This window comes from Acinonyx jubatus, chromosome D1 (assembly GCF_027475565.1).
Source record: "Acinonyx jubatus isolate Ajub_Pintada_27869175 chromosome D1, VMU_Ajub_asm_v1.0, whole genome shotgun sequence".
NCBI classification, from domain to species: domain Eukaryota; kingdom Metazoa; phylum Chordata; class Mammalia; order Carnivora; family Felidae; genus Acinonyx; species Acinonyx jubatus.
This window is the reverse complement of record NC_069390.1, coordinates 7,750,752-8,297,319: the sequence shown is the minus strand read 5'-3', so window position 1 is coordinate 8,297,319 and position 546,568 is coordinate 7,750,752. Positions and strand designations below refer to the sequence as shown.

The 546,568-nt window shown below is 57.1% G+C and overlaps 25 protein-coding genes across 72 annotated transcripts; 19 read left to right on the top strand and 6 right to left on the bottom strand.

Moving 5' to 3' along the window:
• Positions 1-11,094: 11,094 nt before the first annotated feature.
• MARK2 (microtubule affinity regulating kinase 2) lies at positions 11,095-69,293 on the top strand. Of its 8 annotated transcripts, none has more exons than XM_027045643.2 (19): positions 11,095-11,720; positions 52,694-52,873; positions 53,098-53,151; positions 55,952-56,000; positions 56,323-56,388; positions 56,477-56,547; positions 56,759-56,815; positions 57,543-57,779; positions 58,776-58,895; positions 59,003-59,102; positions 59,180-59,292; positions 60,278-60,410; positions 60,688-60,866; positions 61,076-61,173; positions 62,186-62,347; positions 63,002-63,259; positions 64,301-64,327; positions 66,360-66,404; positions 67,060-69,293. In XM_027045643.2, exons 1-19 carry the CDS (start codon positions 11,667-11,669, stop codon positions 67,418-67,420), a joined length of 2,364 nt encoding a protein of 787 aa, XP_026901444.1. In that variant the 5' UTR covers positions 11,095-11,666; the 3' UTR covers positions 67,421-69,293. The 8 variants fall into 8 exon arrangements, with proteins under 8 accessions (XP_026901444.1, XP_053058990.1, XP_026901447.1 ...); XM_053203015.1 differs by lacking the exon at positions 11,095-11,720 and adding an exon at positions 41,337-42,327; XM_027045646.2 differs by lacking the exon at positions 11,095-11,720 and adding an exon at positions 46,012-47,668.
• On the bottom strand, positions 68,831-74,603 carry RCOR2 (REST corepressor 2). Of its 2 annotated transcripts, XM_027045651.2 has the most exons (12): positions 74,034-74,581; positions 73,227-73,283; positions 72,848-72,928; positions 72,569-72,621; positions 72,318-72,479; positions 72,084-72,208; positions 71,923-71,992; positions 71,606-71,821; positions 71,174-71,251; positions 70,970-71,027; positions 70,587-70,816; positions 68,831-70,476 (listed from the first exon to the last, which is right to left on the bottom strand). In XM_027045651.2, exons 1-12 carry the CDS (start codon positions 74,158-74,160, stop codon positions 70,162-70,164), a joined length of 1,572 nt encoding a protein of 523 aa, XP_026901452.1. In that variant the 5' UTR covers positions 74,161-74,581; the 3' UTR covers positions 68,831-70,161. The 2 variants fall into 2 exon arrangements, with proteins under 2 accessions (XP_026901452.1, XP_026901453.1); XM_027045652.2 differs by lacking the exon at positions 70,587-70,816 and having other exon boundaries at positions 74,034-74,603.
• An 18,072-nt stretch (positions 74,604-92,675) lies between these two features.
• NAA40 (N-alpha-acetyltransferase 40, NatD catalytic subunit) lies at positions 92,676-108,321 on the top strand. Its single transcript, XM_027045092.2, has 8 exons — positions 92,676-92,907; positions 99,981-100,076; positions 101,065-101,117; positions 104,294-104,389; positions 104,463-104,621; positions 104,794-104,877; positions 105,344-105,421; positions 105,702-108,321. Exons 1-8 carry the CDS (start codon positions 92,902-92,904, stop codon positions 105,841-105,843), a joined length of 714 nt encoding a protein of 237 aa, XP_026900893.1. The 5' UTR covers positions 92,676-92,901; the 3' UTR covers positions 105,844-108,321.
• Positions 108,322-117,095: 8,774 nt separating this feature from the next.
• On the top strand, positions 117,096-118,932 carry LOC106981758 (cytochrome c oxidase subunit 8A, mitochondrial). The gene is made up of 2 exons (XM_015079912.3): positions 117,096-117,284; positions 118,603-118,932. Exons 1-2 carry the CDS (start codon positions 117,171-117,173, stop codon positions 118,696-118,698), a joined length of 210 nt encoding a protein of 69 aa, XP_014935398.1. The 5' UTR covers positions 117,096-117,170; the 3' UTR covers positions 118,699-118,932.
• Positions 118,933-124,480: 5,548 nt separating this feature from the next.
• Positions 124,481-132,620, top strand: OTUB1 (OTU deubiquitinase, ubiquitin aldehyde binding 1). Its single transcript, XM_027045305.2, has 7 exons — positions 124,481-124,607; positions 126,305-126,366; positions 126,638-126,736; positions 130,614-130,732; positions 130,973-131,057; positions 131,177-131,371; positions 131,498-132,620. Exons 1-7 carry the CDS (start codon positions 124,550-124,552, stop codon positions 131,693-131,695), a joined length of 816 nt encoding a protein of 271 aa, XP_026901106.1. The 5' UTR covers positions 124,481-124,549; the 3' UTR covers positions 131,696-132,620.
• A 117-nt stretch (positions 132,621-132,737) lies between these two features.
• MACROD1 (mono-ADP ribosylhydrolase 1) lies at positions 132,738-273,119 on the bottom strand. The gene is given in 12 exon segments (XM_027045304.2): positions 132,738-132,883; positions 133,170-133,251; positions 133,569-133,642; positions 133,867-133,897; positions 134,027-134,148; positions 134,586-134,702; positions 146,991-147,020; positions 260,766-260,882; positions 261,537-261,638; positions 272,679-272,769; positions 272,772-272,852; positions 272,854-273,119. Coding segments are annotated over 12 exon segments (1,014 nt in total). The 5' UTR covers positions 272,983-273,119; the 3' UTR covers positions 132,738-132,845.
• FLRT1 (fibronectin leucine rich transmembrane protein 1) lies at positions 229,634-234,986 on the top strand. Its single transcript, XM_027045300.2, has one exon. It carries the CDS (start codon positions 229,636-229,638, stop codon positions 231,658-231,660), a length of 2,025 nt encoding a protein of 674 aa, XP_026901101.1. The 5' UTR covers positions 229,634-229,635; the 3' UTR covers positions 231,661-234,986.
• Positions 273,120-288,760: 15,641 nt separating the features above from the next.
• Positions 288,761-302,091, top strand: STIP1 (stress induced phosphoprotein 1). The gene is made up of 14 exons (XM_027045672.2): positions 288,761-288,914; positions 292,075-292,284; positions 292,762-292,903; positions 293,871-294,012; positions 294,974-295,142; positions 296,306-296,432; positions 296,525-296,627; positions 296,891-297,011; positions 297,672-297,768; positions 298,131-298,255; positions 300,465-300,501; positions 300,707-300,810; positions 301,022-301,194; positions 301,603-302,091. Exons 1-14 carry the CDS (start codon positions 288,906-288,908, stop codon positions 301,673-301,675), a joined length of 1,632 nt encoding a protein of 543 aa, XP_026901473.1. The 5' UTR covers positions 288,761-288,905; the 3' UTR covers positions 301,676-302,091.
• A 2,880-nt stretch (positions 302,092-304,971) lies between these two features.
• Positions 304,972-323,456, top strand: FERMT3 (FERM domain containing kindlin 3). Its single transcript, XM_027045671.2, has 14 exons — positions 304,972-305,307; positions 308,143-308,376; positions 308,606-308,725; positions 308,812-308,980; positions 309,204-309,306; positions 320,168-320,275; positions 320,437-320,571; positions 320,658-320,707; positions 320,800-320,924; positions 321,118-321,224; positions 321,351-321,584; positions 321,942-322,066; positions 322,597-322,738; positions 322,900-323,456. Exons 1-14 carry the CDS (start codon positions 305,148-305,150, stop codon positions 323,077-323,079), a joined length of 1,992 nt encoding a protein of 663 aa, XP_026901472.1. The 5' UTR covers positions 304,972-305,147; the 3' UTR covers positions 323,080-323,456.
• TRPT1 (tRNA phosphotransferase 1) lies at positions 323,416-326,452 on the bottom strand. Of its 4 annotated transcripts, none has more exons than XM_015079855.3 (8): positions 326,207-326,280; positions 325,755-325,838; positions 325,420-325,501; positions 324,386-324,555; positions 324,120-324,294; positions 323,835-323,891; positions 323,649-323,759; positions 323,416-323,534 (listed from the first exon to the last, which is right to left on the bottom strand). In XM_015079855.3, exons 2-8 carry the CDS (start codon positions 325,827-325,829, stop codon positions 323,443-323,445), a joined length of 762 nt encoding a protein of 253 aa, XP_014935341.2. In that variant the 5' UTR covers positions 325,830-325,838; positions 326,207-326,280; the 3' UTR covers positions 323,416-323,442. The 4 variants fall into 4 exon arrangements, with proteins under 4 accessions (XP_014935341.2, XP_014935340.2, XP_053058989.1 ...); XM_015079854.3 differs by having other exon boundaries at positions 325,755-325,841; positions 326,207-326,276; XM_053203014.1 differs by lacking the exon at positions 325,755-325,838 and having other exon boundaries at positions 326,207-326,452.
• NUDT22 (nudix hydrolase 22) lies at positions 326,221-328,918 on the top strand. Of its 15 annotated transcripts, none has more exons than XM_027045676.2 (6): positions 326,221-326,339; positions 326,681-327,178; positions 327,557-327,635; positions 328,124-328,221; positions 328,358-328,451; positions 328,767-328,918. In XM_027045676.2, the coding sequence occupies exons 2-6, from the start codon at positions 326,784-326,786 to the stop codon at positions 328,875-328,877; spliced, it is 777 nt and encodes a 258-aa protein (XP_026901477.1). In that variant the 5' UTR covers positions 326,221-326,339; positions 326,681-326,783; the 3' UTR covers positions 328,878-328,918. The 15 variants fall into 15 exon arrangements, with proteins under 15 accessions (XP_026901477.1, XP_014935334.1, XP_053058985.1 ...); XM_015079848.3 differs by having other exon boundaries at positions 327,537-327,635; XM_053203010.1 differs by having other exon boundaries at positions 326,305-326,406.
• Positions 328,919-329,411: 493 nt separating this feature from the next.
• DNAJC4 (DnaJ heat shock protein family (Hsp40) member C4) lies at positions 329,412-332,909 on the top strand. Of its 2 annotated transcripts, none has more exons than XM_027045677.2 (6): positions 329,412-329,854; positions 330,750-330,843; positions 331,338-331,519; positions 331,618-331,725; positions 332,503-332,589; positions 332,683-332,909. In XM_027045677.2, exons 1-6 carry the CDS (start codon positions 329,730-329,732, stop codon positions 332,816-332,818), a joined length of 732 nt encoding a protein of 243 aa, XP_026901478.1. In that variant the 5' UTR covers positions 329,412-329,729; the 3' UTR covers positions 332,819-332,909. The 2 variants fall into 2 exon arrangements, with proteins under 2 accessions (XP_026901478.1, XP_014935338.1); XM_015079852.3 differs by having other exon boundaries at positions 329,417-329,854; positions 331,618-331,779.
• A 334-nt stretch (positions 332,910-333,243) lies between these two features.
• On the top strand, positions 333,244-336,624 carry VEGFB (vascular endothelial growth factor B). Of its 4 annotated transcripts, none has more exons than XM_027052974.2 (8): positions 333,244-333,520; positions 333,855-333,944; positions 334,103-334,145; positions 334,450-334,646; positions 334,826-334,899; positions 335,096-335,131; positions 335,479-335,613; positions 336,188-336,624. In XM_027052974.2, exons 1-8 carry the CDS (start codon positions 333,461-333,463, stop codon positions 336,207-336,209), a joined length of 657 nt encoding a protein of 218 aa, XP_026908775.1. In that variant the 5' UTR covers positions 333,244-333,460; the 3' UTR covers positions 336,210-336,624. The 4 variants fall into 4 exon arrangements, with proteins under 4 accessions (XP_026908775.1, XP_026908774.1, XP_026908777.1 ...); XM_027052973.2 differs by having other exon boundaries at positions 333,246-333,520; positions 335,378-335,613; XM_027052976.2 differs by lacking the exon at positions 333,855-333,944 and having other exon boundaries at positions 333,251-333,520.
• Positions 336,625-338,418: 1,794 nt separating this feature from the next.
• On the top strand, positions 338,419-341,328 carry FKBP2 (FKBP prolyl isomerase 2). Of its 6 annotated transcripts, none has more exons than XM_053203003.1 (7): positions 338,419-338,576; positions 339,824-339,992; positions 340,322-340,434; positions 340,553-340,599; positions 340,953-340,988; positions 341,079-341,187; positions 341,280-341,328. In XM_053203003.1, the coding sequence occupies exons 1-6, from the start codon at positions 338,515-338,517 to the stop codon at positions 341,138-341,140; spliced, it is 489 nt and encodes a 162-aa protein (XP_053058978.1). In that variant the 5' UTR covers positions 338,419-338,514; the 3' UTR covers positions 341,141-341,187; positions 341,280-341,328. The 6 variants fall into 6 exon arrangements, with proteins under 6 accessions (XP_053058978.1, XP_053058981.1, XP_053058979.1 ...); XM_053203006.1 differs by lacking the exon at positions 338,419-338,576 and adding an exon at positions 338,839-338,979; XM_053203004.1 differs by lacking the exon at positions 338,419-338,576 and adding an exon at positions 338,984-339,106.
• A 401-nt stretch (positions 341,329-341,729) lies between these two features.
• On the bottom strand, positions 341,730-344,343 carry PPP1R14B (protein phosphatase 1 regulatory inhibitor subunit 14B). The gene is given in 6 exon segments (XM_027045295.2): positions 341,730-342,065; positions 342,161-342,193; positions 342,513-342,596; positions 343,702-343,983; positions 343,985-344,088; positions 344,091-344,343. Coding segments are annotated over 6 exon segments (609 nt in total). The 5' UTR covers positions 344,128-344,343; the 3' UTR covers positions 341,730-341,996.
• A 4,943-nt stretch (positions 344,344-349,286) lies between these two features.
• PLCB3 (phospholipase C beta 3) lies at positions 349,287-366,279 on the top strand. 5 transcript variants are annotated; one of them, XM_053202999.1, is made up of 32 exons: positions 349,288-349,535; positions 352,034-352,111; positions 352,376-352,444; positions 352,526-352,666; positions 352,902-352,981; positions 353,063-353,116; positions 353,206-353,281; positions 353,385-353,485; positions 354,004-354,170; positions 354,256-354,402; positions 355,327-355,567; positions 355,754-355,838; positions 355,917-356,103; positions 356,907-357,112; positions 358,030-358,126; positions 358,218-358,302; positions 358,575-358,699; positions 358,965-359,119; positions 359,200-359,361; positions 360,001-360,100; positions 360,189-360,293; positions 360,515-360,606; positions 361,867-362,011; positions 362,102-362,137; positions 362,234-362,426; positions 362,730-362,937; positions 363,034-363,110; positions 363,229-363,318; positions 363,402-363,459; positions 363,833-363,919; positions 364,008-364,227; positions 365,297-366,279. In XM_053202999.1, exons 1-31 carry the CDS (start codon positions 349,437-349,439, stop codon positions 364,209-364,211), a joined length of 3,750 nt encoding a protein of 1,249 aa, XP_053058974.1. In that variant the 5' UTR covers positions 349,288-349,436; the 3' UTR covers positions 364,212-364,227; positions 365,297-366,279. The 5 variants fall into 5 exon arrangements, 4 of the variants coding, with proteins under 4 accessions (XP_053058974.1, XP_026901249.1, XP_053058975.1 ...); XM_027045448.2 differs by lacking the exon at positions 365,297-366,279 and having other exon boundaries at positions 364,008-364,624; XM_027045449.2 differs by lacking the exon at positions 365,297-366,279 and having other exon boundaries at positions 349,289-349,535; positions 362,796-362,937; positions 364,008-364,624.
• A 478-nt stretch (positions 366,280-366,757) lies between these two features.
• BAD (BCL2 associated agonist of cell death) lies at positions 366,758-376,416 on the bottom strand. The gene is made up of 4 exons (XM_027045452.2): positions 376,321-376,416; positions 375,853-376,047; positions 367,806-367,999; positions 366,758-367,255 (listed from the first exon to the last, which is right to left on the bottom strand). Exons 2-4 carry the CDS (start codon positions 376,037-376,039, stop codon positions 367,130-367,132), a joined length of 507 nt encoding a protein of 168 aa, XP_026901253.1. The 5' UTR covers positions 376,040-376,047; positions 376,321-376,416; the 3' UTR covers positions 366,758-367,129.
• Positions 376,417-376,965: 549 nt separating this feature from the next.
• GPR137 (G protein-coupled receptor 137) lies at positions 376,966-381,275 on the top strand. 2 transcript variants are annotated; one of them, XM_027045450.2, is made up of 8 exons: positions 376,966-377,104; positions 378,272-378,643; positions 378,734-378,783; positions 379,510-379,735; positions 379,855-380,004; positions 380,130-380,258; positions 380,365-380,483; positions 380,806-381,275. In XM_027045450.2, exons 2-8 carry the CDS (start codon positions 378,287-378,289, stop codon positions 380,963-380,965), a joined length of 1,191 nt encoding a protein of 396 aa, XP_026901251.1. In that variant the 5' UTR covers positions 376,966-377,104; positions 378,272-378,286; the 3' UTR covers positions 380,966-381,275. The 2 variants fall into 2 exon arrangements, with proteins under 2 accessions (XP_026901251.1, XP_026901252.1); XM_027045451.2 differs by lacking the exon at positions 376,966-377,104 and having other exon boundaries at positions 377,606-378,643; positions 380,392-380,483.
• A 125-nt stretch (positions 381,276-381,400) lies between these two features.
• KCNK4 (potassium two pore domain channel subfamily K member 4) lies at positions 381,401-390,562 on the top strand. 3 transcript variants are annotated; one of them, XM_027045446.2, is made up of 7 exons: positions 381,401-382,888; positions 384,388-384,653; positions 387,537-387,660; positions 387,809-387,969; positions 388,168-388,354; positions 388,897-389,036; positions 389,700-390,562. In XM_027045446.2, exons 2-7 carry the CDS (start codon positions 384,465-384,467, stop codon positions 390,102-390,104), a joined length of 1,206 nt encoding a protein of 401 aa, XP_026901247.1. In that variant the 5' UTR covers positions 381,401-382,888; positions 384,388-384,464; the 3' UTR covers positions 390,105-390,562. The 3 variants fall into 3 exon arrangements, with proteins under 3 accessions (XP_026901247.1, XP_026901246.1, XP_026901245.1); XM_027045445.2 differs by lacking the exon at positions 381,401-382,888 and adding an exon at positions 383,025-383,134; XM_027045444.2 differs by lacking the exon at positions 381,401-382,888 and having other exon boundaries at positions 383,221-384,653.
• Positions 390,563-390,698: 136 nt separating this feature from the next.
• Positions 390,699-393,735, top strand: CATSPERZ (catsper channel auxiliary subunit zeta). Its single transcript, XM_015079880.3, has 5 exons — positions 390,699-390,875; positions 391,124-391,466; positions 392,372-392,451; positions 392,666-392,732; positions 393,486-393,735. Exons 1-5 carry the CDS (start codon positions 390,855-390,857, stop codon positions 393,593-393,595), a joined length of 621 nt encoding a protein of 206 aa, XP_014935366.2. The 5' UTR covers positions 390,699-390,854; the 3' UTR covers positions 393,596-393,735.
• Positions 393,736-394,434: 699 nt separating this feature from the next.
• Positions 394,435-402,589, top strand: ESRRA (estrogen related receptor alpha). 2 transcript variants are annotated; one of them, XM_027045440.2, is made up of 7 exons: positions 394,435-394,653; positions 396,160-396,496; positions 399,761-399,877; positions 400,022-400,150; positions 400,564-400,731; positions 400,831-401,100; positions 401,536-402,589. In XM_027045440.2, the coding sequence occupies exons 2-7, from the start codon at positions 396,172-396,174 to the stop codon at positions 401,793-401,795; spliced, it is 1,269 nt and encodes a 422-aa protein (XP_026901241.1). In that variant the 5' UTR covers positions 394,435-394,653; positions 396,160-396,171; the 3' UTR covers positions 401,796-402,589. The 2 variants fall into 2 exon arrangements, with proteins under 2 accessions (XP_026901241.1, XP_026901242.1); XM_027045441.2 differs by lacking the exon at positions 394,435-394,653 and adding an exon at positions 395,414-395,665.
• TRMT112 (tRNA methyltransferase activator subunit 11-2) lies at positions 402,537-403,720 on the bottom strand. The gene is made up of 4 exons (XM_015079881.3): positions 403,269-403,720; positions 403,084-403,185; positions 402,867-402,956; positions 402,537-402,783 (listed from the first exon to the last, which is right to left on the bottom strand). The coding sequence occupies exons 1-4, from the start codon at positions 403,344-403,346 to the stop codon at positions 402,676-402,678; spliced, it is 378 nt and encodes a 125-aa protein (XP_014935367.1). The 5' UTR covers positions 403,347-403,720; the 3' UTR covers positions 402,537-402,675.
• A 277-nt stretch (positions 403,721-403,997) lies between these two features.
• Positions 403,998-407,466, top strand: PRDX5 (peroxiredoxin 5). Its single transcript, XM_027045447.2, has 6 exons — positions 403,998-404,246; positions 405,736-405,870; positions 406,618-406,749; positions 406,833-406,871; positions 407,040-407,101; positions 407,211-407,466. Exons 1-6 carry the CDS (start codon positions 404,061-404,063, stop codon positions 407,314-407,316), a joined length of 660 nt encoding a protein of 219 aa, XP_026901248.1. The 5' UTR covers positions 403,998-404,060; the 3' UTR covers positions 407,317-407,466.
• A 1,257-nt stretch (positions 407,467-408,723) lies between these two features.
• CCDC88B (coiled-coil domain containing 88B) lies at positions 408,724-434,127 on the top strand. 4 transcript variants are annotated; one of them, XM_053202998.1, is made up of 30 exons: positions 408,724-408,888; positions 417,813-417,937; positions 418,058-418,141; positions 419,201-419,299; positions 419,640-419,782; positions 419,929-420,040; positions 420,121-420,190; positions 420,267-420,325; positions 420,423-420,506; positions 420,605-420,748; positions 420,955-421,100; positions 421,231-421,312; positions 421,465-421,623; positions 422,088-422,234; positions 422,419-422,527; positions 422,728-422,864; positions 422,947-424,077; positions 427,190-427,317; positions 427,396-427,513; positions 428,215-428,310; positions 428,400-428,540; positions 429,154-429,410; positions 429,755-429,898; positions 430,091-430,277; positions 430,436-430,581; positions 430,844-430,942; positions 431,098-431,122; positions 431,842-432,054; positions 432,199-432,267; positions 433,662-434,127. In XM_053202998.1, the coding sequence occupies exons 4-30, from the start codon at positions 419,240-419,242 to the stop codon at positions 434,079-434,081; spliced, it is 4,626 nt and encodes a 1,541-aa protein (XP_053058973.1). In that variant the 5' UTR covers positions 408,724-408,888; positions 417,813-417,937; positions 418,058-418,141; positions 419,201-419,239; the 3' UTR covers positions 434,082-434,127. The 4 variants fall into 4 exon arrangements, 3 of the variants coding, with proteins under 3 accessions (XP_053058973.1, XP_026901236.2, XP_026901239.2); XM_027045435.2 differs by lacking the exon at positions 408,724-408,888 and adding an exon at positions 431,515-431,628 and having other exon boundaries at positions 417,429-417,937; positions 431,098-431,264; positions 433,662-433,869; XM_027045438.2 differs by lacking the exon at positions 408,724-408,888 and having other exon boundaries at positions 417,429-417,937; positions 431,098-431,264; positions 433,662-433,869.
• Positions 434,128-435,743: 1,616 nt separating this feature from the next.
• Positions 435,744-446,816, top strand: RPS6KA4 (ribosomal protein S6 kinase A4). Of its 3 annotated transcripts, none has more exons than XM_027045210.2 (17): positions 435,751-435,895; positions 436,014-436,085; positions 436,809-437,027; positions 437,133-437,248; positions 437,782-437,889; positions 438,117-438,197; positions 438,277-438,380; positions 438,473-438,623; positions 441,325-441,489; positions 443,203-443,331; positions 443,515-443,648; positions 443,745-443,838; positions 444,305-444,478; positions 444,560-444,754; positions 445,110-445,269; positions 445,474-445,637; positions 445,907-446,816. In XM_027045210.2, exons 1-17 carry the CDS (start codon positions 435,841-435,843, stop codon positions 446,099-446,101), a joined length of 2,316 nt encoding a protein of 771 aa, XP_026901011.1. In that variant the 5' UTR covers positions 435,751-435,840; the 3' UTR covers positions 446,102-446,816. The 3 variants fall into 3 exon arrangements, with proteins under 3 accessions (XP_026901012.1, XP_026901011.1, XP_026901013.1); XM_027045212.2 differs by having other exon boundaries at positions 435,780-435,895; positions 436,014-436,039; XM_027045211.2 differs by lacking the exon at positions 436,014-436,085 and having other exon boundaries at positions 435,744-435,895.
• The last annotated feature ends 99,752 nt before the right edge of the window (positions 446,817-546,568 follow it).

The following is a 546,568-nucleotide window of genomic DNA, read 5'->3' as shown; positions in this document are numbered from 1 at the left end:
GACATAACCTGACCTTTCTAAAGTGAAATGGTTGTGCCTGCAGGGGAGAGAGATGCCTCCCCTCCCCTGCCCCATGATGCTCCAAACTGCCCTCTCGTTGACTTAATTAAACTCCCTCCTCTGCCTGGTTTCCCCATTCCCTGGACAAGAGATGGTCCATTTGGGGCTTCTTCACCAGATTCCTTATCCTCCTAAACCAGCATCACAGGCCAAATCCATGTGGGGTGTTTTTCTCCCCTTGGGTGACATGGGCTCTGAAAAGGAGCTTGGGGAGCTCTGTCTCAGACCCCAAACCCCACTGTCACATTTGGAATCCAGAGGCAAATGGAGGAACGGGACAGTCTATCCTCTGTACAGAGACTACTTTTCTGCTCCTGATAAATACTGTGCATTGGGGGAGAGGTAGGGCATAGATAGGACTCTAGAGGCCTTGTTCCCCTATAACACTGACCCAGCCAGCTTTTGAGACCAGCCAGGAAGGACCTGGGTATATGCTGTGTGCTCCTCCGAGCTGGTGTCACCCCACACGTGGACCAGGTGTGAGCGATCTCACAGCGTGGTTGCTTCCTGAGATGCGGTCCTTTTCTTTGACAAGTTTGGGAGAGGAATGCCCGGTTGGGAGGGATTAGAAGGCACAGATGTGGCATGGCACGTTGTAGAAAAAAGGCAGCGGGCAGAGGTTCAGAACATCTTGTGTCCCAGGTTGCTTCCCCGATGCATGAGGTCAGGTGGGCCACAGAATCCCCCGCTGCATCTCCACCACTGTTTCTGCAAATCGGTAAAACTTCCGTCGGACTTCACAGCGGGTAACGGTAGTGTTGAAAATCGGGCTTTGAAACACCAATGTGAATTATTGCAGGTGATTTCCCACCCTTCCAATCTCGTGACTGTGTTTACATTTATGCCAATGTGCTTTTAAGTCCACGTGGCTGTGTTGCTGGGTGTTTACAACTGAAAAAAACGTATAAAAGCTCGCTGTAAACTCCTGAAGTTAAATGCACCTTTGCTGCTATTGATGTGATCGATGGCCGGCCCAGTAGACTGTGAGCTCCTTCCGGGCAGGGACTAGGTTGCATTGACTTTGTTTTCCCAAGACCCTGCTTAGGGGCCTCGCACATAGTAGGTGCTCAATAAATGTTTGTCAAGTGCCCTCTTGGTGTGTCTTCCTACGCGACATTTTCCCACTGCAAGCTGATCCTGGAGTATGGCTCCCTGCACACGGTTGCGGCCATGGTGACTGTGGGTGGCATGGTTGTCTTGTGACTTTACCCCCACATCTTGGTCGGCAGGGGTCTGCCCGGCCTTGGCCGGGACCCTAGAGACTGTATGAGTGTCTGTGGCTGGGAGCTCCCTGTGGGCACCCTGTGGTCTTCCTGGGAGAGGTGGAGGGCAGAGCCGAGGACATGAAGTTTCTGAACATCAGTGACCCAGTGCTTGGGGTGTGTCCCCCCCCACCCCCACCCCACCCCAGACCAGAACTGCCATCCCAGGGCTGCTGCAGATGTTTGCCCAGGACACCAAGGAACCCTCCCACGCTGTCAGCAGCCCGGGGCTGGTGGCGGCAACTTTTTCCAGGCATGATGCCAAGGCCCAATCACGACATCGAGTGAAGGAGTGGGGATATACCTGTGCCTCTAGGCCCCCTTGCTCTCTGAAACCGGCCACCTCCTGCTGCTCCCCCTGACCTTCGTGGAGTCCACGTAGGGGAGATCTTTCTGGATACCAGTAATAACCATAGAGTCAAAGCTGGTCCCGGACAAAGGAAGAAGCGGCCCCTTCCCTCTTCGGAGGGACACGGACGTGTGTAAGGGCGTGTTTGGGAAGAGAAGACACCGGCTGGGCCCCCGTGTGGCTCCCCGGCTGCATCGCTGGTCGCTTCCAGCCTCCGCAGCTCCCGCGGCCCAACCTCCTGTTCCCGTGTAAGATGTGCTCCTCACCCCCCCCCCCAGCCCTCCCCCGCACGCCTGGGTAGCTGTGTGGCTCAAGTGAGACTGTAAAGTCTTTCCACCACCCCCGAGGTGTAGAAGGATGGGGAGCTGGAGAGGGAGAGCATCTCTGATGGGACCTCAGTCTCTCTGTGCCGCCCCACCGGGGCTGTTGGGCCGCCAGAGGAAGCAGTGCCGGACTTCTAGTCTCCCCAACAGCACTGTCAATGCCTCAGGTCTCAGACCCCACATCCGGGTGACCTGAGGGAGCAGGAGCAGCAAAGAGGCAGGAGGTTGAGGGTGACAGTCCTGCCGGCCTCAGATTCCACAAAGGTGAATGAAGCCCCCCCCCCCCCAGGGGCAGGTCCCACGCTAGGAACTGCCGAGTGCACCCAGGACACGTGCCTCGTCTCCATCGTGGGTCACCCCACGTTGTGCCCGTTACGCAGGTGAGGGACAGGCACGGCGAGATGAACGAGGTGACCAGCCTGCCATTCCAGAGCTGGTGAAGGAACAGAGCCAGGCTGAGCCTGGAGCTGACCCCAGCGCTCTTGTCTCCCGTGCTGTGGCCAGTTTCTGCTTCGGGAGGGACTGATGCATCTTCCCTTGAGGGCTGGGGACCCGGGGTAGGTTCAGGGTGTGAGGCAGGGGTGGGTCAGGTGGGAGCGGGGAAGGTCATTCACAACGGAAAGCGCTCAGCGCCTCCTTCGTTCCAGCACTTAGATGGTGGTGCCCAGTGCCCTCTCCATGGCAGTTTCCAGAGTCCCCCCCCCCCCCACCGGCCCTGACACCTGCTGGGATCCTACCCCATACCTGGCAGTGGCGACTGAAGGGACTCACAGCAGATGCAGGAGGGTGCTATCCTGTCCCAGGTGACAAGGTCTGGGAACCAAGCTGAGCGCTTTGAAGGTGGAGGGAGTCCTGCTTCTCACCTGTTCCTTTTTCAGAAAATGCCTCCTGGCCCCCCGGGTGGGCCCTGCCTGCTGCCCCCACCCCCCCATCCCCCCACCCCCGGCTTCATGGCTTCACTCGGCCACCTCTGATGCTGAATCAGGCCGGGCTTGGTATTTGGTGGCTACAGAAGCAGTGACTGGTACAACAATGTCCACGTGAGCTTGGGCCGCTCTAGGGGGCAGCGCATGGGGGGCGGGGGGGGGGGCGGCGCGCAGAACCTGCCCTTTCCCCTCCCACTCCTCCCTGACCTGGAGCAAGTCCTCCTGGGCCACCATAGCACCCACAGCTTCCTGGGTGAGCAGTTTGCCTCTGAGACGTTCACCCACAGCCTTCTGAAGTCACAGCTGGGGACAAGACAGCGGCACACTCTCCGTACGTCTGGCCAGGATGAGTGCCTGGAAGAACAACAGGGCATGATAGAGGAGCGCTATTTTTTCTTGTTTGTCTTACTTCTTTTTCGGTGGTAGACGTTTTCAAACACGCCCAAGAAAAGACGAAATGGAGTAGTGAACCCTGAGGTATCTACGACCCCGCTTCAACATATATATCGCCCAGTTTGGGTTTATCTTTGTCTCCCCACATCTCCCTCCCTTCCGGTTTATTTTCTTTTATTTGAAGGATTTATTTATTTTGGGGAGCGCAAGCAGGAGAGGGGCAGAGAGAAAGAGAGAGGGACTGAGGATCTGAAGCGGGCTTTGCCCTGACAGCAGAAATCCCAATGCGGGGCTTGAACTCACACACCGTGAGATCATGACCTGAGCCAAAATCAGACATTCAATCAACTGAGCCACCCACGGGCCCCTCCTGGTTTATTTTAAAGCCAATCCCAGACATGGTGTCATTTCATCTGTAAATAGGTTTGTTCGTATCTCTACGAGACGGTCTTCAGTGAAATACATCAATATCACACTTCAAAAATTACTAATCCCTTAGGGCACCTGGCTGGCTCAGTCGATAGAACATGCGACTCTTGATCTAGGGTCATGAGTTTAAGTCCCACCATTGGGCATGGAGCCTACTTAAAAAAATTTAATAATCCTTTAATGGCATCTAATATCCAGTCAGTGTTCATGTTCCCCAATTGGTCCATGAATGTCTTTTTGTTTTCAATTTTCTTTTTTAATTTTTTTTTTCAACGTTTATTTATTTTTGGGACAGAGAGAGACAGAGCATGAACGGGGGAGGGGCAGAGAGAGAGGGAGACACAGAATCGGAAACAGGCTCCAGGCTCGGAGCCATCAGCCCAGAGCCTGACGTGGGGCTCGAACTCACGGACTGTGAGATCGTGATCTGGCTGAAGTCGGACGCTTAACCAACTGCGCCACCCAGGCGCCCCTGTTTTCAATTTTCTAATTGTGGGCAAAATACATATGCCATAAAATTTGCCCTTTTACACATGTTTAAGTGTAGTAGTTAGCACATTCACATTGTTGTGCAACCAATCTCTAGAACTCTTCCGTGAGTCTCTTTTTCACTTTTTTTTTTTTTTTTTTTTTTTTTTTGAGAGAGAAGAGTCAGGGAGAGGGGCAGAGGGAGAGAGAAAGAGAGAATCCCAAGTAAGGTCCACACTCAGCACAGAGCCAGGGCTCAGTCCCATGACCTTGGGATCAGGACCTAAGCGGAAATCAAGAGTCGGATGCTCAACTGACTGGGCCACCCAGGGGCCCCCTCCATGAGTCTCTTTTTTATTTATTTATTTATTTTTTATTTTTTAATGTTTACTTACTTTTGAGAGAGGGAGAGAGAGAGAGCACAAGCAGAGGAGGGGCAGAGAGAGAGGGAGATCAGAATCTGAAGCAGGGTCCAGGCTCTGAGCTGTCAGCACAGAGCCCGATGCGGGGCTTGAACTCACAAACCGCGAGATCATGACCTGAGCCGAAGTCAGACGCTCAACCGACTGGGCCACCCAGGCACCCCTCCATGAGTCTCTTTTTACAGCTGGTTTGTTTGAATCAGGAGCTAAATAAGGTCCACACATTGCATTTCAGCAACCTTTCTCTCCTTTTTTTTTTTTTCTTCTTTTCTCGTTTCTTTTCTTTTTTCTTGTTTAAGAACCTGGTGGCTTGTTCTATAAACGGAATTTCCTCCATTGTGGATTTGGCGGATGGCACCCCTGTGACGCCAGTTGGCATGTTCGCCCATGAAGGGATGCAATTTTGAGGTGGGAGGGCGCTGCAGAGGGCTTCCTCGGGAGGAGACATTTAAGTAGAGAGAGAGTCCTGCAGCTAAATGGGGAAAGGCAGTTCCGGGCCGAGGGGACAAGACGAGCCAAAACTCTGTGGCTCCCATTGCCCAGGGACTCACAGCCAGCCTGCTATAGCCCAGGCACTGCACGAGGCACCAGGGACACTACCAGGAACCACACTGTGTCCCTGCTCTCCCTGGGGTTAGTGCTGATCTTCCCAGGGAGGGAGGCAGGGGAGGAAAGCGGGAATTTTGTCTACAGACATTCTGCCTGTCGGCTCTAGGTGTGGCTGTACAGCTGGGAGGTATGCGGGGACATCCCCTTGGCACACTGGTGACTCCTGGCCCGGCCTGGCCCCTACCTCCTCCAGGAAGCCAGGGAGAGCCCAGGACACCAGCTGGTACCAACCCCCTCTGCCAACTCTAAGTTGGATGTTGGCCCACCCGACATCCTCGTGAGATGGGAACTCCTTGGGGACCGGTCTCCTTCATGCCACCACAGGCTTCGCTTCTTTCCGCCAGTCCTTCCTTGTAGCCCTTACTTCCCCTTGGGATCAGACTCGGCATCACCTCCTCTAAGACGCCTTCCTTGCTACTCCGTCCAGTTCCCATGCTCCCACAAGCCCCAGATCATCCACTCAAGGTATCTCCCTCTGAATCCCATGAAAAACTGCCCACTTCTGCTTCCTCCTGGGTTGCTCACAGGGCCTCTGCCAATGCGGCCGCCTGGCACCGCATCCAGGATGCCCAGCCTTTTCAGTGTCAGTGGCCACAGAACCCTGCCTGTGGACAGTGACGCAGTTATGGGAGCGTTGGTTGGTCCAAAAGGCGACTCTCCTCCCAGAACAGACTCTAAAGGTGGCTTCTCTGCCTGATGCCCCTTCCCCGCCCATCCCTGCCCCCCCCACCCCCGACAGGGTGGTCATCCTGCTGCACCATGAGGACATGTGAGCAAAGCTGGAAGGGACACTGTCCCCTCCATCCCAAGCATGGTGGTACCTGACCATGACTGAAGAAGGGTGGGAGGGATATCGTTGCTGGGCTTGGGTTTGGAGACCATCTTAGACCTCGAGCTGCTATAACAGAATACCATCAACTTGTGGCTTATAAACAGCAAATCTATTACTGTTCTGGAAGCTGTAAGTCCAAGATCAAGGTCCTGGCAGATTCAGAGCCTGCTTCCTGGTTCAGAGAAGGCAGGCTTCTCTCTATGTCCTCACGTGATGGAAGGGACTGGGGAGCTCTGTGGGGTCCCTTTTATGAAGGCGTTAATCCCATTACACATGCAGGGCCCTCCTGACCTAATCACCTCCCAAGGCCATCACCATCACCTTGGGGGTTAGGATTGCAACATACGAATCCTGGGGGGACACAGACATTCAGACGATACCATTACAGACGACTCCGTAGAGAGCGGCAAGTCCGGCTTCCCCTCATTGTACAGACAGGGAGCCTGAGACCCGAGGGTGGGGGGGAGGGAATTACCTAATGGCTCATGTGATCCATTAGTGACAGAGCTGTTGCCAGAATGGGCTCTCTTACTTCCGGTCCAGTGTTGTTCTCCAGGGAAGCGGAGAGGTTATAGCAGAGAGAATTAAAAGGAGGCTAGCGTATGCCTTCTCGTAAGAGCAGCCTACGCAAAGCGCTGGCCATCCACCAGGCTCTGTCTAAGCATGTTTCGTATATTAACTCATATCCTCACCAATCAACCTTATGAAGCAGGTGCTTTTATTATCCCCATTTAAAAGATGGGAAAATTAAGGTAGAGGGAAGTTTAAGAGGCTTGCCTGAGACCACACAGCTCCCTAGGAGCACCCTGGCAACAAGGCGTGTGTGTTGACTCACTACCCTATTTGCCTCTCATGGGCTAAGATGACTGAGGTCGACTCCCCTAGCAAGGGACTGAGCCCCTCTACACTTTGATTTCCTTATCAGTAAGCCGGGGAAACAACAGTGCCTTCTGCTCATTGTGACTCTGGCAATGTCTAAACAGTACCCAGCTCTCAGTGCGTGTTAGCAAAACCAAGAAAGGGGAACAAGAACGGTGGGTTGGGCAGCGACACGGATAACAAACGTTCTAGACCATCAGTGCTAAGGTGCCAATTTTTCACGCTCCAACATCTCGGAGATATCCTAAGTTCAATATGATGTCTGGCAATGGAGATAAAGCGCACGATGGAAATTCAGAGGCATCAAGAAACACAGGACAAAACGCGGCAAGACGGGAGGGTCTGTGGCCAGTCAGGGGGCATACGTGGGGCTTGCTTCGCCCCAGACATCCGACTCTTGATCAGAGAGCAATTCTGGACCCTGCCTCCCACCCTGGAGAGGGGCCTGCACTGAATGATGAGCATGCTCTCTGGCTGCACGGCTTGGAAGGAGAAAGATGAAGAGTTGCATTGTTTTAGAGGTGAGAGAATAAGGATGTCTTCCATTTGAGCAACTTACCTCCCCTTGACTTCTTTCCTCTGTGCCCACCCACGGGGGGAGAGTTACCATAACTCCTTTGTGCCTGCCAGGGCTGGGAATCCCACGATCCTTGCCTTCTCTCATTCTAGGGGGTATCGTGACTGACCTGGAGTGCTGGTCCATTTGGTTGGTTTCTACCTGCTCTGAGGCCTGTGGTAGATGTCTTTTTTATGTGTGCTTTGTCTTGTTCAGGGTAGAAAGCTTGGAATTACCTATTTTATTTTTATTTTATTTTAGAGAGAGAGCACACAAGCAGGGGAGGTGCAGAGAGAGAGGGGGACAAAGGATCCCAAGCGCGCTCCGCACTGACAGCAGAAAGCCCAACATGGAGCTCGAACTCACAAACCACAAGATCACGACCTGAGCCGACGTCAATGACCGAGTCACCCAGGTGCCCCTGGAATTACCCTTAACTCTTCTCTCACACGCCCCCTAAGCCAATCCACTGAGAAATCCTGTCGGCCCTACCTTCCCGGTATCTCCCAAATCCAGCCACCTGTTGCTACTTCCACTGCTGCTGCCCCGCTCGAAGCCACTGAGCCACTGAGAGGCTCAAGCCTCTCCCTTGAATTCTCCTAAAAGTCTCCTTCCTGGTCTCCAGGCTTCTGTTCCTGCCCTGCCCCTTTACCTGATTCTCAACTCAGTAGCGGGTCCACTCGTGTCACAGCTCCCCATCCCGTTCCGAGGAAAAGCCAAAGCAGTGGTCCCACCCTGCCTGGTTCCCCATCACCTTTCAGCCTTCTCCTTCTGCTCCCTCTCCCTCTGTTCCGGTCCCATTGGCCTTCTTGTTCTCCTGCCTCAGGGCCTTTGCACTGGCCAGAAAGCTCCACCCCCAGATAGCCACAGAGCTGACTCCCTCACCTCCTTTAAGTCTTTGCTCAACGGTCACCTTCTCAGTGAGGCCTACACTGACCACTTTAGCACTGCAACTCCTATTCCACCCACTCACTCCTGTAATCCGGATCACCCTTAGCTGACGGCTTTTATTTCCATGGCACTTAAGACCTACTGTGATGTTTGGTGTCTGTATTCGCCAACACTTTTCCCACCACCACGACTGGCTGCAGAACTTGCGGGGCCCAATGCAAAATGGCAATGCAAGTCCCCCTTGGCAAACATGTCAAGAGGGTGACAGCAGAGCATTAAATCAAGTTCGAAGCCATTCTAAGAGTAGGGCCTTTTGTGACTGCCTAGGTCACAGGCCCAGGAAGCCAGCTCTGCCTATCACGCAAGGGAGCTGGCGAGAGCCCTCAACCAGGGCAGCAGTGTATTTGGAGCTGGGCTGTAGGCAGATTATTCTGGCACATCTGGTGGGATAGGTTGGAGGGAGTCTAGGCAGGGAGACCAGTTAGGCAGCCTTGTGAGGAAGAGGAGGGGACAGGTTGGGTGGAGGTAGGGGGCTAAGGGGCGGAAGGCAGGGGGTGAGAGCCAGAGTGAGAAGCAGGGAGGAGGTAGAGTTTGCTTAGACAAGAGCATGACAGGAAAGACCCCCTGCGAGCTCACCTTCCTTTGCTCCTCCAACTCCTTCCTTCCCCCCACCCCCAGCCTCCGAACGCTCCGGGGCACAGAAATCAGCCTTGTGTCTCCCTTTGGCCACCAGAGGGCAGACCATTCTCGCGGATTTTCGGGATGAGTTTGGGGTGGGGGCAGTGGACTGTCCTCTGTCCTCACCTTTCCCCCTCATCTCCTTCTGTGTTCCTTCATCAACTTCTTCCTCGATGGCTGGGTGCCTGACTGGAGCTGGAGCGGGCCACGGGGAGGTGTCCTGGAGTACTGTAGGTGGCACCTGTTGCCATTTAAGAAGTCCGTCCATCCCATCCTCCCATTGCGTCTGTCCAGCTGTCTATTTCTCTGGGTGACCTGGCCATGGGCTCCGCTCAAGATGGGGTAGATGGGAAGTGGGAGTCATCAAGTGTCAGAGGTCCATCCAGCACTTTTTCCCACAATTCCTGGGACCTCTCTGCTCCTGTACCTTTGGGGACTTGCCGCTTGAGCCTGGTCTCTGGCTCCGGAGGAGATTCTGGCTTCTGCCCACCTTAAGGGGCTGTTGAGCCCTGGGATGGAGGTGCGGCAAGTTCCAACACGTCCAGGGGACAGCTTGGAGCCGCGGGGGACAGCTTGGAGCCAGAGAAATCAAACTAGCCTACAGCCTCTACCTGGTGAGACAGTCTAGGAGGAAGTGAAGAGTGGACTCAGTTTGCCAAGCGGGCTTCCTGTTGGAGTTGAAGGCTCTTAAAAGACGAGAGAGACCTCACTTTATTGATGAAACTCAAGTCCAGGAAAGAAGGGACCTTCTCCAGGTGCCCATTCTTTGTGCCATCCTGACGAATCCTCGTTGTCAGGATTTCTCTTTTCTGTGAGTTTTATTGTCTTTGAAGGGATAAATGAAAAATGAATTAAGATGAAAATGTCTCTTGGGGCTGCTGGGCGGCTCAGTCAGTTAAGCATCCGACTTCAGCTCAGGTCATGATCTCGCGGTCCGTGAGTTGGAGCCCCGAGTCTGGCTCTGTGCTGACAGCTCAGAGCCTGGAGCCTGCTTCCGATTCTGTGTCTCCCAATCTCTCTCTGCCCCTCCCCTGCTCACGCACGCTCTCTCTCTCAAAAATAAATAAACATTAAAAAAAAAAGGGGGGGGGGGGAGAATGCCTCTCCTGCCTTGCTTTACAGGGGTATTTTAAAAGGTAACTGGCGTGACTCAGTATCACCATAGTGCAATGTCATTTTGTGCTATTTTGAACAATTAAAAAAAAAGGTAAGTGGAATTCAAAGATGTTATTTAGAATGTCATCACTGAAACAAAGGCATAAATTCTCTTAATATAAGGACGTCGAGGAGCCCAAACTCAGAGATGTTATGTAATCTTTCCAAGATCACATAGCATTTTCATTCCACAGAGCTGCGGCTGGAACACAGGGCTGGAGGGGGAACCCCTGTGGCCTCCCACAGCTGGGAGACAAGGAGGCCGACCGGGTGCCTGCCCCGGACCTTAAGAAACAGTGCGGATTAGATGTGGGGGTGTATGGATAAACAGAATCCAAGACAGACGATGGCAGGTGAAGAATGTTAAGTAGACAGGTAAAAGACGCTACCTTTGACAGGTGACACACATGTTGATAGGTTGGATGATAAAAACGAGATGGATTTTACGAGCGGACTGATGAGCGGACACGCAAACGGGGAAGTTGTTTTAGAACCAAAGGATGCCAATCGTTGGGACGGCTAACAGCCTTATTTTCTATTTGGTCAAACAATAAACATGCACAGGTGATCCACGCTCCCCGTTCAGGTTTGAAAATACCCGGAAACTGACGGAAAGAAACGAACAGTCCGACAGGGTACCACCCCAGGAACGACTCGGGGCTCGCCGGGTCTCGGGTGTTGCCGGAAATGGCCGACGACCGCGGTCGGCTGCGGGGCGGGACGGGGGCGTGGCCGGTTCACTGCACGCGGAGCGGCTTCGGGTGTTTCCGGAAACCGCAGCGAGCTTGCTTGAAGTGGGCGGGGAAAGGCCTATGGGCGTGGCTGGAGTTCCCCGAGTGGCTTCGTAGATTTCCGTAAACAGAGCCGAAGCTTCGTCTTCGGAATCGAGGCGGCGCGCGCGTCCCCAGGAGTAATCTTCTTCGGGTGTTTCCGGAATTCACCCGTAGTCCGAGGCCAGGAGGAGGAGGCGCGCCCCCCGCCCGTACCTCGCCGCTTCGGATGTTTCCGGCTGCTGCCGGCGGAAAGAGCCGAGGGCCGGCGGTGGTGGCGGCCATGTTGGGAGCAGCAGGTCCGGCGGCGGCTGCCTGTGTGCCGGGCGCGGAGCAGTGCCGCTGAGGGCAGGGGAGGAGCGAGGCAGGCGGCCGGCTGCGGCGGCAGAGAGTAGGCGGAGCGGCGCGGCCCGGCCGAAAGGCGGCACAGCCCAGCCGGGGGTCGGGGGGGTGCGGTCCGGAGCCGCTCGGAGCCGGCGCGGCCTAGCCCGAGCGGCGCATCCCCGGGCTGGCGTGAGCGGCTGCCCGGCCTCCCCGCACCCCCGGCCGGGGCCCATGCGGCGGGTGCCCCTGCTGTGAGAAGCCCCGCCCGGCCGGGCTCCGCGCCTTCCCTTCCCTCCCTTCCTCCAAGCTTCTCGGTTCCCTCCCCTGAGATACCGGCGCCATGTCCAGCGCCCGGACCCCCCTACCCACGCTGAACGAGAGGGACACGGAGCAGGTAAGGAGCCCCGAGGGCTCCCCGAATTCTCTGGCTGGGCCCCTGCACCTTGCAGAGCCTCCTCCCTCCTCTGCTCTCCTCGTGCCCCTGCTGCCACCCTGCAAGCCTCGGCTGCCCTGTCATCTGGCTCTCGGCCTCGCACATCCCCCTCTCAGTCCCGTCCTGGGACCCACCTCGTCCCGACTCCAAGCTGCACACTTGCTGACCCCCGTCTCCCCTCACCGCCCTCCTGCGCTCTTCCGTATTATCTCCCTAGCTTCCCCTCCTCTTCCCTTTTTCTCTCAGGGGCCTTTTCTGGTCTTCCTCCACCCACGCTTAAAGCCGCCACCCTCCTGCTCCTCGAACAGCACCCCGCGATTTGCCCCAGATCGTTGTCCCCCTCTTCCTCCCATCTCTCCAGCCTCGCTTCTGCTCCTCCCGCACCGGTTCTCCCAGTCCCTGGTTATCACCCTCAGGGTCCTTGCCCCGCAGTGTGTTCTCGATCCCTCTCCTCTTCCAGTTCCCCCGCTTCCCCCCCACCCCTTGCTTTTTTTCCCCCCTCTTCCTTCTCCAAATTGTGCTCTCCCTCATGCTTGCAACCCACCAGCTCCACCCTCATCACCTTTCCAAATGGTTCGCCTACTCTTTGCTCATCACTTTCCCTTCTTTTCTCCAGGAGCTCCCTGGTGCCTCGCGCTGGCATTTGTTGCTTCCGTGTTTCCCAGACTGCTGTCATGCGCATAGTTTTCCCACAGGTTGTCTTTGGGGTTCCAGTCTGAAGGGTTCCCTTCAGAGTCTGGATCCCTCGCGTTCTGCCCACCCCCACCCCCCAGGGGTTTGGCTGAAGTCTCTCCGCCTCCTGTTTCTCCCTGACTGCTTTACCAGCCTGCTCCCTGGACTTGTCCTTTGGAGGGAGAACATTCCTCCAGCCCCACTTTATGGGGACAACCTGTTGCTGAGTCCTCTCCCCGGCCACGCTGCATTACCATCCTTGCCCTTCTGTCTTTTCACACCGCAACACGAGCCATGATGCCTTCCTGTGTCTTCACTCCTGGCTCTGTCACTTTTCATAGTTTCTTCCTCCTTGTTTGGTACCTTCCGGTTTCTCTGCCCTCACCCGGTCTTCCTCACTCTACCTGCCTCCGTGAGGCTTGCCTTCATCTCCTCATTAGTCTCTTGCCTTCTTCACATCGTATCTGTTTGCCCCACCGAGGCCCCTGTCCTTTCCCTCCCGATGGGCTAGTCTTTGTAACTCGCCGTCCGGGCATTCAGCATGCTAGTTTCTTGAGCTATACGCCACCTCCTCCCCCCTCCTCGTCCTGGCAATCACTGCTATCATCTGTCACCCAAGCTTTAGCGTTTTCTGTGTCACCCTACCTGTGAGCTGAGAGGCGTCCGCTTTCCACCCCTCCCCTTTCTGTCACCATGTCCGGCTTCCCTTGCTGACTGCTGGCTGCTGTGTGGAGAGTCCCCTGCCTGGCACACCCTCGTTGGCGGAGAAGTTTACTAGGCCAGGAAAACTCGAGTTGAAAAAGGAGCTCTTCTCCCCTGGGGCTGCAGCACTTTTTTTTTTTTTTGCATCCTTTTCCCTTATTACACCCTTTATGTTTTCCTGTCGCGCCCTTCTTTCGCCGCAGCCCAATAGAACCGTCGTTATGTTCTCTCGCGTGTTCACATCCTTCCCTGAAAAATCTTCCCTCGTTTCATTGTCCTACGTTTTTCTCTTGTGTCACCTCCCCCCACCCCCCACCTTGCTCTCTGTCACCTGGGCAGTCAGGAGCTCCATGAGCAACTGTGGCCCCGAGTTTTTCTCTGTGCTGGTTGACCCTTTCGTTACTGACGGATTGATTGCTTCTGGGGGTGAAATGGGTTGAGGGGGAGGGATGGTGAATTTCTGTTTCATCACTGGGTTTTGCAACTGGCTCTGCATGGGACTGAGGTCTTTGGAAACCAGAGCATGGTCTGTATCTCAGGGTCTTGCCCTCACTTGCCGGCTGTTTTCTCTCCTTGCCGGGAACCTCTTTTTCTAGGCTCTCTTGAGGTTCCCCATTCCATTCCTTTTCCTGTCGCACCCTCTGTGTTAGCAGGTAAACCCTGCTCACCAGAGAACTTTCCCAGACTGTTGATTATGAGCTGCTAGGAGGAGGCCAAGTGACTGACTGGCACCCTCAGGCATGTGGGGAGTGGTTGTAGAGTGCCTACTCTCTCCGCGAGGCTGTGGGGGGCATTGTGTTCAGCAAAGTAGAGTAACAGACTGCCTCAATGTGGTTTCTTTGTGCTGTTTACCAAATGTAAATGTATTCCCGCCGTGGTCTCTTTTCTTCTTGTGATGTGTGCATTGATTTCCTCTCTTCCCTACATGCCTCGAATACTGCTGAGCGCATAGTAGGAAGTCGGTGCACACCCGCTGATTCGGTGAGAGCTGATCGGGTGAGCCGGTCGGGAACGGAAGCTGCCCCTTCGCTAACTTCGTCTAGAGCCACGGCTGCATACTTTGTCGTCCTGTTCCAAATTATGAATTACTCATCCTGTTTGCACTCTTTGTGGACTTAGGCTCCCCTGAGCCACTTCATCGCTCCTGCTGCCCGTCCTCAAGGTAGCCAGTCATACTATTTGCTCGATATTAAGTCTCGTCCCGGTGACAGCGCAGCCTTTGAAAAAGCTTGGATATACCAGCTACCGGCAGATGCCCGTATTTTTCAAACCAAGAGAAAAGACACGTAGCAGCCCCTCGCGTCACGAGGCCAGGGATGCCAGAAGCATTGGCCTCCTTTAGAATAGCTCGTTGCCACCAGGTAAGAGCAAGGACGCTCTCAGTCCTGTCGCTGTTGTAGTTGAAGTAGTCACAGAAGTTCAGTCGTTGCGGTAAATCGTAACGTTATGAAATAAAAAGCAAGGGGTTTGGTTGGGCTGATCCCCTCCCCGCAAAGATTCTCTATCACTGTATTTAGGTTTAAATTATTTAAGCTGGTTTCCCCAGGAAATGGGTAAACTCTACTGGTTGTCTTCAAGCTCCAATCTCTTTTTTAGCTCTTCCTCTCCCCCTTTCTTTAAAACATGTGGCTGATGAGAAGCTGTTTCCAGGAGCTCTTTGATCACATCTGAATTAAACACGCATAACACACACACACACACACACACACACACACACACACACACAGAAGATGTTGAAGCATAAAAATAAACCTTGTACTGCAGGAAGATTGCCTGTTTGCTGTCGATTCTGCTCCTAGCACTGGAAGTGGGAGCTAAAAGAAAGTCAAGCCCCCCTCTTTAAGATGATTTTTGTGACACCTGGTTTCGAATGTGCTTTTTTCCCAGCTCTAGATGCTTCTTTCTTTTGCAGGAGGGTTGTGACCTGGGGCTGGTAGTTTTGGGGATTCTCAGTCTGTGAGCTGAGCTTTCTGTCCGGTTCTCCGAATGGCTCTGCTGGCCTGGAGGCTTGGCTGTGGTGACAGCAATCAGCATGTAGGATGCCTGTCCTCCAGCCAGCGGCGGCGGCAACAATAGGCTAGGCAGGTGCGGAGAGGGGTCCAACTTCCCAGAGTTCACCTGCCGCTACCACGTGGAACACCTGGGAGGGGGCTGCGTGACTTCAGAGCCGCCCCACCTCTGGGCCTCAGGAACCACGAGCGAGAGGGCTTCCGGGGCTTCCGAGGGAAAAGAGGAGGCTTTCGGAGGCTTTCACTACCGGCCTCGCTTCTGCTGCAGTGCGCAAGGGAGGGGGGTTGCTCTCGTTCTTCTCGGGTGCGAGTAGCATTGTTTATTCTCTTGGGTGGTTCTAGGAAGAGGAGTGTGGAAGTCTGGATGAAGTGAGCAAAGCTGACTTACGGAGTCCTGTAAAGAACAGCCGAGCCGCTCCAGACACATCTCCCTTGGATGCCAGGGTTGAGTCTGGCTGAACGTTGCCAACGCTGAATAATTTGGTTTTAGTGTCTCCTCTGGTAGAGAGCTCGGGTGGCTCTCATTTCACTCCATGCCTGTGAGCCGGGCGGTGCTGTGCTCTGCGTACGGACTCTGACTTCTGCCCTTTGACTCTGGCCAAGGGCTCCTTTAGTGGTGCTGCCTTCTGGTCAGGGATGTGGGTGGACGTCAGAGCATACATTCTCGCTTCCTGCGTGGCCCTAGAAATTAAGAGTGAGGCCTCGTTAGAGCGAGGGCTCTGGGAGTCTAGAGATCACAGAGTCGCTCGCCATACCGTGATCTTTGAACCCAGTGAAGGTAACCATTTAGTAAATTGTGATAATTTCTCTCTAATGTGTGGGCTTTGGGAAGTAGCTAAACAGATGGATTCAAGACAGTCGTTGAAACTTGGTCTGCTTTAGATCAAAATCAAGTCCACACAGGGATGACTGCATCTTTCAGATGGTGACCAAAGACTGGGCCTGAGATTTCTTTTCATGGTCAGTGTCTTAACTGATGCCTGTGAGGTAGGAAAAAATTGAGAATTTGTTTGTCTGAGAGGTTTGCATCGTTAGGTCTCATGGGAGTCAAAAAACTTCTCAGACCAGACCGTCTCCCCTTTGGACAGAACAGCCCAGCTCTCGGTGGGCATTTGACCAGGACTAACCCGTGCCTTCATGAACTCTTTCCCATTGCGCACTTAGCCACCTGGCTGGCACTTCTCTCCTCCCAGGAGCTTCCGTGACTTTCCTACATATGTATTATGTCGACGGGAATGAATATTTTATGCCGAGAGTGCAGCCAAGCCTCAGACTCTGTGGCCCATTATCGACGAGTGGGGTGGGGGCTGGGCGCCACCTTTGGCCCCATGATAGCTCTGCTAAATGGGCTCCCCCCCACCACAGCAGCACTTTGAAGCCCATTAATGGATTGGGATGAAGTAACCTCCGCAGATGGGAAGGACGAGGAGGGTGGTTGTCCTTCCTTCCCCGAGACTGCCTGGTGAGGCTTTCCTGCAGTCACCGGGGCCAGCCCCAGCTCCATCTGCTTAGTTAAGCTGTGGACTGTGGCTGCTAGGCTTTTGCTATGAGAGGAGGTAGAGAAAGGGCTTGATTCTCTTGTAGCCTCCGGTGCTGCCGGGTTTGCACTTTCCTATCAAAGCAGAAACCGAGAAGGATGTGGAAAGGGTGGGTGGAGTTTAACCTAGGCCTTCCTCCTTCAGCGGAAGTTCAGCGGTGACAAACCACATAGGTGGCTGAGTTTCCTCCTGTTGATGGGAGACTCCAGCATTCGTACCTTTTTGCACTTACAGCTTGGATTCTCCAGGCTTCCTCGCAGCCTTCATCAAACGAGAGTGAGTCACTGCAGTGTTATCTCTGCCTTTTCCCCTTCTGTCTCAGCAAAGGGAAGAGGGAGCCTTTACAAACTTTGTGGGGGAGGAAAACACCCGTTTCCCGCTTCTGGCATGGGAAGAGGCCATCTATCCCGACGTTAACTCTGAAATCTCTCACAATCGGAGCAGAATGCCACCACCCCGCTACAGCCCTCTTGGTGTAGGCATTGAATGTCATTGCTGTCTTTTAGGCTGTGATGGCCTGATTCTGAAACACCACGAGAGGATCTGGTGTCTTGGTGTCCAGTCGTCTTTCGGAGAAGGAGGCAATCCAGTTCCTTCTCTTGCCCCCTTGACCTGCTCCTCCTTGAGGGTGTAGAAGTAGATCCCTTCATCTGTATGTCTGCCCTTTGCTAGAGGGTTTGAAGTTTCTCAGTCCCTGTGCCCTCTCCCTACTTGCATTTATCCCTACGTTTTCATTAGAAAATGGCAAAAAGGGCAAAAACCAATGTGTGTCCTTTTGCTCATCACATAGTGAACCTTCCACTTCTAAAGCCATGTAGGCGAGGGCGAGTCGGACACTGATATTGATGGCTAGGTGAATCCTGAGGGACAACAGATAGGAGGGTGGAAGAAGGGGGGCGGGGAGAGAGGAGAAAGGGAGGGGTGTGTTCAGTGACTGGCTCCCAGCCACCTTTTTCTTTTTAACATGAGGAAGGCGGAGCAGACCAGAGGCTTCTCTGTAGAACCAGTCAAGCTGGTTTTGAGCAGCCTCGGCCTATTTTCCCCTGTGTTCTTTGGGAAGTTGGCCATACAAAGGTCTGCCTCCTCTGGGGCTCTGCTCATTGAGGTGTGAGTCTGGATGAGGTCTGTAAACACCCCCATTCTCCCTCATTACTGAACCGGCCTCTGAGCACGAGTGGGCTTTCTTTACACCCAGTGCTGTTCAAGGCAACTTTGTCCTCCGCACCTGTCACTGGAAACTCTAAGATACAACTCCTTTCCTTGGACCCCCTTTGCAAGTCACAGCTTGGCCAAAGGCCCTCCAGCCTGGCCAGGGAAAAGCGATTGGGTTTGTGGTTTATGGATCGGGAACTGACTCCTGGCTCTTGTGATCTGGCTGCTAAATCCACTGAGGCCCCAGTCCTTTTGGCTTGATGCAGTGGGACTGTCTGTCCAGGCCTGCTGGGGAAGAAAAAAGGAGAGAGAATAGTTTTTGGTCTTTGGCAGCTCAGGAGGTTAACAGTTTAAGTGTGTTCCTGATCAGGTACCCGTAGGAAAGGTGGGAGTCATCAGTCACCACGTGCTGGCACTTCCTGAACAGCAGCAGGAAGCCTTTCTCAGGGGAAAGACATAGGATTCTGAGGCTCCTCTGACCATCAGAGCTACTAATACAGCAGGATTGTTTTCCCAGTCCCCCAGTAAACGGAAAACTCCCATGTCCGAAAGTTTGGTGATTAATGAGTGAAACCACCTGCAAACATAGTTCCAGCCCTTGTCCTTGCCCTTGCCCTTGGGGGGCAGGTTGCTTCTGTCACTGCTACAATGATCTACTCATTGCTTCTCTTGAGCACCATTTCACTGAGGGTTTTGGTTACTGATACTCTGTGTAAAGGGGGGCTCCTTTTCCTGCACCTTCTTTAGACCCAAGGATCTGCTGGCCCTCCCTTACCCCCTATCACTCCCCCCCACCCTCCCACCCCCGCCAGATGGCCATCATCCGAGTGTCTTTGCATGTGGTGTTGGATGTGCTTGTGACTTGTTGCTTCGTTTGGGCCCACACGTGTTTGAATGACTGGTTCTGTAGTCACAGGAAGTGGGGCCCCATAGGCCTGCTTGGTCTAGCAATAGCATTCTAATTGAGTTGAGCTTATGGCGGAGTGGAAAGGAGATCCCAGCACTTGGGGACTTCTAATAAGTGGTATGTTCTGGTTAGAGCAGGCTCTGCAGCTTGATTCCCCTGTGCTGGAATCTTGGTCAGCCTCTACTGTGACCCTGGGCTTACCTAATTGTTCCAGGCCTGTTAGCTCACCTGTAAAAAAAAGGAGTAATGATAGTCCCTATCTTGTAGGTATAGTTGTTGTGACCATCAGAGAAGTTAACGATTATAAAACACTTTAAAACAACACCTGGCAGGACGTAACAATCCTCATGATCACCGTTCTTAGTTGAGCGACTTGGTGGGTTTTCGCTGAACACCATACAACTCCAGGTCACTATGCGTTGGAAATTCTCTGTAATTGATTGAAAGAATCTTGGTTTCTTTTAGTCGTTAGGGTCCCTCAGATGCTTTTTCCAGCATTAAAAAAAATTTGTGGTTGTTTATTTTACTTTATTTGTTGAAGCTAGCCAGCTATCTGAATAGAATGCTTTTGGAAAGGTTTATGTGCTATTGAGATCATTTTAAAAAATGGGGGTGCGTTTATTTACAAGATATCAATATCAGGTGATTTTATTGATTAACAAAACGAAACAACCCAAAACACTACCTTCTACCTGCCCATACTCCTGTGTCGTGAATGGTAATGGTGGTGGTGGTCGTGTGTGTGCGGCCTCATCGAGGGAGGATCCAGACCCAAAGTCAGCAGACCATGGGTTTTTTTCTGAGTGCTGGGATCCAGCCGATCGCATGGGATTTTTTTCCATGTTCCTTTCTTCAGGTGCAGTATTTACCCTTTGGCAACAGGAGAAAGAAAGCTCCCTGTTTCTCTTAAAGACCACATGGGAACTTAGCAGCTCATGATTTTAGGTTCCTTTTTCACTAGCAAAGAGGCCTTCAGGGGCAAGCCCTCGTTATCTCTGTTGGCTTCTCTGCAGTGAGAAGAAAGCCTCCCCTTTGTGAGGCCTGGAAGGGTCACAGCCATTTCTCGGCTGCCCCTGTGAGTTTGTGGACTTTGAATCTTGGGCTGAGATTTTGGTCTCGGTTGGTTCCTTGTTTATCTTTGTCTCTCTTGCGGCTCCTAGAGCCTGAGCGCCTGGTCAGAACAGCAAGTAACTTGCTTAGTTTTTTCACACTGCAACTGCAGCCCAGGAGAAAGGTAACAGTGTCGCCTCAGCTCATCAGGGAATGTTTCTTTGACTGTGTTTTCCTCTTTCTTTTGACCTCTCTGCTGACTTATCTCACTTCCTTTTTTTTTTTTTTTTTTTCTGTTTGGTTTCTTTGAACTCTGTTCCTTCATTACCGCTGTCCATCTCGGGTTTTCATCTCTGTCCCCCTCTGCCTTACCTGTTTCTATGCCTCTTTTGTGGCATGGCTCAGGAGAGGAGTTCTGATAGTCTGAGATCTCCTTCGTGTATAGAATCCCAGTACCACCCAGTCCTTTCTCCTGTTCCTCTGATTTCTGTAAAGTTAGGGATTTGCAGCTTTAGCACACGTTTTCTTTTTATGTCTCTGGAGCCACCTTCCTTAGTAAAGCCAGGCCTGGCGATCTGACAGCTTATTAGGGTCGGCATCCTAGTTTCCCTGGTGATAGGGTCGGAGCCAGTTCTGGGCCGTTTCCTCTGGCCTATCCGGAGTGCTGTAACGCTGGATCCTGTCTTGGGAGGGATCTGAGGTGGCACTTGTGAATTTTGGCAGTGCGATATTGAATGTGGTCCCCAAAGTGTGGTTTGAGGACCCTGGGGCTCCCTGAGGTCCATTCAGTGGTACACGAAATCAAAGTGAGTTTCATCAGAACATGAACGCAGTATCTGCTTTTTACCATTCTGGCTCTGTCCGTATACAGTGGAGTTTTCCAGAGGCTGAATGATGTGTGCTGACATCATCACTCTTGGCTAATGAAATGTGTGCTTTTGTATTCTTGTGTTTTCTAGAATTTTTAAGGTAGTCCTTTAAGGTATAAATAGAGATGTTTTCAGTGATGTGCTCAGTTTGTTTTCGGTACTTCTCCGGGACTCTTACTATCTTCCTTCAGTTGTGCCTGCTCTAAGCCCTGTAAACCTCGTTATTGCCCTGGAAATCATTAGTTTGCTATCCCACCATTTTCCTGGCATCTTTGAGGAAACACAATAAGAAGTAAGTGCAGCTTGTAAAACGTACTCGTAAAAACTTTCGGGAAAGCTTCTAATTTTAAAAATTGTACTTACAACTTACTTTAGCACTTTATTCTAACATAGAGGAAAATTTATCATATTTCTCTTATATTCAAGGATGGATTGTTGACTTTAAAAAGGGAGATTAGAAGACTTGCAACCTCTGTTTACTGAAATGGACATATCAACAAGTGAATGGGAGGAGTCTGAAGAGTCTAGGCAAAACCGTAAATAAGAAATTAGAAGCGATGACACTGTAACGAGAGCTATCTTCTCCTCAGCTTTATAGATGTTAATAACGCACTTTATGACGTCTTACGCAACCGAACACAGTTCAGGTAGTGCTGTAGTGCCAGTTCAGGTGCGCCATCATGTCAAGACCGATCATTCAAAGTTGAAAGAAAAAGGAATCGAGAACTTTTGGTGTATACACCATGAGCTCTTTAAAAGCCAAAATTTGCTCCAGCTTTCAACCTAGAAGTGAAAAAAAAAGTCACTGACTCTTACAGGACAAGTTCGGACGTTCTTTGGCTGGAAAAGCCCACCCAGTAGCCGAGAGACTAAGAAGGTCTTGAACGGCAGACGTTGCCGAACGCCCGCTGGGTGGAGAGTCCGTGAAATGCAGGGCAGTGCCGCTTTGTGTGTACCACGACTCGTCGAATCAAAGGTTTAGGTACGAATGTGAAGACTGAGTTCACATCTTGTTTACAGAATTGTACTTTTGCCTTACAAACGAGATTTACAGACGTGGCTCAACTTGTGTCAGCACCAACTACGCTTCAGAGAATTTTCCTTTACGTGAACGCTCAGCAGTGAACGCGAGTAGCGATAAATATGCAACGGGTTGAATAACTCTCTTGACTTTCATGGTTCATCCTGGAAGAACTTCGTTTCCGTTTGCACTGTTGCACAGAAGTAATGGCAGAGAAAATCGCTGGCGGCGTAACGTAAATCGAGGCAGTGGCACCGAACTCTGCTAGCGATCGTAGTCGTGAACTTCTCTCCTGCTAGACACTTGTGGTTTAAGGAGGGGAGGGGCATTTTCACTTGAGTGTGTCCTAAAAATTATTAATTTTTATTAAGTCTCAACCCTCTAATAAAAGTCTCTTTAACATTTTGAGTGATGAAACGCCAAGTATCTATGGGGCACTGGTGCCGTATCCCATCGTATAGTGACGGTCTTGAGAAAACGTACTAGTGTGTTGGAGCTGAGCCAGTTGCATGGGTCATCATCTTAACTTGAAAGATCAACTACAGTTATTCACACTTGAGTATTTAGTGGACATTTTCTTGCAAGTGAGCGAAGTGAGTCTGTCACCGTTGCCAGGGATAAAAGTCAAGCTTTCAAGCAAAAATGAGAATTTTCAAAAACTTGGATTTGTCGAAGACGTTTTTGACGAGATCAGTCGTAAAATTAGTGGAATGTGATCTTTTGATATTGTATGAAATGTCAATATTTGGAAATTCTGTATAATTCAATGAAGGCATATTTCCCAGATTGCCAGTAGGTAAAAGAGCCATTCAAAGTGCAAGATGACCGGTGTATTTTAACATAAAAAATACACAAGCAGATTCATTGATAGGAGCGCCTAGGGGGCTCAGTCGGTTGGGTGTCTGACTCTTGATTTCGGCTCAGGTCATGATCTCACGGTTTGTGAGATTGAGCCCCATGTTGGGCTCTGCGCTGAGAGCGTGGAGCCTGCTTGGGATTTTCTCTCTCCCTCTCTCTCTCTCTCTCTCTCTCTCTGCCCCTCCCCCCGGCCCCAGAATAAATAAGTAAACTTAAAAAGAAAAGATTCATTGATAAAATTGCAGATTGCAACTAGCTTTTAAAAACTACTACTTTTGAGTTTGGGTCTGGTGTCAAAGAAGAAAATTCTGAAAAGCTATTACACTCCATTTTCCAGCCACAGGTCTATATGAAGTGAGATTTTTCTTCATATCTTACAACTGGAGCAGCAGATTGAAACACATCGGATGCGGAAGCAGATATAAGAAGTTGGTGCTCTTTCATTAAGCTAGACATTAAAGAGATGTACAACAGTGTAAAACAGTGCAGCTTTTGCCGTGAATTTAATTTTGTTTTTGAAAGCACAGGTTTTGGTGTTTGTTTGTTTGTTTTTTTTTTTGGTAAAAAAAATAGGTTGTTTGTATAAACATGTAATGGGTTTATTGTTTTGAATGAATTAATAAAAATATTTTTTAAATCACCATTTTAGTTTCTGATAAGGTAGCTGTCGATAACTATAACCCACGTAAACCAAAGATTTGTGCGGTCCTCAGTAATTTTTTTTAAGAGCGTAAAGAGTTCTTGAGACCAAAAAGTGAGAAAATTTTTGTTTGTAGACAAAACTTGAGTCGATTGACCGTCTTGGGTTGGGTACTTGCAGTGACTTCATAGGGATCCTTGTTTACCATTCAGGCTGCCATACGTCCCTGTCTGGGCCTCAGAGACTTTGACCCAAGCTACCTTATTTCCTTCTAATGCGTATAGCATTGGCCCCATGGGGGTTTGTTGTTGTTTTATCAGTGGTTCCTTTTATTCCCTTTCTGCCTTTTTCCTTAATTTTTTTTCTTTCTCTCATTTTTCTTTCTCTTTATTCCTCTCTTTTAAGCCCCCCCCCCCCTTTTTGTCATTTTTTTTCTTTAGTTTTTTAGCATGGGGGTTTTTGGGGTTTTGCCTGGCATTGTGTTTTGATTGGATTATGAGATCAGTTCATGGGGCAGACTTCCTTTGGTATGTGTGAAATTGTGGTTTGGCAAACAGTTTTTTCATTAAAAATAAGTAACTCATGTTTACATGTAATGGGTTTATTATGTTCTTTTATTTTTTATTTTTAAATTTTTTTTAATGTTTATTTTCGGGAGACAGAGAAAGATAGAGCATGAGCAGGGGAGGGTCAGAGAGAGAGAGAGGGAGACACAGATTGTGAAGCAGGCCCCAGGCTCCCAGCTATCAGCACAGAGCCTAATGTGGGACTCCAACTCACAAGCAGTGAGTTCTGACCTGAGCTGAAGTTAGACGCTTAAGCCACGGAGCCACACAGGTGCCCCTATTATGTTCTTTTAAGTGAATGGCTACATCTTTAAATCTTTTCTCTTATTTTCTTTTCTCTATTATCTTTTCTCTATTTCTCTTATTAGTACAGTAAATATTAATAATCTACATAAACAAATGCTTTTTGGGGACTCAATTATTTTTAATAGTTGCAGGGAGTTTCTGAAACCAAAAAAGCAGAAGAATCCTAGTTGTAGACAAAACTTGGATGAATTCTCCCTGGCTTTGGTTGGCCAGTTTATTGGTAATTTCATAAAAAACCATTTTGCAGTTCCCAGCCCCTGCCTAGTCCTGGCTGTGCCTCAAAAAGGCACTTGCTGCCTTGGTTTTCTGTTGTTCTAGCTGAGGAAGGGGATTTTCAGCTACCTGAGGAACTGTGACCAAAGTTGGCTCCTTTTCTCTTCAAAAACAGAGCATTGACCTTGTAAGTTTTTTTAAACAGTTACCTTTTTTAAATTTTGAGATAATTTTAAATGAAAAGTTGCACAGCTAACCCAAAGAGTGCTTTGGACGTTCTTCACTCAGCTTCCCCTTGCGTTAACATCTTCTATAACCACAGAACACGTATCAGAACTAAGAATTAACCTCAGTATAATACTATCAACCACAGCACAGAACTTGCTCAGATTTCATCAGTTTTTCCACTGATGTGCTTTTTCTTTTCCAGGACCCAGTACGGGCTTTAATTGTCATGTCCCGTAGTCTCCTCAAATCTGTGACCATTTCGGGGCACCTGGGTGGCTCAGTCGGTTAAGCGTCCGACTTTGGCTCAGGTCATGATCTCACGGCTCGTGAGTTCGAGCCCCACGTCAGGCTCTGTGCTAGCAGCCCAGAGCCTGGAGCCTGCTTCATGTTCTATGTCTCCCTCTCTCTCTCTCTGCCCCTCCCCCGCTCATGCTGTCTCTCTCTGTCTCTCAAAATAAACATTAAACAAAAATTTTTTTTTTTTTTTTTTTTAAATCTGTGACCATTTCCTTAATCTTCCCAGGTCTTTTATGACGTTGACAGTTTTGAAGAGTACTGGTTAGTTTATAGAATGTTCCCTAATTATGGTAACCTAAAATTTTCTCATGGCCTGGTGCTTTAACTCCCATGTTTTCATTGTGGTAAAATACACGCATCAGATTTAGCGTTTTAATCTTCTCTTTTTAATTTTTCATTTAAGTTTATTTTTAATTTTTTTTTAATGTTTGTCTCTGAGACAGAGACACAGCATGAGTGGGGGAGGGGCAGAGAGAGAGGGAGACACAGAATCCGAAGCAGGCCCCAGGCCCCGAGCTGTCAGCACTGAGCCTGATGCGGGGCTCGAACTCACAAACCGTGAGATCATGACCTGAGCCGAAGTTGGTCGCTCAACCTCGCTCAACCGACTGAGCCACCCAGGCGCCCCAAGTTTATATTTATTTTTGAGACAGAGAGAGGGGGACAGAGGATCCGAAGTGGGCTCTGCTGACAGCAGATAACCCAATGCGGGGCTCGAACTAAAAAAAATCACAGGAACATGACCTGAGCCGAAGTCAGATGCTTAACCGACTGAGCCACCCAGGCGCCCACCCCCCATTTTTATCTTCTAAGTCGGGTGGCATTAAGTACATTCACAATGTCATGTAACCATCTACTATTTCTAGAAATTTTTCATCATCCCAAACAAATTCTGTATCAATTAAATAGTAACTCTCCATCTCCCGCTCCCCCAGTCTCTTGTAACCTTTATTTTACTTTCTGTCTCTATGGATTTGACTACTCTAGGTACCTCATGTAAGTTGAATCATACAGTATTTGTTTTTTGTGTGTCTGGCTCATTATACTTAATGTTTTCAAGGCTCATCCGTGTTGTAGCTTTAATTCCATTTTAAAAGTTCACTTGGGTTTTCCTATGATGGTATGTATTGAGTTGATATGTTAGAAAATATAGTTATTAAGATTATGTTGTAATTGGCTTAGTGATATTATTTTAAATGAATTAATAGACAATGTAGCATTTTCTAAGTTTTAGTTAGAATACAGTGCGTAGACCCACATAAAGAAAAGCAATTTGAGGTCCTTAGTAGTTCAGAGTATAAAGGGTTTCCAGACAGAAGTGTGAGAATATCTTTTGTAGACCGGCATTGGGCTTGATCATCCCTGTTCTTGATTGGTTGGCTACTTGCTATGACCTCATACTGAGCCTTTGTTTTGCAATTCCCAGGGTCCTGGCTGGGCTGCAGGAAGGTACTTGCTGCCTTGGTTTGCAGTCATTCTAGCTGAGGAAGCTGGTTCTCAGTGACCTGAGGGACTTTGACCAAAGTTGGCTTTTTTCCTCCTTCCAATATAGAACATTGGCCTTTGTTTCCCCATTAAAAAGATCATTTGGCTTACTTGGATTTCATTATGACGGTTTTTTTTTTTAAGCTTATGCATTGGCTATTGGTCAGTTCCAAATTTGAAAACTGCAAAGCTTGCTTAGCCTCTATCCTTGAAGAACCTTGGTGCCTGGAATAGCTGAAGGCTGGGAGGCTCCAGTCACCCACTGTGGCCAGAACACCCAACATTCTGTTCCCTGGGTGGCTGCAGAGCCTACACACTTTGTTCCTGTTTCTTCTGTGCTTAACTCCTTGTTGGCCCTGTTTCTTAAACATGCTGCCAAATCTGACACTTAACAGAGATACGCTTAATTCCACCCCCCCCCGCCCCCCCCAGATTTGGTGTGTAACAGTGTGAACTTTGCTTGATGAGTCTTTAAGGGACAGGTCAAATAGCAGTGGATACATAGTTTCTAAGGTACCCTATGGGGGTGCCTGGATGGCTCAGATGCTTAATGGGCTGCCTCTTGATTTCGGCCCAGGGATTGTGGGATCAAGTCCCATGTCAGGCTCCACACTGTCAGTGCAGAGTCTGGGATTCTCTCTCCCTCCCTCTCTGCGCCTCCCCCCCACACCCTTTCCGCACCCCCCCCCCCCCAACTGGCACATGTGCACACACTATCTCAAAATAAATAAGTATTTTTTGCAGGGTGCCTGGGTGGCTCAGTCGGTTAGCGTCAGATGTTGGCTTAGGTCATGATCTTGCAGTTCGTGGGTTTGAGCCCCACCTCGGGCTCTGTGCTGACAGCTCAGCCTGGAGGCTGCTTCAGATTCTGTGTCTCCCTCTCTCTTTCTCTACCCCTCCCCCACCCCTATCCCCACATTGGGTCTCTCAAAAATAAACGTTAAAAAAAAATTTTTTTTTTTTAATTTTAAAGTATCTTACGATTCTCAGCCTTGTTCTTTTGCTTGCACTCACCCTCCAATGTCCATGGAACCTCTGACTTTGGAAGGCTTCCCTTGGGACCGCTAGTGGTAGACCTTTGGGCCTCCTCTCGTAGTTACTTGTACCAGCTTTAAGCAAATCTTTTTAAATTCATCTCATTTGTTCAGAATCACTTCTCATCGGGTCATTAAAAAACACTGTTTAATCAGGTGCTTAATTTATATCAATTTGAATCTACAGATAGACTTGCGGGATTATAGCTCCATTCCCCATCACTCAGCAGTCCCATAATCCTCTGCTTTTTACACAAAGCTTATTTCTTTTCAGATTCACATGTGGCTTTCATTCCAATTCCAGAATTGAACTTGATGTGCTTTTCTCTCTCTCTTTGGCCGCTGGTCTGTATAGAAGATAGACTTTTGCTTTCAAAGGAGATTTGTTCACTCTATTAGCTAAGGCAGCGACTCAGTAACGGTGCCTCTTGGACGGCCCTCTAGTACATTAGTCTTCCAAGTGGTTGGGGAACTCTCAAAGGGAATGGACTGAGTACTTGAAGGGTCGACCACCCCTGCCCGTTGTCACTCACGGGGCACGGTCTGCTCTGAGGCTGGCGTCGTTAGCTGTGGACATAATAATAACCTGTACGTATTGAACACTTACTTTGTCCCAGACGCTTGTTTAGCTGTTTTACATTGATTAACTCATTTAGTCTCTGTGAGATGGTGGGTCTTAGTGAGGAAATAGAGGAAATAGAGGTGAGGAAATAGAGGCCCAGAAATGTTGAATAGCTTGTTGGGTTTTGTTACAAACCCAAGTGGTCCAGAGGGCATCAGTGTCAGAGCAAGACTTTCTTAACTGTGGCAAATCCTTTGGTTCTGTTTTCAGCTGTGTCCGGGCAGTAGGAGACATAGATACCTTAGGATTCGCTCCTAGTCAGCATGGGGCCGGCTCAAGAGTTAGTTGTTTCTTCCTGCCCTTCGTGGCCCTAGGGGTACAGACACAGCTGGCCAGGCTCACCTCCCCTGGCGTACAAGAGCTATGGGAATCTTTTTTAAAAACTTTATTATTTAACCCTCGCTTCTGATTGCCCTCTTTATCTCTTCTCATCTTCCGGAATTTCAAGAACCGTTTTTAGAAAAGCCAGAATTCTGAGACCTAAAATGAGTAACTAACAAGTAAGTACTGAGCTCGTAGCATGGGACGGCTTTGATCCCTAGATTTGACTGCCCTACTCTGTAGCACCCGTGAAATGCTGGGATCCTAGAATGCTCTTTGTATGCGCTCCCACACCCCTGCTCCCCCCAGAAAGAAAAAAGCTGTTGTGCATGGGTATTAACTGTGTACGTTTTATCACGAAAATAATGTTCTCCCTTTACAACCGTCTATGTGCCACTTACACAGAGGCCCGGAGCCACTTGCTTTTAGCCTTGACTGCCAAGGGCACTGAGCACCGTAGCTGGTAGTACCAGGCCGCTGTGTGCATTTGGGACGTGCCAGTGCAATCCTGGGAGCTGAGCTCTGGCAGTCCTGCTGTGCCTCTTTATCCCACTGCTTATTTTATATGCCACTACTTCCTGTTTGCTTTTGTTCAGTCTTCATCTGGCTCCCTCCTCTCTCCTGAGGCTGGTGCCCCCAGCTCTGCTTCTGGATCTCCGGGACCTCTGCTGTTTCTTAGAGCGACTGCTCTGTGCCCCTCTGTGGAATTTAGTTCACTTGAGTTTATGCGTTTATGGTTTGATTCACTTGCTTGTCTCCCCCGGACAGCGGTGCCTTTTCTTTTAACGGTAGTGCCCGTCAGACGTTTTGAGGTTTCTTAGCAAAGTGCTGAAATTTTAAGGCTATTTTAAGATGCCAGCGTGGGGTGAGTAAAGTGGCCGCCGCTGTCCTTACCCACTTGTGCCCCTCTTGCCGCCCTAGCAGAGAAAGAGAGGGAGTCCAACCAGGAGTGTATTTGTGTTCAGACCTCATTCGCTTCTCCAACACCACGGTTGCGTGCCATTTCTAAATTACTTTCTTTCTGTTACGGGGTAAAACCAAGGTCCACGTAAATGACTTCAAGAAGCAAAGCCTGTCAGCTTTCTTATGAGTGGTCTCCCCCTCCCCACATCCCATCTCCAGCACATTTTTATCTCTCAGCAGAGGTAGCTGCTGTTCACACACAGGTAGGTATTCTTTAGAGAGTGCATGGCAGTGTTTTCTTGCTAATAGAAAGGCTGTCGTAATGGGTTAGGTCCATAGGGGCTCGGCCTTTCTATACTTGTATTCCCAGGAAGAAAAATCTCTACCTTAATTACCACATCACACTGGCAGAGAGGTGTGGCTGCTAATTGATTAGATGACAGTCCTTTGCGTTGATGCGGAACCGTTAGGGTGGTTGGGTTTCGTTTTGTTTTTAAATAAACAAATAGATTTGAGCTAGGTAAGTTTATTTCGGAGAGATGAAGTCCTGAGGAGGGATTTCCCTTTATGAATCTCGCGTGTTTAGTGCCGTTTCTATGTCCCTATTTTCTAACCTGGTAGTAAGCGCTAAGTTGGCTTTTCTTGCCATTTTGGGGCACGTGGGGAATATGTCTTTTCCTCCCCTGTGTCTCCGGCGTGCTCCCTTTCTGCTGGGTACAACAAGATTCCTTTATTTGGTTTGCTTGTCCTTCCCTGCTGTCTTGGAATGGTTGAACTCTATTCTGAAATATATTTTTAAGATAGCGTCTAAAAGCAAACACCCTGCCTTCCTTGAAACCACAGAAACTGCTTGTGAAACAGCCGACAGGGCCAACTGCCAAGTCTGCACTGTTAACCCACCCTGATGACAAATGTCAGACACTGAGGGCTCACCGTAGTCATGACTGGTGTGAGGGTTTGCTCAGTAATAAATGTGTAGGTGCTGAGCTCCCGGTTTCACATCCAGAATGCCCACATAATAATATTCTTCATGGTGAGCCATTCCGGGAGAGTCTTGTGTAGCTAATCTGCTGTCTACTATACAGGAAATGTTTAAAAAAAATTTTTTTTTAATGTTTTTTATTTATTTTGGGGACAGAGAGCATGAGCAGGGGAGGGGCAGAGAGAGAGGGAGGCACAGAATCTGAAGCAGGCTCCGGGCTCCAAGCTGTCAGCCCAGAGCCCCACACGGGTCTCCAACTCATGGACTGAGATCATGACCTGAGCCGAAGTCGGACGCTTAACCGACTGAGCCACCCAGGTGCCCTTTTTTAAAAAAAAAAATTTCTTTTAATGTTCATACAGGAAAGGTTTTAAACAAACCAATTCCCATTCCTCCTCACCTACTTTTTTTTTTTTTTTTTTTAAATTTCAGGAAGTGATTTTCTTTTGAGGTGATTTGGACCAAGCTTCTTACCATCTTTTCCCATTTTTAAGTTAGAACTGGCTTTAGAATTGTTTTTCCCCTCAGTGGAGGAGAACTTGGGCCTTAATCTTTATCCCCAGGCCCTGAAATGACTGACTTCTGTTTTTTGTTTATTTGTCGGTTTGTTTGTTTGATGGCATAGAGTTTTCTCTGTCTAGGGAATTTTCTTTCTTTTCTTTTTTCCTTTTAATTTTTATTTAAATTTTAATTAGTTGACATACAATGCAGTATTGGCTTCAGGAGTAGAATTCAGTGATTCATCACTTAGGAAATTTTATTTCTTTACAAGTACTTTCAGGAATGAGTATTTGTTCCTCCCTATTATCTTCCTAAAGAGCTCTGAAACCTCTGGGAGCCTGACAGGCGAGAATACAATTTGAAAACTGGCATCCAGACACCTGGGTGGCTCAGTTGGTTAAGTATCTGACTTCTGATTTTGGTTCAGGTCATGATCTCATGGTTCATGGGATCGAGCCCCATGTCAGGCTCTATGCTGACAGTGCAGAGCCTGCTGGAGATCCTCCCTCTCTCCCTCTCTCTCCCTCTCCCCCCCCCCCCCGCCCCATCCTCTGCTCACTTGCTCTCTATCTCTCAAAATCAATACATAAACATTAAAAAGAAAACAGTATCAGCGTGCATTGAGCTATAGCACTGATTGAGTGGGAGGGGAGATCAGGCTTGACAACCAACAATTGAGAAATAAAAGGAAAAATATTTAAAGTGCTCCCTGTTCACAGCACTGTCATGGGGGTTCTAGATGCAGAGTTTGAGGAATCCTTTCCAGGTCTTCCCCAAGAGCACCCTCTTTTGTCCTTTTGTTAGGGGTTTATTCTGACTTCATTTCCATGACCTGAGTCCTGAGCAGCTTTTTTGACTTTATGTTTAAGTTCTCTTCCCACATCACCTTTGCTTGTCTGTTAGGCCTGCCCCTAGTTTCCAGATGGGGAGGAGACCAGGGAGGCTAAATGGTTTATTTTTCAGTGAGTCTCGCTGGGTTGGCTTCCTCTTAATGCCAGCATCGCATGACTCCCCACAGTTGGCTCAATGGGGGTGCATCCCCATTCGCTGAAGCCCCAGGGTTTAGATAGATCCTGGCAGAACTCGTGAGCCTCGCTAGAAGTGAGACCTGGGATCTTCAGATCTCTCCACCCGTGGTTCTTCTGAAGGAAAAAAACAAAAACAAAAGTCACAGACTTCTAGTAAATTGGAGGGATTAGGTGGACTGTTAACTTTAGTTCTTGGGTTTGGTCCCACCTTGGACTGTGATTTGTGTTTTTTATCTCTCCTACTAGATAATCAGCTCTTTTGAAGTCTGAGCTGTTTTTATCCTTTTCTGTGTACCCTCTTCCCCCAGAGTCTTGGAGTGCTTCGTGCAAGGTCATCTCTCAATTGTGAAATAAAAAGTCAGAAAAATTATAAAATGGGCATTATTTACTTACAGCTACCCTTGGGAGCGTGTGTCCGTACTGATTTGTAAATCCGACCTCTCTCTGTCTGGTTTTTGGACACAGAAGTCACAAGTCTTCATTTGTGTCTTTGTAGGTGTAATAATGACTACAGAGAACAGCTTTTTCAGGACGAGGGGATGAGGAGAAAATTAACTCTGTTACTGGGTTGTGTTAAGAACCCAGAGAGGAAAGTGCATGGGGAGAACCTGCTGCTGAGGAAACCCTGTCTGGCTTCCTGAAGCAGGGACCAGAGCCAGGAAGCAGGCCCTCCTGGCTTTGGGGGAGCTCCGTTCTTGCCTCTGACACACAGCATCTCTGGCTACATAGGGGCTTCTGGTTCAGTTGGCCTCATCCTCCCCTCTTTTGGATGGTTGAACAGAGAGAGGTACACTGAGTGTTGGGGATCTTGTCCAGAGTTGGACAGGTCATGCGGTCCGTATCAGAAGGCTGGAGTTATTTATAGTGGGAGAAAAGCGCAGGAGCGTGGCACAGGAAGAACTCATTTCACACCACCTCAGCGCCCGGTGATGATGAGAACCCAGATTTGTCTTTGAGCGTCTCAGGGCAGATCAGTTGCTTTTCTGAATTGACCAAGAGCTATGATATCCGGGCAGTGTTTTCCAGGACCGATGTGGGCAGGGCAAGGATGAGATGGTGGAAGACCGTTTTCTCCTCTCTTCTTGATTCCCTGGTCTTTGTGACTCAGTGTGAGATCTCCACCTGACTTCTGAATCTTCTGTCTTGGAGCCCCTACCCAAGGCCCTAGCCCAGGGTGGTGGCATCTGGACCTGCTCGACCGGTCTGCTTGGCCCCCCTCCCCCTCCCCTTACTCTGAGCTGGGAGGCTGAAACCGCTGCCTGGGGGCTTTGCCAAGCCAGTTTCTCCTCATGGGGCGCCTGCCCTGGCAGTCAGGTGGGGAGCTCCCACCCAGGAGCTCCCAGAGGAATCAGGCTACTGGGGGATCGGGCTGCAGGGTGGGGGAGGGGGGTGCCACACACCTACCAGCATTGTGTCTCCTCGGCACTGCTCACACCCAGTGTGCAGGGCCCCGGGGCCTGCTGGAAATAGACTCTGTGTCATGGTGCCTTTCCCTGTGCCTTGTAGCCACGCTCCTGGTAGGCAAAGAGGCTGGGAGGGTTGAGGAGCTTGTAAATTGTGGGTAAATGAAGTCTAGGGGGAGGGAGAGGGTCCTTCCCTAGGGCACACTATGTTTCTAAGTCTGGGGGAGTCACCTGGGTTAACTTGAATTTGTTTTCAGCCCTAGGCAGGAGACATTCTCCAGTGTGTGAGCCTGGTGTCCAAGGCATATTAGATGGGGTTGACTTACGGAGCCAGACTGAGGTAGCTTGAGCCGATATAAGCCAAGGTCAGGATGTGGTCTTCGGGACGTGTGGACCATGCCCACTTCCTGCTGCAGTCTCAGGGATGGGGCTGGAAGGCCTACGAGCACAGAGGCACCGAAAGCCCTCAGGCCTCCACAGGGCAGACCCTCCCTTTTATAAGTGGGGGGAACACAAATCCCGAGAGGGTGAATGACTCACTCAGGGTAATATCATTTGTTTGCGGGGGGCCGTGTCTAGGGTCACCCTCCCGGGGACCTTGGCAGTATACCCGCGTCGCTTCTGCTTCAGAGGCATTCCTGTGGAAGGCCTGTGTAGGGGCTAACCTGCAGACCTCCTGGCGGAAGGGAGGCCGGGAAAGGACAAGTGGAAGGGCAGCAGGCCCCAGCTCCACACACCGGAGATGAGTTCTGAAATCCTGCCAGAGACTTTGGCCACAGAGGTGCCAGAAGGCCGCAGGGAACGGATTTAAAGCAACGGGCACCAGCATTATAGTCCTGACCCGGGTTGGAGCCCAGGTGTGCTAAGAGCTATCAGGTCGGGAGACTCCGGAAAAAGCAGGAGGACCCTGACCCTGACTTTTCCTCGTGAATCAGGAAGGCATTTACGGAGAGCCTGTTAGGTGCCGGGTATGCCTAGGCACCGAGGACACAGAAATGACCCCAGTCCTGGAATTTCCCCCTCAGGCCGCTCTCTCAGCCTTGCGTAACTGAACAAGGCAGCCACCAAGAGTTGTGAAGTAGGCCCTTCCCCAAGCAGTGAAGTCCTTGCACCAAGAGGCTTGAAGTTCTGTGACAACGACCTTGTGAAGTCAGAGGGATGGAGCAGGGATGGAGTGATGTGTGAGCCGAGGCTGACCAGGAAGAAGAATGGGAGTGGATGATGGATGGAAAGTGTCCCAGGCGGTGGGAGGCTGTAGCAAAGGCCTGGAGGTCTGAGAGAACATTCTACATTTGAAGACAGTTGGCTGGAGCCCAGAGTGAGACTCTAGGAAGGGACGAGGGCCAGGCTGGAGCTGCAGGTAAGGAAAGGGAGCCAGCCAGCTCATTATGCAGCCGAAGGAAAAGTCCAGAAACCGTGTGGGTCTAGTCTGAAAATCAGTTGTATGTATATACATACGTATACATACGTAGACATTTTACACACACGTATACACACATACGTGTGCACACAGATATATAATTATTAGTCATGTGTGTATAAGGGGTACTTTGAAATTGAAGCCGTCACTTCCTGTTGCCAGTGCTGGGTGCCCTGCTGAGATTACTGCTGGCTCCCCCCACCCCATGTTGTAGAGGGAGAGACTGGACTGGTGTTTTTATGTGCTGGTGCGGGTGGAGAGGAGGCTGAGGCTGTAGTCCTGGTGGGATGACTCTGGCTTTGACTTCAGAGCAGCCTGGCCAAGGACACTTGGAGCTTCTTCAGGCCCTGGGGTCAGGACCGATTTCCCTTTTCTTTGGGGGGAATGACTCACGGGCCATCGCTGCCACCCGAGGTTCTGCAGGCTTTCCTGAGGCTGTCTACGTCAGCCAGTGGGCCAGTGTTGAGAAAGAGGAAGTACCTGGTGGCCGTGCCTCCTGCCTCATATTTCTGTCGCTAAACAGCACCTCTCCGTGGCAGCCTTGTGCTCCGCCCCGGCGAAGGAGGAGCTCTTCCCTCCCTGTGGGAGGGGCTGTCATCTGTGGCTTCTGCTCTACCCTTGGTCACAGATTAGCTTGTACTACACAGCCAGAGAGAGTCCACTCCCTTTCTGCCTGTCATCAAGTGCTCGAGTGGGAGACCTTAACTTACAAAGTTGTAGAAATGGCCATGCTCCAGACTGCAGGGTTCAAGGCACAGCCGGGGAAGCGTGTGAAAATTGACCTAAGGTTAGAGCTTGGTGGGCTGTCCGCCTCAAAGGTGTAATGGGACAGCGTTTTGCTTCTGACCACATATGGACACTGCCCTGCAGACAGCTGGGCTGTCCCCTCTCCTGCCAGGGAGTGAGTTTTGTTCCAGTGCCAACCTGGCTTTTACTGTTTCCCTTCCTGTCTTTCCCCAGGGACCATGAACCTGCCCACCCCCTGTTATGTTCTAGTTCTGATGGGAGTACCATTCAAAGTTCTTGGCAGGAGACCAATTCACTTCTACCCGTGTTGGTTTCCCCTCCTTTTCCCAGTGTGTTTGATGTGCACGTTCCCCAAAGTTCCTTCTGCAGCTGGTTGGCTCTGTAGTACCCAGAGATTGGAGCCTGCCCACGGGGGCAACTCCGCTGCTTCCCTCCCTGGTTTTAGGGGCGGGGCTTGAAAATAGAGGATCGTACTCTCCCTCCTCTCCCTCCTCTTCCTCCTCTTCCCCCTCCTCCCCCTCCCCTGTCCCACCCCCAACACTGCCAACCAAACTGGAGTGACCGCCTCAGAGGCTCCAAGCAGCCTCCAAGCGGGACTGAGCCCGGCTCATCGCCCCACATGAAGGCAGCTATCTGGAGAAAGATTAATGCACGTGTGAGTATGTGAACTCCGGAGCACATTACCATCTCCGGCCGGCTCTCTGTGGCAGGTGTGGACTCACTCTGGGGTTAGGGAGACCAGGACTCCTTAAGAGGAGATGGTGACCCAGCCAGGGGTGTGTCTACCCAAGGCCCACCCCCTTATCTAACACATGGGGAAATGGAAAGCACTTCTGAACACCCCAGCTCTCCAGAAGAGCTTGATGGATGGTTCGGGGAGGATATTCTTGGAATCCCTTGCAGCACAATATCCCTCTTTTCCCTGAGCCAGGTTTCTTAGTTCCTAAGCTGGACAACTACCTTCAGTTTTCGTAGGAGGGGTGTATCTTCCCTGACCTCGGCACGATTGTGAGCGGAAGGTTAGGAACGGTAGCTGCTCTCCCAAATGGAAACATCTTCTTGCTGCTAAGGCTCAAGTGCCTGAGGCAGAGACCAGACCAGAGTAGCCCAGGCTTGCTGAGAGGGGAGGATTGGTTATTTAGGGGCTGTGACAAATGGCTTTGGAGAGGAGCAAGGGAGAATCTCCTTTCGCAGAGCTGCTCTGCAGCATAGCTGTCCAGAGTTTAGACTGCCTGGAGCCACAGGCTCAGGTGCTGACGGCTCTCCCCTCCTCCTTTCTGTGTCTTGCGGCCAGTGCTATCATTGTCAAGTTGACCCTCTGATTACGGAGGATGATCCCAATATGGTCCCCCGGCTCCCTGCTGCCTGAGCCCTTCTGCCCTGGAGCTGTACCTAATTTGTCCTCAGATTCTGACTTTGAGTGGGGCAAGAAATGGAAGAAATGGTCATAGGAAGTTGTGTTTGGGTGGTTTGACTTCTGATTGGGCTTTAGGCATCTGAAAACTGAGTGCTTTTTTAATCCAGATTTCCCTACGAAAACCTCTCTCTGTGCACAAACCCTATACCTCAGACAATTCTTGGCGGGCCAGAAAGGCTTTGCTTGGACATGAATTTAGTATGGGGGTCTTCCCGGGGTCCCGTGTTGTCCATCCCTCTAGTCTCTCCCACTGCCCCCCCCCCCCAATAACATTAACCTTTCATGTAAAGAACGTTGGAAAAATTGAGTACTGTCTCAAGGTCACTGGATCATAAGTGGCATTTGGCATAGTTAGCTGGTTTGGCGTTTGGTGAGAGATTTCTGCTTTATATTTGAGTGAACGATTTCTTGGCGGGAGGCCTCTATGCTGTGTTGCCAGTGCTCGCTTGCCCTGTGTACAGGGTTTGCCCCCTTCCCTCCCCTGACGGGTCGTTTTAATCCTCTTGCCTATAAACAAGTGCAGTTTTCAGAACGTGTGTGGGGCCAGCTCACATGACCTTGGTTATCTCCTCATGGGGTAACCAGCATCAGCTTTAGATACCATGGTCACTTGACGTGGCAGAGCAGAGCTGTCAGTAAAGAGGTGGAGACGCCAGGAGGACGCCTGGGTTGGCCGGGGAAGGTATGGTGGTCCCCCCCACCCCTGCACCCCCGCCCTTACTCAGTTTTGCTTTCTGCGGTTTCAGTAGCCCCTGGTCACCCTCGGTCCAGAAGCAGATGATCTTCTGACCTATCGTTGGAAGGTCAGTAGTAGCCTAACCCTGTGTCACAATGTCTACATCCTTCACCTCATTTCGTCTCACCACGTAGGCATTGTATCATCTCACATCCTGACAAGAAGGGGGAATACAGTACTGGAAGGTATTTTGAGAGAGCACATTCACATGAGTTCTATTACAGTATACTGTTTAAATTGTTTCTTTTTATTATTAGTTATTGTTGTCAGCCTCTTACTGTGCTTAGTTTATAAATCAGACTTACCATAGGTGTGCATGTATAGGAAAATTCACAGTATATGGTTGACCCTTCAACAGCGTAGGTGTTAAGGGTACTGACCCCCACAGAGTCAAATCTGTATGTCATTTTTTGACTCTCCCAGAACTTAACTACCTGCAGCCTACTGTTGACCTTACGGATCATATGAACAGTTGATTAACCCATATTTTGTATGTTTTATATGTAATATAGTGTATTCTTTTTTTTTTAAACGTTTATTTATTTATTTTTTTTTTTTTTGAGAAGAGAGAGACAGAGCATGAGCGGGGGAGGAGAGAGAAAGAGGGAGACACAGAATCTGAAATAGGCTCCAGGCTCTGAGCTGTCAGCACAAAGCCCGACACGGGGCTCAAACTCAGCGACAGCGAGATCGTGACCTGAGCCGAAGTCGGACGCTTAACCGACTGAGCCACCCAGGCGCCCCAAGTGTATTCTTAACAATAAACTGGAGAAAAGAAAATGTCACTAAGAAAGTCATAAGAAAAGGGCACCTGGATGTCTCAGTCAGTTAAGCGTCCAGCTCTTGATTTCGGTTCAGGTCATGATCTTGTGGGTTCGTGAGTTTGGAGTTCCTTGCAGCGAGGAGCCTGCTTGGGAGTCTCTCTCTTCCTCTTCCTCTCCCTCTGTCCCTCCCCCTCCCCCAACGTGTGCACCTGCGTGCTCTGGTGCGCACCTGCGTGCTTTCATGGACACACACTGTGTCTCTCTCAAGATAAATAAGTCAAAAGAAGAAAAAATACATAGTACTGTACTGTGTCGGAAAAAAATCCGTGTATAAATGGACCCGCGCAGTTCAAGGCTCAGCTGTATGTAGGGTTTGGTACTGTCTGTGGCTCCAGGCATCTACTGGGGGTCCTGGAGTATATCCCCCATGGATGAGCAGAGACTGCTGTCAGTGGGGGTGGGGGTGTGATTCCTTAGTGGGGAGCAGTAGGAAGAGTCCACTCCCGTGGGGTAAGAGTGAGAAGCAGTTTCGTTCCTTCTTGCTTTTACTGTTCCTGAATTCCTACTTCTGGTGTCTCATTTATCTTTCTCCTGTATCTCAAATCCTGGCTGCGGGGGGCCCCCGGACACGCAGCTGTTTCAGGAAGCTGCCCCTGAGACAGATGCAGGCTCCTTCATGGATACAGAACCCGGCACCGAAAATCCCATCTTCCCAAACAGTGATTTTGTTGTGTTGTGCGAAGGACAGCTGGTGGTGGGAGCCTGGCCGCCACAGAAGGCCGCCGAGCCTCTGAGCCAGAGGCGCCCAGGAGCCGGGGTGCAGCTGCATTTTCACCGCGGCCGCCCCCCACCCCCCACCCGCCCCATGCAGGTCTCCCTCGCCTCACTACTGAAGAGGCAGCACTCAGTGCATAGCAGGGACTGTGGCCACACTGTGTGTGAGTTGTGTCTGTTTCTTAAATATCTGTCCCATTTCTCCTTGTGACTGTTGACTTGCAGAGGTTCATGTATCTGGAAAATTTTGGGAACATTGCTGACATCGTATACCTCGGGAATCGCGGGATATACTCTGGATCTTCCTAGGGTGGGATCTGTGTGTTGAATGTGCTTCTTACCAGGGGAGAGCAGAGTGGCCTTTTATGGAAGGGATAAAACAGTTGAGCTGCTGGAGCCTTCGCTGGCTCTGCCAGAAAAACCCAAGTCCAGGCCGTGCCAACAGATGACCAGAATGTGGTCTTCATCTCAAGAGCTCTCCCGGGCCAGTTTGGAAAGATCTATCTCTTTTTGGAGATAGAGAGCATTTTTGATGAACATTGGGTAAAGAAGTTAAAGCCAAAACTCCTATCTTTTTCTGGTAACCTACAGAGTAAGTTGAGAAAGCATGTGGAATTATAGTGATAATAGCTAGCATGTCGTGAGCATGTATTACATGCCAGGCATTGTTCTAAGTATTTTGGATGGGGTTTGATATTTCGACAATTCTGACCTCATACCTTTTGTTTTCTCTTGGTAGGAACCCCCTTATGCCTTTGGGGTCTTTGTCTGTGGTGGGTGCATGGACTAGATAGAACAACAGAATGAGCAGCAGTGGCCTCTTGCTGCCCGGCTAGCTTCGTCTGATCGGAGGTATCCTGGGTGGCATTTCCCTCCCAATCTTCAGATCTTTGTTTAGGCCAGCGTGCCTGTTGGCAATAGGGCCGCCCTTCGGGATTTGTTGGGGAGGGTCTGTTTGCCTTGGTAGGCACCCTTTCTTCCCTGCCCTCTCTAGGTGAATTCGGAGGTGAAGAGCTAAAGACTTGACTGCCTGCCTCCTTCAGAATAACCAGCATTCTCTTGTCTGCAGTCTGTGCCCGGCAGTGGCCCCTTTCTTCTCCAGCACCACCTGTTAATCGGGGGTGGTTCTAGTTCCCGAGGGCTTCCACCGGCACTGAGCTAATCCGTACCAAAGAGCCCTCCTCCCAGGTTCGTGTCAGAGCTCAGAAAGCTCAGACTCTTTCCTCGGACTTTGAAAAGATGAATTAAAGTGTAAAAAAGCGCTTTTTAAGGAGGCACTTGTAATGGATAATGGCTGTCATTTCATTTACTATATATACACTCTGCTCCCTAGGTCAGCCCCACCAACTAGGATGCCCTGAGTAGAGCTGCCATTGCCGCCAGAGGAGGAGCAGTGTTTGGCTTTAGGGGACACCTGGGCCTAAAGTTACAAGCTGACATGTACACAAGCGTCCCTGACAAACTTTCCAGCCTTCTCCACCTAACTTTATATATATACATATATGTTTTATTTTGGGGAGAGTGCGAGCAGTGGAGGGGCAGAGAGAGGGGGACAGAGGATCCAGAGCGGGCTCTGCGCTGACAGGCTGACAGCAGCGAGCCCGATGTGGGGCTTGAACCCATGCACCTCGAGATCATGACCGGAGCCCACGTCGGACGCTCAACCGACCGAGCCACCCAGGTGCCCAGTCCACCTCACTTCTGACAAATGAGTCCTCTTCCAAACATCTGGCCAGCTAGCCAAGGCACCTGCCCAGGTCATGGCCACTTAGTAATAGGGTCCAGCAGTCCCAGGGTTGAGGCCATAGTGGCAGCAGTGGGCCCAGTGACTTTTACAGGAAGTACATCCCCAGCTTCAGGTGCCAAACAAAGAGACTGTTCTAAAGAACACTGGCCCCTGATGTGTCAAGGGACGGTCCCAGGTTCCCTTTTCTTCTCTCTCCAACTGGAACTGGAGGTTCTCCTACCTGGCCTTTCGTAGTTATCCCTTCTCTCCTAGAAGGCAGTACCCACTCAAAATTCCTTTTGAAACTCCAGCCTCTTTTCTCACCTCTGCCTGGGTTCATTTCGCATTCCCTCCCTCCTACGCAAACATGCCGGATGCTTTGAAGCCCCCTCCGCCAGCTCAGGTCCTCTTGTTTTAGGCCCTCACCCAGGGTTTGAAGGTTACCAAGCCTTGGTTTCTGCCGCCCGTGCTGCTTGTGGGGAGCAAAGATACGTTCCTGGGTCCCGAGGTAGAACTGAGTTAATTTTCCTGTTCCGGACTATGGTTCGCATCTTACGTACGGATAACCCACTACTTCAGACACAATGGTGGGCCCTCACAAGCCGGCCTGAGACAGCCACCATTTGTTCCTTCTCCGAACGAACGGAACTTTTGGTAAGTTGGAGATCCCTTGGCTAACGTGCTGCAGCAGGTTTGTTTGCATGTGCCTTGTGGAAGCGCTCTCAGTTTGTAGTGCTGTCGCACCGTCTATTAGAAAAAGTAAGTTGTCCTTCTGGATATCAAGGGACAAAGACAAAAACACAGACGCCACTTCCCACCCAGAAAGGTGGTCTGAGAGCCACACTCGCTCCCGTGATTGCTCTAAGGGACAAGTGAGTCCAAATTCTTAATTTTAGCTGATCGGACTCATTGTCAAGAGGCGCCAGAAACAGCTCGGCGGCCCTCACCCGCTTGCGTTCCTGACGATCTGCTGGAGGAGGAAGATGACGCCTTGGCCTGTGAGCGGGCGCAGCCCGGCGGGGGTTTGGTTTGCTCGTGCAGAGAGCGGCCGGTTGGATTTTTGATGGTCCTGTAAGTGGAACAGCCACACGGCAGCCCGGCCAGGTGGGAACGGTTTCGAGGCGGTGACAGCCTTAGGTGCTTTCTCTTACTTCTTCTCCTGCGTGAGCTCTGACCCCTGGCTGTGGTGACTTCTGGGGCAGCAAGCGTCAGCCCGGTGTTTTTTCTGATACTTCCTCCTCCTCCTCCTCCTCCTCCTCCAACACCCTCTTTGAAACCGGAGGAGTAGGAAGGCAGTCTTTTTTCCACTTCCAGGGGAAGCTGCAGTGGAAGGAGGCACATGTCTTATTCAGCACCTTCCAGTGTGGAGCTGGAACTGGACAGGACCCAGAAGGCCTGTTTCCCAGCCTGGGGCTGGGTCTGCTCCTCAGCAAAAAAAAAAAAAAAAAAAAAAGTTATAAGAAAACCATGTTGGAAACGGCAGAGACAAGGGGTTAAATCTGCACCCAGGTAGATAGGCTGTTGCATAAACGCTGAGAGAGGTTTTTTTCTTGTTGTTGTTGTTTTTTTTGTTTTGTTTTGTTTTTCTTTTTTAAGATCTCGTGCTTCTTTTTTACTTTGTGTTGGCAAAAACCCCAGGAGAAGATGGGAGATTCTGGGAGGAGATGATTATGCCGGGTGAGTCAACTGAGCTCCCCAGCTGCCGTTTTTAGTTCCTTTGCTTTTCTGTAACAGGAGGCAGCTTGGGGAGTGGGGGGGGGGGGGGCAGGGGGGAATGCCGATTTGTGCAGCAGGACAGGAGGCAGGTGTGTATGGGTGAATCGTTTTGGCATTCTGGGGTTGACAGGGCCCTGCAGTCATGACGTTGGTCCAAGGAGGAAATATTAAAGCAGAGCTGTCTGAGTGTGGCACACAGTAAGTGTCCCCTACGAGTCACGGTCACCTCCCCAAATTGGTAGCTCTTCGAATGGCTCGAGCTGCATCGCACCGCCCCAGCAAGACACAGTGGTTTTGATGGCCAAGCGGGCCCAGTGGTTGTTGGGCATCAGGAAGTTTGGAGCGGAGGGCTCCCCCTGTGTGGTGAACAGAAGGCTCGGGCTGGTTTGAGGGGGTCGGGGATGGGAGCATGCGGGCGTCGGCTGTCCCATCCCTGGCTGTGCCCGTATTCCGAGTCTGCCTCCAGTTCACCCTGGTGACCACCTTTACCTCCAGCTTTGGGGGAGGAAGGAGCACCGAGGGCCTCGTCACCGCCTGTTAATGGAAAGAACGCTCCATAGATGTCCTCCATTCTTGGGAGAGGGGGTCTTGTGGCTCCCTGCCCGCTTGGGTGTTGTCTGCAGAGGACACAGATGGGAGTTACTGGTGTGGGTCCCAGAGACCGTCATGAAGATGCCCCCACACATCTCCTCCTTTATTCATTCATACGCACGCATTCATTCAGTACCTATCGAATACTCCTGCTCTGTGCTAGAGGCATTGTTGTGGGCCGTGAACACACCAGGGCCCTCCCTTCAGAGCGTTGTCTGGTGGGAAGGCCAGACGGTAGCCAGCAACTTCAAAGGGCAGCAGCTGCCTTGAAAGAGGAGAAAAGGGTCTTTGGCAAGAGGTTCTGATCTTCCTTCTGCCTTTGTCTTGGCTTCCAAGAGGGTGGCTGTAAGGATCAAACACTGGCACTGTTTTTATTCCTCAACTATTTCAACGTGGGCCAGCTGGGCACAGGCACCCTTAGGCACCGAGGGCGTACGAAAGCGAGCGAGACGCCGTCTCTGACCTCTCAGAGCTCCGGGAGGTTCAGGCGTGGAGACGCACGGTCACAAGAGATGAATGGGTACCGACAGGGCGCTGTGAGAGCCAGAGAAGGGAGAGATCACTCTCTGCTGAGAAGGTGTTGGGCTGATTCTTTGAACAAAAGGATTTGGGCTAACCTAGGGATGAGAGCGTGTACTGCCCTGGATCCCTTCAAAAGAAGACGTTACATGATAGCTGGAGCCTTGCCCTTGGTGTGCATGCGCCTGGATGGCGCTTACACACCACGGTTCGAACCCTTCCCAGCCGGCAGCCAGAGCGGTGGGGCTGGGGTCCCACCGCGGACCTGTGACTCCAGAGTGACTCCCCTTCCCACCATGCTGCGTCCAGCCGGACAGCGTGCCACACAGAAACAGAAACTACTAGGCAAAGGACAGGAAGGAAGAGGGAGGCCCGGACACCTCAGCCGCACTGGTTGGTCTCCATCAATCCTCTGTAAAGTGAGCCAAACCCTTCTGCGGCAGGCTGTCTCCTGCCTCCCCCAGAGCCCTGGGCTGCTGGCAGGCTGACTTTCCTGTGATATGGAGGAACTTGTTGGTCTCCATGGTTACGGGAACCCACTGGTACGGGCGGCGCCGAGTGGAGTGTGAGGCTGGCAATGAGAGCTTCCCCCAGCCCTTGGCACCATGTGGTACTGGTATGTCGGCTGTTTCTTGGACCTTTTCTGGGAGGAAGGAGTTAAGGAACCCATGAGGAAGGGAAGAGCAGGCACACCTTCCTCGTCTTCTGGGCTCCTTAGAGGCCGGAGGCGTGGCTGCCTTCTCATTCACCCGCTCCCCTTGGCAAGAGTGGTTTTATGTTAGGAAAGAGGGTCCTTTTGCCCGACAACCCAGCTGTGGTAGAAATTGGACTTTTCCTTATTCCAGAAGCAATACCAGCTTTACTGCGGTGGTGTTTGTGGTCAAGTCTGTAGCGATGACAGATGACAGCTCTTCTCAGGGCTCAGAGGACTCCTTGAGAGGGGAAGCAGGTTCCTCCCCGAAAGTAAAATGAGATTGTAGGAAACGTTGTCAAGACCTCGCTGCACAATGGGTGCTGTGGTCCACACTGGCGTGGGTTTCTTCATTTTGTCTTCATGCCGATCTTGTGAAGTGGGTGCAGCTGGTGTCCACATGTCCCAAACGAGGAAGCTGAGATCTAGAGAAGTCAAGGAATCTTGGTCGTGCTCGGTGAACTAGTAAGGAGCAAAGGCAGGGCTCCCACCCCAGACCCGCCTGGAGCTCTGCCGTGCTCTCCCGCCTCCTTTGCTAAGTAAGCAGAGATACTGTGGTGAATCTGCTAGACAGTTCCCTCCTCTAAACTCCTAGAAGGCAGGAACCAGCTCTCTCCGAACTTTGCAACTGGCCCTGGCTCCAGAGGTAGGCACTCAACAGAGGCTTGCTGAGTCAGCAGTGGTAACTGGGGACTGAGATCGAGCCCAAGACCCCAGTGAGCAAATTCTCAGGGATGAGGTACTGGACGCTTGCAAAGCTCTGGTTGCTCAGTAGAATCCACCTGTTTGGGGAAGAGCCCAGCATTTCAAGTGGCTGCAAAGGCAGGAGATTTGAGGCACGCTCATGGCATTGTGGCTCTCGTGTGTGAAGGGGAGCGAGCTGGAGGTGCTGGGTCGGTGCTGACCTCTTCGCGGGCACATGCTGCTGACCTCTGCCGTGGCTGCTTTGAGGCCTCCAGGCCGCTCCCCTCCTGGCCCAGGCCGCAGTGCTGGTCTCCCTGCCTTGGGGTGAGACTTGCAGCTCAAAGAGCTAAAGGGCAGTGAACCACCTTGCTTTTGACTTTGTGCTTCTGCCGTAGGCTCCCGCAGGTCTCCTTTATGGGGGAGGCACCTGCCGTGGCCGGAAAGAGGGAGCAACCTTTTGACACGGCACCACCTCCCTTCCACACCAGGGCATTAAGGGAACATGGGGGGGTCCCCCTGGGGGAGTAATTTGGGGGTGAGGAGGACGCATCCCACCTCTCTACGGGTCAGTGCTTACCGAAGCCTTATACGATGCCTCCTACCCACAATGCTCCTCTGGTTTATTGACTCTTGGCAGTTGAGGGTGACAGTTGCTCAGGACTAAAGGATGCAAGGAAGGCTCCTGGATGCAGTGAGGGAGGAAGGGTGAAAGAACTAGCGATTCACCACGTCCACGTGACTTGCCAGCTCAGTCATACCCATTTCTCCCCAGCCTCTGTGTTAGCTCGGTACTTCCTCAGTTTACAGAACCCCTTACTGCTTCCCACAAACAGGATTGAGGAAACAGTCCTTCTGTCACATTACAAAACCCTAGGGACTAGATAAATGAAGCCATTTGATCCTGTCTGATCCTCTGAGTGGTCGCAGGCAAGCCCGAGCCGAGGGTCCAGAGGGGTGAGAGCAGGGCGTGCTACGGGCCCCCCTGGGGACACCCTCACAATAGCCCTGTGGCAATGGCCTGAGCCAGACACTGGCTTTCCTGCTGCCCTAGGCATCTCTCCCCTCCTCCTAGCATGGAGAGGCAGAGCCAGGGACTTACCTTCTTTGGGGGGAAATAAGACAGATCAGGCATCAAGAAAGGTTGATGAGAAGCCAACAAAGGGGACCGTGAGGAACAGGCAAGTGGTGGCGTGGACACGGAAGCCCTGGGCTCCAGTCCCGCTCTGTGCTGGGAGGCCGTGGGACCTTGGGCAAGTCTCACACCTTCTGTGCTTCAGTTTCTCACATGTAACGTGAGGATGCTACCTATAAGGGTGGGGAGCGTAGGAAATACGTGGCAGCAGAAGGTAGTGTCAGAAACATCAAATCTGTTGGCCAGGGCTCATGTGTTAGGTGAACACTGAGTAGTGTGGTCTCCCTGGGATCTGTGCTCAGGTGCTGGGCGGGGCGGGGGGGATGCACAGAGGAGCCTTCGTTTGCCCTTCCATAGAGGGGTTTATGGCCTACCAGCATGAGATCTCTCAAGAGTTTCTTAGTGGGAAAGATCCTAACCGGAGAAATGGAAGGAATTCGAAGTAGATCTGGGAGCCAGAAGAAAGGTGTGCCCAGGACTCAGAACTCAGACAAGGGGGGTCTCCAGGAGCCCCATGTTAAGCAGGTGCCCAGACAGCAGGGCTTTGCAGGGGGAAGGCATGAGCTCCGGCATCCCTGCTGCCCCCAGCCCTCCAAGTTCTTAAAACAGTATCGTTGGGGTGGGAGGGGGGCGGTGATGGAGACTACCAGGAGGTTAGGCAGGAGCCTAGGGATGGACTCCCAGAAGCAGGGCTGGAAGGGACTCAGAGGGACATTTGGTTGGTTCTCCATCTTTTGGGCAAGTTGTAGGATTAAATGCCTCATTCTGTATCAGTGACGAAGGTTTTTAGTCTAGAACCCATCGACCTCTAAAGGGGCTTCTTCACGGGGTCCCAGAACTCCCTGAAATGATGTCCAGAATATTTTATGTCTAAGTGGATTATGCGTTTTCTAAGTTAAACACTGCTTTTTGTGAAGCAGGAGGTCCATCTGCCACTGTTGGATGGCTGGTTTCTGCTTAACCCCCGCCTTGTTCTCCGCGGGTAGTTTGCCGGTCCAGCAGCAAGGCTGCTGCTCTCTGGGTCGGCACGCCTGATGCACGCACACGCCTCCCAGCCAATTGGAGCCCCTACCCAGGTCCCACCTGCTGCGGGTGAGAGAAGGACTTTTATGACCGCCCTGGCTGGAGTGAGGCTCCTCACCCTCTCCCAGCTGTTACCCGGCAAAGCACCTTGGGGAGGGTGGGGCAGCCCGCTTCCGGGGAGGGGGAGGGGAAGGGAGAAGGAAGTTGATCTAAACCCGCCTCTTTCTCTCTCTCTGTCTGCCTTCCTTCCCCTTCCCTTCCTGCCCCTTTCCTCCCACCTTGCTCCCGGTGTAGTGTCCCGGGACGGCGTGCATTTTCTGGCCACCAGGCCCTGGCCTGCGGGAAGCTGTGGGGCTTTTCGTCCCTGTTGCTCTCCTTGCCAAGCCCGGTCTCCCTCTGCTACTGGTGGTTTCGGTTGCGACACAGTCCAGGTTCCCAGGCAGGAGCTGCTCAGGCCTGGCTGCTTCACTGTTTTTCACTGAGGAGGTGGTGGAAGGTGTCGCCTGCTTCGGCTGAGTAAGGGTGGCTGGCAGAGCCGGCAGCCCCCGCCCTGGGCCTGGCTCTTCCCGGCCTCTGTACTTTGCCCTCGCTGCCTGACAGGTTCTGCTGTGGGCTCCGCTGAATGGAAGCTGCCGGTAGTCCTTGTCCCTTTCTCCAGCCGGGTATGTTTTCCCCTTCTCTGCTGTAGGATTGCCCCCATCCTCCCTCCTCCCTCCCACCCAAACACAGGATCTTTAAAGAATTGCTAAGTGGAGCCAGGCGCTAGCACAGGTAGTAAAATTCATGGAAAGAGGCACTGGCTGGGAAGGGAAGAGGGGGCAAATACCAGAAGAGTCTCCACGGGTTGAGTCAGCAGGCGCCCCCCAGGGTGAGAGGAGAACCAGGGAGGGTGCACCCGTGGGAGACTGGGATCTGGGGCGGCCGGCCGCCCGGGGCCAGTGCCCAGGGGACCCTTTTCTTCCTCCCATGGGGCCCAGGCATACTGTGCCTCTGGCCAGGGAGTGCCTGCTTGTCACCCTTCCGAGTCCTGGGGAAGTCTCAGGACACTTGAGGCCAGGCCTGAATGCCCAGCCCCACAGCATGAGCCATTCTCGGGGAGCACTGTTGGTAGGAACCCCCAGCATTAGGGAAGGGGCCCTGCCTACCTGAGTCAGCGCTGGGCCTCCGGGGTGGAGGCTGTCTTCCGGGCGAACCTGGCAACACGCCTAAGGCTGAGTTTGGAGATCCCAGGTTGAAGGGCCCACTGGATAGAAGGCCCTTTCTCTTCTCCCTGGGTTCTACATTCCACCATCTGTTGAGCCCCCGAAGCGGTTCAAGTCCTGCTTCTGAGTCAAGAGTGCTTGAGTAACCTGTGTGGTCTGCCCTTGGTCCCAGATACTGTCTCACAGGGCAACCCCCTGTTCTTTCCAAAAGCTGCCTGAGAGCCATGCTGTCAACTTGCAACAGACATGCTCAGATTTTTAGGGTCTGCCTGTGGTACGCTGTGGGCCAGAGCTTTGGGGATGTCTGGTGTTCCTACCTTACTGTGAGCAAGGAGGACAGAGGTGGAGGGAAGAGTGTGGATTTAGCGAAACCCTGGGGGCTATGGGGGGGCCTGGAAGGGCAGCCAGTCCCCAGCCCCCCACACAGTGGTGAGATCTGGGTCTGCGCTGAGTGGGCCTAGTCAGGACCGTGGAAGAGACAGACGGTCTCCATGCCCTTACCTCCACTTTAGCCTTCAGGGCGGCCACCTCACATGGGGCCTCGGTCCAAGAAACGTTTTCAACTGGAGACTTTCTCTTTTCTCCACTCCCTTTCTCCTTTCTTCACTTCCTCCCCTGGGCTCTCCTCACCCTGGCCCCCTCCCCCCCCCCATCCCTGCTGTGTCTCAGAGAAGAGGCGAAAGGGAGGGACGGCTATGCTCTTTTGAGTCCTGAGAGTTGGGTGATTCGGTCCTGAAAGGCGAGTGGGTGAATTTGGGAGCAGGGGATCAAAGAGCACAGCCCCTGTTCTCTGCTTCTCTGGGTCCTGGACAAGCAGAACCTTCCCTCTGTCCCGGATGCCCGGCTTGGAACCAGCCCTTCACGGCTGTCCTGTCTAGTTGCCTCCCGTGAAGGCTGGAGGTGCTGGTGCAGGCTAGGAGGGCTCCACTAAGAGGTGAAAGTCTTGTTGACAAAGACAATAGTATTTGGGAACTAAAAATAATTGCGATACGGGTCGCTCTTCATGCTGTACTGGATAAAGCATTTTATGTGTGTTCTCTCACTTCAAGTGAAGTTGGGAATATTTTATCACCACTTTACAGATGAGAAAACTAATACCAGTAAGTAGGGGAGCCAGGACTTGAACCTAGTTCTGCTGGGCAGAGCTCCTCGGCCCCCGCTAGACCATCTCCTGACCCAGATGTGTGGAATCACCGTGCACTGGTCATCTTTTGGATGGTTTCCTTCACCCTTTTTACTCTCATCTCCCTCTTAAGGGTGGTGTTGATAATAATAAAGTTAGCATGTGTTGAGTAATTGGCAGATTTAGGATTTGTCTCTGGCATTTGCACTCGTAACCACACCTCTCGACCCCTGAAAGGAGGGAGGTGGATGGCAGGGCCCCTCTTGTGTTTAGTTGACGTTTTGAGGCCCAGTGCGCAGCTGAGCCTGGCGGGGAAAGCCATCCTGTTGTACCGCAGTGACCAGCCCCTGGAGCCAGGGACACCAAGAGGGATGGGCAGAGCAGAAGTCAAGAAGGACAGTGGGATTCCCAGATTTGGCTTCAGAGGGGCAGAGGGCCCAAACCTTCAAGTGTACGCTAAATTCCTGTTACAAATTTTGAGGACTTTGAGTCTGCCAAGTCCTCGGATCCTCAGAAAAGAGGGGAGGGACAAAGTCAGGAGGTGAATTGGTGGTTGCCGAGGACACTTTCCCACCCATCTTCCTCTTGTGAGAGCTAGGGCAGAGGGAAGGTCTCCCCTGTCACGCCCTCTGAGGCAGGCCAGGTCGAGAGCAGACAGTCTAGCAGCACTTGCTGGGAGGATGGGACTGAGAAGAGGTAGGCCATGGAGGCCAGACCTTCAGGACCCTGATGGACGGGGCTCAGGGTACCCTTTGGTAGACTGAGCCAAAGGCAAGTACCAGCAGGGCCGAGGAATGTCCTTGTCTCCAAGGGATGTGAATCCTACAGTTGCTTTGGCAGGGTAAAAAACAGATGTTTGAAAACCTATTGGTCTTAGGGGCGCCCGGGTGGCTCAGTCGGTTGAGTGTCCCGAGTTTGACTCAGGTCATGATCTCATGGCTTGTGAGTTCGAGTCCCATATCGGGCTCTCTGCTGTCAGCGCAGAGCCTGCTCGGGATCCTCTGTCCCTCACCCTCTCTCTCTTTCTGCCCCTCCCCTGCTTGCACTCTCTCTCAAAAAAATAAACATTAACAAAAAAAGAAGAAAGAAAGAAAAAGAAAATCTGTTCTAGCAAACACTGAGGACCAACCAGGTTTAAGTGAGCAACCGGGTGTCTGAAGCACAGAGGCCAAGAGAGTTGGGTGGGCTGGAGTGGGCAGACAGCAAAGGCTTTGAGGACCTGACTGGTGAGGACTTGCAGGAGAGAGAACACTCCCTAAAGGGCAAAAGAGGTTAAAAGGGACTCTGCTGAGATGTCAGGAACCTTTCCCTTCAAAAGCTGCCATAGGCACGGGGTCTTTTTTCTCCTCGAAGGCCTAAATCCATGAGCTTTCAGGATCCGAGTCAGACAGTTTACCCCAAATCAGCCAGCAGCTACCATGCAAAGAGAAAAAAAAGGCCTTCCTTGATGGCAAGGAAGAAGGGGGAACCGTCAGTAGCAGGGTATTTGCTTTGTGTTATTGTTTTTCTGCCTTGAAAGCATCTGGTTAGGGAAGCAAGCTTCTTCGAGAAACCCTGGACAGTTCTTTGGGTGGTAGCAAGTCATTTCTTTCCTCTGTGGTTTTGAAGGGCTTCATTACAGCCCCAGGGGGCCATGAAAGGAAGAACTTTGACTCACACGCTTCTGGTCACCCCGCTCTCCTCCACGCTGTCTCCACACAGACTTGTCAAGGTAGCTCTGGATGGTTCTAGGACGAGGCTCTGGCCGCATTTTGCCCCAGTATGTGGGAGTGAGGGCATCTGGTGGTCTTTGAGAGTAAAAGTGGGGCTCCAAACAAGATCACACCAGACTCCCAGCACTTGTATTCACCCGTTCCCATGCCATACAGTCCACCCATTTATTTTATTTTTTACTTTTACTTTTATTTGAGAGTGTGCACAAGGAGAGGGGCAGAGGGGGCGAGAGCGAAAACCTTAAGCGGACTCCATGCTCAGCACAGAGCCCAACGTGGGGCCGATCCCACCACCCAGGGATCGTGACCTGAGCCGAAACCAAGAGTCGGACACTCGACCAACTGAGCCAGCCAGGCGCCCCACAATTTATCCATTGAAGGTGTACAAGTAACTGGCTTTGAGTAAATTCACAGAGCTGTGTATCCGTCACCACAACCAACATTTCATTAGGAGATTTTCGTTCTCACAGAAAGAAACCTCGTACCCCTTAGTTGTCCCCCCTAAATCTCCACCCTCCTCAGCCCTAGACTGATCTTTCTGTCTCTCTGGATTTGCCTGTTCTCAACGTCTCAAATAGATGGGCTCATACAATACGTGGTCCTTTGTGACCAGCTTTATTCACGTAGTGGAAGGTTTTCAGGGTCTGTCCGTGTTGTAGCGCGTGTCACTGCTTCATTTCTTCTGATTGCCAACGAATATTCCACCACGTGGATATCCTGCAGTGTGTCCGTCCGTTTGCCAACTGACAGACGTTTGTGTTGTTTCCCCTTTTTGGCTGTTGTGAATGTGGGCTGTTCCCAGCAGGCACTGGTGTATGAGTTTTTGTGTGGACGTCTGTTTCCACTTCTGTGATGTGCTGCACCTGGCAGTGGCACTGCCGGGTCACACGGTGACTCCGGGTTTAGCCCTCTGAGGAACACACAAGTCTTCGTGGACACGTGTGCGTTCGTCTGGGTTGCACCCTTTTTGTGTCACGTATGCGGAGCTGTTCAGTGCCGTTGCTGTCATCTCTGCGTCCTCACACCGTTGGCCCGAGCTGCGGGTCGTCCCGGGAGGGCAGACGGTTGCCTTGCTCAGACCCTGTCATTCAGCGTGTTCGTTGCGCAGGTGTTTGAGTGAGCATCTCCCAGAATTCAGATCGTGTAGGGGCTGGGATGTATCAGTGAGTAAATGACGTACGCCCGCCTTCATGCGCTCCCGTCTCAACGGGATGGACGGCAAATCGGTGTAAAGTGACAAATGCTAAAGGTGAAGGTGAAGGGCGGCATGGCGCTGAGTGCGGGGAAGGAATTCTGATGTTCTGCTGCGCAGCCTCACGGCATGAAGAGGCAGCTGGGCGAGCAGTAGGAGGCGCTCTCCCGCAGGACGTGGAGGGCTGGTGGGTTGTTAAGGGCCGACTGCACCGCCCTGCGGTGCAGGGCCCGGGCTCCCACGCCCACGGGATGTTGGCACTGAAGACCGGCGCTCCTTATCTCCTCCTCCTCCCCCCACGGCCTTCTGACTCTGCCTGCCTGCCAGCCCCCTGCCGTCCGCCCCTCCCCACCCACCTCCGCCCCAGCCTCTTAGGCTTTTTGCGGAGAGCTAAGGGCAACGATAAGGGGAACTGAGAAGTCAGCGTCCTGAAAGGTGTGTGTGTTTCCACCCCACAGCCCACCTTGGGACACCTTGACCCCAAGCCCAGCAGTAAGTCCAACATGCTGCGGGGCCGCAACTCAGCCGCCTCTGCTGACGAGCAGCCCCATATCGGCAACTACCGGCTCCTTAAGACCATCGGCAAGGGCAACTTCGCCAAGGTGAAGCTGGCCCGGCACATCCTGACCGGGAAGGAGGTGAGCTCTGGGGACGGGCCGTGGGACGTGGCCGCACCCCCCAACTGTTGGCACCCAGGAGGTAGCAGTGGGACTGCTGCCACAGCCACCTCTTATTTGTCAGCTGGAAATGAAATCTGGACAGATAGATGTGTTGACGGGGATGGGGTTAGAGGAGGAGGGAGAGTCGAGTCCTGGGTCTCCTGTTCAGAGAGGGAAACTTGGGCTTTTTGTCTCATGTGCAGGTAGCTGTGAAGATCATTGACAAGACTCAACTGAACTCCTCCAGCCTCCAGAAAGTAAGCATATAACATCTTCTGTTCGTTTCTAAACCTCTCATCAGGGGTCAGTGATCCCATGTGGGCCTCCCCTTGAATCCCCATTTTTAAAATCTCTTCGTCTTTTCACTGTCCCCAGTGCTCTGTGGCTCTGCTACCTGTGGGGCTCTGATGGGATCCACTGCATTGACTCCCCCTGGGTAGGCTTCCTGGCCACGGGCACTGGCTCTTTAGAAGTCTTTCTGCCCTTCCCTGCCATTTGGCCTGTCTGACCTACTTCCTGCATCGTGTCATCTGCTGGCCTGTGGCCCTATGCAAAAACACAACGTTCCTAGCCATTTCTAGAAACATGCGTTTGGTGATTCCAAGATCTAGAACGATCCAGGGGAGTGGCTCTAGAAGCACAGGGATAAGAGGGGGCAGGGAGCCTGCCACCAGATTCTGTGCCAGCAGCCTTTTAGGGGATGAGTATAGAAGGTTGGGTTTTTAGAAGCTCGACTCCAGTTTCAAGCCCCTGACAGTTTGTGCAGATAAAGGACAGGTAGTCCCAGTTTGCCTTCTCACTCCTAGGCTTCTCTTGGCTAAAAGTCACAGAGTCATCCACATGTAGTGTTCGCTAGATGAGGTTGAACTTTTTCTTCCCTCCTTTATTTACGGTGGGAAACTGAGGTCAGTCTTAGCTGATCAGGGGAGTCCTCCAGGTGGGAACACATACCCCCCCGGTCGGGAAACTATGAAGAGCTGGTAGGAACGCGAAAAGGAGGCTTTGATTTGCAGAATGAGACAGCTGGCCAGTGATGGGTTGACGTAGAGCTGGACACTCTCTGCTCTCTCCTCCCATGCTGGGCTCCAGCAGTTGGGGGAAAGAGGAAGTCTCCCGTCTGGCTCCCCAAAAGCCTCCCCTGTTCAGGTCAGTCAGATTTCCTTGTGCCCCCATACTCCAGCTGACCCTGGCTCAGATTTTCTGATCTTGCTTCACCTGGTTCTCTCACGAGGTAAGCTGAAATTTTCTTTTCAGGAGCACCCTGTTATTTAAGAGAGGGCATAACCTCATGCCAACAGTCAACTACAGTGAGATTGAGAAGCTTAGGACTAGGGCTTGGGGGCTGGTATTGAGAGAGGCATTCACAGAATTACGGTGTGGAGGTTGAGGTGCCTTGACACGCTGGCAGTCAAAAGCAAAGTGTTTCCTGGTTGATGCTCACTCAAGCCCCGGGATCCCCTCAAGGTTCTTTGGTTTAGAGGAAACATTGCTGTCATCACCAGGGCTTTCCTGCTTGGGGCTTTCCCGAAGAAAGGGAAAGAGGGCTACTCTTGACATGTTGGCTCAGAGCCTACAGAGTAGGAGCCAGCTTGGTGTGGGCCATTTGGTCTTTGGTGCGGTCCAGCCTGTCATATGATAACTGCCAGAGTCAGCCTGGCCATCTTATTTCCTACCTCTCTTTCCTCCTTGCCTCTTCCTGACTGGCTGGAAGGCACCAATCCCGGACAAACGTAGCCAATTTAAAAGCCTTTTAACACACTCTGTTACCAAGGCCAGTCTGATTCTGGCCGAATCACTCTGTTTAAGTCTGATCCCAGCAGTGATCCGTAGGAAGGACAACACTGAAGAATCTAGCCCCCTCAGGGTTCTCAGCTGAGCTCAGAAAACTCCATGTTCTCCCAGAGAGTGTCCCTTCCAGGCCAAGTGGGTGCCCTCAGGGGAAGAACCCGGGCAGGTGCCTCCAGCCCCATTTCAGTGTTGCTTACCACCCCTGAGGTGGCGTCCAGGACTTTTTGCCTCTCATCCAAGACAACTGCTGGACCAGGGAAGAAAGCAAGAGAAACCTGGGCTCTAACATGAAAAGGGAGCCAAGTTCAGAATCAGATTCCTGAAGATTGGAAAGCCCGTCTCTTCCTTTTCAGCTCACAAAAGCTCTCGGACCTCCTTAAAGGGAAAACAAAAAACAAAAAAACCGTGTTCACTTTATTCCATGAACTGTATCCTGAATTATCTCCAGAGGTCCTGGAGAGACCTCTCCTCCCCTTCCCACCCCCCACCCCCCCAAAAAACAACAAAATGCAAACAACTACTTCTGCTCTTTGTGCAAACGGTGAGGCCTGGAAGTTACCAAGATCCCACCTCCAGTTCTCTGGCCCCCGCAGAGGGGATGGAGTTCGTTTCTGTCATCTTTCTTTATGGAAATACATGCTTTGGAGTCCCTGATTTTGTTTCACAAAGAGAGCGTGAGTGTGTGGAGGTGGGCTTGATTAAAATTGGCATCAGCTATATATAGGAGCGGCTTCTTCTGTCACCACCCCAGAGGCCCAGGAGAGAAGGGCCTGCCCACCAGTGCAGAGCCCTCTGACTTCTGTAAACCAGAAGATGGTGGGGACCCCCCTGCCAGCCCCCACCCCTTCACACAGACCAAGCTGGAGGCTGTTTTGTCACTGAACTTTAGCAGCAGCCCTGGTTCTGAATATTCATGTACACGGGCTCACGCTCCCTCCTTCAGAGGCACCCAGCCAAACCCGTCTGCTCTTTGGGGGTTGGATTTGGGGAGACTGCAACAGAGGACACTTGGCCGCTTTAGCCAGATGCTGAACCCCAGGGTGCAAGTCGCTAGAGCCCAGCTTTCCTCCTGCCGACGCTTCTGCTCTCGTTCCCCTTCACCTACTTCTCAGCCATCAGGGACAGGCATGGGGGACCTGGACGGCTGCCCCATTTCTTTCCTCTGCCTGTTTTCTCTCTTGGGAAAAGAATTCAAACAGTGGCTCCGTTTGGAGGGGACCTGAGGGGAGCAAGTGAAGCAAGCGTGACCCCTGGTATTTTATTTTCCAGCTATTCCGTGAAGTAAGAATAATGAAGGTTTTGAATCATCCCAACATAGGTGAGAACCAGATGCCGTTCCTTCCTTCCTTCCTCCTCCACAGCACGGCTCCACTTCCCAGCCTGTGTCCCTCCCCGAGGCAGTGCTTTCTGGAGTCGGGAGTCTTTGAGGATGCCTCTGGGGATGCCCAGCTCAAGATCCAGCCCTGCCCCTGGCACCCTGGGCTCTTCTTAGCAGTGTGGCTGCCACGAGAGGAGCTTGCCCTTGTGGCAGGGGCGGGGTGGGGGGACCTTTCATCCCCGGGATGCCCCTGTTCACGTTAGGGCTCAGCGTGTGGCCCCTCCTACTTCTCTGACTCACGGCTTGGCCCTTTCTGTTGCAGTTAAGTTATTTGAAGTGATCGAGACTGAAAAAACTCTCTACCTTGTCATGGAGTACGCTAGCGGAGGTAGGTGTGGAACCACCTCTTCCCACGGGCCCCCGTGTTCCCCGGCCCCGGTAAGCTCCGACCTAGACCCCACCCCTGTGTCTTGCAGGAGAGGTGTTTGATTACCTGGTGGCTCATGGCAGGATGAAAGAAAAAGAGGCTCGAGCCAAATTCCGCCAGGTGGGTGTGGCTCCCTGTGCGGAGTGTGGGCCCCACCTCTGCCCCTTTGGGATTTGGCATACGAGGAGGAGCTGCCTGTCTCTAAGTGGGCTGTGGAGGGTCCTTCGGGCTTTGCTTATCTATGTGGCAGCTTGGAACTAGGTCACCGGATCGCAGGTCCGCCATCCCGCCCTCGGGTGCCCCTCGCCTAACCCTTCTTCCTTCCTTCCAGATAGTGTCTGCTGTGCAGTACTGTCACCAGAAGTTTATTGTTCATAGAGACTTAAAGGTAAGACGTGCCCTCGTCCCCTGTCCCTGAGTCAGGTTTGGGTTGTTCACCCCCTGTCAACGGTGACCTAACCATCAGGCCCTGAGAGTTCAGGGAAACTCTAGCCTTTAATTTTTTGGAGATGACGAGGAAGCCCTTGGGGCTGCTTCCGCTGTAGGCCTTACGACCGGACTTAGAGGTCAGTCGGCCAGCGAACGGAGGGTCTCTGCCATCTCCTCGCTGGGCACGTCACCTTCCAGTGCTGCCGGGCGCGTCAGGAGAGCCGCGGGCTGTGCCGGCCCTTCCGGCCGCCGACCGAGGGAGGGACGTTGAGTGTCCCGCAGCTGCCCCACAGCTGCTTTGCAGGCGCACACCCACTCCGCTCTCTCCCTGAGACAGTAGAGTGTGGACTACCTCGCAGGCGCCTGGCCCCCCAGTCCTAGCAGACGTGACCGCGATTAACCTGAGCCCGACGTGGCGGAAGCCCGGCACAGCTCGCAGCGTCTCCGAGCCCGCCGACCCCCGTGCGCTCCCGTGGCCGCCCGTGTGAGGGGTGGCCCGCGCTGCCCTCCTCCGGGCCAGCCTCTTCACGCGGACTGAAGGCCTGCCCTGGAGTTGGTGGAGAATGTTCTGAGACAGGGGACGACTTCCTGTTTGTGCTCCCGTCCCCCACAGCCCCTTCCTGTTCGATGCCTTCCCGTGGTCCGCTCGGTCCGAACATTTTCCATCTTCCCGTCTTCCCTCCCAGGCGGAAAACCTGCTCTTGGATGCTGATATGAACATCAAGATTGCAGACTTCGGCTTCAGCAACGAATTCACCTTTGGGAACAAGCTGGATACCTTCTGCGGCAGTCCCCCGTATGCTGCCCCAGAGCTCTTCCAGGGCAAAAAGTATGACGGACCCGAGGTGGATGTGTGGAGCCTGGGAGTTATCCTGTATACACTGGTCAGCGGGTCCCTGCCTTTTGATGGACAGAACCTCAAGGTGGAGTGAAGCACAGGCTTAGGTCTTAAATTAAATAAATAAAAAATAAATAAATTATAAAAAATTAAATAAGAAAAAATAGATACAAAGATTTAATTTTTAAGTAATCTCTACACTGAACGTGGGGCTCAAACTCAACCCCGAGATCAAGTCACGTGCTCCACCAACTGAGCCAGCCCCGTGCCCCAGGCTTAGGTCATTTTTATTGCTTCTCCTTTCCATTCTCAGCCCCTTTGGTCTTACCCCTGACCTCTGACCTTTGCCACCTCTACCCTTTTCCCAAGCCAGAGCTTCAGAGGAGGGCTGGGTAAAGGTACGGCAGGAGACACTGGGCCTTCTGCACACAGTGGAATGGCCTCAGTTCCTTCCTCTAGGGATGGGATAGATTATAGATTGTGTGTCCATTCACCCTTCCAAGGCACTTGGATGGCAGGCCTCAGGCTGGTCAAGCTAACGGGCACGGCGTATTTGACCTCAGTGCCTCTCTGGTGAGGTGCCTTGTCTCCTACCGTGTTTCATGCGTATCTGCCTGGTCAAGTCTTAAGCTCTCAGAAGCCTGGATATTAAGTTTCTTCCCTTGGTCTTGGGGTGATTTAAATTTCCCTCCTGCTGGGGCACCTGGCCAGCTCCGTCGGTAGACCAGGGGTACTCTTGATCTCAGGGTCGTGAGTTTAGGCCCCAGGTTGGACATAGAGCTTACTTAAAAATAATAATAATAATGATAAATTTCTCGGGGTGCTTTTGTGGCTCAGTCGGTTAAGCTCTCCACTTTGGCTGAGACCATGATCTCGCAGTTGGTGGGTTGGAGCCCCACGTCGGGCTCTGTGCTGGCAGCTCAGAGCCTGGAGCCTGCTTCGGATTCTGTGTCTCCATCTCTCTTTGCCCCTCCCCTGCTTGTGTTCTGTCTGTTTATCTCTATCTCTCTCTGTCTCTCAAAAATAAATAAACATTAAAAAAACTAAAAAATAGTAATAATAAAATTCTCTCCTACTATAGGAGCTACGGGAGCGGGTACTGAGGGGAAAATACCGCATTCCGTTCTACATGTCCACGGACTGTGAAAACCTGCTTAAGAAATTTCTCATTCTCAATCCCAGCAAGAGAGGCACTTTAGAGGTGAGCAGCCAGGAGCCCAGCTGACTGGAAAGTTCTGGGTTCCTTGGGACACCTCCAAGCTGAGTCTCCTTCCTCCTTGCCCTTAACACTTCCCTTTGCTCCCCCAGCAAATCATGAAAGATCGATGGATGAATGTGGGTCACGAAGATGACGAATTAAAGCCTTATGTGGAGCCACTCCCTGACTACAAGGACCCCCGGCGGACAGGTGAGGATCTGCTGAGCCGTGAGGTTGAACTCCCTAGGACTCAGGACCAGCCTTAACTGTATGTCCCCCCTGTGCAGAATTGATGGTGTCCATGGGTTACACACGGGAAGAGATCCAGGACTCACTGGTGGGCCAGAGGTACAACGAGGTGATGGCCACCTATCTGCTCCTGGGCTACAAGAGCTCTGAGGTGTGTGCCCCCTGCTCTATTCCCTGCTGGCCAGCTTTGCTGTCACTGGCAACCCCGTGCTTCTAGCACCCGTTGAGGGCAGAAGCTCCTCTCTGAGTAGGTGTGCTCTCTGCTGACGAATTTTAAGCCTCAGTTCTGGTGGGTAAAGCTCTCTGGCCTTTGCTTTCACTGGTCTCTGTCAGTGAATGAATAGGAAGGCTGGTGGGGTCTGGGCCTGGGTTGGGTTTCCAGGCGGGTGAGTAGGTCTGGCTCAGTCTGTGTTGGTTAGGCCGGGTTTAGGTCGGTCTGGCTGGATCAGTTCTTTGTCTGTTGAGAAATCTTTGTGTCTGTTTCCATTTGTTTGTGTCCCTCTGCATCTGGAAGTGTCTGTCTCCAGGTGTTTGGGTGTGTGGGTCTCTGTGCCTTTCTTATACGGGTCTTGAGTCTTTGTGTCGCTGGTGTCTGGCTGTCTGTATCTGTGCACATGTATGTCCGTCCTCCCGTCTGTTCATCTGGAGGCTTCGTGTTTGTTCTTGCGCCCGTCTGGGTAACCGTGTCTGTGTGTGAGTCCCTGGGTGTGTGTGGGAGAGTGGTCTTGCACACCATCTGCGTGTCCCCACATGCACTCCTGGCCTCCCCGCCCTGCTCTTCTCCTGGAAGTGTAGGACTCCCTCTCTCGGTTCTCACCTTTGCCTGGTCAGGAACAATCTAGCTGGGAGCAGGAGGGTGTGGTTTCGGAGTCTGAATGTGTGTTCTTATGGGCACGTGTATCCCTCTCCAGGGGTGGGGGTCTTCCGTGTGCTGGGGGCCGGGAGTCTTTGGCTCTGTTTGTCAGGAGCTGTGTCCGGGCCTGTGTGTCTCCAGGAGTGTTTAGATGCACCTGGCTCCTGCAGGAGTATGTCCCATGGGAGTCCGGGGAGGATTTGTGTCGGGCAAGGTGGTGTGTAAGTGGGTCCACCTGTGCGCATCTCCACATGATTTCTACCTCCTTTTTCTCTGCTTGCAGCTGGAGGGTGACACCATCACCTTGAAGCCCCGGCCTTCAGCTGATCTGACCAATAGCAATGCCCCTTCCCCCTCCCACAAGGTACAGCGTAGCGTCTCGGCCAACCCCAAGCAGCGGCGCTTCAGTGACCAGGGTGAGTGCTTTGGGGAGTTGCAGGTGGCGGACTCACCCCCTCCTGAAAGGACACAGGTTCCGGGGGCTTGGGATGACACTGCTGAGTTTCAGTCCCACTTCAGCCACGTCTTAGTAGCATGGCCTTGGGCAAGTCACTTAACTTCGCTCAACTTCAAATGGGGTTTGCCAGCTTGCTGGCAGGCCTGCAGGAGAGCACCGTGTGTGTGTGTGTGTGTGTGTGTGTGTGTGGCACTTAGTTGGCCCCTCGCCCTTATCCATTCCCTCTGACCCAGCAGCTGGTCCTGCCATTCCCACGTCCAATTCCTACTCTAAGAAGACTCAGAGTAATAACGCAGAAAATAAGCGGCCTGAGGACGACCGGGAGTCAGGGCGGAAGGCCAGCAGCACAGCCAAAGTGCCCGCCAGCCCCTTGCCCGGCCTGGAGAGGAAGAAGACCACCCCCACCCCTTCCACGGTGAGCGTCCCTCCTGCAGTGGGGCCCACCCTCTCCAAGCAGCTCCCTCCAGCTGCCTCCCTGACCTTGCCTCCGGGGCCATGTTTGCTTGCTGTACGAAGCCTACCCCCAAGAGTTTGAAAAGCAGAATCCTTTCTTTGCCCGAAGCCAGTCCTGTGAACAGAACACTTGGGTGTCTGTGATACACCTCTGCCCTTTATTTCCCACAGAACAGCGTCCTCTCCACCAGCACAAACCGAAGCAGGAATTCCCCCCTTTTGGAGAGGGCCAGCCTTGGCCAGGCCTCCATCCAGAATGGCAAAGACAGGTGAGTGGACCCAGGCCCTGCCTACCATGCTCCCCCACAGCCATCTCACGGCGGTGACGTCTGTCAGCAACCCCCCCCCCCCCCCCCGCTCCCTGGAGTTCCGTCCTGGCTCTGTCCAGTCCAGCTTGTCCACGCACCAGCCCTCCTCCCTGCCACTCTCCACCCCCCACCCCAAGTCTCCCATCCCCTGTGCTCCTGTGACTGCTCCTTGCAGCAGGCACACCGAGTGAGACTCCGTGGTCATCTTGGCTGCATTCTCGCCTGATTTGGTGGGGTTTTTTCTTTCCTTTTTTTTTTTTTTTAAAGTTAGTTAGTTTGTTTATTTATTTATTTAATTTAAGCAGTGTTGGCACCCAGCGTGGGGCTCGAACTCATGGCCCTGAGATCCAGAGGTGCACGCTCTTGCGACTGAGCCAGCCAGGCACCCCCACCTTCGGGCTTCTTGACTGCAGCCAGGGCACAGCAACGGCGCTCCTCTAGGCCCCAGTGCCTGAGGCTTTGGTTCGGTGGCCCCAGCTCAGGGCAGAACCGAGAGATGTCCCACCTGAGGGGCATACGTGTTGAGGGTGACCTCGGCTGTGCCCGTGAGAACAGAGGTCCCCTAGCCTTGACTGTCAGCATCTCTTGGTGTGTTGCGTTCTTGGCTCCTCCTCTTCCGAGCTTAATGAAAATTCCCCAACACCCTGCTCTTTCTGTCGACAAAACATCCTTGTTCTTAGAGTTCCTAGGGGACCAGTGCAACCCAGAGGCAGTTCCATCCCGTCGGCTTTTCTGCACTTTTGGTTTCCTCCCCCCGGGTTTTGGCCTCGTTTTCCTCATCCCCGGTGCTCCGCTTCCCAGCCCCGCCTTCCTGGTCTCTGACTCGAGTCCCATGGCTGCTCCCCAGACCTGACCTGCATCCTGCCGAGGCTCCCCGGCTCTGGCCCTTCCTGCCCTGCCCTTGCTTCCTAACCTGAGCCTCCTGCCCCCACCCACCCCTAACCCAGGCCTCTTCGCTGCTTTTGTCTCCTAGCCTAACCATGCCAGGGTCCCGGGCCTCCACGGCTTCTGCTTCCGCCGCAGTCTCTGCGGCCCGGCCCCGCCAGCACCAGAAATCCATGTCGGCCTCCGTGCACCCCAACAAGGCCACTGGGCTGCCCCCCACGGACAGTAACTGTGAGGTGCCGCGGCCCAGGCAAGTGTGCTGGGGCACCTGGCGCACCTGGTGCTCTCAGCCTGCCCCCCCTCCCCGCCCCACCCCTCCCAACAAGTTCTCCCCGCTCCCCGGGGGTCCTGCTCTGTTCTTGGCATCTTAGCCACAAGCAATGGCTCTGTCCCCTGCAGTCAGGAAGTAGAGGGAACAAAAAAATAGCTTAATGCCCCTCTTTTCCTCCAGTTCTCCCTCTCAGAACAGATATGCAAGAAGCCGTCCCGAGGCTCCAGAAGGAAGCCTTTTTGTTCTGAGCCTTCCTGGACTTCCTTAGGACCCCAGGGACAGTCAGCATCAAAGGGATTCAATCCTTGAGGGTTGGTCGACATTGTCCCCTTGAGGCTCCAGTGTGCCTAGCTCCCAAGGAGCCTCTTCTGTCTGGCCTGTTCTGCTCTCCACACACGTATCCTCCCTTGCCTCCCTCCCTCCCCCAAACCATCTCCTCCCACCTCCACCCAGATGTCCTCCTTTCTGGTGTCCTCAGTGGTCACACCCCTTCCTTCTGTGTCCTCCGTGATGGTTGCCTCTGCCCCAGCGTCCCCCTCCCCTGTTCCCACCCCAGGATGCCACAAGTGCTCGGTGGTGATGACGTTCTTGTGCCCTGATGCATTTCCCCCACCCCCACCTCTCTTCCCACAGCACGGCCCCCCAGCGTGTCCCTGTCGCCTCCCCCTCCGCCCACAACATCAGCAGCAGTGGTGGAGCCCCAGACCGAACTAATTTCCCCCGGGGCGTGTCCAGTCGAAGCACCTTCCACGCTGGGCAGCTCCGGCAGGTGCGGGACCAGCAGAATTTGCCCTACGGTGTGACCCCAGCGTCTCCCTCTGGCAACAGCCAGGGCCGGCGGGGGGCCTCGGGGAGCATCTTTAGCAAATTCACTTCCAAGTTTGTACGCAGGTGAGTCGGGGGCTTAGAGTGGCAGAGAGAATGAGGCCAGGTCTTCCTACCTGCCTGGGAGTGGGGGTGGGGACTCGGCACTAGGCTTGTGTCCTGGGGTTAGAAGAGGCCTTAGAAAGCCTAAGAAGTTGGGTCTTTGTCAGCACCTCATGATCCCAGACCCGTCCATCCTTCTCAGGCTCTCCCCAACTCCTGTACACACCCCTCGTTCTCTGGCCCCAAGAGCAGATGGCCAATGCCGCCTCCTCTCTAGGAGAGTGTGAACTCAGATGCTAAAATAAAAGCCCCCCTCTTCTCTCCTGGGTTCCCATGGAAACTTATATTTGGTGACGCAGCTGCAAAGTCATGAGGCCTGAGCCAGGCTGGGCAGGCAAGGAGAGTGTTTCCGGGTCCTTCGTCTCGCCCCCTCTGACCTCCTTTCCCCCCACTCAGCTGGTTAAGTTTGCACCCTCTGCCCCAGCCTCGTCTTTCTGCCCCAGGCTCACCAGGAAGAAGGCCAGAAGCGAAGTAGCTGGTGGGGGCCTGGTGGCCTCCTCCCTCGCAGCCCAGTGTGCTGAGGCTTTCCTGAGCAGCAAGCGCGGAGGCGGTGGGGGGAGAGGGGGGCGGGTAGTTCTTCCCATGAGGTCTCTCACCTGGTCCCCAGGTCCCCAGCTGCCCCAGAGAGACAGCTGCAATCCTGCCCGGCAGGACGGACGCTATCTGTCTCCATCCCTCCGTTTGCCCTCCCGCCTCAGGGTAGCTCCAGAAGCAGCAGCGGGCTCGGGGAGAGCAGGCTTGCTGCCCTTCCTGGTGCACTTCAGTCAGCTCAGCTGGAGCAGCCAGAAACCGTGCCCCTTTCCAGCCCTGGAATGCAGGGCGGCGGGGCGGGACGGGGGCAGGTCCCGGTGTCTAGGACTCTCGTCTCGCTGAGCGGCTCTTCCACAAATGGGGTGACCGTTGAACCTGTAAAGCCCACTCCCCACCTGCTTATCCACATACTGTCTTGTTGGTTTTTTTTTTTATTTCTTTTTTTATTTTGTCTTTTTTTGTTTGTTTTTTTAGAAATCTGTCTTTCAGGTTTGCCAGAAGGTAGGCGTTCAGCCCGCTGTGTGTGTGTGTGTGTGTGTGTGTGTGTGTGTGTGTGTGTGTGTGTCTGCGTCCCGTGTCCTGCCTCCGTCATTAACTCCCCTTTTCTGGCTCTTGCTCCCTCTTCCGTCTGCTAACCACGTCTGTGTGGCCCTGTCTCTGCCATCTTAAAGGGATGAAGACCGCCTCTGACTGGGTGGCCGCTCGGGACAGATGGCTTTGCAAATGAGGAGCCTGTCCACAGGCGAGGGGGATCTTCTCAGGGAATTCTCCCTTTAAGATTGTCTCCTCACCCCCACCCCAGGTTTGGGTTTTGGTCGCAAGCATTGGGTTCCTTTCCTGGCCCTTCCCCTTGTCTGTGCATGCGCTGTGAAGAAGCTCCACGACGGTTGCAAGTGCATCTGGGATGGTACCTCATTCTGGGTCTCCTGGTCTTTCGCCTTCTCTGGTCCCCTGAACTTCAGAGCTGTGTGACCTCTTGCCCCTGTCCTGTGGATAGCAGGACTTCGGAAGTACTACAGGGACGCCGGGGTCCTAAGGCTCCAGCGTGATGCTTCCAGGCCCAAGGAGCCTTTGCCTCATGAGTGGGCACGGCACCCCCTTCTGGCAGCTCCTGTTAGAACTAGCCCCCCACCCCACCACCACCCAGCACACCTCCTGCCTCCAGCAGGACGTATCTGGACGAATCAGGCCACCTCTCTTCTGGGCTGTGTTCTCCGGATGAGGACAATGGCTTCCAGAGAGCCGGGGGCCGGGATGTTCGGGGGCAGGAGCCACCTACCCCATAGTCCTGGCAAAACAGTGGGAGATTCTGGCCCCGTCCTCATCCTCTCTGGAGGCCTGGGTGGGCCAGATACCCAACTAGAGACCCAAGGGCCGGGTTGGGAGCACTGGTTCCCCAAGGCTGTCGGCCCAGGCCCCGTGCCGGGGCTAGGACACCGGCAGGCACGTTGGTGACCCAACTGACTAATGCCAAGACGGGGTCTTTAGGCTTTCCCCTTTCCACCCACTGCTCCCCACCCAGCTCTTCACTGCATGGCTAGCTGTTGACTCACAGGCCCTGGTGACAGGGCGCCTCCACCCACAGGGCAGGAACCAGGTGGGGCTGGGGAGAGCAGCAGGCTCCTTCCCCTGCACAGCCCGGGCTCCCCGCTCGCAGTGCGCTGGTGTGCATTCGTGTGTCTGTTGTGTCTTCGTGTTCCTTTTCCGTGTGCCGCTGCCGCTCTCTCTCATCCTCCTCACATCCCTGCCCGCCTCTGCAGTCCCCAGTATCCCGGCTCCAGGCACCCATGTTCCCGCCAGGAGCTGGAGAAGCCGCTCAGCGGGGCCAGACCTCTTCCCCACCCACCCTCCCGAGGTGCTGGCCCTGCCCTGCCCTCTCTCCTCCGTTCTGTACAAGCAGATGGCCTGGCAGCCTGGCAGGCAGGGGAGTCATAAAAGAATGGGGGAGGCGGGCTTGTCCACGGCCTGCCTCGGGCCCTTCTCCCCCTCCCCTTCCCCAGGCACCCATCCCCAGGCAGTTCCAGCTCTTGGCCCTTTGAGCCTCCCGGGAGAGGCTTCTGTCTACCCTCCCTCCCGCCCTCCCCCCAGCCCAGCCCCTTCCCATGGAGAGGACCAGGGCTCTGGGGCCTGGGTATGCTGATGTGGAAGACCCGTTCACAGCGTGAGGCCCTGGCTGTGGGCTGGTGGGGGAGCTGCCTCGTGCTGTGGCTTGTGCTCCATGCGTGTGCCTGCACATCCACACCCCCCTCCCTCCCTGGAGCAGAGGCTCCTTCTCCCCAGCACAGAGCTCTGGGAGCGTGGGGGGGGACAGGCCCCATGTGCCGGGCTCCCTGCCGGAAAGGGACAGGCGAGCCGCCAGCGTGAGGTGCTGCAGAGCCGTGTTGGCCTGCCAGGTGACGGGCGAGTGGCCTTTGGGCTCGGGTCCCGCTCACCCACCAGTGGCGCCTCACCAGACCCACCCTCGCCTGGGTCTGCGGCGGCGGAAGGAGCGAGAGGTCCCAGCACTAAACTCTCCCTCGCTCTGTTTTTTGAGGAACCTGAATGAACCTGAAAGCAAAGACCGAGTGGAGACGCTCAGGTGAGAGGGCCGGAGCCAGCACCGGCCCTGCCCGGGCCACCGGGCTTGCCACGAGCCTCCTGCTCCTGTCTTCCTTCTGCCACCTGGCTCTTCCTCCAGTGGTTCTGCCCGGTCCCCACCCTCTTGGGACCTCCCTTTCCTCACAGAATCCCCACACCCCAGCTGATGTATTCTGGAAGCAGGAGCCCTAGGCTGGGCGGCTGGGGCTACAGATTTCCTCCCCACCGCCCAGCTCACCTTTCTGGCCAGCCGCTACTCTCTGTCCACAGTCTGCGAACCGCTCAGGGCTGTTGAGCACGTGCTCCCCTTTTTTCCCCTGACCCTCCCCTCTTCCCAGAAAAGCATGGAGCTGGCGCCCTCCCGTCCCCTGCCAGGGCCTGGCTTCTCCTCACCTTCTCCGCCCTCCCTGAGAGAGAGAGATGCAGGTGGCAAAACCGCCCACCCCTCTCACCCTCCCTCTGCTTCCCCCCCCCCCCAGGTCTGCTGCTCCCTCTTCCAGCATTGTCATTGTCGCCTCCGGGCCACCCTCCCGCTCTCCTGTCTGGTCTCCGGGCCCATCTGCCAGGGTGGCTCTCCCGTGGGTGGGGTGCCTCGGCCCGGGCCTGACACCGCCCCCCCCCCCCCCCCCCCCCCCCCGCCTCTGCCCTCTCCGCAGACCTCACGTGGTGGGCGGCGGAGGCACTGACAAAGAAAAGGAGGAGTTTCGGGAGGCCAAGCCGCGCTCCCTACGCTTCACGTGGAGTATGAAGACCACGAGCTCCATGGAGCCCAATGAGATGATGCGGGAGATCCGCAAGGTGCTGGACGCAAACAGCTGCCAGAGCGAGCTGCACGAGAAGTACATGCTGCTGTGCATGCACGGCACGCCGGGCCACGAGAACTTCGTGCAGTGGGAGATGGAGGTGTGCAAACTGCCGCGGCTGTCTCTCAACGGCGTGCGATTTAAGCGGATATCGGGCACCTCCATGGCCTTCAAAAACATTGCCTCCAAAATAGCCAACGAGCTCAAGCTTTAACAGGCTGCCGGGAGTGGGGGGCGACGGAGGCGGGCCAGCTGGACGTAGCTGCTGGGGCCGGGCTCCGACCCACCTGGGCGAGACTGCAGAGATGGATTGGTCTGTCTCCCCCTGCTGGCGCTTCTCTCCTCCCGCCCTCCTTGGTTTTTTTTTTCTTCTTCCATGTTTGGGGGGGGACGGGAGACGGTTCTTGCCCCCCAACATTTGCCCCTGCCCAGAAAGTCCCCCCCTTCCCCCCTCTCCCCCACAGGAGGTCAAGGAAGGGGGGGGAGGGGTGGGGGGGCGGGGCTCTCCCTCGGTACTGCGGTTGCACAGAGTATTTCGCCTAAACCAAGAAATTTTTTATTACCAAAAAGAAAAAGGAAAAAAAAAAAATCCCAGCGGCCACCTTTCCTCCCCGCCCCATCGGGACAGTTGAGACTGGATCTGTGGGGTTTCCCGGGAGGGTGGCTCAGGGCTGGAACACTCTCAGGCAAGAGTGGTGGAGCTCCCCGTCAGGCCCTCCGCCAGGCCCACTTTGGGCTTCTCCCCTCTCCTTCCCTCCTTCCCCTCCAAGCAAACCACCAGAGGTGGCCTTCCCCTGACCTCGGGCCCCAGGGCTGGAGGCCCGGATGGCCGGGCCGGGGACCGGGGGGCTGGGGGCGGGGCGCTGCGCAGCCCTGAAGTTGGGGGGTGGGGGGCGGCGGCAGCTCCGGGCTGGCAGGCGCGGCCCGGGGCCCCGGCCCCCTCCACACTGTATCCTCTGCCCCTCCTTCCCCAGAGCCGGGCATTTCCTTCCACAAGCTGCTGTGGGGACTTTTGTTCCCCTCCTCAAAAGTCTGTGCCATCTTCTCCCACCCCTCCTGGGTAGAAGGCGGGGCTGACCCCGGGCCGGGAGAGGGGAGGGGACTGCAGGGCAGATGGGCTCCTCGGCCCCCAGGGGGCCGCCTGGGCTGCTAGTCTCCGGAACAGGGATGCTGGGCACTCTCCATCAGGGGAGAGCCTTTGTCTGAAAGCACAGCCCCTCGCCGTTCCTCTCCCCTGCCCCTTCATTGGCATTAATCTGGGCACCAGCTAGTTCCATAGCAGGGACTCCCCCCTCACCACTCATCTCGGCCTTGCCTTTTCTTCCTGACACTGTCGCCCCTCCTCTCAGGAGACACTGCCCAGGGCCTCCACGGGCCCGCTGGCAGGAGGCTGGATAGGGCAGCAGGGCCGGGAGCATCTGCCCTCCAGGGGGTGGGGGGACAGACAGGCCTAGTGACTCCCAGCTTGCTAACCTCCTCGGCCAGTGTGGGAGTGGCTGGTCATGGGCGCTTGGCTGGTGGCGGCCGCCGCATCCCTTAATTTATTTCTCTGCTGTTTCTGTTCCTGAGAAGTTGGGGGAGGGGGTCCTGCCGAGGCTGCCCCCACCCTCACCTGAGTTGTACATTTTTTTTTTGTGATGGGTTTTATTTTTTATTTTATTATTTTATTTTTTTCTTTTTTTGATTTATGATGACTCCACCCCTACTCATCACCCCCCTGTTCCCAGCCCAGGCTCCGCGGCAAGGCGAGCCCTTGGGTCCCAGGAAGGGGCCTAGCCAACCTCAGCCCTCCTGCTCCAGGCCCTGACTGCAGGCTCTGTGGGCTCGGGCTCAGGCTCCGACCAAGGGCTCCCCCTCTCTCCCTTCTTCCCTCTCTTCCTCCCTCCCCATCCCTCCTGCCCAGTGGAACAGCCCGGGTGCTCTTCTGAGGGGCCTGGAGGGCATGGCTTGGCTCCCAGAGAGGGTGGTGGCCCGTGGGGGGGGCCTCCCAGGCAAGGTGGCCCCTCCCCACCCGCCCCCCCCCCCCCACCCGCACTTAGTTTCTCCTCTGGATCAAACACGTAATAAAGAGAATGTTTGGAATCTGAGCTGCCTCCTTCTGTTTCTTCTCCCAACCGGGCAGGGACCCAGTCCCCATGGGCAAGATGTGGCCCAGCCCGCCAGCCTTGCAGGACAGAATGGATTCCTGTCTGAGGCCTGGGGGAGGCCAGTGCTGGGTGGCTGCTCCCTCCCACCCTCGGGGCACAGACAGGAAGCAAAGCCCAGGGACCTCAAGGGCAAAAGAGAGAGCACTCAGTGAACTTGGAAGATTTTATTTATTTTTTAAAAACATTGAAAAATAAACCCATGTCTGCATATGTCCCCGGCCCTCCTTTCTCTAGGCTTTTGGGCAGTGGGTATAGCGGGCACCTTCAGAGCTCCATGGCACTTCCCAGCAGGCTCCGGAAGACAGGAGAGCTGCCCATCCAGTTCGGCCACACTGAGGCCCCAAGGAACCTCTGCCCGCCTCCCCCCTACAGCCCCCTCCCCACCTCACCCTGACTTATTGCTAAAAGAAAGGAAAGAGGAAGAACAGCCCCTACACTGTCCACTCCCCCATCCCCCAAGCTAAGGTCACTACCCCCTCTACACGAAGGCCAAGGCCCAAAGGCCAAGCCCCAGCAGACTAGGAGGCAGCCATTCCAGCCCCAGCCAGGAAGAGAAAAGTACCCTCAGGCCAGTTCAGAAGGCCCCTGAGTCCCCGCCCCCGGGCTCGGGTGGGGGGGGGGGTGGAGCCTCAGCTGCCAGAAACAAGTGCAGAACCCAGAGGTCCAGACTGTGCCCACTGGCAGCTCTGGGTCTTCGAAAGACCTGGCCAAGAGCTCTAGTCCCTTCTGTCCTCAGTGAAGCCAGAGGTGTCCAAGGACGGCCAGCCACGGGGTTCTGGAGCCTCTGGCGGGTGGAGGGCCGCAGGGCTCAGAGTGACGGTGCTGGAGGCTCCAGCGGGGCTCCCATCAGGGTGGGTGGGGGCTGAGGGCCGGGGCGGGCGCTGTGGCGGGAGGCAGCCAGAGCCGGGCGGATGAGAGGTGGTGGGGGCTGGTTGGGGGCCAGCCGGGGCTGGAGGAAACGGCCCTGCTGGAGCGGGGGTGGCTGGCGGAGCAGAGTGGGAGCCGTAGGCAGAGGTGGCCTCAGCAGCGGGGGCGGCTGGGACAGCGAGGTGGGAGGCGGAGGAGGGGGCGGCACGGGGGGTAGCGATCGGGGCACGGATGTCGACACAGACGTGATCTGCACCTGTGAGGGGAGAGAAGGGAAACAGACTCGAGCGTGCCCTCGTCCCCGTCCAAAGACGGAGCCGGCTCCTCTCCTCTCTTCCCGGAAGGGCTTCTTCCGCCCGCTCTCACCTCGTCGTCTTCCTCTAGGGCTGGGGCTGGCAAGGGGGCCCCTCTCCTCGACTCCTCCATGGGGACTGGGGCTCCGGGCGCCCCGTCCTGCTCGGCCTCCCACTCCTGCAGCACCTCCTCCAGATTGAAGCGGCGCCGGTAGCTCACGAAGAACGTCTTCACCTGGGTCAGAGTCTTGTTCCCGATCACCTCGGCTATAGCCCCGAAGTCTTTGCCGTACCTACGGATGGCTGCGAGGGTCAAAAGGGCAGCAGAGTGTGAGCGCCCCTTAGAACGAGCTCCTTCCCTGACCCTTCCCCGCTGCCCCGGCTCCTCCTCGGAGGCTGGGGAGAGATTCCCGGCACTCTCCGCGCCCCCCCCCCCCCCCCCCCGGTCTAACCCACCTTGCACGGCCAAGAGCTGCTCATCCGTGGTCCAGCGGGAGTTGAACTTGGTGTTGGCCTGGAGAGCAGGAAATATATCCTCTAGACTGGACATTATGGCAACAGAGGCCCTGCCCTCCGAGGCGATCTTCCCTTTCTGCTCCGCAAGGTGGGGGAGGTGGGGGGTGCAAGCCCCTCCCTCACCCACACCCGAAGCCACCTTACCTCAGGGGGGCGCAGTGGATCGATGCCACCCTCCAGCGCCTGGCGGAGGCCGCTATTGGTCTGCTTCATGCTTTGCACCTGAAAAGGTCAAGAGGCGACACCTCAAACTCTCCTGCCAGAAAGGCCACCGGTACCAACCCTCACCATGGCTCTGCGTCCCAACACAGCTCGTGGCCGCCCCCCCCCTTCCAGCTGGCTCCTCCCTCACAACAGCTCAGTAGGGGAGGCGCCCGGGTTCTCCCCAGCTCGCAGACCAGTTTCTATAAAAGATCCAGAAGAGAACGCCGCCGTGACTCAGACGTCTAAGAGGTGGGGCAGAGGCAGGCTCGGCGCGTGCACACCACACACCTTCCGCCTCAGCCATCCCCGCAACGTACTTCCCTGCTGCCCGCGGCCCGGTCCGCGGGGCCCCTTCTTTCCTCAGGCCCTCACCTGGCGCTTGAGGGAGATGAGCTGCGAGTCAAGGCCTCGAAGCGTGAGGTTGGCAAGGTCTGGGCTTCCTGACACAGCGGTGAGGCCCTCGGGGCTCAGGTACATGCCCTTGGGTGGGCGACGCCGGGTTCGCAGCGGGTGGTGGCGGTACTGAGACCCCTGGGCCTCCTTCTTCCCAGGGCCTGGGCGGGTATTCAGGGGCCGAGAGGGCAGAGGCTGCCAGGGAAAGGAGAGGGGTGGGTGGTGAGGAGCCCAAGGACGAGGCGGGCACATGGGCAGGGCCAGACCAGCTCGGGGGGGGGGGGGGGGGGCCTCACCTCTCTCTTGGGGTCTCCAGCATCTGGCTCCCCCTCACTCACGGCTCCTCGTCCCTCTTCAAGCTCATCACTGTTGACACAGGGACCAAGGAGGGAGTGAGGCAGAGGCCAGGGCCCCCAGAGCTCAGCTTGCCCCGCCCCTGGGCCCCCAGGGCCCCCACCTGTCTTCTTTGTCTTTTCGGCCCCCCAGCCGCCGAGCCTGTCTGTCCATCACGCTGGTCCGGCTGCGGGTCTTCTTCCACGAATAGTAATACTTTACCAGACTAGGGATCAGCTTGTCAGGCAGCTGGAAGGGCAATGCCAGGGGCTGGGACCCACCCAGGACCCTGGGCCCCGGGCGGGCTCGTCAGAACGGAGGGGCTAAGGAACGCTGGCAAGGGGGAATGGGCTTTTACCATCTGCTGGATCCGCTGGAAGCATTTGCCATGGAAGCCAAAGGCCTGTTCAAACAGCACCTTGTCCTCCACAGTCCACTCGTCAGGGAACGGGGTGAAGTTGGCCAGGTCGGCCAGTGACTTCTCTACATCGTGCTTATGCCACAAGAGCATGCCCAGCGCCTGGCCCGGGAGAGGGAACGACTCGGGCTCAGCTGCGCCTGGCACCGTCCCGTCCCCACCGCCCAAATCCCTGTGGGGCCGAGGCTCACCTGCTCAATGTTGTAGCCGTGCTTCTCCTTGGCCATCGCAATGTACTTGTCAACTGCGGGGGTGGGAGGGGCCCGGTATTGGAGAAAGGGTTACACCTCCTGACCCGAGCCCGCCCAGATGGGGCTAGGCCCCGGAGCCTGAGCCCCAGGGCAGGGGCTGAACCCACCCACACACCTCAGCCTCCAGCCCACTTGGGAGAAGAGCCGGCCACCAAATGGCATGAACCCAAGCCCCCGGCTCCCAGGGATGCAAACGAACCAGGATCCTGCCCCACTCACGTTTGGCATCTGACACGCAGTGGTTGGGCGACCACACCAGCATCCCCTTCAGTTCCTTGTTGCTGTAGCGTGCAGGGCTCTCTGAAAGACGGGCGCAAGAAGGATCGGCCTGGTGGCACTGGCCCGGACCCACGGCCAGAGGGTGGCAGAGGAATGGGGCCTGTGAGGTGAGGCCCAGAAGGGAAGGAGGGGCAGAGACCCAGACAGGAAGGCAGAGCAGGAAAACCAAGCATGCCATGGGCCACCCACCCCCGCCCGCCCGCCCGCCGGCCGGCCTGTCCTTCCAGCGGGCACCAGCCAAGGGCTCCCCCAGGTGAGGCTCAGGGCCAAGCCATGGGCCCTCCGCTCCCCTCCCTTTGCAGCCTGTCCTGCCACTCACCAGGCTTGCACTCCGGAATTACGGCCTGGTAATTGGTTCCAACGCGGATCATGCTGTCTGCGGAGCCAGGGGAGACAGTCAGGACTCCAGGGAGGGAGGACAGGAGGATGTGGCAGGGGTGGTGGCTGCCCTGGGGTTCTCCTTCCTGACCATTCAGGGCCCCCACCTTCCAGAAGGCTCACTTTTCCCTGATCTTCCCCCTCAGTTGCCCTCAGCCACAGAAGAAACTGGAAGACGGAGAGACCCTGCCTAGTCATAACCCATGGGAGGAGGGGGGGGGGCGGGGGCGGCAGAGATGGGGGGGGGGGTGCCAGGGCAAGGGGCCAGTTTAGAGCCCAGGCCAAGCAGAGCCCTTTGTTCTGGCTGGGGGGGTGGGAGGGGGGGAGGCGGGTGCTGCCCCTAGACCTGGACCATAGCCCCGCAGGGAATCCAAAGCTCCTCCCCACCCCATGAGCCTCACAGCTCGGTGTGGAAGTGTCTTTCCAGCCCCTGCCCCGGCCAGACCTCAGTCCCCTACAAGGTAGCAAGGTATGAGCAGCCCAAACTGTGGAGAGGAGGGCCGCCCGAGTCCTTCAGAGACTGAGGGCAGGGCGGGGGTGGGCAGGACCGCCTCCTTGGCAGCTAGGGGCCCAGCCTCCGGATTCCCAGTGCCCGCAGCCCCCAGGCTGGGGGAAGAAGCAAGACAGAGGCTCCAGTCCTGGAAGGCAGGAGCCATCAGTCTAAAACGCCCGTGGTCAGCAACACTCCCCCCGCCCCACTCGCGTCCCCGGTGCCGGTGCACCTTTAACCCTAGGCCGCCGGGCTCACCGTGCGAGTGCTCCTCCTCGCTGCTGTCATCCTCCGAGTGCGGCTGCCCGCCGTTGGGCGCCGTCTTGGCCCGGCTGCGGGACAGGATCCCGGAGCCCGCGCTCGGCTTCTCCATCACGGAGGGCATTACCCCGCCCAGCTGCCCCCGGGGGGCGCGGGAGCCTTCGGAGAGCCGCGGTGGTTGCCGCGCTCGCCTCGAGTGCCGTGCCCGGCCCGGCCTGGAGAGGTCGCCACTGAGGCTACGAGAGGCAGGAGGTCAGCGTGGCTAGGGTCCGGCGGGGCGGGAGCCCTGCGGACAGCTCAGCGCTCGCCGCGACCCCCACGGGCGAGGGCGTCAGAAAAGTTTGTGCAGAAGTGGGGTACGCGGGGGATGAGCGCAAGGTCCGGTGCGGCTGGGGCGCGCTCGCTCTGTACGCTCCACGGGATTGGGGCTCCCTCGGAGAAGTCGGGGCGCCCGGCTTCTGGGGCGCCTCCGAGCCCCACCGCCCTCCCGCCCACGCAGTTGAGCGGGCGGGCGCTGCGGCGCAAGTGGCGCCCCCCGCGGGCTGCACGCCTCCCGGCTGCACCGGGATGCCCCAGTCCCCAGGCGGGGACCCCCGTCCCGACCAGACCCCTGCCCGCGACGGCAGGCGGCGGGGCCCCGGCGGTGGTGGCGGCGGCGGCGGCGGCGGCGGCGGCGGCGGGACGGCGCGCACGGCGCGCCGCGCTGGGCAGAGTTGCCGGGAGGCGGGCGGAGCGCAGCCGCGGGCGCCGCCTCGCACCCTCCCCGGCGCGCTCGCTCTCCCCGCCGCGCTCGGGCTGCTGCTCGCTCGCCCGCTCTCCGCCGCCGCTCGCTCCTCGCGCACACAATGAAGCTGCTGGCAGGGAAGTAGTGCCGGCTGCGGCCTCAGCACCCCTCCCCCAGCCGATGCCTCCGCCAGCTGAACATCTGGCCCTGGGGTGGGAGGGAGGGCCCGGGGGGCGGGGCCTGGGGGCCGGGGCTAGACCTCCAGGGGGTGGGGTCAGGACCGGGGTGGAGAGCGCTTCCCTCTGCGGGCCCCCGGGGCTCCCTGACTTGCCCCTGGGGGGGAGACCCCGCTGCCCCCCAGGAGTAGCCGGGGGTCAGCTCCACCCACGCGCACACCGGCCCCGCACACCAGTGGGCTCGGGTTACTGCCGCCTGCCCCGGGGGCCCTGAGGCCGCCTGCCCGCCCGCCCGGGTGGAGCCCAGCTTTTCCTTCCATTTCCCTTCCTGCCAAGGAACTCCCCGCCCCCCCCTTCCGCAAGGGGGACCCCCCTCCCTCTTGCGCCCTTGGGGGCCAGAGCGGATGGGAGGCCGGACAGGCGAGGAACGAATTCCTCCTAGAGCTACTGGGCCAAAGCCTGGCTTCTGGTGCATCTGTGGGTCCCCAGGGGTCACCTCGATCCCCTTTTAAGTGCTGCAGTATGCACCCCAAAACAGTGGCATGAGGGGCTGAGGGCTGGGGAGTGGGAGGTGTTGGGGAAGGTCTGGACTGCAGGGAATGGGAGGAGCTGGGTCTCCTCCCCACTGGGTTCACTGTCACCCCAGCTGGGAGCAGCATCCCCCTCCCCCAGGACAAGCGCGGGCAGAGTGACAGACCGGGAAGCGGGTAGAGCGGCACAGACGGAGATGGGGGAGGGGGTGGGCAGAGACTTTCAAAGCCAGACCCAGCCACCCTGCCAGGCACACAAAGAGCCAGCGCACACACCGGCGGCGGCTCTGAGCCTGCGAGCTGCGCCCGTGCCCGTCCCTGCCGCCCAGGGCACGTGCTGCAGCGCACACAGGCCGAAGCCCCCGCCCGCCGCCCCTCCCATCCGGAGCCCCAGATTCCTAGACACACCTCCACCCGGGCACACCCCGCTGTGCCCAGACTGAGCCGAGCCTGCGCTAGCACCCTCCTCTCCCTTCCCTTCCTCGGCCACTCTGTAATCAGATTCCTAAATTTAGAAGCAACCCAGGGCCCAGCCAGGGATCCCCGCCCCCACCCGCTGCCTGCGGCCAGGCGGCTGGGGTCCTGCGGTCGGGCCACGACCCGGCTGGGGCCGCCCGGTCCTGGGGGCTCCTGTGGGCGGCCGGGCCAAGTCAGGCACGACCCCGCCCGGCTGCGGCGCTGTCGGGCCACATGGGGCCACCCAGCCCGCGGCCACGTTGCCCGCCACACCTCGGGCCAGACCTACGGAGCCTTTTTCCTCCTCTTAAATCATGGATTGGGCACCGAGCCCCAGGGTGGGGAGGTCTGCACAAAGGAGAATAGAATGAATGGACCAAGGGCAGGTCTGACCTAAGGGGGTCTGCTACAAGATGAAAAGAGGCTCCCAGCCTGACCCTCCTGAGTGGCAAGGTGCCACCTCCCGGTGCCCAGCACCTCCAATCCCTGTGCCTGTGCACAGCCCTCTCTTATGATGGAGCCTTCCATCTTGCCCACACCCGGCCGGCAACTGGGCAGGGCCTCAGTTAGGCCCCCTTTGCCCCCACCTTTGCCTTCTTTCTGTACTAATACCTACGGTCGAGGGACCAGACCCTCACCCCCAGGCCTCAGCATCCTGCTTATTTTGGTCCCTTTCTTCTAGGGCTGCCCCAGGTACCCCCAGCCACTGGGGTCCCTCCTTCTCAGGCACCCCTCCCCTCCCCCCTCCCGTAAGAATCTCTTTCTGCTCTCACTTCTCTCTAGAGCTTGGAGCTCGGGGCCAGAGAAGGATTCTGCTCTGGAGGTAGGGGCAAGGAGGGGAGGTTTATTCCTTGGAGTTGGGGGCAGGGGGGCAGTCTCTAGGCCCTGGTGCGATGAAGCGTCGGTCTGGGATGTGGGCCATGACAAGGGAGGAGTATCCGAGGAGTTTGGGGGCAACTGTGGGGGCCACAGTATCCAGAGAGGAAGCATATTCCTAGTGAGCAACCCCCTCCCCAAGGGGCAATGGTGCAGGGTTAGGAGGGGGAGGGGCAAGGCCCCACCCTCCCACCTGCTGCCGCTGCCCCCTCCCCAGCTGGCCCCCTCTTTTGTGCAAAGCCACACAAAGGACAAGGGGCCCCGGCCGGCCTGGCCATCTGCTCCCAGCAGCCTGAAGGCTCTTAAAGAGACAGCACCCCCTCCCTGCCGCCCGGGGGCTGTGGGGCGGGGTGGAGCCACGGCTCCACAGGACCTGATCTCAGTGGAACCCCAAATCCCACCCACTTTTTCCCCGGCTCCCCCAGCCTCCAGGTCAGGAATCATCCTCCCCCCCCACCCCATTCTAGGCCAGGGCGCAGAGGTGCCACGTGGCCAGGAACATGGGGGTGTGGGAGGGGAGAGACACAGAGAGGCAGCCCGGGGACCAGCCCCTCCTCTCCTCCAGCCTTAGGCGGCGGAGGGACCGGCCACGCTCGGTAGCACAGCACTGGAACTGGGGTCCCTCACCTCCCTGAGGCCACCTCTGAGCTTTGTGAGAACCGCTGGTCTCTGGGAATCACCTCCCCGCCATTTTCACTGATGAGCTCCCACTCACCCTTCCTCAGGGAGGATGACAGAACCTTCGTTTTGAGGGCTGCAGGCCAGGGCACAGCCCAGTGCCTTGCAGCAACCCCGGGATGGGGACACATTTATATCCTGCATTTCCCAGTTGAGGAAACTGAGGCTTTGCTCAGCGTCGCCCTCCCTCCCTCCCACCAACACCACCACCACCGCCACCGCCACCACCACCACCGGCCTCCAAAAACCCATGAGCCCTGCCTGAAGCCTGCCTAAGCCTCTCCTAGGCCAGAGAGGACTCCTCACCCCTGAGATCCTTGGGGAAGCCAGACTGAATCCCAGCTTGGTGCTTTTGCCACACTGCTAAGGGCCACAAGTTTACATGATTTGTGTGATTGTTTATTTCCTGTCTCCCTGCTGGGCTGTAGGCAGGGATTGTGTCCGCTGTATTCACTGTGTTCTCAGTACCTGGCATCCAGTAGGCACTCAATATTTGCTGAATGAAGAAACGCCAGGAGCCCCCCCCCCCAAAGTTTCCTCTTCCCTGGCTTCCTCTGCCCTCTGCGTGTTGGGCATCTTGCCTCCTCCCACCTCAAGGTGAGGCAGAAGGGACAAAGGTTGAACAGGGATGCTGGGAGAGAAAAGGAGGGTGACCTTGAGAGAGCCACCGGGCCTCCCCTCCCATCTCCCTCCTCCCAAAGGCGGGGGCAGCTCCAGCCAATCCTGAACCCGCAGCCCTGCCAGACAGACTGGGACTGTCCCGAGCTCTGGCCCTGCGAGGCTGGCCGCTGTGGTGTGGTGCCTGGGACCCTGGCCAGGCCCTCAGTGGCCACAGCCAAGGGGCTAAGCTCGGGGAAGGAGGAAGGCAGGCGGGAGGGGCCCCCTGGTGGGGGAGGGAGGTTGGCAGAATCAAAGCCGAAACCTGGCTGAACAGTTGGGGGAGCTCGGGGGAGGCGCTTCCCCGGACTGGAGGCCTGGGGGCAGATAAAGCTGGAGAAATGGAAAAGATGGCCTACAGCATAGAAGGAGGGTGGGGAGCTCCCTCAGGGCCCCCACGCTTCAATCCTGCCCCGACAGGAATTCGATTCCTCCTCGGCTCCCTAAGCCCCCCTGGGACTCATTGGAAGGCTGTGTGGCCCCAGGTGCTGCCCTCCCCCTCTCTGGGCCCAGTTAGTAATCCCCTGCACTGGTCCGCACTCCCACCCAGGGTTGTGAAGAAGCTGAGAGAAGGTGACAGAGGTGACAATCTGGTGCTTGTCACTGCCTCAGCGCAGTGGCCGCGTGAGGAGGGAGGTATAGGGAGTGAGGCAGGCGCATCTGTGAGTGGTGCTGGGGGAGGGCAGAGCAGAACCGGGCAGGAGGTCAGCAAGGAGACCCCAGGCTTCCTGACACCCACGCCGAGGAAATCTGACTCCCTGAGCAAAGCAGGAACTGGGGAGGAAGAATCGGCAAGACCTTAGTTCAGAGAGACACGAGAAGGCGACAGGAGCTCCCTGGATCCTTGAGGGGGCAGCTTCCAGACCCTGCAGCCAGCTCTGTTTCTCCGGAAGCCAGGAAGGGGGCCTCCCCTGGCCCTCACCTGGGCGACAGCCGGCGCCCTCTGGCGGTGACAGCATGGACCAAGGGGTCCCACCTCAGCCTGGCCATCAATGTCCTCCCAGGGAGGCTGAGCCTAGCACCCAGAGGAGCCCATGGTGGGGGGGGGGGGGGGGGAGGGGGGCGGGGTAAGTGTATGGGATCAAGATCCGCCCCCCCCCGGGCCATTTGGAGTTACTGAGCTTTAGATCCGATCCCCAGCAAGCCTCCTTGGCCCAGAGCCACCCAGAACCTCCCAGAACAAAGTCAGGTGGAACAGAAACCCCTAGAGAAATGGCAGAGGAGACCAGAATAGCAGGGAAAGTGCTGAAGCAATATGCAGGCTACGGGGAGCTCAGGGGAGCTCAGATCGGGAGTGAGTGCTGGCTCCACGGTTCTCGCTTGCTGTGTGGCCTGAGGGGAGATACTTGGCCTCTTTGAGCCTCCATCCATCTCGCAAAGAGGACAATAATGCTGACCTCTGATTATTAGGAGGATCCGACATCATCTCGTGGACTGTAATTAGAGCCTCCATCAATGCCAGTTTCCCTCTAAAGCTAGTTTCCCTCTCGAGGACCCCCCAGCAGGGCTGGAAACCCCCTCTCTGCTCTGAGGTAGCCCATGCTCCGTGGACCACCTGAAGGCCATTGCCCCCCAGGGCTCCTGGGTCTGACCTTGGAGCTCAAAGCTCTTCCTCTGTGGCGTGTGACCCCGGACATCCCCCTTCAGACTTACCCAGCAACCACTCCAGATTCCTGCCTTGAGTTGAGTCTGATCTCTAATTCATCACACACACACAGCTGGATACCGATTCTTTTTTTTTTTTTAAGAGTAAGAAAACTTTTTTAAGGTTTATTTATTTTGAGAGACGACACACACGCACAAGTGGGGGAGGAGCGGAGAGAGAGGGAAACAGAGAATCCCAGGCAGGCTCTTCATTTTCAGTGCAGAGCCTGATGTAGGGGTCGAACTCACGAACCACAAGATCATGACCCGAGCCGAAGTCAGGTGCTTAATTGACTGAGCCACCCAGGCGCCCCAAGGTTTTTTTTATTTTTAAGTAATGTCTACATCCAACGTGGGGCTTGAACCTACAACCCTGAGATCAAGAGTCATATGATCTACCGACTGAGCCAGCCAGGCACCCCTGATCCTTTTTTTTTTTTTTTAAGTAATCTCTACACCCAGTGTGGGACTGGATGCCACGACTCCAAGGTCAAGAGTCGCATGCTCTTCCCACTGAGCCAGCCAGGTGTCCCTCTGGATACAGAATCTTAAATACTGCTTGGATCATGGCCCACTCCTGCTCAATAACCTTCCATGGTTCCCAGTTGCCTTCCAGGCAAAGTTGGAACTTCTCTCCCAGCCCAGGACTCGAGGGCCTTCTCGCCTGTTTCTGATCCAGCCAAGCAGGTCTGCTCACCATCTGCTGAGCCGTACCTCGTGCCCCAGGTGCCCCAACCACCCTGCAAACACTGGCCCAGCCCGCCTATTTGCATGCCCCATGCCCAGCCCCTCCCTTGAGACAGCTGGCTCCTGTAAGCAACTCTGCCCTGACAGGGCACATCCACGGCTCCTGGCCTAGCCGCCCAGCACCTTCCTGCCCCCTCACGCTCATCCCTCACCACCCCACCTGCTGCAAGGCTCTTAGCACCTGACCTTGCCTCCCACTTCCAGAAGAATTGAGGCCATCTGGGAGGAACCCCGGCCAAGGCCCGCCCTCACGCCCAGAGATGCAGTTGCTTGCCTCTCCCTTCCGATTGTACCTGCACCTTCCCTCCTCAAGGCCAGCTCACTCCCAGGCTCCCACATCTCCCCCTCCACTAATGCACACGCACACACTCCTGAGTCCTTGGTCCTCATGTACCTCTCCTCCCTCATCACCATCTTATCCCTCAGAACATCAGCCTGCTTAAGTCCCTCATTCCTAACCCGCCCACACACACCCAGACACCAACACACACACACACACACACACACACACACACACACACACACACACACATTCACCTTCAGCTACCATTTCAGCTAAGCTACTGCTGCCTTTTCTCTCTCTCTCTCTCTCTTTTAAAGCTGGGCGTCTTAAAAGAGTTGTTCACACCCTTTCTCCTTGTCTTCACCTCCCACTCACTCCCCAACCCACCGCAGTGCTGTTTCACCCTCTGCCATTCTGGCACAGACTGTTCTTGCCAAGGTCACCAGCGGCTTTTATCTCGAAACCCGAAGGACCTTTGGCAGGCCTGGTCTCCGGCCACCTCTGCACAGGACTGGGCAGAGAGGGCACATCCTCCTCCTGGACGAGAGCTCCCCACAGACTCCCCTCCTGCTTGCCTCCTGCTGATGCTTCAGGCCCAGGCCACATCCTTAACTCCTGGGCTATGGACTCTCCAACCTCCATCTACCCCCGTCCCAGGCTCTGGACCCCCATATCCAACCCACCAACTGGCTTCTGGACATCTGCCTTCAGATATCTTCTAGGTACCTCACGTTCAGCCCGCCCAAAACAGATCTCAGCCTCTTGACCGCACATTTGCATTGCCTGCCCTGTTCCCGCTTGCCCTTCCCACACGGGGACCCGGAGAACAGGGGAGTTGCCCTAACTCCTCTCTGCTTCACTCCCAGATCCATTAGCCTCCAGTTTCTGTCCCTCATGGCCCTTCGTCATGGCCACGCCGGCCTCCCCATCACTGAACCAGCCTCCAAACTGGCCTCCCAGCCTCCTCTCCTGCTCCCCTGTATGCTTCATGCATCAGCCCAGGTGATCTTTCTCAAATCCAGTCCGATCAACTCAGTCCTCTGCTTCCCGTTACCCTTGGCTTAAGTTCAAGCTCCTGAGCATGACGTTTCTGCTTCAAAATCTGGCCTCCTGACACCCATGCCCCTTTTGCCTTTCTTTTTTAAGGGTCCACGTGGTGCTGTGGGGTCGATCCCCAATGTCAGCCTTTCCCAAGACCCTGAATACCATGGCTGATTGAGAAAGGGGACTAGCAGAGCAATCAGCACGTTAGAAATATGGGACGAAGGCCAAGAAGCTGAGCCAGGAGTGTTGGCCGTTGGCCGCCTCTTTGATCCCCAAGGAAAGCCAACACTGTGGAGGGCACCACAAAGAGATGGGGAAAAAAGCTCGTTTCTCAGTGACGTCCTTTTTTTTTTTTTTCAAAACACTTTTTTGAAGTTTATTCATTTATACAGCTCCAGTGAGGGATGGGCAGAGAGAGAGAGAGAGAGAGAGAGAGAGAGAGAGAGAGAGAATCCCAAGCAGGCTCTGCACTCGAGAAACTGTGAGATCACGAGCTGAGCCGAAACCAAGAGTCGGACGCTTAACCGACTGAGCCACCCAGGCACCCCTCTCAGTGACACCTTTGAGCCGCTGGACCGACTCAGCTGAAGCCACTGAACCTCTGAAGTTTTTGTCATATGAGCCAAGACATTCCCTTGGTTGTTCGAGCCTGGTTGATTTCAGTTTTCTGTCACTTGCAGCCACAGCCTCGGAAACCATACATCTCTCCACACAACCCCACTTGAACCCGAGCTTTCCTCACGTTCTCCTCAACAACCCGCGATTCCTTTGGAGTCTTTATATGTGTGATTCCTCGTACCTGGATTGCTGCTCCTTTTCTTGGTGGACCAATTCTCATTTGAGCCAAGCGACGCTCAGCTATCACCTGGGCCAAGACACCTGCCCCCTCCCCATCTCACTCCACAGGTACCTACGCCGCCAGATCCTGGGAAATCGCTTCTGCCAAATCTCCCCTGATTTTACTCTTCTGTAGGGAGCTCCTTGTAGGCAAAGACTTAACAAACCGATAGGAAGGGCCAAGGTCTTTTTTTAAGTTTGTTTATTTATTTATTTACTTATTTATTTTGAGGAAGAGAGAGGGAAAGCCAGAGGGGAATAGGGACAGAGAGAGAGAGAGAGAGAGAGAGAGAGAATCCCAAGCAAGCTCTGTGCTATCAGCACAGAGCCCGATGTGGGGCTCGAACTCCTGAGTCGTGAGATCATGACTTGAGCTGAAATGAGGAGTCCCACGCTTAACCTCCTGAGCACCCCCAGGTGGCCCAGGAAGAGCCGACTTCTTATGATAACATAGCAGCCAACTTATTTGAGTGCCCGTTATTTGTTTCCAGCTGCGTCCCCAGATCCTAGATCAATACAAACACCTAGTAGATGCTTGATAACTATTGTTATCGGGTTCAAGTGGGGTTGTGTGGAGAGATGTATGGTTTCCGAGGCTGTGGTTGCAAGTGACAGAAAACTGAAATCAACCAGGCTTGAATATGTTAGCAAATGAATAAACAAATGAATGCTCGCGGGTACCAGCCCACAGTGTGCAAAATGCCTCACCTAACACCCCCCCACACACCCCAGTAACCCTATGAGGCACGTATCCTAACGATCTTCATTTCACGGGTGAGGACCTGAGGCTTCGCGAGATGACCAGCTTGAAAGTGGCAGAGCTGGGACCGACCTCAAGCCGGCTGATGCCAGAGGCCTGTTTTCACTTCCCTGTGTCCACATCCTTTCAGTGAAGGTGCCTTTGCCTGCTCCCCCTGATAAGGAGGAATAATAGCCTTTTGATGGTGGTGTGGAGGTCAGTGGTCACCACTGCCAGGGCTCAGGGGTCGCCACAACCCCGGGTGCCTCTCATCTCTCAGCTCTGTCTCTTGCATGCATCAGAAGGGCTCCCCCCCCCCATGGGGGTGTCCGGGTGGCCAGGCTAGTCAAGCATCCGGCTCTTGATTTCAGCCCAGGTCGTGATCTCATAGTTCATGGGATCGAGCCCCCGCTCAGGCTCTGAGCTGACAGCATGAAACCTGCTTGGAATTCTCTCTCTCTCTCTCTCTCTCTCTCTCTCTCTCTCTCTGCCCCTCCCCTGCTCTCTAAATAAATAAATAAATGAACTTAAAAAAAATAATAAAAGGTTTCCCCTCATGATCACTAAGTGGCTACACTTACTCCGAGCATCCCATCCTTGGAGGACAATTTCCAGAGTGGGGAGGGGAGGGTCACAGAGCCAGGGTTTTCTCCTTGGCATCTTTCTTTATCAGGGAGAAAAATGTTTTCCAGGGATTCCTGAGCAGGCCCGTGCTCCTTAAACCAATCCTTGGGGAAAAGATTCCCATACTTGGATCAGAGCCATCATGGTTGTGCCCCAACACACCTGACATGACATCCAGGGGTCTCCACCCATCAACTGAACAGAGGTGGGGCTCTGTTAGCAAGGAAGAAGGAGGCATGGCTTTTGAATGGAGAGGAACTCTCCACCCCCCACCCCTCCTGATACAGCACCCTCTCTATTACAGCCTTTAGAAATACTCATTGCCTGGGGCGCCTGGGTGGCTCCGTCAGTTGAGTGTCCCAGTTCAGCTCAGGTCATGATCTCAGGGTTCGTGAGTTCGAGCCCCACATCGGGCTCTCTGCTGTCAGCAGAGAGCTCAGTTCGGATCCTCTGTCCCCTTCTCTCTCTTTCTGCCCCTACCCCCTCTCTCGGCCCATCCCCTGACCTCTCTCTGTCTCTGTCTCTCTCTCTCTCTCTCTCTCTCAAAAATGGATAAACATTAAAAAAGAAAAGAAATACTCATTGGCTGAACTCCAAACAAAAGAAAGAAGAACGGGTAGGAGGTGGGGGGAGTCTCCTTCTTGGCAGACATGGACTTTGGACCTGAAGTCATGGCCCCCAGGTGCCCACCTTTCAAGATGAGACCACCAAAGAAGGCTGCAGCTCCTGATGGAAAGCAGGCTCACGGGGCCCAATGTCTGCAGGGACCGATAACCTGGAACAGCCAGACAAGTGGTGGATCATGAACTGTTTGTTGTAGGTTAGATGTATGGAGCCATTCATTCAACAAGTGTTTATTGGCCATTGTCTCCTCCTCCACGAAGTCTGTATAGATGGGCAGACTGCGTGGAGATTGCCGATGAGGGGATTCTGAGTCTGCACTTTGCTTCGGCAGAAAGGATGCCAAGAGGGATTAGTAATGTCTGCCGTGAGCACAAAATGGGTGCGGGGGAGGCAAAGAGAAGGAAAGAGGCCAGGAAACAGAGTGAATTATGGGCAGAAAGACCTTGAGCCCAAAGACAGGGTCAGGTGTTAGAGGCTGAATTGTGCCTTCCCCCCAAATTCCTGTGTTCGGGTCCTAACCCCTAGTACCTCAGAATGCAACCTCATTTGGAGATAGGGTCTTTACAGACACAATAAAATTAAAGTGAGGTCATTAGGGTCCAACAGGACTCCTCCAACAGGACTGATGTCCTTATAAGCAGGGGAGGAGCGCCTGGGTGGCTCAGTCAGTTAAGTGTCCGACTTCGGCTCAGGTCATGATCTCATGGCTTGTGAGTTCGAGCCCTTCGTTGGGCTCTGTGCTGACAGCTCAGAACCCGGAGCCTGCTTCGGGTTCTGTGTCCTTTTCTCGCTCTGCCCCTCCCTCGCTCATGGTCTGTCTCTCTCTCTGTCTCTCAAGAATAAATAAAACGTTAAAACATTTTTATTAAAAAAAAAACAGGAGAAGGGGAAATTTGGACACAGAAAGTCATATAAGGAGCATGCCATGTGATCATGAAGAACCCCAAAGCTTCTGTGAGTCAGAATCTCAGGAATGATTTCATTAAGCGATTCGGCCTTGGGATCTCCCATGGGGTTGCCATCAAGATGTTGGCTGGGGCTTCAGTCATCTTAAGTCTTGACCCGTGTGGGACAATCGTCTTCCAAAGTGGCTCACTCACTTGGTTAGCAAGTTGTGGCCTGCTGTTGGCGAAAGCCCTCAATTCCTCACCGTATGGACTTCTTCATGGTGCTGCTTGTGCGTCCGGGAAGCATGGCAGCTGGCTTCCTCCCCAAGAGAGCGATTCCAGAGACTCAGGCAAAAGCTTGGTCTCCAGTTTCATAAGCTAGTCTTGGGAATCACACGCCGTCACAGTATTTTATTGTCACATAAGTCAGCCCTAGTGGATGCGGGAGGGGACAACATAAGGGCATGAATGCAAGGAGGTAAGGGCTCCGGGGGCCATTTTGCTGGCTGGCTGCCACAGGTTGGACAAAAGCTCTGGTACTGTAGAAGGTTCTAGGAGCAAGACTCATGAAGAGTCTGATAGATGGGGCTTGGGAAAGATGGAGCCTATGGAGCGTATGGGTTTCCCAGGACTGTTCGAACAACATATCTCAAACTGGATGGCTTAAAACGATAGCAATTATGGGGTGCCTGGGTGCCTCAGTGAGTTAAACATCTCCCTTTGGCTCAGGTCACGATCTCATGGTCTGTGAGATCGAGCCCCACGTTGGGCTCTTGTACTGACAGCACGGAGCCTACTTGGGATTGATTCTCTCTCTCCCTCCCTCTCTCTCTCTCTCGCTCTCTCTCTCTCTCTCTCTCTGCCCCACCCTCGCTTGCTCTCACTCTGTCTCAAAATAAATAAACTTTTTTTAAGTTTATTTTTTTATTTTTTTAAGTTTATTTATTTATTTATTTTGAGGGGGTGGGGGAAGAAAGTACAGGTCATGGAAGGGCAGAGAGAGAGAGGGAGAGACAGAAAATCCAAAGCAGTCTCCACGTTGTCAGTGCAGAGCCCCACGCAGGGCTCGAACCCACGAACCGTGAGACAATGACCTGAGCTGAGGTCAGATGCTTAACCAACTGAGCCCCCCAGGCGCCCCGAATAAATAAACATTTTTTTTTTTTTAGTTTGGAAAGGGGAGCCTGGGGGTCTCAGTTGGTTGAGCAGCGTTCAGCTCAGGTCATGATCTCATGGTTCGTGGGTTTGAGCCCCATGTCGGGCTTTGCCCTGAAAGCAAGGAGCCTGCTTTGGATTCTCCGTCTCCCTTTTTTCTCTGCTCCTCCCCCACTCACGCTCATGCTCTCTCTCTCAAAAATAAATACACGTTAAAATTTTTGTGAATATTAAAAAAAATATAGCCATTTTCTCACAGTTCTGGAGGCCAGAAGTCCCAAAACAAGGCGTTGGTGGGGTTGATTCCTTTTAGAGGCTCTGAGAGACAATCCTTTCCATGATGGCTCCCGGACATCTGTCTTCCTATGGCCACCTTCCGTGTGTGTGTGTGTGTGTGTGTGTGTGTGTGTGTGTGTGTGTGTCTCAAACCTCTCTCCCCTTTCTCATATAAGGACACCAGTCATTGAATTTAGAGCCAACCCTAAATCCAGGAGGACCTTCTTCTGAGGCCCCTAACCTAATTACATCTGTAAAGACCCTATTTCCAAATAAGTTCACAGGCACAGGTACCAGGGGTTGGACTTAAAGCGTCACTTTTTGGGGACACCGTTCAAGAAGCGTCTCTGTGGAGGGAGGGAATGGTCGATGCCATGATCTACTGTCTCCACCTGCTTTGACTCAGCTGTCACCTCTAGAGAGCTTGCTACCTTTCCTTTGTGCCCCATAGCACCTTAGTCCATCACCATCACTGCCACCATTATTCCTTCAGCTAACATTTGCCGTCAGGCACTGAGCTGGGCCCCAGGGCTACAGCAGCGAGAGATGCCAAATTTAGTGTGCAAAAATATGGGGCAGGGTGTGGGAGGCCACGGGGCTTGAACTCGTGACTCTGAGATCAACACCTGAGCCGAGATCCAGAGTCAGACGCCTAATTTTTTTTTTTTTTTTGATGTTTATTTTTGAGAGAGACAGAGTGCGAGCGGGGGAGGGGTAGAGAGCGAGCCGGAGACACAGAATCTGAAGCAGGTTTCAGGCTCTGAGCTGTCAGCACAGAGTCCGATGTGGGGCTCGAACCCACAAACCGTGAGGTCATGACCTGAGCCCAAGTCAGATGCTGAGCCGACTGAGCCACCCAGGTGCCCCAAGAGTCAGATAGCTTAAGGACTGTTCAACCATGCCCAGTGTGGAGCCTACTTTGAATAGATAGATAGATAGATAGATAGATAGATAGATAGATAAGTGGCACCCGAGGTAATCTGAATTGCAGATAAAGAGTGAGTTTAAGTTTGGCCCATGTATTGTATTTGGTAACCCTGACATCCCAGCCTCCATCAGGGAGAGAAGGCTCCGAAGACCTAAGCTGGGACCCCAGGGGTAAAGACAAGAGAGGGTTTCTGGTGAAGGAAACAGCAGGGCCAAAGTCTTGGCGTGGAGAGGGGGCCCTGGCCAGGTGGGAAGGGGCCAAACATGCAGCCCCTAACCCCTGATGGAGGCTGGGACCTCAGAGTGCTCAACTGGCCCGACCAGATGTGCACTTTAGAAAAAGGGGAATGTGTGTGGCATTGAAATGCCAGAGAAAGAAGAGTGTTTCAAGGAGGAAGGAGTGAATAGCAGGCCAGATGTTGCAGGGAGGTCCAGAAAGACAGGGACTGAGACCCGTCCAATGGGAAGCTGCTGGAAGCATCGGGCAGAGGCTTCCGCGGGTTGCTAGGAATAGAAGCCACCTGCAGGGTGAGCGGCGTGAGAGTCAGGAAGGTCGAGATAAGGTGGGCCACTTTTTCCGAAAGTTTTTTTGCGGAGGGAGAGAGGCCTGAAAGCAGGAGAGAGCAGGGTTGAGGAAGGCGGGGGAGGGAGGGAGGAGTGAAGGGAGGGACCCTGAGGGGATGAGGCCCAGCCCGGGGGGAGGTCTGGCCCTGGAGGAGGCTCAGCTCCTCAGGGGACCGGAAGGGAGAAGGTGGGGGCGCTTTCAGATGCCTTTTGGGACATCCCAGGGCTGTCCTCTGCCAGGTGACGGGGCGGGGGGGGGGGGGGGGGGCAATGTCTAAAGCCTGCCTCTCCCCAGCCGTGCAGTGACACGCGTGCCACTGGGGAGGTGTCTCCCCAGCCCGTGCCCCCCCACCCCCAGTACAGAAAATAACACAGAGCACAGGCCATCTCCAGGCCTCCACAAAGCAAATGAATGAATGACTAGTTGAGAGCAGTTGAGGGCTGTAGGGCAAGAGGAGAGCAAAGCAGGGTGAGGCAGTGGCTGGAGCCGGAGGAAGAAGGGTCCAGAAAGTGGGTGGGAGGGGTGCAGGGCCTGAGAGAGAGGGGCAGAGTGTCTCCATCCAGAGGGGTGTGAGAGGAGAGCAGAGCAAGATGCCCGGGGCGTGTGTGTGTGTGTGTGTGTGTGTGTGTGTGTGGCTCATGAGGCAGTGTAGACAGCCTGGTCGAAAGAGGCAGAGGCTTGTCGGGGAGGGGAGGAAAGGAGCGGTGGGTGGGGTGGGGAGGGGTGGGGAGATGAACTTTTGCACCTTGGGAGGGAATTCCTTGGTCGCCCTGGGCCATGCCAGGTGCCTTCCTTATTCCTATCTCCTTTAATCTCATTTAATTCTCCCAACCTGCCTTGGAGAACATCAAGCCGGTGAGAAAACGGTCGCTGCGGGTAGTCTCACTGTAGGAATAAGGAAACCGAGCTTCTGGGTCTCGAGGCACCTTGCCTAAAGTCTCAAAGCTCCCAGGTAGCAGAGAAGGAGTTTAAGCCCAGGCTGGTCTGACTCCAAAGCAGACTCTGTTCCACCACCACTCGAGGCCAAGGAAGCCCTGAGCAGAGAAGAGTCCACAATCGGGTGGAAGGATACTGATGTAGGGCAGGAACAGGGCATTGGACCTTCTCAGGCCTCTCACGGGGCCCAGATGATGTCACCTCCCCAAGGGACTGCTGGGCTCACCTCCCGGGCTTTGTCAGATATCCCGCAAATTCCAGCAGCCTGGGGGAAGGTGGACCCAAGAGTGAGGAGTGTCACAAGAGCTAGCGCATAAGGTAATCGTGGAGGCAGATATCTGGTCCCTCAAACAGCTGACCTTGAAATTCAAAGTGGGTAAGGAAACAAGAAAAGCCAAAACAGGGTGGGGACTGCTCAGGGGTGGGGGGTGGGGGTGGCGTTGAGCCTGATTCCCACCTTGCCCCTCCTCCCTCTGTAAACACACTTGCCCACTCCTTCATGCTTCCCTGGCTCTGCAAATACTGTTCCCGCCCCTGGAATCTCCTTGCCTCCTCCTCCTTCAAGGGCAAGTTCACAGGGCCCCTCTTCCCACCCTGGCCACTCTCCTCCCACCCTTAGCTCCCTCTTCTGGTCCCCAGAGTACTTGCAAGCAAATTTTCTTTTTTTGCTTTTTTTCTTTTATTTTCTTTTCTAACTTTATTTATTTTTGGTACTCTCTACACCCATTGTGGGGCTCAAACTCATGACCCCGAGATCAAGAGTTGCAGGCTCGGGGCACCTGGGTGGCTCAGTCGATTAAGCGTCCGGCTCTTGATTTCTGCTCAGGTCGCGATCTCCCGGTTCATAAGTTCGAGCCCCGCATCCGGCTCTGCACTGACAGTACGGAGCCTACTTGGGATTGTCTCTCTCTGCCCTCCCCCACTTGTCCCCCCCACCCCCGCCCTCAAAATAAATAAGCATCGGGGGAAAAAAAAGAGTCGCAGTCTCCACCTCCTGCGCCAGTCAGGCGCCCCCCCTTCTGACCGAGGAATAGGATTCAGGTTGAAGATTCATTCATTCCAGTCTACCTACATTCCTCTCACCGTCTCCTCAGGCTGGAAATACCATCACGCTGGCTGCGCTCCAATTTGTGTCTCCTGCCTGGACCTCCCCCCTGCTCCGAGTTCCAGACTCTGATCACCCCACATTTCTATGTGAATGTCTAAGAGACATCTCAAACCTGACATGGTCAAAACAGAATTCCTGATCTTCCCCAGCCCCACCCTCGTCGTGTTCCCTCCAAAGCTGCCCGGGTCTCTGTTGAAGCCGCTGCACTTTCCCAGGAGCTCAAGCTCAAAAACACACCAGACAGACCCTGACTACTACTCCCATCCCCACTGCTGTCCAGCTGGTACAAGCATCATTGCTCTTGCCTTTGATTGGAGCAATGGCCTCTGCATGGATCCTCCCGTGACCTTGCCCCTACACTGTCTTCTCAACCCAGTGGCCAAGAGCACATAAGACACTCCATGGCTCCTCCATGCAGACTCTCCTGTGATGTCCCAGCTCGCTCTATCCCAAAGTCCTTTAAAACCTACAGGCCCTAGGGAACCTGGCTGGCTCAGTCGGTAGAGCATGTAACTCTTGATCTCAGGGTCATGAGTTCAAGCCCCATGTTGGGCGTAAAGCTTACTTAACAACGAGTACAAACCCTGAATGATCCTCTCTCTACTTGTTTTTTAAAACAATTTTCTTTAACATTTATTTATTTTTGACACACAGAGAGAGACAGAGCATGAGCAGGGGAGGGGCAGAGAGAGAGGGAGACACAGAATCCAAAGCAGGCTCCAGGCTCTGAGCCCGATGCGGGGCTCGAACCCACGAACAGCGAGATCATGACCTGAGCCAAAGTCGGACACTCATGCTTCCTTACTTCCTTCGGATCTTGACACAAATGTTACCACATGCTTACCTTCCTTGAGTATCCTAGCTAAAACTCCAAATCCTGACCCTCCTTATCCCCCTTCCCTGCTTTATTTTCCTCCATAGAATCGATATCATCTACCTTATTATATATTTTTACCAGTTTATTTGGTTTATTATCTGCCTCCTTTTAGAACACAAGTGCTGGGGGCGTCTGGGTGGCTCAGTTGGTTAAACGTCCAACTTCAGCTCCAGTCATGATCTCGAAGTCTGGCCCTGTGCTGACAACTTGGAGCCTGGAGCCTGCTGTGGATTCTGTGTCTCCTTCTCTCTCTCTCTCTGCCCCTCGCCCGCTCACACTCTGTCTCTCTTTCAAAAAAATAAATAAGCATTAAAAATTTTTTTTTTTTTTTTTAGAATACAAGTTCTGTGAGGGCAGGCCTTTTCTGTTACGGCTGTTTGCTTTGCTGTCGGGAACAGTGCCGAGCCCATGGTAGGCCCTCAATAGATACTGTTGAGCACTTGTTTTGGGGTCATCACTGCACTGAGCACTGGAAGATGGGATAATGAGCAAAACCTGACCAAGTCTATGAAACTTAAGTCTCGGTCAGCGGTCGTCTAATTTTCGCGAGTATGACCCTACCTGCGGAGCTCGTGGAAGATTGACTCCACCCCTGGAGTTCTGGGGTAGGACACCCGGTAGGACCCAGGGGGTGTATACAGTGCATTCAGCTTCCCAAGTGATTCTGATGCAAGGGGTCACGCTGGTCTGCTGGGACGGACTGAAAGTCCTATCGTTCAGGACACCTGAGGTCTCATTTCCACAGCACCATCCATTAAACAGTGTTGCTTGCCTGTCTCCCCTCTAAACAGTGACGTTTTGGACTGCTCGTCTCTGTGTCCCCTGGGTTCAGCACCGCGTAGGTGGCAGTGAATGCTTATTGAGAGAGCGAATGAATGAGGAACGAACAGTTAGACGGATGAATGAATAACGGGACTCCGGTTAGAAAAGGAACTTCAAGAGTTCAAGATCTAGAAGGAATGTTTCCAAAGAGTTTCCCTGTGCCCGAAGGTTGCAGGAGGAGCTGGTGTTTCCGAGGTCATGACGCGTTTGCTCCTCTGCGAAGGTGCCCCGGGCCGGGCCGGACCGGAGCGGCCGCGGGGAGGCCGAGCGCTGGGGCAGCGCTGCCACCCACCCTGCGGCCTGGCAGCGCTCTGCTCAGGGCCAGGCGCGGCCGTTGCCATAGCTACAGACACAGCCTGGAGAAGGGGGGGGCGGGCCCGCGCTTACGTCATTCCTAGCGCGACGCTGCTCCGCGCCTCCCGCCTCTTTCGGGAGCGAGACCCTCCACCCGCCTCCCAGGCTCTCCACCTGCGCGCTTCCCCAGCTCGCGCCCTCCCCGTCTCTGCGCCGGCGCGGTGCCCGCCAGGGCGCGCAGGGGAGCCCGCGAGGCGCATGCGCGGTGCGGGGCCCGCCGCCGCTCTGGTGTCGTCGCCGCCGCCGTCGCTGCCGTTGCCGCCTCCCTGCCGGCAAGTGTGGGAAGGAGGAGCTGAGGGCCGCCGCCGCCGTTGCCGCCATGGGGGTGAGTGAGGCAGGGAGAAGAGACGCGAGGGCCGGGAGCCCTCCCCGCTCCCCTCGCCCCCTGCGCCCCCATTGTTCCTTGAACCCCCCCTCACGTGACCCCGACACCCTCCGGCCTCACGTGACCCCCCAACCCCCACATGACCCGGCTCCCCCATTCTAAGTGTCCCCCAACGCGGCGCAGCCCGGGGATCCCTTGGGGAGCCCCCTTCTCCGGGCTCCACCCCCTTGGGTGTTCCCCCCCCCTCGCTCCCCGCCCCCCGCCCCTCGCGTCGCGCCCGCCCCGCCTTCTCGGCTGACCTGTTACCTTCCTGGCCTCTCCCCGACCTCTGCGCGGTCCCTGGGGTACCCCCAGCTCCCAGGCGTCACCCATCACCTGGCTGTCACCGGCTTCGCGGCTCCCCACATCCCAGGCCGACCCTGGCGTGGAGGGAACTGAGGCCCGGAGAAGAGGCACCCAGCCAAGGTCACACAGGCAGGGAGCAGGGGCCAGACCCAGACTCGGGCCTCCCCAGCCCTCCGCCACTGGCTGCGCTTCCTGCTACCCGGATTCTCGGGGAAGCCGGTGCCCCTCCACTCTTTCCAAACCTGTCCACCGGCTTCCTCCTGCTCCTAAAACGTCCCCTTCCCTTCCAACAGAGGCCTGTTCTCGAGGCCTCCTGGAGGCAACGGAGTGGTTCTAATTATTTCTTGGCTCGTTAGTAGGCTAAGTACTACAGGTGGCTTTGCACGGGCCGGCTGTGCGGGTGAGCAGGGGACCGATGGCGGGGCCACTGATGGCTCCAGCCGCAGATGGATAGTGACCACCTGTTCTTCCTGAGGCAGCCTGGAGGTGCGCCCTTCCCTGGCAGAGAGGGTTGGGCAGAAGTTACTCAGATATTTCTGTGAGTTCACATTCCTAAGTTCCACTTAGAGTAGCGTCAGTCATCCCCCTGTAGCTGGCCCTGCCTGGTACCCTGTGTACTAGGTTTCACCTGGAATTTTCCCCACCTGTAGCAAGCCCGGCCTTTGAGCCAGATATCCCTCAGTTCTCTCATCACTGGCCAGCAACACGATACTGTGCCAGTGATGTGGCCTTCCTGAATTGGAATTTTCTCATCTCTGTAATGAGGATGATGATACCATATCCCCCCCCCCCCCATGAGAGGATTAAATGAGATAGTGGATGTCCATAGCCACATGGGTGCCTCTCAATTCGTGGCTGTTATTTTTGCTTGTATTCTCACCTTTTACTTTAGTTGTCTAAAATAGATCTGTGCTATTTTTAATGCATTGGGTTTGTCCCTCCTGTTGTTAACCTAGATTTTTCTCGTTTAAGTAGTTATTGACCGAACATACCAACTTGTTAGACAAAAATAGTTGTCTAACCCCTGTCAAAGCACTTTATGTAATCCATGTCAAAAAAATACATTCATCTTGTTTCAGCAAGGAATTTTGGGTACTGCGTACTTCCCATATAGAAAATCAAGCCTAGAAACCTTAGGCATATTTAACCTAGATTTTGCTGAAAGGTGCCAGACCCCAGCTCTTGCTGAAATGAGGTAAAATCGGGGTGTCTGGGTGGCTCAGTCAGTTAAGTGCCCGACTTCGGCTCACGTCGTGATCTCACGGTTTGTGGGTTCGAGCCCCGCGTGGGGCTCCGCACTGACACTGTAGAGCTTGCTTAGGATTCTCTTTCCCTCATGCTTTCTCTCTCTCAAAAATAAATTAAAAGAAAAAGAAAGAAATGAGGTAAAATCTGTGCCCCTGGTATCCACTCTGTACGTGTCTACCCAGCATCAGCCACGACAGACTGAGCAGAAAACGAAAGGCATAGCATGCCATTCTGGCCAACACTTCCTTATTGGTTGCGTTGAAAGCAGGACTCAGAGATACTGCGACCCTTGCTTCCTGTAGGGCCTCCCCACATTATTACTCTTACTTCACAGATGTGTTTCTCAGAACAGCCCCTACCTAGTCTCTTCTGGCCTAAAGCTCACTGCAGAAGAGAAACTTGAATCTTCCTCCCTGAAACAGAGCTGGAACCCTCTCTCTCATTATGCTCATTCCTCATGGGTGGGGACTGTGGACTCCCCACGTCGGTGTCAGGAAGGCCAGTGTTTGTAGCGGTCACCCTCTGTTGGAGGGTCCTGCTGCGTTTGACAGCCTGACCTCAGGCTAAGAGTGGCGTCAGACCGAGCACCCTTCTCTGCTTCAAAGGTCTTTTCACCCTTGATGCCACAAATGTGTGGTCTTTTAGGAATTAGAATTTAGAGCTCTGGCTCCCTTTGCCAAAAAAACAGGGTTTTTTTTCCAGACACTGGATACTTTGAGGGGTGAAGGTATTGGCACCGTGAAGCTAAGGTGCTAAATCTCTTTTCTGAGATGTGCCTCCTGCCCCCATCTGTGTGCTTTTTGTTTTTTAATTTCTCTGTGTGACTCCTGGCAGCCCTAGAACTGCCTGTGGAGACACTGCTTTGATAGGCATAGCAGGGGAGGGGGGCTCTTGGGGGGGTGCTCAGTCAGTTAAGCATCTAACTTTGGCTCAGGTCATGGTCTCAAGGTTCGTGAGTTCGAGCCCCCCTTCGGAATTCTCTCTCTGCCCCTCGTGGGATCATCTCTCTCTTTCTCTCTGCCCTTCATTCACTCACACGCTCTTTCTCTCTCTCTCAAAAAAAAAAAAAAAAAAAAATATATATGTATATATAGCAAGGGGAGGAGTTTCACAGCTTCGTGTGAAAACACTTATGTAATATGTAACACTTGATAACAAGTGCTGTATAAATGTAGTTGATGTTGTGGAAGAAGCTCCCACTTTAGGGTTCAGACCTGGATTTGAATCTTGGATGATTCATTCGGCAGGTATGGACTTAGTACCTACTGGTTGCTGAGCACTGGGTATACATTGACTAATTTTACCAATGTGACCTCTGTCTCTGCCTCTACCTCATGGAGTGCACAGTCTGGTGTGAGTGGGGGGAGGGGGTGGTAGGGAGACCCCTTTGAGAAGTCTTTTCACTGTCTCTGTGACCCTGAAAATGATCTCACCCCTCTGTGCCTCAGTTTTCTCATCACAGAAATGGGCACACATAACTTGGGGAGTTATTATAAAGACCAAAATAAATCATCTTTATTTTTTTCTAATGTTCTGTTTACTTATTTATTAAAAAACATTTTTTTAACGTTTATTTATTATTGAGAGACAGAGCATGAGCATGGGAGGGACAGAGAGAGAGGAGGAGACACAGAATCCGAAGCAGGTCCCAGGCTCTGAGCTGTCAGCACAGAGCCCGACGCGGGGCTCGAACTCCCAAACCGCGAGATCATGACCTGAGCCGACGTCTGACGCTTAACTGACTGAGCCACACAGGCGTCCCTGTTCTGTTTATTTTTGAGAGAGAGAGAGAGAGAGGGAGCGTGCGAGCAGAGGAGGGCAGAGAGAGAGGAAGACAGAGGATCTCAAGCAGGCTTTGTGCCGACAGCAGAGAGCTCAATGTGGGGCTCAAACCCACAAGCGGTGAGTGAGATCATGACCTGAGCTGAAGTCGGATGCTTAACGGACTCAGCCACCCACCCGCCCCGTTAAATCATCTTAAAGCGTCAGCAGTGTGTGGCACTAGCGGATCCTTGTAAACAGAAGTCCTTATCTTTGGCATCTGGTACATTGTATCATTTTGTCCTAGCAGCAGTCCTGTGAGCTATAGGCATTGTTAGCCCCATTTTACTGATGAGGAAATCGAGATTCAGAGAAACTAAGTAACTGGCCCAAAGTCACACAGCTACTCAGAGGAAGAGCTGAGTATCAAATCCAAGTCTCTTGGCTCAAAATCCCACACTCTTTTTATTATATAAAGCTCCCCTGGGAAAGACACTTAACCACAATGAGCTTTACTGTTCACTGTGCCGATTTCCCATTTTAATTAGGAGAATTTTCCGGTGTCCCTGCAGGAAAGCCTTACCTCCACAAGGCAGGGCAAAGCTAATTGGAACAGTAGGAGACCACTTTTCCTAGTGCGTGCTAGGTTTGAGGGAGAGCCCCTGCCTGTCCCGGCTGCAGCAGCCTGACGCATACCCCGTGTGCAGGGACTGAAGCACTTAAGGGTCTCTTTCATTATCTGCCGTCTCGGGCCACAGCAGCCCCAAGCCTCACTCTGAGGGTTGCCTGGCTTGCCTGTTCCCTTGCATGAATGAGCCCATAAATCTCCCGGAGGCCTGGGGTTGGCCCTCCTGCTGCTTGTGCTTAGGAATTACTTACTTCATGTGCTTAGAAATGAGATGCTGTGGCGGGAACCCACGTTTCAGTGCTTTCTGGGTCCCAGGAGTCACCTGCACCTTTGATCTCTCGGCTCTGTATTGTGTTAAGGGAGAACTAGCATGCAGAGTGGAGGAGGGGAGCTCGTCTCCGCTGTAACGGCGTGCTGACTTCTGACCTGTCCTTCCAGCTCTTCTGTGAGGCCAGCATTCATGTCCCCACTTTTCTGGGGATGGGCTTGCTTTCATAGGGCATGCAAGGGTGGCGGGAGGAGCACTGGCCTGGCCTGGCCTGGCCGATGCCAAAGCGCATGTTCTTTTCTTGGAGACCTGCTGTCTCGGGTTTGCCTGTTCCTCACCCCTACCTCAGTGTAGAGGTAGGGCCTGGGGCAGCACCGTGTGGGCACGGTGGCAGCGGGGCAGCCATTTCCAAGCCAGACGGGATGAGAAATGAATTGCTGAGTGGCTACCTTAAGGGCACCTGAGGTCTCGCCTCTGTCTTGGCAGGACTGAGACGGTCTTTTGACATTGATGTTGGCCTTCCCGTTGGGAGACAGCCTGGCTGGTGGAACAAACCCTGGATCTGGGGCTCAAACCCTGGGGTTGAATCCTCTGCCACTTGCTCTTGGGGGAGCCCTACATGAGTCACACCATCCCCTTGAGCCTCAGTTTCCTCTTGTGTGAATGGACAGGATGGCTTTTGCCCTGAGGAGCAAAGCAGTTATTTGTGAAAGTACTTTGCGAGCTGAGCTGAGTGTATCCCTCAATGTTGTTTTGAAATTCAAATTCCTAGAGGAAAAGGTGGATGCTCTAAAACCTGCGTGTAGTAGAGAGGGGCTGGTCCTGTCCCCAGTCAGTCCTAGCATGATGAGGACAGTCTGCTTGCTTCTGTTTGTTCCTTTATTTATTTGTTTATTTTTAACTTAAAAAAAAAAGTTTATTTGTTTTGGGGGGGGGGGGGAGACAGCGCAAGTCGGGGAGGGGCAGAGAGAGAGGGACCGAGAGAGAATCCCGAGCAGGCTCTGAGCTGTCAGCGCCGAGTGATGCGAGGCTCAAACCCACAAAGCTGAGAGATCATGACCTGAGCCAGACACTTAACTGAGCCACCCAGGCGCCCCTGTTTGTTCCTTCCTTTAGGGAGGTGGGAAATGGGGTCTAGCCTTGCTTCCAGCCCAGTACTCAGTGTGGGGATAGTAAATAGCTGACGTTGGGCGAGTTTACACCTAGAAGAGCAGTTCCTGTGAGTTCCTTGTATCCGAGCTCTTGCCTTCTGGTCCCTCAAAATAAGAGTTAAGCAGTGTTGGGGAGCCTGATGGCTCAGTCCGTTTAGCCTCTGACCGGCTCAGGTCATGATCTCGCAGTTCGTGGGTTTGAGCCCCGCGTCAGGCTCTGTGCTGACAGGTCAGAGCCTGGAGCCTGGTTTAGATTCTGTGTCTCCCTCTCTTTCTGCCCCTCCCCGGCTTGTGCTCTGTCTCTGTCTCTCAAAAATAAATAAAATAAATAAATGCTAAAAAAAAAAAAAAAAGAAAAAAAAGAGTTAAGCAGTGTCATTCCTTAGAGAGCCGAGGGTAGAATTTATCCTGAAACTTGTCCAGCAGCTGGTTTTTTCAGCTCACCCTTTGCTGGGGCCAGTCGGTGTCAGGGCTAAGGTGCAGCTGGAGGTAGTAAAACCTCTCTCTGGGGAGCTCAGGGCACTGAGAGGTGGGGTCCGAAGAGGCAGTGCGTTGGTGCAAAAGCAGAGCCGTCCTGCCCGTGCCTTTGGGTGCCTTCTGGTGCCTTCAGGAGTTGGGCCGGGCGGGTGGGCAGCTTGGGATGCCTACGCTGCTCTGGGCTTCCCGGGGAGTGAGAGCAAGGGGCCTCGTTCACTGAGAACAGGCCAGACTCATCCTCACCGGCTTACACCTCCAAGGACGCCTTCTGAGCCTCATTGGTCGGATGAGGAAAGGAAAGGCAGAGGAGGGCTGGGTCTTTTCCGAATACCACTCCGAAGAGACCTTGGATAAAGCCTGTCAGACTCCAGATGGGCTCTTTTTCCTGTGTCATTAGCTTTTTACGAGAGGGTGAGAGGGTCCATTGAGGCCTGAGAGAGCCCCGCGTGAGCCTTAAAATAGGATTTGCTCTGCACGCAGTTACGAGTGGTTTGCCACTCGCGCCTCTGTGCAAGGACAGTCTCTCTTTGCTCCTCCCCTGCTGCCTGGGTGCCCTGCGGCCTGGCCTTGCTGACGTGTGTCAGCGTGGCCTCTGTCCCCAAGTGAGCCCTTCGCTCTGCCCTTGTCGAGACTAGGTGCGCAATGTGCGCGGCGCTTCTGGGGAACAGAGCGCCCTGGCCCCAGGTTAAGAAAGGGGACCTGGCTCCCAAAGGGGCTCCCCCAGACCGAATCTTTGCCTTCTGGAGCTGGAAGACACTGAAAAGGCTTTGAATAAACTTCTCCTTAGGAACAGCTTTCAGCGGCTACCTCAGATGCCTCCCTGAAGCCTGCCCTGAATGTGTCTAAAATTAGTGGTTGCCTCCTTAGGAGGGAAAGGATGAGTGCATATTTATTAGGCACCTGCTGGGGCCCAGGCTCCGCCCCGCAGCCATTGTCCTGTGCTCTCACTGGGTCCTCACAGCCACCCATCAGTCCCGAGGGTCAGCAGTCTTTCTGACAGGGAAGCCGAGAAGTCTAGTGATGCTCCCGAGCTCTGGTGACTAGAAAACGCTTGGGTCTTTCCCACCCCGCCAAGTGTGCAGCAGGCGGGACTGGAAACTCCTGCCGCTGAGGCCCGGCCTCGGTTGCTCAGAGGCAGAGTGCAGCTTTGGTTGGCCACAGCCCTTCCAGCCAACTTTGCTTTTCCCTGTTGCAGAGGAAGTCAAGCAAAGCAAAGGAGAAGAAGCAGAAGCGGTTGGAGGAACGAGCAGCTATGGATGCCGTCTGTGCCAAAGTGGACGCCGCCAACAGGGTGACTCCCCTCCTTCCCAAGTCCCTTCCTCCTAGAACTTCAACTTGGTTTTTAATTTGACTTCTTTTGGCGCCACCCTGTGGCAGAATTTTGTTACTCTCCAGCCCACACCTCCGCGGCCTCCTTGCTGCGGAGGCAAAGGAGCCAAATGAGCCAAGCCGCAGCCCGCAGGGCCCGAGATTGGCGAGGGCGTGTGGGCAAATGTGGACTCAAATGGGAGTGGCTGCTTCTCTCTGTGGGTCTCCTTCCGTACCAGTGGAAGAAGGGTCCGGAGACGTTTTTGTTAGGATTTTGCGTTTTGGTGAGGAAACCCCCCTGGTAAAATGTGATACGGTTTTCTCATTCGTTCCTTCAAACATTAATTGACCGACTGTGAGGTGCCAAAGGCTGTGCCGGCACCAGGGGCCGGGGGCAGCAGCCTGGTTCCAGGGGCCAGAGGCAAGGAAGGAGTAGCTGTGGAGCTAACCCTAACCCTAACCCCAGGGGTCCCAGGAGCAGGCTTGGCTTTCAAACAACCGAAGACATTGCGGTCATCCTTCCTGCCCCCATTTCGTATCCCATTTTTGCCCTCATTTTAGCCCACCCACTAAACAGTCCACATATATAAGGAGGTGGTTCAGGGACATGGTTGTTCCAGTTTGCGTTTTGACCAGGTGAGGCTGGTTGGGGGCTTCTTCGAAGTATGTAGGTGGATCAGGGGGCCTCTCTCTTTTGGCTCAGGTGACCTAGAGGCCAGTATTAGTGTTAGGCGAGTAGAGTCTCTTCTTAGCTTGTGACATGAGGCTGACTTCAGTCTCGGGCCTTCTTACTAGAACCCTCCCTACCTGTGATTCCAGAGCTGAGGCAGGTGAAGGGTCTGTATGAGGGCTGCTCCTGGGCCGGAGCTAAGCCTCCCAGTGTGGGGCTGCACACCGTCACACCTCGGGGCAGAGCCTGCGACTGGGCCACACCTGCGTTTGTGCTACACCTCTTTTCTTTCTCTCCACAGCTTGGAGACCCTTTAGAGGCTTTCCCAGTGTTCAAGAAATATGATCGAAATGGGTAAGTTTTTCACTCTTCAGCTGTTGTCTCCTTGAGGGTCTGAAGGGATTCACCTTCCCAGAGTATGTTTCCTCAGACCCGAATTTTCTCATTTGTTATGAAAAAGAAGAAGCTATGGCTCATGTCTTGTGGGGATAGAATCCCCTGGTCAGGGTGACAGAGGAGTCCCTAATGAACAAAGATTGCATAATCTTAGACTGAGGTTTCTTTAGGATTTGAAATTGTCTCTGGGTGAAGAATCATAGAGCTGAAGAATCATAGAGCTGAAACAAACTTGAAAAATCTAGGCTGACTTCCTCCTTTTATGCAGGGGGAAACCGAGGCTCAGAGAAGCTGGATAAGATTTCTGAGCTACAGAGTTTCTCTCTGGCAGCTGAGGGGGCTTTTCATTCCCAATCTAAAGCTCTTTCCTGGAGTGTATGGTGTAATTGTTAAAAGCCACTTACTAGGGGCACCTGGGTGGCTCAGTTGGTTAAGCGTGACTCTTGATTTTGGCTCAGGTCACAATCTCACGGTTCATGATATTGAGCCCCTCATTGGGCTCTGCACTGACAGCGGGGAGCTTCTTTGGCATTCTCTTTGTCCCTGTCTGTCTGCCCCTCCCTCGCTGGTGCATGCTCTCAAAAAGTTAAAAAAAATTTTCAGGGCGCACCTGGGTGGTTCAGTGGGTTAAGCGTTCAACTTCAGCTCAGGTCGTGATCTCACGGTTCACCAATTTGAGCCCTGTGTCGGGCTCTGTGCTGACAGCTCAGAGCCTGGAGCCTGCTTCACATTCTGTGTCTCCCTCTCTCTCTGCGCCTTTCCTGCTCACACTTGGTCTGTCTCTCTCTCTCAAAAATAAATAAAAATTTAAAAATTTTTTTAATTTTTTAATTGTGTGTATATATATATATGTATATATATGTTTATTTGTTTTTGAGAGAGAGCAAGGAGAGGAAGGGCTGAGAGAGGAGACACAGAATCCGAAGCAGGCTCCAGGCTCTGACCTGTCCACGCAGAGCCTGACGCGGGAAAAAAAAAAATTTTTTTTCAAAGCCACTTACTGGCTCTGTGACCCTGAACAAGTGACTTAACCTCTCTATGCCATTTTCTAATCAGAAATGGGTCTAATAATAGTACCTTCCTCATGGATTCGTCACAAGTATTAGATGTAAAGTGCCAGTGCCTAGAGCTTACCAAAAGCTAGATCAGTGTTGACTGTTACTCCTACTGTTATTGTTGCTAATCCAATTTATTGCTGTGGGATCTGGATTAAAGCCCCCTTCCCCTTTCTGTCCTTTTGGTTTATAAAACAGGAAGCATAATCTGTCTTACCAGAGATGCTGTTGGCTTAGGGAAAAACAGGGGTTATGATTTTAGAGAATCATAGCTATGGGTTTGAATCAAAACTGTAACTCTTAAGAACTATATTCAGACAAACCACACAACTTAAGCCTCATTTTTTTTTTAATCTGTTAAATGGAGTGATAATGCTGAACTTGCAAGGTTTTTGTTTGTTTGTTTTTTGTTTTAGTTTATTTATTATTTGTTTCGAGAGAGAGAATGAGAGCATGAGCGCATGAGCAGGGGAGGGACAGAGAGGGAGGGAGACGGAGAATCCTAAACAGGCTCCACGCTGTCAGCGCAGAGCCAGACTGGGGGCTCGAAGTGATGAACCGTGAGATCATGACCTGAGCCGAAATCAAGAGTCAGATGCTTAACCGACCAAACCACCCAGGCGCCCCTTGCAAGGTTGTTTTAAGGAGGCGAGAGAATTATATCCAGTTCTGTAAGTAGCAGCTGGTATGAGTATTTTAGTCAACAAGAAAGACAAATGCACGTAGGAAAATTAGGAAGCAAACGCCTTGGTAGGTGACGCTGTATCTGCTTTTCATAGTTATGTCTGAATTTGATAGTGTCACATTCATTTGTTCTTCCTGTCTGTGATCAGATGCGCTACAGTTCCTCCAGTAGCCTTGTCATTCAATATCCAGGAAGTCCTTTGACATAGTTTAGGGATACCTTACTGTGATATCTTCTAGTGTTCCATATTCAGCATTCCTGCTGACTTTCAGAAATATGGAACAGCTCTGAAGCAGGCACTGCCAGCTGACTCTGGGCTCCTTTGGTGCCTAGAATTTTGTGTGATCTGTGTGGCTGTGATCTTGCCTGAATGTACTTCAAGAATTCAGATTAATGGAGGATTCATATCTGCAGACTGGCCTTAGGAAAATCTACAGCTAAAACAGATGCAGTGCTGTGTTTGGGCATTTCTGACTACTACACGGTCAGTACTCAAGGAAAGGAAGACTCTTCAGGGCCAAAAAGTTCTGAATTTATAAGGCTGAGCACATGTGCAGGTCATATGGCGTGCCAGGCAGCAGAGGTGACAGTCGATTCCAACGGGGACATCCTCTGAGGGGTCGTGTCAAAGGCCGCTGGAAGATGCTGATATGGGAACTCTGCAAGGACTCAGCATCACTGACTTCAGTCTTGTCATAATCCGGCACTACCTAGAGACTGGGATTTCATACTTTGGCCAAAGAGTTTAACTGTAATTTATTAAAGTTTTATTTAGAAGCACGTAGATTAAGACACCTTAACATCTACAGCATATTTGTTAGTTTAAGAAAACAGCATGGAGTTGGACCCCATTCCACCCCATTTGATCAACCAAGAGCATCTGCTGTGTCCTCAAAGGAAATGGCAGGCAGTACTCCTCACGGGGGTTATGGGCCATGGACTTCTCAAAGGGTCTGAGGTGACCCAGCCACTTTCAAGGCCCCAAGGGAGCCCAGAGATTAAATGCCTAAGGGCAGGAACTAAAGGAGTCAAGACTCTAGTGTTTATAACAAAATACAGAAGAGCTGGATTTCAAGCTTTGCTTGAGAAAGCAAAGAGGTAGCAGAGAGGGGCAGAAGTTTACAAGGTGCTGAGTCTGATAAGGGCCTCACGTGGGGGCAGGAAATGGGACTGTGGTCAGGGTGGTGGGCCGGCGATGACAGTTGTTAATCTCGGCCCGCAAGGCTTCATCCTTCACAGGCATCTTCTGTAGTCACAGTCCGGAAGGCAGGGCACAGGCTTGGCTTTTCTCTGTAGATTAACAGACCAGGCCTGCTTCACTGGCAGGCTCTCAGGGCGGCAGGTAGCGCTCGGGCCTGTAGCCGGCTCCACGCGCCTCCGTTTCCACTTTGCAGGTTAAACGTCTCCATTGAGTGTAAGCGAGTGTCCGGACTGGAACCAGCCACCGTGGCCTGGGCCTTCGACCTGACCAAAACCAACATGCAGACCATGTAAGCACACCCCGACGGGTCTTGCTCCTCCCCTGCTGGGGTTTCCCGCCCTGACTGCCCCCACGTTTCCCAGGTACGAGCAAAGCGAGTGGGGCTGGAAGGACCGAGAGAAACGGGAGGAAATGACAGACGACCGAGCCTGGTACCTCATTGCTTGGGAAAGCAGTTCCGTCCCTGTGGCCTTTTCTCACTTCCGGTTTGACGTGGAGTGCGGAGATGAAGTCCTGTACTGGTAGGAGCCCCAGCTTGGGGTGGGCGTGGGGAGGAGATGCTGACACTGCTCCAGGCGTCCAGCCGGGTGGCAGAGTCCACTGTCCCCGTCAGGGTCTGCAGACTGCCAGGGCCCCAGGCTCCTCCGACGGGCCCTGCCTCCCCGTGCTCACGTCGCTGCTTTCTTCGTCCAGCTATGAAGTGCAGTTGGAAAGCAAGGTGCGGCGGAAAGGCCTGGGGAAGTTCCTCATACAGATCCTGCAGCTCATGGCCAATAGGTAAGGGCCACCCTGCGTGTCGCTCCGTTGCAAGGATCTGCCTCTGAGCCATCCGCAGTTCTTTGAGCCTCCGTGGAGGACAGGGCCCATAGGAACGTTTTGGAAGAAAGGCGTGTAGATAGAACCCTCTCAGTAAGAGTCCCTGCCCTGCTGGGACTCCAGATTTTGTACATGCGTTTCGATGCAGCGTTGCCTCGGAGAGCCTGTTGTGCCCCAGTCGTGGGGGTGCAGAGAGGAAGTGGAGAAGGAGCCGGTCAGGTGGGGGCCTGGCGGCCGTGCGGTCCCGTCAGCCCCGTAACAGAGGGAGCACTGAGCGCCGTGGGTGCCCGGCGCGGAGGTAGAGTCAGGGCGCAGAGCAGCGCTCCTCACGAGCAAATGGGAGACAGCAGGCAGAGGCATGAAAGAGGAGGCGTGATTTCACGTCTGTTTCTCTATCTGGAAGGTGTTCTCTCTGCTTTCTTCTCAGCACACAGATGAAGAAAGTTATGTTAACTGTATTTAAACACAATCATGGCGCCTACCAGTTCTTCCGAGAAGCACTGCAGTAAGGAGCTGGGCCCCGGTGTGGGACTCTCTGGGCAGTAGGAGGTGCCTGCCCCAGGGTCCTGGCCCTCGCCCTCGCGCTCATTCATCCTGAAGCCTGAGCTCCCAGTCCAGTGGTCTATGGGAGTGGCCTGGGGATCAGTGAGATGTGTGGCAATGCCCTCTGGCTGCGCCCTCACTCCTAGGGGTGTCACAAGTGCGGCTGGTGGAAAAGTTCTCAGGCCGGGGAGGAAGGCAGTCAGCTGCCTGCAGTCCAACCTTTCTTCTTGCCTGCCTTGCAGATTTGAAATCGATGACTCTTCCCCCAGCATGTCTGGGTGCTGTGGAGAGGACTGCTCCTATGAGATCCTGAGCCGGAGGACCAAGTTTGGGGACAGCCAGCACCCCCACGCGGGCGGGCACTGTGGTGGCTGCTGCCACTGAGCTCCCAAGCTAGAATGCTCTCTCCAAGGCCTGTCTTCTCCCCGGGCTCACGCTGCCGGCCAGGTGCCCTCAGAGCTGTGGCCTCCTCAGCCCTGCGCGTGCCGGGCTGCAGCCTGAGAGCACAGAACCCTGGGGAGGAGTGGTCCAAGCTGCCCCTCCTCCTCTCTCCTGGAAGAGCAGAGTGCCCAGAAGGAGCAGAGAGGAGAGGGTGCTGAGGGAGGAGCTGGCGGAGGCCGGGCACGAGGCGTATCTTCTCATGGGGGCTGCCTTCTCGCTTGGCCCTTGTGCCCTTGAGCATGAGGTTCCCCACCTTCTCTGCAGATGGATTCCTGACAAGCCCCCTCCCTCCCCCCTGCCACACACACACTTGGACAGATGAGGTGTTTATACCCACCTTTATAAAAGTCCTGGAGCCCCGGGTCAGGGTCTGGCTGGTCCTCAATGAAGAATGGATTCCGTATGAGATCGGGACGTAGAGATAGGCTTCAGAGAGACTCACATTTCATAGATGAATGCTCTGGTGGAGACCGTGGGAAGGCCTTTTGTGCCACGACGCTGGGAAGCAAGGGGCTCTTTCTAGCTGTGCTTTTATGGGCTCACGGCGGCCGGGGAGGCATTCCAGGCGACTGGCCCGTCGGAAGGAAGGCCCCATCCCTCTCTCTGAGGACCAGGAACAAGGTGTGGATGGGGGCGGGGTGGGGGGGCCAGAAGACAGTTGCGTCTCTGGGCTTTTGGACTTAGTGACTCGAGCTCTTCGTTCACAGAAACAAGCCGGAGGTCCTGCCGGTGCCTCTCCATCGCCCTCCACCACTTGTTCTCCCTCAGCTCACCCCCTCGCCCTGTTCTTACTCTCCCAGGGGAGAATAACGTTAGGGAGCCCCTCCCCTTCCCCCAGAAGGATCCCTCGTTCCTGGCGTATTCAGTACTGTCTCCTCTCAGATCTTGGTGCTGATTGCTCTCTGAAGGTGGGGCCCCCCTCCCGCTTCAGAGAGCCCCCAGCCAGCAGCAGGCCCCGCTGCCTGCGCTCCCCAGCCTTGCCCCTTGCTGCCTCAGTGAGGCCCTGGCGCCACTGCCCTGGCTGGCGGCTTCGGCTGCAGCAGGAATGCCTCTCGGTGGCCCAAACCGCTGCTCCTCTCTCTGTCCAGTGTCCGCCTTCGGCAGCGGGCTGGAGCAGGGGGAGAAGGCCTTCCTCCTCTCCCGCGGGATAGAAAGGCTGTGGGTCAGAGCTTCTACTTGCCCTGATCTCCGGGCCTTGTTCCCCTCCCAGGGAAGGTAATGACCAAATTCTTATCCAGGAAAAAGCCCCTGCCGCCTCCCCTTGGACATCCTTGAGCTCTGCTTTAGGGAGTGTCTTAAAGGTTCTAGCCTTTGTGAAGTTGCTCTTCGGAGGTCTGTTCTGACCTCAGCGTCTGCCCCTACCCCACCCTCTGCCCTGACTCAGGTGGTCTATGCTGGCGGGTCTCCCTGGAGCTGTTCTTGCCTCTCCCCTACTTTCCTGCTCGTGCAGGGGCCTGTCGCACGGCCTCCTTCACCCACCCGGCCCTCCTGAGTGCTCCGTGTTGCTCTTGACCCCGCCAGCAGCCGACGTGGCACTCCGTTGGAGAGGGCCTTGCAGCTTTACACTGGAACAAGCCCCCCTCTGCCCCCGCCTTCTGGCTTGGGGAGGGTGGGTGGATTTTACATGGGCGGGGGTGGGGGGGAGAAATTTGAATTGAATTGCTGGGAGGGCATTGGTGGGCTCCCTCCAAGAATCATGGAATGACAGAAGCATGTTTAGGAATTTTTTTCCTCTGATCCTTATCTCTCGACACAGAATGGATAGATATTTATTGTCTTAGATCATGGATTTCTGATACCTCCCATTCAAGGGGATCAAAAAGAACCCCACTGTAAATCCTTCATGAGGTGAGTTCGGTGTATGTCGTCTCTTTCCATTCATCGGACACCTGTCACCGAGCCCACTGGCAGATGGGGTGCCTGGTGCCGCACCCTGGTCCTCCTGCCTCTGCCGGTCACTTCCTGCAGGGCTGCTGGGGGTGGGGGTGGGGGTCAGGGCTGGGGTGGGAGAGGCACTGCTTAAGGCCAGTAGGCCACTCTCTGTTGTTGGTGTTGAGCCCATTCAGTTCTCACTTCCCCGGGTCTTGGTTTTGAGAAACAGGGCAGGCCTTTTGTTCCCGGCTTTTTTGTGTGTTTGTTTGGGGCATGTTAAAATATTTTTTAAGACTTTTTTTTTTTTTTTTTTTTTAGTTGTATCCACCCTATTTCAGATTCTTTTTGTTGATGTCAAAAATGTGTATATGACATGCCTATGGTTCTTTTTAACCCTTTCTGGTTTTGTTTTTTAGAGGAAACTGAAGATAAACTCCTTCTTGATATATATTTTTTTCTTTAGCAACTTATCACTGGAATCAAAGGGAAAAGTGATCTCTTTTTGCATTGGTTGTATTTGTATGTCACAAATAAAAGACACTTTGTTCAGCTGCTGGGATGGTGTCCTAATGCTGGGGTGCCATGGGCAGCGTGGTCTCGGGGGACACCCCTGACCTTCACAGTGTCCCACTGTTGGCCCAAACCCTGGCAGGCATGTAGCGTGAGGCTGCACACCCCTTCCTGTGAAGGAGACCTCGGCCTGAGAAAACCTCGGTGTCTGGGGCAATAGCCAGGGGTGGGAACTGAGACCAAATCCGCCTGTTCGTGCCACTTCCCACTGGCACCGGGTTAGAGGTAAGAGGTCTTTCAAGGGATGCCTGCTTTGTATCTGGGACCGAGTCCCGAGCCAGGCGCGTTGTGACATCTGACACCTGACATCTTTGGCTAAATGTAAATTATAGTGCCCTGGTGCCGTGAGTGGGAGTTGAATAGATTGTCTTTTCTTATTTTTTATTTGTTTTTTAACGTTTATTTCGTTTTAGAGCATGCGAGAGAGCACGTGCGCGAATGTGCGGGGGAGGGGCAGAGAGAGGGAGAGCGAGAATCCCAAGCAGGCTCTGCACTGTTAGCGCGGGGCTCTACTCGAGGTTCGAGCTCAGGAACCGTGAGATCGTGACCTGAGCCGAAATAAGAGTGAGATCATGAACTGAGCCGCTCAGGCACCCCGAGCGTGTGTTTTCTCTCTTTTACTTTATCGGGTTATTCAGAATATTCTTTGTCTCTTAAAAAGATGCTAAACCCCTCTTCCCTTCACTGATAAAAGACAAAGGCACAAAGGAAGGGTAACTCATGTCAGGCCTGACGGGACAGGAGAGTTGACAGGCGTGTGACAGATGGAGCTACTCAGTTTCTCTCCCAGGTGGGACTCAGTCCCTGGCCCAGGGTGAGCTGGGAAGAGAAGTAGGAGGTGGGCCAGGAGCTGGTGTTCAGAAGCACTTCCGTGGACACTGGAGGGGCCAGCCTTGTGCTCCTGGCTGGGAATCCTATGTGCTGGAAGGTGGCAGGAGGCCAGGAGGGGCCCCAGGCCACATGGAGTCGCCTGTGCGCTGGCAGGGCAGTGACCTGGGGAAGGCAGGGCAGGCAGGTCATAGTGTTCGGTGACTGTCACTATGTTGTGGCCTCAGCCCTGTGGGCGGGGCACCCCTGGGGGATGGTTTGTGCCCTGGTTGTATCAGGGAGGCACAAAGAAAGGCGTCACAATCCTTGGGAAAAGGAGAGCGTTTCACTGCGCTAATTGTACCACGGATTTCTCCTGTGACAAAATTCTGCCCCCTAAGCTCTTTGTTCCTTGCAGGCTGTTTTAATTTCAGGCAGGAATTCCTTGGGATGACTGTCCCCTCACCACAGGGCAAATGGCCAGAGTTGGAAGGGTGTGGGGCTCTTTCTTGGTCACCGCTGACTGGGGTCTGCGCCCACCTCCTCTCCCACCTTCCTGAGTGGCCTGGGCCCCTGTTTGGTCCCCCAGCGGCTGCGTCATACAGCTGTCCCCAGCCCTCCCTCCAGCTGTAACTGAAGCTTCTTCCCTCAAATGGCACTTGCTGAAGTGCTGCAGGTGAGCAGAAGAGCAGAGGCCTGCAGAGCTCTTCCGTTTCAGGTGGAGCCTGAGCTCGTTTGAAAAGGACTAGGTTTTGCCAGTGCAGGCAGCTTGGTCACCAGGTGATTTCTGCTGGCAGGCCTTGAAGGTGGTCAGTTCAACAACCTTGGTCTTCATGGTGCTGGGGACCAGGGCAGTGCTTTTCTGCATCCAGGCTGCAGGGCCCAGGTACATGGTCAGGCCTGGGCAGGAGTTGGTCTCAAGGCCGTGTCTTCCCTCTCAGGGCTTGACCTAGAGAAGCAAGAGCTGGCCTGGCCTGTCGCCAACCTGTTGTAGGGGCAGTCTCCTGAGGGCTACCTCTGTCCCACGCAGGGGAGCTGTTGGGAAAAATGGGGACTGGAATTGAGAAGGCCAAGATGGAGGACCGGCCGCCCTGCGGGGACAGAGGTTTACCTACAAAGGAGGCCTGCAAGAGGGTGTTGGGACGGCAGAAGCGCCTGTCGCCTGCAGTGACGACTTGGCAGGTTTTAGCTCTTCTCCAGGGAGGAGGAGGTGGCCATAGCCATCTCCTACCTGCCTCAGCTTTTCCTTGATGTCCTGTGCGATCTCCCACTGGACTGGATGAGGAGGAGAGGGTGATGGGTTCAAGGAGAGGCGGTCTCCTTGAACCTGCGGCCCGCTCAGCCCCCTCTGACCTGGGCCCCCTGCCTCCTGTCGCCTGTCCAGGGATGGAGAGTGGCCTCTGCGAGCCCTCCCGCCGCGCACACGTGCACTCACAGATTTACGTTTCCTGGAGGCTGCGCGTGCGTCAGTGGACAAGGTGACTGTGAACCTGTACCCTGGGTTTGGGAGTCCCTTCCGTGGGATCTTAATTATAGTAAGGTGAACGTTTGCCGTGGGCCAACAGAGGAAGCCCCTGCTGGGGCCGGGGGTCAGACCACACTGCACCGTGCTTAGTGTAGACCAAGGTTAGAGGGATGAGGCCCTGAAGGAGAGCAACCAGGCTGAGAAGAGCCTGGAGCTTCTGAAGGAGTGGGGCTGTTTATCTTGGAGAAAAGGTTGGGGCAGGGACACAGCCATGAGCCAAGGTGAGTCAGCAAAACTGGAGGTGGCTGTGGTGGCCCTGGGGGACTGGCTCCAGCTGTGCTGCATGACCGGCTGTTAGCTCCGGGGCCCTGTAATGGAAGAAGGTCTGGCATCCCAGGCCCTGCACCGCTGTGTGGTCCTGCCCTCGTACAGGAGGACATTGTTGCAAGGAGTAGGGCTGGGGGGTGGCCTCATCCACCCCTCCTCCCCTTCCACCGGTTGTGACAAAGTAGCCGTGCTACTCATGCAATGAGGATCTTCATGAACTAGCAAGGTCCCAGCCGGCCAGGTCCGCACGCTGGATGGTGAGGGACAGTATAGCTTTCATAGATGGGCACATCGTGAGTGCCGCCACACCCGGAGTCCAGGATGATGCCTGGGGAGTGGACTGGGCAGGGGCGGGGGGAGAGCGGTGAGGAGGTGGCCTTCACTCCCAGGGCAGCCTGTGTCCTGAATGTTGGATACAGGGAGTGAGAAGGGATAAGAAAAGTGGCTGGAGGGCTGTGGGGGCCCAGGGATGGGCTTGTCCAGTGCAGGCCTGGCTGAAAGATGGGGTATCGAGAACAATGAGAAAGGACGGGGGACTCACTTGTCCTGGGCTACAGGATGGAGAAGAGGTCAGGGGTCTGGTGTCTGAGAGGGGAACTCAGGGTATAGAGTTGAGGGTCCAGAAGGCAGAGGGGTCTGGATGCAGGGTCACAGCAGGATAGGGGTGAGGCTGGGAGCACTGGTGCAGCCAGAGTCAGAGCAGCAGCACAGGCTTGGATGGTCACATACATGACCTGGGTCATTTTTTCCCTCTCGGCCTTGGGGTTGACTGGGGCCTCCATGAGCAGCATGGGATGCTCCTTTTGGTCCACGCTAACCATGATGCCCTGGGGAGGCGGACGGGGAGGGCTTGCGTGTGCTTGGGGGGTGGTCCAGCCTGGCGGCCCCACCCCTCGGCCCATCTCAGTGTACCCATCTATATCATGGGCCCAGGAGCAGTGGCACCCGGGCTTGCAGACCGGAGTGCTCAGTTCTGTTGGGGGTCTTGGTGGGCTGTCAGCTGTGGGGTGTGGGTGGACCCTGCCACAGCAGCGTCCCTGGACTTCACCAAGCCTGAGCGGCTGTAGCACACAGCGCATGAGTGAGGTGATCTTATCTTCGCACATGGCCACTGGCTGTGGGCCGCGGGCCGGAAGGGGTTAACCACTGCTTGGCTCCTGGGAGGTGGCTGAAACTTTCCAACCAGCTGCCAGACCCCTGGGGTGCTGGGCAGGACAGCTGCATTCCACTGGGGAGAGCAGCACCCCCTTGTCGCTCTACCTCCCCACCCACCCCTGCCAAGCTGTGCAGGGGTGGGGGTGGGGGGGGGGCTCTTGAACGTCTGGCGCCTGCTGACAGCTGTGCCCCAGGAAGAACAGATGCCCCTCTGGGACTCTGCCCACACGCGCCCTGGTGACTGCTCTGCCTGGACCAGGGCCAGCTCAGGTTTCCTAATCAGCTTTTTTCTTCTGGTGAGGCCGGCCCCTCCTGCCTCTTTCTCCTACTGGACTTTGTGTGAAAGCCCCCATTTTGCAGATGGGGAAGCAAAACCAGGGAGGCGAAGGTAGGGAAAGAGCCATTCTTTTTTTTTTTTTTTTAATTTTTTTTTCATGTTTATTTATTTTTGAGAGAGAGACAGAATGCGAGTGGGTTAGGGGCAGAGAGAGAGGGAGACACAGAATCCGAAGCAGGCTCCAGGTTCCGAGCTGTCAGCACAAAGCCTGATGCGGGGCTCGAACTCACGGGCCGCGAGATCATGACCTGAGCCGAAGTTGGATGCTCAACCGACTGAGCCGCCCAGGCGCCCCAAGGGAAAGAGCCATTCTTTAACCCAGCGAGTCAGTTTTGGATTCTTGAACCCTCCTCCTCTGGACACTGGACCCTTCCCAAGACTGCTAGGGCCTCTGCTGCTACCCCCACCCCAGGGACACAGTACATACAGGCCTGTAGAGAGAGTACAGCTGCCTTCAGTGAGAACCCTGGGGTGGGCTCCTTCCCCCTCTAGCCTTCCCCTCTGCCAGCCCTTGGGTTCAGTGCCCAGCACCCAGTCAACATCCCAGCAGGAGAGTCTAGGCCAGGTGGGGAGAATGGAGACCTCTAGCTCAGGTACTTACCAGCCCTGTGTTAGATGCTTGGGGAGGTGGTGAACCTCCAGAAGGTGTGTGTGTTGGGGGAGGGGGTAAATCTGAGGGATTTACACCTCCTGGCACTACAGTGCCAAGGTTCAGCCCCTTCCCTAGGCCTCACAAGCTGCAAATTTGGACAGAGCAGCGTTAGGCTGGCACCTTTAATAGAGTGCCAGGCCTGGGGTGGGGGATAACCAGGGTTTCTCTAGCCCATGTATGGCCAGTGGGGCTGGGAGGCCAGCTCTGAGATGGGACACCTGGTATCTTCCCAGCCCCTATATGACCCTCAGGCCCTTGGGGACCTGGAGGTAGTAGTAGGGACCAGCTCCTCTATCCATCCCCGAGGCTTCCCTTGAGGGAAGGGGAAGTAGGGGGTGAACAGCTTGGGCCGTAGGATCAGAGCTGAGACCCAGGCTGGGACCTCTAGGCCTCACCCCCCATATAGAGAGAGACTGCCAACAATCTGACTGCCTATGTGTGTGTCTTTCCAGACTTTTATCTACGCATATCTATTTCTCTAGATACTTCTTTGTTTTACAAAACCAAGATCATATCATGCATGTGTCTTCCTTGCTTTTTTCTTATCTGTTTTGAACTATTTTAACTGAAGTGTAGCAGACCTACAGAAATTTACATAAGTTGTGAATGTACAGCCACTCATGATGGAATGATCACAGAGCAAACACATTTTTGTAACCAGCAACCTCCCCCCCCCCCCCCAAGAGCCCCAGCACACCTCTTACTAATCTGTCCCCAGGATTCTCACTACCTGACGTCTGCTCCCAGGGGGCTTGGCCCTGCCTGCTGTTGCCCTTTGTCTGTACTCCTCTATGCCTGGCCTCTTCTACTCGACATTGTTTGTGGGAGCCATCCATACTGTGGCTGTAGTTTGTTTACTATACAGTGTTTTGTTGGATAAATGCACCACAGGAGTTTGCTGCTCTGGTTGAAGGACAGTCCCTGGCTTGGGGGCAGGATCCCTGGGGGGCCGGGGCAAAAGCAGAGATGTCGGTATTAACGAGGCATTAATCCGAAAGGCAGACCGACCTAGGTGCAAATGCTGCCCTGGGGTTTGTAGACTCAGTTGCAGTACTTAAGCTCCGCCTGCCTCTTTCCTCCTTCCTCTCTCTCTGAGAGAAGCCATCTCACCAGGGTTATGAGGAAAGCCCTGGAACAGAACACAGATGGACCTGCTCCGCCAACCTTCACTCCTTTTCCTCCAGCCAGTGGTGAAGGAGATGAATAACCCAGGGAACCACAGAAACGCTGGTCCTAAAATCTCTCTGGGCCTCTTGCCTGGCTGAGCTCTAATCTGGGCATTATTATTTTGTTCATAGGACAAAGGCCTGACAAAGCCAGTAGGGTAGCACGGAGGTCCCTGCCCCTTCTCCCAGTGGCAGACAGCCACTAGTGTCTAATGCCCCTAGGCTGTGACTCTTGGGATGGGAGTGGGAGGGGAAGTTTAGAAGCCTCTGTCCTGGGCTGTTTGCCAAGGCCAGGGCAGGGTGAGGGAAAAGGGCGGGGTAGCTGGGGGGGGGGGGGGGCAGGGGGGTAGTCCCACATGACCAGCCAAGAGGGTCCTTGGCTTCACACAGGATAGAAATCAAACATAAGCCAGGGGTGCCTGGGTGGCTCAGCGGTTTAAGTGTCTGACTTCGGCCTAGGTCATGAACTCGCTGGTCCCAGGTTTGAATCCCGCGTCGGGCTCTGTGCTGACAGCTCAGAGCCTAGAGCCTGCTTTAGATTCTGTATCTCCCTCCCTCTCTCTTTTCGTCCCTCACTCACACTCTCTTTCTCTCAAAAATAAACATTTAAAAAACAAAAAAAAATCAAACACAAGCCAGAAAAACTGCGATCAGTTTACTGAATAGTGTAAGTGACAGGTAGAGACTAGCAGACGGAGTGTCTGGAAAACTTGGAAAGGAAAGGAGACTGAGTCTCGGTGTTGATGGGATTAGGGATTTATATTGGAAAGGGGTCTAGGGTGCGTGTTCCTTCGGGAATCCAGGGGAGGGTCTGATGAAAGGCTAGTGTCAGATGAACAATAGATGCTGTTCCATAAATTATTGAAGATAAGAGTATTGATGCCAGTGTCACCCAAGGTTTGTTTGAAGCTAATGTCCTGGAACATGTTTGGGATCTGGCTCCTAAGTGTTATCAGGTGTTTGGGACCTAGGACAAAACTCAGAGGATGATTAAGTTGCTTGTCCCTTCAAGTGGGAACATTGCTTCTTTGGCTTATTCAGAAATGGGGTCTAGCAGAAAAACAGCCGAGACAGAGTCATTTATATATCTATCTATAATATACATATATTATATGTGTATAATATATATAAATTCATATTCTATTATATATATTTTATTTATATATATTCTGTGTGTGTGTGTGTGTGTGTGTGTGTGTATAGTAAACTCTACACCCAACGTGGGGCTTGAACTCACAACCATGAAATCAAGAGTCGCTTGCTCCACTGACCGAGCCAGCCAGGAGCCCCCGACGGAGCCATTCTAAAATTGAGTCCCTTGCAAAAAATACAAAAATAAAATAAAATGGAGTTCCTTCAGCTTCCCTACCTCATCTTGCCATCTCACCCTACCCCACCCCCACACTCTGCCACAGTCTTTGATGCTCCTGGCCACGATGACGTCCAAACTGGAACTTCTGGAAACTCCCTCTGTGGTAGCTTGTGTGACAGTTAAAAATGTGGGTTTTGGAGCAGATAGACCTGCCCTGGAATCCTGGCTAGGCAGCCTGGTAGCTGCATTACCTTGAACAGATCCGCTCTCTAGGCTTATTTCCTCATTTGTAAAAAAAAAAAAAAAAAGACTTTGAAATAATAGCAAATCCCTCATGCCATCGTTGTGAAGATGGAATGAGATTGTTGGAGTTAAGGCCTGGCTCTGTGGCTGGCCCCTCACCCCACTTTCGCTTGAATACTGTTCAGTCTCCTGCAGTTCCTAAACGTTTTCTGAGTGATGTGTGCCAGGTTCTTTGGAGACAGTAGTGAACCAGACACATGCTCTGCCCTCAGGTGGCCCCCAATCTAGGGATGGAGACTGACCCTGCGGGTAGTGCTAAACAGGGGCTGCTGGTCACAAAGGTGGCACAGGCTTCCTGATGCAGTGCTACCTTGTCACTTCCTGTCACATCATAGCACTTTTGATAGCTTCTCATTTATGTGCTTGTTTATTGTCCGTTTCTCCCCTCTGGAATGTCAGTTCTGTGATAAAGGAGTCCTTGTCCACCTTGTCTGGAACAGTAGGGGCCAGTGACTATTTGTGGAATAAAGTAAACTGTGTCAGCAAGTGGAGGTCTGGAGGTCGGAGTTGGTGTGAAAAAGGAAGGCTAGGTGAGAGTTGAAAAGTGTTCTAAGTAGAACATAAGATACAAAGAAGCAAAAGGCTTGGGAGTGGGGAGGATCAGAAAGCAAGAAGAAAGGTGTGAAGTAGAGATGAGGCTGGAGTTTGATATCCAGGAATTAGGATTTTGTCTAGTAAGCAGTCGGGAGCCACTGAAAGCTTTTTAAGTGGGTTACACGGATTGGTTAGATTTATGTTTAAAAAAGAAGGGAAGAAGGGAGGGAGCCAGGAAGGAAAGAAGAAAGGAAGGGAGGATGAAAGACCAGCTGCCACTGCATGGAGACTGAAATTGGAGAGGGCAATAGTAATGAGTCGAGTTCAATTACAAGGTTAGTGTCAGGCGTTCCGGCCAGAAACAATGGAAGCCTGGCGGAGAAGGATTCTGAATAGAGAGATTTTTTTTTTTTAAAGAGTATGAATGAAGGGAGGAGTCAAGAATGCCGCCTCGTTTCTGTCTTATATGATTGGGTGGCTTTAGGTGTCACTCAAGAAGATAGGCCGCACTGGAGGTGGGGCATAACTGAAAGGAACGCCCCTCCGTGCCCCGCCCATTGGCAGTAGGATGGCGTCGATTGGCTCTTTCGAGGAGCGCGCCAAAAACTGACGGGGGCACATGGGAGGTGTGTCCCTGCGTCATTACCGGGAAGCTTCCGGGACGCCCTTTCCCGGCCTCCCCAGAGCCGGAACTTCCGGCCGCCGCCGCCATTTTGACTTCCCGACCTTGGGCTACTGTTGGCCACTGTCTGCAGTCATTCCTTGCGGTCATGTCTGTACTGACCCCGCTGCTGCTGAGGGGCCTGACAGGCCTAACCCGGCGGCTCCCGGTGCAGCGTGCTCAGATCTATTCCAAGCCTCCGCAGGAGCAGCTCGGGACCATGGTGAGGAGTGGGCCGGGAAAGGCACGGGAGGTGCAGCGAGCCAGGCTGGGGGTCCCGCGGCGAGTTCGGGGATGGCCGGTCTGGCGTGCTGCCCCTCGGCGGCCCTGAGCGTGCCCTGCACCTCGCGGCCCGCAGCCTAGCAGGGAGCAGCAGTGGTTTGGGGGTGTCTGGAGGGCGCAAATGAGAGGGACAGTACCCGGGCGACAGTTGGGGCTCATTCAACACCAAATCTCGCTCGATTCAGCATATTTCTGTCGCTTACGTGCGGTGCAGCCTCGAGCCCTTAGTCCTCTCTGAGCCTGTTTACTCATCGGCTCATGGGGGTTGCGTAACGACTGTCAGCGGCGATAATGGTTGTTACCACTGTTAATGATTAGGGAAGGTGGGTCTTTGTAATTTCCAGAAATGTGGGAGTTTAACCCTTAACGACTCTCACCTGTTTGGCGCTTTAATGCATTTGCCTCAGCGGCAGAACTCCGCCTCGAATGCGAGTCTTCAGAATCCAGGCTATTGGGCCCCAGTTAGGAGCAGAGCCTGAAGGGCAGCTGCGATTGAGGAAATAATAATGATAATAGTTGCAGCTGGCATCTGCCGAGTGCCCACTGCCTGCCAGACACTGCCCAGACTGCTGCGCTGGTCCCGGTGACCCTGAGAAGAAATGACCATCATCTCGGTTTCGTGGTGGAGGGAACTGAAATTTAGGAGCACCGTATCCACTTGTCAACAGTCAAACCTTCAGTGGCAAAGAAGGAATTTGAGCTCAAGTCTGACTCCCAAGTTGTGCTGTGATCTTTACTGCAGTAGGGAATGTGGAGGTCTTTATCCCTAGCCTTAGAGGTTGAATAGCAGTCCTGGAAAGGAGAAGGGAAGAGAGATGTTGTTAAGATTTTATTTTTAAGTAAGCTCTACACCCAGAGTGGGGTCCCAACTCGCAGTCCTGAGATCAAGGGCCGCATGATCTGACTGAGCCAGCCTGGCACCCTGAGGAGAGGGGTTTTTAAAGGCAAAGAAGGAGAGGTGCATTTTTAGGGTTATCAGCCTGTGCATGGTTCCTGGATCCCAATAGATCAAACAGGTTTAACTCTTTGTTCCTGTCCCTTTGCTTCATCATCTCGTGGTGGATTTCTCTATGGATCCTAACACAGGCTGGCCCCACTCCCATATCTGACCCTTCACCTCAAGGTCTAGAGTGGGCCTTGGATCTGCTATGCCCCTCCTCTGAAGCCTGAATCCTGACTCCTTGAAAGGGGCTTTCTGCTGCCTGGTAAGCCTAGGGGAATTCTTACTCTGCGGGTTCCTTCTTTCTTGTGGTCTGTAGGAAGTCGCCATCGGGCTCACCTCCTGCTTCGTGTGTTTCCTCCTGCCGTCGGGCTGGGTCCTGTCACATCTGGAGAGCTACAAGAAGCGGGAGTGAAGGGGGCTGGCCTGTCCCTCACCCTGTGACCTGACCACCCCTGGCCTCTCCCGATCAGGTCTGCTGCATTCCTGGCCAGCCTTCCCTGGATCATGTCCTTCAATTACAGCGACCTCTTCTGCAATCATGATCTCTCGATGTCTACGCGGTGACGCCCTGGGACCACATATGTTAGCGTATAAGGCCCTGCTCGGTAGGGCCCTCCTTGTAACAATAAAGTGTATTTAAACCTTGCTTCAGAAACGCATCGTGTCTTCGGCCCGGGCTCCTGCCTCTGTACTTGAGCTGAGGATGGTGTTGGGCGGGGGTGTGGCGAAGACGGCCTGGCCAGCCGCATGTCCCTGCTGGCTGACTGTCCTGTGGTGGGTTATGCATGCCCTGCTGTTCTTGCCGCCTGGAGGTGGAGGGAGCTTCCCCTGCGTACTTTCCTGTGTTTCAGCGTTTTCTGGCTTCCTGGGAAAACAAGTCCTGTCGTCCTTGGGCAACCTTTCCTTTCTCCTCCCGTCTGGCTCCCCGGTCGTGCCAAGCTCGGGGCTGCGCTGTGCATGGGTGTCCGTGTTCTGGCTTTCTCGCTGGGTCCAGCCCTGCAGCCGGAAGCCCTCACTGTGGGTGCAGCCTTCCCCTCGCTCCTCGGCTGTGGGCTCCCACTGTTTCTCAGGAGCTTCTTGGTTCTTCCCAGTCGGAAGGTGGGCGCTTTATCTCTTTCATGTCAGCCCCAGGGCCCCTTTTAGTCTTCTATCCGGAAATGCCTATGGACTGGCCGCCTTCCTCGTGCTGCCTGCCTTCCTCGTGCTGCCTGCCTGTTTCCCTGTCTCCTGCCTTTCTTGGCCTGGAGAATTTGCTGCTCCTCCAATCCCAGGGCCCTTCCTCAGGGATGCTTCCTGCGGGGGCGGGGGAGGGGTGCTGGGGGGGGGGGGTACCTCCGCAGGTGGGATGATGCATTAAAGTGCTCCACACTGGATAACGTGGTAGGTCCATTTCCTGCCCGTGACTCCTTCCCTGAGGGGTACGGACTTGGTTGTCTGCCTCCTGCGAGGCTTTCCTGCCACACAAACCAGCCTTTATGTCTGGGCCTCAAGGGACGGGGCCGAGAGTGCCGGGAGGTTGTGCAGATTGGGCTGTTGGCCAGGGGAGGGGGAGAGCCCATGTAGGATCCGAAGGGCCAGGCTGGGTCGGCTGAGCAAGGGGCACCCACCAGTCACCTGCTGGTACCTCGAGAGCCCTTGTCTCTGGCAGGGAGGGACCTCTTGGCTGCATCCTCCTGCAACAACAGGGTCGCTCCTGTCTTGCGCCTCACTCTGAGAGGCTTTGCTGTTCACACTTCCCGAGCAGAGGGCTCTGAGCTACTTGGCTCTTGGTTGGCTCAGGTTTCCGGTGGGCACAGATCAGGCCTTGGAGCTGCCGTGAAGCAAGAACATGACCCCAGAAGAGAATGGTCTGGAGTTTCTAAGATGACAGCACTGCCCTGACAAGAGTTTTTATTGGGTGTCCCCCATTTTTGGGCCCCTGGAGCCTAGAGGGCCACAGTGGTCCCCTTGTCCCAGAAGGACAACTCCAGCCCAAAGCTGTGCATCTCCAGCCACTGCTCAAGTTGATGGGAAACCAGTGGTTATGGGCAAGTCCTTTAGGGCCCCCGAGTCTGAGAAGGCCCTTAGCAAGCCCATCAGCAACTCTGGCTCTTGCTCTCCCCCAGCTTGCTCGGTCCCACGGCATACGTGGGGGTGGACAAGAGAGTGGAGGGTGCAATCATGCTTGAACCCCATCCTCCCCTTGGTCCCCAGTGCGGCCACTAGGTCTGAAATCTGGTCACCATTCAGTGTCCCTCTCCCATTCTTAACCAGACTGGGGCTCTGGGTCCATTCCCTCCAGAGACACAAGGCTTCTTGTACTTCCACATAGTACTTTATGAGTCCCTGCTGTGGGTCCTGTTGGATCCGGAGTCTGGAGGAGTAGGTGTGTTTGGCTCCGGGAGTGCACCCTGGGTCGGGAGAGGCTGCAGTCCCGGTAGATGCTATAATGTCAAGAAAAGTACTGAGAGTCAGGAGGCCTGGGTTTGAGACCTGGCTTGGTCATTTATTACCTGACCTTGGTCAAGTCAGTTAGCCTCTCAGTCTCAGTTTTCATGATTGTAAAATGACGGTGACATGGAAGGCAGGAAAACGTCCCCTCAAAGAGGTCCATGCCCTGGACCTTTGCAGGTGTGATGAAAGTGAAGCATGTTGAGATGGGAGATTCCCCGCTGTGATCACAGGTGTCCTTAGGGTGGACAGGAAAAGCAGGTGATGAGTATCTCAGAGATGCCACCTGAGAAGGACTTCCCCCACTGTTGCTGGCTTTGAAGATAGTGGGTCATGAATTAAGGAATGCCATGACCTCTGGAGGCTGAGGACAGCCCCCGGTTTATAGCCAGCAAGAACACGAGGACCTTAATCCTACAGCTGCAAGGAGTCGAATCACCAACAACCGGCATGAATCGCAGCAGATTCTCAGAGCTTCCAGAAGGGAACACAGCCTGCAGATACCTTGCTTTTAGTCTGGTGAAACCCATACCAGACTTCTGACTCTAGAACTGTCAAACTCTACATTTGCGTTGTTTTAAGCCACTAGATTGGTGATTTGTTACGGCAGCAACAAGGAGACTAATGCATTGTCCTCCCTGTGTCATGAGGCTCACATGGGAGGGGCTGGCTCCAGCGGATCGGATCCTCAACAGACAGAAGTGAATTGGGATGTGAACCATTTACAAGAGGACAGTGCCCAAATGAGGAGGGTGGGGATTGTGGGTCTGGCGTGTGTGTGTGGGGGGCTCTCCGTTGGCCATCACCACCCGCTCTAATTGCTTTCTGCTCTAGGTGGCCTGGACCCTGCAGGCAAGTATCAACTGAGCTAGCAGCTTCCAACGTGTAACCCCTGCTCGGCTTCACCAGTCTGCCCTCTGCACCATCAAAGCCTCTCTAGACCATGATCGTGGAGTGGACTGTCTGTGGACCATCATGGGTTCCTGTGGCAACAGCTCTAGAGGTCCTCTTGGGGCCGGCACGCCCCAGCTCCTCCCATCTGGGCAGATGCCGGACTCCCAAGCCCGCCTTGGGAGGGATTACTGACCCCTCATCTGTGGTCCACCTTGAAGCCTTTCTCCTGGCCATGGCCTCCCTGGGGGACTGTGGCTGTCCTAGGACCTGTGCTGGGTCATTGTACGTGGCCTCCCCCACCACCCCCAGAGGTGAGAGTGGGTTGTGGGCTTGGGAGCCATGGGGCCCCCTACAGCCTCCATGCTGTTCCGTAAACTCTCCCTCTGGGGCTGAGCTTTCAGTCTGGGTCCTGGTATGGAGTCTCTTCTCCCTCCACCTGACAGATTCCTTCACACATGGACGTGGGGTGTGCCAGCAGGACTAGGAGGAGGCGTCTGCCCTGTCAGTACAATGGAAAATAAAGTCCTCTGCCGTTTGTCACCTTTGTGACTGTATTTAACAGCAGTCCGAACCCAAGTGCGAACATGACGTGTCTCGATCCAAGACCCGGCAGTCAGGGCCAGCAGCACTGGACCATTTCCGGATTTGGTAAATTGGGAGATGGAGATAAACGCCTGGAGCTATGCTGGTGACTTCCTGGCAAACATGTAATTGGACTTCAGATGCTTAGGATAGAGAATCAGAGCCCATTTTAAAATGGTAAGAGTAATAGAAGAGACGGAGTGAGGGTAAGACAACAGTTATTAACTGCCAAATAAATCAGCATGGAGAAGACTGGGCAAAAGTTGACCATCCTGGGCTAGGTTAAGAGCCAAAGCCTCCCATCTAGCTGTTTCCTTCCAATTTTTTTTTTTTTTTAAAGATTTTATTTTTAAGTAATCTCTACACAAAACGTGGGGCTCAAACCCACAACCCCAGGATCAAGAGTCTCACATTCCACCGACTGAGCCACCCAGGCGCCCCTGTACATCGGTTTTTCAAGCCCACATCCCCCAGGAGGGAGGTATTTACTTGGTGTTAGCAGCCTGGCTGTGGTCCAGCACAGGCTCACCACTGGGATTCCTTCTCACTCTTCAGAGAGTGAGAGGAGAGGAGAGGATTTACCAAATCCGGTGTTCCCTGTCCTGACCATTAGTCCGGAACCCAGCTCCCCGTGTCCCTTTATGCCCCATCGACTCCCTGGTCAAAATAAGAGGGCACAGAGTTGAAGTTGTCTTATGGCAGTTTTCAAGATTTTGAAAAGCCAAATAGAAATCATGTCATCAACGGTCTTAGCTCTCCATTTAAGAATACTGCTTCTAACTGAAGATCTGACTGCCAGTGAAGAGATTTCAATGTTAACACTGAGAAAAGGAATGAACATTTTGGCAAGCGTGGGTCCAAACAGGGTGGACCCTTTGCTTTCCTGAGCTTAGAAGCAACGCCAAGGCTCAATGATCCAATAAATAATTTGCAGTGTTGCTGGAATACAAATTTGGCATTTGCAGTGATGTGGTGACAAGGCCACCGTGGGCTGTGTGGTGAGCCCAGGCACCAAGGGCACCTACCCCAGGACAGGAGGTAGCTCATGAAATGAAGAAGGCCCTCGATAGTGAAACGTTGGCAAACTGAGCCACACGCTGTAACTTCTCTCAACAACAGCATCTTTAACATCCAAAGCCTTGCCGCTTAATTTTTTTTTTTAAGTAATTCTCTATCCCCAAACGGGGTGCAAACTCACCACCCCAAAATCAAGAGTCATGTGCTCTACTGATGGAACCAGCCTGGCACCCCAGCCTTGCCACCTTTTAAGCTTTTTATTTTTGGATAATTCACAGGCAATTTTAATAGGCTACACAGATCCCATGTACCTTTTACATTGATAAATCTTGCAAAATGATAGTACAGCATAAACCAGGGGTTCACCGTCAAGATATAGGACATTTCAGGGGTGCCTGGCTGGCTCAGTCCGTGGAGCAAACGACTCTTTAATCTCGGGGTTGTGAATTTCAGCCCCACGTTGTAGAGAGATTACTTACAAATAAAATCTTAAGGGGTGCCTCCTGGGTGGTTCAGTTGGTTAAGCATCTGGCCCTCTGTTTCCGCTCAGGTCATGATCTCACGGTTGGTGGGATCAAGTCCCGCAACAGACTCTGGGCTGACAGCAGAGCCTGCTTGGGATTCTCTCTCTTCCTCTCTGTCCCTCCCCTGCTTGCGTGAGCTCTCTCTCAAAATAAATAAACTTAAAAAAAAAAAAAAAGAACACCTCCATTTCCACAAGGATCTCACATCCAATTCCCTCCGCTCCCCCTCCCTCAGCCCGTGGCAACTACTAATCTGTTTTCCATTTTTATCAACTTAAAAAAAAAAAAAAAAAGACTGCTTTTCTCATAACCAGAAAGGCACAGAGTCTAAAGTTAGGTCCCAAGACTTTGGCCTTGACCCAAAGGGACATGTACTCCCTGCCGGAACGGGACACCAAAGTCAGAAGCGAGGCTCAGTGGAACCGAACGGTGATGTGCTGGGGCTCGGATGTTAGCACGATTGCGTCTCCTCGGCCAGGTTCTCCTCACTGCAATCGCTGCCAAGAATTCTGGAGTGATTTTAACTTCATCTTCCCACTTATCTCAGTAACACAATCCGCTCTTCAAACTCCAGTGAAAAGAAATCCGAATTGGCTCCGGGAAGCCTCTTACCACCGGAACTTTGGGAATAGGGAAGATGGTGGGGGGGTGGGCGGGGCGGCCGCCACACCTGACAGCGAGCCTCACAGGTGACTCCGCCGGAGGGGATCCCGTCGCTAGGGGCGTTGCCAAGGAGGGGCCACGAGGAGGGGCTCTCTTCCGGGAGGAGGGCAACTGCTAACCCGGAAGCGGTCGACAGTGCGGCGCTGTTTAAAGATGGCGGCGGAGGAACCTCAGCAGCAGAAGCAGGAGCCGCTGGGCAGCGACTCCGAAGGTACTGAGCAAGGGAAGGCCGTCCGGCCCGGGCTAGCACGGGCGATGCCAGGTCGCCGGTTCCCGCAGAGGCTGGGGGCGGGGCCGCCGGAGGCCGGGGGCGAAACGCACGGACTGCCCCTTCTTCCGCCGCCGCCACCTCCCCTCCCCCTCACAATGGAAGGAGCCGCCGCCGCGACCCCCGGACAGCCGGGCGAGCTGGCAGGCGAGCGAGCGAGCGGGGCGGGCCCGGGCCCGCGGCTCTTTCCCATCGCGCGCACCCGGGGCGGGGCCTGGGCCGTCCCGCCCCGCCCCCAGCCCCTCCACGCCGGCCGCGGGGCTCCCGGGTCCCCATCCCTCCTGTCCCAGACCCTGCAATCAGGCCGGGGCCTAGGCCGGAGCCTGTCCCCCGCCGCCCCCGCCGCCTTTTCCAGAGCAGTCTGCGCCCGGGAGGGCGTCGAGTTACGCCGGGCCGCGGAGCACAAAGGACTGGGCGGGCCGCTCGGGATGCTGCGGGCGGTCAGGGGTTGTGAGCGGCCGCGGTGTGTGCCCCTGAGGCCTGCAGCCTTCGTTTCTGGTAGAGCCCCCTCTTCTGGCCTTGCCCCCCCTTTCCGCCTGCCTAGGCATTGTTTTCCTACACCTCTGGAGTTGGACCTTTCAAAACCAGTGCCACCCTCTTTCCACCCATGGTTAGGCCCTGGGGACTGAGTGGGTCACTTGGGGGTGGGTGGGACAGCCCTGTCCCGATGTAGGGGATTAGTCCGGGCCCAGCTGAGGATCAGGGATGCTCTGGCTCAAAAGGATTGGCCTGAAAAGTCATTCAGCACACACACCTCCTTCTAACCAGACACTTGAGAGACTGAATGCTGGGGGACGCAGGCCCCCAGAAGAGACTTGTTCAGGATCACATAAGTTAAGAAACAGCCAGGACCAGAATTCAGGTCTCCTGGCTCCTGGCCAGTGGCTGAAGAGGGTGGGGTCCACAAGTGGATCTGCCAATTCACTGGTGAACACTTAACAGTTTGCCTCCAAGGTCCCACCTCCTTCTCTTAACATTTCAATAGAGGGGAGAAAGGTAGTGGTATTAGCCCCCTTTTATAGTTGAGGAAAGGCCTCTACAGGAAGGTAGCCGAGGAGAGGTATGATGATCAAGAGCTCAGACTTCAGAATTAGACATACCTGGGTTTGAGCCCAGGTCTTCGCTAGTTGTGACCTTGGGCAGATCATTTCACCTGTCTGCATTATTATTATTATTATTTTTTTTATCTGTAAAACGGGCATTAAGAATACCCAGCACAGCAGAAGGAGGAAGGGTGTGACTGAGTAAAATGCAGGCTTATGGGAAGCTCTCATCCAGCCCAGAACCCTGCCTCCTCATCTCACTTCCCCCAAGAGACCCTGCCTGGCCCCAGAGCATTCTCAGGCGGCTGGGAATCGACGTTAGAAGGGGGGGGGGGGAAGGGAGTGTCAGAGCTGGATGAACACACCTTGGAGCGGAGCACACCTCAGCCCCCTCCTTTTTAAAGATGAGAACAGTAGGGGCTGGGAGGGGAAAGGACTTTGCCAAGATCACACGGTTGGTAGAGCAGGGTGTAAGTGAGATGCACACTTCCAGATTCCATGCCTGCTCTCCCTGGGCTGCTCTTGTCATTGGCCCAGCTGCCTGGAGTGGAGATAGCTGGGGCCCACTGTAATCCTTGGCTTTCTTCCTTCTTCCAGGTGTTAACTGTCTTGCTTATGATGAAGCCATCATGGCTCAGCAGGACCGAATTCAGCAAGAGGTGAGGGGCTGTGGCCAGTGGCCCTGTTGTGGGGAAGCATAGGCTGGGCCTGAGGCCTGTTGTTTATCTCTGCTTTGGAAGCCTCCTCCTCTCCAAGCTGTGCTGGGTACTGGATGTCTTTACTGGGGGGTGAGGGGGGCCGTGGCAGGGGCGAGAGGACACTGTGCCACCGGGTAATTGCTCCAGCACCCCTCATTTAGGTGTTCTGGCTGTTAGGTGTGGGTCACTCCATCCACCTGCCAGAGCATGATGGATTTCCTCCCCCCTGCAGATTGCAGTGCAGAACCCTCTGGTCTCGGAGCGTCTGGAGCTTTCGGTCTTGTACAAGGAGTATGCTGAGGATGACAACATCTATCAACAGAAGATCAAGGTGGGAGCCTGGCTGAGGGGGCAGGAAAAGCCCTGGGGGCCTGCTTCAAACCTGCTCCTTGCCGGCCTGGCCTCAGAGAGGGTAGCGTGTTGGGGGAGGGCAGCTGTCTGGCTGCTGGTTCTCGAGTGTGCAGACTCTGGAATCATAAGACCTTGATTCATATCCTGACTCTGCCATACAGCAGCTGTATCCTCGGCAGGTCCTTTAGCGTCTCTGAGCTGTGGGGTCCTTTTCTGTGAAGTCAGAACGGTTGTGAGATTGGGGAGATGATGCCTGTGGGGGCTGGTGCAGACTGAGTAGGGGCTGAGGTCTCCTGCAGCTCCCTGTGGGGCTGAGGGGCGGGGTTAGCTGGGAGAGGCCGGGTTATGGCAGGGGTGGGTCCTGCAGCCCCTGGGCCCTTTGTGGAGAGGTAGGTGGCGGCAGTGGGGGAAGAGACCTATGGGCCCGAGCTAGACCCAGCCGCATCACTTACAACCCGAGGTAAGACCCTTAACCGCTTGCTCTCTCTGTGAGTCAGGACAGTGGGTATGTGTAAACGAGTGTCCGGTAGGCAGAGCCTGAGGGCTTAGTAAAGCCTTCCTTGCCTCCCATGATCAGAGATGCTTGGAACCTTCCACCTGAAAGGAGGGGCCTTGGGTTATCCATATCAGTGGCCAGGGTAGGTGGTAAACCCCGGACATAACAGTTCTGCATCAGCCCACGGCAGGCAGCGGAAGCCCCTGGGGCAAATAGGAGTGTCCATGCCTGTCACTCCGTTGTTTCTGGATCTGTTTTTCCAAAACAAGCTGGAAATAATGCTTTTGATGTAAATCTCCTGACTTCTAAGAGTAGGCAGCCAATTCAAATTTAAAATGTGTGGGCCAAACAGCACCGCTGCAGGCCAGATCCAGCCGTGTGTGGCCTGTGGTCTACTCGGACTCCTTGCTCAGAGTGTTTGTGATGTACCTATGAGGACTCTGGAGGGATGAAGGCACTGGTTTTGGGGCCTGACAGACCTGGGTTCAAGTTCTGGCTTCGTTTCTGGCTGTGTGGTCTTGGGCAACGCACGGAATTTCTTGGAGCCTCTGTTATTGTTCCTATTGAGTCATTCAGCAAACATTCGAGTGTCCGCTGCGTGCTGTCTTTGCAGGATCTCTGCCTTAGTGCCCCTGTGCTGTGTGTGAGCCCGCCTCCACCCAGGGAGGATCCTAAGCCTAGACAGCAGAGCCCCAGCAGACTTGGGTGACTTGGCTGCTTTTTGGATTGGGCCCCCATGGGGATTTAGGATAGTGGACATTGGCCCTCAGTGGAGGGCCTGGCACAGGGCAGGTGCTCAGAATGATTCTAGCAGCTTTTCCAATAGCTGCCATGATTTGGCCTCTGTGTGCATCGTGTGCTGTGATTTACCGTCTCTGAGCGCATGCTGTGGGCCCGGCACTGTTTTAGGTACCGGCGGTAGAGTAATGACTGCGCCCCACAAGTTCCTGCGTTCGTGAAGCTTACGTGTCCTTGTGGGAAGACACAGTAAGGCAGAGGTAACTCGGGTGTATGCGTCAGAGGCCATCAGTGCTCTGGAGAAAGGTAAAGCAGGAAGAGGAGAAGAGGGAGTCGGAGGGCAGGTGGTGCAGGCCTTGCTGAGAAGGGGGTGTTGGAGTGACAGACTGGAAGCGGCCGGGGGAACAGCCTTTGGGCTCCTGGGCGGAGTGGGGCAGGCTGGGGCAGGGGGCAGTGTGGCTGGAGCAGAGCTGGGGAGCAGGTGGGGGCTGGGAGACCGGGGCGTGTGGCCAGGGAGAGGAGGAGTACTAGCAGGTTTCTCTGGTTACTCCGGCTCCGGCTGCTGGAGCCGGAGACCTGGGAGGAGGCTCTTGCAATAAAGGCGCCAGGAGGAGGGGAGTGCCTGAGGGAAGCAGTGAGAAGCCCAGGAGACTCAGCAGATTGAGGAGCAAACCTTTGGATCTGCGTTGGATTGGACTGGGGGGAGCGGTGTGGTCAGTGGTCAGGACGCGCCCTCGGGCTGAACGAGGAGACGAGGCGGTTTGATTTTGGAGTCAAATGGGAGTTGAGGACAGAGACGGGGCAAGTGAAGAGTTCCATTTGGGGCACCTGACTGGCTCAGTGGGTAAAGCACTTGACTCTTGATCTGGAGGTTGTAAGTTCAAGCCCCACACTGGGTGTAGAGATTACTTAAAAACAAACATTTTAAAACCAGTCAGTCACTCCCAAGACCAGTAGTGGCAAGAGACCGTGAGTATAGTTCACGAGCGGAAGTGGTCCCCGGGCCCGAGTGGGGTTGTGCCATTCCCGTGGCAGGCACCGTGTACAGGTGTGTGGTGTGCCCCTCTTGTGGCACGTGGTGTCTTGAGGAAGGGTGCCGTGTGGTCTGGTGGCGGCCCTGACCTTCACAGGGTGAGGGGAGGAGGAGGACACGGCGAGGCTGGGGCATACGAGCCGAGTGAAGTGTGGAGGAGGGGGCCCGGAGGTGGTGTCGCGGGGTGGAGGGTGTCCCACGGTGGGTGACGTCCCCCCCCCCCCCCCCTTGTGGTGAATGCTGCTGAGGGGCCAGTCTGGGGAGGAGTGGGCTTGGCCCTCGGACTTAGGAAAGGCATGTGTGACCTTGACTAAAGGCTGCTTGGGTAGAGTTAGTAGCAGAAAAGTGGACACGGTGAGCGCAGACAACTTCCGGAGCAGCTTCGCTCTAAAGGAGAACGGAGAGGTTGGGTGGGAGCCGGGAAGGAGTTCATGTGAAGCAGAGGAGTTTTGTTCTTTAAGCAAGAATTAGCCTTGTGGTGTTTGTATGCCACTGAGTCTGACCAGGAGGGAGAGGAAAACTGATGGATGCAGGAGGAGGGGGAGGCTTCCTGGAATGCTGGCCTTGAGCCCGAGGGCTCTGATGTGGCCCAGAGGGGCGGCCTCGTAGCAGCCCCAGACCCTCCGGGGAATCAGGAGAGAAGGCCGTGGGCGGGTGTGTTGGTTGGTGCTAAGGGCTTCTGGGTGAACGTCCTCAGAAAGGAAGCAAGGTCATTGGAAAGGTGGGCAGGGGGCAGTGGGTGGAGGAGAACGGAGAAGGCCTGAACTAGGCCGGGGCCTGCTTGCTGGCAGTGCCGATGGACCACCCATGTGGGGAGGTTTGGCAGACAGGAAATCCCACCACGTTTGGGGAGGAAACCGGAGATGGAACAGGGCAGGGTAGCGTTTAGAAGGAGACCAGGCCTTGGGGCGCCCGGGTGGCTCAGTCGGTTAAGCATCCATCTTCGGTTCAGGTCGTGGTCTCACGGTTCATGAGTTCGAGCCCCACGTGGGGCTCTGCTGACAGCTCAGAGCCTGGAGCCTGCTTCAGATTCTGTGTCTCCCTTTCTCTCTGCCCCTCCCCGACTCACACTCTGTCTCTTTCTCTCTCAAAAATAAACATTAAAAAAAGGGAGACGAGGGCCACTGGTTCCCGCGGGACTGCTTGGTGTGGAGCCCAGCGCTGCACCCCCGTCCTAATTTGTTGGCCCTGGACTCTTGGCGTGGCTTGAAAGACTATCCTCTGAAAAGCCGTGTTGGACGAGGACTGATTGATATGCCCGTTTTTCTGCACAAACAGCCCTGCGAGCCCAGCAGTGTGGCATACCTGGTGGCTGGGGACAACTTTGGTGACCCGTGCAGCCAGTGTGCCCATAAGGGCACAGTTTCCCGAGGCCTTGGGGGTTCCAGTCAGCGGGTCTCTAGGTGACTGGCAAAGCTGGGTCAGCAGCCAAGGATGGCCGGTGGTTCCTTGGAGCTTAGTCGTCCCCGCTGTGGGGCGACCTTTGTTGGGGGCGGCCGGGGGCGGGGGGGCGGTTCTCTGGTCCACTCTGGTTCTGGCCTGATGTTGATGGGCATGGGGTGGCGGGGGGTGGCGGCTGCCTCTTTCCAGGACCTCCACAAAAAGTACTCGTACATCCGCAAGACCAGGCCCGATGGAAACTGCTTCTATCGAGCTTTTGGATTCTCCCACTTGGAGGCGCTGCTGGATGACAGCAAGGAGTTGCAACGGTAAGGATGCTGGCCACTCGGGCGCCGCAGGAGGTGGGCGATGGCTCCAGGAAGGGCCCCCGGGGCTCCCTCCCGCTCTCAGTGACTGGGAGGTGCCCAGACAGTGGCTGGGCTCTTGCTTTGGTCTTCTGAGCTGGTGGTGGGGGTGGGGGGCAGCGCTGGCCGGTTCCCCCAGTTCTGCGCCGGCCTCTCTGCTGGCCGAGGAGCCCACGCTGGCCTCCCTTTCCCTCCCACCCATAGGTTTAAGGCCGTGTCTGCCAAGAGCAAAGAGGACCTGGTGTCCCAGGGCTTCACCGAGTTCACAATTGAGGATTTCCACAACACGGTGAGCCCAGCTGCCCCCGTCGCCCTCTCGGCCGGGGTGGAGGTCGGGTGGCCTGGCCGTGGCGGGGTTGACCCATCTCCTCCTCCTTCATTGTGCCCTCTGTGCCCTGTGGGTGGCAGTTCATGGACCTGATCGAGCAGGTGGAGAAGCAGACCTCCGTAGCCGACCTGCTGGCCTCCTTCAATGACCAGAGTACCTCGGACTACCTGGTGGTGTACCTGCGGCTGCTCACGTCAGGCTACCTGCAGCGCGAGAGCAAGTTCTTTGAGCACTTCATCGAGGGTGGGCGGACCGTCAAGGAGTTCTGTCAGCAGGTGCCGTCCCTCCCCTTTCTCTCTTATCTCAGGGTGGGGGCACCAGGGCCGGGGGTGGGCGTGTATGCAAGGGCCACGTGCCGAGCGGCGCTGAGAGCCGGGCCCGGCCCCCTCCCTGTGCCGCAGGAGGTGGAGCCCATGTGCAAAGAGAGTGACCACATTCACATCATCGCGCTGGCCCAGGCCCTCAGCGTCTCCATCCAGGTGGAATACATGGACCGCGGCGAGGGCGGCACCACCAACCCGCACATCTTTCCCGAGGGCTCCGAGCCCAAGGTCTACCTTCTCTATCGGCCTGGACACTACGACATCCTCTACAAATAGGGCTGGCCCTGGCCTGCCACTGCCCTGCCTGCCCTCCCCTCTGCCAGGCGCTAGACATGTACAGAGGTTTTTTGTGGTTGTAAATGGTCATACTTCACTCCCCTCCTCCCCCCGTCACACGACCTTCCACATTTTATTAAAGGGGATGCTGGTGGTGAGTCACGTGTGTGCGTGTCCCTGCTCTGCTGCTGCCCGCCTGGCTGCTATGTGTCTGGCTGCCCCCTCCTCCCCCCCGCCAGGTGGGTTCTTCTCGACCTTCCACCTGTCCGTGTCCAAGCCTCCCCACCAGGAGCAGTTTTGAGGGGGCTAGGCCTCTGGGGGACCCCTCCTGGTTACTGGGGTTCCGCTTCCTTCCCTTCCGGCACCCACCCCCCTTCCCTCCTTAGCTGGCCCGGGGGCTTCCATGAGAATCTTGGAAGTTCCCTGGGGACTTGCCCAGGGACCGAGGATCACCCAGGCTTCGAGCTGCTCCCTCGTAGGCCCTGACCTGACTGCACCTCTCTGTGCCGGTCAGGGCCCCAGACCTGAGCTGCCTGCCCTCCCGTCAGGGGTCTGCATGGTCCAGTCCTGGGTGGAGAGGGCTGACGTGATGGGGCCTGGCTCAGGGCAGGTGGAGGAGCTGGGGCACTCCAGTGTACCCCCAGGTGGTGCCAACCTGGTGGGGGAAGGGTAGCCTTCAAGTCTGCGTGTGGTCCACGGTCCCGAGGTCTAGGCAGGGCTTGCCAGGCCGCCGTTCCTCCCCCGCCCCTCCCCCTGCCTGTGCCTGCTTTGCACCCCCTCTGCTTGGGCCACGGTGTCTCTGCATTGCCTTCCTTTCTGCCTTCACCTCTCTTCTTCCCTCACCCCAGCACACATGGGGTCTTGGCCCCCAGGCTGTGAGCTCCTTGGGGGCAGGCCCTCAATAAATGTGAAATGCTGCTGCCCACCTCTGCGGTCCGGCCCGTGCCTCCACCCTCCCGCCCTCGCCAGCCCTGTTAAGCCAGAAGCACTTGTCCACACCTCTGGGCTGTCTCCTTCCCCAGCCAGCACTCAGACAGTAGGAGCTGTGACAAGGGTGGTCTTTATTAGGAGGCTCCTCAGGCGCCGGGGGCTGAGGGGAAGAATGGGGGGGGGGGGCGTCCTGGGCCTAGCTGCAGGCTTCGGAGACCTCTTAGAGCTGGGAGCGAGGTCCGGTAGGCCCAGGCGAGTCTGTGGGCAGAGCAGAGTCGTTAGAGGGAGTGTAGGCTGTGGACCTCCCCTTGTGACTTTCCTGCGTGGGGGTGAGCAGGGGCAGGGATTGGGGGGGCGGCGAGCCCTGGTGTTAGTGGGCAGGTTAGTGGGCAGCACACGGCAGGGCAGACCCTGCTTACCAGTCCTGGGCAGGGTGGGCGGCAGGTGCCGTCAGGCTGGAAGGCAGAGGACAGTGAGAGCCTGCTCTGAGGGGGAGGGGCAGGGGCAGGGGTGAGGGTTGACCCAGGTGCCAAGGGGTACGTACCCACAGGGAAGTAGTGGGGAAGCCGTTGCATGTAGATGCTTTCGTCCTTCTCCAGGAACACACAGATGATCAGCCGGTCCACCTGTGCCGGGACCTGCTCAGCCCAGGGTAGGGGTGGCCGGCACCCACACCCCGGCTCCCCTGTGTTATCACTGCCCCCACCTCTACAGGTTTTCACCTGCTTTTTTCTTGGGGGGGGGGGCGGGGCACCGACCCTGAGTTTGGAGCTCAGGTTGCACCCTTCAGGGAAGGGGTTCATGGTGTGCACTCCACCGCCCTTGCTGGATGGGCAGGAGAGCAAAGTGGTCTCGAGGGAAGGGGCGGGGACGCAGAGAGGGCTGGTGCGGCCCTGCCACCCCCCCCCCCCATCTTGTCCCTTCGACTGGGCCCAGGACTCACCTTGTCCTTGTGTTGCTCCAGCCACTCGCGCAGCGCGGCCAACACTACCTCCGCCGCCGCCTCACTGGGGTAGCCTGGGGACCCGGCGGGGCGGGAGTGAGTCTGGGCTCTGGCCCGCCCCCTCCACGCCCCGGGACCCGCCCAACTCCACCTACCCGGTTCCGCTCCGCCCCTTTCACGCCCTCCCAGGCCCCTCCTCGCGTCTGGGCCCACCCACTTCCAGGTCCCGCTCCGCCCCCTTCTAGACCAAGCATCCCCCACCCCCCCACCCCCCCCCCGCCCGTCGCGCTCCACTCACCAAACACGCCGGTGGAGATGCAGGGGAATGCCTGGGGCGGGGGGAGAGGGGGAGGTGAGGGAATTGGGGACAGTGTCACTCTCCAACCACCGCCTCCGAGGGGTCTTCTTCCTACCGGTCTAGGCCGCCCCCTCCCCCTCCCTGCCCCCGCCCCTCTCACCGCGGAGCGGAGCCGATGCTCCAGCAGCAGGTCGAGGCTGCTCAGGTAGCAGCTGCGGAGCTCGGCAGCCTGGCTGGCGCTGGGCTCTCCGTGGGCGATGGGTCCCACCGTGTGGATGACATCTGCGGGAGGCGACGGGGTCAGACTGGCCGGGGTCTCCAAGCGGCCATCGGCTTTCTCCCCCTGCCCGCCCTGGAGAGGACAGGAAACAGGCCCTCTCCCCAAGTTCTGAGAGTCCCCAGGGGAGGACCCTGCCCACGTGGGTGCAGAAGTGTGCCCTCAAATGCGCTCGACAGAGACAGGCAGGCCCGCGCTGGGCCCCCTTCGCACAGCTGCATGGGCCCGTCTGAGCCGCGGGGCGGAGTGGGCTAGCGAAGTCACTGCCTCCTCAGCTCCTCTCACCCCCTCCCGCCACCTGCTTCCTGGTGCGTGCGAGGAGGGGCCGGGTCCCGGCACTTAAGGTTAGGAAGCGACCCCTGAGGAGGCCTCCAGCAATTGTGTGGGGGCTGCTCCCTTAAGCCCCCAATTACACGAGGTGCCCTGTGGGGTCGGGACTCACACTTGGCCGGCAGCCGATAGCCGCCGGTGATCTTGGCCTTGCCGGTCTCACAGTTCTGCAGGGTCCGGCACTCGTCGGTGAGGAGGGGTCCAGCGGCCCGGTGAATGCAGCCGTCCACTGCAGGGCAGAGGGGAGTGAGCCGTGGGGCGCCCCGCGTCACGCCTGAGCCCGTTTTACCGAAGAGAAAGCGGAGGCCCACGCACAGAATACTCCCAACCCCCTCGGCTGGGCCAGGACCCCGCCGCCTCCGGCTGCTCGCTAACGCCCGCCGCCCCTACTTGCTCCGAGGCGCGGAGGCGGGTCGCAGCGGGTCCCGGCGGGAAGCGGCGCGGGGCGGCCGGCAGGGGGCGCGCCCGGCCCGCCCTGCAGGTTCCCGGCCGTGCGGCAGGGGCGCGGGCGGGGCCGGGGCCTCCCCCGGCCGGAGTGGCTGGGGAAGGCGGGGTCCGCGGCGGCGGGAACCGCCACCCTAGCCCGGCCAAAGGGAAGGTCGCCCGGCTTTGGCCCGGAGGCGCCGCGAGCCCCGCGACCGGTGGCCGCCTCCGCCCGAGGAGCCCACGAGCGCCGACTGGCACCGCGCACCGGATCCCCAGGCGAGGCCCCTCCCGGCCGCGACAAACTCTGGGACCCCCTTTACAGATGATGAAACCGGGGTCACCTAGTTAACAAGTGGCAGCTGCGGTGGGGGCCTCGAGCCTGGGTCTTCCAACCCCCTCCTCGCCCTCCTTGCGGGGAGGTGGACGGCGGATCCGGGTGCGCGCCCCTGCTCGTTAGCGAGCCGCCTCGTTAGCGCATCCGGCTTAATTGCGGCGGGCCCGGGCTTGTTTATCTGAGCGCGGCTCTGGGACCTCGGGCAGCGACCCTGGGGACGCGGGCCCAGATAAACAACTCGGGCACCGCGGGAGGAGCGTCTCCTCCGCCCCTTCGGCCGGACCTCACCCCGGTGCCACAGCCTCAGTGGCCTCAGTGGCCCCGGTGGGAAAGGCGGGGCTCGGCTCTCGTCCCCTGGGCCAGCGGGGCACACCGGCAAGTCTTTTCCCCTGAGCGGCCACTGCCTCATCTGGACGATAGCGACGGTGACCCCTCTTCAGGGGAGGGGTTTGCATCCTGGCCAGGAGAACGTGACCCACCTCTGGCAGCTCCCTAGCTCGCAGGGCACCCCAGGCCTGTGCCAGGAGCTCCTTGGCACCGGCTGCCGGGGCTCACAAGGCCCAGCAGCAGGAAAGAGGCCTCATTTCTCCATTTTGCAGATGCGCACACCGAGGCCCTTCCTCCCTCATCCCATCCACCCCACCCCCAAAGTCTTGGCAGAGGTCCAGGGACACCAGCTGGACCACCCCCCTCTTTCTTCTCTTTTGTGCCCTGTGGGGCCCAATTAAACCTAATTTTGTGACTTCACTTAGAGCTGGCACCAGGCGATTTCCCAGAGCACCGGGGGGGGGGGGGGGGGAGGAATGGGGCAGAGGAGTCGGGAGCCCTGGGAGGACCTCTCCCGCAAGGAGGGGTAAGGGCAACGGTGGCCCAGGGGAGGGCGGAGCGGGGGACCCAAGGCGGGGCCCCTGAGTTCCCTGTCCAGGCGGCGCTCAGAGGCCGCGCAGCCTGGAGGGTCACACCGCGTCCGCGTGCAGTGTGTCCGTTCTGAGTGAGATGCCAGCTGACCACCCAGCAGCGTGTACGAGAGCAGGGGCTGTGGAGCTGGGCGGCCCAGGCTTCCAGGCCCAGCTCTGTCAGTCACAGATATGTGTGGCCTGGAGCCTATCACTTAGCTTCTCTGGACCCCAACTGCCCCATCTGTAAAATGGGCTCCACCTCCTAGGGCTCTTGGAAGGATTAAGCGAGTTAATTTCTGCAAGGTGCTGAAGCCAGGGCCTGGCATGGGTGAAGGTGGATGGGTGTTGGCTGTCGTTAGGACAGTGGCATAGTATGAGAACGTGCTCCCTGTGGGGACACAGGGGAGGCGGCTGTCCAGGCAGGTGTCAGGGTGTTCGGGGCCTACGGGGGTAAGCACGGGAATGGGTCTGGGCCGGCTCTCCTGGGGGCCTCCCGCCCTGCCCTAATGGTGCCACTTGGCTCCTGGCTGCCTGCCGTCCTCCCTGCAGGCGACCTTGGCCTGCTGCGGAGGCTGTGCCCAAGTGCAGAAACACAGTAAGATCTGTGTTTCAGGGACTTAATGTTTCCTGCAGAGGTGGACAGGCCTGCAGTCAGGCCTATGGGGCTGACCTGGGGGCATGAGGGGGAGGGGGCACTCGGGGCTGGCAGAAGCCTCGGGCTGGGCCAGGTGACTGCCATGCAAGTGCCTAGGGGATCAGTTTCCCCAGGGCAGAGATGAGGGGCAGGTCCTGGGCCTCATCCCTGCCCCATCCTCTCCCCAACAAGCCAGAGCACCGACGGGGACCCTCCCACCTGCCCCCTCCCCGTCTACACACCACAGTTGTGCCAGAGGGGACCCTCAGCCTGCGGTCCTCACCCACAGGCCCAGGGGGTCACGCCTTCCCTGCCCCCCCATGTGAACCGCAGCCACCCCCCTTCCCCGCCCCCAGGCTCTGCTTCCTCGGCCCTGTCCTGGCTCTTAGTTGGGCTAAGCTGAACCCTGGAGGCTGCAGGAGGCGGCTTCCTGGGGTCTCATCAGAGGGAGGTGTCCCTCCTCCCGCCCTCCACCTGAGCCTGGGGCTGCCTGGCGGGAGGGTGGTGACCCCAATTCATACCAGTGGACCCTCGATCCCCTCTCTGGGACCTTTGGCCACATGCAAACAAATCTCAAGCCTCCAACTCAACCCCTGTTCCAAGTCAGCAGAGGACCTGGGGTCTCTTCTGGGAGGACTGACCCATGGTGGGGCGGGCAGGTGCTTCCTTCCAGGTCTCTCTGCCAGGTCCGGAACCAAGCCTTCCCCACAAGACTGTCCTAAGGGCTGCTCTGCCTTCTCCCTCAGTCCCTGTGCCCCGCCCGCCCCCCCACCCCCTCTGGCTCCTGAGTTGCAGCCTCTTCTGGAACACCTGCTGGGACCTGAGCCTGAGCAGGGCACACACACCCCTCCTTGCTGGTCCTTACAGCCACCCTAGGAGGTCCCACTATCTTTCCTCCCTTATAGAAGGAGAAATTGAGGCACAGAGAGGATGAGACTTGCCCAGGGTCACACAGCTGGACTGCTCTGCTTCCTCTAGGACCATAAAAGCCTTGTCTCTCTCTCTCTCTCTCTTCCCTTCCAAGCCTTCCCTCTCACCCTGGCTGGCCCCCTCCCCTTCCCTCCTCATCCAAACTCCAAACTCGAGGTCCGGACTCCCCTCTTCACTGCAGCAGGGCTCCTGTTCCCCCCCCCCCAAAAGAGGGACTTCGGGGACCATGGTTGCTGAGTGACCTGGGGTCCCTCATCTCGCGTGACTGTTCAGCCACCCCCATGCAGCTGACCACCGGCTACCTCTGTCTGGCAAGGCTGCCCTGGAGACCCTCCCTGCCATCCACCTGCCTCTCTGACCTCTTCCGTCTCCTGCCTGGGCTCCTCAGATGCTGCCGTCACCTGGGGGCCCTGTCTGTCCTCCATCTGCCGCAGCCCTGTCCTTCCACTCCGTCCCAGGCTGTTCCCCCAGGTAAGCCCGGCTGGCCCTGCCCTCCTGCCCCCAGCGTGGCCTCCACATGGGCACGGGGTGGGGGCCGGGGGCCTCAGCTCGCACCCAGCCCCTTCCCCGGAGGTCGGGGGTCAGGAGGGCGAGGGTGGAGGGCAGGGGCTGGAGCCAGCAGAGGCGGGCGGCAGGCAGGCTCCTGTGGGGGCCATTTGCCAAGGCGCTTAGGATCTGTTGGCGGCTATTTGGGGTGCTGTAATATTCATGAAGGGAAGATTAGATATTTAAATTTATTCAGCAATAAATGCGTCTCAGTGGGGGAGCATTCCTCATGCTAAACAAACAAGCAAGCAGGGACTAATTAATTATTTACAGGAACATGAGGATGCCCCGGGGCCTGGGGGACAGGGGGGCGGCTGTGTCCCTGCCAGAGGGCAAGAGACCCTGACAGGCCAGGGCTGGCTCCCCTCCCCCACCCCCCTGCCCCTCCGCTGCCCCGTGGCCCTGGCCTCCTGGGTGCCCCCTCCTGGGATTTCTTGTCCCAGAAATCCTGCCTACAAGCCTGCTGGTGGCTTTGGGCAAATCACTTCACCTGTCCGTGCCGTGCCTCAGTTTCCTCATCTCTACAAGGTCCGTAACAGCACCTCCCTCCCCACTTGGCATGAGCCTTCGTTCAGTGAGGGACTGCATCAAGGTGCCCTGCACTTTATCACTCTGTCACCTGTGTCACCTGTTTCGGATGGGGAGACCGAGGCCCGCCCCCCGCCTCTGTAGGCGGAAGGCTACTCTGCCTGTCAGGGCCTGAGGGGCCTGAGGGACTGACACGCTGCAGGGTGGAGGTGGCACCCAGAAAGCCCCGGGCAGGGCGGGCTGGGACTGCAGGTGTGGGCTGAGGCCGGAGGGGGCCAGGGGAGGGCAGGAAGGCACCTGGCTTGGGCCCTGGGGACCACTCCCCACCCGGACATCTGACCCGGCAGGTCCCAGGGCCTGAGGAGAAGCCACCAGTCCAGCGACCCCGGTGCTACATGCAGCTGCCTCCCAGGTCCCAGCCGCCTGCACAGAGATACCGAATGCCAGGGCTGGTGGGGGCGCCTGAGGAAACTGAGTCCCTGAGAGGGCACCAGCTGGGGCATGGGCAGATGTCCAAGCTGCCGGTTCGCCTGCAAGCCCTGAACCCCGTGGAGGACGAGCTCGGCCGTAAAGCCTGGAAGAAGGACCCACCCCGGGGCCTTGAGCCGCCCGCTCCCTCTGTCCATGCTACACTCATCACCTCTGGTCTCCGGCCTCGTCCCAGGCCCTGCGGAGCCGCCCCGCAGAGCCTGAGAAGCCACAACCCCACGTGGTGCCCCCTTGCCGCCGGAACCACCTTCGGCTTCCGCCCACACCCTCCCCGTTGCTCACTCAATCGACAAACCCAGGGCAGCCACGAGCTCTGTGACCGGTTTGGGCTGGGCCCGTGGGGGGAGGAGGCAGACCCCACCCTCGCGGTGCCAAGGCGGGTGGGCACCCCAGGGAGAAGAGGGATGGACAGCAGCTCCGGTCTGTGACGTGAAATTCATTACGGGGTGAGATCAACTCCTTAAATGGGGATTTGAAAACATTAGGCCCTCATTATGTACACAGCGGCAGCGCCTCATTCATCATGCAAAAATGACTCCCGTTATTGAAAATCCCCATGGCAGCTGCTGGCAGGGGCTGGGCGACATCTTGCCCGCTGGGGGTGGGGTGCGGGCCCCACAGGCCTGCTGGGCCTCCGCTAGCATCCCTGCGGGGGGCCTGAGTCCCCTTGTCCCTCCTACCAGGGAGGGCCTGCGCCGGGGCGGGGAGCACGGTTCGCTCCGGGGACTCGGTGACTCAGTTTCCTCATCTGGAGATATTAATGGCACGCCCCATAGCGCTGTGGTGAGGGTCTCGGGATCCCTCAGAGAGAGGCTCTACGCGAGGCCTGGCATCCGCGGCCGTGGGAGCTCAGTGTAGCTGGCTGACGTCCACACCACCACCACCATCAGCCCATCACCGTCCCCATCTGGTGATGGCCGGGAGGCCTGGGGCCGTTTCTTGGGGAGGACTCGTCACTCCCTTGCTCATAAAACCTCCATGGCTCCCATGAGTCCATGAAATAAAATGCCCCACCCCAAGCACGGCTGGGGTTCCCTCTAGCCTCCACCTTAGACGACTGGCCTCTGGTCTCTCCCACCCACCAACTGGGGGAAGGGCCCTGCGGTGGGGTGGGGGGAAAGGCTCTGTGCAGGGAGGGGACTCCCCCCCGGGGGGGGGGGGCTCTGCATCACCATGAGCCTGGAAATGGGAGGAAATGAAGCTGGATAAGAGGGGAAGGAGATGGGCACAGGCGGGCCCTGTTCCGCCTTGGGAAGGCGCCTCTGAGGACGTGGCCTCTGAGCAGAGCCCCAGCGATAGAAAGCCTGGCTTTGGGAAGCTGGGGGAGGAGGGCGCCGGCAGAGTCCAGGACTGGGGTCGGGGCTGGGGAGGTTTGGGGGGGAAGAGAGGGCTGCATGTGCAGGATTGGTGGAAGAAGCTAGAACTGATTCCATCCCAGCAGGAAATCGGAGCAGGGACAGGGGGTCTGGGACGGGCTCTGGCTGTGCGTGGGGCGCGGGAGGGCCCTTGGCTGTTCCCCATCCAACGCTCCCGCCCTGTCTGCTCAGCTCAGGTCAGGGCCTCACCCGCACCACAGCCTGCGCCACTCCAGCCTGGTACACGGTGGGACCCCAGACAAGTCTGGGCACAGGGTGCTCGGCCCTTGGGGCCCTGCTTCCTCTGAGGCCGGCCCGGTCCAGGGAGGGCCACGGAGGCCACGCCGTCTGCCCCCTGTGCCCGCCGTGCCTCGGCTGTGGCTCTGGGCAGCTACCGGGCGGAAGTCGAGGCCCCGATGCTCCGCTCCGGGGCCTTGCTAATCCCCCAGGCCAGCTGGGCTCTGAGCAAAGGGGAGCCCGCGAGAGCGGGGAGAGAACGAGGAGGAGAAGGAGGGAGCAAGAGAGGACCAGAAATGGAGAGCAGGGGCATGGAAGAGAGACATGGATGGGGAGTGGGCAAGAGACCCTGTGCGGCTGGGAGAGACAGAGCAGGCAGAGCAAACGAGCAACTGAGGACAGAGACAGAGATTCAGAGGCAAAGAGACAGAAGCCAGAGACAGAGACAGAGGCAGAGACATAGGGAGAGCCAGAGACAGAGTCACAGAGAGGGAGAGGCAGGGACAGAGAGACAGAAGACAGAGAGAGACAGAGACAGAGATTCAGAGACAAAGAGACAGAAGACAGACACACAGAGAGGGAGAGACAGAGGCAGAGACAGAGAGACACAGAGATAAAGAGGAACAGAGATAGAGGCAGAGAGGGAGCGATAGAGACAAACACAGAGAGGCAGAGACAGAGAGGGACAGAGTCAGAGACAAAGGCAGAGACACAGAGGCAGAGGCAGAGACTCAGATGCAGAGACAGAGACAAAGACAGAGAGGGAGAGATAGAGAAAGAGGCGGAGATAGAGAGAGGCGGAGGCAGAGAGAGACGAAGGCAGAGATAGAGACAGAGAAGGAGAGACAGAGACAGAAACAGAGGCAGAACTAGAGAGAGGCAGAGGCAGAGATAGAGGCGGAGAGAGACAGAGATAGAAGGAGGGAAAGTGAGAGACGGAGACAGGGAGAGAGAAGGAGAGAGGAAAGAGGGTCCCACACCCCTCACCAGGGCTGCGGATGTGTGTGGAGAGGAGAAGGCAGGCCCCGGGTGCTGGGTTCAGCTCAAGCCCAGGGGCCACGGCGGTGGGCCAGGGCAGGGGTGCGAACGTGCACGCACGGGGAGAAGGGGCCCCGGGGCACAGCCGGTCCACAAGCGAGCACCTCGCTTTGGCCAGGAGCTGGACAGACAGACACCCTGCACGTGTCCCTCAGGAGGGTGGTCTGATCGGGAGGCAGCTGGTGCTTAAACAACCACACGAATGGGAGTCTGATGGCCAGGGGTGACAACGCCGGCCCACGAGGGGGGCAGCGTCTGCCGGGTCCCAGCAGCCAGGACAGCGCCAGAAGGCGGCAAGCCCTCAGTATGTGGAGCAGTAGGGGGCGGTGGCCAGGGGGCCTGCCCTGACATCGGGGTAACTAGGCGGGGAAGGTGGTGGTGAGGGGGCGGAGGAGCCCGTAGGCACAGGAGCAGCAGGTGCAAAGGCCCTGTGCCTGGAGAGGGCTGTGGCAGAAGCTGCGCCACCCTGGCTTCCTCGGGCAGGGGTCGTCTGGGCCCCGGGGGTGTGGGAGACACACACGCTGAGCCGTGGGGAGCAGGGGCTGCGCAGGGCCCAGCAGGCAGGAGGGCAGGACGGCCGCACCCCCAGGGGTAGGAGCTGGCTCCTGCGGTCCGGAGTGTGTGGCTGGGCCGCTGACCTCCAGGAGGGAGGGAGTGTCCTTGGCAGTGAGCGCGTGTGGAGGGGACAGGGCGTGTGGAGGGGACAGGGCGGGAGTCCTGCCTGACCCCAGCCCGCCCCGCCCCGCAGGCCGGCCCTTTGGGGAGCTGGCCAGGCCGGAGCAGAGATGGCGGCCGCGTGAGCAGAGGAGGCCCTGAATTAATCTGTCACTAAAGCTTGGCCATGGCAGGCGCAGTCATGATTTAGATGAATAATTGAAACGCTCCGATACATTTATTATCCCTTTAGTGCAAAAGTGGCAGAGAAAGACGAGGGGTAATTGAAAAAGAACGCACAAATCTCCGCGAGAAAGCCGGCTCCTTATCGCCGAGTAAACATTTCAGTCCTAATAAACAGGAGAGACGCGCGTCAGGGCCCTGTCGATTCCCCTCCTGATTTAGGGCCCGCCTCCCTTCTTACCATACAATAGGAGAGTGTTCAGGTTTGAAAAAAATTTTTATCGAGCCAGTAAAAGTCTCTCCAGGAGGGAGGCGGGCCAGCGGGAGTGGGCCTGGCGGGTCTCCGGGTCTCTGGGTCTGGCTGGGAGGCCGGGAGGCTGTCACAGCCCGTCCAGTCTTTCCCCACTTCAGACCCGGGGCCCTCCACCTGCTGGGCCTCTCTATCCCTCTCTGCCTGTCCAACTCCTACTCATCCTTCAGGGCTTGAGTCAGAGGCCTCCTCTGCCAGGAAGCCTTCTACCAAACTGGGTCTCTCTGAGGGCGGGGCTGAGGCCCGAGTCCCAAGTCCCCACCGCCACCCACACTCAGAGCCCTGGGAAGGAATGGGTGTGTGTGTGTGGAGGGGGGGGGGGAGTTAGGGGGCTTCCCCAAGACTCACTGTGTTGCCAGAACGAGCCACCTTGGCCTCGGGGCCTGGTGGGGACCCAGCCCCACAATGAACCAGGCCCAAGAGTCCTGGACTCTTTGGGTTAAGTCCTTTTGGCCCCAGGAGCCCCTGGGGCTCTTGCTGAGGGTGGAGGTGTTCACAGACTCCCTTCCCTGCTCCTGAGGGGCTGCGGTCCCCTCCCACCCATAAGCACCCCACATGCGAAAACTGGGCTCACTATACCAAAGCCCTGCCGGCCAAGCCCGGGCCCCCTTTGGAGGGCCTCCTTCTGAGCCAGAGCTGCCCCAGACCGCCCTCCCCCCAACTTATCAGGTGCCTCCCCCCCCCGCCCAGTGCAGGGCTGTTGGACCTGTGTGGCAGCTCAGGGCAGGGCCTGGCATACAGAGGGTGCAACTACCCGCCCCCTAAACTGGCTTAGAAACCCCTAGAACACCGTCCCTGAGGAGAGTGCACTCTAGTGGGGAGACAAGCAATAAGAACAAACATGAAATACACGGACGTTAAAAGGGATCAGTGCTAAGGAAAAAGCCACAGAGCAAGGTGAGAGGGTCAGCACAGTGGGCTGGGGCCTCGGCACAATTTAAACACAGTGGCCAAGGCAGGCCTACCGTGACTGATGCCTGCATGGATGGATGGGGGGCAGGTGGATTGGCAGGTGAGGGGTAGACAGATGGGTGGATGGGGGGGGCAGGTGGATGGGGGGGTAGATGGATAGCTGGATGGGGGAAGGATGGATGAGTGGAGGGGGTAGATGGGTGGGAGGTAAATGGATGAATGGGGAAGGAAGGTGGATGGGTGGAGGGAGTAGATGGGGGGGTAGATGGGTGCGGGGGGATGGGGTTAGATGGCTGGGTAGAGGGGATAGGTGGATGGATGAATGGAGGGTAGATGGATGGGCAGAGGGAATAGATGGAGAGGTGGGGGGGGTAGATGGATGCGGGCAGGTAAATGGGTGGTCATAGGAACGTAGGGAGTGGGTAGAGGACTGAATCCCCGCGGGGCTGGACTCAGGAGAAGAGGGAGAAACTTCCGCTGACGCCATGGGAAGACAGAGGTGGGTCTGGGCAGAGCCAGGGGGGGACCTGGGCTGCCGAGTCCCAGACGACTCGTGCTTGTGGCTCCCACCCAGGCAGTTCCGGGGGGTTGAGGCTGGGTGGGCTGGTGGGCAGTAGAGCTCACAGGTGGCAGGCAGGAGGGTGGGAGACATCGTGTCCCCATCCCAGCCCCAGGCAGGCCCCAGGCCCCTCCCAGCCCCAACCTCGCCCCTCCCACGATCCCCTCCCTGCCACCTCCACCTTGTTCCAATCACATTAGCAGAGTGACAGCCCCAGCGAACACTCACGGCGGCTCCATAAATCTCAGCTGGCGTTAAAAGGCTGGACTCGGGGCTCACTTCCTCCCGGGTCCCGGCCCACCCCATCCATCTCTGCGTCAGTCAGGCAGCGCTTGGGGCCTGCTCCAGCCTCCTCTCCCCCACAATGTTGCAAGAAGGGGAGCTGGAGGACCCCCAATATGCCTCCCCACTCCATCTAGCCAGAACAGGTGCCCTTTGACTCCCAGAGTGAGGTCAGCAGGCCACCTACCAGCCACTCCCTGCCCTGCCTAAAGCCTCGAAGGCAGGCCCCGGCTGCCTTCCTCAGCAAGCGCTCCGCTTAACACATGAGGCTGTCCCTGCCTTTTTATAGTTCATTCATTCATTCACCGACCATTTAATTGAGCACCTACTATATGTGCCAGACCCGGTTCTAGTTGCTGGAGACACAGTGGTGCCCCCCGAGCTTTGTTCTCAGCGGGGAGACAGACGGTAGACAATGACCCTAATATACAAGTGACAAACAGAAGAGCAGGGTGAGGTGAAGGGAGAGGGGGGATACAGGCTGGGGCGGGGACAGACAGCTGCAGTTTCACCTAGAGGTCAGGGTGGGCCTCCCTGACAAGGTGGGGGGCACGGAAACCTTGCGAGAGGCGAAGGGGGCAGCCACAGGCTGGGGAAGAGGGTTCCAGGCAGAGGGAACAGCCTGCACACAGGCCCGAGGCAGGAGCGAGCAGGGAGGCTGGTGCCGAGTGAGGGAGGGCTGGGCAGTGGCAGTGAGCCTGGCAGGTGGCTGGGGCCCCTGGTGGACCTTGACTCTGAGCCAGGTGAGAGCCCTGGCAGAGTTTTGGGCGGGAGAGGGGTGATGGACCTGACTTGGGGTTTAAGAGGCCCACACCTCTTGGTGGTCCTTAGCCTCCCAGAACTGCAGGGCTAAAAATCCAGCTCCCCATGGGGTCGGTGAGGCTCCGGTGTCACCTCTTATCTCTCCTCCGCCTGGCTGGGCTGCGACGGCTCCGATCTTGATCTCCCCCAACGTCCCATGTTCTCCCTCACTCCGGGCCTCCGCCTGTGCTGTTCCCTCTGCCCAGGACACCCTTCCCGATGCTCCCACCCATTCCTCGGGTCCCAGTGTAGGCCCCACCTCCTTCCAGGAGCCCTGCTCCCCCATCGCACGGACCACCCTGTGTAACGGTGGGTGCCTTCATCTGTATCGTGAGCTCAGGGAGGGCACGGACCAGGCCCCTCTGGTCCAGCACCCGGCTCGGGGCCCAGCCTACAGTAGGTGCTCAATCACTGGCCGATGAATAAACAGACGAAGAGGAGGGGTGTCTGAACGGCAGGTGTCAAATCAGCTACGGCCCCCCGAGTTTTCCAAAAGGGACGGGCTTCCGAACAAGGTCCTGGATAGGCCCCCAGCGAAGCCCCTCATTTTGTGAGGCCTCCAGGACAGCTGTGACCTCCACAGGGACAGTGGAGGAGAAGTGGGGGAGGGAGGGAGGGAGGGAAAATCTGTCTGGCCACAAACAGACCCCCCCCCGCCCCCCCATACACACACCCGTCCTGCATCCTGGCCGGTCACCGACAGCTCTTAGCTTTGTTCTTATTTATTCCTGACCTTCGCTGCCCCTTTTATTTTCCCCCCTTTTAAAACCTGGCCCGGGCCCCGCCACTGCTGCCGTAAACACGGCCCCCGGGATTTATCCGACGGCGCATTAACCCCTGCCCCCCAGCTCACCAATCATGCTGCTGCCCGTGTAGACAGCGGGCAGTCCAGCCAGCGGGGGACCGAGGGGCTGGGGGCGAGGGGCTGGAGTGGCCCGCCTGGGCAACGCTGGCCAGGGGAGGCAGGCCTCGGCGGGGGGGGCGGCACAGGGACTGCCCCCACCGTGGCACCTGCTGACCTATATAGCCTGTAGCCCTGGAGGCTGGGCCCACCGTGACCTCCAACCTCTGGCCCACCCGGTTCAGCTGGAACCCCTGCTTCCCGGTGGTGAACCACGGCGAACGCACGAGTCTTTCTGGCGGGGGTGGGGGGGGCTTCGCGGTTGGCAGAGCCCTCCCTGACCCTGTGAGGCCTTGTCCTGGGTGCGGGGCCGCCCTCCGAGGTTATAGCGTGGAGCAGAAACGATCATTTTGCCCTCACAGGTGCGGAGGCTGAAGCCTAAGGGCTGGGCTTTTCCCATCACACCTGCAGCACCCCCCCCCCTCCGGATTCCAGATCCCAGTCCCTCTCAACCCTCAAGTGTCCCTCCCCCGCCCCTTCCAGGCCAGGAAGCACTTACCACCGCCACCTCCTAGCAGGGAGCTGTTGGCTGCAAGAGAGAGAGAGAGAGAGAAAAAAGCCAGTCAGTCGGGGAGTGACAGGTGGGCCAGCAGTTTGGGGGGGGGGGGGGATGGGAGGCTTGTGGCTGGTCCAGGCCCCCGGGGTCTTCAGACTCTGGGCACAGGGTCTTCTCTGAGGGGGGGGCACACAGCACACAGGGGGAGGTGGTGAGGGCCGGGACTTCCTCTCCTGCTGGGGCTCCTAAAGGGCCTGGGGTTTGCAGGGTGGTGGGGTGGGGGGTTCCCCCGAGCCACCAGGGCCCAGCCGCTCACCCTAGAAACAGCCACATGTGGGGTCTGGAGGGACACAAGACCTGTGGCCACACGCATCCTTTTGAATAAAAGGATTCACTGTTTTGACCCAGCATCTCCCAAGGCCCGCCTGTGCCAGGCCTGGTGCAGAGATGAGCCCTGGTCCCTGCCCTTGGAGCTCACAGGCAGCCGGGGCGGGGGGTGGGGGCACAACCTGAGGCCACTAGAAGACACACTATGTTGTCGCAGCTGTGCTAAGTACCGCCCAAGGAACGAGTGTGGTGGGGGGGCTGTGACCCAGGGCTGGGCGCCCCTAACAGACGGCAGTGACCGTGTGCCAGGTAAGGGCCCCATCCTGGGGCGGCACAGTGAGGGCACAGAGCACCAGGCCCGGAGCCAAAGCCGGTTCAGCAGATGGGTGACTCGGGCCACCTCACCCTGTGCCTCAGTTTCCCCCGGGGAAGAACAGACCCATCTCACAGGGCCGGTGTGAAGGTCCAGGAGGACAGAGGGAGCCTCGGCTCCAGCCCCCGCCCCGGACCGGACGCAGACTGGCGGCTGCTGGCGCTGACCCGCCCATCTCGCTCTGCCCGGCCCGCTGACCCCCTCCAGCCTCCCCACGGGGCTGATGCCAGGACGAAGCAAAGCTGGAAGCCTCTCGGCCGGCACGTCGTCGGGGCCACGCGGGTCAGTGGCCCTCACCAGCCGGGGCTCCGGCTCCTGGCCACGCAGCTGCGTGCATGTTAACTGCTGGTGCTAATCAGGGTAAGTGATGGGCGACACAGGGCAGGTGCCGCCCAGGTGGGGAGACCAGCTGTGCCTCGGCCCCTGTGGCCCCGGGGGTCCCGGCTCCCAGCTCCTCCACCCCACCTGCCTTCCGGGGGCCCGGGGCAGCCCCTCTGTAGGAGGGGGACACGGAGCAGAGCCCGGAGTGGGGGCCACTTCCGGGCCGGCCAGGCCGCAGGCCCGGGGTGCCGTGCGGAAGCTGTGGACCCTGCTAAGTGGTGTCGGGCGGCTCTGAGTGGCTGGTCTCCCAGAGCTGACAGCTCTTCGCTTGGGGAATAATTAATTCCACAGCCCGAAAACCCAGGGCTGCGAGTTGCCACGTTACTTGCGAGATTAATACAAGCAGCTAATTAAGATGGAGAGGCGAGGAGAGGCTGGGCGCTCCCAGAGCAGGGCTGGGGGGCTGCGGGGAACGCGTGGGAGGACGGTGGGCGGAGCAGGCAGGGAGGCAGCTGGGAGCCGGAGCTGGAGCCTGGGAGGGGCCGGGCGGGACCCCCAGGCAGCCGTGGGCAGGCCACCGAAGGGCTGGGCTCCCCAAGGCTCCGGACGGGGCTGCTGCCCCAGGAAAGCATCTTCCAATGAGCCGTGGAGGACTGCCTGCCTGCCTGCCTGCCTGCCAGGCACAGACTCGTGGCTCTGCACAAACGGTCCCACTTACTATCATAACAAATGGGAGGTGAGGGTAGCTCCCACTTTAAGGAGGAGGAACCCAAGGCTGGGGGGGCGGGGGTTGGGTTGCCCAGTGGCAGCGTCAGGATCAGAACTGGGTCTGACTCTGTAGTGAAGCCACCAAGCAGGCTGGCCTCAGGGCAGCCTGGTCCAGGCCTGGCCCCCCCCCGAGGATCTCCCCTTGGCTAGGGCTGGGGCTCGCCTCTTCCGGCACAGAGGCCCCTCGGATGGACGCAGTCAGGACCCACCTCCCCCACCCCAAGGGGCAGGCAGAGAGGAGGGCCTGGGTGTGCGGACGGCCCTGCTCTGGAGCCAACAGGCGAGGCCTGGGCATCTCGGGTCGGTCCAGAGCAGTCCCGGCAGCTGTCGGAAGCTGCCCTCCACGGGCCTCCCCCACCTCCCCCCATCACCTCTCTCTCTTAATTAACACCGGCCACAAACGAGCTGGCTCCCGCTCGCAGAGGGCTCGGTGCCCAATGGGTTGGCAGTAAGCCTCGAAGGGGCGGGAGGGGAAGGGGCGCCGACCTGCCGTTCTGCCCACCTTCCGGGAGGGGCCGACCCCCGCCTGCCGGGCATCCCCTGAGCCCCACCGTGTGTAGGTCTGCCTAGGTCAGGGGGCTGGGGCCAACTGGTCCGATGCATCCAGGGGCTGAGGAGGGAGGCGGGCCAGGGGCAGAAAGGATTTCTGCCCTTCCCTGCCCTCACGCTACCCCTCAAGCAGGGCACTCCCCCAGACCCCATTCCACCCTCTGCCTGCTCCACACCTTCTCAGGCCCAGGGCATGTCCTCTGGGGGACCCTGCCCCAGCACTTGTGTCCAGAGTGGCTCCCGAGCTCCCAGTCCTAGGTGGGGTGGGGCACGCAAATGCCCTGGCAGGTGAGGGAGGTATAAGATCTGCTGAAGCCTGAGGCTGGGAGGGCTTCCCAGAGGAGGTGGCATGTGAGCTGAGGCTTGAAAAGAAAAGGCATGCAGGGAGGGGCGAGGGCGAGCTCTGTGCAAGGGCCTGATGGGTCTGAGCATTCCCCTGGGCAGGATGACCAGCCTGGGGCTCTATGTGCTGGGGCAGCGCGAGGTTGACTCTGCCTGACTCCCAGCAGGCGGGAGCCAGGGGCCAGGATGGGACTGAGCCAGAGCGGCGGAGCTGGGAGCTGAGGGGGGCGGCGGGGGGCAGAGTGGAGGCTCCGGGGCACACAGACACCCCTTCCTCTTCTGGTTGCCCCCACTACCCACCCCTCCTGCCCCTGCCAGGCAGCACCTTGTTAAAAGAGCGGCCCCCCACTCGGAGGGCTGCGCAGGGCCGAGCGGGCGGGCGTGTGCCTGCATCCCATAATACTTCCGGCGACCCATGAAAATGTAATTTCTTTCAAAATCAGAAGAGTAAATGAACTTTGAGTTAGAAAATATTTTTAGTATGTAATGTTAATACGTTCTGTCTTTATGCCAACAAACTCATAAAATCAACTTCTAACATACATCTTTTTATGTTTGTTATTAATCGTCCTGTGTATTGAGGTGATCCTGTCTAATATATGTATATACTTTTAATTTTTTTTTCATGTGTATTTATTTTTGAGAGAGAGAGACAGAGCGTGAGCAGGGAGAGAGAGAGGGAGACACAGAATCGGAAGCAGGCTCCAGGCTCTGAGCTGTCAGCGCAGAGCCCGACATGGGGCTCGAACTCATGAACTGCAAATCATGACCTGAGCCTGTGGACGCTGGACTGACTGAGCCACCCAGGCGCCCTGCTGTCTAATATATTTTTATAGGGAGAGGGCCCACAACAGCTGGGGCCTGGGCCGGGTAAGCTCCTACTCCTTTAACCCTTACCCCGTGTGGAAGCTGTGTCACCAACCCGTTCTACAGATGAGAGAGCGGAGCCATAGAGAACAGTCTTCTCACAAGGCAAACCTGAGCATCTTCTGTTTTACGCCCAGTTTCCTGATGCAACCCTCCCAAAGCTCCCCTTTGCTCTCAGGATACGGAACTGACCCCTAGGGGTGCCTGGCTGGCTCAAGTCAGTAGAACATGGGGCTCTTGATCTACTGGTCATGAGTTCGAGCCCCACATTGCGGGTAGAGTTTACTTAATACCAAACAAACAAAACACCCGGCCCCTTGGATGGGGCCCAGTGGCTCCTCCCCTCTTCCCCTTCCTCTTTCCTCTCCCCCTCCCCCTCAGACACACTCCGGGCCCTCAAACTTGCTTCATTTTCTCCAGCCCCAGGGCCTTTGCATGGGCTGGGACTTCAACATCCCCCACCCAGAGAGCCAGCCTCGAAGGGCAGGCCCAGCTACCGGAGGGCTCCTGGGGGCCATAAATCACTGCCTCCAGCATCCTTACCTCCTAGGTCAGTGCCTGCTACTCCGTCACCCAGTGCTGTGAGTGTCATTCACACTTGTCCCCAGCTCCCCGCACAGAGCCCGGTGCACAGGAGGTGACCGTCAACAATTTACTGTACGGCCACCCGCGGGTCTGCTGGGCTCTGCAGCCCAGGCTCTCGTCCACCAGGACTTGCAAAAGAGCCTACCCTAGGCACCCCCGGGGGCCAGGACCTGGGGTGCGGGGTGTGCAGGTGACAGGGTTGGTCCAAGGGCAGTGACAGGAGGCCACGAAGAGCTGCTCGGGCTCTTCCCTGACAAATCCTCCGGCCCAGGGTGTGGGAGGCGAGGGGGCACTGAGCGGGGGCTGGGCTGCCAGAGAGGAGACTCGGTGACCCGAGGAAAGCGCTGAGCAGGTTACTGGGCCAGGGAGAGGCCGGGTGAGCGGGCACAGCGGTGACTTTGAGGCAGTCACAGCCCCTCCGTGTGCTGAGGCTGCTGCTGTTGCTTCCATGTGCTTCAAATGCCTGAGAGGCCGCCAGCCAGGCTTGGGGAGGTGGGGGCTGCTCCCCTCAACCCCCCAGCCCCTCAGCCTGGCCCACCCCCCTCCACCCTCCCTCAGAAGGCTGGATCTTAGCTTTCTAGCATTTGACAAACACACATCCGGCCCCTACTATGTGCCGGGCTCCGGGACACAGCCGGGCAAGGCGCTGTGGCCACGGAGCTCATTATCTAGCACGCAGAACAAGAATAAACTTGAACAAGGATTACCATTTGTGTCAGAGGTGGGAGAGAATGGCTGGCCCCAGCGGTGGGGGGGAGGGGGTGACCTGGAAGGAGTCAAGGAAATGCAGAACATAGGGAGCCAGCTGCGAGGGGCAGCAGAAGGCCTGTGCAAAGGCCCGGGGGCCGTGGGAGGAGGTCACACTAGCTGAAGCAGAGTGAGTGGGGAAGAGAAGTAGGAGAGAAGGTCAGAGTCTGTGGAGGCAAGAGCAGCTCAAGGCGGACAAAAAGGGGACCCGCTGGCTCCTGCCTGGTGCAGGGGATCCCTCCCGGGCCTGGAGAGGGAGGAGACCCTCCCCCAACGCCTGTGCGGCTCCCATCACTACTGTTCCATTGCAGCCACCCCATGCCTGGCCGAGCCCCCGCTATCGCCAGCACCCCAGCGTCTCGCACATCGCCTGGTACCTGCGAGGCGACCACTGACCGACTGGCAGCCTAGTCCTGCCAGGAGGCTTAGGGGAGTGGCCTTTGTCCTTGGGACAGCAGCGCCATTGGCTGCCCCCACTTCCCGCAGGCCTGCGGTGGGTATCTGTGTTACTCGAGGGTGAGCTGTTTAAAACATGCTTTAGATTAGAAATGTCCCACAGATGGAATAAAGTGTGACATGTGCTGAATTTTTGAAGATAAAACAAGAGACTTCAAAGGCATCTCAAGCTGTGAAAGCAGTTGCCGTGTTTGACAGACTCTGTCCCCCAGGCCAAGGTCACTGTCCTCCGAGGTGGGGCTGCCTCAGGGGGTGGGGGATGTGAGGCTTCCTGGACATTCCCAGGGCTGGGGGTGGGGAGCAGGGGCCTCACGGCGGGGGGACAAGGGGGCTCACATTTATCAGGACCACTTGCAGACTTTATCATTTAACCTATGTGTGCATGTGGACACACATCCCTTCCCGCCCTATTTACAGATGGGGAAACTGAGGCACAGGGAGGCAAAGTGATTTGTCCAAGGCCACCGCCCTTAGCAGGAGGAGACCCGCCCAGGTGCTTTGCAAGTCCTGGTCCCGAAACCCTCAGCTGCGATCTTGGGCCAGCCCCCCGGGGCCTCGGTTTCCTCATGTGTGGGTGGGGGAGGCCAGCTAACTGAGGCCCTTGTGGGGCATAGATGATACAGTTTAAAATGCCTGTAAAACTGTTTACGGCATCAGGGTTTCACGGTGGCAGCGGGTGGGGGCGTCGGGGTCCCCGGTCAGCCAGGGAGAAGGGTGTCTGCCTGATGACAGGTACATCGATACTCTCAACAGCAGCTTCTTTCTATCAAGGTTTGCTCACCAGCTTCTTGGGGAGAGCCATGGGGACCTTCCAGGCTGCGTGGCTCCATTTTACACGTGGGGGAACTGAGGCTCAGAAAGCGTGTGGCCCGAGGCGGGAGCCGGGGCCACTAAGCACCCCACTGAGCCAGATCTGGCTTGTCTGCCTTCAGGATTGAGTTCCCACTCCATCTTCTCTGAGCAGAACCCTGTGATTCCCTAAATCTGTTGGGAGCCATACCCAGCTGGGCTCCCCTTCTGGGGTCTCCCTCTCCCACTGGTCCTGTGTCAGGCTCCCTTCACCACCAAGGTCTCCTGAATCTTGGATCAGCCTCCTTCAGTCCTCCCCACACCTCCTGGCTCCCATCCCGCTCGCTCGATAGCCCCACCCTTCCGTCTACCCCAGGAGGCCCTCCCCAACACCTCTGCCTACAAAAGCCACCCACTCTGCCATTTTAGCTCAGAGCAGGTGCCCTGGCTGTGGTTCCCGCCGGCCTGGGCCTTCCCTTCGCCTCCTCCTGCCTGGGTTTCTTGGGCTCTGCCCCTGGAGACCCAACCTCCCAGCCACCCACGCCCAAGCTGGACCCCAGACCCTTGGACCCCCAGTCCCCCTCGACACCCACTCTCCAAGACCCATCCCCAGGCGACTTCCACTTATTGGTATTTCGTTATACAAGAAATTCATGTTGATTGCCCCAAATTGGATCATATACATAAACAAAAAGCGAAAGAAAGTGAGTCACCCAGCCCCTGTCCCTATTCTCCTGCAGGACCTCTTTAAACAAAAACCAAAAAAAAAAAAAAAAAAAAAAATGGTTAATAACGCATGTATCGAGCAAATTCTCTGTGCCAGGCACCGGGCCAAATATTTCCAGTGGAGTCTTTCAATCCCTCCCTCCCCGGAGAGCCTAAGGAGAGGGTACTATGATTTTTCCCACTTTACAGATGAGGAAATAGAGTCTCGGCCAGGTTGCGGGACTTGCCCAAGGTCACGCCCCTGGGAAGCGGGGGGTTGCCGGGGTTTGAACCAGGCAGTCTTGATTTCGGAGGGACCGCTGCGGAGGGCGGCAGGGCCCTGGGACCCCAGCCGCCTGGGCCTCCCCTCCCCCCAGGAGCCAGGGGGCCGGCGCTCGCAGCCGCACCATTAGCATAACCATGAGCATCCCTGAAACCCAATTACCAGGAGACGCTTGGGCCCCAGCCAGCCGGGTGCAGTCTCCATCTTTGCAGGAATGAGGGGCCGGGGCGGAGGGAGCCCTGGCGCATAGGAGAACAGTTGGCGGGGGGGGGAAAATGTCCCGGGTGGGGACGCAGTCGGAGGCCCCTCCTCCACGGCTGGGATCCGCGTGAGTAGGTAGCCTTGACCCCTCTGCTCATCTCCAGCTGCACAGGCCTCGGGGTCACAGGTTCCTCCACCCCCAGCTTGCTGGGTGACCCCAGGCAGCCCCTAGCCCTCTCTGAACCTCAGTTTTCTTCCCGAAAGGAGAAAACCAGGCTCCATTCGAGCAGACCACAAACCGTGGGTTTGGAAGCGAAAAGAGTGTTGACCCGAACAGCCCGGTGGGCTGGGGCTCCATTCCTAACATCCCCACGGGGCCCAGTCACTGCCTCCTCCTCCTTGGGCGCCTCCTCTGCTGCCCGTCACCCTCCGGTCCATCCTCTCCCCGGCAACTGATCCTTTTTTTTACCACTTCGGGGGCACGAAAGCCATGCGGGCACGTTGCCCGGGGCCCATGCGCGGGCACGCTCCCGCGCGGGCACACGGCCCACCCACCACCCAGCCCAACACATACGGGTCACAGAAGAGTTGACGCCCTCCCCCCACCCACACCGGAAGGCACTGCCCTGAATCTGACCTGCCTTTTCTTTCGAGGTGTACTTTGTAGGCCCCTCAACCACGTATTACCTGCGTCTGTGTGCCCGGGTTTTGTAGAAACAGTAGAGCCGCTGGGACCAGCTGCCACGGTTCACGGCCATGCTTGGGAGATTCATCCAGACCGGCGCAGGCCGTGCTGGCTGGTCCGTTTCCACCGCTGTGTAATATGCCAGCCTGGGGCTGTGCCGCCCCCATCCACCCCTCCCCCCCTGCCCAACAGTCCAGCGCGCCCAGTTTTGTTTCTGGAAATCAGCGGCACGTACCACCTTGCCCGCACCCCGGATGTACACGTGCTGCAAGTTCTCTCGGGTGTCCGCCCGCCTGGGAGCGGGACCGTGGGGGCTGCGGTATTACGCACAGCTTTAACTTTACTAGTTATCGCCAAATTGCTCTGCAAAGTGGTTGTTCGGAGGATCGTTTTAAAATATAAATTAGATCGTGTCACTTTCCTGCTTAAAACTCTTAAATAGCTTCCTATTACACTTAGAATAAAATCCATGTTCCTCTCCGTGAAGGCACAGCAGCATCCCACACTCTGCTCTCTGCTCCCTCCCCTTCCCCCCTCCCCCCCCCCCCCCCCCCCAGTCTCCTGGCCTCTTTTCGCTTCCTTGAATAGTTCTGGTTCTTTTATGCCCCAGGGCCTTTGCGTATACCACTCCCTCTCCCTCTGCCGCCTAGCACACTCTTCCAGCTCTTTCCAGACCGGCTCCTTCTCATCTTTCAGGTCTCAGGGAAAATGTCACCTCCTCTACGAGGCTTCCTCTGACCACCCAACTGAAATGTCTCCCACCCTGTTCCTCTTACCGCCTCGTTTATATCCTTTGGAGACCACACCCTGGAGGCTTCCTCTGACCACCCAACTGAAATGTCTCCCACCCTGTTCCTCTTACCGCCTCGTTTATATCCTTTGGAGACCACACCTTGGTCCCCACACCTTGGTCCCGTAATGATCTTGTCTTCAAATTCGCCTCGTTTATATCCTTTGGAGACCACACCTTGGTCCCCACACCTTGGTCCCGTAATGATCTTGTCTTCAAATTCGTTTACTGGTTTTATTACCAGCATGGCAGCCTATGGGAGGGAACCTAGTCTGCCTTGACCATTCCTGTACCCCAGAAGCCAGCACAGGCTTGGAACCAAACAGCTACTCTTAGGGCCTGCCATTCATTCATTCAACGGACATTGATTTGCCCCCTGGTCACAACGTCTGGAGGAATGAATGAGCTCCGTGAATTAGGGAGGGTGAGCTGTAGGGGGAGGCCAAGTTGAGGCCAGAGGGTCAGCCAGACCCAGGGGGTTGTGACTCATCTCCCGTGGTGGGGAGCCATGGTGGTGGGGAGCCATGGCAGGTGCCGGAGCAGGAGCAGCAGGGTCGGGATTGCACTTCAGAAAGACCCTCCTCAGAGCTGAAGATTGAAGGGGGTGGACTTGGAGGCAGGAGTGGGTAGGGGTTGGGGGAGGATGGCGGTGGCCGAGGATGGGCTGACAGAGGGCCAGGAGAGGTAATGCTGAACACACAGGGACCAATTAGAGGACTGTGGGAGACAGGATTGGATCCGGCATGGGATCGGCCTCCAAACGTGGTCAATGGAAGGAGCACTTTGTGTGTGAGGAAACAGTGGGGGCTCCAGGCACCCCCCACCCCGACCCCCTCGCCTAATCGCTGCAGGAAGCTGGGAGGGAGCTCTCCCCGTGATTGCAGAGAGGGTAGCAGAAATCCAGAGGCTCCTCCTTAGACACCCGTGAGGCCCCCTTGGCCTAGCCCGGCCCCTCCATGTACAGACGGAAAACTGAGGCCCTAGAAGGAAAGGACCCAGAAGAAGACCGCACAGCTGAATCCTCACCCTTGTGACTCTTGGGATATTAGGTGCTGGACGGAGGCCACTCCTTTCTCAGAAGAGACTCAGCCGCCACTTGCTGCACAGAGAATTGAAGTCAGACACCGGAAGGGACTTCCTCAGAAACTTTCCCCTGGTCAGGCCCACCTCCTCTAACATCTTCGACTCTCGGGACACAGGGCTGGGGAGGGAGCTCATTCAAGGTCACTCAGCCAACAGGAGGCAGTTCTGTCTGACTCTAAAACTAGTGCTCTTTGTTAGGGGTGCCAGGAGGCCAATGGGCAGGGCCAGGTGGGGAGGGGGTGAGGGGTCCTAGTTCCCTCCCATTCCAGACCCTGAGGGCCCGGGAGCCCAGGGCGGCCCCCTGTCCTGCAGGCCTCGAGGTGGCCATCTCCCCACTCCCAGGCCGTGTCCTTGGGGACACGGTAGGATGGCAACCTGGTTCCTGCCCTGGCTGCCTCAGGTCCCCCCCTGAGCCGAGCACCCGTCCTCTCCGTCCTCCTTCCTGCTCTCCCAGCTGGGGCTCCACTCCCAGGAGGGAGGAAAGGGAGGGAAGGGGAGGAGGCTGGCACAGCAGCCATTGGTATGCGAGGCCGAGCCTCAGCCCCTCCAAGGCCCAGCCTTTCGGCTCAGCTCTTTAAGAATCCCTCCTCGCAGCGTGGTGGTTGCTGGGCAACCCCCCCCCCAGAGGCTGGCGCCCTCCCCCTCCCCCCCCCCGCCCCCTCCCCCCTTCTGGCTCCTCCTAGCGGCCTGGTCTCAGCAGCATACTTAGCTCAGAACCTGTCAGGCCTGGCTGCACCTGTGCATGGCAGGTGTTGGGGGGGGGCTTGAGTGACCCCATCCAGACCCAGCCCTGGACCACCAGCACTCGGCGTGGGGGAGACCCCGAGCTCAGGACACCCTATCCGCACACTCCCACCGGCACCCCCCTTACTATCTTCAGTGGCTCGAACTGCCCAGAGGTGTTGGAGCCTGTTGGAGGGGGGGAGAGGGCCCAAGGGGGAGGGGCCAAGAGCTCTCTGAGTCCCTGAGGAGGTGGTCTGTGGGGACAGTAGGCCTCGGGAGCCCCTGGGCGGTGGAGTAGACACAGGAAGTACACTTGGACTGGGCCCCGGGGCGGGGGGAGGGGGGAGGGGGGGAGGGGGGAGGGGCGGTGGGAGAAGGAGAGGTGGAGCAGAGTTCAGGGCTCTGGAGGGGGTCACGAGAGGCACGGCGACGGGGTGGGGGTGTCACTGGAGGTAGGGGGCTCCCAGCAAGAGTCTCTGAGGCTCGAATCTCAAAACCCTAGGTGGGGGTAATCTCCGCCTCCATTCTCCACCTTGCCCTTTTCCCTCCCAGGGCCCTCGGGCTCCCCCAGAGGGGGGGATGCGCCCTTCCTTTGCCCCCGCAACTTCCTTCCAGATCAGGCCTGCACCTCTGGCCTCACCCCTGCTTCCCCCCTCCACAACACTCTGCCGCCACCACCACCCGCCCCAAGACGCCACGGCACATGTTGTCCCCTCCACCTGGACGTCCTTTAAGACACAATTCCCTTCTTTCCTGAACTTGGGATGTGTGTAACAGGTGAATGATGGCCAGAGTCAAGAAATGCTCCAATCACCATAAAAAGCATTACCTCTGCTGGGAATAATGTCTGGGGAGGGAGGGAGGGAGGGAGGGAGGCAGCCCCGGGTGTCTGGCAGAGATGAAGGGTGGGGGGCGGTGATGTCATTTGTGGGGAGAAGAGGAGGCTCCCAAGGGAGAGCAGCCTCATCAGAGACAAGCTTCCTGAGTCCTGCCAGGGGTGGGGAGGGTGGGCTGGCTCGCGACCCTTGTCCCCTCTGCCCAGATGGCTGGCAGTGTGTCTGGCCCCCTTCCGAACCCCTGGAACCATCAACTTGGGGCCGTTCCCAGTTTTAGGAATCACCGTTGGCCTTGGACCGCTCTGTCGCCTTTGCCTTGCAGGGCTGTTTTAGCCTGATGCTTTTTTAATGTTGTATTCATTCGTTCATTCATTCATTTAGCAGCACCTGATTGCTCTCCACACAGGCAGGCAGGTGCTGGGGACACTCAGGGACCGTGGCTGGCCCAGGCTGTGCCCTCAAGTTGCTCACAGTCTGCTGGGGAAGACAGATGCTAACAAAACCCACCTCTCCGAACGTGGTCAGCAGAGAAGCTGAGTGGGTGCGTTCCTGCCCTGGCCGGAGGCTTCCCCATTTCCTTGGCCTCACCTGTCCCCATTGCTGTCCTCAGGTGTTGCTGGCTTTGTCCTACCTGGCTTTGTCCGTGCCCACTGCCTGGAGCCCCTTCTCAGGGACCTTCTTCAAGGGCTGGGGGTTTGTTCCTTTGCTCTCCCTGGATTTCTGCACCGGGGCACCCCATTACTCCTGTACATACGGGGCGAAGCCCCAACCCTCTGTGCCGTGCAGGCTGGAAAGGTTTAGGGCACAGTAGTGGGACGGGGACTCTGGGGATGTCAGGACATGGATCAGAGAAGCCAGAGACGCTGACAGGACTTTCTGGTGACAGCTGGCACGTTCAGCCAGGTGTGCACAGCCAGCCTACCCGCAAACCACAGGCCTGTGATTCATGGAGACATCGCAGGGAGCACTGGGGCGTCACCGGGGGGAGGGGGCACGGTCTGGGAGACAGGCGGGACAGGTTTCCAGTGACTGTGATTCTCTGGCCCCCCCACTCAGGTGCTCCCAGACCCAGAGCATCGTGGCGATCTGGGAGGACAGCGATCTGTAAGACCAAGAAGCCAGTGATGGGGCAGAAAGTCCCTCAGGAGGCCCTCTTGGGTGGGGGCTGGAGGTCCAGCCCTCCCTGAAGACGCTGCTCAAGCTGTGGCCTGTGGGGGAAGCTGAGCCTCTGTCTGTCAAGGGGCTGGCTGACGTCCAAGGTCATGTCTTCCGAACATCTGCTCTCTGCTCTTTCAGAGTGCTGATCCCTGACCAGTACCTCCGGGGGTCTTTATTCCTGGACACCCAGGACAAAGCCTGGGGCTAAGGGGTCCCGGGGAATGTCCACTGACTATCCAATGGGGCTTCTCCCAAGAGTCCGGTCAACCTTCCTCTGCCCCCAGCCCAGAACAGGCTCAAACAGGGCCAAGGGTGGTATACATCCTTGGGTGACAAAGTCTAACCATGGTGAGTCCTGTTGCCACAGCTTGGAAGTACACAAAGCACTCTCCCCTCGGGACTTCGGCAGACTCTCGCATTAGCCCTAGGAGGTCTGTGGTGGCCCCATTAAGATAAGAAGACTGAGGAGCAGCGATAATGCCCAGGGTCACCAGCGGGTGGGTGGCGAGGTGGTGAGCAGAATCCAGGTCTGGGGACTCCTGAGAGAATCGGCAGGTAGCGGGAGGCAGAGGTGTTTCTGGCAGGGCCAGGGTGACCTTGGCTGCCCAGTGGTAGGACCCGCCCCACCTGGCTGCCGGATGCTGCCCGCTGCCTGGGTTATTGCCGTCCTGGGAGTAGGGGAGCTGGGGCTTGGTGAGCCCAAGGTTGAAGCCACAAATCGTCCCTGGGTGACTTGTGCTGCCTCCTGCTGAGCGCATGTCTGAGAGCGCCTGGTTCCAAGCAAGTTCAGTCCTCCTGGGCCAGGGGCCCATTGCCTTCACCGCCGACCGGACCGACCGTGCTCTCAAGGAGCCCCACAGCACACAGGAGCTCAGGAAGTGTTTGTTGAATGAACGAGTGATCCTTCTGAATCTCATAACTGATGGCGCCCCTGCTGTACTTACACTCCCTCCCTGGCACCCTATTCCTTTCGAGATAAAGGCCAGCCCCTCCTGCCGCCTCCCCCCCCCCCGCCCCCGGCTTGTTCAGAGCTCTGCACCCCCAGGCCTGGCAGACATCAGTCACATCATCTTCCACCATGGCCCCCTGACTCCTCTCCCCAGCTCCAAGCAAGAACTCCTGATCTCCAAAGCCTGGGCCCTTTCACGTCACAGCCCCTGGGAACGAGGTGGAATGAGCTTCTGGTGTCTGCCCAGAACCTTCCTCCTGACCCTCCATGACCTAGCTGGAGAGCCACCTCCTCTGGGAAGCTGGCCTTGGGTGCCGCAGCTGACTTGGCCCCTGGTGTTGCGGGGTCACGTGGTCATGATGTCTGTTTCAGCGAGATCCTGCTAAGCCATAAACCGTCCAGCGTTGCCAGGGTAGGGGCCAGCAGGGCCTGATGCGCTTTGGGTCTCTGGTGCCCAAAGAGTGCCCAGCACACAAGGGGCCTCCATAAGTAGTCCCTGAGCCGGGTACAGCCTCCAGGCATGGCTGAGCAAGTTATGGCGCGTCAGCTCGGTAAGACTAGCATGCAGCCATTAAAACCACAATCATGAACATGATATTTTGATACCCAAGTGCGACACAGAGAGCTAGAGCCATACCATCCATTCCACTCCGAGGCACTGAGTGGTAAGGGGTCCCTCCTACAAAGGGAATTCGTTTAGAAGAGGAGGAAGACGCGGCACATAATTCCTGAGCAACACGCTAAGCGCCTCGATGGAGGCATGACGGAGCCCCAGGGCTCCACGTCCGTCTGGGGGTCTGGGGAGGCGGAACGGAAACCACAGCTCTGTACAGATTACAGCCGACTGCATGGACAAGCCTGGAAGGGAGCAGAGGAATAGGGCTGTTGACGCCACAGGGCGGTGGCATTGTGGGTGATTTTTCTTTCCTTTATTGTTGGTTTAATGTTGTTTGGGCAATAAATAAAAATTGGGAGAAAAAAATAGCTGTTTGGTGAATTGAGTAGAAAGCAGTGGAAAGAAGAGAGGGAGTTAAGGGGAGGGAAATGAGAAGGGAGAGGTGAGGAGGGAGAGGCCAGAAGGGCAGAGGCAGGGATGCCCACCTGAGGACAGAAGTGGCGGTCTCAGGCAAGGCCTCCTCTGCTCCTGGGCTGGGGGCAAGAGGGATGGGAGAGCATTGGAGGCGGGGGGAGGGGGGGTGGAGGGAGAGAAGGGCTCGATCTCTTACAGAGATCTTCCCCCAGGGAGAATCTGGGAGGACATCCCAGAGGAGGGGTGGCCTGACTAGTCCTTGAAGGACAGCAAAGAAAAGAGTGTGATGGGCAGGCCTGGAATTGGGTGGGAGACAGGGTGATGGGTTTTGGGGGAGGGGGTCCCAGCCAGGTTGTGGGGAGTCCCGGTGTGGAAATGCGAGCAGTGGGGCCTTGGGGGAGGGGGTGTCTGGGCAGAGGCAGGGACTCACTCAGAGCAACCCTCCAGGGAAGTGGATGGCAGAACAGGGTGACTGAGCTCAGGGACAAGGTCTGACCAGGCCCGAGGCTGGGTGGACAGAGTTCCTTAGTAGCCTACAGAATGCCAAGAGCCCTGGGACTTTCCAGACTAAGAGGCGGGAGGTCTGGTCCACCACACCCGCCCACCAGACTCCACACACAACAGGTGCAGACATTTCCTGAGTCCCTAATGAGTGCCGGGCACTGTCCTCCTCACCTTCCCATTCCAGGTCTCCTTCAAGCCTCACAGAACCTCTCGGAGGTAGGCTGTTAATGCCCCCATTTTACAACAGAGGACACTGAGGCTTGGGGAGGTTAAGGAACTTGCTCAAGGTCACAAATGGCCAGGGGAGGGGCAGGGCGGGGCTGGGATCACACTGGGGCATTGCCCCACTTGGGCAGCTGGGTGGAGCATCCCACGGGGGAAGGACCCGGTGTTTAGAGAAGGCAAGTGAGGGGGTCCCCGTGGGGAAGGGGCACCAGGCAGGGAGGAAGCGGATACCTCGGTGTGAAGAATAGCCAGCAGGCAGGTACCTGTTTGTGAATGAATGCACGACAGATGAATGAATGAATGAATGAATGGATGGATGGATGGATGGATGGATGGTTGGAACCATGGATGAATGAGTGGGTGCAGGGAGGAGGGGTGTCAGGGGAGGCGGCGCGTGAGGGAGTACCCCTTTCTCCCCCCCCCCCCTCCCCGGAGCTGGAGGCTGGTCTTGGAAACCTCCCTCCTCGCCCCGGGTGGGCTAGCTCCCCAACCTCCTCCCACCCACCCCCACTCCCCGCCCCCAGCCATTTAGCCGAGGGCAGGGGAGGAGGACGCGGCGGCCCTTTCTCCCGGGCTGGGCCCGAGTCCCCGCGCGGCGGCGTAGCCTCCCGCGCCGGGTCCCGCTGGCCAGTGCGCAGCGCGGCGCCCCCGCCCCCGTCGCCTCCTCCCCGCCCTCCCCCCCCCACGCCTGCTGCCTTCCCCCCTCCTCCCCTCCCTCCCCGCTCCGCGCTTGCACGCACGGCCCCCGCCGCCGCCGCCGCCGCCGCCGCTGCCGCCGCCGCGAGGGGAGAGGCGGCCGCACAGCCTAGTCTCCCGCGCCCTGCTCGCCGCCGTCACTCGCGCAAGCACGGCCGCCGGCCCTCGCCCCGCCGAGCGCACCCACCCGGGCACACGCACCCCGGCCGCCGGGCGCACCTCGCGCACGCCCCCCGCGGCTCCGCCGGGCGCCCGAGCTGGGCAGATGCGCCGCCGCGCGCCCCCCGCCCCGGGCCCGCCACCGCGCTCCGCCGCGCGCCGGGGGCTCCTCTCCCGAGCCCCGCTGGGCGCCCTCCGGCTCCGGTTCCCGCCCGCTCCTTGGAATAACCCCTGAGGCTCCAGCCGTCGCCGCAAAGTTTCCCGAGGAGACCCGCCTCCCCGGCCGCTGCGCAGGTAAGGAAGGATGCGTGGGGCGGGGGCCGGGGTCCGCGCGTGCGGGACGGGGCGCCGGGACCAGCGGGGCGGGGGCCGGGAGTGCGCGGAGACGCTGCGGGCTCGGGCCACCCCGCTTTGCCCGGGCGCCGCGGGGGCCGCGCAGCCTTTGGGATTTGGGGTGGGGGGGTGGCCCCCGAGTCGATAGCCGAGCGCCGGCGGCGCTTGGCCCCGCCGCGGGGAGGAGCGGGGTGCGCGGCCGGCGGCTCCACTCTCCCGAGCAGAGGCTGGAAAGGGCGGGGGCTTGATCCGAGCCCCCGCCCGAGCCCTCGCTGCGCCCCCAGGGAGGCGGCCCGGCTCGCGGGGTGGGGGGGGGGGGGGCGCCGGGCTGGGCTGGCCGGTTCTGGCCCTGGCCCGGCACCCAGGAACCGGAGGGCTTGGGGCGCGCGGAGAGAGGCAGCCGGCCGGCCCGGGCGCCTCGCTCCCGTTCCCACCAGCCGCGTGAGTCACGGTTGGAGCGAGGTTTTATTTTTAAAACGACTTCAAGGGGGGCATAGGCAGCCTCCAACTTCCCTCCCTATGCACGCTGTGGACTGTCAGCCCTGTGTGGGGCCAGGGGCCTGGGCGGTGCACCTGGCCGATGGAACGGGGAGGGGGGGCACCCGGGCTAGAGGGGGGGGGGCAGAGGGGTGCCCCCCAACCGAGCAGGTTGTCGGGCGCGGCCCCTCCTCTCCGGGGCTGGAGGCCCAGGGGCAGAAGGTGGGAAACGTTATTGCCCAGCTGCAGGGAACGGGGCGGATCTGAGCTGTCCTAGGTGGAGAAAGTTGTGAAGCTGGGACATCAGGGGGCTGCCCCAGGCTTCCCAAGCCCGCGAGCTGTGGGGCTCTCTAGGGTGTGTGGTTTTAAGAGAATACAGCCCAGCTGAGGTATGCCAGGCCCCTGAGGTGGTGGTCGGAGCCAGAGCCCTGATGTGAATGAATAAAGCTGAGGCTGGGGGCAGAGGGTGGGGGTGGCCCGGTCCTTCCCTCCCCTGCCCTGCCCCACCCTGGCCCCTGCATCCTCAGCCCCTCCTGTCTCCCACTCCAGGTGGCTTAGGAATTGGGGAGAGGGCTGCCTGTTGGGGGCACAGAGCCCCCACAGGATGCAGGTTGCCACCGGCAGAGGGATGTGGGTTGGGGCATGCTTCTCTCTGCCCAGCAGCCGTGGAGAAGGTGGCCACACTCAGGGGCTCCAGGCTCAGGTTTCTGGAGTGAAAGCCAACTACATCTCTCCCTGCCAACTCCGGGAGGAGAGGCGCAAACATCACCTGTCAGCTGGTGCCGACTCCGTGGGCGACCGTTCAGGGCTTCCTCGGAGGTTTAAAATGGAAACGGCCTGAGCTGCCAGGGCCAGTGCCCGGGAGGGGACGCTGCCCAGCTGGGCGGGCAGTGAAGCGGCCCTGGTAGTTTTGAGGGGCAGGAGGAGCCAAGGGGCTGTCGCATCCCGGCTGAAGGGCCAGCCGTGGGCAGGCTTGAGAGTAGGGGAGGCGTGTGTGTCCGGGCGAGATACCTGTGCGCCCCTGGCCCCCTGATCTCGCGGAAACACACAGACTGGACACTTCCGTAGGAAGCCTCCCCAGCATGAGTTCCAGCCAGGAACACCCCAGGGCTGCTGCCTCCCACGGTGACTTCCTCTAGAGGGACGCACGGTCTGTGCGTCCTTGCTTTACTACCCACTGGTCGAAAGTCTCTCCACCTCTGTGAGACTCAGTTTCTCTTGTTGGTGAAATGGGGTCAACTGTCCGCTCCTCCTGAGGCTGAGCCTGGGAGGAACGAGACTGCATTATAAAATGAGGTGAGATGGACAGATGTCCTGCTCCTGGGCTCAGGGGGTCCCTGAGAACTGACGGCACCTGCAGAGGCCTTGGAGGGACTGGGGGTCAGATTCCCACCCCACCCCCCCTCCAGGGGGCTGTTGGTGGACTGCAGCCTGACCCTGACCTCGTTAGCAGCAACGGTACCCTCCCTGGGTCCCCCTCATGCCTCCTCTGAGGCCTCCTATCTAAAGGCCCTGGGAGGTCCACCTAGTTTGCTCCTAAGGAGGTGGGGGGGGGAGGGGTGCTGCCACCCCATTGCGTCACCTACTGGCTGGGTCCTAGGGGGAGCCAGACCCAGCTCCGTGTAGGACTGGGGCCTGGTGGCTGAGCCTGTGTCGCCCACTGGACGCCCCCAGGCCTGCAGCCTCTGGGGACCCTGCTCCCTAGCCTGCATACCGTGGCTGGTCCCACTTTATGAGAATGGGGGCGGGCACCCTGAGTACGGGAGAGCAGGGTGGGGGCAATGCACAGAAGATGGGCGGGTTGTATCTGTACTCGCTTCCAGGTTGGCTGAGAGATGGACGTGAGCTCCAGGAGGACCTGAAACAGGCTGTCGAGGGACAGAGAGGCAGGCCTGGAACCAGCTGACTGTCCACAGAGGCCTCACACAGTGGCAGTTGCTGAGAGGCAGCCGCCCTAGTGCAGGGGACGATGAGGCCCTTGGGGGTTGCCTGGGCACAGCCCCCTCCGCCCTGTCAGCTGGGACAGAGGCATCGGGCAGAGGCAGGGAGGGCGGGAGTCCGGTGCGGGGCAGGGCATGTTGGCAGGCCCTGGGCCGGGAAAAGAGGCAGATGGCTCAGGAGTGGTGGTCGGCAAGTGAATGCCCTAACCTGCAGGGCGGACAGCCCTGCTGTGTGTCCTCTGGGGGCTGGGGACCTGTTGGCAGCCACCTCCCTGCCCCTGGAGTCAGGGATGAGACGGTGTCCTGATCTCAGAGACAGGACCCGTCTGAGGCTGTGCGGTAGGGCTGGCTGGGCCAGCCCGTTTGCTCAAGGGTCTCAGGGCCTTGTGGTTCCCGGGAGGGTTTCTGCGCCTGGCCTGTTGGCCTAGACTGGATCTTGTCGGGCCTCAGTATTCCTCATCTGTAAGGTGGGATATTAACAGTAGCCATCTTGGGGTCACTGCTAAGAGGTGAGCAGACGAGGCCCGTAGCACAGAGTTTCTGCCTAGCAGTGTGGGCCCCTGTGGTCTCTACCCTTGGTTCGCGAAGGGCTTCTTTTGGCCTTGGGGTAGCAGGAAAGACCGACTGGGCCCCCACCCCAGCCACCAAAGCCCACTTCCGGTGGGATCTCACCCACTCGCCGGCTAGGGGCGCCGGCCTAGGGGTGCTAGGGCTTGCCTGACGCCGAGTGGCAATGATTATGTCCAGGAGGAACAGGGGTGAGGCTGAGGGCCTCGTGGGATGAGGTGTGTGGACCAGGAGCGGGGTAAGGGGGTGGGTGTGGCTGGAGGTCCCCAGCACTTGCAGTGGGGGGGTGGATGCTGACCATTAGGGGAGGCTGCCCGGTCTGTGGAAAGGCGGGGCTGGTTAAGGCCTGAGGCCTGCTCGCACCTTTGAGGCACAGCGCCCTTCCCCAGACCCTGTTCTCCCCGAGACAAAGTTCAGGCCTGGTCTGGCTTCTGCCTTGGGGCCGTCACCCTGAGAAGGCCAGGGTGGTGGGGAGCAAGCCGGATGGCTGGAGGAGACGGGGGTGGGGGGAGGTGTGGGGGGATGGAAAGTGTGACCCCAGGGTGCCCCTGCCATGCTCTGCCTGCCCCCACGGGCCAGCCTGGCATTCTCTAGCAGCAGCTGGAGCAGAGAAAGTTCCACAGAGAGGGGCTGCGTCTGTGCAGGCCTGTGTTTGCCTGAGAGGCGGGTGGATGCCTGTTTACCGCCGCCCGCGGGCCCCCAGAGCCCAGCTGCTCCCTGGGGTCAGCGGCTCTGCAGATGATGTCAGCATTTGGGGGCCTCGATTCGCCTGTGGAAGTTGTTTGCTAGATTCGCCACAGCCCTGGGTTTTGAGCTCCCACCGTGGGCTTCCCTGCGCTGCCTTCTGCCCCAGGGAGCTGGGGCCGGTGACTGTGGGGACGGGAGGGGGGGTGAGGGGTGGGACACAGGCATTGCTGGGGCGGGTGGGGGCAAGGAGCCGGCACCTCTGTCTCCCTGGCTCTTCTGTCTTTTCCCCTCTCCCTCCTTCCTTTCCTTTTCATTTGTTCATTCATTCATTCACTCATTCGTTCGTTTAGGTGTTGAGCACCAGTTATGGGCCAAGCACAGTGCTGGGCTCTGGGAAAAAAGAAGGAAACAAGGAGTCTTGCTCTCAGGGAGCGTACAGTTGGGAGTGGGGGGGGGCACTGGGGGCATGCATCGTCCACGGGCATCTGGGCAGTGGTCTGCCTCCCTGGGTCTCCGCTGGCCTGTCATCTCAGCGCTCCTGAGCCTGCCTTAAGGCCCATCTACCAGTCCTTCTGGGTGAACCCCCACAAGGGTGCGCTTCCGGGACCCGGGGCTCAGCACCCCTGTTCCTGAGAGCCGTGTATCCCCCTCCCCCCCCCTCCCCCCCCCCCCCCCCCCCCTCGTACGGGCAGGCTGATCTGGCCTCCCATGGCCTGGGGAGGGAGAATATTTGGGTTTGCCTGTGATGGGACGGTGGCCCCTGTTGTAGACTCAGGGCTTCTAAGTGATGAAGGGGGTCCTTTAGAAATCCTAGCCTGGCTCTGAATGTGCCCCAGCACAGGGATGGGGCGCTGGGCAGAGCAGGGACAGGCTGGGGAGAGAAGGGAGTGGAGGCGCCAGGCCCCGGCTGTGTGGGGCTCGGCTAACCACTAGGGGACACTGCCTCCCAGGCAGAGCGCAGGACCCAGGCATCCGGCAGCGGGGAGGGGTGAGGGGGCGCCCAGGTGCCGCAAGGCTGTGCTTGCCTTGCCCAGCCTTGCCGGGGACTGGCTGGCAGGGAGGCAGCGGCCGGGCTGTTTGGGGGATGGCTTTGTACTTAATAAAAACTGGGATTAAAACTGGGGTCGCTGAGGCACTCGCCCTGGCTGTCCCTGCCTGCATTGCTCTGGAGAAGCAGCTCTGTGGCAGTATTTTTTTTTTTTTTCACTCCCCTTTCCCTCCTTCTGCCTGAATTAATCGTTGGCACCAGATTACAACAGATTTAGCAAACTGTAAAAAAAAAAAAAAAAAAAAAAAAGAGCGAGCGTGCTAGCTAGGAAGAGAGAAGAGAAAGGGGGACTGGCTTCGGAGAGGAGCCGGCATTTATCTACAGAAGCAAATTCCTCTTGTCTCACCCGTTCCTCCATCGCCCCTCCACTCCCCACCCCTGGCGAAGACTGGGAAATGCTGCCCGGGAAAATGTCCTCAAAAATGCCACTGGGCGCTGGCTCCCGGATGGGCTTTTCCTGGGGGCGGGCTGCCAAGGGCTGCCTGGTGGAGGTGCGGCCAGCAGAGGGGAGAGCTGAGTTTTCAGGCGGCTCTGGGGGCCACCTGGGCCACCTGGGGGGCGGCCATGGGGGAGACACCTGGCTGGCTGGTCCCCGAGTGGTGGCAGGGCTGGGGGGGCGGGGTCGGAGGCCCAGCGTGCAGCACAGATGGTCGAGGGTTGGGGTTGTGTCCTTCTGTCTCGTTCACTGGTGCGTCCCAGCGCCCGGTATGGGGCGCATAGGGGGCGCTAAGTGTAGTGCGGGGTGAATGAACAGGTGAATGGTGAACCAGGACTGAGTGACCCCCTCAGGAGCTGGCATGGTGGCAGCAGAGGGCCCGGCCTGCCAGCTGGGCCTCCGGGGGAAGAAATCCACCGGACTGAGCTGCCCTCAAGGAACACGTGCCCTCCTGGGTCCTGGACCAAATGCCCACAGAGGTTCCCCACAGACCCTGCCCAGCAGCTGTCTGCTGGCTTTCCTGGGATGACCTTGATTTGAACACACTCCTCTGTGGTCAGACCTGAGGGCCTGGTTCTGGCTCAGGGCAGGTGCCTGCTGGCGGGCCAGTCCAGTCCCAGGATCCTGGGAGTCTGCCATGGGCCCGAGGATGCCCGTCCCAGTTAACATACAGGGTGGGATTCGGTCTGCCACGGGGCTCCTGGACTGGGCCGCCCCTGCCCTGAGTGGGGGGACTGGGGGATTTAGACTCAGTGGGGCACAGAGGGTCTCACTCACTCAGAGAAGCTGCCCAAGGCGGGCCAGGCCTGGAGCTGGCCGCAGATGAGCCCTCCACGGCCCCGGTCCCGCCAGGGCCACATCAGGACACAGAGAGAAATGTGCTCCGTGCTCACACCTCTTGATGACGCGAGATTTCGCACGCACTCGCATCCTTGCACGCGCAGGCCCACACTAACCCTAACCCGCCTTCCCTGAACCGGCAGGAGCCGGGCCGTGAGGCAGATGAACCCCGCATCCCACCCGACCCCCAGGACACGGCCGCTAACTAAGAGAGTGGCTCCCATACCCCACCCCGGGCCCCTTCCTCTGCAGGCCCTGTCCCTCCTGGCCTCCAGACAAGGCTGTCGCTGGTGTGTTTTCCCCAGGGCCCTCTCTGGGGAGGGCATGGGTGCAAAGGGGAGCGATAGCCCCCTCCCCAGCTCTGCTCTGACTGAGGAGACGTGGAGGGTGTCGGCTCTTCAGCCAAACCCCTGATCCCGGGGCGGGGGGGGAAGCGGAGCAGTCGGGTGGGCATTCAGCAGGGCCACTTGCTTGGAGCCAGCGGCCCAGTGCGGGGGCTGGGCCAGTGCTCAGCACTGGCCAGAGGATACAGAGGGGGCTCCTTGGAGGACCGAAGGGGTCTCAAGAGCCCTTCTGTCCTCACAGAGGCTGCACCCCCCCTATAGACTGCCCACCTGTCCAGGGAGACAGACAGACTACACATTCTCCCCTACCCTCCCAGTCACGATAGGGCTGTCTGGGCCTCAGTTTCTCCACTACTGATGGCCAAGGGGTTGGGCCACAAGGCTCCGAAGGGCCCAGCAACACCATGGCTCTGGGACTCTGAGCCCTGAGACCCCCACCCCCCGCCCCGATCCTGCTCCCTCCACCGGGCTTGGGCTACCGAGGGGGCTGGGCAGTGCTAGGCCCCAGCTTCCAGGGGCTTCTGCCCCACAAGCTCTGCCTGGCTTGTCTTCTTCCCACTGTGAGAGTAGGGACACTGAAGCACAGAGTGGAGACATGCCTTGTCCAAGGCCAGGAGGAGGTCAGGATCCACCACCAGGCAGCTGGGCTGTGTGGAATCCAGGTGCTGGGCTGTGGAGTCTGGTGGTCCTGGGTTTGAATCCCACCTCGGTTACTTATCAGCTGGGTGCCCCTGGACACCTCACTTTGCTTTTCTGTGCCTCAGTCTCCACGCCAGTGAAATGGAATGATGGAGGGCACTTCGGGGTCAGCGTGGAGACTAAACATGACAGATGGAAGGACTTTGCAGGAGTCAGGACTTAGTGTACTTTGGCAAATAGGACAGGCTCCCCCAGGTGCAGGGCGAGGAGGCTGCCCCTGCCCCCGGGGGCTCCGAGGAGCTCAGGGCCTGGGACAGGATGCACACGCCAGCCTCCCTCGCTCAGGGGCGCCCGGCCCTGTCTGGCAGGAAGGCTCTCAAGGCATTTGCTCAGCTCCTGACTGGCCCCTCACTGGGGAGGGCTCAGATGTCACCTTCCCGACAAAGGTTGGGGCTCAAATGTCACCTTCTGCCCAGGATGGGTCCTCTAGGAGGGGGTCAGGCAGGACGCCCTTGGGTATTTACTGGGCACCTCCTGCGTGCCAGGCCTCAGGGTGGAAGCCAGGCTCGGGACCAGGGTAGCTCAACGCCTCCCGTGAGGGCAGCAGAGAGACCACAACGGCTGCTGTTATTAAGCGCTTATGGTCTACGCTACATGTCACGGAGCCATGCTAACGACTCTCCCTGTGCAGGGTCTCTGGTCTTCGCCACTGCTGTTTTCCGGAAGGAAAACCAGGCGCAGACAGATAAAGCGACGGGACCAAGGTCGCACAGGGAGGACACTGCGTCTTACCCTGTTAGGCCCCCAACACGTGACCCTGGGGCAGATGGCGGCCATTGTACTAGCCGTAGATGACACAGATTGCGCTTGCTACGAGCCGGTGGTGTTAACCGGATTAATCCCCGCCACAAACCTCTGAGGTAGGCTCCAGAATGATCCCGATTTTCTTCCCTAGGAAACGGAGACGCAGGTGAAGCGACTTGGCCAAGGTCACACGGAGGAAGGGCAGCCATTGAGGCAGATGTGGCCCGGCTCCATCCGGGCCCTGACACATGCTGTCACAGACGGGAAACTGAGGCGCAGAGACGGGGCAGGGAACCCCGCGGTCTCCGGGGCCTGAGTTTTGTCTCTGTCGTGCTGCTCCCTGGACCCAGCCCCTCCCCGAGCTGGGGAGTCCCCTCTGGCCTCAGAGCCTAGGCCTCCTAGAGCGCCCCCCACCCCGCCCCCCGCGCTCAGCCTGCGTTCCCCGGGGCCCCACTGTGTGCAGACACCTGCCGGCCTTGCTGACACGTGACGTCATTCAGCACGCGTGGGGTAGGAGGAGTCAGGGAAGGGCTCACAGCAGAGGTGCCATTTGAGCCCGGAGGGAGGCAGGCCGGGGGGGGGCTTCCTGGAGGGGCCCGCCTCAGGGGGGCGGGGCCACGGGCCTGGGGGAGCAGTCTGGGCCGCGGGCACCGGCTTGGTCCCTCCGCCGCCCAGCGCTCCTCTCCGGGCCCAGACGCCCGGCCCGTGACGTCAGCGGGTGGCCCAGCTGGGCCTCGAAGCCTCCGGTGCCCCCGGGAGGAGCCGGGCCTGTGCGGGGGGCCCAGGAGGGCGCGGGCGGCCCGCGGTCACCGAGCAATCTCCATTAGGGCCCGCGAGCGAGTGGCTGCAGCTCCTGGAATCCTATTAAAAGCTTTTTCATTGTTCCCCGCGATATGCTCCGCTCCGCCGGGACCTGGGCATGTTGATAATTTATTTGTGGAAGGGAAAGGGGGCGAAGAGCACAGGAGAGAGGAGGAAATGTCATTATTTACTCAGCCGGCTTTCGGCAGCATGGGCCCTTCCGCGGGGCAGCTCGAGTGGGGGGGGGGGGTGCGCCGTCCCTCCCCAGTTCAGGAGGTGGGGGCGGCGTGCATGGCTCTGTGAGAGCGCCGCGGGGGGGTGGAGGCCGTGTCCTCTGGGGGCTGGTGGAGGTTTGGAGTATCCGAGACCCTAGACCCAGACCTGCAGCGGCGGGGGTACCCCCAGATTCTGCTGTGGACTTGGGGGGAAGGGTGCGGCTGAGGCCTCTTACTGCCCTGACTTTGGCAGGAGTAGGGGGCAGTGGCAACCTTGCTGGGTCCTGAGGGTGCAGAGTCGAGAGAGAGAGAGAGAGAGAGAGAGAGAGAGAGAGAGAGAGAGAGAGAGAGATGGCTCCTGGAGTCTACAGGCTGGGAGGGGGAGCAAGTTGCCAGAAAGGGGTGACTGGGAGGCCCCACATGGCCAGAGTGGGCCAGCTCTGAGGCTACACAAGTCCCTGTACCCCTGGACACCATAACAGGAAGTGGCCTTGGCCAGCAACAACACTGGCTTCCGTCTACCAAGTGCTTGCTTTGTGCAGAGTGCTTCATGGACAGAGTCCCAATCCTTACAGCATCTCTGTGCGGCGGGGCCGTTATCATTTCCTTTTTCCACATGAGGAAACTGAGGCACAGAGGGCCCCGGTCACAGAGCTTCTATGTAGCAGGGCTAGGATTTGAACCCTAGCCTCTCTCAGCAACGTTACTGCCTCCACTGGGGGCTCCATGGAGACCCGGCTTCCCCCTCAGTTCCCGGTTCCCCTCGTCCAAGGTGAGGAAGGCCAGAGAGAGAACAGGGGACCCCTCCCTGCAGGCACCCTCACACCGTTGCTGTTCTTGTGTGGGGAAGGCCACCCTCACTTCCCACATTGGGTGAATGCTGCCTCCCTCATGAAGCCTTCCTTGACTGACCTGAGGAACCAGCTCTTCCTGCCTCCCGTCCCCCCCAGCCTCCTGTAGGACCCTGTAAGTAACTGTAGTTTACACATCTGCCCCACCTCCACCCCCATCATTCCTCCTCCTTCCCCTGCCCAGACCCCTGCGAGGTGCCGCTTCTGGGATTCATTAATTCATTCAACCAAGGTTTCCTGAGCCTGAGGCGCATTGATAAATGGCTTTCTCTTTACAGCCGCCCTGTAACTGGGCATTAGCCCATTTTATAAAGGAGAAACCCAAGACTCAGGGAGGTTCAGTCACCAGGCCACGGTTACCCCACGAGTCCGAGGCCGAGCTGGGGATCAAGCAGGTCCCAGGTAGGAGCAGTGATCCGGCTGGCACTCCCTGGGCCCTCGCCGCCTGCCTGGCACTGAGTAGAGCATTAAACACGAGTCTTATTTGATTCTCACAGATGCCAGGGACTGGGGGGTAGGGGTGTGGGATGTGCTCGGAGGTTCCGTTTTACAGATGAGGAAACGGAGGCCAAGAGAGGGAGGGAAGCAGGGAGGCAGAGCCCCAGCCCGGCAGAGCAGTGACTTTCTGAGAGCCCTGGGTGGACACAGGGGCTCTTCCATGCACTAGGCCTGGAACTGTCACTTCAGAGCAGGGATGTGGGCAAAAGCCCTGCCCCCTGAGGCCCCACCTGCCAGGGATCGTCCGGTGAGAGGCTGGCGAGGCAGTGTGCCCAGCAGCAGGGGGGGTGCAGGCCCTGCCCCCACAGCAGCTGCCTGCCTGGCCCGGTGGCCTCGCAGACAGACAGGGCTTATGAGAGCCAGGCCTTCAAGGAGAGCTGGGCTCCCGCCGGCAGCTGCTCAAAGGCCTCATTGTGGCAGGAGGGCCCTTCATGGGCAGCTGCCCCCGCTGCAGGCACAGACAGAGCCCAGCCTTTGTGCCAGCGCACTGCCCCTGCCCTGACCCGGGGTCGGCGGGACAGAGGCTCTTGTCTGCAGGAGGCTGGGGACCTCCCTGGGGAGGGGCTTGCCCTGGACCCTACGGTGGCCTAGGATGGGTGTGGTCTGTGTTGCCAAGATCCACGAACCCCTCCCAGGTCCCAGCTCCTTCCGTGGAGGGGGCAGGGCCCTGGCCTGAATCGGGCATGGGGAGGGGGGCGTGGAAGCTGGAGGGTTCGTAATAAACACAATAATAGTGGGGCGCCCGGGGGGCTCAGTCGGTTAAGCGTCCGACTCCGGCTCGGGTCATGATCTCGCGGTCTGTGAGTTGGAGCCCCACGTCGGGCTCTGTGCTGACAGCTCGGAGCCTGGAGCCTGCTTCGGATTCCGTGTCTCCCTCTCTCTCTGCCCCTCCCCCACTCGCGCTCTCTCCCTCTCTCAAAAATAAGTCAACGTTTAAAAAAAAAACCTTAAACACGATAATAGCCACAAGGGCTGCTGTCGCTGGTGGAACTTACGCGGGCGCCGATAGGCATTTGCACGTATTATCTCACTGATGCCCCGACGCAGCCCTGCAAGTTGGGGACAGTTATTTACCCCATTATACAGATGAGGAAACTGAGGCTCTGTGAGGTTAAGACATAAGGGGACTGGGTCCCACTCCAGAGCCTGTTTGTTCCTAAGCACCCGGTACCGCCTCCTTCCCTGCAGGGTACCTAAATAACCAGGACTGGTCTTTACCTGGTCTTTACCCTTCGGGGCAGGTGGACTGCTTGGCTGCACTTGGGGCTGAGGCACGAGGTCCCACGGTGGGAGACAAGGGAGGAGGTGATGGAGCCCCAGGAAGAGAGGCTGAGCCTCCCCTTCCGACAGTCACTCCTGGAAGGAGCCTCAGAGACCACGGTGTTGCACCCCCACCATCCAGTCGGGGAATCTGAGGCACACAGAGGGGAAAGGGAACTGGCCCGAGTCCCACAGCCGAGGGGACTGTGCGTGGGCCTGCCAGCTGCGCTGGTCACTAGGAAACCACCTACTGGTCTGGGATGGGGACGGGGATAACCCAAACTGAGCACCTGCTGTATGATAGGCCTGATACTAAGCATTTATCTGCATGAATAACTAATGCCTGCAAGGACCCTCTCAAGGGGTCCCATTGTTGTCCCTGTGGGTACAAACGAGGAAAGTGAGGCATGCATCCCTGAGGTCAGACTCCTTGAGCAGTCTAGGTCTTGTAGCTCAGCTGCTTTGACCAGCCCTCCCCTCCCCCACAGGCCCTTGACCCCTGGCACAGACATCCTTACCGCTCAGGGTCAGAGGTGCTTGCTGAGGGAGGGACGGGGGTTTGGGCTGGGGCCAGACAGCTCAGTGACCTTCTGCAGGGCAGGCGCAAACCAGCGACATCCTGCTGCTGGGCCTGGATCCTGAGCGGGATCCATTTCTCCATCTGCAAAATGGGTGCCCATCCCTGTGCAGCCCCTTCCTAGGAGACGCACGGATGAAGTCCTGTCTGTAGATCCCCTTCCTGCTGGGGCCCGGCCCCACACTCCCAGCTCTGCCCTTGAAAGGATCTGTCCCAGACCCAGACCCCACAGCCCCCGGGGAGGAGGTCAAGCCTCCCTCGGAGCCCGGTGGCCCCAGGGATCACTCCTGGCCAGCCCAGGCCTGGATGCCGGATTAGAAATAATTAATGCTATTAATATTCATAACAAGCGGCCTGGTGAAATGATGAGGGTGATCATCTGTTTTTCCCTTGGGCCCTCTCCCACGGACAGGAAATCAGGCCCTCCCTCGGGCCCTTGTGCCGCAGTGCCTCCTGTCCAGGGCACAGGTGACCCCTGCAGGGAAGCCAGGTGCCAGGCTCCCAGCCACTCCTCAACCTTGACAGTTCCCTCCCTGGACCCTCACGCCAGCCCGGGGCATGGAGCAGGGTGGGGGGAGGGGGGCTGCTGGTTGCTTCATTTCGGCAGGACGGACTGAGACCTGGAGGTTTCCAGCAGCTCTCCAAGGAGCCCCAAGGGCTTGGTCCCAGGGCTTGAGAGTCCAGCGCGGTCCCGACTTGCCCTTCTAGAAATGGGCCTCTGCCCCAGAGGCCGGGCAAGGCGAGCCACGCTGCCTGCCTGCTGCCAAGGGGCTTTGGGGGCGGGGTGTCCGCTGTCCCTCGGGCAGAGCCTTGTGCGGCCCTCAGTAGGACCCTGTGAAGGGCCTGACTGCCAAGACTCTGGTCCCGGCTCTATTTTTCTGGATCATGCGGACCCAACCATGCCTGCACCACACCCACCCCGCTCCGGCTCCCAGGGGTTACCTGGCAAGCACAGCCCCCCTCACCGGGCTGCCTGGCGGAGTGAGAGCCACACTGGTCAGCATCTCCTGGCCAATGACATTTTCTGAGCACATTCCTTCCCAGGCCGTGCTGCGCTGGCTTCTAGGTGGTTGGGCCCCCACCCCGCACCTGAGGATTCCAATGGGGAAAGATGGGCAGGTTTCCGTGGCCCAGGGGAAGCTTGGATGGGACCGAGGGCAGGGCGGTGGCTTGGTGTGCAGACAGCCTGTTGGCTCTGGGGTCCGAGGGGGAAGCGAAGGGACCTGAGCGCCAAGGCCACTACCTTTAGGTCCTGAGCCAGGCCTCCCATACTCCCTGCCTGAGCCAGGCCTCCCATACTCCCTGCCTTGCTCTTGTCCAACCTCTAGGGCCTTCTTGTTGTAGGCGGCCTTGTCTGTCCCCTCTGTCCTCGTCCTAAGTTCTCTTCACCCAGCCTTGCCTGGGGGTGGGACGGCGTGATGCCCCCCCATCATGAGCTCTGGGGGTTTGGTCTGTGCCCACCCAGCTGCGGGGAGTTGACTCCGTGGATGCCATGTTCCAGGAGCCCTAGGTTCTAGTCCCCCTGGCCACTCACCTGGCCGCTTCTGTAGACCTCAGTCTCCTCATCTGTAACATGGGGCCCGGGGTGCCGAGAACAGGATGACGGGGGCAGAAGTTGGTCCCCCGTGAATGCGCAGTCAGAGGAGGGAAGGGGCCGGTCCTTTTGGGGGAAGCCGCTCTGGGCAGACACCAGCACTGACAGCCCTCAGGGCACCCGAGTGGGTGAGGGGGCGGGTTCTTGGGTCTGCGAGCCTGGGAGGCGCTGCGGGGATGGGATGTGCTTATAGGGGACTCTGGCAGCTTGGCCTGACACTGTAGGTGGTGACAGCCGTGTGGCAGCCCCTCCCTCCCCAGGGCCCAGTGCTGATTGAGTCTCATGATTGCAGGGCGGGGGTACCCTCGCTGGAACCTTGCTCCTGGCTCCCAGGCGGCGGCAGGGCCGTCGGTGAGCAGGCTAACAGCTGTTTGCGTGGAGACTAAATCTGTCCGGTCTGACAGCCACCACCAGCGCAGTTTCAGTGTGGGAGAGGGCTGACAGCTGTGTGTCCAACAGGCTAGGCTGGCTGTGCTGCCCCGAGGCCTTACCCATCACACGGGCTGGGCTGGGGCTCGGGACCCTCAGGGGCTCCCTCCCACTCTCGAACGCTTTTATATCCTGAACCGTTCGGTGCCCACGACACCTGGTCTCACCACCACCCCCACCCCCCCACCTGTCCCTAAAGGACACCAGGGCCTAACTGGGCTCCTTTGGATGCTGGAGAGACCACCCTCAACCCATTCCGAGGTCCTGTCTTTCCTCTCTTGGGGTTTTGAGAGGGGCCATGAATGAACGTTCTGAGGCTACTTGGTCCCTGGGCCCCGTGTTACATTGGTTATGACTTTCCTGCTCAGTGAGAGGTTGTCCAGCTCAAAGGTGGGGGCTGCTCATGAGCGTGGCTGGTGGCCCGGGGAGTGTGTGGGGTGGAGGAGGGCAGGGTCCCCACAGCAGAGCAAAAACCTTCCTTGACACAACAAGCTGCCTGGAGCGTCAGTTCTAAACCAGGGATGCTCAAATGAATACTGTCTGGAAGAACACCTTTGTGAGCTGTGAGGCCTTGCAGAGAGGGGACGAGTTTCGGGAATTAGTTTCCTCTTGCCGTGGGGACGACTGGAAACCTGGACATGGAGACTTAGCCTCTTAGGAGGCTGGCAGTATGGGCGGGACCAGAGCGGCACACAAGCCTCCTCTTCTTATGCGCTGCCCTGGGCAGACGTGGCTAATCGATCCCAGCACTCTCTCCTGCTAAGCGGGGGGCGGGCCTGCCTGGGAAGGGAAGCTGCCGGGCACCCCTAGCAGGCGTTTTCCAAATGAGGAACAGAGCTCAAAGAGGTCTTGCCACAGCCACTCAGCCTCTAGAGGTGGAGTTGGGATTTAAAGCCCTCTTCTCCTGATGCTCGTGCTTCGTGATCATGGAAGCTCATGGTTCAGGGGCTCCTTGCCCACGTGGTGTTCCGCCACGGGGCCGGCAGTGCCCCCGCTGGAGCCCACCCAGCTCCCTGTGGGACAGGCGCAGCGTGGCCAGGCTCGGCCTCTTTACTATGCCATCCCTCCCTCCTGGCCTGTTAACCTTTATCTGCTGCAACCTGCCTGTGCTTGGTCTAATTATGACTGCTTACATTCTGGGCTTTTAACTGCAGCCAAGCGGTGCATGTGAATGCAGGACTTCCGATTCCCCCCAGCGCGCAGAGCCTGACTGAGGGGGGGTGTGGGCCCGGGGGGAGGGTCAGCAGTCACCGGGACGGTGTAGGCTGGGGGCTGCCCCGAGCCAGGGGCTGGGCTCCCGGCCCTTGGATGGGCATGCCGGGGGCAGGCAGGGGGCTCCCCTCTTCGGCTCCAGGGCTGCCTCCGCATAGCCTTGTGCCTCGTTAGGAGGTAGTTCTGCTGGCTTCCAGGTTACCCTTTTAATTAAGCCAATTAATTAGTGCCTTTAATGAAGCAGATTAACCAGGCCGGGCTCTGCAAATGGGGCTGTTGCAGCCCATGGTTTCCTGCAGGTTGGGATTTAGAGGCGGCTGCCAGGCAAGCCTACGGTCCTAGGGGCCGAGGTGCTGGGTCGGGCTGGGCCAGGGTGTCTGTGTCCCCCATAAAAGCAGGACCCCAGGGCTCCTTGGCTCTGCCCAGCCACCTGCTCCAGGGCAGATGGGGAAAGAGACTTGGAGACGGGAATCGGTCTGTTCGGGGCCCACCCGGAACTAGCAGCTGGGCTCAAATGCAAGGCCACGTCCTGGGTTCCATCCACGCCATCCTGCCCGCTACCTCTGTGGCCTGGCGTCAGTTTCTTTACTAGGTGTTTCCTACATGCTAGGGCATCGTGCTGAATGCCATGTGGGGCGATGCCATTGACTCGAGTCTCCAGCCCAGTTCGGGAAGGGAGGCCCGGCCTGTGAGTGGCCTGGTCCCAGGCTTCTCCCACCGGGCAGGGAGAGAAGCTGGGTGCTAATCAGAGCCAGAGGGAAAGATTCAGCTCAGAGAGGACCCGCAGGAGGAGGCCCTCAGGTTCCCGGAGACGTCTTTATGAGACGGGGACCCACTGGTGTCCCGGAGAGGATGAGGCCTTAAACACACTTCTGCCCTTAATGTGCCCGGCAGAGGCCGCAGGGGTGAGGAGGGCCTCCCCGGGACCAGAGGACAGATAACAGCCTGCTCCAGGATGGCTGGGCCTTTCAGAGAGAGTCGGCTCAGCCGTGATAGGAGAGAGGAAGGACTGCCTGACAGCGGGGAATATTAACAAGTTTCCAAAGGAAGGCAGCGGCCGCCTCCCCCGGGAGACTGAGTGCGCTAGGCAGCCGGCCTGATCGGGGTTCTTCCGAAACACGCTACCCTGTAAATCCAAGGTGGCCTTCTCCAGCAGGTATCCACACGGTGGGTGCTGACTGTCCTGAGGGTGGCCTCGGGGCCCTCACCCCTTTCATCCCATCTTTGCCCAGAGTGGGTCCGGCTGCTCTACACACCAGGGCAGGCCGGGGAACCTTCCTGGGCCTCGGTTTCATCTTTTAAATGGGTGAGCGCTTCCTGGAGAGAGAGATGGCCTCAGGTCTCACTTCTCAGAGAAGACAGAAATCTCCCTCCATCTGGACGCCTAACCTATGAACTTTCTTGCTCTGGGCCTCTGCCCCGCCCGCCCCCTCCTACCTTGATGAGTCTTATCTTTGTCACTCATCCTGTCTTTTTGACGTGCCTCAAGTGGTACTTTCCCGTCAGCTTTTAAGGACGTTGTAGGATCTCTTATAAAAATCACCCCGAACCTCCCTTTCTCCTCCAGCCACTACCTTCCTTCTTCCACTCCTCCCCTTCACAGTTGGATGTCTCCCATCTGTCATTTCCTTCCTATTCTGGGCTGCTAATTGCCTCCTCCAGGAAGCCTTCCCTGCTTCCCCAGCCTGCTCCAGAAGTCGACCCTCATCACAGCCAACCCAGTGTGTCCCGAGAGTAGTCTCGGGCCTCAGTGGTCCTTGAATCCACCGTGCCCAGCACGGGGCCTGGCATGGAGCCCGGCCTGGACGAGACACTCCCCTGGGGCCAGAAAGGGCGAGGAGCCGCCGGCGGCTTTGCCGCTGTTTTCCCTTGAGAGGGACGCCGTAGGGTGGGTGGAAGACAGGAATGGGAACAACAAAGCCATCATCAAACTCAGAGACACTTCTTTAAATACCAGCTGGAAGGAGAGACCAGTTTCTGGGTGGGTGGAGCTGCCCTTCATTAGCAGGAACCACAGGAGACGGGCTCTTCACATAGGCCAGGGGGGGCAGGCACAGTGGAGCTGGGGTGGGAGCGGGCAGCTCAGGGTCTGCCTGTCCCCATCCTACATGGGGGAGGAGCTGGGGAGCATCTCACCTGTGTCCTTTCCCAGCACAGAGCACCATGTGACATTCCCTGCAATACGTCTTCTGCCCATTTTCTGTCTCCACCAGCCAGTGAGCTCTGTGGAGGCAGGAGCCTCGTCCCTCTTCTGTTCCCCAGGACCTGGCACGTCGGACAGGCAGTAAATATCTAGGGCTGTTGGGGTGAAGCGCCAGGTGTGTCCCCTGCTCCTCTGCACTGCCTCAGTTTCCCCTCTGTACAGAGGGCACTGGCGAGGCTCAGCCTCCCTCTCGATATAGCCAGGCCTGGCTCGTGACTGTGGATGTGCTCTTGTTTCTACGGACTGCTGGGGGCAGGCAGGGACAGAGGCCACACCAGCTCCTGCTGGCAGCCACATGGGCATGGCATTCAGGGAACTCACATGAGTGACAGTCTCTCTCCCAAGATACCTCATTAGTCCTCTGGGCCTCAGGCTTCCTATCCACAAAATGGGACCAGTTTGTCTTTGCTGGCAGGAGAGTGTATTAAGACAGGAAGAAGAGGAAAGGGGCCGCAGGAGGTTACTCTGACCACATCCCCCGAAATGGGGGCCAGGGCAGTTGGGACCAGAGCCTGCTTTACTGTCAGTCTTCTGGGCCATCCAGGCCTGGATGCCTTCCCAGAGGCACAGCCTCTCCCACCCTCCCAGTCCTCCCCCACCAGCTTCCCCGATCCCACACCCCCCTTCCCAGGCTCTGCTTCCGTGCCAGAAGGAACGGGCCCTCCCTCCCGGTGGAAATTCACACCCACAGCCCAGCCAAGCTGTCTGCAGGGAGGAGGGGGTGAGGGAGGGGGAGCAGCTGCGGGAACAGGAGGCTCCACCAGCGAGTGGACAGACAGAGATGGAGCCCATCTGTAAGTGACAGTCGACAGACAGCCGGGGGGCCAGGTGGGCCAGCAGCCCCACCACAGCCTCGCCAGCCCTCGAGGCCTGGGGAGCTGGGGTAGCGAGCGCGGAATCCAGGCCGTCTGTGGGTCACGAGCAGAAGCGACAGGTTGGGAGAGAAAGGCTCCCCAGGGGCTCTGCCCACCGACAGCGCTCACTGGGGATGGCTGAGAGTCCCCGAAGGGAGCCAGGCCCATCCTGGGGTCTCCATGAGGTGGGACAGGGCAGGGAGTGGGGGTCGGAGGCACTGGTGAGGAGCGGGGGAGGGGCAGAGAGAGGGAGACACAGAATCAGAGGCAGGCTCCAGGCTCCCAGCCGTCAGCAGAGAGCCCGATGCAGGGCTCCAGCCCACAAACCATGAGATCATGAGCTGAGCTGCAGTTGGACACTTAACCGACTGAGCCACCCAGGCAGCCCCCCACCTCCCCTGGTTTATAGGGCTGGGAGAAGGCAGGAATGAGGTCTCTGGGGCAAGCTGGCTGGGGGCCAGATTTAGGGGAGGGGACTTCCCGGCTTCCCGGACCTGTGAACTGAGAGCAGGTGGCGTTCCTGTGTTCAAATCAGAGAAATGGCGGGACCCCCTCGTCTGCCCTGTTCATGCAAGCAGTGTCACCTGCCGGGGCGGAGCCAGAACCTCACAGGCAGTGAGCACTCAGTGCCAGCTTTGGGGACAGAAAGGAGCCAGAGAGACCCCAGTCCTGGCCCTTGGGAAGCTCCCGGTTAGTGAGGAAACCTGGCATGGAAGCGAGTCAGTGCTCTCCAGGGCCAAACAGGCCATCACAGCCCGTTTGCAGATGAAGAGAGGGGCGGAGGGGCTGACACATTCAGGCTGTTTGGCTGGACCTTAAGCTCGGGGCCTTGACCCAGTGCATCCTCTCGGCCTGCTGGAAGGGGGTCTTCAAACAGGAAGGGGACTCTCACACGTGTCTGTGCCCCCATAGGGGTGTGCTGGGGGGGGGTCACAACCCCTCCCAAGCACCCGCTGCTGTGGAGGGCCAGCTCAGGAGAGGGGACAGCGTGCGGGGCCCCCCCTTGATGTGTCTACAGACCCGAGGGGACCTTCCCGGACAGGGGGCCTGACAAGACCAAAATGCGGGAGCCCTTGTGGAAGGAGGAGAGAGGAAGGGGGAGGGGACGATCATTTATGGAGCCCACTGAATCCTCACGACCCATGAGCAGGCAGCCACACCTCCACTTTACACACGGGGAAATGGAGGCAAGGATTTGAACTCAGGCGGGTCCAACCCCAAAGCCAGCTTCCTTCCACATGCCCCCCTTGGCCTGTGGCTCTGCCCACACAGCTCTGACCGAGGCACCCCCATTTCTGGTCCAGAAGGGCAGGCCAGCCTCACCACCCTCAGCTCAGCCCTTCTGGGATAGCCAACCCCTCTCCGATCTGTGAGCCACAGCATGATCTGCTAATATCTGGCTGCGTTATGTACAATTACAAACCCATTATAGTCCTATTTTCCTAATCTATGACACCTTCTCACAGACCCCACTGGTACTGTGTTTCTGAATGTTGTCCACCCACGGAATTATTAATCCTCTCCTGCCGGGGCTGGTAGAGGGGGTGGAGCCTCAGAGCAGGGTGACCTGCGGCTCCTGGTCTGGGGGAGCCCTGGGACAGGGCAGCCGGAGACCCCCGCCAGCCTGACCATGTGCCCCTCACTGTGCCTCTCGGCTCCCTGAAGGGAGACTTAGAACACGCAGCCAGGGGCAGGGCTCAGCCTAGACGGTCACCTTTGGGAGGAGAGGGCCTAGGGGGTAGGACCTAGCGGCTGCTTCCCTGTAGGCCAGGCCTGGCTGGGGGACACCTGCACATGTGGATGGGGAGCATGAGGCCAGGCCTCTCTCTGGGCTGCTGCCTCGTGCCTTCTGGAAGGGGCAGCGGATGCCCCAGGCCCAGAGATGCTGTGAGGACACCGGGGAGGGGGCAGCAGCAGAGCCAGCAGCTGCTGAGTACAACGGGCATGGCCCTGTAATTGGGCAGCCTGTTCCCAGATAAGGCCGATGACACTGAACAGCTTCCCGCTCCACACGGGCTGGGGCCGCTCATTTCCTGCTCCCTCGGCCGGCGATGCCAATTACCTCGCCTCCTGCTCGCCAGCGGCGGCTTCTGGGGCTGCCAGACGATTTCTCTGTCATCGGTGGGGCCTGGATCCTCTCTGGAGGGTGGGACCGTATGGAGAGGGCAGCAGCGGGGTGCGTGGGACGGACAGTGCCCCCTGCCCTGCACTGGGTATGGCTGAAGGTAGGGGCGTGACACAGGGACTCAGGCCACCCTGGGAAGGCCCCATGTGTTTTCCCAGCCCCAGCCCCAGAACGGGTTCCCGCTGACGGGCTGAGGAGCTGGCAAGTGGGTGTGTGAACAGAACAGACAAGCAGAGCTTTGCCCACCCCTGGCTTTCCAGCATTTTCCAGGCCTGCCCTCCCTTCTCCCTTCCCTTTTCTCCTCCCCTAGGCCCTGCCCCATATGATACCCTGGACAAGTCACTGAGCCCCAGGGGACCCCCTGCCTCACCTGTAAACTGGGTGATGATGGGGCAGTGCCCTCGCAGCACGGGTGTGAGGATCGACCGGGACCTCAGAGCGAGCAGCTCGCCCAGGGAGAGGACGTGTCCCTTCTTTTGTGCCCAACACTCAAATGCTGCTCCTTGGATGAGGACAGGCACCCATTTGGCACTAGGGAAACTGAGGCTCACACAGGGGTTTGGCTAGTGCTGGAAGGATGAAACAGCCCCTGGCCCTTCTTCACTGCGACCCCAGAGGGCAGAGTTGGGGGAAGGGGCCACCTGTCTGAAGGGCAAATGTTGGCTCCAGACTCCTATCACCGCAAGGGGGAGGTGGGAGAAGCACACAAGAGGTAGGGGGGAGGTGGGGGGAGGGAAGGTGCAGGTTCCAGGTCCACATAGGGTGGCCCTGTCCGGCCAATGACCTGGAGGGGAGTGAGGACCTGTCCCCAGAGAGGTGCGTCAGAGCCGTGGCTTGCCTTCCTGCCTGTAGGGGTGGTGGGAGGAGGTGCCCCCCAAGGTGGGAAGCTGCACAAGGAAGGTGGGTTCACCTGTTCTGAGGGGGCATTCTCAGGCCCTTTCATGGCTGGATCCTGAGGGCTCGGGGTCCCCCAGGGCGTCCCTGTACGCAAGGCCCCTCCACTCCTATTGGGGGACCGAGTAGCACAGAGGCTGTGGGCAGGAAAGTGTCTCTGCCTGGACAAGGGGGTCTGTGGGGCCAGCCCTGCGGTGGTGCAGAGAGGGAAACGGAGGCCAGGGCCAAAAAGGGGTACATCATCCAGCCACTCCACGGCAAATCCAATCCCGGGCCTTGCTCTTCCAGTCTGGGTGCGTTCCCTCCCCTGGGTGCGGCAGTGACGCGCTTTGAGGTGGAGCCTCTTGACCTCGACAGGACCAGCTCCTGGGTGCTGATTGGTTGCAACTCTCACCCTGACCCAATAGGGGAGGAACCTCGACGGCCCTGGGGCGGGGCTCGAGAACCGGCGCCCAGACCTGAGGTTGGGTGGGGGGGCTGAGGGCGGAGCGGCCGCATACCCCGCGGGCAGGGAAGGGCGGCACAGGGACGGCCAGGGGCCGTCTCCCTCACCGCGGGGGGAGCGGGCGAACAACTCCCTAAGGGGCAACTAACAGACCAATTAAGCTGCCAATAAAAAATTTAATCAAGTAATAATGCACCTTACTTTGTTTAATTAGTGTTCTGTCAAGTGAATGAATATTTAAGGCGCGGGTGGCGGTGCCAGCATCTGCCCAGCGGGCAGAGAGGCCGAGCCCACATTTCAATCGGCCTGACAGCTCCCCGCGCGGGCATTGATCGCCGCCACCGCGGTCCAGGAGGCCCGAGAGCGCAGGGCGCTGCGGGGAGCTCTCCAACGTGAGCCAGTGGACCGCGGTTGGCCCTGCCCCTGTCTGGGACTCGGTTGCTTCATCTGTAAAATGGGAGCGGGAGTCCCGGCCAGCTCTGTCAGTCCTAAAAAAGCCGTCGATTGATTTTGTTTCTGGAACCCGAGTCCCTAGTGGGTGCGGAAGGCATCCGTCTGTGCTCTCCGCGTCCCCCAAGGCTACGCACCCAGGACGCCCAGCGTCTGTAAGCTCTGTGGCTACAAGGCCAGCTGTGTGTGCCTGTGAGGCCAGCGATACCCTGGGAGGGAGCCCCTCCACGCGCCCCAGCCTGTGGACCGAGAGTGGGCCCTCCTCCCGCCCAGGGCAAGGTCTGTCTGATCTATACTTCCGTTCACTCGTCCTTTCCTTCATTCAGCAACTGGGGAGCTTGTGCTCTGTGCCAGTGTTTCCTTCCCTGGAAAATGCGGGACTAGCGCTGCCTCTCAGAGGTCCAGCCCGGTAACCCTGCAGGCCCCAGGGGGTCGCCTTCCTTTCTCTTTGCTTCTCCGTTAGAGCTTGGGTGTGGGCGGTGGCCAGAGCCCCCGGGACCGGGCGTGTCAGCCCCGCCCCGCGGGGCTCGTTTGCATATTCATGACCTAGACGGGCATGCGCACCGCGGCAGGCGGCGTCTCCCTCCCCGACCCTGGCATCCTCACCCTCAGCCTCGTCCTCCCTTTTCTTTATGGGAAAGGCCAGGCGCCACCCCCAACCCCGCACCCCAACCACCTGAGAGCCTCGCGCTGGAAGGACTTTGGTAATTATTTGTTTCAGTTGAGCTGTTTTCAGTCTAGGCTAGGCTGAGTCTTGTAATGAGTATGGATTTGCCAGTAAATAAGTCCCCCGCTTCTAACCCCTGTAATAAATGCATTTGGAGTAATCTGGCGATCACGCGGTGTAATTGCTGGCTGTCAGGGCAGATGGATGCGCCGCGCTGACTTTGCCGCCGTCTGCCCTTCCTTCACGCTGTGCCTCCGTCCCCGCCCCCAGCTGGAGGTGAGGGCCCTTCTGCCAGCGGAGAAGAACGGCCCCGGCCCAGCGTGGCCTGCTCGGACCCCAGGCCAGCCTCCGATGCCTTCGGGTCCCTCCTAAGCCTGACAGCGTGGGCTTTCCGCGTCACCTGCCTCTGACCCCATAGTCCCCACCGAACGCCAGGGCCTTGCTCAGAAATGCATGGTCCTGGGTACCGCCCAGACACCGATTTGCTGGATTCGATTATCTGCATTTTAAAACGCCTCCTTCTGGCCCCAGGTTAGGCAGTCCTTCTGGGACATCCCTCTGTGGAATATCAGGTTCCGACTTTACTTTTCAAAGGAGAAAATGAGATGCTCTTGTGCTTGTCCCCCCCCCCCCCCCATTTCCACTTGCTTCTGTTGGCTACCTTTCCAAACAAATATTGCCTTGCTCGTGCCTCTGAGACGGTGTCCAAGCCTCTGCCTGGCATGCCTTGGCCCCTTCTCTGCGTAGGGGATGTCCACTCAGCCTTGCTCAAGGGCCCCCACCTCTGTGAAGCCTTCCTGAACTTCCCTAGACAGGAGTTCCTCCTCTTCACTTCTCTGGGGGACACACAGTTGTCTTTTTACACACGGGTCTGGTCCTGCCTAGAGCCACGAGGGCCCATTCCCCTTCCCTTCTCTGAGCGGGCCCCTCTGCCTTGCACGGTGCCTGGCACACGGTAGGTGCTCAATAAACACGAGGGGCGTGAATCAGTGCGCAAGTGATGAGCCCTGACTGCCCCCTGGAGAGAGCCCCAAGTTGGCGGGCTGACCTGGCCTGGGCTTATGCAGAGGTCTTCCCAAATTCTGGGGTCTTTTATCTGCCAGGTCAGATGTGGCATTCTGGATGTGGAGCTGGTCGCCACATGCGGGGCTGAAAGAAACAGCACAGATTTTGGCCAGTTCATCCCGGCCCATTCTCTGGCGCCCAAACTGGGGTAAGTGTGAGATTCTTGTAACAACTCAGCATTCACTTAATGCCCACCCTGTGCAGGCACTGTTCTAGGCGCCGGGGGTGGGGCCACACTGACAGGTGTCGACATTTGACAAGCGTGACCACTCCCTGCTGGGCCGGGAAGGAGCCCTGCTCTGTGTTCATCTCTAGAGAAGCTTCTCAGGGAAGCGGGTGCTCTAAAGGCTCTCAGTGCACTCGCCCTGCCTTCTGGGCCCCGACCCAGGCTGAGGCCCAGATTGCTACCCCAAAACCAGGCTGCGGAGGGCTGGTGTGCCTGGAGGTCCCATGCAGCAGGGGCTTGTGAGGAAGGCAGGAGGGGCCCTCCACCCTGACGCCACCTCCCAGGCTAGCCCTTCCCAGCCCTGCACCTGGGCCCCGAGCCAGTCCTGTGCTCTGGCTCGGGCCTGGGGCTGGGACACCCGGGACAGTGGGGTCCTGTCCGCACACAGCTGTGAGGGATTAAATGACATAACCAGAGGGAAGGTCGCCTGGCCTGGTGACAGACGGTATGGTGCGACGGTTTAATCGCTGGGGTGCAGTCTTCGTAGGAACTTTCAGCAGGGTGGGCAGTGGAGAGGCCACCGGAGAGCAGTCAAGGGCACAGACGCAGGAGCCAGTGAACTCTGACCCCGTGTGCCCTCAGGCTGATCGCTTAACCTCTCTGCCTCAGTTTCCTCATCTGAACAGCGCAGAGAGTGATCCTGCTGTGCTCCTCATGGGGTTACTATGGGCTATGGGAATTGACGTTGTAAACACCTCCCGGGCTGCCTGTGCATGGGAAGGGCCGCCTGCCTCCCCTGAAGATGGCCTGTGTGTATCCTGGACACCAGGGAAAGCCAGGGCGGGAAGGAGGGAGAGGAGGGAGCCTTCGGAGGAGGTGACCAGGTGCTTTTCTTGAAGGGTGAACAGGAGTTCGTCGAGGGGTGGGGAGAGGGCAGCCTCTGGTGCCCAAGAAGCCTCCACTGCTGGCCAGCAACCCTCCCGGCAGCTTCTTCCCCGTCGGCTGACGCTCACGTGGGAATAAAACGGCCGCTAGGGCAGTGAGCTCTGGGCGACGCGGGTGTGTGTGCTGGAAGGGGCAAGAAGGGGAGGGGCAGGGGTCAGCGGAGGGGGAGCAGGGGACACCCTAGTGTGCGCCGAAATGCTGCTCCCCCTGCCTCGGCTGGCTCCTGCCCAGCTGTCAGCCAGCAATCATGTTTAATAAAAGCCCCAAATTAGACAGCAAGCCTAAGTAAGCACCTTTGGTCTAACAATGCAATTAACATAGACAAAGCCTCCCTTTCCTCCTTGGCCCCAGAGAGGGTGGAGAAGGACAAGCAGAAACGGGGCCCTCCCCGGTGAGCTGTGGAGAGGTTTGAAAAGGAACCAGTGATAGACTAAGAGGTGGCAATGAATCGCATCTGAATGACGGCTCCTCTTGCTGCGTGGGGAGAGCGGGGAGAGCGCATCTTCAGTCGATCTTTCTAGGTTATCTAGCTTTGAACAGCAACACACATGCATACGCGAGGTCTCCTTCTCTCCGAGCCCCTCGGTCTCTCTGAGCCCCTCAAGTCTCTTCCTCTCCCTCCTGCGCCTTCTCTCTCGTTTTCTGAGGACAGATGCAGATTCATGTTTTACATGAATAAAACATCAGTGAAGGGGGGGAAAAAATCCCAAACTGCATAGCCCGGGCTTGGGGACAGAAAGCAAGCGAGCCACATTGCCAGCTCCATGCACGGCCCTGCTTGTGCCGGGGCCGCTGTCTCACCTGGGGAAGGGTCTGCCTGTTTTGGGTAGGCCCCGATGCCTCTGGTTCCACAGAGAGGGGGGCGTGGGGTCTGGGAGGCTGAGCAGGGTTGATGCTTGGGCTGGGATCCTGGGGTCCTGACTCCTCAACATTCTCCCCCTGGCACTGGGGCAGGCGGCCTGTATTTTCTCTTGGCCAGAGAGCCGGTGGCCTCAGGCCTGGCCCTGGCTGGACGCTCGACCTTCACCTGAGACCTGCCTGCCGGCTGCCGGGGACGTGGCTTCTCCCGTCTGGCCCTATTCAACCCCAGGGCGTGCCCTGACCTCAGAGCAGGAGGCAGAGGGTGAGGCCTCTGGCCAGACATTAAACAGTACAGAGTAGGGGGGCTTCCTCTGAGTTGTCCCTATCCCTGTCCCCTGCCCCCCCTCCCAACAGCAGTCAGGCCTGGCATCTACCATTCAGCAAAGGCTGGCACAAAGGGGGCTGCCAGCCACACCTTGGGCACCCAGTGGCCAGGAGCCCAGAACTTCACAAGGACCTTAATCATTCATTTGTTTATTCATTCATTTTGCTAGTGCCTCCAGGGGCCACCTAGGACAGGCCAGGCAGGAGGACACCCTGGTCACAGAGACACGCTCAGGTCCTGTCCCTCCACCACGAGCACAGTTTAGTGGGGGGTGGGGGGGACAGGCCAAACACGGGGCCGTGACAGTGCTGGGGACATGAGCTGTGGTACAGGAGTCTGGAACAGTCACCTGACCCAGGCTCGGGGGCCTCGGGAGGTTCCCGGAGGAGAAATGGTCCAGACACGGGCTTGGAGGCCGTGGAAGGGGTGCGGGCCAGTGTTTCGGGAGAAGGGCTGGGGGAGGAGAGGCTGGGGAGTGGGGGGAAGAGGGGACGAGTAGCAGATGGTATTGAGCATGCGGGAGGTGAGGCAGAGGGCCGCAGGTTCAGCGGGACACGCATGGGAGGTGGCGCTTTGTTCCTGGGTGCCCGGGGCCTCGGTGCCTGGTCTTTAAGCCTGGGCCTTGCGAAGAGTTCTCTCCCCCTCTCCGCCCTCCCCTCCAAAACCAAATATTCACTAAGGCTGCAGTGAACGTGGCAGGGTGTGTGTTTGTCCTGGGCTGGAGAAGGTTCAGAAGACCTCATCCTGCCCCAGGAGGGCTTCCCAGAGGAGGTGGCCTTTGGGAAAGCATCACTGGATGAATAGGAGTTTGTCAAATGGCTACAAATGTGTATTTAAGAGTTCCTCTCCTTAGGCGACGTCTGCCCCCAAGTGAGAACACGGTGAGACTTATTAGCTTCCACGTGCTTCTGAGCCCTTGGAATCCATTTCATCCCAGAAGTGCTCCTCGGAGGCCCCCGATTTACGGGAACGGCCTAAGGTCCCACAGTCGGGAAGCGGCAGGGCCGGGACTCGAACCCGGGCATCCAGCTCCAGCACCCACGCTGGTGACCACCATGCCACGCCGCCCCCGGTACAACAGGAGAGGTCTATACCGCACACCTGCTGTGTGTCAGGCCCCTGCCGGGTGCTGCAGAGAAGACACCGGCGTCAAGTGACTCCCAGTGACCGCCCACCGCCTCCTGGTCCCTTTGCCAGGGGCTGGGCGGCTTCCCAGGGGACTCGAGGTCTGAAGGGCAGAATGGGAGGGTCCCCTTTTCCCAGAGGGGAGCTGGCTTGGCTGAGTGCTGCCGGAGTGGGGGGGGGGAGGCCCACCTGTGGGACGGCGCAGCTCTAGGAGGCGGATGGGGAGAGGTCTTGCCCGCTGTGCCCACTCCGCCCGAGCGGCACAGCGGCGTCATGAACGGGACACTGGGCCCCCTCCCCACTGCTTCAGTCCATTATCGGGCAAATAGCAGCCGCTGACGTGAAAATGAAATATAGATTCAATACCTGCGCCTTTCGGCTCACAAATCATGCCCCCAGCCTGGGTGACAGCCTGGCACATACGCGGGCTCAGATAACAGATGCCGGGGGAGGGGGGACAGCTCTCACCCCCAGCTCCCCACCAATTCTCCCTGGGGCCCAGGGAGCCAAGCAAGAGACCAGGCTGTGCCTCTCCGCTGTCCCGCAGAGGGGTGACGGCACAGACGTGCTGTGGCTCACGCACACCACCTGGGGCCCCCAGAGCAGGCGGCGGAAGCGTTGGGGGGGGTCCCAGGTAAGAACCGCCCCTACCCGCGGCAACCTAGGGCCCACGCTGCGGTGGGACCCCCCACCCCCCACCCCGGCAGGCCGTCTGCTTTTCTGTTTTGCCATCGCTGCACTCCCCAAACCGGCACCGAGGGGGTCTGGGAGGAGCTGGGCGGCCCAACTTCCTGCTCCCGTCCATTTAGCCAGCGGTTTGCGCTTTTATGAGTGGGCTGGCGGTGAACTCATCCCCGTTACAATGCACTCAGGGACCCTGACAACTAATTTAATTTAAAACAGCCTTGCAATAAAAGCTCAGAACGGAAAACCGCCGAGTCTTGGGGGTTATTTAACAAATTGCCTCACAGATAAATACATTAAAATGATTCTCAAACTGGAGTCGTGCGAAGTTGAAGTAAAATTAAGAAAGTCGAATCAAAATGTAAATTAATGGCGTTGAGATATAGCGTTTGAATTGGCAAGAGTCACGCTCGGGGAGCCTTGGCAAGGGCTCTGCCTTCTGTTCAGGTGACGTGGCGCCTCCAGGCAGTGCCAGAAACCCCTTCGGTACCAGGCATCAGGGAGCTGGGGGGCAAAGCTGCCCTGCCCCCACCCAGGACCCGCCCGGGGCCACCCTTCCACCTTCTGGGACAATCGTGCCTCCCGGCGCCAGCAGGGACCCAGGCCGGCTCATCCTCTGCCTCCAGCCCGGCTCCTGGCATGCCCCAGCAGTTATAAAATACAGGTGCCTCCTGCACTTGCCCTAAACGAGATTGGGCATGTCAGGGCCTGGTTCGGATTGGAGCCCACCATAGGTGTGAAGTCCTGGGGTGACGGCTGTCACACATATTTACTGCTAAGTGAATCTCACAGCAGCCTCGCAAAGCTGGCTGGGCCAGCTTTCCCATTTGATTGACAAATACACCGAGGCCAGGAGGCCAGGCACGGGCAGAATACGGCAGCGGGGGTGGGGGAAGGACGCTCCACATGCAAACAGCGCTAATTCCACCAGACGGCATGGAGGGACCTGATTTCACTTTTCTGTCTGTGTCTCTGTTTCTCTCCTCACTGAGGGCAGAGAAGCCAGGGCTGGGCCAGGGCTGGGCCGGCTGCCAGCCTGGTGCCCAGATAATGGGCCCAGAATCCGGCTGTACCCGCATAGGGATGCCCTCCCCCTCCCCCCCCTTCCCCACCCCACCGCACACCGTGGGCTACGCTACCAAACAGCCCTCCCACCCTGGGCGGGGGGCCAGCCTCTCGGCTTTGGTGGAGGTGCTCAGAAGGGTAGGGGGCTTGGCAGGAGGTGGGTACCCATGTGACCCCCATCCCCGGGGCGGGGGGGGGGGGCGGGCGCTGGAGTGGCCCCAGGTGCCGACACACGGCATTGGGAACATTATCTAGAGCTGCCTTTCTCGATAGTGCCATGTGCTAATCAGTCTGGGAAAGAAAAGAAGAGGGAATCCCCAGAGAGCGATGGCAGGGAGGGGTGAGGAAGGATGGGGCAGGAGAGGCAGCCGAGGAGACTTTGGGGGGGGGGAGGGGAGTGTGAAGGTGCAGGCAACCACCCCTCCCCCAGCCTCGGATTGCAGGGTGATAGACCAGAAAGGCACTGCGTGTGCGCGTGTGCATGTGTGTGCGCGCGTGTGTGGCAGGGGGCACGGTGGCCGTCTTCACCTGGAACCACGAGCCTATCTGACACCGGAGACAGCTCTGAACGGGGAGGGGAGGGCACTGCCCGGCTGTGGGCTGTCAGCTGTCGGGGCCTGGAGGGGAGGGTGGGCAGCCTCCCTGGATTCACCGGGCCAGCACGGCCGCTGGAGGCCCAAGCAGTTTTCCTAGATGGGGGTGGCCAGTTGGGGGGGGGGGCAGGGATGCCGGCTGGCGCGTCGGGGAGGGAGTCCCCTCCATGCAGGCATAGCTGGACGCTCATGTGGGAGGGGGTGCAGTGACGCCCCTGAGCCTGGCCCGGGCAGCTGCCTCACCTAAATGCTTCGCTGGGAAGTCTCCCCCAAGCTGGCCCGGCGCTGCGGATGCAACAGGCTTCTTATCGACGGTCATTAAGTCTTTAGCAAATGGTTCAGGGAGGAAAAAATAGCCCTGATGAGGATTTATGTTGGGCGCCCGCTGCAGACCTCAGCAGTGAAGGCTTGTGTGCTACCCGACCCCCCTGGGGCCAGATCGATGTCCCGCTGCAGGGGAGCAGAGCTGGGGGCGGGGCGTGGGGTGGGGTCCAGGAGAGCTGGTGGGAGCTGGGGGCCTCGGGGAGGGTGATGGCGGGAAGCTCAGTCCTCACAGCAGCCTTAGGACGAAAGTGCTATTCCTTCCGTCCCTTCTCCAGATTCTCCAGATGTGGTGGCTCAGGCCCCGAGAGGCCAGGTCGTGTGCTCAGCGTCACACAGCTGGCGGGTGACGGGTGGGAACTGAATCCCTGCCGTACGGAAGTGGGGTGCCTGAGATTGGTGATCAGAGCCCCTCCACCCCACCCCCACCAGGCGGTGGGGCCAGGCCCAGCTCCCCTGCCCCGCCCCCGCCACCCCGGGGGAGGATTCTCCCGGCCTGGGGCGAGTCCCCAAGCCTTCCTGAGCTTCAGTTTTCCTCTCCTGTGAAGTGCAGCAGCCAGCAACGGCAGGGCTGGGCCTTGGGAAGAAATGCGCAGGAAGTGTTGGGAAAACTATAAATGCCAAACAGGACGCTGGCAGGAAGCTTCCCGCACCCTCCTCGCAGGCGATCGGAGGGCCACCTGAGGCCTGCGGCAGGTGGGGCACGTTCCAGCCCCACCTGCTGCCACTCTGTGGCGGCGATGGTGGTGGGCGGGGGGACAGCCTGATGCCTGGAGAAGGCGGAGAAGCAGACGCAGTTACTAAAGCGGGCAGGCAGGCTGGGCCCAGGGGGCCGCCCAGCTGATCGGGGGCAGATTTAACAGGACTTTGAAAAATAAAAAAGGGGAAACAGCAAACAGCCGCCCGCTCCTCCCGCTGCAATAAAAATGGATTTATTTGTTCGTGGAATGAAATTTAATAACTTTGGTGGGAGATGAGGCGTGAACAATAATAGTTTTTTTTTTTTGTTCTGTTTTCCTCTTTCTCATTTTGGAAGGGGGGAGAGGAGGCAGGAGTGAGGCGGGGACCGTCTGGGACACTGTCGGGGGAGGAGGGTGCTCACGGGCCCACGTCCTCCGGAGCTTGGTTAAGTAAACCCAGGAGGGCTGTGTTTGTTCATTGCTGCAAAGGAACAGTCCATACGGTTCCTTGAACCTTTGCATCTCCTGTGCTGGCCCCGCTCGTCGCTTCCTTCTCCCCTGGGCCCCTGTGAGAGACACCACGCCTTTGTCCCTGCTGGACCCTCCTCCTGGGCTGCCTTCCTGCTTTCTTCAAAATCCTGTTCGTTCTTTGGAGCCCCCTTGAAAAAGTCCTCCTCTCAGGCTCCCCTGGTGCCCCCAGCTAGAAGCAGCCTTCCAGAGCCCCCTGAGCCCACCATTAGCGCCGCCCCTCTCAGGGAACCTACCTCATTTGCCACCCAGTGGGGCTGTGGAGGTGCTCCCAGACCCCCGGATTCCTGGGGCCTGGCACAGAGCAGCTCTCTCACAATATGTGTGGAATGAACAAGTGACTGAGAGTCAAGGACAGAGACTTAGTGTCTACCTTTCGGCATAACTTGTGGCTAGGGCTGGGGCCAGGGCCACGGGAAAGAGTCCCCTTGGCAGCTTCCTAGGTGGCCGCTGCTCCTGGACCGGACTGAGGCCAGCCTGGGGCCTATCCCAGGCCATGGCGTCTGCTCCCGGAAACTCCACCTAACAATTTGTGTCACTTCACCTCTCTGGGCCTCAGTTTCCCCATTTGTGAAGTGGTTGAGGCGTTGCCACGAGACCAGGGCCCTCTGTCCAATGGGAGGCTTGCGGGTCAGGCAGGGCAGGAGACTGGGTCACTTGCTCTGTCCTCCTGTATGGGACCTAAGACAATGGCGGACACAGATCTTCAGGGGGACCTGAGTGGGGACTCAGGCCGGGTTGTGTGCAGGGGGCTGGGAATGGCAGGGGGTCTGGGGCGGGGGGAACCTCCAGGAGCACCCCAGCCTGCCCAGCGGCCCCTCCAGGTCCAGGCTCCACCGCCTGAAGAAGCCTGAGCAGCCAAGGGGGACGGGCCGCTCCCAAGCTGCACCGGCAGGTCAATAACAAAACAAACGCACTATTGACCAACTGCTGCGCACTAAATCCTCCCGGCAGACAAGATGATGTGAGCCCGAATCGACTGCTGAACTCATAACCCGCTCAGCCCTGCCCGGCCTGCAGCCAGAGGAGGCAGGGTGGGGTGCAAGGCCTCTCTTCCTCCTTCCGTTGCCCTGGGACGGAGGGGCTGGACCTACGCCCATTTCACAGATTGGGCCCCTGGGAGTCAGACGTAGGGACAGCAGCCCATTGGGTGCAGCCGGGCAGGGCCCTTTGGGGCCGGAGGTTTTGGAAGCCGAAGTGCATTAATCCCGGAAGCTAAAATGAGGTCAGCTGGTCCAACTCTTTTGTTTGTAATTAAACTAAGTTCAGATAAATACGAAAAAATACATGTGACATCCCTGTAAGTTACGAAGCGTGGTGATCAACCACACACTCTGAATCCAACATGCAAATCAAGCCCAGCAGTCAAATGCCCTGACTGCTGAGTTAAAATACCGGCCGAGGGGCGCCTGGGTGGCGCAGTAGGTTGGGCGTCCGACTTCAGCCAGGTCACGATCTCGCGGTCCGTGAGTTCGAGCCCCGCCTCAGGCTCTGGGCTGATGGCTCAGAGCCTGGAGCCTGTTTCCGATTCTGTGTCTCCCTCTCTCTCTGCCCCTCCCCCGTTCATGCCCTGTCTCTCTCTGTCCCAAAAATAAATAAAAAACGTTGAAAAAAAAAAAAAATACCGGCGGAGCCACTTCCTGCTGTGTGGCCCTGGGCATTTTGCTTTACCTCTCTGTGCCTTGGTCTCCACAACCATAAAATGGGGGTAATAAAGAGCGCCCCACCCTGCCCCAGTTATAGGCTTGTTCTGAAGATTAAATATGATTCTAAAGCCCTGGGAGCACAGGAAGAGGTCACTGCTCTCGGAATTTGGGGTTTATTTCTCCCCTGCTTCCTGTCCCACCTCCACCCCCATGTGTGGCCCAGGGCTCTCTCACCTGCTCTTCTGAGGGTCTGTGGACCCCGAGACTCCTGTGTAAACCCAAATGCCTGGAAAGATTCATATTTTCCAGGAAGTGGATCAGATCTCAAGGTGAGCCCCCCCAAAAGTGAAGACCCCTGATCTGTCCCAGCTACCCCATTTAATGAAGGGTCTTATGCCCCAGAAGCGGGTAGAGATCTGACCAAAGGTCGGCCAGAGACAGAGCCGCCAGGCCCAGCTGCCGATGGCTCAGAGCCACTTAGATCTGCTCCAGGAGGCCCGGCCACATGCAGGGAGCCTGGGGAGGGGGCCAGAGACCCCACCACCACCACTGCAGGTTTCTGAGGGCCGTGGGCCCTCGCACAGAGCCCCAGGCTGACTGATGTGGAGCCCCTATTATGAGCTGATGTCTAGTGGGGACCAATGGGCTGACTCCCGGCCACTGTCCTGGGGTCTCTGCAGACGCCCCCGCCCCTCCACCCACCCTCGCTCCTTTTGGAGGCACCACAGGCCAGGGGGCTCAGAGGTCTGCCTTTGAACCCTGCTCGTCACTTTCTGGCTTCTGCTCTGGCCAGGTTACTTAGCCCCCTAGGGCCTCATTTTGGGCATCCATCAGAAGGACAGAAGGAAACCGGGAGGCTTGGAGAGGACTAGCAGAGGTCATGCGCGGTGCTTATTAACTTATTAATTCAAAATCAGCGTCAGTTCCCTCCCGGCCGCGGCCCCGGTGCAGGAGGAGCCCAGAGACGGCACCGCGGCGGGGCTCTGAGCCCGTGTGGTCTGGCGCGTCAGATGGTGTGTGAGTGCGTGTGTGTGCGTGGGTTCTCGCCTCCTCAACACACTCCTCAGGGAGTAAAAGCTGGGCGTCCGCAGGGTAAACACTGTTTCCCGCGGGGAAGCCCAGGAGAGTCAGGGAGGGGAGCCCCTGAAGGCCCCTGAAACTTTGCAGGGCCCAGATCCACAGCTGGGACCTATGTCTGGCCAGGCCGCCTCTGGGCTCTGGGGTTGGAGGGCTGGCTGGGCTGAGAGTCAGGGGAGGGAGGTTGGGGCCCTGACCACCGGGAGTGCTTGGAGGCCCAGGCACGGGGAGGGCGGGGGGCGGAGGGGGGGAGGCACGTTCCCATCACGACTATACCTGGGGCGACCAGTCTGACCAGCCAGCCAGAGAGATGTTGGGGGGAATGCCCCCTCTGACACCAGGGCAGCTTCCCCCCAAGGCAGAGTCATCTAGAATGTTACAAGTAGACGTGAAGCCAGCACAGGGCGATGGTCTCCTTTTATGATGGAGAAACTGAGGCACGGAGAAAAGAAGCACTTCCCCAAGACCCCAGAATTGAGTCTGTGAGGGTGAAGTTAATGAGGGAGATTTCTTCACTTTTTCCACCTCCTGAATTCCTTTCTTTTTAAACGTGTATTTATTTTTGAGAGACAGAGAGAGACAGAGTGCGAGCAGGGGAGGGGCAGAGAGCAAGGGAGACACAGAATCCGAAGCAGGCTCCAGGCTCCGAGCTGTCAGCACAGAGCCCAACTCGGGGCTCGAACTCACGAACCGTGAGATCACGACCTGAGCCGAAGTCAGCTGCTTAACTGACTGAGCCACACAGGGGCCCCATCTACCTCCTGAACTCCTATGTATCCTTCAAGGCCCGAGCCTTAGAAGAACTTTCCTGATCTCTTCACTCTCATCTCTAAGGTCTGTGATGGCAGCTTTTTGTTGTTGTTGTTGTTGTTAATGTTTGTTTAGTTTTGAGAGAGAGACAGACACAAAGTGAGTGGAGGAGGGGCAGAGAGAGCCAGAGACACAGAATCCGAAGCAGGCACCAGGCTCCGAGCTGTCAGCACAGAGCCCGATGCGGGCTCGAGCCCGATGCGGGGCTCGAACCCACGAACCGTGAGACCGTGACCTGAGCCGAAGTCGGACGCTCAACCAACTGAGCCACCCGGGCGCCCCAACTGCTAGCCCTCCTAAAAGGTAGAAAGGACCTTAGGAGGTGAGAGCCAGGCTGTCATGTGAGGCTCAGCCCACTTTGAAGCGGGAGAAACTGAGGGTCCGAAACCGAGCAGGCCGAGGCTTGTTACTGACAGAGCTGAGGCCGGAGCCAGGCTCTCGACTCCCACCCCTCCTCTTCAGCGGGCTGCCCTGGGACGCCAGGCCTGGTGTCCCCGCCACCGCCACAGCTCAGCGGAGCCACCCCAGCCCCTCTGCCCACTGCCCGCTGAGGCCACACATCACTGGGCACGGGGCACTCCTCCCGCTTCCCCGCCGCTCTTCCTCTCCTTCTCTTGCTCCGCCCTTGCTCATCTCCTCGGCTTGGGGCTAAGACTTCCTCACTTGAGAGGGATCTGCACGGAGTGAATTTTCACAGTTGGGTTATCACCTCCTAAAAATAGGGCTGAATGATGGATGGGAGCTGTCGCCAGGCCCTCCAGCCGCAGGGCAGAGGAGTGAGGGAGGGGGATGGGCCCGGGTGAGGGGTCCATATACCCCAGCCGGGGCCCTCAACCCCCAGGGTGACTCCCCGGCCCCACGTGGGCCTGAACCCCCCCCCCCCCCACCTCACTGACAGGAGCGAGGTCCCTCTGTGCCTGGGGGCTTCGGAGCTGGGTCTGAGCCTCCGCGAGGAGCCTCCCGGACCACACCGGCGGCACCAGGCCCGGCGACTCATGTGCCCAACAGGTGCCCCCGCCCAGCAGCCGGGAGCGTCGGGAGCTCGGGCAGGGCCGCGGCCGTGCCTGGGAATCCAAGCCCTCGTGGCAGGGATGCCCTGCCTGCTCCCCTCCCCAGCTGGGCCCCTTTCCCCACTTTTTTTAGCCCCTTGGTTGTTAATGACCCATCGGCCTGGCGTCAGGATCCAGGTGTTGATGGGCGTCAGTAGAGACGCGGCTGGGCTTCGGGCTGCCGATGGGAAGGTGGGGGGCACGGGGGCTCCTTGCCGTCGGCACACGTTCGTACACGCTCGGCCCAGGCGGCGACGGGCCCACAGACGCTGGAAGAAAGGTCGTGCCCGTCGCCGGAAGGGCACTGCCCGCCAGGAGATGGGCGTACTGGCTCTGCACGGGTCAGAGATGTGAGAGCCCTGCCCTCGGCCCCTTCCCCAGCCCGGAGGAGCCCCCACCCCGTCCCATCTGCCTCTGTTGGCCGATACTCTCTGGGGGTGAGGCGGCCTCGGAATTACGAGATTAAATGCAGCCGCACCGAAACACGGCCTCGATCCAATTATGCCAGGAAACAAGAGCCGCTTAGGCTAATCTGGTTATTCTGCCCCGGCCTCCCTTGGCAGCCACGTAGGGATGCCCAGGAGGGGCAGCTGTCTGGGTGGGCGGCGGCGTGAGCGTGGCCCCGTGCCCCGCCAAGTCCCACGGGGCGGCCGCGGGACCGACTGCCTGCCCCGCCGCGTGCAGCTCCTGCTGGCAGGGGAGCCGTGGGACCGTGAGGATGCTTCTCGGCTCCCGGCCCGGTGGGAGAGGCCTTCATCCATCATCCTACGAATGCTTCCTGGGCTCAGATCTTCCAGCTGCCCTGGGGCCTCATCTGGACAGGGGGACCCGGCAGTGAAGGGAGAGCCAGGGCTCCGCCCTCAGGGAGGGTACCCCGAGCTGGGGAGACGGGGCCAAGAGCAAGGCCGCAACACGGTTTTGGATGGGTGATGGCAGGGAGGGAGAACCCTGGTGAGGAGGTGATGCCTGAAGGAGAGGCCAGGCGTGGGGGGGCTGTCAGGGCGGAGGGCAGAGGAAGAGGGGCCGGGAGCAGGTGACGGCTGGAGGAAGCCAGGCCACGCTCAGGGCGGCCTGAGGTGATAGTTGGGGCTTGGGGACAGCGGGGAGCCGGGCCAAGTGACTAAAGGGCCCAGCTAGGGGCGCCTGGGTGGCTCAGTCGGTTGGGCGTCCAGCTTCAGCTCGGGTCATGATCTCACGGTCCGTGAGTTCGAGCCCCGTGTCGGGCTCTGTGCTGACAGCTCGGAACCTGGAGCCTGCTTCAGATTCTGTGTCTGGCTCTCTCTCTGCCCCTTCCCTGCTCGTGCTCTGTCTCTGTCTCAAAAATAAATAAACACATAAAAAAAAAGAAAAAAAAAAGGCCAGGCTGGGGCTGAGAGCTGGTCCTGGGGAAGGAAACAGGCCATGAGAATCAGACCTCGAGGCCAACGTGGGGTTCAGATTGGGGTGAGGCTCAGGGGCCAGGGGCCAGGGTCCCCGGCCTGGAACGCCAGACCTCTGCTCTTCTCCACCCCGTAGGCTCTGGGTACCCCATGCGGGACAGGTGGGGTCTTAGGGGTGTCACTCAGGGGCTTCTCCTTTGAGAGGAGTCGGGGGATTCCTGGACTTGGGCATTTGAGAAGGTTGAGACCCCCCCCCCCGCCCCCCCACTGTCCAGGCCTTCTTCCCTTAGCTCGGACTTCACCAGGACCTGGCTGGATTCCTGCGTGTGTGTGTGTGTATGTGTGTGCGTGCACGTGCCAAGGAGGGATGGTTCTGTCCCCCAGAAGAATGGAGGGGGCCCCCAGGTCCTGCCTTGTCTCTTCCCTGCCCAGCTCCCCCTCCCCTCTCTGTGACACCCCCCCCCCCTTAGACAGGAGCCGGAAAGTGGCAGAAGTTGCAGGGGACAGCAGGCAGAGAGTGAGCTCTGGGTCAAAGGGGCTGTGCTTGGGTCATCCCCGCTGACCTCTAAAGAGCCCTCGGGCAGTTTCTTCACCTCTCTGAGCCTCACTTTTCATATCTGTAAAATGGGTGCACAGTGCTTACTCAGGAGAGCACCTAGGAGGGACCCAGCATGTGGTAGGTAGTGGGGTGAGAACGGTGACGGGGCCACTCAGGAGGGAATCAGCCAGGAGGAAGCAGGGCTGTGCACAGGGGCCACTCTGTCCATGTGCTTGGGCTACCACACCGCATGCCCCCGGGAGCCCCAGTGTCGTTCCTTATCCAGCCAGACTGGGCAAATCCAAGGCTGCACCCCCAGGTCAAAGAGGTGAAGGGGGGGGGAACCACATGTAGGTGTCATTCTAACCCTTTACATTACCGTGTCAGTTCAGAAGAGTTGGGCCTATTGTATAGATTGTCCCATTTTACAGATGAGAAAACTGAGGCTCTGAGAGGTTCAGTATAAGAGGTTCAGGGTGAAGTCCAGACCCCCAGCATGTCTGGGACTCAAGCCCAGCAGTTGGGCCCTAGGGAGGATCAGGGTGCCAGAGACAGAGGGCAGCAGGGCAGGGCAGGGCATGTCTGTGTGAACAGGTGGGGTGCCCAGGGCTGGCGCCCCTGGCGATGAGGACTGGAGGGCTTGGGGAGGCTCTTTTGGAGGCAGTGCTGTCTCTGGGCGCACAGGGAGGCCCGGGCAGAGGCAGTTTTCGCCCAAAGCCAATTGTGTCCGGTTCCATTTGGAGCTGAAGTGCAAACAAGGCTCATCGCCCACTGCTCCCACCCCAAATCAAATTCGGTGCTATGATTTCTCTGTGGGCGGCGGCCTGCCTTCCGGGGAAGGAGAGTTAGGGAAGGACGGCACCAGGGCCAGGCCCAGCCCCGGGGCTAGTGGGCGAGAGCCGGCAGGGACGAGGCCATTTGTCTGGGGCAGCTGGCTTGGATGGCCGGGATCTTCCACTCGAATTGAATTTTAACCAGCTCATAAATCTTCCAAGTCCGGCCCGGCCACACGTCCGTCCGCCAGGTCTAAAGCAAGCCGCAGCCTGGGCGGGCACTGGGACAGCCTCGTCCCATGTTGTGTGTGACTGTGGGGCAACAGGGCCTGCCTGCTTTGGGGAGAAGGGTCAGTAGTGCATAGATAGGCCTGGGGGTCCCACTGGCCACCGGCCACTGGGGATGGTCCTGTCCCAGGTGGAAGCTTGGTGTCATCAGCCAGGGGCCCTGAAGGCCTGGGCTAGGGCTCTGCCATTAGAAAGGCCTGGGTTCAAATCGCAGCTCCACCTCTTGCCAGGCAGGACCAGCTTAGGTCAGTTTCCTAACTTCTCGGGGCCTCAGTTTGCTCAGCCATTCAGTGGGGGAATAATAGCATCCCTTGTACGTAGGGATGTGGGGAGGAATAAGGGAGGTGATGCAGAGAAAGCTCTGGGGCCAGAGAAAGTGGACTCTTCTCGGTGGCCACCACCAACCGGGCCCTGTCAGAGAGGTGGCCTGGGTGCCCCTGCCCGTCCCCCACAGCCCCTGCCCCCACCAGATGGCGAGGTGGCCTTGTACCCATTAGCAGGAGCTGGTTGGGAAACCCATGGGCCTCCTCCCTTTGCTCCCCTCCCCCAGAGCGCTGGGGCCGGGGCGGGGGGGGGGGGCATGCATTTTGGGTGTGCCTGGATGTGGGTCCCGGCTGGGAGTCTGGACTGGTATGGTGAGCCCCCAGGGCTGTGCAGGGAAATGAAGGGCTGGTCACCCTGCCCCAGGCCCCCCGGCATGGTCGACGGGAAGCTTCCGTTATTTGTATATTTGCTGTTCTCTGGAGGTGTAAATGTGTACACCCCAGGTGTACAGGCTTGTCCCTTCATATCTCGTTCCCGGTGACCACCTCCCTGCTCAGAGGATAGAACGTTCCTGTGCGGCCCCCAGCCCTCCCCTCCCCCCAGCTTTCTACTCTCAAGTCAAACCTGTCCCTCCCCCACCCCGTCCTGCCCCGGTCTCCCCTGTGGCACCCCACCGCCCTCAGGATGAAGTCCAGACCCCTTTCCCATGCGACCCCAGCTAGCTGCCCCCCCCTCCCCCACTGGGCTTCTCTTCGAGCCTGCGCAAAGCCAGCCTTCTGCCTGCCTGCTGAGTCCTGCTTCTGCTTCAGGAATTAGACGGTACAAGTTCAATCCACGTTTAGGGAAGAAAGAAACGGGGGGGGGGGGGAGATCATGCCTGCAGTACAGGTGACAGCAATGAGGGGTCTGTGACATGCCCAGGTCCCCAGGCAGCACAGGAGCAGCGGGGAGGACTTGCACCGTCACCCTCGGCCCGCCCTGTGACTTCCGCAGCCTTTGCCTGACCCTTCAGGGGCCCACGCCGTCCACTCTCCTTCACGGCAGGGGCGCAGAGAGGCAAACCAGGGAAGCCTTTTCCACGTACAGGCCCCCTTCCCTGCCCCCCCGTCTCCTGGCTGTCACCAGGAGTGTCACCCAACCCGTGGCGTCCTAATGCAAGGTGCCTGGCTCACCCCAGACCCGTTCCCCTCCCTTCACGACCCCTGGGCCCTGCCTTTACCCACACAGCGGCCACCCCGCCGCCTCCTGGGGCGGCTGCCACGGTGATCTACACCCCCCAAATGCATATTTGTCCTCCGCCAGCCGCACACAATTAACATTCCCACCAGTAAACGATGCGGGGCCATATTTCACCCGCACCCAAACGTGGACCACAGAGGCATTAACGTAAATGATGGTGCAGTTAAGTGAGGCCAAGATTTGCGCCCCTGCACAGGGGCTCGCAGGCCGGGAAACCCATGCAGCCTGCCTTCCTGTTTCCTTGGGACCCCAGCCCCGTCTCAGTGCCCAGAGCTGGACCCTCTGCAAGGCCCCCAGGGGCACAGAAGGGAAATAAGCCTGCCGCTGTCCCCTCCCAGAGGGGCCAGACAGGGGAGGCTGCTTCTGCCGCCTGGCGGTAGGGGGGAGACATGGGGGAGGATCAGGGCCGAGGAGTTGCCCCTTCATGGAGCGCATCCCCCCGACCCCCCTCCTCCCCTTCCACACCCTGCCCGACCTTCCCAGGCTGTAGGTCAGGCCAGGCCCCCACACCTTGGCGCCCTTGTTCTCCCTAGGGCTCCTGCCAGGGAGCGCCTAGGCCAAGGGAGGACCCCTGGGGTGTATCTGGTTCCCACCCAGCAAGCCGTGTCCCCGGGGAGCTAGGACCAGCAGTGTCAAGCTGGGCACACCCCCCTCTACCACTGCTCCTTGCTGGAGCTTAGGCTGGGAAGCAGGGACCCAGGTCCCAGGCTTGCCCCGAGGTGACAGTAGCCAGTGGAGTGGGCACAGCCTCAAGCCAGCCTCACTCTCTGCAGCCTGGATGTGGATGGCTGGAGGCCGGAGGGGAGGCTGGACGCCTGGCCCAGCGAGGGCTTCGCTGCACTATGGTGATCCACTGACTACTTTCCTTGGGCTGTTCTGGAAGCTCCGAAAGGGCGGGCAGGGGGGAGACAAAGGCTTAACTCCTCATTTCTGGGGCGAGGAAGAGGGGGGAGAGGGCCGGATCATGTCGGAAGGGGAGTTCATGCCCCCATCACCGCCCGTGTCTCCCGGCCTCCTCCTCTGCTCCTCCCATGGGCTCCTGAGCCCCCGTGCATCTCCTGCCCTCACCCCAGGGCCCCAGGGACTCTGTTACTCAGAAAGTGCTTGGCAAAAATAAAGTTGAGCCACCTGGGGAACTCCTCCAGGGTGAGTCTGTAAAAGTTGCTGCCTCCTCTGGGGAGGGGACAGGCCCGTGCCCTGGGGGGGCTGTAGCCAGGAGATGGAAAGACCTGTGCGTCATGAGGCCCGGGGTTGGGGAGGGGCAGCAGGGACCTGGGGGCAGAGGGGCCGGGTTCAGCCACAACTCTGCCCCGCCAAGGCAGAGTGACCTCGGACGTGGCCGCTCTGGGAGCTTCAGATCCCTCGCCGGTGAAAGGGAGGCAGGCACGTGCTCCTTGCAGGGCTGCGGCGTGTGAAGGCGAGACTGAGCAGTAAGCCAGCCTCTCCTTCCCCTGCTCACCCAGGACAGCAGAAGGTTGACCCTACTCTGACCTGATGGCAGCGGGGACGGTGGCCATCAGCCGTGGAGCTGTGGGATGCCATAGTCCCCGTGCTGCCTTGGGTACAGCTGCCCGGCTCGGGGGTCCTCAGGAGGCAGCTGTCTCCCCTCCTCCCCATCCTGGACGGCTCAGCATAGCCTCTAGCTTCCAGCCTGCTCCCAGCCCCTCCATGCCGGACCCTCGGCCTCTGTACCCACCCGTCCGTCGGGCAGGGCCCAGCACTGTGTCACGCGCCCCGGGACACCTTCCGCCAGGCGGCATCGCCTCTGGTCTCTATGCTCTAAGACTGCCAGCCCTTTGCGGTTTGTTTCTCCTGGCCTCGATCGGGTCCCTCCTCCTCTGGGTGGGTGGGTTTTAGTTTTTCCATCAGCACGGATTCAGAGCCAGGCTGCCCTTATCAGCTCTGTGACCCCTTTCCGGGTCTCAGTCGCCTTGTCTGTGAAATGGGGACGATATGCTTCCTCAGTGGGTCATAACGAGCATGAAACAACGGGGCGCCTGGCTCGCTCGGTCGGTTAAGCATGTGACTCTTGATTTCGGCTCAGGTCATGACCTCACGGTTTGTGAGTTCGAGCCCCGCATCGGGCTCTGCGCTGACAGTGTGCAGCCTGCTTAGGATTGTCTGTCTCCCTCCCTGCGTGCTTTCTCTCTCTCTCAGGATAAATAAATAAACAAAAAAAAAACAAAAACAGTATGAAACAAGTCCATGCGGATAGTAAAAGACTTTGAACGTGGTGCACAGCACTCAGTGGGCTCCCAGTGGGTGGAAGCAGCTATTCCCTTATCACGTGGCAGGGATCAGAGTGTATCGAAGGGGGTGTTCACAGAGTCATGGGCGGCATCAGGGAAACCAGGAAGAGAATGGCTGAAGCTGTCGAAAGGGTCACCCGAAAAGGGAGGGGACGCAGCCAGGGCACCCAAGCTCCACCAGGCTCTCCTCCCTCCCTCTGAGCGAGCCACTGGGGCTCCCTGTGGCCATGCCCAGCCAGAGGCCACAGGTCCAGGAGTCAGCAGCCTCCTGGTCCCAGAGCAGGCTGGGGAGCGATCTCACGGGCCTCCGAACAAGCCGATGGCGGGTGGGTGACGGTGAAGGGGGTGGCCTTGCACGTCGGTTAAGAGCACCCATGGGCTCTAGGTCAGAAGGAGCAGGGTGCAGCCTTCGCTCTGCCGGTTACTAGCCGGAAGACCAGGGTGAGGCGGCCACCTGCCCCGGGTGCCTGGCTGCAACTGGGAAAGTCGCAGGCAAACCGGGACCCGCAGCAAGGTCCATCTCTGTGCCTCAGTCTCCCCATCTGTAACATGGAGAAGCCCTCTACCTGGTGGAGCAGGACCGGGATTCAACACAAGAGGGGTCCTAGGAAAACCAAAGCAGACCCAATGGGGCCCGCGGGAGGAGCATGCGGGTCTCCGGCCCTCGCCTGTCCTCGGGAGATGGATCCGAGGGTGTTTTTCCGTCCGGGAGCCTAATAGTCAGCAGTTACTCAGCGTCGCGTTTCCCAGTGGGTAGGAAAGCCACAAATAAGTAAATTCAGCCAGCAGGGCACAATTATTGAGCCCAGTGCTTTATTTCCCCATCTCGTCTCCAGCCCCAGCCGGCATCGGGTCGATAATAATTTATGTCACAGCCCCCGCAGCGGAGGAGAGGTGGCCAAAACGTGCTTACGTCTGCTTGGAGTCACCCTGCCTGTACCAGCCTAGCGCTCACAGGTGGCTGCAAGGGCCGGGGTGGGGACTGGGGAGGCTGTGCCCAGGGAGGAGGGAGGAAGTGGAGGCTGGGGGCAGGGCCGGCTGCCTAGATGGGAGGGGCTGGCAGCTAGAGGACTGTGCAGGCCCAGGCCTCGTCCCTGACCGCCATTCAGGCCCACGTTCCGTGGCAGAGGTGTCCTAAGACTAAAACGGGGCGGGGAGGGGGCGCCTGGGTGGTTCAGTCGGTTAAGCATCTGACTTCAGCTCAGGTCGTGATCTCACGGATTCATAGGTTCGAGCCCCACATCAGGCTCCGCACGAGCAGGAGCCTCTCTCTCTGCCCCTTCCCCACTGCACCCTCTCTCTCTTAAAATAAATAAATAAAATTAAAAGAATAAACAGCAGAATAAAATAACTAAAAAACTGAAAAGGAGAACTATTTAAAAATAATAATAAAACGGGGCAGGGAGAAGCAGTGGTGGATCTCTCCACCGAGCAGCTGGGGGTCTGTCCTACGTCCAAGCTCCCAGGGAAAATCTAAGGGAGGAAGCGAACGGGGAGAGGGCAGCGGAAGGGACCAGTCCGGCCATGGCCTTGACCGGAGTCTGATTCACGGGAGACGCAGAGTAGAAATGGAAAGCGTCGTATCTCATGGAGGCAGGGCCCAGCCTCTGACCCTGGGCCATTCAGGGCTCTGTCTCCCTGAAGCTCCCTGGAGGAGGAGGAGGAGGAGGAGGAGGGGCGGGGGGAGGGCATGGAGGCGGGGCAGCTGAAGCCGTGGGCAGCTAGTGCTCCCAGTGCTCCCAGCGCTCAGTCAAGGGTCTCAGGGTGCCCTGTGGTCTCCACTCAGAGCCTCCGGCCTGCGGGGCATCTGCCAGCACCTTCCCCGCTGCGGAAGGAGCCGGGCTATGATTTGGATTTCATAATTTATGTAGCTGATTTCATCATGTTTCATGTTCTGTCATGTTTCCTGCCGTTACAATTTCATTCGTCCCTCTGGGGACATTAGACTGTGACACTGGGATCTTGTGGGGGAGGTGGCACCCCGCTGGGGCCGGGCTGGTGCGAGAGGGCGCTTTCCCAGGTGGTCAGGGCTGAGGGCCGGGGGCAGACGGGGGAAGAAGAAGTTTTCCTGAGTGCACCTGTCTGGCGGGTGACGGTATATGTGCGTGGGGTGCCGGGCTGGTCCTTAGGGCGCTCACCCCGTGCTGCCTGGAACCCTCACCACAGGTCTGTAAGAAGCTTCCCCCGGTCCCCCGCCTCGTGGGTACGGAAGCCGATGCCCAGAGACATGACACATGACCCCAAGTAACACCGGGGTTGAAGCTGCAAGAGGGGCTCGACCCTAGTCTTCCTGTAACAGCCCTCCCAACCCAAAGAACAGCCATGGTTTAGTGCTCCAGGGTGGCCACCAAGGCCCAGAGCGGGGAAGGGCTCGTCCAACGTCATCCAGCGCTGAAGCCCTCTCCCTGTCCCCAGCTGACCCCAGCCCCCCCACCCCGGGGAGGCCTCAGGCTCTGTCTTCTGATAGGAGAGGGGCAGAAGCCTAACTTGCCTGGCTGTCCACTTTTAAAGGGGCTCCCACCTGAGGGCCTCAAAAAATAACCCTCCCAAGCCAGTGACCACCCAGGGTGGCTGGTGGCTTCGAGGCCAGCCGCCCAGAGAAGCTCTGAACAGAGCTCGAAGGAGGGCTCCGACTTCCACCCACGGATGCCTCCCCGTTTCTTGTCTTTTCTTTCCGCCTGGCTTTTAAAAAAAATTAAACATGGACGGTTTCATCTTGGGAGAATTAGTATTCCAGGCAGGCCTGGGGGATGTGATTGGAATGTCAAGGCCGGAGCCACAGAGCTGGAAGGGAAGGGAGGAGGTACTGGGCCTGGTGGCCCCCCCCCCCCCCCCACCGAGAAGGGGCCGCGGGCTCTGACCTGCCGGCATGCGAGGAGGCCTGGTGGGCCTTCCAGGGGCAGGCTGCTTCTAGCCCGCCTGGACGCCCGTATCCTGGGGAAGGCTGAGGCTGAGCCTGGCCAGTGGGCTGGCAGTGGGTCCAGGACTGGAGGAGGAGGACATAATGGGGCAGCTCAGGGCAGAGACCGAGTCAGCTCCTCAGCCCCATCCACTGTCCCTCTCATTCAGTCCTCATTTGCTCAATGTGTGTGTGCCTCCTATGTGCCAGGCACTGAGCTGGGTGCTGGGGGGCGGGGGGGGGGGTGCAGAGGGCAGGGACACGCCTGCCCTCACCACTGCACCTCACTGGAAAGCCCACTACCCGGTACACAGCAGGCACTCATCAAAGACTGGTTAAATGGATGCCTGAGGCATCTCCCCGGGCACGCTTTGAAGAACACAGAGAATCCTGGGAGGTTACCAGGTAACTGCCGGAGCGGACAGAGCTAAATTGGTATCTTTGCAGCAGGACTTCTCAGAGCCTTTAATATGCTCATGGCCCTGCGAACCTGGGGAGGGAGTGCCAGCCTGTAGCCTCCACCGGTTTGAGCACAGCCCTTAGTCCCCGGCCACACAGGAAATCCTGTTGGGGGCCCAGAGTATGGGGCACGGAGCCAAGACGAGAGTGGGTTTGTGCTCAGGCTCCACAGCGGACCCACTGTGTGACTAGGGGGGGCTCCAGGGTGCTTGTTTCCTCAGGTGGAAAATCGAAATGGGAATAATAGTGCCTGTGGGCTCAGAGAGGTGATGGATGAATACTGCCTGCCTCAGACTTCATTCAGGGTTGCTCGTGTTGCTGTTGGATCATCCCCGTAAAACGCTTAGCTCTGTGCCCGGGGCCACTGGCAGAACTCTGTCAAGTTAGCTAGGCTGTTGTCACTGCTGCTGACACCATCTGTGCCCTTAAGAGCTCACAGCTGAAAGCGGGGGGTGGGGTGGGCAAGATGGTTAGAATCCCAGGTGGACAATGCGAGGGCCAGGGTGGGGGGAGCCCTGAGGAGGACCGAGGCTGAATGGGGATGAATCGGCGGGGGTGGGGGGGGGCGGTGACAGTGTGGCCGCGGGAGCAGGCCTCAGGGGGAGGAAGCCTGGGTGGGCCAGGTTCACTGCCATCCCACCTCTCTGCTAGGGGGTCTTCAGGTCCGGGCCTGACACCTCCCCTCCACGGCAGTCTGGGCCATCTTTGGACATCTCTGGTCCTCCCAGAACAGATTGGTCTTCCTTCTCCGGGTCAGCTGTCCAGAAACCCAAGGGCAGGAGAGTGCTGTCGTCCTTGAAGAGTCCTGTCTGCCCCTCGGTCCCTGCCCCAGCCACCTGCGGCCTCCCCTGGGCCTCCTGCCCTGCAGTGTGGCTGTGCCTGTTGTAGGGCCCAAGAGCAGAACAGGGTTGCTGCCTGGTCTGATCGGGGCACAAGCAGGGACGAAGCAGGGTGGAGGGGACCTCCTTCAATGCACGGTCTGGCCTCCCTTTACTGCAGCCCATCCAGACGCAGGAGCTGGGCCCCTCTGTGCTTGCTACAGGCATCTACCTTGTTCTGTAGAAACAGAGAAAGCCAGGCTGATAGAGGGCAGGGTTCCAGAGGCCAGGGACTTCCTGAAGGAGGGGACACTTGTCAGCCTGAACTGAAAGGCAGGCTCTCGGAGTGAAAGCCTCTTGAGTCACCCGATCTGCCCCTATCTGATGGCAGGGAGCCTGGCAGAGATGTTTGGTCGCTAACACCTCAGGGCACAGTCCAGAAGCTTAATGTGCAGGTACAGAAGGAGGGATCCTTGATCTCTAGGAAGAGTGGCCTGTGGAGGCGGACCACAGAGGCCAGGGGCTTGGCAAGGCTGGACCTCCAGCTCCTCGTCTACAGGGATTCAGAAAGTCCCCACCCCTCTCGTGACCGTGGCATCCCTGGCTGTCCCTGGGGTCCACAGGGGACTGAGGCCCAAGTGCTTCCCCAAGGTACACCCAGCCAGGTCAGGGGCCCGGGAATGGCTTTAGCCCAGTGCCCCATCTGGGCCTGCATCCCGGGAAGTGAATGCCTGTGTGTTGGTGGCCACCGATCAGGGAAGCCCCTGGGCTTGTAGGTGCCGGGCAAGGCCAGGCCTCGTGTGCCCCAGGAGCAAAGATACCAGGGGCCTCGTCAGCCGCGGCTTCAAAGAGCCTCGTTATTAACAAAAGTGCACCTCGAATCCTTTTTCTTCCTCCTTCTCTCCTTAAGGCAGGCTCCCAAACGAAAAGGAAAATATACAATGAGCAGCAATGAGGAAACCTCAGAGGAAAGCCAGGCATCTGCCGAGACAGAGAAGGAGCACCAGTCCACCCTCGCGTGACGCGTGAGGTGTGGGCTTCCTTTCTTCCTTTTATTTTACGTGGTCGCTCTTTTTTCCCTTCCTCCTTATTCAGCTGGTCTCTCAGACTGCGCTTTAAGTCCTTTTGAAGTGTTACAACCATTTTCTCCTCTTTCAATTAACAAGAAAAGGAAGCTAATAGCTTTCTGAGCCACTCGCTGTAAATATTAACAAAGTCTGGCCGCGCGGCCAGGGTGCGCGGTGTCACTCTCTCGGCCGGAGAGTGTGTTTACGGGAAGGAGGGGAGGGGTGGGAGTTCCAACACGGAGACGAAAATCCCTTGGCACCGGCTTCCATGGTTCAGGGAAACTGGAAAGCCGGGGGAGCCAGGCGAAAGGGCTCCTGTCCCTGGGGGCCGGAAGCGGGCACATTTGGCGGGAGGGAAGTGGACCCTTCTGGAAGAAAAGGCAACTTCCGCCAGCCGCACCCAGGTAACTCGGACGGTGCAAGTGCATGGCCTGGGATCCCTAGCTTGTGGCTTTCAGTGTGGTCCGTGGGGGGAGGGGGGGTCTACGGACGACTGGCATTTGAACCCAGCAGCTAGACAGTGGGTGCTGATGGTCCCCAGGGCACATACCAGATCGTGGCACCTTCTCTGTACGGAGCACGGCTCCTGAAGGAATCTGAGGCTGGGGAGCCGGCGGAGGGAAGTGTGTGGCAGAAGAGGGAAGGTGACAACCCCTTGAGCAGAGCCTGGGTTCTAAAAGCTCCTTAGCCTTCTCTCTGGGGGCGGGGGGCCTCCAGCTGTGACCCCCTCCCCCCCCAGAGGCCCCACACCAGACTCACCAGCAAAGTGCTGCCTCAAACAGCTGCATAAGAGCCCCCGTATAAAGGCCGGGTAGGACCCGTTGCATAGCCAGGGTGGCCAGGGGTCCAGGGCTTCTGCCTCCAGACTCCACCGCCGACCTCAGCTGAGGGCACAGCCACTGTTCCACTAGCAAAAGTGGGCCAGTTTCCTGCGAAAGGTCTGGCCTTTGCTGGCACACCAGACCCGTCATCCCCCAGGATCCCCGGGATCCCCCTGGGGCTGGGTACGGACCCTTGCGTGTGGGAGCTGAGTTACACCAGGGCCTGCTGGGTAGCGTTAGGCCGGCAGGCAGCCTCCTTCCCAGGGGGCAGCAGCCAGTAGGCAAAGAGCCTCATGCAGGCCCGGGCCTCTCTTCCTGTCCCCTGTCGTGCGTGGGCAGACTCCAGCCACTGTGCCCTCCCTGCGGGCAGAGGGGCAGGCCCGTGGAGGGCTGGGTGCTCTTCCCCTCCTCCACCCTGCTTCAGCCTCCCCCTCCAGAGGCTGAGAGCAGCGATCCTGGGCCCGGCTGAGCCTAGCTGCCCTAGGCCGTGCCCTGGCCCCTCGCCCACTCTCGCAGCTCCCCGGGGCACGGGGGCTCCTCCCGCCGCCCGCCCGGGAGTGTGCGCGGTTTCCGAGGCACACAGCACTCCAAGTGCAGGAGGCCCCTTCAGGTGCCTGTCTGCTCTTCTGTTCCATTGCCGCCCAGGGATGACCGTACCCACACGGTGGTCTTTCTAGGTCCCCCTGGTGCTCGGCTGCACTGCGCGGCAGTACCCTCAACTGGTAGAGTCAGGCCTCCAGGCCCCCCCAGACGGTGCAAAGGAGGGGCCGCTGGGGCCAGGCAGGCAGGCAGGCAGCGGGTGCCAGCAGTGTGGGCCAGTTCGGTCCCTGGGCTGTTCTGCCAGCCCAGCGCCAGGAGATGGGAGCGAATTCCAAGCCACCTCCTGCCGCAGCTGCCTTTGCTTCCCAGGTCCCGGCTCCAGCCCACACGTGGAGAGGGAGAGAGACATCCCACGGCAGGGCGGGGGGGCAATACCACATCTCCTCTCTGAAAAGCTGTCCGGGAAGAGCAGCCCCCTGGGACCCTGGAGCTGTTGGCTTCTCTGCTCTGGGCACGGTCCTCGGCCCTCTCCCCCACCCCTCCCCCCATTCTCCAGCGGTCTGCCTCTGAGGGTGGGTGCCGGCGGTGGTCCAGGCCCGCTGGCCAGGCAGCCAGGCCTCCTGCAGCTGCCCACAGACCGGCTCCCGCCCTCGCTCCCACACCCACCCGCTAAAGTCTGGGTTTTGTCAGGAAGCGGTTTAATTAGCAGACTGGAGGCTTGGGGTTCACACTGTGTATGCAGGCTCTGTCGCCTCCGCCTCTTCTCACCTGCTATGGGGTGCCATGCTGCAGTGCCGAGGCTGGGGGCCAGGCTTTGCGAGAAGCGGGCAGGGTGGGGACGGCTCCCGGTGCAGAAGGGATGAGCTGGGGCCTCCAGGCACACCCCTTGCGGAGGGCTCCTGCCTGGCCCCCGCCCGGGCACCTAGAGGCATGCGCACTCAGGCCCTGAGCCCCCCAGAGGGCTGCCTGTGCCTGGAGGTGCTCGGTCCATCACCCTCTGGTGAGGGGGAGAAGGGGGCAGGAACCCACTCAGCCTCCAGGCTTCAGGGAGACTTGCCTGGCCAGCCCCTTCCCCTCAACCCCACTGTTCCCCACCCCTGCTCCTGGGGACACTGTCCCAGCTTCTCACTGGGTCCCTCTCATGCACCCAAGCACCCTCAAGTTCTCCATGAAGGTCTGGGCGTGCCTCCCCCTGCCTGGGCCTGTTCCCTGGCTCCCCACTGCCCTCGGGATGAAGGCCAGGCCCCTCGGCAGAGCATGCAGAAGTCCCCCCCACCTCCCGAGGCCAGAAGGCCATCTCCCACTTCAGCTCAGGTCACTGCCCCCCCCCCCCCCCACTAACTCAGTCAGAGCTTTGGGACACCAGCCTTCTCACCACCAAGCCCTCCTACTCTGAGCCTTTGCGTATGCCGGTCCCTTGGCCCGAAGTGACCTTCCCACCCCACCCTTACTATGCTGGCTCTGTGGCAGGAGCGGTCCATCCTCTCGAGTGGGAGAGCTCTCCCTGCCCTGTGGCCCCGGCCCCCAGCCCTCTGCCTCCTACAGAGAGGGACCGCGGCCGTGACAGCTCCCAGGTCCACGCTGGCATGAGAGAGGAGTGACCCACACGCTGTGGTCACGGTGGGGGAAGAGAAACAGGCCCTGTGGATGGCCGTCCTGGTGGGAGGAAGTCAGCAGCCAGAGAACAAACTTGGTTTTGAGTCACAAAGAGCCTTTTCATCTATACAGGTCGGATACAGATGCTGACCTCAGCCTGGAAGTCCCGAATGAAAGAAAACCCCGGGTCTCCTAGCTCGAGCCAGCTTTGACCTGCTCGCCATGATCTAAACTCTGCCCTCTTTGCCACAGGGCAGTTTCGCCCAGGAAGGGGCTGGGGGGGACAGGCGTGTTGTTCATTTAAAATGCCACTCGACTAAGTCACCAGCCATAAAGCCCACCTGGGTTTCCAGCAGCATATACTGGGCGTCTGATTAATGATACACACATAATAATCCATCCCTAAGAGCCATAGGTTGAAATGAAGCAGGAGGGCTAATTGCTAATTTAGGAATTAATATCAGTGAGTACCGATCCTCAGGGCAGCTGGGAGCCGCAAAGCTGGAGAGTGATTCCACTTCGGGGGGAGAGTTCTGAGGTCCAAAGGGGGGGTGGGTACCCTAGAAGATGGACAGATAGGGGGTCGGAGAAGACCCAGCCACATGCGCCCCGCTCTGCCTCGCCACTGAGTTCAATGTGACTATCATGACATAGGAGTCTGGAGGATCCCGGAACCACAGCACAGTGTTACCTTCCCCGTGGGGCCCCCCGTGATCCACCCTCCCAGGCCGGACAAGGTGGGCTTTTTGCTCCCAGTGTGGGTCTCACACTATGGCTCTCTGCAAACCAATGGCCTCCCCACTGGATTTGGAGCTCCTAGAGGACAGGGGCTCTTCCTTGAATCCCGATGCCTTGCATGGTGCCAAGAGCAGAACTGGAACCAGTACATGTTTGCTGGATGGAGGGAGGGAGGGAGGGAGGGAGGGAGGGAGGGATGGATGGATGGACAGATGGAGAGACAGAAAGATGGGTAGACAGAAAGATGGACAGGTAGGTGGATGGATAGAGAGATGGAGGGAGGGGGTAGTGACAGATGCATGGATGGATGGAAAGAGAGACAGACAGATGGAAAGAGACAAGGAGATGGACAGATAGATGGAGAGATGGGTGGAGGGTGGGGAATAGATGGATGATGGGTGAATGGACAGAAGGATGGATGAATGGAGAGCTATGTGGATGGATGGATGGATGGATGAGTGGTTGGATGGCTGGGTGGGTGGATGGATGGATGGGTGGGTGGGTGGATGGGTGGGTGGATGGGTGGATGGATGGATAGGTGGGTGGGTGGGTGGATGGATGGATGGATGGATGGATGGATGGATGGGTGGATGGGTGGATGGATGAGTGGATGGATGGGTGGGTGGGTGGGTGGATGGATGGATGGATGGGTGGATGGATGAGTGGATGGATGGGTGGGTGGGTGGGTGGGTGGAGGGATGGAGGGGTGGATGGGTGGATGGGTGGATGGGTGGATGGGTGGATGGATGGATGGGTGGGTGGGTGGGTGGATGGATGGATGGGTGGATGGGTGGATGGGTGGATGGGTGGATGGGTGGATGGGTGGATAGATGGGTGGGTGGGTGGATGGATGGATGGATAGGTGGGTGGATGGAGAGATAGATGAATGGGCAGATGACTGCATGAGAGGGTCTCAGGAAAAACCCAAGTGCAGTGGCCCCAGGGGCCACCTTGTGTTTGGTTGATGGTGTTTCTGTTGCACTGAGACTTGGTGTCTTGCAAAGAGAGGGGAACTGACCCAGAATTCAAGGTCCTGGTTGTCATGCAGGTTGTATGACCTTGGACAGGCCCCCCCTTCTCAGTGTCATTGCCCCTGCACAATGGTCCTCCCTGCCCTGCGAGCTGTGCTGGTTTGTCTCAAGGCTCAAGGGAGATGGCAAGCAGAAATGACCTGGAAAAGGATAAGGCACACTGTCCCCTTGTAGACAGACAGATCCAGCCAAAGTGGAGTGGTGTAGACATGTGGGATTGTGCACTTGGCTTTCTTTCCCCCTTTCAGGTTCCTTTTAATACGGTCATGATGTTATTATTTATAACAAGAAGTAAAATTGTAAGCATCTCAAGTACTTACAAGTGGAAGCCTTTGTGATGTTGACCCAAAAAAACTGGTTCTTTGGCACCAGAGCAGAGACCTGGAGCCTATGGGAACAGGGGAGGCGAGGGGTGGCGAGCAGAGAATGTCCTGTAGGGGGAGTGCCTGCAAGCTGGGCCAAAGTGGCCAGGGGCAGAAGAGGGGCTCCCGTCGCTGACCCTTTGGGACTGCGCAGATTTGTTTTGCCCTCTGGCGCTTTGACCCCATAGAAAGTCCCCATACAAGTGCTCACTTTGTTTGCACTGCGTGGTCCCAGCCTCCCCCCCCCCCCGCCCCGCCCTCCAGTACCAGTAGTGCGCCCACCGGGGACGGTAGATGTTTGCCAAGAGGGCACATTTACATATTTATTCCCGGGCCTTGTTTGGTTCAGTGAGCTCAGGTGGCTAGTAACGCACCCACACGTGGGAAGAGCTCACAACTCCAGCCACCCCTGGCCAGGCTGACCCAGCATAGGCAAAGCTGGTCGGACCCGCCAAGAGCCTGGCTCCATCCCCGATTTTCTTTTCTTTTTATTATTTTTTTTAAACTTTTTTTTTAAACGTTTATTTATTTTTTTTGAGACAGAGCATGAACGGGGGAGGGTCAGAGAGAGGGAGACACAGAATCTGAAACAGGCTCCAGGCTCTGAGCTGTCAGCACAGAGCCCGACACGGGGCTCGAACTCACGGACCGCGAGATCATGACCTGAGCTGAAGCCGGCCGCTTACCCGACTGAGCCACCCAGCCGTCCCTGATTTTCTAAATGAGAAAGGAGAGTGGAGTTCCCGGGGTGCGTTTAGGCAGCAGCTACGGGGCTCTGCCGCAGAGAGGCAGATGTAGTCCCTCCCTTTCCGGACACCATGGGTGTGTGTGGCCCTGCACCCCGAGGGGGGGGTGGCCCGACGCAGGAGGGGAGGGGTGACATTGGGTGGACTCTGGCAGGAGTAGGGACAGTGTGGGGAAGGGCCTGGAGAGAGCCGCCTCGGGGCATTCCGGGGGATGCTGATGGGCCAGGCAGGGCCGGGCCTTGTGGGGCTCTAGAAGCTGCCTAGGACCCTTGCCTTTACCCTGAGGACCGTGAGAAGGGCCCGATGCCAGTGGGATGAGGCTGCCCTCCTGGACCCATAACTTCCAAAGCAGAACTTGGGCGGTTTCTCTCTGTCGTGGGGCATCGGCGGCCATGGCCGGCCGGAGCCTCTGGGCTCTGAGGACACTGCCCCCGTCCTCTCTAAATACGGAGGCCCAGCTGCCTCCGCCTCCACCCCCAGCGGTACAAAACAATTTCCTCGCCCCGGCCAGGGAGGCAGATGACCTCATTGGACTGTTTCCATCTCTGCCTTTCGTAGAGAAATTACAATTTATAACTGGATGCAATCGCGCGGGTGTAACAGCAAGAAGGATCCGTGCCGTAGCCCGGCAGTCACCCCTCATGCAAGGGCTGTCCTCGTCTCCCCTCCCGCCCCACCCCTGCCCTGAGCCTTGGAGGGGCCGCACTCCGCCTGCCTGCTCGTACTCCAGGTATTTAGCAGGGCCTGGCCATGCAGGATCTGCGGGGCTTGCTGGTTCTTGAACCTCCTTCCTCTCGGGGAGGCTTGTCCCAAGGCTCCCCCGTCAGCCTCGGCCTGCGCTCCACCTGGACAGCACCCACCCCTCGTCCCGCACGCGCCCCTGCCGGGCTGGGCGTCCGGTGGGCAGTGCCTTCCGCCCCCAGTCTGGGCTCTGGGCTTATTAAAACACGCGCCCTAAATATCCCTGTTTTTATTTGTAACGGCCCCAGACAACACGCCTTCCTCAAATCGGCCACCTTGGGCCCGACAAAGAAGACCTCCCAGATGCAGCTGAGCCCATCTGGATCCGATTTCAAACCAGAGCTAACACTCTCAGATGTGTAATAAAAGCCCTTTTCCAAAGAGGGGCTCCTGCAGGGGGAATACGGACACCAGGGCACCACAGGGCTGCAGGGCGCCACGCTAATGAGAGGCGATCCGGAGGGCTCGGATTTTGTTTTGGGTTCTGAGGAACAGCCAGCCCTGCCCCCAGGTCTCTGCGGAAAGGGGAGGATGGCCTCAGAGGGCACTAGGGGTGTGGAGGCCTGACCCCGGCCTAGGAAGTGGAAGGCCAGGGACTCTGAGACCCTACTTCCCAGCTTCCCCGATGCTCCCGCTTCCCGAGGCGGCGGTGGGGAGGAAAGGCAGTGCTGCTTCTGGAAGCCGAGACCACGGTGGCCCAGTTGGATCCTTTGAATGACATTTAGCAAGAGGAGCAGGTGCTGGGGGAAGCGGAGCCAGCTCTGGACCGTGCAGGCAGCCCCCGCCATGGCCAGGAGCCCTCCGAACTTCATGTTTCTCTCTCCGGTCCTTCCTCCCTCCAGGAAAAGGAAACCGGGCAGCTTTGAGGAGGGTGCTCTGCGTGGCCCCCTGTTTGTTATCTGGATTGCGGAAGAGAAGGGAGATGGGGGAAGAAGCATCCCAGCCCCCTCCCGGCTCCCTGGAATGTGGTGCTCCAGAAAGCAGGTTCCAGAGGGATGGGAGGACAGGCGGCTGCAGCCCAGGCTGCCTGTCCCTGTGCGGCTCCTAATTTCCCTGGGCTTAATCGCTTGTATTGTTTCTTGGCAGGTGAGGAGGCAGGGAGTGGGTGCGAAGGCCTCCGTTTTGGACAGACGAGACCAGGGGACGAAGCAGGAAGAACGCGCCCCTCCCCCGCCCCGCCTCCCCAGCAAGAAAAGCTTCTCTACAAACAGGAGAAGCCAAGCAGGACTGAGCGTCCACCGCCCGCCCCCCCCCCCCACCCCACCCACCCGAACATCTTTCCAGAGCGAGGCATGTGGGGCCTGACAGCTCAGCGGCGCATGTCAGCAGCTTCAGCCCCGCGGTGAACATCTGAACTCCTCAGCGGGGTAATGGACCCCCTCCTCCCCCCCCGGAGACACCGCCTGAGTGGCAGGAATACCGATCCTTTGGAGAGTGGCTCCCTCTCAGCTCTGTCACGCAAGAACGCTCTCTGCACCGGGGCCCATTCTGCCGAGTGACTTAAAGGGATTAAAAAAAAAAAAAAAAAGAAGAAGAAAAACTTGGTGAAGAAAAGGGGGTAAAAGCCACGCCGAAGCTTTGCAGAGGAGGTGGCGGCCAGCAGACAAAAGGGCAAAAGTTGAAAGAGGACAGCGAGAGGCCACCTCCGCGGGATGGACACCAGGCTGTAGGGCATGCCTGGGGAGCAGGGGCCCAGAACACCCTCAGGCTGCACACGGGGGTCCTGGGGCTGCAGGGGGGGGGCCTCTGCAGACCCCTCATGCACGCCCCTCACTCCGGGGGGAGAGGCCAGCGGTGCCTGAAGCCTAGGGGACAGAGGATGCCGCTCCAGACCCGAAGCCACATCTGAGCACGAGCAGGGTGTCCTCCCTGCTCCCCGGGGCGCCCCCAGCTCCACGCAACACCCCGAGTCTGTGGCCCGTGCCTGGGTGCCAGGGCCGCGGGGCCAGAATGTGACTGTGTCTGGGCCCAGCTCAACCGGAAGCATCCAGAGCAGAGACCCCAGCCAGACCCAGCAGGTTCCGGGGCTGCAGCTGAGGAGGTAAGACACACACAGATGGGCTCTGGGTGGCCCAGGAGGGCCCCGTGACTCCTCATGCCCAGAGAAGGCATAGCACGCAAGACGGCTGGGGCCTGCTGCTTCCCGGCTGGGTTGCACTGGGGCGTCACAGAGCCCCCCAAGTCTGCAGCTCCAGCCCACCCGCCCCACACATTCAATTCAGGTAGTTTGCCAGGGGAGGGGTCTTTTGCCACCCAGTTGAGTGGCCTGTGCTCTACCCCGGGGTGAGCCGACCCAGGGTATAAGGTCGTGGCCCTTCCGGGCGTAAACTGCGGTGGGGGGATGCTCCAGCCTGGGCAGGGGCGGGGGTGGGGAGGTCTTACTTTGAGCCCCTCTGAATTGTGCCCAAAGGGGGCGGCAGTGAGGCCTTGGGGGGAGGCAGGACCTTTGGTGACCGAGGCTACTGGCCACGGCACCTGCTGCCCTCCAGCTGGAGGGAGTCCTTCCATCCAGGTCTGCCCCTGCCCTGGACGGAGGGACAGAGGGTGGGGTTGACCCAAAGCCACCACCCAAGACCCTGCACCCACTGGCCCTTGGGCATCACTGCTCTCTGGCTTCCAGTCCAGCCCCTCTTTGGGTGAGAGTGGCTTGCTGAGGGCCGAGGGAGAGGCAGCAAGTGTCCTAAGATCACACAGCAGGCCAGAGGGCCCCTCCTCCTCACTCAGGCTGCGGAACCTCCCGGGCTTGTCAGGTGGGGAGCTGGGTCCTGCCTGGGGGGCAGGGCCTACTCTCCCCAGGCTCCCCCGAGGCCAGGAGGGAGGGCTCGTGCCTCCCCAAACACAAATCCCAGGCAACTTCTAGGAGCGGCGCCCAGGGCAGGGCAGGGAAGCCCCAATTCATTACCAAGATGGAAAATGACACTTCTCTGCACGCTTCCCCAGGAGAGGGGCTGATTTATGACTGCGCCAGGGCCCGGGACATTCGTCAGCGCGGCGCGACGCGCACGCCGTCTGCGGGGGCATTAATAGCCGTGTTATTAGCCACCGGCGTGAAAGATGCCCTGCGGATCGGCTATTTGCTGTTATTTATTATAAAGGCGCGCCAGCCCAGCAGCGGGCCGAAAGGCGTCACGATCGCTGGGAGCCCGAGCTCGGCCCCTGCCCACCTGGCCTCCCTCCCCCCATCCCTACCACGTGTCCCCCACTCCCCGGTCATTTGTCCCTATTCAACTCCCAGCCCCTAGGAGGGGCTGGGGGCAATTCCTGGAACCCACTGCTGCTCCCCCAGGCCTGTGCCCCAAATATTTATGGAGACTCTGCTCAGCGCCGGGCTCTGTTTCTGGTGAGCTGTGCGACTTCCTTCCATCCCAAGGCAGAAAGGCAAAGAGAAACAAACCGGGCTGTGGGGCTGGGCCAATATGGGTTGGCGCCCCATCCCTCCTGTCGTGAGCAGCGTGACCTCGGGCACATCCCTTCCGCTCCCTGAATGTGCTCCCCTTTGTGCGCTGGGGGCGCAGTCTCTGCAGGGCTGTGGCCAGCTGGAGGGGAGGGGAGGTCATGAAGGATCCAGCATGCAGCAGGTGCTCCCCCTTGCCAGCTACTGCCACTAATGGGTCCCAGCCCCTAGGGCTAGAAGGGTCCACAGACCTGTCGGTAGGGGAAGCCGCCCCCATGAGCCCCTGTGTTGGCCACTGTGCACCATCACCCTCCTTGTGCCGATCTTCTGGGAAAGGGTTTGAGAGTTCAGAGCCAAGGCTGGAGGAGGAGGGCAGGGGGAGGAGTGGCTGCGGCTGCTGGGGGTTATCTCTCTGCCCTGGACCAATCCCTTCCGCTCTCTGGGCCTCAGTTTTTCCTCCTCTGTGAAAGGCAGATAATTTCCAAAGTCCTGTACCTCCCCGATTCTGGGGTCCTGAGGGTAGGCTCCACCCTTGCGCATACCTGTGGGGTGGGAGGAGAGAGGCCAACTTAAGAAGGCGAGGCTGGCCTCTGGGGCCTGGAGGTAGATCTGTGGTTGGGCAGCACCAGGTCGTAAGAGATGAGCAGGGGGGCAGACAGGGGTCTTCCTCAGGTTTCTCTCTCTGGGGCTGGGGAGGTCCCCCCTGGGCAGGTGAGAGGGCAGGAAAGACACCTGGGAAGGGAAGGGCACTGGACAGCGAGTCCAGGGCCCGGGTTTGTGTCCAGCTCCTCCCCCAGCAGTGAGTGGCACGATTCAGACAAGTCAGTCCTTTTTCCTCTCTGGGCTGTCATGGTGAGGGCACCTGAGTCGTTATCACCTCCTAGGGTGGGGCTGAAGGGGGGCCGGCCTCTCCCGCGTCTCTCCCGCTGCCTGTTTCTAGGCTTCAGATTGTGGGGCCTCCCTTTTGGCATCGTCCTGCACTCGTGCGTTCAACAGAGGTCTACGAGCATTCCCGTGCCAGGCTCTGTACTAGGCTGGTGAACAGGACAGAACATGCCCTGGGTTATAGGAATTCCCATTCTAATGGGGAGAGCTGGATAATCAATTCACAATCGATACACAGGACGGTCTGCCCAGGAGCAGGGCCCGCGTCTAAGGGATGCCACACAGCTCCTACGGGGTCCCATCTCCAGCCGGCTCCCAGACTCTGCTTTAGTATCAATAAACATCACCATACCCAGTCTCTCCCTCCGCCCCTGGCTGCTAGGATCCTGCTGGCCGCTTAGAAGCCCAGCCGCGCTGACCCTGCAAACCCAGGGGTCGCCGCCTATTCTCGGGGGCTGGCACCAGCCCTCCACTGCTGCCTTCTCTCTTCCTTCCTTCTGGCCCCCCGGCAAAAAAGGCCGTCACGTCCCTCTTCGGCCTCCCGAAACTCCCCTTCCTTTCCTTTTTTCCTTCCCCAAAGGAATTAAGCTTCAGTCCCGGCAGCTTTACTAAAAACGCACACAGACAGACAGAAATATCAGGTGCAGGAATATCTTATTAAATGACGCGGGGAGAGAGAGAGAAACAAAATTACATGTGTCTCCTTTCATTCCCCCACTTCCTCCCGGCCCCGAATAGTTTAATATCGAACACTGTTATCAATATAATTAACCTCCTAAGACACAATTTTAAAGTCTTGTTTTTTAAAGGGATTTGCATTCTCTGAAGTTCAGGACATCCCGCTGCCCGGCACCGCCCAGACGGCCCACGCGGGGAGGTGAACTCGAGGTACATTTTTAGTGGATTTGCATACCTGTCTGCAATTACCGCCAGTGGTAACAGCTGATGCATAATGCATGCGGCATGAAATTAGAAAAATAATTAACTTTAGGGTTTAAAAGAATCCCCTACCCCCGCCCTCCCCTCCCACTACAAGTTCTCAATGGCACCCGTGGATAAGAGCAGGAGCAGAGTTGTGCAGGCCTGGGCTGGGAGGGCCTTGAGGGTCGTGGCCGCCAGCCCCCTGCCGGAAGGAGGTACCTCCAGTGGGCTCAGACTGGCCTGGGCCTCAACTAGGGCTTGGAACAGGCCCGCTCACCCAGAAGTCTCAGGGTCCCCCCTCCACCTCTGGCCCACACTTCACATCTATACCTGCAGGGGGCGCTACCTGCTGCTAAGAACAGCGAAGGGTCCCCTGTTCCGAATGGAATGCTGCACCAGGCCCTCTGCTCAGGGCTGCTCAGGCTTGCAAACAACCGTAGCTTACACCCAGGGAAGCGGATCACTTATGGTGCCGTCTTACGGAGGAAGGCCTGAGACCTGAGGCCACCCTCAGCAGGTGGGGCAGCTGGACGGAGCCCAGGCGAGCCCCCTGGGCTATCTGCCTCACAGGGGTGGGGGTGGGGGGAGCCTGGAGGTGGGGGGAGCTCTTGCCAGGCCTCGCTGAGCTCCAGGAGGCAGAGGCCAGCCCCCTGCCCCATGGCCCTCCTCTTTCCGTGTTGCCTGTAGGTGAGCTGGAGAGGTGGGGAAGGAAGCGTGGGGCCCCTCGTTAACTTGAACAAAGGTTTGCTGAGGACTCACCACAGGTATGGAGGTGATCCTGCCTTGGTGAAGCTCCCTGCCTGGGTGGGGGGAAGGGGGGGGAAGTCTTGGCTCCTTTTGGGGCCAGGGTCCCCTGTCTCTCCCCTTCTGGGCTGAGAAGCTGCTTCCGTCCCTAGTCTGCTCACCACATCTTGCTCTGGCCTCCGGCCCCACTGTTCCAGTAAGGACCCTAGGGCCTGGCAAGGTTTAGGGAAAACACAATGAATGCTCATTGCTGAAGAGAAGAACCGGAAAGCGGAGGGGGAGGGGCCCCCTGGCCAAGCTCGGCCAAGACAGCCGGACAGCTGCCCTGAGTGGGTCACAGGAGCTCCTTGGGGCCCCTCCCAGGACAGGATGGAGCAGCCCTTCCTTCTAAAACCACGCGTCCTGTGCTGGGCCCTCCGCGCCACCCTGTCTTGTCATCTTCCGGGGAGAGTGGGGCTCTCGGCAGCGTGTTACAGAGGAGGAAGCTGAGGCCCAGAGAGGCGTCGCTGCAGTTCACGCAGTTGGGAGCTGGTGAGGCCAGGTTCGAACCCAGCTCTGTTGTTCCCCTCCTTGATGCTGGTTCCCACGCCTCCTTCTTGGGGTCGGCACCACCTGGAATTTTCTGATTCCTAAAGTGGGGGCTGAGACTGTGCCTGGCCCTTCGGGGCACCCAGCCTCGGGACATCCCCAGACGAGTTGCCTTCCCTGGTGCACAGGAAGGCAGGCCAGGGCCCGGGGGCAGGAGGAGGCCCGCCCTGCCTTCCCTCTCCTGCCCGGGACCTCCAGCTCCTTCTAGAAACATGCTCATACCTAACTGTGCCCCCCAGCACCTGCAGCGGTAGATACCAGCTCCTATCCAGCATGCCCGGGGCCTGGCTAGGCCTTGTGTCCTGCAGCTGCCCCCCGCAGGTGCCCTCACGCCAACCCTCCCTCCCAACTGGACCCCCCAGGAGCCCCTGGGCCTCTGGCAACCCAGCTTGATGGGACTTGGGGACGACACCAAGCCAGGGGTTCCCGACAGGGAGGTGCCCCCATTCAGCTGGCAGAAAAAGAACCACCAGTGAAGTGGTTGAGAGCAAAGCCAACGTGGAGTCAGCCTTGCAGAGGCTTCTGGGGAAAGCTTCCTGGAGGGGGCTCTAAGGTGAAGTCTTGGGGAGGAGTAGAAGCTGGCTCAGCCAGGCTTGAGCGGGGGAGGGGGCGTTGGTGTACAAAGATCAGGAACAGCACGGAGCAACGGCCCAGAGGGAGCATGAGGGAGGTCAAGGCCTTTAGGAATCGGGGGCTGGGCTGCGTCTCAGAGTTCCAGGGGGACCAAGGCGAGAGCTGAGCGATGAGCCCCACCGATTACTCCACATCCCTTCCCGGGGCCTGGACAGCTCGCCATGAGAGAGAGGCTGGAGCAGCCTGGGGTAACCCAGGAGGGTCGTGGTGTTGCCGGGCCAGCTCTGTGTGGCCCAGGCTGTAGCTTGAGGCGTGGGGCTGTGGATGCACAGTTTGAGGTAGAGGGGACCCGGCGTCACAGCGATTGACAAGGGGTCCCTATCAGGAGGCAGCTTGGGCTACAGGCTCCCAGTCTACCCTGGAGGCACGACAGAGGCAGTGGGGTGAAGAAGGGGTCCCTGGAGAGCAGAGGAAAGAGATAAGCAGAGCCTAGGCAGGCATGCCTGGGGGCAGTCAGAGAATCGAGGCAGCTTTTATACCTCATGCGTCGGGTATGTACAGGTTTATGAGGGTAACTGTGCACGTATTTTCTCATTGAGCCCTCAATAGTAAGTTCCCCTTACCGGAGAACTACTATGATCGCGTTTATAGATGAGGAAATTGAAGCTCAGAGAGGCCAAGCAACTTGTGTAAGATCCCATAGTGGCAGAGGTAGGACTCGAACCCAGGTTCCTCTGCTGTGCAAGACGGCAGGAGCTAGTGACTGATGGAGAATGCCAAGAATGATGTTCCAGGTCCCCCCTTGGCTACTGGGAGTCTATATACCTCCAGTCTGAGCCACCTCCCTGCTCCCTTCCCAGGCAAGGATCCTGCTGTCAGTCACGGAGCTGGTAAGTCGTAACTCACATCATGCTGAAGTCTGCGGAATCCGCACAAGTGACCCCGTAAAAGACGGGCAATTTACCGGGTTTAATTTGATGGCCACATAAACCATCAAACACACAACAAAGGAATAAAAAGGCCACCTGGCACCCAGGCAATTAAAGGCTCCTCCAGCAAGGCATGCCTCTTCCTCCCCACCCCCCAGGCCCTGCCCTGCTTTGCAGCCTTGGGGAAGGGGCGGCGAGGGGAAGCTTGAGCCAAGATGGATGAGGCCCGCAGACAGGGGAAGGGAAAGGCCTTGGGTTCCTGCCTCCCAAATGCTTCTTGGTTATCCATCAGGCATCTCTGAAAGGTGCAATTTAGACTCTATTATGATGCCAGGGCCTCTGGAAGCTGAGGGCTGTGGCCATGAGCTGAGCAGGCACCGGAAACTGATGTCTGTGCCAGAGAATGTGGTGGCTGGCCTTGGCTTTGGCCTTAACAAGTCCGCCTCTTGCTCAGGGCACTGCCCCAAAATGGCCAAGCCCAGGAGCCACCCACATCCCCTGTGCCAGGACTCGGCAGCTGACAGATCAGAGAAGGTGTGTATCCTCCGGCCAGATGCTGGGCCCCGGGACAGAAGGATTCAGACGTGACCTCTGAGACCAAGGCAAGGTGGCCTTTGAGTAGGCCTGAGCCTTCCTGTCCCTAGCACCTGCTCTAGCCCTGCCTCTTTGCTCCTAAGCATCTTGAGACAGGATACCCAGGCTCCATAACCTTCGTGTGTATGTGACAGGCTGGCATAGGTACAAACACGCATCTGTGACGGGGGATGGGTGAGACCTGGCTGGTTGGTACACCCCCGCCCCCCGCACCCCCCCGCCCCCGTGCCTGGGTTTATCCCTGTCCTCTGAAGGCCAGCACGTCCAGGTCTATGCAGCAGCTCTGTTTCGAGCCTGTCCTCTTGTATAGTTTGGGCCGGTGCCCTTCTCAATCCTGGATGTAATGAGAGGTGAGGGAATCTGGTCAGACAAGGGCCAGGCAGTGTGGGATGCCCATGCTCCAGCTGGATTTTACAGGATGACTCTCGCTGACACTGAGGGCAGGAGGGCTGGGCAGCACGGTCCAGGGCTCTGGAGGGGGATAAGAGAGGGGAGTGGGCCAGGGCAGCCGAGCCAGGGAAACAAAGACGATCGAGAAATCCCCCAAGTGCAAGCTCGAGTGCAGGAAGCAGAGACCGACTCTAAGTCCCAAGGGGCGGGGCTGGGCGTGGGCTCAGGACCCATAGCCTGGGCTGGGAAACGTGCTTCAAGGAAACAGGCAGGAATAAGCAGGCAAGTGTCCTCAGCCCCTGGGGCCAGCAGGTGCTTGTAGAAGGGGGCTTACGCTGACTTCAGGAGCCCAGAGTGTTGGACAGGGTCTCATCATTCCCCCGCTTTGTCCGGGCTTTCCACGGGGTCCCTCTGGCCCCACGCACAGACCCCATGCACCCTTCCCCCTTGCCCTCACTTGCTTCTAGCCAGCTGCCCTCTGCTGGCCCTTGACCTGCCTCGGGTCCACCTCATGGACGAAACTTCCTGCGGCTAACAGGGCCTGAGGAGGCTTAGTGCGCTAACCATGGACAAAGCCTGAGCTTGCTCCCGAGGGCCTCGGAGCTGCCGAGATGATCTGCCCAAAGGCCCCTATAAATGCAGATGAGGGGCACGAGTGTGTAGGGGTGAGTGGAGGCATTCCTGCCTTGCTCGGCACCTCGGTGATCGCCGATGCCAAGCCACACCAGGCCTACACAGCCACGGTCCCTGCCCTTGAGCGCCTGAAATTTAGTAGGGGACGTTAAAGCACTAATCCCCCAACGGTACAACCTGCGGCCCACAGAGATGGGCACAAGATGAAGCACCACGAACCCAGCGGCCCGGGTTCTGGCCTGGGCGCCCCCTTACCACTTCTCAAGTGGTCTTGGGTGTGCTAACATCTGTGAGCTTGAGTCTTCTCTTCTGTCCAGTGGGACTCAGAAGAGCATTGACCTCAGGTTTGCTGGGAAGGTTAAGTGACTTAAACATTCATAAAGCTCTAGGAGAGGTCTACACTATACTGGGAGCCACCGTCCCACCAGAATGGAATCCCAAGCGGCTGGAACGCGGGCTGGCCCGTGGTGGGGGCTCCCTAAAGATCTGCTGGATGGCTGGATGGACGAGTGGGTGGATGCGTAGACACATGGGGAGGCTCTGTCTGCTAGGAAGGCCTAGCAGGGGAGGGGACATTTGAGCATGGTCCCGAAGGGTGAAGATGGCTTTGCTAGACGGATCGGAGCGGTCGTCCCGGGCATTGAGAGGGACGGACAAGGGAGAGGTTTGATGTGGCTGAGAAATGGAGATGTTCAGTCCCCCGCGCACGAGAGAGGTTCCCCACTGACTCATTCGGCGAGCAGGGTCCTCACTCTGCTCCGGACACCAGGCTGGGCCGGCTTCGGGCTGGGGCCGCAGCTCACAGTCCGAGAGGCAGTTGATCGGGTCCCGCCGTGGAAAAGCCTTCGTGCACCTAGAGGCACGCGGCAGACCTTTGCCGGCTGCACGAAGACACCTTCCTGGCTGAGGGTGAAGGATGATTTCTCCTTAATTGATTTTTTACTATGAACAGTAAAATAATATGAGAAAAATCTATGCGGCAAGTTTTCCATTTGTGAAAACCGAAATTACACCTTGCAGCCGGTTGCTTCAGCATGGACCCCTCCCTCTTTTTATTTGTGTCATTTCTTTAAATGCAAGAAAACAGATACATACTTACATACATATATATACACATACATATATATATACACACTCATATATATATATATACATATAGAACAGGTATATATATTATATATATATTTATGAAACAGGTATATATATATTTATGGAATAGGTATATATATATTTATGGAACAGGTATATATATATTTATGGAATAGGTATATATATATACACAGATATATATATACGTATATATGTATATATGTATATATACATACAAATGAAAGTTGCATGATTTGGGAAGGGTGTGGAATAATTTCCCGCACAACACAGAATGCAGAGCTAGGGAGGGCACGTCTGATAAAGGAGTTTTCTGTAAATACACAAGAAAGTGATTCCGTTGACACCTCATTGTTCTGTCTATAAAATGCATGAGTGACAAACAGGACATGTTGTTTTAACATCAGACAATGAAGCTCCTTGCTCTCCACTGCTCACCAGTGGCTAATGCTGGCAGCTTCTTTTTTTGCAGGTTCTACTGACACACACCCCCCCGCCCCCTCTTTGAGGCTCACAGGCCTCATGGAAACAAGCTTCTCCTTCAGACCCTGGGTACGAGCCAGATAGGGATGCGAGTTTCCGTTCCAGTGAGAAATAGCGGCTCTGAATCCATAAAACACGCCTTAAATCCATCCCATCAACATTGACCAGCCACTTTCACCATTAGCCATAAAGACTGGCTTAGTGTGAAGTCTTGAAAGAAGAATCAGAAACTGCGGCGTGGCTCTCACTAAATTAACCTCACCCGCGGCTCGAAATCACCGTCCGGGAGGCCCGAGACCGTGGCCGCCCGATTCACAGACATCTTTGCTCCTGATGAGATTTGACGTGGGCCAGACGTCGTTAGAGTCTGACCTCAGCCCGAGGGATCACCTGGGACGTAACCTTGGCACACAGAGGGCCGCGGGGCGTGCACCTCCAGGCTTGACCTCTGCCCCGCGGTGACCCCCTGGCGGCCGGCGGGTGGGCGCCATGACTGGCTCTCACCGCACGTGTCTTGTGCTCATTGCAGGTGTTGAGGCTCCAGATCGGGCGGGGCCCGGCTCCCCCAGCCGTCCACCATGGTGGTGGCACACCCCACCGCCACCGCCGCCGCCACCCCTGCTGCCACCGTCACAGCCACCGTCGTGATGACCACGGCCACCATGGACCTGCGGGACTGGCTCTTCCTCTGCTACGGGCTCATCGCCTTCCTGACGGAGGTCATCGACAGCACCACCTGCCCCTCGGTGTGCCGCTGCGACGACGGCTTCATCTACTGCAACGACCGGGGACTCACCTCCATCCCCGCCGACATCCCCGACGACGCCACCACCCTCTACCTGCAGAACAACCAGATCAACAACGCCGGCATCCCCCAGGACCTCAAGACCAAGGTCAACGTGCAGGTCATCTACCTGTACGAGAACGACCTGGACGAGTTCCCCGTCAACCTGCCCCGCTCCCTGCGGGAGCTCCACCTGCAGGACAACAACGTGCGCGCCATCGCCAGGGACTCGCTGGCCCGCCTCCCGCTGCTGGAGAAGCTGCACCTGGACGACAACTCCGTGTCCACCGTCAGCATCGAAGAGGACGCCTTTGCCGACAGCAAGCAGCTCAAGCTGCTGTTCCTGAGCCGGAACCACCTGAGCAGCATCCCCTCGGGGCTGCCCCGCACGCTGGAGGAGCTGCGGCTGGACGACAACCGCATCTCCACCATCCCGCTGCACGCCTTCAAGGGCCTCGACAGCCTGCGGCGCCTGGTGCTCGATGGCAACCTGCTGGCCAACCAGCGCATCGCCGACGACGCCTTCAGCCGCCTGCAGAACCTCACCGAGCTCTCGCTGGTGCGCAACTCCCTGGCCGCGCCCCCGCTCAACCTGCCCAGCGCCCACCTGCAGAAGCTCTACCTGCAGGACAACGCCATCAGCCACATCCCCTACAACACGCTGGCCAAGATGCGCGAGCTGGAGCGCCTGGACCTGTCCAACAACAACCTCACCACGCTGCCCCGGGGCCTGTTCGACGACCTGGAGAGCCTGGCCCAGCTGCTCCTCCGGAACAACCCCTGGTTCTGCGGCTGCAACCTCCTGTGGCTGCGGGACTGGGTGAAGGCGCGGGCGGCCGTGGTCAACGTGCGCGGCCTCATGTGCCAGGGCCCCGAGAAGGTCCGGGGCATGGCCATCAAGGACATCACCAGCGAGATGGACGAGTGCTTCGAGACGGGGGCGCAGGGCGGCGCGGCCAACGCCGCGGCCAAGACCACGGCCGGCGACCACGCCTCTGCCACCACACCCCAGGGCTCGCTCTTCACCCTCAAGGCCAAGAGGCCAGGGCTGCGCCTCCCCGACTCCAGCCTCGACTACCCCATGGCCACGGGCGATGGCGCCAAGACCCTGGTCATCCACGTGAAGCCCCTGACGGCGGACTCCATCCGAATCACGTGGAAGGCCACGCTCCCCGCCTCCTCTTTCCGGCTCAGCTGGCTGCGCCTGGGCCACAGCCCAGCCGTGGGCTCCATCACGGAGACGCTGGTGCAGGGGGACAAGACAGAGTACCTGCTCACGGCTTTGGAGCCCAAGTCCACCTATATCATCTGCATGGTCACCATGGAGACCGGCAACACCTACGTGGCTGACGAGACGCCCGTGTGCGCCAAGGCGGAGACGGCCGACAGCCACGGCCCCACCACCACGCTTAACCAGGAGCAGAACGCAGACCCCATGGCAGGCCTGCCCCTGGCGGGCATCATCGGTGGGGCCGTGGCCCTCGTCTTCCTCTTCCTGGTCCTGGGGGCCATCTGCTGGTATGTGCACCGGGCCGGAGAGCTGCTGACCCGAGATCGGGCCTACAATCGGGGCAGCCGGAAAAAGGATGACTATATGGAGTCAGGGACCAAGAAGGACAACTCGATCCTGGAAATCCGAGGCCCCGGACTGCAGATGTTGCCCATCAACCCTTACCGCGCCAAAGAGGAGTACGTGGTCCACACCATCTTCCCCTCCAACGGCAGCAGCCTCTGCAAGGGCACGCACACCATCGGCTACGGCACCACGCGGGGCTACCGGGACGGTGGCATCCCCGACATAGACTACACCTACACATGATGCCAGCCACCCGGGCCGCCTCCGCCCCAGCTCCCGCCTCCTCCCGGCCTGGCGACGACGTGGCTTTGCCCCAGCCTGCTGCCATCCCATAGAGCAAGGAAGAGAAATTCCACGACGACTTGCCCAGCAGAAAGCAAAGTTTGGGAAGGGTTGACGATTTTATAGAACGCGACAGTGAAAGAAAAAAAAAAATTTTTTTTTTTCTAAAGAATAGGAGGTAGGAGGGGGATTTGACGTTGGTGAAGACATAATTTATACCAAATTATGCCAGCTGGGGAGGGAGAGACTAAAAATAATATGGCAGGCAGGGTTGGGTCAGGGTTTTTTTTTGTTATTTTTTATTTTTTATTTTTTCCTGAACTGGAAAGATACTACCTGTACAGCGTCTGTGTATGCCTCACACTCTGTTCAGGGCCGTCACAAAAGAGCCGTCAGAGAAAACAGCCAACACGCGAGGCCCCCATGCGGCTCCCGCTGCTGGCTGCTCGTTGGTGACAACGTGATGGAAAGTTTTCAGGCTCCTCACAAAGGAGAGGGGGAAGAAGAGATCCTTCGCTATGGAGATATTGTCTGGAAACCCCTTCCCTGGTTCTTTCCGTACCATTTCCCTTGCAGGTTTGCAAGAAAGAGCACGTCTTTCGCTGCATTCTTTGAACGATGGTGTGGTCGATTAAAAAGCAAACTTTCTTGTTCCTATGCCGCAACCCTCTTCAGTTCCGTGCACCATACTCCGTGGAAGCCCCACGGGAGCGGTGGGTTTCCCAGCCACTCGGAGGTGCACCTATCTACCTGGCTATCTCTATGTCGTGTCTCTAAATACAGATGGGTAGATAGAGCCACATACACGGTCCTTAACTACTTCTTGGGTCAGTTCGTACGATTTTCCTGAGACAATAGAGTCACGAAAATGTTGTTTTCTCCTAGAAATCATTGAGTAAGTAGACAAAGTGTCTTGGGGGGGGGGGCAGACAATGCTGTTCCTAAAGGTGGAGGTGTATCTGTCCTGGCCGGGTGGCTCAGGAGACCCTAGGGAAGGGGTGGTCTCGGTGCGACCCTATCTCAGGTTGGCCAGAGCTGGGCCTCACTCCTTTCTGATACAGAGAAACGCTTTCTCTGACTGCCAGTGTCCTTGTCTCTCTCTCTCTCTCTCTGTCTCTCTCTCTCTCCCCGCCGCCCCCCGCAACACACAGATACAGTCACCTCAACAGCGACTTTCTGTGTTTCCTCTGTGCTGTATGCTTCCTCCCGGGACAGGTAATTGGTGCAGGGACTTTTTCTTTTTCTTTTTCTTCTTCTTTTTTTTTTTTTATCAGCTGATTAGACCTAATGGTTTCCATGGCTGCTCACACAAAGCCCAGAAAAAGGCATGAAAATTCTCAGAAGAGCCCTGGGAGACAGCAACCCCCCCCCACCCCACCCCCGCCGAATGCAGAACACTCAGCCGCACCCACCCCTGGCACCCTGCTCCGGAGAGGGGAAGACCAGAGCTCCAGAAAGGCCAGCAACGGAAGGGTACGGATCTGGGGCCCTCGGAAGAATTCAGGTTTTATTTCCTCCCTCTGGAACCCGTGTCGCCACCATTTATCAACTGGCATTGCGATTTGGTGAGCCGTGAGATTAAAACCATAATGAAATAATGGCAGCAGATCTGGAAAGAAGGGCGGGGCGGTGCCCGGCCTTCTGCCGCCTCCCGCGCCCCAGCACCCAGGGAGCTTGGGTCACCACCTGTCAACGACGGGCCGCTTGTGCTCTGCCGCGGAGGAGCGATGTCAAAGGAGAGGCACTGGTCCGAGGGCAGGGAGGATGAGAAGGTGTCCAGCTCCTGGTGGTGGCGTTTTCAAAAGGCCTCGACTGCTTTGACAAAAAGCCAAAGGCAGGGACAGGAAGCTGAACACAGGGCCGCCAGGACGGGCCCGGGGGCCGGCCACTCGCCCCTCGTGACAACATGTGACTGGCCCCTTCGGTGAAGAGGCAGGGTTTGAAAGAAGTGGACAACAGCCGCCTCAGCGGGGTGGAGGAGAGCGGGTCTCGCCTGACGGGGAATGCCAGCTCCCCAGCCCCAGGGAGAGGCGGAGGGCATGGACAGCTCGCTCTAAACTAAGGCTCCCACCCCCTCACCCCCCCAGCCCGCCCTTCCCCACTTGAATCATTTTCTCATACAATGAGATCAGGAGAGAGATTTTTCCAAGCCTTAATTTCATGTCTCTGTGAAGGTCGCCCTCCCTTTGACCTGCAGCGCCCCCGACTCAGGCCCTTTCCGGCAGCCTGGGGAGGAGCGGAGGGTAGGTGAGGATGTGGGGCATTGGCTCAGGAAGCAGGGGCGGGGGGGTGGGAGGGACCGAAGCCCGAGGTCCCTGCTGTTTCAGAAATGAGGTCCCCTCCCTCAAGGCACCACCCATGCCTTCTCCCGGTGTCCCAGTCCTCGGCCTCCCCACGGCCCCCCTCCAAGTCCCTACTGCGGCCATGCTTGGTCCCCCAATCTTAGTCCGGGTCCTCCTTTCTCCTTGTACCACACCAGGGAGAGGTCAAATCATCCATCCTCTTAGAGGGTAGGAAGGCATTTGGGGCAGGTGGCCCTGTAGAGCAAGGGCCGGAAAGGCCTGCGGGCCTCCAAGGCCAGGCCTGGGCGGTAAACTTCCCTCCCCCACAGCACAAAGCAGGCCAGAGCCACCTAGGCCTGAGGACACTCGGGTCTCCTGCTCCGGGGGCTCAGGTGGGGGCTTCCCATGGGCTCGCTGCAGGCGTCCCCCTGAGGATAGTGGACACTCGCCAGCCAGGCCCTGGGGCCCGCTCTCACGCATCCCACCTCAGCATCAGACATCCTTCCAGAGTCCTTTCTGAGCGAAGCTCCCAAAATTCTGCCTTCTCCCGGCCCCTCGAGCCAAGGAGGGGGCCTGAAGCCACATCCACTCTGAAACCATGTCCCCTCCTGGTCCAGCTCGTCTGAGTGTCCTCATAACACAACGAGAGATGCTGCAGGGATGCCCGCTGCACCCCCCCCCCAGCACCCCAGCAGCGCGTGAGGATTCAGGAGCCAGGGCAGATTCTGTCTAGAATCTCCCCTCTGTGGGCGGCCGCCCTGACCCTTGCAGCCTCGAACTAGCCAGAACACCCTTGGCCTCAGCGTTGATGAGTGTATTTTGTGGCATTTATAGCAGGTTTTAAGTTTAAAAAAAAAAAAAAAAAAGAGAGCCCACGACACTTCTTTGGTTAAGTGGTTTACCCTTCGTGGTAATTAGACGTAGTGATTAGAATCTCTTTTCTATTACATGGCAATTTTCCTTTAAATTTCCCCTGAAGAAGAAGAAGAAGAAGAAGAAGAAGAAGAGAAGGAGGAGGAGGAGGGAGGAGGAGGAGGAGGAGGAGGAGGAGGAGGAGGGAAAGAAAAGGCAAGGAAGGAGGGAAGGCAGGGCCAGGCGAGTAATTTGCATTTTGCGAATGAGGCCTCTTGTAAGCTCAGCTCAGGCGTGGGGCCCAACGTATGGAATGCTTAAGAGATTACTAAGAATAAAATCTATTAATTAGTCATACTCAATTCCGCAGACATGATGTGCATCAAAAGCTTCTTTTCTTCCCTTTTCTCCTTCCCTTTTCCTGCGGCCTCCCCGAGGAAACCTCCATCTTCTCTAAATTGGCTCCGGCTTCCTGGGCTGGCTTCCTGGGCTGCCTCCACGGTAACATGGCAGCCGTGTGGCTGACTAGAGGGCCTCCCCCATCCAGGGCTGGGATGCCAGGTTTGGGGGCAGGAGCTGGGGCATTGGTCCCTTCTGGCTATGAGTGACAAACTGGCAGGGGAGGTGACAACAGCTGGCAGGATGCAGTGGCTGGGGGGGGGGGGGGGGGCGGGGCAGGCTTCCCCACCCAGAGCCCAGAGCCCATGCCTGCCTTGTGCCTCTTCTCCCTCCCTCTTAGGGATCTAGGGAGATCCACCAGGAGCAGAAGGTGAGTCAGGAAGGGTTTCCAGAGAGGTGGAGGGAAAGCGTGCTTTGTAAATCCACAGCCTCGGTTTCCCCTTCCGCAGAGTAGAGGGTGGGCTGAGGCAGGAGTCTGGCTACACCCAAAAAAGCTGGGTGTTCCACAGGCCAAGTAAGGGCTCCCCCCTTCCACTGATTCTGGAAGGTTCTAGTTGGTCCAGTGCAGGTGACGGAGGCCCAGAGCAGGAGGGATGAGTCAGGTGAGGATCCCTGCGGCATCTGAGAAGGGCTGGGCAGCCTGCCCAGGATGCACCTGAGCCTCCCTCCTTCACCTGCTTGGAGCCCAGGAAGGAAGAGAGGACACCCCCCCCCACCACCACCACCACTACCAATGGCAGCTCAAGTCCCAAAGCCAACCCACTCCACTCTAGAAATCTGCTTCCTGTGGAACACGCCAGGGAGAAGGACGGGGCTTCTGAGCCTCACGCTTATGAAAAATACAACAAGGAAAATTGGATGCGGCAGACAGGGAGCAACGGAGCTGGGAAGGCAACCAGGAGAGAGCTGGGGTGTTTGCTGGAAGGAGGGGCCTCAGGGTGCACAGCGGCCTGTGTCCCCAAGGACCAGACCTTGCTCTCGGGGCCAGGAACACAGCCAGGCTCAGCTGTGGCCATCCCAGGCGTCCATGTCCCCTCCCTGCACTCAGATCAGTGCAGGTGATGGGCGGAGGCCCCGAGCTGGATTGGTGCCAGAGTGAGTGCTAACAAGCAATTCACAGCCCTGCACAGGCCTTCCAGAATGCAGACAGAGGAGGCATCTTTTTTCTTAAGGAGGGATAAAAAGGCTCAAAAATGCAACTCATTACCGTTTACAACCAAGCGAGTCTGCTAAATTGATTAGAAGAGATTAAACTCCTTGGAGGTGAAGGGAACGGGGGATTTTTTCGCATTTTATGAACCTGCCCCCCGTGGCACTGTGCAAAGCGGGGATTTTCCGGCCCGGCTCGGGGGCTGCCCCTGCACAGCGCCAGGAGGAGCTGGGGGTCCACGGCGGCCGACACCACGCAGGCCGGAGCGCTCAGAAACGGCGCTGCGTTGGACAGAGACTGGGCTCAAGCACTACCCTCAGGGAAGGCAGTTCTGCCTTCCTCCAGTGCCTCGTGCAGGGGGCCTCTGGGCCCGGGGAGGGGGGGTTACGTCTGACCTACACAGGTCACTCAGAAGCAGTCCCAGCTCCCAGCAGAGGCTCTGCCCCTGCCCTCCAGGTTCTGTCCGCCTTCGGGGTGAAAAGCGAGGTGAAGTGGTTAGGCTAGTTCCTTAGAGGCTAAGACTCTAGGGCCATGAGCTTTTCTGCCTCCTTTCTGTCCCAGGGCAGGCCTGTGACTCATTCGGTGCTGCGGTGAAAGCGGAGTGGGGCCAGTCATAAAGGGAACGCTGAAGGTCAGGGAAGAGAAACTCTGGGCCAGCAGAGGAGTTCGATAGTGAGCCCTCTGTCCCTGGGAGCATTCAAGCACTTGATGGGGATGTGGCAGATTATTATCCTGCCTCGGCCAAAAGCCTGGTTCTCTGACTGGAAGGTCCTGGTTTCCCCCTTACTTTATCATACCCCAGGGCCCCGTAAGGAAGATATCAAGAGATGTTGACTGGGTTGCTCAAAACGACCAGTGTCCCCTGAAAAACCCCAGGTCAGGGCCATCCCACCGTCAGGTGGCCCAGCCCCGTCAAAGAACTGCTGGGGCCACCGGAGATGCTGCCAGGGTCCCATCCTCAGTATCCAAGAGGCACCGGGAGAGGAAGTACATACCCCAGCACTCCTTCTCAGAGTCTGGATCTGGAGGTTGGAGGGTGACCCGCCCCCTGCGGCGGGTCCCTGGCTGCCCCCCACCCCCACCCCCCCAACCTGCTCTCCGTGCCAGGGCCCCTGCCCCGCTGAGCTCCCTCCGCTGTCCCGCCACGGGCTCTCTTTCCCACTCAAAGCACTCGGCGCACTTCCGGCTCAAGCCATCCATCCCGGCCAGGTTGACGGCTGCCTGGGGCATTTTTCACTCTGTGTTTTTAAGCATTTACCATTTCTTTTGAAATGGTCCAAGTAGTTGCCTGTAATACCCACGCCTGCTTCTTTAGAAACACTCACAAAAAGATTCCCTTGGCTCTTGAGTCCCCCCCCCCCACCCCTTACTCCCCCCACCTCTGCATTTTTAATATATTGTTTCTCTCTGGTTTTGGAAATTCTGTTGTTGCTGGGGTCAGACCCGCATTCTCACTGTAAGCGGGATGGTAGGTGTGCCTAAGGCCCCCGATGCCGCAGGGGCAAAGCCAGGCTTTTCTCCATGTCGCCCCTGAAGACGGCAGACCTTCAGTCTGGGGGCAGCTCCCGCCCTGCTCCCCGCTGGAGAGCCCGGCAGGCCCTGGGCTTTTTGAGACCACTGTCACTGCCCCCTGGCACTCTGTTACTAAAGTGCCCGGCTTATGCTGGGAGGGCAGTCTGGGCATGCTTGAGGGCACCTGGTTCCCTGTGCGGGGGGCTGACCAGGTCCCCACGTCCTAGCAAAGCTAGCCCCTAAGGCACTTGTGGCCACCACCGTGCCCTGGCCCGTCTTCCCCACACCTACCCACGCCATCATCACCCTCCACCTGAAAACCCAAAAGGGCGAGTCTAGAGAGTCTTTGCAGGAAGGTCCTTACTGCCACCGCCCCTAAATCTGTTTTATGGCCATCAGGGTGCACGTCCCCGTGCTCCTCTGTGCCGGGTCCCTGAGGCCCAGCACAGCGCCTGGCACACAGGGGTGCTCTGTCTTCTCTTCGTCTGATCCTCCCTTCCCTTCTTGTCCACCCCCCGGGCTCAGGTCAGAGGGCCCAGGCGGATGGATGTGTTGGCAACGGCCTCCCTCCCATCCTGCCCCTGCCTCACCGCAGCCAGCACAGGGAGGGGCTCCTCTAAGCGGCTTTTCCTCTCAGAAGCGGTCCCTTGGCCCCACCGATCACCAGCTGTGAGCCTGAGGGGGAGAGCCCGCCATTTGGCGAGATCTAGCAGCCAGCCGGGAGTGACTCAGTTTCCTGTCTCCCAGCTGAGCCTCAGGTGGGTGACGAGGAGGGCAGAGAACTGGGTGCCGTCCCACCTTGTCTGCCGCTCCCATCCAGAAGCCCTGCGCGCCCAGCCACCCATCTGGAGGAACCAACCTGGCTTTCTCCTGCAGACAGAAAAACCAATGCGACAGGAGCCAACAGTCAAAGCCGCAGCAGACACGGGGCCGCCACACGCTCGTCTCCCTGGAGCCGGGCCGCCCGGGGCACTTTCACCTGCCCTGTGCAGGGGCCCTGTTTGTAGAGTCCCACCCAGCTCCGGACAGCCCGGTTTTCGAAAGGTTCTGGGCACCCAGGAGGCAGACAGAGGACCCCGAAGCTGGCCTTAGGTGTTTTTTTTTTATTTTATTTTTTTAACCCGGCCCAGCTGAGAAACCCACCCTGGCGTCCAGGGCCCAGCGCCAGGCTGCAGCACGGGGGGGATTCTCTGGATGGAGGGCCCTGGTGCCTTCCGGCTCGTAAAGAGGTGCTGAGAGCCGTGGGGAGGAGGCAAAATTGCCCAGCACTGGAGGGTCTGTCATCCATCTGAGAGGGGGAGAGATGGTGCGGAAGGGTGGGGGAGGCTGCGGGGTTGTGAACACAGGCGCGCCACAGGCGTAGCAGGGTCGCACGGTTCGGCTGGCTGGAGCGGCCGCCTGCTAATTATGAATGTCACCAGGCAGGTGTGAGCCTGGAGGTAAAGGGGAAGAGTAAACGAAAAGAAAACCCCACGCGTGGGCACTGCAGAGTGAAGGTTTTTTAAGAGCCACCAACAGCAGCTCCCTTGCCCGATGTTAAAAGGTTCTCTGTATCGCATTTGGTGTTGTAAAGATTTCTGGAGCCACCCGGCGCTTCGCCCAGGGGGCTCCCGGTTCCAGCAGTCAGAGGAGGAGAGGGCCAGGGAGGGAGGAGGGGGTGGGTCCCTGCGCTCCAGGAGGCAGGCTTTCCCGGCCGCACGGTGGCACAGGGAGGGCCGGCCCGGTCTCTGGAAAGCCGGTGCCCAAGGCCCCTTCTGCCTTCCCGGCCGCCCTCGCTTCCCCGTGAAGCCCCGGCCTTCCTCACCCGCAGGATGGGCCCTGTGAGGCCACCCGGCCGCCCGCTCCTTGTCCTTTCCCTCTCTCTCTCTCTCAAGGCTAAAGCAGTCTCGGGGGGCTGAGCGATGGGACCACGTCCACGGCTGCCTGCTGCCGCCCGAGACCCGGGCCTGTCCGCCTCGCTCCCGACCTCGCCCCCCCAGACAAGGGGGTTTTCGGAAAACTGAGACACCCAGACACCCACCACGAAACAACACAAACCAAAGTGCACTGCGGACCGCCCTCTGGCCTCCTTCTCGTAGGTGCCTTGCAACTTCAATGTTGAGATGAATGTGATTAACTATTTGGTCCTTTTTTCTGTTTGTCTGTTTTCATATAAAATGTCCAAGTCCACTTTCCTTGTCCTTTCTTGAAATAAACAGAAAGATTTAACTTTTACAGTCATCTCGGCTGCTGACTCGGCTTGTGGCCCGGCGCGCCAGGGGCCAGGTGCCTGCGGCACATGTGGGCTCGACGGCCCCCACCCCTCCCCGGGCCTCTCCTCTCCGGGGTTCAGCTCTGCTTGTGGGGGTCCCACCGGCCTGGAGTGGTGGCCTGGCACAGAGCGGAGACTCCGGGCTAAGTTCCCTGGGGCACCGTCGGGATCAAGATAATGATTCTGCCGCGGGGAGGAGGGACCTCCGCCCCCCATCCCGTTGGTCCTGGGAAGGTGGACCGCCAGCTGAAGACAGATGCCGAGGGGGTCTCCTCGTGGACATGCATTTGTGGGAGCCGTGGATTACCCCACGTGGGCCCCTAGGTAAGACTGGACGCGCACGGGCACTAGAGACACGGGCTGTTCCTCTACCTGGTGGATGCTGGGCTGGGTTCTTCCCCCCGCCCACCCACCCAGACCCCCCTTGTCTCCTAGATGCACCCCCACGTTCACCAGTCTCTAAGCCTTATGTGATATCCCATACCCCAAAGAGGGGAGAAAGGAAAAAAAAAAAAAGATGCCTTTCCATGAGAACAATGGCAGTTTCTGCTAAATTTAACATAAAATAAGAACTCATTACTTCTGCCTTAGACCTGAGTGCGTGCCTGGATATGGGTTAATGAGTTTTTCCCTTCATATTCCAAGGAAGCGAAGGTATTTCTCCACGTGCCTTGGTGATGGGTGGCGCGGCTGGGGTGACACAGGCATCCCTCTCCCTCCTCACCTTCTCTTAGCCCTCACCTCCCATCTTGGCAGGAGCCAGCCAAGAGAGAACACTCCAAAGAGCAGCACACAGTGTGGCCTTTGGGAGAGGACAGGGTCCGGTCCTCTAGCTCTGGCTCAGAGCCGGCGCATAGTGGGTGCACAGAGGGGCCACCCAGCTCTTTCTCACCCGATACCCATTCTCCAGGGCTGCGGAGCGATCTCAGAGCACCTGAGAGCACAGTCAGCCAGCCGGTCAGTAGATATATATGGAGAGCCTACTGTGTGCTACGGTTGGACTGGGGCATCCTTCCTGCCTCACGGAGGAAGAGGGAGGAACCCCCACGGGGGAGATGGGGGCCTTGCCCGGGGCCACCAGGGGGGAGGGTCTCTGGGGAATCATGTTTCCACTGAAGGTGTTTCTTCGGATGAGGAGGACTCAGGGAGCAAGAGAGGAGGCCTGAGACGGAAGAGAAGACAAGTCCAATTGTGCACCTCCCTCTGCAAGGCTCTGCTTCCTGTCCCCTGGCCCAGCCACACCAGTAACTCCCCAGGCAGGCCCTGCCCTGACTCGGCTCCTGGTCTGTGCCTTGCTGATTTTCTGGGCTCAGATGCCCTTGAAGGCCCTGGAAGGTTCAACGCAGGCACTGTGTCTAGTAAGGCCGCCCCCCCCCCCAGCTCCACCCTGGGCCCCACACTGTGCAGGTGACCAGCTCCCGCACCTCCCTCGCTGGGGGCCCCTGGCTGGCTGGTCTCACCAGTCACCCCTTAAGGTCCCTAGAGGGCCCTTGCCTGGCACACAGGAGGCACCGGTGGCCGTGAAGTGAAGGAATAAGTCAATAAACACCAGCAAATCAGCCAACGGATCAATTGATCAATGCTGAGCCCCAGGAGGGGCAGCCCTTGGCAGCCCCAGAGCCCCAATAATCTGACTTGCCCAAGTGGTCTTACTTCTCCCCTCCCCCTCCCCCTGATGAGGGCAGGGAGAGTAGAGGGCGGGGAATGAGGCAGGAATGGGCCTGCCCCCAGTACGCAGTGGAGACAGCACCGAATACCAATGCACCCGCAGGGCTCCCTTCAAGCCGGGGCAGGACGTTAGGGTCCCCAAACTGTGTTCCTTAGCGCCTAGAGCTAATAAACTTTCTGCCCCGGGGAGAAAGCCACAGTCACATGCATTTGGGAACAACCGGATTAATGCCACTCCTGTTTTGGAGGCTCCTCAGACAGGCCCTCGGAATCCCTCAGAAGTGGGTTGGATTCCGGGGCTACACCACTTATTCCCATGCCTCAGTTGTTGCCTCGGTAAAATGAGTGCATGGTAAGAGCTCACCGTTCTTATTTTTTACCATCATGACAGCATTGACCCTGCTGATGCGTGCTGGAGGCTCCTCGGAGGGTACAGATTGCTGGGATCCCCTCCACTTTGTCAGGGAGTGTAGGCCCCCATCCCTGACGTGCGCGCGCGCATGCGCAGAAACACACACACACACACACACACACACACACACACACACACACACACACACACCAGCATTTATTCAGCATCCCTGGCCCTCAGGCACAGAGCCAGGCACTAAGTTGGCTGGCATTTCTCACAAGGAGGCTCAGGTATCTCCAAATGGTCTGTTCCCCAGACCACCCCAACCGTAGACAGCCGACGTCTGCAGCCTGCTCTCTGAAACCTGCTACGGGCAATCTCAGGCTGACCCAAGCTTTCGGCCGCAGGAGGACAGGGTGCGGGGATGGGGGCATCTTAGGCTTCAGTAAGTGCCCTCAGGGGTTGGAGACCCAGACAGGGTCACAAGAGGGACTCACCAGGACCTGTGGGGGAAGTTCCGGGATCTGTATTTCAGGTCTATAGAACGAAGACCTTCCAAACGTTAACTAACCCTTTCTGACAAGGTGCAGATGGTCTGAGAGGCAGCGAGCTCCGTCCTCACAGGAGAGCAAGCGGAGCTGGCTGCCGGTCCCTCAAGGGGACATGACTTCTGGGTGGGGGAGGGGACCCACTGACCCTGAAGAGCCCCTGTCTCCCTATCGGGTCTTCCAATGGACCCTGGGAGATGGGAAACCTACCCCCCCCCCCGCCCCGGCCCCCAGCTTCGGGACTTGCCTTGCCCTGCTCCAGCCAAGCAGCTTCTGGCCCTCTCCTCCCCAAAGAAGTCTCAGGACTCACAGGTCACTGAGGTTACGGGCAGGTACGGGGTAAGACCCCAGATGGCTGCCCTGTGGCCAAGGGGCATCCCAAGACCCAGGGCCTTGGCTTCTTAGATCCAACTCCACCTGTTTGGTCAGATGGAGGACTAAAAGTTCCACTTCAGATAGGACAAAGGGTGGCCACTACACCCCGTAACCTGGACCCTGCCCTTGCCCGGCCACCACCAGTTTCCGGAAGCTTCCCTCCTCCCGCGCCCCTACTTCCCAGGAGGCGTTGCTGACCTCACCGAGCATCCTGGAGAAGAGGCAATGGGGCCCAGGAAGGAATCAAACCCCGAACCACACCCCCACACCCAAGTTCTGTGGCCAGTTCTTAGCACCCTGCTTAGGAGGCCCCCCCGGGGGGATCAGAGGGCAGCCAGCCAACCCCCAAATGCTCCATCAGGAGGCCTGGGTGGAGCTTGCTCATCTACTCTTGGGAGCCCCCAACCCCGGTGTGCTTCCCCCGGCCTCGCTGCTGGCCGCCTCCCCTGCCCTCGGCCGCACCTCAGGCCTGCTCGTCAGCACCTGCTTCTCCACCGGCCGGCCCCACCGTCCAGCACCTCTGAAGGACCCTCTCCTCCCGCGGCAAAGTAAATAGGATCTCTCCAGCCACTAACTGACAGCACAAATGAAATCCTGACGCTCCCCCTCGGAGATTTACGGGGGAAGTGAAATCTTATTTGCACCGTTGCCAAGCCTGGGCCACGATGAAATTATGCCTCAAGAAGAGACCTGGCCGGCTCCTCGCGGAAGCGGCCGCATCAGAGATGGGCTTATTAAAAGCCACAGCGGCCACATTTCAACCTGTTTCAGGTGTTAAGTGATTTACTGCCACCCAGAATTCAGTGGCAGGTTTTTATCATTTTTCTTTCCGTTGATGCAGGCCAGTGGCCCCCGAGGTCCCTACCTGGGGGACTGCGGGTCTAAATGCTCCCTGCCCCCCTCCCCCAGCACTGCGGAGGGAAACGGGGGAGCAGGAGCCTAGGAGGGGGTGATCGGGGGGCGCGGAGTGGCAGCGGACAGCCCTGCCTCTCCTCAGGGTTCCACCAGGCTGGGCCAAAGCTCAGGGTGGCAGGGAGACAGGCTCTAAGATCCCACACCCCACATTTGGGAGACCACTGATCCCCCAAAGACGCGGCAGGCGTCTTCTGAAGGCAGCAACAGCATGAGCCCTGTGAGAGCAGCCACTACAACCAACCCCACCATCAAGTCTTTATTGGGCACCTGCTGTGTGCCAGGCCCTGCTTAAATGGAGGACCCTGCACCGCGTGGGGCCCCAAAGTCCCCTGCCCGACGGGGCTCTCGAGCTGCTGGTACTGAGCAAATATTTGGGATTGATTGATTAAAATCTCTGAGAGGCAAACGAGCGCTTGAGAGAGGAGACGGTGGCATGTGGGGCACCAGAGGGAAGGGGCGGGGAGGGCGGGAGCCCACCTCACTGAGCTACGTGCCAGTGGCCGCAGCAAGCCTCGAGGCAGGACCTCCTCCATGCCGCTGACCTGTGCCTTTCACTGCCCTGGAGCACGGGCGGTGCGGGGTTCGTGCTCTGCCTTTCCCCTTCCCCGGTCCCCAAAACTCTTGGGGGAATGCACAGCCTCCCATTCACAGGATGCGAGGACAGGGAGCCCTCTGTGGTCTGGGGCTCACAGGGTCACGAAGGGCCCCAAGTCCTCCAAGCCCTTTCTCCGCAGTGATGGCTGGAGGGCTGTTTGATGCCTGCTGACTTTGGGGGGATTAAGCCTATTACGGAGGCTAGCAGGGTCTTATCCGACGCCCTTTCTGACACCCCCCCCCCTTCTCCACCTGTTTTCAGATACTCCAGGAAGACTAAGGGGAATCTTCAAAGTCCAGGCTGAGCCAAGAGCAGAAATGCTTTAATTAGCTTTCTCTTGGATCGGGTCCCTGGCAAATGGATTAGTTGTGGTGGGGCAGGAGAAAGGGACTGGAATCCTCCTTAAAGCTGAGATTACAAGCCCGGGGTGAAGGGCTGGGGGGGCTGTCACCAGGGATGGCGGGTCCCTGAGCAGCCCCCGCCACCACCACCACTGAATCAGCGACTCCCCGGGGGCTGGCAGATGGAACCTGTCCCCAGGAAGGCGCGGGAGATGTGCTCTCAGCGAGGCCGTGGTCCTCGGGAGTCGGCGCGGAAAGATGCTTGGCAAGGCTGGGCTGTGCGCCTGGGTCTCCTAATGAATGTGCTTCCTTTCCGTGTGGCCGCCCAGACCTGGAACTTCATAATTAGTGGGGGATTTCTTAAAGGGGCACCCATCTGTGAGAGGTAAGGCAGCACGGCCCCCGATGGTGCCAGGCACCAGACATCTGTCACCATGCTCCAACCTCACGTATCCCCATTTTCAAATGAGCAAACTGAGGCCCAGATCTAAGAAGCTCACCCAAGGCCGCAGTGGCAGAGATTTCATTTGGGACCAGGTCTGTCCAGGATCCTCCCACTGCCCCAAATCCTGGCCCCCAAGGCCCCCGGGGGAGGCCTGAGTGAGGGTCTGTGAGCCTGGAGGAAAAGGCACGAGTGAGCCCCCACCAGAAATCACTGCTGGGAAGGAGGCCTCCCCAGGCAGGCCTCTTCCAGGAAGCCTTCCCTGACCAGCCCACAGCACTTTGGATTCCCCATCAAGGCGCTTATACCCTGTGCTGTAACCCTGTTGTCCCCACCAGACACTGAGCACCTTTTAGAGGCGGACACTTGGTCTTCATCATATTCTGAATGAAGGAAGGAGGGCTGGGCCCACCTCAGCCTGGGGACCAGAAAGAAACGCCTGGTAGGAGGCTGGGCCTCAGGAGCAGGAGGAAGGGAGGGATTCCGGGAGCCAAGCTCCAGGCTGGTGTCTCTCCCGGGCCCGGGTTCCCCTGCTGGCCTGCTTTGCCCAGGGAGGTGCACAAGGGGTGGGTGGGAGGATGATTCAAGGACTCGGAGACCCAGATTCCCCGACCAAAGCCGTTTGAAGTATGACTCGTGCTCTCCCCCTTGAGCTCTGCATCAAAGGCAGCTCCACTGTGGTCTGGCCACACTGTGCTCTGCAGATAAGAGCTGCCCTCGCGGAGCAGGCTGACAAAGGGCATCTGGGCTGCCCCCAGCTTCCCTCTGGCCTCCCTGTTCCCCGTGCAGCAAGCCGAGCCACCCCCCAAACCCCTGTCTGGGGTGCTCCTGCCTCCCGCCTTCCTGACCCTCTGGACAGGTCTGCCCCAGGGTCAGGTCACTACAGGTGTCCCGGCTGCCGGGGGCATCGCAGCCACCTAAGCCACATCCCCCTCGCAGCCCGGCACCCAGCACCTGCTGAATGAAGGAACACGAAGCTGGATGAACGGCCGTCTGTGGAGCACACGGGAGGAAGGTCTAACCCAGGTCGGGGGGGGGGGGGGGTTCTGGAGGAGATGACATCTGAGCTGGGACCTGGAGCGTGACCAGCGCCAGCCCGGTGAAAGTGGGAATAAAGAATGCTTCTGGCAGGGGGGAGAGCCTGTGCAAAGGCCAGAAGGGGTGAGAGCACATGCAGTTATGAAGCCCGAAATCATTGATCTGGGCTGGGATGGAGAGGGTAGGGGAGGAAACCAGAAAAGGCAGGAGAGGTTCTGGGGCCAGACGATGTAGGTGCTCCAGAGAGCCAAGGGCGCTACTGGGGCAAGACCTTTCCCACATCGAGGCTCCCAAGGGTGTTGCAAGCAGCCGTGATAACAGCCAAGGCTGCCCAAGTCTGGAGGGGGGGGGGTCCCCGTTTCCATCTGGTCTCTGTGAGTACCCGCTGCGCGTTGTGCGGTATGCCTCCGGCACCAGCCACGGGGCTACAGAGAGCCCTGAAACCAGAGGCCCAGCCGAGCAGCAGGAAGCGGCACCTTCCCACGAGGGGCGGGGCCCAGGAAGACCCAGGATGAGGGAGCGGCCGGGTGGGGGCAGGGGGCAGGGGAGCCAAACCCCCCAGGAGCATCCCCAGTGGCAAGCGGGCTAAGCCAGGGACACGAAAGGCAGTGGCGGTGACCCTGCTGAGATCTACTGGGAGCGGAGAGTTCTTATGTGTTCTCTGGCGTAAAGCAAGTGTTTCCAAGCTCCTACTACGTGCCAGTTTGGTGCAGGCCGCCTGCGGGTGAGCCCAGGAAAGGGCCGCTCTCCTGCTGCCGCTTCACCCGCCAGTATCGACACTTCCAGCCTCTGCCTCTCGGGCAGTGAAGAATGATGTCTCTCATTTCAATTAGCCTTTTCCTGATTACTCGCGAAGTTCTGCATCTTTTCCCTTGTTTACCGGCCATTTGTTTTTCTCCTACCGGGAATTGCTTGTCTACATCCTTTGCCCATTTTTCTTATTGATTTGTAGGAGCTCTTCACATATTAAGAGAGAAGCGGAGAAGCAGCCTTTTCCTGGGGCAGACCCTCAGGGCCTCCCGCGAGGGTCCCTGGGTCCCAGGAAAGGGAGGAAGATTTGCATGGGTTTCTGGCTGCCCCCACTGAATCTCTCTACACTCATCCAGCTCCCAAATGGCCAACTTTGTCAGAAGACAAAGCACCTTCTGCAGGTGACAGTCCCTGCCAGGTCTGCATCTCAGCTGGCACAGCCCCGAGGGCTTATTTTTTACTTACACTGAGAAGTCTACACTGCCAGTGGCTGGCACCCGAGGGGAGCCGGCAGGTGTAGCTGGGCATCCGGGAGGAAGGGCAGACACTCACTGTTCCAAGGACAATTCAGTGGGGGCCACCCAGCAAAAGGGGCAGGTCCCGAAGCCTCAGGCTGACCCTCCCAGCAGAATTCCAGGGCCCCCTCTGACACACACCATCCCGGCACCCGCTTCCAGCTGTGACGGCTCCTGCAGGGTGACCCAGGCCCGAGAGGACGCCTCTCGCCCCGCCCCCTCACCCTCTGCCACCTGACCTGCGGCCCCGTGGCTTATTTTCTCTCCGATGCTTTCTGTGTTTCAGCAGACAAACAACACAGCCCATAAAACTGATTTTGAAAGCCTGCAAAGGCACGAACGTTTAGGGAGCCAGGAAAAGTAAGGCCGCTCCTTTCCCGGAGTCATGGCTGCCAGGAGCCCGCATGGGGCCGTTTCTGCAGCTGGGGCTGGCACAGCACGGGGCCAGCCCTCAGGCTTCCTCGAACCAGGTGGTAAATGGCCACTCAGCACGTGTTCCAAGGGGCCCACCGCAGCCCAGGAGGCCGCGAACTGCCAGCTTACCTCCTCTCTGACTCCGCCGCCCGTGGCCACACCAGCTCCCCAAGAGCCTGGCCGGACTCAGTGGCACCCTCCCTCGCCCAGCCTCTGCTAAGCACCTGGCAGAAGGGTCAGGTTGCAGATTGCGGGCCACCGTCTGGCGCCGGCTAAGGTCACCCCGCTGTAGTTAGAGCAGGAGAGAATGTCCATGCCGAGGGTGACCTGGTGGGCAAGCCCATCACCCTGCTCCGCACCACACTTGGGCGAGCCCTTTGGGAGGGCAAACAAGGCTGCCATAAGGGCAGCCACCATGACCTCTGGATAACAAGGGGAATGGGGTGTCAAGGGGGGCCTGGTAAGGCTCATCCCTCCCCGCCGAGCTCTCCAAACACCTTCCATCCGGGGCCAACGACGTGCCCACTAACCAGGAGGACACCTAGAACCATAAGCGGTTAGCACGTGCCCACTCCCTTCCCTTCACTCATTTACACACTTACGTACTCATTCATTCATTCATTCATTCAAGGGTGATGTGACATAGTAGAAAGGTCCAAGATACAGAGCGAGATCTGGTTCAAGCTTCCTGACCGGGGACACGTCACTTAACAGCCCTGCATCACTGCTTCTCAACCTGAAAGGAGGAATAGCAAAGCCACCTCTCCCGGCTCAGCTTGTCTCATCGTTATGATGACCATCCTGGGCTCAGAGAGTTGCCGGATGAGGGCGGGACCACGTCTGATGCTGCGGGGGCAGGAGGCTGGGCCAGGTGTGACCACGGAGCCCAGAGGGGCAGGCGCAGAGGAGAGGGCTTCCCTGGAGGTAGCGGGAAGGACCAAATGACCCCAACAGTCTTTCCAGGCAAAAGGGAAGCCAGGTCGGGAGACAGGGCATTCAGGCACTGAAGGTGCCACCTTCGGGTAAGATCCACGGTGCAACCAACAGACCCACAGACAAGGTAAGGGCGGGACCCCCCTGGGCCTGTGGGGCCCCCCCCTCCCAGAAGTCATCCTCTTTCTTCTCCAGGATGAAAACACATCGTGGCATGGAAGTCGTTCAGCCTCCAGCTTAACCACAAAGAGGTAGAGAGAAGCGAGGATCCGCTAACCAGGGACACCCCCCTGCAAAGGAGCCCCAGAGTTTCTTCGGGACCCTGGAGGGGTGGGGAAGTGGGGTGCCAGCCCACGGAAGCACGGGGGCAGCCTCCGAGGGGCTCTCGCGCTGGCTGTGGGGCCGAGAGGCAGCATTTGCTTGGAGAGCGCTTGGTGGCTCTGGAATTTATGCAGCTGCCTGTGTGATTCCGGAGGCGAGACGAATCTCCGGCCGCTTTTCTCAGCGGGAACAAGTCTTTCCTTCAAATCGATGGTGACACATTTTTAAACTCTGATATTAAGGAGGGAAAGATTTTTCTGGCCCCCTGGGGGCAACCCTTATTAGTCACTGGCTCGTCTGAGAGAAATCGCAGAGGCAGACCCAGTGGGCCTGGGCAAGGCCAGAGGCCAGGCCGGCTGACACGGGAATGGACAGTGACAAACAAGAGGGCAGAGGGGGACTCGCAAGTCAGAAGCAAAGCCGTGTTGGAGAGACTCGGAGAGCAAGGCTGGGGCGGGGGGTGGGGGGGGAGGGGGGGGCGGTGGGCTCTGGAGCAAGGTACGAAGTCTCCGTGGGGGAAATAAAGAACCACTGGTGAGGGTAATAGAGGGAGAAGATGGAGAAAAAAGGCAGACTAGAAAGAGGCATCAAGCTCAAGAATAAATTGATTTCCAAATGTGAAGTTATAGAAAGTAAAATCTTATTCCCCATCTTGCTCTGGCTGCCAGGAAGCTCAAAGCCACCCTTACATCCAGTTGCCACAGACTTGTTCGGCCTAGTTTTGAGGTGTCGTCTGGGCAGGGCCAGGGTAGGTGCCAGGAGCCAAGCTGCCCCCCAAAGCCCCCTAAGGGCATAAAATAGAAGGGGGGGGGCATGAACCGTAGTCTCTCAGTACATAGGACACCAGCATCAAGTGGCAGGTGGTAGGGCTGAGCAGGGGGCCACGACCAGGAACGAGGCCAGAGGTTGGCAGGGTGGAAAGCACGTGCCATGGGCATCCAGGCCAAAAGCTCCCAGGTGTGACCAAGTGAACGGGGCACCTTCTTATTGGACGCCCAGCTCAGTGTCCTCCCATGTCCCTTGTTTCTTCCTGTCCCTGTTTTAATGGCTCCCTAGTTTTATTGTACCTATTTTTCAGTGGAAATAGGTGGGTTAAATATTTTTAAAAAATCAATTCCAGCTCAAACGCCCACTTCCTCGGTGATAACAGCCACCATTTATTGAATTCCAACGGCTTGTCACATTTTCATGAATCTTTTCCATCCCCTCAATCACCTTCGGGGGAGTGGGGAGGGGGGGGAACGTGGCTCTCCCAGCAGGGTTTACAGAAGAGGAAACTGAGGCTCAGAGGGGAGGTGTATCCTGGTCAAGGTTACAAGAGTTTATAAGTGACCACGGCGGCTCTGTCCAGTCGGCCCCCTGGCACGCCCCCATTCCCACCCCTGAGCCCCAGAGCCCAGCACTCTGCTCTGTGCAGGGGGGGGGGGGGGGGCCCTCCTGCCAGCCTCGTTAGCGGGCAGCTGAGGCTGAGTCAAGGTCAAGGCCAGGGAGGCACCAAACACCGTCCGGTGACCCACAGAATTCCCTCACCCCCTGACCCCCACCTGCCTACAACGCCTGGGTCCCCTCTCTGCCAAAACCCAAGGCTTCAGCCACAGCCCGCCCCACCTTCCCGTGACCCTCACCGGGGAAAGTTCCCCCCCTCCGGCTGCCAGACGGGATTCAGCTCCTTTGACAGTCAAAGCTGCAAAGCTCCCGTCGCAAATGTCAATTCTGGGCCATTTGCTTCGTAGATTTTAATGTTCCTGTTTCTCCTCAACATCCTCAGCAAGGTAGCTCTTGCTTTTCAAAAGGGATGTGGCGTTTGATGATGTTTAAACCGTACGTGAAATACAGCCAGGCGGCAATAATAAAACAGACGCGAGCCCTGCTGGCAGGGGAATGGCTGACAGCCGGGCCTCTCTCTTCCCACATGCTACTCCGCAGCTAAGCTCCTATTTTTATGACAATTACAATGTCCGAAGAGGGGGAGGAAGCAGGGATGGGGAGGAAGGGGGTGGGTACGGCCGTACAAGGACCACTTGTAGCTGCTGGGAGCGGGGTGCAGCGGATGGGGTTTGAATGAACCAAAGCGGGTGATGCCAGCCGGGTGTCCCGGCAGAGAAAGGCCAGCCCCATCCGCCACCGGGCACTGCCCTCCCGAACCGCTGTTGGCCCTGGCTCCGTCCCCCAGTATCCGTCTTCCCTGGTGGCGGTGGTGGCGGGGGGGGGGGGGGGGGGGCGGGCTGGAGTCCTCACTGGCTCTGTCTCCTGACACAACCCCTCCTCCCCCACCACGAGGACACTGATAGCTGTCGCCCCGTGTGCGGGAAGCAGGGCTCAGGGCACAGGGCACCGGGCAGCCTCCACCTAAGGGAGCTCGGCCACCACCTGTCATCAGGGAGCTACTGCGCAGGCAGGCATCCTCGGGCCGCCCTCGCCACCCAAGGGCACCGCCGCGTGCACAGCCCCGTCCAGGGATGGCGACCTGGGGTCAGTGGACACCTGCCCTCCGGGGGCTCCCGTCTGGTGATGGAGTGAGGTATTTCACTACTAAGAACGACAGTTGTCGCTCACGGAGCCCCTGCGGCCTGCCAGGCACTCGTTCACTTTCCTCTAACCCTCCACAGGGCGCACCGATGGAAACCGAGGCTGGGAGAAGCCGTCAGCGGAACCGGATTTTTACCCCAGTCTGTATCGTGAGCAGCCACGGCCCTGGCCCCCACTTGCCCGGGGCGCCCTCCCCACGGGCAGCTGTACCCTCTCACACGCGAGAAATCGAGACTGCGGGGAAAGGGTGCCTGCGATGGTACCGCCCGCAGGGCCCGAGGAAGCATCTGGGCAAACACTTTGCAAAATGAATAAATGAGCCCAAAAGGTGAGCTGTGAGACTCTGAGGAGGGGGAGGGAAGGCTGGAGGTTTCAGGGGGGCCCTCGGGGTGGCGTCGGCTCTGCCCATCTGACGGGGAGCGTTTCGGTCAGCGGCCTCCCCCAACTGCTGTCTCCGCACAGGCTATTCCCATGTAACACGCACACCCTTCCCCCACTGAAGGCCCTGCCACAAGAGAGGGGGCGCCGGGCCCACCTACCCTGCACCCTACGGTCAGCAAACCCCAAATCAGGAGGGCCCCCTGCCTCAGCAACCCGCCCTGGGCCCAGAAAGGGCTCAGTTTCCCACGGGAAGGACAAGAAGGTGGTCCCCCCAGGCCTCCCCTGTCCCCAGCCCAGCTGAGCAGCATGTGACAACAGGCCCCACCCTGCAGGACAGTGCCACCCTCCCAGAGAAGCAGCAGCAGCAGCAGCGAATACAAGAGCTGGCATTTCTTGAGGGCTTCCTTTAGCCCGGACATTGTGCTGTCTTCTTTCAAACTCACAGCCACCCCAGGAGATGGGGCCTGATGCCCTCTTATTCCCATTACACAGGCAAGAAAACCGAGGCTGAGATTAGATGACCTGCCTGAGGTCCCACAGCTTGTACCCAGGACTGCAACTATCACTGCCATGCCCTACGATGGGGTCACCAGAGCAGGTGGGGCTGTCTGGGGAGCAGGGGTGGGGTGGGGTGGGGCGAGGAGACAGGGCCGAGCCTTGGACTCTCTTTTAGGCCATGTTACGTCCTAGAGACCACCCCACGCTGGGGCCAGATCAGGCCTCAGCCAGCAGGCCTCAGGGTCAGGGTTGGGGGTACGTATGAGCCCACCCTAGGGGTCCGGAGAGAACAGATTCAGCCCAGAGCCCCTGCAAACAGAGCCGGCTGCACAGAGCTGGGTGTCGAGAGGAAGGGAAGGGGCGCCAGTTCCTGGGGAGGGCCCGTGGCTTCCGCGTGCTGCGTCCAGACCCCTTCACCTCCCAGGGACACGGCGTACCCATCCGTTAAACAAGCAGGCGAGCCACAGCCTCCTGGAGAGGCCTCAAGCCGGCTGGGCAGCCCTTTGCCGGGGTGCTGGCGGATCATTCTGGTCGAGCAAGCCAAGGGCCGCAGATCCAGCCCTTTTCATGCTTGGCCAATTTAATGGTCCCCATTAATTTCCAAACACACACATTCCCACAAGCTCCGGCCTCCTCAGCTCAGTGCTCGGGAGAGAGAGCACGCTGGGAACACAGACAGGCACACAGGTGCAGGTGCTGAGGCCAGCCGGCCTCAAGGACAGGGAGGAGCCACTCGGCAGGGGGCAGGGGGGCACCGTGTCTCCTGACCTTGTGTCTGTCGTGATGGGGAGAAGAAGGACAAGGAGAAGGGGCCCAGTTCCTGCGGGGGGGGGGGGGCAGGGGGGCAGGCCTGCTTTGCCACTTTCCTGCTGTGTGACCCTGAGCAGGTCATGGTCCCTCTGGGCCTCGGACACCCTCCCATTTTCCTCTAAGAGCCAGCAAATGCCTTGAGGGCAGGTACCGGGTCCGCCTGAGCCTTGTATCCCCAGAGCCAGGAACCTCCCAGGCAGCCTGTAGTGTCCACGGGCAAATAAATGCATTGCCGCCCTCTAGCCCTGGCATCGACGACGACGAGTCACGGGGGGGGGGGGGGGGGGGGCTGAGCGGTGTCTGGGCTGGGGCAGGAGGAGGAGGCCCAGAGGGGGTCGCTGGCACTTCCAGTCCGTCCCTCTGTCTGACCCACCCTCAAAGGCATTCAAGCAATCGTTTATTCAGCAAACTTTCACTGAAACCCAGGACAAAGGGTCACTGGGTCCAAGGCCCACGGCCCACCCACGTGCTCCCTGTGGAAGGACGGGAAGGATCTGGCCAATACACACGAGACCTGGCAGAAGACCTGGGGGTGGAAGGACCTTTCCAGGGTCCTGCCCACTGGCCAAGCTCCGCTCACTGGACCAGGCCTTGCAAGACCTCAAGGGAATCTCAATAATTCAGGAGGGATCCATCACTTATGAATTTATGTAACCGCTTCTCGACCTTGTGGAAACGAGCCGCCCTCTTCCTACAGTGGGGGAAATTAGGCCTTGGCACCGTCTCGGGTGTTGTGGGGAGGGGGCCAACGGGACCCCAGGCCTCCCAGCCGGCCTTCCAAGCTGCTCTGTCCCTCACCCCTACACTAGAAGCAGAGGGAGCTTCTGAGAACACAAACGTGACTGCATCTCCCTTAAACCCCAAGTCTGAAAGGTGAGGGTTTGATTCCTGGCTCGGCCTTTTACCGGCACTCTGGTCCCGTGTGGGCCTCAGTCTCCTCGTCTGTAAAATGGGGGACATGTTAGCGCCTGCCTCGGAAGTGAGGCCATGGGTGCGATGTGGGGGCAGCTTCCAGCACAGAGGGAATAATGAATAACAAGCTGCGGCAGCCTAGACGCAGAGGCTCTGTGGGCTGAGTTGGGGGCAGGGGACGGGACCCAGGTCAACCAAGCACGACAGGAGCTAGAGCCTGCCATGGGCCTCACGGGGCCAACGAGCCCAGACCCAGCCGAACCCAGACCCAGATGTTAGCACCACCTTTCCTGCATCGACCGCCCACTGCCTCAAACGCCACCCCTCCCCCCACTTCTCAGCTGCGCCCGCAGGGGGTGGGGGTGACAACATACCTACTCTTTGACCAGAAAAGAAAAGGGAACAAAGAAGAGGTGTTCCCACCCCCACCCCCCAAAATACAAGGATTTCCGGGTGGCTCAGTCGGTTGAGTGTCTGACTTCAGCTCAGGTCAGGAGTTCGAGCCCCACATCAGGCTCGCTGCTGTCTGCTCCGAGCCCACTTTGGATCCTCTGACCCCTCTCTCTGCCCCTCCCCAGCTTGTGTGTGCGCTCGCTCCCTCTCTCTCTCTCTCTCTCTCTCTCTCTCTCTCAAAAATAAATATATATTTTAAACACAAGGATTTCCTGGAAGCTCCAGAGTCAGGCAAACCTCCCCTCTCAGCACCAATACTGGTTAGCTGTGTGGCCTTAAGCAAGTGACTTCACGTCTCTGAGCCTCAGTCTCCCCTTTGACACTGTGGGTTTACATAATAACACCAGGAGGCCAGGAAAGGTGGCATGGGATGTGCATTCAGCCCAGATCCGGAGAGAGACCCTTGCTCAGGACAGGCCACGGCTCATTCCAAGCTCCTCAGAGCTTCCCCAAGTCTCCCCTACCCTGTCTCACCCCTTCCTGCCAGGGCTCTCCCTCTCTGCCCCTGGAATGCCCTCGTCCAACTTCTGACGCAGTGCCCCCTTCTCAGCACGAGCCCCGCCTCCACTTCGCCTCCTCCAGGCAGCCTTCCAGATTGTCTGCCACCCCTGCAGCAAAAGCCCTCATGGACTTTGCTATCCCTTTCCATTCATGTGTCTCACCTCACACTCACACTGGGGATTAGAGAGTGTGTCTTTTGTAGCCCAGGGCCTACCTCCCTGCCTGGTGCAAAACAGGCCTACCGCACAGTCTGCTGAATGAAGGAAAGGCCACATAGGAGCTCCAGTTCTGAATCAGTCACCTGCCTTGTTTGATCACCGAAAGTGGGGACCGCAGTCCTGCCTGCCCCCAGGCTGCCCCGCACCCACCCTCCCTGCCCACTGCAGAGAGGTTGCTGCCGTCGGAGGCAGCCGGCAAGCCTCAGCAAACACATTTAAATCTGAAGTGACAGATAAAGCAATTTACGGCGACAGTTTAGCGTCAGATCACTTCCCACAAGGCAGCCGGCGTCCCTCAGCCCCTCCTGCTTGCTAGTCCATCAAGGCGGTCTCTAAATCACTGACTCTGAGCGGTGGCCCAGGGCCGGCCGGGGCTGGGCTCCTTGGGGCCTCCAGGCAGCGGAAAGGATGAGGCCTGGACGGTGACTGGCTCACGAGGAGGAGGGGGCTGTAAGCGGCTGGCAGATTTTCACAAATCAAAGACCCAGGACTTAAGGACACAGAGCACCACTTCATGCCTTATTTTAAATAAATAAGCGGCTCAAAAAACTCCCAGCGAGGCAATTTGTCGCTGTGAAGCATGGCTTTCCACCCGCTCTGCACGTCCCGGCCCGCGTGCCCAGGCCCCTCAAAGGCCTCACGGCCCCCCTGGGTGGGGCCGAGGATGGCCCATTTTTCAGATGAGGAAACAGAGGCTTGGAGCCGCCACCAACAGGAATACTGGGATTCCAATCAGCTCCTGGCCTCTGTGCCCACCGCGGCCCTGACTCGCTGGCCTGGGACGGCTTTGAAGGGGAAGATTCCTTCTGTCTGCACAAAGCATCACATTCATCCCTGCTCTGTCCCGTTATGCCCTGAAGGCCAAAGCTGGCAGCCGGACCCCTGGGCTGGCCAAGAATGGGGGTCTTTCTTTATGCTGGGCCACTTCCTGCCCGGGACTCAGCTGTCTGCCAAAAACTAGGGAGCCACAGGCACAGGCCTGGTAAGCTGGGAACCTCAAGGGCAAGGAAGTGACCCCGTCAAGGTCATACCCCCCCCATGGCAATAAGAAGATGCAAAAACCCCACAAGCCGAAGCACCCTCCCCCCCCAGAACGGAGACCCCCAGACCTGAGCTTCTCTGGAGGAGATGCCAGGCACGGCTCTCCCCAGACACAGCCTTGGAAGGGGAGGGCGGGGGGGTCGTAGGCCAACCTGGAGCAGCAGGCACCGCCCCTGAGACTCTTCTGCTCCAGAATGGGGGGCCCGCAGGGGCTCCCTGGTTTATCTTGCCAGCATGGCAACCCAATTTAATTAAGATGGATGCGGCGTGCCCCCGTGGGTAGGAGCCGTGGCCCGCTACCAGATGGCGGGAGCCTGAGACTCTCCGGGCACTGCCCGAGCGAGCAGCCTCGGCAGCAGCCTGTGAAAACACAGCCGAGGAGGGCGCGGGGTGGCCTGCACTTCACCTGGGTGTTCGGAGGGTCCTGCCCCTGTGACCGCCAGCCCTGCCACCCACCTGCCAGGCATCCCGCATTCGACTCTCCGCCCCAGCCCCCCTCCATGTACTATGCAGCATACATCACATCACAACACACACACACACACACACATCCCACATGCATCTACAATCATAGATACCACACATAGTACACACACGCTCCAATCACATCGCAAATACCAACAGAGTGGGGTAAAAAGCAGGCCTGGACTTCAAACGCCAGAGGCCCAGTTGGCAAACAGTCTGATTTCCCCAAAGTCCCGAGAGAGGCCATGGGCAGAGTCGCTGCGCGGGGAGAGGAGGAGGCCGGAAGGCAGGGAGGGCGCCTGGCCCCGGCCATCCCCAAGGATCCCCAGGCTCCCCCAAAAGGGTGGGAAGGGAGACTGCAGCCAGGCTGGAGACACCCCAAGCTCACAGCTCTTCAGGATGGAGGGAGTTTTAAAAAAAAAAATTCTTTTTTAATTTTATTTATTTTTGAGAGACAGAGAGGCGGAGGGTGAGTGGGGGAGGGGCAGAGAGAGAGAGGGAGACACAGAATCCGAAGCGGGCCCCAGGCTCTGAGCTGTCAGCACAGAGCCCGATGCAGGGCTCGAACCCATGAACTGCGAGATCATGACCTGAGCTGAAGTCGGACGCCCAACCGACTGAGCCACCCAGATGCCCCCAGGATGGAGGGAGTTCTAAGGATCCTGACCCCCTTTACTCTCGCAAGTCCCTCCCAGCTCCCCTGCATGCTTCCCCCTCCACGGTCCCTGCAGCTGGAGCCCAGCCCAGCCAGCTATGGCACCTTCCCTGCCCCCATCCCCATCTGGCCACAGGGACAAAAAGAAACTCCCCACACACACAAAATCCAGAAACTCCAAAGCTGACCTCAAGTCCCCAGCACCACCACCCCCGCCCCCACCACTCCCCATGGGCCTCTGACCCCCATGGGACCAACACTGCCCTCAGCTTCAAAAATAAAAATTTAAAAATTCACACCCCGCTATAATTGCTCGCTCCTTTTCCTCATTGTGGCTCGGCGGTCGGTGCTGAGAAGCAATTATTCATGGCTAATGATTATAATCAAGTCAAATAGAATTTAATGGACACGTATTCTCTTCCTGCTTGAAACTTTACATATGAATTAAGCACATATGGGTTTCACGAGGCACGGACCAGATTTATGCAGGCCCGAAAAGCCCCGCGTTGCCGCGACTTTTATTCTGCTAATAAACAGGCTGATTTACGGGCACCACCGGGCGCGGAAACCGCGATCTCTGCTGCCCCCTGGTGGGCGGCAGGCCGGAGCTGAGCCAAGGCCATTGGGGCCCCCAGGGATGAGGCCGGAGGACCCTGGGCGTGGGGCCCCAGGCCACCGCCACCAATAACCCCTGAGGTCTGACCAGTGGCAAGGCCACCGGGAAAATGCCTGGAGGGAGGGCCCAGAGGGGAAGCAGGCTCTGTGTGGGAGCCGTACGGCCGGCCGGGCTTGCCTCAGCCATTCCTGGGGGTCCTCCCTGCTGTGAGAATCTAGGGAAAAAAAGGAGATCCCAGGACAACACACCAAGAAGCGTCGGGTAAACTGAGGCAAGCAGGGAGAGATGAAAACTGCTCATCAGCAGGAGGCGCCCAGCATCCCTCGGCATTCCCGGGCACCCAGAGCGTCAACGGCGGCATCGGTTCTAGGGCCAACGACAGAGGCAGGTGATGAGTCCTTGGTTCACTCCAGGTGCTGCATGAGCATCACCGCTCACGAGCATGGGTCCCTAATGCCCCCAACAAACCAGCGACTGGGCTTTCTACCGTCCCGTCATGCAGAGGGGGAGACAGAGGCCCAGGCACGTACCCGGAGAAGAGGAGTCCCCAGAGAGATGCGGCAAACACCCCCACCCCCAACCCAGTGCAGCTGAATGCAGCCGGGACCAAAGTGCTCTTCTGAGAGCGAGGGGGGCTCAGAGCCGCTGCACTCGGGAGTCCGGCCAGGCACAAGGGCACTTCAGAAGAGCCACGAATCCCATCCACGGCCCCACATGCAGCCTCCACCCTGTCCCTACTGCATCCCACCAACACCCTCCCTTAGGCTCCACACCTCCCTCCTGGCCTGCCAGCGACCGACTCCGACTCCCTCCGTTAGAAAGGAGCTGATAAGATGCCCCATTTATCCTTCTGGCCACTTTGCAGCTCATCAGGAAAAGTGCCGCCAGGGATCCATTCACACCCTTGCCAACGACGGCCCAGGCACCCAGCAGAGCGGCCCCACCAGCCTGCAGGGCTGAATCCTCAGCCACGGCTCCAAGGCTTGGTCCTTCCACCCCAGACCAGCCCCTCCTGGGTCCAGGTGGCAAGAAGGCCCTTCTCCTCTGGACCACTAGGACATCTGCCGACCCTGCTTGGCTTGTCTTCACCCCGTGTCTCCCCAGAGACTCGCAGACCTGCTAAGCAGCCTGAGAGAAACCCAGCAGAAGCACCAGCAGAAACTCGAAGGTGACCGAGCTCCCTCTGCTCTGAGTCAGAACTCCTGCCTTTGTGTGACCGGTCACCTGTGCGCTGAGATGGGCAACGTGGCGGCGGGGGCAAGGGGAGGTGGGGAGGACACCTGTGTGACTGCACAAACAGGCAGAAAGATACACAGAACAATGCCACTGCCAGAAATGCAACCCAGACCACCAGCAGGCGGGCCTGGGACAGGCCGAGTGGCTGCCTCACCCCAGGTTCCGTGAGCCTGGACCCAGAAGAGCAGCAGGGCAGGCCCACCACGTCCCCGGGTCACTGGGCGATGCCACTCCCTGGCCAGCACTGGGGTTAGACACAATGGCTGCAAGCCCGAGGGCAAGGTGGAGGAGATCTGAGCCGCTAGGCGGGGGTGCTGAGACTGCACTGGTCGGGAGGTAGGTGTGGCGGCACAGCAAGGTTTCCCCAGAGGAGGCTCTGCCCACGTCTCCAAACCTTTCTGGAAGGAAGCTCCTCCCCGCGAAGCTTGATAAGCAGGTGAACGAGGGCTGGGATTCAGCCCCCACTCGTTCTGGCCCCACGAAGTACCATGGACTTGACTGTCCCTTGACGCCCCACTCTTGACCTTGGCCAGACACCCGCAGCCTAGGAGGAGGGCAGCCACCTTCCTCCAGCCCCCAGGAGGGAGAGAAGCAGGAGGCCGGCTAGAGCCACAGCAGGAAGCTGAGCGTAGGGCACAGGGGCCTCTGCCCCCGCTTTCCCCTTGACGAGCTCCCTCACCCGCTCCAGGTATAAAGGGGGGGCACGGCAGGCAGGAGGCAGGGGAAGGAGAGCAGTGGTCGGGCGTCTAGAGCCCTTGAGGTCAGACCGCCCTGTTCTGGCCGCCGCCTTCCTGGCAGGGCAAGCCCGGCGCGATTCCAGCCAAGCTCTCTCCCTTCCCGGCCGCTAATGGGTCTCGGAGCTGCAAGGCAGCTCGGCCAAGGAGCCCCCGACACGGCAGGTCAAGGTTTCAAGGGAAGGCAGTCGGCGCGGCCCACGCGCTGGGCTCCTGTGGCGCCGGCGAGCCACCCTCATCCGGCCACCCGAGCCTTGCTGGAGCCAGGCGGCGCCCACCCGCGCCCCGCACCGCAGACCGGAGCGAAGGTGACGAGGCGGCCACCCGGGTCTCGGGCGCAGGCCAGCCAGAAGCCCCCACTCACCGGCGTTGACGATGGCGTCCACCTCCAGCTTGGTGATATCGCCTCGGAACAGGGAGATCTTCTCGTTCAGTTGCTTATCCTTCTTGTACTTTGGCTCCTCCACCTTCGCGGTCACCCCTGGACAAGCAGAGGCCAAGGGGTGGGGGATCGGAGAGAGGCCCGCACTACAGAGGGACCCACCGGTGCCTCCGTCGACCCCACCCCCCCACCCCCACCACCTCCGGAGGCAGCCTGCAGCGTGGTGACTGAGGACACTGGTCACGGCCACCCATGATGATTAAGCACCTCTCGTGTGAGGCACATGCTTGGTGTCCTTGAATTTTTGCAAGGTTAAACACAGGTGCACTATTAATGTCACTCATCCCCATTTTACAGACGTGGAAACTGAGGCCTAGGCGGGTGACCGCCTACCGGTTCCCCGGGTGCCCCGGGTTAGCGGTGGCCGGGCGTGCAATTTGCAGGGCCTGGACGCTCGCCAGCGTGCCCCAAGGCAGGCCACTATCCCTCTGCGTCAAATCCCGGCTCCTGACAACCGTGCGGGCGGGCGGGCGGTCCGGGGCTCAGTTTCCCAACAGCACAATGCGGATAAAAACGGAACCTGCCTCAGACTGTGCTCATAATTAAGGGAGGTGATGCACGCACCGTGCCCCACACATAGCGAGCGCTTGACGCACGTGGCTGGCCTTCCTGGCGCGGTCGGTACGACGCTCCCCCCACCCAGGCTGAACAGGCCCCCGCCAAGTAGCCAGGGGTCCCTGGCGCAGGGCCTACCTTTCGCTGTCTCCTTCCACGTCGGGATCTTCTTCAGCCTGACGAAGTCCCTGCAGAAGTAATGTTCCTCTCGCTGCTTGTCGCTCAGGCCCTTCAGAAATGCTACAGGGGTGAGACGGGGCAGGCAGGAGGGGGAGTCAGGGCCAGCAGGCAGGAAGGAGAGCAGTCCCAGGGGCTTCTCCCACCCCCAGCCCCCGTAGGCTCCCCTCCTCACCGAGACTGTCACCTCGTCCGAGGATGCAAACCAGCCCTACATGTCCACCCTTCCCACAGGCACATGAAGAGGCAGGGTGTTAGAGCCAGGAGGCCCCTAGAACATTCTGCCCTGCCCACTTTGTTCAGGAGGGGAACTGAGGCCCGGGAAGACAGAGGACAGCTCTCAGGTACCACAGACCTGAGTTCGGAATTCAGCTCTGCCACTTTCCAGCTGTGTCCACGGACCTCTGGGTCCCTAATTTCTACATTTAGAGTGTGGGGATTAAGATGCCCCTTAAAGGATAATCTCAAGCTTACTCAGGGCATATAAGGAAAGCAGGTTGGTGGCACGGATGAGTTACATCATGAGTTACATCCTCAATAGACCGCTTCATCATCACATGGTTATTTGGAGGGGGCAGGACACAGGGAACAGGACAGACATCCTCAAAGAGCCAAAGAACCAGATCTGGTGGCTGTTCGCGGCATCCCCCCAGAACGGGCAGAGAGTTCCCCACAGACAGATGCCCGGGTGGGCTTCTCCTAGTGTGAACCAAGTAAGCAGCTAGAATTGCCCCCATCTTACAGAGGAGGAAACGGGGATCTCGGAAAGGGTAGGCCATACATAGTCACACATAGCCCCCTTCTGAGGCTTCCCACTAGCACAGCGGTCCAGGCTTCTGGCTCTCGGGCTCCCTCTGCCGGCCTGAGGCCGCCAGGCGCCCAGGCTCTCAGCCCAGCCTTGCCCCCCTGGACCGCATGCTCCCCAAATGGAGCGGCCCTCACTGACCACTTGTTGGTGGTGGGTAACAAACAGCCAAGGCCACACTCAAGGAACTCAAGAAGCATCAGAAAATGTGCAGAGGTGTGTGTGGGGGGGGTGGCAATTAGGGGAGGCGGTGGGAGAGGAAGGGTTTGCCTCCTGGAGGCTTCTGCAAAGGGCAGGTGTTCAGGAGAGAGGTGGGGCCTCCAGCCGCGCCCTTCGCCTTGCAGAAGTCAGTGCATCCACAGCCTTCGCTCCTCAAGGACGCACCAGGAGCACGGGAAGGGCCCAGCTCACAGCCCAGCTCCGTATTACGGTTGGGATTATTATAAAAGGTTCACAGCACCCCAAATCTGCTTCAGCTGTGGCTTCAGCCAGAACGATACTTTCTGGCAGCCCACTCCCCAAACCTCTTCCACAAACACCGACGATGTGCATTTGGTACAAGGATAAAGGCAGACGTGGTCCTGGCCCTCGTGAACCTCGTGAACCTGCAGTCCAGCAGAGACATGGAGGCCAAGCTGGATGGAGGCCATCCAGCAAGCAACCCAAATCCCGAGGCCATTTGGTGGGGGGGAGGGGGGAGGGGGCAGCAGGAACCCCAGTCCGGGGGGTTCAGCGAGACTCAGAAGAGGAAGGGAGATAGCCAGGACAGGGAAGGGTGTTTCATCACCATCCAAACCGTATGTTCGAGGTCCTGGGTGAGTGAGATCCAGGGTATGGGACAGAGGGCAAGCATGGGGGGTGGGGGGGATGACAGTGGGAGGAGGTGGGGTCAACTGTGGAGCCACCAAACCTGTTCAGGACTGACTTCACCCCAGGGGATTAAATTCGAATTCAAAATGCTTTTACCAGGGGCACCTGGGTGGCCCAGTCGGTTAAGCATCCGACTTCCGGCTTAGGTCACGATCCCACAGTTTGTGAGATCGGGCCCCACCTTGGGCTTTCCGCTGTCAGCTCAGAGCCCACTTGGAATCCTCTGTCCCCCGCGCTCTCTCTCTGCCCCTCCCCCCCTCAAAAAATAAATAAACATTAAAAATATGCTTTCACCAAACTCGTGCAACTCAACACCAACGAAGCAAACAATCCGATTTTTAAAAAATGGGCAAAAGATTTGCATAGACGATTTTCAAAGGAGACATCCAGAGGGCCGGTAGACACACGAAAAGCTGCTCGAATCACTCGTCATCAGGGAAATGCAAATCAAAGCCACAGTGAGATGTCACCTCACACCAGCCACCGATGGCTAGAATCAAAAAGACAGGAAACAAGACATAACAAGGGGTGGCGAGGCTGCAGAGAAAAGGGAACCCTTGTGCACTGTCGGTGGGAATGTAAACTGGGGCTTCCACTGTGGAAAACAGTTTGGCGGTCCCTCGAGAAATTAAAAACAGAAATACCGAGGGCGCCCGGCTGGCTCAGTGGTAGGGCATGCAACTCTTGGTCTCGGGGTCGTGAGTTTGAGCCCCGCGTCGGGGGTGGAGATAACGAACGAATGAATGACGAATGAATGAATGAACGAATGAATGAAATACCATACGATTCAGTCATTTCACTTCATTTAACCAAAGAAAATGAAAGCACTGATTCAAAAAGATACGTGCGCCCCTAACGTTCACTAAAGCACTATTTACAGTCGCCCAGACACGGAGGCAACCAAAGTTGGATGGCTGAACGGGTAAGAAAGATGTGGTTGATGTATACAGTGGAACAAAAGAGAACGAAATCTTGCCATCTGCGACGACATGCGTGGAGTTAGAAAATGTTATGCTGAGTGAAATAAGTCAGACAGAACAGGACAAGCACGACATGATTTCACTTAATATGTAGAATCTAAAAACCAAAACAGAAACTGCCTCAGTTGGCACAGGGCCAAGGGCACGGGGATGGGGGAAATGGGTGACGGGAACTAAGAGGAACGAATCTGCAGTTGTAAAATAAGTAAGTCACGGGGAATGAAAAGTACAAAAAAAAAAAAAAATGCTTGGGGCGCCTGGGTGGCTCAGTTGCCACTGAGCGTCCGACTTCGGCTCAGGTCATGATCTCACCGTTCGTGGGTTCGAGCCCCGCATCGGGCTCTGTGCTGACAGCTCGGAGCCTGGAGCCCGCTTCGGATTCTGTGTCTCCCTCTGTCTCTGCCCCTCTCTGGCTCACACTCTGTCTCTGTCTCTCTCTCTCTCAAAAATAAATATTTAAAAAATAATAAATAATAAAAAATTTAAAAAAATGCTTTCACCAGATATAGATTACAAACTCTCCCCACCGCCAGCTAAGGGGCCAAGGATATCCGACCGTGGATGGCACCCAGTGTGGAAGGTCCCCTCCGTCACTAATGTGTTTCTATGCTCCCAGCCCATCTCCCTGCCTGGAGGGAGGACCCAGAGGGAAGCAGGCTTCTCAAGGGGCTGCTTTCCCCGCTGGACATGTGACCTAGGGCACAATCTGAGTAACAGGTCAAGGGCTCCCACATAAATGCTCCTTTCTTTGTGTGTTGGGGGGAGGGTGTTGGTATTTGGAAAAGAGCTGAAGTGCTTCTCCAAGGCTTGGCTGTCCTCTTCTGGAAAGCAGGGGGGGGGGGGCGGGTTACAGAAATCTCTTCCTCCTGTTCTAAAGAAAAGCAGAACAGGCCTAGTTGGGTACATAGCAAAGCACTCAGCTGCTGGCGGACAGAACCACTGAGCCAAGGACAGACTGTGGAGCAAAGGCCAGGCTCTGCCGCGGCCTGATAGTCTGAATGCAGAGCAGTTAGTTAATAAATATTTACTGAGCACCCACCATGCACCAAGCCCCGCGGGTGGGAGGCAGGGGGAGTTTTGGGGCCTGACCAAGCAGAGGGGAGGCGGGGACAGATTCCTGGAGGAGGTACCTCTGACTCCTCGGGTCTGCCCCAGAGGCTGCAAAATTGCTAGAGAAAATCCCGTGGCGAAACAGAAGGCTCCCTCTAAGTTCCTGATCGCCTCCCCTGGAGGCCCAGCTGCTCCCCCTCGCCCTTCTCCCCTTTCCCAAGGACCCTCCCCCCACATCCAGAAGATGCTGCCTCCTCCTGCCCGGCTGGGAGGGAACTGGGCCACAGCCCCTGCCTGGCCCTCCCTCCCTCAGCCCAGGCTGCCTGCTCACCTCCCAGAGGCTCCTGAGGTTCCTCCTCCCCTGGACTGTCCCATCTGTGCCCTCAGACACCCCCTCGTGGCCTCTCGTGTCTCAAGGTCATAAACCCTCCCTCAACAGTGCACTCTACACCCTGCAGCCGAGGCCTCCTTTCTGTCTCCCTCCTCCACTGTCTCCACTTCCTCCCTCTCCTGCTCCCCTGAGCCCTCACCAGTCTCACCAAGGCCAAGGTCAGAGACACCACACAGGTCACATAGCCCCATGCAGGGGCCCTCTTGTCCTCCCGTATGCACTCAGCATCCCCCCTTCCCCTCAGGATCCCTCCTCTCCTGGCTCCCACCCCACTCACCCCTACGGTCTCCTTGCTGCCTCCCCTCCTCCTTAATCTACACCCTCTCCCTGGTGTTCACATCCATCCCGTGCATTCAAAACCCTCCTTCGGCTAATGGTCCCGGGGCCACACCTCCAGCCCCCCATCTCTCCGCCGAGAGTCCTATCCTCCTTCCCCCCAAAAGTGGTTTGTTCTTTCACTCTTCTCCCTTCTCAATGAACAACCCCCAACTCCTCTAGGACCCCAAAACCAGGGCTCCTTCCTTTCTCCCAGTCCCCTGGTTCCATCAAGCTGCAGGCTGTTAGATCTATCTCCACAATACCCCCCAAAACCAAGCCTTCTGCTCACCCCCAGCAGGGGCCAGGGCGCTCTCATTGGTCCCTAGAACCACCTGGAAGCTGTCTACTGCCCGTGCACTCCCCACGTCCACCCGATTGCCCGTTCCTCATACAGCAGCCCAGGGACCTTGGGAACAGAATTCTCTCCACTTAAAGCTCAGTTCAAACTGCAAGTCCCCACCAAGGCCCACATGACAGCCACGCCTCTCCCCCAACCTCCTCCACAGCCTCCCTCCCCATAACACTCCACTCTCCCTCCTACACCTCTGCAGTCCACGCAGATCAATCTCCTTTCAGTTCCTCCCACAGTCAGACTGTTTCTTGCCTCAGGGCCTTTGCACCTGCTGTGCCCCTGCCTGACCTTCCTTTACAGGCCCCTGCTCCCCCACCCCCAGAGTAGCCCCTCCCCTACTGGCTATGCTTTATTCCTCTCCTGACCTTGGCCGCTTGGGGATCTGTGGTGTTTACTTTGGATTCCCACCATCTGGCACAGTGCATGGCATGTGTGAGCGCCGATGGGCATCTGTGGGATGAACCGATGAATGAATGAGCTGAGACCTGAATGTTGAGGGCGGGTTTGCTAAGACAACAGAGTCTTCCAGGTGGAGGAGACAACACAGGCAAACGCCCTGAGGTAGGAGACAGCATTCGGGTGGGGAAATGGAGAGAGATCTAGAACAGCTGGACCAGAGAGCAAAGGCAAGGCTGCGGCAGCCGTCTCGGCTCATCTCCCATCTGAAGAACAGAGACAGTGGAAGGAACATGCTGGTCCAAGCCGCTCCTTGGTCCCGCTGGGTTTGGGTTCACGACCTCCCGACATCACGTTCACGGGCAGGTCACTCGCCCTCTCTGAGCCTCAGTTTTCTCATCTCTGGGATAGGGACCGGGCAGCCTGGCCGTGAATGAGAAGGGGCTGTCAGGGCATCTGGAAGCTGCAAAATGCAAGACATACAGCGGATACACGGCCCTTCCTGCGAGCGGAGACTCGAAGAGTGCAAAGCGAAACAGGACGAAATTGGGGGCGGGGGGGAGGGCTTTTCTTTTCCAACGTGGAGGCGAAGAGGAACTTTGTGAATTATTTGGGTGCCCACATTTGCCATCTTGCACGCTTGAGACCAAAGATATCCCTGCTCAGAGGCTTTGGCACGCCCAAGCGTGGGGTTCCCCCAGCCTGCCGAGACACTGGAGGGACTGGCCAGCCAGGACCGGGGCCAACCCTGCAGGACTCCCGTGTGCTGAGTCCCTCTGGCTGGGCAAGCCAGGACGGGACCCAGGCCAAGGCTCTCACGACACTGTCCTCCCCGGTATCTGGGGCCTGGTCTAGGGGCCCACAACCCGCGCAGCCCACACGGCCCCCTCTAGCAAAATCCAAAAGATGGCTCCACCTCCCAGCCTGTCTCTTCCAGTTCACAGTCCCCAGGCACACACCTAGCGTGGGAGGCACGACGTCCTCATCTCCAGAGCGAGGCTGTGGCCTGACTGACCCCTGAGGAACCACACACGGCGCTGGTCTCTGATTTACGGGGAAGGAGAAGCCAATGGTGACTCCCCCCTGGGCTCCGAGGGACCAAGGGTCATCCTCACTGCCTTGGCTTCCGCTGTCAGAGAAGCCCCACACATTTGTAACATTTTCTTCCTCCTTTTGCCAGAAGGACGGATGCAGACTGAAGGCACAAGCGAGTTTTATTTTCCTTATAAAAGATGTATAACACACGTTTTAATTTTCTTTTTTGGAGAGGCGAGAGTATTTCACAGCTCAGTGAGACAGGTGTTGCAAAAAGATGTTTGCAGTAAATTTTGATGGGGAGGCCTGACCCCAGACGGCGCGCTCAGCGGCTCTCGGGCACGAAAGCCGGGCTGGAGGAAGCAGCCTGTGCCAGAGCCATAAAGTGCAGCGGGCGAACGGGAATTCAATGATGTGTTTTAAGAAGTGTCTTTATGGCACTTTGCTAGACGGTGTTCAGAAAGGTGAGGGCCGGCTGGCACAGAGGGAGATTCCTCTTCTGGAGAAGGCCCGGTGGATGGGGCTGATAACGGCGGGGCTCGGGGAACACAGCAGCAGGGGCATTAATCACCTGGGCCCAATGTCCCCCAAGAGCAGGGCTTCATCAAAATCACGGGCAACGGGGAGACGGGGCATGAAGCACCTCAGAGCTTTATTGCTCTCCCTGGGCCCCCGCGTCTTCGCCCATGCTGGGATATGCCAAGGCCGCTTCCCCAGAAGACAGGTGGGGGAAGACACTCCCCACCCACCTACCCCCCCCAGTTCCCAGACGTGCCTGTGGATTTCCCCAGTTCGGTCATCAAATCAGAGAAACCATCCACTCTGCGTGAAAACCCACGGGGGGTTGAAATTAGTCCTCGTCCCCTTCCCAGTGAAAAGCGGGACCAGAACAGGCGAGCGCGAGCTTGCGGAGAGGAAACGAGGCTCAGGATACACAGGTCGGGGCTCCAACACTTGAGACCACGAGCGAGACAAGTTTATACAGGCCCAGTGTTGCTGTGGCCAAAACAGAGCAGACAGGGGAGACGGGCCTGAGGGGTGGCAAGAAAGGGGGCCGCTGGGGACCCTTGGGACACCGTGGGGGCCACCATATTCAAAATGGTTTCTGATGCGAGCCCAGCACGACCCACGGAATCAGGTGCTGTTGGCCCTGTTTCGCAGATGGGGAAACCAAGGCACGGGGAGCGTGGAGGCAGGGGTGCTGGGGCTTGCCCGTGTCTGGTGACACCAATGCCCACCCTCTTTTTAGCAGTTCGCTCTGCCCCCACTGCAGGTCAGAAGAAGGACCTGTGGCCCTTCTCCCAAAGGCTGCACCCCACCCTGTGGGGACACAGCCCCTAGATGCCCCCAGTGCTCAACCTTAAGTCCCCTCGTGCCCAACTCCCTTTACAGTACAACAATCTTCTGATAAAAAGGCACTATCTGGGGGGATGATGAGGCCCCCCCCCCATCACTGATGGAATTAAATTAGGGAAATTATCCTCTGGCCAGTAAAATCAGATACAACGGAGAGCTCCCCCCAAAGACTGTCTCCTAGCCAGGGAGATCCAGCCTGGTGGTTTTTACTTACCCAGAGGGAGAATGGGTCTACAGAAGTGGCCAGTCAGCTTAAGAGGGAGGAAGAGAATACCTAGAGGGAGGCAGAATTCGGCCATGTGTCCAGGGGACTCACGGGGCCAGGAGCTGAGACATCCTCCACCCAGGGCCCAGGGCAGGCGCTCAGCACTACAAAGAGACTGAAACGCTGAGCGAGTGACCAACCACCCAAGGAAGGGACTCCTCGGTGGGCAGGCCCATCCCTTGCAGGGAAGCCCTGCCCAGCCTGCCCAGGACGGTGGGAGCAGCTTCCGCAATCGTTCACCCAGCTCTGCAGCTGAGAGCACAGGCCACTGAGTGAACTCAGACTATGCTTTGGCTTCCACGTGGCTGTTCCATGGGGAGAGGAGGCCCCGCCCAGGCACACGCGAGTTTCCAGACCCAGTGTGATCATATCTCCCTCCGAGAGCGCCGCGTCAACCTTCTGACGCTCCATCAGGCTCCCGTGAGCTTGGTTACTGTGTGCCAGTCTTCGAGAGAGGATCGTCTCAGGCACAGACAGGCCTTTGGGGGCCTATGTCCGTATATCCCCGAGAGAAAGGAGAGCATGTGTCCATCAAAGGCACGTACGGGAATGATCAGAGCAGCGTTATTCCCAACAGCCCCAAACTGGAAAACGAAACGCCCACCCACAGAATGGGCACCCGAAGTGGGGTAGGTCCACGCCATGGCATACTACACAGCAATAAAGAAAAAAAAGCAGAATGAAGGAAAGGTGTGGGGGCCTCCCCAGGAGGACCAAGGCTTGGACTCCAATCAGAGGCAGGGTCCAGCTAAAGCGGCTCCCCAGGGGGGGTGGTGATTTTAAAAAGATGCCTCGGATTCTTTGAGCCTCCTCTCTTCCAAAGGTAGAGACGAATTTCCCTCCCCTTGAATCTGGGCCAGACTCCATGACTCCATGCTAAGCCCCAGAATAAAACAGACGGGTCGGCCAAACTAGGTCACAGAAAGGCACCGTGGCTTCTGGCTTGGTCGCCTCACGCTCCCTGTCTTGGGTTACGTGCTCCGGGGGAAGCCAGCTGCCATGTCGTGAGGACACCCAAACAGCCTCGTGGAGAGACCCCCCCCCCCCCCACCGGCCCGCGGTGAACTCAGGCCTTCAGCCGACGGCCACTTTATGTGAATGAGCCACCTGGGATGGCCGTAACTAAGTCCCAGAGGGCCTCCTGGAAACCCACACAGAACCACCCTGCTAAGCGACCCCTAGGTTCCTGACCCTCAGACACTTGAGATAATAACCGTCGTTTGCCGCTTTAAGCGCCTGAATTTGGGGATAACCTGTGACTCAAAAATATTTCACTAAAACACACAGATCACCCCGACAAGCCTGCTGGGGGTCTTTGCACCCGGGGCCGCGGCTCCTGGGGCAAGGCTGCCCCCCCCCACACTGCCCCCTGACTGGATACTGGAGCTCAGGCAGCGCCATCTGCCATGGTTTCTTCCCAGCAGTGACCTCTGTCTGGCACCGCCCCATTGGCTTGACCACATTTTCAACTGTTTCCTTCCCCTAGGGAAGAAGCTTCGTGAGGGCAGGGACCTCGCCTATGTCACTCATGACTGAATCCCAGCAGCAGAACAGTGCTGGCCGCATAGAAGGCGCTCAGTAAAAATGGATGAATGAGGGGCGCCTGGCTGGCTCAGTCAGAAGAGCATGAGACTCTTGACCTCGGGGTCGTGAGTTCAAGCCCCACGTCAGGTATACAGAGTACTTAAAAGTAACTAACTATACTTAAAAAAAAAAAAAAAAAAAGGATGAATGAATGGAAATCCCAGCTCCAAGCAGAGACACCACAGTAGTCTGGGAATCCCTGGCCTGTCAGCTTCACAAGGTCTGGAAGTTTTCAAGGGGCACCGGGGAACGGGAGGGGGTGGGGAGCTGGATCCTAGAAATAATGGCAGATCCAGGAGCAGGTGGCTGGGCCCCTTGCCTCCCTCGCTTTCTTTCCCACCAAGCTGGCTTGCTGCTCTCTGACAGGGAAGGGGAAGCAGGCTCCCCCGTGGGGACAGTCCCTGTGCCAGGAGTCTCTGCCAGTTCCCCCAACCCCCCGCCCTAACCAGTGTTCTAGGGCCAGGGCTGAGGGCACGACGGACACTGTGTGCATGGAGCAAAGTCAAGTGTTCTGCCCGAGCTTTAAGATCCCGGTGAAGGAACACTATTCACGACAGCGGGAAGTCATCTTGAACTCTACCTTAATTCTGAGAGGCGCCTTCCCTTTACCTCCACCCCCCCACCCCAGGCCAGCCCCAGGCCTGCCTCGCCAGACCGCCAGACCCAGTGGCCGCACCCACTCCACCACAGGGGCCCAGCCAATGAGCCACCTCCCCTGTGCTTTTGAAAGGGGATCCAGCCAGGAATGGTTACAGGAGCTCTCCGAGCAGGCTGTGAAGGGCAGGGGCAGCTGGGCGGCCTGACTATTTGGGGCTCTGCAGGCCGGGTTCCCTCCCTTCGCTGTTCTGTGCAGGGGCCCAGAGTCCAGCCCTGGGACTCATGCCCGACCAGGACTCACGACCCATCCCAGAGCGGTAGGAAATGGCTTGATTCCTGGGGGTGCGGGGGGGGGGGGGGGGTCACTGTTCTCACAGACATAATGCCCCATCCCTCCCTGCCCTGCCTCTCCCCAACCCCTCAGCCCTCTGTCCCCCAGGAATGGGGCAGAAACTGTTCACAAGTGGCCAGAGGCCAGGGATGAGGGCAAAAGGGCACTACATCATGTGCCCAGAGAGACAGGCCTGCAGGGTAGGGGCGGGGTGGAGGTTGGACTGGCCTGCCCAGGGAGGCCACTCTGTGGGGGCCATCTGATCCTACCAGGTGGGACCCCAGACCCAGAGCTGTCCCCCTCGGCCCACTTCCTGCCACTCTACCTAAAATGCCACCACTTGAGAAACCATGCTACACAAAGCATGGGGAATTCAGGAGCCCAACGTCAGCTGGGCTGCCACCAACTCCCAGTGACCTTGGGCTTAGCAGCTCAGTTTCCCTCCTGCACAACGGAGTCAGGGGGTAGGTCCTGGATGATCTCTGGGGGTGCCCTGGGACCCATGCGGGCGGGGTAAGGCCGTCCTCCTCACACTACCCCCAACAGGGGGCCCGGACCTCGTACGGAGTGAAGTGGTTTGCAGGGGGGGGGCCGGGCGCACGGGGGAGGGGGGGGCGTGGCTGTGAGTGGAGGGGTCCATACTGGGGCATACGAGGCCTTAACTTCCCCGGGCCTCCCGGGCGGAAGAGGCTGCGGGCGGGGTGCTGTCCAGCCGGGGAAGGCCCACGTGGGGCCGCCCTCGCCCCTCGCGCCCCCCTCCTGCTGACACTTACATTTTGCCTCCTTCCAGTCGGTGGAGGTGCTCAGGTCCACCTTCGCCGCCATGGCCAGGGGGGCCCAGGTGCGCACCCCGGCTCTCCTCTCCGCCCCACCGCCGCCGCCCCCCAAGCCCCAACTCCCGCTGGGGTCCGCGCGCCGGGGCCGCAGGCGCCCAGGGACGCCGGGGGGACCGCACGCGCTGCTGCGGGTCCGCGTGGCACCCGCCGAGGGGCCGGGCCAGGGGCGCGGGACGCAGAGCAGCTGCCCCGCCGCGCGCAGCTGTGCCAGGCGGCCGGACACTTGGCTCCGCAGAGACATGAGCGGGCGGCGCGGGGCGGCTCCCCGCCCACTTGGACTCTATTTACGGTGCTGGGAGAGTCTCTCCCTGAGCCGCTCGGGACCCGGTGGTGTGTGCACGCCCGCGGCGACCGGCTCCGAGCCGGCGGGCCGCGCGGCCAGAAACCCCAAGCGCGCCGCTGGGCACCCTGGAACTTGTAGTCCCGGCCGCCCGACGGGCCCCCGCACTCGTATACACACGTGCGCGCCCCGCCCGGACCCCGCGGGCTCCAGGCGCCCGGGATCGCGCCGCGCGGGAGGCTCCTGCTTCTCAGGGGGTCGCGCGGTGGCCTGGCGCCCCCTCGGGGTTCGCCGCCAACTTCCCGTTCTGTGGGGCCGCCCGCCACCCCCAGCGCGGCCCGGGCCCGCCTCTGCCCTCGGCCCCCGCCCCGGACCCTGGGCGCGGCCGCACCCCATCCCGCCCCCCATTCCGCCGGAGCCGCGGTCCCGGCCCGCCCGGGGGAGGTGACAAGCAGCGCCAACGGGTAGGTCCGGTTCGGCGACTTTCCCCAGGCAGCTGGGCGGGGACGCGGCTGGAGCCAAATCGAGAGCAGCCTGGGAGGCAAGGGGTGGAAACAGTGGAATTGGAAGGCAGAAAATTAGATTTCCAGGAGGCGTTCTCGGTGGAAGAATTGGAGGGACGTTTTCTTTGTATTTTTTACGAAGACGATGACGATAGATTTTTTTAAATATAAATATGCTTGTTTTTCTGTGCTATTAATATTATTTGATAAATATAACAGGTATTTTTACAACCTGAGGAAGAGCCAGGGTCCCAGAGAAGGTTCCAGGACCAGCTCGCCACACTGGGGTCCACAGGCCTCTGGAGACTCGCTTCTTGAGCTGTAATTTTTTTGAAGTAGGCTCCCCGCCCAATGTGGGGTTTGAACTCAGGTCCCTGAGATTAAGCGTGGCATGCTTTATTGACTGAGCCAAAAGCAGGCCCCCAGGGCTATAAATTAAGGAGAAGACAGGGCTCAGGGCTTAGGTCTGGCTGGTTGCAGACCTGCCCGTGTGCTCCAGGCCTCTCTGGTGCGGGATATGGCAAGAACCCTGGGACAGGGCTGTGGGGAGGATCACACAGTGAGCTGTGTGGTTACAGCTGGCACCACCGGGAGGACCAGCACAGACCTGCCTGCAGGGAGGCGGTGATCAGCCTGGGACGAGGGTGGAGAGGGCAGATCAGAAGCCAGGGGCCAGGAACGAAGGGCCAAGGGTCCCCAACTCTCCAGGACCACTAGTGAGGCCTGCACGCTCTCCGGAAAAGGCCAGCAGGATGAGTTCAGGATGTGGTAGTCAGGCCCCCAGAATGGAGGTCACGTCACCACTTATCACTTCTCCTGTAAGTCAGCAAAGCAAGAAGGGCCCTGCCAACTACCAACTACAACCCGGACAGCAACCATTTACCGGACGCTAGGTCCCAGCTGGCACTGAACTAAGAGCCCTGCTTCCATTTGCTGTACTTCCATGAACTTGTGATGTGCTCCCAACGGCCAGGTGAGGCAGCCCTGCCCCAGGGCACGGATGAACACTGGCTGGCGGTCCACGTGGCCGATGAGGGTCGGAGCCCAGACTTGGACCTGGTTGGTTGGTTCTCATCCAGAAAGCGTGTGGCTGACTCCGTGTATTTTTTTTATTATTTTTTTTAATGTTTATTTCTGAGAGAGAGAGAGACAGACAGACAGAGCATGAGCAGGGGAGGGGCAGAGAGAGAGGGAGACACAGAATCAGAAGCAGGCTCCAGGCTCTGAACTGTCAGCACAGACGCGGGACTCGAACCCACAGGCCACAAGATCATGATGTGAGCCAGTCAGACGCTTAACCGCCTGAGCCACCCACGCCTGCCTCCGATATATTTTATCACTGGTGTAACAAGTTTCAGCAACTGTAGTGGCTTAAACTATACACAATGTATTATCTTTTTTTTTTATGTTTACTTATTTTTGAGAGAGAGACAGAGTGTGAGCAGGAGAGGAGGAGCAGAGAGGGAAACACAGAATCCAAAGTAGGCTCCAGGCTCTGAGCTGTCAGCACAGAGCCCGACGCGGGGCGCGAACTCATGAACCTCGAGATCATGACCTGAAGTGAAGTGGGCGCTCAACCGACTGAACCACCCAGGCGCCCCACAAATGTATTGTCTTAACATTCTGTAGGGGTCTCGCTGGGCTAAAAATCAAGGTGTTAGCAAGGCTCTGTTCCCTTCTGGAGGCTTTTTTTTTTTTTTTTGGTCTTTTCCAGCTTAGGATGAGGCACCCGCATGCCATGGCTCACAGCACCTTTCTTTCATCTTCAAAGCGCACGATGTTGCCTCTCCCCAACCATGCTTCCATAGTGGCCCTTGCCTGTGACTCTCTTCCACTTCCCCATTTTCAAGGACCTTGTGGTTATTACCGGCCCCACCAGGATAATCCATGACAAGCTCCCTCCTTAAAGTCTTCTGATTAGTAACATTAATTCCATCTGTAACCTCGATTCCTCTTTGCCATGTAAAAGGCTCCAGGGAGGAGGATGTGGACATCTTTGTGGAGCCATTAGTCTGCCTACTGTACCCTTCCAGGCGTGGTCTGGGGAAGAGGATACAGGGAGAGACAGGCGCCTCAGCCATAGAAAATCTTGGTGCCCGATCAGGAGGCTGCCTTTCTGCACAGAGCATGAAATCTACGTCCCCCACAGCTAGGCCTCTGAAGTGCCCGGCACACCCTGGGCATCTGTACCAGTCCACACCCTGGGCATCTGTACCAGTCCTTCTGTTTCTTTTGCTGGGATTCAGCTCTGTTCTCACATGGCAGCCAGGATAGAGAAGGTTTCAGCTCACAGCCCCCCACGTCTGGTCTAAGAGAGGCCTGGGCCCCACACCCCTGGGTGGATGTGGCCAGGGAAGCATGGTTCTGCCCCGGCAAGGCAGGACCTCCTTGTGGAGTTTGAGCCTGATCTTTTGAAAAAGGTAAAATGATGCCAGCTATCAAAGATGTGTATGTGTCCGAGGTAATCCAGGCAGAGGGATGCACAGGAGGAAAGGCACGGAAGTCCACGGAATGCCGAATCTTCCAGCAGGGCTATAGTGTCGGATTTCATCAGCTGAGGATCTCTAATGTTGGACAGGGGCTCTCGTGCAGAGAAAAGCTAGCAACTGCTGCTTGTGTTTAAATTAATACTGTATTTATTAAACTTATAAATTAAAAAAAGAACTCGTTTTTCTTAAACAGCCAAGTACAACTTGCAAATCTAGTTTTCTATTTATAAACCTACTAATTTTTGTATAAAAATAAGAACAATTACTTTCACTTATTCTTTGATGAATATTTAATTAACTCATAGGTTCAACAGATTAATTTCTAAAAATGCATACCCATTACAAACTTAGGTAATTAAATTCCCTAATGGATTTTAAACTACATTTTACAGAGATAAAACAGCTGATCTTCTCAAACTCAACAGAGGAGACCTACCCATCTAACGGGGATATATATAAGTATTTCAAACAAGGATGCTTTCTTTCTTTTTTGTTTTTTTCTTTAATGTTTATGTATCTATTTTGAGAGAGAGAGAGAGACAGAGACAGAGAGACAGAGAGAGAATCCCAAGCAGGCTCTGTGTTGTCAGCAAAGAGCCGGTCTCAGGGCTCAATCTCAGGAACCCTGGGATCATGAGCTGAGCTGAAATCAAGTGTCAGACACTTAACCAACTGAGCCACCCAGGCGCCCCTTTCGTTATTTTTTCTTTACACCCTGAGAGGGGCTGTGGGATGAGGGCACTCTGTCCCTCCCCGCACCTTACTCTGCCCTCCCCAGCCAAACATATTTTTTTCTAATCACTTACACAGTTCCTATATACTAATAGATTACGCTTGTAAATATCATAAATCAATTATCTTAAATGTTCAAATGCTGTTTATAAACTTAGATCCTTTTGTACAGTGTCAGTTATCCATTGCTGCATGATAAACTACGGAAAACTTACTGGCTTAAAATGATCGCCAGGGCGGGGTGCCTGGGTAGCTCAGTGGGTTGAGCGTCCGACTTCAGCTCAGGTCATGATCTCACAGTCCCGTGAGGTCAAACCCCGTGTGAAGCTCTGTGTCGACAGCTCAGAGCCTGGAGCCTGCTTCGGATTCTGTGTCTCCCTCTGTCTCTGCCCCTCCCCCACTTGTGCTCCCTCTCAAAAAGAAATAAGCATTAAAAAAATAAATAAATGTAAGCCGATTTGACAACAAATTATATTCATAAAAAAATAAAACGAATAAAGAAACTTTAAAAAATATGGAAATCCCCCCCACCAAATAGAGAAATTAATAAATAATAATAATAATAATAATAACAACCAGGGCATAGAGTCAGCAGTTTGGTCTGGGGTAAGCTGGAAGGTTCATCTGCTGGACTTGCCTGGGTCACTCTTGTGGCTTCAGGCCTGTGACAACCTAACTGGGGCGGGGGTCCCAGGATGGCCTCACTCCCATGCTGGCAGTTGGTGCTGGCTATCAGCCAGGCCCCTTGGTTCTGCCCCACAGGCCTCTTATCCTCCAATAGGCTAGACAGGGGCAGCTTCACGGCATGCTGGTCTCAAGGACATGCTCCAAGAGGGTGACCACTGACGCTGCAATGCCTCTCAAGGCCTGACCGGGAAATCACACTACATCACTTCCACCACGTTCTCTTATTTGATGTGGGTCACAAGGCCAGCCGAGATTTGAAGACATGAAAAAAGAGACACAATCTCTCTCTTTTTTTCATATGTATTTATTTTCGAGAGAGAGAGAGAGAGAGACAGAGCACAAATGGGGGAGGGGCAGAGAGAGAGGGAGACCCAGAATCCAAAGCAGGCTCCAGGCTCTGAGCTGTCAGCACAGCACCCGATGCAGGGCTCGAACCCACGGGCCACAAGATCATGACCTGAGCCAAAGTCGGATGCTTAACCGACCGAGCCACCCAGGAGCCCCGAGGCGTGACAGCTTAATTGGGAGGAACAGCTGAATCTCCTTGCAAACGCAGGCGTACGGGGATGGGAGGAATTATTACAGCCATTTGATCTAATTAAAACCAGAAATCAGGGGCACCTGGCTGGCTCAGTCGGTAGAGCATTCGACGCTCCATCTTGGGGTCATGAGTTCGAGCCCCACGTTGAGTGCAGAGAGTACTTAAAAAAAAAAAAAAACCTCACAAATCAAATGGGACCGATTGACTTAAGTGTCTCAAAACCTTAAATAAACACTCCGATATTGGCACGATGTAACCAAACTTATTCCTAAACTTATCCCTTGGTATTCCTGAATACCAAGATTCTGGGTTTGCTTTGCCGGCTTCCAGCAAGCATCTCAGGGTTTGCTGAGCCACCAGAAGAACAGATTCCCCATGACAGCAGGGCTGAAGGCACAGGGGAATCCGGGACCGCAATATAGTGAGGGTTTCCTGCTACTAGTCTGAAATTTAAGAGCAGAGCAGGACCCAGGTCTAAAGGGACCCCCAAGCCCATTCCTCTCTCCAGGAGCTTACCTGTACAGCCCAGTGCGTCCCTCTTTCCTGACAGTCCCTCAGGTTTCAACTCGACCCCACTTTTACCAGGTTGCCTTCCTTCTTTTAACTGCTTCAACGCAGGTGGGGGAGCCCCCGTGCCTCCCAGGTCCCCCTAATGTCTTCACTGTGTGATCCCAGTTTTGTGCCTCCCTCCATCCAGGTTGTAATGCTGTCTTCGTATTTTACTTTATCACCTGCCTATGTTCCATTTTACTGCCTGTGTCATTGGCCAGTATTGCACAGTCATTATAATGGGAGGCGTCAAAGGGAAGACTGGATTATGAGGTTCCAAGTGTCCAGCTTGGGTAACTATAAATCACAGGCCTGGACGGCAGAGGGCGCCCCTCCCCGATTCCTCTGGGGGCGGGTCTGTCGTCTGGAGAGGGTTGCAGGCGTTAGCTGTCCCCCACCCCCTCAGACTTCAGAGAAGGCCTGGGAAGAATGTGGATGCCGAGGGGACCCTTAGCTTGAAGCATACAAAAACCTCGACTAGTAATGTGGGGCTCAAACCCACAACCTGGAGAGTCGCAGGCTCCACCATGGACTGAGTCAGCCAGGCGCCCCAACTGTAATAAATTTAAACACCACAATGGAAAGCAAAGGCCCCATGGGGCGCCTGGGTGGCTCAGTCGGTTAAATGGCTGAGGCTGACTTCGGCTCAAGGGTTCACAAGTTTGAGCCCAGCATCAGGCTCTGTGCTGACAGCTCAGAGTCTGGAGCCTGCTTCAGATTCTGTGTCTCTCGCTCTTTCTCAAAAATAAATTTAAAAATGTTAAAACATTTTTATTTAAAATTTTTTAATATTTATTTTTGAGAGAGAGAGAGACAGAGAGAGAGAGACAGAGCATGAGCGGGGGAGGGGCAGAGAGCGAGGGAGACCCAGAATCAGAAGCGGGTTCCAGGCTCGGAGCTGTCAGCACAGAGCCCGACGCGGGGCTCGAACTCACAGACCGTGAGATCATGACCTGAGCCGAAGCCGGACGCTCAACCGTCTGAGCCACCCAAGCGCCCCAAAACGTTTTTAGAAACAAAAATCAGGCTGTTAGGGTGAGCCGTAACCCAATCTGAGTAGTGTCCTTGTAAGAAGGGGGAGTTGGACACATGGAGACACACGGAGGAAAGACCATGTGAGGTCACAGTGAGAAGGCAGCCATCTGCAAGCCAAGGAGAGAGGCCTCAGAGGAAACCAGATCTGCCAACACCTTGATCTCAGACTTCCAGAACTGTGAGAAAATAAATTTATGTTGTTGAAGCCACCAAAAGCTGTGGTATTTATTTACGACAGCCCTAGCTGACTAAATACAGCCCCCTCTCCCCATCCCAATCCACAGAGGTATGTATCAATTTTGGTAGTCAGCTAGGTAACCTTCTAGTCTCTTTCCGCGCATTTATAATCGTATATGAAGATATACACGCACAAATTTCTTTCTTTTCTTTTCTTTTTTTTTTTTTTTACAAAAATAGGATTTGGCCATACACACTGTTCCACGACTAACTTCCTTCATTCCACAGTACATCATGGGCATGTTTCCATATCAGCAGCTCCGCAAGCATTCTCTTTTAAAATGTTTATGTTTTGAGAGAGAGGGAGACACAGAGCACAAGTGGGGTAGGTGCAGAGGGAGAGGGGGACACAGAATCCGAAGCAGGCTCCAGGCTCTGAGCTGTCAGCACAGAGGCCGACGCGGGGCTCGAACTCACAGACGGCGAGATCATGACCTGAGCTGAAGTCAGATGCTTAACGGACTGAGCCATCTAGGCGCCCCCAAACATTCCTTTTAATGCTCACAAATATTCCATTCCCTGGGGCAGCATCCTGTTTTCTTTCTTTTTCTTTCTTCTTTCTCTCTCTCTCTCTCTCTCTTTCTTTCTTCCTTTCTTTCTCTTCCTTCTTTCCTTCCTTTCCTTTCCTTTCCTTTCCTTTCCTTTCCTTTCCTTTCCTTTCCTTTCCTTTCCTTCTCCCTCTCCCTCTCCCGTTCCTTCTCCTTCTCTTTCTCCTTAGCTCAAACAACAGAGGTTTCTTTTCTCACAGTCGTGGCGGCTGAGAATCCTCGAGTAGGGTGCCAGCATGGCTCAGGTTCTGGTGAGGACACTCCACGTGGCTCACAGATGGCGGCCTTCTTGCTTGGCCTGCTGGCTTGTCCTTACACGGCAGAGAGACAGAAAAGAAGCCCTCCAGGGCTTCGTGTTATGAAGGCACGAATCCCATCACGAGGGCCACCATCCAAAGTCTCTGCCTCCAGGATCATGACAGTGAGGGGTGAGGGTTTCCGCACAGGAATTTGGGGCACACAATTCCGTCCCGAGCAAGAGGCAGCATCCCAGCATCCTCCACGGATGCACATGGTTATCATCCCTTTGGCTGTCACAAACGGGGCTGTGATATACACCCTTGTGCCACCAGGCTGGGCTTACCGGTGGGATAAATTCCTAAGGGTGGAATTGCTTATTTTGAACTGATGTTGCTAAGCGTACCTTCCCACCGGCCGGATATGAGCGGGCCCGTTTCCCCACACTTGCTATCTCCTCCACTTGGTAGCTCTCGAGAAACCGGTGGTGGAAAGGAGACGGTGAGCTTGTGACATCTGGTTCTGTGGGGAACCAACCATTTGGTCCAGAGGATAAGCAGAATCGGGAGCGAAGAAGTCCAGGGGAAAAAAAAAAAAACATCAGAGAGCCCCTCTCGGAAAGGCCAAGGGACCCACAGTGGGAGCCAAGGGGTGACAGGTTTCGTTCGTTCATTTGCCACATGCTTACAAGTGTGCACAACGTCCCAGGCCCCAACTTCGCCCAGCAGTGAACAGATCACCGGCCCTGCCCTCCTGGAAGCCACGTCTAGTGCAGGAGACACAAAGTAACCAAGTCAGCTAGTACAAGTCATTTCAGGCAGCGCTTGGAGCTGCCGAGAGAGAAAGAGAGAGAGAGAGAGTTCAAATAGCGGAAAAGGGCCAGAGAGGCCGAAGCCTGTGGAGGTGAGGGGAAAGGGGGAGGACCGAGTGCCACGTGGGGTGTGGATTCCACACACTGGGACACCTCTGGAGGGTGTATTGGTCAGGGTTGAGGACCAGCTGACTTTTTTAAATTAAAAACATTTTTTTTAATGTTTATTTTTGAGAGACAAGAGAGACAGAGCATGAGCTGGGGAGGAGGAGAGAGGGAGAGGGAGACACAGAATCCGAAGCAGGCTCCAGGCTCTGAGCGGTCAGCACACAGCCCGATGCGGGGCTCGAACTCACGGACCGTGAGATCATGACCTGAGCCGAAGTCGGACGCCCAACCCACTGAGCCACCCAGCGTCCCCAGGACCAGCTGCTTTTTAAGGGTGCCTCTCGGCAGCCTGAGAGACAATGGCACTGGGACAAGGAGTTGGGACAGAGCTGGAGAGAAGTGCACGGAACAGGCACAGCTCTGTATCAGCAGGATTTCTAGCATCAGCAGAAACGAAGGAAGCAGAGAAACAGCCCTTGGGGGGCGGGGGGGACCCTTCTGGTTATGTATTGTTGTGTGACAAACTACCTTAAGCTACTCTGGTTTGACGGCGGGAAACAACAGCCATTTGATTGAATCTCGTGATCTGTGGGTTAGGGCTCAGCTAGGGGATTCTTCTGTTCCGAGTGGCCCCGCTGGGGACACTGTGTGGTACTCAGCAGGAGATGCCGCTGGGCTGGAGGGTCCAATATGGCTTCCCATTCATACCTGGGCTGGGATGGCTGAACAGCTGGGGCCTTCCGTGTGGCTACCTTGGGGTCCCTTAGCCAATCAACCACGGCAGCCTTGGGGCAGTCAGACTTCTGACATGGGCAGCACAGGGGCTCCAACATGGGCAGCACAGGGGCTCCAAGAGGGAGTGTCCCAAAAGACAGGAGGAGGAAGCTGGCAGTTTTATAAGGCTTGGAACCTGGCGCAGTGACACTTCCGGTGTATTCTATCGGTCAAAGTGATTGCAGAGGCCACCGAATTCAAGGGACATGGACTCCCTTTCAATGGAGGGAGGTATCCGTGAATTTGCACTATCCTTATGTCCCAGAATGCTCCTTCACAGCCTTCTCTTAGTGTTGCCTGTCATATTATGTGTCCTGATCAATTTATTATTAATTAATTTTTTGAGAGACAGAGAGCAAACAGAGGAGGGGCAGAGAGGGAGGGAGAGACAGAGACAGACAGAGAGACAGAGAATCCAAAGCAGGCTCTGCACCATCACCACGGAGCCCGACGTGGGGCCTGAACTCATGAATTGTGAGATCGTGACCTGAGTTGAAATCAAGAGTCAGATGCTTATCCCGCTGAGCCACCCAGGCGCCCCACGCCCTGATCAATTTAAATCTGCTTTGCCGTGTAGCAGGCTTCACTCCCAAGTTTCAACCAAGCTCAGTCGTGCAAGAAATATGTCTTGTGTTTCCTTGGGTAAGACTTTCTCAGCCTCAGTTCACTCGGGACCACGTAGTTGCAGGCAGCTGGCCTGTGCACGGTAGGATGTTCGGCAGCATCCCTGGCCTCCACGTTGTGACGATCACAAATGTCTCCAGGGATACCTGGGTGGCTCAGTGGGTTAAGCGTCTGACTCTTTGGTTCAGGTCACGATCGCGGGGTTCGTGAGTTCGAGCCCCGTGTTGGGCTCTGCGCTGACAGCACGGAACCTGCTTAGGATTCTCTCTCTCTCCCTCTCTCTCTGCCCCTCCCCTGCTTGCACGCGCTTTCTCTCAAAATAAATAAATAAACTTAAAAAAAAATTTTTTTTTTTTTTTAATGTCTCCAGACATTGCCAAATGTCCTCTGGGGGCAAAATCGGCCAGGTTGAGAACCTGAACCTTGGGACCAACCCATTCTGACTCCAGCTCCCTACCCAGCCCCCTCCCTACCCAGCTTGTGAGGAAACATTACCCCAGTTACGACAAGGATTCTTGTCGGGGGACCTCAGGTTGCGGGGGGAGAGTGTGTGGCGCCCTAACCCTTAGGAAGAGCTCCAGTCCACTACCATGGCTGTTGTCAGTGTCCTCACTGGGCTCACCTCAGTGGTTCCCTGAATCCAAAGAAGCTCTCCTCCCACCCCCCAACCCAACCCTGTACCTCATAGAGGATATGGCCTGTGAGCACAGGCTCTCTCACATGACGTCCTGCAAAGTTGTCCCCTGTGGCTCTGGTCACCCGCCGGCTCAAAGTTCCCCAATCAAAGCTAGAAGACGGCTGGAGAGTCTGTGGGTCTATGCCCAGCTGACGGAGTTTGCTGACAGACCGGACGTGGTTGTGGAAGACAGGGGTGAAGGACACCTCCAGAGTTTTCAGCGTGAACCAGTCCAAGAATAAGAAGGACATTGATGGGAAGGAAGTCAAGGGAGGGACGATTTGGGGGGAGAATATTGGGAGCTCCGATTTGAACACATCGGGAAGTCCATTAGCCACCAAGTGGAGACATTAAGGAGACAGCGGGGTGGACAAGCCTAGAACTTGGGAGCAAGATCTGGGCTGAAGATAGAATAGTGGGAGTCATCTGAGACAGTATTTATAGCTACGAGACTGACTGAGATTACCCTGGGAGGGAACGTCAGTGGTGAGGTCCCAGGCTCGGCTCTGGGGCTCTCATACGAATAATTATCAGATAATAATTACCATCATTTTATTCTTTGAAGCATCTGGCACGCTGCCTGGCTCCGTAGACAAGTTCACTGAATGGAACAGAATGCTGTGGCACTTTACTTCCCCCCCACACTTTCGCTGCTCCTCAGGATTTAGATTCTACCTCAGCAGGAAAGCAGGGAGTTAGAATCGCTCGGTTAAGTGCGCGTGAAAATATTCTTTAGGCATTTTTCAGAATCCGGAATGGAACTCTGCTCTCGATTGCTTGCAGAAGGAAAATCAGGCTGTCTTAAATTCCCACTCCAAAGTGAAAGTTCTTACCAAAACAAAAATTCCACGTTCCACAGACCCCGAGAGTTCTGAGCTGCAACGATTCCCTAACCCACATGCTCTGGAGTTTGCTGGGCTCCAGCTCGTTTTCCTTCTTCTGATAGCGGGAGAATTTTTAATTTGGGGGGGGGGGGTGCTGTTCTGCAGAGAATTTGGTCACACACGTTTACTCCTTCAGTCTCTCATTCGCTCCAGGATCTACGACCTCAGAATCGACTCCAAAGACAGGCTTCGGCATCTTGCTCCCCACCCTTGAGAGCAGAAAGCACCAAAATAGCAGCATGAATCACTCGGAAACTGTCATGTAATGCACGGGCCAGGACACCTTCTGCGGCACAGCTTCTGCTTGTGTTCCAGGAATCTGGGGAAGGGGACACTGGCGGACTGCATCACCGCCTCCCCGTCCCACTCAAGAGAGCTCTGAATCTACAAAGAGATTTGAAGAAGCCCAAGTCGGTAAAAAATTGTAAGAGCTGACATTTTTTAACATTCAGGAGTGACTCTACCGTGACCTTGGATAAACTTAAGCTTTAGGGTCTTCTATTCACAGCCCTTCTAATTTGTATTTTTGTCTTCTCAAAGGCGGCTTTCAAAATTTTGTTTTGGGTCTGACAAGACTTGAGTGTGGATTATTTTGTCCTGTCCTCAGAGTAACCTTGGGAAGTCCTTGGAACTTCATCATCTCCATTTACAGGCAAGGACACTAGAGCATAGAAAAAGCCTTCTTTGGGTTCCTTGAAAATTTCAAACTTGTTTTAACCTCAGGGCCTTTGCACCTTCTGTTGTCCTGTCTGGAACTCTGTTCCTGGCTGGCTTCTCATCACTCCAGGTCCAAGGGGCCTTCACTACTAACCACCTGCCTCTAGGAGCTCCTTCCTTCCCTGCTTCCCTGGTTACTCTCTATCCCTTATCTTTTGCTATTTTTATAGCACTCATCACTCTTTAGTTATCTTCATTTCTACATTTGTTCTTAACAAATGCATATAGTGCTTGCTCTTTAGGCAGGCAACGTTCTAAGTGCTTTACAAATATCAAACAATTTGGGCGCCTGGGTAGCTCAGTGGGTTGGGCATCGGGCTCTTGATTTCAGCTGAGGTCACCATTCCCTGGTTCGTGGGTTCAAGCCCTGCATCAGGCTCCACCGCTCCCACCGTCAGATTCTCTCTCTGCGCCTACCCCACTTGCATGCGCAGGTTCTCTCTCAAGATAAACATTTTTTTAAAAAAAAATCAAACAACTCGATCTTCACAACTCTGACGTTAACTTTTCCGGGGCCTCCAGGCGTGCATTCGACTCTTGGTTTTGGCTAAGGTCGTGATCCCAGAATCATGGGACCAAGCCCCGTGTCGGGCTCCGCACTGAGTGTGGAGCCTGCTTAAGATTCTCTCTCCCTCTCTCTCTCAAAAACAAAACCCTTTTTCATCCATATTTTAAAATAGAAGCAACGGAAACACAGGGAGGCTAAGCAGGGTGCTTGAAGTCACGCAGATGAGTTGACTAGCATCTCTCTCTCCGGCTAGAAGACACCACCCACCCCAACGGAAGCCGCGTCTGTGAGCGGCGGCCTTCACTGTTGAGCCCCTGCCTCCGGAGTAGCGTGCCGCCCGTAACAGGACCATGGAGACGTCAGTGGTGACGAGACCGGGTTATGCAGAGGGAGGAACGGGAAAGAAGCCTGGAGAACAGCTGTGGGGGGAGGCGGCAGTGGGATCAGCAAGAGTGTGGTGGTCTGCAGACATTGCCAAGGACCAATGAAAGATCTCGTGGACGGGGGTATTTAGCGGATGAGTTAAGAGAGGCCCAAAGCCTCGGAATCACCTGCCTCCTTCATGCCCCGCGTCCGAGGCACGAACAGATCCTGTTGGCTCCTCCAGAAGTTGGATTCCCAACTTTTCCCACCCCTCCTCCGCTCCCACTGTGGCCCACGGCACCGTCGCCGCTCCCCTGGAATACCGCAATGGTCTCCTAAGAGGTCACCTACACTGCAGCCAGCGTCCCGATCCGTCAGATCACGTCACTTTTCCGCTGAAAACGTGCTGGCATGAACACAATGGCCTCTCACCCTGGCAGGACCCGGCCCTTGCTTCCTCTTGACCCAGCTCTCCCACTTCCTCCCTGCTCCCACCATTCTGGCCACCTCAGTACAGCTTCCACCCCAGGACCTTTGCATGGGTTGTTGCCTCGGACTGCAAGGTTCTTCTTCAGATTTTCCATCAGACTCACTCCCTTACTTCCTCAGGCCTTTTCTCAAATATGACCTTCTCACTGAGGTTTGTGTCCTGGCCAGGTTATTAAGAATGTAACACCATCACCCTCACCTAACACTCCTTAACCCATTCCCTGCTTCATTTTTTCTCCACTACACTTAAGCAGATATGCCCTAGAAACTTTTTAGGTGCGTCTCCCTCACCAGAATGAGTGCCACAGGGGGTGCCTGGGTGGCTCAGCCGGTTAAGTGTCTGACCGGCTCCGGGCACGATCTCACAGCTTGTGGGTTTGAGCCCCGCGTCGGGCTCGGTGCTGACAGCTCAGACAGAGCTTGGAGGCTTCTTTGGATTCTGTCTCTCTCTCCACCCCTCTCCTGCTCTCTCTCAAAAAGAATGAAGACATTAAAAACAATTCTAGAAGGAGTGCCACCAGACCAGCGACTTTTGTCAGCTTTCTTTACTGCATTTTCTCCAGCGGACCATCGCACCTGACACATTCAATGATATTCAATGGGTTGATGAACACCTACTATGTACCAGACTCTGCAAAAACGGACACACTTATGGTCCACAGTGAAAGCAAGTGAGAGTGGGCAGAAATTAGTCTACTTGTTGGAGGCGGACTGTTAAGGAACCTTGACAGCCCATCTCGGCCCCGCAGGGCGCGGGAATCAACCCGGCAGAGTTGGTGGAAGGGGGAACCCAGCAGAGGGAACAGTTTGCAGGCAGGCTCGGGGTGAAGGAGCCCACCTAGGAGAGGTCAGGGGGCCGGAGGGTGGTGCTGAAAATGGGAGGGCAGGGAAGGAGGCGGCCAAAGCAGGCCTGCCAGATCACACAGGCCCTGAGCCCCAGTCTAAAGCCTCCAAGAGTTTCAAGCAAGGGGTGTGGATCTGCAGTGACCTTGGCTGCAAGGTTAAGAACGGGCCAGAGACAGCTGGGATAAAGAGGAAGCTGTGGAGACAAGCCATTGCCATAGAGGGGACACTTAAAACCCTGGGCAGGGACGGCACTGGGGACGGAAGGGGGGCTACAAGGACACAGCAGGCCCCAAGACCCATATCCAAGCCTTCTGCAGACCTGTCGTGCGGCTTCTTTGTTCCGTGAGGCACACACCGGCCCAGGAGGAAAAACCAGCTTCTCTCCTCCACGCTCTAAACCCTTTGGCTGCCCCGGGTGCTCTCGCACGTTGCCCTGCCTCTCGGCTGCAAAAGGCCCTCCCGGGGCCGCCACCGCCCGCCAGTAGGTGACCGAGCGCGTCACTGACGTCATTGTTCCCTCCCTCCCCCCCCCCCCCCCATCCATCCTCAAATAATGGCTCCCTTCACCGAGCGGTAAAGAAATTACTGCATGAACGGGACACTTCCCACGGCCCCGCACTGTCCGACCCGTTAACACGAGGGGATCCAGCGAGTCCCCCCGGCCTCCCCAGGGTGAGACCCCGGGTCCGTCCCACCCAAGTCCCAGCTCCTTCGATGTTTTCGACCCTTCGGCTACTAACGGCGGGATCTGGGCACGGCCCGGGAGCTCTCCCGAGGTCGACCCAGACGTCGCCCCCACCGGCCGGGACCCGGGGGCTCTGCGTCGCCGGGGAGCAGCGGGTCGCCTGGGCCGGACTCGCAGTCCACGGAGCCGGGAAGCGGCGCGGAGACCACCCCCCCTCCCCCCAGGCCGCCAGAGCCACCGCGGCAGAGAACCGCGGGGTCCTGAGCTTCCCATAAAACCCTGCAGAGGTGAAACCCCGCCTTTTGAAGGGTAGCCGTTTAAGCCTATCACCGCAGAGTGTCGGCAACTCTCCGCCCAATCGACTTTTTTTTTTTTTTTTTTTTTTTTTTAACCTGAAGGAGGTTCCCTCACGGAGTCCGTCAGCCCAATGGGAGAGGTGGAAATTTCCAGAAAGAACAGGACCAATGGGCGCGGCCAGCGCGGCCACGATTGGCGGGCCAAGCGACCAATCCCCGTCGCAGAAGGGCGCCCCTCCCTCCAATCGAGGAGTCTGGGGTGGACGGGGCTTGTCGGGAAGAGTCCAATCCGGAGGCGCGGAGGAGGCAGGGCTGAGGGCTTACTCTCAGGTGTCCAATGATAGAGAAGCAAAGATGATGGGCCAGACTTCAAGCCAATAGTAGGGAAGGATAGAAAGCCCCCTCGGGGAGCGCGACCAGTGAGCAGGCGAGGAAGGGGCGGGATCCGGGGGTCCCGGCAGCTTCTAGTAGGTTCCAGAAGGCGGCGCGTGCGGTTGGGAACGCGGAGCGGACGGAGTCAATTCAACGGGGTTCCGGGCCGGGCTATGGAGCAGGTGAAGGGGGAGGGGCGGGCCGAGGCCCCGGGGCCACTCGGGGACAGGCCGAGGCCAGGCCGCGAGTGGAGGAGCGGCGGCGGGGCGGGCGCTAATCGAGGCGGTCGGGGCGGCGGCCTGGGGCCGGGCGAGCAGCTGGGGAGGCGAGGGCGTGAGGGCCGCGGCCCACCGGGCGGGAGGTGAGCAGTGTAGCCAGGCCCGGGCCGCGGGGTCCACTCAGCGCCCGTCGCCTGCCGGTTCGGCGAGGAGGACCGGGGGACGGCGACAGTCCGGCTCTAAGTCGGGCCCGCGGCGGGAAGAGAGGCCGTGGCTGGGCCCCGGAGGCCTCCCGGGAGGTGGCCCTGGACTGAGCCGGCGGGGGGGGTGGGGGTGGGTAGGACGGCGCTGGGAGGGATGGAGGTGGGCGGGGGGCTTCGGAACCGGCGGGAGGGACCGGGTCCACACCAGGGAATGCGCCACCCGGGAGAGCGGGGATTGCCGACGGAGAAGCCACTCGGACTTGGTCACAGTTAACTTGGAGGGATGCAGGGAGCGGGGACGGAAATACACTGGAAGTAGCCAGGTAGCACATCCTACTTTTCCTGCATCTGGAAAGGCCGGGATGGAAGAGCGTTGATGGAAGGTTTGAAGAGTAGCGGGCCGACTTATCTGCCTGGTGCAGGAAAGGGACGGTTCGGCGAAAGTCCTTAGAACCAGTCCAGGTCTAGCAGCGTCTTGCAGAGGGATGTGTGGCTCCTCCCGTTCTTTTTTCTGTTTTGGGGTGTGTGTGTGATTCGAGAGTAGCTGAAGGCTGATATTTCTGGAAAGTTGGTTTCTGGTTACCCAAGGAGGAATTGGTCGCTGTAGAAAATCTCGTGTAGTAGGCTATGTAGATAAGCGGCAAGAAGTAAGTTATTTGCCTGGGCTCATTTTTAGGGGACCGAGTTTGTAACCGCGGCTGGTTGCTTTTCGGTGGCTTAATTGTATCCTCCGCAGCCCGCAGGTTGTGAAAAGCCTGGAGAGATTTTATTCAGTCGGAAACTGTCAGTGGAAGCCTAACGATTAACCAGATCTGGAGCCTCTTTGGTAAATTAAGAAAGAGTGGAAATGGAGGGGTTAAAAAGTTTTTGCTCACTTGGGATAGTAAAGTTGCATCTGGGATTAAACAGGTATGGACAAGAAAATGAGTTCTGGAATGAGAAACACATCACTCTCCAATTGAAGGGGTTTGTCAAAATAGGAAAAAAAAAAAAACTTTTTAAAATCGCACCACCCGGTGTAGGTAGATAGAGCTAAAACACACACGTAGGGGCAGACAGTGAATGAACAAGTGAAGTCAGGACGGCAACTTTGTGATTGTAGTGCAGGCAGTCTGGCGGTTTACCTCTGTGTGTCAGGACCTGCTCTCCTGGGCGGGTTGGACACGCGACGCCTCTGCCTTTGGTTTTCATCTTCAGCTTGGAGATCTGGATTTCAGTTTTAGGAAATAATCCAAGGTGGAGGGATTTGAGTGTCCAGTTTTTCATGCTTTGATGTTTTGCTTTTCAGATAAATCCCAGGTTAATACACCTTTTACCCGAGACCCAGTTTGAACCTGCAACCGTGTAGCGCGTTTATTTAGCATAATGGCATTTGGCATCATGTGCCTAGTGTGCTGGTATTTTCTATCCTACCTGATCTTTTAAAGTGCTGGTCACCACCTGCAGGCTTGATTTCCTGACCTGCTGGTCAGTGCTCCGTGTGGAAAGGGGTGTTTTGTGGGAGAGACAAGAACTCCATGGCGCCGTTCTCAGCTGCCGCTTGATACTAGTTTTTTAAGTTTTTGCTTTCTGGTCTCCTTCCCGGGTTCGAAGATTTTTATCCCTTGCTAGATTTGGCCCTGTTTGCCGGACTTTTCCTTTTTCAAGGCTGTCTCTCTCACATCTCTGGTTGATGGAGGGAAGTTCCCAATCGGTTTGCCCCGAGGCTCCAGAGGTGTTTCCCTTAACGCTTCTTTCTTGCATTCGTCCGTGCCGGCTCAAGGCTGGATGATAGATCTGGAGAGAGATGGTGTACGAGAAGCCCTATAATCAGGACCACGTTCTGAAAGTTTGAGAGGGTAGGGGATTAAACCACAAGTAGGTTGTTATTATCTTGTGTATCTTTTATAGTAATAATTAAACGCGGCAAAGACTGATCTGGGGAGTTAGCTCTACCACGTTGTGATGGGTTACCCCACCTGGGAATGGAAATAGATTCTTCCTGATTGCGGGTAAGCATCTTGAGGCTCCCAAGAAGCCATCGCAAAGCCTTCAGGTCGCTCGCTGGGGGGCCTGTGTCCCTGCACACTCCTGCTCCTCCCTTCGCCATGGTCTCTTCGAGGAGTGACCGACTAGGCCACTAGGCCTGTGTTCGGTTTACCGTTTGGGCTTCTTGGCATTCCCGTGGCCAGTGGATTTCTTTTTCCACGAAAGGAGCTCATGAGTGTGTTCTAGAGTGGCTTCGTCAGCCCCAGGTGGAGGTTTTGAGCAAAGAGTGGCTGCCCTGCGTGTTCCTCCGAACTGGAGCCAGCGGAGAGCGAGGTGTCAGCCTGCTTTTCCTGGTTACTTACTTTTCTTGTTGGCCCCACCCGAAGGTGTGGGGGATGGCAAATGAATTCACTTACGCTTTCTTTCTCTCGGTGTGTAAAGTAATTTTTTTGTTGACAACCGAAGTATGAGTGTCGCTTAAAAAATTGGGACCGGATGGGGTGCCTGGGTGGCTCGGTCGGTTGAGCGTCCGACCTCAGCTCAGGTCACGATCTCGCGGTCCGTGAGTTCGAGCCCCGCGTCCGGCTCTGTGCTGACAGCTCAGAGCCTGGAGCCTGCTTCCGATTCTGTGTCTGCCTGTCTCTCTGCCCCTCCCCCGTTCATGGTCTGTCTCAAAAATTAATAAATATTAAAAAAATTTAAAAAAAAAAATTGGGACCGGCGTACCTGGGTGGCTCAGTCGGTTGAGGGTCCGACTTAGGCTCAAGTCATGATCTTGCAGTCCGTGAGTTCAAGCCCTACATCGGGCTCACTGCTGTCAGCATGGAGCCTGCTTCGGGTCCTCTGCCCCTCTCCCGCTTGCGCACGCACGTTCTCTCTCTCAAGAACTAGGAAAAACATGAAAAAAATAGCGTGTTATGGAAGAAACTACATTGGTTCCTTTCTTTCCTCAGGTAAACGAGCTGAAAGAGAAGGGCAATAAGGCCCTGAGTGCTGGCAACATCGATGATGCGTTACAGTGCTACTCTGAGGCCATCAAGTTGGATCCCCAGAACCACGTGCTCTACAGCAATCGCTCAGCGGCCTACGCCAAGAAAGGTGACTACCAGAAGGCTTATGAGGATGGCTGCAAAACCGTGGACCTGAAGCCCGACTGGGGCAAGGTAAGCCGTGGGTGGACTGGGGCTCTTGACGCTTCACAGAAATGCCTCCTTGGTGTGCTGTTTTCAAATACTGGGCCCTCCCGACCCGGCTGGCTGCCCGTCCCAGTAGACTGCATAGTGTATCGCCCCTCCGCTGTTCTCCCGGTTGGAGGATGCTCCTCAGAGTCGTGGCACTTGTCACATCCGAGGTACCGTCAGTTGTGAAGGCAGGTCTGATCTTTGGTGCTACTGAGAAAGAAAATGCCACCAGAGGAGCGGACGACACTGGGTCGGAAGATGAATCGAGGTGGGGCGGGTGAGCGTCTTTGAGATGTGGCTGGATCCTTACGGTTTTCAGTCTTGGCTTCTCCTCTTTTCCTTTGGCCTTCACGTGGATATCCATTTTGTCCCAGGGAGCGTAAAATAGCTTCTTTGGAGTTCGTCTTCTGGGCTCCTAGGTGTTCTTTATTTTGTCGTGTTCTTTTTTTTTGGTTTAAGGGCTATTCGCGAAAAGCAGCAGCTCTTGAGTTCTTAAACCGATTTGAAGAAGCCAAGAGAACCTATGAAGAGGGTTTAAAACATGAAGCAAATAATCCTCAGCTCAAAGAGGGCTTACAGAATATGGAGGCCCGGTTGGCAGGTAGGCCCCAGTACACTGTTGGTTTCTTTCTTTCTTTTTTTTAACGGGACTAACTTTGGGGCACCTGGGCGGCCCAGTTAAACGTCCCGACTCTCAGGGGCGCCTGGGTGGCTCAGTTGAGTGTCCGACTTCGGCTCGGGTCATGATCTCACTGTTTGTGGGTTCAAGCCTCGTGTCGGGCTCTGTGCTGACAGCTCGGAGCCTGGAACCTGCTTTGGATTATGTGTCTCCTTCTCTGTCTCTCTCTCCCATGTTCATGCTCTCTCTCTCTCTCTCAATTATAAGTAAACGTTAAAAAAAAAAAAAAAAAGTCCACCTCTTGTTGATCTCCGCTCAGGTCGTGGTCTCACGGTTTGTAGGTTTGAGCCCAGTGTTGGTTTCTGCATGGGCAGCATGGAGCCTGCTGGGGATTCATTCTCTCTCTCTCTCTCTCTCTCTCTCCCTCTCTCTCTCTCTCCCCCTCCCTCCCTCCCTCCCCCCTCCCTCCCTCCCCCTCCCTCCCTCTCCCTCCTCCTCCCCCTCCCTCTCCCTCTCCCTCTCCCTCCCTCCCTCCCCCCTCCCTCCCTCTCCCTCCTCCTCCCCCTCCCTCTCCCTCTCCCTCCCTCCCTCCCCCCTCCCTCCCTCTCCCCCAGCTCGCTCTGTGTCTCAGAAACAAAACACACCTTTTTTTTTTTTCTTAATGTTTACTTTTTGAGAGGGAGGGAGACACAGAATCCGAAGCAGGCTCCAGGTTCTGAGCTGTCAGCACAGAGCCCAATGTGGGGCTCGAACCCACGAACCATGGGATCACAACCTGAGCCGAAGTTGGATGCTTAACCGACCGAGCCACCCAAGCACCCCAAAACACACCTTGAAATTTTTTTAATGGGATTAACTTTGAGGCTCCCTCCAAATGTCTGGTGGACTAGGGGGCATAAAACTCAAGTGAACTGACTTCTCATCATGTGCTTCCCTTTGTTCGGAACAGAGAGGAAGTTCATGAACCCTTTCAACATGCCCAACCTGTACCAGAAGTTGGAGAGCGACCCCAGGACGAGGACACTGCTCGCTGATCCTACCTACCGGGAACTGATAGAACAACTGAGAAGCAAACCGTCCGACCTGGGCACGTAAGTTGAGACAGCACTGTTGTCTCTGGAAATGGGTGTGAACGTGGTACTTCTTTTCTGGGATCCTGTGTGTGTGTGTGTGTAGAGGTGTTCCTTAGACAGCAGGGTTTCTGCCTTTGTTTTTCTCTAGCGAGCGGTAGATATTTGTTGGTTTGTCTTTCTGGAAAGGGTTAAAGAGGACACGTGTCGGAATAATTTGGAATCTTCATTCCTAACCTTCAAGTGCCTCTTTGCTGCTCTCCTATAATTCTGATCTGGCACCAAGTCTATCCTTTCCATACATATCAGACGCTGTCTCCTGGGACGTTGCAGTGGAAGGTCAGGGTGGAAGAGAGTGTCAGGTGTAAAGATGGGTCTCTTAGTCATACTGGTATTTGTGACTCTGAATCTCTGACTCCTGAGATCCCGTCCCTCTTTGTGTCTCCTGGCTTCGAGAAGTAAATTTGACGTCTGTTAGCTCATCAGGAATGGATTTTTGAAGGGTTGAGTATTCCCCGGTGGTACCTCATGGCTGGTGCAGAATCTCGCAGTGTTTTCTGTGGGTGAGCAGCTCTCTCACACAGTAATCCGAGGTTTAGCGGCAAATGTGGGTTTAAGCTCCGTTGTGGGCAGGGCTGCCTGGGTGACTCAGTCAGGCGTCTGACTTGATTTCAGCTCAGGTACGTGATCCTGGCGTTGTGCGTTCGAGCCCCGCCTCGGGCTCTGTGCTGACGGGCGCGGAGCCTGCTTGGGTTTTTCTCTCCCTGTGTGTCTCTCCCCTGCGCACACCTGTGCGCCTTCTGTCTCTCTCTTTCGAATAAACTTAAAAAGAAAAAAGTCACTGTTTCCAAAGAAGTGATGAGAGGTATTCCACTGAATTGTTATTTGAAAACCTAATACTAAAATCAGTTGTGAGGAGAAATAATAAATCATTGTGCTTTTCTTTTCTTTTTTTTCTCTTTTGTTTTTAAACCACTGCTAGGAAACTGCAGGATCCCCGGATCATGACGACGCTCAGCGTCCTGCTGGGGGTCGACCTGGGCAGCATGGATGAGGACGAGGAAGTGGCCACGCCGCCTCCGCCGCCGCCTCCCAAGAAGGACACCAAGCCAGAGCCGATGGAAGAAGATCTTCCAGAGAATAAGAAGCAGGTCTCGTTTTTCCTCCTTCCTCTCGCACGTTTCGAACAGCGTTGTCCGCAGGACGTCCGGGACGCGGGGGCGGCTGTCGTCGTTGAGCGCTGGGTCGCTGTTTTCCGTCGGAGCGGTCGGCGTGTGAAACGCTTCCCTTTCCGAGCGATTTCACAAGCACGGCGGGTGTGGGACCTGTGGCTGCACGAGCTGCCCTTCCGTGGTCCCCAGAGCTGCGCCCGTGCCACCAGCGTGGGTGTGGGTCAGGGCAAGCCGGTCAGGTTTTGGGTGACCCTTGTCCTTGCTGTGACCCAGAAGGATGTCGTCTACGCGCGTTCTCAGGCTCTGTTTTCTGGTTGGACGTGGCGTGTAGTTGAAAGTTGTCCACTTAGCGACACTGGCTTCCAGAGCGGGAGGCGTGTGCTTCGGGGATTTTATTTCCTTTCTTATCGGGAACAACAGATTGTTGCCAAATTAAGCGCTTTCACATGAGTAAGCGTCGGTTGTTCGGGGTGTCTCGAAGTTGGAAGCTGGCCCTGCGGTGTGGGCGGTGGAGCGCCGTGCTGAGACTCATGCCCTGGGGACAGACCCTTGTCAGCATCCCGACCCCTCCCTCTGCCACTCTGACCACAGAGCCCCCGAGGTGGCCGCCTCATGGAAACCGGACCTGCCACGGCCTCCCCTGGTCAAACCGGGTAGAAAACTGCTGTTCTCTCCCAACTTGCTTCAGGTCGGAGGGACTTTCTCTCCCCTGAAAAAGCGCTTTATTTTCTGACCAAGTCCAGGAGAGTAGATAGAGAAGGGGGAGTTTTAGAGGAGGCAGAGGTGAGACCTTAGCATCCCATTCTTTTCCTTTTTTTTTTTTTGATGTTTATTATTGAGAGACAGGGAGACACAGAATCCAAAGCAGGCTCCAGGCTCTGAGCTGTCAGCACAGAGCCCCACACGGGGCTCGAACTCACAAACTGCGAGATCATGACCTGAGCCACCCAAGCTCCCTATTAGCGTCCCGTTCTAACAGCCCTCTGCCTTTAACCCTGCAGCTGGCTGAGAAGTGGCCGCAGCGCGGGGACCGTGCTCCCGCACACAAGGCTAGTCGTGCGCGCTGCTCGGCCCGTGACAGGTCGCAAGCTCTTTGCCGCCTCCGTTCGGTTTGCTCAGTGCTCCTTCCACACCTCATCTAGGCGCTGAAAGAAAAAGAGTTGGGGAACGAGGCCTACAAGAAGAAAGACTTTGACACGGCCTTGAAGCACTACGACAGAGCCAAGGACCTGGACCCCACCAACATGACTTACATGACCAATCAAGCAGGTGAGGCCCAGGCCGAGGGGTGAGTGCATTGTCATCGGGCGGTCCCGGGGAGGGACACGGGTTGACTCTTCGTTAACCATCCTGCCCGGCAGCCGTGTACTTCGAGAAGGGCGACTACAGTAAATGCCGGGAGCTCTGTGAGAAGGCCATCGAAGTGGGGCGAGAAAACCGAGAAGACTATCGACAGATTGCCAAGTATGCGCGACCTTCGGCGGTACCTCGAGTGGTGTGGGGGGGTCGATGTCCAAGACCTAAGTTTTCCTGCGTGGGGAGGAGGGTTGCTGGCCACACAGCCTGCTCTGTAAGCCGTGGGCTGGACAGGAGGCCACGGGTGTCCAGACAAGAGGTGTTTGGAGGGTGTGGTGTCCGAGCGGGGTGGGGGCGGGGGGCGTCTCTCCAGGAGCTGCCCTTGTCTCTGCTTTGCTCTCAGCACATTCCTTTTCTGCTTGTTTCGTTAGAGCTTATGCTCGAATTGGCAACTCGTACTTCAAAGAGGAAAAGTATAAGGACGCCATCCATTTCTACAACAAGTCTTTGGCAGAGCACCGAACCCCGGATGTGCTCAAGAAATGCCAACAGGTGGGTAGGGAAAGAATACGGGTCCTGGTATTTCTTACCCACTGTAGCATTACGTTTAATAATGAACCGTTAAGATTTTTTTTTTTAAGTCGTGTCTTTGGTCATTTTATACCTCGTCCTTGTCACTTGACAACGTGTAAGGAGTAACCGTGATTTTTTTGCTGTCCTTTTTGTCGGCCAAGATCGTAACCTTTTACTGAAGGTCAGTGCGCTTAGGGTTATTGTCGTGACTTAAGATTTATTTTTTATTTTATGCAACCAGAGCGTTGTGTTATCATGCCAGTTGTCCTAAATTACGGAGTGGGGTCGATTTTTATTCACAAAAAGACGGGTCAGAAAGTGAATTGTGCTGTTAACACGTGCCTCATATTCACGCTTAATCTTGTACCAAGCATATGTCAGTATTGCTCGTCGTTTCACTGTGTGTTTTCATGATGAGGAAGGTGTAATTCTTTCGTTTTTAAGTAAGTAATCTCTTTACCTAACCTGGGCTCAGACTCCCAGCCCCAAGATGATGAAGAGTTGCATGCTCTGAACAAAAACTAAAACGTTGCTGACGGTACTTTTTGCAAATCAAAATCTGAATCAGACCCTTATTTTAGTCCAGCGTTTAGGTGTCCAACAGTGTAAATGATTACTCCAAGGATTATTTTTTCTTAGGCGGAGAAAATTCTGAAGGAGCAAGAGCGGCTGGCCTATATAAACCCCGACCTGGCCTTGGAGGAAAAGAACAAAGGCAACGAATGTTTTCAGAAAGGTATGTTACAGGGACGCCTGAGTGACTCAGTCGGGTAAGCGTCCCACTTTGGCTCAGGTCATGACCTCCCAGTCCATGAGTTCAAGCCCCGCGTCAGGCTCTGTGCTGAGAGCTCAGAGCCTGGAGTCTGCTTCGGATTCTGTCGCTCCCTCTCTCTGCCCCTTCCCACTTACTTGCGCTCCGTCACCGTGCAAAAATAAACGTTAAAGGTACATTCCAGCTCAGGTGACAGAGCTTCTGGATGAGTGATGAGTGATGCAGACGTGTTCTCTGTGCCTTGGCAGACTGCAAGCTCAATGCCCTCGGTGGGGGAGGAGGGTGGCTTTTTGCTTTCTAAAAAAGTTTCTTCTTTCCTTGCCCAGGGGATTATCCCCAGGCCATGAAGCATTACACAGAAGCCATCAAGCGGAACCCAAAAGATGCCAAATTGTACAGCAACCGAGCCGCCTGCTACACCAAACTCCTGGAGTTTCAGCTGGCGCTCAAGGTGGGCACATCTGGGCGTGTGCGGTGCCTGTTACGGCAGCGAATCTGTGCGTGAGGAACGTTGTTTTTTCTCTTTTCACGTCGTCAACGTCTTTTTGATGTTTTTACTTTGATCTTAGAGTCAGAGGGATGGTGCCGTGCGTGTGAGGTTTGTAAGATGCAAGACATATGCTAGCTCAGTCCTGGCCCATCTGTTGTGAGTGTGGTTGGGAATATTTGGAAACGTGGATCCGTTTCCATCTTCGCCGATGATGGACTCTTTTTCTTCCCCATCGCTTCCCCTCCCCTCTCTCCCCCCCCCCCTTTTTTTTTTTAACACTTTACGTGTTCGGTTCGTTGGGGTCAAGTCCATTCCCATTGTTGTGCACCCATCACCACCTTCCTCATCGAGAACCTTTCCATCTTCCCAAACTGAAAGTGCACCCTTTGAACACTAACTCCCACTCCCCCGACCCCTGGCGGCTACCATTCCACTCTCTGGCTCTCTGAATGTGACCCCTCTAGGGACCTCCTGTAAGTAGAACCATCCAGTATTTGTTCTTTTGTGTGTGGTTCATTTCACTGAGCATCGTGCTGTAGCAGGTGTCCGTGTTTCCTTCCTCCTGAAGGCTGAGTACTGTTACCTCGCACAGGTACCCCGCTTTCTGATCTTCTAGGCATCCTCTCCCAGCGGTGGTGCTGCATCCTGGGGCAGCACAGTGTGTGTTTGCCTGTAATTATGTGTGCGTCTATACTGAAGAGCCGTGGCATCGTTTCCCGCAGAAGCTTTGCCATCTTTGGTCCTTTTTTGATTAGCTCCCTTAGCAGCTCTGCTGTTCTCGGGCGTGTTGAGTATGGTCTCGTGTGATGATGTCGACGCTGGGAAGGAAATCTTCGTTGCTCTCTTGAACGTGACCTGCTCTGTGCCTCTGTTGGTGATTTCTAAACTGTTCTCTAGATGACTTTGAATTTTTTTTATGTTTATTTTTGCAAGAGACAGCGCGCGAGCAGGGGAGGGGCAGAGAGAAAAGAGACACAGAATCCAAAGTGGGCCCCAAACTCCGAGCTGTCAGCACAGAGCCCGACGCGGGGCTTGAACTCACAGACCGCGAGATCATGACCTCTGAGCCAACCAAGGAGGCCCAACCAACGGAGCCACCCAGGCCCCCCCCTCCTTTTTTTTTAAGTGTTTATTTTTGAGAGAGACGAGTGTGAGTGGGGGAGGGGCAGAGAGAGGGAGGCTAGACGATTTTTAAAGTGTGGTCCGTCCCCGGACCATCTTCTGGGAAGGTGACAAAATGTGACCCATCTAGAGACACACATGGGTTTTGTTTTTTGAGGCCACTAACTTCTGGGCCTGTGCCTGGCTTCGAAAGGTCACCCGTATGGGTACGAAGGCAACGTCAAAAACAGGTTGGTTTGCGAAGTGCAGGACCTCGGCAGTTGCCTGTGAGGAAGAGCATGTCCTCCCCCAGCTACACAAAGGGGAACAGTGAATGGAACCATTTCTGATCTAGCTTTTGGCTGGAATAGTTGCAAGCGGGCTGGGGTGTTGAAACTCTGCCGCATTGCATTCTTTTCGCTGGGATTTTCCACCTTGTAGGTACTTCAAACAGAAATAGCCAGAACGTCTGTGTGCCCTCCACCTCTTTTGGCAAGAAGTAGGGATGCGTTTTTGTGGAACCATCTGCGAAAAGAAGTAGGCTAGGTTTTGGCACTCTGCGCTCCTGAGTGTGCTTTTCCTGAAAGGATTCTTCCCTTCCAGTCACGGGGTCAGTCGCACCGCCTGGTCGTGGACTGAAGGCCAGAGGGCCATCTGCTGCGGTCCTCTCCTCAGATTTCCCCCCAAATCCCCTTGAAAGCTGCCCGTGTCCAGGTTGTGTGTTTCCTCTGGTTGTCATGTCCTTTTCAGTTCCTCAAACGAGAACTTTGCCCACTTTTTCATTTTTTCCCATAACCTCAGCCTTTTGAAGAGTCTAGGCCGCTCGCCTTAGGTGGGGTCGGCGGTCCATAGTCTGGAATGGTCGTCCCTCGTGGTTCTGCTTGACTTGCTCTCCCAGCCGCCTCGGCTGGGCCGTCTGTGAAGTGGCCCAGATGCCCGGGTTAACAGAAGCGCCAGATGCGAAAGAACACTGTCGTGGGGCCAGGCGAAGAGTGCTGTTGATCATTCTGCTTTAGGGTAGTTTATCTGAAGGAATGAGCCTAATTTTCTCCTTTCCTCTCCTGCCCAGGACTGTGAGGAATGCATCCAGCTAGAGCCGACCTTCAGTAAGTGCTTTCCCGCTCCTTCTCCATCCCTGGACGTGGCCCAGAGAGCGCGAGAGGGGCCGAGAGAGGGGCCTGCGGCAGGAGCCAGCGGCGCCAGCGGGGTGGAGGGAAGGATGTTGGCGTTCGCATGACAGACAGGGTGGGAGTGGTGTCCCTTGGAGCCGCGTTCTGGAAAACGCCTCACCGCTCCTGTCTCTGTCCGCAGTCAAGGGGTACACGCGGAAAGCGGCTGCCCTGGAAGCGATGAAGGACTACACGAAAGCCATGGACGTCTACCAGAAGGCCTTAGATCTGGACTCCAACTGTAAGGTGAGGCTGCTTCTGGCCTCCGGGGGTGGGGGGGGGAGTCTCTCCCCTGCCTCCGGTCCTCCTCCGGGTCGTCTCGGTGTTTCCTCACCGACCCTTTCCTCTTGCCCGCTTCTCTCTGACTTCCCACTTCTCCGTTCCCTCTGTTGTCTGGGCTGAAACGGTGACCCGGTTAGTGCTAACGCCCTCCCCTGTTGGCTTTGCTGGGATGCAGGAGGCGGCAGACGGGTACCAGCGCTGTATGATGGCCCAGTACAACCGGCACGACAGCCCCGAGGACGTGAAGCGACGGGCCATGGCCGACCCCGAGGTGCAGCAGATCATGAGTGACCCGGCCATGCGGCTCATCCTGGAACAGATGCAGAAGGACCCCCAGGCGCTCAGCGAGTAAGTAGAGGGGGGCGGAGGTGGCCCCGGGGGACGAGGTGGAGAGAGGTGCGGCCGCACAAGGTGGGTAGGGACGTGATCGGTCCGGGCGAGCGGCCGCCGTGTGTTCTCTTCCGTCGAAAAGGCGGCGGGGCCGTTGGCGGGGAGCCCAAAGGGCCTCCTTGCTGCGTCGGCCACGGTAGCTGGAGCCGCCTGGCGGGAAGACGGAGCGGCCTCGGCTGAAAGCTGTGTCCGTGGGCTCCTGCCGGGCGGGGCCGGGGCCTTCACAGAACGGTCCTCTCCGGAGACCCTTCAGCCGCCTCCTGTTGGTGCCTTTCGGGGGGGTCGCATGGGGGTGGTTTCGAGAGCAGAAAGCCCTTTTCAGGTCAAGTCTCATTTCACTTAACTTGGTTTTTTTTTCCCCGTCAGACACTTAAAGAATCCTGTAATAGCACAGAAGATCCAGAAGCTGATGGATGTGGGTCTGATCGCAATTCGGTGATGACTTCCTCATCATCCCCTTCCCTTCGCCCTCGTGTGGAAAGAGGAGCCGGGACCGCGGCCAGCCGCGCCGAGCAGAGGGGAGAGCAGGGGAAAGCGAACGACTTCTGTCTCTATATTTATATAGACCCACGTGGAAGACACAGAGACTTGTACTCACGTTACTCGCACCGCCGCTGCCTCTGGGCCCTCCCAGCACACGCATGGTCTCTTCTGCCGCCCTCGGGTTCCGTGTTCCCTTCCCCACCCTCAGTCGCTGTCTCGGCTGCTCTCCCATAGTTGGTTATTTTTTATTTGGGGCAGTGGGCACGTACGGGGAGGGGAGGGTGTTCTTCCCGACCTCAGCTCCCAACTGTCTTCACGTTGTTAACTCCACGTCCCTTCTCCAATAAAACAAGCCAGTCGGGCGTGGTTATACGTTGTCTTGTCCTTGTAATTTTGTTTTGCTAAATGACTTTGAGGCCGGCGTCCCGCAGGGTTCCCACCGGGGTGCTGGGGAGTGCTGGAGAGGTGGGAGTGTGAGCTGACTGGGAACCAGAGCCTCTTTGTAATGAGGCTGCCCTGGGCGACGTCCATGCTTCGGTCACTAGGTGGCGCTGTCGCCCCACGCCAGCTGAAAGGGTTGGGGGGTGGGGTGCTTCCCCATCCAGAAGGGCACCAACTCCAGAGGTTCGGGTAATTTCCTGTGCTGTTTCGCTCTTCACCCTCTAATCTCCGCCAGAAACCAGCTGGATGGAGAGAACACCGGCTCCCGGGCAAGAGCAAAAAATGTTTCCCGGTATGAGAGTCTGGACCACCTTCTTGGGAGACCCAGTCTGTCCGCCGCTCTGTGTTTTCGTTTTGAGAGAACTCCCCGCTCTCACTTCTGGCTCTTTGCTCGGAGGAGGCCCCCGTGCACCTTTCTCCAGATCGGGTTTCATCCCACACCTGCCGCTTCCGCCATGCTGCCTCAAGTTCAACCCCAGTGAGATCAAAATCCTATACCCGATGTGCCCGGTGGGGATACCACATCCACCCCCGCCTGCTGTCAGTTGGCCCCACTGTCATGAAAAACAGTGATGACGTCGCCGAGGCGGCCAGTGATTGGAAGGGCCTGAGGAGAACAGTAAAACTGTTGGGGACAGGCCCCTGATCCAGGGCGTACCTTCTGCCGCTGCCCCGATCAGGGCCCCCAAGGAACTGCCAGGACACCAGGAAGACGGGAAGCATGGTCAAAATACTCCCTTTTGATGAGCTTGTCAACAGTGCCCAGCGTACGGCACCAGCCTTTAGCTAGAGAACTCAATGGAACCATTGAGATCCTGGAGACTGCCCCGTGGGAACGGCCGTGTCGAGGGCCTCGTGACACCATAGATGACGTCAGCAGGGGTGGGATGCCCAGCGAGTTGAGAACTACGAAGGAAAATCCTTCAATAAAGGATCATTTGGCAACCACAAAAAAAAAGACCTCACTGCTCTTAACCAAACTTCGAGTAGGCTTTTAATTCCACTTGAACGTGATTGCAGCGAACTCTAAAACCTTGGACTAGGGTGGGAGTGAAACTTCCTCATTTGCTCCAACGGAGCAGCTTTCTGAGCTAGGAAGCTGCTGAGGCCAGCAGCCGGCTGCACTTCCTGCTGCCTTGACTTTGCATACACTGGCCTTCCCCTGGGAATCTCTGGCAGGCCCCCTCCTCCATCTGGGTGGCAAGTTCAGAAGGGCCTCATCTCCGCGGGCGCCCTGCTGCACTCCGGCGCTACTGACCAGAGGCTCTGTTCCCTCCGGCCTCAAACCCATTCTCTCTAGAAAGGCTCCATTCCTGCCAGGAGCCAGCAGTGAGCACAAGGCCTAAAGCTCACATCCCGTGTCCGACTGTGGCTCAGGTCGTGATCTCGCCGTTCGTGGGTTCGAGCCCCGCGTCGGGCTCTGTGCTGACAGCTCAGAGCCTGGAGCCTGCTTCGGATTCTGTGTCTCCTCCTCTCTCTCTTCCTCCCCTACTCACGCTCTGTCTCTCAAAAATAAAGATTAAAAAAAAAAAAAAAGCTTACATCCCAGTGCAGATGATGGGACCCTCCAAGGTCACATCTGAGTAGGGGCCTGACAGGAGGGACCCTTGGGGGTTACTGATCAAGCGCGTCACATGTAGAGGGACAGAGTGGAGGTGGGGTGGGGAGGTGGTGAATGACCAGGGGCCAGTTTCTGTTCAGCCATTCCCCTGCACAGCTCTGAGGTTTACATGTTTAAAAACAGGCTCTTACGGGGGGCCCAGAAAAGAAAGTTGTTTCCCCCTCGGGGTCTTCTTCAAGGGTCTGTGGTGATAAGGGACCTCTAGGGCTTGAACTTGCTTGACCTCCCAGGTTCCTAAATAACCCGGATCCGATCCTTTCAATGGCATGACTTTCTCTCTTTGACAGCCCGGTGGTGTTTCATGGCCCAAAGGCCGCCACTTTGTGACAGGCTGGAGATGGGAGATGGCTTCCTACAGGGGACGGTTCGTGCAGGAAACAGGAGTTGGTGGCTTTTCTGGTTTGAACCGAGCTTCCCTCCAGATGAGGGACACTTCGTGGTGGCGGAGGGCGGGGGGGGGGGGGGGGGCGGGCAGGGGGCAAGGGCCCATTCCTTCCTTGCTTCCTGTGCTCACTGGGAACAAAGGTGGGGCCCCAACTGGAACCCTCCGCATGTTGGCAACTCGCTTCCTGCACCCAGCGCCAGCCCGCCCTGGGGAGGGGCTGAGCCCGCCCCACTCCTGATAAGGAGGTGCAAGGGGCTGCCCTCTGAAGGAAGCTCCAGAGACAGAGAAGAGGGGGAAGGAAGCACTCACTGATCTGCAGGTGTTTAGACTGAGGCCGGGAGTGGGCGTACTCCAGCCCCCACACCTGCAGCCCCCAAACCCTAACAGGCAAGGTAAGTGGGGCGGCGGCTGAAGGCCCAGGGACCCTTTCCTTCACCCTCCTATGGCCCCTCTGCCCACATGCCTCTCTCCACGGGACACTCTGGACTTTCCACCACCCTAAAGAGGCCGTGGCTGGTTTGGGATGTTTGGATCTGACCTTTGGGCCAGGGTTGGACGTATCTCCTGACCTGGGTCCACAACTCTCTCCAGGGTGGGCAGCTGCCACCCCTCCAGGGTGGGCTTGGGGGCAAAATGGGAGCCGGAGAAGCAGAGAGGGGTTGTGCCGGGCCCTGGCTTCAAGCTGAGTGATCTTGGGTGAGCCCCCTTCTTACTTTTACCCGGACTCAGTCTTCCTATCTGGAAGGTGGGAGCGGGTCGGACAACACCAATTCAGCTAAACCACCGGTAATGGCGAGGGGGCCTGAGGCTTGCCTGGAACAAATTGGCACCCGCGTCTTGGACCCGTGATGCTGCCTTGATATACTGGCCGCCTGTCCAGGTCACCACGGGGCCCCCTGGACTTGAACACGGGCAGCCTAGCAGGCCCCGGCACCCTGCCCACATTGCCTCCTTCCCACCCTCTGTACAGTCGCCGCAGCCATGGCGGGCATGAAGACGGCCACCGGCGACTACATCGACTCGTCCTGGGAGCTGCGGGTGTTTGTGGGAGAGGAGGACCCAGAGGCTGAGTCAGTCACCCTCCGGGTCACAGGGGAGTCGCACATCGGCGGGGTGCTCCTGAAGATCGTGGAGGAGATTAGTGAGTGAACCGCTGACCCCGCTGCTGACCTCAGCACCATGGGGCGGCTATAACTGGGTCCCTGGGCACTTCCGGGCCATCTGACTGTGCAGCCCTCGATAACCCTGCCGCAGTGACTCAGGCACCACCTTAATCATCTGGTTCCAAAAAAGACATTTCCCCAACTTCCCCTCCCTCCCGCAGTCTCCCTCCCTTCCTCCCACCCTAGCTGGTTCTGCTAAGTCCCCAGGGAGCAGACCTGGCCCCAGTCCGTTCGCCCACTCCTAGGGGCAAGAGGGGCCTTGCCCGGGCCGAGGCAGAGGTGCCATTCAGGGTCTGAGGGGAGACCAGGCCCGCTCCCATACCCTCTCTGCAGGGCGGAAGCCCTCAGCAGGCTGGTGACAGGCCTGGCCTGGGTGGGAAGGCCCTGCCCCCACAGGAAGTTACAGCACAGCAGCCTGTGGTACCAGGCAGGCGTGGAGAGGAGCGGGGCTAGTGACATGGGGGCTTCTCGTCCCCTTCCCCTGTTGGGGAGAGGGGCTGCCCCTTCCTGGGCGGGCAGCAGGCACACCCCCAAAAGGCAGAGCGGGAAGGCAGGCCCATGATCGTTTCAGCCAGGAGACCTCTGGGGCCTGGGCCACCTGCGGGTCGTGGTGGGGGGGGGGGGTGGCGGGCAGGCCTCCTCAGACCCAGCCACCCCATCACGTGCAGCCTGGGAGGCTTGTGGACGGACGGGCCCCCCGCCCCGGGGACAGCCTGGCCACAAGGCTGAGGTAGCGGGGGGGGGGGGGGGGGGCTTCCAACAGGCAGCACCCAGAAGGCTATGAAAGCAGAAGTGGGGAACAGAGGGTCCCTCAGGAGACTGGGTGTCAGACCAAGAGGCCGACGGGCCCGGGCTGAGCCAAGGCAGAGGGGGCGAAGAGACGGGGCCCCAAGGGAAGACCTGGTCGGCTTCCTGGCGGGGCACGCGAGCATTGCAAGAGGCCTAAACGAGGAGACAGACAGACAGACAGGCAGACCTGATCCCTCCACCCACTGCTGGGCCCACCGGGGAAAATCCCTTCGGCTCCTGTCCTCCGCAACGGGGACATTGTCCCTACCCCTCCTAATCCCGCCCATTCCTTAGTGTATCAATGTCTACTGGGGCTCAGTCCAGCCAAACCCCGTGCCACCTGGAGTGTGGCCCGGCAGGTGAGACTGACCCCACAGCCGCCAGGACAGGGGGAGAGACAGACGGCACGGGGCCTGGAGCCAGGACAGGGAGACTCCCCGGGAGAGTCCCGACAGGGGGGCCATCACCGGGAGGGCAAGGAGTGATGTTGGAGCATGGGGGTGTTCCGAACTGGGGCCTCCAGGCCAGGGAGGACGCCCGGAGTGTGACCAGAAGAGACTGGGGTGGTCGCCGGTAGGAGTTTGGACTACCCCGGAGGTGGAAAGTGGCCACCGAAGGGCCTTTCAGTGGCTAAGGCTCACATGTGGACAGGCCCCTCAGGTAGGGGGTGGGCTGGAGGCAGGGAGACAAGGCCTCTTACCGTGGGTAGTGAGCACGGGCAGGAGGGTGAGATTGGCATCGATTAAATGTGGAGGCTAAAAGTGAAAGAGACAGAGCTGAGGCCTGGCAGGGAGGTCCTGTCACCCGTGCTGAGAAGTCAGCAAGTGGGGAGAAAAGCCTCTGTCCAGCATCAGGCAGAGTGAGTTTCACCCACCACGAATGCTTGAGTCAGGTGCAGGGCCTGGTGAACTAGTTTCTGGAATGGCCAAAGCCGGTGGGCGTGTGGGTTTCTGGCCTGGGGCACGGGGCAGGGCCTGACCCTGAGGTGCCGTGAGTTTGGGGATCGGAGCAGGAAGACGAAGCTGTGGACTAGACGAGCCCCGGGAAGAGGCCGTGGTTGGGGAAGGACGGGGACCTGGAGCAGGGAAGGACGGGGGGCAGGCCGGGATAAAAGGGCCAAGGAGGACAAAACACGAACCAAGGGCAAGAGGAGATGGGGGAGTGGGTGCCACAAAGCCAGGAACAGAGCGAGAGCAGAGGCTCAAGTGTCTTGAGAGGTGGGCCGGGTGGAGCCAGAGAATGTCTTGCATTTAAGCAGCTCTGTGACACTAAGGAGGGAACTGGAGGGAGGGCAGGGGCCAGTGCGGGTGGAGAGGAGACCTGTGCCGCTGGCGAGGAAGGACTGGGCACGTTCTAGAGGGCTGGGCCCATCCCCTGTGCTCACCACACCTCAGCTCGCCGTCCTGGAGGGAGATGCGTCCCCTGTCACCAGCTGCAGCACGAGAGAAGTCTTCACATTTCTGACCGTCTCCTCCCTCGTCGGCATTCACGCGCCTGCGTCAAACGTCACAGACACCGCGCAGGCGTCGTTCGGTGTCCACGGGCTCGGAGTGATGACTGCCCACATCTCACGAGCTAGAAAACTGCGGCCCAGAGAGTTTAAGGCCTCGGCCAAGGTCACAGAGCTCGTAACCAAGAAATGTTTCCGGAGTGCCCGCTGCCGCGTGCCGGGCACAGTCCCAGGCTCCAGTCCAACAGGGCCTCTGCCTCCTGGGTTCCCAGGAAGCCCGGCGAGGTGCTGAATGGGGGGTGGGGGAGCCCAGTGGGCTGGAGGCACTAAGATCGGGGCACCTGGATCTGGGTTGGGGGGCTTCCCCTGGGAAGTGAGGTCACGACTGAGCTCGGAGAAATGAGCAGGGTCAGCCAGCAAAGAGCTATTCCGCCGTGACCTCAGTCCTAGACCCCAAGCCAACCCAGCCTGGCCCGCCCTTGCCTTGGGCCGGGGAGGGACCGCGCTTGTGCTCAGCGCCCGGCGCCGGCGCCTCCGCGGCTGATGCACATCCCCTTCCCCCGTGCCCCCCCAGAGCGCAAGCAGGACTGGTCAGACCACGCCATTTGGTGGGAACAGAAAAGACAGTGGCTGCTGCAGACCCACTGGACACTGGACAAGTACGGTATCCTGGCTGATGCCCGCCTCTTCTTCGGACCCCAGCACCGGCCCATCATCCTGCGGCTGCCCAATCGCCGCGCCGTGCGCCTCCGGGCCAGCTTCTCCCAGCCCCTCTTCCAGGCGGTGGCTGCCATCTGCCGCCTCCTCAGTGAGTCCCCTGCTGCTTCCCCACCCCCCACCCCCATCTTCCACCCTGCAAGGTCCTGCGAGGGGCCAGGTCTCCCTGCTTTACAAGGCCCAGTCACTGTCACCTTGTCCTTACGGTCCCGTTCCCTATCCCGCCTGCAGGGCCGTGACCTGCCCCAAAGTACCCAGGAGTGGAGCGGGAGGTCATGGGGCAGGTCCCGGGCCCCTGCTGAGGTCCCAGCTCCCCTCAGGTATCCGGCATCCTGAGGAACTGTCTCTGCTCCGGGCTCCTGAGAAGAAAGAGAAGAAGAAGAAGGAGAAGGAGCCGGAAGAGGAGTTGTATGACCTGACCAAGGTCGTCCTGGCTGGGGGTGAGCACAGACAGGCGGGGCAGGCCGGGGGCTGGGCACCGGCGCCGGGGCCCCTGAGGCCTGTTTGACCCCGACCTGCCCTCCAGGCGTGGCACCTGCGTTGTTCCGGGGGATGCCAGCCCACTTCTCAGACAGTGCGCAGACCGAGGCCTGCTATCACATGCTGAGCCGGCCACAGCCACCGCCGGACCCCCTCGTGCTGCAGCGCCTGCCTCGGCCCAGCTCCCTGTTGGACAAGACCCAGCTCCACAGCAGGTGCACGGCTGGCCGGGTCTGCGCCCCGGAGCCATGTCCCCTTGTGTCTGGGCTCCCACCTCCAGGTCCATGCCCTCCCCTGTATCCTTACCCCAAATCCATACCTCCTGTCTCCGGGCCTTTCTTATATGCGTGCTTGCCCCCAAGCCCCCTGCCCAGCCCCCACCATGCCCCGGAACCTTTCCTGTCTCAGCCCTGACCTCTGCCCTGTGCTGTGGGCCAGGTGGCTGGACTCCTCGCGGTGCCTCATGCAGCAGGGTGTCAAGGCGGGGGACATGCTCTGGCTTCGCTTTAAGTACTACAGCTTTTTCGACCTGGATCCCAAGGTGCGCTGGGTCAGGGCGGGGCGGGGGAGGGGGGGGCTGGGTCGATGAGACATGAGGATTTAGGGTCGGGGGTCTGGGCTCGGGGAACGCGAGAGACTCCTAGGGCGTCTGCCAATCCACACTCCTGTTTATTAGTTCCGCCAGCAAGGTGCTGAGCCGGGACCGATGTCAGGCCTGTCTCTCAGGGGGCTGTCAGGCAGGTAATGACCGCAGAGCAGTGTAGACAGCGGCGAGTGCCCCCAGCAGCCTGCTCCGGTGGCAGATACCTGGCACCTGTACTCAGAGAAGGCTTCCTGGCAGTGGTGACGCTGTAGGTTTGGGTGGGCAGGGGCGAGGCTTGGCGGGCAGGGGCTGTGTGTGTCTCCCCCTCCCTGCCCGCCGTCCCCACCGGCAATCGACGGGCTCCATGCATCCCTCTCAGAAACTGTCAGGCCCCCACATGTGCTCCCTTACCTGTGACCCCTTCTCTTGCCCCCCCGCCCTTTACTGCAGAACTTCTAAATGCTGTTTTCAGTGTCCTTGCTCCCCGGACTCCTGCCTCCTGGTTCCAAGTCTTTCCTATGGGTGCTCCTGGACTCCCTCTCTCTCCTCAGCCAAATCTGTCCTAGCGTCTTCTGTCCCCATCCACACAGTGGAAGCACACCTGCTGTTTGTCCGCTGCTCACTGGGAGCTGGGGCGAGGCGGGCTGGGCGAGGGGGGGTGTCTCCAGATGTCCTGTCCGGGCTCCCCCGGTCTCCTCCTGTCCCCACAGCCTCTGGGGGTCAGCAAACCCAGAAACTCACTCCTCAGCCATCCTCCCACCTTTCATGGAGTCGTTACGAAAGGCCGCACTTACACCATTCTGGATCCTTCCCTTTCCCTCCCTCCCACCTCATCCATCTTGCGTCCCGTTCATCAGTCCCTTGAATGAAAATCCCAAGCCACCTGCTTTTCGTCTGTGTCATGTGGGTTGGCGCACTCCCCACCCTCCACACCGCGCCTAGAATGAGCATACCTTAGGGGTCAACTCACTCCTATGGCCGCTTACTGCCCCCCCCCCACCCCCGCTGCCCAGCCCCCAGGCCATTGCCTGATCTTGTCCCTGCCCACCTATCTGTCCCCCTTCCTCCCCTCTACACTCAGCCCCTCCCTCTCCTGGGGATTTGTTGTTGTTTCCTTCTGTTTCTCCCGCCTTCCTTTCCTTGAGCGGTTTCCATGATTCCATTTTATCTCCTTTATATTAGTTTATTTAGCTATACTTAAAAACTTTTTTTTTTGAAGTTTGCTTATTTATTTTGAGAGACAGATAGAGAGTGAGCAGGAAAAGGCAGGGAGAGAGAAAGAGAGAGAATCCCAAGGAGGCTTCCTGCTGTCAGTGTGGAGCCTGACCCTGGGCTCGAACTCACAAACCGTGGGATCATGACCTGAGCCGAAACCAAGAGTCGGACGCTTAACTGACTGAGCCACGCAGGCGCCGTCCCACCCCCGCCAAAAATTTTTTGAGTGGTTGCTTTAGGGGTTATAGTACACATACACTATTACTATCCAATAATATTCTACCACTTCTGCACGAGAACCTGACAACAGGACGGTTGTATGTGCCCTCCCAGCCTCTATATTCTCGTTATCACATTCTTGGATTCTGCTTGTGTCAAAGCCTGCGAGACATTGCCATTCTTGTCGTTGCTGTCATTATGACGGCTGTATCGAGAAATAATTCACATACCGTATCCTTGGTCCATTCAGAGTGTATAACCCAATGGTTTCTAGTACATTCACAGAGTTGGGCAGCCATCAGCACATTTTGTAACATTTTCATCACCTCCTCCAAAACCATGCCCATCAGCAGTCCCTCCCGTTTATTCCTGACCCTCAAGCCCCAGGCAACTCCTAGTCTCCCTTCTGTGTCTCTAGACTTGCCCTTTTCAGACGTTTCATATAAAGAAGATCTCACAATGTGTGGCTTTTTGTGACTGGCTTCTTTCCGTTGGCATCATGTTTTCATGTTTTAGCGTGTTTCGCTGTTTTATTCCTTTTTATTGCAAAATGGTATTTAAAAAAAAAAAACAACTGTAATGTTTATTTTTGAGAGAGAGAGAGAGAGAGCGCGCACATGAGCAGGGAGGGGCAGAGAGAGAGGGAGACACAGAATCCGAAGGAGGCTCCAGGCTCCGAGCTGTCAGCACAGAGCCGGACGCGGGGCTCAGACTCACGAGCTGTGAGATCGTGACCTGCGCTGAGGTCAGAGGCTTAAGCGACAGAGCCACCCAGGCGCCCCGCAAAATGGCATTTCGTTGCGTGGGTATGCCACATTTTATTTATCCATTCAGCAATCCCTAGATGTTTCGTTTCCCCCCGCCCACGTGTTGGCCATTAATGAATGATGCTTCCGTGAATATTCACATACAGGTTTTTTTGAGCGGTCCTGTCTTTTCATTTCTCTTGGGTGTACATCTAGGAGTAGAATGGTTGAGTGCCCATCACTATTATTTTTTACTTTAACCAGTCAGTCGTTTCTTGTGAAACTTGGTGTTTTGTGATAGCTAGAGATCCCCAGGCAGGTTGGGAGAAATGATGTGCAGAGGGGCCCCTGCCTGGCTCAGCTGGTGGGGCGTGTGATTCGTGATCTCGGGGTTGTGAGTTCGCACCCCCCCGTTGGATGTAGAGGTTACTGAAAAATAAAATATTAGGGGTGCCTGGGTGGCTCAGTTGGTTGGGCATCCAACTCTTGGTATCGGCTCTCTCAAAATAAATACACTTTTGAGCATAAATAAGTAAAATAAAATCTTAAAAAAAAAAAACAAAAAAGAATCCCCGAGATCCTAGATACCTGGGTACCCTTTACCCAGTGTCCACAAACAGTATCAAAACGAGGATGTTGACATCAGAATAATCAAGATTCAGTTCCATCAGCCAACTGTCCTGTAAGGACATTTTTAAAAATATAACAGTCTTTTATTTCTGCCCACACATTCACCGTTTCCTGTCTCTTTATTCCTGTGCATAGATACAGATTTCCAGCTGGTATCATTTTCTGTCCGCCCGAAGGACTTCCTTGAACATTTCTTGTGGTGCTTGATCTACTGGTGATGATTCTTTTTCAGCTTTTGTATGTCTGAATAACTCGTTATTTTGCCTTTGATTGTGAGAGCTCGGTATAAATCCTTGGTTGACAGTTTTGTTACTTAACGGTACTCTAAAGAAATGTCCCCACACCGTCCTGTGGCTTGCGTGGCTCCCAGCAGGGTCCCCTGTCATTCTTTATTCATGTGTATGTAATGTGTCTTTTCTCCTGACTACTTTTATGATTTCTGAATCACTGCCTTAAAACAACGTGATTATCATGTGCCTTGGTTCCCTTCAGGTTTCTCATGCGTGGGGTTCAGTGAGCTTCTTGTATCTGTGAGTTGACAGTTTGTGTCAAATTTGAAAAATTATATATATATATATATTTTTTTTTAAACATTTATTCATCTTTGAGAGACAGAGAGAGACAGAGCATGAGCAGGGGAGGGGCAGAGAGAGAGAGGGAGACATAGAATCGGAAGCAGGCTCCAGGCTCCAAGCTGTCAGCACAGAGCCCAACGTGGGGCTTGAACTCACAAACTGCGAGATCATGACCTCAGCCGAAGTCGGACGCTCAACCGACTGAGCCACCCAGGCTCCCCAAATTTGAAAAATTTTGCAGAGATTTCTTCCTGCCCCCTCTCTTGATGAGATTCTAATTATATAAACTATTGGACTACTTAGGATTGTCCCACAGCTCACTGATGCCCTGTTCGTTTTTTTTAGATGTCTCCAAGTCTTATTTTTAAAAAAAAAATTTTAATGTTTCTTTATTTTTGAGAGGGAGACAGAGAGAGAGAGAGACAGAGCACAAGCAGGGGAGGGGCAGAGAGAGAGGGAGACACAGAATCTGAAGCAGGCTCCAGGCTCCGAGCTGTCAGCGCAGAGCCCGATGTGGGGCTCAGACTCATGAACTGTGAGATCATGACCTGAGCAGAAATCAAGAGTTGGCCACTTAACCAACTGAGACACTCAAGCGCCCTCTTGCTATATCTTCAAGTTTACTAATCTTTTCTTCTGCCACATCTAATCTGCTGTGGATTTCATGCCTAGAAGTTTAATTGTGACCTTTTTAATAGTCTCTCCTTAACATGCTCCTGTTTTTCTCTACCTCCTTCAACACACGTGATATATTTATAATAACTTTTCCTGATTGTACCTACTCATTCTATCATCTGTCTCATTTCTGGATCTGTTTCTATGGACTCCTCATTATGAGTTGTATTTTTCTGCTTGTTTTCATCCCTGGTCATTTTTTTTTTTAATGTTTATTTATTTTGGAGAGAGAGAGAGAAAGAGAGAGAGTGTGAGGAGAGGAGGGGCAGAGAGAGAGAGAGACCCAGAATCCTTAGCAGGCTCCAGGCTCTGAACCGTCAGTACAGAGCCCCGACGCGGGGCTTGAACTCACAAACCACAAGATCATGACCTGAGCCGAAGTCGGCTGCTTAACGGACAGAGCCACCCAGGCGTCCTGCCTGGTCATTTTTTATTTGATGCCAGACAATGCAATCTTTTTATGTTCTTGGGTGCTAGATTTTTTTTTTTTTGTAGTCCTTTAACTATTTTTATTTTTATTTTTTTTTAAATTTTTTTTCAACGTTTATTTTATTTTTGGGACAGAGAGAGACAGAGCACGAACGGGGGAGGGGCAGAGAGAGAGGGAGACACAGAATCTGAAGCAGGCTCCAGGCTCCGAGCTGTCAGCACAGAGCCCGATGTGGGGCTCGAACTCACGGACCGCAAGATCGTGACCTGGCTGAAGTCGGACGCTTAACCGACTGCGCCACCCAGGTGCCCCCTTTAACTATTTTTAAACTTTGTTTAGGGATGAAGTTAAACTACTTGGAGATAGTTTAATCCTTCCAAGGCTTGCTTTGAATATTAATTAGACAAGACAAAAGCAGCCGCTCATCTAGGGCTAATTTACCCCATTACTGAGACAATTGCCTTCTGAGAACTCTTCCCAATGTGCCATGCATCATGAGGTTTCTCTAATCTGGCTCTTGGGGAGTGTGAACTATTTCCCCCCGTAGGTTACTGCCGGCAAATGTTCCACCTGGCTCCTTTCAAATGTTTCTTTTCCCATCAGCTTTGGGTAATTTCCTTCCACACATACGTCGATCAGTGCTTAGCTAAAGACTCAGGAGAAGCCCTCTGCTGATCTCTGGAGCTTTCTCTCTGGGCAGCTCTCTCCTCTCCAGTCCTCTGTCCTGTGAAATCTAGCTGCCGTGGCTCACCAAATGCTCAACTCTATTTCTTCAGCTCGGGAAATAGGCTGGGCTCTCTCTGGGCAGTAAGCAATCTGGGGGCAATCTTAGGATTCACTGTGTTTGTTTCCCTTCCGTCGGGACCACTGTTCTGTGTGGTCTCTTGTCCAGTATCTAAAATCCAGCGACGGGTCTTTGTTGTTCTCTTTGTTTTTATTCTTTTCGAGATTGTGTTTGTAAGTAATCTCCACATGCCTCGTGGGGCTTGAACTCACAACCCCGAGATCAAGAGTCATATGCTTTGCCAATGAGCCAGCCAGGCGCCCCTGTTCTCGTTTGTTTTTAAAACAAAAGTTTAAAAACAACATTTTCTTATAGTGCACAATTGTTATATTTTATTTTCTCATTTTTCTATTAATTGTGCACAGTTAGAAGAGAGACCCCCTCCCCACATGGCTCTCTGAATATTCTCTACGTGGCTGTGGCTTCTCCTTTGGGGTGGATCACGTTAGGTAATCAGTCAGCGTCATTGTTCTCTTGGAACCGTAGAGTGGGATCCCTGCACAGCTACTGTCCTTGGACTGCCCTTGTCTATTTCCTGGGAATTCCTCTACTGGACTTCTTGCTTCCTGAATCTTCTGTGTTCCTCTGTTGACTCGTTCCTTCATTTTTTTTTTTTAATGTTTTATTTATTTTTGAGAGAGACAGAGACAGACACAGAGACACAGAAGCCAAAGCAGGCTCCAGGCTCTGAACTGTCAGCACAGAGCCCGACGTGGGGCTCGAACTCATGAACCACGAGATCTTGACCTGAGCTGAGGTCGGATGCTTAACCGACAGAGCCACCCAGGCGCCCCTCACTCATCATTCTGAATGAAACATATGTTTCAGCAGCTTCCCCTAACCCGATAAAGGCGTTGAAATCCTGCATGTCTGAAAAGTTCACTACTCTACCCTCACGTGCGTGATAGTTTGGCCAGGTGTAGAATTCTAGGTTGGAAACATTCTTCTGCCACATCTGAAGCCACCTTCCCCTCGTCCTTCTGGTTCTCGGTGTTACTATTGCGGAGTCTAGTGCCATTTTTATTTTCAGTCCTTTCGTATGAGACCTTTATATTTTTTCTTGGACGGGGAGGGGAGGTACCAGAAGCTTTTAGATCTTCTCTTTATCTCATGATGCTTTGAAATCTCTTAATACTATGTCCTAGTAAGGATCTTTGTTGACTGACCTGCACACTTGCTGAGCCCTTTCAAGTCAGAAACCTGAGTCTTCCAGTTCTGGAGAAATACCCTAAATAATCTCAATCATTTCCCCCCCCCCGGCCAGTTTTCTGTTCCTTTCTGCTGGAACTCAATCGATATTAGACCCCCTGGATTGATTCTTCAAAGAAAACAATGTAGACATTTATCGTGTCTTTGTCATTTTTTAAGGTTCTTTCTTTCTTTATTAAATGTTTATTTTTGAGAGAGAAAGAGACAGAGCATGAGCGGGGGAGAGACAGAGAGAGAGAGAGAGAGAGAGAGAGAGAGAGAGAGAGAGAGTCATAGAATCTGAAGGAGGCTCCAGGCTCTGAGCTGTCAGCACAGAGCCCGACACGGGGCTCGAACCCATGAACCGTGAGATGCTGACCCAAGCCAAAGTCAAATGCATAACCGACCGAGCCACCCAGGTGCCCCTAAGATTTTTTATTTTTAAGTAATCTCTACACCCACTGTGGGGCTCAAACTCACAATCCCGAGATCAAGAGTTGCACACTCTACCAACTGAGCCAGTCAGGTGCCCCTTGTTCTTTGTCATTTCTAAGTTTGTTGTCTTTTTGTTTTACTTTCTGGACAGTGCTTTGACTTATCTTTCAAACGATGTGTTGAATTTTTAATTTCTGCAACTACATTTTTACGTTCTAAGAGCTCTTATCTTCTGAGTGTTCCTTTGTAAAGTTTTTTTGTTTTTTGTTTTAGTATAACATGCTTTTAGAGCAATGTACAAATGTATCCAACACATCAAGCAACAGGACTTTACCAGCCCCCAGAAGCCTCCTTCCTACCACTTCCAGGCAGTATCTCCCATGGTTGGGGCGGCACTAAGATTAATCCTCACACGATAGATGGTTTTGACTGTGTTGAAATCTACATCAATGAAATCACGCAGTTGTCTGGCTGTTGTCACTCAGCATTATGTTTGTATGATTCACATGCTTGTATGTTACACATAGTTGTAGCCTATTCTCATTGGTGTGCGACGTTCCATTATGTCAATTTACCCCAATTCACTGTCCGTTCTACTGCTGATGGGCATTGCACAATCTCCAGAGTGAGACGATTATGAGTAAGGATGCTATGAACATTCCTGTAATGTCTTCGGTGAACATATGCACACATTTCTGCACACATTTCTCAGCAGGTGCATGAGAATGTCCCTTGTTCCACAACTTTACTGGCACTTGGTATTTCCTCTCTTTTTTTGTGGTAACCGTTCTGGTAGGTGTGTAATGGTCCCTCGTATGGTTTTTTTGCTTATTTGTTGTTGTTTTTTTAACAGCTTTACTTAGCTGTAACTCACATGCCAACAAAATCACCCAGTGTAAGCATGCAGTTCGATTATCTTTAGCAAATTTACACAGTTGTGCAGCCATCACCACAATCAAGTTTTGAGGGAGGTATTTCATCACCCCAGAAATTTCTCTAGTACTATTTGTAGTAACTGCCCCTCCCACACCCAACCCCAGACAACCACTATGTGCTTCCTATGTGACTTTAATTCACATTTCCCTGATGACTAATCAGGTGGAGCCCTTTTTCATATGGCTACTAGCCATTTGGATATCCTCTTTTGTGAAGTTTCTGTTCAACTTTTCTTTTTTTTTTTTTTTGACAACTTAAGAAAAATTTTTGTTTATGTTTATTTATTTTTGAGACAGAGAGAGAGCATGAATGGGGGAGGGTCAGAGAGAGAGGGAGACACAGAATCCGAAGCAGGCTCCAGGCTCTGAGCTGTCAGCACAGAGCCCGACGTGGGGCTTGAACTCACAAACCGTGAGATCATAACCTGAGCCGAGGTCGGATGCTTAACAGACTGAGCCACCCAGGTGCCCTTTTTTGACAACTTTTAATGTTGAATTGCTTATCTTTCCTATTGCTTTATAGGAGGTCTTTATATATTCTGTACATGAGTAATACTTTGTCAGATAAGTATATTGTGACTGTGTCTTCCCACCCTGTGCTTTGCCTTTTCATTCTCTTGATGGTTTATTTTGATAAAAAGACCTTCCTAATTTTAATATAATCTGCCTTCTATTTTCAAATATTTTTTTTCTTTTATGATTGATATCTTTTATGTCCTGTTTAAGAAATCTTTTTTTTTGGGGGGGGGGCGCCTGGGTGGCTCAGTCGGTTGAGCAACCGACTTCAGCTCAGGTCATGATCTCACGGTTTGTGAGATCTCTCTCTCTGCCCCTCCCCTACTCATGCTCTGTCTCTTTCTGTCTCAGAAATAAATAAACATTAAAAAAAAAAAAGAATATATATTTTTTTAATTCCAAGATCACAAAGATGTAGTCCTATTTTTCTCTAAAAGCTTTATTGTTTTAACTTTAGTATTTAGATCTGCAGTCCAGCTGGAGAGACAAGTTGACCAATGGAACCACAGAGAGTCAGAGAGAGACCCATACGTTTATATTCCCCTGACTTAGAACAAAGGTGACCCCAGGGTCACTGGGAACGGATAAATGAATCAATAAATGATACTGGGTCCATTGGATACCTATATATGTATTTTTAATGTTTATTTATTTATTTTAAGAGGGAGAGAGGGAGTGAGCATGAGCAGGGGTGGGGCAGAGAGAGAGAGAAAGAGAATCTCAAGCAGGCTCCACATCCAATGCTGAGCCCAACACAGGTCTCTATCTCATGACCACTAGATCATGACCTGAGCTGAAATCAAAGTCAGATGCTTAACCGACTGAGTCACCCAGGCGCCCCAGGGTACCCATGTTAAAAACAAACAAACAAATATCCACATACAAATATCAATTCCAGCTGGATTGCAGTCTTAATTACTAAACCTTTACAATTATGCTCCTTTTAAACACAGCATCCTGTTCGTGTTTTAGGAGCGCAGCATTTTGTCTTTCTAAGGATTTTGACTGGTTGAAGTTTTCTTCTGCTCCCTACTGATTCCATTTCCTCTAAGCTCTTTCTCTGCTGTTCATCTTGGTCCCTGTGGTTGACGTCAGCAGCTTCCCTTACACGCGGGTGATCCCTGCCTGCCCTTTTGTGGTGAGAGGCAAGGCTCCCAGAAGCCCCTGAAAACCCTGAGCAGGTGAATAGAGCTTGGCACTCTGGGGGCTTCCTGGGGGCGCTGGGGTAAGGATGCCATTTTTTGTAAGGGGTTTCTCTTTGGCTGGTCAGTTTCTCAGCAGTGAACCCTCTGATCTCCCGACTGGGAACAGAAGGCTCACTGCCAATGTCTTAGGCGACCGTGGGACTTGGGGGAGTCCCACCTTTCAGAACGTCAACTTTCTTCATCTGTTTCTAGCACAGTGCCGTCCCTCGCCCAGCTGTGCCTAGACTGTCTCTGGCTCACCATCGCCAGAGAGTAAATCTCTCCTCTGCCAGGTGCCTGGCTGTCACTGGGCTGCAGGGAGTGGGGGCACTGGCTCCTTTCAGACCCCTTCTGCCATCCTCACGGCAGCCCACCCTCACCTCTCGGCCGGAGGATCCCGGTGGGGAGCCTGTCAGGGGCCGCCACGTGCCCTGGATGCCTCTGTCCAGATCTGTGTTCTTTTTGCTGTTTGTTTTCTGCCTATTTTCAGAACTCATTAGTGCCTCTACCGCAGAACAGGAGAGGGGAGACGGGTAAGCAATCCCGGCTCTCTCTCTCCCCGTAACTCAGTTCCGGTTCACGTTTCTGCTTTCCATCTTCCAAAATGTCGTCCGCATGCCTCACCTGCAAGGATTCCCGCTCCCTTCGTCCCTTTGGGTTGACCCTTTTTACGCCTTTGCTGTCAGTTGTGGCGCGTTGCAGGGGGACCATGGGCTTGGTCTTCTGACCCGTGAGCTTTGCAGTTCCTGTTCCTTCCTTCTGGAAGGTTCTTCCTATCACTCTTCCCGTCAGTGGCCCATGGCCATCCTTCAGGCCACAGGGCAGTCCGACATTCCTCAAGGACAACTCCCCTGAATGCTTCCTCACAAGGAGCTCCATGCATCCCAGTTCCATCCTCTGTCATCGCCATCGTCCTCGTGGTGCCCTTGTCCAAGGGCATGAGTGAAAGGCCCCATGGAAGCTACTTCCTTGATTGCTTTTATCGAAGTCTTGAATCACCTTCTTCATTCATTGATTGGTTTACTCGGTCCCCCTTCTGCCCCCACGGGCACGCAACAGACATGCAGTCGACGTTGGTCCGGGAAGCTTTACAGAGAGATCGGTGCCACTTGCCCGGGCAGGCCATACGGCTGGAGTTGGGGGTCTGCTGCCCGTGCGGGGCCGCTAGACGAACTTGGCACTGTGCAGGGGGCAAGGCTGGAGGCTGAGGCTCAAGGGGTCCGGGCGCACAGGGTGCCGGGGGCACTTGGCACCTGACCAACCCAGCCTCCCCGACCCCTGCCACAGACGGACCCGGTGCGGCTGACCCAGCTGTACGAGCAGGCGCGGTGGGACCTGCTGTTGGAGGAGACCGACTGCACCGAGGAGGAGATGATGGTGTTTGCAGCCCTGCAGGTGCCTGGCGGGCCAGGGGACCTGGGGGTCCGGGGCGCGGGCCAGACCCAGGGCAGGGAGGGTCTTCCGGGGTGGGGCCCCGTCTTCGGGACGCCCCGCTTAGGGCCCTGTGGGCTCCTGGGCTGCCCACCCAGCCCTCCCTGGCCATGTGCCCCACCCAGTACCACATCAACAAGCTGTCCCAGAGTGGGGAGGCGGGCGAACCCGCCGCCGCAGACCCCGGGCTGGACGACCTGGACGCGGCCCTGAACAACCTGGAGGTGAAGCTGGAGGGGTCGGCGCCCACAGACGTGCTGGTGAGGAGGAGCCCGGGTCGGGCTGGCGTCGGGGTCAGGGTCGCGTGCGGAGACCTGGCCCTCCTCTGACTCCTCTTCCCCCCCAGGACAACCTCACCACCATCCCAGAGCTCAAGGACCATCTCCGGATCTTCCGGTGAGTTCGGGCCCAGGGTCGGCAGCGCCGCCAGAGGGGGCCCAGTATGGAGACAGAGCACACAGCCTGTCACACACCTGCCTCACCCTCAGGCCCCGGAAGCTGACCCTAAAAGGGTACCGCCAGCACTGGGTGGTGTTCAAGGAGACCACACTGTCCTACTACAAGAGCCAGGAGGAGGCCCCGGGGGACCCCATTCAGCAGCTCAACCTCAAGGGTGAGTGAGGGCCGCCGGGCCAGGACGGGGACAAGGGCAGGAGCTGGCTGGGGGCCACCTCAGTTTCCCCCTCGGGGCAGAGGGAAGATACCCTCTGTCCTGAGGCACTGTGCTGGGCCGGCATTCTCCCAGGGACCTCTCAGGCAGGGCCCCCCGCCCCCAGCCTCCTACCCACCCCTTTGTCTCCCTCTAGGCTGTGAGGTAGTCCCCGATGTCAATGTCTCCGGCCAGAAGTTCTGCATCAAACTCCTAGTACCCTCCCCCGAGGGCATGAGTGAGATCCACGTGCGATGCCAGGATGTACGTGAGGGTCTGGCAGGGGTCAGCCCCGGGCCGAAGCCGGAGTGGGGCTGGGGACAGGGCCGGGGGCGCCGAACCAGATCCCGGCGAGCCCCTCACCACCCTCCCCTGTTCCTCGCACCCCAGGAGAAGCAGTACGCCCACTGGATGGCCGGCTGCCGACTGGCCTCTAAGGGTCGCACCATGGCAGACAGCAGCTACGCCAGCGAGGTGCAGGCCATTCTGGCCTTCCTCAGCCTGCAGCGGACGGGTGGCGGGGGCTCAGGCAACCACCCCCAGGGCCCTGACGCCTCTGCCGAGGGCCTCAACCCCTACGGCCTTGTTGCCCCACGCTTCCAGCGGAAGTTCAAGGCCAAGCAGGTGCCGAAGGAAGTGGGTGGGGGGAATGACCACGGCTTTTACCTGGCCACCCTTGGCCCCTGGATCTCCACACAGCCTTCCTCTAGAAAGCCACGTACTCACTCGTTCCTTATCCTACCCTTGTCCTTGAGACGGAGCATGCTGGTCCCCCCTCCCTGGGAGGGGTCACGGCCCGGCTGCCCGAGTCCACCTCAGGGCCTGGCTCAGCAACTGTCTGCTGAGTGGTGCGAGGGCGCCCAGTGGAGGCCCCACGCTGGGCCCCGCCCCTGCTCCAGGCTCAGCATCCGGTCTCCCTGATGGGGACAGGCAGGGGGTCTCAGGGACGTCGGGCCGCCCCTCACCAATGTGGTCCCGCAGCTCGCCCCACGGATCCTGGAAGCCCACCAGAACGTGGCCCAACTTTCGCTGTCCGAGGCCCAGCTGCGCCTCATCCAGGCCTGGCAGTCCCTGCCTGACTTTGGCATCTCCTATGTTGTGGTCAGGTACGGGCCCCGCCCCAGCCTCCCTCTGCCCTCCCCGCCTGCCTGGAGAGGGCACCCCCCAAGCCTCCCTTCCTGCTCTGTGCGAGCGCCCCCTGGGTGCCCTGCCCTCCCGCGCCCCCGCAGCAGACACCAGAGCAAGAGACCAGGCCAGGAGGGCAGGAGTCCCAGCTCCTGTCCCAGCTCTGCCGCAGCCCGGTCCCTCTCGAGGCCGCGGTCCACTGCTATGACACCGAGTGCCCTCTGCCCGTTTTCCCAGCCTGCAGAGACAGCCAGGCAACAGATGACGACGGTACCCACAAAAGTCGTTACCGAAAGGCCTGGACACTTTGCCTGATGCTGCCTAGAATGCTAATATAACGATTAGATCAGTTAACCCTCGTCTTCCAGAAGAGGAACTCGAGGCTCAGAGAACCTAAATGACAGGAGCACAGCGTGCTCCGGAGCACGGCACCGGGCTATCTGGGGGGGGGGCTCTGGGGCCCGTGCAGGGCAGGGCTCTTGCTCACACTCTGTCCTCCCCGGGGAACTAGGTTCAAGGGCAGCAGGAAGGATGAGATCCTGGGCATCGCCAACAACAGACTGATCCGCATCGACTTGGCCGTGGGCGACGTGGTCAAGACCTGGCGCTTCAGCAACATGCGCCAGTGGAACGTTAACTGGGACATCCAGCAGGTGGGCCGGGAGTGGGGACGGGGCGGGGGGGGGGAAGCAGGGGGCTCGGCCAGGGGTGGGGCCAGACCGCAGCGGCCAGGCCAGACCCAGCCAGGGCCGGACAGGGGCTGCTCGCTCTCTTATCCCACCCCCACCAGCCCCTCTGACCGCTCACTCTGCAGGTTGCCATCGAGTTTGACGAGCACATCAACGTGGCTTTCAGCTGCGTGTCTGCCAGCTGCCGCATTGTGCACGAGTACATCGGGGGCTACATTTTCCTGTCGACAAGGGAGCGGGCCCGCGGGGAAGAACTGGACGAGGACCTCTTCCTGCAGCTCACAGGAGGCCACGAGGCCTTCTGAGGCCTGTCTTATGGTCCCCACTTTGCTCACTACCTGCTCTGGCCACTCCTAAGCCCACACCCTCTCCAGACAGGCACTGAGCTGGGCACACTCCCCTGCTGTCAGCTGGCTTCGTGTAGACCGGGGACCTAACTGGACCAGACTCTGCCATCCCCCGGGGGCTAGAGAGGGCGGGCTATGAGCTCGTACGATGCCCACCCTCTCCTTGTCCGAGTGGCCGAGACCAACACCCCCGACCTAGCTGTAGTCCTGAGCACATCAAGAAGCCCGGCTGTAGCTACAGGATAATTCATGGTTTCCAACCGGAATTTCTGTTTTGTCATCTTTCTACATTCCTTTTTTTTTTTTTTTTAAATAAATATTTTATTGTTGGGTCATCCTTTTTCCTCTGGCGCTGTGCTTGGGGCCACTCTGACGCTCGGTCTCTTCATCACCAGCCAAGGACAGGGACTTTCCTGAGAGAGACAAGGGTTGGTGAGGGAAAGGGAGACCTCAGTCAGCCTGGGGCTGGGAGCTGGCAAAGAGGAGAGGGCAGAGGGCACAGGAGGGCGTAGGGTGGTGGTTCTCACGGGTAGGGCGTAGCTGCAGGGCCTCCTTGAAGTACTTGGGAAGCAGGAAGCCATCGGCGTTCCCCGGAGTCAGGATCACTCCGTTGGCAGAGCGGAAGAAGGGGACCCCGTCTGCAGACAAGGCCGGAGATGTGACTCATGCCTTCTCTGAAGCCCTAGGGCAGTCCGTGCTGTGTCAAGACTCACCTGCCAGGGCCAGGGGCCCATCGATGAACACGGCCACTTCGCAATTTGGCCGAATGCCTGTGGAGACAATTGGAGCTGGGACCTTGGGCGCTCGGGGTGGCAGTCTCCAAACTTGGGCAGGCTCAGTGGGAGGTCCCGGGCTCGGTGCGGGGAAGGGGGTTACTGCACCACGCAGAGTATATAGTGGCCTCGGACAAGAGGAGCTATGCCTGGAGGTAGCTTGATCCTTGGGAGAGGGACCTGGTAGGAGAAAGTGGGTGGGAGTAGCTGGGGAGGGGCACTGACCACTGATGACACCGGGGTCCCCAGGCAGTCCTGGGGCCAGGTGGATATGTGTCCTTCCCCGGCAGGACAGGCCCTTGAGCAGGATGGAAGGCCAGTGCCGCCAGAATGTGCCATGGACAAGCGTCAGGGGCAGGGCCTGGGGGGTCTCCAGGGGCATCAGCTCCAACTCAGGTACCTGGGACGAGTGGGGGAACAGACAGCAGTGAGACCCCCCTCACAGGCAGGGGTCCCACCTGGCTCTCCCACGTGTCCCTTTAAGCCCCCACCTGCAGGGAGTGACCCTGATTGGCCCGGATGAGAGGGCCAGTGCTGGGGTCCCCTGGCTGCAGGGCAAACCGCTGTTTCTGGTTGGTGTCCACCACGCGCTGAACATCCTCAGCTGAGAAGCCGCAGAACTGGGGCAGCTGGAGGAGGGCATCCAGGGGCACGAAGCCATCTGCAGACAGGCAGGGTGCTCAGGCCTGGGTCAAAGTTAAGAGGGGGAACTCCAGGCAACCAGAACAGAGCCTGGGCCTGGGGGTGGGGGGGGAGGGGGAGTCACAGGGGCTCATCTGTGTGACCTTCTGGCGCAGATAGGGAAACTGAGGCCTGACAAGCAAGATTTGCCCAAGGTCACACTGTGTCCGCCACGGCTCCCGGGGGGGAAAGGAGCCGCCGTGCTCCAGGCTCGCGGGTCTGCCCCGCAAAGCGGGCCTGAGGAGGGGGCCGGGCGTTCAGGCTAACGGGGCGGAAGCTTCTGAGCAGGCCCAGACAGAGCTGGGAAGAGGAAGACAGACTAGCAGGCTCACCAATTCCGGTGGTGGCCGAGCAGCCGACCCTGAGGGCCCTGGGCACAGGGAGCGGCCAATGAGAAGCCGAGAAAGAAGGGGGCGGGCGCTTCCGCTTCAGGCGAATGGGCGGCCCTTTCTGGGCCTCAGTTTCCTCCACTTACATGGGAATGGGATCTGTCTCATGGAGGGTCACAAAGATAAAATGACCCTTTTTAGCATAGTACCCTTCCCAGAGTGGGTACTCAGTAAACACCAGTTACTTCAATACCCCCCAGTGCCCACTCCTGGGGTAAGTGTTTATTGGGCCACTGCACCACAGGTATCACCAGGCATGGCCTGGACAGAGGGTCCTCTCCCAGTTTGCTCCAGACATGATAGTGGGCTCTGGGCCTCGGGGTTCCCTGAAAATGGAGAGGACGTGCCCTCTGTACCATCCCCATAGGGCCATGGGGTAGGACAGCCACAGACAGGCTCATACTGCTCCCTCCCTGCAACCACTCCTCACCCCAGTCTTTAAGACTGTCACTTACCAGCCCTCATGGGAAGCCCCAGCGTCAGGGCCCCGTGACGCAGAGCGTAGGACAAAGCCTTGGACAGTTGCACATCTCGGTCCTGTAAGAGCCCAGAGGTGGCCCCTGGTCCCTGTAGTGCTTCTGCCCTGCTGCCCACCCTGAAGTCTGAGTGACCCACTGCAGAGGGAGACCAGAGGGAGAGGAATCCCTGTGCTCTCTGGGAAGAGTATGACCCATCAGCGCCCACTCCCATCCCCCCAGCATATTCCAGGGAGCCAGGGCTGAGTCCTCCTCCTTTACCCTCCCACCAAGAAAGGGGGTGGGGTGGGGTGGTGAGGGTGGAGGCGGCGCACCTGTTCCCGGGGTCTGTGAGCCCTTCTACCCCTGGGTCCTGCAGCTTCCTGCCTCCTTCCTCCAGGGGAGTTCATGGCTAAGACCTGCTGGGTACAGTGATAATGTGGGGACTGTTAAGGACCCTTTCATGTCCCCACCCTGCCCAGCAAGTCACAAAGCCTCAGGATGTGAGAGCTGGGACAGGGGCATTCAGCTCATTAAATTCACTTCCCACCCCCAACTCCCTCCTGCAAATAGGGAAACTGAGGCCCGGCAAGCAAGATTTGCCCAAGGTCACACTATGTCCGCCACGGATCCCGGGGGGAAAAGGAGCCGCCGCGCTCCAGGCTCGCGGGTCTGCCCCGCAAAGCGGGCCTGAGGAGGGGGCCGGGCGTTCAGGCTAACGGGGCGGAAGCTTCTGAGCAGGCCCAGACAGAGCTGGGAGGAGGAAGACAGAGACTAGCAGGCTCACCAACTCCGGTGGTGGCCGAGCAGCCGACCCCGAGGGCCCCGGGCCAGGGAGCGGCCAATGAGAAGCCGAGGAAGAAGGGGGCGGGCGCTTCCGCTTCAGGCGAAGGGGAGGAGCCTGCGGGCCGCGTCGGCCGGTGGGTGCCGGCTGGACGTTTGAGCTTCCGGACCCCGGAAGGGGTCCTGGCGCATCAGAGGTTGAAGGCAGGATCCTGGGTTTGGGAGAAATGGGCATAAAGGGGTGGCTGGACCCAGGACCGCGGGGTGGTTGTGATGCGCGTGAGTCCCAGGGATGTCTGGCTGCAGGGACCTCCGGGCTCTTAGGATAAGACACTTTACTGCCCAGGGAGTGGTCAAGGGGGTACAGAAGGGCTGGGGGTACACCTCGGGAGGTCTGTGGCAGAGGGGGCCAGCTGCCGGGGCCAAGGGCCGCTGTGGGGCTCTCAGGGTGACAAGCCCGGCTGTGTCCTCCCCCCAGAGCTGCCCCGTCCAGACTATGGACCCTGAAGTGTCCCTGCTGCTGCAGTGCCCCCCAGGTGGGCTGCCGGAGGAGCAGGTGCAGGCTGAGCTGAGCCCAGACTATGACCGTCGCCCACTACCAGGAGGGGACAAGGCCATCGCTGCCATCTGGGAGAGCCGGCTGCAGGCTCAGCCCTGGCTCTTTGACGCCCCCAAGTTCCGCCTGCACTCAGCCATCCTGGCACCCACTGGCTCACAGGGGCCACAGCTGCTCCTGCGCCTGGGCCTTACTTCCTACCGAGACTTCCTGGGCACTAACTGGGCCAGCTCAGCTGCCTGGCTGCGACAGCAGGGGGCCACTGACTGGGGTGACAAGCAGGCCTACCTGGCAGACCCGCTGGGGGTTGGCGCCACACTGGCCACTGCAGATAACTTCCTTGTCTTCCTGCGTCGCTCTCGGCAGGTGGCTGAGGCACCTGGACTGGTGGACGTGCCTGGTGGGCACCCTGAGCCTCAGGTGAGATGCCGGCCTGGGTGCAAAGGCACAAAGACTCAGTTCAGCTTTGTTTTCTTCATCCCTTAAAGGGGGGATTGGCCTAGTGCTTCTCTGAAAGTCTGCTCAGGGCAGCACCTCAGCCTCCCCACTGACCCTTATCCCAGGCCTGTGGGAAGCTAGGGAATGATGGGGAGGGGTGGGGGGCTGGGGGGCAGAGGACCTAGCTGGATTTCTGGTTTTCCATCTGGAAAAGGTGGGCCTGGGTCGGGGGGTCACCAAGACTCAACTCTGTGCCTACCCAGGCCCTCAGGGCCAGCAAATATGTGGGGAGGCAGGCTGGGAAGAGATGGGGATAGGGGCTGAGCCTGACCTCTCCCAGGCCCTGTGCCCTGGTGACAGCCCCCTGCACAAAGACCTCCCTGGGGAGCTGGTGGTGCACGAACTCTTCTCCAGTGTTCTCCAGGAGATCTGTGACGAGGTGAGTGAGGAGGGGTGGCCCCGACAGGTGGGCAAGAAGGGAGGGGGTAGAACATACCAGAATTCCACAGGTGTGGGCTGGCGGGAGGGTCTGCAGGCATCTGGCATTGAGGAAAGAGCTTGGCTTTGCAGCTAGACACGAGTGGAATTCTAGCCCTCGTTTCTGCGTGCCTCAAGCTCTTCCCCTTTACAAGGAGAACAACGATAAATGTCTTGCCTATTTCCACCCACCACCCCTTTTGTTGATGAGAGGAGTAAATCAGAGTCCCAGTCACAATGAACTTGCCTTGGGTGACCTTGAGCCGTTGGTTGTTCAATATCTCAGGTTCTGCTTTCCCATCCGTAACATGAACATGCCCGGGCTCTGACATTCTGTGATTCTGGGCACTTGAACTGCAAGCTGTAAAATGCTGTACAAGGGTAACGTTCTCCCTTGAGAGGGGCAGGGATGGGGACACTGGGCACTGACTGGTGGACCCCCTGCCCCAGGTGAATGTGCCGCTGCACACCCTGAGCCAGCCACGGCTATTGGGCATTGCCCGCAATGAGACCAGTGCCGGCCGTGCCAGTGCCGAGTTCTACGTCCAGTGAGTGAGCTCTGGGGTGCAGGGTCCTGGGTCCTCGGGTAGGTGGGTGGCTGAGGGGAATGGCTGAGGCAGCTGGGGTTCCACAAGGACCCGCCAGGGACTGGGCACTCCCCAAGCCTCTCATGTCCTTGTGCAGGTGCAGCCTGACTTCTGAGCAGGTGAAGAAGCACTACGTAAGTGGGGGAGCTGAGGCCCACGAATCTACAGGAATCATCTTTGTGGAAACACAGGTGTGAAGAAGCAAGATGTATCTTGCTTGGACAAGCTGCTGGTGTTGGGGCTTGTGTAGGCCTGGTGATCTATGGCTGTCTCCCCGGGGCTGGGTCAGATGAAGCCGCCAAATCTTAGAGCTTTCCTCCAGGGCCACAAGACTTCACTGGGGATGCCCTCAGCCCAAGAGAGGTCCAGGAACCTCTATAGCCTCCTTAACGTGTCTCCCTAGGGACGGTGAAGTGCAGAGGGTTCTGAGGCTCAGGAACACTGGGCACGGCCCCTGCAAGAGACCCGAGAGCTGGACGTAAGGGAGTCTTACTTTCTCCCCACAGAGCGTGCGGAGGTTGCAGGAGACCGAAATGTGGGCTGAGCTCTGCCCCTCGGCCAAAGGCGCTATTTTCCTCTACAACCAGGTCCAGGAAGTCCCACCTGAGTCGCCCTAGTCCCCAGCCCTATCACAACAATAAAGGACTTTATTCTTGGATTCCATCGGCATCTGCTGTTTTCATGAGACAGGGAACGGGCGCTGGGAGAGATCTGGGTGTGCGAGAGAGACAGACGGGGCGAGTGTCCTGGGGGGAAAAACAAAAACAAAGAAACCCAGCCTCAGTTTTTGCCGTCTGCAAACTGAGATGAGGGCCGTGCCTCCTTGCCCAGGCTGTGGTGAGGGTCCGGGTCTCCTATAGCTGCTTTATAAAGGACACCTCGCTGCAGAGCAGAGTAACAGGTATGTTCCCGGGACGAAGCCACAAAAGCGGGGCGGACAGCCTCACTGAGGACGGCAACGCCGGCGTCTTTCCGCAACTCCGCGGGCCTCGACCTCGTTGGGTGGGCCCGAGGCGCCAAAAGCCAATGGGCGTGCGGGGGTGGGGCCTTCCGAAGCAGTCCGGGCCTTCCGGCTTGGTGGGCGTGGTCCGGGTGTCCAGGCCAATGAGAACGTAGAGGTGGAGCCTGAATAGGCGCAGAGACGGCCGTGGCCGCGAAATCCGTGAGCGCGGCGGAGGCGGGGCTTGGCGTGGCCCCTCCTTCACCTCCTCCCGCCAGGGTGGTGGGGAGAGGGTCTCCGCGTCCGGGACTGGTTGTCCCGGACGCCGAGACCAGTGTGGGGGAGGGCCCAGGACGCGCGGGTCAGAAGCAGGGACAGATTCAGGACACTGGGGTCTGGTCCTGAGTAAAGGAGGCCCCACTGCCCCTGGGTCTCCCAAGCCTGCTTCAGTTTGCCTTCGCAAGTAAACGGGGCTGGACCCTCCACTTTGGCCCTGGAGTGCTTGACGTCTGGTCCCATCCTGGTCTCAATGCACTGCTCTTTGTGGCCTCGTTTCACCAGCCGTCTGCCTGTCGCCATGCTGTCCCTGTGCCTGTGCCGGTTATGGCCCCGCAACCCTCCCACCCGGCTCTTCTCAGCGGCCACCGGGCAGCGGTGAGTCGGGGGCCGGGGGGCATGGCCCCCGTCACCCAGTGGGTTGAGGAAGGCCTGCCCAGCTCTAGGCTTGGACCTGGGTACTATGATAGTTGTGATCTCTGTACTTGCTGTCAGGTGCTGTACGGGCTTGTTTCAGGTAACCCTCACCTTCACTACTGAGGACACAAGATCAAAGATTAAGGGACGATCCCTCAGATCGTCAAGCGAGTTAAGTGGCAAAAAGTGGAATTTGAGTCCAAGCCAGGCTCAGTGCTCTTTCACAACTCTAGTGGTCAAGCATCACTGGGCATAACTCACTTGGGGGCTTGGGGGCGGGGATGGGGGGTTTACAAAAATACAGATTTCTGGGCCCTGTTCTGCAGGAATTAAGTGGGGGCTGAGGGATCTGTTTTTGTTTTGGTTTTTTTTTAATATATTGTTTTTAACAGTTTATTCCCTTTTTGAGAGTCAGAGTGCAAGCAGAGCAGGGGCAGAGAGAGAGGGAGACACAGAATCCGAAACAGGCTCCAGGCTCTGAGCTGTCAGCACAGAGCCCGACGCGGGGCTCGAACTCACGGACCATGAGATCATGACCTGAGCTGAAGTCGGACGCTCAACTGACGAAGCCATCCAGGCGCCCCTGGAATCTGTTTTTTTTTTAAACAGGCTTTCTGGGTGGTTCTGAGCCAAGGGATCTGAGGGCTACACTATGAGATGTTCTGATCTGCACCATGCCTGAAGTGTTCAAAAAGGGAGGGATGATTTGGAGATAGATCTCCCTTGGCAGCAGCCTCAGCTTTCTCACCTCCTGGTTACTGACTTGAAGAGTGTGGCCCAGAAGGGCTGAGAGGCAGAGGAGAGGAATATTCTCTGTGTTTCCATAGCCCCTGCAGTTTTTGGCCTATCTCCACAGGTCTGGCCCCAGGAACTACTATGAACTGTTAGGGGTGCATCCTAGTGCCAGCACTGAAGAAGTTAAACGAGCTTTCTTCTCCAAGTCCAAAGAGGTATCAGTGGCCCTAGGTGGGGAGGAGGGGGTGTAAGTCTGAGCCAGATAGGGTACACTTCACATTCCCAGGAATGGTGCTGAGTGGCTCACTCTGGATGGTGCCACATTCCCTTGGCATGTATAGAGAGCGAGAGATGCCCCAAGGGCAGAGGTTAGGCCCGTTGGGAGGAAAGGTTGGGGGTAGGAGCCAGGGGTTGTGTGTGATGGGCTGGGCTTGTTTCTTTTGACCTGCCTGCTCTAGAGAAAGCTTGGACCAGGGCATACTGCTAGAGCCAGGCAGCTGGTGGGGAGGGCTTGAACAAGGGGAGGGGGCAGGAGTCTGTGCTTCCTGACTCTCTGGCCTTCTGGACGGGTGGGCAGCCCTGAGAGTGAGGGTTACTGTCCAGGCAGGGCCTCTGGGAATGATCTGAGCCTTTGTGGGTGGACATGGTGGGGACGGGTTCTGTGAACGGACGTGGAAAAAGACCTGAAGGGAGTCCTGCCCCACCCCAGCTGCACCCTGACCGGGACCCCGGGAACCCGGCCCTGCATAGCCGCTTTGTGGAGCTGAGCGAAGCATACCGAGTGCTCAGCCGGGAGGAGAGCCGCCTCAGCTATGATCGCCAGCTCTGCTCAGCCACTTCTCCAAAGTCTCCAGGAAGAACAGCCCGTCCTGGGTCTGCTCAAGCACACAGGTACAGTCGTCTTGCCCCTGGCCTCGTCCCCCCCACCCCCACCCCCCGTCTCCCAGGGAGCCTCATCCCCACCTTGTCTTTCTTCTCCCTCCCAGCAGCTCCTGGGAATCCCCCAATGCCCAATACTGGGCCCAGTTTCACAGTGTGAGGCCTCAGCGACCAGAGTCGAGGCAGCAGCAGCACAAACACAACCAGCGGGTGCTGGGGTACTGCCTCCTGATCATGTTGGCGGGCATGGGCCTGCACTATGCTGCTTTCAGGTACATCCCTGCCTTCTCCCTGGGGTGACGGGCAGAGGGCAGAGGGCTGGGGAAGCCCAGTGTGGTCAGCCACGCAAGCCCCCCACCCCCGTGGCCTGCACTTCTGTGCCTCTCCAGCTAAGAATTGCCCGAGACAGGTCTCCGGGGCCTCTCCTTACTTGGCAAAGGCAGCTCTACACTCGCTGAAGGCGAACGTTGTCATTTTCAGAGTTTTGTGATTTGAATGTAAATCTTTGATGCTGGCTGCCAGGGTGTGCTGGAGCCAACGAAAATCGTGCACTCAAAGGAAATGCATTGGAACTGGGCCTCACAAGCAACTGTCCTCCCTTGTTTGGCAATCGGCTGTCTCCCTGCCACTTTTATGCATGGCACAGACACTGAGGTTCTATGACAAAGATACCTAAAGGCTGGTGCCCACTGCCTAGTTCAGTGATGGGAGTTAGGTGTAACGCTCTTTCTAGTCTCCTGTGAGGAACACCCTGGTGTTTGGAGCTGCTGTCACCACCTTCAACAAGACAGCCAGGGACCTGGGTCATCAGTGGTCCCTGGATAAGCCCCGGCCCTTCGGTGCCCCTCTCCCTGCCTAGCACAGGCAGTTAGGCAGAGGTCCTCACAGATGGAAAACTTTGAGACCCTAGAGTGGCGTGGTGGGTGTGGGGGTGGGGTGGATCTCGGGGACAGCAGGGATTGGGAAACCCAGGGTTAATTGCAACCCCCTTGCAGGAAGCTGGAGCAGATCCACCGCAGCTTCATGGATGAAAAGGATCGGATCATCACAGCCATCTACAATGACACACGGGCCCGGGCCAGGTCCGTCCCTGCTCTGTCCTGCCTTCTCTTTACTGTCCTGACATCACCCTCCAGGATCCTCTGTCCTGACCACCCAGGTGCTCTCTCCCGCAGGGCCAACAGAGCCAAGCTCCAGGAGCAAGTGCAGAGGCAGCAGCTGCAGCCCCGACCTGGAGGCCCAGAGATCCCAGAGATCGTGCCTCCGGGCACAGGCCCCGGCCCCGGCCCCGGCCCCGGAGCTGCCCGCTAGGACGGGGCCTGCTCTGTGGTGTTACCTCCTTGCTACCCCGGGGGACTCCCACTGCCCAAAACGCGTGCAATAAAATGATTCTCAAAGCTCATGTCCAGCTCCTTGCTTCAGGCCCAGCGCCCCCATCCCGGGCCTCGCAGGGGGGGAGGGGGGTGAAGGAGGGGTGGACAGCACCCCGCCCTCCGGGTCCTGGCGGCTGCGACCCGGGAGCCCGGCCCCCTGGGCGGCGCGTCCCCTTTCCCCCGCTGTGGCGGGAGGGGGTGTGTGGAGGGGGCGGGCCCCGGCGGCGGCCTCGCCCCCCCCCGCCCCCGCCCCGCCCCCGCCCCGCGGCCCGGTGGGGAGCGCGTGTCTGGGTCACATGAGCCGCCCGCCCGCCAGCCCGGGCCCGGCCCCCCGCCGCCCCCGCCGCCGCCCGCCACCACCGGCCGCCCGCCCGCCCGGCTCCTCCGGCCTCCGCTGCTGCGCTGCGCTGCGCTGCCTGCGCTCAGGGCTCGGGAGGGGGCCGCGGAGGAGCCGCCCCCCGCGCCCGGCCCCCGCCCGCCGCGCCCGGGCCCGCGCCATGGGGCTCTGGCTGCCGCCGCCCCCTGCGCCGCCGGGCTAGGGCGATGCGGGCGCCCCCGGCGCGCGGCCCCCGCGGGCACCATGAGCCCCCTGCTCCGCCGCCTGCTGCTCGCCGCGCTCCTGCAGCTGGCCCCCGCCCAGGTACGTGCGTCGCCGACATCCCGCCCGCCCGCCCGCCCGCCGTGCCCTCTCTCAAGGTTGGCGGAAGTGGGGAGACGCGGAGCGGCCTCGGCCTCGGGGATCCGCGGGGTCGGGCTGAGGACCGGGGCGTGGCGGGAATCTGGCCAGGGCATCCCCCGGGAGGAGTCCCTGCCCGCCAGCCCGCCAGCCCGCCAGCCCAGCCCCGGGCCACTCCCCTGCTCCACCCCGTCCCCGGGCTCGACCGGGGGCGGAGCCGCTCGGTCCCCGCAGGACTCGGTTGGGCGCCCACTGTGCCCCCTCCTGACCTGAGGCCTCCGAATCCGTCGGGCCCCAGGCTTGGAGATTCGACGTCGCCGCCGCCACCGGCAGAGTGCGCCTGGCGGGTCGTGGCCAGGGCAGGTCCCAGGTGGCCAGGAGAGGACAGGTAAAGCTAGAGTGACCCCAGGAGCAGAGCAATCGGGGAAAAATGTCCTAGAGGAGTTGAAGCCTTTAGACTGCAAGGGCAGACCCCTGGGAACAGCGACAGGGCTAGTAGCCCTTCCTAGAGAGCACTTTTGAGTTCAGTTCTCTTCTCTCCTACAGGGCCCCGTTTCCCAGCCTGATACCCCCGGCCACCAGAAGAAAGGTAATAGTAACAATAACCGCGCTAGCCATCATCAAGAGGGTTCGCTCATCATCTTGTGTAATCAGGGCCACGCTCTAAGATGCAAACTTTTTTATTCTGCCCATTTTACAGAAGAGAAAATTGAGGCAGTGGGGTTCCTGGGTTCCTGGGCAGGGGAAGACAGGTTTTGAGGGCAGAGAGGGAGCTAGTGGAGGGTGGCTGGGACGAAGGAATTAGAACAGCTGCAGGGTACAGGAGATAGGGGAACCCGGGAGCGGCTACAGGAAACCCAGTGGGGGCTTAACACTTACGCTTCTGCCCCCAGTGGTGTCATGGATAGACGTGTATGCCCGTGCCACCTGCCAGCCACGGGAGGTGGTGGTGCCCCTGACCGTGGAGCTCATGGGCACCGTGGCCAAGCAGCTGGTGCCCAGCTGTGTGACCGTGCAGCGCTGTGGTGGCTGCTGCCCTGACGACGGCCTGGAGTGCGTGCCCACAGGGCAGCACCAAGTCCGAATGCAGGTACTGGGGCCGGTGGGGCGTGCCCAGCTGGGGTGGATGCTGGGGCTCCGGGGGGTGGTGGTGGGAGGAATGGCCAGAGCCTTGGCTGGGCAAGCTGTTCCTCCAGCCCACGGAGCATTCCCTTCCTCTGTATCTCTCATGATCTCTCACACCGTGTGTCCCCTATCTCTGGAGTACAGATACTCATGATCCGTTACCCGAGCAGTCAGCTGGGCGAGATGTCCCTGGAAGAACACAGCCAGTGTGAATGCAGGTGCCAGCCGGGCCCCACTTCTGAGCTCCCGGAGACCAGGCTTGGGGGCTGCTGGGCATGGGGGTACACCACAGTGGAGACCAGGTTTCCAAGACTGGAACTGGGTTAGGCCTGGGATCTGGGGTAAGAGCAGGATGCTCGGCTCTTCTGATTCTCTTCCTCTTCCTTGTCTCTGTCTGTCCCTCTTACTTTTCAGACCAAAAAAGAGAGAGAGTGCTGTGAAGCCAGACAGGTGAGTCTCATGGGCTCTTGCCGAGGTGGGGTTGGAGCCCAGACCCCACACCCAGGATGTAACGTGTGGATGGGGCAGGGGGTGTATGAGTGTGTCGGGAGGCTGCAGTCCCGCCCCCTCTCTCTCCCCCCACTGTGCCCCCCTCTCCCCTTTTCCTCTGCTCCCCGAGTCTGTGTGCTCCGATCCAACCCCAGCTCCCGGGAAGACTTTTCCTTCCCGCCCCAGACATGTTGCTTCTCCTCCTAGGGCTTCCACTCCCCACCACCGTCCCCAGCCCCGCTCTGTTCCGGGCTGGGACTCTGCCCCCGGAGCACCCTCCCCAGCTGACATCACCCATCCCACTCCAGCCCCAGGCCCCTCTGCCCACGCTGCACCCAGCGCCGCCAGCGCCCTGACCCCCGGACCTGCCGCTGCCGCTGCCGACGCCGCAGCTTCCTCCGTTGCCAAGGGCGGGGCTTAGAGCTCAACCCAGACACCTGCAGGTGAGGACTGGTGGGGTCGTGTTTGTTTGGGGAGGCATCAAGGCCCTTGGAGCAGGTCCAAGGTGAGCCTGCCAGTGGGAGAAGAGCCAGGGGAGAGGAAACTATTGAGTGTGTTGAACAAATATTGACCAAGGCTCACGTTCTAAATGTGGGAGTCAGACGTCAGGATTTGTGACGCCAGCAGAGGAGGTCAAGGGCTGAGGTAAGGGGCACCTGACGCGGATTCCGAGCGGTCAGAGATGCCCTGGAGGAGGTCACATCTGCAGTCAAAGTGGGAGAGATCGCTTTCCAATTTGCAAAGCTCTGGGCCTTGCTCAAAGCCCCCGTGGTAGACATGTGTGCCCTCCTCGTGGGCTCTGAGAGGCCAGGGGACAGAGTGGAACCCTTGTCCACCCTTGTCTGAGACGCTGCTCACCACTCCTCCCTTCCGCAGCTGGGCCACGGGGTGACCTCGTGTGGGCTCGCCAGGAGTGTTAGGAGAGAATGGGGTTCACAGAAGGTAACAGGAGGGTGGACCTAGGGAGCAGGGGCTGAGCTGTGCCCGCATGAACAGAACCCTTCCTCCCTTCCTCAGGTGCCGGAAGCTGCGAAGGTGACACGTTGCCTTTCAGACTCAGCAGGGCCACTTGCCTCACAGGCCACATCCCAGAGGAGGACAACAGGGCAACGTGTTGAGAAGTGCCCAGTCCCTAGACCTCAGTGTGGGCAGAAAGTGCTCCCGGACCTGGGCCTCTCAGAGGACTTTCCAGCTGTCCCTGGTCTCTCCCAAGGCCGCCCTCCAACAGGGTGGGCGGCCGGACGAGGAGACGTGTCGGCAGCACCAGGGGTCATGGACTAACTCGGGAGAGAAGGGGTCCCGTCTCGATTTTCAACCACCACGTGCAAGCGAGCGTCTTCACAGCTGGCTCCACTGTCCCCTCCCCGAGGCGCCAATCCTCTGCAGATACTGGGGACTTGGGCTGCGGTGTTAAGAACTGGGACCCCCCAACCCTGATAAAAGAGATGGAAGGATCTGTCCCTGCCTGTGTCATTGTTTGCCGCTGTCCAGGCTGGGCGATTCAGGCACTCTGCATCGCACTACGTCCTAGAACCCGAGCCTGTCTTACTCCCTCATTGTGTAGATGGAGGCAATGAGGCCCAAGGTCCCCCATCAGGTAGAGCCAGAACTGTGCACTCTTCGCAATCCTGTTACATCCAGGCCCTGCCCCCCCTGCTCATCACAAAAGCTCCTTTCTGGAAGGAGACGGTCCGTTATGGCCAGTGACCTTGAGGTGGGACCCAGATCCGCTGAATGATCTTGGCTGTCGCTGCCCCCTCTTTCTGAGCCTCAGTTTCCACAGGCGCATATGGAGGAAACGGACGATTGCTATGGTCCCAGCCTTTGGGCTCCAGGAATGTGTCTTCACTTGATAGAAAAACCCATCTTCTCTGCCAGGCAGCACTCCGTTTTTGTTGCTCTGTATTTAAGCTACTTCCTTCAGCTTCACTCTAAAGCCACGCACCTGCCCTGTCCCCACCTCCTTGAAAGGGAACTACCAAAGGGCTGTGGCTGGTGGGCTTGGTGTGGGAGACACGTTCCCTCACCCCAACCAAGTTTCCCCCGACCCTCAGCAGCCCCCGCTTGGGATTCTCCTGACCTTTGTCTGACCCAGCCTAAGCTCAGTGCCCAGCCTTCTCCCTGCAGCCTCCAGGGCCCCTGGGGTGGACCACAGGCCATCTTTGGGTATCCATGCTTTGCCTTGCTGGGGCAGGACATTCGGGGACAGAGGTTCACCCGAGGCAGAACGCAGCTACCCAAACGGAGGCCTTCTCTGAGGTGTTAGATTGGAGGGCATGGCAGTGATCTTGTTGGGCCCTGGGCAGGGGTGGGGTTAAACCAGAAAAGACCATTCCCGACGGTGATTACCAATTTCCAATCATTCTTCTCAGCCGTGCTGTCGCTGACCATGCCATTGCTCCATTCAAGTGAGACAGATGAGGGTCAGGGGACACCAGAACTCCCACCCCTCCCCCGGCCCACTTAAGTGCTGGGCACACACAAGGCTTCACACGCACCCGCACCCCTCGCTTGGTCCTCCATTCTAAGGTCAGCGCTGCTAATGATCTTTCTCTTTCAATTAAGGAAATAGGCTCAGAAAGGCTGATTGACCTGGAGATTTGACCCCCAAGTCTATCTCTAACACTCAAGTTTGTTACCTCCGAACTACAAGTTCGTTACTTCCACTGACAGATGTTTTCGGCGCGCTGCTGAGTGCCGGGGCACCTGAAAATACCAGTGTGGGTGGGGAATGGGCCCCGCCGGACCACTGCCGGCAGGACTCGGGGGTCAACGTGCGGCAGGCAGAGGCAGGCCCGGTTGCTGGCGCGGAGAAAAGGGCGCGCATCGGCTGTGGGCCAGGGCCTGGTGGAGCACGTCACGGCGCACTCCTACAGTGGCCCTGCCACGTGGGTGTTGACAAGCCCACCTTACAGGGCCTTCCAGATCCTACCACGCCAAAGCATTCGCTCAAGGTCACACTGCCAACGAAGCGCACAGCCCAAACCCAAACTCAAGTCTGAGGCCCAGGCTCTTCCCACTGGAGCCCGTGGACCCTGAAGAGGCCCAGGGTCAAGCGAGAGCGCCGTGGGAGAGCCTGGGGGCGAGATAAAATGGCGTCTCGAGACCCCCTCCGGGAACCCGCGTTGGCCTGACCTTAATTTCACCTCGGCCGGAAGTGCCGAAAGCACTTTAGGAAGTCACTTTCACCTAACCTTACCGGCTACAGAGCCACCGGAAGTAGCGCGTGGTCACGTGTCGGTGCGGGGGCGGAGCAGGGGGAAAGGCCGCTCCGCCCGGCGTGCGGCAGCGGGCTTCGCACAGTCCAATGAGGGCGGGCGGCGTGGCCCGGCCTGGTGGCGACGATGACGCGCCTGCGCACAGGCGGCAGCACGACTGGGGTTGACTCCGGGGGCGCGGCGAGGAGGTGAGCGGGGGCCACAGCCCGGGCTGGGGGGAGCCGGGGTGCACGGGGGCAGGCTGGATCAGGCCGGGCAGGAGCGGGCCGGGGCTGCGAGTGTCAACGAGGGATAGGTCAGGGGGAAATTGGGGGGTGGGGTCGGAGCTGTCTGGGGATGCCGCAGGGGGAGGGTTTTCACGCCGCACGGGGCGGAGCCCCGGGAGTCGGGGCGGGACGTGGGACGGAGACGGGTGGAACCTCTGAGCTGGTGCCAGTAGAAGGCAGAGCTCCGGGACTGGGGACGGAGCTAGGACAGGTGGGGGGCGGAGCCTGGTCCCTGGAGGAGGAGCTGGAACAGGCGGAAGGCGGAGCCTCGGGTTTGGAGACCGAAGGGGACGGAGCCCAGGCACTGGGGGCGGGCCTTCAGTCGGTGAGTGGCGTGGCTACAGTTCAGGAAAGAGGGTCTAGTTCTATCGAGGGCGGGGCTCCAGGGCAAGGGGCGGAACTACGTCCGCTAAAGGGTGGGGTCAAGGAGCAAAGCGAAGGCGTAGGCCCAGGTAATGGCCCGGGGCGTCCACGCGGGGGCGGTCTCCGCGGGGGCCGGGCCTGGGGACGCGGTAGGCCGAGAACTCCCCCGGGAGAGGTGGTGTGGGTGGAGCGGGCTCGGCGGCCACCAGACACGGGGCCGGTCTGGGTACCCCGCAGGCCCCCGAGGGCTCAGAGCTGGGGCGGCGCCCCGGGCGGAGGCACAGGCCCAGCCTGGGGGGTGCCTCCGGAGGATCGGGGCTCCCCGGAGCCACCCAGCGGCGATGTGTGGGTGCCTCGGGGCAGGCCCCCTGCAGCGGCCTCAGAGGTGTGGGTGTGCTGGGCGGGGGGCAACTGGGTGTGGCGTGAATGGGATCGCTCCGTCGAGGCAACTGCTGGGCAGCCAGATAAGGTCTGGACTTTGCGTAAAGGGACGGGCGGGAATTGAAGAGTGGAGCTGGGGACCGGGAGGGAAGGAAGGGCTGGGGGTGAGCAAAGGGGAGGGGCCCTGGCTGCTGTGGCCTCCCCTGACCCCCTCCCCCCGCTGCTGGGGTCCTCGGGCAAGCCCCCTTCTCACTGGACTGGTAAGTGTGGCTGCGGAGCCCGGGGGAGGGGGTGGTGACCCGGGACAAGGGGATCCCCGTGGGCAGGCAAAGTACGGTGGGGGTGGAATCCTCCTGGTACCTGCCCATATTCCATGCCCTCCCTGCCCTCCCCCCCGGTCGGTTGGTCGGGGTCTGTCCCCGCAGAGACATGAGGCTGAGCTGGGTCCTGACAGTATTGTCCATCTGCCTGAGTGCCCTGGCCACTGCTGCGGGGGCCGAGGGCAAACGGAAGCTGCAGATCGGGGTCAAGAAGCGGGTAGACCACTGTCCCATCAAGTCGCGCAAGGGGGACGTCCTGCACATGCACTACACGGTGGGTGAGGGAGTGGAACATTGGGGTGGGTGGGGCTTCTGGGGACCTGAAAGGACTTGGAAGCCAGATTGCTCAGCCATGGAGGTGGGTGACCGTGGGCAAGTCCTGTCTCCCTTTTACACTAGTTTCTATAGCTCTTCCCTGCTGTTGACTGTCTGATCCCCAGCTTGGCACCAGCAAGCAGTGACGACGTACTGCGAGCTGCCCAAGGTTCTGTCCCCTCCTAGGATTATGGCTGCCAATGGGGAGCCAGCTTGGGGATAGCTGCTGGGTGGGGAGGTGTGTCAGAGTGGAGCCTCCTCTTCACTGGCCTTCCCATGGTCCCACAGGGGAAGCTGGAAGATGGGACGGAATTTGACAGCAGCCTGCCCCAGAACCAGCCCTTTGTCTTCTCCCTGGGCACAGGCCAGGTCATCAAGGGCTGGGACCAGGGGCTGCTGGGGTGAGTCAGGGGGCCATGGCTGTGGTTGAGGTTGATTGTGGGAGGCAAGCCCCAGGGATGGGGTGGGGGGCAGGGGGCCTGGGTGCTTGCCATGCGCTGAACAGGTATTGTCCTGCAGGATGTGTGAGGGAGAAAAACGGAAGCTGGTGATCCCATCAGAGTTGGGTAAGAGGCCTTTCCTGAGCCTGGATAGGGGAGTTGGGCGGCAGGGGGGGGGGGGTCTGGGGAAGGGTGGAGACTGGTTTGCCGCTGCATTGGCCTCTGTCCCATCCGTTCATTATGTGTCTTCCAAGTCTAGCTGTATCCAGTAGTGAGAACAGGGCAAGACCCTTAGGGCACTTGGTTCTGGCGCCCGCCCTCTGCCCTCTACTGGGCCTTTTGTAGCCCCTTGCTGTCTCCATTTCTGGCTTTCTTGTTGCGATGGGCAGAGGCCTGGCTTCAGCCCGAATGTCTGCAGAACACCGCTCTCTCTCTCTCTGCCCGGTCACAGCTCACTTTTTCTTTCGCATCTTTGACAGGGTATGGAGAGCGGGGAGCTCCCCCAAAGATTCCAGGTAAGATGCCTTCCTGCCCCCATCTCCTGCCCACCATCTCTTCTTCCTGTGGCCCCGGGTTCTCACTCTGTCCTCATTTCTCCCCTGCAGGTGGTGCAACCCTCGTGTTTGAGGTGGAGCTGCTCAAAATCGAGCGACGTTCAGAACTGTAGCCAAACTGGGGAGGGGCAGTGGAGAGGCCCCCATCAGGGACCAGACTGTTGAAAGAAAGAAAGGAAGAAAGGAAGAAAGAAAGAAAGGAAGAAAGGAAGAAAGAAAGAAAGAAAGAAAGAAAGAAAGAAAGAAAGAAAGAAAGAAAGAAAGAAAGAAAGAAAGAAAAAAAAAAATCCCTTAAAGCCCACGAAGTGAGCCTGTGTTTGTTTGTGGGCCCTGAGAGACTTAGAAGCCACATCTTCAACTTCAGCTTACCCTCTCCCTTGGTACCCCCCACGCCTCTTCTTTATTGGTTGCAGGACCTGGGTGTAGACTCAGTGGCAGGGGGATCGTGAGGGCCAGGCCCTAGGTGGGACGGTGGTCCTTGCCCAGAGGGAAAAGGAGTGTTCCTAACAGCCAACAGCGACACCGCTCTCCCCACTCCAGCTCCCCAGCCACTTGGAGCTCATGGTGTGGGAGCCGGCACTGGGCTATCGTCATGGCTACGTGGCCCTCAGGAAGGCCTGCAGCCACCTGGGGAGAAGCTGCACCGACAGCAGTTGTAGAGGAGTGTGTCCCCCCTAAAAGAGACCAGCTGAGTCCGTTAGCTGCACCAAAGGCATATCCTAGCTTTATTAAAGGGCCGCGCCGCAGAATCAATATAAAAACACAAAAAGTCCCATCAGTTTAATAACAATAAAAAACCCCAAAATGGAAAACTGAGGGGGCAGGGAAGAGGCCCCTGGGCCAGGGGCACGGGGAGCCCTGCTCATGGCGCCAGGCCTGGCCGCAGGGCCCCCCGGTATTGCTGTTGCTACGAGGTCGGGGGGCAGCGATTGTCCTGTGGGAGCCACCATTCATGTGGGTCGAGGACCCTTACTTCTTCTGGGGTGTGCTCAGCTTCTGCATGCCCCGGATCTTGTCCAGCAGGCCAGAGATGAAGGCCTGGACAGGAGGGAAGACATCAGGGAGGCCAGACCCCAAGATGACAGAAGCCCAGGCTCCTCTCACCCCAGCCTCCGGGACAGCCACACACTTACCTCAGTGGGTTTGTAACAGTCAACCAGCAGCTCCTGGGAGGGCATGGGGGGGACAAGTATAGCTGTGAGTTCTAAGGAACAGGGGCCTAGAGCTCACCTGTACCTATTTCCAAGGGACTGGGGCCACCCCCGAGGCACAGGCGATACCACAGCTACTCAACAGCTAGACAAGCACCATTAGCCCCATTTGACGGAAGCAGAAGCTGAGGCCCAACATCCCAAGGGCTGGCTGACTAAAACCAAAGAAGGCCTAAATTGAGAGCGTCACTTACCCAGGGGGCCATGCGTCCAGGCAGCTCTCTATTCCCTGATCTCCCTACCTGGCCCTGATGCCTCCCGGCCCCTCTCTCACCTTGACCCTGGCAGCCCGGGTATCATCACTTTCCATGTCCAGGAGTTCATCCACATCAATCTCCAACTCGGGTATTTCCTCTTCCTGGGGTGGGGGTGGGGGAGGAGGGAGAGACAAGGGCCTGAGTTGGGAGAGAGGGTGTGAGAGGGGCTCCGGCTGAGGCGCTTGCCTTACCGCAGAATGAGCCAGGCTTCTTTGCCCAGCAGACAGCAGCAGCTGTCTGAGGAAGAAAACAGATCAGGCCTGTGCCAAGGCAAAATGCCCGATGGCGGGGGGGAGCTTCCTGTCCCTGCCAGTTGGGCACCCTGGGTGCCAAACAGGGCCAGACAGCAAAGGCTTGGGGACCCTGGGCTGAGAACCCTGCAGATGTGTTGTCCCAACTTCCGGGCTCCATCTCAATCAGTGCACAGGTGGGGCCATCTGTCCCAACTCATCACAGCCCCTTCCCCTCCCCCAAACACCTGTCACAGCTTCCCAGGAGTGGGGAGGAAGTAAAGGGTGAGGGGTCATGGGGAAGGACCCAGGGCTGGTAATGGGGAAACAAAGAGCCCATACTTTGCTGAGGGAGGGGGTGCCTGCCACCCCTCCCCCCACCCAGGAAGCGTCTATCCAGTCTGGAGCCAGCTGCATTCCAGGGCTGGTCTAGGGTAGGCAGCACAGGGCAAGCCCACTCCTCCACCCTGCCCCCCAGGGGCCTGAGTCACCATTTGAGCAAGGAAGGAGTCATGGGGTGGAGAACCAAAACCCAGAGGACAGGCTAGCCTGCCCCTACACCAAAATGGAGCTGCAGGCTAGCCCATTAGAACAGCCCAGACCCTTTACAACCCCACCAGGCTTGCGCCTTTTAACCAGTTTAGGCTACGAAGCACTAGGTAGATCACCTTACCACCGCCAGCCCAGACTAGCCTCTTGCCTCCTGCCCATGGCCCAGGCTATCCCTTGAGGCTTCTTGAGGACCCCAAGCTTGACCAGAGTAGTGACAAGAGGGAGTCATGAGGGAAAAGATAGGAGCGACCTAAGGTCAGACAAGAAAGAGCATACGCTGGGGGCGGGGAGTACAGAAAGGGAGGGGAGCGCGCGGAAGCGGAGCGCCCATTGACTCCGGGTGACAGGCAGGCGCAAGGCGGGGTTCCCAAGCAGTCCGACTAGGGAACGATTTTAGGGTGTCGGCGCAGAGTAAGGGACACACCTGGCAGTCGTAGAGGCGAGTGAGCTGCTCCAAGATCCACTCCTCCAGGTTGAGGCGCTTCCGTAGCTCCTTGCGGTCGTACTTGACCGTGACCTTCCCTTGGCGCCTCACTGGGCCCTCGTCGTCCGCGCCGCCTGGGCCCTCGCCTGCAGCCCCAGGGGGGCTCTGAAAGTAGACGCGGGGCCCTGGGCCACCACTGCCCGGCCCAGGGGCCGGGGCTGCCAACGCCGCGCCCCCCGCGGGGCCGCTGTCCGCCATGGCGGCCGCCGGGGCCACGTGCGCGCGTCGGGCCCCTCCCTGCGCCGCCGCCTCCGGGACGCCCGCCGGCTGGCTCCGGGCCGCTGGCTCGGGTTAACTCGCGGGCTGGGCTCCGCGCTGCTCCGCGGCTAGGGCGGCGGCGGGGGCGCCCGGGGGCAGCTGCAGCATGCGGAGCCCCCGGGCCTGGCCTGGCCGCGCCCCGCCCCCTCCCCGCCGATCCGCCCGCCCTTTGTCCCCCGCGGCCGCCGCCCGAGCCGCCGCCGCCGCCGCCGCAGCCGCCGCCGCCGCCGAAGCCGCTTTCTCTGTCTCACTCGCTTCCCCGCCCCCCGACCACACCCCCTTAAAGGGCCAGTCCCGCTGCAAGCCCCTCACTCCCACCCCGCCCCCGGGCAGGGGCTAGGGGAGGGTCTAGTCGTAAGGGGTTTGGGCCCTGGCTGTCCGCTATCCCTTTTAACCTTTCTGCCTCAAACCCTGGCGTTCTAAGTGCCCGGTACCAGGATTTGCGCTCCCGCCTGGACCCTAGTGTTCTGTCCTCACTGACGCAAAAACAGGGGCCATCTGGGAATGGAGGGGAGTGGGCACAATGCGCAGGGCGGGGGTCTGGAGAGGAGACGTGGGAGCCCCCGACGTCTAGGTCCTCAGGTCCTTGGCCAGCGGAAGGCAAGCAACTTTCTCCGCGTAGACCGACACGTGGCCCAGGCTCGCAGGAGTGGAGGGGTGGAGAAGGCGGACAGGAGCTGCCCAGGTCCCCGGACACCCTACTCGGCGAGGTCCCGCACCACCCATGGTGGAGGCCCAGATTAGGGGTGAACGGAGCCGGCTCAACTGCCTGAAGGGCTAGACCCTAGGCTGCCACCGCCCACCGGCCAAGATGGCGATGGGGAACGGGATTATGGGAAGTGTAGTTCTCAGGGCCTGGCCGTGCCTGACCGCCCCTCCCCCTCAGCGGAGCCAGGGAGGGGAAGCGCAGAACTTGTTTGGGGCGCCCTCGTTCGGCGGCTCCGACAGGGCGCGGCCCTTCGCACCCCGCAACCTCCATGTGTACAAAGAGGAAACGCAGGAGTAAAGGGCTGGGAAATAGGGGAGCCGGCACTCCCGATAATAAAGCTAAGAATGACGACCCATAAAAAGCGTTCCTCACAGTCGGTTCCACACAGTCGGTTCCAGCCAGAGTCGGTTCCGCCTCATTCTCCCTCCCACAGATCCTCCGCCCTGCCGCTCTTCTGTCCTTCAGATCTCACAGGCGCCTTAGCTGGCCCACCTCTCTCAAACAGATGGTGTAGCTCATGCCGGCACCCTTTGAGTTCTGGATCTTTGAATAGTCTTTCTCTTATGTGATCACTGTCTCCCACTTCTAGGCTGTGTGCTCCATGGGGCCAAGATCTGTGTGGCCCTTGTTTACTGTTGATGCCCAAAGCACAGGGACCGGCTGGGCTTCAGAATCACGCAGATGGGGCAAATGACCCGATTCTTGCTGAGCTCCCGGTAACAGAGCCAGACTTGTAACTATTGGCTGAATAAATGACCGAGTGAAAGAATGAATGCCTTCCTCTGTATCTAGCATTTCCTCAGAAGGTTAAGCTTATTTATTTTGAGAGAGAGCGCGTGAGCAGGGGAGGGGCAGAGAGAGAGAGAGAGAGAGAGAGAGAGAGAGAGGGAGAGAGAGAATCTCAAGCAGGCTCCATGTCATTAGTGTGGAGCCCGAGGTGGGGTTTGATCCCAAGACTGTGAGATCACGACCCGAGCCGATATCAAGATGCTTAACTGACTGAGCCACCCAGGTGCTCCGTCGGAAGGTTAACTAAGAAAATATGTGGAAGTTTCAATGACTGTATCACAGAGGTTGACCAACACAGCTAGAGAGGGAGCTCAGGCCCCCTGTCACAAGGTCTCTACTTATCCCCCTACCCCCAGATACCACTCAACAAGGTTGTATAGCTCCTCCGAGATGCTTCCACTGATAGCAGACTCGCCCTTCGCACTCCCAGACTGAGTCTCAGGATCTGAGGGGCAGTCCGTGTTTCTGTCCCAGCCTCTCACAGACACTTTCTCTCTGGATGCCACAGAAGCCCTCTGTAGCAGGCAGGGTTCAGAGAGGCTGAGAGTGGCCCGGGGTCACACAGCCGGTGCTGCAGCCAAACTCAAATCCAGAACGTTGTTAGGCTTACCGTGTAGTTGAGAAAAAGAGACAATGAACCCAGAGGCTGGGGATGGTGTGTGTGTGTGTGTGTGTGTGTGTGTGTGTGTGTGTGCTGGAGGGAATAGCAAGGTGGGCTTCTCCTTGAGGGCCCTGGGTTTGAGGGCAGGCTCACAGGGCTCATTCCAGGGCAAGTAGAATGGGCTCACCTCCCTCCCCAGCCCTTGTCCTGGCCTTATCCTCCCTTCATCCAGCCTGGAGAGCTGGTGGAGGGCTAACCCTTACCCTTGCAGATTAGGCAGGACCCAGCCTTTCCACCAGGAGCCCCATCCCTGGCCCGGCCTCTGGCTCTGAGCCAATTTACCCAAGTCCAAGTTCCCCACCACACCCCACCTCACCCTACCAGGGCAGGTCGGCTCTTTCTGAACTAGAGCATTGATTCAGGCCTTAGGGGTGCTCAGAGTTACGAGTGGGGATATGCGTACCATAACTTGCTGTGGCAGTGGAGCCTACAGTCCATAAAGATCTGGGTACCAGCCCCAGCTCTGCCTCCTAGAGGCTGTGACCCTGAGTGATGACTCTCCTAACCCTCCTCCCCTGAGGGAGGCCTCCTGTCATGTCCAAATTTCACGGTACCCCTGGGGGTTCTCTGGGCAGGGTGGGGAGGAGCTGACGATGCTCTTCCCAACTCTCCCTCTCTCTACTTTCTATGACATCTCTACCATGTTCAGTCCTTCCCCATGGCCACCTATCCTGAGAACGGTCAGTGCAGAGGTGGAAGCTGGGCTGCCCTACACAGAACCTGGGAGTGGAAGAAGCGGGTTCAAATCCGAGCTCTGCCCAGCACGCTGAGAGGCCACGGGCAAGTCACTTACCGGCTCTGAGCCTCTTCAAGAGGGCCGATTCTACCAACCTCCGGTGGTTGGGGGCTGAGAGCTCAGCGCTGAAGGCTCACATCTCAGCCCTTGCTCTCCTGCCTGAATCCTCCCGGGACTGGAGTATGCTGCTCTTCCTTATCCTGCCAGCCTCAGACTGTGGCCTCCCCAGCCCCACCCCACCTGGGGTTCCAGCCCCCCCCTTCCCCCCCCCCCCCCCCCCCCCGCCACCAGAGTGCAGCTAAGGCTCCTTTCAGTGCCTCCTTGGACCAGAAGCCCTGGAGAGGGTCCCGTGGGCCACAACCGCTCCCTTAATCGAGGGTAGAGGCGGAAAGACTGCCTTCCTTCCACCATTACTGCTTGCCGAGAAACCCTATTACCATCACCAGGACTGGAAGAAAGCGTCCAGGAGGAAGGAGTCCTTTAATGGGGCTGCCCTAGCCTCGGGAGACATGACGGTGGTGGGGGGAGAGAGGAGAGGCTCAGGCTTGGGAAACAGGCTCCCATCCTGTTTTCCAAGGAGCCGCTGCCCAGCATTTCTACGAAGTATCCCTGCCCAACGCCTAGGACCCACAGCTCAGGCCCCTCCGCTCAGGGCCTGCCTCTAGGCCCTGCTAGCTCTGCCATTGGCCGGCAGGCCCCCTGCCCCAGGGCTGATCTGTGCCCTCTCCTCTTCCTCCCTGATGCCCCCACGGTCTGCTAGCCACTCCTCAGATGTCCAGTGGCCTGTGGCTCGGGGTCATTTTGTACCCATTTGCTTATTCATCCTCTGACAACCTCCAGCTTCTGGGCAAGGTGACCGAGGCACAGAAGGACTGAGTTTTGTTGGTGGACTTGAACCTAAGCCTGTGGGAGCAAAGGCCACTCTCCACCCTGCAGGGCTCTGCCCAATGAGAGCCAGTGGTCTCCGGATCTCTGAAGGGTATGACCCTGCTGCTCTTGTGAGAGAGGACAAGAGGATCACAAGTCCTGTCCTCCTTTCTTGGTCTCCTGAAGGGCAAGGAGTGGAAGCAGGATGAGCCAGCCTTCAAGTTAGAGGGCTCAAATCCTCCTACAAAGCTGTGTGACCTTGGGCAAGTCTCTTCCCCTCTCTGGGCCTCAAATGGAGATAATAATCACACCCCACAGGGCCTCTACCAAAGGCAGGGAGATTCCTTAGGTTAGAGTTGGTGTCCAACAAGGTGGGGATTTGGGGAATGGCCAGTGCCAGGCAGGGCTCCCCTTGGAGGCCTGAGAGCCTGGGGCGAAGGGGCCTGCAGGGCCCGCTCCTCCTTGACTGCCCCCTCCTCCCCTAGAACCAGCTCCAGTCTCTTTCTGGGTTTCTAGGTGACTTGGCTGGCCCCTCTGGATGAGTTCTACTTTAAACCTACTGCTGCTACTGCCTCTGTATTGGGGGGGCTCCCACAGGGGCCCCCAGGCAGGAGCCCCCCCAGCCAAGCCCTGCGGGAGGGGCTGCAGCCCCCACCTATCCTGGTGCCCATGCGCCTTCCCCCCTCCCATCTCTGGAGCGCAGATTTCAGGGCACCTGCTGTAGGCCAGGCACTGCGGAGCCCCTCCTCAACCCCCCTTGTTCGTGGACACCCACGAGGCTTCTGAACCCTTTGGGCAAGCGACCGGTTGTCTCCTTCACAGTGTTCCGTAGGAAGCCCAACGGGCTCCAGGTTCCGTCATGGGGGTCTGCAGAACGAGGGGGCTATTCTAGGGCTCACTCTGGAAGGCCGGGATGCTTAGGTCCTTAAAGGAGGCGGCAGGCGCCCGGCCTCCCCGGGCTAGGGACGGGGGAGGGGCGCCAGCCGGCAGGAGGCCCATTAGCTGGCTAAGTGCTCCCAGGGAGGGGGAGACCGAGCTGCAGCAGGGGTGGGGAGGGGGGGTGAGGCGAAGTGAGGGCAGAGGGGGTGGGGTGGGAGTGGCTTTTCCTGCATTCAGCTAAGTGCTGCTGGAGTGTGGTGGGGGCAAGGCGCCCCAGGCCCATGTCTGGCCCTCCAGTAGTACCCTCGTCCCCGCCCCTCCGAAACCTTAGCGGGCTGAACCCTCTCGGTCTTCAGTACCGCCCTCTACACCCAGTCTCTCTGGCTGTACCCCTAACAATCGCCCTGGCGCCAAGCGCTCTCCTCCAACCCCAAGCAAGTCCAGAAGAGCACCCCCCGCGAAGTGCCGGGGTCCAGGTATGTCCCTGCCCCATCCCCCCCTGGCTGCAGTCGCCGCCCCGACCGCCAGGGGGAGCCGCGGACGCGGGGCGGGCGGGCGCGACGCGACAGGGAGGGGCGGGGCCAAAGCGGCCCCGCCCCCGCCCCGCCCCACCCGGGCCCCGCCGATTCTCTGGTCTGTCCGGGACAGACTGGCGGGCGGGCGGGCGCTGACGCCGCGGGGCCGGAGCGGGCCGTGCGGGAGCGCGCGGACGGAGCAGCGGCGCCGTCGGTCCCCGTCGGGGCTCCGTGGGTCCCCGACTCGCCCCCGGCCGGGCCATGGCGGGCGCCAGGCCCGGCGTCCACGCGCTGCAGCTGGAGCCGCCCACCGTGGTAGAGACCCTGCGGCGCGGGAGTAAGTTCATCAAATGGGACGAGGTAAGCGCGGGGGCCCCCTGTTCCACCCAGATCCTGGGACTCCCTCGCTGAAACTCAGTCAGATGCCGGGGACCCCCACCCGAGCCTGGGCTGGCCACGGTGCCCCCCCCCCCCCCCCAAGCCAGTCTCGCTTGTGCTCCGGAAACTTGAGTCCCCAGTCGTGCCCGTAATGAAGACTTTGGCCCCCAACCCCACCCCCAATCCCTTCAGCTGTGGAAAATTTGGATTTCCACTCCTTGGCCCGGAGACCTTGAACCCCAATGAATCCCGGACCCCCCTTTTCACTCGCTCTTTCCACCCCTCCCTCCCGGTCTAATTCTGGTTCCCCCAACCCCGACCTGGTCCCCAGACCATTGCCCAGCACTAGACTCTGGCTGGAGGACCCTGGCCCCCAATCTGGCTCAGCGCACCCCCATTCTTCTTAGTACCCTAGCCTGAACATTGTTCTCCATTCATCACTTTTTCACCCTATTCTTGCTGCACCCTTTTGCCCTGCTTCAGGAGCCCATCCCAGCTCAAGGCTCAGGAGAGAGCACCAAGTCACCCCCTAGTGGAGTCTTTGCCCCCCAAGTTCCTCCACTCCTGGTGAACTTTGCTCTCCACTTCTTAGCCTCAGGGACTTTGAAACCCAATAAATCCTGGCCCCCCTTTCTACCGCCCCTGCCCCTGGTGCTTCCTAGAGGCCCCGGCCCCCACCTGCAGCTCCCCGCCCCTTCCTGCGCCCCACCCTCGTTTTTACACCGCCCCCTCCTCTGCCCCCTGGGCCCCTCCTTCCCCAGGGCCTCCACCCCGCCTGCCTGAGCCTCCCCGCTGCTCCTTCCCAGTCAGGCCAGAGGCCTGGAAGACTCTGAGCTCCTTTCCGGCTGGGTGGGGCGGGTAGGCGTGGGAGCTGGGGGGAGGTGCTGGGGGCGTGGCCTGAGGCAGCAGGTGTGCCTTAGAGGGGTGCCTGGGAACTCCAGGGACCAGAGGAGACCCCTCCCCCCAGTCTCGCGCAAGGGAAAAGTTTCTCCTTTTCCTTCCAGTGTGATAAACCCAAATAAGGAAGTGGGAACTGGGAGAGGGCCCTGGGGGTGGGGTGGGGGTTGCTGACTGGGACTTGGGGCTGAAGAGCAGGGGGCCTGGACTGTTTTTGAAGGCCAGACACCAGGGAAGGGGCAGGGGAAGGCCCTGGGGTCGGTACCCACAGAACTCCCCTCTCCTCACACTACTGGGGGACCTGAGCCCCAGGGCAAGGTTGGGAACCCCAGAGAGGGGCTGAGGATGGGCGTCAGCACAGTGAGGCGGGGAGGTCCCCGCATCCCTAAAGTTCCAAGGCCTCCTGTCCTTTGTAAGAAAAGAGATGGGCGGGGCTGGTTGCAGATCCATTCTCCAGAAAAGGAAACTGAGTCTGGAAAGTAGAGACTAACTCCGGTCCCCATAATGGGGTGGCAGCTAAGGCCACGAGCTGAGAGCCTAGCAGGAGTCCTGCTTCCTTGCTGCCCAGGCCATGGGACTCTGGAGCCATACTGCCTGCGAGCAGGTCCTAGCACCTCCTTTTGACCTTAAGCAAGCACCTAGCCTCCCTGTGCCTCGGAATCCTCATCTGTTAAATGGGAAGTAGGATAGCACGGACTTCATAAGGTTGTTAGGAGGACTGAGTGAGCTCATAGAGGGCCACTTGGTCTGGATGACCCTCCCCCCAGCTCTGGCTGCTCGTCCTGGCCTGAGTCGCACAAGGGTGGCCCTGGGAGTGTGCCAGGGACCAGATCCTCCTCAGAAAATGGAGCTGGCATACCCTTCCTTGTCCTTCTGCCAGCTGCAGGGCTGTTTGAGGGAAGGGAAGACAGAATTCACCGTCTAGTCCCAAGGGCAGGGTGAGTCCCCTTCTGGGGGGACTCAGTCTGTGTTCTGTAAGGTAGGGGGAGCCACAAGACTGTGAGACTCCAGTTGGGTGCAGGGTTGGGGGGGGGGTCATGGGCTTTGAGGCAGATGTAAGGGCTGACTGGTTGTCATGAGGCTCTGAGGGACACAAAAGCTGTGGAAGTCAGACTTCCAAACCCTCTGCTTTCATTCCGTACATATTCTGCAGGGGGCTCCAGGGGCCTCCGACCACTAGGGAGCTGTCAGACCCTCTGAGGAAATTGAGCCCAGGGTTGGGGTCTGGGGAGGGGGGGTCAGATTTCATGGGTAGAGAAAGAAGGAGAGGATATCCTAGCAGAGGAGCAACAGTGGAAAAGCTGGAGGACGGGAAAGGGAGTCAGTGGTCCCTGTGACTGAGTCTTAGAGTAGGATACAGGTGAGGGCGGGAGGGGCATTAGGACCCCAAATGTCACGCCAGGGACAATCGCGTGAGCTTTATCCAAGAACCGTAGGGAACCACAAAGGACCTGTGGGCTGGATAAGGCTTCGTTTTCACTCAGTGGCAGGAGCACTGGGGTGGATGGCCGGAGGGAGTCCAGGGGTCAAGCCTGGGCCACAGCCCTCACTCACTGACCCCTGCTTTCCCGTCCCGTCCCCAGGAGGCTTCCAGTCGGAACCTGGTGACCCTGCGTGTGGACCCCAATGGCTTCTTCCTGTACTGGACAGGACCCAACATGGTGAGGGTGGGCACTGGTACAACTTGCTCAGGTCTAGGACCCCTGGCCCCGACCCTTGAATCCCTCCTACCCACCCAGGAGGGTGGGGCCCAGCTGCTGGCTGACCTCTCCCACGGCTCCCTGGACAGGAAGTGCTAAGGGCGGGGGCTGAGGCTGGGGCCACAGCAGGGGGTAGCCACTCCCTGGCCCAGGGGGCAGATCTTGGGGGCCCCTGGCTCCCGCCTCATAGCCTCTCAGACCTACTCTGGCATCTGGTTTCCCCAGGAGGTGGACACCCTGGACATCAGTTCCATCAGGGACACGCGGACGGGCCGTTATGCCCGCCTGCCCAAGGTGAGTGATGGGGTCCCGGACCGAGGGTGGGAGCGAGGCCTTGGGGGGACCCCTCTTTACCCTTGGCTTTCAACTACTCAGGACCCCAAGATCCGAGAGGTGCTGGGCTTTGGAGGCCCTGACACCCGGCTGGAGGAGAAGTTGATGACAGTGGTGGCCGGGCCAGACCCGGTGAATACAACATTCTTGAACTTCATGGCCGTGCAGGATGACACAGCCAAGGTGGGCTGGGGCCAAAGGGTCGGCCCTGGGGAGCCTCACTGCTGAGTCAGCCATCACTTAGTGAGCATCCATTGTGTCCTAGGCTGTTCTCTACCCCTATTTCTAATCAGCCTCTGACAAGGCAGTATTTAAGCACTTCACTATGGACGTACCTGGTTCTGGGTGTGGGCTGGGGCTGGGCCAACCCCTCTGTTCCCCGTTCACTCACCCCCCACCCTGTCTCCTGACCCCTCAGGTCTGGACCGAGGAGCTGTTCAAGCTGGCTATGAACATCCTGGCTCAGAACGCCTCCCGGAACACCTTTCTGAGAAAAGCGTGAGTCCCGGGCCTGCCTGGGGGGTGTCAGGGGTTCAGGTGGCCACGCCCAAGGCGTGACCCTTCTGCCTGCCTCCCCAGATACACCAAGCTGAAGCTGCAGGTGAACCAGGATGGACGGATCCCAGTGAAGAAGTGAGTACCCCTTGCCTCAGCACCTTCTCTCCTGCCCCCACCTTAGTGACCTTTGCCCCCACTGACCCTGACCCCTCTCACCTGCTCAGCATCCTGAAGATGTTCTCAGCAGATAAGAAGCGCGTTGAGACTGCGCTGGAATCCTGTGGCCTCAATTTCAACCGGGTGAGGAGGCCGGGACAGGAGCAACGGAGGATGTCACGGAGGGTGTCTGGTCTCTTGGGGCTCGCTGCCTCTTGGGTTCTCACCCCACGCTTCTGGTCCCCAGAGTGAGTCCATCCGGCCCGACGAGTTCTCCTTGGAAATCTTCGAGCGGTTCCTGAATAAGCTGTGTCTGCGGCCAGACATTGACAAGATCCTGCTGGAGATGTGAGCAGGGCTGGGCCCACCTCCCAGCCCCCAGAGCGCTGTGTCTGGCCTCTGCCGGCATTCCTTCTTTCCGGCACAGCCAGGGGAAGTGGCACGGCCGGGGGGTCCCCGTGCGCCAGGGCTGGGGCCGAGGCTGTGCCGTGAACTGCTCTGTGCTGATCCTTGGCTGGGGTTACTTTCATCAGCCTGTGCCCGGGGCTGGGGACCGAGGGGCTTCGATGTGCTGTGGGACTTTGCCTGAGCTCACACAGCGAGTGAAGACTGGGGCTGAAGTTGGGAAGCAGGCATAGCGGGCCAAACACTCTGTGGCCTCCAAAGCCCGTGCTAATGTCAATGCCGGCACCTGGTGGTTAGGAGGGTGGATGGGAACACTGAGGCCCAGGGGGCACAGCCGTTTGCCCAAGTCCCAATCAGCAGGTGCTAGAGCCAGGCCCAGAACTTTCCTCTTCTCCCGGGGCGAGGGCCTGGAGCAGGGGCTGTGGAGGCTCTAGCCTGACTCAGCTTCCTACCCCCTTTAGAGGCGCCAAGGGCAAGCCATACCTGACACTGGAGCAGCTCATGGACTTCATCAACCAGAAGCAACGGGACCCGAGGCTCAACGAAGTGCTGTATCCACCCCTGCGGCCCTCCCAGGCCCGGCTGCTCATTGAGAAGTATGAGCCCAACCAGCAGTTCCTGGAACGAGGTGAGCTGGAGGGGAGCCAGTCGGAGTTGGGGGCTGGCAGCAGGAGGCGCCCCAACTGACCCGGCTGAGCCCACCCATCCCCCAGACCAGATGTCCATGGAGGGCTTCAGCCGCTACCTGGGGGGTGAGGAGAATGGAATCCTGCCCTTGGAGGCCCTGGATCTGAGCGCAGACATGACCCAGCCGCTAAGCGCCTACTTCATCAACTCCTCACACAACACCTATCTCACAGGTGAGTGAGCCACCCTCGGGCAGCTGGAGCGGTGGCATCCATGACCTCTGCCCCTCACGTCACCTCCCTCATTTGGAGGTGACCCGTCCTAGGGATGCAGGCAGGGAACAGGCAGCTACCCCAGGGGAGCGGGGCTTCCCTGCATGGGCACATTTCCCAGATGGCCCAGAAGCCTTTGCTGGGGAAGGGCTGGCCTGCGAAGGGACACTGAGGCTGGGCGCAGGTCACCGTGTGGTGGGCTTCGGAAGGAAGGAGGCCGGAGGCGGGATGGCTGCTGGGGCAGGTAGAGGTGAGAGGGAGTGAGAGAAGGAGGCAGGGCTAGACCAGGGCATCGGAGGCATTTGGATTTATCCTAAGTGGCGGGGAAGGGCTTTTCGGAGGGTGTTATTCAGGGGAGGCGATGAGGCCCAATAAAGGGAGCAGGTGCTCTGCAGAGATTGCATGGGAGGCAGCGAGGGGCCTCCCCGGGCAGGAGGTGATGGAGGCTATTCCAGGGCGGCGGCAGGCAGTGAAAGGAGGAAAGGGAAATGAAGGGCCGTGGGGTGTTGGGGACAACTCTCCACTTGAGGCCAGTAGATAGGAGGGGGATGTTTATCTGAGAGAGGATGAGCCCCGGCGAAGGAACCAGCCATCAGCCAGCCCTGCTCGATGCTGACTCTGCCCGGTTTGGATGGATGCCAGGGGCTGGGTGGCAGGACGTGGGCCCCGCCCTGGGGGATTTTAGGAGAGATGATGCTGGTTCCACAGTGAATTAAGGAGTGATGGAGGGCTGGCCAGACAGCGTGCCAGGGCCGGGCCGGGCCGGGCCGCCGCGGGGGCCTCTGCGTCTCCAGCATGGCTGGTTAAGGGGCAGTGGCGGGCCTGGGGAGGAGGGTGAGGACCCCGGCTGGCCGGGCGGCTGTGGTGATGGAGCCTGGCCGCCAGCGGGGCAGCTGGCTGGGACGTCGTCGGTGGAGATGTACCGGCAGGCACTGCTCTGGGGCTGCCGCTGCGTGGAGCTGGACGTGTGGAAAGGGCGGCCCCCGGAGGAGGAGCCCTTTATCACCCACGGCTTCACCATGACCACCGAGGTGCCGCTGCGAGACGTGCTGGAGGCCATTGCGGAAACCGCCTTCAAGACCTCGCCCTACCCTGTCATCCTCTCCTTCGAGAACCACGTGGACTCGTGAGTGGGCCCCTGACCCGGGGATCCCTCCCGATCGGCCCAAGACAGCCATCCCACCAGGGCACTCTTTGTTCCTGTGACCCTCTGACCCCCTGACCCCGAGGGCCTTTGGTCTCCCCTGGGGACTGAAGTCAGCTTCACCCCACCCCGTCCAGGAACTTCTGACCTTTGACCTTGGCCCCACAGGGCAAAGCAGCAGGCCAAGATGGCCGAGTACTGTCGTTCGATCTTCGGGGACGCGCTGCTCATTGACCCACTGGACAAGTACCCGGTATGAGGGCTTGGCCCTGGGGCAGGGCGTGGGGGGTGAGGGCGCCCCTGCAGGCCCTGACCTGTCTGTGCCCGCCAGCTGGCCCCAGGCGTCCCCCTGCCCAGCCCCCAGGACCTGATGGGCCGCATCCTGGTGAAGAACAAGAAGCGACACCAGCCCAGCACTGGTGTCCCCAACAGCTCCATTCGCAAGCGGCCGCTGGAGCAGAGCAACTCGGCCCTGAGCGAGAGCTCTGCCGCCACCGAGCCCTCCTCACCTCAGCTCGGTATGGCCCCTGCCCGGCCTTCACCCCCGATCCTGACCCTGAACTCTTAACCTCACTGAGTTCCACCTCCCCAGTGACGCTCCTGCGGCTCCCGGCCTGACCTCCCTCCCCGCGGGGTCTCTTACTGCCACGCAGCTGATGATGGGACCTCTGACCCCTGTCCCCGGGCACTGACTTCACTGAATTATAGCCCAGCTGGATTTGGTTCCATCCGATTTCTGACCCCTCAACCTCAGTTTCCCACCTCGCAGAGCCCTCCTGTTAACCAGATTATGACCCTGAATTCTGACCTCTGGCCTCTGACCTCCATGAACTACCTCCTCATGCTTCGGGTGTGGCCCTCAGACCTCCAGCCCCTCTTCTGTGACCCCCCACTGAGTCCGTCTACCCCTTGGTTATGATTTTAGCTAACCCTTGACCTCTCACTTTATCGAAGTCCCCTGGGTATGTGACCCCGACCGCTCACCTCACTGAGCCACCTTGTTGGGTATGGCTCTGATTGACACCTGACTTGGGAATCCCACTGTGTCATCCTTTACCCCCACTGCCAAGGCACCTGTATCTCAGTTCCTGGCTTCTCACCCTTCTGAGCCACGCTACCTACCTCTCTGATGGATAGGACTCTGGACCCTGACCTTTGACCCATGACCCCTATGCACTACTCTTGGCTTCTGCTCCTACCCCTAGCCACGCTGCCCTGAGATCACACCCCCTGACCTCCCCACTGAGTCGCCTCCACACACAGCCCCTCGTGGCTCCTGAGTGTCTATGTTTGAGGACCCCTGTGGCCCTGTTTTCTGCAGGGTCCCCCAGCTCTGACAGCTGCCTGGGCCTGAGCAATGGGGAAGAGCTGGGCCTTGAGAAGCCCAGCCTGGAGCCTCGGAAGTCTCTGGGCGAGGAGGGGCTACAGCGGGGCCCTGATGCTCTTGGATCTGCCGACCGTGAGGATGAGGAGGAAGACGAGGAAGAGGAGGAACAGGCAGATCTCAAAAAGCCGACCTCAGATGAGGTCAGTCCCACAGGCGGGAAGAGGCAGACGCAGCGTGTTTTAATTCCCCAAGCGTTTGCTGAACACCTACTGTGTGCCAGACACAGCACTGTGTACTGGGTCTGACCATGATCAGATGTTATTCCTGTTCTCTTGGAGTTCCCAGGGTGTGTGGGGGGATGGGGGGAGGAGGGGGCATAGGTACATAGGCACGGAAGCAAGTGTGAAGTTATGCTCATGACTGGGCCGGGGGAGGGTGTGTTAGGGGGCAGAACTGGGGGGAAGAAGGAGAGACTGACCTGGGCAGGGAGGTTAGGCGATTAGACCTGAGGAAGAGGAACATCACGTACGTACGCGTGTGTACAAAGGCCCTGTGGCAGGACTGGAGAGTGCAGGAAGGGGCAGTGTAAGACAAGGGAGTGTTGAGCTCCGAGAGGAGCCGCGGTGACAGGAAAGGTGGATCCTGAGGTCAGATTTGGGAGGGGACCAGAGTGGGGAAGGGTGTGTGCGGGTGTGTGCAGGCGTGGCCAAGCTCAGCATTGAGGGGGTCAAGTTCAAGGCTCTTGGTGGGTCACCCGAGAGAGGAGATGATGGCAAGGTGGTAGTTGGAAATAATGGCTCGTCTGCACGTGAATAACCGAGTCCCTGGGGTTGGGTGACGAGTGCCAGCTTCCGTGGATCAGGGAGGCAGGAGGCAAAGGAGGAAGGTGGGGCCCAGGGCACGTCGCCAAGGCTCCAGAGAGAAGCCTGTGGGGCAGATGGGACCAGGACTGACGGTCCACGGAGTGGCTGGGGCCCTTGCTGAGAGCCACTGGGCAGTGCAATTGCAGAGGCGGGCAGAGGGTTAGGACCTCCCTCCTGGCAGGGGGCAGATGAGGCAACTTCCAGCTGATGGCTGGGGGGCATGGCCCTGCCGACCCTGTCTTTGGCGGCCACAGGGCACTGCCAGCAGTGAAGTCAATGCCACCGAGGAGATGTCAACACTCGTCAACTACATCGAGCCTGTCAAGTTCAAGTCCTTTGAGGCTGCTCGAAGTGAGTGGGGTGGGAGATGGTGGGAGTAGGAGCCAGCCCAGCCTCTCCAGACCTGACCCCTTCCCCCCCCCCCCGCCCCCCCCTCCCCCAGAGAGGAACAAATGCTTCGAGATGTCATCCTTCGTGGAAACCAAGGCCATGGAGCAACTGACCAAGAGCCCCATGGAGTTTGTGGAGTATCCTTCCTCATTGCCGGGGCTGGCGGACCAGGGTGGGGGTGCTCACAGGCGGGCTCGGATGTTCTGATCCCACTTACGCCACCTGCGCAGGGTCCTCACCCTCGAGCACCTTGGCCTGGGCTTGGGGCTAGCCTGGGAGACTGCATGGGGGCTAGGCCGAGAGGCAGGGGGGCCGGAGGGGCAGAGGCCGGGAAGGGGGTTCACAGGAGCGCAGGGTGGGCCTGGGGCGGGGGCCGGTAAAAAGCATGGCCCCTGACTGCCCACCTCAGATACAATAAACAACAGCTCAGCCGCATCTACCCCAAGGGCACCCGCGTGGACTCCTCCAACTACATGCCCCAGCTCTTCTGGAACGTGGGCTGCCAGCTTGTGGCCCTCAACTTTCAGACCCTGGGTGAGCACCAGCCTGCCTCGACCCCCCGGCTTCCAACCTCGCCAGTTTCTGCTCTGCGACCCTGCTGACCTTGTCCTGATCCCAGATCTCCAGACCAAACCAAGACCTTGGCTCACCTCAACTCCTGACTTTGGCTGACCTTTCCCCCGGATCCCACTTGATCTGACCCTCCCGGTCCCCGGTCCTCCCTCTGCATTGAACTGTCCTTCCCGACTCCTGACCCCAGGGGGCTGGCTGACCTTTGCCGTCCCCACGTCACCCCCAGATGTGGCGATGCAGCTCAACGCGGGTGTGTTTGAGTACAACGGGCGCAGCGGCTACCTGCTCAAGCCCGAGTTCATGCGGCGGCCGGACAAGTCCTTCGACCCCTTCACCGAAGTCATCGTGGACGGCATCGTGGCCAATGCCTTGCGGGTCAAGGTGGGGCCAGGGGAGGGCCCTGGCAGGGTGTCCTGGGGGCGGGACTCTTCGCAGCCACCTCACCCTCCTGGCCCCCTCAGGTGATCTCGGGGCAGTTCCTGTCCGACAGGAAGGTGGGCATCTACGTGGAGGTGGACATGTTTGGCCTCCCCGTTGACACACGGCGCAAATACCGCACTCGGACGTCTCAGGGGAACTCATTCAATCCTGTGTGGGATGAGGAACCCTTTGACTTCCCCAAGGTGAGCCCGGGGCCTGCACCCGCCCCGCTGGGCCCTCGGGGCAGCAGGAAGCAGGTGCATGGGTTGGTGGTCAGGAGTCGGAAGGCGGGTGCGCCTGTCACCTCCAGGCCCCGCGTGTGACAGGGTCAGGCCTGGGCTCCTTGCCCTCTGCAGCCTTTAAGAAGAGCACAGGAAGGTGAGACAGCAGGAGGGCCTGCAGCGTCCCCCATGAGGAGCGGGGGCAGCCCACCCCCTCGCTCAGGCAGGAAGGACCTGTCCGAGATCACAGCCGCAGGCTCACGCCAGCTCTGGCCCGCCTCCCGGACGGACTGGACCTCGATGCGCCGCTAGGGTGGGTGTGGCTCCATCCCGGACTCAAGGTTCACTGTACAGTTTCTAACCTGGCCATGACCAGGACCGTCCCATGAGAGCGATGCCTGGAGGGGTCTGCCCGTTCTCTCCGCTGCTCGCCATCGGTTTGGCCAGGCTGTGGAGGCCACCACTGGTTCAGTGGCGACGGTGACCGATGGTCAGTGATTGGGTCAGCTCGTCTGAGGGTCCACTCGGAGCGCTGGCCTTGGTGGGTGTGGTCAGCTGTGGCCCTGTGGACGCGGTGGCCGTGGGTCAGTTCCCTGGCTCAGCACCGGTCTGGGCCCTCAGGTGGTGCTCCCCACGCTGGCTTCGCTGCGCATCGCGGCCTTTGAGGAAGGCGGCAAGTTTGTGGGGCATCGGATTCTGCCCGTCTCTGCCATCCGTTCAGGTGAGGCCAGCTGGGCTCTGGGAAGCACACGGGCGGTGTGTGCGGGTACCCGGTGAGGCCCAGCCACCTTGCCGTCCCCCCCTCCCAGGGTACCACTACATTTGCCTGCGGAACGAGGCCAACCAGCCACTCTGCCTGCCAGCCCTGCTCATATACACCGAAGCCTCCGACTACATTCCTGATGACCACCAGGGTGAGCAGGGGCGGGGGGTGGGGGGCTGGCCAGGCAGGGTGGGGGACAGGCGTGCCGGCAGGGTCCGGCAGTGGCTGAGCCGGGTGGCCCCAGCTGAGGGTGGTGAACAGCCCTGAGGGCGGGTTTGGGTTCCGTGGTCCTTCCGTGAAACCAGAGCAGTGGGGAAGGTGTGGCCCCGGGGGTTCTGTCTCTGAGACCCTTGCCCTCTGCTCCCCACCCAGACTACGCAGAGGCTCTGATCAACCCCATCAAGCATGTCAGCCTGATGGACCAGAGGGCCAAGCAGTTGGCCGCCCTCATCGGGGAGAGTGAGGTGAGCCAGGGCAGGTCAGGGGCGAGCGGGAGACAGCAGGCTCCGGGTGACTTGGACCCTTGGGGCTGCTGGGGGTGTGGGTGGGGTGGGGCGGTGAGGGCTGATCTCTGGACCCCGTCTTCTCCACGCTCCCCTGCCCGCACTGCCCTATGCCAGTGCCAGCTGGTGGTCTGGCTCCTCTCCCCGAGTGGAGCTGTTCACTGCCTTACTGTCGACACCAGCCCGATGGCATTCACCCACACCCTCTGCCTGCGGGGCCCGTTCCCCTTTTGGCTCCTCTCGTCCAGACTAGACAATAGAGCCAAGGGTATGCTGAGCGTCAGATCTGTGCCTGGCCCGGTGTGAGCTCTTTTCACCGACTCGACTCCTAGAATCCTCCCCCCCGCCCCCTGTCACCTGAGTCGGGTCCTGCCACCCCAGTGTAGAGATGGGGACACCGAGGCTCTCCAGCCGGGCCTCCAACGCCGGCCATTCTGCCATGCCGCCTGGTGTGGGGCCTCTGGCCTTTCAGACTCAGTAGGCTCAGCTGCCTTGGGTGACTGTCCACGTCGTAAGGAGGTGGAAACTACCCCTTTTGTGTGCGGGAGGCTTTCAGGACAGACCCGGGCTGGAATCTCTCCAGCTGAAGGGCAGGGTTCGGCTGCTTCACCAAAGCGGTTGCAAGCCACAGAAGCTCTTAAACCCTGGGGTCCTGGGGGCCAGGAGATGGGCAGTGGCTTCTGTGGGGAGGGGTCAGGAGCAGAGGCTTGCCCGCACAGCTAGAGCCGGTCCCCCGGGGCCTGTGGCAGGCAGAGAAAGGAGGCTGCTGGAGCTGTCAGCGGGAGAGGCTGGTGCCCACTCTGTGGTCACTTCCTTCATTGATTTAATCAGGAGCTAAGCAACGAGGAAGATGAGCAGCTGTGGGTGAGGGTGGAGGGGGACTGGGAAAGGGGGAGGAAGCTTGGGGTGGGGCCAAGGTTTTCCTGAACAATCTGGAAGTTCCTGAGCACATGCACGGGGGCCCGACATCCTAGGGACACGACCTCATGTTATCTGCCCCACACCCTGTGTGGAACAGGGGTTCTAGAAATGCTTACCTTATTACCTCTTATTTCTCTTGTGGGTGTTCAACAGCCCCATAATTCCAGATGGGGAGTCCAGGCCAGACGGGCCGAGGGAAGCGGACCAGGGGCATCGGGGAGCCCCGGGAGGTGGCGAAGGACAGAAGGGCCTGGAGAGAACGGCATTTCTGGAAAGAGCATTCTGCTTTCTCCCCCTCAGGCTCAGGTTGGCCCAGAAACCTGCCAGGAGACTCCATCTCAGCAGCCGGTGACCCCAAACCCCACACCCAGCACACTGGACATCTCCCCGCGCCGGCCCCCGGGCCCCGCCATGTCCCCTACCAGCCCCTCCCTCAGCAGCCCAGGTAAGGGGCAGCCTGGGCCCAGGGTGGGCTGAGGGGGCAGCTACGCTCTTCCGTCCGCCAGCCTCTCACGGCCCCGCCTCTGCTCTCCAGGGCAGCGCGACGACCTCATCGCCAGCCTCCTCTCAGGTGCGGGGCAGGGGCTGTTCTGGAGGGGGTGAGGCGCCCCTGCGGGGTTGGCCTGCCCCGGCCCAGCCCCGCCCACCTTTGCCCCGTCGCTCGCAGAGGTGGCCCCGGCCCCGCTGGACGAGCTCCGAGGCCACAAGGCTCTGGTGAAACTCCGGAGCCGGCAAGAGCGAGAGCTTCGGGAGCTGCACAAGAAGCATCAGCGGAAGGCGGTTGCCCTCACTCGCCGATTGCTCGACAGCTTGGCCCAGGCCCGGGCTGAGCGCAGGTGCCGGCAGCGGCCGGGTGTCCTGTGAGTGTCCAGACCACGTGCACGCGAGTGTGTGCCGTGCGCGGTGACGGGAACGTGCAGGGGGGTGTGCGTGTGGGGTTCTTCACGAGGTGAGCTCCTTGACGCCCAGGGAGGAGGGTCCGGTGCCAGGGAGATAGAGTCTTCCCACGTTGGGTCCCGCCCTCCCTGCCGGGGAACTAGATCGCTCTAGAAGCCCCCCCCCCCCCCCCCGCCCCACGAGGAGCACGTATTTCCAGCAACCGGTGCCCACACAGGCTCCCGTCATTCGGATGGAACTGATGGGCCTCGTTGTTGGCATAACAGACACCGCCCTCCCAGCCCGAGTCCCTGTGACAACCTGAGTGTCACCCAGAGGGGTTCTTCCTGCAGAGGCGGGGAGGACGAGAAGGCGGAGGAGGAAGAGGTGAAGCGGTATCGAGAGTTCCAGAAGAGACAGGTGCAGAGTCTGCTGGAGCTGCGGGAGGCCCAGGCGGATACAGAGGCCGAGCGGAGGCTGGAGCATCTGCGACAGGTGAGGTGGGCGTGGGGCAGCAAGCGGGGTGGGGGCCTGTCTCTCGGACAGACCCGGCCTCAGCCTGTGTCACCTGGTGGCCGTCCGTGTCCGCAGGCTCAGCAGCGGCTCAGGGAGATCGTCCTGGATGCTCACGCCACCCAGTTCAAGCGGCTGAAGGAGACGAACGAGAGGTGAAGGCCAAGGATCCTGTGTGGGTGGGGCAGGGGGCTCCCTGGTGTTGTTAGGAGGAGGGGAGAGCCCCCAGACCTGCCCTCCACCCTTCCTCCTCCCCGCCACCGGCTCGTCCAGGGAGAAGAAGGAACTGCAGAAGATTCTGGACAGGAAGCGCCACAACAGTATCTCAGAAGCCAAGACAAGGGAGAAACATAAGAAGGAGGCGTAAGGGCACCGGGGCCAGGGGGGCTGGGGGCTGGGAGCCTGGGGGGCTGGGCACCGAGCCCACTCTGTCTTGCTCCCTGCAGGGAACTGACAGAGATTAACCGTCGGCACATCACCGAGTCCGTCAACTCCATCCGTCGGGTGAGTGAGGCTCAGGTCCCGCCGCAGCCCCCTCCTGTTCCTTCCTTCATTAGAAAACCATCTCAGTGTCTGGCCTATTGCTATATTATCCTAGAGGGACTTCTAGAACCTTTTCCCTCTGGGCCCCACAGCCCTCTCTTGCCCCCTGACATCCTATCTGGAGCCAACTGCCTGTAACAGTGTCCCATGGCGTTGGAGTCTCTGTCTGGAATGTCTGCTGGGTCACGTCAGAATCCTGGCCCCGCAGCTCTGGGGGGCTTGCACCTGCCTGACTTCTTCCGTAGCCAGAGCCCTAGGGCCCTGACCCCTCCCATAGGGACCCGTGGCTGAGCCTCCCCGCTACCAACTGCCCCCCCCCCCCCACTCCCCGCAGCTGGAGGAGGCCCAGAAGCAGCGGCACGAACGCCTTGTGGCCGGGCAGCAGCAGGTGCTGCAGCAGCTAGCCGAAGAAGAGCCCAAGGTGAGGCCTTGGATGAGGCGGGCAGGAGGCAGGCAGGGCGCTGGGCAGCCCGGCCTCGCCTGTGATACTCCCCCTCCTCCCCCCGCAGCTGCTGGCCCAACTGGCCCAGGAGTGTCAGGAACAGCGGGCAAGGCTGCCCCAGGAGGCCTGCCGGAGCCTGCTGGGCGAGACGCCGGAGGGGCTGGGGGACGGGCATCTGGTGGCCTGTGCCAGCAATGGTCACGCACCGGGGAGCGGCGGGCACCTGTCTGGCGCTGACTCAGAGAGCCAAGAGGAGAATACGAAGCTCTGAACTGGCTGAGCGAGAGGTGGCCACAGGATGAGTGCTGGGAGGGCAGGAAGCTAAGACACTAAGGCTCTTTTTTTTGTTTTTGTTTTTTTTTTAACTTTTTATCTTTAGAAATTTTATTTTTTTAAACCGGGGCAAGCACCCCACACTAACCCCCTTACTTCACCCTCCTGGGGCCCCATTAGTCCCCAGCCCCTCCTTCCTGCCTTCAGTCCTAAGGAAGGTGCTGGGTCACTGTGGGCCGGGAGGTTTTTGTGCTCCCTTGGTGCCCACACCCCAGAGTGGGGGTTGTCTCCCTCACTTCCCCCGGGAACACTGGCGGAGACTTTGAGCTCTGGGAAGTAGGGTCACCTTCTTGCTCTCTTCTTTGGGATTTTTTTTTTTTTTTTTACACGAATAAAAGTGGATTTCAGGGACCCTGTGTGCAGTGTGGTCTGGGGTGGGGCAGTTCTGGAGAGGGCCCTGGGCCCTGTCTGGCTCTACGGGCTTCAGTTTCCTCATCTATAAAAAGGGTTTGTGGGGTTGAGGTCAGGCCCTTGGTGGAGGGTTGCTGGGTTTTAACCTTGAGACCTCCTTGCTGGGGGCCTGCAGATCAACCGATGACCTGACATTAGAGGTCCTGTGGCCTCCCCCCACACTTTCCCGCCTTTATGTCCTCTGTCTCGGGCCTATCGCTTCTTGCCCCCCTCCCCCCACCTCTCATTACTTTTCTCCCTCCTGGGCCCTTCTTGTCCTCCCTTCACAAAGGCTTAGGCCTCTGCTTCAGGAAGCCTTCCCTGCCCCCCCTTCCTGTTGCCTGATATGACCCAAGCACCCAGCATCTTCCGACGAGGCGGTTCTGGGCCCCTCGCAGGCAGTTGACTCTAACTGGGGATGGACCTTGTCAGCTCAGAACCTGCCCGACATCAGGGGACCGGACCTGGGCTCTTGGGTGATACGCTAGGTGGGGAATGGGTGGACCTAGTAGTGACCCTTCTCCCAAGGGACTCTTGGGAGAAGGGAAGCTGACAGTCACAGGTGCATACGGGGACTGGGAGACCCAGCATCCCCCTCATCCCTGTGAGGGAGATGTTATGCCTGTTTTACAGATGAGGAAACTGAGGCCCAGAGCAGAAGTCCCGTGTGCCAGGCCACAGCTAAGTCAAGATGTCCTGACCTGGAGGCAGGGCGGGCCTGGACCTTCTATGGCAGACTGTCTTCCGGCCAGGTTGGAGGACCTGCTCCATGCTGCTCTCTCCTGCCTCTGGACAGCATGCAGTGGCAGAGACCCCGCAGCGAGGGTGCGGCTAGGTTCTGCTGCAGGGTCAGGCTGGCACTTCTTCAAGGCCTCTCCCGGCTTCCTGGCTTCCTGGGCCGACTGCCTCCCTCCTCCAGAGGAAGGCAGCCTCTTATCTGGGCTTATCTCCTGCCAATTGAGTGTTTTCTTTCTTTGTTTTTGCTGCAGCCTCAGGCAAACAGGGCGGGGAGGCCAGAGAGAAAAGGCTGCCAGAGCAAGGCCCTTCCCAGGGCTGGGGGCCTCTCCCCTTTGCCCTGCTCCCTCAGGGTTAATACCGTTATTGTCCGGACCTTCCCGGCTTCTGGGGTCAGGCCTTGTCCTGTCCCCAGATTGGCCTACCGTATTCCATGACCAAGTCCTATCCTCCCGATTTGGCTCACCACTACCTTACAGAAGAAACACTCCATGTTAGTCCCCGGATCCTCAAAGGCCAGGCTAAACTCCAAACTCCTGGGTATGACATTCCAGACCCCCAGAATCCTGGCCTCTGCTGCTCCCCCATATCCTTTCATGGGTCCACTCTTTTCTCCGCTGGGAATGACAGCTTCCTTCCCCATCTCTCTTTTTAAGTAAGTCCCAGCTCTAACTCACCTCTGCCCTGGCCCTCACCCCGGTACCAGTCCCTGTTAACAGCACTCAGCTGGCGGTAACTCCACTCTGAGAGGCTGGCTCACCTCTGCCAGGAAGCTTCTGACGGCGGGGCTGTTGTGGCCTGATTCATCTTTGTATACTCTTTACAAAGCGCTGGCTGGTCTATAGGGGGCGCCAATAAATCTTTCTGGAATTGAGCTCGGAGCCCTGCTCCCAGGTCCTGGTGAAGCTTTTCGGTTCCCTAGTGATCAGTCCATTCACAGCTCTTGGGACCAGCCTTCTTCCATCGTCCCCTCCCCCGCTTTGTGCGTCCGGCCAGTTCCCTGAACAGAGCTGGCCCCAGGCCGACCACACAGTAGCTGTTTGAAAGGACTGACCCAAATAGGAACAACTGACCCTCCCCGGGGGACGGCGACACGGTTTGCAGGGTGCGGAATAACGGCGGCCGGCCGGCTTGCAGTTCCCAATGACCGTATTAGAGATAAGGACCTGGAGGTCCCCGAGGCCAGGCAGCTCTGGCTCTGGTCGCAGCATGGACCCCTTCCTGGTCTCGGTTCCAGGATGTCACTCAAAAAGAGCCTCCTTTTCCCTTATGTGTAAGACGGCGGCATCTTTCGAAACCGTCCGCGCTAGCGTTTCCCCTGCCTGCGAAGCCCCAAGCGACGGAGAGGGGAGACTCGGCGGCACAAACACGGGCTTTATTAGCACGCTTCGTTGCGAGCGATGGCCCGCACCGATACCGCGGAGGAGAGGGTTCTGGTGAAGTTGGGGTTTCCCGCACTTGCAACTTGGCGCTGGCGCGCGCCGGGGGCGGGGTCACGGGGCCATTTCCGGCGGCTAAGGGCGGCTAAACTTCAAAACTTCCGATAGAGCCCAAACCCTCCATGCTCCTCGCACACACCGGAAGAGAATCAGGTTTGGGTCAGATCGCCTCCTTCGAAAAGGAAAGGACCGATCTTCTTTTTTGCAGAAGTCTTGCCAAAACGACTTCCGCCCACACCCAAGATGGCCGCCGCCGGCGCCGGGAGCGGGGAGTTTCGGGCTGTGGGACGGGTCACTGGGAGGGGGCGGAGCCTCCTCTCCCCAAGTTCCGATCCCACCAGGACTGGATGAAGCGCGTCCAGCTGGGGCTTTGCCGCATCTGCGTCGCTGTGCCCGCGCTCTTCGGGCGTGGAAGTCCCTTCGGGGTGGGAGGAGGAAAGGGTTACATGAGTTAGCTTCTCCTGGCATCCCGAGTCGGAGCCCTCCACCCACCTCCGGAATCCCACCGCTGAGAAGCGGCGGACCTAAAGACCGTAGATTCCAGCATGCCGTGTACCGAGGGGGCCTCCTGACCACTTTAGGAAGCTCGAAGGATCGCTTGGGCTCTTAGGAATGAGACTGGTTAGATCCTAGACACTATGCCAGGGGTGCGGGGAGAGGACGCCTAGGACCCTGTAAGCGCCAGAGTCGGCGACTTAGCATCTAGAAGACTGGAAGGCAGTTCAAAAAAAAAGTAATTCTTTAGTTGAGGCCTAAGAACCCGGATATCCGAAAGGGGCCGACCGGGAGCACAAATACCAGCATGCCTCGTGCCCCAAGGATTTGGGGAACCCAGGAGCTTTAGCTTTCTGAAGCACGACCTGGACTACAGATACCGGCATGCCACGGGACTCAGGAAGGGTCCAACTAGAGCGGGAAGAGGCGTTCCGGAACTACAGATCCCGACATGCTTTCGGGCCGGCGCTCACCTTGAAGGAGCCCTGGAACTCGTCGCTCATCCTCCGGAGCTCGCGGCCGTAGCGCAGGGCAGCCCAGAGGTTGGGGGGCGCTGAGCGCGAGCGACCCCGGAAAGGGCTGGGCTCTTCCTCCTCCGTCCCTTCATCCTCCTCGGTCCCGGCGGGGTACGAGCTGTGGCGACTCCGGGTCTCCACAGCCCCAGCGCCTGCACAGGGGGCGGGGGCGATGTGAATCTCAACCCCTCTGCGCCCCCAGCCTTGCCGAAGCCCTCAGCACTAGCTCCCCGCCCGCGGATGTCACAGTACGCGTCGTCGGAGCCCCCGTTGAGTTCCTTCGTATGTAAATCAAGCGAAGCTCAAGGGGCTTTTGTGAAGATTCAAATTAACTTCTCGTGAATCCCAGAAATCTTAATTGAACCCCAATAATGGGCCCAGGCCCTTAGTGTATTAAATGGCCTTCCTCTGTGTCTAGCACAAAATAAGGAAATCTAGCACAAAATAGTATAGTTTTCAGCGCAAGACCATGGGCCCTCCCAGCCCTTCTGGGGACCAGTCCCCTGGATGAGGAGTCAGGGCTGAACTCCCAGTTCTGCAAGTGATCTACAGGTGCCCATTTGTCTCACTGTCTTGGCCTAGGGAGACCTTAGGCGCCCCCCCCCCCCCCCGCCCCCAGACAAGAACCTGTCAGCAACGTATCTGTACCTCCCAAAGCACTTGCTTTGGAGAATGAGTCCGGAAGGGTCTGCTGACTTCTTAAGGTGATGATTATGGAGCGCTCACTATGTGCTAGCCTCATTATGCTCCTAGCCATCCTAAGAAGTGAGTACTAACACTGCCTCCATTTTACAGATGAGAAGACGGAGGCTTAGAGAGTTGAGGCTTGCCCAGGGTCACACAATGTGAAGCTCTCACGAAGTCCCTAGAGGTTGGCTGGCAACTGGAGTCCAGCGAATTAACCACTGAGCTACACCTCTTCCCTCGTCAGACCACCCTTCAACTCCCAGAGCTCACGTGCTTACCTCTGTGTGGGGATAAACCCATCCGCTACTAGTGGCCGTGTAAAGGTCCCAAAATAGAGTATGAAAGTGTAAGCCGAAGGCATTCGCAGCTACCTCCCCGTGTTGAGTTTGTCTGGCCTGTGTTCTGTGTACTGTCCCCCCACTCCTGCCAACCCCACCCCCATATCCAGACCAACAGAGACCTAGAACCACTCCCAGGAGCAAAACCCCAGAGCTACGTCAATAAGAGTGCCAGACAGCACGGAGCAAATGCAGGGGGACATGTTTGGCGTGCACAGCAAGGCACATCTGTCAGGGAAGGCATTTTGGAGGAAGTAAAGTTTAGGCCAGGCTTTGAGGCCAGGGGATAACAGTGTCTCATCCTCTCGCCAAGAACCTAACACGAAGCCCTGTGGGTCACTTTCAGGGGCTGCAGGGCCCCCACGGGGCCCAGCTCCAGATACATGGCTAAGAAAGCCGAGAAGGGAAGAAAATGCCGGATCCGGAACGGCCTAGGCTAAGAGGAGGGATCAGAGCTCCCGGCTGTTCTGAGCTTCACCACGGTCCAGGCCTGGAGGGCAGGTGGGAACTCCAAGGTAGACGTGGGGAACAGGAAGCTAAATCGGAAATCGGCATCGGGGATAGGGTCTGCACGAGTCAGGAATAGAAAGACCCCTGATGAGAACAGGCCCATCTGAGGGGCACTGTCCGGTTCTGTGGGGAGCAGGCAGAGGCAAGGGTCCGTAGCTAGATGGGCCCCAGCTCCGCCAGATTCCTGCTTTGTGAGCTTGGGCCCTGTCCTAACCTGTTGGGGCCTCACTGCCCTTCCTCCATGACATGGGGGCAGTCCCCGTCTCCGAGGACCACCCCGACAACTGATGAGACCAGCAGAGCACCATATTCTGCCCCTTTTATGTCCGGAAGCCTCCCAGCTTCCCAGTGAGGCAGACATTAAGTCCTCCCTATATGACAGACGAAGAAACGGAGTCACCTAGAGGTGAGGAACTGGCCGGAGGTCACACGGACAGCCGGCCGCTTAAGCGCTCAAGGAACACCCGCTGTTCTTTGCTGGCTTTTAAAAAACGCCCGGGACCATCACGTGACAGATACAAGGTCCAAGACTCAGAAAGTGAATGGCTTGCAGGGGGGGCACTTGGTCTGGGCACTGCCCCCTCGCTCAGGAACCAGAACAAGCAGAAGTGTTCCCTGTGTGTCAATTCATTACATCCCCAGCACACTCTGTGAGGAAGGTTCCTCACAGCCCCCATTTTACAGGGGAGAAAACCAAGGCACAGAGAGGGTAGGTAACTGCCCCAATGTCACACAGCTAGTAGGTGGCAGAGCTGGGATCCAAACCCAACCAGTCTGGCTCCGGGGAGTAAAGCCCCCATGTTTAATGCTCGTGCCCCAGGTTCCCAACAGCGCACCGTGGGCCACCCTGGGGGTCCAGTGTGGGGAGGACACCTCTGGGCCTTCTGTGAGTGCCAGCTCTACCGGGAGCCCATCCTAGGGGTAGGTTTTTGTGTTTTGTTTTGTTTTGTTTTGTTTTGTTTTGTTTTGTTTTACCAGAGCCATGGGTTTAGTAATGCCAATCCAACCATTGTCAAATGGTGATCATTTGTATAAACAGCCTTTTTTTTTTTTTTTAACTAAGCTTTTAAAAGTCTCCTTCTCTCTACTGGGAAAAAAACCCAAAAAACAACAACTGAAGAATTTTCTGTGAATTCCCTGGGGTCACTCTGAACCATCCCACCCTCAAATCAGTTCTCAGCCACACGCGATCCCTGGGCAGGGCAGAGGTGGCCTCTTCCCACTCTGGGGAAGTGAAGTGGGTGGGAGAGGGCGTGGCTTCTGCCTGGGGGTCTGGGGGTGAGCTTGGGTGGCTGTTGGGGCTCGTCCACTCACACCGTTTTCTCAGAGAGCCCGCCTGAGGCGGGGGTGGGGGAGCGGGAGAGGCCTCTGGCTGGAGGAGCCCCAAGCCCCAGCAAAGCTTCAAGTTCTTTACCAGGGGGCTCCAGGGTCAGCGCGTGGGGCTGGACACATCCACGTTCAGGCTTCTGAGAGCATCCTGACCCACTTAATTAAATTAAAATCGTGGTGTTCCCTGGGGCACCTGGGTGGCTCAGTCGGTTAAGGGTCCGGCTCTTGATTTCGGTTTCGATCATGATCTCACGGTTCATCGGTTCAAGGAGCCTGCTTGGGATTCTCTTTCTTTCTGCCCTTCCCCTGCTCACAGGCACTGTCACACATGCTCTCTCTCTCTCTCTCTCTGACTCAAAATAAATAAATAAAAACCGAAAAAACAGAAACCATGGTTTCCAGGCAACGTGAGGCAGTGAAGCTTTCCCATTAGGCAACGCTGGTTTGGATCCTGCTCCCTACTACGGGCTGGGGCTCACATACTGCTCACCCCGCCAGCGGGTAGCACGCCCGGCACCTGCAGGCCTCAGCCCAGACTCCCTGTCTACCCTAAAGTCATTTGGGGTACAAAAATCCCTTACTGGCCTGCAAAGAACACAACCCGTCTTGCTCAGAGCTGATGAGATCAGAAAACACTCTAAAGTAGGCGCTGGCAAATGTTTTTTTATAAAGGACTCGAAAGTAAGCATTCGGGGCACCGCAGGCCACACAGTCTCTGTTACAGCTTTGGGGTCATTGCTCGGAAGAAGCTGTAAACAATATATAATTGGCGATGTTCGTGTATTCTACTAAAATTTCAAAAATATCAAAGCCATTCCTAGTTCATGGGCTGACCAAAAAAAAAAAAAAAAAAAAAAGGGATTTAGCCTGTGGCTGTGGTTTGCCAACCCCTTCTCTAAACTCAACTGTATCTGTCTTCTGCCTGGAGCCTTCAATGGCTCCCCACTGCCCAGGAGGTATAGTCCAAACTCCTCGGTGTGGCTTTCAAGGCCTATACATACATTCTCGTTCTAACTTCTACTCTTCTTGTCCACATACTGACTCAGCAGATCCCCGCTACAACCCGATGAGGGAGGACTAGTTCTCTTCTCATTTTACAGATGGGAAAACTGAGGCAGACAGACAGTTAACTAGCCTGCTCAAGCTCAACCTGCTAACAGAAGGCGGACTGACGTCTGAACCCTGCGGTCTGACCACTGGGCGTCCTTCCTTCCCTCTCTGCCGTCCATACACCCACAGCTCGCCACCCACCTGCCTGTCCCAGGCACTGGGCTATGCGCTGAGGCTGTCACAGCCCCAGACGTGGCTGCATCCCTGCCCCGGAGACATTTCCAGTCCAGTCCCGCAGGGGCCAAGGGTCAGGGAATATGAAGAGTGACAGGACTCTGCCCGTCTGGAGGGTCCAGGGGCTGTGGCTCGGGCAGGCCATTGGCACTTGTGGATCTTTTATGGGGAAATCACTTGCTTTTTATTTTTTATTTTATTTATTTACTTTTGAGAGAGAGAGAAGGAACAAGTGAGCAAGGAGCAGAGAGGGGAGGAAAGAGCGAGAGAGGGGGACAGAAAGAGAAGAGAAAATCCATGAGGGGCAGAGAGAGAGAGAGAGAGAGAGAGAAGCAGGGCTCACCCGAAGCGGAGCTCAAGCTCACCCAATGCGGGGCTCGAACTCCCGACCCAAGAGATCATGACCTGAGCTGAAATCAGATGCTTAACTGACTGAGCCACCCAGGTGCCCCATATTTCATTTTATTTTTTAAAGTTTATTTATTTTCAGAGAGAAAGAGCATGCTCGCGATTGGGGGAGGGGCAGAGAGAGAGGGGCAGAGAGAGGGGGAGAGAGAGAGAGAGAGAGAGAGAGAGAGAGAGGGAATACCAAGCAGGCTCTGCACTGACAGTGCAGAGCCTGACGCGGGGCTCGAACTCCCGAACTTGAGCTCATGACCCCAGCCGAAGTCGGAGGCTTAACCGACTGAGCCACCCAGGCACCCCTCATTTGCTTTTTAGATGTTGAAAACTAAGTCAAAGTTTAAGAACTCCTGTGCAGCCCTCTCGTGCCACGGCTACCTTCTCCCCTGCTGCCCTCCTCACACGTCCCTCTGCTCCTTATTGCTGCTTCAGACTATTCTCACTCCCCGCTCCCCATCTAGTTTCTCAGGTTGTGCCCCCTCTGGCACCCCCACCCCCTGTCCTCATTCATCCGCAGGATCCAAGGAGTCCTCCCCCCTCACAGCCACCTGCTCCTTGCCCCTCCTTCTCCAGCCCTGCCCTCACTCTCAGCCCCGTGGACAGGACCTTCAATAACTCCACCCCCAGCCTCCCACCTCCTTCCTGGCTGGCCCCCCACCTCGGTCGCCCACTCTGGCGATGCTAGAATTCCCGGGGCAAGCTTCCACCCCACACCGACCATTCTCGCCCTTGTAGACACCCTCAAGCACCCCTCCCTAGCTGGGCTGAGGCAGGCACAGCTCCGGTGAAACTCCAGCTCCCTGCCTGCCCCCACGGCCACCCACCAGCCGCCAGTGCGCCTGGAGGAGAGCACAGCCAGGCCACCTCCGCCGAAATTCGCGGCCGCAAAACCCAGTGGCGCCCTTGACGTTGCCCAGCACGCTTTCCGTACTTCGCGCTTGGGGAGAGTCGATCACTTTAAACCTGATCCTCTCTCCTTCAACCCCCATCCTTACTCCTGGCTCAGGACTTGGCTTCCTTTCCTGGAGAAACTGGAAGCACCCACAAGAGAGACTTCTACTCGTGTTCACGAAGCATCTACCCACCACGACGCACGCACCCATGTCCGCTGCCCCGAGTTTAGTTGAGCCACCCCTCCCCAGGCACCGGACACCCTCTCTCCTACTCAAGGACATCACTCCAGCTAGCCTGCCTTCTCTCCTGCAGCCAGGAGTCCCCTGGCTCCTGGATTACTCCCATCAGCTCCTAAACGTGCTATTTTCTTTTCCCTTTCTAGAAAACAAAAAAAAGTAAACAAACCCTTCCTTGACCTTCGTTGGGCCTTCGGCTGCTGCCCACCTCTCTGCTCCCTTTCCTGGAGCACAGCTGCCCAAAGCGGGTTCTCCTTTCTGTCTCCACCGCTTCCTCCCGTTATCCCTCGCCGCTGAACTGAGGTCAGCCCTCCAGCCACCTCGCCACCCAAACTGCAAAGGCCCCACGTTGGCAACTCCAGCACGCTACTCCCAGGCCTCCTCCGGACAGAAGCACCCGCTTGCTGCGCAGGCCTTGCTTGCCCCCGGCTTCCCTCCCAGACGGCCGTCCGTTCCCGCTGCTCCTCGGCTGCTGCCCTCCGAAGACCCAAGCTCCAGGCCCGGCCCAGGCCCTTGCCTGTCTACACTCGCTCCCTGGGCCTCCCAGAACGCTACATCAGTGACGGACAACTCCCGCGCCTACAAATCCCGCCTTGGCCATATCCCTGCTGGAAACCTCCAGCTGGGTGCCCAAAAGGCACCTCTAACCTGACCTGGCCCAAACGAGGCTCCCGATTTTGGCGCAGCTCCGCCAGACTTGGGAGCCACCCCGTCCTTCCGGGTGCCCGAGCCAGACTCCTGGCAGCCATCCCTGACTCCTCTCTTTCCCTCACGCCAGTCCAGTTGGTCGGCAAACCCTGCCAGTTCTACCTTCAGAATAAACCCAGAGTCCCGCTATCTCCAGGCCACCATCCTCCCTCGAAGGGGCTCTGGCGGCAGCCTCCCCTGGTGGCCCCACCGCTGCTTTACCCCACCGCGGATTAGTCTCAACACAGGGGCCCTGGTGGTGCTCTGGGTCCCAAATCAGATCGCCCTGCCTCGGCTCCAGGTGAAAGCCAAGGTCATTACACTGGCCTCTGAGGCCCGGCCCCTGCCCCGCTGCTGCCCCTCCCCGCCATCAATCCCTCACTGCCTCTCCAACTCCCCTCCCCTTTGGAGCCTAGACGGTGTCCTGCCCTCAGGGCCTCCGCATTTGCCCCTCCTTCCGCCAGATCTGTCTTTCCACAAATAGGGGCAGGGCGCACCCCTCACCACTTCCAACCTCTGCTCCACTGTGGCTTCTCACCGAGGCTGACCCTGACCACCTCAGTCAGAGTCACTCCCCCAGCCCCTGGAACCCTGGGTTCCAAAGAGAAAGGAATGACTGTTTCTTGCGCTGCCTCGCGGCGTCTGTCATCTTCGACACATCATATCATGTGTGTGTTTGTTTGTTTATGGCTTGTCTCTCCCCCGCTCAACTAGAAGAAACTGAGCACTTGATCTAGGGGATGAGGAGGAACAGCGAGGTGGGGGCTGGAAAGCTGCAGCGAGCAGAGCAAACAGTGAGTGCAAAGATCTGGATGTTAAAGAAGTTAAAGAAAGTCTGTGGAGTTCAGCGTGACAAAGTGTGCGCGTGCAGGCTGGGCAGGAGGACTCAGGAAGCCTTCTTGTTCCTGGAAATGGGGATGGGGTCTTTTAGGCCCCAGCAGGTCAGGGATATGAGTTTTGTTTTCGGGTCTCTATGGTTCTCCCAGGCGCAAAACCTATGTTGGGCGCAGGGGAGGCGGGCACTACTGAGAAACGGCCACTGCTCTCCATCCTTCCATCTCAGCACTGGGTCCCCTGGGCCGGTGTGGGCAGACCTGCTGGTCCTGGAAGGGCTGTCTGTCTCTTGGGGTCACTTGCTCCTGGCAACTGGCAAGGATAGCCCCAGTGTGGGTGTGAGCCACAGGGCAGGAAAGAACATACCCGGGGGGGGGGTCAGGCGCGATTTCAGGGAAGATGCAAAGCCAAGGGCAGGGCACCTTGGCGTCTTCCAGCCCTGCTTCCCACCAACAGCCAGATAAGTGTGACCTTAGGCAAGTCACTTCCCCTTTCTGGCTCACTGCCTGCCTCTAGGTGATTTCTGTCCTGGTCCTACACTAACGGCTCTACTCTTTGACCATGGACTATGCACTGGCACTATAATTAAGTGCTTCCTATATATTTCTGCTAATCGACCCAACAGCCCTACAATGGTGGTGATCATTTGCTCTGTTTCACAGAAGAGGAAACTGAGGTGCAGAGGAGGTCAGGGACTTACTCACAGCCACCCAGTGAGTGTGGATATGGCTGGCATGCAGAGAGTTATTGGGCTGAGGGCAAGGCCAAGGCGGACAGGCAGGTGGTTGGGGGGTGAATACCTACCTCCATGGTGGTTGCTGCTGGCGGGCTGCCCCTGCTGGTGACCAGCTTCCCCGAGGAGGCCTGGGGCCGTCCGCTGGTGCTTGCCAGGGCCGCGGGGCCGGTCCCCTGTGGGGCTGGGGCCCAGGCCCCTATCCGTAGGGCTGGAGTCTTCCTGCTCACTGGGCTCAAACTCTGGGATCTGGAACATGCTCTGGGCTGTGGGGGCAAGATGGGAGGTAGTCAGGACACAGGGGGCATATGGTGTTCGGTGAAGGGAGGGGACAGCAGACACCTCTGGTTCTGTCTCCCACCTTAGAGCCCCAGGTCCACCCTGCCTCCCAGGCTCCCGTCTCTAGCTGGGCAGCTCGCTCGGCCTGTCCACCCACGACCTAAATCTCCTCTTTTGGAGCCTTGGTGCTGTGAAGTAGTCCCAGGCCCCTACCTAGGCCCCGGCCCAACCTGCCCTAGGTGACGGCCCACAAGTCTTACCCCAAGCCCGATCTCGAGGCCCCTGACCCGGGCCTGCCGCCTCCCTCCAGTACTGAGGGAGCCCGGCCCTAGTTGCCTGGGCAACGGGAACTGTCACCGACCCGGCCCAATCAGCTTTTGAAATGTCACTAGGGCTGGCCAGGGGGCGTGGCCGCTTCCGACCCAGTCTCCGCCCCCGCCGCGGGACTTGCTACCTGCCTACCGCCTTCGTCCTGGGTCCCTTCCTCGCCTCCCGCTGCTCAGTTCCCGACATCCCTGGGCCTGGGACGTGTGTGGGAGCAGATAAGGGATTCTCTGGGGTCCCCATTTGAAACCCGGAGACCAGCTTCTGCTGACAAGCCCTTCAGCCCCCTGGACTTTAGTCTCCACTCCTGTAAAATGGGGATAATGACACCTCCCTCAGGAGCCAGTGAACTTTGTAAACCGAGTGGTGACTACTGTGGGTGAAAACACTTTGCAAAGCTTTAGCCGAAGCTCAGCCGTCGGATGCATTCGTTGTTGCTGTGGTCACTGCTCTACCTGGATGCGATTGTTGTTGCTGTTGTCCCTGCTCCGAGTGGACTGGGTAGCCGGGTCGGGAAGTCCCGCTCCCTCTTCCCCCACAGTGGAAACCTCGCACCGCCCGCCTCGGGGGCACCACTCCCCGCGCCAGCTCTGGAGAGCTCGAGATAAGCGAGGGAGCCTCCTCCCCGGCAGGATGACTGCCCCGGCGCAGGAGAGGGGGCCCCGTTGTGGGTGACCGTAGGACCCGCGGGGCCTTCGCGCCGGGAGGGCAGCCGGCCAGGTGAGCGGGAACCGCGGCCGGCCAGGGCGTGGGGCGGGCGCGCCTCCGGGGGACTGCGGGGCCCTGCGGGTTAAGCCCGGGGGGGGGGGGGGGGGGGCGGGGCCCGGGGGCCATCTTGGCTGTGGGCGGAAGTTTCCTTCCGAGAGCTGGTGAGGGGAAGTCGTTACCGCCCCCCCCCCCCCGCCCCGGCCGGCTGGCGCGATCTCGATTTGAGGATGGGCAAGAGAAGCATGGGAACTGGCGGCCCCCCAAACAAACAAGGCCCGCCGTCCCTGGGCACGGCCCACCCGCGCGTCCGCCGGTTGCGCTTTCGCCCCAGCGTCTCGGCCTCCCGCTGCCTCTAGTAACCCCGGGCGCCCGCCGGCGGCGCAGCTCGCGCCAATTCTCGAACGGCTCCGCGCCGGGCGCGGCGCGACTCGGCGCGCAGCTGCGGAGCTGGTGGGGCCAGACCCTGCGCGATTAGCGTAGCCAACGGCGCCCGCGCAGGCGCAGGCGCAGGAGGGGGCGGAGCAGCGGGAGCCGGGGAGCTGGGGAGCCGGAGCCCCGGGTCCCAGCGACCAGAGCCGGCTCCCCCGGCGGCGTCCCGAGGACCCGGCGTCGGCCTCCTCCCGCCCCCCGAGGCTGGAGAGTGGATGGAGTGGGGGGTGGGGTGGGGGCAGCGTCGGAATTCCGAGGACAGAAGGCAGAGGCCGTCCCCAATCCGGATTATTGGAGGGGAGAGAGACCCCCAGTTTGGGGAGGGGGAGAGCTGGGGGTTGAGCGCCCCACCCGTAGCGGCCGCTGCCCTCGGCCGAAGGGTATCTCTCGGCTCTCCCCCTCCTGCCGAGACGACTCGAACGACCAAGGCCAGGGACCCCTGTCCTTCAGCCTCTGCACCCCCTCACCCCGCTCTGGGGCTGGCCCAGGGAGGAGACCCTGCCCACCTCCCGCCTCTGCCCTCGCGAGGGACTGTCCTTCCACGCCCCAGAGTGAGGGGCCCCGGCCCCAGGCTGCCTGTGCCCCGCTGCAAGGGCAGGGTCCCTCTGTTGAGGAGGAAGGGCCTGGCCAGTCGCAGCTTCTTTCCTCCTGAGCTCCCCGTCTCTGTCGCTGCACCCTGCAACTCCCACCCCTCCATATTTATTTCCCTGGCCCCCTGCCCTCCCCTCCATCTCGTTCTCTGGGATTCAGGCCTCCCTTCCGGACATGGAGAGTAACCTGTCTGGCCTGGTGCCTGCTGCCGGGCTGGTGCCTGCGCTGCCTCCCGCCGTGACCCTGGGGCTGACTGCGGCCTACACCACCCTGTACGCCCTACTCTTCTTTTCCGTCTATGCCCAACTCTGGCTGGTGCTTCTATATGGGCACAAGCGCCTCAGCTATCAGACGGTGTTCCTGGCACTCTGTTTGCTCTGGGCTGCCTTGCGCACCACCCTCTTCTCCTTCTACTTCCGAGATACCCCCCGAGCCAACCGCCTGGGACCCCTGCCCTTTTGGCTTCTCTACTGCTGCCCTGTCTGCCTACAGTTCTTCACGCTGACGCTTATGAACCTCTACTTTGCCCAGGTAACCATGATAACGGGTGGGGGGAGGGGGTGGGCCGTGGGGTGGCCAGCCCCAAGGGCCTGAAGGAATGATGGGCATCTCTGCTCCCAGGTTGTGTTCAAGGCCAAGGCCAAGCGCCGGCCGGAGATGAGCCGAGGCTTGTAAGTACATGGGACACGTGGGCACACCCGCCAGGCCAGGGGTTAGGGACCAGGCTGGTGTCCATCTCTTGCCCCCCTCCTGTGCAGTGCTGAGGCGAGGACAAGTTAGGAGGTGTTTGTGGAAGGGCTTGGAAAAGTTAGGCACCTGCGGCAGACGGCCCGGCAAAGGCATTGCACCCGTGAAGGGCAACCATCATGGAAACGGTGATGGCAGCGTGAGGGGAGAGGGTCCCAGTGTCTTCGGTGATGGAAGAAGGGCTGGAGGCTCCAGCCCTTGCAAGCCCCGGACTGCCACTTCTGGGTGACCTTGGCTGGCGGTGATAAGCCTGTCATTTGTATAACGTCTTACGGTTTAGGGAGAGCTTTCACAAACATTTTTTACGACCTACCCGTGAGGCTGTTATTATCCCCATCTGAGAGATGAGGGAACTGAGGCCCAGCAAGGTAAAGCCACACGTTCAAGGTCATAGATGCGGCGGAAGGCAGAGTCAGGGCTTACATTCGACTCTCAGTCCCGTGCTCAGTGCACTGTGTCATAGCTGTCAGCCATACCTGACCTCACTGGGCCTCGGTTTCCCCTTCTGTAAAACCGGAGAGCCGGGGTGCAGGCAGCGTCGGCCTGGATTGGTTCTGACCCTGGCGTCAACTAGGGTCTCCTGGGGGAGTTCGGGTGGTCAGTGAGCGCTAGGGACGGTTGCCTGGGGCTGACTGTGCTGTGGGCCGCAGGCTGGCCGTCCGGGGGGCCTTCGTGGGGGCCTCGCTGCTCTTTCTGCTGGTGAATGTGCTGTGTGCTGTGCTGTCCCGCCGGCGCCGGGCACAGCCCTGGGCCCTCCTGCTGGTGCGAGTCCTGGTGAGCGACTCCCTCTTTGTCATCTGCGCACTGTCTCTTGCCGCCTGCCTCTGCCTTGTCGCCCGGCGGGCGCCCTCCACCAGCATCTACCTGGAGGCCAAGGTAGGGCCCCAAGCCCCGATACCCGGGTGCCCTTCGGGGTCTTCGTGCAGTGGTCTTCAGGGTGGGGAGGAGACTGGAGCCTCCCTTCCCTGAGAGTCCCCTCTTGTCATCTGTGCCAGGGGACCAGTGTGTGCCAGGCGGCTGCGATGGGTGGCGCCATGGTCCTGCTCTATGCCAGCCGGGCCTGCTACAACCTGGCAGCCCTGGCCTTGGCCCCCCGGAGCCGGCTGGATGCCTTCGATTATGACTGGTACAACGTCTCTGACCAGGTGGGCGTTCGGCTCGTCTGCTGCCTCCTTAGTAGCCATGGCTCTCGGCACCCCATTGGCCTCGGCTCTGTCCGGGTGCCCCCGCCAGCACGACCGCGGATTGACACAACCCCCTGCCTTCCTAGGCGGACCTGGTGAACGACCTGGGGAACAAAGGCTACCTGGTGTTTGGCCTCATCCTCTTTGTGTGGGAGTTGCTGCCCACCACCCTGCTGGTGGGCTTCTTCCGGGTGCACCGGCCCCCGCAGGACCTGGTGAGGGCCATTGGCGAGGGGTGGACACTGGGAATCCCTGGGCTGGGGTCTGGCGGGAAGCCAGCGGTGGGGCGGGAGAAAGCATGATGGCGGCTTCCTCCCCCAGAGCACCAGCCGCATCCTCAATGGGCAGGTCTTTGGCTCCCGTTCCTACTTCTTCGACCGGGCTGGGCACTGTGAGGATGAGGGCTGCTCCTGGGAGCGTGGCCGGAGCGAGAGCACCAGGTAGGAGCCCCGGCCTCCCTCAGGTCCTCCGGCCTCCCCGCCTGCCCTGCTGAACCGTGGGGACCTAGAGCCTGGTCTTGCCACTTTCCCCTTGACCCCACCCCCGCCATGGCCCCCATTTCCTGTCTGTACTAGGTAAGGTCCCCTCTGGCTTCCACCTCCCACCCCGAGATGCAGCTTGCCGCAGTCCAGAGGGTTCGGGCCCTGGGCGCTGGAAAGCTGGGGCACCGGGCCCTGTTCTGAGCCTCTCTCCCTCCCCCAGCTGCTGGGAGTGTGGCCCCGGTCACTGCCTTGGGACTGACCCTTGTTTTTCTGCCTGCAGCATGTCAGGCAGCCTAGGCTCCGGCAGCTGGTATGGCGCCATCGGGCGGGAGCCAGCCTGGTGCGGGGGCAGCCAGACACGGACCACTCCTCTGCTCTTCTCCCAGGTGCTGGGACCAGGTGGCCACCACCACAGTCTCTACTCCACCCCGCAGACGTGATCCCCTACTGTCCTCCCCCCAGAACACCCAGACCCCGGTCCTCCCATCCCAGGCCCCGCCACCCCCCCGTGCCAAGTTCACCTGCCGCTTCTTGCCCAGGATCATGGGAGGCTGTGGCCGCCTCTTCCCCTGGCCAGCTCCTTGCTACTCTTGTCGTAGTGAGCTTGTGCTGTCCCCTAGGATGGGGGGCATGGCCCTGGCTGCCAGATGCCCTACAGCACCTTGGCATGACCTGCCGCCTCTGCTTCTACACTGGAGCCAGCTACCTCTCCTGCACCTGCCGCTCAATAAACAGTGTCTGTGCCCCTCATCCGTTCACGGTCTGTCAGTTGTCTGCTTCGTGTTCCTTGCACCATCGCGTCTTCGGTCGAAGGCTGATTGGACCCCGGCCCTCCGAGGGAACGGCTGGGCTGGGCAGGGGTCACTTAACCACTAAGGCTGGTGGGCAGGGAGAGGCAGGAGCCTGCAGTCTAAGGGGAAAGAAGGCCCGGAGAGCCTGTTCCCTCTCCGGTCTCTTCCTCACTTGAACGATTTCTACTCTTTCCTCAAAACCTGCTTCAAATGTCATCTCCTTTATGAAGTCTTTCGTCTCCAGGTCAGGGAGCCATGTCCCCCCTCCTGGGTCCTGCGGCACGATGATCGTGTGTCTCATATGCCGGTTACCCTTGCTGCATTAGGATTTCTGGAAACCCCGTTTCCCTGTCATCCTGCCCAATCTGGCATTCAGGGCCAGGGAAGGACCTGGCCTGGGACTGAGGAGCCCCCACCTCCCTATCAGGTGTGGAAGTGGCCAGATAGTTGGGCCGCCCCCACATAGTCTGCCTGGTGGCCCTGGGGGCTCCTTCTCTGGCTGCCCCTAATACCGCAGTCACTGCTTCTGCTGCCACAGTCTTGGCCTATCCGTCATCTGCCCTATGGCTGGGACTCCTTTATCAGAGGGTCTCTCTCCTGTCCACGTACCTGGTCATCACACCTCCTCGTAGTTCCTGGGGGCCTAGTACTGCTCCTGTCTGGAAACTTCACTTGGGATTATCCTGGGCATCAGATCTTCACGGCCTCCAGAGAGGGCATCTGAGACTCCCAGTCAGCTCGAAGCTGAACAGTCCCTTTTTGTTGAAAGGAAACTAACATTTCTAGGGCACTTTATTGTGTGTGCCAGCCTCTGTTTTGAGCATTTACAAATACCTCTTTAATGCTCAGAACAGCACTCTGAGGTGATAATTAATCATCCCTTTTCCGTAAGTAGGGACTGGGAGGCTCTTGAGAACGTAGTAACCCGCTGCGCCCTCTCCTGGTAGGGGGTGGTCAGCCTTAGAGCCCAGGCTCAAAACCACCCACTGTGAGGGCTGAGGCCCCCAGGCTAGAGGATTTGGGGAGAGATCGGGGTTTGCAAAGAAGTGGGTGAGAACCGAGAGGGGAGCAGTTCCAAGACCTGCCTGAACCCTGGGTGTTCAGGCTGCGAGGGGCGGGGGAGGAAGGGGGGAGTCCTGGCACTAGCCACGGAGGTGAGGACCAAGGGATGAGGAGGGACAGGAGGTGCCCCAGCATGACTTTCCAGAACCGGGTCCCAGTCCTCCCTCAGCCAATTCCAGGTTGTTTCAGTGAATCGCCCACCCCTTTGTCCCGCGGGGCCGCCTCCCTCAGGAGCGCTGAGCCCAAGGGCCAGGCTGTCCCCAGGGGCGGGGAGTTGAGGGCCATAATGGGGCTGGGAGACGCTGGGAGGTTAGCGTGGTGCCTGTCCGGAGAGGTGAGCCGGCAGATGTCCAGGCTGGGGCCGTGCCGCTGGCCACACTGGATGGCCGGCGGGGCAGTACCAGGACTCCGGTCTGAGACTCCAGGTCGGACCCAGCGGCGGCCCCTCTCGGGCTCCTCGGCCCGTCACCTGCCGAGATCCGCCGGAATTGGGGGGCTGGGCGGCCGCAGGTAAGGTGCTGCGGGCCCGGCGCCGGTGGCAAGGGCGCGGCACGGAGGGAGGCGCGGCGCCGGAGGGGTTAAACTTGGAAGGAGGGGGGCTTCTGGCGGCGGGAGGGGGGGGGGTCCCAGCCCCGGCGGCCGCCCGCTCCGCCCCTGCCGCCGCCGCCGCCTCCGCGGCCCAGCCGGCACCGGCGAGGCCGCGCGGGAGCCCGGGCCGCAGCCGCAGCCGCAGCCGCAGCCGCAGCGGGGCCGACAGTGAGTGCGGGGCTGGCGCGGGAGGGGGTGCGGGACGGGAGCGGGGGCGCGGACGGGACTCCCCGGCAGGGGTGCGCAGGGTGGGGGGAGGGCCGGGCCGGGCGGGGCGCGCACCTCCCGCGCGTGGGCGCCTCCGGGAGTCGTACGGCCGCGCGTCCTGCCGCCCGCACGCTCCCAGGCGTCAGCGTGGAAGACTCGGGAGGCGGTGGGAGCGAACCGCGGGGGTGCAGCGTGTCTGGGTGGCGAGCGCTGCGCGGTGGCCCGACGGCCTGGGTGTGTGCACGGGAGTGTGTGCACACGTGCGCGTGGACCTCTGGGGTGCCTCGGCCTGGCGCGCACGCCCCTGGGGGTCCGGGTGTGCCCGTGAGTCTGGGGAGCGTGCCGGTGGAGCGTGTGCGTGCGGCCCGCGCAGCCGGGCGGGCGGGAGCCGCAGGGAGGAGCGTGGGCGCGCGGGTCTTTGTGCCCGCGTGTGTGCGCGTGGGCGCCGCCACCCGCTGTCCCGGGGGCTGACAGCTGTCCCGGAGGATGCTGCCCGGGTTCGGCCCTTATCGCTCCCGCCCTGTTCCTTCCCGGAACCGAGCACCCTCCCCCCGCCCCCCACCCCTCCGCCCTGCCTCTGCTCTGCGCAGCGAAGGGAACCCGCCCTTGGGTTCCTCGAAAGCCCGGCGGGGCGCTGGGAGACCCTGGAGGCCACCCGTCCGGCCCAGCGGGTCGCCGCGGAGCGGGGAGAGGCGGGAGGGGGGGAGAGAAGCGCGAAGATGCTGCCGCAGCCGCAGCGGAGGAGCCGGGACCCGCCATCCCCGTCCCCGCCCTGCGCGGTCCGGCCTCTCCAGCCTTCTCTTCGCGCGCCTCCGCGCCCCCTCAGCCTCCTGCGCTGAAGCCGCTGCCTCACGCCCCCTCCAGGCCCCCGGTGTTTTCTCGCTTGTCCAGCCTCTCGCTCAGCAGGCTCAGTCTCTCTTTCCCCCTTCCACTCTCCTTCCTTTCCCTTCCCGGTGCCCTCTTCTCTTCTCATGTCCTGGAGTCCCTGGACAGGGGCTGAGGGCCGGGCAATGGAGGTAAGGGGGAGGGCAGCGGTGGGGGGACTGGGTGTGCCCCGGTCCCAAGTGTCCCGGCAGAGGGACGTGAAGATAGGACACCTATGGGCAGTAGGACTGGGGACTCCGAGGACCTTTGGGTGTGTGGGGGTTGGAAGAGGAGGGTGTGGGGGTGGCAGCCCAGGTTATTGATCCCGGCCTCCCTGGTTCTACCCACAGTGACCACAGCTCCCCAGGAACCCCCTGCCCGGCCTCCCCAGGCGGGCAGTGGAGTCAACCGGGCCCCTGGGCGCGCCATGCGCAGCACCACCCTACTGGCGTTGCTGGCCCTGGTCCTACTCTACTTGGTATCCGGTGCCCTGGTGTTCCAGGCCCTGGAGCAGCCCCACGAGCAGCAGGCCCAGAGGGAGCTGGGGGAGGTCCGAGAGAAGTTCCTGAGGGCCCATCCATGTGTGAGCGACCAGGACCTGGGGCTCTTCATCAAGGTGCGTGGGTGGGCAGGAACCCCTTCAGCAGTCACCTTGACCCCCCCCCCCCCCCGAAACTAGCTGCATGCCAGTGGGGCCCCGCGCTGGGTTGCTGCTTCCAGACCGGCACCCCCTGACGGTAGGGTGCCGCTGAGGGGCGCAGGCCAGAGGCTGCGATCCGGCTCTCTGGGTTTTCAGTATCGCGGCCATGGGGGCATTGATTTGCCAGGCCTTGCCTGGCATTGGACTGAGCCCCTGGACTGTCTTCTTCGGTGTGACTGACGGTGGTTGAGTGAAGGAACGAGTGAAGGAAGAAATGAATAAATGGCTGGAGCCCGTGAGATATGTCACATTTTCACAGGCCTACCTCACCGGCTCAAGGTTGCCAAATGAAACCCAGGGCGCCTGGATACTTGTGAATTTTAGCCACTAAGCAGCGAATAGTTTTTAAAAATAAATACGCCCTGCGCAGTATTTTTGTCTCCTAAATCTGGCCACGCCACACTGGTTTCTCTACTGCTTTGGAGTCACCGATGCCTTGGAGACACCCAAGAACACTGAACACGCCCCCTAACCCCTGGAAAAATGCACATGTAAACACGTCCGGGTGATTTCAGAGGGTTCCGGGATCCCCTAAGCTTGCCACCGGGATGCCAGGTTAGGCACCCCTTCACTGCCAGCGCACGGGCTTATGATGAGAAGGCTGGAGGAAGGGGCAAGGCAGGGGTGGGGTCAGCTTTGGGTTCAGTGACTAACAGCGCCGGGCTTCAGCCTGCTGGGGGTACCGTCAGGCAAGCACCTTCGTCGCTTCCTCTGATTTCTGAGCGACGTCATGTAAAACCTCCAAGGTTTCACGTTAATAAATTAATGTTTATTACTTTACTGAAGAGTCCCCCTCTTTCTCCGCCTGTTCTTTGGGAGGGAGGAGCCATCCGCACGGAGGCCTCCGTGTTCCAGCTGATTCCCAAGGTGGCAGGACCAGGAGCCCAGATGAGGGGCAGGGTGGGGCCGGGACACAGGCGGCCTGACGTCCTCTCTGATACTTCCAGAATGCAGAGGAAGGCTCAGAGAGGCCCGGGCAGGAGAATGTGTCTGGCCAGACCACAGGGCAGAGGAAGGGAGGGAGGGAATCTGACCTATTTTTTCTCCACAGTGGAAATGCTTTTTCCCTGGATAAAAAAAGAAGAAAAGGAATGGCAGAAATTAGAAGTGTGGGCGACAGCTGCTTTCTCTTCCACAATTAGGGAGGCAGCAATTATGCACCTACTGGCTGGTCACCATAGGGTGACCAGGGAAATGCATAGGGGGTGGAACAGGTGCAGGTACAGGCTATACCGGAGAGGATGTCACTTCGGGATGAGGGGACAGATCCAGGGACAGGTTACTGTAGGATTCAATGGAAAGGGAACTTAACTTGCTCCCTTCTCTGTTAAACACCTGTTGTGTGCCGGGCCCTGGGCTAGGTGCTGGGGGCTTTGAGGGGGAAGCCAGAGGCCTCGGGGAGGAGCTGGAAATTGACGGGAGGCAGGTGAGAGGCGCAGGATTTAGAGATGTGCGATTGGGTTGCCAGAGACCTACCGGCAGAGGAACAGCATGGGCAAAGGCGGGGAAGCTGGAAAGCTCAGAGTGTTTTGCAGAGCTCGGGTTTAGCAGATGCCTCGTCACTGGAAGCAAAAATTAGAACACACAGGATGACAAAGGATTTTTTTCCCCCTAAGTAGTGAATTTATTGGAAAAGTCTTGCAAAATAAAAATCAAATCACTTTAATCATACATTTCACTTCTTGGCTTCATTTAAAAATTATTATGACAGGAAATGGGATCATCTCAAAATCTGGGGGTAAAGTCACGGCAGCTTGGGTTCCCAATGGGAGCCCCAGGAGAGAAGACTGGAAAAAAAGGAGGTTGGGAACAGGGACTTGAATGCTGGGCTGGGAGTTTGGATGCTATGCTAAGACAGTAGGGAGCTACGGAGGATTTGGGGCAGTCGCCTTAAGAAGATGAATTTGGAATGGGTCTTGCTAATGAGGATTGCAGTCAGAGAGAAAGAATGTGCTTTATGATCTCCTCCATGGCCCTGTGCGGTGGCTCTGTGCTCCTTCGGTAAGAGCTCCTCCGTCACTTAAGGCAGATACTCTCAAAACACGGACTCTGCCTTGGAGGGACCTACAAGGTGGCAGGAGGGACAGACACATGGCCACTTCATTAATCTAATCATATCTATTGAGGACCAACCAGGTAGCACAGGGTTTGGCTTGGACTTCAGCAGGGTGGGCGGGGGCTTGTGTGTCCACGAACCTTCAAATATTGGATGCAAAATCTGATGGCATCCAAACCCTCCTGGGGGAAGGGCCCCTGACTTCCATCAGATTTTCTAAGGCAAGGAACTCAAACTCAGCTTCCATAGCGGAGATGGGAATGGTGGGCTGGACATCACTGGCTGGACATGATCACCACTGGGGACTGAGTTAACAAATACACAGGGCTTAATTTGTTGCGAGTGCTTTAACTCTTCACAACCCTCTGAGGTAGGTGCTGTTACCATCATCCCCACTTGACAGGGGCAGAAACAGGCACAGAGTGTTAACTTGCCTGAGGTCAAGATTTAAACCCAGGCTGACTGCGCCGGGTCTGTGCTCCTGACCGCTGTATATTTGCAATCGTTTGCGTGAAATTAAGGGACAGAAGACTAAAATGCTTCTAAAACAAGGTGGAGGCCAAACAAAATTGGGCCGCCCAATCTGCAATGTCTCCTCTGAGGGACTGGCCTCAGGAAGACCAGGGGGAAGGGGAGAGCTGGGAGGGGTAGGGAGGAAACCACTCTGGAGACTGGAGGGCCAGGGGGTTGGCCAGGACAGTAGGGAAGGACTGAGGTTCCTCCTTCTGCGCCTTGTCCTGCAGGAGGTGGCTGATGCCCTGGGAGGGGGTGCGGACCCTGACACCAACTCAACCAGTAACAGCAACCACTCAGCCTGGGACCTGGGCAGCGCCTTCTTTTTCTCAGGCACCATCATCACCACCATCGGTGGGGGAGGGGACTGAGCATGTGGAGTGGGGGGAGGGGGGAGGCGGGGGGCAAGGGGGCCGCTGGGCTTTCTCAAGGGGGAAAATGCAGAGGGAGGAAGGTGGGTGCCAGGCAGCCCCTCGACCTCCTGCACGCTCCCTCTGCCCAGGCTATGGCAACGCGGCCCTGCGCACAGATGCCGGGCGGCTCTTCTGCATCTTTTACGCGCTGGTGGGGATCCCGTTGTTCGGGATCCTGCTGGCAGGGGTCGGGGACCGGCTGGGCTCCTCTCTGCGCCGCGGCATCGGTCACATCGAAGCCATCTTCCTGGTGAGCTGCTCCTCGCCCTGCGCGCCCTTGCGTTACGCTGGGGTTACCCTGCCCTACGTCCTCAACCGGGCACCGGGAGCGCGCGGGCCTCTGAGATCGCGAGAGCCTCGCGCACGGGCTCGAGGAGGAGCCGGTGTGGGGCGCGACGGCGGAGGTTTTGGCGACTTCTTGGCTCTGGGCCGTTGCTCCTCCCTGCAGAAGTGGCACGTGCCACCGGAGCTGGTGCGAATACTATCCGCGGTGCTCTTCCTGTTGATTGGCTGCCTGCTCTTTGTCCTCACGCCCACGTTCGTGTTCTGCTACGTGGAGGGCTGGAGCAAGCTGGAGGCCATCTACTTCGTCGTAGTGACGCTCACCACGGTGGGCTTCGGGGACTATGTGGCCGGTGAGGCCACCTTTCTTGCGCTGCACTTCCCTAGCCACTTAATTGATGCCCAGGGTGGGGATGGGGGGGGGGGAGGGGGTGACTGCAGTCTCACCTCTCCCTCCAAATTCCATGTGGTGTACGTGAGCTCACAGGCGCTCGCTCCAATCCCTCCCCGCACTCACGGAATGTACCTTCACATTTGTGCACCTATGCAACACCTCATATGCCCTTACATTCTTGCATGCCCGCACCCCACGCATGCTCACACATATGTTAAGCGCACCCCTCACACGCGTCACATTTATATTATATATGTGCACTCCTCACAGACGTTTACACTTTTGCACGCGAGCACACTCGCTTGCATAATCTTACCTGGCACACCTCCAAGCCACGTGCACTCAACGTGCAGGCATTCACACGCTCTAGCGCATACCCATGGCCCTGGGGAGGGCGGATCCTCTCCCTGAGCTGGGAAGAGGGGCAGTGAGCCAGCAGCTCACAGGCTTAACGCTTGCCCCACAATCAACATCTTTCTGGCCTCCCCGGTGGTATCCCAGGCGCCAGCCCCAACCAGAACTCTGCAGCCTACCAGCCGCTGGTGTGGTTCTGGATCCTGCTCGGCCTGGCCTACTTCGCCTCAGTACTCACCACCATCGGGAACTGGCTTCGAGTAGTGTCCCGGCGCACTCGGGCAGAGGTAGGCGCGCCCCTGGGTCTGCGCTGCGCTTGCGCCGTGGCGCTGAAGCGCTGTACCTAGCAGCGGGCTGACCCGTTGGCCTCCCTTCCAGAGCGTGGGCTTCTCCAGGGACAGAGGGTTACATTTGGGCCGGCTTGCTGGTGACTCCATCTCTGCTCTCTTGGATAGGGTTGCCTGGTTTAGAAACAAACCAAAACAAAACAAAAAGCAGGAAGCCCAGTTAAATGTAAATTTCACATACATAACAATAGGCGTGTCCCAAATAGTGCATGGGAGGGATATACACCTATCAACATTTACTTTGTCGTTTATCCAAATTCACATTTAACTGGGCGACCGGTATTGTATCACCTTACTGGCTGAGCCGGCGGAGGAGCCGGATAAGAGACGCAAAGGTCTCTGGGGGGCACCGGAAGGATGGCTGAAATAAAGCTGGGGCTTTCTAGAAAAGCTCCTGGAGAAGAGGGCTCTTAGGTTCCGATGGAGGAGAGGAGAGTGGGTAGCTGGGTTGATGAGCCTTTTCTCTCGCTCGGGAGGGCTGAGGCAGGAGGACCAGGAGGAAAAGAGGGGCAGTGCCTGACTGACGACGGGTCAGGTTCCCGGGGTTGCGGAGGCGGTAGAGGACCGGCGGCCGGTCGAGGACTCCCTTTACTCCTCGCGCAGATGGGTGGCCTCACGGCGCAGGCCGCCAGCTGGACCGGCACCGTGACGGCGCGGGTGACCCAGAGAGTCGGGCCCACGGCACCACCGCCACTGGAGAAGGAGCGGCCACTCCTGCCTCCACCGCCGTGCCCAGCGCAGCCCGCCGGCGGGCCCCTGTCCCCTGCGCTCCCAGCGAAGGCCGAGCCGCCAACCCCGCCGTCCCCGCCCACCCCGCCCACCGCCTCCGCGCTGGATTACCCCAGCGAGAACCTGGCCTTCATCGACGAGTCCTCTGATACCCAGAGCGAGCGTGGCTGCGCGCTGCCCCGCGCGCCACGGGGTCGCCGTCGCCCCCCTAACCCTCCCCGGAAGCCCGTGCGGCCGCGGGGCCCAGGGCGTCCCCGGGAAAAAGGCGTGCCGGTGTAGGGGCAGGACCCCTGGCCTGGGCCTCTCAAAGGGCTTCGTTCTAGCTCTCCCTGGCATGCTCCGCTTGTTTGACCAAAGAGGCCTCTTTCGACCGGACTGAGGGCTGGGGAGGAAGCTACGGGTTGCTTGTCTGCCACCCTCCCCCCCCCCCCCCCCGCCCGGCTCCTGGCCCTCTCCTCACTTCATTCATTTGCAGACCCCCCCAAGGCTTTCTGTCTCGCTGTCCCGGCTGGGCCCGTCCCTCACAACACCTCACGACTGTGCCTCAAAGCCTGCATCAATAAACGAAAACAGTTTGCACCGCTGCGGGCGTGCGCGCTCCGGGAACGCGAGTGGGTGTGGGAGAGCTTGCGTCGGGCCGCCTCCGGGGCAAGCCAGGCCTCCTGCGACCCCCAGGCCGGGCCTCCTCCCTCCCCCACCCCCCACCCCCATTCCCGCCACGCGTGCACCCGAAAGGGCCACCCTTGGGCCCGTGTCTCTGCCGGGAGGCTACCGAGGAGGGTCCGGATTAGGAATGTGCCAAGGCGGGCTGTGCGTCTCCAAGCTCAATACAGACGTGGGGGGCGCGGGGGTGTGGGTGGGTGGGGAGGAGATAATGGCATCTAGTGTGGGGGTTGTAGATTGAACTCTCCCTCGCGAGACCCGCAGCGCCATTCGGGAACGCGACCCTGCCCCTCCCCGCTCCTGGAGCGTGACGCCCTCCTCCTTGCCCCGAGGCCTGTGGCGACTGGGTCCGTTGGGGGCAGAACCATGGAGGAAAAGCCTTTCAGAGTAAGAACGCTTCCCGGGCCCCCACACCCTGCGAGCCCCCAGACTGAGTCCAGCTTGGGTCCCAGGCTCTCCTCTCCCTCAGCCTTGGCCCCGGGGCAACTCCCAAAGAGCCCAAAGCGGAGCCTTGAGCCGACTCCACGGAGTCGTGGCCCTGGTAGGGCTCAGGATCCCTGTCCCCCCGGCCTGCTCTTCCTCTCCTTCCCCACTCCCCGCTGCCCTTGGCTTCCCTCGTTGTATGTGGCCCACAGGCGTCTTTGGGCAGCGGTGGCTCAGACACGTCCAGACCAGACAACGACATCCGGAATCTGTGGACCAGGGCCACGCTGTCGCAGTCGAAGCTGAATGTGCCTCTGCCCAATGTCTGCGAAGACTCCGACCTGGAGGACAGCAGCCCACACAGCAAGACTCGCCGGTGGCGCAACGAGAAGGCCCGCCGTGACTCGGACGGTGGTTGGGATCACGGAGAGTACAAGGACGGTTTCAAGCAGGAGGAGCTGGAGGACCACTCCTTGTTGGAGCTGCAGCTCCGTCAGGAAAGCTCCCTGGGAAGCCATTTAGAGGAGGGGGACGTCGATTCCAAGACCGAGATTGGTCAGTGTGGCCTCACCAGGCTGTGGGTATCCACAGGGCAGGGGGCTGGCCAGGACCTCAGTATCTGCTGGTATAAAGCGGAGGGGAGGCGGGTGGGAAGCTATGGGACCCAAGTTTCCAGGATTCCCTTCCTGGGCGGGGCGCCCTCGCTCATCTTTCACGCTTTAAATCAATCATGTTTGGAGCGCCCCCTACTGGGAAGGCGTCATACAAGGTCCTGTGGCCCAGGCGCTCCAGGCCCGGGACAACCCCCCCCCTCGCCCCCCCCAAAAGGCGCAGAGGCAGCGCGGTAGGACTCCTGCTTTTAATGGAATCATTGGGATAGTTGAGAGGAGGAAGTTATTTTCTTGCGTATGGATTTGCTCTCGTTGAGGACGTGCCTATCTTTCATTCACTCAGTCATCGGTTACAATTTTTAAGTACCTCCTTCTTCCTGGGCACTGTTTGGGGATTGCCCCCCCCCCCCCCCCCCCCCGCCTCCGGGCCCCTTCATCAGGGGATTGGAACTGATAACAATATAGTAACTGCCATTTATTGAGTGCCAGGCACTGGACTTCCTTTGCACGATCGCCTTAAACTTCACAACCTCTATAGAGGGGACATTCTTATTACCCCATTTTACAGACGAAGAACTTGAGAGTCAGAAAGTTTCAGTCACTGCTCCTAAGCCTCACACAATGGGGTAGTCAGAACTGGAACCTTGGTGAGGGGGACAATAAAGCCCAGGGTGGCAAATTACTGTCCCATACTGTTTTCCAATAAGGTGGCACCTGGGGCTGGTCTCTGAAGGCCACTCCCCGCAGCCCCCCCCCCCCCCCAATCACATGCCTGCCCATACATTTCCTCTGCTCCGGGGCAGACCCAGCAGTCCAGAGATGACTGATCTCTCTTTTCTCTTCTCTCAGAAATGTCTTCCTCAGAGTCATCGCTCAATATCTTGAAGCACACACCCCATCGAGCCTACTGGGTGGAGCAGCAGAACAGGGTTAGCAGCACCCAGGGAGATGAGGGGGTTTAGCGGAGTGGGGGATGGGCGAGTGGGGGTGGCAGAGGTGAAGGGGTGAGGGTGTTTTGTAGGGTGGCGGGGCAGGCACGTTAGTTGGGGGTCTTGGGGCTAGAGGGAGCAAGCAGGTGGGGCACTTCAGCTCTGGGCAGGGCCGGGGTCCCTTGGACATCTGAACCTCTTGCTGCCTCTCCAGCTGCCACTGCCTCTGATGGAACTCATGGAGAATGAAGCTCTGGAAATCCTCACCAAAGCCCTCCGGAGTAAGCCCCTCCCTCAGACCCCACAAGAGACCCTGGGGGATTTTGCAGGGCTCAGGCTTCTGGGAGTGGGAGTTCAGGATGTGTCTACCCTGTCAGATTCCCTTACCACCCACCGATGTTCCAGGAGCCCCACCATAAGTAAAAAGTCGGGGGACTGGCCACAGGGACACCCAGTGGGGAGAGCATGAGGCCTGGGCTCCGGCCTCGGGGCAGCTCCTTTTTAGCTGATGTGGCTTTTCTAAAGCTGTTTCCATCCCCCTGCCGAATGGGGATGACAATCTTTGTGGGGTCTTGGCCCCCTCCCTTGGTGCTGTGAGGAACCTCTGAACAATGGATTCCTTGCGTGAAAGTTCCCTTGTTTGCCCTGCTTACGAAATAACGGAGGGGTTGCTGGCTAATCACTTAGAGTGGGTGGCCCAGCAGGGGTTCACAAAGCTGCAGGCTACCACTGTCCTAGTTCAGGCCGGCAACACCGCTAACCTTGCCCTCATCCACCCTCCACCTCAACACTCTGATCCTCCTCCACACCCCCCATCTGTTTGGAGTGCAGGTGTATGACTTGACCTTTTGAAAGAAAACCGTCAGGGCCCAGCACCTTGGAGATTCAAAGTTTCCCAGATTAACACACACCCGAGCGCCAAGGGCTCCTGCCACCCCAAATCACCCGCGGTTGCTCAATTCTCACATGCGGCACGCACTGCTGGGGAGGCCATGCCCCCTGCTCCCTGCCCTAAGCGGAGCTCTGCCCTCCAGGTTACCGGTCAGCCGTAGGCCGGGACCACTTCCTGACCAAGCAGCTGCAGCGATCTATCGAAGGGCTCAAGAGGCGCCGGAGCAAGAGGCTGAACCTCTTGGCGTACTGAGAGCACCGCCTCGGGATCGAGGGACAGCCGGATTGGAGCCCCGGCTGGAGCCCCGGGCCCTTGTCCTGTCCCCAGACCCAAACCTGACCCCGTCCACGTGGAATTTGAGTCCTAGAGAAATAAAAGACTCTTGTGCACAATCGGTGAGTCAGTGCGTGGCTGCCCGCGTGAGGCGGACGCACGTGGCCCCGCCTTTCCCCGTGACCTTCACTCGGTCACCGCAGTGACCTTGAGCGTTCTTCTGTCCAGGCCCTATTGGCTCCGCCTTCCCGGGACTTGAAATCCAGGAGTTCTTGCATGTTTTATGTCTGCTTCTCCCACCCCGGGTCCAGCGGCTTTGTGGGGATATTGGATCTGCGGTCCAAGTGCCCCGATGGAGTAATCTTGGGGGAAGGGGGAGAAGGGAGAGGGGCAGCGCCTCTCTAGTATGGGCACGCTAGGCTCCGCCCTTCATGCATATGCAGTTACACTAACCTCTCTGTTCCTCCCGCCTCATTTACATATGTAAGTCTCCCTGCCCCGCAACTGCGGCCCCTGAGCCGCCTCGCCCACTCCTCTCGCGCACAGCGCGCTCCGCCTCCTTCGTTACGTAAGAGCGCTCATGGTTCCAACCCCCTCGCCGAGTCTCCTCTGGCCCCTCCCCCTTGGCGGCCGCCTCCCCGAGTGCGCCAATCTGGCTCGGCGGCGGTGGGCGGGACCTTCATGAAGGCCCGCCCTCTGGCTTCGCCGGCTCCGCCTCGACCGGTCCGGGCACGCAGGCGCTGCCCGCCCCACTTGTCTGATTAGCATAGGGCGCCGAGCCCCGCCCCCTGCTTTGCATGCGCACGGCCGGCCCCACCCCCGCTGTCAGCTGGAGGAAGCAGAGTAGGAAGCGGCCGCGATGTCCTTTTGTGTCCTACAAGCCGCCGGCGGCGCCGCCGAGTGAGGGGACGCGGCGCGGCGGGGCGGTGCGGCCCGAGGAGGCGGCGGAGGAGGGGCCGTTCGCGGCCCCAGGCTCACCCCGGCGCTCCGGGCCGCTCGGCCCCCATGCCTGCCCGCCCGCCCTGCCGGAGCCCCAGGTCCGGGGGCGGAGGGGAGCGCCGCTGGGGGGGTGGACGGGCGGGGCGCGGGGGCCATGTGCGAGCGCGGTTGGGAGGCGGGCGGGGGGGCGGGCTCCGGGCGGGTCCGGCTCCAGGACCAGCCCGGGTCACGGTTGGGACCGGGTCGAGAGCCAGACGGGGTTAGGGTCTGGGCGGGATCTGGCGTTCAGGTCTTAGTGCGTCGGCCCGGGACAGGGGCCGGTTCTGGCTCGGGCTGCAGGTCCTGGCCAGGGTCAGGCTTGGGCCTCGGGTCCAGTCCCAGGGCAGGGTTCAATCCGGCACCTGGAGCAAGTCGAAGTCCCAGGGGCGGGCCGGGGTGGAAGATAGGGAGGGTTCCCTGTTGGAGAAGGGGCTTTGAAGACCACGTGGGGGCGCTCAAAGGGGCCTTGGGCCACCCTCCTCTCTGGGTCAAAGGTCATCGCACCGGCGGGGGAGAACTTCCTCCTCCTTGGCGCTCCCCATTTACTTCCTGATAACCTGATAGAGGTCCCCCGCGGGCGGAGGGGGAGGGGAGGCGAAGCAACTTTAGGCAACTTCCCGTAGGTGTGCGCAGGTTGGGGGGGGCGGGGCGCCCCAGAGGTGGAGGATTCTGCGGCAGCGGGAATGGAAGAGTGAATGTGCTTCCCGGGGGTTGGGGGTGGGGTGGGGTGTAAGGAGGTGGAGCCGCGTCCGCCGGTGGGCATGGGATTGGCATGCTTGGGCAGGAGGGGCGGTGTGTCAGGTGTGGAAAGGCTCTGAGTGTGTTCCCACAAGTCTATGCCAGTGTGTGTCAGTGTGGGGGGCATGGTGAGTGGGAGTGAGTTTGTGTGTGGGGGGTGATTGTGAGCCTTGAGTGTGACTTTGTTTATGGGGTGTGAACTTTGGGGGGAGTGTGTGAAGATTAATGGGAGCACGAGTGAGAGGTGGGGTTTGGGGAAGGCCATGGTGAGGCATGGGAAGTGCCCCGCAGAGAGTGAGCATGTGTGAGCATGTGAAGACACCTAGAACCCAGGTGAGTCGGAGTGTGTGAACCCACACTTGTGAGCACATCAACTGCCCTTGTGTGCCTGGTTTGCGCTTCTGAATGGAGGACACCCAGGTGAGGGGGAGATCATCGAGGTCCCCAACATCTGGTGAAAATTGAGAGGTACCTTGCTACTGGCTGGGGATTCCAGAAGGGGTTGAAGATTGCCTGGGGACTAAGATTAACCCTCTTCCGGGCTCTGAGTGGGAGTAAGGAGTTTCCAGGCCTCCTCCGGGATCCCAAGTGGGAGACCTTGCCATCAGTTACAGGCCCTGGAGGCTTTGGAGACTCTGTTCCCATAGCAACAGCTGGGGGGGGGGCGTCTTCTTGGGCAGCCCTTCCTTGGACTCTGCCCCCCTTCCCTCCCCCTCAGTGAGTCTGGCAGCCTGGCTCTAGGCCTGGGGTTGGGCAACCCGGGTGGCACGGTGTCTCCATCCCCCATCCCAGTGTCTCCTTGTGACCTGACAGGTCTCTCCCTGCAGGTGACCAGCGCCATGTCCAGCCAGGTGGTGGGCATTGAGCCTCTCTACATCAAGGCAGAGCCAGCCAGCCCCGACAGCCCAAAGGGTTCCTCGGAGACCGAAACCGAGCCCCCAGTGGCCCTGGCCCCTGGCCCAGCTCCCACCCGCTGCCTCCCAGGCCACAAGGAAGAGGAGGATGGGGAGGGGGCTGGGCCTGGCGAGCAGGGTGGTGGGAAGCTGGTGCTCAGCTCCCTGCCCAAACGCCTCTGCCTGGTCTGTGGGGATGTGGCCTCCGGCTACCACTATGGCGTGGCGTCCTGTGAGGCCTGCAAAGCCTTCTTCAAGAGGACCATCCAGGGTGAGCCCCCACCACACTCCTATGCCCTTTGCCCTCTGGGCCTAGCGTCCCCCAACAGGTGGCAGTAGGCCCCCAGACAGCTGTGGTACAACTTGGGGTTCCCGGGTTCCTCCTACCTCCTGGGAATGCCATTTTGCTAAAAAGTGAAAGCCACCAGGATGCGTTGATGGATGGGAGGTGGAACGTGAGAGAGGCCTCGGGAAGCCTTCTAGGTTTCTGGGTACTGTAGGCCTAGCACCTTCCACAGTGGCTCTGAAGAATTTGAGGCAGACTCTGCCCGCTCCAAAATGTTGTTCTAGCTTCTGGCAGCTGCTCACCTCTCAGCAGCATAGAACATTCCCCTTTGGTGGATTTCCCCAAAGCAGCAGCAGCAGCACAAGGCAGGTTTTTAGGGGTAACTGAAAGCGGCTACGTCATACTTCGGCACCTAACTTTAAAAAGACTTTTTAGGTAAAACAGGCCTGCTGCCAGTATTTGCTGAATTCTTCTCACTCAGGGAAAACCTAGCAAAACATGAGTGAGCATGACGGAGACATAATAAGCATTACTTGAGATGTGCTTGTTACTTCTATTTTTATGGAAATCACTGGTTACTTCAGGGCTTAGATAACGTGTACTTTTGGGGAGCATTTCTTGAGGGCTTACCCTAAGCCAGGCACTGTGCCCTCTATGCGTCTGATCTGTTACTCCCCCGGCAACCCATAAGGTGCCAGCACTGGGACCATGGCGGAGGCCCAGGAAGCTTTTTAAAACCTTGTTCGAGTCCCACAGGTAGAAAATGGCAGAACCGGGATTTGAACTTGGGTCGATTTAGGTCCACCGCTGACTGCTGCCTCTGCTTATGACTTATAACTGAACTTCGGACCGATGGCTCCCAGTGGGTTGTGACGTTCCAGTGGGTTTTGATCTGGCCAAGACCCACTGCTCTAAAACCACTTGTGCTCTCTTCTGGTTCTGAAGGTCAGTGAACTAACAGGTTCTACCCACCCTGGAACCTTTCACTCTCTGTTGACTCAGTTGACAAATCTTGACTGAGCGTTAGCCGTAAATAGCAAGTTTTTTGGTTTGTTTTTTTTTTTTTTTTTTTGATTCTTAATGGTTTTATGTTTGCAAGACAGAGAGAGCGTGCGCATGAGGTGGGGAGGGGCAGAGAGGGAGGGAGACACAGAATCCGAAGCAGGCTCCGTGCTCTCAGCTGTCAGCACAGAGCCCGACGCGGGGCTCGAACTCATGGACCTGAGCCGAAGTCAGATGCTTGACTGACTGAGCTACCCCGGCGCCCCAATGGCAATCACTTGTTGAGCATTTGGGCGCTGTGAACCATGCTGCCTGTGTTACCCCGATATTCCCTTGAGTTCTCACCGGCCATCTTTGTAGAAAGTCCTGTTTTTATCCCAGTTTTATCGCTGGGAAAACTGAGGGGTTGAGGGCTTAGGTACGGGACTTGCCCAAGGTCACACGGTCGGTAAGTGATAGTGTCAGGATGGGCCTCCAGAGCCCTTGTTCCTCACAGACCTGCGCTTGGCTGTCCCGGCCACTGTTTCAGGCGTGGGGACCTAGCTGGGACGGTGGCAGAACCGCTCCTGTCCTGAAGCCACTTACATTCTAGCAGAGGGGAGCGAGAAAATGGTGAGCTGCACAGAAGTGTCGTAGTACAGCCATTGCGCGTGCAGGAGGGGGACGAGCAGGATGTGTGCCAAGGAGCCTGGCCGGGCTGGGGGCTCTCCTGGAGGTCTTCCCTGAGGAGGTGTCTTGAGCTGTGCACGCAGGCCTGGATATGGGGCATAGGAGAAGGCACACCGTGGGAAGGAATGCGCGGGCCAAGGGCGCGTTGGCTGGCTGCGTCACTCAGGCCTCGCGGTAGCCCTGTGGGGCCGGGAGGGCCACCACACGTTCATTCAGCCAGTCGTTAGGACCTGCACTACAGCCAGGCCCTGTTCTCGCGCTCGGCGATCTTGGCCCTCATGAAGCAGACGCTGAAGCGGGAAGACAGATAACGAAGATGCGTACGTGCATAGCTGGTGCAGAGAGCTGCTGAGAAGCCGTCAGGCAGAGACAAGCAGCCGAAGCCTGCAGAAGGGCATCTGACACTCTCACAGCAAGGGAGGGTGTGGGGGGCTGTAGGCCTCATCGGCCTCGCTCAGGCTTTAACCCGGAAGGGAAATCATTGGAGGGTTTTGAGCAAGGTTGGGGCGGGATCTGACTTGAGTTTAAGGGGTTGCCTCTGGCACCCGTGTCCACACTCGCTGAAGGAGAAAAGGACAGAGGAGGCGGCCAGCACGACGTGCGGTGAGGTGATGGTAAACTGGGGTCGAGGATAAGAAGCGGGTGCCCGGGCAGAATGGGTCAGCGTCTGGACCTACGAGGAGGTCAAGCTGGCCCCGGCTTTGTTGACCGGTTCGGTTTGGGTGTGAGAGGAGATGTTCTTCTGGATTTCTGCCCGAGGACCTGGACAGATGGAGCTGTGGGTGTTGGGACTGGTGGGTCCGGGGCTCCTTTTAGGACAGGTTAAGTTTGCAACGCCTTCTAGACGTACAAGATGTCGAGGAGGCAGTAGAATAGAAGTCTAGCGTTCACGCGGGTCTGGAGATAGAAATTTGAAGGCCCACGACTGGTGAGCTCACTATGGGATCTGAGTCAGGGGGGACAGGGTCCAAGGGCAGCTCTGGGGTTCTCCGACGGAAGAGAAACCAGGAATGTGGCGTTCTAAATTTTTTTTTTTTTACGTTTATTTATTTTTGAGAGACAGAGAGAGCACAAGTGGGGAGGGGCAGAGAGAGAAGGAGACAGAATCCAAAACAGGCTCCAGGCTCTGAGCTATCAGCACAGAGCCCCGACGCGGGGCTCGAACTCAGAAACCGTGAGATCATGACCTAAGCCGAAGTTGGACTCTCCACCGACTGAGCCACCCAGGCACCCCAGGAATGTGGCGTTCTAGAGGCAAAAGACAAAAAGCGTTCGTGTTTCCGCAGCATTAGATGCTCCTCTAGGCCGAGTAAGATGAGGAGAGCAGCTGAGGGCAGGAAGGCCCAGAGATGCAGCTTCACAAGAAGCTCGGGGTGGAGATCAGCCTCCTGGCTCCCCCGGTCCCAGGCTTTCCTTGCCCAGGGAAGGGGCCCGGGGGGGGCCGTTCCCCTCACTGCCCCGCTCCCGGCACCCCTGCTCTCTCTAGACCTGCGCTTGCCCGGAGCGGGGGAGAGTCGGGGCTCTCCTGTCTTCTGGGCCCCGGGAGGCCGCCACTGGAGCACTGCCCCTTTCTCGCAGGGAGCATCGAGTACAGCTGTCCGGCCTCCAACGAGTGCGAGATCACCAAGCGGAGACGCAAGGCTTGCCAGGCCTGTCGCTTCACCAAGTGCCTGCGGGTGGGCATGCTCAAGGAGGGTGAGCGCTGGGCAGGGGCCCGGGTGCCTGGGGCTGGGGTGGGCAAGGCCTGGGAAGTTCTGGTGGACTCAACTGGGCAGGGGGGCTCTGTAGAGCAAGTCCCCCCCCCAGTCCCGTGGACACAGCACTGTCCTGCAATTCAAGGAGTGCGTCTGGACCGTGTGCGGGGAGGGCGGCAGAAATACAAGCGGCGGCCAGAGGTGGACCCACTGCCCTTCCCGGGCTCCTTCCCTGCGGGACCCCTGGCGGGAGCTGGAGGCCCTCGGAAAACCGGTGAGAGCTGGAGGTCCTTGGAGCTCTAGGGTTGGGGTGGGGCTGGGACACGAGAGGCCCGTTAGGTGTCAGTCCCCCCAGAGCAGTAGTTATCTTGGGCACCAGGACCCCAATTTTCCCTTCGTCTGTTCCCATTTCCCTGAAGATGTGTGTTTGAAAATACCTTTTTCTCACCAGTCCCTGAGTCGCACAGCTGGGCACAGGGACAGGTTTTTCTCACACTCCGAACTTGGCTGTGGACTTGGCTTTCCCCTGGGAAGTAGTGAGAGCCCTTCCTGGAGACAGGTGTCCCAAGAGTGGCTGGCCAGCGGCTCCTCAGAAGGCCATCGGGGAAGGAATTCTGGGAAGATGCTGGGCCCCGAAGGGGCCTGCAAGGTGATGCATTCGAGTGCCTCTTCCAACTGTCACTGCAGCCCCAGTAAATGCACTGGTGTCCCATCTGCTGGTGGTTGAGCCTGAGAAGCTGTATGCCATGCCTGACCCAGCGGGCCCTGACGGACACCTCCCGGCCGTGGCTACCCTCTGTGACCTCTTTGACCGAGAGATCGTGGTCACCATCAGCTGGGCCAAGAGCATCCCAGGTAAAGGGGCCGGGTGATGTGGGGCTTCCCTGCGTAGGCCAGGCCACGCCTGGCTCTGATGAACTTGCTCAGCCAGGTCTGCTTCCCACCACCCTCCAGGCTTCTCGTCACTGTCCCTGTCTGACCAGATGTCAGTGCTGCAGAGCGTATGGATGGAGGTCTTGGTGTTGGGCGTGGCCCAGCGCTCGCTGCCACTGCAGGATGAGCTGGCCTTCGCCGAGGACCTGGTCCTGGATGAAGAGGGAGCGCGAGCAGCGGGCTTGGGGGAACTAGGGGCTGCCCTGCTGCAGCTGGTGAGGCGACTACAGGCCCTGAGGCTGGAGCGTGAGGAGTATGTCCTGCTGAAAGCCCTGGCCCTTGCCAATTCAGGTAAGTCCGGGGTAGGCAGGGACAGGTGTCTCCCTAAGGCCTTCCAGCTTGCAGCTCTGATGGTGGCCCGGTCTCATCTTGCCCACCAGGAAAACTGGGGCTTAGGGGAGAAGGGTGATTTGTTCAAAGTCACGAAGAAGGCGAGGGCAGGCCCAGGAACCGCACGTAGGGTTTTGAGCTCTAGTGTCATCCTCACACGGAAAGGTGAACGATTTAGTGGAGGGGAAGGCGGGGAGGACAAGAGGTGGCCATAGTTGGGGCGGGGGGGAAGCGTGGGCCCTGGCTCATGGGCAGGGGCAGGGAGTTGGTGCCCCAGCCAGCCTCTCGAACCTGTGCCTGGCTTCTCAGACCCCATCCAACGGTGCCCAAGCAGGTGTTGGCTGTGCCCTTTCTGGAGCTGGCCCACGTCAGCCTCGTTCTCCTCTCTCCTTGCAGACTCTGTGCACATCGAGGATGCCGAGGCCGTGGAGCAGCTGCGAGAAGCTCTACACGAGGCCCTGCTGGAGTACGAAGCAGGCCGGGCGGGCCCCGGAGGGGGTGCCGAGCGGCGGCGGGCAGGCAGACTGCTGCTCACATTACCACTCCTTCGCCAGACAGCGGGCAAAGTGCTGGCCCATTTCTATGGGGTGAAGCTGGAGGGCAAGGTGCCCATGCACAAGCTCTTCTTGGAGATGCTCGAGGCCATGATGGACTGAGGCAAGGGGTGGGCATGGGTGGGGGTGCTGGCAGGACCCGCCCAGTATGGGGTCAGCCCCAAGGGGGCAGAGCTGGGGTCTGGGCAGAGCCACAGCCTGCTGGCAGGGCCAGGGCAATACCATCAGCCCCTGGGAGCAGGCCCTACGCCCTCCCCTCCCCCCTCCCAGGGGGTCTTAGAAGCTGGGAACGTGTGTGTCCAGGCTCTGGGCACAGTGCTGTCCCTTGCAAGCCATAACGTGCCCCCAGAGTGTTAAGGGGGCCTTGCGGAAGCCATAGGGGGCTGCAGGGGACGTATGTGGGGGGGAGCAGAAGCCTGATCTCAGGGAGGGAAGGGAGTGGAGGCCACAGTCTCCCAGTGGGTGATGCTTTTGCTGCTGCTTAATCCAACCCTCTCTCCAGAGCAGAGGGGTTTTTGGAGAGCAAAGGCCCCTGCCCCCTTCGCTCCTCTCCTCATCATTTGCATTGGGCATTACTGCCCCCCCTTGAAGCAATAACTCCAAGCAGGCTCCAGCCCCTGGACCCCTGGGGTGGCCAGGGTCCCCCCCCCCCCCCATCAGCTCCCACCCAGCCTCCTCAGGGGGTAGGGGGAGCACTGCCTCTATGCCCTGCAGAGCAATAACACTATATTTATTTTTGGGTTTGGCCAGGGAGGTGCAGGGACATAGGGCAAGCCAGGGCCCAGAGCCCTTGGCTGTACAGAGACTCTATTTTAATGTATATTTGCTGCAAAGAGAAACCGCTTTTGGTTTTGAACCTTTAATGAGAAAAAAAAAATATATCAAGCTCAAGAACACTGTTTTGCGTATCACTGAATCAAGGGTTGGGGATACACATGACCTTGAACACAGTTACAGAATGAAAAACTAGCGACTCGCACGATTAAGTCTCAGTTTCCTCATCGCTCAGCAGCATGTTGGGGATCCCACGACTGATGGGAAACAGACGTCCAGACTCTGGGCACTGCAGGGTGCCCTCCAACACATCCACCTGCGGGAAAGCGGGACACAGAGCTGAGCACTTGAAGCATCGGCCTGATTGGCCGGGGAAACGGGCGATGGGCAGGTTCTCACCTCCAGCAGCACGTGGTGCATCTTCCTCAGAAACTTCTCGTCATGCTCATACCCTTCAATCGGCTCTTTGGGTACCTCGACCAGGTGCAACTGTGGGCAAAGGCCTAAATCACCTCTGGGCATGCCGACCCTTGCCAGGCTACCTGGCCTGCGGTGAGACCGACCCCGTCCACCCCCCCCACTCAGGGCGAGCACGGGCGTGGGGAAGGGTCCTCACGGTATCCGCCGCCTCCAGAAGCGCCGCCCACTCCACCTTGGGTATCATACGCGCCACGAAGTCGGGGTTGAACTCCACGGGGTTGATGCGGACCTCGGTGGCCTGCGGGGCGGAGGGGTTTTGTGAAGCAGGGGCCGGATCCTGGTCCCCCAGGACACGGGCGCGAGACTGCCCCCGGCCGATACCTGGAGGCGCAGAGGGAAGCCACGGGGCCCCACCCCCCGCACATGCGAGCTCAGCAGGTTGTGGGTGAGCAGCTTCATGTCGCCAAAACGGAATCTCCCCAGGCCGGAACCGGAAAAAGCTAGAAACTCCGTGGCATCACTTCCGGGGCCGCTCCAGTCTCTGTCCTATTGAACGGCTTGGAAGAGCGGAAGTGACGGAATGACGGAGCTTCTCGTGCTAGCCGGAGAGGTACTTGAAAAAGCTTGGTCAAATCACGCGCTGCTACCGGAAGCGTCTCGGCAGGTGATGGCTACGGCGCAGGCCCAGTGGTTTCCATTCGCTACAAATCATGCATAGTGTAAATCACATGTAAAGCCGCCGCAATGCAGGGGTCTTCGTTGAATGCAAAATAAGCCATGTTTTTCTCCCACGCGGGCGCCTGACACCATCGTCTCCCGCCCCTCAATTCCGGTTAAGGAAAAGAAACACTGCAGGAATCCGTAAACGAGGCACATCAAAACAGCGACACCCCCAGCCTTGTATGCAAATAAGTTGCGCGGACGCCGGAAACTCCGCCCCTTGGCTGCTGCCCCCGTGGTCCAGCCCCAAATGTAAATAAGCCGAGCGTAGCGACCCGGGAGCGCCGCCCCTGCACGGGCCCCTACGCCTGCGCGGTGGAGGAGGCTCGCCCGGGGCGGGCGAAGCCGAGGCTCCGCCTTTCGCGGGGTCCCGCGGGGGCGCTTAGCGCCAGGCCCCGCCTCCTGCCGAGGCTCGGGCCTGGGGGCGGAGCGATTGTGGCCTCTGGTAGAGGCATGCAGTTGGCTGGGCTGCGTCTTCTAGGTGGCAGGGCGGGCTCAGCTCTCGTCCGGGCGACTGCCATCGGGTCGGCTGCATCGGCGGCGGCGAGAGCAGGAGGGTATCGGCGACGAGGAGGGGAGTGGACGCTCGGAGGGGCCTGCGGTTTCAGAAGCGCCGCCCCAGCTATGGCCCCAATCAAGGTGACCGCTGGCCGGGCTCTGCCTGACCTCCCCTCCCGCCCGTCTTCCCAGTGTTCTCCGTCCCGGTGATCGGGAGGAGAATCACCCTCTTTCTTGCCCTCCGGACCGCTGCCCGCCGCGCTGGACTCTTCCGTAGTTCTCCCTCATCCCCTCAGCGAGACCCCGTGCATGCCCCATATCCACCCGTCCCCCTTTCACTTCCACCCTGCGACACCCTGTGACGGGTCTCCACCATTTTCAGGCGATTGAATACCATGGCCTCCTGCGCCTTCTGAAACCATCTCCTTTGTCCAGGGCCCCCTTTTAACCCCCATACATGTCCCTCCCCCCCAACCCCGTACCCTCTTGTACGTTTTTGTTCTATTGCAGGGCATCGTTCTTCACCCATCGTTTGAAACAAGTGTTTTTTGTGAAAGCCAATATTGTGCCTCCTCCCATTCCACTTCTCCCGTGGCTAATTCCCACTCTTCTCCGAGTCTTTCACCCCTCATCTGGAACCATCCCCTGCTCCTTGCAACCACCCCCTCCTTCCCCTTCCACACTCTTCTGAGACCTCCTCCTCCTCCTCCTGCTTACTCTTCCTCCCAATCCCTGACACGTCCTTCTTTTGCTTGCCTCCTCTGGCTCCACGAAGCCCTCACACACTCCCAGGTAGACCGATCCATCCCTTTTGAGAGATTCTTTTTTAAAAAACGTTCATTTATTTGTTTTTGAGAAAGAGAGAGTGGGGGAGAGACAGAGAGAGAGAGAGAGAGAGGGAGAGAGCGAATCCCTAAGCAGGCTGCACGCTTTTAGCACGGTGCCGGAATCGGGGCTCAAACTCACAAACCGTGAGATCGTGACCTGAGCAGAAATCATCAGTCCCACGCTTAACCCACTGAGCCACTCAGGTGCCCGAGAGATTCCTTTTATTGTATACTTCCCTCCCAACCCCGTCTCCTCCCCTCCCCCCCCCTCCCCCCTCCCTACAGGCAACTTTCTCACCTTCCTTTGCCCTCCGTTTTCTCTTCCTGGGGGCTGGATGCTCAGACCTGGCCGGGGTCCTCTCCCTCCCTGTTGCCACGGTCTCCTCCTCACCCCCAAATGGAGCCCTTGCCCTTCCTCCCCTGCCCATTTATCCCACTTCATTATGGTCAGAAAAGTGGGTTGTTTACTCAATCCCTTGCAACACCCAGAGAGGCCTTCTCTCCCTTTTTCTGTTGTCACCAACAGGCTGGTAAAAGGAATAGGGCCACCTTGAAACCTGGGAGTAACTGGCCGGTGGGGGTGGGGAGGGGAGGGTCACAGGGAGGGACCTCTGGAAGCTTGGACAGGTTGGGACATTCCAACTCTATCAACTCCCCTCCACCAGGAGCAATTGCCAGGTCTGGTTTCTCTGTCTACCCTTGGCCTCCCTTATCCACCCCCTCATTTCCCTCCTCATCCAGTCAATCTCCCCTGGTGACTTACCAGGTAACCAACTAACTCCTTACCAAATCCTTCCCTCTAGGTAGGAGAGGCCATCCCTTCGGTGGAGGTTTTCGAAGGGGAACCTGGGAACAAGGTGAACCTGGCAGAGCTGTTCAAGGGCAAGAAGGGAGTGCTGTTTGGAGTCCCTGGGGCCTTTACCCCTGGCTGTTCCAAGGTGAGACCTGCCTTCTGGGACTCCGCAGTTGGAGTCTTGTGCCCACGTCTGTGTTGTTCGTCTGTGTTTTTCGTAGGTCTTCCACGTAGTCCTAGGGCAGTTTGCCACAAGAGTATGCAGGTGAGGGGCCCCTGGGTGGCTCAGCCGGTTAAGCGTCCGACTTGGGCTCAGGTCATGATCTCGCAGTTTGTGAGTTCAAGCCCCGCATCAGGCTCTGTGCTGACAGCTTGCTCCGAGCGTGGAGCCTGCTTCAGATTCTGTCTCCCTTTCTTTCTACCCCTCTCCCATTCTCTCTCTCTCTCTCTCTCTCTCAAAAATAAATATTAAAAATTTTTTTTTAAAAAAAGTATGCAGGTGATGTGATGGTTAAGAAGGACACCAGAGCCTTCAGAAAATCTGGGGAGGCTGGGAAACAGTAGTGGTGCCAGGAATGTAGGAGAAAAGGGTTTTGTAATCAAACCCAACATCTCTTATTGATTTTGCCGGCGAGGGGCTCTACGGAAGACACTTGGGACTGGGGTAAATAAACTATAGTCCTGTCCACAGGAAGTTCGTGGTGACCACAGAACACTTAAGTTTGGATCTGAGCTTCCTTGTGGCCAAGGCAAGAAGGAAGTGTGGCTTACATGCTTCTCATTGTTGGATCAAAGGTGTCAGAGAGGGAAGTGAGGGTGGCCTGGAGATCAAGGGGAGGTTGAGGAGCCGAGGCAAGTATCCCTGGGCTGACCCTTCGTTTCCCCCTCCTAGACCCACCTACCAGGGTTTGTGGAGCAGGCTGAGGCTCTGAAGGCCAAAGGGGTCCAGGTGATAGCCTGTCTGAGCGTTAATGATGTCTTTGTCACCGCAGAGTGGGGACGAGCTCACAACTCTGGAGGCAAGGTGAGGTGTGGGTGCTGGGGGGGGGGGGGGCGGGTCACGGGCCAGGTATGGGATTTTTCTTTTGACCTTTACTTCCTCCTTAGGTTAGGCTCTTGGCTGACCCCACAGGGGCCTTTGGGAAGGTGAGTGTACCCCTGCAACCCCTACCCTAGAGGGTGATCCCTCTGCCAGGCTTTGGATATAGGAACTTGGAGGCTAATATGGGGAGCAGCTGGGTGTGTGTGGGGTGGGGTGGGGGTGCTTGCTCTGTTCTGGAAGTTTCTAGGTCTTGTCTCTGCCTTTCCTTTTAGGAGACAGGTTTGTTACTAGATGATTCACTGGTGTCTCTCTTTGGAAACCGACGGCTCAAGAGGTAAAAGTGGGAGGGTCCCCCTGTGGGGTTCCCCTGTCGCCCCTCCAATCTCCATTCCCAGCCTCCAGGCCCAGGCCGCTGTAGTTGGCCCGGTCTCTCCTTCTGGCAGGTTCTCCATGGTGGTAGAGGATGGCGTAGTGAAGTCCTTGAATGTGGAACCGGATGGTACAGGCCTCACCTGCAGCCTGGCCTCCAACATCATCTCGCAGCTCTGAGACCCTGGGCCCAGACGTACTCTTTCTCCCCTTCCCAGTCTCACCTGCACAGCCCCGGACAGAGGGCGCCAGTCCAAACCCAAGAGGGGCCAGTTCCCTGATGGGAACTTGGACCAAAGTTCTGCAATAAACATTTCTCGTTCACCTTTACTCCTTGGTTGTGTATTGCTGGTTGGTGAGGGCCAGGCCTGACCACAGTCACGGCTGTGAGAGTATGGGCAGGGGCTGAAGGGGTGCTAATGGGGGACCCTGATGGAATTGAGGAGACAGTCGGGGAGAGCCTTTGAGTGAAGTGTTAGGAAGCAGAGAAAGGGCCAGTGGTCTGAAACCCAAGGGAAAGAACGGTCAGTGCAGAGGGAGTATATCTGGAAGGGCTCTAGGCGGACAGAGCTTGGCTCGCAGCCATGGTTTGATCTCTGGGTGTTGGCTGATCTCACTTAAAATGTTTATCTATTTACTTTTGAGAGAGGAGAGAGAGACAGAATCCGAAGCAGGCTCCAGGCTCCGAGCTGTCAGCACAGAGCCCAACGCGGGGCTCGAACGCACAAACCGCGAGATCGCAACCTGAGCCAAGTCGGGCGCCTAACCGACTGAGCTGCCCAGGCGACCCTTGGCTGATCTCATTCAGACCCTAAACCTTAAGGTGGGAGCTTTGGCTCGAGGCACCCACACCACCTGGGCCAAGCTTTAGCCCCACCGTTCTCGTAGATTCTGTCGAACCCCTCCCAGGAGCACCCTCAGCGCAAAAGGGCTCTTGGCGCCTTGAGACCCCCTGACGGGTACAAAGGGCACCGTCTCTGGGGGCAGTACTGATTGGGTCCAGGAAAGCTTCCCGGGAGGGGAGTCTAGGTGAGCTGTGTGGGGCAGAAGATGCCGGTGAGGCCTGACCAGCGCTGGGTGTCCTGTGAGGGGCTGGGGGTCAGGGAGGCCATTGCTATCTCCGGGCCCTGCCTTCCGGGGCTTCTGCCTTTTGTCCCTGGGCAGCCTTGCACTTGGCAGCGGGCGGGATTACTAGGCCCCTGCTGGGTTCAGGAGCATAGTCCTAAGGAGGGCAGATACTTAGAACTGCGTTTTCAGATGTAGTCATCCAGTGGGGACTAAGCTGTTACTGCCCTGTTCCGGCTCAGAGACTTTAAGCAAATGGGCCCAGCTCTTTCAGCCACTTCAGAGGAGCTCGGATTTGAGCCAGTCACTTGGCCGCAGGGCAGGCATGGGTGTGGGCCTTACTCACCGTCCGGGGCTGCCTGGCCCTGTGCCTTCCCTGTGGCGGCGCAACCCCCAGAGCTGGTCAGGGCAGGCCACCCTTCCTGAGAGGCTGGGGAGAAGGTCAGGGAGGGGGAGGAGGGTACGACCTGGAGGCAGTGGCTTCGAGGCCTTCTGGCAGAGGGAAGGAACAGTGTGGCCACAGGTATGGAGAGCAGAACAGCCCAGCCACCAGCAGCGCAGAGAGCAGCGCAGCGAGACGGGGGCAGGGAGGGCAGGGGAACCTTCTAGACCTTGGGCAGTAGGCTGCTTACCTTTCACCCTGTGGCCACCTCAGGCCAGTGAAGGATTTCTGTGCGGCAGCGACAGGTGAGTGTCATACCTGGGCTCCCACGCGGGGAGGGGTGAGGCAGAGCCGGATTGGGGGCAGGGCGAGGCGGCCAGTGAAGGATTTCTGTGCGGCAGCGACAGGTGAGTGTCATACCTGGGCTCCCACGCGGGGAGGGGTGAGGCAGAGCCGGATTGGGGGCAGGGCGAGGCGGCGAGTGGTAGGTAATACAGGGAAGGATGCCGATGTTGGATGATGGCGGCAGGGAGGTGGGGGCTGGGACGTGGAAACCTGTTGGACGATGGGAGGGAGGGCGAGTCCGGGGGGCCACGGGCTGGAGGTCTGAGGGGGCCGGGGAGTAGAGGTGGTGTTGTGTGAAGGGGGCACTCAGCAGGGGGACCACCTCCTTACGAGAGATGGCCCACCCACTGACCTTTGTCCCTTCAAATCCCACAACTTGCCGCCCCTTGGGGGTCGCGGGCTGGGGCAGGGCAAGGGGCCTCCCTCCCTCCAGTTTCCCAATCCCTCATAATCTCCCTCTACCAAGCTCCCGCTCACAGCCCTGTCCTCGATGACACGACAGCAGAAAGGGCCTTGCTTGTCTGGACACCGTCTCCCTGAGTCTTTTCGTTCTACAAGTGAGAGTTTCCCCCAGGGTCACCTGTGTGCACCCCAGTGAGTGGTCTCGAGCCTCCTGAGAGCCGCAGGTGGAGACAGCACCCAAGTCAGCGGCTGGGCTCTCGGAGCCTCTTGCAAATGGCTGGCCAACGGCTCCCCCACGGGCTGCGGACCCTATTTCTCTTCCCTGCAGCCCCTCGCCATCAGGGCAAGCTGAGTCTCTGTCGCTACCCCTCGGTGGCCTCTGAGGGGGCTTCCAGGGCCTTGGTGGCCCCTTCGGTCCGCAGGGATGAGAGTCAGGTGTGAGTGGAGGTGGCCATACATCTCAGCTTGCTCGGGTGCCTGGTGTCCTGGGAGAGGCCCTGGATACTGGAGGGCCTGAGATTAATGACCACATTGTAAGAGAATCTGGTAGAGAGCCCCATCTCCAGGGCAGACCGACTGTGTTTCAGGCCTGTAGACAAGGGCAGGGCAGGCCAGGGCCAGCAGGTTCTGGAGGCCCGGGGCTGGACCTGGCAGGCCAGTGGGCATGAGCCGCCTGGGCTGTTGGTGGCCATAGGGCCCGTGTTAAAACAAACCCTGAGACACTCGCCCAGCACATTTCCAGATAAAGCTCACCCACCTGTCCTGACCTTCCCAAGGGCACAGCAACTCCGACCCGGAAGGCCAAGGGTTTTGCTTGAGTTCTTTTTTATTTTTTTATTTTTAATGCTTATTTATTTGGGGGCAGAGGGGCAGAGACAGAGGGAGGGAGAGAATCCTAAGCAGGCTCCATGTGGTCAGTGCAGAGCCCAACGTGGGGCTCGATCCCACAAACCATGAGATCACGGCCTGAGCCAAACTGACTGAGCCACCCAGGCAGCCCCAGGAGTTCCTCTGATGAGCTGCTGAGAGCTTTGCCCTTTTCCTTAGAAAATGCATGTTTATGGGGCGCCTGGGTGGCTCAGTCGGCTGAGCGTCCGACTTCGGCTCAGGTCATGATCTTGTGGTCTGTGAGTTCGAGCCCCGCGTCGGGCTCTGTGCTGACAGCTCAGAGCCTGGAGCCTGTTTCAGATTCTGTGTCTCCCTCTCTCTGACCCTCCCCCGTTCATGCTCTGTCTCTCTCTGTTTCAAAGATAAATAAACGTTAAAAAAAAAAAATTTAAAAAAAAAAAAAGAAAATGCGTGTTTGCACATGTGTGAGCACATATGGACACCTGCATGTTTTTTAAGGGTTTTGAGGACGTCCCCTGAATTCCTTCCAGAAATTTCAGGTGAGCCCCCACCTCCACCTGAGAGGCATTATACAGAGTGGGGTCAGACCTCCTCAGGCAGGCTATTTAGTTTCCCTGACCCCACTTCCCTTATCTTTAAAGTAGGACTAATCATAGGGATGCCTGGGGGGCTCAGTCAATTAAGTGTCTGACTTCAGCTCGGGTCATGATCTCGTGGTCCATAGGTTCGAGCCCCAGCTCAGAGCCTGGAGCCTGCTAAGGATTCTGGGTCTCCCTCTCTTTCTCTGCCCCTCCCCCACTCACATACTGTCTCTCTCTCTCTCTCTCTCTCTCTCTCTCTCAGAAATAAATAAACCTCAAAAAAAAAAAAAGCAGGAATAATCCAACCCACCTCATAGAGTTGTTGTGGGGAGCAGATGAGAGTTACGTAAAGCACTGGGCACAGTGCCTGGCATGCAGTCAGAACCCAAAACATGGTTAAAAGAGAAAAAGAACACAGAAAGAATTCTTTCTCTCCACCATGCAAGCCTGCATGTGGGTAGAGAAAGGGCTGGGAGTTAGGAGAGAGGTCAAACCTCAGTCCTGTCATTTGTGATTCCTGTGACTATGCCTCTCCAGGCCTCAGTTTTCTCATCAGTATAATGGGCTAGTGACTCTCTTATCCATATTATGTAGGTCCTCGGGATTCTCCATACATTGTCTGACGCCTGAAGCCTCACAGGTTAAGGAGGTAAGGGGTTGGGAAAGCATCCCCAGCGGTTGTCTCGGCCAGGCCCTAGAGTCAGGCGTGAGCTTCTGAGAGAAAGAGAGGGTTGGAGGGGTGCGGCATTCCTGGCCCAGACCAGGTTTGGGCTGTAGTTAGGCAGGTACCATGATCGGGAGGGTATTGACCCCAAGGGGGAACCCACCGTACTGGTCATGGTTGAGTTTTGGCCACATGGATGTTGAGACAGTAGAGACAGAAAATTGTGTGTGTGTGTGTGTGTGTGTGTGTGTGTGTGTGTTTATACAGCTGCAAACGTTTGGATAACATCTGCGTGAATGCACAGATTTTTGGTGCTAATCAACATGCATATCAATCTGCCATCTTTGAAAACATTTTTTTAAACATTTATTTATCTTTGAGAGACAGACAGAGACAGAGCCTGATCAGGGGAGGGGCAGAGAGAGGGAGACACAGAACCCGAAGCAGGCTCCAGGCTCTGAGCTGTCAGCGCAGAGCCCGACGCGGGGCTCCAACTCATGGACCGTGAGATCATCATCTGACCTGAAATCAAGAGTTGGACGCTTAACTGACCGAGCCACCCAGGCGCCCCCTAAAACCCACTCTTTAAAAGGGCACAGTTGAGGGGCGCCTGGGTGGCTCGGTCAGTTAAGCGGCGACTTCGGCTCAGGTCATGATCTCGCGGTCCGTGAGTTCGAGCCCTGCGTCGGGCTCTGTGCTGACGGCTCAGAGCCTGGAGCCTGTTTCGGGTTCTGTGTCTCCCTCTCTCTGACCCTCCCCTGTTCATGCTCTGTCTCTCCCTGTCTCAAAAATAAATAAAACGTTAAAAAAAAATTTTAAAGGGTACAGTTGAGTGGTTGGTTAGTCTATTGACCAAGTCGTATAAGCGTCACCACTAGAGTGACAGATCTTGAATCTCGGTGGCTTCTGAGTGATGCCCGTGTGCACACCCTTATTTGGTTATGACAGGCACGTTCGGCCTTCTGGAGGTGCTGCTCGCCCCCACGTGGCCCTACGGTCACATCGGGTGTCTTGCTTGACTCCCACCCCACCCCCCCCCCCCGGCCAAAGGTCATCTCGGGGCCACGTGCTGTGCTGGGCTCCAGGGACAGGGCGCCGAGGGCTCTGGGCACGGGCCCTGCTGGCACCACGTCGAGGTGGGACTCCAGACACTGAGCTCCTGTCCTAATGGAGCTGGCCCTGCCACCACAGCTCCGTGCTTGCCTCGATGCATTTGGGGTATGACAGAAGGACTCTGCCCACTGGCCCGCCCCGCCACGGGGTAAGGGAGGGGAAAACGGCTTCTGTCTGTGGGTAAAAGATGGATAGACAACGCGAACAGAGGCAGGAAGGGTCTTCTAGGTGGCGGGAACAGCCTCGTTAAAGCCCAAAGGTGCGGGAGAGGAACGAGGTCTGGGCTGAGCAGACCAGGTGAGGGCAGGGATGGGATTTCATCCAGAGGCCACAGCTTAGCTGGCTTCCCTTGGTGGACACGGGGGTGTTTCCAGTGTTTGGCGAGGGGAGGCTTCCGACACTTTCTATTTTCGTTTCTTCTTGGGCTCCTTCCTCGGGGAGCGTTCTCAAATGCTAGAGTGTTGGGTCCAAGGGCTCTGGAAACTCTGAGGCCGTTTTGACAGCCATCAGTGACGTGGGCTTCTCTCCTCACCGTGTGCCAACCCGAGCTTTACCTTCTGGGTTTATTTTTGCCAGCTTGATAGATAGCTCATGGTCTCTTGGAGCTGCCTTTAATGTGCGCGTCTTTAATTACGAGTGAGGCTGGCACCCGTGGGGCTTGGTGCTGCTGCTCCCCCTGTGCCTGCTAACTGGGTGCCGGCCTCCCGCCTTGCTCCCCCAGCATCCCCAAGGCAGTGGGGGAGCGAGGGGAGGGGGATGCAGCTTTTGGAGTCCTCCAAGAAATGCTGGCTTTACCCTTAACTGTGCTGGCTCCCACCCCCTCCCTCTGAGCCTCACTTTCCTGATCTCTGAAATAGGAATTCGTTTGTTCAGAAGCATTAATGCGGCTGCCTTCTGCAGTTTGGCTCCTCCTCTTCCTGGCTGTGTGACCTTAGGCAAGCAACTTAACCTCTCTGTGTGTCAGTTTCTTCCTCACAAAAGGGGGGTGATAATAATAGCCCCGGTATTTTACACACCTACGGAGGAGGGGACTGAGCGGTGAATCCACGTGAAGGACAGAGCACGGGGGAAGTGGTCGGTGCCCGTCGGGGCGCTCACGCGGGCACTGTGCACAGAGAGGATGTAGAGTGAGATAGGCTATTAGGGAAAAGAACCGGGGTCTTTAGAAAAGGAAAATCTCTTCCGAGAAACAGGCCATCAAAGCAAGACCAGCAGGGTGAGAAGGAGCCAGACGGGGGGAGAGGGAGGGAGGGTGTGTGTGTGTGTGTTGCGGGGGGGGGGGGGGGGGGGTTCGGGTTGGAGAAACAGCACATTCGAAAGTGTCCAGGCTGGGAGGCTGAGGAAGCGGAGAGGGCCCTGCGCCAGAGGAGGTGGGGAGAAGCAAGGGATCAGGCTGTGGACAGCTGGGGCCACTCAGCAGGGCCTCGGAGGTCCTGGTGAGAGGGTGGAACTTGATTCACGGCACAGGGAGAAGCCATGGGAGGGTTTTAAGCAGGAAAAGGTCATGAGCCAGTAGTTCCAAGAGACTCCTCGGGCGCTGGGTGGAGACGGGCTGCAGGAGGACTGGAGCTCTCGTCTGCCTGGGTAAGAGTCTCAGGATGAGGCCGGGTGAGTGCCCCCCCCCCCCCCGACCCCCAGGAGTGTGGAGGCACCCTGGGGAGAGCAAGGCAAGTGTCAGGTGGTGGCGGCTGGACTGTGGCATGCTCTCTTTGGCTGCTGGGGCCCAGGTCCTGCAGGTGGCTCCCCGAGTCCCCAGGGACCTGGCCCCGCACTTGGGTGCATGGCCCTGGGTCCCGCCCTCCCTGGCTCTGGCTTCCCGCTGCCTCCTCCCTCCTTGGCGGCTGGTTCCGGGCCGCTCCGCTGGGCATTTCTGCAATTGCCCAACTCTGGCTCAGCTACTTCCACCCCCAAGTGGCAGAGAGGAAAACCATCCCTTCTTAGAGGCTTGGGGGAGGGGGAAGGAGTCCCTCAGACCCAACACCAGAGGGCCAGGTGCCCAGAAGGCCCTGGAGGCTGTGTTTTCTCTTTAATTCTTGAGCCCTGAATCTTCTGCTGAGGGAACTGGGCTCCTGGAGGGCGTCGGAGGCACCAGGTGGGGCTCTGGGCCTGTTGCAGGCAGGGAGCAAAAGCGGCTCTCTGACTCAGCCCTGGTGGGTCCCAGGCTCCGGCTGGACCTGGCCACCACTTGCCTGGCCTCCCTGGACTCTGCTTCCTCGAACGCCAGAGCCCTCCTGCCTCTGGCCTTTGGGGTTGGACCAGGGCTATCCAGAGAATTCAAAACCAGAAGGGAACTGGGAGATGGGAGATGCGATCCCTCCCACTCCTATCCTGTGCTGAGCCCCGGCGTGGGGGGGTGGGGGGGTGGGGGGGGCGGGATTGCAGGTGACTACGTTGTCCATTTGTCTGTCTGTCATTCTCTGCTTCTCGGGCTGCCTCCCGTGGATCCCCATGCCGGCAGTCGTGGGTATTGGACTTGCTTAAAAACTTCCAGAAAAAGATATCTGAGAAGGGGAGCCATTGTAGCACTGCAGATATTTAGAATATTTGTCAACAAGACAGAGTTTACATGATGATGGAATAGCAACGCAGCAGAACACCACGTCGCCATTAAAAAGGCCAAGGCCAATGGCTCTGAAGAGAGATGAAGCAGATTGTAAAATATTTTGCGAAGCACGGAGGTGCACAGCCCTGCATGTGTGGTTGTATCCACTTGTTACAGACGGACCTGAGCAGCCGCATCTAGAGATGACATAGAACATGCTAACGGGGGCGGGGGGGTCAGAGGGTAGGGGTTGGCAGTGATGAGGGCGAGACTTGGTTTCTTTTCTGTACCTTTACGCAGTCTTGGCATTTTTGATCACGGGTCTGAAAAAACTTTATTTTATTATTTTTATTTATTTTTTTTTCATCTATTTATTGTTAAAGTTTTCTGTGTGGACACATTTTCTTTCCCTTCTTTTTAAATTTTTGTTTTTTAAATTTATTTATTTTTTAATTTATGTCCAGTTAGCATAGAGGGCAACGATGATTTCAGGAGTAGATTCCTTAATGCCCCTGACCCATTTAGCCCCTCCCCTCTCCCACAACCCCTCCAGAACCCTCCGTTTGGTCTCCATACTTAAGAGTCTCCTATGTTTTGTCCCCCTCCCTGTTTTTATACTATTTTTGCTTTCCTCCCCTCATGTTCATCTGCCTCATGTTCATCTGCTTTGTCTCTTAAAGTCATCATATGAGTGAAGTCATATATTTGTTTTTCTCTGACTAATTTCACTTAGCATAATACCCTCCAGTTCCATCCACGTAGTTGCAAATGGCAAGATATTCTTTTTGATTGCCGAGTAATACTCCATTGTATCTATATCCCATATCTTCTTTACCCATGCATCCATCGGTGGACATGTGGGCTCTTTCCATACTTTGGCTATTGTCGATTAGTGCTGCTATAAACATGGGGTGCATGTGTCCCTTCGAAACAGCACACCTGTATCCCTTGGATAAATGCCTAGTCGTGCTATTGCTGGGTCGTAGGGTAGTTCTATTTTTAATTTTTGAGGAACCTCCATCCTGTTTTCCAGAGTGGCTGCACCAGTTTACATTCCTTATTATTTTTATTTTTTAATGTTTACCTATTTTTGAGAGAGAGAGACAGAGCACGAGTGGGGGAGGGGCAGAGAGAGAGAGGGAGACACAGAATCCGAGGCAGGCTCCAGGCTCTGGGCTGTCAGCACAGAACCCGACGCGGGGCTCGAACTCGTGAACCTCGAGATCACGACCTGAGCCGAAGTTGGACGCTTAATTGACAGACCCACCCAGGTGCCCCTGAAAAAAATTTTACAGGAGAAATCCAGCCAAAGGGAAGGGATCCCTGCTGGACTCTGGTGAACATCCCTCAACAGCTAACTGAGCCTTGGGATCCCAGGATCTCTTTGTCATCTGATGAGGAAGCCCGTCCCCAGCTCCCACTCTCCCCAAAGCCTCCCTCTGCCTGACTCAGCCGAACCAAGTCAGAGAACCAGATTGAGATGCAGCCAGGCGTGTGTGGAGTGACAGATGTGAAAGCAATCGGTGACACGGTCCCTGCCTCCGAGGCTTGAGGAAGGGTGTGACTGGGAGATGTTGAGCAAGCCAGGGGCCCTCCGCCGCCAGGGGACGAGGCCTAGTCACCCTAGTCTGGGTGCTTGGCTCACCCAGAGCAGGTCCTCCCGGAGGACTTCCCAGGCTGGAATCTTTAGGGAATGCAAATAGACGTAAGATTCACAGGGGGTCAAATCTGGACGGAGCCTTGATATTATTAATACTAAACATAACAACCACACCAGGGACCATTTAATGAACGCTCCGGCTGGGCACCAGTTCATGGAATCCTCGTAACAACTCTCGGGGAGGATTATCTGCATTTCCCAATGCGTCTCAGGAGTGTCAAGCAAAGGGGATGTGCTCCTCTGTTAACAACCCTGCACGGCTTCCCGTTGCCTGATGAGACCTGGCTCGCCTTGACCGTGAGCCCCTTGCTCCTTACACGCTGGCCCCACGGCCTTCTTTTGGTTGGTTCTACCACTCGATAGCTGTGTGGCTTTGGGCACGTTATTAACCTCTCTGAATCTCAGTTTCCTCCTCTGTACATTGGAGATAACCCTTGGTCCTCATTTTTATTTTTTTAATGTTTGTTTTTGACGGAGAGAGAGAGAGACAGAGCATGAACGGGTGAGGGGCAGAGAGAGAGGGAGATACAGAATCCGAAGCAGGCTCCGGGCTCCGAGCAGTCAGCACAGAGCCCGACACGGGGCTCGAACCCACAGACCGCGAGATCATGGCCCGAGCCGAAGTCGGACGCTCAACCGACTGAGCCACCCGGGCGCCCCGCCTTGGTCCTCATTTTACGTACGAGTTCAATACAGAGCAGTCAACGAGCGTAAAGTACTCGTACCCATGACTGGCTCGTGGCAAACCTGTGCTTGTCAAGGTTGTTTTTATCGCCCCATCTTTCATCAACTCTAAGATGTCATCAATTGTAAAAGATGCCACCGAGGGAAAAAAGAACGCTGCCAGTTTACTACGTCCCGAGTCTCTTTCATCACGAGAGCCTTTATTTCATGCTTCCCGAAGGAGCTCTTTTTGACTTAGACATAGGCTCTCATCATAAGTCTGAGGCACACACGTAAAAGGGAAAATAGAAGCAAAATAAATTGTTTATGGGGTTCGGAAAACTCCTTCACATTTAGAGTCCGATCGATAGAGGCGTGATGCCTGTATGTTTCGCTGCCACCTCCTCCAGGGAGCCATCGAGAGTGCCGGCGAGAGAGCGGCAGCCCCCTCCACGATCCGTACGACAACCAGAAAACCAACAGCCGTAGGAGGCGGCTCTTAGCCCAGCTCTGCAATGACTTCTGCTTTGGGAGTGTTAGTGACAAGCCTAATTCTCCTCCCTGGGGGCTCCCACCGTTTGAATCCTGGGGTTCCAGGAGTGCTCAGCTCTTGCCTCCGGGGATTTCTTCCAAGCTGCTGACTCCCTTTCTGCAGGGTGTGATGCTTCTGAAGTGTGGGCACATGCAGGCAGTGACAGCTACGTGAGGACTGCAGCCAGCCAGAAAGCCACTCTATGAGGTAACCTGACTTCCGAGACTTAAACGTGAGCAATCAAGTGTCTTGGGATCAATGGCACATGAATAATTCCTGAACTTTGCGCTGGCCGGGCTTCTAGCTGCCGCAGAGCCCTTGCACATTCTGTCTCTGCTCTCTCCCCGCCTCCCCACTTTGTCTAATTAACCCAGCCCCCCCACCCCCACCCTATCTCGGCTTCCTCGAGGAGCCCCCTCTGGGATGCCTTGCCTGGCCCTCCCAGGAAATCTGTCTCTTCGCTGTCTACGCACATAGGATGGCTGCAATGCTACATTTTGAGCACGTGTGTGATTTTGGGGGGGCGGCCGCCTCCCCAGTGTACTGGGAGGCCCACGGGTGTGGGGACTATGTGGCTTTTGCACCATGGCAGCACCGGGCACTGTCCGGCTCCGAGCCGGTGAATGACAGAATGAATCTGGAGGCTCCGTAGTGAGCAGTGAGGGAGCTGGGGTGTCCTCCCGGACAAATGTCTGTCTGAGACATTTGCTGCTAGCCTCGGCTGTACGCGTCTTCCCCCAGTCCCCCAGAGGCCGGAGTCCAAGCCATTTCTTTTACAGCAGGGAAACTGAGGCCCGTCGGGTCGCAGAGCCATGGCCCAGGGTCCTGGCTCAGTGCAGGGTGCACAGAGAATGGGGGAGGGTGGGGTCAGAGGAGGGGTTCTCGCTTCTGGCTGGGGTGCAGAGGAGACTTACTGGGGCGGTAGCATCTGCCACTGGCTTCCCAGAGGCCCTGGGAGATGCAAGGTGGAGGTCCCCTTCTCTGGTTTCAAGTTTCCAGAGAGGCGGAGGGCTCTCCGGCCATTGTTCCTTGGGCCCGGAGAGCTGGGGGCCTTACCTCTGCGCGGCCCTGACCCCACCTTCCCCTGCTAACCCCTGGGCCGGCCCTGCGGAGATGCTGGGAGGACCTGGGGTGGTGAGGTGGGGGCCGAGGCAGGACTGTGGGGGCGCACAGGCCCGCGTGCACCCGGAAGGAGGAAGCTGCACAGGGTGTCTGTGGCCGGGCCGGGATCCCCGACCGGGGGACTTCCTCTTCCTCTTGGGGCAGGTGTAGCTGCCACAGCGGGACCAACACCGTGGCCCTGTCATGGATGGGGGCAAGGGGCCCAGACTCAGAGACTTCCTGAGTGGGAGCCTGGCCACCTGGGTGAGGGGGCAGGTGGGAGGGGTGTGGGGAGGGGAAGTGAGAGCGGGGGAGGGGCCAGTGCCGGGTTTGGGGGAGGGTCCGGTAGAGTCGGAGCTCCGAGGGCAGGGGTGGGCTCAAATGTGGGGCTGGAGAAGTCCAGGTAGGCTTCGGGCAGGAAAAGGGGTCCGGACCCTGGGGCCGGAGGCCTTCAGGGCAAAGGAGAGGAGGAGGCTGCACGCGCTCAGGGGGCAGGTCAGAGGGGCTGGGGCGCTCAGGGGGCAGGTCAGAGGGGCTGGGGAGTCACTCTGCTGGTAGGGGAGTTCCTAACCGGGCCGGCCGACCCGTCTCCACTCCCCCACAGGCGCTGGGACTGGCCGGCCTAGTGGGAGAGGCGGAGGAGCCGGAGGAGGAAGAGGAGGAGGAAGGAGAGGGGCCCCTTGGCCCGGAGAAGAGATTCCTGCATCTCATCGATGGGGCCCTGCTGCTCCGCGTGCTGGGCCTCGTGTAAGAAGCAGCCCGCCAGCCCGGGGGTCTGAGGTGGCCCCTCCCTCCACAGGCTGCTGGGAGGAGCTTGAGGGCTGGTGGGTGGGGCTTGCTTGGGGCAGGTGGGTCCCTGATTGCCCCTCCCACCCGGCTCCCTGTGCCCACAGAGTTCCCAGTTCCCGAGGAGGACCTCAGACGGTCAGGGGCCCTGATGGTCCCGCAGCCTGGCGAGTGCGGAACCTGAACCACCTGTGGGGCCGCCTGAGGGACTTCTACCAGGTGAGGGGCTGGGGAGGGGAGGCTGAGCCTCAGACCCGTGGGAAGGCCCGTCTCCCACCTCCTGTCCCCTCTGCCCCCAGGAGGAGCTGCAGCTGCTGGTCCTGTCACCACCCCCAGACCTCCAGACGTTGGCTTTTGACCCCTTCTCAGGTGCTCTCTCCCACCACCCCTTCCTGCCTCTACCCCCTCCCTCCACCCCTAACTTTTTGTGGCTTGTGCCCAGCAGAGGAGGCAGTGGAGGAGTTGGAAGGCATCCTTCGGCTGTTGCTGGGGGCGTCAGTGCAGGTGAGCGGGGGGAGGGGAGGGGAAGGGAGGGTTCAGCTTTGGCCGCAGAGGTGGGAGAGACACCTGATGCCAGCATTTCCACTCTGTCTGCCTGCAGTGCGAGCACCGGGAACTCTTCATCCGACACATCCAGGGCCTCAGCCTCGAGGTCCAGAGTGACTTGGCTGCTGCTATCCAGGAGGTACTAGGGCCGGTCCACAGCCTGGGACTGGCCCTGCCACCGGAGGGCACTCTGCCCCTCCACTTCCTCTGCTGAACTGCTCTCTCTACCTGGTCCAGGTGACCCAGCCTGGGGCAGGCGTGGTGCTGGCACTGGCTGGGCGAGAGCCTGGGGAGCTGGAGCCTCAGGAGCTGGAGATGCTGTTCCAGAGCCTGATGGGGACCTTGTTAAGGCTGGCGCGGGAGCGCGACGTGGGGGCCCAGGTAGGGGGCATGGCACCGCCCAGGTGGAGGGCTGGGAGGACCCTGGGGACCCAGATGTGGGAGGAACTGGGGGTTGGGGCCGGATGTGGGGTTCGCATGGGGGGTCTTGGACCAGCAGAGCTGCAAGAGCCAGACTGGGGGACGGGGGGTGGGGGAGGGCGCATGGGGTGGGTTATTTCTGGCTCCCGACCCTTGACTTTGCACAGCGACTGGCCGACATGTTGCTGGAGAGACAGCCGGCCCCCTTGCTGCCGGAGGCTCCTGCTAGGACTCCCCCAGAGGGTCCCTCACACCACCTGGCCCTGCAGCTGGCCAACACCAAGGCCCAGCTGCGGCGCCTGCGGCAGGAGCTGTGAGTGCCCCAGGCTGGGAGGCGGACCTGGAGGGAGAGGGGCAGGTTAGGCGCGGATGCTGATGGGTGGGATCAGGCCTGGGGGTTCCGGGTTACCCCGCCCCTCCAGCGTCCCTTCTCTTCTCTCCAGGGAGGAGAAGGCCGAGCTGCTGCTAGACTCCCAGGCGGAGGTGCAGGGCTTGGAGGCCGAAATCCGAAGGCTCCGCCAGGAGGTGCGCTCAGATGCTCCCCGCCGCTGCCGCATTCCCCGGCCCTGTCCCCACACCCCCTCTGCCCCACTGCCTGCCGCCAGCCGGGGTCCTCCCCCTCCCTGATCCCTCGGGCCCGCGGCTGGCCGTCCCCAGCTCCGCACCGTCTGGCTCAGGCCCAGGCGCTGTCGGGACAGGCCAAGCGGGCCGAGTTGTACCGCGAGGAGGTAGAGGCACTGCGGGAGCGCGCCGGCCGCCTGCCCCGCCTGCAGGAGGAGCTGCGACGCTGCCGCGAGCGGCTGCAGGCGGCCGAGGCCTGCAAAAGCCAGCTGGAGGTGAGGCGGGAGGCGGGGCCCACAGGGGACGGGGTGGGCCGGGGAGGGGAGGGGGGGAGCGAATTGGGGGCTGGCCTGGAGAAGGGAGGGCTTGGTCTTGGGGACCGAGCAGTCACCGCCAGGAGAAATGGGTGAGGTGGTGTCTGGGGCAAAGCCCTCTGGAGGATGGGGCAGAGGGAAGGGAGAGGTGGGGACGGTAGGTAGGGGTAGGTCCTGGAGAGGATGAGTGTAGGGGAAGAGCTGTCTGGAGTGAGCCCCTCGCTGTGGATCCTAGAAGGACGCCACCTTGGGAGGAGGGTCTGGGAGAGAAGGGGCGGGGCTTACACAGAAGGGGCGGGGCCAGGTGCTAGGGAAGTGGTCCCTGGAAAGACCTTGGAGAGGGAGGGGCAGATGGAAGGGAGAGGTGGGGCCTGGAGTGCTTGGGGGCAGCCTCACACCACAGGTTGTCTCTGCTCTCCCACCAGGAGGAACGGGTGCTCTCGGGGGCTCTGGAAGCCTCGAAGGCGCTACTGGAGGAGCAGCTGGAGGCCGCTCAAGAGCGTTGCGCTCGGCTGCATGAGACCCAGCGTGAGAACCTGTTGCTGCGGACTCGTTTGGGCGAGGCCCGCGCGGTGAGACTGCCCCAGGGACCCCCAGTCACTCTTGTCATCTGTGACCCCTGGTAACCCCAATGGCCCCCCAGGGTTCTCCAGTGCTCCCTGTGACCCCCTACTCCTTTTTTCCCCTGGTGATCTAGCCCACACTCTTGGCCCGGCCATGGTGAGGAGGGCTGGTCTGACCCTGTCCTTCCCCCAGGAGCTGGACTCTGTGCGGCATCAGGTGGACCAGCTGGCCGAGGAGAATGTGGAGCTGGAGCTGGAGCTTCAGCGGAGCCTGGAGCCACCCCTGGGCTCTCCTGGGGAGGGTGAGTAAGGCCCCAGAAGAGGGGCTGGGGACAGCGGGGGTAGGGGGGCTGCCTGTGGTTTCCTGCAACTCTAGTGGGGCTGGCTGCTGATTTCATCCTTTCCCCAAGGTGTTGGGGGGGGTGTGTAGGGGTGGATGTGAAGAGCCGGGGATCCCAGCAGAGGGTACAGAGGGGCCCTGACCGCATCGCCCATGTCCCAGCACCCCCGCCCGGAGCAGCTCCTTCACTTCATGATGAAGTGAGAGAGGCAGAGGCCCGGCGGCTGCGGACCCTAGAGAGGGAGAACCAGGAGCTTCGGGGCTTGCTACAGGTGCTACAGGGGCAGCCTGGAGGCCAGGTGAGTCCCCTCCCCCAACCGGCCAACAGGTCCTTCCTTGCCTCCTCCTCTGGGCTTGACGGGTCCTCTCATGTGCCCTCAGCACCCCCTGCTGGAGGAGCAGAGCGAGGACTCCTTGGTTCCAGAGCTGGATGTGGCTCCCCAGACTTGCCTGACCTCAGACCGTGGCACCCAGGGTTTGGCTGGCCAGGTGGGGGATGGAGGCACCCAGGCCTTGGACCTGGCTTCCCCCGTGTCAGACTCGGCCCTTGCGAGATTACCTGTGCGTCCCCAGGCATCTGACTCAGGCCCACAGGTGATAGAGAGGCCCCTCCAGACGGCTGCCATGACCCCTCAGACCTCAGACTTGACCCTCCAGGAATCAGGTTCTGTTGTAGCAGCACAGGAGTCCCTGGAGAAGGCTGGCCATGGAGCCCTTCTCCAGACTCCCACCTCCGCGGTCCCATCTCAAGATCCAGAGACTGAAATTCAGGCTGAGCTGTCGGGAGGAGACACTGGAGAGTCAGGGCCCGAAGCCCAGGTGCGGAGACAGGAGGGCTCTGCGAGCAAGCCTGCAGCCTCGGAGCTTAGCCTCTGTGCTCAAATGGAGGAGCAGGAGACCCCAGGCCAAGGGCTGGACCTACTCAAGGGGCAGACAGAGGGCAGGGAACATGCACAGAAGCTGGAGGGGTTGGTTGGGGACCCAGCCCAGCAAAATCCACAGCAGAAGTCGGAAGGGGCTTCGGAGGCCCAGACCTGGGAGGGGCCGATCCCAGGGGAGATCCTGGCTGGTGGTGTCCCGGAGCAGGAGGCCCTGAGGGAGGAGGTGGCCCAGCTGAAGAGGGAGGCCGAGGCACTGGGAGCGGAGCTAGAGGCCCAGGCCCGGCGGCTGGAGGCCCGAGGCACGGAGGCCGCCCGGCTCTCCGAGGAGCTGGCTCAGGCGCGGAAGGCAGAGGCCGAGGCCCAGCGGGAAGTGGAGGCCCGGGCTGGGGAGCAGGCTCGGCTGCGGGAGGCAGTGGAGGCAGCCGGCCGGGAGCTGGAGGCTGCGGCGCGTGAACGGGAGGCGCTGGCAGAGGCCCTGGCGACATCGGGCCGAGAGCGGAGGCAGTGGGAGCGCGAGGGGCCCAGACTGAGGGCCCGGGCCGAGGCCGCCGAGGAGCGGCTGCAAGTGCTGGAGAGCGAGGGCCGTCAGCGCCTGCAGGAGGCCGAGAGGGAGAGGCAGGCCCTCAAGGAGGTATGTTGGGGCTCGCGGCCTGGGATGGGAAATGGGGGCCTGAGTCACTTGCTGGGGTTTGGGTGATCAATCCCATCGGTAGCCACTGAGTGCCCCAGCACCTGGCCGGGGCTGGAGACCGAAAGGTAAAAGCCCACCTCTGCCTTCCAAAGGTGCGCTTGACCTGGGTCACAGGACGGATGTCCCCTCCCTCTGGAGGGGTGGGCTGTAGCAGGGGATGAGAGTATGGGTACAGAGCCCTACCGCCTGGGTGCAAATCCTGGCTCTCTGACTGTGGCAGCTGACTCCCCTTGGCCCTATTCCTCCTCCGTAAAACAGGGGGGCGGCTCTGCATAGCCGTCTCAGTGGGTCTTTTGAAGATCAAGGGAGATCACGGTGTGCCGAGCCTAGTTCCTGCTTAACAAAGGCACAAGACATGGTCATTATTAAGAGCAAAGTGGGCAGGAGTCCGTGGGAGAGGGTGCCGGGGTGGGGGCAGGGAGGCTTTGGGGAAGGTTCTGAGGAATGGTCAAGGTTCCACCAGGTGGGAAGGGCATTTCATGTAGAGGGAACAGCATGTGCAGAGACCTGAAGGCATTAATGATGCTGAGGGGCCTGGGAGGTGGGGGAGCAGGGCCAGAGAGGCGTGCTGGGCCAGCCTTGTGGGCGTCAGTACTCTGGCCCCGGGCAGGGAAAGCCACCCAAGGCGTGTGGACAAGCCTTTGTGAGGTTGGGTTTGGGGAGGGTCCCCTTGGTGTGTCCCTTTGGTGTTCCCTCGGGCCCTCAGGAGGTGGTGCCGGTGGTCCTGGTGGCAGGTGAGGCCGGCTGGGGCTGGGACGGGGCATGGAGGAGAGAGAAAACCTGGAAACGCCTTCCTTTGTGTGCTCAAGCGTGTTGACGGGACCTTGCCACTAGATGCTGTACCAGGCAGCCAGTGTGCCCATACTGGTTGGGGGGGAGGGGCTTTCATAGTCTAGGGTGGCGATGGGACTGTGCAGGGAGCTGTGGGAGTCCAGGAAGCACACTGGACTTAGGCCGCGGCATGTCCCGGAAGGCTTCCTGGAGGAGGAGAGAGAATGACAGTGAGCCAGGAGGAGGCGCAGGCGTGACCGTATAGGGGTGGGGTGTGAGGTGGGAAGTGGAAGGAACCTAGGCAGAGAATTCACTAAGCCGGGTTCCTGCTGTGCAGGGCCTCTGTCTTCCTTTCAAGCTAAGGAACGAGTTGCGAGTTGCGGCTGTGCTTGTGAAGGAGATGACCTCCATGACCTTTACAGGAGGCCAGTGACCTTGAAACCCGGTGGAGGGTTGAGGGCGAGCCGAGTAGTCGGGTACTCATGTTGAGAGGCCCCTCAGGGGAAGCGGGGGAGGCTAGGAGGCAATTGAGAAGGGTGTTCGGGCCAGCGGGGGCCCGTGCCACGGGGGAGGGTGGGCTGCGGACGAGGAATCGAATCTTCCAGCTGAGCACAGTGTCCGGGTTCATCCCTGTTGTACAGAGGTTGCTGGGATTCAGAGAAGGAGTGATTTGCCAGGAGACCCCTCTGAAGGAGAAGAGTGGGGAACACACTGTGGGGCGCGCCCAGGGCTAGGCGTTGCGCAGGGCAGGCCCCGGGGGAATGTGAGAACGGGGGCGTGGGTGAGAAGGCAAGGCCGAGAAGCTGTCTGCGGGGTCCACTCTGTAGGACGTGACCGAGAGATGCTCTCAGGCCGACCTGGCTTAGAGCCCAGATCCCCCGCCTACCAGCTGTGTGGTTAGGGGCGAGTTGCTTGCCCCGACCCTCGGCTTCCTCACCTATAAGACGGAGTCAAAATGTCACGCCTTACAGGATCCTGTTAGATAATGAACGTGGAGGGCTGGGGGCAGCTCTGGAGTGAATGTAGGCAGGTGGGCAGTGCAGGGGAGGGGAGGGCTGGCGGGGCTAGAAGGGCCTGAGGACACAGGGGAATGTTGTGAGATTTCCTGGTGCTAACTGGGTGTGGTGTAGGAGGAGGTGGCTAGCCAGGGAACCAGGGGCCAAAGGGCTTGTCCAGGCGGGCTGGGTAGAGAGGTCGGGGCACTGAGGGCTGTGGCCGGGGCCTGGAGGGGCCAGAGGTTCAAGCCTCTTTTAATCTGTGTCACTGTTATTCTTACCCTTAGCCCTTGGGCTGTAATGGTGGTGTTGGGGTGGGGGGGGGGGCGGTGAGGCAACTGGCAGCAGGGCCTCATGGGACTTGTAGTTTTCCAGCCAACCCCGGGGGTGGGGGGGGTGGAGACTGGGTGGGGCTGCAAAGCCTAGAAGATCAGAGCAAAGGCCGTAGACTTGGTTTCCAGAGCAAGGGTATGGTAGGCTGCTGGTCTGGTCGGAGTTGGTTCTTCCTTGTGGTTTCATCCTGACAGCCCCTCCCCCACCTCCTAGAATGGTTTGGCCCATCGCCCTCCCAGGCCCACAGGCCAGAGTGGGCCTCCTGCCCCCTTCCACAATGGTGCGGCCCAACCGCCACAGGACGCCTGGCCTGGCCTGGCCTGGCGGGGCCTGCGGTGGCTCTCCCCACCCCGCCCCCCCAGCCCCCACTGTGGTTGGGCCTGATGTTGGCCACATCCCTATCCTTGCAGCCATCTCCGTGTGGCTGAGGGCGCTCTTCAGATCTGCCTCTTTCAAGCCCCTCTTGCCCTCACATGGCCAGCCTGGCCTCATCACGTAGGGCACATCTAGCTGCTCCTGGGCGCATGAGGAGCCAGGGGCTCAGGGAGGTAAAGATGCTTGACCGCGAGTGTCTCTAACTCCCGGATCAGAGGCCTCCCTCACCCACTGCCAGGCTTACAGTCCCCAGCTCTTCCATAGTCCCTCTCTGCAAGGCAGCCAGGCCTTGCTCCCATTTTATAGATGGGGGGGCGGGGGTAGAGGCCCAAAGGGTTAAAGATGTTTGCCCGGGGCGGGGCGCCTGGCCGGCTTAGTCGGTAGAGCAGGGACTCTTGATCTCAGGGCCTTGAGAGCCTAAAAACCAAAACCGACATTTGCACAGGGTGACAGAGGAAGGGTAGAAAGCTAGGTCTCCAGACCTAGGAGGCCTAGGATCGAGGCCTCCTCTGCACCCCCACCCCCCATCCGGGACGGGGATGGTGGCCTGACCTTGGCTCTGCCGCACCCGCCCTCAGGAGCTAGAGAAGGCCTGGTTGAGGGGCCAGGAGCTGGGGGCCCGGCTGGAACACCTGCAGAGTGAGCTCGAACAGGCGGGTCTGGAGCGACAGGCATTTCTGCGGGAACAGGAGATCCAGCAACAGAGGTGGGGTCATCGCCCAGGGGGCAGAGAGGGGCGGGCAGGGCTCGGGGAAGGGTGGGTGCCAAGGCTTCTTCCCGGCAGGTACCAGGGCCTGGAGCAGCGGCTGGAGGCTGAGCTGCAGGCGGCGGCCACGAGCAAGGAGGAGGCGCTGAGGGAACTCAAGATGAGGGCCCTGCAGCTGGAACAGGAGCTGGTCCAGGTGAGGCTCCGCCCCGGGCTCCCGTCCCTGCCGCCCCTCTGGTCTCGCCCCTTGAGTCTTGGCCACTCCCTTGCCTTGAGGCCCAACTGGGGCCTACTGGGGAGAGCACTGTGCTGGGAGTCAGGCTGACTCTGCCCAGGCCACGTGATCCTCTGGGGGGGCCTCGATTTCCCCATTCCTCAAATGGATGGCACCCAGCAGCGGTCTGCTCTGAGTCTCTCTCACTTCCTAGTGAGCTCAGTCCCTGTCGTCGCTCTAGGTCGGCCATTGTTTCTGAGGCCCCTGCTTGCATAGGCGCTCAGCTCAGGGCTCAGCTCAGGGGTGTGGTGGGGTCCCCACACCGGGCGAGGAAACAGGCCACCTTGACACAGGGTGCCGAGGGACAGTGGGCACCCGGCAGGCCACCTGGTGGGTACACAGAGGGTTGGTTGGGGCAAAGTGGCATTGACCGCGGGGCCCAGAGGAAGAGCAGGGGTGGGAAGGGTGTTCTGGGCAGGAGAAGCAGCCGGGCAGAGGCTGGGCTCTGCTGCAGAACGGAGCGACAAGGAGAGTGACCCATGCACCTGCGGGAGCCAGGAGCGTGGGACTGCGGGACCTGGTGGCGGCGGGCCAGGGGCCGTGTCAAGTGCTGCCGAGGGCGTGAGGGTCCCCTCCACGCCCCCCCGCCCCCCCGCATGACCTCCCAGGGCCTGTCCTTCCAGCTGCGCCAGGGCTCCGTGGGACGGGGGCCAGAGGGGCACGATGGGCTGAGGATCCCGGGGGCCCAGAGTGGGCGGCTCATCGAGATGGAACGCAGCGTGAGTGTCGACTGCTGTGTGGTGGGCATGCGGAGGGGCGGCCCCTGTGGCCTGGCCCCCACTGACCCCCCCCACCCCTTTCCCGGCAGAATGCAACGCTGGTGGCCGAGAAGGTGGCTTTGCAGGGGCAGCTCCAGCACCTGGAGGGGCAGCTGGGCAACCTGCAGGGCCGGGCCCAGGAGCTCCTCCTGCAGAGTCAGCGGGCCCAGGAGCACAGCAGCCGCCTGCAGGTGGGTGACAGCCCCAGGGGCCTGTCCCCTGCTCTGCCTCGTGCCCACTTAACCACGGCCGCCTGCCCCCTTCCTATTTTTTCCTGCCCTTTTCCCTGCCTAAGCTCCCTGCCGGCTCCCCCTGCCTGCTCTCTCGTCACAGCTATCTCTACCCTCCGACCGCAGCCGCCCCAGTCTGTACCCCTCTTCCCCCGTCCTTCTCCTTCCCCTTGATGCTTCTTCCCTGGCTCCTACCCCCTCCCGCCTGCCTCTGGCCCTCACATCCATGCCATTTGGCTTGGCTGCGTTCCTCTCAACAGCCAGCCATTAGTCCCTACTGCCCTCCCTGCCCCTGCCCCTGCCCCATGGGTCGCATCCCTGCCTTGTGCCTCTTGCCCCGCCCTCCACGGCCTGACGCCAGCACCCTCCCCTCTCCTTGCCCATTCACCTCTGCCTCTGCTCTCTGCTCCCTGCTGCCCCCACTCCAGCCCTCTGCCTTGTCCACAGTTCTCGCCGTATCCTCTGCCCTGCCCCTTGCCTTTTGGTCCCCGCCCCCGCCCCCACCCCCGTCTCTTACCCCCCTTTCTGGCCTGGGACCGCACCCCTGCGGTCCCCGCTGCCTCCTCTGTCCTAGGCTGAAAAGTCTATACTGGAGAGGCAGGGCCAGGAGCTGCATAGGAAGCTGGGGGTGCTGGAGGAGGAGGTGCGGGCGGCGCGGCAGTCCCACGAGGAGACCCGGGGGCAGCAGCAGGCTTTGCTTCGGGACCACGAGGCCCTGGCTCAGCTGCAGCGGCGACAGGAGGCCGAGCTAGAGGGACTGCTGGCCCGGCACCGCGACCTCAAGGCTAACATGCGGGCGCTGGAGCTGGCCCACCGGGAGCTGCAGGGCCGGTGAGCCTCCCCCAAACACCCAGCTTCTCTCCCCAGCACCCCCTGCCCGCCCGAAGCAGACTCCCTCCGCCGGTCTGACCCCAGCGGGGAAGCACCGCCCGCCCCCCCAACACCCTCACCTCTGCTGCCGTGCCCTGGCACGTGGCTGAGCTCCGGGGCGAGCTCTCGCCCTGAGGCTCATTCATCGTCGGGAGTGGGGGGCACCTCGCGTGGCATTCTGCCCCAGGGCTTTGTTTAGAGGCCTGTGCTTAGGAGATGGCAGACCCCGGGGGTCCAGGTAGTCCAGCCGCCCACTCGCCCCGGCCCCAGGCCCCTGCAGCCCTCTTAGTCCCTGTGCATCCCAGGCACGAGCAGCTGCAGGCCCAGAGGGCCAACGTGGAGGCGCAGGAGGTGGCCCTGCTGGCAGAGCGAGAACGCCTGATGCAGGACGGGCATCGGCAGCGGGGCCTGGAGGAGGAGCTGCGGAGGCTGCAGAGTGAGCACGACAGGTACCAGCGCCCGCCCAGCCAGGCCGGTTCTCGGCGCGCCCCTCTGGGAAGCCGGCGGGTGGCAAGTTCGTCACCGTCCGCGTGGGGGCCTGCGTTGCCTCCTGTCCCCAGCATGGCTTCTCGGGGCCCTTAGGCGGGGCCTGGCAGGGGGTCGAGGGCCCCCTTGGAGAGCATCTCCTCCCGACTCGGCAGGGCTCAGATGCTGCTGGCGGAGGTGTCCCGGGAGCGAGGCGAGCTGCAGGGTGAACGCGGGGAGCTGCGGAGCCGGCTGGCGCGGCTGGAACTGGAGCGAGCACAGCTGGAGGTGCAGAGTCAGCGACTGCGGGAGTCCAACCAGCAGCTGGACCTGAGCGCCTGCCGGCTGACCACGCAGTGCGAGGTGTGGGGAGGGATGGGGAGGGATGGGCCCGGGGGTGGGGCTGGGGCTGGGCGGGGGGCGCGCTGGCTGGGGGGGGGGCTGGAGAGGGGGCGAGGGGAGGGGGTGGAAGGTAGCCACCCTGAGCCCCGTTAAATCCCCCACCTGCCCCGCCGCCCCAGCTGTTGACCGAGCTTCGGAGCGCCCAGGAAGAGGAGAACCGGCAGCTGCTGGCCGAGGTGCAGGCGCTGAGCCGGGAGAACCGGGAGCTCCTGGAGCGCAGCCTGGAGAGCCGGGACCACCTACACCGAGAGCAGCGGGAGTACCTGTGAGCGGGCCCCGGGGCGGTGGCAGGAGCTGGAGCGGGGCCCCAGAGACCCCTTTGGCTGCTCGTGGGGGAGGTGGTGGGGAAGGGGCTGGGGGCTGACCGCCTCGGGCTTGGCAACGCAGCAGCTTATGAGCTTATGAGCCCTGGAGCGTGTCCGCGTGTGAAAAAGCAGCAGGGGGTGTGGCGGTGTGTAACCCGCGAGAGCGCGAGCCCTCCTCCTGCGGGGCCTCCTGCCCACCTCCTCCTCGCCTCATCCTCCCAGGGACCAGCTCAACGCCTTGCGCCGTGAGAAACAGAAGCTGGTGGAGAAGATCATGGACCAGTACCGGGTGCTGGAGCCTGGGCCCCTGCCCCGGATCAAGTGAGGGGCCCCTCCCCCCCCTACCGGAGCCGGGGATCCTCCTAACCCCTGCCCCTGCCCTGCTCTCTCCGGGCCTTTGCCATCCCCAACGTGGCCTTCTTGTCCCTCCTTGCTGCTCCCTGGCCTTACCCCCTCTTGTGCCCTCTTGCCCCCAGGAAGGGCAGCTGGTTGGCAGACAAGGTGAAGAGGCTGATGCGGCCCCGGCGGGAGGGGGGCCTCCATGGGGGGCCACGCCTGGGGGCCGATGGGGCCGGCAGCACCGAGAGCCTGGGGGGCCCCCCAGAGACGGAGCTCCCCAAGGGCAGGGAGGCAGATGGGACAGGTGGGTCTGGGGGCCGGGTGACCGTGATGGTCCCTACCCCGTGTCTCCTATCCCCACCCTGGTGCCTGCCAACGCCTCGGCGTCTCCCTTCATCTTGTGTGGCTTGCACGCCTACCCCCGCTGGTCTTCCCTGATGCAACCCGGCCCCGCCTAGATGTGGCTCTTTGCCCCCTGGCCCTGCCACAACCCTCTCAGCTGGCACCTCCTTCCTGCCTGCACTGCCACCCACCCAGTCCCCACCCATCCACAGCGGTGCCTAGGACCTCGGAGCAGCAGGGGACTTTAGTGAGAGGTCATTTATCCCAGTCAGCAGACGAGGAAGCTGAGGCCCAGGGAGGGGACGTGCCTTGCCCAAGGTCACACAGTGAGTCAGTGTCAGAGCCAGCACAGGGTCCGGCCTCCCGTCCCCACCCTCATTCACCCAGACCTAACCACCCCCCCCCCCCCCGCCACACACTCCCCCCACTCCCACCTCTGCAGCCTCCTCTCCCTGTGCCTCGGCAGCTTCACCCCGCCAGCCCCTCCGCTCTGCCCAGCCCCTTCCCTCCCGGCTGGACACCCTCCCTGCCTCTCGCAGGGTCCCTTTCACCGGCGCCCATGCGCAGAGCCCAGAGCTCCCTCTGCCTGCGGGACGAGACCCTGGCAGGGGGGCAGCGGCGGAAACTCAGCTCACGGTTCCCCGTGGGGCGAAGCTCTGAATCATTCAGCCCCGGGGACACTCCCAGGCAGCGTTTCCGACAGCGACAGCGCAGGCCAGGCCCCCTGGGGGCACCCAGTGCCCATGGCAAAGGTGACAGCCGAGGGTCCCTGCTCTTATTAGCTCCCCAGCTCTGTGGCTGAGGGGGCTTCCCTCCTGTCCCTTGGGTCTCCCCACAAGCCCTGCCCGCCTCTGCTCTGGTCCCCGTGGCCCACTGGCTTCCTTGTGCACCCCCAGGACCTGGCGTGGGATGGGATGGCTCCATTGAGACCCTGTCAGAACACGAAGCAGATGTCAACCGAGAGGGTGAGTGGGGGTATTTGCCCTGCCTGGGGCCCCTGGCAGACCCCGTTCATGCATTCGTCTACTTGACAGTGAGCCTTCGCTAAGTGCTGGGTGATGTGCTAGGGATACAGCAGGGGTACGGCTGGGGACAGAGCAGGGAACATTCTGGGATGGGAGACAGACAGACGTAAACAGCTTGCATAAAAATAACAATTATCGGGGCGCCTGGGTGGCTCAGTCGGTTAAGCGTCTGACTTCAGCTCAGGTCACGATCTCGCGCTCCGTGAGTTCGAGCCCCGCGTCGGGCTCTGGGCTGATGGCTCGGAGCCCGGAGCCTGCTTCCGATTCTGTGTCTCCCTCTCTCTCTGCCCCTCCCCCGTTCATGCTCTGTCTCTCTCTGTCTCAAAAATAAATAAACGTTAAAAAAAATTTTTTTTAAATAATAATTATCTACAACAACCGTGTCCAGTAGAAATAGGATGCGAACTACATGTGTAATTTAGAATCTTCTAGAGCCCTCATCAGAAAAGGAGAAAGAAACAGGTAAAAGTAATTTTAATAGCATATTTTCGTCATCTCAGTACACCTGAACTGTGACCATTTCACCATGTAGTCAGTGCGGAAAGTCATTAATGAGCTGTTTTATTTAAAAAAATGTATCGTTGTCATTTATTTAAAAAATTTTTTGTAACGTTTAGTTTTGGGGGAGAGAGAGAGAGAGAGAGAGAGAGAAGGAGAGAGGGAGCGTGAATGGGGGAGGGGCAGAGAGAGAGGGAGACACAGAGTCTGAAGGAGGCTCCAGGCTCTGAGCTGTCAGCACGGAGCCTGACGCGGGGCTCGAACCCACGAACCGCGAGATCATGACCTGAGCCGAAGTCAGACGCTCAACCGACTGAGCCACCCCGGCGCCCCCTTAATGAGATATTTTATATGATTTTTTCCTGCCACGTCTTTGAGCCCAGTGGATATTTTATACCCAAGCACGTAGAAGTTCCGACCCGCCACATCTCAGGTGCTCGGTCCTGTACTAGGCAGCTCGGCCCCAGAATATTTAGGAGGTGATCATGCTCTGGGGAGAACGGAGAGCCGGGTGAGGGAGCTCAGGCACACTGGGTGGGCTGCAGTTCTAACTAGGTGCTCGGTGTAGCCCGCGGAGAGGAGGTGAGGTTGGAGCAAAGACCCGGAGGTGAGAGTTTGTCCTGTGGACATACCTGGGGAACAGCATTCCAGGCAGGAGTAACAGCTGAAACAAAGGCCTGGCGAGTTCAAGGACGGGCTACAGCCACAGTGAGGAGGGGGAGAGCGGAGAGGAGCCCAAGGGGCAGCGGGAGGGCACAAGGCGTGGGGCCCTGTGGGCCACCGTGGGTGCTGGGAGCTCCCGAGGGGTCTGGCCTGAGCTGAACCTTCCCTTTTAGGCCTCAAGGTGCCGGAGCCAGAGAAACGCCCTCTCACACCCTCCCTCAGCCAGTGACACCGCAGGGACCGGGGGCCTGAGAGTGCAGCCTTCTTACCGCTGGAGTCCCCGTGGGGGCCCCAGGCAGCCCCAGAATTCAGGGATCCGGGCTACCTGGAGCCAGCCTGGCTCCTCCGAGGCCCGCATCGGTGCCCCGAGATGGGGCTGGGATAAGCCTGTGGACAGAGGGGACGGCTGGTCCCCACGAGCAGCTCCTTCCCGGGGCCCTGGCTCTGCCACGCGGCCCTCGCTGAGGAGACCATCACCGGGTGACCTCCCAGATGAAGGAGACAGGCAGGAGTGGCCGAGAGAGCCCCCTGCCAGGTCCAGGCGGGGAGCCAAGGACCATTCGCCGAGGACGGTGGCCTGGGCCGATCTCTGAGCTGTAGCTGGGCCACGGACATGACAATAAAGCTGGGATACGACCACCTGAGTTTGGGCTGTGTCCAGTCCCAAGGCACCAGCACCACCGGGCCCAAGTCCTTCTGTGTGGCTGGGGATCTGTGCCCATTGGCTTCCTCACATGGCACAGGGCTGCTAGGGCTTTCTTCAGGGGACGGGCCAGTCGGGCTTGCTTGGATGTCCCGGGGGTGGGGGTGGGGGTGGGGCGGGGGTTCTGAGTAGCCGGCGGTGCATGGGGCCTGAGTCCGAGCTAAGCCTTTGCCTAGGAGATGGGCTCTGGGCTCCCATGAAGCCCCAGAGGCTCCTTCCCTTCCTTCCCAAACTCCTCTCCTTTTCATCTCTTCCTCTCCTTCCTCTCCTCATCCTCTCCCCACCCCGTAGAATTGCTCTCCTCCCTAGTGAGTTCTCAGCCCAGCGGGATGTCCCCTAGTGCCGCGTCACGGAGGGACACAAGGCGGGGGAAGGACGTGGGGTCTCTGACCAGTGCTTCCAGAATGACGCCCAGGAAAGGGGCAATTAGGCTAGATGGCAGGACGTGAGTCAAGGCACCTGGGGCCGCCCAGGGTAGGGTGGGGCTGCCGGCCCAAGGTGAGGCAGCCTGAATGTGGGGGTGGGCAAAGCCGGGAGGGGTGGCCAGGCTGGCCTCCCCGGGATGGTCTGCAGCGGTCTGACTCCTGGGGTTTCCACAGCCCCCTCTTGGGGGTAACTGATGGCCATGCCCTCCACTCAGCCCAAGCTGCAGAGTCCCGTGGGGTGGGTGTGGACACCCTGGTCTCCAGCTGGGCAGAGGAGCTGAAAGCCCCCTCCCACAGGCCTCAGGATGGGAGCTCTGATGGCCATCCGTCCCACCCTGTTGGTGGCTCCTATCGGTTGTCAGGGGGGCTCTGGAGGACAAGCCAGCCGGGGGCCCTGGCTGGGCTGCGGAGGGTGGCTGGGGACTGAGGTGCTTTCACAGGATGCCTCCGAACGGATGGGGTCAAAATCAGTCACCCCGCTCCACTCCCCGCCCCCCTCCAGGGTCGGGCTTGACCCCAGCGGCCTTTCAGCGCCCCCTGCAGGCGCTCCCTGGGTAGCCGCTGCCCGGGGACAGGGCCCTCAGGGTGTCTGAGCCCCAGGCCCTCCCCTTGCAAAGGCAAGTCCACACTGTGCGAGAGGTGCTGGGCCGAGGCTGTGCGGGCAGCACCCGCGCGAGGGGAGCCAAGGAGTGAGCGGATGATGGTTTTTCGGCGACCCCTCCCTTTCGCTGGTGGCTAGGAAGCGGGCAGATGCCCGGTTGCCCGGGGGGGCTGGCTCCCTGGAGGGGAGGGCTCAGAAGCACCTGTGTGCCCCCCTCCTTGGGGCACGGGCTCCGGTGCCTCATCACCACCGGCTCCAGCAGGCACCCGGGCGGAGTGTCCACCCGGTAGAGGCTCCGGGTTCTCCCCAGGCCCCCGGGCCTGGCTCCCGGTGCTCCCGGGTCCCCAGAGGGTCGCCCGGGGTCCCAGAGCGCACGGCACGGCCGCCCGCCCCGCGCGCCCGAGGGAGCCGGGCCGCCCCCGTCCGCCCGCCCTCCCGCAGCCCGGCGCTGTCACGTTCCAGCCGCCTGACTCAGGCAGCGCGGGGCGGGGAGCGGGAGGCGGCGCCGGCGCCCGCCTCGGCCCCGGAGGCGGCACCAGGAAGCGCCCGCCCCGGCCGGAGCCGCCATGTAACCGGCGCCGCCCGGAGCAGAGCCGCGCGCGGGCCCCGGCCACCCGCACGCCATGGGGGACGAGGACGAGGACGAGGGCTGCGCCGTGGAGCTGCGGATCACCGAAGGTGGGGCAGGGGTGGCCGCGGAGGGGCCGGTGGTGCGGGGCCCCGGGGGAGGGCCGCCGGGGCTGCGCCGGGGAGGGGTCATGCACTGGCCGCGCTCATTCGCCTGCTGCGCCCGCAGCCAACCTGACCGGGCACGAGGAGAAGGTGAGCGTCGAGAACTTCGAGCTGCTCAAGGTGCTGGGCACGGGAGGTGAGGACCCCCACGGGGCAGGTGTCCCGGGCCTGGCGCCCTGAGCCTCGCGCGCGCGCACCCGCCCGGGCCTGGGCCCGGGCCAGGCCTCCGGCAGTGCCCCCCACCCTTTCCCGGCACAGCCCGCCTTGCCTGCCCCGCCCCGCCCTGCCAGGGTTTGCATGCCCACTCCCAGGGACGTGCCTGCTCCTGGGGCGCTCCACATCGACACCGCCCCTCCCTGCAAGGTCCTCCCGGGGTTCGCCTGCACCCTCCAGGACTTGCAGCCCTCCCAAGTGATTTGCACACCTCCTCCCCGCCCCAGGCGATGTGGCAGCCCGGTCTCCTGCTTTGCTCGCTCCCAGCTTTGCACGCGCCCCGGCCTGGGTTTGCACATCCCTCCCCTGTCCACTCTGCCTTGCACCCCCTGGCGTCTCTGTCTGATCTACGGGTTTGCACATGTCCTGCCCCCACTTTGCCCCGCAGGCCTCCTGGAGCTGCCTGCCTTCCAGCCTGGTTTGCACCTCTCCCTGGTTTTGTGGAGCACCCTCCTGGGCCGCGTACACCCTTTCCTCAGAAGGCTCTGTCAGCTTTTTGCACGCTGGCCTCTCACTCCGGCTCCTTCCCCCAGTTTGCACACCCTCCTGGGTTGGCGTCACCCCGCCCCCCCCCCCCCCCGCCCCCACCAGTCCGCACCACCCTTCTGCTCACGGTCTACCCTCCGCTCGCTCACTGCTCCCACAGCCTACGGGAAGGTGTTCCTGGTGCGCAAAGCCGTCGGGCACGACGCAGGCAAGCTGTATGCTATGAAGGTGCTGCGCAAGGCGGCGCTGGTGCAGCGCGCCAAGACCCAGGAGCACACGCGCACCGAGCGCTCGGTGCTGGAACTGGTGCGCCAGGCGCCCTTCCTGGTTACGCTGCACTACGCCTTCCAGACGGACGCCAAGCTGCACCTCATCCTGGGTAAGGGCGGGCACCTGCCCGCCTTGGAGGCCACCACCGAGGCGGGTTGGGCCGCGCGATCAGGGTTGCTTCCCGACGTCCATTCCACACCCCCCTTCCCCCCAGACTATGTGAACGGAGGCGAGATGTTCACCCACCTGTACCAGCGCCAGCACTTTAAAGAGGCCGAGGTGCGCGTGTACGGGGGCGAGATCGTGCTGGCCCTAGAGCACCTGCACAAGGTGGGTGAGGGCCTGGCCGCCCGGCTGCTGCCGAACGTGGCACCCCCGTGGCAGCCTTGAATCGCTGTGTCTGGGGCTTCCTGGGGGGACTGGAGCGCCTTTCGCACAGGCCTTCTGGAAGGAAGGCCGTAGCGCTGCCTGGGGAGGGGGTCCCTTCCTCCGGCACCTCCTGAAAGGGGCTTTCCTCTGACGGGGAACCCGGGGCCACCTCCCGGGGCCACGCTTGCAGAACTTCCTCAAATGGGGACCTCAGGCCTTGGCTCCCAAGGCCTTCTTCTCGTAGGCTTTCCTCCTTCTGGGACCTGTTTCCGTGGGGCATCCCTGCACGGTCCCCGTTCCTTGCTTTGGCGTCTTAAGTGGCCTTTCCCATCCCACGGCCCGGTCCCTGGGCTCACTCCTGCACCGGACACCCCTTCTCTAGGGGGTTGCCCTGATCCCCGAGCTGGGTCTTGGTGCTCGGCCCCGGACACGAGCCGTAGAAGCGGCGGGGGGCGTCGGGGAGGAAGCCTCAGTGTCCCTCTTGCTCCCACCAGCTGGGTATCATCTACCGAGACCTGAAGCTGGAGAACGTGCTGCTTGACTCCGAGGGCCACATCGTCCTCACAGACTTTGGGCTCAGCAAGGAGTTCCTGACGGAGGAGGTGAGCACAGGGCCACGTCTCTGCCTACCGCACCCCCACTCGAGCCTTCTCCTTCCTGTCTCCTCCTGCTCCGCACCCGGCTCTGCGTTTCTCGCAGCGCAGAGGCAAACAGATCCAGGTCCTGCCTTCAGGAGGCTCCCTCTGTTCCGACCCTCACAAGTCCAGCGAGTCCTACTCTGAGCCTTGGGGACTGCTGGGTGTCCAAACGGGTCCTCTTGCCCTCCCAGAAAGAACGAACCTTCTCCTTCTGTGGCACCATCGAGTACATGGCCCCCGAAATTATCCGCAGCAAGTCGGGGCACGGCAAGGTGGGTTGGCAGGGGAGCGGGTGGGGAGCAGGGGCGGGGCGAGGCGGGGGTGGCCCTGACCCCGGCTCTGCCCTGGCAGGCTGTGGACTGGTGGAGCCTGGGTATCCTGCTCTTCGAGCTGCTGACGGGGGCCTCGCCCTTCACCCTGGAGGGCGAGAGGAACACGCAGGCGGAGGTGTCCCGGTGAGCGGGGCTGGGCGAGGAGGGTGGCTGAGGGGCCTGGGCAGGGTTGGGGAGGGGGCTCGCTGCCCCTGACGCCCCCCCAATCCTCCCAGACGGATCCTGAAGTGCTCCCCTCCCTTCCCCCCCCGGATCGGGCCCGTGGCACAGGACCTGCTGCAGCGGCTACTTTGCAAAGACCCCAAGAAGCGGCTGGGCGCGGGGCCCCAGGGGGCGCAGGAAGTCAAGAACCACCCCTTCTTCCAGGTGAGGCTCCTGACCCTCCCGCACACCTCCCTGCACACACCCAGACCAGGCTGCTGCCCTGTGTTGGGGGATGGTCTGAGACTAGCTGATTTCACTTGATTTAGAGAAACCTCCGGGGGCCCCTGGGTGGCTCCGTTGGTTGAGCGTCTGACTTGATTTTGGCCTTGGTCATGACCCCAGGGTCGTGGGATGGAGCCCCACGTCGGGCTCTGTGCTGAGCGTGGAGCCTGCTTAAGATCGTCTCTCTCTCTCTCTCTCTTTCTCCCTCTGCCCCTCTCCCCCACTCGCATGCTCTCTCTCTCTCTAAAAAAAAAGAAGAAGAAAAACCTCCAGAAAAAGAAAGTGGGTTTGTCGTCTCCGTCTCTAGTGAAACTTGGAGGATGGGTCGGGTTCCTGGGGGAAGGAGTGTTGGGCTCATTGACGGGCAGGGCTGGCAGGGGCTTGAGCATGGATTCGTCATCAGCCAGGTTCAGAGAAGGGAGGTGACCCGCTCCAGACCACATGGGAAATGGGGTCGCGCTGGGAACAGGTCGCGGGTCTCCTGTTGGCCCGAAGCAGAACTAAGAGTCACTCTTTTGGCTCTTAGCATCCTCCCAGGCATTCTGTTCTTTGCTCCTGTACAATCTGTGTGCCTGTAATTCAGAGGGACAGTCGGTCAGTCGCTGGGGTTTTGTTCACTTGGTAAGAGCACACACAGGTTAGAGTGCAGTGCAGCGTGAATCGTGTTTCCTTGCGAGACCTTGCTGGCTCGGGCGCGGTGCATGGCCGGCATCGTTGCCCAGCAGGACCCTGAAGCGGTGATCACCGGCCGTGTGTTGGCTCTTTGCGTTATGTCATGTAACCTTCAGAACCATTCTGATCATCCCCATCTTCACAGATGAGGAAACCGAGGCTCAGAGAGGTTAAGTAATTTGCCCGAGATCACCCAGCCGGGGGGTGATGGAGCTCAGATCCAAACCCAGGTCTGGGTGATTGGAAGCCCATGCTCTTAACTGCTGTGTTCTGTTTACGGGCGGGGAATCAGATTTGCTACTTGTCTGACATTGCAACAGAAGTACGCATTTATGGGCACTTACCGTGGGCCAGGCACTCAGTTATCCTTGCTGTGAGTGCTATCCTCTTAAATCTTCTCACCAATTACCTGCCTGGAAGGTTCCTTGGAGACGCTTTCTTAGACAGGAATCCAAGTCTCTGTGGTGAAGATGTCCCTTCGCGGGGGAAGTGGCTGACGAGTGTCAGTTTCCTTAAGTGAATTCCTCAAGCCCACCCTGAGTACATGCCCCGGGTGCTGGGAGTGGGTTGACCAGTAATCATACTGGAGAGGCGCTAAGGTCTTCGAGGCCTGGGGCTCAGAGGGGGTGGTGGTCCCCTCAGACCCCCTTCTCTCAAGACAGCCTCTTTGGTGGGGCGCCTGGGTGGCTTGGTCGGTTGGGCGTCTGACTTTGGCTCAGATCATGATCTCACGGTTCATGGGTTCGAGCCCCGTGTCGGGCTATGTGCTGACAGCTCAGAGCCTGGAGCCTGCTTCCGATGCTGTGTCTCCCTCTCTCTCTGCCGGTCCCCCACTCGTGCTCTGTCTCTCAAAAATGAATAAACATTAAAAAAAAAAAAAAAAAAAGAGATTCTTTGATGAGAGCAATGCTGAGATCCTGGTGCCAGCCCCGCGGCCTTCAAGCCCAAATCAGGCCTCTTGGCTGAGAGTGACAAAAAAGTCGACCCCAAAACGGGGATATCCCTGGAGTAGAGTTTGGCTGCTAAGAACGAAGATTGGAGTGAACAATCTAGAGGAGATAGACGTTAATTAATTAATTAATTAATGTATAAAGGTTGGCTTTACCACAGGGCTGCTGTGGTGTTTTGTGAATACAAGCTCCTTTCTTCTTTTTGGAATGCTCCTTCATTCTTAGCCTCCATGCCCAGGGCTGCCTCGTGGGCCAAAATGGCTGCCAGAGCTCTTGCCATCTAGCCCGTTATCTAGGCAGGAATCAAGAGGACAAAGGAGGAGGAGGGCAAAATGGCACGTGCCAACTAGTCACCCTCCCCTTGAGGATCTTTCTCTGGATTCCTACCTCGCAATTACTGCTTACAAGTTATGGGTCACCCCCAAGTGCCCCAAAGTTTTCTGCAATACGTTAGTTGTGCCCATTGCTTCCTGGAGTAAAGTTGGGGCTGAAGACCGGGACGATGGATGGTTGGGCAGGCAACGAGCGGGCTCTGCCACCCTAGCTTAAACATAAAAAGGTATGTTTTAGCTCCCGTAAGTGAAAAGTCCCAAGGAAAAGTGGGCTGACTTCAGGCAAGGCTGCATCCAGGTGCTGGATTTGTGTCATTAAGAATTTCTTTCTTTGTGTCTTGGCTTTTCTGTTCATCATTAGACCCTGAAGGGGTCCCCCGGCAGTTCCAAGCCCACATGCTCCACATTCAAGCCCAGTTGGAGAAAGAGACTTGTTTTGCATGTCAATGCTGTTGAAAGTCCCAGAATTGACTAAGTGTGGTGGAGGGGCGATTCTGTGAGGGAAATCGGGGATTCTGTTATCAGAGGGAGAGAAACACAAGCCGGGGAGGCAGGAAGGACAACTTTCCACCCAAAGGCCAGATAGCCCCTTGTCTCACAGAGGAGCTGCCCAGGGAAGGTGGCCTGGAGGGGACTGGGGTTTTCACTTCCTACCCTTGACCCCCCTGATCTCTTATTCCTTTCCAGGGTCTGGATTGGGCTGCGTTGGCCGCCAGGAAAATCCCAGCCCCATTCCGGCCCCAGATCCGCTCGGAGCTGGATGTGGGCAACTTTGCAGAGGAATTTACGCGGCTGGAGCCTGTGTACTCACCCCCTGGCAGCCCCCCGCCTGGGGATCCTCGAATCTTCCAGGTGAGAGCTCACAGAACCACAGGCGCCACGGAGACAGGACCTCGCTGCCAGCCTTGGCCCTGGCTGACTCATGGCCCTGCATAGGCCCTGTGTTCTGATCAGGACTCAGCGTCTCCCCCAGACCCTCTCCACTGGTGGGGCACCTGGAGCTGTCAGTCCTACTGACGGCCGTGGCGGGACACGTCTTTGAATCTCGTGGTGTATCTTGAAATTTCATGTTAACTTCCCTTCTACTCCACACATCTCTTTACTGTTCTCTAAAAGCATCACTTTAACTATTCAGTTGCTTAAGTGGACAACTAGAAAGAGATTCCATGTTTATACTGTGGCTTTGCATGCTCCTTTGGCAAACCGTATCACATTTGTGGAAGCACAGGCCCCCTCCACTCAAGTTTAGAAGCTGAGGCCTGTTGGACAAGTCCAGACTTCCTTGCTCGGCATTCAAGGCCCCGTATGACGTCATTCTTGCTCAGCGCTCTAGCCTCAGTGCTCAGTGTGGTCCCACTTGGTGCTCCAGCACCTATGACAAACACGCCTCTGTGCCTTTGCACATGCAGTTCCCTCCACCTGGGGTACCTTCCCCACCGTTGCCCACCTGGCAGGCTCCTAGTCATCTTCCAAGCCTCCCACTCCTGTTTCAAGCCGTGCTGCTCCTGTGTGAATTCCTCCCCACTCCCCTAGTCCTGGGCTGCCCTTTCCTTGTGCATTGGTTCTCTGTAGCTGACACCTCCCCTGAGCAGTGTGTCAGGTTGTATCCTAACTGCCTTCCTGAGACTGCTTCCCCTGGTCTGGAAACTGCCAGAAGGCAGGGACTGACTCTGTTTAATTTCTGTGTCCCTTTGCCCAGTGTGGGGGCCTGGCCTGTAGGACACGGTCCGTAAACATGAAGCAAGAATAGGCCAATGTGAACCGTAGGTGGATCAGTCCCCTCTGTGAGCCCTCTCCCAAGTGATGGCTTTGCTAGAACCATCCATCCGTCGTCTCACGGTTCTCATGAGACCGTTCTCTCTGGTGACTCAGCGGTTGCTTTCATTCATCCATTTCACGATTCAAAAATATGTATTGAGTGCCTACAATGTGCCAGGCACTGATCCGGGCACCCGGGGACTGATCAATGAACCAAACAGAAAAGCCTAGAGCCTGCATTCTCGTGCACAGTGGGGCTGTGTGTTTAGCAGAAAACAATACATCATCAAAATGACCCTTAAGAAACCTTTGAATTGCCTCTTTGTATTTCCTCAGTGGCCCCTCCCCTTGCAGGAGGGGGGCGGGGGGGGGGCAATGTTTGGTTTGAGATGAAGGAATAATGACTTTTTTGTATTCAGTGGGTAGGTTTGAATTCTCATAAGCTAAGTGTGTGTGATGCCAAGCCATGCCCCTTTTATGCGCTGGGTCCGTCGTTGTCTGGCTCACTACATTGTGCCAGATGATGGTCTTGGCGCTTAGCACTTGGCGGTCACTGTGATGGGAAGGGCGGAGTTTCAGATTCCTGCGGGATGCGGACCCATGTGATCATAGAACAAGCTGGAATAACATGTCAACACATCCTATGTGCACCAGGGATGCCAAAGGAACGTCCTCCACTACCTACTATGGTCCAGGGTCTTACCTCTGCCTGCCCTGCCCCTCACCCAGGCTGGGTCTTCCTAGGACTCCATTTGTGCCTCCAGCCCCTATACCCACCAGCCTCTGACACAAACCCCACCCCTGCAGGGATACTCCTTCGTGGCGCCCTCCATCCTGTTTGACCATAACAACGCGGTGATGACAGATGTGCTGGAAGCATCTGGCGCTGGAGACCGGCCCGGCCGGGCAGCGGTGGCCAGGAGCGCCATGATGCAGGTGGGTTGGGCCGGGGGGGGGGGGGGGGCGGGATGTTGATTCTGGGGAGTCTGGGCTCAGGGACTCCAGACCTGGCTTCACCAGGTGTGCCCACGGTGAGGTTTGGAGCCTCTCCGAGGTGGCATGTGAACGTGGCCGCAAGGCTCCCGGGTGCGACCTCTGACGCGCCTCCTTCGCCACCAGGACTCGCCCTTCTTCCAGCAGTACGAGCTGGACCTGCGGGAGCCCGCACTGGGCCAAGGCAGCTTCTCCGTGTGTCGCCGCTGCCGCCAGCGCCAGAGCGGCCAGGAGTTCGCGGTCAAGATCCTCAGCCGCAGGTGGGCGGGCCTGGGGTGGGCGGGGCCTGCAAAGACGGGGCGGGGGGGGGCGGGGCCGGAGGTCGGCCGAACTGACCCCGCCTGCCTCGCCCCCAGGCTGGAGGCGAACACGCAGCGAGAAGTGGCGGCCCTGCGGCTTTGCCAGTCGCACCCCAATGTGGTGAAATTGCATGATGTGCATCACGACCAGGTGACGCTTTCTTGGGCTGGGGCGCAACGCAGGGACTCAGGAGACTGCCCTTGGAGGGCGGGAGACGGGGTGGGGGTGGGGGTGGCGGGCGGGGAGGGCAGGAGGAGGGGCCTGAGGACTGGGTGCGGGGGCCTTGAGGGGTACGTCAGGCCAGGGAGGTGGTATCGGAGGGTAGTAGGGCCGGAGGATCGGAGGGTCGGAAGGCGGAGCTGAGGATGGCCAAGGGAGCTGAATCTGAGGCTGACGTGGAGGGGGCTAGGATTTAAGGTGGCAAAGGGGCGGAGGCCCGGGAGGCTGACTTGGGGCCTACGGGTTGTTCTGGGGGGTGATGGTAGTTCCTCGCTCGAATAGGGGCGGGGCCTGAGGCTAGGGGCGGGGCCCGGCCAGTGGACGGGGCCTGGCTGGAGACGGAAGGTTCCCAGCGGGACCGGATGGTGACCTAGGCCCGCCGCTCCCCGCCCCGCAGCTGCACACGTACCTGGTTCTGGAGCTGCTGCGGGGCGGGGAGCTGCTGGAGCACATTCGCAAGAAGAGGCACTTCAGCGAGTCCGAAGCGAGCCAGATCCTGCGCAGCCTCGTGTCGGCCGTGAGCTTCATGCACGAGGAGGCCGGCGTGGTGCACCGCGACCTCAAGCCGGAGGTGGGCGCGGGGCTGGGGGAGCCGGGGAGGGCCGAGGCGCGGAGGGCTAGTCCCTAACAGGCCGCCCCGCCGCCTTCACAGAACATCCTGTACGCCGACGACACGCCCGGAGCCCCGGTGAAGATCATCGACTTTGGGTTCGCGCGGCTGCGTCCGCAGAGCCCCGCGGGGCCCATGCAGACGCCCTGCTTCACGCTGCAGTACGCAGCCCCCGAGCTGTTGGCGCAGCAGGGTTACGATGAGTCCTGCGACCTCTGGAGCCTCGGCGTCATTCTGGTATGAGACGGCGTCCCCAGGAGGGTTCAGGGTGCCCCGAGCCTGGGGTCCGAGGGCTTCTCGAGGCGGGCCAACGGGGACGCCCCCGAGGCGGAGGGCAGGGGTCGTCATGGTGGAGGTGGCAGCGTTTGCTCGGAGGCTGGGTTTAGAGGGCCTCCTCCTACAGAGGCAGGGTTGCTCCGGTGCTGAGGTCAGGGCATCCCAAGTATTAGGGGTTGGAGGTCAGGGTTCATCCTCAGGAGTTACCCTCATGGAGAGGGTGAATGGTTCTGTGGGTGGGTGGGCTGAGTCGGCCTCCTGGCCTGTCTCGGCCCTGCAGCCCGGACCGGTCTCACTTTTGCCTCCACCTCCCCAGTACATGATGCTGTCGGGGCAGGTCCCCTTCCAGGGGGCTTCAGGCCAGGGCGGGCAGAGCCAGGCGGCAGAGATCATGTGCAAGATCCGCGAGGGGCGCTTCTCCCTTGACGGGGAGGCCTGGCAGGGCGTGTCTGAAGAAGCTAAGGAGCTGGTCCGAGGTGCGGAGCCGGTGGGGGTGGGGGCAGGGTCACAGATCATGGCTGGGGAGGCGGCGGCCGTGGGGTCTCGATGGGTTAAGTGTTTGGTCTGGGGAACTGGGCCGGGAGGGGAGTGGGGCTCTTGGGAGGTCTCTGGGGCGCAGTCTCCACGCACGCACACGCACGCACACGCACGGCCCCTCCTCAACACTTCCCTGCCTCCAGGGCTCCTGACGGTGGACCCCGCCAAGCGGTTGAAGCTCGAGGGGCTGCGGGGTAGCACGTGGCTGCAGGACGGCAGCGCGCGCTCCTCGCCCCCACTCCGGACGCCCGACGTGTTGGAATCCTCGGGTCCGGCTGTGCGCTCCGGGCTCAACGCCACCTTCATGGTGAGGGGCGGGGCCTGTGGGCGGTGGGCGGGCGGGGCCTGGAGAGGCGGGGCCTCCCAGCCCGGAGAGGTGGGGCGCACGGAGTACTGACCTCCCTCCCCCGGTGGTCGGCGCCTTGACCTTTGGGAGAGGCTGCGGGCCGGCCACCTGATGGCCGTGATCCGGTGGGATGGGAGGGAGGGGCTGGGTTGGGGGCCGAAACTCGTTTCTAGAAGTCGAGGGGCCCGGTAGGTGGTGGGGGATGGGGGACTCACCCGCCTTTCTGCCAGGCCTTCAACCGGGGCAAACGCGAGGGCTTCTTCCTGAAGAGCGTGGAGAACGCGCCCCTGGCCAAGCGGCGGAAACAGAAGCTGCGGAGCGCCGCCACCTCCCGCCGCGTCTCCCCAGCGCCCGCCGCCCCGGGCAGGGCCCCCGCCGCCAAAGGAGCCCCCAGACGAGCCAACGGCCCCCTGCCCCCCTCCTAGCCCCACCCCCCACCCCGTAACCTCCCTTCCCCCACAGGGGCTGTGACCTGGGAGCCTCCGGTATCGGCTCCGCCCCATCCCCAGGGATTGCCTTTCCCTCTCCTCCCCCCCCCCCCCCCGCCCCACTCCCAGACAGAGCAGAAGTATTTTTATAAGCAGAGAATTTTTTATGTCTTACCAGATAGAGTTCGAGATGCAGGGAGGGAGGGGCCTCTGCCACGACAGCGCCTCATCTGGCTGAAGTCACTTTTCCCCCAGGGGGGCTGTTCCTGCAGGGAAGGGCTCCTCCCGCATTTCTACGCACTGAGTTGCCTGCCTGCCTGCCGCAGGGAGAAACTGGGACCTCTCCCCTGCCCTCCCCTGAGGCCCTGCTCTTGGGAGGGGGCGCCCCTCTCGCTGTCACTTTATGGACTGTCTGTGCAATCATGTCCACCAAAGACCTGTGTTGGGGAGGGGGGTTCAAGGAGAGGTCCTGGGGGACCCCTGAAGCATTTCTGCCTCACTTTGTGTCACCCGCTTCTCCCCTATTGGGGCTAAGTTAGGAGGTAGGCAACCCCTAGAAGGGGAGGCCCCTTCTCACCCCCCCCCCCACCCCCCTTGGCACAGCTGCTCCTGGCTGGGGGCAGGGCCTTGAGCGTCTGGGCTGGGCATCTGGAGTCACTGCCTCAGCCCATCCAGGCTGTGCCTTTGACTTTAAAATAAAAGTCCATCCAGTGCTGTGGGGGAAGTCTGTGTGTGCGTGGAGGGTGTGTGGGTCAGACATTTCCAGCCAGTGGGGCCTGGGGCCCCAGAGAGGAGGGACAGGGCAGACCCTTTGTCCATACCCTCTGCCCTTGACTTTTGAACCCAGCAGCAGGAGGGCCAAGCAATCCTCTTGGCTGCATATTTGGACAGCTCTGCCATGGATCACTTAGGATTCTCTTGGGTATAGTAGTAGAAAACCCAACTTGAACTTAACTTCAGAGTGGGATTTTTTTTAGGCCCTTGTAACCACACAGTGCAGCGGCAGCTTCAGGCAAGGTCTGATCTGGACACAAACTCATGGCCAGGACCCAGTTTCCCAGACTCAATTTTTTTATTCCGATTTCTTGGTGTTGCAGCCTGGAGCATTTTCCTTTTGGCCCCAGGATGGGTGCCGAGTGCTCCAGGGGCAACAGACTGAAATGTGATAAAGAGTGTTTTAGCTTTCCCTGTGGAAATCCCAAGAAGAACTCCGATCGGATCCACTTAGGTCACGTGTCCACCGTGGACCAGTCACTGTGGCCAGGGATACAGGGTGCTGCTTGCCTTAGATCTGGATCTTGGACTCCCCTCTGGAAGCTCATTGGGTGGAGAGCCAGAGAAGGGGTGGGTCCTTAGAGGTCCGATGGACAGAGCTTGGTGCCTGTCAGGGAGTGAGTCCTCGAGACCATCAGTGTGGCACCTCCCTCCAGCAGAGCAGGAGACCCCCCCCCCCCCCCCCCGCTGTGTGATCCCTGCTAGGTGGTTGTGGCCATAGGGCAGTGGTGGCCCCAGCATCTTTGGGTGCCCTAGGTCAGGGCTACTCATCTGCACAGTGCAGAGAGCCCTGCCCCAGGGTTGCCTGGACGTTACCACTCTAGATGCCTCCAGGCCATCTCCCCATATTACCCTGTGGGGTCATCTCATGGTGGACCGTCCCTTCCCATTCTGAGGTTTGCCTCTTACAGGGGGAGGTACCCAGGAGATAGGAACCTGGAGATGCTGAAGTCGGGGCAAAGCCAGGTGGTCCCGGGGGCAGGTGGGGTCCCGTGAGTGTGGATTGAGCGCAGTTGGGCGGCGTGGGGACATCCGACTGTCCCATCCTGTAGGTCTGAGAGGAGGGAAGGGCCCAGGAGAAGGTCCCCAGGACCTGACCCAGTCACATGACTGTTAAGAGCAGCAAAGGAACAGATGTGACATTGTGGTCACTTACAAACAGTTCACTGAGTTTTACGGACGTGTTCAATGTACAGGGACGGTCCTGAACACTCTTCATGGATTATCTTCATTATGTCCTAGATTCCTCACAACTGGTTTATGAGAAAGGCATCACCTTCATTTAAGAGGTGACAAAAGCGAGCCTCAGTGAAGGTCAGCTCAAGGTCACTCAAGTAGATGTGCATTCCGTCCCGGTGGAATGATTCCAGGATTCCTTCAACCCCAGGAGTTCCACTGTGAACGCGGGCTTTAATTTTACCCCAGAGCTGGATGTTTCCGTTGTTGAAAGCTTTTTTTGGAATGTTTATTGTTTATTTTTTGAGAGAGCGTACGAGTGGGGGAGGTGGAGAGAGAAAGGGGACAGAGGATCTGAAGCAGATCCTCTGTGACGTCAGCACAGGGCCTTACGTGGGCTCGAACCCGTGAACCATGAGGATCCTGACCCCAGCAGAAGTTGGGAGCTTGACCCAGCTGGAGCCACCCAGGCGCCTCGAAAACTTTGTTTCCATCACAAATGATGTAGAGACAAACACGTCTGTACACACATCTGTGCATTTAAAAATAGCTTTATTGAGGTATAATTCAGATCGCGTATTATTCACCCATTGACGAGTACAATTCAGTGATTTTTAGCATACCCAGAGTTGTGCAGCCATGACAGGAGTCTGATTTGAGAACACTTTTCACCCATAGGAAACTCTACCCATTGGCAGTCACGCCCCATTTCCCCTCAACCCTCCAGCCCAAGACAGCCCGCTTCTAAGCCCCGTCTCTATAGGTTTGTGACATATTTTGATACACATTTTGAAACATACTTTCAAATAACCATAAATATTGTACTGGCACTAGCACTGAGCATTATTTAGAAACCTTTGCTAATTTCATGGCTGAGAATCATCTTCAGTGTCCTTCCCCTTTTATCCTCTGTAACTCACCCTAAGAAAGAGGTCTTCTTGGCCTCATTTCTTGGGTGAAGGAACCAGGGTTCAGAGGATGGGGGTAACCCCAAAGGGGGAAGCCTGGTGGGGGCTGGAAAGGGCTGGGGTTCAGAGGAATGAGCCGGCTTTGATCTGAATTCTGCCTCTGCCCCGTGTGGTCGGGCGGTCTGCAGGGGAGACAGATGTGACTTGAGTTGTCGCCTGGGCAGGGGGTGAACCAGCAGAGTGGGCGGGGGGGGGGGTGGTGGTGCGGGGGGGGGGGGGGTGGCAGCCACAAGCAGGGAGGTCGGGAGGCCAGAGGCAAGTTATCAGAACCTACGGTCTGGCAGCCTGCTTTGACACCTTGACTTTGGCCTCTGACCAGACCAGCCTTAACGTGGATGCTGAATCAGAAGAGCAGAGGGGCTCATCCTTCTGGGCCTCTATTCTCCTTTCTTCTTCTTCTTCTTTTTTTTTTTTTTGGTGAAGATTTTATTTATTTCTTAAGTCATGTCTACACCCAACATGGGGCTCGAACCCACAACCCCGAGATCAAGCGTCGCACTCCCGCGGACTGAGCCAGCCAGGCACCCCCTCTATTCCACTCTTAAAATGGCCTCCAGAGCAGACTCGGGCTCCTGGCTCTATTAATGTGCTCATATCTCTGAGAGCCCCATAAGCATTCATTTCCCTTCACGTCACTATTAACGAACTACTGTTTAAAAAAATATTTTTAATGTTTTATTTATATCTGAGAGAGAGAGAAAGCGAGAGATCGCAAGCTGGGGAGGGGCAGAGAGAGAGGGAGACACAGAATCCGAAGCAGGCTCCAGGCTCGGAGCCCTCAGCACAGAGCCCGACGCGGGGCTGGAACCCACAAGCAGCGAGATCATGACCTGAGACGAAGTTGGACAGTTGGATGCTCAAACAACTGAGTCACCCAAGCGTCCCTTCACGAACTACTGTCGAAACTGAAGTCAGGGTTCCAGTGTCTCATCAGTGCCCCGTGTTTGACTCTGGGCAAGTTGGCCCTCCTTAACGTTCCCCGGGGCTCTCAACAAGAATATTCCACAGTAATGGGAGGAGGGATTGCAAACGGACTGCCTGTGCCTGTGCCTGTGCCTAGAGACTTGTTTTTTTAGGGGGGCCAGCACATGTTTTAAAATGAGAAAACGCAGGGGCACCTGGGTGGCTCAGTCGGTTAAGCATCCGACTCTTGGTTTCGGCTCAGGTCATAATCTCAGGGTTGGTGGGATCGAGCCCGCATCCGGCTCTGTGCTGGCAGCATGGAGCCTGCTTGGGATTCTGTCTCTCTGCCCTTCCTCCTCCCGCCCCACTCCCCGCGCGCTTGTACGTGTGCTCTCTCTGTCTCAAAATAAATAAACAGTAGAAAAGAACCTAAAGAAATAAAATGAGGAAATGCACACGCAAGTCTGGATGTTTGACTTTTATTGATACGTTGGAAGGGCCGGCAGCCCAGGGGAGGTTTTCCCGCATGGTCCGATCGGCCGTGCAGAGTCACGTGGTTCCCAAAGAGACCGGCTCCCCAGTGCTCACACCAGCTCTGTCCCTCATTTCTCCCCCCGGGCTGACTCCTGATCTCAGCTCAGGTCTTGATCTGAGGGTCGTGAGTTCGAGCCTCATGTTGGGCTCTGTGCTGGGCGCGGAAGCTCCTTTGGGAAAAAAAAAAAAATTCACCTTCATTGAATGTTAACTTTAGAAACAAAATCAGAAAATACTAAAAGGAAAACATGAAACACCATTGGTGGCATTAGTCACCAGATTGTCCTCAGATTTTCTTTCTTTTGTTATATTACTTTTTTTAAGATTTTATTTTATTTTATTTTGTAATGTTTATTCATTTTTGGGGGCAGAGAGAGAGAGAGAGAGAGAGAGAAAGAGTGAGGGAGGGGCAAAGAGAGAGGGAGACACAGAATCCAAAGCAGGCTCTAGGCTCTGAGCTCTCAGCACAGAGCCGGATGCGGGGCTCGAACGCCCAAATCGTGAGATCATGACCCGAGCTGACGTTGGATGCTTAAGCGACTGGTCCACCCAGGCGCCCCTAAAGATTTTATTTTTAAATAATCTTTATACCCAGTGTGGGGCTCTAACCCACAACCCTGAGATTAAGACTCTCAGGTTCCCCTAACTGAGCCAGCTAAACACTAGATTCTTCCTTATCGATAGAGATTTTTCAATGGATAGAGCATCAAAGTGGAAATCAGTTATTATAACCTGTTTCAAACTCAGAAATAGATTTGAATGTCTACACCAATAATTATATTAAACATTTTGGGGAGGTGTCTGGCTGGCTCCGTCGGTGGAGGCTGCAAATCTTAATCTCAAGGTTGCCAGTTCGAGCCCCACATTGGGTGTGGAGATTTAAAAAAAAAAGATTTTATTTTATTTATTTATTTTATTTATTTTTATTTAAAAAAATTTTTTAACGTTTTATTTATTTTTGAGACAGTGAGAGACAGAGCATGAACAAGGGAGGGTCAGAGAGAGGGAGACACAGAATCTGAAACAGGCTCCAGGCTCTGAGCTGTCAGCACAGAGCCCGACACGGGGCTTGAACTCCGGAACCATGAGATCGTGACCTGAGCCGAAGTCGGATGCTCAACCGACTGAGCCACCCAGACGCCCCAAAGATTTTATTTTTAAGTAAAGTTCATGTATTTATTTCGAGGGAGAGAGAAAGAGAGAGAATGCATGCTTGCACAGATGGAAGGGGCAGAGAGAGAGGGAGAGAGAGAATCCCAAGCAGGATCTGAGCCCTCAGCGCAGGGCCCAGCTCGGGGCTCAACCTCACAAACTTTGAGATCATGACCTGAGCCGAAATCAAGAGTTGGGCACTTAACCAACTGAGCCACCCAGATACCCCCCAAATAAAGTACAAAAAAATTCGGGGAGTATATTATGATTTATTTAGACTGTTCTCTGTTTTTGGCTACTTGGGGTGTTTTTAATTTCTTGCTTTTTAATTTAATTTTTATTATTTTTTTAAATGTTTAGTTTTTGAGAGACAGACAGACAGAATGCAAGCAGGGGAGGGGCAGAGAGAGAGGGAGACACAGAATCGGAAGCAGCCCCAGACTCTGAGCTTTCAGCACCGAGCCCGACGCGGGACTAGAACTCACAAACTGTGAGATCACGACCTGAGCCAAAGTCGAACCCTTAACCTACTGAGCCACCCAGGCGCCCGTTTTCCAATTATTATTTTTAAAAATGTGTTTATTTTATTTATTATTATTATTTTTTTTTTGAGAGAGAGCGTGCTTGTGCGCACGTGCGAGCGGGGGAGGGGCAGAGAGCAAGGAAGAGAGAGAACCTCAAGGGCTCCATGCCCGGTGTCGAGGCTGACGCGGGGCCCGATCTTCTGGCCCTGAGATCGTGACCTGAGCCGAATCAAGAGTTGGATACGCTTCACCGCCTGAGCCACCCAGGGGCCCCTAATTTCTTGCCATTTTAAAAAGTGTTGCCGCGAACATCCTCTTGCCTCTATCTTTGCTCACCGGTCCAACTCTCTCCTTAGGGTACATTTCTCATGGGTGAGTTCTCTGGCTAAAGAACGTGCTCATGCATGCACATTTTAAAGGCGTTCGGTGTCTGTGATCATGCTGCCCTTCCAAAAGGTCCCATCATTTTATATGACTTACAGCAGCGTGGGGTGGGGGGGGGGATCCAAGACGCGCTGTCCCCTTCAAAACACAACGATGCATCTCAGCAGCCCAGTGTGTCCTTGCCTGGGCAGCCACGTTTCTCTTGGCAGAGGTCCTGGAGGTGGCGAGGGGGCCCCTCTTTCTCCTGTCCCGGGGTCTGGCTGGGCTGTGATGCGGGGGGGGGGGGGGGGGGCATGTGGCCCGTGAGCAGGTGAGGGGAAACCGCTTCCTCTCTCCCTTCTATGCCAGGGTGGGTTGGGGGGGGGTCTGTGTGGAGAAGGTGGAAGGTGAGCCCCATGGAGTCCGCAGGGAGTTGGCCCGCAGCGAGGGCAGATGAGGCACCCGTGGGAACACTTGGGCGCCAAGTGGCCTTGTCACCATGACAATCCAGTGGAGCCTGGGTCTGCCATCCTCGCGGGGGGAGTTGGGTGAGGGCGGCGCCCAGCCGGCAGAGCCGGAGGGTGCTGACAAGGTGCCCGGCACACCGTGAGCTCCCCGCAAATGCAGCTCACATGGGAAAAAAATCAAATCAAATCAAATCAAGAGAACCCATGGGAAAATCAGAATGGGCTCAGGCATGCCATCGACAGAGACCCACGTCCAGGCGGGACCTTGGGAATGCTCTTCCCACCGCTAGGTCTCCCCGACTCCCTGCCTGGCAGGCCCTCCCTGCCTCCAGGATGGTGTTGTCACCTCCCTGCAGTTGCCCGGGGGTAAGAGCCTGGCAGCAATACTTTATTGTTCTAGGGTCTCCCCCTGCCCCCACGAGGGAGGACCAGGGTCCTGGCTGAGCCTTACTGACCACGGGGATCTGTGGGATTCAGACGGGGCCAGGAGGGACGGACTCTGGGCCCCGGCTGGGGCCAGGCACGTCTGGAGTTGTAGAGAAGAGCTAGAGGACCCAGCGGGGTCTCGGAGCTCAGCCTCTGGGAGTCTTCCTCCCCCACGTCTCGGCTGGGTCACCACCGGCAAATCACTGAGCCTCTCTGTGCCTCAGTAACCTTATCCACGAAACGGGGAGAATGCTACTTGCGACCTCGTGGGGTCGGCTGAGGGCTGGATGGAGTGACGCATGCGGGGCCCTAGGCACGCCTGCCAGGCGTCACTAAGTGCCGGTGACAGTGCGGAGTGGCGGTTGAGGAGGGGGCAGAGGGTGGCGGGGCCTCTGAGGGGGAGGCAGGAGGCCGCTGCCGTCTAAATGGGCAGAGCCTGGCTGGCTCCCTCGTGATGGCGCGTGCCTGCCCGCGGGCGCTGGCCTTGTACCACATCTTTGGGGAAAGGGGACCCTGGCTTCTTCCTTGCTTCGAGGGTGCACGGAGCCCAGACAACTCTTCCTTCCAGATTTCCGCAAAGCTCACAGGTACGGACTTTTCCGCAGGCCGAGCGAGGAGACTGACCTCCGGAAGGCGCGCCTACCCACGGTCACAGGGCTGCAGGACGGCAGGGCCGGGTCGCCCCACGCTCCCAGCTTGAGTTTTCCTCCCCGTGGGGCCATGCTTTCTGTAATCGGAATTTTCCACAGGGACCCGGGTCCAATTCTTATGGTAGGAGCTTTCGGGAGCCAGAGATTCAGGCCAGCGCCTGTCTACGGCGGGGAGGGGAGGGAGGGAGGGTATTTGTTGGAGTGAGGGGTGTCTGCTGTGCTTCCTCCCCCCATACCCAGATCCCCCGCACGGTCCCTTCCGGCCCAGCAGGGGCCAACAGGTGCCTGGCAGGGCCTGCTTGCGGACAGACGTCTCCGTAAACCTGCGACAAGGCAGACTGCTGGGGGAACACCGGACAGGACAGGACAGGAGCGGGGAGACCCAAGCGGGCACTGACGGGTCAGCAGGGGGGAGACCTTTCTCCCTGGAGGGGGACTCCCAGGCAGGGCCTCCCCTGCCTGCCTCTCCCCTGGCTGAGGCTGGGAGGCTCACAACGGAGGATTCTTGTCTGAGGGAGCCAGATCCGGAGGAAGTGCCTTTAGTCGCCTGTGGAAAGAGGAAGCACTTTCTGGAGATTTCCCTCAACAGCAGCAAGAATGATAATGATGTTGGGGCGCCTGGGTGGCTCAGTCGGTGAAGCGTCCGACGTCGGCTGGGGTCGTGATCGCGCGGTCCGTGAGTTCAAGCCCCGCGTCGGGCTCTGTGCTGACAGCTCAGAGCCCGGAGCCTGCTTCCGATTCTGTGTCTCCCTCTCTCTCCGCCCCTCCCCTGCTCACACTCCGTCTCTCTTTTTCTCTCTCAAAAATAAACGTGAAAAAAAAAATGATAAGGATGTTGAACCCGTTTATTTAGAACCCATTTGTCACGCACCAGGCAGACCCATGTCAATGCCGTTATCGGAGCTGCTGTTGCTGGATAAAATCAGCAGTTGCTTAATGTTATTGGGCACTTGCCCTGCCTGGGCCAGGAGCCAGGCGCTGGGCCAGGCCCTGTCTAGGGATGATTTCACTTCATGAATAGCTTCTACATTGTTATTGTCCGCTGTCGTTCCATTTTATGGATGAGGAAAATGAGGGTCAGCGATGTAAATTGTCCAGGGTCACACAGCGGCATCCAGGAATGCCAGCCTTAGGACCCAGGTCTCTGGGGTCTAGACCCCGGGCTCTCCATCACCACCACCTTATCTCCTACCTTGAAGACATCTCCCCCCAACAGAGGCGTGTTTTTGTTTTCTTCTTCTGTTAAGTGTTAGCTTTCTTGGCCCCCGAGGGTCTGGAGCTCACCTGGACCTACGCAGGAGCCCGAAGCACCAGAAATGCCACCTCTGGGCTTTCTTTACGGGAGGCGGACAGATGTGCCTTTTTATTAAATCAAGGCTGTCAGTCATCACGTGGTCTTGGGGTGTCGTCCCTCCTCTTAGCTCGGCTCTCCATTCGGACCCCCGGCGGGAAGATTCTGATCCCGAAAGACAAACCACAGGGTTACAGAGTGAATTGTCCCAAGGAGAAAAGCAAACCGAAAGATGGATGAGGAGGAATAAGCCCTGAAACTCGGGAGACAAAGACCCGGAGGTCCCAGGAGACCACCAGCTGAGGCTTAGTCAACGGGCTGCTGTTTTAAATACCACTTAGCAGTGGAGTCTGATAGTGGGCTTGTTACGGTGAATATCGCATCTCAGATGGAGAAAGGGCTGAGAACACCTGACACTCTGCCTCTCCCCCACCGGCCCCGCCATGATCATTGTTTATATGCTTGTGTCATTTGTGTCCCCTCCCTCCCCCGCCAAGAAACATTCCTTAGCTTTCAGAAAGGGCTCAAAACGAATCAAGCAAAAGCTATGCGGGGAGGAGGGGGGCGGGGTGGTTTCTGGGAAAGCTCTTCAAAGCAGGCTGACTCCGCGGGGAGGCATGTCCTTTTACCCCTGCCCCCTTTGCACGCGCTCTGCTGCCTGGAATGCAGATGCGATGTCTGGAGCTAAAGTAACCGTTTTGGCATCATGAGGTGACTTCAAGGACGGAAGCCTCATGTTAATGGTGGCGGAGAGCAGGCTAGAGGAGCCTGGGTCGTCGGTGGCGGTGGAGCTGCCGTGCTCACCCTGGACTGGACTTCTTTGTACGTGAGAGGAAAATTTAACCTCGATCTTATTCTAGCCACTGTTCTTTTGGTTCTCTGGGACTCATAATCAGGCACAGCCCTTAACTGACGCCAAAGGCGTTGAGCACGGCTGGCGCAGCCTTCCCGCCTCTGTTCCCGAGTAAAGAAGAGCTTGATGTGGATGTCGGAGGGTGTCCCTAGGTGTCCATGAAGGGAGGCAGAGTCTGCTGTTTGCAGGCTGAGGGCCTCGTGTTGGCCTGGTCCTTTTTGCAGTGCTGGACACACACGGTGGTTTCCTCTCTTAGGACTGGAGGCCGAGGGTAAAGATGCTTGGCGCAGAGGTGCTGGGGAGAGGAAGGGCGGAGGGGAGAGAGCGCCGTGAGGCTGAAGCTTGTGACCTGCTTCCGTGAGAGGTAGTGAGCCTCCCGGGTGAGAGGTAGTGAGCCTCCGGGTGACACAGGACAGCACAGTCATGGGGTGGGCCCAGCACCTTGCATTTCTGCCCCAACCCCAGCCTGATCCTGATTGGGTAGGACCGGCAGGCGGGGAGCACGCAGGGGTGGCCCTGATGGCTAGGGCGGGTGGGTGGGGGGTGCGCTCTGGGGTGGGGGGGGAGATGGGGTGTAGGATAAGGGGTGGGAGTGGGGGGCTGCTCTCCTGGAGGGCTGGCCGGCAGAGGCAGGGGACACAGATAAGACAAGGCCGGAGCGGAAGACAGGTCTGGGCTTGTACCTGAGCGCGCGTGAAACACCCAGGGGTGCTGCGGTGGCCCCCGAGGCCCTGTGGGTGCGCAGCTGGGCTCTAAGAAGCCTGGCAATTTAAACGTGGATGTGGAGAGACCTCAACCGTAGCCCCAGGCAGCTGAGCGACCTTTTTTGAAAGAACAGAAACTTCTACCTCTGTCTAAACACCTCTGTCCGCAGCTATCCACCCCAAGACTTCGTTCTCGGAAACATCCCTTTGCCAATCGATGCCTGTAATAAAGATCGGAAACGTGAAACAAGGATTGGAAACAAGGATTGAAAGCGTTACAACGGCTACATCTCTGCAGTTTGTTATTTTATTTTATTTAAAACATTTTTTTTCAACGTTTATTTATTATTGAAGGACAGAGAGAGACAGAGCATGAACAGGGGAGGATCAGAGAGACAGGGAGACACGGAATGGGAAGCAGGCTCCAGGCTCCGAGCCGTCAGCCCAGAGCCCGACGCGGGGCTCGAACTCCCGGACCGTGAGATCGTGACCCGAGCCGAAGTCGGACGCGCAACCGACGGCGCCACCCAGGCGCCCCTCCAACTCATGTTGGGATGCTGGAGGGGCTGGCGCTGTTCATTTTCCAGTCTTCAGTGGGTGCTGCTGGAGGGTCTTTCCCAGGGGTCAGGGCTCAGATGCGAAGGTGGGATTCCCTGGAGAAGGAGAAGGAATATTGGTGGGTGGCCATGAAGCCTGGGGCTCTGTGCCTCACGGGCCTTGCTGGAGCAAGGGGGTGAAGGAAAGGGGTGGGGGGAGGAGACGGAGGCTTGGCTACTTCACAAAGCAGGTCTGCGTTTTGGCTCAGAGGCCTCAGAAATTCCGCGCCACGGCTGAGAGCCCAGGTTTGCGGGAACAGGCTAGCTTCCCTGTGGCTCCCAGCAGGAGGTGGGAACCAGTGTCCCTAAATGAGCATTTTGTAAATTGCATTCCTGGGAGCCCAAGGTACTTACAAGGCATAATAGATGCTTTGTAGCTTCTCTGCTGCCTCTCGGAAGGTCAGAAGGCCCATTTGTATGTTAAAGGCTCTGAGAAGTCCTGCAGCACGATGCCTGTTTGACTCAGCGTTTCCCACTGCACGCCCTCGAGCACCTGTGGGGGTAACCAGGATTCCCTGGAACGTGGTTTGGGAAACGCTACTGGATACTGCGTACTCTGAGCCAGGCCATTCTCTGGGAGACGGGCCAGACTTGTTACGGGAGATGATTTATGAGCTGGAGAGCCAATTCATTAATCTGCAGGGAAGCCATATCTGCCTGCCTAATCAATCCATGATCCATCGGTGGCAGGAATTTGCCAGAGGCGGTCCCTCCCAGCGGGGAGTTAAATGTGGAGGCCAGCAGTGGCATAGAAGTTGACTGAGGAAGCCCAAGGAGGAGAAAGGGACGGATATTCTCTAGAAAGTCTGTTTTTTTCCCAGCCAGGCAGTAGCTACATAGACGCCTCGTGGCGAGGTTTTCTTATAACTCTTTCTTCATGTGGCGTCACCGGGGACCTCGATGACGACCTGCTGGCGAAAAGCAGTGAGCGCACCTCCTGTGTGTTAAGTACCTCACGGGTGTCATCCCCAAGCCTGTGATGGGCCTCCCGAGACCACATTCACAGAGGAGAAAACTGAGGCCGGGGAGGTTTCTTCTCTTGCCGCAGGGGGCGGGGCTGGGGCTCAAAGCCAGGTCTGTTGGACCCCAGCGCCCGTGGGCACCACCATCCCGGGCCACTCAGGCCCCGGCTAGCCCCCCTGCTAAAGCCTGGGAGGCCCATCTTTCCTTTTAATGTTTATTTATTTTTGAGAGAGAGAGAGAGACAGAGTGTGAGCGGGGGAAGGGGCAGAGAGAAGGAGAGACAGAATCCCAAGCCGGCTCTGTACCCCCCAGCGCGCAGCCCCATACGGGGCCCAAACTCACCAACTGGGAGATCACGACCTGGGCCGAGGTCAAGAGTGGGACGCTTACCCGAACTACGCCACCCAGGCGTCCCCGAGGTTGCCTTTCTTAAATCTGGAGGCCACGGACTCTACATTTGAGTGGGTTGAGCCACGGTTCACTTACCGAGTAGCCTGGAAGGTGCCCGTTTTGAGTCGGGGCCAGCAAGCCCAGGCCTTAAGACTCAGCCGACCAGTGACGTCCGGGTGTGTGTGTGTGTGTGTGTGTGTGTGTGTGCGCGCGTGGATCGGATGGGCGTGGAGCAACCCCGGGCTGGTTGTGGGCCCCGTGGAGACCGAAGCCTGGGCACCCAGGGTCGGGTGGTCCTGAAACAAGGCTCTGGGGTGGGGATGTGTGGGCAGGAGGTTTCTAGGGGGAGTGCCCTGGGACATCGCTCCAGTGAGGGAGTGCAGGGGACAGAACCTGGCAGAGGGAGCCGAAGAAATGCAGCCTCAGCCCCTCCCCAGGCAGCTCCGGATCTGGGCTAGGCCCTTGGTGAGCTCCCAGGTGGAGACAGGGGATCTGTGCTGTATTTTCTTCTTTCTTCTCTCCCTCTTTCCCTGATTTTATCATCATGTTATGTTATGCAAGCTGCGTAGGCAAGGGCTGGACTGTTCTCAAATTATTGTCTTTCGGGGCGCCTGGGTGGCTCAGTCGGTTAAGCGTCCAGCTTCGGCTCAGGTCATGATCTCACGGTTTGTGAGTTCGAGCCCCGCATCGGGCCCTGTGCTGCCAGCTCGGAGCCCGGAGCCTGCTTCCGATTCTGTGTGTGTGTCTCTCTCTCTGCCCCTCCCCGACTCGCACTCTGACTCTCTCTCTCTCTCTCTCTCAAAAATAAGTAAACCTTGAAAAAAAAAAAAGGAAAAAAATGATTGTCTTTGGGCTTCCAATCCCTTCCTGGACAGCTTACCTTGTGACATTGGCGTTGGCTGGCGTATTTCTGCTTTAACCGCGGTCTTCCTGCTGGGATCTTACGACAGGGGATGTGGGAGGGAGCCACTCCGAGGCTGGAGGAGCAGGAGGGGTCTCGCCCCTTCCTGTCCCTGTAAGCATCGTGCCCACGAAATCCCACCGGCCCGGAGGGGGCCACTGGGCGCGGTGTGCGGCCACTGGGTCGGGGTTCTGGCGGCAGAACCAGCGCCGTTGTGCCCCTGGGAGGTCTGCTTTCCAGTCCCCCAGGCCCCTCCCCCAAGCTTCTGGGTTTGATCCAGCCAGCCTGGGGCTCACTTCCGGACCCGCTGACGCCTTGACCCCTTAGAGTTCTCCTTTCCACGTTTTCAATTCTTACATGCCTGGTTAGCAATTCTTTTTTTTTTTTTTTTTAAGTGTTTATTTATTTTTGAGAGAGAGAGAGAGCCCGATGCGGAGCTCGAACTCAGGAAACGCCAGATTGTGACCTGAGCCGAAAACAGAGGGACACTCAACCGACTGGGCCACCCAGCGGACGCCCCCTTTTGTCTTTTATTTTTTTTAATTTTTACTTTTTAAAAGATGTTTATTTATGTACTTTTAATTTTTTCAAGACTTATTTTTTGAGACACAGAGAGAGAGAGAGAGAGAGAGAGACAGAGAGAACGTGAGTGGGGGAGGGGTAGAGAGAGGGGGAGACACAGACCCCGAAGCGGGCTCCAGGCGCCCAGCTGTCAGCGCAGAGCCCGATGTGGTGATCGAACTCACGAACCGTGAGATCACGACCTGAGCCGAAGTCAGATGCTTCACCGATTGAGCCACCCACGTGCCCCTGGTTTTTTATTTTTTATTTTTAAATGTTTTGTTTATTTATTTATTTATTTTGAGAGAGAGAGAGAGAGAGAGAGCATGAGCAGGGAGGCGCAGAGGATCGCGGACAGCAAGAAGCCCGAGGCGGGGCTCGAACCCACCAACCCTGAGACCGGGACCCGAGCCGAAGTCAGATGCTCGACCGACTGAGCCACCCAGGCGCCCCTCCTTCTTCCCCTTTTGCATGGGCCTTCCACTTTCCTCCTGGGGACACCCCTTCTTCCTCGGGCTCAGCTGGGACACCTTTCTTTGTCCTCCTGTCCCTTTCTTCCGGCCCTGTTCTAGCTGGAAGACTTGTTTCTGAGCCCTTACCCTTCCTCCTTGAGTGTCTACGCACAGCTCGTAGCCAGCCACACAATTGTGGGGCCTTCTTAGCTTTCGGGTGTCCAGTGATTCCCTTAATTTTTCTCGTGAGAGGCGGCGGGAGGTAGTGGTAAGTGGCAGACGTGGACGGGACAGCCCGAGGTGACAGCCACGCCCCTTCCGGCCTTGGGCACGTTATCGAAGTTTTCTGGGTCTCCGTGTCCCCCTCTGTAAACGCAGGCGATCTCTTACTCGGGCTCCGAGGCGCAGTGTCAGAATCAAACGGGCTGATGCGAGGAAAGCAAAGAACCATGCCCGGCCCAAAGTAAGTGCCCGTCAAGCGTCAACTGTTATCGATGGGCACGAGCCCTGGGTGGGCATGAGAGGCCACCCCCCCTCCCCAGGGATGCAGCTTCCCAGGGCTGGGGACACGCCAGCTGAGGGCCAGTCTAGGGCGGCAGACCCGAATTTCCACACGGTGTAGCCTCAGTGTAAGCCGGCCACAGCCCTGGAGGGAAGCCTGGCTGTGCTGAGCTCCCCGAGATCAGGGCTCCGAAATAGCATCTTCCAGAAGGATTTCCAAGGGTAACCAACTGCACGTGGTTTTGATTCACACTTTGGAACGTGGCTGCGTGTAACCACAGGGGCCCCGTGCCGTAGGGGTTAACTCAGCAGCAGAGGGGTAACTGGGCTGCTCCGATCCTGTGCAGGCCTTGAACCGGCTCCCAGGAGCTAACCTCTGGGCCCTCGGGCCATCCTGCCTGATAGAGAGTTCTAGGTACACCCGGGTCAGGGGCCACACCAGCTAGCCCCACGTGCTGTTGTGAACATATAGGTACAAGTCTTTGGACATCGGTTTTCAGTTTCTTTTTTTTTTTTCCTTAAACGTTTATTTATTTTTGACAGGGAGAGAGTGCGTGCGAGTGAGCGCAGAACAGGGGAGGGACAGAGAGAGAGGGAGACAGAGGATCCGAAGCAGGCTCTGCACTGAGAGTGGGGAGCCCGATGCGAGCTCTGAACTCGTGCACTGTGAGATCATAACCTGAACCGAAGTCAGACGCTTGGCAGACTGAGCCACCCAGGCGCCCCTGTTTTCAGTTTCTTTGGGTACACAGGCAGGAGTGGAATCACGGTCATGTGCTCGTGCCGTGTCCAACTTTTTGAGGACTCGCCAGAATGTGTTTCCACAGCGGCTGCCCCGTTTCACATCCCCACCAGCGACGCGGGAGGGTTCCACTTTCTCCACATCCTCGTCAGCGCTCGTTAGGTCTGTTTTTTGTTTTTTATTTTTTATTGATTTAATTTTTAATGTTTATTTATTTTTGAGAGAGAGAGCGTTGAGTGGGGGAGGCGGGGCGGGGGGCAGAGCGAGAGGGAGAGACAGAGAGAGCCTAAGCAGTCTCCATGCTGCCCAATGCTGGGCTCGATCTCACAAACCGTGAGATCATGACTTGAGCGGAAATCGAGAGCCCCACACTTAACCGACCGAGCCACCCAGGCGCCTCAGACACATTTGTCTTACTCAAGCATAATCTGCAGGCACGCATCTCTGCTCACTGTAAAGTCGATTGCTTACACTTGCAAACGGAACCCTCTAATTCCTTAGAAAAACCCCTGTTAACCCGTCTATTCTAGGCTTTTGTGCTACATCTACCAAACTCAGGGTTTCTTTATTTTTTCTTTGAGTTTTAACTTATTTATTTTGAGACAGAGATTGAGAGAGAGAGAGAGAGAACACTAGTGCAAGTGGGGGAGGGGGAGAAAAAGAGAGAATCACAATCTGTGCAGTGTCAGTGTAGAGCCTGACTAGGGGCTCGAACTCATGAACCGTGAGATCGTGACCTGAGCCAAGATCGAGCGTTGGATGCTTAATTGACTGAGCCTCCCAGGCGCCCCCCCCTTTTTTAAATGTTTATTTATTTATTTTGAAAGAGTGAGTGTGCATAGGGGCAAGTGGGGGCAGGGCAGAGGGAAAGAGATAATCCTGAGAAGCCTCCTGCAGAGGCTCGATATCGGGAACCCTGAGACCATGACCCAAGCCGAAATCAAGAGTCAGACACTCAACCAACCGAGTCACCCAGGCACCCCCAAGAGTCTGTTTCTTGACTTGTCTTTCTCTTTTTTTCCCTTTGCTTGTTTGTTTTGTTTCTTAAATTCCGCGTAGGCGTGAAATCGTACGGTATTTGTCTTTTTCTGACTTATTTCACTTAGCATTATACTCTCTGGCTCCATCCACGTTGTTGCAAAACTCAGGGTTTCTGACTCGGCGTCCGTGATTCCCTGGAGTCCTCAGTCATATTTTCAAGATGCACGAGTTCTTTACAAGAATTCTTAAATTTGGGGTCTTCATGTTGGTAATGACCTAAACACAGTCCATCCTGGCCCACCTGGATGACCACACGTGAATGCGCATTGCCGTGTGGTTTCACACTCACCGTGTGTGTGTGTGTGTGTGTGACCGCAACGGAGTATTAAATGTCTCAGCTGATGGGAACAGAACAGAGGCAGACTAATAAGGGGCAGACGTATCCAGGCAGTGGTTCCAACGTAGAACAGCATCAACCCAACCCCATGGAAACGGATTTGAAATCGCTGGGCAGCCCGTGGTTTAGTTTTAACAAAATAACATCATCTTGTATGTTAATTTAGTGCTGTTTGACTTTTACCGGTCATTTATTTGGTTCGTGTTTGATTTATAGAATTCATTTTGGCTTATAGTTCTGTAAGAACTGGGAACATAGCTTTTGCGTTCGTCCATGCAAAAAATAATTTGTTCAACAAGTGGTGTTGGGAAAACTGGATCTCCACATGCCAAAGAATGAAGTTTGACCCTTACCTCACGCCGTATACCAGATTAACTCCAAACGGATCCAAGACCTAAATGTACAAACTGAAACTATGTAATCCTTAGGATGAAACATAGGGGGAAATGTTCACATCATGGAATTTGGCAATGATTTCTTGGATGCGACACGAAAAGCACAGACAATAAGAGAAAAAATAGATTAGATCTTCATCAAAATGAAACACTTTTGTGGTCAAAGGACGCTCTCTACGGAGTGAAAAGGGAACTCGTTGGATGGGAGAAAACATTTGCAAACCGTACATCTGATAAGGGGTTAACACTCAGAATGTATAAACAATCCCTACATCTCAGCAACAAAAAAACCAAACAACTCAATTAAAAAAAAAATGGGCAAAGGACTCGGCCAGACATTTCTCTGAAGAAGATATACAAACAGCTAATAAGCACATGAACAGATGCTCAGTATCACTGATCATGAGGAAAATGCAAATCAAAACCACACTTAGTGGGGGCGCCTGGGGGCGGGGGGGCTCAGTCGGTTAAGCCTCTGACTTCAGCTCAGGTCATGATCTCACAGTTCGTGGGTTCGAGCCCCGCATCGGGCTCTGTGCTGACAGCTCGGAGTCTGGAGCCTGCTTCGGATTCTGGGTCTCCCTCTGTCTCTGCCCCTCCCCTGCTCACGTTCTGTGTCTTTCTCTCTCTCAAAAATAAATAATAAAAACACGAAAAAACATTGAATGGGTATGGGGTTTCAGTCTGGGAAGATGATAAAGGTCTGGAGACGAGTGGTGGTGACGTGTGGGTGTACTTAACGCGAGGGAGTTCATCAAGGCTGCTAAAACTCTGGTTCTGGTCTCAGCCCGCGTCCCCTGACCGAGCCTGCTGCGTGACCCCAGCCTCCTCCTCTGGGCTCTGTTGGTGCCCACCCGCTGGTCCACACGTCACTTCTCCCGAGGGGGGAGATGTGAATCCCACCGCCTCCCTGGCGTGGACGGGGGTGAGGGAACACTTGGGGTGCTTCTCCACCCCTCCTCAGGTCAAGATCAGCACCAGGAGCTACTGTTCACGGAGACCCGCTGTGTGCCTGCTCGAATCCTTACCAACAAGCTTGCGGCTTGGCAATTTCCTATCCTATCTGAGCCTCGGTTCCCTCTCCTGTAAAATGGGCACCTCAGTACCGACCCTGCAGAGTGCTTGTGAGTTGGGGCGGGCATCCAGTCTTGCATCCTTTCTTTCCTTGATTCTGCCTCGTTACCTAGCATGTCGACTTACCTCTGATTTGCCCCTTCGTCTCTGCTGGGGGCTTGGCAATCATATCACCAAGCTTGTCAGGCTGTAATAGGCCCCGAGGAGGTTGGAAGGCTGTCGTAAGGGTCAAGTTCTCAAGCCTCAGCATGTGGACTTGTGATGTCTTTTTGGTCCCCAGAGACATTCTTCTGGGGCTAGGTGGGAGGTCTCTGTGCTCCAGACTGTGAGGTTGCCAGGCAGCTGTGGAGTGATCAGTGACACTGGTTCTGGCGGGGGGAGGGGGGGTGGACAGGGCCACCAGGCCCTGGACTGCTCAGACTCCATGGTGTTGAGCACTGGGAGGAGTCGTGGTGAACCAGGAAGGATTCCGAAGAGGAGACCCAAGGATAAGAGGTCTCGGAAAACAGCGTCACGCAAGGTGTTGACGCAGTACGACTGTATCAGTCAGCTTTTGCTGGGCCGTGCTGAGTAACAACCACCGAAACTTGGTGGCTGTCGTAACAAAGGTTTGTTCCCGGTTAACGGTACCGGCTGCCAGCGATGCTCGGCCCCACACCCTCTTCATTCCAGGATCCAGGCGAAGGATCCGTAAGGGAAGCACTGTGTTTGACGCAGGGGAGAAACGTGTGGCGGCAGATGGCAGCATGAAACAGCTCTGACGCCTCGGCTTAGAGGGGACACATTGTCACTTGTGTTCGAGCTTCATTGGCCAACGCGAGTCACGTGACCGCGCCCCGCACTAGTGAGGGCGAGAGTGGGGAGATACGGGTGCATTAATTATCTCCCACTGCATAATAAGTTGCTCACATGCTCAGCGGCTCAATGCAACGATAAATATTTATTATCTCGTGTAGTTTCTGTGGGTCGAGAATTCGGGCGTGACTTGGCTGAGTGAGGTTTCTCAGTATGTTGTAGCCAAGATGTTGGTGGGGGCTGCGGTCGTCTCTACGTTGGACTGGCCAGAGGCTCTTCTTCCAAGATGGGTGACTAATGTAGCTGGTGGACTGGGGCTGGCTGTTGGCAGGAGGCCTCCGTGCCTGGCCGAGTGGACTGCCCCAGAGGGGCCCTTGCATGTCCTTACGTGGTGGCTGGATTCCTCCAGGGTGAGCAATCCAAGAGAGAGGAGGGCAGAAGCTGCGACGTCTCCAATGACCTGGTCTCAGAAGTCAGACACCGTCACCTCTACGATATTCTACTGGTTACACAGGACTCCCTATTCAGTGTGGGAGGAAGTGTGGACACCGGGGGAAGGGATCGTATGGGGCCATCCACTGTAATCTGTCCCCTGGTCCCCAGTCGGTCCTGTCCCTCTTACATGTGAGTATTCTTACATCCTCCCAGGGTCTCCCAAAGTCTCGTATTACAGCTCATAATTTAGAATTTCATCATCCAAATCGGGAACAGATGAGTCTCCTTGGGTGAGATTCCTCAAGTATTGCTCTTTGAGTACAGTTCCCCTTGGTCTGAAGGCACGTCAACTGAAGAGGCAGTGATGTGTCCCCCACCCACCCGCCCATACAACCTGCAATTGTGTGAGAGGTGTAACCAGAGGAGACCCTCCCCACTCAAAAAAGGAGGCAGACAGGAATCACTGGCCAATAGCGATGGGGGCATGTATCAGAACCCTCAGTGTTGGGAGTTCTCTCATTGGAACTCAACGGCTAGGAATGATTCTCCGTGGCTCTTGGCTCTGCCCTATGGGATCTTGGTTTTGCCTTTAGAGTCATCTTTCCTTTTCCATGAAAGGCATTTTATGTTGGCCACTGATTGATTTTCCCAGCCTTCTTCCTGCCTGTAGAAGTTTGGAAGTCAGGGGCGCCTGGGTGGCTCAGTCGGTTAAGCGTCCCCGACTCTTGGTGTCAGCCCAGGTCACGATCTTATGGTTCATGGGGTTGAGCTCTGTGTCGGGCTCTGTGCTGTCAGCACAGCTTGGGATATTCTCTCTCTTCTCTGTCCCTCTCCCGCTAGTGTGTGTGAGCACATGCTCTCTCCCTCTCTCTCTCTCTCAAAATAGGTAAATAAACATTAAAAAAAAAAGTTTGGAAGTCCAAAGACTTCCTTTCACTTTGAACTTCTCTGTCTCTATCCATTCGAGGGGGAGAGGGGAGTGTTTCTGCCAATACCGTTCCCTAAACCCTTTTTGGATGTCCTATGAATCTTACTGGGGTTTGCTCCATCAGACAAATCTCTTCGTGATAAACCCTTCTCCACCTTGGGACCCTGCCAAGGCTGCTAAGGAGTGACCCCTTTAAACTTATTTAGAAGCCTTATTAAGTGAGTGGTCTTCCCAAGCACCCCCTTGCGTTTTCTGATATCAGCGACAGATTTGACAGTCCTGCCCTCAGCTTCGTCTTTAGATCACATTTTCCTGATAGATCTCCGGACTGGCTCTTTCCCCGGAAACCAGGTCTTCCTTTCACCCATCCTTTGCCCTCTAGAGAGAAGTCAGGAATTTTCAGAACCAGAAAGAGAGGGAGACACAGCATCGGAAGCAGGCTCCAGGCTCCGAGCTGTCAGCACAGAGCACGACATGGGGCGCGAACTCACGAACCTCGAGATCACGACCTGAGCCGAAGTCGGACGCTCAACCGATGGAGCCACCCAGGCACCCCCTCAGTCACCTTCTCACTTTCCTCTAACTACTTCCTCGCAGCGTCCTCCAAGGCCATCAGGTTTCAACCAACTGCTGACACTCCTCACTAAGTACCAGAATTGCTAGGGGTCGTGACTCCTTTGTGCCCCAATTTCCCCACCTTGCTTCATGCCAGCCCATCTCCTACTCAGGGCATTTGAATTTGTTTTTCTCCTGTCTCCACTGCTCTCCTTCCAGATACCCTCATGGCGCTCTCTCTTGCTTAATTCAGATCGCCACTCAAGTGTCCCCCCCCTTTAGAGAGGCTGTCTGTGCTGCTCTCTCTAGAATAGCATCCCAATTCTCTCTTGAGACCCTTGTCCTGCTTTATGTTTCTTCACAGCCCCTTCTCACCACCTGGTGTTCTCATATATGTCTATTTGTTTATTGTCTATCACCCTCATTAGCATACAAGCTCCAGTGGAAAGGGACCTTGTCTGTGTTTAAATTTTTTTTTAGTGTTTATTTATTTTTGAGAGAGAGAGAGAGATTGGACCTTGTCTGTTTTATTCACTGTTAAAACCCTGGTGCCTGAGAATGCGAGCTGGTGCAGCCATTCTGGAAAACAGGATGGAGGTTCCTCAAAAAACTAAGAAAAGAACTACCCTACGACCCAGCAATGGCATTTATCCAATGGTATTTATCCAATATCCAATGGTATTTATCCAAGGGCTGCAGGTGTGCTGTTTCGAAGGGACACACGCACCCCCATGTTCATAGCCGCACTATCGACAACAGCCAAAGTATGGAAAGAGCCCACATGTCCACCGATGGATGAATGGGTAAAGAAGATATGGGATATAGACACGATGGAGTATTACTCGGCCGTCAAAAAGAATGAATTCTTGCCATTTGCAGCTACGTGGATGGAACTGGAGGGTATTATGCTAAGCGAAATTAGTCAGAGAAAGACAAAAATCATATGACTTCACTTCTATGAGGACTTTAAGAGACGAAACAGTTGAACATCAGGGAAGGGAAACAAAAAGAATATAAAAACAGGGAGGGGACAAAACAGAAGAGACTCATAAATATGGAGAACAAACTGAGGGTCGCTGGATGGGTGGTGGGAGGGGGGAGGGGCTAAACGGGTCAGGGGCACTAAGGGATCGACTCCTGAAATCGTTGTTGCCCTAGATGCTAATTAATTTGTATGTAAATTTAAAACAATAAAATTAAAAAAAAAGTTAAAACAACCCCTACTGCTTGGCGCAGTGCCTGGCAGTGTTTGTTGAATGAATGAATGACACAGTAGGTTCTGGAGCAAGGATGTTGATGGCAGGTCTCAGACTCAAAACAGGGCCTACTCTGCCAAATCTGAGGCCTTGGTTTTCCCAGAAGAGGTGAGACCTGGCGCGGGTCTGGGCGTCTGAGACTCTTTCTGGAAGTCGGGGGCAAGAGGGTGTTTCCTTTTTCAGCGGGTGACACTGGCGCCCCTCTGGTCCGCGACTCAGCCTACGAAGGGTTGGTCTGGGGCAGCGGTTGGCCAGAGGTTTAGAATGGACCCCCAAGCACCGAACTAGGGCTGGGCACGTAGGTTGGGGGCCACAGACCACGGCGAGAACAGGCTTTCGTGCGGAAAGAGGGAAGAGGAAAATCAACGCGGGCGAAGTTTCCAGAGCAGGTGTAGTGGAAGGCAGGAGGATTCAGAGCAGACGGAGCCACTGAGAGAGAGACTCCACTCCGCAAAACGTCCTGAGCTGATGAAAAGCTATTTATAGTTAGTATTTGTTTCACTCAGTGTGAATATTCATAGGCCTCACCGTGGAAATATTAGCGTTTGATTACGGGGTGCTGTCCTAGGCCTAAGTGGGGGTGTCACACAATACACGGTTGGATGCATCAGACTGCCGTTCTCAAATCTGAGGAAGTCTCATCTCTGCATTACATCAGGCCTCGGGGCTTTTGGAGGAAGCTCTGCAGATCCATAAAAGCGCTAACCTCCCAGGGTTCGTGTAGGAGCACAGGAAGCACGACCAGACGCTCAGGGACAGTCTGTAAGGTGACTGGCTCAGAAGCACATTCTAGCTCCAAGAACGGATGTTCTCCTGAGACCCTTCCCCATCTTTCAATTGGGTTACTTGTCTTTTTTTTTTTTTTTCCAACGTTTTTATTTATTTTTGGGACAGAGACAGAGCATGAACGGGGGAGGGGCAGAGAGAGAGGGAGACACAGAATCGGAAACAGGCTCCAGGCTCCGAGCCATCAGCCCAGAGCCTGACGCGGGTCTCGAACTCACGGACCGCGAGATCGTGACCTGGCTGAAGTCGGACGCTTAACCGACTGCGCCACCCAGGCGCCCCAAGGGTTACTTGTCTTTTTATTATAGGTTTAAGTTTATACAGTCTGGATACCAGCCCTTTATAGATATGTGATCTGCAGACATTTTCTCCCATTACGTGGATTGTGTGTTTACTTGCTTGTCGGTGCCCTTTGAAGCCCGAACGTTTTTAATTTAATGGTGTCTAATGTAACGATTTTTTTTTCTTTTATTGCTTGTACTTTTGTGGCGGATCTAAGAAATCCTTGCCTGATCCAAGATCGTGCGGATTTATGCGTCTGTTTTCTTCTAAGCGTTTAAAAACTAGCTCTTATGTTTAGGTCTTTGATCCTCTTTGAGTAAAATTGGGTATATGGTGTGAGGTAGGAGTCCAACGTAATTCTTTTGCCTGTGGACATTCAGTTGTCCCAGCAGTCTTTGCTGAAAAGGCTATTTTTCTCCCACCAAATGATATCGGCACCCTTGTTGAAAATCACTCGACCGGGGCGCCTGGGTGGCTCAGTCGGTTAAGCGGCCGACTTCAGCTCAGGTCACGATCTCGCGGTCCGTGAGTTTGAGCCCCATGTCAGGCTCTGGGCTGACGGCTCAGAGCCTGGAGCCTGCTTCCGATTCTGTGTCTCCCTCTCTCTCTGCCCCTCCCCCTTTCATGCTCTGTCTCTCTCTGTCTCAAAAATAAATAAACGTTAAAAAAAAATTAAAAAAAAAAGAAAATCACTCGACCATAATTGTGGGAATTTATTTCTGGACTGTCAATTCTATTCCATTGCTCTATATGTCTATCCTTATGCCAGCATCACACCCACCGTCTTGACCACGGTTGCTTTGTAGCAAGTTTTGAAATTGCGAAGTGCAAATCCAGCTTTTTTCTTCTCTGTAAAGATCATTTTGGCTACTCTGGGTCCCTTGATTTTCCATAGGAATTTTAGAATCATCTTATCAATTGTTTTGCAAATATGCCAGCTGGGATTTTGGTAGCGATGGCATTAAATCTATAGGTCCGTTTGGGAAGTACTACGGTCTTAACAACGTTGAGTCTTCCGATTCACCAACGTGGATGTCTTTCCATTCATTTGCTTCTTCTTGTAATTTCTTTCAACAATATTTTGTAGTTTTCCGAGTATATGTTTTGCACTTCCATTGCTAAATTTATGATGAAGTATTTTATTCTTTTAGATGCTATTGTAGGGGCGCCTGGGTGGCTCAGTCGGTTAAGCGGCCGACTTCGGCTCAGGTCATGATCTCGCGGTCTGTGAGTTCCAGCCCCGCGTCGGGCTCTGTGCTGACGGCTCAGAGCCTGGAGCCTGTTTCGGATTCTGTGTCTCCCTCTCTCTCTGACCCTCCCCGTTCAAGCTCTGTCTCTCTCTGTCTCAAAAATAAATAAACACTGAAAAAAAAAAGTTAGTTATTAAAAAAAAATAGATGCTATTGTAAAGGGAATTGTTTTTAAATTCCTTTTTTGGGGGGGTATTCATTGCAAATATACAGAAACACTATTGATGTTTATATATGATCATATATCCCACAACCCTGCTGAACTCATTTATTAGTTCTAATAGTTATTGGTGGATTTCATAGGATTCTTTATATATAAGATTATGTCATCCTCAAATAGAAATAGTTTGGGGCGCCTGGGTGGCTCAGTCGGTTAAGCGCTGACTTCGGCTCAGGTCGTGATCTCGCGGTTCTTGGGTTCCAGCCCCGCGTCGCGCTCCGTGCTGACAGCTCGGAGCCTGGAACCTGCTTCGGATTCCGCATCTCCCTCTCTCTCTCTCTGCCCTTCCTCTGCTCATGCTCGGTCTCTCTCTCTCTCCAGAATAAATAAACATTAAAAAAAAAAAAGAAATAGTTCTCTTTTTAATATAGGTGCCTTTTATTTCATTGTCTTGCCTAATCACGTTGGCTAGAACTCCAGTGCAATGTTCAACAGAAGCAGCAGGAGCAAACATCCTTGTCTTGTTCCTGAAATGTCTGTTCCTTCTCCACTGAGTGTGATGTTAGCTGTGGGATTTTCAGAGATACCTTTTGTTAAGTTGAGGGAACTCCCCTTTCTTTCTTGTTTGTTGAATGTTTTCATCACGAGGGGGTGAATTTTTTTTCATTGATTATTTATTTATTTTTAAAATTTACATCCAAATTAGTGAGCATCTAGTCCAACGATGATTTCAGGAGTAGATTCCTTAATGCCCCTTTACCCATTTAGCTCCTCCCCCTCCCACACCCCGTCCAGTAACCCTCTGGTTGTTCTCTATATTTTTTTTAACTTTTTTTTTTTTTTTTTTTTTGAGACAGAGAGAGACAGAGCATGAACGGGGGAGGGGCAGAGAGAGAGGGAGACACAGAATCTGAAACAGGCTCCAGGCTCTGAGCTGTCAGCCCAGAGCCCCACGCGGGGCTCGAACTCACGGACCGCGAGATCGTGACCTGAGCCGAAGTCGGCCGCTTAACCGACTGAGCCACCCAGGCACCCCTGTTCTCTCTCTCTTTTTTTTTTTTTAATTTTTGTTTAATGTTTATTTTTGACAGAGAGAGACAGAGCATGAGCAGGGGACGGGCAGAGGGAGAGGGGGACACAGAATCTGAAACAGGCTCCAGGCTCTGAGCTGTCAGCCCAGAGCCCCACGCGGGGCTCGAACTCACGGACTGCGAGATCGTGACCTGAGCCGAAGTCGGCCGCTTAACCGACTGAGCCACCCAGGCGCCCCTGTTCTCTATATTTAAGAGTCTCTTCTGTTTTGTCCCCCTCCCTGCTTTTATATTCTTTTTGTTTCCCTTCCCTTACGTTCACCTGTTTTGTATCCTAAAGTCCTCATGTGAGTGAAGTCATAGGATATTTGTCTTTCTGACTGACTAATTTCCCTTAGCATAATACCCTCCAGTTCCATCCACGTAGTTGCAAATGGCAAGAGTTCATTCTTTTTGACTGCCGAGTAATACTCCATTGTATTTAGATACCCATCACGAGGGGGTGAATTTTGTCAGTGGCTCTTTCTGCATGTAAAAACCCCAGGTAAATGATCATGTCTGTGTTACCATTATTTTACTGATAAGGTGCATTTCGTTACCGGATTTTCAGGTGTTTAAACAACCTTGCATTCCTGGGCTGAATCTCATGTGGTCATGGTGTATGATCCCTTCCATATGTTGCTGGATTCAGTTCGCTAGCATTTTATCAAGGATTTTTGCATTTGTATTTACAGGAGACATTGGTACGTAGTTTTCTTGTGATGGTTTTGCAGTTCTATTCTATTCTATTCTATTCTATTCTATTCTATTCTGTTTTATTTTATTTTATTTTTTATTAAGTAAGCTCCTACACCCAACGTGGGGCTTGAACCCGCAACCCTGAGATCAAGAGTCACATGTTCCACAACTGAGCCAACCAGGCGCCCCCACTGATACCTCTTCTCCTTATTCTTTCCTGGTCTTCCTTCAATTTTTTGACCACCCGCTCTCAGTCTTAGCAGGTATAATTTAGAACGATAATTCTCAGCGGGGGGTGATTTTGCCCACCAGGGGACACTTGGCAATGTCAAGGGACATTTTTGATTGTCGTAACTGGGGGGATGTTCGTGGCAGCTAGTGGGGAGACAGCAGCAAAGAGCTACCTGGCCTCAAGTAATGCCAATGGTGTTGAGGTTTCTATGGAAACAGCCCTACAGGATTGTTGTGAAAAGAGTTGAAAATACAGATAAACCAAAAACCCAAACCCAAACCCAAACAAACAAACAAAAAACCCAACCCACCCAAAACTCAAAAGGAATGATTCCCTGTAATTCTGTCACATTGAAAGAACTTCAGTTCGGAAAGACTGTATATACATATTTTTTAATGTTTATTTATTTTTGAGAAAAAGAGAGTGAGCGAGCACGCGCCTGTGATTGGGGGAGGGGCAGAGAGAGAGAGGGAGACACAGAATCCGAAACAGCTCCAGGCTCCGAGCTAACAGCACTGAGCCCAACGTGAGGCTCGAACCCACGAACCAACTGTGGGATCATGACCTGAGCAGAAGCTGGACGCCTAACCGACTGAGCCACCCAGACGCCGCATGGAAAGAATTGTTTTTAAAACATAAGAAGGTGTATAGAGTAAACATATCCTGATTCTTTTGAATTTTCCCTGGTTATACTGCCGACTCGCTTATGTGACATGTGTTTAGGGCCATTTCGGTGCCCAGCAGTTCTTGGCCATCCCGTGGATGTGCCTTTCCTTCTTCCTGAGGAGAGGGACAGGGAAATGCCCAATGTCCACGGGACGGTCCTTGGCAGGTGAGGACAGCCAGGGCAGGGCACCTGGTTTGTCTGCAGGTGGGACCTATGAAAACTTCTCTGGGTGGCTTGATGCCTTTCAGTCGAACTCCATGTTGCTTGAGTGCGTGTCCCAGTGTGTTCCCACCCGCGTGCTGGCACGTCGTCATCCAGCTAGAAGGTAGACAGGTAGACGAAAGACCCCCTTGCGGTTGCTACGCGTTACTGCACGTCAAACAAGCCATCAGCCTTGGCCCGGTGCACAGGTGGACAAGTGCTCTGTATTTTATTCCTCCCCCTTTTGCACTTGGCAGAATCTCAGAGGTCCGCGTCCAGCATCGGGCCCCCACTCCGGCTTACAGATGCGGCCCAGAGAAGCAGAGACGTCCAGCGGTGCCTGTCTGGGGCTGAGCCTTCTGACCTTCAGGCCAGCAAGCTTCTCTCCACATTCGGTTCCCTCCCGGGAGGGCTGAGTCAGCCTATCTAAGCCCCACGGGGCCATACATTCAGGCCCTGGAGCTCCCAAATGATGATCCGAGGACCATGACCTTGAAATTAGCAGGGAATTTCAAAAACAGGCAGGTTCCAAACCTACATCTCTTGTGGTGGTGGTGGGGGGGGCATTCCTGATTTAGCCCCTCTTTTTACAGAGATGCATCACATCATCCAGCCTGAAGAAGGACTGGCTATGGCCAGTGAGTCCCCATTAAGTCTCTCTCTCTCTCTCTCTTACGTGCTGCGGGAGATGTGCACACGTGGGCTTGTCCACGCCATGTGTTTGACCTTCTCTTTGTCTGCTTCAAACCTTCTCTGACGCAGTGAGTGGTCTGCCGGAGTCACCCCCTACCAAAGGGGCCAGGATGCTGGGGACAGGCGATCCTGAGGTGGGGAGGGAACCTGCCGTCTCGCTGAGCAGAGCCCCCACTTGACGACAGGAGGGGTGGGAGGCAGCGGCATAGAAACACAGCCTCTGGCTCCGTGAAAGGTGACTTTGAACGGCCGCATTTGTTCTTGATGAGGTGTGGGCAGCGACGCTCTGCTGTGACGGATGATTCTGGAGGGAGGCTGCCAGGGGCAGTGGGGGGGAGGGAGGCTCCTTTTCAATGCCCCTCCCCCCACATTTTTCTTTTTATTATGACCTCTTTCCAACGTACGCACGAGAAGAACGAAGAGTATATTAAGGCCCCAAATGCCCATCACCCTCCTAGATTTGATAATTAGCAAGATTTCTGTCACATTTTTCTTCATCTCCTCCCTTCGCTGCCTTTCTTTCTTTCTGTTCGAGTATTTAAAATAAAATAAAATGTCAATCATAATGCGACTTCGCTTCTATGTGTTTCTCTGAACACACACACACACACACTCACACACTCACACATAAACACGGAGCCACGGTCACACCTAACAAAATAAACAATAACCCCTTAGGATCACCTAACATCCAGTCCATAATCACATTTCCCTGTTTGCCTCAGAGGTATCTTATTTATTTATTTAAGTTTATTTTATTTATTATTTATTTTGAAAGAGAGAGAGAGAGAGAGAGAATCCCAAGCAGGCTGCCAGCGCAGAGCCCAACACGGGACTCGAACTCACGAACCGCGAGATGGTGACCTGAGCCGAAATCAAGAGTCGGCCGCTCAACTGGCTGAGCCACCCAGGTGCCCCCAAAGTGTCTTTTTATACTGTGGTTGGTTTCCTGGAGCCTGGATCCAGAAAAGGTCTAGTGTGGGGTTTTGTTTTCAGGTTGGTCTCCTAAAGGGTTCCCAATCCAGGGCTGATCCCCTTCCTTCTCTTAAAATTTTTTTTTTCTTACATTTATTTATTTTCGAGAGACAGAGAGAGACAGGGCTCAAGCGGGGGAGGGGCAGAGAGAGAGGGAGACACAGAATCCGAAACAGGCTCCAGGCTCTGAGCTGTCGGCACAGAGCCCAACGTGGGGCTCGAACTCACGGACCGCGAGATCGTGACCTGAGCCGAAGTCGGCCGCTTAACCGACTGAGCCACCCAAGCGCCCCCTTCTCTTTTTTTAATTCAACGCCATTGATTTATTGTAGAAACCGAGTCATTTCTCCTGAGGCTTGCTCCACATTCTGGACCCTTCCATTGGTTTCCTCATACTATTGCTTACCTCCTTCCTGTATGTTTCCCAGAAAGGGAGGTTCACGTTAGAGGCTCAATTAGAGTGAGGTTCCATTTTTTTATTTTTTAAAACAAGAACACTCCGTGGGTGGCACTGGGCCTGCGACTGTACCAGATCAGCTTGCCGATCTTTTAGTGGCATTAAAAAGGATCCGCGGGTTCCGGTGGTGACGGACTGCCCCCTCCCTGGTAGGATTCCTCATTTGGTAGGTCGGCTCCATAGATGTCCTTCCAAGCAACGGTGCTTCCTGATATTTGCACCCTCATGCCGTCAAGGACCCCTGAGACTCGCTGGTTCTAAGACTCATTTCTGCCCTACAATGTGGCGACAGGGAGTCTGAGTTCCGAGGCTGAGTCACAGGAAGCCCGTAGCTTCCCCCTTAGTCTTTCAGGACACTCACTCTGGGGGAAGCCAGCTGCCATGCTGTGAGGAACCCCACGCCAGCCGTGTGGAGAGGCCACACAGCCAGAGAGATGCCCTCCCAGTCCCCACTCTTCTGGTCATCTCCACTGAGGCATGGGACCCAAGAATGATGGAGGAGGTAAGGATTGGTGTCTCCAGCCCTGGCCTCCACCCAAACCCAGCTGTCTGATAGGCCCTCGTGGGATCGGCCCACTGACTAAGGGACATCCTATGAAATTGTTGGCCACTACGCTTTGGCGTGGCTTGCGGTTGACCGAACAGCCATCGGCTTTCCCTCTAAACGTTTCAAGCGACGGTGATCGCTGCCTGGACCACTTAACCTGATTAGAAGCTAGAGTGATGCTGATCTAACCCTATCGCTCTTCCCACGTTTATCCGCAAGAATTCTTTTCATCGGCAGCTAGGCATCCCTGCTGATCCTGAAGTATGGACCCTACACGAAAGACAGGGAGACGGTGGGGTTCTCTCCTGTTCATTGGTGGCCGCCTTCGGCGGCAGTGACCTGGCCCTTCTTGGATTTGTGGCCCAGATCAAGGCAGGAGAGAGAAGAAGCCTGAGGAAGGTGAGCTGGGGACTTGGTTTCCAAGGAAACCAAAGGTAATCATCAGAGCCTCTGAGGATCATTATTTCTTTGTCCTGCTAAAAGCCAGATGCTGTCGCCTTCTAAGCCAGCTCAGATGCTTGAGCAGGCACTGAAATGGGTCCCCAGGGAAGGAGATGAGCGGCTTGGAGAGCTTATGGGGGTGGCTGCTCCCGTCCCCGGGGCCCGGGGAGGCCTCAGGAGGCCTTCCCTTCCTCTCAGACACGTACCCCTACCCTCAGATCTCCGTAGGCGGTGAGTAGAGCCTAGTTGTGGGTGAGGGACCCACAGAAAGTGGCCTTTCCTGGAGCCCCGAGGGGCAGGATGTCTTTGCTCAGAGACCACCCTGGGCTTTATCTGTGAGGATTTGAGACTGAGAACTCTGCCTGGTCCTGGGGAGGGAGGCAGGCCTGAGCTCTGAACCCTCCAGAGAGAAAAGGAGCAATGAGCCTGCGTCCAGTGCTCAGACGCAGTGATCGGAGGTGGCCGCGATGTGAGAGTTGCCCCGGCGTCTTCCCTCGGGCCGTCTATGCTGCCTTCTTGGGGAGCCTGCTGTGTCCACAGCCTTGCCAGCCCCCACCCCCATTACAAATAGGAGACGGGTGTCTTCTGGGGTCCAGAAGTCTGCCCCTTCATCGATTTTCCTCTTCTGGGGAAGCGTGGCCCTGAGAGTGGCCTGGCGGTGTGGGCAGAGGGCACTTTGGAGCCGGTTAGATGTGTCTTCACGTCTCTGCAAATGAGCCCTCCTCGGGAGGGGCCGGGGGCCTGGCAGCTCCCCGGGCGGCCCTGGTGGGCGAGGGGCTTCTGAGGCGTGAAGCAGCCTTCTTGAGGCCTTCTTGAGGCTGGAGACAGCACGGCCTGGGGGCTATGCGCTCAGGCCAGGGCCCGCTCGGTGCATGACCTTGGGCGACCGGCCTCTGTGAGTCTCACTTTGTCACCTGTGAAATGGGCACAGTGATTCCTCCCCCGGAGGATGGGGTGCACGCGGTAATGGGGGAGAATCGTATGCCACAAACTGAAGTTGGTGGCAATACGGACAGCGTTTTACCCACATTTAGTCGAGGCTGACTCCGGGATGAGTAGTGGACGCGGCCCCAGCTGAAATGGGTCCCCAGGGTCCCGTCTCCAAACCCGCCACAGAGACTTTGTACAGTTCACAGCTTTGGGGACCAGTCTCCGGTCTGCACGGTTACTGTGGTGATGTCCTCTGCCATGCCCTGTGGTCTCCTGGAGTCCTGTGGTTTCTGTGGCCCCTTGGGACCTGGGTCCACCCCTGCGAGGACACCATGGCCATCTTCTTCTTTGGGTTCTATGAGTCAGCGGCTCTGGGAGCTCACTCCCCAGAAGACGTGGGGGCCCTGCCCTTCCCTGGCTTTCCTCTCCCCGCCCCTCCCGGACTTTTGGCATAATCTGCCCCCCTCGTTTGGGTTTTTACAGAAAGAGACCATTTGGGGGGCACTTCGGCTTCTGACTCTGTCCCAGTGGCCTCCTAAGAAGAGCTTCTGCCTGGCTTCTCTCCAGGACTTGGGAGCAGACACAGAGGGGAACAAAGGCCAGCTGACCTCCATCCAGCAGCCCTGCCCTCGTGGGGTGGGGTGACAGCTGCCTTCTTCCTGGGCTCTTCCTGTCCCCAGCCACCTGCTATTCACTCCATCCCCGGGGGCAGGGAGCTTGCTGGTCCCCTCCCGCGAATTGGAACAGCTCTGGGGGCTTCTGTCTGGGATATTTCAACTCGTGCCCTCAATAAACTTGAGAGAGGGGGACCATTCTCACACCCATTTCCCAGGCGAGGAAGCTGAAGCTCAGGGAACCTTGCCCGTTCAAGGTCACACAGGTTATTTGTTAAATTGAGCCAGGATCTACATTCCAGAGGGGATGCAGGGGAAAAAAAACAACAACATGAAGTCACTGTCCCCCAAATCCAGTCATAAAATAAGTACAGTTGACCTTTGAACAATCCAGGGGTTGGGGCATCCCCCCCCCCATGCAGTCAAAAATCCACATATTCGGGGCGCCTGGGTGGCGCAGTCGGTTAAGCATCCGACTTCAGCCAGGTCAGGATCTCGCGGTCCGGTCCGTGAGTTCGAGCCCCGCGTCAGGCTCTGTGCTGACAGCTCGGAGCCTGGAACCTGCTTCGGATTCTGTGTCTCCCTCTCTCTCTACCTCCTCCCCCCCACTCGCACACAGTCTCTCTCAAATACAAATAAACATTAAAAAAAATTTTTTTTTAAAATCCGCATATAACTTCCAACTCCCCCCAAACTGAGCTACTAACGGTCTGCTGTTGACGGGTAGCCTTCCTGACAACATAGACAGCCGATCAGCGCGTATTTTATGTAAGTACTATATATTGTATTTTTACAATAAAGTAAGCTGGAGAAGAGAAAATGTGATTCATAAAATCATAAGCAAGAGAAAACGCATCTTCAGTATTGTGCTGTATTTATCGAAAAAAAAGTCCGCGTAAGTGGACCCGCGCTGTTCAAGTCCGTGTTGTTCCAAGATCCTCTGTGTAGTCTCAGGCCAAGTGAATCTCAAAGTGGACCACGAGTTAGCATCACGTGGGAGGCTTGTTAAAAGCAGAGACCTCCTGGGTCGACCCCAGGGTGTTTGATTCAGTAGATGGGAGGCTGGGGACAGGGGCAGGAATTTCCATTTCTAATGAGTTCCCAGGCGACACGGGTGTTACTTATCACAGGACCCCACTGTGGGACGCTGCTCCAGAGCACGGTCTTTTGACCTCCACGCTACTGACATTTAGGGTGATAATTCTCTGTTGTGGGGTCTGTCCTGGGCGCTGCAGGATGGCTAACAGCGTCTCTGAGCTCTTCCCGCTAGATGTCAATAGAACCTTCCGCGAGTAGGACAGCCAACAATGTCTCCAGACATTGCCGAATGTCCCCTGGGGGCAGAGTTGCCCCCAGTGAGGGCCCCTGCTTCATTCTTGTTTCCTGTGTCCATTTACATTAGCACAGAGAGGCACCCTCTAACACATTTACACACACACACACACACACACACGCCCTATTTCCTTGTCCTCAAGAATAAATACTATAAATTTAAAACTATAAAAACTATACACTCACTGGCCGCAAGGAGAAGCAGGTTTCTGCGCAGATGATTCGGGAAGCATCACTCTGAGCCCCCCCAACCCCCCAGCCCCCCGTGGCTCTGGGCCGGGTGGTGGAGGGAGGGCTTTCAGATCCTCGGTCTCAGCCTGGAGCAGGTGCGGAAACTTTCAACTCTGGGGACCGTGTCAACGTCTTTACAAAGCTGTCTCTCTGGCTTCCCGAAGCCCCCGGGCATGGCTTGTAAGAAAAATGAGCCACCTGACCACACGGTCGTGAGCCACAACAGAGAGGGTCGGGGCTGTGGGCCTTGCGCCTTCTGCCACCCCCAGTGGGTTTCAGAGATGGAGTATGAGGCTCAGAGCTTGCAGGCTGGGAGTGAGGGATCCCGGCTGCCCCCTTTGGCCTGGAAGTGTCCCGCATCAGGCCACGGCTGCTGCTACTGTCCCATGGGCAGTCTGGCTGCTTGGCGTGATGAAGTCCCACAAAGTGGTCCCTGGGACCCTGTAGGGGATGTTGGCTTTTGCTGCTTCTAGTTCTCCCTGAGGTCCTCCTCTCTGCCGGTCTCACAGCTTCATGGTCTCCAAATCAGCCACTGCCCATCCCCCCTCTCCTTCCCAACCCCTCCCCCCGCCCCCCCACCGTGGGGCCTGCAGCTGCCAGCTGGGGCAGGAATGTTGGGGGAGAGAACACTGGCAGGATGGGCAAGACGGGAGCTGCCTACCATGGCTGTCTTTCCCAGCTCCCCGGGTTTGGGTGGAGGTGACCTGGGCAGGGGGAGGCAGCGGGGAGGGAGCGGGGGAGCCCTGACAGGTCTAAACCAATCCATGTAATCCCATCCTCCGTTCCATGGAGATATCACTTGCTCAGGAGAAGGGTGTTTCTCTATCCCCAGTAGCGCACTGGAGCTGGTTAGAACTGGCTTCCGAGAATTTACCAGGTTCATTTCTTTCCAACTGTGTCGTCAAGTTGCTCAATTGAAATCAGCCCCGTGGGAGCACTTACCACCACAGAAATTGGCCAAGGCTATCAATAAGGGTCCTCCCTCCCGACCCCCCCCCCCAAGCTAGCTTACCAGCCCACCAGCCATTGCCGCTGCTGGCGGCCACCGTATGGTGGCATTTCACTCACGACACCAGATGTTTATTACACCGCAAGGTTTTAATCCAGTCATTCGATGATAAAGAAGATGCATCTAAAACTAAGCACGAAGAAATGCTGAAAACCAACGAAATGGCTCGAGGGGAAAAAAGGAATTCTAAAGAAATACACTTCAAGGGGCGCCTGGGTGGCTCAGGCTGTTAAGGGTCCGACTCTTGGTTTCCGCTCAGGGCATGATCTCGCAGTTCGAGAGTTCGAGCCCCGTGTCGGGCTCTGCGCTGACAGCGTGGAGCCTGCTTGAGATGCTCTCTCCCTCTCTCTCTCTCTGCCCCTCCCCTGATTGCACCCTCTCTTTCTCTCTCTCTCTCAAAATAAATAAATAAACGTGAAAAAAAATTATATAAAACAAAAGAAATACATTTCAAGACCAAATATAGACTCGCTTTGTTGCCCGTCCCTTTGGACAGCGCTTCTGCACCCTGGAGGGGAATCCGCAAGTCCTCAAGAAGGGATGTCAAAGCGCCCCAGGTCCCCTGCCATCCGTTCTGGTTTCCTTCCTGCCTCCACCCAAGGAAAATCTAATTCCTCCCTCCTGGACAGAAGACAGACACCTAAGCCCCCTCACTAATCACCAAGAAGCCACCTGCTGTGTGCCCCGTGCCCCCCAGGAGTGCCCTCCTCTCCCCTGCCCTCTCCTCTGCACAGAAAACCTGGACCTAAGCATTTGCTGATACGTTTCACTTGGGCTCCTTGGACCCCCTCCTTCAGCGGTGGCTCCCAGTGGGGTCCAGGGGCCACTCAGGAAACGTCCTGCCCCAGTGAGTCAGCCACGTGAAAAGCACCGACCAGAAACAGACGGTGCCCCCTCCACGTGGTAGACTGAAATGTTGGCCCCGTTTCTACCTCCTGAGTGTCCCTACCCTTGCTATGTCCTGGCCACGAGTGGGGGACACTTTCCTGCTCTCTGACTTTGCGATTGTTCGTGTGGTTTGCTTCGGCCAGTGGCCTAGGAGCAGAAGGGACAGTTGGCCAGGTCCCAAGTGGCCTAGTACGTTCTGCTCACCCTCTTGTGCTTCTGTTACCAGACACACGTCCCAGCTGGTCCACTAGCCTCAGGGGGGTAAGGGACACGTGAGCTGAGCTGCCCGAGTGGCCACGGCCCAGCCAGATCAGCTAAGCCCCAACCAATCCAAGAAGTCCCGTGAACAAATCATTGTCATTTAAGCCCCCTGCTTTGGGGATGATGTGTTACACGACACTGTGGTGGCAGTAGCTAGCATCCTGTCACTTATGCAACCAGGATCACACGAGGGGCAGGGCAGCTCTTCAACCATTAAGAGGAGGGCGAGATCCCCAAAAATAAATACAAAAAAAAAATTAAAAAAAAGTGGGGGGGCACCTGGGTGGCTCAGTTGGTTGGGCTTCCGACTTCAGCTCCGGTCATGATCTTGCAGTTTGTGAGTTCGAGCCCCGCGTCGGGCTCTGTGCTGACAGCTCGGAGCCTGGAGCCCGCTTCAGATTCTGTCTCCCTCTCTCTCGGCCCCTCCCTGGCTTGTGCTCTGTCTCATTCTCTCTCAAAAATAAGTAAATTAAAAAAAAAAAAAAAACACATTAAAGAAAAGAGGAGGGCGAGATCGAGGCGGAAGAAGAATCAAGAAGCTTCCCAGAGAGGGCAGCTCCGCATACCGTCAGTCTGTTGCATCTCACGTCCTGTGTATACCTCTTCATTCGCCGGTGACAAGTGTCGGCCAGGGCTGAGCTGTCCCATGCCCTCCCCACGGGGCACCCAGTTCACCACACGCCCCGCCCACTCTCTGCGGCCTCAGGCCTGGCCCAGGCCACTCATCGACATCACCTGCCTGGCTTCTTTCGGACGCTGGAGTTTGAGACCCCCAGGAGAGAGACAGAAATGTCCTCGAGGTCACGAGAAGCCCCGCCTCCTGAGGGAGGGACACCAACAGATGCTGCCGGCGAAAGAGGGGAGCCAAAAAAAAGCTGCAAAGGTGTTTTGGTTTTTTTGTTTTTAAAAGCCCAGAAAGAGCTCCTGAGGGCTCAGTCCCAGGGCCTGAAGGCTGTCTGGATGAACTTCCAGCTTTGCCCAGCGCGCTGACTCGTGCCATACGGTACCCAACACGGTTCTCTATTCCTTCCAGAAATGTCCCTAACCTGGGTTGTTTCCTCCGTTTTTCTCTAGGCTACTACATCCTGCTTCGCTCCACACTTTTTGGTACAAAAGGTAACTGAAGTACATGAATAGGGTTGGGAGATTTCCCAGAAAGAAAGAAGAAGAAGAAGGAAACAAACAAACAAACAAACAACTTTGGCTTCCATAGCTGTGGAATCGTTGTTCCCTACATACCTGGTCCCTCATGTCTTTTCTGGGCATGTCCCAGGAGAATAAGCTAGAAAGCTGCCCAGATGCATCCAATCCCACCTCCGCCTCGGATATCTCAGCTCCTTGGGAAGCAGGGATGTCAGTGGAGGTTAGACAAGACACGCCTCCGGTCCAGCCTCTGTGCGGGGCCAGACTCGCGTTCCAGAAGGTGTTAAAATATCTTCCACCAGGAGTTCCCAGAAACGACAAAGGAACCCCAATCGTACCGTGTGAAATCTCTCCTCCTATTTTCTCATGGTCTGTCGGGTCCCAGGCACCCCCCACCCCCACCCCGGCTCTCTCTCCCCTCCCTGGACTCTCCAGTCCAGCTCACTCAGGAGTCCCCCAAACCCGCTCTCTCCTTGGCCCTCGTTCCCATGCTCCCAACTTCGCATCGAGGAACCCCGGGACCGACCTGGCAAAAACGAAGCTCATCTCAAAGGCCGGGGCGGGGAAGGTGGCCCAGCCAGGACAGAAGTCCCCTCAGAAGGAAGGAGGAGGGGGGGAATGACCAGCCAAAAGTATCCACCCTGGGAGGGAGACTTTTGCCCTTGACAATGAGCCTCAGCTGCTCCACAGAGGCCTGGGGGGCTGAGGGTCCTGACCTGGGAATGGCCCACCCCAGCTACCAAGTGGTATCATTTGGGATGCTCTCAAGAAAACGGGAAAATGTCAGCCAAGAGTTTGGAGACGATGCAGGGTCAGAAGACGTCATCGAGAACTATGTTCTTCCTGTGTGACCACCCTGTCGGCCGAAGCATAGCTTCGTCCTGCCATCAGTCCCGCTTTGTGCACACTTTAGGCGGATGTATCCCCATGCAGGCAGCAGCCTGATCGGATGGAGACAGGACATTTCTTGTCCCCACCCCACTACGCCCCCAGGCTCTCTCGTTCCCCTCCCAGAGGTAACCACTATTCTGACTTCTATTGCTGGCGTGTGTTCTATTGCCTGTTCCTGAACCTCACACACATTGAATTCTACAGTATGTGCTCTTTTCTGTCTGGACTTTTTCCTCCTAATGTTACGTTTGCGAGATTCAGCCATATTATTGGGGGGGGGGGGCGGGCAACGCACCCAATGCTCCTTTGCTTTGGGGCAGCCCACTGCATGAATATACCATTCTTTATGCACTCTGCTGTTGATGGACACCTGGGTTATTGCTAGTTTGGGGACCGTTATGAGTAACCCTGTGATATGCACTTTTGTACACGCCTTTTGGCGGAAATATGCATTCATTTCCCTTGGGAATTTACCTAGGAGAGGAATTGCTGGACCACAGGGTAGACAGCCATAGGTTTAGCTTTATAAAGGGGGCCAAATGGTTTTCCAAAGGGGTTGTGTGTGTGTGTGTATGTATGTGTTTTTAATATTTATTTATTTTTGAGAGAGTGTGCAAGCAGGGGAGGTGCAGAGAGAGGGGGGATAGACGATCCGAAGCGGGTTCTGCGCTGACTGCAATGAGCCCCACGTAGGGCTTGAACTCACAAACCGTGAGATCATGACCTGAGCCGATGCTTGGTGCTTAACCGAATGAACCACTCAGGCGCCCCCCAAAGTGGTTGTGCTTAATGGGATTTTCTCTCTTCCTTTCTTCTGGCCTCCCTCTCCCTTCCTCCTTCCCTCCTTCCCCCTTCCCCCTTTCCACCCTCTTCCTCCCCCTCCCTTCCTCCCTCCTTCTCCTCCTCCCCTTCCCTCCTCCCCCTCCCCCTTCCTTCCTTCTCTCCCTCCTCCTCTCCCTTCCTCCCTTCTCCTCCTCCCTCTCTCTCGCTTCCCCCTTCCACCCTTCTTTCCCTCCCTGTCTCCTCCATCCTCCTCCTCCTCCTCCTTCCTCTTTCTCTCTCTTTCCTTCTTTCTTCTCCAGTCCGAACCTCAAAGTTAATAGGAGGATTTAGCCCATTCACATTTATTGTGACAATTGATGTATTTCTTTTTTGTCCTTTCCATCTTATTTCATGCGTCTCTTGGTATCAGTCACCGTTCAGTTGCAAGTAACAGAAATCATCAGGCTTAAGCGGAGAGGGGTTTATACAAGGAATCAGGTGCTTACAAAACGGTTAGAAATCATGGGAGGAGCAGGTTTGGGGCTGAGCTTTCAGGAGTGACTGCCTGAGAGGTGCCACAGAACTGGCCAGAAAGGGAGCCGCTGTTTCCAGCACAACCCAGAAACTGGGGACCGAGCTCGAGGCTGGCCCAGGGCCACACTGTCTCTGCTGGACACAGGGGTCGGGACATGGCTGCCACGACTCGGGGCTCCAAGCATGACCTGGCCATGATTCGCCCTAGCAGAGGCTGCTCTATGCCGCCTCTGCCCTGGGCAGCCCAGCACCCCCGCCACACACCCCATTTGCCTGAAAGCAGAAGCCAGGCCTGGCCCCGCCTTTGTCCTCAGATGTCCCTCAGGTGCGGCTGCTGGGGGGAAGCAAGGTCACAGGCAGAACGGGGCTGCGTCTGGGAAACGTATTTTGTGTTTTCCACCTTCCAGAAAGCAGCAAGGCGCTCTGCAGAGGGGGGGTGGAATGCTACGGCTTTTCCAATGACTTCCCTTTGTTGTTGTGTTTTTTCCTTTCTTCACTTTCACTGGCTTGAACAACTTCACTTTTATTTCCGGCCTCCCCCACCCTGTTTGCTCCAGGTTTGGAAGTTCCACTGGGCTCCTGGATTCTGCTCGTGGTTAACTTTAGCCCTAAATAACCTTATTTAAATCTCTAATTCCAGGTCGCCTGGGTGGCTCAGTCCGTTAAGCGTCCGACTTCAGCTCAGGTTGTGAGCTCACAGTTTGTGGGTTCGAGCCCCGCATCAGGCTCTGTGCTGACAGCTCAGAGCCTGGAGCCTGCTTTGGATTCTGTGTCTCCCCTGCTCGTGCTCTCTTTCTTTCTCTCTCTCTCAAAGAATAAACATTAAGATAAAAAAAAAAAATCTCTAATACCCTCTTGCCGTATTCAAGTTAAAGGTTACAAATACCCAACCCCCTGACGTCTTACTTGCCCACTTGGCCCCCTACCCCCCTCAGAAAGAGAACTCTGGAACACTTCACTTCCCCTCTCCTGCTGCCTTGCTGCTGCCCCCAACTCAATTCCTGGGTTTTGTTGATGTCATTTAGAAATTTTAGTTCCATTTTTAGGCTGTTTATTATTATTATTTTTTAAACGTTTATTCATTTTTTAAAAGTTTATTTTCATTTATTTATTTTTTGATGTTTATTTATTTTTGAGAGAGAGAGAGAAACAGAGCACAAGCAGGGGAGGGGCAGAGAGAGAAGGAGACACAGAATCTGAAGCAGGTTTCAGGCTCTGAGCTGTCAGCACGGAGCCTGATGTGGGGCTCGAACTCCCCAAACGTGAGATCATGACCTGAGCCAAAGTCAGAGGCCTAGCCAACTGAGCCACCCTAAAATGCTTGTTCATTTTTGAGAGAGAGAGAATGCGAGGGTGAGCGGGAGAGGGGCAGGGCAGCGGCAGCACAGAGCCCAACCTAGGGCTCGAACCCACAAATCATGAGATCATGACCTGAGCCGAAGTCAGAGGCCTAGCCAACTGAGCCACCCAGGCGCTCCTAAAATGCTTGTTCATTTTTGAGAGAGAGAGAACAGGAGGGTGAGTGGGAGAGGGGCAGGGTAGCGGCAGCACAGAGCCCAACATGGGGCTCAAACCCATGAATCATGAGATCTTGACCTGAGCTGAAATCCGACACTCAACCAACGGAACACCCTGGGTGCCCCATTAGGCTATTTATTATTAACTTGTCTCTTACAGTCTGTTTCCTGGCTTTCGAGAATCCCTTCCAAACGATCCCACCCTATCCTCAGTCACCTTATCATCTGCTGAAATGTAACTAACCAGGCCGGCAGGCTCACCCCTGTTTCTCGCACTCTGTCTTCTCCTCTGGTAAGACTTCCGTCTGATTTGATTTTCAGGGCTCTGGTCTGTTTTCTCTGTTTTCCTGGTTACTCTGAAGGAGCCTTCCTTTTCCCGGGCTGCCTTCCCTCATGGGTTTGTAAATGGGTTCCCTCCGCTCTCACTTGCAGGGATGCAGAAATGGAAGAGGGGCCTGTCAAGGGCTCTTTCGATCTGGAAGGTTCCAAAGAACTTGCCTCTAATCTGAGGAGCTCAGACGTCTCACTGGGCTGCATCGCGGTGTGTAATTCTTTATTTACCACTTCTGCCCACGTCCCTTTCAGATCTCAAGGTTCTTCTCTCCCTTCTACACTCCTTCAGTTACAACATCTCCTTTTGTTCATTTTCCTCCTTTAGAAACCCTGTGACCCAACGATCTGGGGTCCTGAATCCGATTTCGCGGCCAATTGTCTTTAGTCGTGCTCTCATCTCTCTGCATTTTGGCTTTACGTGGTGCGTGAGCCCCTCCATCGATCTTCTGGAATGCTGCTTTTGTTCTCAGAGGACCCTTCCCGTTTTCACTTCCTCTCTTAAATTTTCATTGTGGAAGTCCCGCGCACGTCTGTGTTTTTGAGTTCGCCGAAGCCTTCGTTCTGTGTGCTGTGTGCACCCCATCGGCCGTTCTCATCAAATGGCTGAGGCCTCGTCCCTTCGTGCTGAGAGCAGACGAAGCCCCTGCTCCCGCTGGGTTGGGGGTTGGCGCTTTTCTTTGCTGGCCCGAGAGAGCAGCTCGCTAGATCTGTGCAGCCAAAGTGGCGGATCGTGTGGGTTGAAACAGGGCCAAACTGGGGCCGTCACTGCGACGTGCCGCGGGAGGGCACTGTGCACACCCAGGTCTTACGGGGGGGATTGGAGAGCCAGGGGTAAAAGCCCTACAGACCCTAAGGAGGTCTGGACCCGCAGTACCCTCTTCAGAGGTCGGCAAGGAGGTTAATGCAAAAGGACCCTCAGGACATAGCAAGAGAAGGGGGCTTTGCTAAGAGAGGCAGATGAGAGCCAGATGGACGTGCGGTGACCCAGGGGAGGAATTGTGGCGAGGACAGCTCTTGGTGTTGGCTCCATTTGGCCCATTGTCCCCCGGGCACGTAGCTAAACTACAGTTCCCAGCTTTCCCTGCATATGACCATGTGATCTACTCTGGCCAATGGAATGTGAGCAGAAGGCACCCAGCGTGGTGAATGGGGGCGGGGGTCCTATCCTGAGACCCAACAACACAGTGGGTTGTCCAAGGCCCTTGGGTGTCTGAGTCATTGCCTGGAGAATTGGGAGGGGATCCCGGTCAGGAATGCCCGTGGGAGACCTTGCTTGAGCAGGAGAGACATTTTTGTTGTGTTAGGTGTGGAGATGTGGAGCATGTTTCTTACGCAGCTAGCAGCTGATGACTAATACAGTAAGCTTTCCTGGAAGCTCCGGCAGACCTGTCTGCACAGCTCCTTGACCAGAGCTGGACCGCATGCTGTCCCCTCTGTCCCCTGCCTTGTCTGCAGGTGGAGTTGATACCCAAACAGTATCAGGGTTTTGCCAGCAAGGAAGAAGTTGTGATTCCCGGCGGCTGCCATATTGATGAGGCCAAACAGCCTTTTTATGTTTTATTTATTTATCTTTGAGAAAGAGAGCGCGAGCCAGGGAGGGGGAGAGAGAGAGAGGGAGACAGAGAATCTGAAGCAGGCTCCGCCACTGTCAGCATCAAGCCCGACGTGGGGCTCGAACCCACGAACCGTGAGATCATGACCTGAGCCAAAGTCAGACGCTCAACGGACTGAGCCACCCGGGAGCCCACGCCCCCGCCCTCCTTTTTAAAACGGAAACAGCTTTTTATATATTTGTTGGCTGATTTCACTTGTCAATTGCCCCTTGATGGCCTATCAAGTTTTTTTTTTTTTAATCTTCTATTAATGAATGATAAGGTGTTTTGATGGATTAGGGATTGTAATGCACATCTGTCATTATTTTTGTCCACCCAGGATCTGCATTCCCTTCCTCCCTTCGAGGGGTCCCCTGATCTCTGCTACAGAAGCCTTTAAGACTCCTCCAGCCCTCCTGCAGCCTGTGCAGAGCTCAGTGTCCATCCCTTTGTGGCTTAAATCAACTAAGGTCAGTTTCTGGTGCTTGGAACAACAACAAAACTATAATAGTAACCTTTCGTCTATAGTGTCTGTTACAGATCACTTGCCCAGGTGTTATTTGTCTTGTAATTTTTTTTTTTCTTGAGAGGCAGAGAGGGGGTGGGGGAGAGGCAAAGGGAGAGAGAGAATCTTTATTCTGGAGGGGGGCAGGGGCAGAGAGAGAGGGAGACACAGAATCCGAAGCAGGCTCCAGGCTCCGAGCCGGCAGCACAGAGCCTGACGCGGGGCTCGAACCCACGAACCACGAGATCATGACCTGAGCTGAAATCAAGAGTCAGGTAGATGCTTAACCGACCGGGCCACTCAGGCTCCCTGTCTTGCAATCTTACCTGCACAGTAGCTTTTCCTGTAAACAAGTTTTGCATTCTTACGCTGCCGGACAGATCAACCATGTCTGTAGTTGTTTCTGATTTTCAGGTCATGTTATAAAGGCCTTCCATAATCCGAGATGATAAAAAGATTCACCCACATATTAAATTTTTAAAATTTTCAGTTATTTCACTCAAATATTTGTATTTAAATATTTTATGTTTAAACACATACAGAGTTTAAAAAGCCAAACGCTACCACTAGGTTTAAAGAAATTAGCACTCTACTCCATTTCCTTGATTCTTGAAACCCCCTATCCAGACGCAACCACATTCAGCTTTTAATAGATGTTTCCTCTTTTTAAAGATTTCCATGTCTAAATGAAACTGTTTATACCCTAATTCTCGGTTTTCAGTTTTAGCTATAGCTCTTCACTTGCTACCATGGAAAATGAGCTTATTTAAAAAATATCTTTTGCTTCCAAGTTTTTATTTTGAGGTATTCTTTTCTTACCATCCACATTTTTTTTTAATGTTTACTTATTTTTGAGAGCGAGAGAAAGCGTGGGGGAGGGACAGAGAGAGAAGGGGACAGAGGATCCGAAGTGGGCTGCACACTGACAGCAGAGAGCCCCATCCGGGGCTCAAACTCACGAACCGTGAGATCACGACCTGATTTGAAGTCACTCACTTAACCAACTGACCCACCCAGGCGCCCCCACCGTCCACACTTCTAGTCTCTGCCCAGCCCTTTAAAAATCTTTAGGTTCCTTCCTTTGTTGTTGTTGTTTGTAAATGTCCTGCAGTCTAGACTTCTGTGGCCTTGGTGTCGTGGGCCATGTTCCTCTGTTCCACTATTTCTTGTCATTTGATGGTTGGATCTAGGGCAGGTGTTGGCAATGTTTTTCTGTCAAAAGCCAGATAGTAAACTCTGCTGTTGTAAAAAGTAGCGTGGAAGCAGTTGTAGGAAACACGTGGACAAACGGAGCCCAGAGGCGGTTCAGTGAAACTTGATTTGGGGTCACGGTTTGCAGACCACCTGCCCCCCGCCCCCCACCGGCCCCAGATCTAAGGCTTTGTCAGATTCAGCTTTGATTTCGAGCCGCACTGGCAGTGCTGAGTTCTTGGGGGCAACTCCTGTCCCATCGTTGCCAATTTCCTTTGTGTGTGTGTGTGTGTGTGTGTGTGTGTGTGTGTGGTGGTGATAAAATACACACAACAAAATTTGCCATTTTAACCCCCTTTCAGTGTCTTAAATCCATTCACATGCTGTGCCACCGGCCCCACCGTGCATCACTGTGACTCTTTTCAGCTTGTAAAACGGAAACTCTGTCCCCGTTAAACACCAGGCCCCCATCCTGCCCCCGCCCCCAGCCCCTGGCAGTCACCACTCTTTCCGTCTTTGTGATACGCACGCTATTTAACTTGAAAACTACAAAACGAGGTCACAACTGGAAGTAAAATCCACCCATGATTCCCACCACATTTTTGGGGAAGCATATAAATTCAGAAGCGAAAGCTCTGTCTTCTGCCCCCTCAACACCACTCCCCTCCCCCTGAGAGTCTCTACCAACAACTGGGTATAGTTTTTTTTTTTTCCCAGACCCTTTAATGTACTTCTAAAGGCCTATATCTATACACAGCCAGATGCATATAACCCTTGTGGAGACGCCTCCTTTCTGCCCCGCAGCGGGCGGCTGGAGAGGGGAAGGTTGGAGTGTGGACCTTCCACGTGCACTTTCTGGCTTACCCTTTTTGCTACAGGAGAGACCACGCTGAGGGAGTGAGTGGGTCCCCACCCCCCCCTCCCCCCGGCCACTACGGAAAAAGGACACCCTCGCTCCTTTCTGAATTTTTTCTTACCCCTTCTCTCGGGATAAAGCGAACCCCAGACCCATATGCATTTTTAAGTGACCCTTTCTGGAATGTTCAGGAATTTCTCCCAAGAGTCAGGGGAGGGGCGGAGACTGGACACTGTGTCCTGGTTGGGCCAACATGCTCCCTTATGGTGGGCTCGTGGCACCCCCACTTTTCCGTCTCCTCCCTTTGTGTCCTTGGCCCCCCAGCCCCTTGGCCCCACCCCTCCCCTGGAGCGCAGTCCTGGACCCTTTCAACCCTTCCCTCGGCGTCCACTAGGTGGCGCGCTCTTCCGCTGTGTTCTTGCCTTGGCTTTGGGTGGTGTTGGGGCGAAGGATGGAGTTTTGGCTTCTGTGTCTCCTGATTTTGGTGGGGGGTGAAGGTGGCTCGGCCCTGGGGCAGAGGACTACGCAGGGGGGAGGGCAAAGCCGGAATCAGAGGCAGCGCACACCCTGAGACAATAGGGTGTTACTGTCGGACTTTCTGGCCGGCTTTGATGGAGGCTTTAAGAAAACAGGGACACGCAAGTCCCCCATCCTTGCGAAGCTGGTCATGGAGAACTGAGTTTGGAATTCCTTGATGACCCCCTCCAGCCTATCCAAGAGGTCAGAGAGGCCCCGAGTGGAGTGGGAATTTGGAGCTTGATGTGTGTTCCCTGCGGCTTCGGGGGCACGTTGGACAGGTGACCGGCTCTCACCGGAGACGATCAAATGGTGATTGGTGACTCCGCCCGAGGTAGCAGAAGGGAAGGCTGCGGGCCCAGTAGCTGCTGCTGGTGTCCCCACCGGATCCCCTCTCCCAGACTGGCGTGCCTTCTCTGGAGAAGTGCTCTTGGCTGACAGACCACAAGGCTTGGAAGGTTCAGGGGCCGCCCCCTCACCTCAGACAGGGATAAGTCCGCGGGACAATTTGTGCATCCGGTCAAGGCCGGGCTTAGCCTCAGATGGCATCCTGACCCTTCCCTGTCCTGCTTCCCTCACTCCCTGAGGAGCTGGCAAATCCCTGCTCCTGAAACCCTGCCTCAGGCTCCGCTTCTAGACAACCGAAGGCAGGTAGTCCCGAAAGGGGTCCTAAGAAGCAGATTCCGAGGATGCGATTTTGCCGCTGGATGACTTACTATGGAGCTGTGACGAGGCGCCCCCTCCCCCGTGCCCCACACTGGTGGGGAGTGGAGCCCCCACGGCCCCAGCTGCTCAGCCTTCCCCTTGGTCACGTGGGACAGGACTCAGGCGGGCGGGGATGTCCTGGCTTGTGCAGCGTCCTTGGTGCTTGAGCGACATCGGGGAAAATAATAATCCTAAGGACTGTGGACAAGGAGGCTGTTGCTGGGGACCCCTGATGATGTGAAAGGACAAGCGCAGGACGCTGATCACCAGTTTCCAGCAAAGTCGGGAGGACTCCTTGGCAGCATTTAAGGAAACTTTCCTACCACACCGCTGGAGACAGGCTCAGGAGGTCACCGTAACAGAATTTCAGAGAAGGCTTAATTCCCATTCTGGGAGTGTCTCTCCTCCAAAGCCAGGGCCCCAAGGGGGGAAGGGTGGGGAGCCTGAGTCCCGGGACGGAGCCATCGGGGAGATGCGCTTGAGAGCCTTGAACCCCAGACCCTCCTGTGCTCTCTGGCCTGCAGAAATGGCCCCCTTCCCCTGCTGAAAGATAGAGGGCCTCCTTTTGCCTAAAGAGTGTACAGAAACCTCACATGAGGGGTAGCGCCCTTAAAGGCTCTTGAGAGATGGTTCTCAGAACAGTGGAAGTAGGGACAGTGCCCATTCAGTGGAGGAGGGGCTGGAACAGCTGGGGCAGAGCATGGAAGAGGGTATACAAAGGCTCGGGGACGCGGGCAGCTAGAATGGGCTTTCTGGCTGGCTAAGTTCCTCAGGCAGACCCATGTCTTTATGAAGGAGTGGACAGGGGAGGAGACACCGGCATCACTGAGAAGCCCAGGGGTGGCCTCTGTCCTCTGTAGCCTGCACCTGACAGTGGAGACGCTGCTGTGGAACTGAGCTTCCTAGTAGCAAGGGGGATGATAGGATCCCGTAATAGCAGAGACCGGAAGCCAACACGTAACCGTCACAAGCAAGGTGATGGGCAGGGATGGCAGCCAGGGGCCCTGACCTGTAAGGACTTCTGAGGATGCCTAGTGGTATGTGACATTTCCAGGGGCAAGATACACGGGCAGCTAGCGAAGGTGTTGATTCATGCGTATAATCAAAAGTAGGCAAGAGTGGGGCGCCTGGCTGGCTCAGTCGGTAGAGCATGTGACTCTTGATCTACGATCCTAAAAAAAAAAAAGAAAGAAGTGATCGAGAATGCATTAGCAGGTGGCAGAGGTCAGAGGCCTTAATGGAAAGTAGTGATCCTTTATCTAAACTGGAACAGGTTCTGAAGCTCAGAATCCATCAGCTGAAGGAGGGGGAGGTCCCGTAAGGAAGGACCCTGAAATGTCGTGGCGAGCATATAGAGAGTCGTTTTTTCCCAGTCTTTTCCCAAAGGCGCTGTATGAGTGTGCTCGGGCGGCTTAAACGACAGAAATTTGTGGTCTTGTAGTTCTGGAGGCCAGAAGTCAGAAATCAAGGGGGTGGGCAGGGTCGGTTTCTTTCGAAGGATGTGAAGGAGAATCTGGTCCGGGCCTGTCCCCCAGCTGCTGCTGGTTTGGGGCAACCTGTGGCAATCCTTGGCTTGTACATGCATCACCCCGATCTCTGCTTGCCATCATCACATGACCGTCTCCCTGTGTGTGTGTGTGTGTGTGTGTGTGTGTGTGTGTCTACCCTAATGCTCACCCTAATGGCTTGATACGTTGCTGTGAGATGTCAGGGTGGGGCGACGAGACAGCGGGCAGGGCTTCAGGCGGTGGGCCGGCCATTGGCCATCGACGCGATGTGAATGAAGAGAGAGGCGGCCTGGGGTCAGGATGTGCACCGGCTCGGGGGGCTGGACTGCTTGGTTAAGTCTACAAGGAGCCAGACGGGAAGACCGGGAATAAGGGGGTCTGGGGAAAGGCCTGTGTGGGCCGTGGGCACAAAGCCTGAGGCTCTTTGTCTGTCACATTAGCGCAGCCAACCAAGTAGATGAGATGGCCCAGCCAACCATTGTCCTCGGCACCATTGTGCTTGGGCAACAGGCCTACAAAAAGGAGCAGTTATGGTGGCAGAGCCAGAGGCCAGGCGGGGGGCCCAGGAGAGTGTACCCCTATTCATCGAGGCTGTGGCAGTTACTGCCACCTCTGAGTGTCTGACCTGTCAGCGGGTGAGCTGACTCTGGGCTCCCAGGATGGAGCCATCCCCTCCAGGTTACGAGCTGGCCATGGGGTGGCAAGTTGATTTCACTGGATCCCCTTCCATCCTGGAAAGGCGATTTACCCAGGTCCATGAACGTGCATTCCTTACTTTTTTTTTTTTTTTATAACATTTATGAGTGAGAGACAGAGAGAGACAGAGCGTGAGCAGGGGAGGGGTAGAGAGAGGGGGAGACACAGAATCTGAAGCAGCCTCCGGGCTCCCAGCTGTCAGCACAGAGCCCGATGCGGGGCTCGAACTCACGAATATGAGATCATGACCTGAGCCGAAGTCGGACGCTTAACCGACTGAGCCACGCAGGCGCCCCAAGGGGTTCACTTTATGGGAGGGAAGGTGTGACAGTGGGCACGGGACCATGGATCCGCTGCTCCTGCTCAGACCGCCTCATGAAGAACCGGCAGCTGGGTAGAGCAGGGGATCTGCCCTGCAGTGACCTTCCAAGGTGAGATGGCTCTGTGCCTTAAGCTGCCCTGTGGCGCTGTGTCCCCGCTAGACGGTGTGCGGGGTGGAAGCGGGAGTGGCTCTATTCACGCTGCCGACCCCAGTGACCCAAGTGAAACACCCAGCCCAGCAGATGGGGAAGGGAGGAGGGCGACAGTGAGTGTCCTTTAAGGCCTCCGGATCAAGGGCAAGAGCAGGGCCTCCAATTTCCCCCCCTCATTCACCTCTTGGAGTTTCCACAGGAGTTGTGACAACTGCAGGGGAGAGGCTGTGCCCGGGTGGAGGCGACCTGATGCGAGAAGGAAGAGCCTCTGAGCGACGCAAGGGGGTGGCCTGTGGTGGAGGTCGGTGATGGCCGTCCAGGTCCCCTTCCCGGCCAGTGGTGCACGGACCTCCCCAGCGGCCAGAGTGGCTGAGAGCGTCCCTTCCTCCCTGCACAGCTGACCTCAGCTAACGGGGCTGCCTCTCCTGGGAAGTCACACCCCTCCGCTCCCTGGTGGCGGTCCCCAGCCAACGGCTGGTTGATAAAGGGGTCCAAACGCCGCCTCGGGTTGGGGATAACTCCGAAGGGCAAGAATTCTCCAGAGCCTTTCCTCCTGGGTCAGAGCAAGGCTGCACATGCCCGAGCCCACACCCCTGCTCTGCCTTTTCCCCTCCCTCACTCCCTTCCAGCTTTGGCTCTGGCGTGCTCCCTGAGGGATTCCGCGGCTTCCAATCCCCGCCTTAGTCTTAAGGGGCCGGGGCGTTTTCTTGGGGGCGATGAGAACATTTAGAACCAGATGAGGCAGTGGTTGCCCAACATTGTGAATGTACCCAACACCACCGAAACGTACACGTTAGAACAGTTTGTTTCATGTGATGTGAATTTCACCTTAATTTTTAAAAAACAACATGTGAAGAGAAGCCCCTCCCTCTGTCCCCCCATTCCTCCCCCCCCCCCCCCGCCATCGCATGCAGGTACACAGACACACACACACGCAGACATCCACAGCCAGCCAGAGCCACACATGCACACGCACCCCGGCCGCCAGAAACTTCCTGATTGCAGGGCACCGAGCCTCAGCCTTAAAAGGAATGGGGAGTGGGATTATTACCTGGTCTTGGGCACAGTCATGACTGAAGCAAGACAGGCTGTGGGTCTACAAGCGGGGAGATGATGCTCTTATCTAAGAGTCATGGCCCGCCCGAGATTTTTGTCTAAGGGACAGGGAGAAAGGAGCAGGCAGAGGCTGCCTTCCCGCGGCCTGGTTTCAGCACAGGCCACGCGGGGTATCGATTTCCTTCCTGAAATCCTCTGTGCGGTTTCTGTGACAGCCTCTCTGTCCCCCAACTCCATTAACATCATGCTTACTTTCTGTCTTGTGGACGCCAACCCCGGCTTAAACCCCCAGGTTTCTTTACAAAGCTTTCCGAGAGGGCTCCCCTCCCTGCAATCCAGGGGATTTTCTGAGCCCGCGGAGAAAGGGGCAATGGGATGGAGAGTGCTGGATGGTGAGAAGCAGGGTGGAAATTTCAGGAAATGTCAGCCCAGCCCAGGGCTGAGTCAGATGCCACCTTCTCAAACAGGGCCCCCGCCCTCCAGCTCACGGGGCTGCCCTTTCTCCCTCACCCTTCTGTTCCGTTCTGTGTATTTCCTCTGTAGTCCTCACAACTTGAAATGACCTCACGTCATTTCTCTGTTCTGCCTGTTCGCTTATTGTCTGTTTCTTCCACTGGAATTCAGCCCCGGTAATTACTGAGCAAAGAACAACTCTTTTTAGGTCAATATGTGTTATCTCCCTTGCCTTAAAAAAAAGGTGGGAAAATATATAGAACATACCCTGTACCGTCTTAACTATTTTAAGTGCGCGGTTCAGTGGCATTAAATGCATTCACATTGTTATGCAACCATCATCACCATCCGTCTCCAGAACTTTCTCATTATCGCGTACTGAAACTCTGTCCCCATTAAACACTAACTCCCCATCCTTCCTCCCCCCTCAGACCCTGGCAGTCACCACCCCACATCTCTATGAACCTGGTGACCCTAGGTCCTCCTGGAAGGGGACGCAGACGCTGTTTGTCCTTTTGTGACCAGCTTATTTCATTTGGCATAATGTCTTTCAGTTCATCAATGTGTCAGAATGTCCCTTTTGTGGGCGCCTGGGTGGTTCGGGCAGTTGAGCGTCCGACTTCAGCTCAGGTCATGATCTCACAGCTCGTGAGTTCAAGCCCCACATCGGGCTCTGTGCTGACAGCTCGGAGCCTGGAGCCTGCTTTGGATGCTATGTTTCCCTCTTTCTCTGCCCCTAACTCACTCGCATTCTGTCTCTATAAATAAACATTAAAAAAAAAAAAAAAAAGAATGTCCCTTTTGTTTTTTAAGGCTAAATAATATTCCTTTCTTTGGAGAGAGCACATTTCATGCCTTACTTTTGTTTTTTTTTAAAGTTTATTTCTTTGAGAGAGAATGTGTACTCGGGAGGGGCAGAGAGAGAGAGAGAGAGAGAGAGAATCCCAAGCAGGCTCCACACTATCAGTGTGAGGAAACTGATGCCAGGCTCGAACCCACAAACCCATGAGATCATGACCTGAGCCAAAATCAAGGCTTAGATGCTTAACCGACTGAGCCATCCAGGCGCCCCATTCACTCCTTACTTTTAATGACTGGGTTGTATAGATTCTTTTATTTTAAAATTCCTTGTTGAGAGACATTTAGGTTTCCATTGTGATTTTTCTATTTACCAACAGTGCAGAAAAGCATACCCTTTAACGTATTTTTGATATACTCATGCTATTACGTCTGCAGGATACCTTTCTAAAAGTGGGGTGGCTAGGTCCTAGGGTATAAGCACTTCACATGTTTTTAGATGTCACCAAATTGTTCTCCCAAAAGATTATCCTGGTTCCCATTTGCTGCAAAAGTGTCCGAGCACGCCCCTTTCTCGATGCTGTTCCCAATCTTCTGAAATGCTGCCAATCTGGTCGGTTAGATATGATTATCTCGTTGCTTTAGCTTGTATTTCCTCAAGCATTCTCAAGGTAAAACATATTTCTATGCTTCTTGGTCATTTGTATTTTTTCTTTTGTGCATTTCCGACTTCTATCCTTAGTTCATCTTCCCATTTTGTCCTATTTTTATTCTTTCTAGAGTGTTCCTACATATTCTGGTCCTGATCCTTCAGTGCGATTCAAATACCTTTTCCTAATCTACAGTTCGTTTTTCACTTGCGGAGTCTTTTGTTGGGCAGAAACGCCCCATTCGGTTGCCATCCCATTTATCAATCTTTCTTTCAGGATGTGCTTTTCATATCTTGTTCAAGAAATGCTTTCCCCTATGCAGAGAGTGCAAACAGGTTCTCCTATGTTTTCTTCTTATAAATGTTTTACAACTTTGCTTTTCACCTTTTCGTATTTGAGCCTCCTGTGGACCTTGTCTAGTGTTTGGGGACAGTGTTATCTTAGTGGTTCCTCCAGGAGCTGACGGGAGACAACGATTTGGGTGCCAGCAGTGTGAGGGGTAGGGAAGGGAGCCCAGGAAGTGCGTGCTGATGAACAGCTACCACTGAGGGCAACTGAGACTCAGTCCCACTGGGGACCTCGGGGAGACAGCGTAGAATACATTTCACAGTTATCTTGCTTCAGGGGCAAGGAGGCGGTGGTGTTCGTCCTTCGGCTCTGCTAATCAGCGCCTGAGCGCCACTCGTGGGGCATTCACTCAGCCTGTCCTTCCAGCCCGCTGTTCTTGCAGGGGTGAGTAGAAGCCGGTGGGTCTGCGGTAGTTGCGGGTGGACACCCGTGTATGTCTACATCAGGGGTGTGGACGGGGAGGGGCAGGGCCCCCGTGTCCACTACCGTGTGAAGCTGGAACCTACATTTATTTCGTGGCCAGCCAGTTGGCCTAGTACAATTTATTAAATAGTCCGTCCATTTCCGTATCGATTTTCTGATACCAAATTTCCAGGTTCACCTTCTGGGTGTATTTGTATGAGTCTCACAGCGTTTTAATGATCATAGTTTTATACGTCTTGCTACCTGGTAGGGACACATCCCTCCCCTGCCCTCCCTTCGTTGTCCTCCCTCGAAATTATTTTGGTTTTCCTCGAGCTTTGACCAGCCCCTTTGTGTCTTAGGGTTATATGGTCAAGTTCCTGGAAAAGGCCCGTTCGAAATTTTGTTGTAATTGTATTAACTTTATAGATTGATTTGGGGAGACTTATTACGTTCACGATTTTGAGTCTTTCTATTCATGAACTTGCCATATGTCTTTATGTGTTTACGTCTTTCGTGTCGGGCAGTAATATTTGGTAATTTCCTCCATAAAGGTCTTTTACATCACTTTCTGTCTTGTCATCTCAATTTCTAATTGTTTTGCTGCTGTTGTAAGCAATGCCTTCTGATATCGTATTTTCTTAAAAATTTTTCATATTTATTTATTTTTGGGAGAGAGAGAGACACACACACAGAGTGTGAGCAGGGGAGGGGCAGAGAGAGAGAGAGAGCGGGAGAGAGAAAATACCAAGCAGGCTCTTCGCTTGTCAGCATAGAGCCCGACGAGGGGCTCAGTCCCACAAATTGTGAGATCATGTCCTGAGCCAAAATGCAAAGTCGGACGCTTCATCTACTGAGCCGTCCAGGTGCCTCTTTACTCTGTTAATGTGGCAAATTCTATCTAAATATTTTTCAAAAATTGACCGTTACATGCCTAGGGTAATCCCAGCTCAGTCATGATGTATCCATGTAAAAAACACATTATGAATCGTTTTGTTCGTATTTTACTTAGGATTTCTGCATGTATGTTAGAAAAGTGAAATCTGTTTCTAAACTTCTTTTCTTGTGGGATCTTTGTCCAACCGGGATATCAGCTATGCTCTCTTCCTACAATAAGTGGGGTCCGTCTTTTATATTATTTTTAAACATCCCTACATAACAATTGTTATGATCTCTGTTTTGTTCCCGATGCCAATGACTTCACCCTCTGAGCTGATTGAACTTGCTAGAAGTTTGTTTATTTTATTGGTCTTTTCAAGGAATCAGCTTTCGGCGCCATTGATTTATGAAATCCAATAACTATCTGTCTTTCTTATAGAATGTTTAGATCACTCGAGAAAGAAGACAAAAATGGGAGGCACCAACTCACCGTCTTTATTATTGATGAGGTTGATACAGGAGCATGAAACTCGCCTATAAGGGCAAAAGCCCTACCAGGACCGAACCCCAAAGTGAGACAGACTCATGGGGCTACTTATGCACAGGGGTGAGAAACAGAAACCCGTGATTCGTCCCTCGGAGACAGGCTTTTATGCTCAACTTTGTGGTCAAGAAGAGTAGTGAACACATTCTTGGCTGGAGTGAGGACAGAGGGGAAAGAGAGAGATTGAGAGACAAGAGGAGGAGGGAAGAGGCAGGTTCATACGTGCTTAGCTCCTGTGTCCAACTGGGGCAGCCGCTTCTGTCCCCCAGGAGGGATAAGGTGGGGGAGTGAGAGCAGAGAGGCCTGATTGGTTCCTCCTAACGTGTGGGAGGGAACCTCGGAGGTAGGTAGGGAATAAACATCTCCCCGGCCACTAATTATCTCCAGTATTTAAGGGTTCATTTATTGGTAGGTTCCTTTAGAGTTATCCCAGGCTAATGGCTTATTTCTAAATGAGCGGGGTTAAAAAAGGTTGGTTTTTTTTTCCTCAATAGCGAGTCTCCAGTTCAACTGCATTGTACTCAGAGATTGTGAGCTGTCCGATGTAAACCTTTTGGTATTTCTTAAGACTTTGTGTCCTCATGAATGGTCAACTTTTATGTATGTTCAGGGTGTGCTTGAAAATAATGAATATTGTTGGGGCGCCTGGGTGGCGCCGTCGGTTAAGCGTCCGACTTCAGCCAGGTCATGATCTCGCGGTCCGTGAGTTCGAGCCCCGCGACGGGCTCTGGGCTGATGGCTCAGAGCCTGGAGCCTGTTTCCGATTCTGTGTCTCCCTCTCTCTCTGCCCCTCCCCCGTTCATGCTCTGTCTCTCTCTGTCCCAAAAAAAAATAAATAAACGTTGAAAAAAAAATTAAAAAAAAAAAGAAAATAATGAATATTGTCTATTTGTTGAGTCCAAACACATAAAGTAGATGCAGCTTCCGAACTATGTTGTTCAGACATTATAAATTATTATCACATTTTTTAAATCTGTCTGATCTATTAGTTTCTGATAGATGAGTATCAAAGTCTTCCTCTATTCCTGTGGTTTCTTCAATTTCTCATTATAAATGCGTCAGGTTTGGTTTTGTGCATGTTGAAATTATATTGCGAGGTGCGTGCAAATTCATGATTTGGATGATAGTCTTTGTCATCCTTTGTCATTATGTTGTATAGTTATTTATGCATGCTTAATAATGCTTTCTGCCATAAATTCTTACTTTAATATTGTCAGGCCAGCTTTTGCTGTTTGTGTTTGTCTACTGTGGCAGAAGCGTCGAGGTGTTACCCAGTACTGATTTTCCCATTCTTTCTTAGTAGCAGAGCCAAACTATATCTATGGTGAAAATGCACCTGGCTAAACCCAACAGCTTCTCTTGCAGCAGGGTGTGGCCCGGGAGATGCCGGCAGGACAGAAGGGACGCCTGAAGGGAGTCCGTCCAGCAGGGAGGACACTCTTTAGTTCTGTCCCTCTTTCCCCTTTCTGATGCCTGGAATGCTGATTGGATGGCTGGAGCTCTGGCAGCCATATTGGAATGTGAGGTTGCCTCGAGGATGGCACCAAGTACTAGTGGAACAGACAGAAAGAAAAACACTGGGTCCCTGTTGATAATGGAACCATGGTGCCATTTCTGGCTGGCCTTCCTCTGCGCCTGTTTATGTGAGAGAGAAATGTCCTTTTAGTGTGGTGAAACCACTGTTTTTTGTATACTTTTTGTATGCAGTCAAAACTAATCCTAACGTACATTAAATATATCTTTTGTGTGTGTGTGTGCCTTTACTTTCAATTTTTGTTGTTTCATTTTTATTTTTATTTTGTTGTGTATATTTGTAGTTTGTTTTCAGTGTTTTCTTTTAGGTGTATCACTTCACGTATTTTGGATATAAACTCTTTGTTTAGTCATGTATATATTAACAATTTTAATAAACGTGAAGATTTGTGTATATTTTAAAAATTATAACAATAGGGGCGCCTGGGTGGCTCAGTCGGTTGAGCGTCCGACTTCAGCTCAGGTCACGATCTCGCGGTCCGGGAATTCGAGCCCCGCGTCGGGCTCTGGGCTGACGGCTCAGAGCCTGGAGCCTGCTTCCGATTCTGTGTCTCCCTCTCTCTCTGCCCCTCCCCCGTTCATGCTCTGTCTCTCTCTATCTCAAAAATAAATAAAACGTTAAAAAAAATTTAAAAATTATAGTAATATAATATAATTACATATAATATAATATACGATTATATAAGCATCTAGCATTGTGCTTGGGACATAGTAGGTACTCACTAAGTATTTGTTGAAGGATGAATGAATAAATATGCTACAAATATTTTCTCCCATCTGTCATTTAACTGTGATTGTGTTTTTTGCAGTCCTGAAATTAAAATTTTGACATCATCAAATACCTGAGCCTTTGCCTTTTTGGGTTCTGAATTTGTGTATTAGGCCTAGAGAGGCCCTACTCACCCCAACCTTATAAATACACCCTCCTATGTTTTACATCACTGTTATAAATGTGAACATACATGTGTAAATATTGAATTGATTAGGATTTTTGTGTGTCTGTGGTGTGAGGTAGGCATGCAACTTTGTTTCCTTCTAAATGGATAGCTAATTATACTAACATTTTCAGGGAGAAAACATCCTGTTACCAGTGAATTGAAATTTTATTGTAAATTAAACCAGCTGGCTTCTTTGGTGTTGCTTGGGAGAATTGGTAACCATATTTACCCAGATTCCTTGCTTTTGGCTCAGTTGGTTGAGCGTCTGACTTGGGCTCAGGTCACGATCTCATTGTCAGTGGGTTCGAGCCCTGCGTCGGGCTCTGTGCTGACGGCTCAGAACCTGGAGCCTGCTTCGAATTCTGTCTCTTTCTCTCTCTGCCCCTCCCCTGCTCACACTCTGTTCTGCCTCTCAAAAATGAATAAACATGAAAAAAAATTAAAAAACAAATTTACCCATGTGAGATACAATTTACTTGGCTGCAAATTTAGGTCCTCGGTTTGGTGCACTTACTACCTGATTCCTGAGAGCCTGGACTGCAGTGACTGCCTTTGGTGAACATTTACAAGGGTCACAGCATCCATGTGCCTCTTTCCTGGACGTCCTTGAGACCAGAGTTCCACTCTTGTTCTTTCTTATCCCCTGACTGTGGCATAAAAAAAATATGTATGTTCAGTCTCTATCTCTGGTTCCATTCCTGACAAAGAGCTGCTAAATCCCTTGCAATTTCCAGAATGATAAGAACATCTTTTGTTCCAACTCTTGCTGGGCCCCTAGATGGCTTCAGAATGGGGGCAGGTCACCAAAATGACCAAACTTTGATTAGAAGGTTGGAACTTTTGGGGTGCCGGGTGGCTCAGTGGGTTAGGTGTCCGACTCTTGGTCTTGGCTCAGGTCATGATCTCATAGTTTGTGAGTTCGAGCCCTGTGTCCGGTTCTGCACTGGCAGTGTGGAACCTGCTTGGGATTCTTGCTGTCTGAAACTTCCCCCTGCCCCAGATAATTAAAAAAAAAAAAAAGAAGGTTGGAACTTCCATCCCTGCCCCCCACCCCCGCCACCTGTGGGAAGGGGAGGTGAGTGGGAGATTGAGTTAATAATTGATCACACCTATAGGATGGTACCTCCATGAAACCCCCTAAAAGATGGGGTTTTGGAAGCCTCTGGGTTGGTGCGTGCACGGAGGTGCTGGGAGGGTGGCTCACCTGGAGACGGCCTGCAAGCTCTGCACCCCCCACCCCCGCCCCCTACCTTGCCCTGTGCATCTCTTCCAGTTGGCTCTCCCTGAGCTTTATTTTTTGCCATAAACTGGTGATGGTAAGTAAAGTGTCTTCCTGACCTCTGTGAGCTGTTCTAGCAAATCTCAAACCGGCAGAAGGAGTTGTGGGAACCTTCCATTTATAGCCGATCGGGCAGAAGTATGGGAGGCTCAGACTCGTGACTGGGGTCTGACGGGGCGGCAGCTTTGTGGGACTGAGCCCTTTAGCTTTGGAATCGGACGCTAACTTCAGGTAGATAGTGTCCAGGATTGAATGGAATCGTAGGACACCCACTGGTGCCGGTGGGTGGATGTCTGAGTTTGGGCTGCTATAACAAAATGCCATAGGCTGGGTGGTTTTTAAATACTCGAAGTCTATTTCTGTTCTGGAGGCTGAACATTTGCGGGCAGGGTGCCAGCGTGGTCGGGTTCTGGTGAGAGCCCTCTCCTGGTGGAAGACTGCTGACCTCCCATTGTATCTGCACACTCAGGAGAGACAGAGCTGGCTCTCTGGCGTCTTCTTCTTCTTCTTTTTGTATTAAAAAATATATTTTTAATATTTATTCATTTTTGAGAATGAGAGAGACAGAGCATGAGTGGGGGAGGGGCAGAGAGAGAGGGAGACCCAGAATCCGAAGCAGGCTCCAGGCTCTGAGCTGTCAGCACAGAGCCCATCGTGGGGCTCGAACTCGCAGACCGCGAGATCATGGCCTGAGCTGAAGTCAGACGCTCAACCAACTGAGCCACCCAGGCTCCCCAATTTGGCATTTTCTTATAAGGTCTCATGAAGGTTCTCCCTCATGACCTAATTACCTCCCAAAGGCCCCTCCTCCAAATCCCATCACATTGGGATTAGGGTTTCAACATACGAATCTGGGGGAGACACAGGCATTCAGTCCAAAATCTCACACATCCAGCCAAATCATGAGCTTCCCGCCCGAGAGTCAGAGCAGAGCGCAGTGGCCAATAGGATATCCTTCTGCCCAGGGGAAGAATTTCCCTTCTCCGCCCCCCTCAGAGCCTGAGTGGGGCCGCACCGCCCTAGCAGCCCATGCACCAGGCTCGGGGTTGTCCTTTCTCAGAGGCTGGGCAAGATGCCACCACATGTTTCCAAACACCCCCAGCAGGGGGCGGGTCGTGTCCCATCCCATCCCTGGATGAGATCACAACTAGGGTTTGTCCTCAGCAGCACCCACAATTCACTTTGTCAGTATGGTGCCGAGCACATAGTAGGTGCCCACATAATTGACTGATACCAATATCAGCAGAAAGCTTCCTTCGCAGGGAACAAGTGTGCACAGAAGGGGGGCAAATTCTCCATCTTTAGGATTGATCTGTGCCTCCTCTGTGTTATTACATATAAACGTCATTCATTTAACCGTAAGACTTTTACTTTCTGGACTCCGGGTGCCATTTACTTATTTCTTTTAAAATAGTGGTTATTACTTTCTTTTAAAAAACCCCACAAAGTAATGCTTGTCCAATGCAGAAAAATGGAAGAACATAGAAATGCCCAAGAAAAGCACACCCCCAGCCCATAAGCACCTGTCCAGTGTTACTATTTTGATGTATCCCCTATTCCTCTTTATGTACATATTCAGATCTATATTATGAACATCTTTCCATGCTGAGAAATTTCTTTTCTTCTGCATGGTTTTTCATAGATGCATATTAATCTACGATTTGATTGTTCCTTGACCAATGCCCTGTTAGATTTTTATGTAATTATTTTTTGGGCCACCACAAACAACTCTGGGGTGAACATCTTCTTCCGTGAGGCTCGTTCATTTGTCTGCTTGTCTCCTAGAGATGGCATTGTTGAGCCTGAGACAGAGGACGTTTTTAGGGTTTTTGTAAAAATTAGTTCCTGAAAGACCAGCACTGGCTCAAGAGGCTCATTTTAAGCCAGAGGCAGACGTTTGGTGAGAGTCCGACCCCAGCTGTTCCCCAGCCCCAGCCTTGGACATGATGCCCTCCGGTCTCCTGGGTGTTTGGTGCTCTGTGTCTTACAAAAGGCTTTTTTGTCCATGACCCCTGTGGATCCTCAACATTGACCCAGTGAGGTCAAGAGGGCAGGAAGCATCCCAGTGGCAGATCAGAAGCCTGAGGCCGTGATGCTTAAACGACTTGATGAGTGTATTAGTGTGCGGGGACCTTCATAACCAAATACCATCAACTGGGCAGCTTAAACCACAGACGTTTATTTCCTCACAGCTCTGGAGGCTAGAAGTGCAAGATCAAGGCGTTGGAAGGTTGGATTTCTTCCCAGGCCTCTCTTGGCTTGCCGATGGCCGCCTTCTCACTGTGACCTCTCACGATCTTTCCTCTGAGCTCATGCATCGCTGGTGTGTCTGGGTGTCCAACTCTCCTCTTCTTAGAAGGACACCGTTCAGATTGGATTGGGGCCCCTCTGACGGTCTCATTTTAACTTCATTTCCTCTTCAAAGCTGTCCAAATATAGTCATATTCTGGGGTATGGGGGTGAGAGCTTCAACATGTGACTTTGGCGGGGGGGGGGGGCGGGTTGGCGCCTGGGTGGCTCAGTCGGTGAAGCGTCCGACTTGGGCTCAGGTCGTGATCTCCAGTTTGTGAGTTTGAGCCCCAAGTCCGGGATGGCAACTCAGAGCCTGGAGCCTGCTTTGGATTCTGTGTCTTCAGCTCTCTCTGCCCCTCCCCTGCTCGCGCTCTGTCTCTCTCTCTCTCTCAAAAATAAGTGAACATTAAACAAAATGTGACTTTGAGGGTCACAATTCAACCCATGACAGTGAGTGAACAGTGGAACGGTGGTCTCCAGTCTTCTCCAGTCTCTTCAAGAGCCAGGACTCCGGCAGGGGGTGGGGAACAGAATGTCCACACAGGGAACCCTCTGAGAGCAGGTGAGTCACACACACAGGCTGTGCTTCTGTTAATTCGGTTTGGGAGAAGGGACAGACGTCACCTGGGGAGACTCTCCCAGAGGTGGAGGAATTCTCCTTGGATCCTTCAAGGCGAGGAATCTCCTGATTCACAGACGCTGACCAGTTTCCCAAAGTGATGTCATTAAATGGACCCTTGACTCTTGAGTTTCTTTCACCACAAATTTTCATTCATCAGCTTCAAGAGGAGGCAATGACATGGGGGCCGGAGGGCGGGGGGGAAGCGTTGAATTAAAGATGGGAGCCCAGGGGTTTTGGGAGATGTCCCAGCCAGTAGCCACAGGGACCTTGTCTATAAGACAAGCACAGTGCTGCTCTCTTGGAGAGCTCTTTGTAGATTAATAATAAATCTGAGTCACTGATACCTGTAAGGGGAATAGAGTTAGCACATTTTGAAATGGAAACAAAGAATGACCTTCTGGCTTAGCTGTGATATTCAGGCTCATTTTCATCATCTCGGGGCACTAATTTGTCTGGAAGACATGCACACTTCTGACTTGGAGGGGACTGGTACACAATCCAGCCAAGAGGCCGCCGCCTGGACCCCTAACGAGCCGGGCTGCCGGTGAGGCTTCCCTACTACTGACATTATCTGGTGACAGCTGGCATTGGAGAGCCACGTGAAATGTCGCTTGGGGAAATCTGGGCCCAAATGGGCATTTGCAAGAGTCTCCCAGTGGGCTGATTACCTCAAGCAAACCAGGTCCGGGGTTTAAAGCACACGGGAGCCCAGCACACGTGAACAGGGGACAGAGAAGCCAGAGACATACTCACCACTGAATTGAGAAGGGGAGTGTGGTTTTAGGGACGCCGAGGAAGACACTTCCCGGGAGTGGCACCAGCATTGTGGCTGGCGGGATTTGAATTAGATTCAAGGGCTCTTGTTTAAACCTCGGCACCTTAGAGTTATACCGATTAGGGCACTGAGTCAGAATGTGGAGATGTCACGGGACATTTGGGGCCAGCCTCTAGGAGGGGGACAGGGGCTGGGGATATTGTCTCTGAATCCTTGATGACACGGGCGAGGGGAGGACAGCCCGGGGGGGACGGGGTTGTACAGAAGACCCGACACTGCAGATCCTGGCTTTGCCCTTGGCACGCCTGGTTCGGTAACTCTGTGTGGGCAGAGGCTACGTGACCATGGGCAGGGCGGTGCCGGACCCGGGGCTCTCCTCTGCTGAGTGGGCCCAGCAAGGCCCTCAGAGGTGCCGAGATGACACGAGAGTCTGCAGGTGGCTGGGCTGAGGAACAAGCCAGGGGGACGGGCAGGAGAGACATCTTTCTTTTTGTCCCTTACTGCCTCATTAACTGTAGTTGGAGGGTGTGCTAATGTCCTGGGGCTGCTGGAGTAGTACCACAAACCGGGGGCCCCAAACGACAGCAATTTATGCTCTCACGGGTCCAGAGCCTGGAAGTCTGAGACTGAGGTCCTGGCAGGGCCTCACTCCCTCCAAGGGCTCCCGGGGAGGCGTCTCCCCAGCTCCTTCCAGTTTCCAACCGCTGCAGGTGATCTTGGCGTTAGTTGGCTTGTAGACGCATCTCTCCCACCCCTGCTTCTGTCACCACGTGGTCTTCTTCTCTGTTCCCTGTGTCTTCACCTGCTTTCCCTCTGTGCCCGATGTCCCCTCCCCACCCCCTTCTCAGGGCACCAGTCAGTGCATGTAGGGCCCAGGCTTTTTTTTTTTTTTTTTTTAACTCATCTGAACTTGATTTCAGCTGCAGAGACCCTATTTCCAAATGAAGTCACGTTCTGAGGTTCTGGGTGCACTTGGATTCTGGGGGCGGAGGGGGGGGGGAACACTGTTTGGCCCAGTGCAGTGGGACATGAAAATTTGGGTGGGGCCATGACTTTTCCATTCACTCTCAGGGGGGGAATCTCCCGCGGTCGCTATAAGCCTAAAGCAAGGTCTCGATTCAGAAATTCAAGGTTTCCGGTCCCGTGTACTGGTCCTTTTTTTTTTTTCCCCCAGCCAAGGCATGTCACAACTGCAGGCTGACCCCAGGCAGCAGCGTGGAGATCAGTGTCCTCATCCTCTCCCTCTGCAGCTGGGGCCGGGGGTGCCGGGTGGGGGACCAGGGAGCAGCCGCGGGGCAGGGAAGGTCCAGCCTGGCTGTCCTGTCCTAAGGGTTCTGTGTGTGCCGTGAGGCCTGCTGGGATTTAACTGCCACTTTGTCTCCTGGGCTGACACGGGCGGCTGGGAGACTCTCCGGGGCAGGGATCCCCTTGGTCCGGGGGGGCGGTGTCCTCTCATGTCCAGCTCGCTGACTCTCTTCTCAGTCCCTAGGACTTAAGCAGCCCACCTCTGCGAGGCCTGTGTGCTGTTCCGGGTGACCCGTGGGACTCCAGCATGCCCCCCCCGCCGACGTGGCCCTCGTCCCCCTCCGTCTGGCCCAACTCTGGGAGGCAGGCTGGTCCCCACTTGTCAGTGGGCCGGCGGAACACCACAGTCTCGCCCTCACTGTGGCCCCAACAGCGGGGTCCCCCCTCAAGCTCCATGGGAGGCCCAGACTGGCTGGAGGTGGGAGGCGGACCCCCCCCTCAGTCTCCCTCATTGCCCTTGGCGGGAGGTACGACTCCCGGCTCTGTCCAAAGAACCCCTTTTAGAAATACCTCCCCGCCCTGACCTTTTGTGACTCTGGGATTGATAAGTCGTGAAACCCCTTCTCGGCCCCCCTGCCCTCCTGGCCTGACTTGGGGTGTGGCCGTGACGGAGGGGAGGAGGCAACATGAGCCGTCAAGGGTCACGAGGGAGGGCCCAGGGAACGCTGGGAGACTGAACCAGCCTCAAGGGTCCCATGGGTTTGAGCAACGGAGGTGACGGTGACATTCAGGCACGTGGGGATCAGGCGGCCTGGGAGGGTGTGGTTGCCCTCAGGCTCCCAGCCTCGCCTGATCCCAGGAGCCCCGGTCGTGGGTGGCAGCACAGAGCTGTCCCACAGTTGGGCAAGGAGGCCAGGGCGCCACAGGGGCAGGCAGCCCGGTGGGTGGGGGTGACCTCCCAGGCTCTTGCAGGGGAGGTGGCTCCCGTTGGTCAAGTTCATCTCTCCGGGATCTGATGGCGTGACCAGCTTCCACGCCCAGCTTCCTCGGGGCTCCTCTTGCCCGGCCAGCGAGGGGCACAGGCCTTCCTCCCACCTGGTCCTCCCCTCGCCCCGCTCAGCCACCCTGCCCCTCCACCGTCTCCAGACTTGCTGACTCTCTAGTATGGCCTTTTCCAGAAGGTTCGTTCACCAGGCCAGCTCCCCCTTTTAACGTGTCGTAGACAATTCACTCACCGTAACTTCCAGAGAACGCTATTCCTGATGACGGGTTATACTCTTTTTCATGATTTCTCATTTATAAAAAGGAATTGTAGGGGCGCCTGGGTGACTCAGTCAGTTAAGCATCCGACCTCGGCTCAGGTCATGATCTCGCGGGTCGTGAGTTCGAGCCCTGCGTCGGGCTCTGTGCTGACAGCTCAGAGCCTGGAGCCCGTTTCAGATGCTGCGTCTCCCTCTCTCTCTGACCCTCCCCCGTTCATGCTCTGTCTGTATCTCAAAAATAAATAAACGTTAAAAAAAATTATAAAAAGGAATTGTAGGGGCGCCTGGGTGGCTCAGTCAGTAAAGCATCCAACTCTCGATTCTGGCTCAGGTCATGATTTCTGGCTCAGGTCATGATTTCTGGATCAGGTCATGGGATTGAGCCCCACGTTAGCGGGTTCGTGTCGCCTTCATATTGGGTTGTAAGAGTTCCTTAGATATTGTGGACACAAGCCTTTTGACGGATATACGTATTGTGAATTTTTTTTATCCCCCCAGCCTGTGGCTTGCCTTTTTATTTTCCAAACGACGTCCTCAGAAAAGCAGAAGTTGAACACTTCCTTGAAGTTCAATTTATCAATTTTTTATTGGCTCATGGGCTGGGTTCCCTAGGAAGCCTTCGCTGCGCAAAGGCTGTGACGATTTTTTCCTGTTTCCCTCTTGAAGCTTTATCATGTTAGCTTTTATGTGGCCATCTCGGACTCATTTCAAATTCAGTTTCGTGTGCCGTGTGAGGAAGTCATCTCCATATAGATATGCGATCATTCTAGTACTTTACCGGATAGATTGTCCTTTCCCTATTGAAGTGTTTTCTGGATTCCCCACTCTGCCCCTCTGAGACTTGTTTACTTTTACACGGATATCACCCTGTCTCGATGACTGTAGCTTTATGGTAAGTCCTGTTATCCGGTAGTGGACATGTTCCCAATTTGTTCTTTGTTTTCAAAATAGTTTTTGCTATCCTAGGGCTTTTGTATTTCCGTGTAAGTTTCAGAATCACCTTATACGTTTTTACAGAAAGCCTTTGGGGCTTTTGATTGGGATTGCATTCACCCCAAGCTCCATTTGACTCAAATTGGTGTCTTAACGGTCTCAAGTCTTGCGATCCATGAGCCGAGGTGATCTCTCCGTGTGTTTTCAGCTCGCTGCAGTGTTGTGCAGTTTTTAGTGTGTGGGTCTTATGCATACTTTGGTAATCTTTATCCTTAAGTACGTCATACACTTAAATTTTTTTTTAATATTTATTTTGGAGAGGCAGAGCGTGAGCGGGGGAGGGGCAGAGAGAGCGAGAGGGAGACACAGAATCCGAAGGAGGCTCCAGGCTCCGAGCTGTCAGCTGTCACCTGGTGCTTGTTGCCCAGGCTGCCAGCGGCCTGGGTGGCGGCCCCACCCCTGGGCTCAGCAGAGGGACACGGGCTTTTCTGACCTGCTGCTCACCCCCGCCCCCATTCCTCCACTTTCTCCTGGAGGCCCCGGCGTCTGGGGCGCTGAACTCCCCGTCTTGGATCCATCTACACTGTTTTGGGGCCAAGAAAACAGTCCCCTGGCTCCTTCTGAACCGCGGAGGGCTTTTTACAGGAACTCCAGGGAGACGGATGGGGCTGGGGTCTCATAGCTACCGTGTGTCCAGCACGAAGCTGGACCCCTTCATTCAATCCTCAAGATGACTCTGATGCAGGTACCCATTCATTCATTTTGTATTTGTTGATGGCTCTGGGCACTGGGGAATCGGCAGTGAACGGTTCAGAGGGAACTCCCTGCCCGCTTGGAGCTTACGCTCTGGGAGGTGGGGCAAGACAGATACTGAGCAAGGCGAGGCAGGGCCATGAGGAGTTCTCCAGCTGAAGGTAGGTGCCGGCAGGAGGAGCAGGGGGCGCTGAAGGGGCGGCCAGGTGCAGGGCTGGCCCCTGGGTCAGGGAAGGCTGCACAAGTATCTGAGCAAAGATCTGAGGAAGTGAGAGTATGAAGTGCGAGGATATCTGGGGGAGGAGGAAATAACAGATGGTGCAAAGGCCCTGGGGCAGGAGTGTGCCTGGCACGTTGAAGGAGCAGCAACCGACCGAGGTGACGGAGCAGAATAAGCAGAGAGAACGAAGCGAACCTAACCAGCAGAGAAGAGCAGCGAGAACCTAACCAGCGCCATTAGGTAGCGGGAGTCGTTACCTTGGGATCCGCTGCAAGGTCTCTGAATGGAAGAGATGTGGCCTTACACTTTCCATAACAGAGGTCCTCAACAGTCTTAGACCCGGAGGCCCCAGATGCCAACAGATGTTCTGGGACACCCTCTATGCTCTCTGGAAATGAAATTTAGAGGTAACATACTCTACCTGCACGAAGAGTTGTTAACAGTTCACACGAAAGAAGACAGAAACGCGAATGCCGATAAAACCACGATTACCGTTGTTTACAGAGTAACTGCTCCACGCAGCGACCCTCCAAGTCGAGGGCTCGGGGCAACCCTGAGTGGTGCCGTGCGGGTAGACAGGCTCGCCCCTACTTACAGTGAATAAGCGTGAACTTCAGACCAGAAGAGCTTGGGAGCCACCCACACGCGCACCGTGGGGGGAGGCAGGAGAGAGATCTGGGGTAGAGTGGACACCAGAACAAGAGTAGTTTGGGAGGGAAATAGCCTAGTGTCCACGGGGATAAAACGCGGTGACGATCGCAGATTCTCAGAGGGGAGAAAATGAGGAAACGTGTCATTCTTGCAAATGAGCCGGACCTTCTACCCACTACAGGGATGGGGTAGTGAAGGAATATCCCACAAATATAACCTGCACCCCCCACCCCCTCCATGCCCCAGAACACCACTCCTGGTACTTAAAAAGGTCATGGAGGGGCACCTGGGTGGCTCAGTTGGTTGAGCATCCAACTTCGGCTCAGGTCAAGGTCTCACGGTTCGTGGGTTCGAGCCCTGCGTCGGGCTGTGGGCTGACAGCTCGGAGCCTGGAGCCTGCTTCGGATTCGGTGTCTCTGTCCCTCTCTGGCCCTCCCCTGCTCACACACTGTCTCTCTCTCTCCCTCTCTTTTTCTCAAATATAAAAAAACATTTTAAAAAATTAAAAAAAATAAATAAAAGGGCCATGGAGGCCAGGGACCACGCCTTAGCTGGTGACCCCACAGAGTGGGTGGCTGGGGAGAAAACGGGAGCCCCCAGAGCTTCTGAGAGGCTGGGGGAGACAGTCACCTGGCGATGGGGAAACACCAGGCCACCCGAAGCTGGTAAATAACCTCATTATGTTACTTTCCACAACATGGATTTGTTTTCACTGTGCTATGAGACATCAAAGAACTAAACGGAACTTTTGTAATGAAATGTTTGGAGTGAAGTCCTTGTGTTTCACTCGGCTGTGAATCTGATGACGCTTGTTCCCAGATCTGCTGCCGGCCTGCGGCACGTGTTTGATGGGGCACCAGAGAAGCAGGTTGTCGCCGGCGGTGTTGACCCGGGTCTCTGGGGTTCTCAGAGAAGCCCCCACCCAGCAGAGCACGGTCTCTACTCGCTTTGTGTGGTAGCCGCGTTCCTGGAAAAGCCAGCGTATATTAAGCGTGAGCGGGAGAAACTTGGCTTTTTAAAAAATTATTATTATTTTTTTAATGTTTATTTATTTTTGAGAGAGAGAGAGAGAGAGAGAGAGAGACACACACAGTGCGAGCGGGGGAGGGGCAGACGAAACCCAGAGTTGGACACTTAACTGAATGAGCCACTCAGGCGCCCTTATTTATTTATTTATATGTTTATTTATGTTTTGAGAGAGAGCACATGGGAGGGGCAGAGAGAGGGAGAGAATCCCAAGCAGGTTCCGCACTATCAGTGCAGGACTCGACGTGGGGCTTGAACTCACGAACTGTAAGATCTTGACCTGAGCTGAAATCGAGAGTCGGAGGCTTAACCGACTGAGCCACTCGGGCGCCCCCAGAAATACTATTTTAAAAGCGTCACTGGGCTTCTGGGTGGAGACAGGTAAGCAGGGGGGATCGCACTGGGCAATGGGGGCCTGGCCCGGGCGGGGGGAGCGGGACATGAGGCTGGGGTCGGGATTCATCTGAAGGTGGAACTGACAGGATCTGCTGGTGGGTTGGACCGGGAATGTGAGCGAAAGGGAAGAACCGAGGCTGAGTCCAAGGGGTTTTGGCCCGAGCCACTGGCCAGAGGCAGGGGGAGGCCTGAGGGAAACAAGATAGGAGCCATTTTGGGGTGTGTTGAGTTGACTCGCCTTCTAGACGGTTCAAGTGGAAAGCTGAGGGCAGGGCTGGACTGTGAATCCGGGAACACCCGGAGACTGGCTGAGACCCCTGCCCCCGCCCCCGCCCCCGTGTGGGTATGGGAGGAGCAGAGTCTCAATGCTGGGCCCCCAGCGGCAGGTTGGGGGGGGGTGTCGGCAGGAGCCCCCACCAGTGCAAGTCGGGGGGAGCCAAGCGGACAGAACTAGAGGACATTGCAGGAAGGAATGGTCCCCTGTGCCAGGAGCTACAGGAAAGTCAGGTAATTGGGATGGGAGGGTTGACCTCTGGATGTAGCCACAAGGTCCTGACAGGAGAGGGAAACACTGGTAATTCAAGGAAGGAAGAGAAGGGTTGCTGGACTGTCGTCCTTGAGCGGGTGGGAAAGGAGACGCTGGCCTGGGCTGGGAGAGATCGGGGACCAGCGTCCCCTGTCTTTCTCTTGAACGTGGATGCCGCAGGCCCCGGAGGGGACCTCTGGTTTCTTTTATTTCTTTTCTTATTAGCGAGAAGATCGAAGAGTGAAGACCTGGGACTGATGGCCGTCCACATGTAGAAACATCCTTTCAGAGAAAGGGAAGGTCAAGTTCTCGGTGTCGGGCGTGGCCTTGGCGAGGTTGATGAACCCAGGAGGAGCCCCCACCACGTATGCAACAGCTCCAAAGGGCTCGCAGGCTCCGAGAACCCAGGCTGGTCCTCACCGCTCGAGGTTCCGTATTTGCAAACGCGCCGGCCTGCTGAAATGTATTTGTGACCAAACTGATACACGCGGCAAGTTCACGGTTGTCTGTGGACAGGCGCAGAGCAGCAAACCCATCGAGTTGCCCACAGTGCCTGTTTCCAGGCGAGGCCGAGCGAGACAAGGCTCTGTTGCCTTTCCCTTCTCATACTGTCAGCCAGGGTCCTCCTCAAAGTCCATTTGGTGCCATGGTTTTTTGCACGTTTATGCTTTTTCTCGACGATTCTACTGTTGAGCAGTCCCCAAAGATAGTGCCGAGGTGCTGTCTCGTGTTCCTGAGCACAAGAAGGCCGCGATGTGCCTTACGGAGGAAATATTTGTGTCAGATAAGCTTCGGGCATGAGCTGTTGGCCGTGAGAGCGATAGTTAACGAAGCAGCAACGTATGTGAAATCAGGGGTTTTTGATCAGGCACGCACACAAAACCAGGTTAGGCTTTGACGTGTCAACAAAATGTTGTGACCGAAGGCTGGCAGGACCCTGACGCTGTATTTCCCCTAAAAGCAATGGTTCGGTGGTCAAGGTGACTTTATAGAACCTGTTACCTTGAATAGTGAGAATCCGTTGTAATGTGAAATTTCCGAAGAGGTGTAGGAATGTGTTTAAGGTTCCTTTGCCTTGTGGGAGATAGTCTTCATGTCATAGATCAGGAAAGAGGCTCAGAGAGATTAAGCAACTCATCGTAACTGTTCCATCTCTGATTATAGGCTGGGCTGAGACTTGAACCCAGATTTTTCTGATTCATAGCCCTTGCCTTACTGGCCACATGTTGCCACAGAAGCATCCTCCGCACAGAAGAGTCACGAGAAGGTGCTGGAAATGCACCCACCCAAGTGTAAAATTTCTCCAAAGTCTCCTGTTTTACCTTAAAAATTCTTGTGGGTTGTTCGTGCTACTCTGTAAACTCTCTACTTTGGTGTTGCTATAAAAATAGTATCTTAAGTCATTCGTTGCGTGGTTGCGCCCCAGCGAAGGAGACACTTGTGTGTCACACACATCTGTCAAGGGAAGGGGCTTGGCGAGTGTTGCTTGTCCCCGTGGGTCCAGAGAGCAGAGGGACTCGGTGCGAACACAGATGCACAGACAAACAGACGCAAAGCGTGGCTCACGCCAGGAAGCCAAGGTGGGTGGGAGAGAGGCCTGCAGCCTGGCGGGCTCATTACCCCAGGCCGCATGCCCAGGAAAAGTCCAGCGGGGGCCACTTTTCTAGAATCCCTCAGTCTTGGTCTCTGGGACACCCACGCGCCTCTGCCGTGATCGACCACTTGGGGGCGCCCCACACAAGCTGGACCCACGTTGCCTCGGAGTTCCTCAGGCGTGGCCTTGGTGCCAGGGCGGTCCGTGTCCGGCTCTGTGGTCAGCCACGGTTGCCATGGACGCTCGTGGCTACCAGCCAGAGCAGGGTCTCAGGGCTGAGGGGCTTTGCCGGCTTTAGGCCGTCAGCTCGGCTTCAGCCGTTTAGGGAGGAGACGTCTCTGAGCCAGAGCCACGCGATGGAGCCCTGCCAAGGAGGAAGGAACGGCTGGAGCTGTTTCGGGACACAATCTCAGTGGGACAAACCCAGGGGGGGCTTCCCTCAGGCGAGCCACCCTCACTCGGGGGTCTCTTGGGTGCACCCACGCTCCCCCACGCAGGAGGGCCTGGATACTCTGATCATCTCCTGGAAACTACACCCGCACGTTCCCACACGCTCTCTCCAACACACCCACGCACACACACTCTCACCTGCACACACACTCGAACAAACCCACAGGCCTCGTTCAAGAGACCCATGTGGGCGGTTTTGTTGACAGCTGCAAACTGGGGATCCTTCCCCAGGGCCTACGGGATCCGATTCCCCGGGACCGACCTTGAGAACGGCTGCTGCGCCCATCAGCCGTCCACGGGCACCGCCTCTCTGCCGCCAGCCACGTGATCGGGGGGCCCCTCGGCGGCCTTGTGTACCCCCGTCCATCCCCCACCCCTGCAATCCTGTCTTCGCCCAGCAGCGAGAGCCATTTTTCAAGGAAATACCCTCCGGCCGCATTGCCTTGCGCAGCGGCTTCTCGACGCCCTAGAAATGGAGGCGACTCTCTGTAATGTGGCCTCACGACTGCCACCCACGGGCCCGTGCCGAGTCGCCCCTCCCATCACGTCTACCTTAGCTACGTTCCGCTTCTTGGTTTCTTTGGAGGAATTTTGTTTTCCTTCCCTAATTTCTTATGATGAATATAAAATACCGATTCTCTTACTCCTTTTATACTCTATCAGCAAGAACGTTTAAAGCAGTAAAAATTTCCTCCCAAGTCCTCTTTTTCAGGATCCAACATAGATTTGGGGATGAAGTGTCCCCTTTGTTTTTGTTTTCGATACAGTATGTCATTGATTTTTTTTTTTTTTTTCTTTTCTTTAATCTCCTCCTTAGGCGAGGTGTTAGCTAGGAATGTGCCTCTTAATTTCAAAGTGATAAAGTCTTTGGACATCTCTGCATTCATTATTCCGAATCGTTTGGGATTATGTTTATTAGAGGATGTGGTCTGAAAAGCCCCAGAAAGAAACCCCAGGGGGGTTTCTTTCTGGCCAAGAACAGGGGTAGTTTCCACGGACTTGAAAGAGTGAATTTCTCTATTCAGGTGATATAGAGTTCTAGAATGGGTTGCTATCAAATGAAGAGCTTTGTTGTGTTTTATTGTATATATTGGAGCTTCCCCCAGACTTGCACGTATATGTGTATGTGTGTACAGATGTGTGTTAATATACGTGTGCGTGTGAACATACACACCTATGTATGTGATCTCCCCATCTCTAGGTCGGTACAGGGTCCTCCACCATTTCTAATCAGTTGTTTTTAAAAATTTTTTTAAACATGTATTTATTATTATTATTTTAATGTGTATTTATTTTTGAGACAGAGAGAGACGGAGCACCAGCAGGGAAGGGGCAGAGAGAGAGAGGGAGACACAGAATCCCAAGCAGGCTCCAGGCTCCCAGCCATCAGCACAGAGCCCGACGCGGGGCTCGAACTCGTCAACGGCGAGATCATGACCTGAGCCGAAGTCGGACGCTTAACCGACTGAGCCACCCAGGCGCCCCGCTTGTTTTTTTTCTTCTGGTGGTAACCTGTATTCTGAATCCTGTATTCTGAAATCAGTAGGGTCTACACTTAATAAATATGCTGTTCTCCTTGTTAATCCAGGGCTTTGGAATGCTTTTGTTCCTACCATAACTCATGCAACTCACAGGCTGGCCTTTTAGCTTACCCTTTTTCATTGCTCAAGGTAGACATTAGTATTATTGTTGTTCCCTAGTATTTGGATTTGCCCACATATTTCCCAATTTCTTTGCTCATCATTCCTTCTTTTATTTGTTCAAGATCTTATCTGTAAGCAATCTCTGCACCCAACGTGGAGCTCGAGCTCACAACCCGGAGGTCAAGAGTCGCGTGCTCCCCGAACTGAGTCAGCCAGGCGTCCCTCATTTCTCCTTGGCTTATAATCCTGAAGACGATTTCAAAAAGGTTTTTTTTAAGTCGGCTCCACGCCCAACATGGGGCTTGAACTCACAACCCTGAGATCAAGAGTCGCGTGCTCTACCAACTCAGCCAGCCAGGCGCCCCAATAATTTTAGATTTGAAATGATCTCATACTTCTAGAAAACCGTAAGAACGGTACACAGGGTTTCTTCCCCCCTCTGAACCATTTGAGAATACATTGCCAATCTGACGCCTCATTATCTCAAGTGCCTCAGTGTGTGTTTCCTGCACAGAAGGCAGTCCTTCTGCACAACCACAACACAACATCAAAATCGGGGCATTAACACTCGTGCGTTATCACCACCTCATCGACAGCCATAGGATCCAATCCAGGGTCACAAATTGTATTAGGCTGTCATGTCTCTAGTCTCCTTCAGTCTGTGACTGGTTTTCAGTCTCCTCTTGATGGACCTTGACACTTTGCAAGAGTACAGGTCAGCTATTTTGTAGAACGTTCCTTGGTAGGGTTTGTCTGAGCTTTCTTTCTTTTTCTTAGAGACAGAGAGAGAGAAGGTGAGCAGGGGAGGGGCAGAGGGAGAGAGAGAATCTTTTTAAAAAATTTTTAAAAAATGTTTATTTTTGAGAGAGAGAGAGCAAGCGGGGGAGGGGCAGAGAGAGAGGGAGACACAGAATCCGAAACAGGCTCCAGGTTCCGAGCTGTCAGCCCAGAGCCCGACGCGGGGCTCAAACTCAAGAACCGCGAGATCATGACCTGAGCCGAAGTCGGACGCCTAACCGGCTGAGCCACCCAGGCACCCCGAGAGAGAGGATCTTAAGCAGACTCCACACACAACACAGAGGCCGACTCTGGGCTTGATCCCACGACCCCGGGATCATGACCTGAGCTGAAATCGAGAAACAGACGCTTAACCTACTGAGCCGCCCAGGCGCCCCTGTCTGAGGTTTCCTTTCGGTTCGCTTCAGGTTATGCGTTTTCGGCAGGACTCCCCCAGCACCTGTGGCGTGTTTTTTTTCTCGTTGTAGCCCCTCAAAGGGGACAGAAGTTGGGTTCGTCCCACGGTGTCCACGTGGCGATGGGACGCTGTGATTTTGATTACTGGGTTGAGGTGGTATCTACTAGGCTTCTCCACCGCAAAGTTATTCCTTTTTCCCTTTGTAAGTGACAGGTGTTCTGTAGGGAAGCACAGTATGGAAGTACAGGCTGTATGTGAATATCCCCGCCTCTTCAAACTTTGACCGATCTTAGTTACTATCGACATGCCTCTGCTAAATGATTAATAGCTATGGCGCCTGTCAAGTGATAGTTTTCCTAATTCCCGTCCCTTCTACGTTTATTTGTGGGCATTTAGTGCAAGAAACGTTTTTTCTTCTCCTCTTTGTGTAGTCACTCATTTATAGGTACCCGTTTTTCTGTTTTGCTCACTAGGTTGTAACCTGCTGGTGTTGCTTATTCTGGGGCTCAAATCGTCTCAGAGCCCGCGGGGGCCCCTTAGAGCTGGCTGTTCTGTCCCTTTCATTCGTCCCCATCCCTTGCTTTTTTAAAAAAATTTTTTAAAATGTTTTATTTATTTTGGAGACAGAGAGAGACAGAGCCTGAGCAGGGGAGGGGCAGAGAGAGAGCGCGAGACACAGAATCCGAAACAGGCTCCAGGCTCCGGGCTGTCAGCACAGAACCCGATGCGGGGCTCGAACCTACGAACTGCCCGATCACCACTTGAGCTGAAGTTGGACGCTTAACCGACTGAGCTACCCAGGCGCCCCTGATTCTTTAATGTTTTAAAACTACAATAGTTTTATATTTAAAAGTATTTTATTTATTTATTTATTTATAAATGTTTTATTTATTTTGAGAGAGAGAGACAGAGACAGCGTGAGTGGGGGAGGGACAGAGAGAAAGGGAGGGAGGGAGAGAATCCCAAGCAGGCTCCGCACTGCCAGCCAGAGCCGGATGCGGGGCTCGAACTCACGAACTGTGAGATCATGACTTGAGCTGAAATCAAGAGTCGGATGCTCAACCCACTGAGCCACCCAGGCGGCGCCCCAAAGATTTAAAAGTATTTCAAATCCGGTCCAATGGACATTTGAAAGTCCCTTGGGGTGTCGGATGATTCTTAGTTGTGTGGGAACACGTTGCCCATCGTGGGACATTGGACATCCCCCCCACCCCCCCGACCCCGACCCCGACCCCGACCCCGACCCCAACCCTCTGCGGACGCCGCACCCAGTCACGTGACACACGCAGAGACTTCCGCATTCCTGGCTCCGCCCCATCCCCCACGTCCCGGATGAAAATCCTGGCTCAGCGCATAAGCTGGGCTGGCTCTGTGCGTGCACCTGTCCTTCCGACTGCCTGCTGGCCTTTGCCACCTCGGTGGGATGTCTATACAGCTGTACAGAGTGGGTCGCAGCTTTGGAAAGAACGGTCCTCATTGGGTTTTGGACCTCCCGTAGGGCCTTCCCTTTGGTGACATACCATCGTGAAGACAAACCAGAGAAGAGAACAATTTAAAGAACTTCCCAACTTTTAAGTAAGACCCAGATGCAGTGACCCCATTGTACCCGATCCCACCCAACCCCACCAAACCGTGACCCCTAACCCCTGCCTTGCATCAGTTAAGGGATGAATCACTAGCTCAGAACGGCACCCAGCGGCCAGTTCTCTGATGGATGGGCTTGGGTCGACTGGCCCCAACCCAGTCCTTAATGACGGATCCTGTAGATTGTGAGGTTCCAGAATGACCCCCCGGGTGGCTGGGCCTGCTTGTGGATGGGGGAGGGAGAACAGGAGCCCGTCACGTGAGGAGGCCACACCACACTGTCACATGCCCCAAGCTCTCAACGGTAGATTCTTCACAGGGCCAAGACAGGACGTCTTGGTGTGAGGACGGTGTGAGGTTTGTGCCTTCCTTCCTCACAACCTTAGAGCTTTCTTTAGTGTAAAAAGATCTCCTTTTCCAAGCTTTAATGAGCTTTGCAATGTAGGGTTTAAAACACCAGTTAGAGGGGCACCTGGGTAGCTCGGTCGGTTGAGCCTCCGATTTCGTCTCAGGTCACGATCTCGCGGTTTGTGAGTTCGAGACCCACACCAGGCTCACTGCTATCAGCCTGTCAGCTCAGAGCCCACTTCGGATCCTCTGTCCCCATCTCTGTTTGCGCTTTCCCGAAAATAAAAAAATATACATTAACAAATAAAAAAATTAAAAATAAAACACCAAAAGGAAAAAGCTCATTCTGTATTTGTTTCCGTTGCATCATGTTTCTTGAACCGGAGCGTAGACTCCATCGTCTTATCTCCTACCCCCCTCCCCCCCCACGACTTCACCATGTTCCCCCCCACCCCCGTCTCCTTGCTCTTCAGCCACCGCATCTCCTACCTCAGGACCTTTGCACTGGCTCTGCCCTCTGCTTGGAATCCATTTTCCCAGACATCTGCATGACTTCCTCCCTCACTTCCAAGTCTTTGCCCGTTCGCCACCTTCTTGATGATGCCAGCCTTTGAGCACCTTAATTAAATTGCGTGACCGACCATCCCCACTCGCCCTTGCTCCGCTCTGCTGTCTTTTTCTTCTGCGGTGCCTTCCTCCCAAGCCTCTAAAACAGAGCCAATCACTTAGCAGGCATTCAATGCAGTTTTGCTTGATGGGTTAAGTGAATGAAGAGTGGCCGATATTTATCTAGCAGGCCCTGTTGTAAGTACTTTACATTCTTCCAACGCCTCTTGAAGGATGGCTCAATAAACCCATTTTGCAAATAAATGGACGGCCCTCGGCACAGAGAGGCTAAGAAACTGGTGTAAGATCACACAGCTGGTAAATGCCAGTGCCAGGGCAATTCATCCTTGCCAGGCACTGGCCGGTGACCACGACAGGCCAGGCCCTGCCCTGGCAGAGATGGGGACCGGACAGGCCAGGCCCTGCCAGGCAGGTGCTCCTGGCTGACCCAGACGTGGGCAGTGGTAGGGTTTGGGTGGAGAATGTGGATGGGGAAGGGCAGCTAGGGGGCCACGGCACTTATTCCCTTGAGAGCTGATGGTTCCCTGTATCACGGGGTGGTCCTGGAGATGCGGAAAAGCGTTAGATGGGGTTCTCGCAGACGCAGCCGTGACATGGGGACTCGAGGGCAAAGGAGTCGTCGAGGAAGTGTCCCCGTGAGAAGCAGGAAGCAAGGAGGAGGGTAGCGAAGCAGGATCAGGGGAGATGAGGCCAACCACAGATGCGGTCTCCGGGGCGTTCAGTTAAAGGGGCTTCTGGGGGCTGGAGAAAGCGGCAGGGGCCAGCGTGGGAAGGAAGGGTGCGGTGCCTGGGGGGAGGTGTGCAACCAGTAGAGAGGATCTGAGGGCATCCGAAGGGAGAGCTACGGAAGGGACAGGAAAAGCAGGAGGCAAAGAAAGCACCCGGGTCACCTGCCGCCGGGGGGCTGATGCCGCCATTGTTGAGAAGGAGGAAGACCGGGGGAGGATCGGGGTGGACTTGGCTGGGTGAGAGAGGCCTGTCAGACATCACAGGGGGACGTAAGGTGGACAGGTGGTTGTGAGTCCGGGGCCTGGCCTGGAGGTTCGTGGCCGGTGTCTGAAGCCATGGGACCATCCAGGGGTGACCGGTCAGATAGATGATGGTGCGTCTTTCCCTTAAAGGCTTGACTTCCCTCTCCAGCCCGTTCCTCATGCTACTCTAGCCACGTGCTTTCTCAGACTCCCAGAATGCCCTGTGTCCTGCCACAGGGCCTTTGCATATGCCGCTCCTCCCGCTGGGAACCTCTGGCTTCTCCTCCTCACTTTGTTGGTGTCTATTTATGTTGAAGGCCTTGACTCTCCCATGGCTCCCTCGGGGAGGTGTCGCTGAGCTTCGTGGCCACGCGGAAACCCCCTGTGTCCCCCTGCCTGCAAACTTGCATTTCTCCTTGGGAACTGTGGCCACCGTTGCCAGTTTACATCTGTTTGTGTGTGTGATTTTGTGGGGTTTGTGGGTCTTGTCCACCCCTGGGCCCTCAGCCCCTGTCCTCCTTGCCCGGTGGGGCTCCCGGAGGCACTGCTCTCGTTGTTCCTTTCCTGGAACAACTTGTTCGTTGGCTCCCAGTGGCTCCCCTAGTGAAGCCCAGGTGCCCTAGCTAGGGATTGGGTCCACTGCCCAGAACTTGCTTATTTGTCCAGCTGTATCCCTGGCTGAGACATCCTCTGCCTTATGCAGATCTAACGGTTCACCCTCCCTCTCTGCCGGATGCTGGGTGACCCAGTTAGCCGGCCTCCCTGTCCCACTGCTAACCACCGGGGGCGGCATTCGTACCTCCGGAGTCCTTCCAAATGCCTCCCTCTGTAGGTCTCCCCAGCCCTCCTTGCCCGGAAGGACCGTGTCTCCTTCTCTTGCTCTGTGTACCTGCCCTTAACGCATTCAGCCCTTCTGAAATACTTGGCAAATCTATCTTTGTGTCCTTTGTTCTCTGAGAGCAGCAGCCGGGCTTGGGTCCACCTTCGCTGTTCCCTGGAACAGAGCCCAGCCCTGACGTGCACTGGTCCGCATGGGCAGAACGGACTCAGGCCGATGCTGTGTGCTTCTGAGCGTGTGTGTTCGTTCCCCAGACCTTGAGAAGTGACAGCACATCATCGCCTGGTGTCCAGAAGTTCCCCCCAAAAAGGCATAAAAATCCCAGGCCCTGCTCCCAGGATCCTGGATCACAGGGATCACCCCAATCTCAGCGATAAGTCCCACGAATCACTATGCTTTTCTGTTCTGTTTTGTTCCATCAGTGTGTCGTCCCTAATAGGTTTTGAAAAATTTAGTGATCTCAGAAAATATCCCAGTTACATGTCGAAGAGTCAGCTGAGAATAACCAAGAAGAATCACATACGTTATGCGAAAGAAGTCTTTTAACATTCAGTGGTTCTGCTTATCGTGGTAAAATAGACCTAACCTGAAAGTCGCCGTTTTAACCATTCAGTCGCACGAAATACATTCATGTTATTATGCAGCCATCACCACCATCCGTCTCCAGAACATTCTTATCACCTCCAACAGAAACTCTGTCTCCTTATTAAACACTGTCTCCCCACCCTCTCCTCCCCCCAGCCCCTGGCAACCACTATTCATTCCACCTTCTGTATCTGTGAACTTGACTGTTCTCGGACTTTCATGAGTGGAATCATACAGTCTGTGTCCTTTAGCGACTGGCCTGTTTCACTTGGCATGATGCCTCCAAGGTTTATTCACATAGTAACGTATGCCAGAATTTCCTTCCTTTTTAAGGCTGAGTAATGTTCCATTGCATGTATAATTCACTGCATTGACTACATTTTCTTGGGGGTTTTTTTGGTATTTTTTTAAGTTTATTTCCTTATTTTGAGAGAGAAAGAGAGAGAATGAGTGGGGTAGAGGCAGCGAGAGAAGGGGAGAGAATTCCAAGCAGGCTGTGCCCTGTCAGCGCAGAGGCTGACGCAGGGCTCGAACTCACGGACTGTGAGATTATGACTTGAGCCAAGATCAAGGGTCAGACCCTTCACCGAATGAGCCACCCAGATGCCCCTATTTTTTTTGTATTTTTGATACTCTGGGATTTAGGACCTTGGTCCTGGAGAGACTGTCTCTCCCAAGATTAGCTAATTCACAGAGATAGACAACATCTCCCCTCTAAGTCCACCTTTGATATACAAAGCACCCACCCAGAGCCCATGCCCCAACCACCTCCTTTATCAAACTCACAAACTAAGCCAATATCCCCCCTCCCCTAAATCACCCCAAGGCCGGGTTCTGGACAACGAGGGGCCACCATTATAGCCCAGCGCCCACCAGAATTAATCAAACCATAACAATCCTAACCTTACCTGGGGACTTTCCCTCTTGTCCCATTCCTTGCCACAAAAACCCCAGTAAAGGCGCTGGGCCATGCTCTCGCTTCTCTGCCTGCTGACCAACTCTGAGCTTCCCCACACAGCCCCGCCTCCTCTTTCGAGGGATCTGTGAGTGTAAGTTTCCTTCTTCATGACAATCGGTTTTGAATCCACTCGTCTTACCATAACCTCATCAAAACGAATCCCCAATACATTTAAACACGATCACATTGTATTTATCCATCCATCAACGGACCCTGTGGGGATATTTGGATGGTTTCCATCTTTTAGCTGTTTTTTTTTTTAATTGCTTACTTATTTATTTTGACAGTGAAAGAGGCAGAGAGAGAGGGAGACAGAGAATCCCAAGCAGGCTCCGTGCTCAGGGCAGAGACCAACTCAGGGCTCGATCCCATGACCATGAAATCACATCCTGAGCTGCTATCGAGAGCTGGGCGCACTGGCACAAGAACAGACACTCAGATCCATGGAACAGAATAGAGAACCCAGAAGTGGACCCACAAATGTATGGCCAACTAATCTTTGACAAAGCAGGAAAGAATGGAATAAAGACAGTCTCTTCAGCAAGTGGTGCTGGGAAAACTGGACAGCGACATGCAGAACAATGAACCTGGACCACTTTCTAACACCAGACACAAAAATAAACTCAAAATGGATGAAAGGCCTCAATGTAAGACAGGAAGCCATCCAAATCCTCGAGGAGAAAGCAGGCAAAAACCTCTTTGGCCTCGGCCGCAGCAATTTCTTACTCAACACGTCTCTGGAGGCAAAGGAAACAAAAGCACAAATGAACTACTGGGACCTCATCAAGATGAAAAGCTTCCGAAGCCAAGCGAAGGAAACAATCAGCAAAACTGAAAGGCAACTGACGGAATGGGAGAAGATATTTGCAAATGACAGATAAAGGGTTAATATCCAACATCTATAAGGAAGTTACCAAACTCAACACCCAAAAACTGAACAATCCAGTGAGGAAATAGGCAAAAGACATGAAGAGACACTATTCCAAAGAGGACATCTGATGGCGGGGCACCTGGGTGGCTCAGTCGGTTAAGCATCTGACTTCAGCTCAGGTTGTGATCTCACGGCTCGTGGGTTTGGGACCCACGTCGGGCTCTGTGCTGATGGCTCGGAGCCTGGAGCCTGCCTCGGATTCTGTGTCTTCTTCTCTCTGTCCTTCCCCTGCTCATGCTGTCTCTCTCTCTCACTCTCTCTCTCAAAAGTAAACGTTAAAAAAAAAAAAAAAAAAGAGCGCCTGGGTGGCTCAGTCAGTTGAACGTTCGACTTCGGCTCAGGTCATGATCTCGCAGTTGGTGGGTTCGAGCCCCACATCGGGCTCTGTGCTGACAGCTCGGAGCCCAGAACCTACTCCTGATTCTGTGTCCCCCCCTCTCTGCTCCTCCCCTGCTCGTGCTCTATCTCTCTCTCTCAAAAATAAATAAACATTTTTTTTTTTAAAAAGAAGACATCAGATGGCTAACAGACACATGAAAAGATGCTCCACATCACTCATCATCAGGGAAAGACAAATCAAAACCACCATGAGATATCATCTTACACCTGTCAGAATGGCTCACATCAACAACTCAGGCAACAACAGATGTTGGCGAGGATGCGGAGAAGGAGGATCTCTTTTGCGTCGTTGGAGGGAATGCGGGCTGGTGCCGCCACGCTGGAAAACAGGATGGAGGTTCCTCAAAAAACTAAAAATCGAACTACCCTGCGACCCAGCAATTGCACCACTAGGCATTTATCCAAAGGATACAGGAGTGCTGATTTGAAGGGGCACATCACCCCCACGTTTACAGCAGCACTATCGACAATAACCAAAGTATAGAAATGTCCATGTGGCCCAAATGTCCATTGACTGAGGAATGAATAAAGATGATGTGGTGTGTATATATATATATATATATTATGTGTGTATATATATGTTATATATATATGTGTGTATATATATATATATATATACACACACACACACACACACACAATGGAATATTACTCCGCGATAAAAAGAAATAAAATCTTGCCATTTGCAACAAGGTGGATGGACCTAGAGGGGTATTATGCTAAGCGAAGTAAGTCACAGAGATATCATATCATATGATTTCACTCATATGTGGAGTTGAAGAAACAAAACACATGAGCGTAAGGGAAGGGAGGCAAAAAGAAGATAAAAACGGAGAGGGAGACAAACCATAAGAGACTCTTAAATACAGAGAACAAACTGAGGGGTGCTGGCGGGGTGTTGGGTGGGGGGATGGGCTAGATGGGTGATGGGCATTAAGGAGGGCACTTGTTGGGCTGGGCACTGGGTGTTCTATGTGGGGGATGAATCACTAAATTCTATTCCTGAAATCATTATTACACTATATGTTAACTAACTTGGATTTAAATTAAAAAAAAAAAAAAGGAGTTGGACACTTAACCAACTGAGCCACCCAGGCACCCCTGTTGTTGTCTTTTTAAGGAGATATTTCAAGCACGCAAAAAGAAGTAACAGGAATACTATAACGAATGTCCACATACGGCGTCCCACAGCCTCTGTGCGCCCTCACCTGGCATCCTTCTTTTCCAGGGTGATTCTCTCTGCCCCGTTCGCGTTTTCCACCCCAGGTAGGGGCACAAATTCTATTCCATATGAATGAATAGTATCATCTTGTATCTTTTTTTTAATTTCACAGAAAGACACAATATGGTACAGTCAGCAATATGTTTTTCTCACGCAGCGAGGTGTTTGAGATGTGTCCATGTTATTCTGGATGTTTCCAGTTTCTCCACTAAAACATGAATGCGTGTGTGTGTGGCCATCTCTAGGGGACAGACTCAGGTGGGGACCTGAGTGCCTGTCCGTCTCCATTTATCGGGTGTGGCCAAACTATTCTCCAAACTGAGATACCACCTTGCACCCTGAGCAGCAGGTGTAAGAATTCCTGTAGAGGCTGACTGCGGCCCTTGAATTCACCCCTAAAACCAGACACAAGGTCACGGGCCTTCTCTCAGGAGCCGGAGTTGTGCATAAAGGCAGCAGAGGGAGCCTGGCTGACCAGCCGATGGTAATTGCTTCTGGAACAGTGGTCAAGGACCCCGAGGGCCCCGAGGGCCCCGTGGAGGTCCGTGGATATGCCTGCTCACACCGACCTGCCCCTGGGAGGGAGACCCGGCCGAGCCTCGCCCCAGCCCTGCCCGGATTTGGACTCGTGGGACCCTGCTGATCCCAGGCCAGAAGGGCTCTGGCAATCTGCTGGCGGTTGGCTTGGTAGACGTATGGGCCTCGGACCCAAGAAAATATTTGCCTAATAACGTGTTTGTTGTGAAGTGTCTTCGCGCTCTTGTGCTCTCACCACGCAAAGTGTTTTCAGCCAAGAGGAGGCAAATTTCTCTGAAATTAGGATATTCAAAGTAGCTACTCGACTCAAGCCGTTTGATATTGCTTTAAGAAATCTGTTTTGCCCATAAAATCACGGTTCTGCTGTTTGCGCCATTCGGCTGACATTTATTCCAATTTGCAAACAGCAGCTTCTTCCATTATACCTTCTGTAATTCAAAATCGGAATCTTTAAGTCCTCGGGAAATTGTGTTTGTAATACTCTAAAGCGAAAACACTTGCAAATGGGTACGTTGTAGCACCAGCGTAAATTTTAAATTCAGTATGAAAGTAACCCTTCATGTGCGCTCTTGTCTGGCCTGTAAATCACAAAGTGTTTTATTCTCTATTCGCCGAGCAGGTCTCAATTGCCCTGTGTTTTGGAGAGACTGGAATTGCGTGTATGCGGCTTGAGACGGGCTCCGAGCTGTTCCCTGGGCTTCAGAAGCTTTGAGCGTTTGCTGTGGGTGCTATCCGAGCTGTGGGCACGAATGGTGCCTCGGGCTGGCGGGGGCCACAGGTCCGGTAAAAGCTGTGGTGAGTTCTTGCCCCATCCCTTGTTTGGGGTCTCAGCTCCCTTGCAAAGCTCCAGGTGGGAGATGGGGAAGAAGTCCCCTCTCCCTGGTTCTGCGGACGGGATTAGCGATTGAGCCCTCGGTGCCCAGATTTCAAGAACAGCTCTTTCGGATTTCCTGTCTAGGAGCCAGATGCGCCCAGGCTGGGCAGGGAACTGGGCTGGGCCATAGGCATCCCCCCCCCCTCCCCCGCCCCGGCCACCGGCTGGGATCTCGGGCTCCTGCGATGCCCCCTTTTGTGGATGGATCATTCTCTCCTACCTGCTCCTACTCCCTGGTCCTCCAGAAAACAGACTTCTGGGGCTGCTTCACCGTTTGCCAGAAATATCTCCGTCCTAGCTTGGGTTCACCATACTTGGAATACAGTTTCCTCGAGGCTGGCCATGCATGTCACCTGGTCAGCTGTATTCCTAAATGCTGATTATCATTCTGACTTTACTTCCTCTTTGGGGCAGCGGAGCGCAGGCGACACAGGGGGGAGGGGGTCCCTTGGGAGGCCCACGGCAGGGGTCAGGAGAAGGCAGGGCCGTGAGCATGAGCGCCGACAGTCTCTGAACTTCTCCCGGCCTCAAGGCTCCAACCAGGAGATGAGTGGTTTGTACGCATTGCATTCCTTAAACTCTTCAAAGTACTTGGGGATGGAAGCAAAAGTTGATTTGTTTGTTTATTATTTAACACAGTGGTTAACGTTCAGATTCGGCAAACATCCGAGATACTTTTTTTTTTGGTGACCTCATTGGAAATGTTCATCCATTTTCTGCCTTAGTTCTGTGTTCATGTATGTATTTACGGTTATGAATTTCCCTGTAAATACTGCTTTATCCGTATTCTATATATTCAGATAGTATCTCCACCACCATTCAGTTCTACTTATTTTTAAATTTCCATGATCATTTCTCAGTTGACTTAAGAATGGTTTCTTAGGGGCGCCTGGGTGGCTCAGTCAGTTAAGCGTCCGACTTCAGCTCAGGTCACGATCTCGCGGTCCGTGAGTTCGAACCCCACGTCAGCCTCTGGGCTGATGGCTCAGAGCCTGGAGCCTGCTTCCCATTCTGTGTCTCCCTCTCTCTCTACCCCTCCCCCATTCATGCTCTGTCTCTCTCTGTCCCCAAAATAAATAAACGTTAAAAAAAGAGAATGGTTTCTTAAACAGGCATCAGGCTACAACAATTTCATTTTTGGTTGGGGGATACATTTAAAAAGCCTCAAGGGGGCGCCTTAGTGGCTCAGTCGGTTAAGCATCCACTTCGGCTCAGGTCATGATCTCAGGGTTCGTGAGTTCAAGCCCCACATCGGGCTGTCTGCCGTCAGCACAGAGCCTGCTTCGGATCCTCTGTCCCCCTCTCTCTCTGTGCCCCTCCCTTGCTCATGCTCTCAATCTCTCTCAAAAATAAATAAAAACATTAAAAATATATAAAATAAAGTAAAAAGCTTCAGAGGCCAAAAAGCCAAAAAGATCTACACAGACAACTAACCTTTCCACCCCATCCCCCAGGCATCCACTCATAGGCAACTAATATTGGCCATTAACTGAGTGTCCTTCCTCAGATAGTTTATGCATAAAGCAAAATGTATATAGATGAACATATAAATATATATTCTTTCCCCTCTTTTTAGACAAATCCTATTCCCTTACATCAGTAGGTAAAAAAGCTTATTTATTTCTTCCCTTCTTTCTTTCTTCCGCCCTTTTCAAAGCAATTTTTTTAACGTTTATTTATTTTTGAGAGAGAGAGACAGAGACAGAACGTAAGCAGAGAGAAAGGGAGACACAGATTGTGAAGCAGGCTCCAGGCTCCGAGCTGTCAGCACAGAGCCCGCTGCGGGGCTCGAACCCGTGAACTGTGAGATCATGACCTGATCCAAAGTCGGATGCTTAACCACCCAGCCACCCAGGCGCCCCTCTTCCTTCCTTTCTTGAGCGTGCACGAGCAGGGGAGAGGCAGAAGGAGAGAGAGAATCTTTTTATTTTATTTAAAAAAAAAATTTTTTTTTTTAACATTTATTTTTGAGACAGAGAGAGACACAGCATGAACAGGGGAGGGGCAGAGAGAGAGGGAGACACAGAATCGGAAACAGGCTCCAGGCTCCGAGCCATCAGCCCAGAGCCTGACGCGGGGCTCGAACTCACAGACCGCGAGATCATGTCCTGAGCTGAAGTCGGACACTTAACCGACTGAGCCACCCAGGCGCCCCTCTTTTTATTTTTTTTAAATTTACATCCAAATTAGTTAGCATTTAGTGCAACAGTGATTTCAAGAGTAGATTCCTTAATGCCCCTGACCCATTTAGCCCATCCCGCCTCCCACAACCCCTCCCGTAACCCTCAGTTTGTTCTCCATATTTATGAGTCTCTTATGCTTTGTCCCCCTCCCTGTTTTTGTCTTATTTTTGTTTCCCTTCCCTGATGTTCATCTGTTTTGTCTCTTACAGTCCTCATAGGAGTGACGTCATAGGATTTTTGTCTTTCTCTGACTAATTTCACTTAGCATAATGCCCTCCAGTTCCATCCACATTGTTGCAAATGGCAAGATTTCATTCTCTCTGATTGCCGAGTAATACTCCATTGTATCTATATCCCACATCTTCTTTACCCATTCATCTATCGATGGACATTTGGGCTCTTCCCACACTTTGGCTGTTGTCGATCGTGCTGCTATAAACATGGGGGTGCATGTGTCCCTTTGAAACAGCACACCCGTATCCCTTGGATAAATACCTAGCAGTGCCATTGCTGGGTCATAGGTAGTTCTATTTCTAGTTTTTTGAGGAACCTCCATCCTGTTTTCCAGAGTGGCTGCACCAGCTTGCATTCCCAGGGAGAGAGAGAATCTTAAGCAGGCTCCACGCCTACTGTGGAGTCTGACGTGGAGCTCAGTCTCACGACTGTGAGATAATGACTGAGCCAAAATCAAGAATCGGATGCTTGACCAGTTGAGCCACCCGGGCGCCCTCTTCATTTAATTTAATAGCTGCATCATGTTCCATTGAAGGGACGTACCAAATCTAAATCCCCAGGTCTCTATTGATGAACATTTCAGTGGACTCTGGTTTTTTCAAATTTGTAAGCAATGTTGTCATAAAAAAAAAAAACACCTTTTTTTTCCCATGTCATTTCATACGCGGGCAAGCCTATCACCAGATGTGGGAACGCTAGGTCAAGTGTACATGCATTTGAATTTTGACAGCTGTTGCTGAAGGCCTTCCATGCCTCCCAGCGCTGCCATTTTCCACACGCAGGCACAGCGTGAGGTTTACCCCTCAGCTTTGCCAGTGGAGTGTCTTAGCAAATTCTGGTCCTCTGTTGCTCGATTAATGACTAATGCTATCGTTTTAGCTTTAATTGGCATTTCTGTTACTATGAGGTACCGCATCTGTCATATGTTTTAACGTCATTCATACAGACCTTGGTGCCTAACTGCCATTCCCCAATAAAAGGTGGCAGGACCTCTTGGCTGACTCCCCGGGACTGGGAAAATGCAAGCTAAGCCCGGCGTGTCCTGCAGCGTCTGAAGAAAAGAAGTGTGTGTGTATGTGTGGGGGGTGGGGGGTGCCTGGGTGGCTCAGTCGGTTGAGCATATGACTCTTGCTCTCAGCTTGGGTCTCGATCTCAGGGATCAGGGGTCTCAGGGAGGGTCGTGGGTTCGAGCTCCGCCCTGGGCTGGGAGCCTCCTTAAAAAAAAACAAAAAAAACAAACCAAGAAGGAGAAGTAAGAAAGTGCTAACAAATGAAAACAACCCACGCGCCACCCCGGCAGGGTTATGTCAAAGGGCGGTAGGCGCCAACTGGGAAAACTCCCAATGGCCAAAGCTGAAACGACTCGAGCAGCAAAATAAATAATGTAATACCTGCACTGGAGACAAAAATATAAATTAAATATACATGTGTCCACGTTGGCATAAATAAATGATTGTATAAATAAGTAAACGGGGAAATGGACAGCTCTTTCGGAGAGAGGCATTCTGGGTCCTTTAGGTAGGTACTCTCCTCTCCCGAAGGTAAAGTTTGATTCCCCGTCCCCTGAGCGTAGGCTGGACTTCGTGAATGGCCTGCTACGAACAGAGAGTGCAAAGAGAAGACCGAAGTCGAACAGTGGAGGAATCTGGCCACCACCACCTCATCCACATGATTCCAGGCTTCCGTGGCCCAGGATGTCATCTGGCTACTGAGCACCACCGCCCCTCCCCCACCGATCTGCCGTGGCCAGAGGGCCCTTCTGCGGTATCCCTCCCCCAGACTTGTCACTCCAGCCTAATCGTGAAAACAAACGAACAAACAAACAAACAAACAAACGGAAACAGGACGTGAGACAATCTCAGACTCAAGGACATCGTACAAAATACCCGACCACTACTCTTCCAAATGGTCAAGGTGGTGTGGCAAACGAAGAAAGACGGCCTGGGAGGCGTGTGCTATCATGTGGGGCCCTGGATTTGGACCCCGGAACAAAAAAAAGGACATTAGGGGAAATACTGGTAAAATCTGAACCGAGCCTGCAGCCTAGCTAGTCGTAACGTCTTACTGTCATCACCCTGGTGGTGACAAATATGTCAGTTACGTAAAATGTGAACACTGGGGCATGTGGGGAAAAGGTACAGGGCAACTACCTCTGTATTGCCTCTGCAGCTTCTCTGTAAATCTAAAATTATTCCTCAAGAAGAGTTTCATTAAAAAAAATTTTTTTTTAATGTTCTTTTATGAGAAAGAGACAGCGTGTGAGCGGGGGAGGGGCAGAGAGAGAGAGAGAGAGGGAGACACAGAATCCGAAGCGGGCTCCAGGCTCCGAGCTGTCAGCACAGAGCCCGACGCGGGGCTCGAACTCACAAACCGCGAGATCATGACCTGAGCCGAAGTCGGACGCCGACCCGGGCCACCCAGGCGCCCCAAAAGTTTTGTTTTTTAAAAGTTACTTGTATGTCTTTTTTTTTTTTTTAAGTTTATTTATTTATCTTGCGAGACAGAGAGAGACAGCAAGCATGAGCTGGGGAGGGCAGAGAGAGAGAGAATCCAAGCAGACTCTGCACTGTCAGCACAGAGCCCCACAGGGGTCTCCGACTCACGAACCACGAGATCGTGACCTGAGCCAAAATCAAGAGTCGGATGCTTAACTGACTGATCCACCCACGCGCCCCTGTATTTCTTTTGTTTAACGAATAGTTTGGTCATTTCTTTTGCCAATTTCTCTGGGGCGGTTAGTCTCTTGTTTATCTGTAGAAGCTCTTTATATATTGGGCGTGGGTTATAGTATGAATTATGTGTATTTTCTCCAGCTTGGCTTTGTCTTTTTATTTTCCTTACGGTCATTTCTGCCCATTCAGAAGTTTGGTTTAGTCAAATTTTCCTTCCGCCCCTTCTGTTGTGGCTTTTAACTTTGTGTTATAGTTGGAAAATCTCTTTCCCTCCAATGTCGTAAAATCATTCTCCCATGGTTTACTCAAGGGCTTTCACTTGAGAAGTGTGCTTTTTTACATTTCCAGTATAGTCTCTATGTCTCCAACTTTTAGAAATTCTTAGAAATTTATGAATTTCTAAAGCGCCTTCAGAACAGTCAGGAGACAGACACCATCCCCTTGTTTGAACAGAGAGGATTTAAGGGACAGAATTCTTAACTAGGTATTCAGTTGTTAACTAAGTAACAGAAAATGTATAAAGAGAACTCTGTAAAGTATTCGGGGTGGGGGCTGGGGGTGGGGGGAGGCTGGCAACCACAGGAAGCAGCTGCGGAATCAGAGGGAAGGGGCTGGAATTGCCAAGTAGAACATTAAGGAGGGGCCCCCTCTGTGGGGCCTGGGACGCCAGCTCTGATGAGCCCCGCTGGCTGTACCAGTGTCTCGGAGGGGTGGGGTGAGGGCAGGATGAAGTCGGTTTGCCCGTGCTGGAAGCATTCAACTGGATTCCAGGGCTGCCGTGGGCACGATCTGCGGCCGAGGGGTGAACAAGCTTTGCTGGAACACCACTCGCCAGACAGGAAGCAAACAGGGAGGAGCAAGACCCCTCTTCCTCCTTTGGCTTTTCAGTCTCTCTCTCTCTCTCTCTCTCTCTCTCTTTGGCACCCCCTATCGGCAGAACCTAACAGGGACCATGGCAGCGCAGATACCCGGAACAGAGGAGGGTGATTTGGAGCTGGGACAGTAATTCAATAACAGCCTTTTGCTTCACACTTCAGTCCGTCCTCTTCCTTCTCCCACCGGGCCGACAAATTACAGTGGCCACCTGAAATCGCCTTGGCTTTAACTTGTTTTTAAGTTCTCAAGATACGTGATATCAGTACGATTTTCTGCAGCTGATGTCCATCTAGGTCTCTCCACGTTGCATGTTTGCCAACTTCTTTGCCTGCTATTTCTTCTTCCATCTCAGACCTTTTCTTTTTTATTATTTTATTATTTAAAAAAATTTTTTTAGCGTTTATTTATTTTTGAGACAGAGAGAGACAGAGCATGAACAGGGGAGGGTCAGAGAGAGAGGGAGACACAGAATCTGAAACAGGCTCCAGGCTCTGAGCTGTCAGCACAGAGCCCGACGCGGGGCCCGAACTCGTGGACCACGAGATCGTCACCTGAGCCAACGTCAGACGCTTAACTGACTGAGCCACCCAGGCACCCCTCAGACCTTTTCTTATGGGGATGGCTTTCCTTCTTCCTGAAGTACAACCTCCGCCTTGGGATCTACTGCTGGCGAACTCTCGATTTTTATCGGTCGTGTGTTCATTTCACAGTCCTGGCGTTCTGGAAATGTTTTCACGATGCGTCCTGGCTCCCGTCCTTGCCGTTGGTAAGTCAGTCTGTTTTCAGCCTAATTGTCAGCCTCTTGTTGATACTATTTTTTCTCTCTGCATGCTTTTAAGATCTTTTTACCTTAGAGTCAGACAGCTTGGTGCATTAGTGGAAAGATAATAAGGTGTATTTAAGAGGATGTCGAGCAGGAGAGACACACATTGGTCGAAGTCTTACCCAATCTCTGAGACCTCAGGCAAGATTCTCAACTGCTGAGCCCTGTGACTCTGTGATAAGAGCAAATAGGCCCTCTGCGTGGTGTTTTTGGAAACCAGAGAAGCCACGGTCCCGGGACCTGCAGAAATGGAGACACCCCACTGAAATGGTAACAGTTATTTCCACTGACCCCATCTTGCTTGTTACCACCGTCTAAGGTTAAATTCAGCTCTGCCAACAAGGACGCTTCGTGTGCATTTTGAGATTTCAAAACATAATTCCAACCATGGCTCCTTTAATCATTCCCTGTTGTATAGAATTTTCTCTTACGTCAACTTAATAAAGAAATTCAAAAACCTCTGCTAATTAACTTCTCAGCACAAACTATGGCAGCACAGGCTCAGAATAGTATCGTGTCAAACCCAGACAAAAGAAGAAGGGGGAGGTTTTGGTCCTCCTTTGGGTAAAAGAATGGTAACTGTTTTCTGTTTCTAGAAACATCCATACAGTATGGCACTGGGTGTTCATGAACACGGCTGCAGTCAGAACAAGGAGAGCAACTACTCTCGGGCCTGACGGCTTTTGAACGTTTTTTTCTTTTATTTTTTTATGTAATTAAAAAAATTTTTAGGGGCGCCTGGGTGGCGCAGTCGGTTAAGCGTCCGACTTCAGCCAGGTCACGATCTCGCGGTCCGTGAGTTCGAGCCCCGCGTCGGGCTCTGGGCTGATGGCTCAGAGCCTGGAGCCTGTTTCCGATTCTGTGTCTCCCTCTCTCTCTGCCCCTCCCCCGTTCATGCTCTGTCTCTCTCTGTCCCAAAAATGAATAAACGTTGAAAAAAAAATTAAAAAAAATTTTTTTTAATGTTTATTTATTTTTGAGACAGAGAGAGAGAGACAGAGTGTGAGCGGCAGAGAGGGAGAGGGAGACACAGGCTCCGGGTTCCGAGCTGTCAGCACAGAGCCTGACGCGGGGCTCAAACTCACAAACCACGAGATCATGACCTGAGCCGAAGGCGGACCTTAACCGACTGAGCCACCCAGGCGCCCCAAACGTTATTTTCTTTTAATCACAGATTTTGATTTAGAAAATTTCCTACAATTGTGGTCATATTTGTAGGTGTCCTGGACAGGCTGACTTTGAAAACAAAGAATTTCCCCTTGAATTAAAAGTAGAACATTCACCTGGGACATTCTCTACCTTCCCGCTTCCCGCCTTAACATTTTCACTCAGCAGAATCTTTGCCGCCTGCTTCTTTTCGGTCTCGAAACAACCCAGCTATCAATGCACTTGCCCCGCGTTCCTTCGCGGAGAACAAACGTTGTACTCCTTTTAAAATCTTACCTTTCTCATCTGCTTGGATGCATCGAGGTGGCCCAAGGGGGAAACGACAAAATCTACTGAGAAACAAACTGCATGAGAGGACGCATAGGCCGTAAACTATCAAACTAGGAAGGTTAGGAATGAGAAGCTCTCCCTGTTCCATGAAAGCATAGATGCTAACTCCACTATTCTCGACTGGAAGAGAAACCATCACTGCTCATATATGTGCTCTACAAGAAGATAATTTAATTCTTTTTTTTTTTTTTTTTTTTGCCTGAACATCGTTTACACCACAAGGTGCTCTATGTGGGTCCTAGTATTTTCTAATACGTCTTCTCTTTTCGCTCTCGGGTTGTCCTTGTGAATGATGTCCACCTGCCTGCTCGGGGAGGTATATGGGGCTCAATCTTCCATCAGGCTCCTTACCGTGGTTAGCTTACTGGAATCGGTGTGGCCTAAAAGATTGTTGATATTAAGCTAGTGGGCATTCAAGTCCTGGATGCCATGAGAACTCCAGGTCCCCTTTTTTGTGATTCAGATTCTAAATCGCTCGGATTATATCTAAAGAGAGAGCTGGAGACAGAAAAACTCAAAGGGACCCTCTGAGTTACACTGCTCTGTGTTTATATCTTCTGTGTTTGCGCACACGGGCCAGAAGGGGTCACCGCTGCAAAGTGGGTGGCCTTTGTGGGGGCATTCTTCCACCAACTCCTCCAAACCCTTTGTCCCTCCTTCTGGGACTCTGCTCCCCATTTCCTATCCCTGCATCCTGGGCACCCTAAACCCCTGGGGCCCTTCATTTCCCCGTTTCGTCCCTTAAATGTTTCAGCCGTAGGATATGTCCCTGCTTTTCGGGGGCCGCCTTTCCTCTCCCCCGGTCAGGTCCCCTCCTCGTGGGTCTCTGTGTTTAGACAGGCTGCTGAGAGGAATTTAAGTAGGAAATGGCCTAAAGAATGAAGACTTAAAGATCCTTACATTTACATTTTTCGAGAGAAATCTATAAACGTGACAGAATCGCCGTATACAGGAGGCATGTTACGTTGGCGTGTCTAAACAGGCCTGCTTCAAGTACTGGGGCATCTCTGGCCACTGTCTTCTTGACCCCAAGCTGGTATTCTAATTTTTCAAGAAATTCCTTCTCTCCACAAACCAGGGTTTGCTGCCTAAACCTTGACTGTTATCTGATTTATAACAACACTGCTAAGCACACTCGCTGGGGCCGCTCCGAAACCCCCCCCCGCCCCGTTTTATCTTAAATAAACAAACAAAAGCCTTGGGGGGGGGCACCTGGGTGGCTCAGTCGGTTGAGGGTCTGACTCTTTTTATTTTAAATGTTTAGTTTCTCAGAGAGAAAGAGAGAGAAAGCGCAAGACAGGGAGGGGCAGAGAGAGAGAGGGAGACGCGGTATCCGAAGCAGGCTCCAGCTGTCAGCACGGAGCCCAACGCGGGGCTCGAACCCAAGAACTGGGTGAGATCATGATCTGAGCCAGAGTCAGACGCTCAGCCGACTGAGCCAACCTGGCAATGCTGTGGGGCCCTTTGCTCTTCTCTCTGTGCACCCACCGCCTGAATCGTCACCTGTCACCTCCTGGTCACAGGGTGGCCGCCCTAGTGCCCGGCTTCCCTTCTGCTTTCAGAACAGGAAGAAGGCGCCGGGGAAGGGGGTGCCTGGCAGCCTCGGGAAATGAGGGTCCCCAGGAACCCCCCCAGCAGACTTCTACATGCGGTGGACTGCCCTAAGCGGTTTGGAATCATCACGCTGGCCTTGGGCTGGGTATAAAATTGGGGGCTCAAGTCCCCGCATGGACTAGTGTCTGGATTTACTTACCGTGGGGTTATAGGGGTTACAGTGCCCCCGCCAGGGGCACTGGTGCAAGGAAAAACCAAAAAGACATCAGCTCAAACTCCCAGAGGTGGCTGAGTGTGGCGAGCTGATCGGTTAGCCTTGGGGGCTTGGTGGGGGGAGGGGCATGTCCAACCTTCCCCGCAGGACTGGCTGGCCACACCCCTACCTGACCCCACAGAGAGAAGGTAGAGGGCGCGGTGCTGCCTTGCAGGGCCCAGATGGGGGACACAGATTGGGGGTGGAGAGAAAGAGTCCACACCCGTTGGTGGAGACATGAAGCTTTTTGTTACTCTGGTGTATTAGTTGCCTCCCACTGCTGTAACAAATTACCACTTTGGCAGCTGAAAAGCAACACCCCATGTATCTTACAGTTCCGGAGGTCAAAAGTCTGAAACAGGACGGGGGGCCTGGGTGGCTCAGTCGGTGAAGCGTCCGATTTCGGCTCAGGTCACGATCTCGCGGTCCGTGAGTTCGAGCCCCGCGTCCGGCTCTGTGCTGACAGCTCGGAGCCTGGAGCCTGCTTCCAATTCTGTGTCTCCTTCTCTCTCTGTTCCTCCTCCACTCGTTCTCTCTCTTTCTTTCTCAGAAATAAGTAAGCATTAATTAAAAAAAAAAAAAAGTCTGAAGTCTCACTGGGTAAAATCAAGGTGCTAAGAGAGCCAGTTCCTTCTGGAGGCTCCAGGGGAGAAGTCCCCACCTCGTCCAGCGTCCAGCGCCAGCAGCCCTCCGTCTTCAAAGCCAGCAGGGTGGCAGCTTCAGACGTCCCTCTGCTTCTGTCTTCACACCGATTTCTCTCTTATAAGCACCTTTGTGATGACTTTGGGCCCACCGGATAATCCCGGATAATCGCCCCATCTCAAGGTCCTTAGTCAAATCTGCAAAGCCTCTTTTGCGTGTAAGGGAACATTAATAGGTTTCTTTCGGGGATTAGGACCAGGTATGTCGCCTTGCCCAGGTGAAGGGCAGCTGACTCAACTTGTGGGCGTGGGGCAGGGAGTGAGAGAAAGGAAGGGGATCTGGGGGCAGGGCAGAGCTGGGAACCTTCGAGAAAGGCCATGGCTTGTTGGGCTCAGGGCATGGCTGTCAGCTAAGCTCTGTGGTGAACTGGGCCAGGAGATTTCCTCAGGGCCCCAGGCGGAGGCCCACTGCCTTCCTCCCCACCCTCCTCCCCTGACGCAGAAGTCCTCGATGCCCCGGTGACAGTCCTCTTCCGTCCCCGCTGGTCCGCCTGGCCTCAGTCCCTCCCAACTGCCTCTTGGCCGGTTTCCCACCTCCATCTGGCCCACCACAGTGTGGCCGGAATGAGCTTTCCGAGCGAAGTCATTCTTCCTCTGTTTAACATTCTGTGAGGGCTCTGGGTGACCTTTTAGGAGGCAGCCCTACACCCCCAGCTTCACAGAGCAGCCCCTCAGGACACGCGGCTGATTCTCACCTCGTTTCCCAGAGTGTGGAGAGAATCGCATCCCACCCCCCCACCCTCCGCCCTCGTTCCCGGTGCCTTCTTGCCTCTTGGGCCTTTGCAGATGTGGGTCCTTCTGCCTGACACCCTTCCTCTCACCCCTCATCTGCCAACTCCTAATCCTTCAGGGCCCGGCTTGTCTGTCGCTGTCCCTGGGAAATCTTCAGGATCAGCCAGGATCCCGAGGATGCGACAGAAACTGATTTGGACTGGACCACATGGGGGTGGGGTGGTCCCTCAACGGGCACGATGCGAAAAGATGCTGGATGCCTGGGGACCCCACCTAAGGGTACTCCCGTGCCCTCTGACACGAGGCATGGGCTTGGTGCCCTGTGGGCCTCCATAGCCCTGGGTACATATGTCAGTCTTGGTCCTGACTGCATGAAGTCCTTAGTGGCTGGCTGGCTTGCCTGCCTCCCTGCCCCAGCTCCCCACGAGGACCTTACCCAACTCGGGCTCCCCCCGGGGTCAGCACAGTGCCGGGCACACAGCAGCTCGGGGATTATGGAACGTGGCAAGGAATTCAGGGGGCAGTTCCAAACTCCAAACCCCGAGGACCTGAGGATCTGTGAGCTGTGGGAGGACAACCGACCCAAGGCAGACAGAGGGGAAACTGAGGCAGGGACCCCGAGTCCTTTCTGCCCAGAGATCTCTTAGATCGGTGGTGCACGCCTTGGGAAAGCGTTCGGCCGTGTCTGGGAAGGCGAGAGGCTTGTTCGGGCTCCGCAAGTCCCCCCCACCCCCACCCCGGGGGTGTGCCCAACAGAAATGCGTGTGCATGCCCACTGAGACGTCACTGTCTCAGTCACCGGGATGTCACCGGGAGCGGCTTTATTCATGACGGCTCCAAACCAGAAACCTTGTCCAGGACGATCGATGAATAGTTCACACTATTCTCAAAATGGAAAGAAAACTCACATCAGAATTGACTCCCTGTACAGCCGTTGGGGGTTGAAACAGAACGTGAGGGACCCTCGTCCAACCGAGAAGGAAACCCCAGATCTGTTTGGGGAAGAGTTTTAACCCAGGGAAATCTAGAATCGAGTGGAGTGTATGATGGAATAGATCGGAACCATTATATTCATCTTTCTGTGAGAAGGTCAGAAATCTCCCTGATATCTCTGGCCTTTTAAGGACTTAGAAAGTTTAAGAGAACTGAGTATGTTTGAATGTTCACATCGGACTTGTGATTCTAATTTCAAATGTGCTCAAGTCGTTGACTTTGAGCTGTGATTGAAAGTTGGAACCTTACTAGGTTGGTAAACAGTTTTTGTGTATTTAAAAATCCCCATAATTGTAAGTTTAATGTATCTGATTGATAAGAATCGCTTTAAGGACTTGGGAAGATTTGTTAGTCAGATAATTGAAAAACTTAGAAAATGGAATATAATAAACTCTGATTGCAGCTTAAAATGTTTAAAGGAGTTTAATTAACTAAGTAGGTAAATGGTACAAACATTAATCAAAGCTCGCCTTAAAGATGATCATGAAAATTGTCTGGATCTATTCATAGAATAGGCTTTGTAAATTGCATTTAAAAGCTCAACAAGGGGCGCCTGGGTGGCGCAGTCGGTTAAGCGTCCGACTTCAGCCAGGTCACGATCTCGCGGTCCGTGGGTTCGAGCCCCGCGTCGGGCTCTGGGCTGATGGCTCAGAGCCTGGAGCCTGTTTCCGATTCTGTGTCTCCCTCTCTCTCTGCCCCTCCCCCGTTCATGCTCTGTCTCTGTCCCAAAAATAAATAAATGTTGAAAAAAAAACTAAAAAAAAAAATAAAAGCTCAACAAAAGGTTAGGACTGAAGAACCAGCTTTAAAAACCAAAGTACTGGGGCTCCTGGGCGGCTCAGGCGGTTAAGCATCCGACTTTGGGTCAGGTCATGATCTTGAGGTTTGTGGGTTCGAGCCCCCCGTCAGGCTCTGTGCTGACAGCTTGGAGCCTGGAGCCTGCTTCGGATTCTGTGTCTCCCTCTCTCTCTCTCTGCCCCTCCCCTGCTCGCGCGCTCTCTCTCTCTCAAAAATAAATAAAGATGAAAAGTAATAAAATATTTCTGAAAGTCTTTTCTCCACCCAAAGCTGCCCTCAAGAACCAGAAGCTTCCTTGGAGTCAGACACCGGAGGCTTGAGGGAGGATGACCCAGAGGTCACCCACCCGTCGATGTCCGGGACAAAAGGGACAATAGGTATGGTGGGTGCTGCCCACCAGGGGGTCATGTGAGCCCCCAACCCAGCCTCCTGCCTTCCCGTCCCCACCCCTAACTTGAAGGTACTCTCCAAAGCAGCCACTGGGCCACTGTAGAGACCTGGGAGGCACCGAGGGTCCCTGCCCCCGTGCTTTGCAGCATCTGTAAGAGACGAACGTGGACACTCCTTGACCCCCACCCCTACCCCCGTCTTCGAAGCCTCTCGTCCGCTTGGTGCTGTCTTCTGTGGTCAGCAGAATAATGGCCCCCCAAAAATATACCCACGCCCTAATCCCTGGAACCTGCAAAGGTTACTTACACGGCCGAAGAGACTTTGCAAATGTGATTAAATTAATTTCCTTGAGATCAAGGGAGAGGATCCTGGATTATCCGGGTGGCCCTAAATATGATCCCAAGTCTCCTTAGAAGAGGGAGGCAGAGAGAGATTTGATGAAAGAAAGGGGCAATGTAAGCACCCGAGCAAGTCCCTGCTGGACCCAGGGAACACAGTTCTAGAAACTGGAAAGGTGAGGAAACAGATATCCACTCCCCGCCCCCCAGCCCCACTGCGTAAGAGGTAGCAGATCCTCGGCATCACCTTGATTTCAGCCCAGGGACACGGATTGGGGGCTTCTGGGCCCCGGAGTGTCAGAGAAGAAACGGGTGTTGTTGTAAGCCGCCATATTGGTGGTTATTTTCACCGGAGCAACAGGAAACTGGTCCACCTGCAGGGAGAGTTCCTTGCTCTTGGCTTTCCTTGATGCCAGGGCTCCAGCCCTGGGGCCCCAGGGCCTTTGCTGACCTCTTGGGCTGAGTGGGAGGCCTGAGGGTTCCAGGCATCATCTTCCGTAGCAGCTGCCGACACCCCACCTTTGGTGGGGAACTCCTTGGTATCCGCCTTCAGTCATTGGTGCAGAGTTCCTGAACTTGACGATGGTGCCCTTGTCCATGGCTGTGGCCAACAAGGTCATGAGCTCTGGGCCCCTCTGTGTCTGCAGGCAGCACACCCTGGGGCCTGGCAGGGGCACGTCGGGCCTCTTCTTTGCCCGCCTGTCCCTAGCGTGGCCCTGTCCCTCCGGCTTCCTTCCAGTAGTGGAGTAGGCTGCAAACTGGGCCCAGGCCACCGTGGTGGGCATCATCACCTGTCACTATGGGTGTGCCCCGTACGCTGGGGGCCCCGGGCTGTGGCACCCCAGACTGGTTCCTCCTGTACCTCTCCTTCTCTGCAACAGCAACCTTTTTCCTGTGCTCACGGCAGATATGGTCCGGGGAGCCCCACAACCCAGAGGCACCTGGCATTAGCCTGGGGGAGACAAGCCATTCATGTCCAGGTTAAGTTGAAGTTCTCAGTAGACGGGGTGTGTCCTTATCACTGCATCAGGTCCAGAGGTCTCCAAAGGAGGGTCCTATGCATGGGGTGGGGGTGGGGGGTGCAAGACAGTTTTCTGGGGCACGGGATGTAATGTCACAACCCCACCTGTTTTTATTCTTAGCTCATTCTTTTAAATTTCCATTTCTTGGGGCGCCTGGGTGTCTCAGTTAAGCGTCCCACTTCGGCTCAGGTCATGATCTCACGGTTGGTTTGTGAGTTCAAGCTCCACATGGGGCTCCGTGCCGACAGCTCAGTGCCTGGAGCCTGCTTCCGATTCTGTGTCTCCTCCTCTCTCTGCCCCTCCCGGGCTCGTGCTCTGTCTCTCTCCGTCTCTCAATAATAAGTAAATGTTAGGGACGCCTGGGTGGCTCAGGTCATGATCTCACGGCTTGTGAGTTCGAGCCCCGCGTCGGGCTCTGTGCTGATGGCTCAGAGCCTGGATCCTGCTTCGGATTCTGTGTCTCCCTCTCTCTCTGTCCCTCCCTGGCTCGCGCTCTGTCTCTCTTTGTCTCTCAAAAATAAACAAACATTAAACTATTTTTTTAATTTCCATTTCTTAAAAAGCTTTTCCAGTACATTCAAGATACTAGAACAGGAGTGTGAGTATATATTTATAACTACATATAATCAAATGGTAGGGGCCATGCTTTTAGGGCCTCTTAACGAAGACGATGAGTAAAGAAAGCTTCGGCAGCATCGATCTAATCAACAAGCATTTATTGATCACCTACTGTGGGCAAAGAACTGGGTGAGATGCTGTGGGAATTTTTAAAAAGAGAGTGAGCAGAGGGTGTGGTCTTAGCAGGGAGGTTAGAAGTGCTACTCAGAATGACAATATCTGTAACTCATGTCACAAACAAGGGCGACCACTCCCAGCAGCCCTACTTTTCCTACACTTGCAAATGTAAAGAGCATTTGCAAATCAACAAGAAACAAGAAACTAGGCAACAAGCCTCATTGGGAGGGAAATGAGAGGAAGAGAGTCACCGAAATGAACCACAAGCTGCCCCTGGGCACACACAAAAGATGCTGGCTCATCACGCAGCTGTGTGTTAAAGAACACCGAGGTTCCAAGTTCCCTTCTGTCGGGTTGGCCAAGATCCACGAGTGTGAACACGTGCGGGTTGGTGGTGAGCTGGGCAGATCGTCTGTTGTAATGGCAACCGCCTCATTGTTTCAAACACACATGCCCTCCAAGTTGGCCACACATCTCCAGGGAATTCACCTACAAATGCAGTCGTCTGTAGGAGATAAATGACGTACATCTATACAGCAGGGTACTCTTCGGGCTTCGTGAAGAGTCAGAAAACTCTAGATATCCTGATAGAGAATGAATTCCAAGAAATATTGGTGGTGGAAATGGCCAGAGGCTACCATTTGTAAAAAGGAAGAAAAATAGAACATACAC

Bases quoted from the DNA above. Each gene is read 5' to 3' on its own strand.
- PLCB3 (XM_053202999.1), top strand. From the start codon at position 349,437: ATGGCGGGCGCCAGGCCCGGCGTCCACGCGCTGCAGCTGGAGCCGCCC. The intron at 353,117-353,205 runs GTGAGTACCCCT...TCACCTGCTCAG, and splicing joins GGACGGATCCCAGTGAAGAA to CATCCTGAAGATGTTCTCAG. The intron at 357,113-358,029 runs GTCAGTCCCACA...TGGCGGCCACAG, and splicing joins AAAAGCCGACCTCAGATGAG to GGCACTGCCAGCAGTGAAGT.
- STIP1 (XM_027045672.2), top strand. The intron at 294,013-294,973 runs GTAAGTTGAGAC...AACCACTGCTAG, and splicing joins AAACCGTCCGACCTGGGCAC to GAAACTGCAGGATCCCCGGA. The intron at 296,433-296,524 runs GTGAGGCCCAGG...CCTGCCCGGCAG, and splicing joins TTACATGACCAATCAAGCAG to CCGTGTACTTCGAGAAGGGC.
- OTUB1 (XM_027045305.2), top strand. From the start codon at position 124,550: ATGGCGGCGGAGGAACCTCAGCAGCAGAAGCAGGAGCCGCTGGGCAGC. The intron at 126,737-130,613 runs GTGGGAGCCTGG...GCCTCTTTCCAG, and splicing joins TCTATCAACAGAAGATCAAG to GACCTCCACAAAAAGTACTC. The intron at 131,372-131,497 runs GTGCCGTCCCTC...CCTGTGCCGCAG, and splicing joins TCAAGGAGTTCTGTCAGCAG to GAGGTGGAGCCCATGTGCAA.
- NUDT22 (XM_053203007.1), top strand. From the start codon at position 326,495: ATGTCTGGCTGCAGGGACCTCCGGGCTCTTAGGATAAGACACTTTACT. The intron at 327,636-328,123 runs GTGAGTGAGGAG...CCCCTGCCCCAG, and splicing joins TCCAGGAGATCTGTGACGAG to GTGAATGTGCCGCTGCACAC. The intron at 328,452-328,766 runs GTGTGAAGAAGC...TTCTCCCCACAG, and splicing joins TCATCTTTGTGGAAACACAG to AGCGTGCGGAGGTTGCAGGA.
- CCDC88B (XM_053202998.1), top strand. From the start codon at position 419,240: ATGGATGGGGGCAAGGGGCCCAGACTCAGAGACTTCCTGAGTGGGAGC. The intron at 424,078-427,189 runs GTATGTTGGGGC...ACCCGCCCTCAG, and splicing joins AGAGGCAGGCCCTCAAGGAG to GAGCTAGAGAAGGCCTGGTT. The intron at 428,311-428,399 runs GTGAGTGTCGAC...CTTTCCCGGCAG, and splicing joins TCATCGAGATGGAACGCAGC to AATGCAACGCTGGTGGCCGA.
- TRMT112 (XM_015079881.3), bottom strand. From the start codon at position 403,346: ATGAAGCTGCTCACCCACAACCTGCTGAGCTCGCATGTGCGGGGGGTG. The intron at 402,957-403,083 runs GTGAGGACCCTT...CTTTGCCCACAG, and splicing joins TTCTGGAGGCGGCGGATACC to TTGCACCTGGTCGAGGTACC. The intron at 402,784-402,866 runs GTGAGAACCTGC...GCTTTCCCGCAG, and splicing joins TGCACCACGTGCTGCTGGAG to GTGGATGTGTTGGAGGGCAC.
- PRDX5 (XM_027045447.2), top strand. From the start codon at position 404,061: ATGCAGTTGGCTGGGCTGCGTCTTCTAGGTGGCAGGGCGGGCTCAGCT. The intron at 404,247-405,735 runs GTGACCGCTGGC...CCTTCCCTCTAG, and splicing joins CAGCTATGGCCCCAATCAAG to GTAGGAGAGGCCATCCCTTC. The intron at 406,872-407,039 runs GTGAGTGTACCC...CTTTCCTTTTAG, and splicing joins CCACAGGGGCCTTTGGGAAG to GAGACAGGTTTGTTACTAGA.
- FKBP2 (XM_053203001.1), top strand. From the start codon at position 339,110: ATGGCCCGGGGCGTCCACGCGGGGGCGGTCTCCGCGGGGGCCGGGCCT. The intron at 340,435-340,552 runs GTGAGTCAGGGG...ATTGTCCTGCAG, and splicing joins TGGGACCAGGGGCTGCTGGG to GATGTGTGAGGGAGAAAAAC. The intron at 340,600-340,952 runs GTAAGAGGCCTT...CATCTTTGACAG, and splicing joins GGTGATCCCATCAGAGTTGG to GGTATGGAGAGCGGGGAGCT.
- VEGFB (XM_027052973.2), top strand. From the start codon at position 333,461: ATGAGCCCCCTGCTCCGCCGCCTGCTGCTCGCCGCGCTCCTGCAGCTG. The intron at 333,521-333,854 runs GTACGTGCGTCG...GTCGGGCCCCAG, and splicing joins TGCAGCTGGCCCCCGCCCAG to GCTTGGAGATTCGACGTCGC. The intron at 334,900-335,095 runs GTGCCAGCCGGG...CTTACTTTTCAG, and splicing joins CACAGCCAGTGTGAATGCAG to ACCAAAAAAGAGAGAGAGTG.
- BAD (XM_027045452.2), bottom strand. From the start codon at position 376,039: ATGTTCCAGATCCCAGAGTTTGAGCCCAGTGAGCAGGAAGACTCCAGC. The intron at 368,000-375,852 runs GTAGGTATTCAC...CCCCCTGTGCAG, and splicing joins CAGCAGCAACCACCATGGAG to GCGCTGGGGCTGTGGAGACC. The intron at 367,256-367,805 runs GTGAGCGCCGGC...CCCACCCCGAAG, and splicing joins AGTTCCAGGGCTCCTTCAAG to GGACTTCCACGCCCGAAGAG.
- FLRT1 (XM_027045300.2), top strand. From the start codon at position 229,636: ATGGTGGTGGCACACCCCACCGCCACCGCCGCCGCCACCCCTGCTGCC.
- MARK2 (XM_027045643.2), top strand. From the start codon at position 11,667: ATGTCCAGCGCCCGGACCCCCCTACCCACGCTGAACGAGAGGGACACG. The intron at 59,293-60,277 runs GTGTGTGCCCCC...CTCTGCTTGCAG, and splicing joins TGGGCTACAAGAGCTCTGAG to CTGGAGGGTGACACCATCAC. The intron at 66,405-67,059 runs GTGAGAGGGCCG...CCCTCTCCGCAG, and splicing joins GACCGAGTGGAGACGCTCAG to ACCTCACGTGGTGGGCGGCG.
- LOC106981758 (XM_015079912.3), top strand. From the start codon at position 117,171: ATGTCTGTACTGACCCCGCTGCTGCTGAGGGGCCTGACAGGCCTAACC. The intron at 117,285-118,602 runs GTGAGGAGTGGG...TGTGGTCTGTAG, and splicing joins AGGAGCAGCTCGGGACCATG to GAAGTCGCCATCGGGCTCAC.
- KCNK4 (XM_027045444.2), top strand. From the start codon at position 384,273: ATGGGCAGTAGGACTGGGGACTCCGAGGACCTTTGGGTGTGTGGGGGT. The intron at 384,654-387,536 runs GTGCGTGGGTGG...CTTGTCCTGCAG, and splicing joins ACCTGGGGCTCTTCATCAAG to GAGGTGGCTGATGCCCTGGG. The intron at 387,661-387,808 runs GTGGGGGAGGGG...CCCTCTGCCCAG, and splicing joins CACCATCATCACCACCATCG to GCTATGGCAACGCGGCCCTG.
- CATSPERZ (XM_015079880.3), top strand. From the start codon at position 390,855: ATGGAGGAAAAGCCTTTCAGA. The intron at 390,876-391,123 runs GTAAGAACGCTT...TGTGGCCCACAG, and splicing joins TGGAGGAAAAGCCTTTCAGA to GCGTCTTTGGGCAGCGGTGG. The intron at 392,733-393,485 runs GTAAGCCCCTCC...TCTGCCCTCCAG, and splicing joins CCTCACCAAAGCCCTCCGGA to GTTACCGGTCAGCCGTAGGC.
- TRPT1 (XM_053203014.1), bottom strand. From the start codon at position 326,437: ATGCCCATTTCTCCCAAACCCAGGATCCTGCCTTCAACCTCTGATGCG. The intron at 325,502-326,206 runs GTGAGCCTGCTA...GGGCTCTTACAG, and splicing joins CTCGGCCACCACCGGAGTTG to GACCGAGATGTGCAACTGTC. The intron at 324,295-324,385 runs GTGGGGGCTTAA...CACTCGTCCCAG, and splicing joins ATCAGGGTCACTCCCTGCAG to GTACCTGAGTTGGAGCTGAT.
- GPR137 (XM_027045450.2), top strand. From the start codon at position 378,287: ATGGAGAGTAACCTGTCTGGCCTGGTGCCTGCTGCCGGGCTGGTGCCT. The intron at 380,005-380,129 runs GTGGGCGTTCGG...CTGCCTTCCTAG, and splicing joins GGTACAACGTCTCTGACCAG to GCGGACCTGGTGAACGACCT. The intron at 380,484-380,805 runs GTAGGAGCCCCG...TTCTGCCTGCAG, and splicing joins GGCCGGAGCGAGAGCACCAG to CATGTCAGGCAGCCTAGGCT.
- RPS6KA4 (XM_027045210.2), top strand. From the start codon at position 435,841: ATGGGGGACGAGGACGAGGACGAGGGCTGCGCCGTGGAGCTGCGGATC. The intron at 436,086-436,808 runs GTGAGGACCCCC...CTGCTCCCACAG, and splicing joins CAAGGTGCTGGGCACGGGAG to CCTACGGGAAGGTGTTCCTG. The intron at 441,490-443,202 runs GTGAGAGCTCAC...CCACCCCTGCAG, and splicing joins GGGATCCTCGAATCTTCCAG to GGATACTCCTTCGTGGCGCC.
- ESRRA (XM_027045441.2), top strand. From the start codon at position 395,606: ATGGGAAGTGCCCCGCAGAGAGTGAGCATGTGTGAGCATGTGAAGACA. The intron at 395,666-396,159 runs GTGAGTCGGAGT...CTCTCCCTGCAG, and splicing joins TGAAGACACCTAGAACCCAG to GTGACCAGCGCCATGTCCAG. The intron at 400,732-400,830 runs GTAAAGGGGCCG...ACCACCCTCCAG, and splicing joins CTGGGCCAAGAGCATCCCAG to GCTTCTCGTCACTGTCCCTG.
- NAA40 (XM_027045092.2), top strand. The intron at 101,118-104,293 runs GTAAGTTTTTCA...TCCACTTTGCAG, and splicing joins AAGAAATATGATCGAAATGG to GTTAAACGTCTCCATTGAGT. The intron at 105,422-105,701 runs GTAAGGAGCTGG...CCTGCCTTGCAG, and splicing joins TTCTTCCGAGAAGCACTGCA to ATTTGAAATCGATGACTCTT.
- FERMT3 (XM_027045671.2), top strand. From the start codon at position 305,148: ATGGCGGGCATGAAGACGGCCACCGGCGACTACATCGACTCGTCCTGG. The intron at 309,307-320,167 runs GTGCGCTGGGTC...CCCCTGCCACAG, and splicing joins TTTTCGACCTGGATCCCAAG to ACGGACCCGGTGCGGCTGAC. The intron at 321,585-321,941 runs GTGCCGAAGGAA...GTGGTCCCGCAG, and splicing joins GGAAGTTCAAGGCCAAGCAG to CTCGCCCCACGGATCCTGGA.
- RCOR2 (XM_027045651.2), bottom strand. From the start codon at position 74,160: ATGCCCTCCGTGATGGAGAAGCCGAGCGCGGGCTCCGGGATCCTGTCC. The intron at 71,028-71,173 runs GTAAGGTGGCTT...CCTGCTCTCCAG, and splicing joins ATCCACTGCGCCCCCCTGAG to GCCAACACCAAGTTCAACTC. The intron at 70,477-70,586 runs GTGAGAGCGGGC...CTCCCCTCACAG, and splicing joins CCCTAGAGGAAGACGACGAG to GTGCAGATCACGTCTGTGTC.
- DNAJC4 (XM_015079852.3), top strand. From the start codon at position 329,730: ATGCACTGCTCTTTGTGGCCTCGTTTCACCAGCCGTCTGCCTGTCGCC. The intron at 329,855-330,749 runs GTGAGTCGGGGG...CTATCTCCACAG, and splicing joins TCAGCGGCCACCGGGCAGCG to GTCTGGCCCCAGGAACTACT. The intron at 331,780-332,502 runs GTACATCCCTGC...ACCCCCTTGCAG, and splicing joins CTGCACTATGCTGCTTTCAG to GAAGCTGGAGCAGATCCACC.